The 576716-nt window shown below is 36.0% G+C and overlaps 21 protein-coding genes, 1 long non-coding RNA gene and 1 other non-coding gene across 32 annotated transcripts in view; 10 read left to right on the top strand and 13 right to left on the bottom strand.

Annotated features, from left to right (window-relative positions):
• Positions 1-164863, bottom strand: part of LOC124638343 (sodium channel protein 60E-like) — a 173495-nt gene extending 8632 nt beyond the window's left edge. Inside the window, exons 1-25 of the mRNA XM_047175287.1 lie at positions 164683-164863; positions 94807-95383; positions 52036-52244; positions 29552-29772; positions 27691-27883; positions 26524-26743; positions 19945-20079; positions 19406-19620; positions 8662-8777; positions 7552-7910; positions 7321-7468; positions 6057-6191; positions 5248-5462; positions 4749-4919; positions 4325-4518; positions 3879-4110; positions 3145-3416; positions 2672-2916; positions 2455-2550; positions 2250-2367; positions 1492-1807; positions 1141-1416; positions 772-1068; positions 412-700; positions 1-170 (exon numbers count right to left, since the gene is read on the bottom strand). The exon at positions 1-170 is cut by the window's left edge and continues 24 nt beyond it. Coding sequence (XP_047031243.1) covers positions 1-170; positions 412-700; positions 772-1068; positions 1141-1416; positions 1492-1807; positions 2250-2367; positions 2455-2550; positions 2672-2916; positions 3145-3416; positions 3879-4110; positions 4325-4518; positions 4749-4919; positions 5248-5462; positions 6057-6191; positions 7321-7468; positions 7552-7910; positions 8662-8777; positions 19406-19620; positions 19945-20079; positions 26524-26743; positions 27691-27883; positions 29552-29772; positions 52036-52244; positions 94807-95283 — 5319 coding nt within the window. The 5' untranslated portion in view covers positions 95284-95383; positions 164683-164863. The remainder of the gene's footprint in view (positions 171-411; positions 701-771; positions 1069-1140; positions 1417-1491; positions 1808-2249; positions 2368-2454; positions 2551-2671; positions 2917-3144; positions 3417-3878; positions 4111-4324; positions 4519-4748; positions 4920-5247; positions 5463-6056; positions 6192-7320; positions 7469-7551; positions 7911-8661; positions 8778-19405; positions 19621-19944; positions 20080-26523; positions 26744-27690; positions 27884-29551; positions 29773-52035; positions 52245-94806; positions 95384-164682) is intronic.
• Positions 9443-10087, top strand: LOC124638350. The gene is made up of 2 exons (XR_006985356.1): positions 9443-9509; positions 9758-10087. It is a non-coding gene; the product is annotated as an uncharacterized LOC124638350 (long non-coding RNA).
• LOC124638345 lies at positions 150870-152330 on the top strand. Its single transcript, XM_047175289.1, has one exon. It carries the CDS (start codon positions 150966-150968, stop codon positions 152115-152117), a length of 1152 nt encoding a protein of 383 aa, XP_047031245.1. The 5' UTR covers positions 150870-150965; the 3' UTR covers positions 152118-152330.
• A 7059-nt stretch (positions 164864-171922) lies between the features above and the next one.
• Positions 171923-173074, bottom strand: LOC124638439 (cytadherence high molecular weight protein 3-like). The gene is made up of 2 exons (XM_047175403.1): positions 172949-173074; positions 171923-172821 (listed from the first exon to the last, which is right to left on the bottom strand). The coding sequence occupies exon 2, from the start codon at positions 172809-172811 to the stop codon at positions 172062-172064; it is 750 nt and encodes a 249-aa protein (XP_047031359.1). The 5' UTR covers positions 172812-172821; positions 172949-173074; the 3' UTR covers positions 171923-172061.
• A 3119-nt stretch (positions 173075-176193) lies between these two features.
• On the bottom strand, positions 176194-181350 carry LOC124638551. The gene is made up of 2 exons (XM_047175555.1): positions 181218-181350; positions 176194-176644 (listed from the first exon to the last, which is right to left on the bottom strand). The coding sequence occupies exon 2, from the start codon at positions 176630-176632 to the stop codon at positions 176282-176284; it is 351 nt and encodes a 116-aa protein (XP_047031511.1). The 5' UTR covers positions 176633-176644; positions 181218-181350; the 3' UTR covers positions 176194-176281.
• A 7086-nt stretch (positions 181351-188436) lies between these two features.
• On the bottom strand, positions 188437-192470 carry LOC124638441 (calphotin-like). Its single transcript, XM_047175405.1, has 7 exons — positions 192413-192470; positions 191845-192040; positions 190753-190917; positions 190251-190412; positions 189802-189984; positions 188878-189075; positions 188437-188618 (listed from the first exon to the last, which is right to left on the bottom strand). Exons 2-7 carry the CDS (start codon positions 192022-192024, stop codon positions 188559-188561), a joined length of 948 nt encoding a protein of 315 aa, XP_047031361.1. The 5' UTR covers positions 192025-192040; positions 192413-192470; the 3' UTR covers positions 188437-188558.
• Positions 192471-194255: 1785 nt separating this feature from the next.
• Positions 194256-200652, bottom strand: LOC124638199. Its single transcript, XM_047175096.1, has 6 exons — positions 200510-200652; positions 199974-200165; positions 197154-197318; positions 196532-196693; positions 196028-196172; positions 194256-194378 (listed from the first exon to the last, which is right to left on the bottom strand). The coding sequence occupies exons 2-5, from the start codon at positions 200157-200159 to the stop codon at positions 196062-196064; spliced, it is 624 nt and encodes a 207-aa protein (XP_047031052.1). The 5' UTR covers positions 200160-200165; positions 200510-200652; the 3' UTR covers positions 194256-194378; positions 196028-196061.
• An 8327-nt stretch (positions 200653-208979) lies between these two features.
• LOC124638043 (protein PRRC1-like) lies at positions 208980-214831 on the bottom strand. 2 transcript variants are annotated; one of them, XM_047174838.1, is made up of 10 exons: positions 214607-214831; positions 214310-214472; positions 214001-214110; positions 213693-213811; positions 212684-212830; positions 212346-212448; positions 211453-211623; positions 210428-210617; positions 209607-209752; positions 208980-209101 (listed from the first exon to the last, which is right to left on the bottom strand). In XM_047174838.1, exons 2-9 carry the CDS (start codon positions 214445-214447, stop codon positions 209627-209629), a joined length of 1104 nt encoding a protein of 367 aa, XP_047030794.1. In that variant the 5' UTR covers positions 214448-214472; positions 214607-214831; the 3' UTR covers positions 208980-209101; positions 209607-209626. The 2 variants fall into 2 exon arrangements, with proteins under 2 accessions (XP_047030794.1, XP_047030795.1); XM_047174839.1 differs by having other exon boundaries at positions 214549-214639.
• Positions 214832-215057: 226 nt separating this feature from the next.
• Positions 215058-228491, top strand: LOC124638042 (sorting nexin-2). The gene is made up of 10 exons (XM_047174837.1): positions 215058-215284; positions 217430-217540; positions 219519-219762; positions 220030-220215; positions 220520-220641; positions 221587-221793; positions 223156-223272; positions 223606-223725; positions 224111-224263; positions 224747-228491. The coding sequence occupies exons 1-10, from the start codon at positions 215192-215194 to the stop codon at positions 224795-224797; spliced, it is 1404 nt and encodes a 467-aa protein (XP_047030793.1). The 5' UTR covers positions 215058-215191; the 3' UTR covers positions 224798-228491.
• Positions 228492-229653: 1162 nt separating this feature from the next.
• Positions 229654-231333, top strand: LOC124638155 (cardiomyopathy-associated protein 5-like). The gene is made up of 2 exons (XM_047175038.1): positions 229654-229788; positions 230213-231333. Exon 2 carries the CDS (start codon positions 230217-230219, stop codon positions 231276-231278), a length of 1062 nt encoding a protein of 353 aa, XP_047030994.1. The 5' UTR covers positions 229654-229788; positions 230213-230216; the 3' UTR covers positions 231279-231333.
• A 985-nt stretch (positions 231334-232318) lies between these two features.
• LOC124638156 (39S ribosomal protein L13, mitochondrial) lies at positions 232319-233638 on the bottom strand. Its single transcript, XM_047175040.1, has 3 exons — positions 233500-233638; positions 233099-233377; positions 232319-232618 (listed from the first exon to the last, which is right to left on the bottom strand). The coding sequence occupies exons 1-3, from the start codon at positions 233521-233523 to the stop codon at positions 232385-232387; spliced, it is 537 nt and encodes a 178-aa protein (XP_047030996.1). The 5' UTR covers positions 233524-233638; the 3' UTR covers positions 232319-232384.
• An 844-nt stretch (positions 233639-234482) lies between these two features.
• Positions 234483-252650, bottom strand: LOC124638164 (leukotriene A-4 hydrolase). 3 transcript variants are annotated; one of them, XM_047175048.1, is made up of 12 exons: positions 252442-252650; positions 247644-247702; positions 247181-247293; positions 241527-241669; positions 239861-239972; positions 238751-238971; positions 238242-238440; positions 237074-237295; positions 236365-236512; positions 235930-236101; positions 235302-235523; positions 234483-234812 (listed from the first exon to the last, which is right to left on the bottom strand). In XM_047175048.1, exons 1-12 carry the CDS (start codon positions 252633-252635, stop codon positions 234575-234577), a joined length of 2043 nt encoding a protein of 680 aa, XP_047031004.1. In that variant the 5' UTR covers positions 252636-252650; the 3' UTR covers positions 234483-234574. The 3 variants fall into 3 exon arrangements, with proteins under 3 accessions (XP_047031004.1, XP_047031005.1, XP_047031006.1); XM_047175049.1 differs by lacking the exon at positions 236365-236512 and adding an exon at positions 236544-236688 and having other exon boundaries at positions 252442-252643; XM_047175050.1 differs by lacking the exon at positions 252442-252650 and adding an exon at positions 252067-252221.
• A 211-nt stretch (positions 252651-252861) lies between these two features.
• LOC124638165 (neuralized-like protein 2) lies at positions 252862-254520 on the top strand. Its single transcript, XM_047175052.1, has 2 exons — positions 252862-253756; positions 253944-254520. Exons 1-2 carry the CDS (start codon positions 253063-253065, stop codon positions 254051-254053), a joined length of 804 nt encoding a protein of 267 aa, XP_047031008.1. The 5' UTR covers positions 252862-253062; the 3' UTR covers positions 254054-254520.
• A 6971-nt stretch (positions 254521-261491) lies between these two features.
• On the bottom strand, positions 261492-279216 carry LOC124638503 (adenylate cyclase type 10-like). The gene is made up of 35 exons (XM_047175476.1): positions 279126-279216; positions 278293-278568; positions 276027-276256; positions 275711-275777; positions 275294-275398; positions 274806-275025; positions 274270-274463; positions 273834-273907; positions 273444-273601; positions 273036-273186; positions 272643-272744; positions 272393-272490; positions 272136-272286; positions 271855-271993; positions 271455-271584; positions 270965-271169; positions 270491-270623; positions 270125-270265; positions 269658-269804; positions 269269-269372; positions 268590-268697; positions 267934-268065; positions 267657-267729; positions 267418-267564; positions 266984-267099; positions 266611-266783; positions 266060-266216; positions 265588-265722; positions 265339-265460; positions 264935-265134; positions 264467-264632; positions 264075-264222; positions 263276-263382; positions 262694-262832; positions 261492-261866 (listed from the first exon to the last, which is right to left on the bottom strand). The coding sequence occupies exons 1-35, from the start codon at positions 279208-279210 to the stop codon at positions 261717-261719; spliced, it is 4983 nt and encodes a 1660-aa protein (XP_047031432.1). The 5' UTR covers positions 279211-279216; the 3' UTR covers positions 261492-261716.
• Positions 279217-284622: 5406 nt separating this feature from the next.
• Positions 284623-287701, bottom strand: LOC124637954 (RNA-binding protein spenito). Its single transcript, XM_047174705.1, has 2 exons — positions 287470-287701; positions 284623-287378 (listed from the first exon to the last, which is right to left on the bottom strand). The coding sequence occupies exon 2, from the start codon at positions 287350-287352 to the stop codon at positions 285103-285105; it is 2250 nt and encodes a 749-aa protein (XP_047030661.1). The 5' UTR covers positions 287353-287378; positions 287470-287701; the 3' UTR covers positions 284623-285102.
• Positions 287702-289158: 1457 nt separating this feature from the next.
• Positions 289159-291033, top strand: LOC124637953 (peroxisomal membrane protein 11B). The gene is made up of 4 exons (XM_047174704.1): positions 289159-289320; positions 289407-289647; positions 289745-289860; positions 290107-291033. Exons 2-4 carry the CDS (start codon positions 289592-289594, stop codon positions 290649-290651), a joined length of 717 nt encoding a protein of 238 aa, XP_047030660.1. The 5' UTR covers positions 289159-289320; positions 289407-289591; the 3' UTR covers positions 290652-291033.
• Positions 291034-291276: 243 nt separating this feature from the next.
• Positions 291277-292111, top strand: LOC124637952 (28S ribosomal protein S17, mitochondrial). Its single transcript, XM_047174703.1, has 2 exons — positions 291277-291596; positions 291691-292111. Exons 1-2 carry the CDS (start codon positions 291471-291473, stop codon positions 292048-292050), a joined length of 486 nt encoding a protein of 161 aa, XP_047030659.1. The 5' UTR covers positions 291277-291470; the 3' UTR covers positions 292051-292111.
• An 803-nt stretch (positions 292112-292914) lies between these two features.
• On the bottom strand, positions 292915-298844 carry LOC124638588 (RNA polymerase II subunit A C-terminal domain phosphatase). Its single transcript, XM_047175613.1, has 12 exons — positions 298598-298844; positions 297966-298113; positions 297324-297461; positions 296859-297109; positions 296631-296773; positions 296204-296534; positions 295156-295391; positions 294929-295074; positions 293914-294072; positions 293375-293523; positions 293209-293249; positions 292915-293126 (listed from the first exon to the last, which is right to left on the bottom strand). The coding sequence occupies exons 1-12, from the start codon at positions 298813-298815 to the stop codon at positions 292993-292995; spliced, it is 2094 nt and encodes a 697-aa protein (XP_047031569.1). The 5' UTR covers positions 298816-298844; the 3' UTR covers positions 292915-292992.
• LOC124638595 lies at positions 297593-297721 on the bottom strand. The gene has a single exon (XR_006985379.1). It is a non-coding gene; the product is annotated as a small Cajal body-specific RNA 8 (non-coding RNA).
• Positions 298845-299380: 536 nt separating the features above from the next.
• LOC124638589 (ceramide transfer protein) lies at positions 299381-341576 on the top strand. Its single transcript, XM_047175614.1, has 12 exons — positions 299381-299751; positions 299911-300027; positions 302054-302153; positions 306588-306758; positions 307761-307911; positions 309054-309114; positions 331216-331401; positions 332699-332805; positions 333146-333267; positions 334183-334364; positions 334899-335022; positions 338667-341576. Exons 1-12 carry the CDS (start codon positions 299533-299535, stop codon positions 338792-338794), a joined length of 1668 nt encoding a protein of 555 aa, XP_047031570.1. The 5' UTR covers positions 299381-299532; the 3' UTR covers positions 338795-341576.
• A 1782-nt stretch (positions 341577-343358) lies between these two features.
• Positions 343359-571044, bottom strand: LOC124638583 (high affinity cAMP-specific and IBMX-insensitive 3',5'-cyclic phosphodiesterase 8). 7 transcript variants are annotated; one of them, XM_047175604.1, is made up of 19 exons: positions 570803-571044; positions 486917-487217; positions 425301-425389; positions 403678-403743; positions 397254-397459; positions 381934-381993; positions 358263-358320; positions 354215-354382; positions 353322-353524; positions 352288-352471; positions 351162-351338; positions 350771-350803; positions 349878-349970; positions 348683-348934; positions 348131-348347; positions 347623-347804; positions 347172-347308; positions 346585-346739; positions 343359-346048 (listed from the first exon to the last, which is right to left on the bottom strand). In XM_047175604.1, the coding sequence occupies exons 2-19, from the start codon at positions 487164-487166 to the stop codon at positions 345900-345902; spliced, it is 2679 nt and encodes an 892-aa protein (XP_047031560.1). In that variant the 5' UTR covers positions 487167-487217; positions 570803-571044; the 3' UTR covers positions 343359-345899. The 7 variants fall into 7 exon arrangements, with proteins under 7 accessions (XP_047031560.1, XP_047031561.1, XP_047031563.1 ...); XM_047175605.1 differs by lacking the exon at positions 350771-350803; XM_047175607.1 differs by lacking the exons at positions 486917-487217; positions 570803-571044 and adding an exon at positions 472914-473673.
• On the top strand, positions 538680-543132 carry LOC124638586. The gene is made up of 2 exons (XM_047175611.1): positions 538680-539101; positions 543077-543132. Exons 1-2 carry the CDS (start codon positions 538711-538713, stop codon positions 543097-543099), a joined length of 414 nt encoding a protein of 137 aa, XP_047031567.1. The 5' UTR covers positions 538680-538710; the 3' UTR covers positions 543100-543132.
• LOC124638585 lies at positions 539991-542881 on the top strand. The gene is made up of 2 exons (XM_047175610.1): positions 539991-541433; positions 542819-542881. The coding sequence occupies exons 1-2, from the start codon at positions 540343-540345 to the stop codon at positions 542850-542852; spliced, it is 1125 nt and encodes a 374-aa protein (XP_047031566.1). The 5' UTR covers positions 539991-540342; the 3' UTR covers positions 542853-542881.
• Positions 571045-576716: the final 5672 nt, after the last annotated feature.

Below are 576716 nucleotides of genomic sequence, written 5' to 3'. Positions count from 1 at the left end.
TATACGGAACACCCGGACGACCCTGAGCAAGGTGGGCGATATGGGCAGGTCTATCATGATGTCTTCCATCAGGATGCCCAGGATCGACGCCAGCACCAGTAGGAAGTCGAACACGTTCCACGGCACCGTGAAGTAGTGGTACCGAAGACCTACTATTTTTACTATGGCTTCTGCAAAGGTTAGAGGCAGGTGAGGTTTAGATGGTAATTGTGGGTGCAGTGTTCGTGGTAAGGGCGCCAAACCCCCTGCAGAATGGTGTGAATATGGGTTGAATTTTATTGAAATGTGTTAACTTTTTTTTTTTCAATGAGCAAGGGCTAATGAACATAGGTATGTGGTAATGTACCTACATGTCGGTGGGGTTTGGCGCTCAACTACTGTAATCACAAGATAATTTGAAGAGTTTCATACCTAAACCAAATACAGTCGTGAAAAACGCATTACTAACTTCTAATATAAAGAAAACAGAATGCGGTTGATCGTAATGTTCTATGCCCATAGTGAGCATATTTAGAAATATTAAAACGAAAATAGCGATCTCAAATCTTCGGGAATTCGAGAGATCGTAAAACATTGCTAAGAATTGATTCCTCGGCCTTTTTATTACTTTCTGGGGCTTCTTTCTACCGAGTTTCTTCATTGCTGTATAGTAATGCTTCTGACTTTCAGTAAGGAACATTTCTAATACTCCGCCTTCATACTGAAAGATAAACAAGTAAATTAAAATGAGACATTTTTTATTCAGATGGCATTTCTTGATGTTTAATTTACCTTCTTCTTGAGCATATTAAAATTATCTATGATTACTCCTATAAACAGATTAAGGGTGAAGAATGAACCGCATACGATGAAGATGACGAAATAAATATACGCATAAATGTTGGCTTCTCTCGCCGGCTGTAGGTCTACACCTCGCGCGTCCACTGCGTCGGCCATCACTTCCATCCAGCCTTCGAACGTGGCCACTTGAAATAACGCCAAGTAGGCTATCCCCACGTGATCAAAAGATATCTTAGAATTTATCCAAGTGAAATTATTATAATAACATTCCCATTTGTCATTTACTATCTGAAATTGTATAAAAATAATGTTAATGTGGAAAATCAAAATTTTTAAATCGAAGTTTGAAATCACACTTGCCTCTAACGGTAACAATTCTCCTTCATCGTCGACGCATTTATAAAACTTCCCACCAAAAAACTGTACTCCCATGATAGAAAATATTAACCAAAACACTAAACACACTAACAACACGTTGAAGATGCTAGGTATCGCATACATTAGAGCGTTCACCACGATACGCATCCCCTGCCACCGCGATATCGCTCGCAACGGCCTCAATGCACGTAAAGTCCTTAAAGATCTCAACACTTTTAGGTTTTCATTTTCTTCTATCAACAAACTGAATACTGAAACCTGAAAGCGGAATTCAAGCGTTAAATAGAGATGGTAAAAAAGCATTACTAATTTTTTGAATAGAATTGTACTTACAAATACTATAGTAAAGTCTAATAGCGTCCAGAAACTAGTGAAGTATCTGAAGAACCCCAACGCTATCCACTTGAGAAACATCTCGATGATGAAGATCATGCAGAACCCCAAGTTGGTCCAGTACAGTATTTTCTTCAAGGGCTTGTTTTTCTCGAGGTGGATGTCTTCAAAGCAGAGCGTGATGCTCGACGCAAAGATGAGCACCAATACGAACCACTCGAAGGCTGGAGTGTCTACATACCGCAGGATGTACGTTCGGAGGAACATCCAACGTTGACCCAAGTTGGTCTGAATACATGCATCCCAACAAGAACTCCTAAAAGGACAGCGCATTTCCATACATTCGGATCACAAGCATCTAATCAACCCTGTACCTACCTACACCTCTGCATATCCTAAATACGGAGAGTCGTGAATTTACTTCCCATGCCTGGAACCTTTTATTTGTTGCCTCGGTTCCGTAAGTTGGGGGACAATACGATAAATGTTGTGAAGCAATGGTCATAGCAATAAAGTTAGATGAGTTACATTACATTACTGGATGCAATATAATAATAATATAAGTAGGTTACTTAGAAGTGCAAAAGGTTAAGACATACACAACTCGTAAGGGCATGAAGATTAATGTATCAAAGGAAGAAGAATGTATCGTAAAAATCGGTTAATTACAAGACTCGGATAACTACCAAACTCCTAATACAGAAATGGAAGCGAATATGGCATTGAGCATCGAGACATTCTTGAATGAAAATACATACGCATCGTAACATTGCCGAGGAAAACAGTTCTCGGGTACTTTCGGCTCTTTCTGTTTCCCAAATCCGGGGAAGTTTCCCATCGCATCAATATATTGACCCTGTGAGTTTTTTCTCCCACCTACGGTTAATTCATCTACATATGAGACTAAAGTTTGCCACGGACGCTTCATTTCTTCGTCATTTGTTCCTTTGACCGGTTCCTTACTTAAGTTGTTAGTCGGTATTTCCCTGGGTTGCCACTTGGATTTCTCTGGCGTTGTTTTACTCGACAACTGTGCCATTTCATAATGTTCATTTTCGTCTGAAATATTGTTACACCATATTTTCTTATTATGTTTTTTGTCATGGTTTAACTCGCTGAATTTGAAGTATTAATTTAGTAAAGTAGGTTGAAGAACTTTACATCGCGGTATTTATCTTACCTCTCGAATCCGAGGGCTGTGTGTGATAGCCCGAAGACATCTGGTTCAACAACTTCTGAGCGGCAACTTGCTCGGTGGGCGACGTGTCTTCAAGATTTTCTTTAGAGTCTTCCCTAATGCTAGTTATTTTGTGTTCTGCTGCCAAGTCACGCACGTCTTTTAAAGTTTCTTGACTGCCGTGGTTAAAGTTGTTGGCCGCTTGGTAAAGTTGCGGGTAGGCAAAATCGGAGCCCACAGATATTGGCCTGAAATATTTTTGTAAAGTTTTATAACTTTGCTTGTGGACTTGAATTGTGGCCACTTAAGTTCGTTTAAAAGTTAAGGATTTATTTTTATAAAATGGCCTTTTCTTCGCTATATAATGGCATTTTTAGTTTAAAATTTTTGCTATTTATCGACACAGTCTTCAAAGGCTGGCTATTTGACTTTTACATTACAATTTTATGTATATGCAATGTGTAAAAAATACAAACCTATTTAAAGCCTCTTGATAACTATGACTATAAATATTGTCGTGCGGGAACAGAATGGTCTCTTGTATCGACGCGGAGTACCTCTGCTCGCTCGGTATCGACGTCTTCTTCTCCTTCATGGTACGTTGTTGGGTCATAAATTCGTTAACTAGCTCTTCTAATTTAGATTTTTTGTCAGTCTCTTTACTTCTCGATATAAGGAAACCTTTTTTTCTTACTATTGAACGTATCCTATCGAAACTTTTAGCTAATTTTGAATCTTCACCTACTTCCTGAAAGGTAACACCAAAATCATCTATAGATGTCTTATTTTCCATTTGTTTTGCTTGGGTTGTAAGGTCGTGTTTTTCTCGTTTTACTAAAAGCCCTATCTGGTGATATCGTAGGCGTTTATCGTACACATGCGTCGCACAGACGCCGCGCTAATGAAGAATGGATAATGGCGCCGACAAACGCCTACGCTGCACGTCGGGTAAACGGTACCGATGCTATCTTTAGGCATTACTAAAGGGGATCGGAAAGAATGGATGGCGTTGACGTAGGTACTAAGTTTCTTTTCATTGTACGTTTTATAAAATAGGAGGATATATGAGTAAAAAACAAAAACATTTTGGTGTTAAAGTCTACACAAATTATATAACCAGTATTAGACATAGGCGTAGGTATTTACTTTTCGTAGTTTTCAAAATCCTATGTTTATTGTAGTAAGGAAGAAAAGAAGACGTGGTACTAACCTCCTTCTTATTCTTAAGTTCCTCACTATTGAAGCTGTTGAGCAGCAAGGCAAGGAAGAGGTTGAGGACCATAAAGTTGCCCATGACCAGAGCAGGCAAGAATATGAAGAAGCAACTCTCTGCTCCGGTTTCCTGCTCAGCCCTCATGCAGTCCCACAGAGGCTCGATCCACTCGCCACAAAGGATTCGGAAGATCATCATAAACGAGTGGAAGAAGTCGTTGAAGTTCCACCTTTGTACGTCGATGGGTCAGAAAAGTTAATATACATGACCAAAATTTAGACGATGATGAAATTAAAGTACATGCAAGAGATTTTTTGGGGAATAATAATGAATATTCAAATAAAACTAAGGCTACGAATTAAGTAAAGAAATTACCCAAAAATAAGATTTCTGTAAATAATACTTGTAATGAAAAAGAGAGTCATGCAGAAATTATGGCGTACCTGGGAACTGGATCCGGGTCAAACTTATCCGGCGTATAAGACTTTGAGAAGAGCTGCATACCGATCACAGCAAATATGTATATAACTATCACTAACACGAACGTCAAATTACCAAGAGCACCGATCGTGGATATTATAATACTCAACAACACTTTCATTGTAGTCCATGATTGAGCTAATTTTAACACTCGTAACTGGAATAAAAATATGAAGGAGATAAAGGAGAAAAGTCTATCTTTTTTTAGTTAAATTACTTATATTCAACAGAATTTCAATGTAAGATAATGAATTCTGACAATTCGTCGCAATCGCCAAAGTTGAAAGTACTAGTGCCGTTTGAATTGCTCCAAGAGTGAATTTTAGTTCGGGATTGGATCAATGAGAATAGGATGTTTAGAAAAATATTTTCATAATTAAAACTTACCAAACGAAGACCTCGCAACACAGATAGGCCATCAACGAGCTCAAATATAAGATCTAGAAGGCTTGCCGACACTATAATCAAGTCGAATATATTCCAACCGCACGCGAAGAAGTCTTTGCTCATTGCCATCACTTTCATTATACATTCTAATGTAAATATCGACGTGAACACCTGGAAAATTAACGGATGTTAAGTTATTATGAGAGGAAAGATATTTGACGATTCTAAAGAAACATGATTATAAGTTTATATGATATTTGTATGATCAGCATGAATGAGTACTGTTGCACATATGGCTGGAACATAACACTTCGTTGATGATTTTACATGAAGGAAAATAATTTTGATTACACGGTCGTACGTTTGAAAATGAGTGAGATGACGTCATGTTCGGCACGAATCTGTAATTGGCTTTAAAATAATAATGCAAGCAGCCTAACAATGTTTATTATTTAGTCGAATATTGAAAAATATATTTATTTAGTGGTATTCTAATTACCTTATTTCCTATATCTAAGGCCGATCTAACGTTCTCACTCATTCCATGATGCTCTAGCGCGAGGAACAGTGTATTGAGAACAATGCAAGTTGTAATGAACAACTCGAACAGGGGATCCTTCACGATCCCATACAAACAGTTCTGGAACTGCAGCCACCCCTCATAGTCTATACAGCAAGACACGCAGCACTCACAGTTTCTATCCACCAGCTCATCTGCCAGAAATTTCAAACCAGTCAACAAGATACACAAACATCAACAACAACAAATATCACACAAATACATCACGAACAAAAGAAAGTAAGAATTCAAGAAATAGATCAATTAGAATAAGCGAAAGCGTACTGAGCAAAATTTAAATTTCATCGATGCAAAGCTTTCGTATTACTAAATTAATCTATAACTCATTAAATATAAAACAACTCATCATGCATTGTAAGCGAAGTCAGGATTAAGAAAATATGCAGGAAAATTGCATTGAAATGCAAGGAAAACCAGCATGGTAGTACGAAAAATTTAGTTAGGCCAATCATGTGTACAAACGGTGCGGTTACCGGTACAGTGGTTACACTGAAAGTTCGACAAAACACTGATATGAATTTTGATGTTTCCAAATACGAATCGCATAAAAGTTATGCACATGTGTTAACAGTATTGTTGTTCAAGTAATATCATGTAATGTGGAGACTTGAATGCGATTCTGAGCTATGACAAGACGACAGCTAGTCAATCGCAGTCACCCTGCAGTCTTCCTGTGGGGAACAGGGGTGGACTGGGGGGTAGAAGCGTTTGCGTCTGTGTTTACTAACCTGTGAAGTAAGTGCAATTTTGCTCGTAATTGCCCATATGAGTTTTGTGCGTGGCTGCCAATAAACTGAGCTCATTAATTTTCGTCGTCTCCGCTTGCGGGAGGTCGGGCGCGCGCTTGTATGGCCAGTCCGCCCCTGACGATATTAATGAGGGTAGAAGCGAGATTGCAACCGTGTCGGATTAAAATGCTCAATGAAGTGTTCCTCATTGAGAAGTGAAGCTACTGGTGAATGTTACCAACCATAGATAAGAACTATTCCATCTCTTCAACATAAACGTACATACAAATGAAAGAAAAAAAAGTGAAATCGCAGAAATAGAATAGTTATTTCTATGACAAATTAGCAGTACCTAAAACTGTTTTAATTGCATAATATAATAATTGCAGTATCTACAACATTGGTAGCTTTTACGAGAATGCTTGATTTTGCGAAACAGTTTATTCGCAAAGCTACCAAAGATAAATTACTGTGAAACCGTTTGATTGGGAATTTGTTGTACACGAGCGATTCGTAGAAATTATTTTCAATCAAACGGTTCACGTTGTCGAGGATTGTTCAAAAATCAAAGTGGAACCTTACATAATGCTTCTGAAATCCAAAGAAAATATCATCTGTTGCAAATGAGAGTTGAAACAGAGTGAATAGTTAGAATACTTAGAAGAAAAAGTACTTAAAGTCAAACTACCTAATAATTTAGAAACTGTAATTAAAATTAACCTGTACAATTAAATTCCAATTGAGAAAAGTAGAAAATTGCATAGAACGCAAGCATTTAAAGTTTGATAGATGTCGAAATAATGAACTCCTAAGTGACTTAATTTTGACAAGAGTTATTGAATACCATGCAATAAGGAGAGCCAATAAACTTACGTCCTTAATCTAAATCTACGAAATTAATTTTGCAAGTTTATTAATTTGAGTAATTGGATTGAACCCCTATAAAATGCATTCGTTGTCATAGTATTGTTAGCCCTTCGTGTTTGCAAAGCGTTCATTCTGATACATAGTGGTAGCATCGTTTAGTTTAGTGTTATTTGTCTCGTGCTTTTCAGTGTTGAAGCCGTGCCAATAAATTGGATTAGGTTGTGTAGTGCCATCAAATTGTTGATTCATTTTTGATTGCCATCCAGTTGTCGACATGTGGCGGAAATTCCCGAATATTCACAATCCAGATTGGAGACCTTATTGAATTTGATGGCAGTACTGCCTCAGAAAAGTTTTAGGAAGTGAAAAATGTGCTATTGTGTGAAATAGATTTTACCTAGCACCACGATCTGGTTGAGGTAGTCAGGGTTCAGCGGGTACTTGTCCTGAATGTTTTTCGGTGGCTTTTTTGGCTTTGCTGCAGACTTTTCGATTTTTGTTTGATGTTTATGTTTTGAATCTTGCGTTTGACCGTCTTGCGTAACCTGAAAACCGCGTTTTTTCAGGAAAATGGCACACATAAGTAAATCAGTTTATACCGTCTTTCAAGTTTTTATTAGAAAAGTACCTGTTGAATCTGGGGCATAGGCATCGGCATAGGTGTCGGCATCGGTGTTGGCGATGGCATCGGCATCGGCATCTGCAGATGCATCGGCATCGGCATCTGCATTTGCATCGGCGTCTGCGTTTGCACCGGCATCGGAATTTGCACATTAGGCATCGGCATTGGCGTCGGTGGGTGGTTTGGCGGTGCCGGTAACTGCGGTATTAGTAGATGCCTTCTAGGATGTGGGTGTGGTGCCTGATCGTCAGAAGTATGTTCTCCATCGTCGTGATCATCCACCACTCCTGAGTCGTCGAGAGACGATTCCCTGTTGTTGCTGTGGTCGCTAAGTTGACGACCTGCTGCACTTAATGCTCCTCGACCTGATCCAAAATAATATAGATGTTCACATTTCTTCGATATATAAGTCCTAACATAAAACAATGTATGTCCATTGTAAAATATTTTCCTACGACTAAGTAGGCGTAGTAGTTCGTAAAAGCTAGATTGCCAAACAATAATCCCCAACTCTCTACAAAATATTGTTATGAGAGAAAACTTCATTTTCAGTAAGAGTAGCTGAAAATGTTTATCCAATACGTTTATGCTCAAGCAAAATTGTATTAACATATCCTGAGAATAGACGATATTCGACAGGGAATCAATCTTTCTACGTTGTATCGTAAGATTCATATTTATATAGAAGCTTTTAGTTCGACGCGATGATGTAAATGGCTCGATCGTTACCCAAGTACTTTAGGAGGACATGATTTATACATAATTCTGTCGTTAAGTAAATATTGTTTGTGTGAATGAATCTCAACTCATAAATTGGGAACGATGTGATTCATATAAAACTTTAGTTTCCTCTTCTCTCTGCTCATCATCACTATTATTCCAACCATAGGACATCTAACGCTGGTCATAGGACACCCCATTGATTAAAAAAATACCAACTGAGAATTTAACCGTACCATACCCCGTGGATAAAAAATCCTCTCTCATACTTCTTGAACCTTACCTTACCTTATTTTTTCAGCACAATCTAACGGCTAATCTAAAATTGATGAGGACACAAACCAACAACTAAGTACATTCTTAAGTACGTATAAAACTAAGTACAAAAAGATGTACCTAAGGCATTATCCGGGTGCAACGTGTGCGGCGGCGGCGGGGGTTGAGGCGCGGGCAGGGGGGGCGGCGATGCGCTCGGGGTCACGGACCGAGAGCGCGACCGCCGATTCACGTCGCTGTAACAACGTGGTATTAGGTTTTTAGTCTTGGAAATCTAAGATGGATTTCTTCTGTCATTTTATAAACAAAAAAACATGTTTGCGTCTGCCCTTTATAGAACAGAAACGCGTCAAAACAGCAATCTTCTTGGTAGACGGGTAATTGAGAGAAAACCTGGTTCGTGATATAACTAAAAGGTGTAAATTCATTCTAAACAAGAAAGTTCAATTTATTGACAGTGATTAGGCAACTCAACAGTCATAACAATCTGAAAAAAAAATACGTTAAAAACTAGTTCATTAGTAGATTACATTAAGCGTTCTTTCTTACAATTTCAGAGAAAATGTTTGGTTTGTTGATGCTAAATCTGTCGTGAGGATTTAAAAAAAAATTGAGCTTTTTATTTGCTGTCCTATTGCTATCTATGACGTCAAAAATCCGACCGAACTTTCGGTTTCGGTTTCGGTTTCGGCCGAGTTTCGGCCAAAAATCAAGTTTCGGCTGCAGTTTCGTTTTCGGCCAAAATCGGCCGAAACTTTTGCCGAAACCGAAACTTATCTCGCAAGGTCACGCACGTTCGCCTAACTTCGTTTTCCGCGGCAAAGCTGTGTCGTAAGCCGTCGGCTCTTTTCGGGAATCATCGTGTGCCGTTCGGATAGCTGCGTAGTAATGCAATAAAACTTAGTCAGTGCGTGTGCGTCCGGCGGAAACATTATTTGGAGGTTATGTTTTGATGGAACTGATAACATGTAAGTTTTTGTTTTGTTTCTGTACTTGAATGATTTATATAGTTAGTTAAATATTGAGTCAATAACTGTTTTGTTGTTATTAACAAATGAAGTCACATGTAAAAAAGAAATTGTAAGTAAATAAAAAATGTGAAGTGTTTAATTTCATAAATTACGTTTTATAGGTAATCTTATTCGAGATTTGTTTTTCATTCCGATGACCTATTGTCCGATTGTTATTGTTACGGTTTTATTTTTAATTGTTTCAGAGTAAAATGTCACAACGAGAAAAAAATCAGATTTGGCAGTACTTTGATAAAAGTATCAGAGATACATCAAAAGCTGTTTGCAAGATATGTAACAAGTGCTAGTCATTAGGAAGCCACGAAGCAAAAAAACAAACATCACATGGACTGAAGTTGCATTTATCAAAATTTCATGACCAGGAATACAGGCAAGTAACAATTACTTATTTGATTATATTGTCAACTGAAAAACATTTTGCTATGAGAACTTACTTTTAAAAAGTATTAAAAATGTTATTAAGATTTTTTAATATTGTATTAAATAAATGATTACAATACAACAAACTGAATTAATATACTGTGTTTCCACTTCATGCCCTAATTAATGCAAAATAATGGTAAAAAACACAAAATTTCAGTATTTTAAGAAATTTTATACTTGACCATATGAGTTTCGGTTTCGGTTTCGGTTTCGGCCGAAACTGAAGCCACGGCCGAACATTCGGTTTCGGTTTCGGTTTCGGCCGCAAAACCAGTTTCGGTCGGACACTACTATTTACTTAAAACCACATTTACTTAATATTAAGGCAAGAACTTGGCATACCTGCATTTGACACAAGTTATAACGTTATGGTCACATAACTTGGATTTGAGTTGCAATTGTAGTGAATTGTGTTCTGCACGCAAGGGTGTTCTATGCACGTTGCACCATAGAATCGTGGTTTGATACGATATATGAATAATATGATACAGAATACATATGATATATGAAGTGTATGCTGAGTTTATTTACTTAATATTTATGTATTACATGAATGCCTTGTAAATACATATTGGGAGAACGTGCAGTCAAAGATTTGAGATTTAATATTTTGTATTCATTACATATCGTTGTAGCTATTGAAATCAATATTCATGGATTCTCTGATATCTACGTCTTATAATGATAACTACAATTGCGACAAAATATCGGATTACTTATCGTGTAGACTGTTTCTATTGATTGTATTAATTGTGGTGTCTGTGCTTGAACCCCGCCATAGAATTCAGCAGCCAATTTAATCTTCAAGCTCAAAGAGAGAGTGAACCGGTAGTATTAACACTCAACACTTACATACCTAGAAAGATTTTCAGTATTTTCAAAAATCTTCAAGTTTCACGACTAATGGAAACAGGGCTTAGCCCATAGTATGGTAAATGGTCCCGCCAACGGTATTATCATGTAAATTCGCATGTTGACTCCGAAGTTATCCGGAATTGGGTCAAACAGGTGAGGTGGCTTTCAAACGGAAATGTGTATTGTGGATTGCGGCAACTACATTTGTCGTCGGCTTCTCTAGATTAATAGTTCGCTTTATTGTCGCCATTCGTTGTAAAGGCTAGTATTTATGGTACCTATTTTAATATGAAAGGAACTTATTGCGAAAATTAAAGCGTAAAAAATCAACAATAGAATGCAACAGCCAAGATTAAAATATTAATAAATGAAGACCTAAAATATTACTGATTTATATAAAATAATCTACATGGTATGGTAATAAGCTTGTCTGAGTCTCATAATTAAACTAATCACACATAATGCGTAGGTAATGTACCGATAATAGCTTATGTAACGAGAATACAACAAGTTAAGAGATTCTTAAACCTCTCCATTTGATATCTTCTACGCCTGTTAACCATTTTCAGCGAACTTGAAGATTTAATATTCTACTTTCAAGCACATGAAAATTAGAAATTCCGATATACGATAGCTAAATAAGTCCCAATATTCGTCCACAAACGTGTTCATTTCGTCTATTTGACGCTTTCCTTAAATTGCTTTAGAGCGCCGTAAATCTCTCTCAAGGGATTTTACTCAATGGAGTTTCATACAGATTGGATTACGATTCGCGAAACTCGATACAAATCCATCTGAAACGAGTTGTTTGCGCTAGATATGTTATTGGCAATACGATATGTTTTCGGTAATCATGTTTTGTGATCAAATAAGTCTGATTTGCTTTTTAATTTGAGAGACTGTTGAGAGTGGTCGTGGCCACTCGAGGCTTAAGAAATAAGGATTCAAACTTATTTCTTAAGCCTGTACGTTTTAGCAGGTTTCACACATTTTTGCTTCCATTAAGTAGCTGAATTTCATATAAAACGGAATAATTATAAGTTTGTAGCAAACCCTATAGGTAATACTAAAAAAAAATACAGTAAATAATTTCTACAGAAATTCCTCTTTGAAAATAACACAACGTTTCAGCGTTACTTTACTTGAAATTGTCTAGTTTGTCTTCAGACTTTAGATATTGACGTCGAGTCAATAGCCAGACGTCAGAATGGCTGGGTAGAATGTTCCAGACTAAATGAGCTTTTCGTTATCACCTCAGGGTTTAGCATTTGCTACAAATTAGGAGAAAGTTTCCATTTTATTGAATTGAGATTGCGATTTCGTAATTGGACGACTGTGCATCAAGCGCGGTAGTTGGTTTTGTACTTATAAAACAAAATAAGAAATTTCGTTGCCTTCGACTGTATACTATACTTATTGATGTATATTTGTGTAATTTAATTGTATATTTCGATTATTTTACAGATTTTTATTCATGTGGCATTTGTTGATAAGACACACAGATAGCACACGAGACATCAGACGTAAATGTCTTAAAATGCCTTAAAAATAATCACGTTACAGTATTTCAAGTTACTCTAAATGTAAAGAAAACAAAGCTCCGTCATTCAAAGCCCGTATAAACAAAGAACATTAAATTAGTTGCACAAACTTGTGCAATACAAAGCTGGGATGCATTTCAACTGACAGATCGGCAACTTGTGCAAGAGTGGAACAACTCGTTCCGTAGTTTGTTGTGCTTCTTGCTTATTTGATTCCCATGTCGAGCACATTTCTCTGCGGAATCGGTAAACAGGTTCTGATTTCAGTTTGTTTGGCAATAATTATAAGGTGCCTGTTTGGTGTTGCTGTTTCTTATGTAGGCAAAAAGGTCTTAAAAGGTCGATCGTGTAATGTTGGGGTGGTACGTATACAGTGCAGGTAGTCTTTTACGGTTGTGAAGTGTTTCGTACAAAAGCTGTCACCACACATAAGAGTAGGGATCCATGCAAATGTTGACGACGACCACTAAAAAGTTTATAATTCTATGTGTTGAATGTTACACTGAAGTCTAAGAAAAACTGAAAAATAGTTCTTAAAGAACTGGAATAAAAATATTCCCGGTACATTTAAAGCTCTACTTTAGATCTGTATTTCTCCATCCGTCTTATCATCAAAACCAACGAGCTGGTTAAATGCAAAGCTTCAGAATTCAGCTTATTTCGAATACAAAACACAAATCCCTTGAATGTTGTCGCTCAAAGAGCAGTTATTTATTTTTTGCGTCTCGTCCGCGTCGGCAAAGTGTCCCGTGGCTGGTGGAGATAATTCCTTGCTCGTCCTAATTCCTGGCTTAACTTCGTGATAATCCCGACTCGGGAATCTTGTTAGCTCTCAGCTCTTTGACTGCATTCCTTTCTTTGTCAGTTTGTTTTCTTTGTATAATTACTCTGTAGTATCACGAGATTTGTAATTAGTTTGTGAGACACACTTGTCAACGTTATAGCTGGCAAGCTCATTTTGTTATTTTAAGCCGAGTGTGGTTTTGTGTCTTTTCACGTCGTGTTGTAAGAGTTTTGTGCAATGAGGGTTTTCTAAAATGGCGTCCACGAGGTGGCAGCACCGAGTCGTCAGGTCCAGGTAACTGTCAAAGTGCTTATCTTTACTATGAATAGTGAACGATTTTAGTGTTTTTTTTTTTATTTTATAATTAAAGCACTGCATTATTGTTTTACTATTGCGGTTGAGTAAATAAAAAAAACTAAATCATATTGTGTTAACAAATTTTTCAACAAGCTTTTCCTTAGTACCAGTGACTTTTGCACCCTCTCTCTTAGCTCAATTTTTAGTTCGGAAACCTTATTCTAACCGCAGTCCATAATAAAATCAATAACACTTCCAATATAACAGAATTTCAATAAACAATAAGTTCGGACCCTACAATAGGGTTGTTTCCTACCGAAAGTTCACAAAACTAGAAACACGATAAGCTATATTATATTATTTATAACTGACCATATATTTTTTAATTAATTTATGAAATTTTAATTTAGAGCCTATCACGTCACGCCATTAAAAACGACGAGAAGAGACCGATGACGTCATCCTTTCTATATTTGACAATGACAAGTATTTGACAGTGACAGTTATATCGAAATAACCTCAGAATTAATGTTTTGTTTATTTGCTTCTGTGAAGTTCTGTGTGTTAATTGCATTTAAGTGATACAACTGCTAAAGAATTATGGAGAAAGGATTTATGAAAGCTGATAGATTCCAATCTGCCAGGAGTAGACTCTTTTATGGTCGCTCAATTCTTTGATAACCAAGATTTTTATTCAGCGGAACGTGGATGAACAGTTTATTTGGAGCACTAATGGTCGTATTTCCACAACCTCGCACAACACAAACCTTGTAGACATTCATTTAATTTAAGTTTTTTGAAAAAGCATCAAATCTTTTCGAACGCGGACACAAACATAACCTCAATATAAATAAACACAAACTTTACGTTTCTTTGCACCTTTTCATTTTTCCACGTACACAACTCAAAACATTTGAGGCATTTTATTTTTGTGCAAATGTATAAAAATAATTTATATGTATAAAATATTATAGTTTTTGTAGCTATTTTATAAAAATACATTATTAAAATTAAGAAATCCATTAGTTGGTATGTTAGTTTTTTCTCGTTAGATGTACTTTAAAATGTAAAGGAATGAACAGAGAACGTTGACGTCACAGTCACGTGATCTAGCGTTTTCTGAGCAATATTTTAAGAGAAATAGAAAAAAATTTAATACATAAAAAATAAAAAGATTTGAGACGAAAAATGAAAGAGAGGGTGATCTTAAAATTATTTAGAAGCTATCTAAATAGATTTCCGAAAATTGGAAACAACCCTATTCCATACTATTTGACAGCTGTTTGGACCAGACGCATACGTGGCGCCACCCTGTGGCAGAAAAAATTGAGAAGACCCTCATTGAAAATAATCCTGTACATAATTATTAATACAGCATTTTCTGTTCCAAATGTTGGTTTTGAACGTAGAATCTGCCATTTACATACAATTAAAACGTTCTTCATTTAAACGATGATATCATGAAATCAGCAAAAAGTTCGTAAAACAAAAAGGTTTCCATCATCCATTAGACCGTTGTGAGCGGAACAATTTCGCATCCGTCGAGCACCGCAAAATGCTGAATCTCGTTTAAATGCGAGCTCGATATCAAAGCGAATGCATCGTTGATATACTTCAGTTGGCAGCTGACATACCGACGGCTATACCGCTTACATCACCCTGTCTATCTACTAGACGTATACATATTTTATAAATTACTTTGCGTATGTAGTTACATGTACATAGTATGGATCATGAGATCTCATTACGCCAAATCTACTAAGAAAGGTAGCGTACATTTTTTAAAAATAAACTCACTTCCACTTCCACCAATCTTTGACAGATTGGTTTTGTCAAGGAACCCAAACGCCTCGTTAGTTATAGTAACTGATCTCGCCTACCGTACATTACCGTGATCTACAAGAAGACGCCTACCTTACCTTTCTTATGGCATCTCCGCTATATTTCCTTGTTCCGTGATAATACCACTTACATTGCCGAATCTGTCTACTACACTGTATTTCTATTAACTTGTTATTACTCTTCATAGTTACGGTCTCATATGAATAGAGTGTCGCTGATAGAATCCCCAACAATCAACTGTCGATGTCGCGTCTGATTCGTTTTATTGGCGCGCTTTTAAATATGAATATGGAACGATTTCAGTTTTTGTGATTGGCAACAATCGTTGTTCGTTTTTCTATTTTCATGAAAACGGAATTTTTCATTTTCACGTGCGTTTCGACTAAATAATAAATGGAATGTTTCACAGAATCTACCTTCCCTTCAGAATTTCATTCTTTGACGAAGATCAGAAAATTGTGTAAAAATATAATCTTAATTACGGCACAGACTTTTTATTTCCCATTTAAAACACAATTAAGAATTATTTCGACATCATTAAAAATAAGAAGAGTAAAAATTAATTGCGTCGTGTAAAAAATCAAGTCGAAGGAAAAACGTAATTAAACGTAAATATCTTTTACAAAACTTTTGTTGGGGAAAAAGTAAGAAATTGAATATAATTATAATTTACAGTGCTGGTAGAATTTTTCGACTAGTTTTATATTGCATCTACTAAACTTTAGTTCAATGTAAGTTTTTGTAATAGATAAGTACTCGCTTTCACCGGCGGCATCAGCCGTGACTCATGGGAACTACTTACTTCACGCATCCAAATAAAAAGTAACCAATAGCTTTCCCCAATAAATGGGTAACTAACACTGACAGAATGTTCCAAATCGGTCCGGTAGTTTCTGCGATTAGCGCCTTCAAACCATTAAACTCTGCAGCTTAAATAAACACAAAACCAGGTGGTTGTTTATTACATCAAACACATTTCCAAGAAACACCTGAAGGTATTTAAAAAAATATATGCAGTTTAAAGTTTTATTTAAGTAAGAAAATGACCTCTAGCGAGTATGAGCGCTTACTCAAGGGAAGCATTCCGTACAAAGCATTGTATAAAAGATTGCTTACAGCATCAGGTTCATATTGCAACTGTGCTGTTTGAAGTTTCATTGTATTCCTGTAGTCACATTGTTATTTCTATTTCACCTTAGGAAACTACCAACTACATATATTTTTATACGAGAAATATGGCCTCATGTTTGTTATAGCGGAATAATGCTTAAACTTAAATAACATTGTATGAGTATGTCTTTTATGTGGATCTATAATGGGACTTTGTAGACTTTAGAGCGACGTGTCAGTGTGAAACTAAAATATTTTGTTCTAAGTAGCTGTTTCCCGTAGTTCCATCCGCGTTCCGAGGGAACTAGATAAAAAAAGTATATGCCTTTTCTAAAGCTCTAGACTACGCTATATATCTACGTATATAAAAAAGGAGCAAATACACAAGTTCTTAAAAACCAAACAAGAAATATTTTTTACTACCTAAAAGTCGGCCCTAACTTTACAGAGCAATTGAAAGCAAATCGGAAAGGAAATTAAAACAAAAGCGTACTTTTAAGTTTTTCCTAAAATATTTTTTCTCAGAACAATACCTAGGTACCGATTGGAAAAGCGAATCGTACTTTCTGGAGCTGATAAATAATTACGAAACATTTTATGTTTCCGAAAACACGATATTACAGGCAACGAAATAAAATTGTATGATGTTCTTTGATGATTGAAATTCCGATAAATATATTGCAATGTAATTAACTTTCAATAAATGGCACATTCGCGTTTAATTTATGTATTTTTCTTGGAATAATGTGGGTGTTGCGGCGGCATAGCGTAACATTACGGCGGTATTTTATTAAAGTGTAAGCAGCAGTGTACATTTTATGATGCGCTCATTTCTTTAGTAAAGGCAGATTTGGCATTAACATCAAAATATGATTCAGTGTCATCATCCATTGTCTGCTCAACCTTCTATCAACCGTGTTTGAGTCACTCTCTAGTTAACTTGACTTCCGATGCACAGAAGTACTCGTCTTGGAGAGATGGTCACCCATAGACAGACCCACCACGCCAAGCGTTACAACAACGAGCTGTTACTTTTTCACGAGCTCCTCTAAAATTGTGATTCAGTGTAATCAGAGAAAATGATATTCGTAAAATTGACTATTAAGTACGCTTGATTTAAAGCAGCTTGATATTTTTATCGAAACATTTAAATACGGAATGTTCTCGAAAAAAAAGATGAATACAAGTTAAAATGTCAGTAGCACTAATTGCAATGGAAGTCAAGCTAAACGTCGAGAGCTACGGTTAAACGCTGCGTCATTTCGCTTTGATAAAAACGAACACTGAAAGAATATAGCTCTAATGAGAATAATTGTATTGAAATTGTACTTTTATGCTCTGTAGGAAAAACGGTAGATGCCATTTAGAGTAGTCGTCAAATAGTTTTTGCAGTTGTAAAGACACCACAGATTACTTAATAGCCATTACGCAACAAAACTCTTGTCAACCGTATCTGTAAATTATTTAAACGCAAGGCAAAGATTAGCTAGTTTTCATTCTGTAGGACTAAAACCCTATATTTTTAACCGACTTCAAAAAAGGAGGTTCTCAATTCGACCGTATTTTTTTTTTTTTTTTTTTTTTTTGTATGTTTGTTACGCGATTACTCCGCCAGTTATTAATCGATTTTGATGATTCTTTTTTTGTTTGATAGGATATACTCCCGAGGTGGTCCCATAGTCATCAGGTCAGGATCTGATGATGGAAACCCTGAGAAATCGAGGGCAACCTTCGAAAGTTGTAGGCATACATAGGGTAAAAACTTGACACTCAGGTGTACGCCTAAAAGCACTATTCAACTGTGAAGATTTGGAGCTGACCTGATGATGGAGACCAGAGAGGGTCGAGGGAACTCGACAACTGAATATGTAAACTACCTCGTGTTTGGGCTTAAATTATTTGTATTGACAAGACCTTTGCAACAGTGAAGGTTTGGAGCTGACCTGATGATGGAGACCAGAGAAAGTAAGTCGAGGGAACTCGACAACTGAATATGTAAAATACCTCGTATTTGGACTTATATTCTTTGTATTGATGAGAACTTCTCACTTGTATGGATAGTGACAACTATTCGTATCACTGAAAAGCTTTAAATAAAAAACTTTTTTACAAAAAAATTAAACCGACTTCCCAAAACACTAAAAAGCAAAAAAAAACTATTTTTAGGTGCATCGGCCTAGAAGTCGGTGGCAAAATTAACTTAGTAACATCCATTAGACACCGACTTCTAGGCCGATGCACCTAAAAATAGTTTTTTTTTGCTTTTTAGTGTTTTGGGAAGTCGGTTTAATTTTTTTGTAAAAAAGTTTTTTTTTAGAGATCAGTCAAAAATGATGAACCTCCATTTTATGTGGCACCGACTTTTATAATATCTACAATTTATTGCTCGTCTGCCTCATCGAAGATTAAAAAACTGCAGTAGAAATTTTCAATCCAGGCGTGAAGTAGAGGCGGTTCCTCTCCTATCTTTTAAAACTTCAGCGATATGGAAATATCCATGCAAGTCTTGCTTCGACAGTTTTGCCATATTTTATGTATATAGGAGTTTAATGTACATAAAATATATTTACTAGCTACTACATGCTTTCTTACTTGTGCTTTGAAAGACTTCAAGTTGGTCAAAGTTACGATACTGGTTTAGTCGTGTATTATTTTAACTATTGTATAACACATTTGTCATTATTCTGTGCCGAGTATATAATAATTATACCTACCTAAATGCTACCGTCTAATGCTTGTTCTAAACCAGGACAAAAAGAGACTCAGCGAAACGTTGAATTCACTTTACCTCCTACAAAAACCCAACACGACCGAGTCGGGTAACGCACGATATCGTTTGGCACCACTCCTCTCACGCTTACTCCTCGTCCTCTTCCTTGAATATCAGACCAGTAGGAGGCCTTTGCGAGCATCTATCCGCTTCTTATAGTAATTGACCACTACCTATTACTAAACTTATTGCCAAAATATATACTACTCACTCAGCCACAGCAGCCACCGCCGCTGCATGATGTATAGCACTCCTCCCGCGCTTACGTCTCCTCGTCCTTTTCCTTGAATATGAGGCCAGTAGGAGGCCTTTGCGAGCGTCTATGCGCTTCTTGGAGTCCTTGGCGAGAGTTCGCACCGCCAGCGACGTGGGGTCGAAGCTGAAGGTGGAGTCGTCTCGATGCTCGTTCAGGTCTTTCTTCCTTTCCTAAACAGGGAGATTTGGATCACATCATCTTCAGGATAGTTAAGGATGTAAGGATAGTTGGTCTTTTTCTGCTGTGGTAAAATTATTGATGAACATAAGAAAATTTAAATGATCCTGCTAAACAAAGAATGTGATCAAACTTTGAGGTATTATCGATATCGATATTATTTAATAGTAATGGCATGTTCTCATTCATAGTAACCAGCCAGCTGCGCAGGAAATATCTGTTATACACGGTATGTTCCCTTACCCTCATAGTTCAAAGGGACGGCAATCTATAACGACCAGAGGGAGATCAAGTCTAAAAGTAAAACCAGCACAAACCTCTTGCGTGATCTGCGACTCCTCTTCATAGCTGAGCGCGACGACGGCAAGCATCAGGTTGATGAGGTAGAACGACCCGAAGAACACCACCACCGTGAAGAATGACACTGACATCGGCCCGCATGATGACAGCACCTGGTGGCAAATGTAATGGATTAGGGCTACGCCGCCAAGTAACGGTGACCATCATTATGTTAGTAAATTGAGATGGAGCTGGAGTAGGGAGTGAATATTGTCGTGGATTTTAAACGCTGAGAACAAATATTAAGTATTTAAGACAATACGCGTTTTGAAATATATTTATTTAGAATCCTTATTAAAAACCTTTCTTCCACGACCTACACCCACTACGGCCACTACCACAAAAGCTTTTGAATAAGCTACCTATTCTGGAAGTTCATTAAGTAAACGGTATTTGTCAGAATACACCTATGTGTGTACATTATATTCATGGTAGGCATTATTTTCATATATAACGGAGTACATAAATATTTCTGCCATATTAAACGCAACGACTTCCACCTACTAGTTCGCTGTCAGACTTCTACGACTTTTTCAGCCGTTGACAAAGGCATACAGATTAGCCGAGCCGGTCCAAACGTAAACGGATACGTATAAATAGTGTTGTCACTAGCATTTCCTAGGTTTCCGACCGGCCGGCACGGCAGACCGACCGGAACAATATGTGAGGAAACCGTAGGGTTCCTTATCGATAATATCTTGAGCTACGGAGTGTGCTCAAATATTAAATACCTTTGTCTAATAAATGGGAGTGTAGGGGTTTAATTTTGAGATAGTGGAACGAATATTGAACTGTGATTCTGTGTTCACTTTAAAATGAAACACTACTGTCTCATGAGGAGGTTTTGGCCAAGTAACGGGATCGATTGATTGTAGGGGTAAGCAGAGTTTGGCGCGGTCGGTCCGTGAATGGATGGCAATCTTTGGCCAAACGAGTTCCTCCGTCCGAAAGGTGCGTTAAATAGCTAGGTCATTTTAAAATCTTTGGCAGTGGACTTTCAGCATACTGGTACTCACCTGCATCCGGTTAGATTGAAAGTCGACCACGGTTGAGAAAAGGCTAACCAGATTACCCATTAGCAATTAAATTACCTCTACAACTTTTCCCGCACATCTAATATATGGATAAGTTCCTAATTCAGTTATAAAGTAACTTCCGTTACTGGTAGTTATGACATTACAGAAACTGTTGCGAACATCCCTATTTTGTCGTTATTGTGGTTTCCAACTCCAAACTTGTGCCGTCATTATAAGTGAGGTATTGAGTTTGTTGAATATTCCGCCTGTTGGCTTTGTATATTATTATCGATATGAAACTTGTCAAGATATAATTCCACAATATCAAAATTATATTGGAAACTATCATAATGAAGTGTTTTTAGATTTATTGGGTTTGGTGCATACCTATAATTCGACCTAAATTATAAGTACATATTTATTAGAAATATTTAAAATAAATAAATTAGAATGTCTGTTACTGATTTTATTATCCTCATCATTTTCAGCCATTAAAATAAAAGTCAAGGAATATTTTAATGAATTTCATGAAAATGTACGCATTAGAATATTACTGAGGATAACTGCAACACAAGAATAGTAATACGATAGACCACACTTAAACTGAAATGGAATTCTGCTCTTTTTCATTCACACAGTATTGCGCTTTACGGAACAACTTATTTTTATTTGTAATGATTACAGACCGGTATTAATATTCAACCAGCCAACATATTTGTGTGTATATTGGGCACAGCGCACTCTGGCATATCTCATCTCCCCATATTCTGGGTAATAATCATTAGTGTGAGTATTATTGCCGAAAATTACACTGAAGCATTGTAAATTCAGAATTCATATTGTCGAGGTACATGGAAGAATTTATTTGAGGGTGCATTGAAGCATTTCAACGAAATTTTGTACTGAGTATTGCAATTTGGGTCTCGTATCTAATTGAATGCTGTGATGGGGATTGAGAAATTGAGAGACTATGTGTTTAGGAGATTTTCCCCATATACAACTTATTAAAGTTCTCTTTATAAGCACGTAAAATTCTAACTATTATGTCTAAGTGTTTTTCAGATTCCTAACAGCCAATTGGCCATTCTGATGCGTATTGCGTTTAAGTAAATATCAGATTCTTGCTGACTATAAAACCCCGGGGGCGCGAAATATGCCTTTTCTCTCCGCAGAGAAGAATACGTCATAACTAAGCAAAAAATTAAATTATAAATTTAAAAAAACCCCCGACCCAAAAAAAAGCACGCAATTATTATGACAAAAGGTTAAAAACGCTAAACCCTATAAAAAGCAAATAATAACTTTTAACACTACGTAAGTACCAACTAAAGCATGTCAGACTAAACTAAATTTTGTCGTGTCGGGGGACCGCTCTAATTTATTAGCCTAACGTTAAAAGTAATTATATACTACTACATTACATATACTTCTTATACAATTTTGTTTAGATACGTGTTTTTTTTATACGAATGTTGTAATTAGGTAGGTATCATTTGATTTATGTAAGTATTTTTAAAGGTAAAAAGCGGTCCCCCGACACGTCAAAATTTAGTTTAGTCTGACATGCTTTAGTTGGTACTTACGTAGTGTTAAAAGTTATTATTTGCTTTTTATAGGGTTTAGCGTTTTTAACCTTTTGTCATAATAATTGCGTGCTTTTTTTTGGGTCGGGGGTTTTTTTAAATTTATAATTTAATTTTATTTCATGCTTTTTGAAGGAGCTCCTTAATTTTTCCTTCTTTCATTTAATTTCTGTTATTTTAAGATGGGGTCGCTATATGCGATCTCGGCCAAAAGAAGCTGTTTAACAATCCTCATGACAAACCAGCTCTGGGAGAATTGCACAGATTGCGAAACAACAAAGATTAACCTTTGGTCATTCTAGATTTTCAGCAAAAATATAAATCGGTTTATCCGTTTCATTCCGGCATTCCAGGGTTTCATCCGCCACATCCCATTTCCAGCATCAGGTTCTCGTCAATCAGAAACATGAAGAGAACTCGTCAAGACAAATTCAACGAGCCCAAACTCGATGGGTTTACTAAACAGCAGTTCAGGGTTACGTCTCCTATCTTCGTGTCCTAATAGCAGACCAGCTCAGTGGTTCCCGAAGACATTAGTATTTCAAATTTCAGATCCCACATATGCTTGCAAGTAAACTGAGCGTGTAACATTCCTATCACACCTAACAAACGAGCTGATGACCTTGAAGACCTGAACCGATTTCCACCAAACATAGCTAAGAACACTCCCGAATGACATTCCTTTCAAACAAAAAAAACCGCATTACAATCGGATCATCCGTTTGGGAGCTACGATGCCACATACACACACACACACACACACACACACACACACACAGACACGTCAAACTTATAACACCCCGTCATTTTTGCGTCGGGGGTTAATAAACGTATTCTATTTCTCTCTTCATCTTTGCAACAGGTAAGGGCAGGCATTCTATGTATACAAGTCGTAAAACCATATTTCTAAACGTTAGTCTCTAGAAGATTGTTTAGAGTAATTTATTAGTATAGCTATCCGTGCCCCGACCTTAAGTAAGATAAGCACGTGTCCTGTGCTTACTTAGGCACATGCTTGTTTTACATACATATTGTCGGTACTTAAGTCACTTGAGTTTTAAGTTACCTATGGTACGTGTAAAATATGGGCGTCTGGTATATTATATAAAGCTGTGTTTGTTTGCTTGATTGTCATCTCAAGAACTATTGATCAGATTTGATTTATTTCTGTATTAGATAGTCCATTTATTGAGGAGGGCTTTAAGGTACATTTTATCCGAAAGCGCGCAGTTGTTCCCACGGGACCGGGACATTTACCTCTAGCTAGTGTATGATACATGTATTCTATGGCTAGTTACAAATTGCTTTGAGCAGCATAAGTTTTACTTCACCAACATTACACGTAAATGTACAAAATAACTAGTTAGGTACTATTCTCCCAGTAAATCAAAAGTCGTGACTCCGCTTTGTTTTGAACCTGTCTCCGTCCGGACGCTACATCCGATTTCGGAATGCTGTATGCAAATCCTGATGCATACGTGCATGATTGATGACTGTCGCTGTAACGTTGCATTCACGATATGCGAATATCTGGTCCCTTTGAAGTACCATGTTCATTTAACTTGTTAGGTTCTGCGGTGAAAAGTTGGTACGGCCCGTAATTTTATTTTATAATCCGTAGGATGCCTATAGGTTTTCGTATTAATAATACTGTCCATTGAACATAATTATACATATACCTACACAATTTGGTTTTATTTTTCGGATAAATATTTGGTATTTATTTATTTTCAAGCATATAATTTACATTTTTAAATATTAAATATAAAAATAAAAAACATTTAAAAATATAAAAAATAGGTTGCCACCGATATCGGGCACAGGGTCCAAGGTACCGGTGGTTAGGGTCCCAGAGACAGAAACCTCCTCACAATACGTGCCGTATCAAGGAGTACTGCCTTCTGAATCAGTCCCTTGATCCAGCCGCCCAACGAGAGCCTCCTGAGGTGTTCGTCGAGGCTCTTGGCTATTAAACCATTGGCCGTAACGACAATCGGCACAACAACAGCCGTGTCGACACTCCACATGGCGACAACCTCGTGCGCTAAGTCGAGATACTTTATTTGTTTCTCTTTCTCAGCTTTCAGAAGGTTCTCGTCATGCGGAACGGCGACATCGACTATCATCGCGCGGCGCGCTGATCGATCTATCACCACAATATCAGGCTTATTGGCTACAATAGTCCTGTCAGTGATGATAGATCGATCCCAGTACAACGTGATATGGTCCTTTTCGAGAACTGGGTCGGGCGCATACCTGTAGTACGGTACCTCAAGGTCTACAAGGTTGTATTGCAGAGCAAGCTGCTGGTGGATAATCTTGGCCACTTGGTTATGTCTGTGCAAATATTCACCATTAGCCAAACGAGAACAACCAGATATAATATGTCTGATAGACTCACCCGGATGGTGACATGCCCGACATATGTCAACCGTCCCGTCTTTCACGATATATCTCCGGTAGTTATTCGTAAGGATAACTTCGTCCATAATTGCACATACAAACCCTTCGGTTTCTCCAAACAGTCAAAAAAAAAAAATAATAAATTCGGATAAATTATTATTATCATTATTCTACTTACTCCTAGTCATACATACGCAACTACGTAATAATACACAACATATTATTATGTATATCTACTACTAAAGCGACGTTTCGAAGTCCAAATATTTTCTAAACCACTATTAAACAAAACACAACCACAACATAATTACAACAAAACACATAAAATACTTACACAAAAGTCCATAAAAGCACTCTTTTCATCATACATGCACCTAACTAAACACCGAGATCGCTCCAACGATTTTGAGGTCCACAATTTTATTACAAAGAGGGTCTGGGAGACTCCAGTCAAATGAGCTTTGGGAGAGTTGTGGGTACGGTCATAATGTAGACCTCGGTTACTGGCAACCCTTAATTAATTCTCAGAGCTTTCAAGATGGCCGCTTGGCCGTTACGTATTCAAACGAAATTCTGTGACGTCATTAGTCAGTAATTGCAAAGGTGAGGTACATGTGTTTAGTTATTTGCGGTCGGTAGTGATTTTATTTGCTTTGAGGCCATTTGAGGAATTGAAGTGGTCGGTTATTGGTTTATTATAAATTAACTTTAACATTAAATAATGAATATTAGTGTTTCATAACGGGTACGAGAAAGCATACAGATGAAAGGCTATGTAACCCGAAATAGATATGGGTTATTATGCCGAATTGGCGTCATCGTCATAACTCAAATATATTTCTGAATACCAAGAAAAAATGGGTGCTATGTTATATAAAACACATTCGAGTTCGAAATATATTTGAGTTATGACGATGACGTCAATTTCATAACACTTATCCTACTTTTTTATTTGATAATATCTTCTAAATACTGTTACGCAATTATTGAAATTCTTTATGATAGATTAGCCATTTTCCAGCAATATTCATCTGAAAATGCTCAAGAAATGTTTACGCCGCCCTATCGATTTGTGGCAAACACGCCTGCAGAGCTGAAGTCATCATATACTAATTAGCAACATGATATTGCAGATATACGTTTGGCTAATTACACCTCGGAGAATCCTAGATAAGACGATAATCACGCGCCATCCTAATCTTCTGGCACCATTTATAAAATATCGTAGGGAACTTCTTTCCAATGGAAAAATAGTAAGTACCATTAGTACCTACTACATTATAAATTCCTACATAATATATGTAAGTCTTAGTCTGTCTATTCGCGATAAACTCAAAAGCTTTACCAATGTGTTGGTGTTGTTTTTAACACACTTATATTAGCTTCACTTGTAACTATGTATGTAAGAAAATCTTGGAATCTTAATTTGACCCACTTCCCGGTCTGTTTTTTTAGTTTTTTTAAACTATTATTACCTTGACACATATTATTACCGGAGCACAGCAATAGAAATAAACATAACATAATAAAAAGTGATTAGCAGAAATAAACTCACCATATTATATACATTCTCCCAGTAGTCCAGGGTGATCAGCTGGAATGTGGTGAGCATGGACCACAGGAAGTTGTCGAAGTTCGTGTAACCATGGTTAGGGTTCGGTCCCACGCAGAGGCAGGTCCATTCTGGAGGACAGTGCCGGGCCCCTGTCAGGTTCCCGCAGATGATGGGCACCTCATCAGCGTTTACCATCCAGTTTGATGGCTCTTGGATCCACCTGGGAGAAAAAGTTAATGTTGATATAGGTGTTGTGGTTTGATAATTAAATTTTTACTCTACCAGCTGATGAACTCATTATCCATAAGGAAAAATACTTCCGTGTGGGAAATTAATTCATTAGCCTGAAAAAAACTCAAGACTTTGGAGTCTCTATATGGCTTTGTATGTCGTAAAGGGTCAACAATATTTTCTAAATAAATAAAATAACTATCAGTATTCATTTTTCTCGCTGTCTGTACTTTCAAGCACGGTAACAAGAACTCATTTGAAGTACATTAAAAATGAATTTCAATATTGTGAATTTTTAAGTCCATTTTGCAACATAATAAGTGAGAATGTTTTCAAAGATTCCAGGAAACATGATGGGCAGTTCGGAACACAAATTCATAGAGTTCCCCAATTAATCGTTACCCGTTGATAAATTCATATATTTTTGGAACAAACTCGTAATTTATTGAGAAATGGTGTTGAACAGTTTTACGGCAATTTGATTGAAGAAACTTGCTGGAAAGATAAGCCCTTCGTTAGAGTTCGTCAGCGCGGAAATTATTTCTGCGAATCGTAATGATAAATTGCAGAAGACTTTTATTTTTGCCGTATAGTGATTCGCTGGCAATTAAATTGTACTAAAAAATAAATGCTAAAAATATATTTTCCTGATTTATTTAAAAGCAACTTCACAGAATTCTGCAATTTTATTTTAGTTGGAAAGCTTACGTGTTCAGAATATTTCAATAACTATTTATCAATTTGTATCGCAACAAAATTGTTCAATCATTTGGTACTTATCATCTATTTATTTCTATTCAATGTTTAGAGCTGGTTTATAAAAAAATATACATATGTAGACTTAATCTTTCGTTTGAGAGCTTGGATATTGTAACTTTCCATTCAGCACTTCTAAATTTAAATATTTTTCACCTGTTCAAAAAAAATTCTACTCACGCAGACCACGCCTCATCGGTAAAGTTTTCCCCCGGGGGCACGACGAGGTTCCTCACGCACTTGTTCCTCAACTCCCCCATATAGACTTGTAACGCGAAGAGAGCGAACACCATGAGACAGAAGATGGTCAGCGTCATTACTTCTGCCAGCTGCTTGAAGGAGTGTAATAACGCGTTGATAATGGTTTTTAGACCTGGAATTAATGAAGGTGATAAAATGGGTAGGTACATAAATAGGAGAAAGAGAGAGACGACAGCTTTCTTAACTATGACAACGATGCTATGGTCCGTCAGAGCAATGGGATTGTGAATGGGTTACTGCGGCCCTGGCTGACACTCCACGTTGCTGCTACAGCTACTTTTCTAGGTAGCAATCGTCATCAAAAAATTCATGTGAGATGCTTGCTAGGTGATTAAACTTAAAGCTCATTCGATAAGATGAAAATGATTCTAACATGAGAAGTAAGAAAACTGAGACTTTAAAGCGATACTATATTATAATTATTGTATTATATTATGATGTCGTTAAACGACATTAAGTTCCGATTTATTTATAAAGAAAACAGATTTTCAGAAATTTCAATATGTAGATATTTTGATATGATAGCATTATTTAATTGTTTGAAGAATATACTTTCATGAAAATATCAATTAAGTATGTAAAATCAATTACACATGCGATATTTATTCAGGAACGGGAAACAACGTTAAAGCGTTTATTGAATATTTGATCACGATGAAAAGTAACTTCGATCGTGTCAATACTTGGGTATCTCTATGATGTCAAAAAACCGTGTTATTTGCGATTACAAAGCGTATCATATCGTAACCAGAACCATTAATTTTAAATAAAATAATAATGTACCTAACTGTGAAAATTATTCAAATTGTAAAATAAATTCGCGTGCCATAAATGAGTTGTAATGGTAAGGAATTTATTTTCATAGTTATTAAATACTAGACTAGCTTTTACCCACATCACCTAACCTAAAACAGCCTTTTCACATTGGCAGATTTTCCGAGCGACATCACCCGGTTCGTATGGGGCGGTGTCGCACGTACAGCAAACAATAATTAACAACTACCGGTAGAACAATAATGTTAAAAATACAAACAATTGAGGACCTCCCCCTTTTTTGGAAGTCGATTATAAACTGCGTAACACCGCACCGTATGAACTTAGCGGTGTCGCGCGTAAAACTCAATCGAAAATCGGCTCAAAAAGGGTGTTAAACATTATTTCCGATTGCTATTTTTTATCAAATAAGTGGGTAACGCCACAAGCAGAAGTTAGCTATTTATTTAATCTTCCGTCTCTCGTTAAATATGTATAGTAATCTCGTCGCTAATTTTCCTTATTGGAACAATCTTCATTATCTCAGCTTTTGATCTCAGTTTGAAAATTTACCGTTAAGGCTTTTAATAAGTCAGATAATGTTTAATGAGCTATCAAATACATGGGAAGAGACTCTTGTTGTCTCATTCTGACCTATTAGAAAGAGATTTCTTACTTATTTTGAGTGTTAAGTTTTTAAGAAGTTTTTATTGAGTTGCTGTTTACTGACTCACTAAGTTTTTCATTGACTTACTTTCTAAATAGTTATAATTAATTCTTTAGATTTATGTCATGCCGAGATTCCACCAAAGTTATCCTTGCTCATTTGCTCGCGATCAATTACATTAATTAATGTAAACTATATAATTAGCTATCCCGCGGTTTTACCCGCGTAAGTACCAGATGGTGACAAAAACTACCATATGTCCTTCTCCCGTATCTAAGTCATTATTGAGTTACAAAATGTGTAACTAACACGACTTTCTTTACTATATATGTAGATATAGAAGATATTTAGATATCTTACCCGGCATTATAGAAACAGTCTTCAAAGCTCTCAGCACCCTGAAGGTTCGCAGACCAGCGAGGTTGCCCACCTCCATGCCGATAGTGGCGTACCCTGATGTGATGACCACGAAATCCAGCCAGTTCCACGGATTCCGTAGGTATGTGTACTTATTTAATATGAAGCCCTTAGCTATGCACTTAATTATCATCTCCGCCGTGTAGATCGCCAGGAAAATGTATCTGGAATATAAGGAAATATGGTTAATTAAGTGTTAGAAGAAAATTTTAACTAAAATAACTTAACTCTTTACTTATAAGACAAAAGTCGTTAAGCGATGAAAGTTCTTAATTCAATAGATAGATGACGGTCAATACTTGTATTTTACCGACAACGTACACGTCTATATTTCTGACAACACAGTTAACTTGGATAATTGAGCGTGAAAATTCATAGTAGGTACCTAAATCGATGTTTTAAAGGAAAACATAATTGTAAGTTGGGTTCTTAGCGATGTTTCTTTCTTTCAAAACATTTTTTATATTGTGTACAAATTGACTTAAAACTATACCTAAACTGTGTTTAACATCCTCATTACACCACACGAAAGTTAATATTTCATCATTAAAAAATACAAGATTATTTAACACAGACCGCTTTACCTTAATAAATGTAATCTCTAACCAAAAACTATCCAGACGGGTTACGTGCATTTACATAGCATTTTACGAGACAAACCGCCGTTGGGTTGCACGAAACTACAATTTTCAAGTAGAAAATTACTAAAAATAGGAGAACAGTACACTTTGTTATCTTTTTAAGGGTACGTTTTGGTAGAAAATGTAGTTTTTAGTAACTTTTATTGTTTGTATGCAAAAATGTTTGCGTTTTATTTCGTACAGTTTTAAGCGCTTTGTTGATTTTAGACTTCGTGCTGCGTGTTTGTAAACTTAACTATTTTATAATTAGTATAGTTAGATCTAGGGAATTAAAGGATTTAGCGTATTTTATAAAGTATCGAAGGAAAATCAAAAACTAAAAACTTCAATAATTAAACATTTCCCGCGCTATGCTTAAAATGCAAACTGACAGGTGATAGGCAATGGTACTTATCAAAACAGCCTTAAATGTCTGCCAGCACTGTAATGTATCCACGCATGTCTACTAGTGTCTAAATCTTAAAGAAATAACAGCATGAAGACCCCAATTTATATTGAAAGTATATTCGTAGCTAATTCGAAAATGAAAAATCCTCGGTTCATTACTTGTGGGTCAACAACATTGGAAGGCCGCCGTTATTGGCAGCCATTTTATATTTTTCAGTAGAAATTGTACAAAGTAAAATTTAGGTATACGTCGCATTATGATACGTTTGATTAATCACAGAATTTCATTTTCATCTGTCGTTTTGCCGTTAAAACTTAGATAATAAACAAACTTACACTCAAACTAATGAAATTGGTTAGGTTTAGCGCGTGACCATTTTATTCTCCTAAAACATAGGCTTTAGCACTACACTCAGGGGTAATATAAACAAAGCTAATACCATTATTTACCTCACACTTAATATTACAAATTAACCAAAACCTCTTTACAGCAATTAATCTTATTTCGCTTCATGAAAATGAAATCCAAGACACGAGCTGTGAAACATTCACACAATATGTCCGCCACATATCAGGCCACTAAACTATGCGAATGTTTAATTGTTTCCTTTCCATTCATCGTAATAAACGATTGTTTCCACGAAAATACTTGTTTGCGTCGTAACCTGTGCTTCCTACATGCCAGCGAGTAAATAGACATGCAATGCCGTCGTTAACCCGTGGCATCGGAACACAAGTAATGAACCAGCCATGTTTTCAATGCTTATACCTACGTCACTTAGCCATAATTTACTTTCCTACACCGGATTATAATGTGGTCCCGCGTAATTTATCATCGACGTTGAATAGGCAACTTAGTTGTAACCGTTTTGTGAGGCCTTTTGGGAATATCAAAAGTTGCTAACCGTTTTTTTTTTATGTTAGAAAAAAGAGTGTATTGTGTGAAGTGAAAATGGTTCAACAATCGATTTTTAAAAAGAGGTTATTCCGAAAAAGTTTTTATCTTTCTACAAACGATGGCCACGCATAATTTGAAATTGGAAACCATTTAATACGAGGAAAAAGTATTTAAAAAGAATTGTTTAATGGCATTTCATTAATTCTTTTCAACAAAACAGCCAGTATTTTATTTTAGTCTATTAGAAAAGAGTTTTTATAATATTTGCACAAAAATATTATTGAGTATTGAGAATTGATTTAAAGTTTTTAATAATTATAATTATTTTTGTGTTCAGATATAACTGTAAACATTGCAATGCTGCTTTAAATAATCATCTTTATGCATGCTAGTTACCGTTGCTCTCAGTTACTTCCAACTTCATCATCATCATCATCATCATCAGCCTATCGCAGTCCACTGCTGGACATAGGCCTCTCCAAGTGCACGCCACTGAGATCGATTTTCGGCTTCTCGCATCCAGCTTAACTTAACTTCTAACTTACGATCTGTATTTTACCACTATTTAAACTGGTGATATGTCTAGGGCTGCCATAATGTCTGGGTGGCTCTAGATTGAAAAATCTGGATAAATATAGTATCTAGGTTTCATTATATTTAATTAATAATATTAAATTCCAGAGGTGTACTATCAAAAATCGAATACACTAAAATATCCCGAACCTTTACAGTCTGCCGTCGGCAATTAAAATGATGGCAGCCCTAGACGTTCCCAAAGTGTGTGGTAGCGGCATAACTGAATTACTTATAGAGCTGGACTCCTATAGTAGAACGTAATTATATCGAGGATATGGAGCAAACGAGTTTAACTACGACCATGGTTTCAAGTTTTAGAATAATTTGAGAGCACGTCATGAATATTGATTTTAGAAGTGGATATCCTGGCTGGAATTTGGTTTAATTAGAGAGGTATCAAATTGTGGCTTAGATACTATGAGAAGCTGTCGTGAAATATCTTTGCCGCTTCGGAATTAGCCATAGTGAATTTGAAATAGTCAAAATATATACTAAGCGTCTAATATTATGGCTATCTTAGCAAACGCGTCCCGTGGAAGCTACTTCCTGTACCGGGATAAAATATAGCAACCGGGGATAATGTAGGCTCTATATGGGGGTCATGCGGGCGATGGCACTCTACGCCGCGCCAGTGTGGGTGAACACCCTGACGGCCCGCAACCTTGCAGTGCTGCGAAGACCACAGCGAGCGATGGCCATCAGGGTCATAAGGGGATACCGTACGATCTCCTTTGAAGCGGCATGCCTCCTAGCCGGATCCCCACCATGGGACCTAGACGGGAAAGTCCTCGCGTCACTCTATACAAGGCGCGAGGAAGCAGTGCAGCGGGGTGAGTGCCTCGTGCCTCGACAAGTTGAGGCGCGCAGGGCAGAGCTCCGCCAGGTGTTAATGGTGGAATGCCGTTGTCGCGGCCGTCAGGCCCGTTATGAAGGAGTGGCTGGAGAGAAGCCACGGCGCCCTTAGCTTCCGCCTGACACAGGTTCTTACCGGACATGGGTGTTTCGGAAAGTTCCTGTGTCGCATAGGCCGGGAGCCCACGCCCGAATGCCACCACTGTGGGATCTGCAGCGAGGACTCGGCGCTGCACACGTTGGAGGAATGCCCAGCATGGGCAACGCAGCGCCGTGGCCTAGCGGCAGCAGTAGATGCTGCGGGAAGTCTTTCGCTGCCGGCTGTCGTATCCTGCATGGTCGGCAGCGAAGAAGGGTGGAACGCCGTCGCCTCCTTTTGTGAGGATGTGATGGTTTTATAGGAGGCGGCGGAAAGGGAGAGAGAAACTGCTTCCTCTCTCCCCGTCTGCAGCAGACGTGGTGGGCGTCGCAGGGTGGCTGATCTCCGGCCACCATAGGGCGCAGCCTGCGGGCGACAGACTAGGGGCGTCTGTCGTCCGATCAGAAACAGGCCTCGAGACGGTGGCGTTGTGTTGCGCGCGCCTCTCTTAGTGGAGTTTGCTGTGGCCGCTGGGTGACGGCCACAGAGGTTGACGGGGCCCGCCTTTGTCTGGCGGGCCAATACCTGTCGGGGGTGCGGAAGAATGCTTTGGCGATACCCGTGCCCTCGACAATAGGTAATAGAAGGCAACACTGGGTGGGTTTTTAGCCGGTAAGAGTCCGGCACACCCCCTCCACCGACCCCAGGTGGAGGGAAGTCTATGAGGATTTTCCCCCTGACCAAAAAAAAAAAAGGCTTCCTAACAGGGAAAGAATGATTCAAATCGGTTCCGTAATTTTGGAGTCTATGTACAAACCAATAACCAAAAAAAGTCTTGATAATATTAGCCTATCACCAAGCTATACCTAAACGTGAACTAAATAAAGTCTTCTACACAAATCCAATGAAAAGACAAGTATTCAAACTTAAAATATTAATTACAAAAACGAATTTCGTTCCAAGCGTTCTCAGTTGGAGTACATCTCAGTTAACTTTATTACTTAGTAAGAGCTGTCGGCAACTGCTACACTTTATCATCGTAGTTTTGTTAAATAAACTTTACAATGTGATATATAGTAGCTTGGGATAGCTTTGCTTGTCCCCAAGAGGTAGCCGTGTCTAGTTACGGAATATCCAATTTTAGAACTGTTTCGTCGTTGGTAACTATTGAATTGGTCTCTGAAGTCAGGATATGAGGTATGTCTATTTAGGTACGATGCATTTTAGTCAATTATAGAATTTACTACTTAGCTTCAAGGTACTATAAGGAATGTGCTTTTCATAGACGGATAGAAATTATATTGTGTTTGTTTATATCCATTGCAAGTTAACGATTTACTTAGCGCTTTAGTATTAAAGCTGTGTAAAAAATATAGCGCTTCTTCTTTCACTTTTACTAAACTTATAATAGAAACGCAATAATTTCACTATGGTATAGTTTGAATTTGTAATGTATTTTGTTAAGGCTATTTTATAGATAGATCAAGTTGCGTATAAGCTTTTCAGAGCGGAAAAGGCGAGTCAAAAGCGTATTAAAAAGAAATTGTGAGTCCATAAGCCTTCATCCAGCGTTGTATAAAAAGCTACAACTTTATACGTACTTCCTCGTTAACTTTTAATTGTTTAACTAGTTCAAAATTAGGTTAATATTGCCATTATGAGTAAAAATTAGCAGCGTAGTTCAAGTGTTATCAAAACCTGTGTTAGTTAGTTAGTCAATAGTTTTTTGTTTGCCTTAATGGTTGAAGGGGGTCTTGCACACAATATCTAACTTGCATTAAGTTTATTAAGATTGGTTCCTAGTGCTGTGCCTTGGAACGCCGAGGAACGATTATTAAGTTATTACGAGTCACTATATTTTTGGTGTCAAGTCAACCATACGAACTACTTTTTATGCAGGTATCAATGTCGTGATGACAGTGTTAATACAACATAAAAAAAGATACAAGTAACTATCTAGCGACGCAAAACTCACACAAATTTTGACGTTTATTTATAGTGTTTAAACCTTCCCTCTTAGAACTAAAAGCCTGTTTCATAAAACGGTCGAACAATGTACAGTTCGGAAGTTTAAACAAAGTTTGTGTTACATTTACGAGAGCTCAATGAATACTGACAACATAAAAGGGGTCATGAGACTGCGTGAATAGCCGCCATTTTCTATTGGAATAAACACGTTTCTCTTTAGTTTTAGATAAATTTTTAAGCGATAGTTTAGTCATAATATATTTTATAAAAATGTGTTTCTCTGACGGTCTCATTTTTCTCATGAGAAAAGGTTGTAACCTCTACCGTCCTGGCCTTTGTTATTCTTCATGAAAGCCTTATCAGAAGAAAAGGATTACTTAGTTTTGACAGTAGGTTTATTTATAGCAACACAAATGCTTTGAAAATATAAAATACGAACACAGACGCTTCATTCCAGAGTCCAAAAACAAGGTCCTCTGAATACTAATTGTTTGTATTCTAATAACATACAACCAATAACTAATTATCGTACTTATTTTCATTACTGTAAGGTCTATATTTCTGTGTTCCCCTAGGACAGGGTCTAACAGACTCGCAAACTCTTGTCAAACGGGATTCTGTCGTGTGGTAGTGACAGATATCGCGGGCTTAGTAAAGTATTCCGAAAGATTATGTTCTCCAATCGAGTTTGTGTTCAAGCTGAAAGTTATTAGGGTTCAATTTGGCTTGAACTTTGAAGGTGTTTTCAGAACATTGAGTTTGTTTTGCATTGTACGTAAGCGCTGGGCCGTAAGTCCATTATAAATGATGAACACAAAACGGTATTACTGTTTGACTGGATGTAGTCATTTATCAATAATATAATGTGTATTATTTGATTAAAAGGGATAATTACAAATGCTTAATTTCTGCTCCGCTGTCTCATGCCCTAGTGATTAACAAAAGATTAAACTTAGGTACAATCAAATATTTTAATAACATTCTACATCTCTCAAGCTGGACAGTGTATTTGATGTTGGCTGATTTTCTCTATTTTCCAGCAATAAGTATATTTTCAAAGAAGCTTCTTTATTTTGGAGTAACCAATATAAATACATATACTTAATAAACAATGTTTCTAAAAGATAACCAAACACGAAAATTAACCGTCAAAAGTAAAATCACATTCTCAATTCAAATTAGTCTCAGAACGAGCATAAATAAATAGAAGCGATGTTTTCAGCAGTTTTCAATTGTTTATGCTGTAACATTACCAAACAGAACGCTTTGTTTATGTCTGCTGAAAGAGATTACTGAAACTAGCTGTCGTGTTACAAATAAATGGGAACGTCTGAGAAATTATTTTAAAATATCTTGAAATTATATTAAAGAAACATTTATATTTCAAGCCAACTGTGTCTTGCAGTTTTCGTTGCGTCCTTAGAGAATTTCGTACACATGCTAATTGCTCACGGATAAAACTGTTCAATGTCTAAGATTTTATTATGAATCCATGATATTTTTTATTTTATTCAGTTAAGCATGGTTGTTAACGCTCAGTCGTTCTCTGTGTGAGAAGAGGCCTGTGCCCAGCAGTCGGATGATAAAAAGGCTGATGATAAAGTGAATGTCGCAGAAGTGCTGGACATATCTGAATTGTTTTTTTTTATGTTTGGTAGCTAATTTATCGAGCAAGGCTATAAGTTTATTTTTATTTGGATCCCCAAAGTAGTTCCCATGGGATGCGAGTGCAACCGCGCGCTTGTGGATACTATTTTTTTTTACCTACTCGTAAGCTCCTAATTGTGTCAAGCGATCTCCTACTTAAAATACTGCTTAAGTGAACTCGCAGTTAATATTAGATTGCTTATAAAGTCAATTTTTACGTAACATGGCGGTAACCGCCAATAAAATGTTTTTCTTTCCAATCCATCATTATTTGCGATTTGTTATTTACCGTGGTTGTTTGCGCGATCGATCAAAGTCAACTATATCGGGTTTTCTTGGCCAAACCGAGTTAATTTTAGATGGCTGCACTAACCGGATTTGTAAGGGTTGTTATCTTAATAGGAAAATCGATTTAAATAATGATTGCCAATTATTTTTTGAGATTCTTATCGAGTTATGTCAAAGGATCACTTATTTTTAAATGAACTTGTAGGGAATTTAATTTAAGTAAATATAAAACTTTTTCTTCGTAATTGTAAGGATAAAGAATAGTATAAAACGGGAAAACGAGAACGCCCTATTTTTCATGTCTTTTCACTTTCATACATTTGGATTTGTCAAATTTTCACCGGATCTTTTTTTTTAATACATCCGAAGGCCTAAAAAGTAACATGAATCAGTTGTTCACGACATAAGACCCCAGCAATCTTTGCATAGCTAAACAACAAATTCGAAAAACATTTCCGTGAGTAATTTCCACGACAATGTGTTGTCAGCTGTCCAATAAAAGGTAATACTGTTGCTTAACAAATATTATTTCTGTAACAGATGTCTCCATATTTATAAAGATAACTGAGAAAGTCGCTCCAGTTTATTTGCTGAGCTATTCAACAGGTTTATATGGTTTCAGCTTTCAATAAAGCTCTCATTTCAAGAATCAACTAGACCAGTCAATTAACATCTTGTATTTTCTTTAAGTTTTTAAATTGGAAGTTTCAGGAAGCATTTCTTTATTTAGTCTCAGGAAATGAGCCTACAATTACTTATGCAACTGTACTGTAAACATTTACTTATACACAATTTGATCTGCTATTAATAAAAGTTCACAAAGCTATCAACAACATCAGGACTTCTTGTTAAAATGACTAGACAATGCCACACTAACTGCGAAGATCTAGAATCTATCTAAGTAACCGTTGTTGAGTTGCCTACTAGAAACAACATTTTCACATTATCCCCATGCAACGAATGCCAAATTCCTATCCCTAGTAAGTCAAATGACCAGATAGATAAGTTATAAAAAGTCATAAACCAATCCTACACTTTATCCCAACACTCATACACATCAATTCTACCATCCTTTACAACCTAATACAAAACGACTATAACACTTCCTCCGTCGTAATAAGGTCTAATATAATTAAACCTCACGGGGTGTCGAGAAAGGCAACTAAATGATTGAATCACGGATAGCTGGAGGCGTGCCTTCCAACTTCGTAAGTGCTGGGATCTAGTTCTCGGAATAGAAAGGTATTTAACATATACTAGGCGAATACGTGAAGCTAACGTTTCGTAATTTGTAGCGAGGAGTTTAAACCAAGATGGAATGTGTTATGATTTAACTGACGCTTTCATGAGTGACTTCTACTGCATTAAAATTGCTATTATTATAAGTGTGACAGTATCTTTGTCTCTCTGTCCGCAAATCGCGCCAAAACTACTGAACGAATTTAAATGAAATTGGGTACCTACAAAGACTGTCTACAAGCAAAAAAGGACATTTGCTATTTTATCCGAGTGTGGGAAGTGGTTCCCTCGGAGTGTGGATGGAACCACGAAGAACAACAATTTTTCTATCAAATGTATCAAACTATTGTGCTATGTTTGTTTTTCATGAAAAAGCCTTTGAATATTTTCTAGGCTTAACGACGATAAATTATTTAGTTTCGTAACATTATACAACTGTAATCCAATGTTAATTTAGACTGTTTAGCAATTCAGTATGTAATCAGTGATTACCGCGTGTGGAGTACAAATAATTCGGATCGTGAAACTAACACCGACTAGTTTAACTCATTTAACGGGATTAAGTTTTGGGTCCCGTTTTTAGGTAAATACGATATTTACCACTAAACTTGAAAATAATGTTATATCTTGAGAAAACGCCTAATCCCGGACGGAAAACCTTTGACAAGTTTCAATATTAAATAAAAGGTCCCAACGACTTGAAAACCTCCTCCTCTTTGGGAAGTCAGTTAAAAACATAGACATAATATTAGTAAACAGGACTGCGCATATAAACCCAAAAAACGAGCCGAGTGAAACAGTTCGTACGGAGGCTGTCTGTCCCTTTCTAATAGGGTGACTATGAGATTAAGCTATGTGAGACAAATCCGAATTTGCTAAGATTATTAAACGCAGATTGGTATTGAAGTTTTAACTTACGCAGTTTGTGACCTTAAGATACTTGTAAAGGCTTTTAATAATTAGCGGGAATTAGCAGTATAAAAGCAGGAAGATTCGAAGTGAAGACTGTTTTTTTTGTATTTCTACTTCATATATAGACTGCTGAGCCATTTATGTCGCCTTTCTTCATTTTTTGGGAAGCTATAACAATAGTACAACAGTTTTAAAATCCATCACCCATATTTTCACTCATTACAAGAATTCATGGGCACCCTAGTTGTTTGGTTTACGAAAATGTTATTATTAGCTAACCTGTGGAACGATATATTGCAACCACCATAGGATTCACTTTTAAAGGTATAAACGCAACACTTTTTCACCATTTAAATAGTTTAAATTGATTTAATACAAAAAATATAAACAAAATTTTAAATGCTGATTACGCGCCAAGAATGTTCAGGGTTACCGCTAGAAAAAAAAAAAAACAAAATAAAAATTTATGTTGTTTATGTTTTAAGAATAATTTATATAAATAAGTTATTCGTATAATAAATTAATGCGATTTTTATTAATTTGTTGACTTACAATTGTTAAAATAAGATAAAAATATATGTGATTCAATTGTTTATTTGGGAAGACAAAACTGTTGATCACAACATTTTTTTATGCTGGCAAGGTGTTAGAAAGAGACAAACGGCCTCCGTTCTAACTATCCCTCTCGGCTCGGATTTGCCTCTGTGTATTATGCAACAAATTTAGTACCTTATTGCGTTGGAATAGAGTTCAATTTCGTAAATATATATTTCGAGCGTGCGCAATCTTGTTTATTATATTACATCTATGGTTAAAAATTACTATTATCTTGTACAAGTCTAGGTAAGTAAGCCAAAAAAGGTGTAACGACTATTAAAGTTCCAAGTTCAAAATCCACCTAATAATAAAGGTAAGTACCAAAGAGTACCACAAAACCGTGAATCCTTTTTTCAAACTGGCACATAGCCAGCCAGGAACAATTCCGAAGCTAAGACAGCGAGCAGAGACATAAAAAAATAAAACAGCCAACTTACTACGAAGGAGGCCAGATAACTCCGGGAGAAAACAAATGTATCGCGGAAGGTTTAATTTAAAATGTTCTTGCGTACTCCTTTTGTAAATGGAGTGTGGACTCCGATAAAAAGGTTCGTTAGGAGTCAGGTAGCTTTCAGAGGCAGAATAAAATATATTACTGTTGTAGTTATTCTGATTATACTCGCAGTGTTGGTTTTGGTACAAATAAACTGAAGAGGTTTTTATGTTATACCCGCCTAAAGTACATGTACACTTATAGGTATGAAGTTTCAAAACATGAGCAATGTCGAAGTTCCTACTTTAACAAACTGTAGCGGCCGTTCTTTTCGACGGAAATAAATAAACCCAAAGTACATTTCCTGTAAGAAATGATTAAATTGGATCCTCATAAACATCCAACCAATCATTCCCTGTATCATAAACATCAAAAATGAGAATAATTATCAATCACTTCCCACACAAAAACAAACCGCCAACAGCAAAACTCACCTAATTCATTATCAATAACACACTAAACAGTTTGAACACAAACACAAATACACATAAACAAAGTAAACATTTGAGTAAATTCATCGTGAAACAAAAGCCGTTCGTTTGAACAGCCAACCTGTTTAATTAGGACTGCCCACAGAACGGCCCTACGGCAAAAAGTTCCGCAAGTAAAATAGGATTTATGTTGTAATAGGTGTAGGTGCAATTAATGAATTTTTGAAAGGTATTCAAAGGTTTTGAATGAACGAGTATCATAGACATATATAACGATCATAGAGGTATTTTTTCTATAAAAATATATTTAACTTTATCATCACGATTATTTATATCTGTTTAAATCTTAATAAGAATTGAGAAAAAATCTAGTTGCGGCATAACAAGGCAATATTGTTAGTGCCAGTTGCTGATTTTGCATATATTTAAATACATATTTTTTAAATATACTCCTAGTGCCCACTTTCTACTTTTTCTATTCATATTGTATTAGGTATATTTACTTTCTAAATATTTTCCATGACATATCCGTTTTTAGATCTACGCATTTTCCAGTAACTGTTACTGAAATACGTTCCATATATCTATGACGTGTACACGAGCGCAGATATCAAAGATTCTTAGATACGTCGCGAGTCAAAGGGAGCCTGGATGAACGATGTATCGATAAAACACTTTTATGTAGGTGCTGCAGTTTGTAGGGCATGAGAAATATGATAGGATGCTACTTAGAAATAGATCATAGCCTTAAATGAAAGCCTAATTGAAGCATTTACGATGTCAAGACGAGATACCATGTGGACCACAAATAAGATTCGAGAATGGATGGCACAAAAAGTTGACATTACGACTTCCTAAATATTATAGATAAAAGCAGTAACTTTGTACTTTTTTATGTTACTTCCTCTTCTTTCGTGTGTCTTTACTGTGTACATAAATGGTTAAATAAATAATAAAAAAGATAAACATTATAAATGCGAAAGTAGTGGATGGACTTTGAAAAAACTTGGCAGTGACATAGCTTGTTTATCAGAATACGTCTCATACAGGCTATATTTAAACCATGTTGGAAACTAATTTATTGGGACGCGGGTGAGACAAATTCCAGCCCGATTCAGAAAGGCTCGTAGAAATCTAAAAATAACTAACGAAACGTGAACATACCTCTTCCTAAATGTTCCTCACCAAGTTTCAATGTGTACCTTCTAAAGTACACTTATATGAAAGTCATTGAACGCCAGAACATAATGCGAAAAGCCAATGGAAAAACATATTAGTCTTCGGGTGATTTATTATCTTCCCCATTCTCCGTTTAAAACTGTTTGTTACATGAAGGATCTAGAGGTATAGTGATAAACTGTTTCGGGATAAAGTGGGGATCTTCAGAAGTGCAATGTCATCTTACTAATACTTCAATATATTGGTGGTTATTAGAGTTTTTTGGGTACTTTTAAAACTTTTAGCAGGTCAGGTGGGTTGCATCATTTATCTATAGGTAACCGAACCATTTTCAGTTGTGAATTGGCTGATTTGATCAATGAGCGGCAAGTATATGGTTTGGCTGTGTCATATTTAAATGGTGCAACTCACCTAATGCAGTATTTGGCACAAAGATCAGTATTCTTCAGATCGATCTAACCATGGAGACGGACATATGTATTTTTAACATATGCACCTAACTTTGACGTTTCGAAAGAGCTTTCATAGGCCTATTTGAAATAAAAATTTTTGAGTTTGAGTTTGAGTTTGAGTTTAAGCGGGGTGATTAGAGTTAACGAGTAAACGCATCGCAAATGCTAGTCATATAAAAATAAATGACAATCATATATTTACTTACACTCGATGACTTACACTTTTTATTATTTAGCAAGTATAAATCTCGAAAAACGTTTACATTTTCCATACTTTCCCACAGATAATACAGCAATGAAGCGTCCATTTGATGGCGCGTCCCCATTTCATTGACTGGGATTGTAGAAAAACTACAGATCTATGTCAAGCAGACTGCCATTATGTAGATGACGCGAATGTTCTGGTTTCTGTGGCGGGTGGAGGTTTTATATAAAATGTACTTGTGTGAGATAGTAATCTGTTACTAACTGATAGGTAAGATTCATAAATTATTATTTGGTACGGTTACATTTGCCTGGATAGCTAGTGCAGATAAAAGGTGGTTGTATAATCTAGCTTTGATCTGCGGTTAGAGATTGAATTATGACATGAGTTTTATGTCAAAATTCTCTAATTGCAAATCAAGGGATAGGCTATAGAAATCTGTAATAAAATAAATCTGTAAATAATGCAAATGTATGATGAGACTTATTTGTCAAGTTTTCCCTATATATAGAGAGTTTTCATCTCATCTTTGCAGGCCCTACTAAAACTCATAATGTAAGTATATTCAGGGATTTCAGACGGATGGCTGTTCATGTTACAGCAGGTACACTTCGGGTCAAGGGTGAGCTTAGTTTTGTTTTCATAGAGGGCTGTTCAGTAGGATAGCTATTTTGTTCGTCCCGTAATTCAGATTATTTTTGTGTTTACCTTCTACTGTAATGTTATACTATGTGTATGTTATGTGCTTTCAAATAATTGTTGCTTTCATCAATAATTTTAATTAATTTTAAAAGAGATATTTTGTTATTGTATTTGTAAAACGTTTTACACTATTTTACATTGTCATATAATTTATAATTGCGCATTATGGCACGCCACCTGTAAGTATGTACATACAAAATATACACCAATGTTTTATGAGAACCATAAATCCAGCAGCCCTTTCACGAGTTACTACTTTAAAAACAAATGCCTACCACAACGCTATACACACACACAAACCTTTGGCGTGTCAACTCATCGACTAGACAGACAAGCCATCACTCGTCCCTTTGTAAAGACATCACAACTATACCGTTCCGGAATCTACTTTGACATCTTTATTGGAGATTCGGATCTTCATAGATTTTTAGTGAAAAAAAAGTAGACGTTTCCGCAGCGATTTGTGGTTGTTTGATTGGTTTGTGAGTTTGGCGCTTCTTGGAAAGTGCATGACCCTTTTTGTCTGATAGGTTAACGAACTGAGAGCCTGCCTTATAGTAAGCGCTATTTTACTGCAGTTATATGCTTCAATCTGGAGTCTTTATCCTAAAAAATGAGAGATTTAGCGAATATTTAAAAATAAAAAATTACATAGTGATAGCTAATTACGCTTGGCGAATAATCACAAAAGGCGCAGTTATTTACACCTCGGATTATTATTACCAATACAACAAATAACAAACATCGCCCCCTTTTGTCATATGCTCATTGAAACGACTGTATGAATACATGAAATGAACATTAGCATTCAACAAATGGCAGTATTCGATTTTAACAGAAATCGATACAATAGACCATTCGATCAATTGTGTAATTCATTGTATCGCGATTCGGTTTGTTGTCGACCTGTCATTTTATGCTTTGATTTGTATTTTTATTATTGTGATATAGTTTTTCAGTTTGAAGTAAATGACACGTACATAGTATTTTGCTAAAGGTTACACGTGCAGCCTACGTCGTAGCCGCTGCGTCGTAGCTGCTACGACGTAGGCGACGCAACGGGTGACGTCACACCGTAGCTTTCACGCCATATTAATGTTAATGAATATGATAAAAAATGACTTCAATTATTTACATAAAACCTCCTAAGTCTGACAAATACTATGCTGAAAACATACATTACATACATACATACAGGACCAATATTGCTACTATACACGACATAGTTTTAACTACTTGGGTTTTCTGTTTCTGAAGTTCCTTAACTCATCACGTTATCACATAAAAGTCAAACCCAATTTTATCCGCATATCAACGCGGTTAGTTCAAAGTATTATCAAACCAGAATTAACATACAAATGAGGGTTCCCAAAACACAAAGTTATAATTAATAATTATCCAGCGATTACTTTCAAAGACAAACAGTTTGTCTAATCGCCGCCATGTTTGATAATCTGACGTTTATCCGCGGCGGGTGATCGGGGGACATGTTGTGACGTCACTGGCGCCAGTGACGGCACATCACAATGACAGTGACGTTTATAGTTGAAGGGTATAAATGTCTGTAACTTAGAATGAGATATAGTTTGTGTTTGGTTGATACAGGTTTTACTAAAATAGTAGGTAGTAAAAATTTGCACGAGACTTATTTATACTATTTCAAGTCTGTTTTCATTAAAATTAACACCCCAAAAATAAAAAGTGGCCACACACCACACGAAAACTTTTTCGATGAACGGCTTTTCTATCCTACTGACAGACATGTGTTGCTGGGGAGATTGTTGTACCAACAGTTTTGCAGACAAGTAGGATAAATGATTTTGCGGTCGAGTTTGAATTATACAAAGCGTAATCTAGGTCTCTTTGTCATAATGGGCATGAAAATACAGATAATAGATCTGTATTTTTTGTATTTTAACTGTCTCCGTTTCATAAACTACACACCACTAACAGACTCATGATTATCGCATTTATTAAGATTCTATGACAAATGTAATCTAAAAACTACATTAAAATAACATATAAAGAACCTGTAAATTCATACAACAAAACCACGCCTGTTGCTTTCACAGTTTATAACGTGGAATTCCGGCTTCACATAGCCGAAGTAAGTTTGCGCATTGCGTAAACATCCGCACCTCCGGCCCCAGTGCTCGGTGCTCGTACTCATAGGATTAGTTTAGAAAATGTACGAATTGTTTTGTGAGGGAAAGTTTGAGTTTTGTGGTGGCAGGGTTAAGCGTAAGTAAATTATATTTGCAGATTATTTATGAAAAACCTACAAATTATCAAAAGAAATGGAGATAAGAATATAAAGCAAGCATTCCGGATTTGCGAAATGCTTTTTTTGCGTGATTTACTTATAAAACGATGAAATACTTAATTTTCTCGTTATAAGCATGGGCTAGATAAATTATGTCAATATTGTATGAAACATGTTTCTAGTACATTTTATATAGAGTAAGTATCCATGATTCGATGCCGTGATCATACAGTTTCAGCCTAGCGACAGTCAAACTAAATTAAAAACTCAGAACCTCCTTTATTTGAAGTTGATTATAAACAAATACAATAAAGTGTAGCCTTCGAACTGTAATAGCTAGGTTATAACATGGACTTAATTGCTTTGGAAAGCGAAACTTTGAGGTTTATACTAGGTTCAAACTTAAGTTCAATGTTCCGTTCAACGGCTTGTAACTACCGTTCAACTATTTTCATTTTACAATACACTACCATTAGCGGGTAAACATTTGTATAATTAATTGTTACTTCTAAACGTTTGAATATTAGTCATTTTAGTCATTAGCCTATTCTTTTGACCAGCTATGTTGGAGTCGGCTTCCAGTCTAACTGCATGCAGCTGAGTACCAGAGTTTTAATTGGAACCACTGCCTAGTAGATTTCCTCATCCCGTTAACCGGGCAACCCGATATACCTGTATTACATATGGAACGCAAATAAAGATTTGAATTTGAATTTGAATTTACCTTCTTACATCTTACTACCCGAAAGGACTGCAGTTAAACCATCAATAAAATAAATTTGAGAAACGACTACATAAAAACTTCAAGCCAAAAATAAAGTAACACCCATCACTCACTACTTCAAAACTCGTGTATATGAAACCTAACCGTACTTCAGTGAGGTTTAATCAATAAACCTGTTGATCAGGCGGCCGATAAAACATGCTTCTCACTAATATTAGCCGGCATTAGTTGTAATGCCGCAGTGTCGCCTCAATGCCGCACACTTTGTATGAAGTAGGATAGAGTATTTTGTTGAAAACTTGATCTTACTACTAGCTGTTTCATGTGTATTAACTCCATTTCTTTTATGCTATCCTGGTAAACAGTGAGCAAAAGCTTCCATAGATAAGTATTGGTAGGCTTATGTAAGATACGCTGTCCTGGTACTTGACGAACAATTGCATCAAAAATACCTTGATCGCGCTGTACTTCTTGAACTTTATGCTGTCCTGGTACTTGATGAACAGTTACGTCGGGAGATAAGAATACTCATGTAAGTTATGCCATAATTAATAAATTATTTAATCAATATATTAGTAATAAATAGTACTAACACTGTAAATAAACCTGTTGATCAGGCGGCCGATAAAACATGCTTCTCACTAATATTAGCCGGCATTAGTTGTAATGCCGCAGTGTCGCCTCAATGCCGCACACTTTGTACGGGATACTGGGCTTTCAACGGTTCTCGCTGTTGCGGCATATTGGGCTGGCATAGTGTAGTCTCAATATATGACATGTCATCGATACGAAAGAAGAAGAAGAAGAATGATACGGGACAGAATCTTTTGTTTATAACTTAATCTTAAGTATGGTCATTATTCTGTGCTTCGACTTATACTGGTGCAGAAAGAATTTCCCTCGGGACTGAATTAAAACCGTGGAAATTGTATTGGTCACTTGTAATTCTATACAACATACAATCATATACTTTAAACGTGTGTATTTGTAATTTTATTGACCTACCTAAGAAAATTTAGGAAGAGTGTGGAAAGAACGTGCAAAGCGAAATAAAAAAATATAATGAAATATACGTGTCACAAAATAATTCAAAGGACAATGGGCACTTTGTATGGGATTTGGTACCCGCTCCAACAGTAACGTATGATATATCATTAGAAAGGTATTTACGTGAAGAATAACAAAAACTAGGGGGCTTGCCTCAATTAGCTGTCCGGTCCGAGTAATGATAAAAATGGAATCGACATAGAAACAAGTATGTCATCCATATATGCGAATTCATTAAGAGGCATACGTCGTCAGTGTAATAATTTTAAACTCAGTTAATAGACATCATACATTGTTTGAGATACACTCTATTATAATGTAAAGGTTGTAATAGTCTATGGAGTCATACTACGGAAACACAATCGTCATCTGATTTGACAAAAGTTCAAAACATTTCTATTTATCTTTTTTTAAGAAGAAATTCATCATTATCTCAGCACCTCTTGAGGAGCAAGATTAATATAATATATAATTATTATATAATTTAGATTAACATCGTCTCCTGACTTTTCAACCTTAATTGATTGTAAATACTGAAAGACTTTCATCAAATACATAAGCTAGTTCTGCGTGAACTGCAAAGGTTTCCACAGTCTTTTTTTAAAGCAGTGGGCAGGCAAACTTTCTATGAAGGCCAAATTCTTGTTTTTTTTTTGTAACTTTACCAGTTTGTATTCAATACAGTTAGATTTATGAACTACATCTACGTTGATGATTTATGAACATTACACAGTCTATTAGTCGATGTCACGCGAAATGGACAAGGATTTGGGACTGGTCGTCATAGTAAACATTTTTTGCCTTGCCAAGACCTACGCAATGGTACTAGAATCAACACTGTTGGACAGGGTACCAAAACGCCCATCGTCCTTTTAACAGAGCCTATTTAATATCACAATAAGCCACTATTTTTATACAATCCATCAGTTTAATTTGTATACGTATTTAAATGATAACATACAAGGAACTCAAGGTCGCTGAAAACGTTACAATGTACGTACAAACGTACTCATGTACAATGTCAAAGTTTTATTTAGAAAACCGGGCCAGCACACATTGGAAGTCTCTTGTTTGCTTTAAGCAAATAAGTATACAGTCTAAACGGTTTTTTCTCTTTTATTCGTTCGTTTTTAGGCGGAAAATCATTTGTGATGATTGTAGAGTATTCTGTTTTTCCTATGAGTCTCTTTAATTCACGTATTTCAAAAGAATCGGAAGTGCTTAAGGGAATAATAAATAAATCAGATTATATTTGATGGATGCTCAAACTAACACAATGTTCTACTGGATTTAAAATATTGCTTTGCAGGTTACATTAGTCCTTCTACTAATTCAGATCATTTATTTGAAAACGACACTAATAACAATTCAAAAGTTCAACAACGCAATTTCAGATCCATAGTACTTAATCCCAAAATTAATCCCAATAATAATTACAAAAACCGCGTTACACAAAAAACACTAGCAACTTTTATCGTCACAAGTCTTAATACGCAATCAACGTAACGACGCCATCACGATAGGACCTGCCAAAGACTTGGCAATCTTATCACGTGGGGACACTTTCCCAGCCATGGAGGAAGGAAACATAGTGGAGATGCTATAAGGAAGGTAGGTCAGACGCCTTCTTGTAGGTCAAACAACGTACGGAGGGCGTGATCAGTTACTTGAACTAATGAGACGTTATGATAGATAGATACCTATATGATTTATTAAGTACACCAATCAGTCAAATTTTTATTTAGACTTAATTATAGTAGGTAACCATTATTTATTTTATTTATTTATTTATTTAAATCAGGCATCAAGGCCCATAGAAAACACTATACATAAATATTATAACATTAAATCATATACTAATACATATTTTATACAAACTACTTAAAACTAATGCACACGCAGTGTCGGCGTCGTGTTACGCTGCGAGGTGTCGCGGTCTTATGGCTAAGAGCTATCTTTGCCAGACAACCTTATGGGTCATTTTCAAATCAAAACTAATCTGTCAACGATTGGTCTTGATTGATTTGTGGTTTTATTTTTAATATAAAATAATGTGCGAGTTCCGTAGAAGGTGCGTAAGGGTGGAGCTAATAACGTCCCTAGTCTCCCGAACTCCCGCATTTCGGCGCGGTTCTTTCTTTTTCGATTTTGCGTTATGATATCTCCGCTAGTGATTTAGTTCTCCATGTTGGGGTCGCACGTATGTTGCATTCCTGATTCCTCTCTCCTGGAGGCCGAAGTTCCGCTAAATTGAGTGCGAGCAAACTTTGTTTTTCACTTACATCTCGAATTACAGAACGGTATTGGATCGGCTCACGGGTGGATTACGAATAACTTTGTGTTGTGAAGTTGGTGTTCGTGGTGAGGGAAACGTTTTGTCGTTGAGTGTTTTCCTGGTACTCATGATTCACACAGCTATTAGTATTTTATGGTTATTGGTATACAAAACGAAATCATCTTTCATTTTGTCTTTTCTCAACTATGTTGGAGTCTTGGGCTTCCAGTAACTAAGTAACTAAAGCTTATGTGTTTTATTCGTCAGCAAAACTGGATTCAAACATTAAGCAAGTAAAAAAATCATTTCATCTAGTTCGGTTGACAGATAAATCATTTACAAAAACAAAGCTTAAATTCACCAAAAAAACACCACGTTCTAAAATCCAGTATTTACGTATTTACACCTCCTTCCAACTATTTGCGCAACAACTAACACGAAAATCAAACTTAACCCTCGAACTGCGAGCGCAAACTCGTCATTTCATTGAAACTAACATCGCCACCTCGGGCCGGAATTAAAGTGCATTCCGTTCAGCATTCATGCCGCATCGCGACCTGCCGGATATCCCGGTCGGATTTAGTCTTACCTTTCATGAATATCTGACTACTTAAATTGGTTTGTTTGATCCCGGAAGCGGTTGCTTGGGGGTTGAAAGATATCTGTTTATAAATAAAAATATGTTTTTATTTTGCAGCTAAGATTTTTTTTGCATGCGCGCGTTTTGGTCTCTGAATGAAATGTACTTACTACTGCCTGCTTGTTATCTTGGGTTCCATATTCCTCTATGGGCTCACTATATGCATGTATGATTTGTATTTTTGCAATGATAATTGTACATTACATTAGTGACGTAATTTGTGTGGGAGGAGATACAAAAGACCGGTGGTTAGGTATATAATAAAAAAAATATTCTCACCTTCACACATAATAGCAGAATTATTCGCCCCTACACAATAATTCCCCAATAAATTACCCGAACACATCGTATCAAGCATTAAGCGGCAAGCTACAACCACTTACGATAGTGCACCAGTTATAAATTACATACGCGACGGTAAATTATACCATTCGTACCACGGAGTGAGGAAAGATGAGCAGAGATGCTATAAGGTAGGTAGGACGCCTTCTTCTAGGTCACATACGCACAGCGGGCATAACCAAAACGACTGAACTAATGAAGCGTTCGAGTTCTTTAAGATATCTAACAACGATTCTTGTTATTACAAAATGGGCGGGTCCAAATAAGGCGTTGAGGGCGAAGACAGTAACGTTCCTCGTCCCCTGAACACCCGCATTTTAGCACACAACCTTAGGAGATTTTCCGTTATGCCATCTCCGCTATTCATTTTGTTCTTCATGATTCATATATATAGGTAGGTACACATGTATATTCATACTACATGGTAACATACGTTTTCTACATCTGTACAATCGCGCACACTAACGAGATCATTTATAACGTTGACGTAAACGCAAGTAAGCGAGTAACGTGATTGATTCAACCGTCACTGATGCGCGATCAGATTTTGTTTGCGACAGTACTTGCATGGCGGAGTTTGCGCATAATTTTGACAGTTGATTTTAAAGTTGAATTTGGAACGTGGTTGTTTTAAATTGAGAATTTGAAAGTAAAATATAATTTGATCTTTTTGGAAGTAGATTTCTAAACCAAAAAGTCCTGTATCTGAATTAACGTATGCTAGGATCGAAACTTAATGATGAGTACAATGTTTAGGTTATAAAATACACCTAAGTTTTAAATAAATAGAAACTCACTGAAAATACTTGTCGCTGATAGATTTAACCGTATTCTTTCGTCATTCATAATTCTGATTGAATTTCAAATAAGTCCCAATTACAGAACCGAAATCGAACCCCAACAGATTCTGACAGTAAAGGACATCCAAACATCGGAAGCTTTTGTTAAAATAGCGTTAATTTGACGAGGTTAAATATATTGCTGGCTTATGTCTCATTAAGTGGGCAATTTACTGAATAATTTTGCATTATTTCTGGATATGAGCTTAATTATCAGCAATTTTAACTAATTGACACTTTAATGGGTTTATTTTCGGTTATAAAATAAAGAGTTAAATATATATTATTACATGTACCTATAGTAATCGTTGAAACGAAATTGTAATATTGAGGATTAAAAGCTTCATTAAGATCTTCAGTGAATTTTCAATCAGAGGTAAGTTACAAAATTGCTGTATAGGTAGGTCTCACGAAAGCGGGTGTCACTGTCTTTGTAAGACTCGGCAACTCGACCAATACTGAGCGCTCCTGAGCTCACACATACAACGACATCATCATCACCATCATCAGCCTATCGCAATCCACTGCTGGACATAGGCCTCTCCAAGTGCACGCCACTGAGATCGATTTTCGGCTGCTCGCATCCAGCTCCTGCCAGCCGTCTTGCGCAAGTCATCATACAACGACAAATTGCATGTAAATTTACACATACAGTTATGCATGCACAGCATAGGTAGCCTATTATACAACTATGCTCCTACCTATTAGCTTATCATATACTACAATTTATGTAAGTAAAAAAAATACTCACTCAGCCTCTTCGATAGTCTCCGACATGGCAAGGAAGACACAGTTGAGCAGGATAGTAGCCATGACGAAGTAATCGAAGTACTGGTTCGTAGACAGGTAGACGCAGGCCCTCCGCACGGGAGACCACGGCGAGTACCAGAACAGAGATCTGGTGGCCGTGAAGCGATGGATGTAGTTCTTGCGAAACCGTTTTGATACCACGCAGAAAGTCTGGAACAGAAAATTGTAGGTTAGGTTTGAGGAGATAATCATGAAGGAAAGGAACAAATCTGAGTTTGTTCTAGGTAGTGAAAGTTTGATAGGAGGGGACATAATATGGTGATTTCCGAATGGCAAAGAAATACATATTTGTTATGTGGTCAGTTTCGTGAACCTGATTTAGTAGCATGTACGTACAATCAACTTCAGGTCAGTGGTAACCGTTTTATAGGAAAATCGTACTTATTACTATTGAGTTAAGGTTACAGTTACCACTGATGTGCAGTCTACCGTACCTTTGATGAATGAATAATGATGAATTTAAGGATGAATACAAAAGATTATTTTATATGTTCATGAAAAAATTGTGTGTTCTACAGGGATGTAGAAATTCTAATATCCTCTCTTTAATTGATATAATCTAAACTATCCTAAACGTGTCTTTAAGTTATTAGTTTTCGTTATACGTGGATATTGATTGTTATACACTAAACTTTTCCACGAAAAGCATTCCGTTATTTTCAAGCAGGCGTACCTACACATACTTTTCAGACTACATTACAGACTCAAAATTTACACTAAGCAAAACTTTATCGTTCACATCATCAAAATCTATAGCAATAACAAGACAACCCGAAACAAGAAACAAGCAATATCCCCAGTAATTATCTCACAAACCATACAAAAGCTAACACGAGCAACAATTATGAGGCTTGCAAATTAGCGTGGTTAATTGTCGAGCCACGAGCCACCTGCCACCAGCGTCGTTAGCCATTAGCCACGTAGCCCTGCAAGTTTTAATTACCAGCACGAATTAATACCGCGTTCGAAATAATTGTTTCGCTCTGTTTACCTGGAAATTACATTCGTAATCAGGTGCAGTTTTGAGCTGAACTTTTGAACGGGTGGTTACGTGGGTGGTAAAGGGTTATATTTGAGTTATTTTGTAGAGTTACATGTACTATAGTTCTAGATAAAGTATGTGGAAAGTCAAGTTTGCCGTAAAATTTAGGTTTCTCTTCAAAGAAACAAAAGTTTTCATGTCAAAACACATTACTTATATTATTTAGACATACAGAACATCGTTTTTATCATATTGAAACATATCGTGGTGTTCTCTTCAAAGTGTACACTGTACAGCATGTTTCGTGGTAATATTTTAACTAACTCATTCTTTATTGAAAACGTAAGTCTTGGTCTTAAAGAGCTTAAAAAATAACGTAAAATTATAATGTAGCTATAGTTCCTCAGTGCGTATACACACAGCCTATACACACAGTTTGTGGATTGAATGCTCGGCTTTCATAACGTGAACAAAAGCGTGTTGAAGCCAACAGTGGCATTCCATTGATTGCCAGGTATCGCCTGATCAAATTGCCGCGTGTTCCCCTAACAACCGCATTGCTAACGTCATGATGCCGAATATAATCCAGGGCCTAATGATTTTGGATTTAATGTAGAATAGATTCATTTTGAGAATGATTATTGTTTAGGAAAGAGAAATAAGTAGTCTGTACCAATTTTTGTTATACCTAAACAGCCAGCCAGAACGTTTGGCATGAATATCTGACAATCAGTCCCTCCATACAACATTATCGAACTCAGTTTTCTATTTCTATCTAGTAAGAGTTGCAGGTAACAGTAAAAGAGAAAAAAAAAGCTGGAAAATAGCTTTTATTTTCAGTTATTTTGATGGTTTTTTATATCGTGATACTTCACTAGCAACACTGTTGTATTTCATACAGAAGTGTAGCAATCCTGAAAAATGACCGATGACCTCGGCCCAGTCAAAAGCAAAGCGTATTTCATTTCAGTGGAGCTTTCAAAAAAACGTCGCATGGATCATAAATCTTTTCGTAAAAAGAAACGCATTATACAACATTTTTTTTCCGTTGGCGACTAACGGTTTTATTACCAGCGAAAATGCTATATTTCAATTTGAAAAAAAAACTGACATTAGAAATGGTTTCTTGTTTAAAAATTTACAACTGGCAGAGATTTTTGTAACACCAATCTATTGGTGATTAAGCTTACCTACATCGATATTTTTAACACAAAAACAAACTATAGCTATATCTATCAGGTTTAAACTTATTATTTAAAACATAACGCATATTCAAGCGTTAATAACAGTTCTTACGATCCAGTTCCACAGTTCCTCCTAACGCGTATTGCGACCAAAGAGCTTGGAACAGTTCTACACAGTTAATTACCTCTCATTAGGGACGATACACGGAGTTGTCATAGTTAGTCGCTACAGGTTGACACCAACAACAGTCTCAGTTGTCAGTTGGTAGTTTTTGACAGCAAGAAAATCTCTGGAGAAGTGTAATGTTTATTTCTTGTGTGACGAAACTCACATGTTTAGTCCTGAGTTGTTTAAGGTAGTCTCAAAATAGAATGATCTCAAAAGTTTTCCTAGTCATGTACATTTCTCATGCTAAAACATGGTCAAAAGTATTCTTTCTGATACATAGTTCTTTTGGTCAAAGGTCAATGTGCAAGATTTATAGGCGTGTTTTTTAATATAACAAACAAACATAGAGAATGTTTTTATCCTCATTTGTTGCCAAATACACATGGCCTTTAAACTCCGATGCTCATTTGATTTGTATATTTAAACACAAGGCAATGACTAGTTCTATTTCAATACCAATTACCAATAAAAGGCAGCCCTTAGACATTTACGATTAGTTCGAGAAGTAAAACAGTGATGTTTGCGCATATTTTATTCACAAATCACTGCGGAACGTTTTAAATCAATCAAAAATAGCTGTTACTCTACTGTGGTTCATTAAATCACTGTTTAACTGACAGATATCGATTCTTAAAAACAAAACGGGTATCGATTACACTAGTTTACAAATTTTTATTTTTTTCATATACCCCTCACAAAATCTATACCAGTAATCTCTGCCACCTATATACATTCTAAAAGTAACAACATAAAAATTCTATCACGTCACATTTTTTTTCTACCCCCAAATATTTGTTTTTAGGAATCATTCTTAACTCTCGATCTTTGGTGTTGCATTACTTGTTTAGTTTAGAAGATATTTTTTGTTTAATAAAAAAAAAATGTCGCGTAGACAGTGTAAACAAAGTTGTGATAGATTTTGTTATGTTTGTGGACAATTTATATTTATAAAGAAGAAAATACATACATATGACAGAATCGTTGAAAATTGCATATCTTCATTATTTCGGATTTCCTGTGGCCAATAAAGAAAAAACTGGGCTCACTATATGTTTTGTGAGAGCTGTAGAATCACTTTACTGTGATGGACATCCGGCGAAAACATACACCTGTCATTTGGTACACCAATGTTGTGCAGGGAACCAACTAATCACGAAAATGACTGTTACTTTTGTGTTATTAAGACTTCGGGTTTTAATAGGAAAACTAAGTCGGGTATTGTATATGCATATGTCACTTAAAGAGGGGGTGTTTGGCGTCCCACAAGTATGCAAAATCATAAGTGATTTTAATGTTGATACTCTTTTATCTACGACTGAAAGAGTTGCTTGGAATTCATTCAAAACTGTTGTTAGAGACTTTTTAAGCAATAATAAAAGTGAAAACAATAAAGAGATAGTCAGTGATTCATTACAAAATTATCAAAAGATGGGTGTTAACATGTCAAAAGATTCATTTTATACATTCCCACTTGGATTTTTTCCGGAAAACTTAGGAAGCATGAGCGACGAACAAGGAGAGCATTTTCACCAGGATTTAAAGGCTTTTGAAGATCGTCATCAAGGCTATTAGGACGAAAATATATTGGGAGACTACTGCTGGTCTATATTTAAAGAAACCGATTCCGAAACCTACAAAAAGATATCCAAAATTAATAATTTTTAGTTGCTTATGGTCCGTTTTCTCGTGTTTTTTAAATTAAGTATAATTCCAAATGTGGACGTGATAGATTTTTTTAAATATTTTTCCTAGAGTACCTATAGATAGATAGATAAAATTCAACAACTTTCATCTGGGGTATAAAAACCGTGTAAACTAGTGTTATTGATGCGAGTATTCTAATGAATCGGATAAACGGTTTATTTTGAAATATGTGGTCCGCCCCTCACATGAATTGGTCCGTAAAATAAATATGTAATATTATTTGTCCGAATTATATTTTTTCACTAAGTTTCTTGTTTACTGCGCTGCAAATGATGTAATACAGATACGTTTACTTGCCCTTAGGTAAAAGTTACAAATCGTATAACCGTTCTAATAATGGAAGGGTCTAGAACTCTGAACGTTCAACTGACGTGAACTAGTCTGAATATTAAAGTTTCAGACTAAACGAGTCTACAACTTTCAATATTGACTGTGGTTCAAATTGCAATATGTTTGCATTCACTCAACGTCAAAGTTGCCAGTAAAAGCGGTTAGGTAGAATTTAATATTAATTTTTCTACCACATTTTTGTGACTGGCAACGTTTGCTATGTTTAACTACCGAATTTATTACTGTACAAACAGTTTTCAACAAATAGATTTTAATTTATTGCGTGTTCCATTCCATGCATAAATTAAATGAAAAAGCGGTTTAAATAAATCCATTGTTATTTTGTAATAATTAATTAATTTATTGGCTAGATAACCACGATGTACGCAGTAGATAAGTACCTGTTATATCCCTCTACATTACCAATTTACATTAATACAAATAAAGTACTTGAACAATATTTTGCTGAATAATTATTAATGGTTATTGGTTAACCAAATTGTACATAAATTAAGTATGAAAATATCAGTTGACGTAGTTTAAATATTGCTGTTTCGGAACAGCCCACAAAATTAACACATAACCCCTTCTCTTAAGCGACTTCGTTCGGAAATCTTTAAATATTTTTTCGGGTCTGAACTAAGCTTATGATGCAATATTGTTTTGATCATATGTTTTGACCATTTCTCAGTCCAGTAACTACCATCAGTATAATAATGTTCTACCAATCTGCATTTTCGTGCTCATAACAAAATATCAGCCGTTCATTTTATGTAAGATTGTCCCAAAATTTATGTTTTAAGTTATTCAAAGCATTAAGTGGAGGGTTGTAAAACGGTGTAAAGACCGCCGAGCAACGTTTTACTTGATGACTCATAACTTGGTAGGACAAACTTATGTGCCACCTGCGGCCGAATTAAAATAGAACAGCCTGTGTATTTTGTCTTGAAGTAAAATATTATATTGTATATTTTGTAAATTTTGGCTGTTTTATTTAATTGGATTAAGAAATTGGAGCATACTTTTCTAATGTATCGTTTCGTTATAACTATTTTTATTGTAAATATTTTTTTAAATAAATAAGCTGTTGAATTTCCAATAAATAAATAACTATTTAGAAAGATGATTAAAATTTCCCGCACCCAGATAAAAATTAGCTTATCCTGTTATGTTCCTTCTCAGGCATTAGCCTATATGTGTCAAAAGAAACACTTAAGTCGATAGTTCTGGTTTGAAAACGTGAAAAAGTTAATTTTGCATTAACAACATTCGTAAGAATTTTTATAAATCGCTTGGATATTTAAAACAAAAATACAACACACTACACTTATACTTACAAAAAAGCAGGCTTTTAATGACACGACAAAACTTTCAAAAAGATAGATAATTAAAAGAAGCACGACGAAGAAAGATGTACAGTTTTTTTGTTCTGAAATATTCAAGCGTGGCACTTCATTGTTTCTGAAACGTGCGAGAGACAACGGAGAAATTTATTTGTTCGCCCTTTTAAGTCGTATTTTGTGCTGCTCCGTACAAATTATGAGTTATTGGAATATATTTTTTGAGGGATACACTGACGGTAAATGCTGGTAATTTTGTTGGTGTAATATTGTGTGTTGTTGTAGTAAAAATGACTAGGAATCAGAAATCAAACAGTAGATAACATGCTAAAAAAAACTCAGGTTCGATTCCCGAGTCGGGCCGAAATCGCTTTGTGGGTTTTAGAAGACTTTCACAAAGCAGCCCGGAGCCTGGAAGTTGGTGATTGATACTCCCGTGCATCGGAGAGCACGTAAATGTCGGTCCTGCGCCTGATCTTTCTCTGGTCGTGTCGGTTTACCGTCCCATCGGGCTATGAGAGTTAAGGAATAGTGAGTGCACCTGTGTCTGCGCAAATGCTCGTGCACTATATTATGTCCTGCGTAGTTGGCTAATATCCTTACATGATAACAGCCGCCGTAGCCGATAATCGGCTAGGAGGACATCATCATCATCAACATGCTAAAAACCTATGAAAGGAGCAGAAGAGACTTTCAGATGGGTTTTAGAAATCCAAATTATTTCTACAGCCCTTTGGATTACAGAGCCGCAGTCACTTTATTGAAAAAATCACACAATATTACGACAAATCAACCGCGAAAGACGGACATCTTGGTTCCCTAGTTTCAATGTAACAAGAACATTGATTTTTCACACACCTCATTTGAAAATCAGCCAAGTCTTGACGTACAATGTGTGAATTGCAAAACGGTCGTAGGTCCCATTATTATCCAATTTTACGGTCCAACTTGCGGCCATGTGGCGGCCGGGCGACATAATGCGGCCCATAAAATCCCCAGTACGGCCCTGGACGCTATAAAGACGATGTTTTAACCCGAAGTGACATTGTTTTTAAGGAAAGAGAATTAAATATTTTTATGTTAAGTGTAAGATGCAAATGTTATGTAAATGATCCGCGAGTTCATTAAAAATACTATAACTTGTCGCTTTATTTATAAAGGGGTTTAAGTGGTTTCATACTTCAATTTCAAATATTTTATCAAATTACATTAAACATAAGCTTAATCTAAATGTGTCTAAAATACAAAGAGCGTTGACAATCTCAACCTTTGGAAGCTCGCATCCATACACTTTTAATTCTTCCATATAATCGATCGCCGTTCAAGACGGAGGGCGCTCGTGTAAAATTACAACATAAGTTCCAGTAATCACTGTACATCTTGAAATACATCTTAGTAGTACTGTCCTATAAAGCCGAGCCTACAGTTCCCTAAACAAACATACTGAAACTGTAACACCCATACAGACCTTCTCGTTAATTAATTCCCTACCTAATTGCTTGAAAGTTTTCTTGTAATTTCCACGTTGTATTTGAATTTGCCTTTAGATTGTTTTGGTTTTAAGACGCTTGTATTAAGCGAATGGGAGTTGTATTAGGTGGTTGCTCTTTCCTTTTATTTGTTTTAATTATATCGTATTTTCAATTATTGTTACTAGCATGAAAATATAAAATATGATACAGTCTCGTTATTCAATATTAAAACAATACAATATAATAAATGTTACCACTATGTAATAGCAAAGATATTTTTATTACACACAACAAAAGCGACCCGTGGGATATTCCCCATATACTCTGCCTCGACGAAATGTAATACTCTGAGAACTTTCGCAAACATAATTTAATGTTTTTGGGCAGCGCTTCGTATGACATTTTCTATTTGTAGAGGTCGATTGGGGAAATCTACATTTGTCATGTTCAGCCACAGAAATACTATTTGCATAATCAGCAAAATTTTGTAAATTCAAAATTAGTCTTTACGTATACGTAAAAAAGGCTTAATTTTAATAAACTTACTTTAATATTTTCAACGAAAAAGATATCATAAGCGCTGCAAAGTACTAGGAGGTCATAGCTTCAAACAAGTAGGTCAAGACGCAAACACGCACTCGGGAGATTCTAAATTCAAAAGCCAGCGCCATGATTGCTTCTCCAATGAATAGAAGGCATTTGAACGGCCGTGTTACCTTTACGCGCCATTTCGTTTAGCGTAACATTTCATTGTACCAGGCAAACAGAAAAGGCAAAGCTATGATTAAAGAGCCATTGTCTTACTATTGTATTTTTAGATTAAATGGAAGTTTAAAGATAGAAATATTTTTTTTGTCATCGTTCATTATTTACGAAAAGATTGAGATTTAAATTATTTGTATCCGAAAATATCTAAGAGGCTGTTTTGTTTTCGAATATTTTCCAAAAAGGTGGAGTTCTGAATCCAAAGAAACACAATTTTTTCTTATGTACCTACACCTTCATGCTTTTCACTTAATTCATACATTAACTACATTGAAAAAAAGCTTCCAGATTTCAGACAAAATCAACGAAATATCGACTACATATTTGCATTATGAGACGAAGCTCCGAATCACGAATAATCTGTAAATCTCGTCTTTGAATCAAAAGCCTTTGAGCACTCGATCGTGAAGCTATACTCCTTCGTAAATATCATATGACGCTCACTAATTAAACGCAGTTTCAGACGTATGTAGTTTCAGGCAAATTAAAATATTCATAACATAATTATGCAAGAAAATAGAGAAGTATACACTGGTATAAATATTAAGAAAATTAAATAAAAGTACTAGGCTCACCTAAAGAGATAGGGAGATTATCATCGAACATCTTATATATACTTAGGTGGTTTTGACGCAACGAGCCAATAAAAACAAGATACCTAGGCAAGTTATTAATAGGAACACTTTTGAAAAACTATAAAATTACGCATTAGGTATTTTATATTCTTTAAGGTCATAAGGTTTTCATATAAGAGCTAATTTAATATCACTTAGGTAGCCGGGGCGCTTGGCGAACAATTTCAAACAATTAACTTTCATATTAAACTACCTTTTGAAAATTAGTTTTCATATTTTCATTGTGGGACAAAGTTTTTAGAAATTATGCGATTCTTAGTTTTTATTAAAACTAGCTATTTTTATGTGGCGACTGCAGTACGGTATTTTACGGAAAAGAATCATTTTTATATAATATATATATTTTTTATATATTTTTATATATATAATATCAGGAGTTTTTATTCATTCTTTGCATGATTATAAAACAAACAGCTGAAAAGAGTTTCAAGTGAACTTCAGGTTTGAGATTGATGAAACGCAATGAGTAGCTTTTAAAATGCTGACCTTTTATAGGCAATCCTATTTAACCCTAAGAAGAGGGATAGGTAGGGACAGCTAAGTCTAGTTATATCTTAATACGTGACGTGAAAATATAGCGCCTCACATGCTTTTAGACTTTTTATTATTTCTTTTTAGAGAATACAAACAAGCACCTTATCTATCAAACCACTTCACCTCATTACAATCATCGACACAATAACCCCCAATTCACCAATTTAATCGCAGGTACAATGTAAAGAAATTTCATCGGCATCCCGTTAGCACAATTCATAAATATTTTACACACATAATGAACGCGGTTCAGCTTGAACTGTAACACGACTCGCGTTTTCAACAATTAATAATTTAACTGTTTCACATTGAAATCCTGGCTTTGTGATTATAACGCCTCTGTGCGTATTTATGTATCTATACATATACTTACATATTATGTTTGTAGATAGGTATGTTTGAACACAGATATTAACGTGTCACATGTTATTCGGATGATTACCGTCTTACCACAAAAACTTTTAAACGCCAGTTTATGCCTTGTCTAAAAAAATGACAAATTATGACGTTGACATATGGTTCATTTTGCAGCCAAATTTTTTTTAGACAAGTGTAAAACAGGGGTTTAAGTTTTTGTAGTAAGGCCAGTAGTGTCTTTTCAGCATTAGGTACATGGTACATTAAATACCTACATGAAGATAGTTGATTTAAAGTTGCTGTTTTTTATAAGTAACTGGAGTTACTGACCTTTTTAGATTTCGAAAATAAAGATCTTAAGGTAACAGCTAGCGAATGAGCAACAGTCAATATATTTACAAACAAAACATCACTGCGCATGTCCGAGGCAGGAATGGCTAACTTCATATCAGTAAAGCTATTTGACAAGAGTTGTAATTTGCTTCGGATTGGTGATATTTAACGCCCCATTTCCACCTTCACTTTAACATTAATATGCCTATTTATTTAGCAAAGTATTGTACAAATTAATTGCCAATTAATTTTTTCATGACTACGTAAGTTTTCTAAATGGGTTATGCAACCGAAAAGTTAATTAAAAACGTCACATTTATTAACACGTTTTCGGACTGGCTTCTGCCGTTAACGTAATACTTGTAAAATGAACACTAATAGAAATATATTTTAAAGTATTTTAATACGCAAGTATTTTTTTTATTATAATTTTTCTAAAAGTAGGTATTTTTTATGTATTTGCAATAGTTTTCTTATATATCGGACAAATTGAAATATTCATTTCCGTCTAGTCCGTCAAATGAAGCTGAAAACTGAAAACGCTGGCAACAATTTATCAAACCGCTGACGTGTTTGAATGGATCCTCATTTTAATATTTCACAACGTACGAGAATCTAAAGCTAACCCACGCATACATTATCCGCTACTTAATTATATCCTAACAATTTTTAATAAAACTCCTTCAAACTATTTCATATATTTTTCAATTTATTAAGTTGTTCACTTTAATGGCTTCGACTGGCATCTCCAGCTATTTATGATAGTGCATTCTCTCCGAAGTCGGCGCCATTTTGGATTAAATTATTTCTGTAGAAGGTCGGACAGACCCGCAATCTCGTATAATAAAGGAGCATTTCTCATTTCCCTGGGAAAATACGCCCTTAAATGTCTACCGTAGTTTTTGTGTTGAAATGCCCGGGCGATGATGTTCGGTGTCAAAGAATTTATTGTTTAATGTTGGAATTATTTGATAAGGATTTATTTAAGGTGTGATTATAAAATTATTTTTAAGTTAATAATCATTGAAAAGCGTAGATAATATTGCTTTATTGTTGTGTATCAATTACTAACTTGAAGCTTGAAGTTTTGAGTGAAAGATACCTGCAGTTATATTAATAGAGTTTTATACAACATATATAAATAAAACAACACAAATAGCATTATCTTTAAAACATAACTCACGATATATGATATTTAATTTGCCAGTCGAATTCCTAAACGTTACATTTCTCAATAAGGGCTGATATTAAAAGAAAATTGAATTTACTTTGTTATTGAGAGAACGTAAGATATTCTGTATTCGAGTGGGCACGAAAACAAAGGTACAATTAGTGGATAAAATAAATACATTATTTTTTCTTTTCGGTGTCATCATTTCAGCAAAGAATTTTATAATGTACAAATACACATATGATTCCAGCACATCGATCTACTCCAATCTGTAGAATTTCCAAAATCAATATTAAATCTTATACTTGTATATTTTAATAATATTTTTATTTACCTCATAATCTGTACATTATATTTTAAAATAAACTAAATCTACGTATATTTATATTAAAAAAAGAAAACTTAAAATATATTATTTGATAGGTATAGGTATGTATATACATGCGGCTGAACTTGGTTCGAACCGAAAATAAGGTATCTTTTCTCCTCCGTGGGTATAACTATATTTACCCACATGTGGCCGGCTATACCTAGGTTTAGCTGGTTAGAACTAGATGTAGTTGTACTTCGGTCTTAGGTGTTTGGGGATACTCCTTCGCTCGTCAGTACGTAAACAAAATGGCTGACAATATGAATCTATAAAAAACAGACTATCTACTAACAAGTAAAATATTCATGTAAAACAACATAATCCTCCCTAAATACAGTCTCCTAAGCTGACAAATTTAAATAACCTTCATATAAAATCATTACCAGCTTGGGGCCCCCTTTATTATCATTACCGGGGACCTCAGAAAGGATAATCTGTCATATCATCAATCAGTTGGGCGTCGGTGGTCCCTTCAACAAATCTATATTGTCCCCCGCTTCACCGACCTTTTCCTACGATAAACTTTTTGAGCTTCAAGTAGACATTTGAGGAACATTTTTGGGGTTTTAGTTTTTACATGATATTGAGTTTTAGTAAGTTTATACCTCTATTTGAATGCGAAACGTTCACCTACTATGGTATTTTACTCGTAGTTCCTATATAGTAGTGTAGATAAAGCATGTCTCTTTAAGCGACGTATTTGTAAAATAGAAAGTCATAGCTAAGTAGGTAAATATGCTTAGGCAAAAAAGCCTACAAACAATTGTCAGAAAAAAACATAATAACGTACGTACATATATCAAACAAAAATGGCGTCTACATTGTTAAGATACCTATCTTTTCATACACCAACGTCAATAGAATATAGATCAGTATCTGTGCCAATCTGTCGTATCCGAACGTTCGTCACCGAGCCGTATTTACGACGAATCTTGATTCATTCATGAGGATGCTGCGCAACCCGGCCTAGAACAATACCGGGAGCGTTCATACCCCGATTTTGGCTCGAGTTTGGGAAAAGTGTAAAGTATGCAAACGAGGCATGAAATATATAGTTCACTGTTTCTTTTTTTTGTTGAGTTTATTATTTTGCATGTCTGTTTCATTAATTATGTATGTAATAAGACGTCTTGATAAATAAATTGAATCACCTAAATTTAAAATTAATAAAAATGCTAATGATATCAAAAAATGTGCTATCCAAATAAAATATTTAAATGTAGAAAATATAATTTTCAAGTGTGTGGTCAAAGAGGCGAGCAGGTGGTCGGGCGCCCCATTACCGCGCGTCGGGAGGCGGGGGTTGTGACGTCATTCGCCATGTCGCATTGCCGTGTTGTCCGTGCCGTGCCATCGCCCTGCCGTGCCGCCGGCGTGCCGTGCCGTAGCCGCAAACGCGACGCCAAATGGATACATTGAATGCTTACACCTAGTTTATTTATAGTTCGTAGTGTGAAATGTAATGGCTTTAAAGCCTTTATATGGACAGTGGGGGTGAATTTCATACTTTCGCTCTCGATAAACAAAATACATTTATAAAAAAGACAGTATTTTTTATTTAAAACGTTTAAATTCTCGTTCAAAGGTTACATTTGGGGCAGTTCAAAGTTCAATCGTTCCCGAATACTGGTGTAGATACGGACAAAATAAACCATTTGAGTGGAAATATACGCGTTGTACAGTAAATATAGCCTGGTACAAAACTAAATTGCAGCGAAACTGAACAACGTTCCAAAAATAAATGTTACTACGTAAATAAAACGACACATTTTGTCAATGATAACTTTTTAAGGGCTTACAAATGAGGTTGGTTTAAGGTTATTCTTTGAAGCGTTATTTATGTTAAATAATTATTAGATTCGTTTACTAAATATGAACAACTTCAATATGTAAAAATACTAACAAGTTTGTCGTTACAATTCTGTAAAGACCGATCTGAAATACAATTATTTTGCCGAAGAAAAAAGTTTGGGATTCCATTAGCATAATCGAGAAAGTATTTCCATAAGCCCGCGTAAATTGCTTTTCTATAAAAGAGAAATAATAAACACGGCCGTTCAGCTGGTCATTATATGGGAAGTGTTTTTCTACTATATCGGGTGTGTCGTTCACAATCACATTAAATGAAATGCGTTAATGTACTGGTTAATATATGTCGATTATAACAAACAAAAAATAAAAATACGTAAAAATAAAAAAATGAATTTTTCAAACAAAGTAAATAGAATAAAAATGTGCGAAAATTAGAACACCATATAAAAGTCAGTCATTACAAACAACTGAAATTCTCCCTTGAAAACTGACAGCTGTCAAGTGATCAAAACATTCGATACTTTAACTCTACTACTAACTTTATCTCTGCTTTACACATGATGTTGTAAATTATAAAAACGAAAAATGACTCCTGTGGTTAAACCGTTGAATGGATTAGGTTATTTTTTTTTACAATTCGCCATAGAATATCATAAAGTATATGCGATAGGATTTAATGTGATTGTGAACGACACACCCTGTATACCTACTATAATGATATAGACTTAAGTGTGTGTTTAATAATGTTTTTAATACCTATATATTTTTTTTATAAACAAGAGGTAAGGTTGATGACATACAGGCTGGTAATAGGCGGGCAGACAGATTAAAAATAGCCAAAAAACATTAAAATGCCCTCAAAATTAAGCGAAAGACTAACCAAAACTCCAAAACAATTTGCTATCATAACTGCCACAACAGAGTAGTATTTCTAAATATTTCAAAAGATTTATTTAAAAACTTCTTGTTGATGGAAAACTTTTTAAGTGCCACAAAAATTAAACGTTTTGGCGGAAGTTCATACAAACAAGAGTGTTATTTTTCGACATAATAGCTTGGCAGAAGTTTGAATTATTACCGGTTAACGGACATAAATTATGATTTCGCTTTTAATAAATTAATTTTATGGTGCAAAACGTTCTGAATAAACGGTTAAACGAAACTGTTTACTGTGACAGATGTTATTCATAATTATGTATGAAATTTTTAATAAATCTATCAGAACGTTTGTGTAAAATATAAATCTATAGGTTATGTTAGCCGGCAAATGTGCAAGTTAATCGATATAACAAACAATGCATTTCAAGCAGCCATGCGTTAGAGAAAGCATTAAATAGTAGGTAAGTACTTCTCAATGATGTAAAATAACCATAGTTTCAGATCATCTACCTATATCAAAACTATTCTTCGCACTATTTTTGTTTGTGGTCGAAACTTACGCGGGAACTTCAATGACTTCTCCCCAAAAGGTGTAAGCGCCATCCATCAAGCGAGCCCGCAAATTGTTTTTATTTATTTACGTCTTGCCTCGAGTATTCTATTTTGCACACTGAAGTCGGCACGATTTATGACTGCGATACATTTTATTACTACTATGTACTACTCTTGTTATGTTATCCTGGTAGGTTCGAGCATATATTACTGAATTTGTATTATAAATAAAGGGTATTTTATGTTGTTTCAGAAAAAGTGTAGGTATTTTTTCCGATTACATATATCTAAACCACCTACGAAGAAGTATTTACTAATGGTAGAAAAATATTCAAGAAACTGGAGAAAACTTTCCTGAGCAACATCAAAACTGTTTCCAATATTGGCTTTTCCATTTTGTTGAGAATTAGAGGTTTTCCATTCACACGGCGACGGGTTTAGAGTGCATCACACGTTTATTGAATACCAGGGGACCAGGCGCGCGAAGAAGTGTACATTCTTGAAAGGCTTCGTCGTACTAAAATGGATCGGACGCTTTCTATAGCTTGTAGGTAAAATAGAAAGTGCAGCTGGCTGTAATGCAACGAAATCATAATAAAAATAGGAAAGTTACTTTTCTAAAGTACCTAATTTGTACCTGTTATCTACTAAGCATCATCATTCTGCCTACGTTCTTCCCAACAATGTTAGAAAAAATCATAAACCCAACGAAAACCAAGCTATCGTTTAACATCAACCCTCTTTCTTCAGGGGTTAAAAATAGTACGGATTTGAGATGTTTATCCGTTGACCCAGTCACCTTTTATTCGACCCGAAACAATTATATTATAGGGGACACGAAATACTCGAAACGTGAAATAAATTATTGTGTAAGCGTTTACCGAAGATTAGTAGGCATTGGCCCAAAAAGTTTCTAGTATTAAATATCATATTTCGGAGTAATAAAATTGGTTAATCAAAAGCTCTAATATGGCTCCAAATAAGCAGTAAATGTGATTTTGAATTAGATTTGAGGGTATTATGGTGAACCGCGTCATACAAACTCATTACAGCTCAGTTGAATGAGTTTAAATGTGGTGCGAGCTGGTTAGACATTCGTTTTCATTCAAAAGCTTTAACCGCTCCAATTTAGTGTCTATAGTTTATAAAACTTAAATGGACTAGTATTCAAAAATACCTTAACCCACCTTTTTCTTTCGAATACAAAAGGTTTCTTTACTACACTTTTTCATAGAAAGCAACTGGCTCACGGATTCGTCTATCGACGTACAACTGGACAGCAATTTGCACAATGACGTAAGTGGTAATTTTTAAAATTCCAAAAGATCCGCGTTTAGCAGGAAACAGCGAGTATTTTCCTACAATTCCATCCAAAATTGAACCAGATGAAAGAATTGGACTTCCTCGCTACCCAATTCGCATCTCCAGGCGGTGAAGGCGAGCGTACATTGTGGATTCCTCAGAGACTGACCGTAGATGTTTGTATGAAATGACCGCGAATGCCCGAGTGACCAGTTGACGTTTGCACGTAACTGCATTGTGTACCACAGGCGTGCGGTGTAGGCGAAATGGCTATGTATTGAAATGGGCACGTTGATTATTCAGCGGCCAATTTGTTGTGCTAAATTGGAGGTGTGTGTATTTTTCTATAAGTATTTTTTTTTGTTTTGGCCATCCATTTTCAGTGAGAAATTTTGCTGTTTAATTTTTGCATTTTTTTTACAACAATTCAAATAGGCTTTTTCAAAATTAACACAAATAGTAACAACAATTAAATCCCTTTCCTTCATCACCAAAACAGCACAGGCTTCCACAAAACAATTTATATTTAAGCATACAAAACAAAACATAATGTAATACGAAATTATACCCACTCGACCCCAATCACGGTGCGAATAAAAATATCGAGTTCCCTTTAATTTCAATACACGGGATTTTCCGATAAAATACGGCCTAAATACGGCCATGGACTCAACATCCGGAATCCGAAAAATAAAAATTACTGCGAAATAGATAATGGCCGAGCTTTTGAGTTATCGAGGTGTATTCAATTTACGGTTTTGGGTTATGTGTTCCTGGCTTTAGCTTCAATGTACGATAGGTCGTGAATAGAGATTATGCTCGCGCCGAATCCTCCGAGATTAGTAATACAGTTCTTTTATACACATGTAGTATCGCATAGATGTCACCACTCGTACACTAAAGTTCAGAGAAATTTAGATTTTAATGTAGGTAGATTGATAAAGTAAAAAGAAATCATTTTGCGGGTAGGCGGTGTTCAGTTTTGCTCTCGCATTTTGTCGTAGCTCATTCGCATTTTAGTGCTCCACCACTCAACACTATAAGCGGCTCCGCATTGAGTTAAAATACGTATATAATTATGCCAAAACGCAAAAGTTCTCGGTCGCGTGAAGAGGATATAAATCACTACAAAAAGAAAATAAAACGGTTAGAACGAAAAATCCGCGAACGACAATCCAGTGAAAGTGCTTCAATAAGTGCATCGGAACCAGAACATGTGGTTTTGCTTGAAGAGGAATATGGAGCAGGTACTTACCTTTTTACATAACAAAAGTGTTGTTTATTTTGTAATTATAACCTCTACGTATTTACGTACGACAATAACATGCAACCTGAACAGTCATTGGGGCTGTTCGACGCATTAAACTACGGTTGGCGTTCCTTCCATTGGGGATTGTAACCTAACCCTAAAAAACATTTACGGACTATCGAGCCCGCTATATTTTCTTAGTAAGTTATCGAACTTACCCACTAAAATTATCATATCTATGATAATTTTCAGACACACCTGCATTACGGCCCGATGATTGGCTATTAGATTGGCCCGAAAGTGAAGTCGTTCCTGAAAACTCAAGCAACGTTCCTGAACCGGAGCCAGGCCCTAGCACCGCCCCGGAGGTACCTCCTCAGGAACATACCACCGCTAGTGACCCAAATACTGCAGAGTTGGACTCGGAGATTTTGGAAATTCTGGGCGATGATCCTAGCAATACCAATACATACGGTCCGGAAATACGAACTGAGCTCGCAAATCGTTTACTACATGTAACGAAGCAGGGTCTCGGTAAGGAACAACGTAAAAATCTTGTCTCTAAATACCTATTGCCAAAAAATTGTGCTCAAATGGATGCACCTAAATTAAACTTGGAGATCAAGGCGGCTATTCTTGATGCCGCTGTTAAACGCGACAAGGGCATTGAAACCAAACAAAAACAAATGTCTAGTGCAGTAGCCTGTTTATCCGAAATTATCAATTCACAACTAAATACCGCATCAAAAAATAACGAATTGTTACAAAAGTTAATGGACGTAAGCCGAATTCTCTGTGACCTGCAGCACGCAGATTCCATAACAAGGCGTAATTTCATCTTATTCGCCCTTAAAAACGATATGAAAGAACACCTGAAGAACACTCAGATTGATACATTTCTTTTTGGTGAAAACTTACCGGATACGTTAAAATCCGCCAAGGCGGTTAATAAATCAGGAATTGAACTGAAAGCAGATTCAGACAATAAACCGGCAAATAGAAAGGGAACAGCTACAAGGCCTTTAAACCGCAAAGCTCCCCCCCAGTCGCGCAGGCCGCCTGTGGGGACGGGGCTGCCGGCGCCGAGGAGCCGCGAGCCTGCAGCGTCGCGAGCTCCGTACCCCCCTCCGCCGCCGCCGACACATCAGCGGCCGCCGCACGCGCACTCATCGAGAACGTCATCACGACCTCACCCCCGCCGCCGCTATTAGATGATGCAGTTAAGTATGCCGGCCGTTTATCCCTATTCTATGACCAATGGGCTACTATTACTAATGATCGTACCATACTTTCATGGATTCGAGGTTACAAAATTCAATTCACTTCACCTGTTGTTCAATATAATCTCCCTTCTAAGCCAAATTATACGGATACCGAAAAAAATTTTTTTGTAGAAGCAATTAATGATCTTCTTAAAATAGGCGCCATTTCTGAATGTCTCCCATGTGATAACCAATTTATATCGAGTATTTTCCTAGTCCCAAAACCAAATGGCAAGAAACGATTTATTTTTAAATTTAAAAAATCTAAATAAGTTTATAAAGACTGAACATTTTAAATTAGAAGATCTAAGAACAGCGTTAAAAATTGTATCACATAACTGCGAAATGGTAACAATTGACCTAAAGGATGCATACTTTTTAATTAATATACACGAAGATTCTAGAAGATACCTGAGATTCTGCTACGAGGATAAAATGTTCGAATTTAATGTCTTGCCATTCGGACTCAGTACAGCCCCATATATCTTCACAAAAATATCCAAACCTATAGCTAAATTATTAAGAACTGCGGGTTTCCTGTCCACTGTATATTTAGACGATTGGTTATTATTTGGATACTCCCGCCAGGAGTGTTTAAATAATATGGAGTTCACAAAAAACCTATTAACGTCACTTGGTTTCATTATTAATGACAGCAAAAGTGTTTTGTGCCCTTCAACAAAATGCAAATTTCTGGGTATGATTATAGACTCTTCGAAATTCGAGGTTAGTCTACCACAAGATAAAAGGTCACGAATGAAGTCTCAACTTGAGACGTTTTCAAAATTAAATCATTGTAGAATTAGGGCGTTCGCTCAGCTACTAGGGTCTTTGGTGTCTTGTTGTCCAGCCATTGAGTATGGATGGCTACATACTAAAGAAATGGAGAGGTGTAAATACCTTAACTTGAAAGATCATGATGATTATAATCGTTTTATGAATTTACCCGAATCACTCCAACCAGATTTTAACTGGTGGCTTAATAAAATAGAACATTCTGTCCATAGGATAAAAACTGATGTCTATCAAGTTGAGATATTTTCTGACGCCTCAACGACGGGGTGGGGGGCGGCTTGCGGAGGAAGATCTGCGAGCGGCCAGTGGTCAATGACGGAACGAGAACTCCATATTAATTATTTAGAATTGCTCGCCGCATTCATAGCCCTTAAAATATTTGCAAAAGATTTTTTTGATTGTCAAATACTACTACGTGTTGACAATTCAACGGCAGATATCTGGAACTGGTGCGAGAGTAAAAATCTATTCATTTTTGCTTCATACATTAAGTCAAGTGACAACAATATTGCAGATTACGAATCACGAAGAACCCACCCGGACATTGAATGGGAGTTGTCCGACTGGGCCTTTGAAACACTCACCTGTACTTTGGGTCATCCGAATATTGATTTGTTTGCGAGTCGCATTAACAATAAGTGCGACACATACATATCATGGCACCGCGATCCTGACGCCTTTGCCACAGATTCTTTTACAGTTTCTTGGTCAAATTATTTTTTCTATGCTTTTCCGCCATTCTCGGTCATATTAAAGACACTAAAAAAAATAATTACCGACAAAGCACGAGGTATCATGGTTGTGCCACTCTGGCCCACTCAACCATGGTACCCTATGTTTAGATCCTTACTCATATCAGAAACTGTAACATTTCCACCTAAAAGCAACGCTTTATTATCTCATTCCAGCTCCCGCCGGATCCACGACTCGATTACCCTGGTGGCAGGAACATTATCCGGAATGCATTTTCAAGGAGAAGCATACCCAAATCATCACTTGACATAATGCTAGCATCACTGGCACCTAATTCCATGAAGCAGTATGAAGTGTATTTTAAAAACCGGCCAAGTGCGAGTCGGACTCGTGCACGAAGGGTTCCGTAAATTACAGTTAAATCAACCTATCTCAAAAACTATAAGAGATACTTTGATCAAACCAAAAATCGTTGAAAGAGTTAATTAGCATGCATCACCTCTATTTTTTTTAGAATTTTATACCCCGTAGTTATAAAAATAGAGGGGGGGGGGACATACTTTTTACGACTTTGAGAGCTGATATCTCAAAAACCGTTCACTTTAAGAAAAATGTTTTTTAGAAAACTTTATATCATTTTAAAAGACCTTTCCATTGATACCCCACACGGGTATGTACATCGAAAAAAAAAATTTCATCCCTCAGTTACATGTATGGGGGGCCCCACCCCCAATTCTTTTTTTTACTATTTAGTGTCATATTTTTGTAGCGGTTCATACAACACATATTCCCATCAAATTTCATCACTGTAGTACTTATAGTTTCCGAGTAAATCGGCTGTGACAGACGGACAGACGGACAGACGGACAGACGGACATGACGAAACTATAAGGGTTCCGTTTTTGCCATTTTGGCTACGGAACCCTAAAAATGGTGGGTTTTTTGTAGCAACAACTCTGTAGATATTTACAATGCATCTGTACCCACAGTAATTTATTTCTTAACTCAAGTCTTTAATGATGGTGGCCAGTATAGGACCCTTAATTCATGCCGATCAGCCCTATCGTTGATCCTAGGTCCAGTTGTATCCAATGATGATAGGTTAAAAAGGTTTCTTAAAGGGGTATTTCGATTAAAACCTCCAAAACCCAAATATGATGTTACCTGGGATACCAACCTGGTTTTAGATAAATTAAGTTCATGGCACCCTAATGAAGAATTAACTTTAGATAAACTTACATATAAAACTATTACATTATTAGCTATTTCGACGGCACAAAGAGCCCAAACTCTTTCCAAAATAAAACTCAGCAATGTTCAAAAGTCCTCACAAAGTATAATTATTAAAATCCCCGACTTCATTAAGACCTCTAGACCAGGTTGTCATCAACCAGTCATTAACTTACCCTTCTTTTCAGAAAAAATATCAATTTGTCCGGCTTCAGCCTTACTGTGCTATATAGAACGCACCTCAACATTAAGAACATCAGATGATGTATTCATAGGATTTAGAAAACCTCATAAGGTTGTAGGTACACAAACGCTTAGTCGCTGGATAAAGCACACACTCAGCGAGTGCGGGGTCGACACCAGCGTGTTTAGTGCACACAGCACGAGACACGCTGCGTCGTCGCGTGCGCATTCACTCGGCGTAAGCTTAGATGTGATCCGCAAAACAGCAGGCTGGAGTAGGAACTCCATGACCTTCGCAAAATTCTATCATAGGTCTGTCATAAAAGACAATAATGATAATACTCTAGCGGAAGCAATTATAAATCAAACCAAGTAAAGACTTTAGTAGTAGTTAGATACTCACCTATTTAGTGAATAATATTTAATTCTATAATACCAATTAAAAAATGTACCTCTAACACAGCCAACTGTGATAGTTACTATAATAATAATTGTTTTTCAGTTAGGCATAAGTATTAGATAATGTATCTAGTTTAAGTTGGTGATTTTCTTTTTATCAACTCTGTTAAGAATCGTTGATTACCTAATTCATTAAGTATAAGTATATTATTATTTTTTTGTTACTGTGTAAACTGCTCATATAAAAATAAAGCCATATCAGTTTAACATTGACACAGATTTTCATTGATGATATTCCCGCCCTAGACATACTCTCAAGATCTACATGTGTATAAAAGAACTGTATTACTAATCTCGGAGGATTCGGCGCGAGCATAATTAATGATTAAACGAACTTACCTGTACGTGAAGTTCTATCATAATTATGCGAGCGCCGAATCCGAAGAGATTAGTAATCCCACCCCCCCAATGATACCTATCATAACCCTTTACTATACCGGATTCCGGAAATACATCAATGAATTACAGGATTTCTTACTCTAAACTATATGAGCTACGACAAAATGCGAGAGCAAAACTGAACACCGCCTACCCGCAAAATGATTTCTTTTTACTTTATCAATCTACCTACATTAAAATCTAAATTTCTCTGAACTTTAGTGTACGAGTGGTGACATCTATGCGATACTACATGTGTATAAAAGAACTGTATTACTAATCTCTTCGGATTCGGCGCTCGCATAATTATGATAGAACTTCACGTACAGGTAAGTTCGTTTAATCATTAATTATTTTTCTGTTACTATGTTGGGTATAAAATAAAAATGAAAATACGTTTATTTACGCTTACGCTCGGCCCACGAATAGTAAAATGCCGGGACCATAATATGCACGATAGAACCCTAAAGTTGGTTTTGAGCAAGAAATTATGCTATGATGATGAAAGCGTTAATTTCAATTTACAATTATTTGCTTAACTGCCAGTTACAATAGCAATCTTGAGCAATTACGTGCACACTTAACAATGAACCTTTGCACAAACAAGTTCCATTTAGTATATGCTACAGCATAACACCTCAATCGCCTCCCAATACGAGCCTATACATTCATAAATAAACACAAAACATCTACAACTTCCTATAGCAAGCCTCTGCTTATTTACCTTCCTACATAATTTATTATGTAAACGTCGAGCCCGCTGTTAGAACGACCCTTAAACAATAGCTTTATAGGGTAGGCACACAAACGTTCGGAGGTAAATTGAAAAAGGGTCTATGTATTAGCATTTCAATATTTTCTTATTAAATTATATCGAAGCTGTCTTTTAACGAGAAAATGTTAACGACGATTTTCTGTATCTTTTTTACTTTGATACTGTTTTGTTCGATATCACCGAACTACTCAGATAACATCTAGCATATATTTCTATTGTTAGAATTCTATCTTTCAGAAGGCACGTTAAGTTGTGGCTCCTGGCTGTCATTTGGATATATTTGACAGTCATTACAGGAAGTCAGAAGCCAGAAAGTATAAGCAAGCATCCTTACCGGTTTGCAAAGGTAACCGGGATGATAAGGTCGTAAGGCAGTTATTTCATGTTAAATACTGATACGTAATCAGTTAGGTCTTATAAAATTGGAAGCCATCCCCAATAAGTCTGGACACACGGTAGGCCGATGATTTCCATTACCATTATTTAATCTTTTACATAACAAATTCTTCTTAACTCCTTGAATAGTTAAAAATAGAAAGGTTTAATTAAAGTTTCACTATTATAAATAGCAAAACTGAAAATACCCCTGACCCCGTAAACATAAGGCCATAACAGGCCATAGCAACTGAACCACCTTCAGTAAAACATCTCAACAATGCCAAAACTTGTTGGCTTTTCGCCAAAACGCTCCCATACTTACACAATGAATCTTATTAATCAAATACTTACGTAAGAAAATCTTTATTTCCTTACTTACTATACACAAAACTGATTGCTTGTTTTTCAGTTTGCTACTCTTTCTCGATAGAACGAGTGACTAGATTTAAATTAAGCTTATCTAACCTATAACCTTTTGTATGAGTTATCTTTTTCCTAAGGTTTTCAATCTTTCTATTTATTCTAACTCCATGATAAAGCCACATAACTGAGTCAATCGATTTTCAACGAAGAGATAAGTAGATAGAGATTTCGGGAATTGCTTAGGACTCTTTCCTAAATGAATGTAAATGCATGATGCATGATGAAATGAAAATGCAAGTGTGTCCGAAAAATAAAAGCTAGCTTACCGAAAGTAACAATTTATATATAACTACCGTACGTACCTAGCCTATTACTACTTAGCTTTAACCACTAAGGCTGCACACGCGACGGAAGCTTAAAAAATAGAGTATCATCTCCCGTTTTCCCAACATTTCGCATCACTGCTCTGCTCCTATTGATCTTAGCGTGATGAAAAGTATCCTATAACCTGCCCAGGAGTATGAAGAATAATTGTACCAAGTTTCGACAAAATCCTTCAAGTAGTTTTTGTTTCCACAACGAACATACAGACAGACAGACAAAAATTTTACTGATTGCATTTTTGGCATCAGTATCGATCACTAATTACCCCTGATAGATATTTTGGAAATATATTTCATGTACAGAATTGACCTCTCTACAGATTTATTATAAGTATAGATAAATATAAACCTACATTAGTTATTACCGACGACGGTACTAATGCTATTTCCTCAGTAGTTTCAGTTGAAAACAATCGAATTACGAACAAGTTCGCCCTCCGCTATTTTCAGCTTAATGGATGAGTTCTGTTATACGTATTGTTGAAATTGCTATTGTAAAGGCCAGTTACCTATTGAGAATGAGATTAGAACAACTTGTTTGTGGAAACATAATAAAAAAACTTAGTCTTTTTAATATTATAAACGCATTTATGTACGTTTTACTCTTTCTTTGGTGTTCAAAAACTGCTGTTTTGCACTCAAGGTTGAATAAATGCTTTTGTTTTTTTTTTAACCAGTGAATTAATTTTGATGAAACTTGTCTGTCATGTCTGCTTATGCATTTGAAAAGCATAAAGGTTCTTGTTAATCCATGGACGGAAATAGTTCCTTTGGACTAAGGGAGTGAGAGAATAGAGAGTGCACCTGTCTCTGCGCAAATGTCTTTTATAATCTAGACACCATTAAATAATATATATATAGACACCATTAAAATTTAACATAAAAATTAACAATTATCAACAATATCTCTAGATAAGGTAGCGGCCAGCATTTGCCAAGTTTTCCCAACTTGGCAAAGTTGGCGCGGTATAACCATCTGGCCGACCCCCATTGTCTGCCGAGAGACATTAAGATAACAGTCTGTTATAAAGCTTAGGGTTATGCATGATATTATAATTTAAATTAGAATGTGCGTGGTCAACATTTACTGTTAGAAACTTACGTCCCTTAGACCAAATGAATTAAGAACTAGAGCTAGAACGATAGCAGTGTTTCCTATTAAATGTATTTATTTATTTCATAGTTTATGTACACCGTCAAGTAGTAGTAGTCAAGAAGGAAAATAAAACCAATAGTACAAAGGCACAGCTTATTTCACGAGAAATCTCTTCCAGCAGGCCCTTTATGGGAGAGGTAGAATAAAAAGAGGAAGACAGACTGTGTAAAAAGAAAAAGATATAACTTCATATATAATTGAACCATTATTTGCTGTGATTAGCATGTCCAAGGAAACGCACAAACTCATCAACTTTGCAATATTTGAAAAAACCTATCCCTCCTCAAACATCCTCCACAATACCTTCCCAACCCAAAACCAGTCAGGAAAAAGGCGCAGACATACCATAAGTGTTACCCTTTCTCCCCAATGTAAATATAAAAAAAAAAGCTTTGCAATATAAGTATAGAAGTAAAGATGGAATGGTATGGAAAGGTATTTCTATGGCATTCGTATGCAAATGTCCATTGTAATTTCTCACTACCCAATCAAATTGCAAATTAGTGGAAGCAGTTTCTGCCACTATATTGTACTTGTGGCTACATAACATTAGTTATTCACAAAGTTTCCTGACGATAAGTTAAATCTTTTTTTGGTCAATCATAGGTACGCCTCTGAATAGTAATAACGCATTTTATATATCATCAGTAAGTCGTCAATCGCCAAATTAAAAATAACAAAAACCATATTATTAGTTCAGAACCAGCCCTCAAAACAAACGAGCTTAAATTTGGATTTATTTTCAACGATTCCACTTTGAAGTTACGTCATTAAATCTCCGTGTAAAGCTCGACTTTTTGAAATAAAGAACGGTAATAAGTAGTACTATTGAGACCCTCCAATAGGTTGTTATGCTATTTCAAATGCTATAAAACAATAATAGGATCACCAAAATTATTTACAACCTTATGTCCTACATTTAAACCCAGGCTGATCAAAAGATGTAAACCAACTTACTATGCCTATAAAACTTAATGGTATTTCAATTGAAACTTTTTCAGTATTACTTAGTAGTCTTTACAGCGACATCATATGAGCATTGACCCGCTTTAACGACACGGTCACACAAAACACATAAAATGCACGTAAATGCACTCGGCTGCAAATGTTGTAAACATTGTGTGCAATAAAGTTCCGTTTCAATCTCTATTTATTTATGATTATAGTTTTGTGATCGTGTTTTACTTTTGCCATAAGGTTTTTAGTATGGAATCTTTAATCCTTTTTAATCTAAAGATCCATAATATGGAATCTTTTTTTCTTCATAAATATTTTAAACCCGAAAGAAATTCTGTCTGGCTTTCACGTCAAAACTATAGAACTGATTAATCCGAATTAATCTTTGTACACCATAGGATAGTCTAGCTAGACCATGAGAAAGGACATAGGCTACTTTTTTATCATGGTGCGAGAATTAGCTCCCTCTTGGCGTGGGTACATACAAGAATAGCTATAGTTAATAAGCTGAAGCCATTCGTACACCTTTTATAATCACATGCCGTGTTAAACACTGGTCCATGAACGCGAAAAACAGCTAATATATAATTTAATTATACCATACCTCTACTGAGAATCATACCTGTACCATACATACGACTTATATACGTACAAAGTTTGCTTCAGAACTAGACTGTAATTTCAAATGCATTTACACTAGAGGTAGGTACGAGTATGACTGGGCACCGGTATGCGGGTTAGAGATGTATATTGTTAAATCTTACTCGTTCACACCGAGTTCTGTGTCCATTTTGTACGTTTGTTTCGAATATTACTGAATGAATTCATGTTTTTTGTCCTTTTAGATGTAATGGAAATAGATGAGTGTTAATGTCACATTTTGTGCTTACATATCATGAACTTAACCTTTACCCAAAATGCAGCTAGAAATATGTATCTGTAAATAGGAATAGTAATGTTTTTGGTACTTTTTATAGGCTCGTCAACAAAGGTGTTCCCTTGTATATCAAAAAAGTGGATTAGTGACATTTCAATATTGTCTAGGTATTTTTTCATATAAGGCGGGAACCAGAAAATTATCCATCATCATCCTTATCAATTGGTACTATCCATCGAACTCTCAAATTAAAATAATTTTACTACTGACCTAGATACTAAAAACCTTCCTATAACGGGATCCTGATAAATACTAATATAAGAGCCTAGGCTCAAGACTCAGTTCCCACAAATTCCCGGTAGCTAGCCGCAGATTATACGGGTAGAGGTGGCAATACTATCCAGAGAGCTTTTTAGATTAAACCGGAATCAACCGGATTCAACCGGCTAATTAAAGGGAAAGTTATGGGCTAGACTAGGCAATCCTTTATCTATACTTATTCAACCATACCCTTTGGTAAGATTATTTGACTGCCAAAGGTAGTAAGTCTCTAAAAAAATCTCTTATGTAAACTTTCCCATAGCAATGTGTCAATTTATTCAACAACGAGCTATAGGGGAACCTAATCTTATGAACAGTTTACAAGGGAAAATAGCATTTTTTGTACTGACTGACAGGACCGACAACTGTAATAAAAAACCGTCAGACCATATTCTATTGGTTGACTTTAGTCTGGTTTTGTAGACAACAGTTCTTGTGTCATCTAATCGGTAATAGATATATACATACAAAGAAAGAACATGAAAGCCTTAGGTACATGTTTAAACCGAGCACGTGCTAAAATAAACATTACTTAACCGACAAAATGGTGAAAATAAATTGTAAACAGAAATTGGGCCGCTCCCTGGAGGCAACGTTGAAAGACGGAACACGGATATAAAGTGATGATACTGAAAGTGGCAGTTTTAAACTTAACAATAAGAATAAAATTTGAATTATTCTTTCGGCATCCGCGTTTGTGATAAAAGGTAAAAAAACTGTTAGTCTTAATAAAATGAGAAAATCCTTGACTGAGACTAATAAATAGATGCAAGCAACATATTTGCAGATCTTTAAAATTTTCTTTTTTTGTATTTGACATCTCTTATGCTAAGGAAACTCGCTTACCTGCATTAATTAAACAATACCTACTTACCCAGTATTAAAAGTTGCATTTCTATCCATAAACTGGTTGTAACATTTTATCATATTATTTTGTAAATTTTAACAACGCCACCCAAGAGACATGCCAGTGTGGGCGGTTCATTCTTAGGTTCATTCCGACCCACGCAGCTTAACAAAGAGAAATACTAGAAACTGGATATTATTTTGTAAACAGAAAATTGCGCGTAGGTACCTATTTACGTTTCAATTTCTTCTGTACTTATTAATGAAGATCAACGTAGATGTTTCAAAAATAAAATTACTACTTTAGAAATCTTAAAATAGGACATAATTTGAAATTCATTTTCTTGACTTAATATTTATCAAAGAACTTTTTATCCCCATTAAATGTATTTTTATCTTAAGCTTGCTCTAGATTTGTATATTTTTAAGTATCCTTAAAATAACCAATACTACACAAAAACTTAATAAGCTTTCTTTTAATTGAGTATTCAGATTAAGACTAATCTTTCACACAATTTATATGTATTTTTTTCCTTTAAAACATATAACGGAATAGGTATAATCAGGAGATTCCAGTGAATGTAACTCCTTGGCACCTAGTTCTCAACTGCAGCATGAAACATGCATGGCTTCGGCGCGCATGTGTAGCTATGACCTACCTCAACACCTATATACTGCATCAAACATGTGAATGAGAGTCTCATGTTTAACATAGAATATCTACTTACACTTATGTATATAGGGCTTTTTTCTTCCAAAATTTTTGCAGGCTTAGGTACTGCACGTGCTAAATAAATAACTTTTGGTCTTTCTTTACTATACATATATCTACTTTTGCTTGAACTTGGCTTGCCGCGTGTCTAGATATTTTTTGTGCCTGAAACGGTGAATCATCATCAGCCTATCGCAGTCCACTGCTGGACATAGGCCTCTCCAAGTGCACGCCACTGAGATCGATTTTCAGCTTCTCGCATCCAGCTCCTGCCAGCCGTCTTGCGCAAGTCATCACTCCACCGTGCCTGAGGACGTCCTACACTACGTTTGCCGAGGCGTGGTCTCCACTCTAGAACTCGTTTACCCCAACGGTTATCGGTTCTTCGGCTAATATGGCCAGCCCACTGCCACTTCAGCTTGCTGATTCGGTGGGCTATGTCGATGACCTTGGTTCTCTGACGGATTACCTCATTTCTGATGCGATCCCTCAGAGAAATGCCGAGCATAGCCCATAGAGAAACGGTGAAAATGACACCATTTACATACATTTTAATTTAGGAAAATATTATCTAGGTAATATTTAATTAACCAGAGAAAGCAAAAGTGGAATGGGATATCCTATCGATATTACTGTGTAAAAGATGAATGTAAAAATTATCCAATATTCAATTTCTAACGTTTAAAAACAATTTTGATACATAAACGCTACCAAAAATATACAATATTTTAAGCTGTAATATTCCTTCTGACAGAGCATAGAATACTTAAAATACGAATCGCGATACAAAAGCGGAACAATGCTTATATAAACAATGGACGACCTGAATCGAAGTTTTTTGTTCGCAGCAACTAATTGTAAATAATGTACCAGTGGTTTTTTGGAATTTGTACGTTTTAAGCACGATATTTTGTGTACCAAAAATATTGTAACACATCATTAATATCATCTATTTTGTGTACTAAAATTATTGTAATTCATCGTCATCTACTTCTGATAATAAAAAATATCGGTGCATCTAAGTATATAGTACAAAATGCCTAAATTGCTGCATCTTAAATAGTATTTTAGTATATCATTTAATATCTTGAATCATAGCATTATATACATATTTACAACACAAAAAAAAACTTTCCTAGTAGAACAAAAAAAAATAATATATATATATATACACTATATCTAAAAGGCGTCAAAAAATTCATCCCCATCGCTGTCAACTGGGAGCGTACCCAAGAGGCTGGCAGCATTACCTCGTTGGATGGCCATGCTGATCCTTTGTCCGAGGTAATAGCCAGCCTTTTGGTCACGAGAAGCGTCAACCAGCCGCCTAGACAGGTCTTTAAATAGGGTGTATTTTAGTTAAATTTTGCAAGCATGGTTATGAGGAAATTGAATTGGTTATGAAAAAATTGAAAAATAGTCTGCGAAGCTAGGGTAGTCGGTAGAAAGTATTTTCTGTCAACAACGATGGCAAAATCTTATTCTTACAGGAGTGTGATGTGGCAACGCTATGGCTATCATAACAAAACCAAGTTCATGTTTTTTAATTAAATTCTAACGGCACACCGCTTTTTAAAATAAAATAAAAACTCTGAAAATATTAAAACTTTCCCCACACCAGTCTCAATTAATTGAAATGAGTCTTAATAGTCAGAAAAAGTGTTCCAACGTGAAATAAAAACTTATTTTTTAATTCATCTAGATGGCTCGCGCTGACAAATTGGCGCCCACCGTGGGACCGCCACTCCGCTCTTGTGAAATATGTCTGGAACCTGGAACTCATAGTTGCTTCGAACGCTTACTTTTCTTATTTCTCGTAAGTAAAGGTATATTGGCTATTTATTATACAAGGTGTTGATTTGCATTTGTGCCATAGTTCAGGAGGAGGACATAAAATACGTAAATAATCGATTGGAATTACAGTAGACGGGAAATAGCTAATATGCACTGCTTTTTTTGTCATTTTAATGTCGTAGTATTTCAGAAGTAACCCAATTTTATGAATGAAAATTATGAATGATCGTTGCGTATGCTTTGTGTTTGCGTTTGTTTGAGGGAGCAGCACGGTTTTAAGGCCAGTAACACACGCGTCAAGTTTAAAATACGGCTAGATGACATTGAAGGAATTCCGAAAAAAATTAAAAAAAAAATACGTACCAATTTTTTTGTTGATTTGGGTTGAGAATCTAGCATTATTACGTCCTTGAATATAGCATGGATGCAAATCAACAGCTTGTATACTGGTAGATACTGATACTCAACCGCGTACCGTTAGACTGGAAGCCGACTTCAATGTAACTGGGAAAAGGCTAGGCATATGAAGATTATGCACTGGCAGACGACATTAATTTATATGTATATAAGAGTCGTTGTTAACTGGTCAATTATAGATTTTTAACCAACAGTGAATCAGCCATTCTCAATAACCTATTTAGCATGTTTCATGGCAAGCAAGCGATTATATTGGCTCAGCATTTTTTTATCAGACGGCCCATTAGGCAACTAACAAGCTTAAATAAAAATAAACGAAGTACTAGTCTCGATGACCGACTTTACATAATACTTTTGTTTGTAAAATCGGTTTCATGGACGGCCAATAGCTGTTGTAGAATTTGAGGGTAGTTTTAAACCGTGCGACGCGGCGTCATTCACTTTATTTGTGATGGTCACGCGATGTGCACGTATCTATTGGACACGAAAATTTATGGTCGGTGTTGCTAAGTGCATTTATTTGTATTCTATTGAATGTTGAATGTGAAGGAGAAATTGTTTTGAGGTCTCAACTCTTAAAAATCAAAACTGAGTAGTAAAACATTTAACCGCCTTTTAAAGTTTGATAAAAACTTTACTTACTGAATCTATAATCCATATTTTCACAGTATCTCCTTCCCTGTAAAACATCTATACTCCCAAGTAAAACTTCGCGTGAATAAGTTACAAAACCTGCAGAAAATAGCCATAAATACCTTAATCTATAAATTGGACCCTCGTAATAAAAGTCAGCTGTTACCCCAGATAATACAATCTCGATCGTTCCGAATAAAACGCTTTCGCTTCAACGGACAAGGCGCAAAGGAAAAAATCTTTTCCCTATCTACCCCCGAATCTGTGAACATTAATAATCTCTGAACTGTGAATCTGTTGGAATAATTACGTAGAATTTTTGGGAGGCGATTTGGTGATTTTCAATTGTTTGTTTTCTGTGACTGTGAAGACGGCCACATTGATTGAAACACAATAGCAAATATGATATGTAAATAAGTTTTTAATTATGTAAGTACATATTGATTTCTGACACTTACGCGAATATTAGACATTTAAATAAAACTACTTTTACGGATTTTATCGCGTTATATTAATATTATTTAATCCCGACGTTTCGGATCCTTTACAGCATCCATGGTCACGGGCAGACTAAGGTGTTGGTCGTCTTGATATATTAGTTACAAACAGCTACCCTACATGTAAGTACATATTTATTTTACTAAATACCCTGTGAGAATAATCCTAGAAATGGAGACAGAAAATTCGCAGAGCATCAGTATTTAAAGAAAGACAGGTAATTCAGAACTTCATCTAAGTCTACTCACGTGTAACAAATACTAAATAGATTTGATGCTTGATTGATGATTAATAAATCTAGAAATATGATTCATATACGAATAATGATAGAATCATTATTCGTACGCCTACTACCCTAATCTATCTATTTAAAATCGACTCCATCCAAAGGTTGTCTGTAAGAGATTGCTCTTGAGCGATAAGACCGCCTGTTGTACTCACACGTATTTGTTTGTAATGTCCTTGTCTATGTTTCTTTGGTGTACAATAAAGAATATTCTATTCTATTCTATTCTATTCTATTCTATTCTATTGTAAATGACCGTAAAAACAAACAAGTGCTTATTCTTAAAGTCTAAAATATAATGGTTTTCCTACAAAGTGAAAACAAAATACAAATCCTACTTATCCTACTTATTATGAAATTCATCAGTCAATAATTTCAAACCTCTAAAATGAGAACCAGAAATAATTTGCATGCCACTAATTTCCGTACACAACAGCGGGACGTGTCTGGACGTGTCACGGACATTTACGACACCGCGGACATCGGCGACACGCTCTGAAAGGCCGCCAGACACAAATTATTTCACTCTCGACATTTCATTCAGGAAACTCGTTGAGTTTTATTTGTCACTGTGATTTTATTTAAATCTGGTTTGGTTTTTTTACTTGGAATGGTGTCTTATTTTATTGATTGACATTCGTAAAGATTTGTTAGCTCGCCATGATATTATAATAGCATATTGAACTGCCCTTAATACACTCTGTCCTTTTGTTGCGGAAAACAACGCTGGGTGTTAAATTCTGTTACCTACCAAAACATAAAAGCATTTTTCATTTACAAAACTTTCCGAAACAGCAAGTACACTATCTAAAACTCAATATCTCTCCCTAACCCTGCTCTCCTAGTAGGTAGGTACTTACACGATAACATAGCTGTTTCAATTACACGGCTATCGTTTTAACAAGGCAGGCATTAAGCAAAGCACAGCTGCTATGCCTTTTTGTAGAAGTTTATATACTTCCCTGCCGATTTCGGCTATGGTGACTGCTTTCAGTTATCATTGAGAGAAGAACTAGGATGATCAGCTCTTCTTTTTCTTTTGTAGAAGTTTATAAAACATACCAAATTGATCGTCTAATGACGAATTCATACCTTACCACAAAAATGAACTCGCCCGTACAATAACGAAAACTCAATATCTCTTCTTAATCTTGCACTCCCAGTACAAGTACACGCGTACGAACTCATACCTTACAACAATAATAAATTCAACTAAAAACGAAACAGCCATACATTAACTAGACTTGATATCTCTTCTTAATCCTGCACTCCTAGTACTTACACGGGCCGATAACATAGCTGTTTCAATTACACGGCTATCGTTTCAACAAGGCAGGTATTAAACAAAGGTAAGCTTTGTGCTGAATTAAGTTCAGCTGATAAGCCCAGCCGGATACTGACGGACGGGCCGATTTTATCTTTCGCACTAACGCTTCCTTTCGATGTCGGGTAAAATAAAACCTTAACGTTAGAAATGGCTGTACTGTTGGGATTAATGAAAATAGGTAAAGGGTTAGTATTCTGCCTTAATAAAGTATTTAAATATTATCTAGACTACATGAGTAGATAAAAAGTCTAGGTATGTACAAAAATGGTTAAGTACTTTGAAACTAATGTTGTTACGAAAATGTGTCTATGGTATACCGAAAATTTATTCTAAAATGTGACATTCTGGACTACTAATTTATATTTTAGATGTCATCATTCCATAGAAACCTACTGTATTATTTTTTTCGTTTGCAACGCATGCCTTATGCAGACGCTATGTTGATTAAGTAAATTCATATTTGCAAAAACTACAGTAAAATTGTGGGCAAGGACAAAAAGTTTAGAAAAACTCTTTCGAAATCTCTAGTCAAAAATGATTCTCTGATTTTCTATTAATTGACGCATGCACTATACAATACCTATAATAATTCGTCTCTGAGAGATGAGACAAAACTACCGGTACCTCGCATATCAGTTGAGAGCTTGCGGCGGTGTGCTCGTCAATTTTACCTTAAACTGAAGATTAAGTTGTTTATAAACTAGAAATAGTAATTACACACTTACAATAGAAGATTTGTGTTACTTCTAGAAATGTATCTATGTGTTACTAGCTGTTCCCTCCGTTTCCACCCGGGTCAACAATTTTACGCAGAGGTAAAAAGTAGCCTATGTCCTTTCTCAGGCTGAACCTGAAAGAACCTGAGCTAAAGGTTCTTTTGGCGCAAAAGTGTTTATTCTTAGCATCTATAATATGTATTTTTAGAGATCATTTCATCTAATAATCTACTATCCCACTGCTAAACACAAGCGACTTCTGACTTTGTATCGATCACCTAGAAAGTTAAGCATAGGTAAACTCGTAATCGCATAAATATCTTCTGCATGAAGTAAGCCGAATCAACCTTTACATATTTATTCGAGTGACAACATTTAGGTACAAGCGTCAAATCACAATTTTTTCCACACTTCCAACTTATAGAAGATATTTACTGGCTTGTTAAGAGAGTGATATCTGGGTCGCAGAACGAAGATGAATGGAGTATCTGTTTAATATTCCACAGTGTTCCCTTTGCCGAGGGATGAATTAAAGCTGCTACCAGATCCCGCAACCTTCCGGCATGGCGCGCACCGCTTTTGTTTTAATATTACTTTTCCACCATAACAATGGAAATGTTACGCAGAACTTGCAAATGATATTATAGGAATATCGGTAAACGTGACGCGAATGTAGACCGAAGACGGGTTGAATGTTGCCAATTAACTTCATTTATATTCACAGCAGTTGATGGGTGACAACTGACAGATGCAAATGTCAAGGGGTTCAAGGTCTTGATTAACATGTCAAAACGTGTTAACAAGCTTAATAAAGCTCCATAACCTATATAGATATTGTCGTTTATATGTATTATAAACAAATTAATTTGTTTATTTACCAAAGCAATAAAAATAACGATCAATAAAAGACCGTAGGAATCAATCGAGTTATATCCGAAAACGTAAGATGTTCAATCGTAAAACCGTGGAGGAAATGCTCAAAAGAAAATAAAACGACGCTTAAAATGCGATAAAGTAGCAAAAATTCAGCGCAAAATTAATGTAAGTACAGCTTTTGCAGCTTACAATTCGATTTAGTGTAAGGAACTCGGAGACGGTCCGTGTTCGTTCATCCGAGTATCCCGTGTCAAGCGTTGGTGCTAAATTTAAATTGTCTAAAGGAACTTCTAGCTCCCGAACATGTCCATTCCACAGACTAAATAAATACAGCATACCAGTGAAAAAAAAACAAACTATCAATATAGATACGAATCGAAATAGACGTTAAAATATTTCGTTGCAGAGTTCGATACTTTGATTGCAGCTTTGAATAATAAATGTAATTGCTCAGTTTTCAATTGAGTGCTATTGGTTTTTTACTTAGCCTGTGTGACAATTTTATTTTTTTGAAATAAAACTGTGTGTGTAATAAAATGTTATTGGTAAAATTGGAAAATGTCGGTTATTCATGTATCTCGTTATTTTAAGAGCAGTTGTAGTGGTTACTGTTATTATTTTGTTTGTTTCGTATACCTAAACTTTGAAATTATTAACAACAGAAAATCCTTAACCTTAAAAATTTTAGTTCAAGCATTTTAATTGTAGTGTGTGTATATGTAATGAAAAGTACCATTTAAAATTATTCTACCTAATACACAATATTCTCACGGAATTTTCCGATATCCAGGTAGCGACATTATTTTACACTGTGGCACTCATTTAAAATACAGTTTACGACATCGAACGGTACCGTAGAAGGAATAAATCCATGACAAGATACTAGGGACATTATTTAGTTGCTACTAAATAGGTAACGATAGTCTATCGGGGCATTTTATTGTCCCTCTACTTCATATTTCATAGTCTGTGGCTGTGTGTTTTTGTTGAATTATGTGTTGCGTCAGTATGTTTTTTTTCTGTGATTTACCTATTTAAAGAAATGGGGTGTTGGTGAATAATCACTTAATAAAGGTTAAGAATTTATTGTCACTAGGCTGGTGTTTTGTATTTGAACTGAGCCAGTAGAAGAGTTTTCGAGAACTTATAAAAACACATACCTAGGTATTTATATGCATAGTAAACAGTAGATAATCACGACGAACGTAAAACTTAACATACATGCATATCAGCAAACCTATCTCGGCCTTTATAAACCCCACCTAAAATATGATCACCGAACAATACCCATATTGTACAAAAAAAATACCCATATAGACTTCATACAACACACCCATTATTTTTAGCTTCAAAAATGTCCATCATCACAATTAAAAAAACACAGGGAACCCGAGCCTACGTTTCGGGTCACGACAACACCACAGCGCAGTAATAATGAAATATAAAATCTGCGGGGTCCGCAGAGATTCACGAAACAAATCCCAGCTTCCTGTAAAACATGTCACGGGCTTCCAGGGAACGAATAAAACTAAACAAATCTTACCAAAACGAACGAACAGAAAACCAACAGTCGTGACAACGTGGAAATATGGGTTTTGAAGACGAAGCTGAAATATTGAAACGTATTTGCAATGCGGTTTTGAAAAGTAATGTTATTGACAGAAGACTTGTTTTGAGTTCTAAACATTTTAACAAGAATGGACTAATATAGACAAAAACATTTTTTTATTGATCTCTATATGATAAGGATGACTTTTTTAGCCGAAAGCAATAAGATTATTGAAATAATCGTATGATAATCTTTATAGAGGAAATATTATATTTCATCGTGGAATATCGAGCATTATTTCATTATAACTTGATTTAAATAGAAACAAAGCTGACAAGAACATATTCTAAAACACAAACAGAGAAGAAACCAACAGTCATCACGGAATCCAAACGACCGCCCCTCAATTTATGTATCACAGCGTACGTAATAAAGCTTCTGTATAAATCTGTTTAGTGCCAAAAGCCAACGCAAGGCGACATAAGGGGTTTCTGCTTGTGACAGGCTCAACAAATTGCTTTGAATGTCCGCGTATACTTCAACAGGCAACACCAGCCGATGGCTGTGAATAAGCCCGGCTTAATGATGTGTATTATACTGAGAATTGTTGCGTTTCGACTGCTAAAGGAGTTTTGTGCTGTATTGTGTTAGAGATGTCTTTTATTTGTTAATGACTTATAATTTGGTAGTAATGTTAATATGGACTAATGAACTGAAATACACTGCTCTCTCCATGGAGACTAAATGAAGTTTTTAACTTACTTCAAGCCGACAGTAATCTGAATTAAACGTGGCACTAATAAACTCCAACCTAAATGTATTTCGAGTCTTTCACAAATAAGCTCAATCTACTTAAGTAACCACAGAAAAAATCAAGCGTCCTAAAAGATTTTTAGCTTTGCAACACGTAACATAAAACGAACAAATTCCAGCACATCTGAACATAAATCTAGCAAGAGTACGGGAGCTACCTAATAGATTTCCCCCTACTTCTCGTAAAAGCAACCTAAGTTTAGGCAACACTTGATATAAAGTGGATCCCTATACATTAAACTGAACGGTCTTTCTTTTAACTTTTAGCATTTTAATTGGCAACTTTGCGAACCGTAATTAGTTTTTAAAGTGTTCGCGAGCGTACGAGCGATGAATAATAAGATAATTTTTAAGCGCTTAAAAGTGTTTTGCTGTGCGAGCTACATGCTTGTAGGCAGATGAAATGTAAGCGCGAATATCGGTATTAAATGCAGCCGAGTCGAAAGCGGTTTAAGCGATTAACCTATCGATATCGCCCGTACTAAGCCTTATCGTAAAATTGCCTATATTTATACTGTATATACTTACGAGTAACCACGCTTGACTATGTTAATACGCTCGTAAAATCTACTGAATTGTAGTCTGTTTCTGGAGTCCGTACCGAGGGCAATAAAATGTGGGTATCCACAAATTACTTGTGTTTAATGTGATACGAGCAACTGTCAAAATGGGCGAAGTGTGGGGAATATTTAATTAGGGACTGAGCTTCAAAGTTGTAAATAGTCATAGGAGATTTGTAAATGAGATCGAAGTTTAAATATTCTGAGACAAAACAAAAGCGAATCACGATGTGCCTCCGCCGTGGGAAGTTACTTAGCTCAGAGGAAACGCATTACGTGACACAATGACAGTTTTACAGCCTCTTTAAAGGCTTTTACTGGGATTTAACCGTTGGATTCAAATATCCGTATCCCGGTACTTCTCTATCCTCATTGCTGACTCATATCCGCCGTAAGATGGGTACAACACTACACGATCCGGTTGAATCATTTTCTATACCAGCTTTTTAACGAAAATGAATGCGCTAACTCTTATTTTGTTCCTGCAAAAAGATCGCCAGTTGACACAAAAATATGTTCGGATTCCATTTTGACTACAAATAACGTAGTGTCTATATATATTGACAATGAAATATCTGTTATGTAAAATGATATTTGACTCGAACGTATACTATTTTAAGGCTGCTGCATGCGACTGTAAGTAATGTTTTTGACATTAGAATGGCGTTTCCAGTTTTTTATTTATAGATCCAATATATTTTGTAATATTGAGTAGATTTTCCAAACGGCGTGGCAATGCAGCCAGCCTTTTGGGCACGATCCTCACTGACAGCGATACGGATGAGTTTTTTGACAAATAGTTAATTAAGTATATGTGTATAACTTTCTTGTTATTAATTAATAGTAAAGATTCTTATTTAAAAATAACTCTTCTAATAATATTACTGTAACTTTCTGCGATCATTTAGTTACCCAAAACTGCAGAATGCATTCATGCATTTTCCGCCATCAAAAACTGACATTCATAAATGGTCCTATAAATTCCAAAATGGGTTTTGCAACTTTGGCGTTGTTCCAAAGTGTTATTCGGTTCATTTGGCGAGTGAAAGTTTATATCTACAACCAATACTCGGGTGATATTTTTTCCTGCTATGTCACCATGATACATATTTTACGTACTCTGCATTTTGGATGAATTATTTGAAAATTTTGATTTACGTTTGTTAAGCTCACAGTAACGATAGATGTGATAGATATTTGTATTCACTTTAAATGTCTTTGGACTATTGATAAATTATAATAATCTATTTATTCAGTACTCAGTGTGTAAGGGGAATACACTATTCGCTATGAACCTAATCGCTTCTTCTCCTGTATTAGTACATCTACAAGTATAACATAACTTGACACTTCGTGAACAGAAACGATTAATCAATCGTATTATACAACAACAGAATATGTACCACTACAAACAGGTATTACACAATTCATCGTTTTATTTCCAATCTTCAGCGTTGCTTGTCGAACGTTCGCTAAATTTCCCAAGAGAGAAAAAACGTATGCGATAAACACGTTAGCTACACGTTAGTTTACACCGGCACTATTTTCCGACACACACAATTACTAAAACAATATCAAGCACATAAAAAAAAACGTTAAAAAAAGAAAGAAAAAAAGCTATTGTAGTGTTAAGAAAAAACAGACAGAACATAAAATTTTATTCACTGGCAACATTCGTTCTTGTTATTTGTACAGTGGCAACTCTAGTAGCCTTAAGTCACTTGGAACAACAGGCTATTGAGTGACACCCGACTTTCCGGAATAAATTAAACGGCGCCGATTGCGACTTTTCCGTCCAAAACTCGGTGATTTAACTTTTACGACAGTTGGCGATTTGCTCGAGGAGTTTTTTTTTTAATTATGACCTGATGACACGGCACTTGGGATAGTAAGCGGTGGATTAAAAAGGAACGCTGTCTTTGTGACTGTTTGTCAGACTAATTGATTGACACACCTTATGTTTATTTCACACATTTTGGTGATGATCTCTAGAGGGTTTAAACTAGAAATCATTTTAACTCCTAGGTTAACCTCCGTATGTAACTAAGACGGATTAAAAAAGTCGATAAGTTCAAAAAATATTCGATTATATTGAAGTTACTTCTCATTAAGATGCATATTATTTTGATTTTTTGTAAATAATCCTCAGTTCCATTTTACGTCACTTAAATCTTAATTCCGTATCTTCCTAACTACCAAACCAATACATAATAAAAGCCCTTTAAACCCGAAACAACTTCATGAAACAGCACAAAAACGAAACAATAGCCTAAACCGACTAATATCAATTCATTACCCCCGTCGATTTCGCTGAAAGAGCTCTTTGGCAGCTCCACGGAACCACTGAAGAGTCTATACTGTTTTGGAAAGCTAAAGTACCTTCTTGAGGGTCAAGAAGAACCCTGGACTGGCCACTCGAATTGAGAGCACTACGAAAGTGGATGGAGCAAAGAAATGGAAGCGAGCTTACCAAAACGTGGTCTGGGTTTATGCAACTAGTTTTATGTTGTGTAATATGTTTCGGGGTATTGGGACTGGCAAGTTTTATTTAATACGATCATTTACAGGGTTAAATAAAAATAAATGCTGTGTACTAATCTTTTAAATAAGTATATTGCTTTTGGTGTCATTATCTGTCTTATATTTCAATGGAACAGAAAATATATGCACTTATATAATATTATTATGTGTTTAAAAGTGATATAAGTCAGGATAATAAATAAGAATGGTTTACCCAAAGTTTGGTTCAAGAAGTATATGTTTCTTTCAACGTATGTATTCTTTAATTAAAGCTTGCAAGGAAAACTGTTAATTTCGAATAACATGTCCAAACCCTTTATCTTTATAAGACGTTGAAAGTGCAACAAGTGGGGTGGTGATCTGATAAGCCGGTTAGGGTCAGTCGCGATAAGTCGCCACCTCGCAGCTCGCTACCTCGCCACCTCGCACCTCGCCGAGCAAATGTTTAACAACGACGGCCAGTAGATGTCTTAGTCTATGGTAAGTAGACTGAAGTGGGAAACTACCTACATGGAAATAGCCTTCTGTAAAAGTATTTTATATTATTAAGTGTTTCTCTCGATAAATAAAGTGTTTCATTTTATTTTGCACAGACGCTTTCATGCTTTTCAAGTAGTTTTTAAGTACTAATTTATCGGTGCTCTAGAAAAAGTTATGAAATTTTAAAATACGAGCTTCATAAGGTTCCTTTTTCATCTATTTATAGACCTGACGTTTTAAAGGCAACTACTGCTATAAATGGTGTGACTTTTGCAAATAGTGATTCAGACCAAAACGACACGAATTTAAAAACCCCAATCTTCGTTCCATTATAAAAAAGAAACTTTTAAACTGAATTGAATATTCCGTCCGGTGACCACTTACGTCGGATTAACAGGCTCATAACAACGACACGTAGAACGTTAAGTCATTATTTTTTACGATCCATCGTCCGACTTGTTACGAGAACAGAATCCTATCAAATGTCCAGAGACCAGTACAAAATGGTCCGTACGTGACAGTGTGGCTTTTAAAATGTTTCTAGAAAATTCGGGGGCTGATAGATTGTTGGGGGTCAGCGTAAAATGGCCGGTGAGCACACAGCGGTGTTAGTGCACCCCTGTGGATGTTACAGCAGTCTTAAAAGGCATTAATGTGGCCAAATGGTGGTAAATATGGGTATCACGGCCATCCTGTTGCAGGGATTGGGTTGACGAAACGGTGGTTTCAGGTTATAATGAGGGTCGTGTTTCTTTGTAATGTGGATGTGCTTGCCTGTTGATGTTAGCTTTAAGATTTTATTTGGTTTTATATTTTTGTCTTTATTTATTAAATATTCAAGTAATTTTGACATATGAAGCAACTCTGAACCAATACTTTAAAAGTACGCCTCGGGAAACCGCAGTAACCATAAAACTTTTGTTTGAAACATAAATATTTCTAGTACATATTATTCCTCTATTCTACATATAATAGTAAGTGAATCATGACGCAATGATGACGTGAGGTGCGTGCTGCGAGACATAAAACGTTGTAAGATGCAAACGCCGACCTCGCTAGCCCTATTACCGGTAGCAAAAATGCATAGACTTCCCAAAGATATGCAAAATTTAAACGAAATCGCGGCTGGAACTGCTATTTTCATCGTATTTCCATAAAGGAGAAACGTACAAAGACTTTTATGATTACGAGCAACTTTTGAGTTATTATACGTCAAGAGAATTGACAGTGAAATGGAGCAACTGCAGCGAGGCGCTGTATTTAAAAGTTACTCCGCGTAATCATACAGTAATAGAAAGTGGCGCAGTCGGAGCGGAATGTGGATTAAAAGCTTACCTCATCGTAAATGAAGTTGTCGATCTCCTCGAGCGGTCGTCCGTACAGCTTGGGAGGGAAGGGCTCGTACTTGCGCGGCAGACGCGCGCCGTCCTCGACGCTGAGGCGGCGGCGCGGCATGAAACCGAACTCGCGCACCAGCTGCGCGCCGCGGGAGCCCGCGCGCCGCGCCGACTCGCGCGTGAACGGCGTGACGGCGGCGCGCGGCCCGTCGCGCTCGCCGCCGCCCGCGCAGCTCTCGTTCGCGAACGTGACGCCCTCCAGCGGGATCCGCAGCTCATCCCGGCGCGGCTTCTCGCCCTCCACGTGCAGCGCATCCCGGGACTGCGAGGCCACCAGCGGCGCGGCCGCCTCGGGGTTGGTGGCCTCGAGCGTGCGCACGATCTCGCCCAGCAGCCGCGAGCCATCGATCTCCTCCCCCGGCGAGTTGAGCGGCGCCGGCGGCGGGAACGAGAGCCTCCTCTCGTCCTCCTCCATGCCGCGCAGGCTACGCGCGCGCCCGCCACATCGCCGCACACTCGCACTCACTCACACTACTCGCGCCCCGGTGACGCCATTCTCTAATGTTATCTGCCACCTGAAACAACAACAAACACTGCATCAGCGCTCCATTCACTAACGTCATTACTTGCACGTGCTGTATCAAACGCTGCTCTTGAAATAAATTAGTTTATTTCCGAATTTACGTAAACAACATTTTCTCGAAGACTAGTAAACAGTTTATTCCATTGAATAAAGATATTTGGAATCGTGTGTGTTTATAAATTGGAACACCGAAAAGCATTTTAGTGCACTCTGTTATAAAAGCATTCTGTGTAGTAGTGTAACGTTTCATAAACAGGTTCGTTTTATTTTAAAGTCGTGATTAATATTCACAATAGCGGGTGGGTTGAATGCTGGCGTCGTACAGAGAATTCATTGAGCATTGCGGTGCTACTTTCTTAGTCAAATAAAAGTGCAAAACAGCCGCAGAGCCTAGGCGGTACTACAGCGGATGAATTGAAGTTATGAAAGTGTTTTTAAGAGTTACTTTATCTCCTCCCCGCGGCTTAAACCGGATGAATATTGTACGAGCTCTCGGCTGTTTGCTATGAAATCGTGTACCTACATACTGGAGGGTACTCGTCGCAATTCCATTAGTGGCGCCTTCGCGTCCTACACCTTTATCTGTATTTTCCTACACTTATTTGGAGGACAGTTTGCAAATCCAATATCTAATTGAGTACTTGGTATACGTCTTTGTCTCTCTTGGCATTCAAACGTTATAAACCTTTTATACTCTAAACTATTCTAAAAATAATGGAATGCTGCATATGCTATGTTATAATGTATGCTAATAAATAGGTACCAAACCTTCACCCATAAAATAAATAAAACCATAACTCGCACTCCTTCACCCAACAACTCCGATTCCAACACAAATAAAAACAAAGAACTATTTCAAAACTTACTGCGTACCGCGTCTGATTAAAAATATACCACACAAACAAGTCTTGGATCGTCTGCACTATCTAGCATACATAGTTCATAGTCAGATGACGTCATGCCTGGTACAAAGGCGTAGGTACAAGTGGTACAAAGGTATAGGTACGACTGGTACAGATACACAGATAGGTGTCATCACTGTGCTATTGTGCTCTCACCAAGTATTTTACACAGAGAGAAAAGTTCGTACCTTCTCAATGCATTCGCTTATGGAAATGTCATTTTTTGTCTTGTTGTTTTAGATTTTTTCGTGCCTGAGTTGAGTTTGATAGATAGTGGTGTCTATTTGAAATGTTTTGGGGTAGATATTGCATTAAACTTTTCTACAAAAAGAAAACTTGCTAATGTTGTCTTTTAAAGAATATTGTAGAGTAATTTTTGTACTGGCTTTCCTTTTTATGCTCTATAATATGCAAACAATTATACATTTGATTAGACCGTAATTCAAACCAACATCTTTGACTATTTAGTAAGTACTCTATTAGTAAGAAAGCAATAATATATTCTGTTCATCGTTTAATTTCTGAGAATGAGATAGTGTAGATAGTTAGGTTATACTTATGTTTATCGCTAAGTACATTAATATAAAAGATTTAAGTAAAGTCAAAGTCAAATCATTTATTTCATTTAGGCCTTTACAAGCACTTATGAACGTCAAAAATATAACTAAGTTTGATTCTAGTTGCCTATTCCAAAAGTAGCTTCCTATGGAGAAGAACGGGCAAGAAACTCCATGGTTACTCTTTTAATAGTAAAAAGATGTAAGAAAAAATCAAATAAAAATAAACTCCTACTTAAAAATAATTACGTGTAAAACGCACCTCACAGAATACATTTCAATTAAACGAATTAGACATACAATTGTTTAAGCCGATTATGCCTGTGGTACTAAAATGATCAGTGCTAATTGCAGCCACAAATTAATCCATGATGTTATCCTAATTAAATTAAGTGTTTTGTTTTACAAATATACCATGAATTTATTCACTAACGTATGCCGCTAAATATGCAAATACGGTTTATTTCTTCCTGCGGTTTTGTGAGCTTTGGTTTACCTGTTTATTTTATAAATCTGTCATTTATATGAATTATTTTTTGTAGTTTTGTGTGGTAGTGTTATTGTCTTGCGAATAACAAGGTTAGGTAATAGGGAAATGCTGACACCAAACTTACCTATAACATATTAGACTGTGTACGTATTTCCTGTGAGTTGTTAAATGATCAAACATATCCGTTACAGTATTTTTAAAAAAGAAAACCATGAAATCTTTATTTACAAAAATATTTAGACCTTACATATATGTTTAGACTAGAAAAAACTAAGGCAACTTACTTAAAAATATAATATTTTCGATTGCCACAAAGTAAAAGCCAACCAACAGCCTATACTTATTTTAGTTACCATCTGCCATACCTTTTAACACAGCATTCCTGCCTCCCATTAATAACACCACAATAAAACCTTATTACTTTTTATTGCCCCTACTCCTCTTAGCTGCCATCAACAGTGGCGTAAATTTCACATATTACACGGACGAGATTTACGCCCATAAAATGGACGTTAACAGAGTGATTTACGGACGAAATACGTCCACAAAAAGAGCGTAAAACGGATTGTATTTAGACTAGACATCTTCATATAAATACTGCGAAGCTGGGAAGGAAAAGGTTTTGGTTGGTGTGAAAAATCGCTACCGATTTGGTTCGGAGTGATTCCGGATTTGGTTAATTGAAATTAGTGGGCTGGTTCAGTGATACTTTTGGGAAAACGATCTGCATTTATCTCTCTGGTTGTAATAGATTGCCTCTTGACTTGAATCGTTTCTATAGCTCATTATGATAAAATAATACATGTATTTATGACTTTGTTTTCTGATGCAAGTGGTATTTAAATATGGCCGCTGGTCCACCTAGCGTGGTCCTATATTTCTATATTCTTTACGGGGTCTTCCTAGGTCTATCCCAGGCATCATAAAAACTTTCTCAGCAAACTATCTACACCTCATGAAAATGGGGAACATAAGGATCAAAATCATCACAGCAAACACCCCTCAAGTTAATCATCAAAAGACACAGCCAATAAAAGCTTACAGAAACACAAGCCACTAAAACAAAATCGCCAATAAATGGTACACGAGGCAGAAATAATCGCATCTACTCATATATAAAGGCAATCAAAAGTATCTCCATTGTGCGGCCAATCAATTTGCCATTTGCCATATAATGCCGGGCCAATGTTTGCCCAGCTTTGCCGGAAGATAAGCTCGCCCGGCGCCCCGTTGGCCACGTATAAGCTTAATTGGATTAATACGTATGTGTTTAGTTTATAATTAGTATTAATAATAGGAAGTGACCTGCAGTTGGTCGGGTGTACGTTGTACGGGATAAGCATGATTTGGAATTGATTTTACTATGGTACTTTTTGGGATTGATACAGTACTTTGGGCTTGTTGCAGTAACTTTTTTTCGATCGTCCTAGGGCCAATATTTTGAAACGATTTTAATTATATTTTAATCAATGCTACAAGCTGGGTAAACTCAGTGGTTTTACGAGAATCTTAAATTAAGACATCCAGCTAATGACTCATAAAATGGTTTTACCCTTTAACTTGCAATTTTGCCTCCGCTTGCATCCAATCTCGCCCTTCTATATGTTTATAGAAAAAAAGGGTTAAAAAAAGATGGGTATTAAAAAGGCTAACGTTATCGTAAACAGCAGTCACTTACTGCCGACACTTTCCGATCAATTTGCCGATAACATGACACTCCGTGACTTAGCCGAGGTTAGCCGAACAATGCCGAACATTGCCGAAAATTGCCGATGTTCGCCGAAGCATTGCGATGATTGGATAATACGGTTACTGAGAATTAACTTAATAGGGACCTGTATGTTATAATAATATTATGAGGTTGTTATAAGGATGTATTTTTGTGAGTATCAGGAAGTAAATAAGAGGCTACTTAGCGTCATACAAATATATAAAAGTAGAGTGTTCCTATGGGAGAATGTTCTAGATTATTGCAAGGAAAATGATCAGTTTTGCAGTTCTTTCAAACAAAATTTTAATATTAGATACAGTTGTTAATCCAAAAATACTAGCAGTGGTAAGCTCAGTTGATTATATATTTACAAAAAATATTTTTTTCTCAAAAGTGTAGTTCAGAATAACACTTCACGGGTAAACTACACCCTTTATCCGACAAATAAAATCACCACCACACTAAATATCATATACACAGCTAAACGTTAAACCAGTCTTGTTATTATAAGCGTTCGATAACCGCAAATAAGCTGCGGTCTAGCTCAAACAGTCGGCTCATATTGAATCGCTGCCCACAATATTACTAACTACATAGTATTAGTAATATTTGTTAATAATATATCGGATTAAAATAGGAGTATTTGGTGACTGTTTGGATTAAAATGTTTGTTTTGAAGACAATTAGACATTGAGTCGACAGTTTTAAAATCGCGAATTCAATGTTTATTGTTATGTATGTAAATAAAATTATTATCGAGAGATAATTCTGGATTATTACGGCGATGGTTCTTGGATAAATTTCCTTAACATCGGCTCAGCCTTTAAAGTCATTGGCTGTTTTAACAACAGCGGCTAAATCTTAGGCACGAAAAAAATATTATCACATCTAAAAATTTAACTAATATCTACATATAACCATAGGGCTGGCTTATTTTTTGGACAAAGAATTAGCATTGCCATTCAACGTGGCAATGCAGCCAGTCTTCTGGGTACGTTTCCGGAGGGCAGTGATGCGGAGGAATACGCAATCGCAATCGACGCTTACTCAATGTTCTGTTGCAACGTGTATTCTTATTTTTGTTTATAGTATTTTATTTTTTTAAGAGTAAGTATTTTAAGGCTGTAATTATATATGTATAGTGTAATAATATGATCGAAAATAAATTGTACTTAAATCATACAGGTAATTTTAAATTCCTGTAAAGTCCCTACTATTTAATCAAACTTAAAAGTATCCATATTCCCATCTTCAATCCACAGTAACGAACTAAACTTTCAAAAACAATTCATATAATTGAAACCCTTTGAAAGGCGTTTCGTTTTGAATTCGAAATGATTCCTCAGTTTCAACGCGAATTATATTGTAACGCACAATATATTAATCAAGATGAATAAACTTCAAACAACAACCTTTCAATGAGAAATCAAAATGTCTCCAGGGATCTACTCTTTTTGAGAAGTAGCGTGAATATATGGCAGGAAAAAAATGCTTTATGACATAAATCTATAACATATTCCCGTATAAAGAGTAGCTTGTAACCGTTTCGATGGTCTCGCCATTTTCAAATTTCATCTAAGTCAGTCCATTGGAGGTTTACATACAAATTAACGAATACAGACCAATTGAAATTTTAGCATTAAAAAAATTAAAAGCTATTTCTCAATTGTAACGGATAATACTGAAAAACACATTTTTAAGTACATATTTAGAAATCGAACAGGCTGATGATAATAAAGATTTATTTGTTTGTTTACTTAGAGAATTAATAACTAAAGTCGAATTTCTCTTTATCCGATTTACGCGTACCAAATTAATTACCAAATCACAAATCTCTTCGTATCTAAAATCCCGAGTGAATCTGAATACGAAATGAGTAACAAACGTTCATTTGTTTTGTGGCGTCTCCGGCTATTCATCATGAGGTATCTGAGAGTTAATATCCTCTATTTATGTATGAATCTGACTGTTTAGCTGCTTTGATTAATGAGCGCTCAAGGGTAACTTTGATTTGAGAACAAAGTGCTATAAAATAACTCGTAGAAGAGAATATTTGCAACATAATTAAAATACAAGAACTACACAGTGATTTAACAGGACATTTTACTATCTAAAACGTGCATTTAATTTACTAAAAGAGACAACTAAATACTCCACAGAATGCAATAACACAAATAATGATGTCACGTTCAGCTGTGCTACGATCGTAGCTACGACGTAGCGGCGACAGTGCTACGCCGTAGCAGTTTAAACCGTAGTACACATTATCACAGCTCGGCAAATATTCACGCTGTTCCCGAATTAAGGAACATGGAACATGTTTGTGAGCTCACTCAGCTCAGCACGGAGGTAGAATAGCACCATTTAATAAAGCTTCTAGCAGTGCCAACTGCAGAATATGATGATTATTCTTTGTAACGCGTATTATTTGAGTTGTCAGTGTTACAGACTTGAATGCGGTTTAATTCCGCCGGTGTCTGTGTCAGAATGTGCCGGAATTAAAACCGCTAGTACTCTGCAGTATGGTGTGCATGCTTTGAGGGATTTCTTGGACATTTTTGTTTGAAGTTTTTGTACAAATATAAGTTGTCACTTGTGTTTTTCCCGAAGGATTAGGCAGGTAGATAGGTCACCCTCTTTTCGTCAAGTACCAGACTTTATGAACAGTAAACAAAACACGACATGTTTCGTGTTGGTCGCTAGATTTATGCTACTATTGGGAAAAAACTTCAGTATTATATATTATATGTTGTTAATACTCAAGAAATCCTAGTAATACAGACATTCAGAAAAAATCACTTTTAAACATACAAACTTACCTATGTATACGTATTATACCTCTTTTAATTGCATTACACAGTATGCAATATACATTACATAGCTCACATCTATCACAGCAAACTATACACACCATAGTTTATTATTTATAAACATATGTACCTAAAAAAATAGCCTATCACACCAAAAAACATCAAATTCCCCATCACTGCTCCCAAAACCCTTCACTACTTTTCCTTTTATCTCCCATCGCATCAAACAAAAGGAATTTCGTGGGTATTTGCCGACGCTGAGTGTTGACTCTCGAGCCGTCACGAGAGCCCTACACTCGCGTGGTGTCAAGGGGCGGAGGCCTACGTGCCTCGGAGACACGCGCGTCTGATTACGTGTCATGACCTTAATTGTATGGGAGTTATGGTGTCTGGGAAGCTTGGGAGATGGTTCTAGAAACTAAGGTATTGGTTTGAAACAAAATATAGATTTAGTAACATAATATTTAAATATACACAAACTGTGATAATTGATTGAATTAAAAAAGGTAATAAAGAAAATTAGTTGATAAATACAAGCTGTTGATTTGCATTTGTGCCATAGTTCAGGAGGAGGACATACAATACGTATATAATCGATTGGAATTACAGTAGATGGCAAAAAACTAATATGCACTGCTTTTTTTGTCATTGTAATGTCGTGGTATTGCAGAAGTAATCCAATTTTATGAATGAAATTTATAAGTGATCGTTGCGTTTGCTTTGTGTTTGCGTTTGTGTGAGGGCGCAGCGCGGTTTTAAGGCCATTAACACACGCGCCAAGTTTAAATAAGGCTAGATGACATTTACGGAATTCCGAAAAAAAATTAAAGAAAAAAAATTACGTACCAATTTTTTTATTGATTTGGGTCGAGAATCATTAGCATAATTACCTCCTTGAATATGGCACGGATGCAAATCAACAGCTTGTATATATGTCGGAGACGGTCAATAGTACGGACACTAAACGAGACGCAAGCGCGCCATCTGGTGGCGCTTTTAGTAAAACAACATTTTGGCGCGCTTGGCAGAGTCGTGGTGGTCAGCGTGGCGTCGACGGAGCTCAGTCTTCGTTGAGTCGTCGTGTTGCAAACATCTCGAAACTGCCCTACGTCACGTCTAGTGTACCTAGTGTTATTGTGTACCTAGTGTTGTGTTGTAGTACCGTTGTAGGTCCATATTGTAAAGTGTAAAGGTTATTGTAACGTCTATCGTATGGTAAGGTTCTTCTAACCTAACAGACAGACATGTGTTGCTGGGGAGTTTGTTCCGCCACTTCTTCTCCTCAGCCAAAACACATAGGAAGTGGCGAAGGGCGGGCGTTTTGGGGGCTGTCTTTTATTCTGACTAATTTGAATAAACGTTTTTGAGTTTTGAGTTCTTTTGAGTTATCTCTTTGTACAATTACCCTAACTGATGTCGGACAATAGTGCCATCCTGATGTTTCGTCGCCTCCGACATATATATTGTAGTGGCTGTTATAATGATTGGTGTTTTACAGTAAAATGGCTTTTATTGAATTAAGATATGTGAAGGAGAGATTGCAAATCGAGAAAGCGAATGAGATTTTTTTTATCAACGTGGGTGATACCGCGGAAAGCTTATGTATTTAAAATATAATTAAAATTATTTCTATTCTACCTATAGAATTTAATAAAACGCCTTTATTTTGTTATCTACATACATAAATTCTTTTTATATTTTGCTAAAAGGGTATACGGCTCCCATGATTTTATGGGATCCTTGCTTGTCATAGCATATGAGCAATATAACGTTGATATACTTAGTAACCCTGTTCTACTTTATGAGCTTTGTAAAAATTTTACATACCCACACAAGTAAAACGTAGTCATTTAGCATTTTAATAAATAGGTGTGTGAATTGTCATGTTTATGAAAAATAAAACCAACAAAACAAATTATACTACAATAAATAATTTTAGTTATATTTCTGCCAAAAAGGAACATTGATTTTACTTACTAAAATACCCATCAAAAAATTATTGTATTTATTTATTCTTAGGAAAGCTTACAGACTAATAACAGTTAGGTATAGTAACTTAATATACCTATTTCTAATTTGCTAACAACCAGCTTCCGCCATTAAAAATATGAATACTGGTAGTTTTTTCCCAAATAACTCTTGCTATGAACTACGTGTCACCCATTATAAGTGGTGACCTCAATCTAAGCCGTACTAGTGTGGAAGGGAAAGGGCTCCATTGAATCAGAATGAAAAGGTGACAGCGTCTAACTGTCACCCTCACGTTACGAAATCACGCGGAGATAGGATTTCAACATGTTTCAGTATAAATTCTAATTTATAGATAACTAGAATATTATGACTAGTTCGTTAAACACTAAGACAAAAGTCTCTGGTTTTTTAAATATTTCAGTATTGGGACATTCATTTTTATCCAGGTACGGGAAGTTGAAGCCGAAAATAGATCTCAGTGGCTTGCACTTGGAGAGGCCTATGTCCAGCAGTGGACTGCGATAGGCTGATGATGATGATGATGATGACGGGAAGTTGTACCCTCGAGACGCGGGTGAAAATGCAGGCGGAATTTAGCTATTGAATAAGTCTCAGTCATTAATCTCCTCTATTATTTAATTGAACCATGGAAGTTATTAAAAAACTATAATATATATGTATATAATTATGTACATAATAACGCATCAAGAAATGCTATAACTTTAAGAAGAGTGAGTACATAGTGTTCGATACAAAGAACAGTTCAATCTTAAACGTAATATTAATAAACGAACCAGGTGAAACTTATCTTCGTTATTGAAATATCTTCGAACGGAATGTGCTTAAATTAATATTCTTTAAGCAAACGTAACTTAATTCCATTTTATATTAGATTTTTCGCGACAAAATTAAAAGTATTCACCGTTGCATGAATTTTAATACATTGTCTTCAATTTGCTTGACTTTTTAAGACTTCTTCGTAGAATCTCGTAAAAGCAATAAATTTTAATGTAAAGCTGCTTTATCAGAATGCAATAGATTTGAAAATGAATATTTTATTTTTCTTTGTACCGGATTTCTGCACACGTCTCGTGGGTGACGTCAAAAGGGGAATAACATTATGTCGAAAGGAATCTTTTTCATTTATGACTATAATACTCATATACCTATTAAAATTATAAAGCTTAAGAGTTGTTTTATCTATCTTGTTGTATTTTTTTTAAACCGATATTTAATGTCAATAACTTTAAAAGATGAAAACTAGTATGTAAAAAAAGGAACGCAACACGTACATTCAACAATCTTTCACACCCAACTTTTGCATTGCAAACATAGATAATAAAGTTCGGCACACTTGTTCAGCCGGTCATTCACGTCTGTATTATGATTTATGACAAAAGTTTCACTCAAAGGAAGGTACCATTTGACACTCGATAGATCAATAAGGTATTCAAATGTTTTGTGTAAATTGATTTCGGTTCAAAGTTACTTGTTAAGGATGTTGATTTAGTTTTTGAGGTTTATGTTGTAGCGGTATTACAATTGATAACACCGCCATCTACACATTCCAACTATCAACGCAACTATCCTGCATCGCACATGCAGTGTTCGCGCGCACAGTAGTACACATAGATTACCCCGACAAACAACTGTCGGGCAGTAGCCCACCGGGCAAAAACACCTGTCCGGTCGGAGGATCCTCCCTTTAGTGCGAGGTATGATGAGCTTTACTCTCTGCTCTCATACCTCCACAGTGGTGACCCCGACGTGATGTGAACACGCAACCCTCGAGCTACGTGACGTCATCAGCAAGACCTTCCTCAAGCTTTCGAGCGACGAGTTCTTCAGCCAGCCAGCTTCAAATGGGTATCCCTGGCCACCAGCATGTAGCGGACGCACATACCTGGTCAGCACCCTCAGCCACATCCAGCGACCTAGGCTCCAGCTCACTGCACTTCGGCCGGTCGAGTATCTCCCTCGCCGAAGCAGTCGCTAGCCACTAGCGCGGCGCTGTGCAACTCTCGCAGCGCCGGTCCCGACTCACTGGGATTCGCAGCACCGCCGTAGCAGCCAGTTCCGACTCACCGAGAACCTCGCGGCAACACATTGGCAACAAGCATGGCTAGCACTTCAAGAACTTGTACCATCGACCTCCGGTCTCCGGAGGGGAGTGATGTAGCGGTATTACAATTGATAACACCGCCATCTACACATTCCAACTATCAACGCAACTATCCTGCATCGCACATGCAGTGTTCGCGCGCACAGTAGTACACATAGATTACCCCGACAAACAACTGTCGGGCAGTAGCCCACCGGGCAAAAACACCTGTCCGGTCGGAGGATCCTCCCTTTAGTGCGAGGTATGATGAGCTTTACTCTCTGCTCTCATACCTCCACAATGTAACTAAGATGATAACAATAATGATTAACAATGATGATGATGATGAATAATGATGATAGCAAAAATTCATTACTTAATGTTAAAATGAAAACATTAAATTTTGGCCTGAATAAAAATAGTCAGTCTGAGTGAAAGAAAATGACACCTTGGATATTCGGTTTGAAATATTATTATGTCATACTTCCCGGTTCAATGAATATCTAATATTGGAAAAATATGAATATTTTGAAAGCTTCGGCGTGCATTACAAAATAACGTAAACATATATCGAATTTTAATAATACCAGAACCATTATAAAGATAGAAATTATGAAGATAAATAAAACTACATTAAAATAGTCATAGTACATTTAAGTCATGGATAACTTTTTTCCTTACTCCGTGATTACCTATACTTTGCTAAAACACTGATTTACTAATATTTAATCAAGACAAAAACCACAAATAGATTTTATTAAATTCATCAATAGAAAGGACGGAGAATCAAAAATCAACCTTCAAACAAATGCCAAACTGCAAATAATATAAAAGCATTTGCCGGCAAGACTGGAAGCCGAAAATGTAAGTCGTAAGTGAAGTCGAAGCCGATCGCGTGAGCCTGAGTGTTGTTTGAGGTGCACTCACACGGGACCGGGATTAGTCGCCGATCTGTACGTACCTTTATCTAACTGAGCTTTGAAGCCGCGGTGCGATTGAGGTGTATAAAGCTTTGATATTGAACTGAAATTTCTTAAAAGTTACTGAAAATCTTGACAGGAAAATGTGAGTTTTTTGTAATGCTTTCATGATGGGAAAGTCTTAACCGATTGAAGTAAGTAAAGTGAGGAACCTCTCGTTACTATGTACTTACACCGCTGGACAAAAAAAATAAACCTCAGGCATAATTAATTATTATAAACACTAATATTATTGAAGTGAAAATGAAAATTGTTACTCCTTCTTCATGCAAAAATTACTGAACGGATTTTGATGCAACTCTTCAAAAATTCAGCTCGTACATCGGTCAGGGTGACATATAGACTACTTTTATCCGACTGCTGGTAGTGCTTTCCGTTCAGTCTAACTTCAGTCTTACAAAAATCAAAACTAACCAGTCCTTGTTATTGTAAAATTGAAATTCAATTCTAATACAAGCACCATAAGACTTCATATCCAATAGCAGAAGTACCAACAAGACATTATCGAGCTACTATGAATGTCAAGGCTAATAATAGCCTCGATATTTGCTTACGTTATGTAAGTTGCTAAGTAGACAAGTTTATTAAAGGGTAAAGTTCTTAGCTGTCTCACTTGGTGTAGCCATGTAGTGGAGGTAAACTTTGAGAATGTACAATTACATGTTTTTTATTTGAACAACTTATAAAGTAGAGAATCTTTTTATGAAGCAAAGAAAAAGTCTACGGTTATTACGAACAAGTTGACACGTGCTACGCTGTGTCTGAAACACTGCAAAAAAAACGAAGGCCCCATACCTTTGTTTTTTTTTTATTTCATAATCAGTATGTACTTGCTTTAAAATCCGTTTTCTGATATACATATTAGACCAGGCAATAGACTTAAAGATTTCTGACTTCTGTCATGACGTCACATCATTTTTATAATGACTTGTATTTGTATTATATCTCAGTAACCGACAGAAAGTATATAAGTATACCCGGTTTTCAATTTTACATAATTTAATACAAAGACTATTATACTCGGCCAAGGTTCATACTAAAACATAATTTAAACTATGCGCATTTTTATATGACTTCGTAATAAAAACAGAGAAAACTGGCAACTAGCCACATTCAAGCCATTTGATCAACTTTTAACCAAAATTTTACCCAACTATCGCCAGGGATCTGTTACCAAGGCCCCGGGACCCGGTAAATTAAAGCTCCCTTTTTATCTGACTTCAAAAAAGGAGGAGATCTTTAACATGAATGTGGCAATTTTAGGTTCGTTCACCACCTTCTAGGAAACGGCTGCAGATCTATCAAACCACATTTGATCAAAATCTGTCTAATCTAATCTGTTTTTGAATTCTCTTTAATCATATTTTTAAGTCCTTTTGTTGATTATAAAAAAGTTTTTTTCCTCACTATTTCTTGGAGGTTCTCAACTCGACCATTTTTTTTGTACATATGTTTGTTACGCGATTACTCCGCCATTTATTAATTGATTTTGATGATTCCTTTTTAGTAAGTAAGAACACAAGTAACACTTTTTACCAGCATGCCCTATAAGGTTAAGACGTCCCTATACCTACACCACTGCCGACCCGACAAAGGTTATCAAGCGTGATATCTATGTATGTTAACAAGCCATATGAAGGCCGATACAAGGTCACATTAATCTTCCCGCTCGTTTTATGAAGGGGTTCCATAGTTAGCTGTTCCGGAATTTCAGATTTTTGTATTTGTATTAGAAGCCAAGTATTTGTTTTTATACATGTTTAGTAGGTAGATACTTCATTCAAATGCTATTGGTTGAAACAAAAATACGATTAATTTGCTTTCAATTTGGCTTTGTTTCAGCATGTGGTTTCTTTGGCTTATTTATTATTCATTTGTAATAAAAATTGAATGTTGTTTACATTTCTTTTCGTTTACAATAAGTTGTAAATACGCTTTCAACTTTCAATTTGCATGATGGTAATCAGATGACATTTTCTTAATTAGAAATAGGTCGAGAATTACAATTATTACATGGTATGCTTATGCTTAACTTCAATTTTATTGTAGTACCTAAATGTATCTTGATTTTGTAATTTTCCACTTAAATAGAAAATTTTTCAAAGGTGTAAACGGAAGACTAAAATTCCAATAACTAAACAACAATCATATCTATAAAAAAATAAGTCTTCGCTACAACGAATTAATAATGGTCTTTTGATTAGTTTGGCCATTCCTAATTCCAGGGTTATTCAGCATAAACATGACAACATTTCACATTACACCCATTTGAAAACGGACTCTACGACACAGGTTTTAAAGTCGAAATTTAAATGAGCAGAAGTGGCAATAAAATCACTTTTGAGGAATGTTCGTAGTCACGCAGGGTTGTAAATCAGATAAATACCTACGGCCATGATGATTAGCTGGTGTAGGTTTCACAGATATTTCACGTAAATTATAAATTAATGGGAAATGTGAACTATTTTTGTAAGGGTTCTACGAAAATAAATGAGTAATGAGCAATGGATTGATAGTGATGAGCCACGTGTATGCCGCTTAGTAGAATTTTACACTGACAATCCAGAAACATTGATTTCATTTCTAACAGTCTAGGGCCTGAGGAAATAAAGAGGCTAATTATTATCTGGTTGCTGGAATTAGTTTCATCCAAACACGGGTAAAACCAAGGGCTACTATGTTACGAAGTAATCAATTTAGTCAGATCAATCAATTGATGAAGCTCAAAAGTATACCCAACTCGATAGATAGCTACCTATGTACATACAAACAACACTTGAATCTAAAGCTTAAGTCCTAAAGACTAGAGTTCAAAGTCTAAAAGCACTAACACTAAGTTGAATCCTGAAGAGTGCGTGAGGATTACGTACTCTTGCCGTGTAAACTCTTCGTATATATCGACTAAGTTTTAAGTTACTGAACATTCTAGAACTTTTTAGATACCTAGAAACTTCTAACTTTGGAAAAGCGGCTCAATTTTTTTTTAAGTTTATTTAAGGACTTTAAGTAATTAATCACTTTCATTATGAAATGTCTGTAGAAGATTTAGAAAATTTTGTGAAATAAGGAAAATACATACTCCTGATCAGAATTGGTTAAAACAAATCACGATCGTTTTACCCGACTGCTAAAAAGAGTTGTGATTTTACACCTTTAATTTAGAAACAGATATACATATAATGTCTTATATATACATATTCCAAACTTCCAAATTAGCTCACTCACCCGATATGAGGGATCAATGATAGATTTTCTGTTTGGACATCAGACACTGAACCAACGATACGAATCACTTTCACCCACGAGAGACCACTCGATACCGACTCGATAAAGGCTCTATCGATGCGAGGATCGATTGAAGAGGCTTTCAACAAAACCCTACAGGCTTAAGGGCCCACAACGTTAATTGCCGACAATTAGCCAAAAATTGAAAGGAGTAAGTTAAGCCGGATTAAGAATTGTACGACAAATTCTGCCCTTTGCCACGGTTGAACCTTTCACTGGCAGTTTGTACGCCTTAATTACGATTTTAATAAATTATTAGCCTGAACTTGGAAGGTATTCCGAGGATTTAAAATCTGATTGTAGTCTACAGTTGTGAGAGACGGTTGATTAATTTGTGAGTGCGTCTCGAAGTTCGCTTTTGATCACGTGATAAGTAATTTTGTAATTTGTCAAGTTGTCTGCTTCATTCTTGTGATTTATAAGCTATCTCCGTTTCATTTATTTACACATTCAAATTTTTAAGCGGGTATATTTTTTTATGTAGAAATCATCAAATGACCTCTGACTTAAATCCACCATGTTGCTTCTTATGCTCTTTATGTACCAGAGCCACGGTAAGTCCCGGCAGGCTTTGGCTCTGGTGAGTCAACCTGTTTATGTGAGTATCTACGTTACAAAAAAACTAATATGAGAGAAACTTTATCTAAAATAGATCTTAAAGATCATCATCATTAATTTAAGAGCCCAGCTCTTGTCGGTGCAGCTCCTTCCATTTACACCTATCTAGCGCCAACTCCTGAACTTCCTTATACGTCACGACCTTCACCTTTTCTTTAATTTGCTTGATGTAGCTATATCTTGGACGACCCCTTCCTCTCTTTCCTTCGACCTTCCCTTCCACGATGTTTTTTATAAAATCGTCGTGACGTATAAGGTGTCCTATCATTCTTCCTCTCCTATTCTCTATATTTTGCAATAGTTGCCTCTTAGTTCCTACTCTGATCTTAAAGATATAGATGTCAATTTCGTATTCGAATTCCGCTAGCAGTCCTTGACCAACCCATGCAAAAGTAAATAGTTCTTAACAAGAGCCAAGTTCTTGTCAAATAGTTAGGAAGCATCTCTCTAAATTCCTGCGGCCTTCTCAAATATGGCTTCAGTACATATTTGTGCAAATCTACGTGAATAAGTACTCAGTAATACAACTTGAATTGTTTTTAGTTCAAGTGTGGTGAAGTAAGTTTGGTAAATTGTAATTTGCTACCGGGATAACAGATAATGAAAATAATTGGCCCTATTTTCTTCTTCTGCCTTGCCTTTTTCCAACTATGTAAGGGTCTGCTTCCAATCTAACCTGATGAAGCTAAATACCATTGTTTTACTAGGAGCGACTGCCTACGTGCCCTCCTCAACCCCGTAGCTACCTGAGCAACCCAATATACCCCTGGGTAAGATTTACTGACTTCTTATTTTTCATTCGAACTTATATTGTTAGTATTGTTATAGCCTAAGTGAATAACTGACTTTAAAAATGTACAAAAGCAAAACAACTACATTTGTTAACCTTTATTTCAACAAGCAACGAGTACTTAAACCAGTACAATTTAAAGAGGGACTATAACCGACAAACTTGCATCCAACAAATGTCTAGATGCTCTTATCTGCTCGTTATTTATGTTACTCTCGGCTGCTCTGGTTTTATCTAGATATATCCAGTAAAAGCAAGACTTTTCTTTTTCATCCATAGACCTACTGTCTGAATGGAAAAATTAGTAAAGAACTATGATAATGTGCCTATAGAGTTCCTGTATTGAGAATCGTTATTGAAAAAAAACAATAAAAACATAACTTTATAAAGCGAAAACGGTTTCACTTAAATAGTTCATTATTCATTCATTCACTATTCTAACAATGTCTTTTAATATATCTAATCAATTTATAAAATAACAAAAACTAGTCACAAAATGCAGTCATGCAATGCATATCGCCTTCTCCTTTTGCTTTAGCCTAGTTTATCCCGTTTGACTTTCTACGTCTAGAAAATAAGCAACCAATGCACTTGGTTTGACTAGCTAGAATTTTCCAGAATTAATTCGCGTATTTTAAAAACCCACTTTGAATGGACATTTACCTACGCAAATAAAAAATGAGGAACCGAGTTTTTCTTTGACCCGACTTTAAAAAGGCTTTTGATTTCCTTGCGCGAATTTTCTTCATTTCTTAGAAAGATTTACACCGATTGTACTGTCTTTTTTATTTGGAAAGATATGAATATTTTCATGCCTTTTTAAGTTTTGTATTTATCTACTTTAAGGTTTTCTATTTCATAATTGTTTCATCTGTTTCTTCATTAATATATCTCTTTCTGAATACATATTCTGTCATTTTCATATGTAAAAAATCGACTTATTGCTGCTGGCGTCAACCACGAAAAATATTACACTCACTTAATTTCTATTTTTTTACCCAACTTCCCAAAAAGGAGGTCCTCAATTCTGATGCGTGAAACCAATATACAACATACATGACAAATATCCTTTCCCTAAAAACCTAGGCATTGTGACCCAAATCTAAGGAATTTGAGCATCGTAAATAACGAGATACCTATTCAATTTTCTTGTTAGACATACAGACATATTTACGTACATACAAGAATAGTATTCAATGTGCCAATGACGGCTTCGTCGTTACATTATCTGGCCGTCAGAATGTGGGACTGGGTGTAAGGTTATCCGATACATACGGATTTCAGCGCCTGCGAGGCCGTGAGAAGAAATAGAGGTGAGAAATATCTACTAATAATATGAAGGTGATGAGTTTGTTTGTATATCTTCTGGTCTGAAGAAAACTTTTAGTGTTGGACACTCTATTGGTCAGGAAATTTTACAGGCAATTTTCATCCGAATGCGCGAAGATTGCGCGGGATTATTTATGTACATACTAGCTTCCGCCCGCGGCTTCGCCCGCGTAGAGTTCGGTTATATCGCATTTCCAAGAGAATTCTTCAAAAGCTCGGGATAAAACTATCCTATGTTCTTTCTCAAGGTCAACTCTATCTCTGTACCAAATTTTATTAAAATGAGTTCAGTGGTTTAGACGTGAAATAGTAACAGACAGACAGAGTTACTTTCGCATTTATAATATTAGTAGGGATTAAGTATCTGATGGTTAATCACTTATAAAAAAAAATACTTCTATTTAAATGAAGACCTGAATCAGCAAAAAACTTCTTCTTCTTTCTTCTTCAACAAAATCCCCAATCAAACTCGACACCCCGCCAAAATATCAAATACCTCATTAACTGAGAATCTCCTAATAAAGCTTAAAATAATTACTGTTTACCGTAATCCTACGCGGTATACCCAGGTATAATCTTCTTCCACGCCGATTTCGGCAACGGCGACCACTTCGACCCTAATGGCGTGCGTGTGCTCTCATGTGGCTGGAGTATCCAATTTTGTGCGTGAAAGTCCGCGCACACTGCGGACATGTCAGGGTACCAGCCACAAAGTTGTAGTTGATAGCTACAGGTGGTCGAGCTTTCAACTCACCCAGGTATAAACATATACATGGATACATAAAATTACAGGCCATTGGAAAATGCAGCTTATTGTCTCTAGCACTAAAGTCGCTGTGCTAATATAATCTTAGTAAACTTGTAATGTTTTGTCTATCCAAACAACTGAAGCATCAATGTCCATAAGGTATATTTTTTTATAGCACACATCATGAAGTTGATTACCGTTTACAAGCATTAACGTTAGGCAACTCCGGAGGCGCGGGTAATGTGATGCTGATAGAATTAAGTAATTTACCACTTACTTGTTATGTTCTAAGAGTGAAGAACAATGATTGGATGACTTAGTCTAAGTTAAAGGTTGTAATATTTGACCTGTGGTAGGGCAATGAGTCACAGCCAGTTTCTTCATCAAAAGTAAAAGCCAAAGTAAAAGTCAAAGTAATGTCTAAAGCAAAAGTAACGGTCAAATTCATTTTTTATTAGTTTTGCTGTCACTTAGCCTTGAAAAAACGAATTTGACCGTTACTTTTACTTTAGACATTATTTTGACTTTTACTTTTGATGAAGAAACTGGCCGTCAGTAACTAAGGGCTTGAACGACCACCTTCAGTCTTCCTTGGATAATCCAACCAGTGGTTTGAATACAAAAAGAGGTTTTATTAATTTCAGACTGTGTTCATTAATCGATTCCTGGTCAGGCAAGTACCAATGTAACTTTTCTAAGTCGTATCATGTACTCTCTAAATAGATATTAGACACCAATGGCTGAGTAAAGGTGATGGAAAACATCTCTCAGGAGCTTACAAAATGTAATCACCAATTAACCTTAAGCAATCGTGGTGATAAACGCAAATTTCTTCAAAATTCTTCTCGATATAAGAAGAGGCCTGTATCCTGCAGTGGGACATTAAAAAGGCTGATGTATCACCATTATGCAAAGGCCATTTAACCGAAGTTTAGCAGCACTAAGCGCTCGCTAAACCGCGATCAATGTTGGTGAAGCCACAAAGCTAAATCCCTTACAATTCCACACTGATCATATTATTGCTTGCACTCCTATGTTATGGCTGCAAACAGAATTTATTTCGTTTCCTTTGCGTAATAGAATCAAAGCTTTTTTGAATTAAAACTATTAAGTTTGTGGTATTGGTATTTTTTGCTATTCAACCTTTTTTCCGTAGTATATCGCTTACGCTTATTTCAAGTTGTGGTTTTGAATTAAGAATTCCTTTTTCAAAATTCAGCTTTATTCTCGATTGGATAGACAATTGTTTTATTTTGCAAAATTATTAATTTATTTTTAGAGTCTATAACAATATTCCTAAAGTATTTATTTATATATTCTGTGTAAGAAAATGTTTCTAATGTTACTTATTTTTAGCCGCGCTTAGGTTTTTATTTTCTAAATGACTCACGATTTTCTGCTTAACCGAAACTCGAAAAATAATCAGTAGGTATTCAATAAGAAACAGACGTAAATAAACATCATGAATTAACAGTAACTATTCCAAGATTCAAGCCTGTTAGAATCAAGCTACCGTTCCATAGACAAGAGCAGTCTAAATAATGTCAATACACATTGAAACTGCGCACACGTCGACGAAGAAGATAAATTGCTCAAATCGAATGTAATTAGTTCAAACAAAACATTAATCTGTTTCTAATTATATAGAACTGGGATTACATTAGACAGATGGAATGTGCGTTATGTAAGATGTATCGGTAGTTTGCAATGATGGTTTTGATAACGATGTTTGGAATGACTCTTAATCAAATTCTTAACACAGTCAAGTTTTTCTTATAGATTTTTATTAAAAAAAAATTATAACTACTGGTAATTAGCCTGTTTCTCAAATCCGTCTGGTTCCGGTTATTTAAAAATGTGTCTTCGCAATCGGTTCATAGAAGTACCTATTAGGGTGTACTCAGATAAAAATAGTGACAAACCCCTAAAAAAAATACACAGTCAATATTTAGTCATTTTCAGAACTATCTTTAAATACTATAATTTACATTTTTGTACATATCTATTGATTCTAACCTGATCTTAATTAAATCAATTCATTGATACACGAACAAGCCCTAGTAAGTCCAAAGCCTAGTATTTCTGATAAACTATGCAAATATTATAACGCACGGTAGTATCAGCTAGACAGATCACTAATTGCATAGCTTTACAATTGAATTTGTGTATTTTGTATGATAGATTGGTTTTCAGGTTTCGATTGGTTTTTATGCTCAACTAAATTACACATATGTTTTCCCGCAGTTTTACCAGGAGTAAGTACTTCTTTCGGTAAATAAAGTAATAAATACACGGGACTAGGACGAATGTTCTAATTTCAAGTTCAATAGTTTCGGAGCTTTTAGCATACAATCAAATAAAATATTTCGTCTTTATTGTTTACCATTTTTACTATACCATTTAATTGTTTTACGAGTTTGGGGAAAACATCCGTTTGTAATGTGAAAAACAAGAAAGTCTTTTATTACGAGTAAATATATAACATGTAACTTAATATATGTTGTATATTTGCGTGCGTAGTAGTATGACCAAAAAGTTCTCCAAGAATTGGTATAACTAATTTAGTAAATAACAATGCATATATATGTTAAATTAAAGATTCAGCGTATGTATTACGATTATAACATAATATTCTAATTGGGGTGTTTGAGGGTGTGCGTTAATTACGTTACATGTTGTATATGTGTGCACTAAGTAGGTGATGTATTTATTGTTGAGTATCTCTACAGGGGCAATAGTAGATATACGTAGTAGTAGTAGATTTAGATACTTATAAAATAAAGCAACGTTGAGGAAGTACTGTACTTCCTGCTACTCTCCCTATACGAAAGATTATTTTTTTTTCTCATATTTTTTTTTATACAAATGTGTTTTCATCATCCGTTAACAAAATAAATGAAGGAAAACCTACCAACAAACTACTGAGCTGTTAACGCTTAAACCGAACGAAAAACAACACAAATATTATACTGGTTAACCAATTGAAACTTACAATTAAATATTAATGGAAATATTATCGGAAATGAGCACAAAGGTCGTTCAGAAACGAATGGAATTCAATGAACCGTGCACTGAAAGTGCTGTATGATGCAATGGAATTAAAATTAAATGTTATTAAAGGGCAGATGCGCCTTTTGAGGTTATCAGCAATATGCAAAGTTTTCATGCATTTAATAAGTAAAATGATGTGTGGAACGGGAATTGAAACGAGTTTCCAGGTCATTGAACCCAAACTGACATTTTTGTTTCACGAAATAATTTAACCTCTTGAATTCTGCTATTTAGAGAACAATAGAAAATCCATTGTGTCTCGCGTAGATCTGCACACCGGCAACAAGGGATAAGTAGGGTTTTTTTTTTTCATCCACACACATTAGGAAGGCAAATCTTATACATATCAATTTAAATAAATCTCTTCTCAGTCGGGCACTCTTGACAGAGTGGTCGTGGCTGTTGATGGGCAGGGTTGCGGCGCACTATCGTCGGGAGCCTTTAGGGCCGCTGCACGTCGCACGATGCCCCTCCATTTTTGCCGGTTTTCGGCATCGCAAACACATTGTACCGTAATTTAAATAAATGGTCTGATTCAAATGATTGATGCATCATGCTAATACCAACTTTCATCTCAATAAATTGTATCCAAATCGTTTCAACCGTCTAATAAGAGCTACGGTGCCACAGACAGAGACACACATACACACATAGCATTCTTTATAACACCACTCTATTTGAGTCGTGGTTAAAAACAAGTCTCAAAATAAACCAACTAGTGCATCAGATTCAAAGCAAATGAAACATAGAAACACTAGCGTAGTCATTACATCACTGGCTTGTCGATGTCGATAAATTGTAAACAAGTTGCGACACGCCACAGCACGGAACTAGTTCGATACTGATTCGATAGCAGATGTTCGTCTTGTATGAATTAACGCTCTATTAACGACTGTAAGTTTGCTTGAATTCGATCTTGGGAATGAGGTAACACGAGCTATATGGGTACAATCCTGAAAGGTTCATTAAAAACTTTTTGGGTTAACTTTTTGGGATATCTTTTTCTTCAGCCATCTTATATTAAGCTTATCTTATGTTAAGCTTATCTTTATCAATATCATTATTTTAACCATAGAACGTTCACTACTGAAAACACGTTTCCCCCATTTTCTTCCAAAAAGCCTCGAAGCGGCCTTCGACCTTTGTCAGATCGTCGGCGATCTGGGTGGCCTATGTTACGTTTTTCAGTTTTAAACTTCTTATATACTTTTACATCTCTTACCGACTAGCTTCAATAGTTCACTGGTACTCATACAAACGAAACAAAAACCCAATTCTTAGCCACAAATCATTTAGTACCCAAACATATAATTAGAAAGCCATTAATCGATTCAAAAACTTAACTACAAACATGGAAGTGGTAGGAAAGGTGGAATCGTTTAAAGCCAATCATATTTGGACCATATTCTGTGCGCATGAAGGTACATTATCCTTTGTAAGATCATTAAGGTGAACGAGGCCTGAATGTGAACGTGACAGAGCAGAATTCTCATGATGATACCACTTATTTTATTCACCGTCACGAATAACGCTTTTGTGAATGGCCTTTATTCACCTTTTTTTCAGTTACATGATAAATATGTGTTTGTGTAGGAACTGATAGATGAATAAGCAAAACATACCTGTTATTATTAAACATAGTTGACACCGAAAATATTTTTTTATTAGAGCTAGAAGTACTTACGTACCTAGGGACCAAGTGAGCTAAATGTATGCTACAAGCTACCTCAAAAATCACTTAGGTTAAAAGTTCTCTTACCTTTTTCCAGACATTACAGTAATTTTCAAACATATGGCCAAAGATAACGCTAATTATGGACCAATATTTACCCATAAAGACTATCCGGCTGTTCATATAGATACGAATGCATACTATAAATTCTAATTAAACGCTGCAGTACGTATCACCAGTGACCGTAAATTAATATTCCCACAAACCCGAACACTGCCACTACTCCCACATTAAAATAACTTCGTTTAATTAAAACGTCACCAGGTTCAAAGCTTTGGTTAAATAATTCAATTATTGAACAGCAACCATTGATATTTTTTAATCTATATGTGATATATGCATGTGATGTTTATAAATAAAAAAGAACATCCAGGTTGCTACAAAAAAGTATTTTACCCGACACAGCGAACATTCTGGAACACTTTTTAAAAGACTCGCAAAATTCACTGGCCTCGTAGACAGGGCGTTTCATTTTTCAACGGATGCCGTACAAAAGGTCTAAAGGGCTAATTGTGAAGTTCAGAGCACGTCAAACCTCGGGCCACGAAAACTGCGGGCACCAAACAAAAGAACGATTACCGATACAAAGCGGAGGATAGTGCGCAGTCATCTCGCCCCCGCGCTAAAAAACAACCTGTTTTTAACGACTCACTTAATTACTGGACTTTTAATCAAGTTCTGCGGGACCATAAAAAAAATTTGGAGGAAAAACGGTTCCGATGTAAAAATAAGCCGTTTAATTTCGGGACTTCAGTCGTGGACTCGAGCTAATTTCTTAGTGGAGTCGTCCATTTAAGCCGGTGTCCTCGACTTTAAATAAACTTCCGCGGACCCGTTTAATCTGGCTTCGAGTGTATTTGTGGATCGCTGATATTTATGGAGTCATATCTAGTATAGTATAAGGAAATGGAAAGTTAATATTTTACTTTGGAGTCTTCATTTCAGTAAAAAACCATTCCCAACCATGTTTGGGTCGGCTTCTAGCCTAACCGCATACGGCTGACTACCAGTGTTTTACAAGAAGCGACTGCCTACCTGACCTCCTCAACCGAGATACCCAGGCGACCCCGAGGTAAGACTGGTCGTCTGTTCAAGAAAAAATATAGTATCGAATGAAAGTATGGACACATTGAAATGTTAAGCTATAAAGTGTAGCTGCGTAAGGCGTATGTAGTGCAGAATCTCAGGATAATACGCGTCCCGCCCACGCTCGCCACGCCTGCGTACCAGCGCTCTGTAGCGCATCTGAATACGCCGAGTACAATGACGTCATTAGACCTCTTGTCTGTGCGTATTTACGTGTCTTGTGTTATCTTGAGTGACCACGTGCTTCAAGCATAGTATGTAATAGAAAAGAAGTCTTCTTTGTAACATGTAAATACTTGTAAATTACCTACTTAACTATTGAGAAAAACGTGGAGACTCGAAACTATACATATATTAAAAGCAATATTCCTTAGAAGGATTACTGAAGGTGTCTTCAGAAAATGTAAAAAAACTGACTGACCTTAACACTGCTATTGATAGTCACTTGTGCATAGGTACCCAATGTAAGATAAAGGAACACATACACACAGGTTTAACCACGGTTTCAACCTTCATAAAACAAGATGTTACAGCCGTTGATCTTCAAACCAAACGACAAGTAATATCTAACTCCATTCAAATTTTGAACAATAGAACTGGGTCGTTCTTCAAGTTCTATCTAACGTCAGATCGCCATTATGGCGGATCAAAGGGTGCTGGCATGGTATTGGCTAATTGAACACGACGCTTCGAAGACGTGCTGCAGATAAGTTATGCGGAATAACGGCGTAATTTGATTGGCTAGAATGGTTTGGTATTGGCAGTTGCGACTGATTAGTCGATGCTGATTGGTTGACCAAATTAGATGCAATGATTGTAGGATTATGTTGCGCGCCTGCGTGAGTGCAGTAGCATATTTTCGAGATTTAAATGATATGGGAACAAGCACTGATTACATGTATTTCGTGCGTCCTAGTCACTTTGTCCTCAAATGTCTGTAAATCATTATAATAAAAATCATATACCAATCTTTAAGTATTTACCATTTATTTATTTATTAAAGGGTTTGCCAACTGTGTAGTTCAGTTATTACTGGGACTTACACAGTCGCCAATTACAGGTTAACCAACATACGCTAAATAATGATAGAATTTAAACTATAAGGTTTACAAAACAAAACACTTCTTATTAAAATTAAAGTAAAACTAAAACTAAACTTGTTAACTAATAACTAAACTAAACATCATGAGATCAAAACTTAGAGTAACTAAAAAATATAATTTAAAATTTGAATTATACCATTTGAACTAGGCCGGTTCAAAAATTTTATTATTTAACTTAAGCGAGTAAATAATTTGGACCCAATTCCCTGAAAATAATAAACAAGAAAAATAAAGAACGTCGTCCAAATAATATTAATTAGTATTATATTTTTCCCCTGAGAGTAGGGGCTTGACTTTCATCGCACGTACTTCTTCGTTCATAAAATGAAAATTATTTTTTGTTTGTATAAAATATTTATACATTTTTTTTAATTATTGGTTCTTCCACGTCTACCTCTAGACTTTACTCTATAAGATATGTACCTATGTTGTCTAATCTTATCTCAGATCCCACTTGAAAAATTATTTTATTGTCAGAAAGGTCACTTACAAGATTCTAAGTATTTATCCGGGTGCATGAAGTACTTAGTTTCCACGGGACGCGAGTGGACCATAGTTTTTTAAACATCAGCTTTCAAAAAATCTGTCATATTAGAAAACATAATTCATTCAGTCGTTCTTTTGATATAATCTAGACACACGGCAGTGTGTCCGCCAAGTTCGAGCAAAAAAGGCGACACACCGGCCGTGGGTTATATTACACGAACCATTTCGGGCCAAATTCGACCCCCCTGTAACTCAAAATCTATTTTATTTACGCATATCAAATTTCTAGTATCTGTTGAGACCCCCTCAGTTATCTAAAATACAAAATTTCATTAATATACCTATTGTAGGTCTTGAGATATTGACGTCAGAAAATCGCTATTTTTACTATACACTTATTCACTGATTCACTTATTCACTGATTCACTTATTCACTGACTCACTCATCAAAAACCTAGACCACTTCCAATGGTCGTATTGACTTGAAATTTGGCATGGAGGTAGGTCTTTATGTCAAGGTAAAGGAAAAAATCTGAAAATAGCCAAGTGTGAGTCGGTTTCAAAATAATGAAGGTGTTTTATACCCAGTGTAAATTTATACCCCTAAGGAACTAAAACGAACTAAATTTATCTATATTTATATAATATATCTTCGAATGGTACAAAGGTTTGTATTTAGTCAAAGTAAAGTAAAAATCTGAAAACGGCCAAGTGTGAATCACTTTCGAAAATAACGAATGTGTAACTTTGATCCACGAACATAATATATGATAACATGTCATGTCAGTCAGTTGGTAAATCTAGTCATAGTTAATCTAGTTCATTTCTTTGTAAGAAACATAGTGCATATTAAAAAATCTAAAAGATAGTATAAATGAGACATTTCTTTAACTAACTTCATCATAAGAAAAAAATAAAATAAACAACCTTACAAAAATAAATGAAATCCCACCCAAAACAAAAATGTGAAAGACTGCCAAGTTCGATAATATGGGAATGCTTCGCCTATAAAAGAAGTGAGATCTGAATAAGTACCAAGTTCCATACACATACCTCAGTTAAAAATAGTTACTTTTTAATGATGATTACTTGGCAAGTTTTAATAGAAAATTAAATACTTGATTCATTGCGTTTAGTAGGTTTATAACAAGGTGTATGAAAACTTGCCAAGTAACATCATTAAAAAGTAACTATTTTTAACTGAGGTATGTGTATGGAACTTGGTACTTATTCAGATCTCACTTCTTTTATAGGCGAAGCATTCCCATATTATCGAACTTGGCAGTCTTTCACATTTTTGTTTTGGGTGGGATACTTTCTACAGGTACAGAAACCTCAACTAGCCCATGTTGAAATATTTAAGAAAATAAATATCCTGGTTTGAACAATCTGGTTAAAATCCAGGTCAACCCAGTGAAATAGTTTGCAATAACGCTCGCAAACGATACGGAGGAATTCTTACAAATTCGACTGCACTTACGCGAAAAATGCAATGCTTTTATATGCACTCGAACTGGACAAGTAAATGGTGCATCGTTCAGGAGAAATCTGGTTATGTAGCAATATTTTGGAAATATGCCCGTGTGCCTGGTGGACAGTATGACATAAGATTTTTCATTCCTCGTAATATCTACCGAACCTGGACTGAATATACTTTGTTTGCAGTTTCATTTAGAAAATCGAGCTCAGTTTACCAAAACCGAAATTAGTGTTTTGTGTTTAGGGGTTTTTGTATATCAATGGTTTAGTGAAATATTTTTGACATTTATTTATCGAAATACATATGCCTTTTTATTTACATAGTTATTTACATTGATATTTACAACACAAAAAAAACTATCCTAGTAAAACAATAAAAATAATGAAAAAAAAACACTATATCTAAAAAGCGTCAAAAAATTCAACCCCATCGCTGTCTGGGAGCGTACCCAAGAGGCTGGCAGCATTACCTCGTTGGATGGCCATGCTGATCCTTTGTCCGAGGTAATAGCCAGCCTTTTGGTCACGAGAAATACATATTGTTTAAATTTTTGAACATGAATTTAAATATTAAATAACAATGATGGGAAAAAGTTGATAATCCTTGTATCATTTACCTCTCTTCACAAATCCTAACAAACTCGATTCATGAACAAACCTTCAGAAATAACCTTTTTCACACAAACATTCACAGCGATTTCACACGAAAAGGGACTGAACTCGCCGTCCCTTGTGTTACCAACATTGTAAGGGACATCTATAGAAATAATGCTGTATTATTTTGAGGAAAAATCATGACCTGTGTAATGTCCAAAATTTGTAACATTAACTGTTTCATTCTGGTATTTTGTCATTGTGAAGTATTTCCAGTTAGTTTACTAGTTGAATGAAATTAAGAGTACCCAGTAAACTTTTAGTCGGCCTTTAATTTGTTTGGGATCATAAATCAGTATGAAGATGAATGGTAGTTAGCACATTACATAGATCTGGTATTAAAAATATTTTTTGACCACCATGGGGTCAACTATGGGCCGACAGTTTAGTCTGCAATTTTCGGGTACTCTTAATGTTAGAGTGCTACTATACTGTTGAAGACTCTAAAAATAATAACATCAATTTAAAAAGAGTTTCCGAAAGTAAGTATGATAGATAACCGGGCCGTCATACGCTAGGTTTCCAATTTTACACTCCATTGACTTTATTTGCACGAAAATTGATAGAAAAGTTACGTGGCGAAAATCACTCGAGAACGGTCATAGACTTAATAAGGTATTAGCATAGCCAACATGATAAATAAATTAACGTCACATGATAAAAAAATATTTTCTGATTATTTATTCTAGGAAGGCTTACAGTCTAATAACACGACAAGATAGTAACAATAGTTAACCATATTGCTAATAACAAGCCCCCACATAATATAGAAAATATAAAAAACCCCACATATAAAAAGAGTGTTAAAAATGAGTGAGATAGCATGAATCATAAGCATTTTTCACATTGTTTAGAGTATTAATACATGTACTCCTTAAGTTTTTTTATGACTACAAAGCATAACAGAAGTTTTTACACAACTGTAGGTAAAATGTTCACATATAAAACATGTCTAAAATTATATTATTCCATCTCCTAAAACCATTAGTGGAAGAACGAGCAAATAGATGGTGTGCGGAAATTAACGAAGATGATATTCAACTCGTTTCCCTTTGGCAAACATATCTTGCAGTCATTTGCCAACCGGCCATGATAGGGTATCTTTATATCCTGATTCATGAATCGATAGAATATGTAAGCTGATATTTCGGTTTATTTCTTAATTTAAAACACCTAAGACAGAAATACATTTTTGAAACATAAAATGCTGAAAGGCTACGTGCTACGAGCTTAACCCAAAATTGGATTTTCAAACACCAAACCTTAAAGCTAAAGAAAGATTCAATCGGAACAGGGTAATAATCATAGAACACAATCACAAATAATTGAATTATAAACATACCAACTTTACTAACACATTCTCATATCGACACATTCTTTTAATTTTAAAAATTCTGAATATTTTTAACATCGTCAATAAATATAATTACAAAACATGTGAATAGACTAGATTCGTATCATTAACAGAGCAGATGTCAATATCTGTGTTGTTCTTGGCATCAATGATACGACGCACGGCAACTCTAAACTTTGTTGAGTCTACAAACGAAAACAGTTTCCTCAGTTTGTTAGTCTGAGCCAACTCTATATTAAGCCGACATTGCTAAAACCCCAATTTATCGTATCATCACAAACTTTTGTTTAGGAATATTCAAAAACGGAAAACTGCAAGAGAAGGCATTTTGTGCTCAAGACTCAAACTGATATCCCAGTGGAATCGACAGCTACGGAACCCAAGCTTTCACTCACCACCTCGGTTGAAACACATCAATTAACTTCAGTGCCCCACTTTTGACAGTTCCGAACATTAGAGTACGCAAAAAAGATATAAAACGCCATTCAGCATTATAAATGACTGGGTTTTATTAAATTTTGTTGAAAACAGTCCCTGGGGGTTACATTCCGGCCGATAATCCGCTTGTTGAGAACTGTAAGACTGATTGGCTCTTCGCAGGTGATATGTAGATTACATATCCGATAACGGGTTCAATAGTGTGCCTCTTTAGGGACCCAGCTAACATATTTGTCCGTAATTATTCGACATTCTGAATTAATTTTCTGGGCCACTAACTGGGTCGAGAGGTATTGGTAACAAAAATTAGCATAATTAGGTATAATTTTACGCATTTATTTTTAGATATTTATTTTCACGTAGTAAGTACCTCCGTGCGTAGTACCGTTTCAATAAATCTACTCCATTGTTAGTTGTGAAACATTTTTCGTTCACAATATTCTGCTAGAATTTTTTATTTATTGAATCCTATTTGGTACAAAAGATTTAACAGAATTCAGAAACCGGATAGCCAATATGTTGTGTGAAAAATGTAATTTACAATGCAACAACATTTACGTATAAAAAAGTGTAGGTAAATAAAAGATTGGCTTACAAAAAAACGCTGTAACATTAATGGCCCGATACTAGTAACAAAAATAACGTCTAAAACTGATCCCGCAATGGTAACGATGCTGCAAATCCGTCTAATGTGTCCCGGGTTTTATCGATACTCGTTAGTCGGCATTCGAATCGATTTCACTGTCGAAACAGACCACAACTACGAATGACAGACACATGTTGTATTTCAATTCGGCTCTGCTTGAATTTTAGAGTATTTGCTCGCTTTAAACTGGGAAATGTGCTATTTGGATTGTAATTTAAGACAGTAGTTTACATGCAAACTATCACTATATACTATTATTTTAACCGATTTCTCAAAAGTAAGCAGGTTCTCAATGCAACCGAATGTACAATTAGTTATTTTTTTTAATGCAGACAGAGAAGATGAAATACTTTTATTACAATTGTAAAATTGTCATTGCCTAGGCTTGATTATTAGCTAAGTGCAAAAATTGCTGGCACCTATCATTAACATTGCATATTTATGATTTTAACCTTAAACGTTGTCAACATTAGCTCCACTTGTACTCTACACTTTTTTCCAATAAACACAAATTTTAAATGAACCGTATTTCAGTGTTCAAGAATTACCTACGAATCACCACATAAAAGTTTTCCCCGAACAAATATATCGTAGTGCAACGAAATAAATACTAAGAAGTAGTGCCATAAATCGGAAGCACGTGCGGTGAACAGTTAAACTGTATTTATGGAAATAAACATTAAATATACCAGTATATGTGATATTTTGTCAATGGTTATTGAGGAATATTTGCACGCTATGTTCTTGTATGAGGGATATATTATTATATTGCCTACTGTTATTAATTGACATACTAATGTATAGGAGCTTCTTCTTATTTTCTTCGCAATTTTTTTCAGCAGGTATATCAGTCCTTCATAACACAATCAGTAACATTTTTCAAAGGGTTCACCTAAATATAGGTACATTATCATTCATATTTTCCAAAGTAAGACTACAGAAGAGTAGTTTTCAGAAACTTTCTCCAATGTAAAACTACAAAAAAAAACAGTTTAAAGAAACTAAAATATAGCACAATTTATTTACCTTTAAGATGCCAATACCAAAGCTACCAACAACAGAACAGGTTATTAAATATGAAACATCTACCAACAAAGCGGAACAAAACGGGAGACATTTTGGAAGAAAATCTGCATTTAAAAACCGAGAGGCCAAATTGTAACAAAGGAGTTTTGGTAAGACGCCAACACGGCAGCACCTGTATCTAGAGGGAACACGATCGATAGAAAACTGGCCACCTCTAGATGTATGTAGGTCTACGGGAATTTGCATTTTTTCTAGTAACCACAAATAGTAAGTAGTATTATAGTCTTCTTTCCTCCCTGGAAGGATGGTTTTAAAACAGAAGACTTGTTTTACATTCGTTTTTTTAAATGACGTTTTTTAGATTGAGCTTATTGAAATATATGAAAGATTCAATAATACATTTTTAACACTACTTGTTTTTACCTGCGTGCGGGATAACATTAGTCTTTGTTTAATTCTGAGCAGCAGACATTTACAAAAACAAACATTGTTTCCCAACAACAACCAGATTTCAAAACTGTTGCAACACATATAATAACACAAATATAACACAGTTTCGATTAAACCCTCGACCAATAAACCGATCAAACTCGAGATGTTGAACGGCTAAGCTCTGACCACAATAGATCAGAAGTAGTGGCCGTTCAATAATGCAGTATTGCGGCCCCGCTCAATGTGGCACAAACAACAAAACCTTACCGTATCGAGAGCCGCTCTAAGATCTCAGGCTCGAGGTCCCACTTCACTTGAAATGCCGACGACTGCTTGTTACTGTTGGACTTATAAAGTGCTGACGTTTATAAATGAAAAAGCTTTCGACTGTTCGCGTTTTTGAAACAATGTTGTGTAAAAATGTAAAGTCCGTTTTGGCAATTTTACAGAATGATCGGACAACTTTACGTACCTTGTTCAATAATATTTTTCATTATTTCAACGAGCTACATAGATGCAGGATGTTTTTAAACAAAAATACAGGCTATCAACCTACCTAACACAAAAACTATCAGCCACCAGCAGAAATCTGCAGTATCTACACTAACTTCACAAAAAAACGACCTACGTAGCGGACATAAAAACGCAAACTATACGCAGTACTAAATAATAAAGCTATTCACGCCCTCACAGAACTTGTTACTCCGCCAACAAAACCGAATTGTTTAATAATTTAAACAAATGCTTCCCACGCACTTCATTTATTTAAGACGAAATTCTTCTTGTTTGTTGTTTGGTAACACGTGAAATAGCTCTGTACCAAGTTTGTACCTATAGAATTGTGTAGTATTTTATAAATTATGCGTACAATAGGTACCAAGATGAATTTTGATCAAAATCCGCAGTGCAGTGCAGAACTAAACTGTAATTTAGATGATAGTTGAAATCTGAAACCATGCATACATTTTGTGAATTAATGCTTCATTGTTCATGACTGAACATGACAGCTACGCGATAGACGTATGCTGAAAATAATGATGTAACCTTAAGCTATATAGCTACAATAAAGCTTTAAGATATTTTTAATCTTGACTTATGGTCATTATTACGTTTTTTATTTGCTAGAATGTGTTTATAATACCGCATTTTGACTCGTCGGTCTACGATAAATTGGAATAAAATCCAAAGACAACTGCCTCACTTCGTCTATTACGTCCGAAAATATTCTGAAATTGTTTGAAATTATACTGTACTGTTGTGTTTTTTCTATCATACGAATCAGTCAAAGTCATTTATTCAAAATAGGCTGAAAATCAGCAGTTTTTGAAGGCAAAATTTACAAAAGACAGCCCCCAAAACGCCCGCTCTTCACCACTTCCTTTGTGTTTTTGTTGGGAAAAAGAAGTGGTGGAATAAACTCCCCAGCAACACAATTCTGTCTGTATGGTTTGAAGACTCGAAGACGAGAAGTCAAACACAGCATACAGCTCAAACTACCCAGACTTCGCTCCACAAAAAAGGTGTGATATAAGTATACATATTCGTGTGTACATATAGGTGTTTAATTATAATAATGACGTCATCATACTCATTACAGCGAGCGGATGTCGTGGGAACTATCGATCGTGTGGCTACACCGCGCGCCCATGCGGAAAAATTATATACGATTATACGGTGACCATGGTTTGGGGGTAAAGAGGACAAGCTGGGAAAATATTTGACCTTTTTATGTACCACAAAAATGTATTTTTAGTGTAGAAAAAGTATTTTTAGGCAACTATATTTAGGTAATATAAATGGAAGCATTTTCGCCAATAAACGAAACTTTATTTGACAAATATAAATCGAAAAAATTCTCTCATCACTGACCGCTATTTCATCTTTTATTTTCTACAACACAATAATGTTTATCTTCGTACCTCATAGTGAAGATATCGCAACGATAAGATTTTTTCTTAAACAAACGGTAAAACCGTATTGCTAATACGACATAAATACACAAACAAAGCCAAGATAAGTATGCTATAAACAAAGTGTAGACCAAAAATCGCAACTCATTTATAAACTGCTGATTAGTTTCATGTAACTACGAATTTGTGGTCACTACACAACGTTACAGGCAATTTAGAAGCTTTCGAGTGTAAAACATTGCTAGAACTGTGAATTATGAATTCTACTTTCACAAAATAGTGGTCATGGAATGAATATAATATGTAATGTATTCAAATAAACCTTACATATTTGGACAGAAAAGTACAACAGAACAATTCAGAAGGTAATTTTGTAAAATAAAGTCATGTGAACTGGTTTTGTTACGTGAATTTGCTTGCCTAAATTGTTGGGTTTCAAAATCATTTTAGTTGAAAATCACTTTTTAAATCTAGTGAGTCGAATCATACACTACTTAATATCATCGGCCTTTTAATTTGTATACTGCAGGATACACGCCACTTCTCATTTAATCATCAAATTATCCTCAAGATATTTTCCTGTCCTTCCTAAAGTCATTGGTGTCAAAGATATGATGAGGATATCCTCCTAACCGATTATCAGCTATGACGGCTGTTCTCATTAAGAGATCAGCCAGCTTCGCAGGACATATGGACATACTATAGTGCACAAGCATTTGCGCAGACACAGGTGAACTCACTATTCCTTCACTCGTCAAATTACAAAACAGGTACATATAACTTAGAAAAGTAACATTGGACATTACATTGACCAGGTGTCTGCGTGTCGAGGAAATGCATTGACACGCTTACGTGACCCATACGTCCTTGACGTGACATTACAATTGCAGTGAACAGGTTGCATAATATTATTGGGAAGTATTATGGTATATTGGGTAGCCATGAACTCATTATTAGTAGGAATGTTTACTTAATAAGTACAGGCTGCTATTGTCTATTAGAAGCAAATTGTTACAATTTTGTTGAGTCGCTATGTCGCATCACCGATCCATACAAGCTCCTACGGTGGTCAAACATGATCGCATACAATCTTTGTATATGAAATATAAAAATTGATAAAACTTTTATAACTATGGATCATGCTTCAACTTATGGAACTATCTAAAATCATTGCTATCTTACTCTAGAAACTGCAATGGATATTCCATAAGGTAACGCCCAATCCTCGTAAATGTGGATAAATGTTAACTACATAGTTTACACAATAAATGGTTCCTTTCAATATAAAGACTGCATCTTTATTTCTCTATCGCTTGCAGATAACAGGAAAAATGCTTGTAACAATTATAACGATAGGTCCGTGTAGCGTGTCATTTAACGCCACATTGGCTATCCAGAGCGAGGCCTTATTTATCACTGTTTAGAACAACCACAGCTTTTTACTATTTTTATGATAGACTATTATTTTACTTGGTATAAAGTGCAGGCATACGGATAAAAAGCCTAAAGGTAAAAATTGAGAATTCATTTATTTTCACTCATCCAAATCTGGTCAGCCTTTTCCGTAACATGTAATGAATAGGACAAAAGTAACTGATTTTCACATAAATATTTTGATTATTTCAGTATTATAAGAAATGTCATTTCTAAAATTCTGATCCTTGAAATGTGTACAAAGACACACGTTTTTTACCTTTACCCAGGTAGTTTAAGTCAGCACACATTAAACAATGCATTATCATTTCCAAAAGAGGGTTTGTGGTCAGTTTTCCTTGTCTGTACTCGAGAACTTTCTTATTGATCAGACCAAAAAAAACTTGTTCACAAATGCAACAAAAAGATAACATTCACTTCATATTCACAAACCTCTCAAACACAACATCATTTATCTTCCCGAAGCAATACACCCTCATGAAATGTAGAAAAACCATGTTCGGCTTCACCAAAATTTTCCTTACATAAATATACGACGGCAGACCAGTTTAACATCCACTTAGAACCTTATGGTCTACGAGGCGAAGTTATAAATAATTTATTGGTGTAATAAACCGGCCTCACGAGCGTTGACTTGTAACCTTTATTCGGGGAGCTAACTGTTTTTCTATTTCCCTTTACTTTAAGGGATACTCAAACGTTAATTAAAGTTTAAGTTCTGCTTAAAATTTCTGTTGCAGTTTAGTCAGATGGAGACGTTTGAGCAATCATTTAAATAGTGTGGCGTTTCAGTATTTGTCCGTTGTTGTATCATTGCTATAAGTGGTCTGACGACTGTGACGCTATTGCCGTAAAACTGCTCGTTGCAATTGTGTAAGTAAAAAGGTTGAAGTCAGTTGCAGAGATCTGCATATTTATATATCTCTAAATTTTCCGTATCATGGCTATAACAATAGGGAGGAATAAATAAAATGCGACTAAATCAAGCTATCCTCTAAAAAAAAACAATGCCAATAATGAAGTCGATAACCTTTACCGAGTTCACTAAGTATGGTTTACAGCAGCTCACTAGTATATAATCGGAGCTACATAAAACCTGGTAAAAGCCCCATAATAAAACCTCTCTGCCCACCCTTTCAGTAAACACGTGATAGTAAAGTAGTTATCAAATACAGAGTTACGAAATACCTTATCGATTCCACCACTTAACTGGATCGATGGTTATAAATAAAATACTTACATTGAACTTCAGGCAGCAATCGAAAGGTCGATATTATACGAAATTAAACGTGCCCTGATATTTTGTTACCGATTAGTCCGTAGTTTGGTGGAATGGAATACAATATTACTTTGTTAGCTTGTAGAATTGCCTAGACAGTCAGTCATTGCCTGGATTCTGTGAGCGACGAGCAATTCTTGTTGGTTACGGCCGGTATCTTTAGGGTAGTATTTAAACGCAAATCAAAAAATATCCTTTTTCTATGCAATAAGATTCCGAATTCCCATCAAAATTACTGATTGCACAGCAAAATATTCAACTCAAAATATCACTAAACACACTACAATTTATTTTCGCAGCGTACAGCGATTTTTCCTAAAGCAAAAGCTTTTTCATCAATGCACAGCTAATAATCTTAATGCACATTATACATGTTAACTCTTTTTCTTTTAAATATAGCTTCTATTTTTATATTATTTACAGCAGTTTTTCAGAATGAAACAGCATTTTATTTGTCTCAGTCATCTTATTATTTATTAATTACGGCATAATGAGACCAGCAAAAAAATATAAAATTAAATACAAAATTGTAATTTATTGAATTATTAAAGCGCGTCTTGCTTTCGCGGGGCGTACACGTTTCCTTTTTTGCCCTAATAATAATAGGCAACATTTTTAGCTTCTGCAGCTGGCGCCACGTACTTGAGTCGGATCGCAAGTCCGATGATATGCTTGCATATACATACTATAGTTCTTTAAAAAAATAGGGCTGGTGCATTGTCAGTCATTGTCAGTATTTCCTTTTGGCATACATTTCATATAAGTAGTCATTAAAAGGCTACTACTATAATATCATATTTCAGAATGTTTATAGTCAGAATCATCTTTTGGCATAGTTTTGGAATTTTTATTTTCCTGTAAGAAGCATGCAAACAAGCCTGAAGCATGAAAGCAGGCATGCAGCATGTAACCAGGCATGCAACATGGAAGTAAGCATGCAACATGCAGCAAGCATCACTTCTGTCACGGCTCCGGCGCTTCGTGGCTCCGGCGGTCAAATGCGAGCTTATCGTCGCAGATGATTTTCACGCTCACCACCGCAGCTTCGGCTTACTGGCCGGCCGAGCCGGCCAGCCTCAACCGCGTTGGCGAGCGTTAAAATTACCTGCTCCTCAGCTCGCAGGCCGCCTCGCCCCTCCGCGCCTACGCGGTTTTGAATTGCACTCTAGGGGTAGGGCAGACAAGACTACGTGGAGTCGGTTTTGCAGCGATTTGTTTTCGTTACTAGCTTCAATTTTTAATACAATATTTTTTAATTGAACTCTATCTTACTCACTCGCGCCACTCTGCACTCCAGTGACGAAAAAGCGCGCGAAGCCGCGAACCTTTTTCAGTTAATTTGTTCTGTTTTTAGAAATAATGCAATGTGACAGGATTTTTTTGTTATAATAATCATTTAATTTGTCGAGCATGGCTTCTTGAAAATTAAGACAAATATGATGAACAGGTTTTGTTGTACTTACTGGTTAATATGCGACTGGGATAGTTATTTTGCTATGAAATATGGAAAATTTGCTGTGCAGTCAGTATTAATGCTATGTATGTAGTATTTTTGTACAAGAATAAATTTAAGTGTATTGCATTATAATAAAAAAAGCAATGTCATATTGATGTATAATTTCGAATTATCTGCAGTTTGAGTGTTGTTAAACATTTAGTTTATTTGTAGTGAACTAAGTTATTTGATGTAAAAAAGAATATAAATGATGAGTATTAATTGATAGGCGATTATTTATTTGATATGCAATTTATAATATCCCGTATCTTTATAATATAATCTCCATAGAATAAATATTCGTTCTCAAGTCATTTCTTGTATTACTTTGTATTTATAAGATCAAGGGTTGTGTTAGTAGAAGAAATAGGTGATATGTTGAATTTTGTAAATGTAATACGTATTTTAAGGAAACACCAAAATATATATGTATATACCTATATAGTAGTAGGTAAACACGGATACACAAAATATATTGTAGGTAGGTACTCTGGGCAAACATACAAGCATAGTAATCCTAACATTGCATATCTGCGTCTTTTGTCACGAACCGATACGGGTCCAATATTTGTTTTCTATTCTTTGTAGACAACAACTCAGATATAACTGAAAACCGAACTTTCATATCTATTGTTTTGCCCAAAGATTTTTAAATTCATGGTCTACTTTTTACCTCTAGAAAGTCGTTAAAAAAGTAGATTACAAGTTAGTAAAGCAGAAATACAAGAATTAAGTGTAATGGCGAGATTTTACTATTTTAAAATTATTCGCAAGCAAAATTGGGTAGGCACCAACGCGTTGTCGGCGTAAGTGCACAACGTTTAAAAAAAAATTGCAGTTTTATTATTGCTTGCTAGAGCAAGTACGCCAGAAGAAATATTACTTTGGGTACGTTATGTGTCGCACGCCACCACCAGGCTATCTTACAGCAGCCCCCATTTTTTTTGGTCGAAATTTAAAAACCAAACCATGCCTAAACCTCTAACAGTGATCTTCAAATAAACCGAGCGATTTGACCAGCCAGTACCGTGGTTACTGTATTGGAAGCGTGCCATAACTTAGCCGATATTGAATTCCAACTTCATATTATTAGCATAAGGCTTCAAGCAGTGTTGCCATTTCGAGAAATGCAACTAGTCTTTTGCTTATATTTTATTGGACATTTAAGATTTTCTTGGTTATTTTACACTCGTGTTTTAGAAAGTTTTTGGTTGTGTGTTACATGGTTATAATTTAACCCTTCTTGGTTTTATTTATAGCGGAGTATTTTTTTCTGAAATGGGTGTTTCTTGATTTTTATTTTCCCATACGAAGCCTGGATCAGTTTGTAATGTGACTGTTTGGAATACAGACTGAGGTAAAATATTATTTTTGCTAAATGCATAAGTATATATTATAAATAGAAAGACAATACTTAATACATTTCCCGGCATTTTGCATACCTTTGGGACATTTCACATTATTAAACACAAATAAACCCGTAAGTACATTTAATATGAAATAAATATAATGTCAAACAAAGCAATTAGCCATTATAATTTATTTACAATAGCGACGGATTACGGAGGGACGTCGGGGGATAAACTGGAGTTCATAATCCTCCCTGGGGCATCTATTTGTGTACATTGCAGCTCATTGTTTTTACGTAGAATTTACTGGGACTTTAGTTATTTATTTTATTTGTAAATTATGTTTTACTAGCTTCCGCCCGCGGCTTCGATTATATCGCGTTTCCAAGAGAATTCTTCAAAAGTCCGGGATAAAAACTATCCTATGTTCTTTTTCAAGGTCGACTCTATCTCTGTTCCAAATTTTATTAAAATCAGTTCAGTGGTTTATACGTGAAAGCGTAACAGACAGACAGACAGAGTTATTTTCGCATTTATAATATTAGTAGGGATTTATGTTCGTTTGTAACGTCTATAGATATCAACTTCTGATCTAAATCCTGTCACAAAGCATTCGTGATTGCTATCATTTTCCAGCGGTCCCACTCACGTGCCGTGGATTATACTTACCTGCCGGCCACTCACGTGGGGTATACTTATCTATATAGACATACCTGCATAAAAAGTAGTCTATAGCCTTCCTTAATAAATGGGATATCGAATACTGAAATATGTTTTCTAATAGTAGTTTCTAAGATACCTAAGCGTATTCAAGCAAACAAAAAAGAAACTTTGTAATATTAAGCAAATACTAAGATGGTCTGTTGGAAGATGACGAAGGCCCGAACAATTTAATACAACTTTATTACACCAGAACAAACAATTTTAATAATTCAGAGAGTCTTAACCATGTGTTACCTAAATGCACTTACTAAAGTTAAAATGAAAAACAAAACTTACAAAAACAACCCTGCTTGCACGAAATATTAAAACAACCAACAAACTCAAATTCTAAACTCAATAACTATAATAAAGAAAATCGTTACGAAAAACAGCCAACGACCCCTAAATGACTTGCTTACTCAACCTATCCGAACCAACAACCAAAGAAAATTAACATTTAACACCACGGAATTAGGTTGTAATTCCAACAACAGAACGTTAGAAATTATTAGGTATATTTTTTTCTGTAATAGAGTAAGCTTATGACAAAAGATTTTTTTACATAATAAGAGTGAGTTGGTTGCCTTTCTCGAAAAGTCGGTAAAAATGCCTACTTTCTTATTACACGGAAATGTTGGTACTTCTTGTTGGTATAGGATTAAATCGTCGCCGCTTAATTAAATCTGGGTAGTGATTAAAAATGTACTGTTTGAAACTGCAGCGCATAAGCCGATTGGAAATTTATTAGCTCAAAGTGCGATTTAATGCTGCAGACACGAGATGCTGGGTTCCTTCAGAGATTACCGGGTCTACGAACTTATTTAATGTCAAGAGTATATTTTCTACCAGCTGATGCCCGTGGTAGCTTAGCTACACCCTAAGAGTAATCTCGTACACGTGTAAAATCCAACTTTCATTTGTTTTGTGATTAATGCTCAATCCTTCTCCGTGTGAGAGGAGGCCTGTGCCCAGCAGTGGGACGATAAAAACGGATTTGTTTAGTCCAGTACCATCAAAATCGAATATGTTCAAATTAGGATTATTTCGTTTCCAAAACTTTCCAGCCAGTTTGAATTCAAATCAAAAAAGGATTCATTGTAATCCAGTGTTCACTTGTTTTAAACATTTTTCCTTGTATTGAACCAGGCAACAAGGCGTGCAAATAATAACCAGTGCCAAAACCCTTTGAACTCAAAAAAGGGCAACAGAATCATGCGCTATCTTCCTTAATAAACGGATGTGCCCTTCTACTTATGATATGAGTCTGTAGAAAGAAAAGGAAATGCCCATTGAGTGTTCCTGAAGGGACAATTGAATTTGGACCCCTAAGAAAGAGTACGAGAAGCGAGATGGATGATCACTCGCTTTTGTTCGGTTACAGTCAACAACGCGTTGGAGAGGCCGACAAACTGAAAGAGAATTTTGTTACAGGGTTGCCAACTGTAACTTTATTATTGTGGGCTGCCTAGCTAAGGTAGTGATAGCTCTTTGCTTTTGTGTTAGCATTTTTTAAATACCTAATAGTACGACGCTACTGGAACATGCATGAACGAGCTACTGTGTTTGTAAGAACTACTCTTATTTTTGTAAATTTTTTACACCCAAATGATTTTATTTATGTTCATAAAATTTTCAATTATACCCACGATAGTACTTAATTTTCACAATAATTCATGTAAAAAGCACCACTCCAAAACATCATAAAACGTTTGTCTCAACATCTAATTAAAAACTTTTGCGTGGCAGCCCTATCCAAGGCCAGCCCCGCAGCCATGCCGGGCAAAATTGTTTAAATATTTAATGAAATAAAATTTTCTATGTACAACGAAAAATGCTTTATGAAAATATTTGAAGCCGACATGTTTTCAGGGCAAAGGGAACGTTTAAAAGACATTGTCAATCTTGCTTCTGAAAGCTTCTGAACCGGATTAAACCGGTGCTGGGTGGATTCTGATTGGCTGGTCGTTTGTATAGATCGTTAAACTTCGGGATCCGTTCGGCAAACAAGTTCGGTGCTGCGGATGATGATGAGAACTGAAAGTTAGCTATTTCAGTTAGAGTTTAATCTCATTTGAAATTAAATTTTCTTAGACATATTCCAAATATTGATTTCGGTTTGGCTTTTGTTGCTTAAAAATTATAGGCAAAGTTTGATAACGTAGAAACTACTTTAAATTAAACAAATATTAACAAAAACCGACCCAATCAATCTTTGATTACATTTGGATGACTTGCAACTCATTTATACGACAAATATACTCGTATTTCTATATATAATGACGTCATTAACAATCGCAATTTTCCTGATTGCTTATTGGCTATTGACAGTTTGTTTCAATACGTCATAGATGACGTCAAACCATTGTTGGAGGTGACAATGAAAAGGTCATCCGTGGGTGTCGTAAAGCCATTTAAATGAAAAGTTGGTCACCGGGTTACCTGATAAATCAGTAAGTAATTCATGTTTTTAATGTTGACTTCATTAATCAGAAGCTGTCTTTTCCTATTATAATCTAACTAGTTTCTGTCAATCATTTTACTACATCACATACCCGGATAAAAAGCAGCCTCTACAAAGTCGTGGTAATTCTTCTGAACAATCCTGAATACTTACAATTACCTATGGTGAGTTTCCAAAAAGATTTAAAAGAAAACTGAAATATTAAGAATCGCACATCAATATATTTATGTACCATCTTTAACTCATTTAAAATGGTATAAATAATACCAGTATTTAAAGGGTACAAAATTCCCGTCTACCGATCGTCCGGTGAAACCCTCCCTCTGGCTCTAAGGTGACCATTCGACAGGATAATCTTCGTAGCTGACAACCTTACACCCGCCACGTAGCCTGTCATACGGGGATTATTTAAGGTTAGCTCGGAAATCAGGTGATATTTAATACACATTTAGTTTTGATATGTAGTAACTATATGATATATATGCTATTTGATGTGTTATACCTTCCTAGATATGCGAGTATTTAATCACATTATCAATTTATTTTGATTGTATAACCTTAATCAATATCCCCATTGTTTTTGATAATATACGAGACGATTCAAAGATCTCTTTTCGCTCAAGTCATGAAGTTTTTAGACAGTATAAACTATTACCTACTTAGTTATGTCACTAAAATACGCATAGAAGTTACTTACACAAACATCTGCCATCTAGACTAGCTCGATATAATCTACAAGACATTTCACACAGTCCCCAAGGCGCAACTACTAAAAATTCCGAACACGTACACATACCCCCATTAATACAGCATAACAGCACAGATTCGGCTGTATCTACAATATAATATCTAATAGTCATTTGACAGTTACTTCACGCCAACATATTCTTGGGCACGACTTCACGACACGTATCGAGGCTAAATATTCCGAGTACAGAGAGTTGGGCGTTGGGCACTGATCCAAATATGCAGCTATATTGACAATAAACGTCATAACCCGGTCCGTCCGTGTGATCCGACCTTTTTGGTTTGTAGGGCTCTATGTTAGGGTAGATGGTTTTCGGTGTCATCCTTTCTTATGTAGGGAAATCACCGCAATGCGTTGTCTATTTCTGCTTTTTTATTATAAGACATAACTGTTGTTACCAATGAAACAGTTTTGATGAGAATACCGTCATAATGAGCGTGACTTGATGACGAACTCATTTTTTAAAATAAATTAAACTGATACCTGTGAATGGAAAAAAAAGAATCAAATGGGCGAGCAAGCATAATTTCAACGAAAGACCAAAATATCTACCCTTTGCCATAGTTTTGTAAGAAAACTTGATTTCTGGCAGCATCGGGATCATGATCCACTATAAACACAGGGTCTATGTAACATAGCTTTCTCCCATCCCAAAATTCAAACCTCAAACTAATATATCACCTCCTTTAATCCAAAAGGGCAGGCCAAAATCCCGTTCAAGTAATTTCTCAAGCGTTTCAAAAGAAATGGCCCAAACTAAGTCAATGGTAATGGAATTTGCGCATGGTTAGCCCCTGGTCCTCTAAGCTTGTGGGGGGGGCATTGTTGGGGAGGGGGATTACTGTGACAACCGTGGACGGATCATGTGAGGATCGTGAGAGAATTTCTTGATGAGGTTGTGTGTGGTATGTTCTGTGATTTTTCTTTTGCAGGCTCGTGAGGAATGGGTTGTAGAGCGGAACTGTGGAAAATGTGAAGTTTTGATTTGTAGTCATGTGTTTGCCATAGCTAAATATATAAATCAAAGTACATGCGTGAATCTGAATACGCAAAAAGAATTCAGGTTACTTTCTGGAATTGATCAAGTAAAGATATCCAACGAATACAAACCCTTAGACATACACATAGGAAAGAGAAGAAAATGTTAAAATGTATATTTAATCATTCACATAGATACTCATTTTAAAGACAAAACTAACCCTAATACAGAAACTTCGACCGACACAGCCCAACATACCGCCCCACTCCACTTTGAAAATTTCAAAGAGCCGCGCTCTAAGCACCCGCCCTGTATACAGTCCACTGAAAGCAGCAATGATTACTTTCCGAAACACCCTGTATGCTTAATGACAGCTGTTTGTGTTGCCTTAATGCTTTTCTGATTTAACTTCAGCATTTTCTAGACTGGCTTTTGTTTTGTGACGTCACCAGCTTGACCTATACAATTCCTACATTGTCTTTCATCCGCCTTTCTTTCAAGACCAGACAGCATTACTTAACGCAAAGGACTTTAAACTGTAGGTACTCTAACACTTTTAGTTTTACTTTCTCTCTGACCTGAATAAAGTTTTTCAATAAAAGCTAAGAGGGAGTCGCGAGAATAATTGACGATAAACTTTAGAAAAAGGTGATGTTGGCTAAGTGCACCTGGGACAATGTGCAATAACAAAGGCTGTAGAGACAACAATATGTCTGTCGATCAAGAAAAGGACATACAATAGAAGCAAATGTACCTTTTCTATGTACCTGTAAGTAGTAGAGTGTTTAAGACTGGTGCATGTATCTATCGACCAACTATGCCATCAGACAATAGCCGGCTGGTAGCTTAGTTTGAAGATAATCTTGAATTTCTTCATACTGTCTACTCGGCCGAAGATAAAGATCAAATTATCAGCCGACAAAAAATATGCAGCCTACGGATCTTTTAATGACAAAACAAGAGAAAATTCAGTATCTAAAAATATCCACATTAACCCATGACCACGATGCTTGTTATTCACAAAATCTTTCATCTTTATTCCTTCCCTGAATCAAAAGTTGGAGAGATCGTGGCAGGATTCCTTAATAGCAGTCTGCGTCACCAATGGATTTGAATAAATCTTCCTAAGAAAGCGGTCGAAGAGAGAAATTTGCGTTACAATGGTGAGTGTTTGTACCTAACGAGCATTTATTAGTCTTTCTTTTTTATGGGTGAAGTTTTTTAAGTGAGGAATAGTCTGGTGGGAAGAAGTCTGCATGTAGTGTGTTTTGAATCGATGTCTAGTAACTACTCATTGCTTGGTTACAAGGAAATTGTGAAGTGAAAACTTGTTTTCTTAGTATTGAAACATTTCTAAATAATGTATTACTACTAGTTGTTATCGCATACTAGTCATCATCATCATCTTCCAGCCTTGAACAAATTTTAAGATGTTTTCATGTTTCGTACTCTTCTGTCATGATACATCTGATACCCATCGCTCATACACTAATCTCTGTTACAAAATTTTCTGCTGGCACATTAAGTAAACTAATCTTTTTCTAATTATATGAGAGAATGGAGGTTATCTAAGACGATAAATGTAGGATCGATACACAGAAAATTAACACACCAGTCGTGCTTGCCATTTCAATGTACTCTATAACACACATTATACTATTTACAGAAGACTACATGACCACAATAAATCAAATATAAAATGATAAATGTGTTACCAGTGTTACCATACGCAGAAACTTCCAGAACAAAGCACAGGGACGTGGAACGAATCACTCAATTGTGATGACAATACCACACACATTAATCACTGTAGCTTGCTCAGTTGTGCTGAGTATAAATAGGATAAGCTTTAAGTCATATATATGTATACTGTGGTAATTGAGTGTAAGATTCAAAAGCAAAGCACTTAAGTGTTAATTTATTTGCAGAAAATATAGAATGGTTCGATTACATGAATGAAAGATTGATGCTATAGACCTATTCATCTTATACCAATTACCAATGCATTATTAGGCATACACATAAAATTGTTGCATATGTAAGGTACAAAATAAATTCGCCTGAAAAGGTTGTCTTGGTCCTGCAACGCAAACCAAATATTTACAATTTAATAAAGTGTTATAATTTTGCCTATCTGAACTCAGTCATAAGCTGCTCGCGCATGCACAGACGTGATTTGTTTTTACATTTGGATGATGTGCCATCACTAGTAGCCAACTTCAGAAGGGCAGTTTTTAAACAATGTGAAATTTACGCTATTCTCAATTTTGCAATAGCTTTCATCAGCGCTCTATAAATCCTCCATACTCCGTGCTCCCAAACAGTCTTTGTCACCAACAAACAGACGACTTTCCTCCACTAGCTTCTGCTAAAGTCGCTTAAACACCCGCCTTATAACTTAACCACAACATCGAGTAAGTTAGCTTCAAGTCAAATAAGCTGCTTGAACCGATTGTTCCATCCTTTGTTCGTGTCACGAGTTGAACTCAAACTTTGTATTAGTAAGATGATGTTATCATTGAGTTAGATAATTAGCGTTAAGTTTATCGAGTGTACTGTCACCTGCTTACAGTTACAGCCATTTTATCGCCCCACTGCTGGGCACAGGCCTCCTCTCACATGGAGAAGGATGTCACCTACCTAAATCATGTAAATTATCTTGTGTTTTTCATCACGTAGGGAATACTTTTCTTATTATACCCATTGCCGTACACTCACTAATAAAAAGCATAGAAGCTATGCTATTGGTTAAATAATTTTCATTATTGTGGGTAGATCCAGAAATACACCTTTATATTCTCCATCGTGATAATATTCATAAGTCATTAAGTATCCCTTTGTTATCTCCCCTTTGGTAAAGTTCAATTTATATGTAATTCTATAATTCAGTTTTCATCACAGTGTTTTCGACGGGGTGATGAAACTGGAGCCTTACTAATTACTCTAGACATGACACCCGGGTTATAATGTTATTTACCATGATAATAATCCGTTTTCCTACCCCACATAAGATAACAGGATCCATTCCATATATGTATTTGTCTGTAAACACCAATCAGATTAAGTATCTCATATTACTTCGAAAACTATAATATTAGAGGTCGCATAAACCAGTTGATTTGGCAAACTTTCCCACTAAATATATAGAAGATAAATATACTAGCAAACAGCAAAACACGTGACGTAATAAGCGTGACGTCACAGATCTTGCACTGGATTCTTTCCATTAGATAAATTAGTAGAAACAATTAACTCTTGCGACAAATGGATCTTAGGTACTTAGGAAGACAGAAATAGAATGCGATATCTCTGATTTTCATTTTTGAACTTTCTCAACTTGTACCAATATTTATTTACATAACCATCACGGGGATTGAATCTCGGTATTATTAAATACACAACTATGCAAAAGAATACTGATTAGATGCAAGAGTTTACTGTAAAAAATGAAACCCTTTTTTATTGCCAAATACTGACTACGTCATTCCTATTTGCTCGAAACAGACTGTGTAACTCATAAACCCTGTAGTCTTGCGTAATATTTCATGCTCAATTTACACAAGTATTTCGCCTATAAACCACATCTACTCTAACTCAGGCACTTCATCGCAATCCACGTAAATATAATACAAATTTTCAGCCCACATACCACGGCTTTTAAGCAACAAGACACATGAATATGACTACAACCTACTTTCGTAAAAAGCTTGCATTTAAAATGTTCTGCTATAAAAAGGTGCTATATTCTACTAAGTCTACAGTACACATAAACATCGCTTGGTACTTATAAAATATAGGGCCTAACGAGGCGACTTAATGACGGTGCTCTAGTGCGCATGTCCTTAACTTTTAACCTTCTAACACCGATTGCCGAAAACTGTAGACGGTATCTGGCTTTCTATTAACTTTTATTTTGTAATCTGTTCTGTCCATACCTCGTTTTGTGCCAAAAAGGGTACGTAGCCTGTCCTTGATCTAGTTGGCTCGATATTGCTTTCATGTAGCCTCTCAGTGACGGAGTAGAAGCTAGTTTTGGGAGCTGGATTACGACAAAATGTGAAGTACTTACATCAAAGACTATTTCTGATTGAACATGAATGCTACACTTTGAACTGTAATTACATTCTTGAATGTAGTGATAATAGTATAAAAATATTTCGCTTAGGTAACAAAAGCTAATAAGAATGTAATTATAGACTGCTGAGTTGTTGTTTGTGATTCAACCCTTTGTGTTTTCCGAATACCGAACGAAAGGGGTTGCGTCAAGTTAATTTTACTGAATGTGATCTAAAATGCTTTTAGATTCCTAATTGTGTTGTTTTTTAAAGTTTTCTTTTGTTTTTTTTTAATGGCATACTAGCTTTCGCCCGCGGTTTCACCCGCGTCCCGTAGCCGGATGGTGACAAAAACTATCCTAAAACCTTCTACCCCGGGTCTAAGTTACCTCCCCTCTAATTTTCAGCCAAATCGGTCAAGCTGTTTTCATGTTATGTCGTGATAACGGAAAGCGGGTTTCATTTTTATATATATATAGAATATATAGATGTAATGGGCTAGGTTCGAATTAAATTATTTCAAAATTATAGATAGTACCTACCTATTTAGGTTAATTTTGATAGTTTACCGAGATTGCCACCAGAAGGTACTTAACTAACTAGCTATAGCTCCGATCTCCCAGTGGCTAAGGTACTGAATAGCCTGGGACATAATGATATTGTGACGCCATTATGATACTCTCAAGATTAATCATGTTACGTGGATAAGCCAAATACAATGTCGACTAATAAAGGCTAGGTTCTACCGGTGCAGCACTGTGCTACTTGCTCTAGCAAACGGTTACAATATGCGTGCGAACATTTATAAAATTTCCGAAATATATGTAGTAAGTGCCCTACGCCAACATGTGTTAGCAGTAGACTCGCCCCGATTGCGATGCGGGCACATTGTTTGTTGTCAATTTTCGAGACCGTCGATACAACTGGCTGTATGAATGCTCGCCATGTAACATGGTACATTACATATTGTAACGTCGATCAGTAGGTTCGTCAAAACCTATATACCTATGACCTACCTACCTACCTACCTACCTAACAGCAATGCCTTATCTTTCCTACAAAGCGGGGCTAAGCTATGCCCAAAGTTTCCTGATCGTTCTTCAAATTATAACTGGTTGGGAAAGTAAAAGCCCTAAACAATAATTTGTTCATGAAAATCAGACGTGTTGACAACTGTAAAAAAACAGTAACAGGTATTTAATCCTCGTTTGTCCATTTAAAACTTCGGCCCACGTGCCTCGTCCCTAAAATTAGTCGGACGCCATTTAAATCGGTAAAAAGTTCTTTTACTCATGATAAATGTGATATTTTTGCTTCATTTTGTGCTGGAAAATAACAGAACATCGTATAAAATGGCTATTAATGCCCGATCAGGCTACATGATGTATTGCGAATCCGATTACACCGTCGCAGGCTGTATAAATATGGAATTCGAGCGAGCCTGTCAATAACTCTTTTGCAGGCAGGTTTTTTTGACCTTTTTTTATGAAATAAAGATAATATAATTTATTTAGGTAAGGTATTTTTGAAATTTCTTACAATAAATATGACCTTTTTTTCTTTTATTTGCTATACATAGATATATCTTAACATTAACAATGATTTAGTAAGAACACATTAGAGTAGTTTGGTAGCATTATGAATGCATGAGTCTGCCTCCCCGAGGTAATCACGGCTAAGACGCGCGTAGGCAGGTATCTATTGAAACATTAATAACGAAATAACATATGTTTTAAGCCGAGAGATATATTGTACCTTCGTCATGATATAGCCTTGTTTTCTCTTAGGAAATTGCCGGAAGAATATGCTGGCAAAATGTATGTGAGGATAAATGTGAGGAATAATTTGAGTTTCAAATCGTATTGATTTGATAGATCGACTATTTAAAAATCCACGCATTGATTAAATGCGGTTTACTTTCTTAAAAAGGTACAACATTAAATTGAACTCAGGATCTGAAGCCTTAATTAAATCCTTGTGTTAATTCAAATACAAAATCTTTATTGCAAACAAGTAGTTACAAAAGGATCTGAGAACATAGTTGCCTATAAAGGCATAATTATAAGTTATAAGTTATTATAAGTTATGACCAATAAAACATTCTAAGTAGAAAAAAAGTAAGCTTAGAAAAAATCCTTCCTTATGATCCAATGAGACCAATACCTAAAAACCCGTCTCCAAAATACCTGAAAATCTTCCAAGCACTGAATCACACATTCATTAATATTTGGAATAGTTTAGAGTGGTCACGGCCACTCGCCACTGCTGCTATAAATAACTAATCGTTACAAGACATTGTACATAACATACATAATTTAGTACATTTCCACTTCGGCTTGAGATTTCCGTACAATGAACTGGGAATTGATAGATAGCCACTTCGTTTTCTTTCACCTCTACCCCTAGAAATGTATAACTGAGACAAGAGTTTAGGTTGAAAAGTTGAAAATCAACTTTCTAATAAAGACTATTCAAAACATTGTGTATTTGGCATTTTTTAGGACGATAATGTCTCAATCTAGTAGTCCCTACATATTTTTCCATGCATAGTGCCAAAATTATAATAATATTCGTAAAAACTTTTACACGCCTATGAAAACATTTAAGGAAACTCTGTTGTTTCGGTCCTACAAACCCCTCTTTAAATTGAAAGTATTTTTATCTAAAAGCTCTCAGGCCTTTTAGTGTATATGAATGAAATGCCTGTTTATAAATCAACAAAATACATATTTATTCGCAAATTTAGCATACCGTAATAATACCGATAAAAATACCAAGTTTCATGACGTCATTGTGTCACAAAACGTACGGAAATTCAAATTGGCGCTATCGCTAATTTAGTTAAAGTGCGCTTGGCAGGAAAATGAACGGAAAAGCGTCATGCCGATGCCGGTTTTTAACGTTTTTTTTATGTTTTATTCAGTTTTATTCCATCGGCAGCCGTTGCAATGGCTAACTCCCGGTTTGTGACGCACGGAGTTGGAAAACGATTCATAGACAGTCGAGTGATAAGCGTCCATACTTCTTGTTTACTAGGGTAGACGGTTGTACGGTACCTACCTACAATAGGTAAGTTGAGAAGAGTGTCTTTATTGGAGAGAAATAACCGAAGGGCGATGAATAGAGATCAAAATTTTAGAATACTGAAGTGAATGTTGGGGTGTTATTCTAGCTCTTGACCACGGTATAAAGACATTATCAGACAGACAATCTTGACAATCCTGAGCTTAGAGTGATCATTTTACTACCTATAAACCAGGACCGATGCTTAGGTACAATATTGTAGAAATGTAGAAGACTACACTTTTTATGCAGGTTATTTCAGTAGATGCAGGCAACACACTAAATAATTACATTTCGTTATAAAACACAGCTTTTCCCCATAAAAAATAACCGTACCTAATGAAAATATCAACAATTTTCAGAGGCAAACAAAACGAAGAATAGTTTCACCAACAAAAACTTAATTACAAGCGGTAAGGGCGAAGCTACACCGGCGGCTCGCTTCGTGTCATTTCCTGCCGCCGTCATCGTGTTCACAGACTAAAATATTATTACAGAAATACCATTTTGGCACATTGCTATGCGGTATCGCGAAAACGATTAGTTGGTTTATACCTACGTCTTTTTAAATGGTAATGCTGTTTTTGTATACCATTGTGAGGGTAGGCATTATTTTTTATGTTTAATTATAAGGTGAGGATGGAGGGTTAAAACCGTTGACAGGTTTTTTCAATAAGTCCGGTGCGCAATGCTGGGCTTATTTTCTTTGGATATCGGGTTTTGTGGCTAAGTGTTAAGCTGCCCTTTTTGTGTACGTAGTGACTTCTGAAATTGTTAAATGACCATAGAGGTGCCCATGTAATGTGTAATTTATAATGAGAGACTTGTGCTGCATTGAATTGTTTTATACAAGCAATTTATCAGTGAAAGCCAACTGGTTGATATGATGATGAAATAATGTTCAAAATGTGGTCGCAAGCGCGGCTGCTGTGCGCGTGGTCTCGGGTTCGATTCCCGGGTCGGGCCGAAATCGCTTTGTGGGTTTTCTTAAACTTTCACAAAGCAGCCCGTAGTCTGGAAGTTGGTGAATAATTCACCCGTGCATCGGAGAGCACGTAAATGTCGGTCCTGCGCCTGATCTCTTTCCGGTCGTGTCGGATTGCCGTCCCATCGGGTTATGAGAGTGAAGGAATAGGGAGTGCACTTGCGTCTGCGCAAATGCTCGTGCACTATAATATGTCCTGCGCAGCTGGCTGATCTCCTTAAGTGAGAGCAGCCGCCGTGGCCGAAAACGACCGTGGACGCCATTATTATTATTATAATGTTCAAAAATACAACTTTACAGAGTTCAATAAATCAATGCTAATTATTCAATCATTCACTTATCACGTCTTTCACTTTCCAGACACTTTAATTAGCCGTAACAACGTTCAGCTATCACCCAACCTAGTACTAGGACAGTTACTGAAAAAAACTTTAGAAAAGTTTACAAAACGAGCTACCATTTATCTTCTCATTAATCCTTAATTGCACTTCGCTAGTCTTTTCATTTCCTCTGATCGTGCGCCCGGTCCTGACGTTTTAATACTCGGTAAACGTTGTAATATTGTAAGTGAAATTGTTAGTGACTGTACATTGGGTACTGGCAAAGTTTGGTAGCAATCTCGAGGCATGTTCCGTGGTGAATGAAACTGAGAATCCGAGGCTAAAGTTTTGATTTGTTGCTCTTTTCAGTGGATAAAGTAAGCTGAATGCGCTTTGTAGTTTAAAATGAGGATTTTTATAATAAGCTACTTATCCTTAAATAGAAACGTAGCACCTTCCCCCCGAATACAGAAAATAAATTCAGAAGCTAATAAAAGACAAATTCTCATCTCACAAGTTATAAAATTCAAAGAGTCCCATTGACTTTTACAGGTACTGTAATACTGTAATGGGCTAGCCAGATGTCACCTGCATTATTGCGATCTTTATTATATGGTACACATTTACTTCCATCAGCGGGGCTCATAAACTACCAGGAGACCATACTTTGGTAGGAGGTATATTTGCTCCATAACTCTGTAAGCTCGCGCAAAAACAAATGAATATATTTTCAAATTATGTTCGCAAGTCTTATGAAAATACAGTATGTATACAAGCGAGATCGTGAGGGGACTCTGATACGGTATTATGTAAAATATATCAGCCTCAAGCTTCTTAAAATTAGTGGCTTTTGTGAACATCTTGTATAACAAAGTACGTATTTCAAATGAGATATTGTGCTTAAAATATTTTGCGGAGGTTTTGAAATTCTTGAAGTTACTTTGTTTGCTGCGCTGGCTGATACAATTCCGGTACGGGTAAAAATAATCTAAATGTGGGTTTTCTTTGTAAGCGAAGGCCTGTGTACTGTTCGCTTTATAAATAAATACCCAAAGAGTAATCGAGAAATTTATAAAACCCTTTAAAATACCTCCCTAGTTTCATTAAGACACGCCTTATGAACTCAAATTATTTTTCCCGTAATTTTCCATCCACCGTTCCATCATAATTGATTTATCTTGCTCCAATCCTATTATGAAATTTTATGCATGAATGGACAGTTATGAAGTTATCAAAATTTCTTCTTCATTTATTCAATTTATTCGACATCACGCTCAGATTTTTGTAAAAATCGGAAGACTGTGTAGTGACACGGGAAAGACTCTTAAATTATTCACAATACTTCGAAGTCCTTGGAACTTTATGAAAGGTCATTCACTTGAAGGATTAGAACTGATGGTTGCAAATAATTGAGTGTTTCATAATATTTTTTTTAGTTTCTTCACAATAGTAGAATGGTCTTTTAATATGAGGCAATGTCACTAAAATGAACTTATTTATTCTTAAAGTCTGAATACCTACCTAGTTGTAATACTTTGTTAAAATATGGAGGATAAACGATGATATTTTAACAACATAAAAAACCCAGTCCTTAGCAAATATCTAGCCAATACGGCAACAATAGAAAATCAATAAAAATCCTCATAAAATCTTTACAATATTCAAAGTTAAAGTTGGCAATGAAAGTTTATATAAAAACTGGAAAAAGGAAGCCTACAATTGGTCCCTCAGGCGTAGTGGGCGACGCAACGGATTAGTTCATTGCAAACTTTTAATAGTTTACTGTAAGGAGTTATGAGTTTCAAGTGGAAACTTATTAATAAAATCACGTTACATTTTCATATAATGCTAGAGGTATAATATTGAAAATGTTGTAAGCACAAACATGTCTTTTTGATTCAGAATACATTTACCTACAAAGACTTTTTTGATAGCCATAGATAATATCATATATTATTATCTAGAACAATTACAATAATAGGTGAACATGTTTTAAACTTCAATATAAATTACAGTTAGTTAAGTTGCTGGTTTTAATTGAAAAAAAATATTTGGAAATGGCTTCTAAACAGAAAAATAATCATATTTTTCTCCTCACAAATTCTTTCAATGTTATTCAGTTCCCCGTCTAAACAATCCGATTAGCTACAGATATCCTTACGTCCGTTAACTCCAACACAATAAAACAACGTAACCTTAATCCTAAAACATTTAATTCATAAGCAATTCCAGTTAATTCGCAAACATTCTTGCCGCCTACGTCACAACTATGACGTCTTCATTTTAATTTTCGAAGCAATGTACGTCAGAGACAAGATGGCGTCACTGCCAAGATATAGAATCTAGTGCCCTTCGAAATTTAAATTTAAAGTGCCACCAGTGGCAGGAATTTGGCGTTGTCTCAGCATTTGGATTAAGTTAATATCGTTGGTCTGTTCTGTTTGAGCTAATATTTTATCTTTGGATTTGGTAGAAGATTTGTGTGTGGTTGAATTTTATTTTAAATTACGTTATAAATAGATTAGAACGTATTTATTTGTACGTTCGTGGTATCTACGCAAGAGAAAGGGTTTTCCATCTCTTTTAATTGTGTTCCATCTCTTCTATGCTATATTAATATTGTAAAGACAACATTTTGGTTTGTTTGTTTGTAAAAAGCTCCCAAACCACTGAATCGATTAATAAAATTATTTCACCCTTTGGAAGCTACACTATCCCTTGGTAACGCAGGCTATATTTTATCCAGATATGGGAAGTGATTTCCACAGGACACGAATAACAGCTAGTAATGAATATGTTAATACCAACCCACATTTTAATTCCCTCAGAAAAAAAACAATACATAACAAAGTTAACAGCCTATACAAAAACGGTAAACCAGCACCGCCCAGGCAATATGGCGAGTGCATCGCGTACTAGCGTTGACATCGGACGCGTCTGCACCGTACGCAGAAATTATTATTCATAATTTCGGCCGAGCGCGGCGTCAGCCGTCGCCGCATATTTTTTCACACCATGCGTTCCGAAGAACTCGTGGCGAACGAGGTCCTGGCGTTCCTGCAGTACCAGCTGGACGTCATGGATGAGGTCAGTGTGACCCAGATCTGCACCTCAAACTTCACTGAGGCGGAGATACGCAGCGCCAAGACGCTGCTGTACGAGACTCTGCTTATGGCAGATCGAATGCCGTCCCGCAGGAGGGATGAAAAGGGAGAGAGGAGTCTCCAAGATATAATTAAAGTATTGAAGGAGACCGACCCAGAGGACGTACCAACTTTCGTGGCAAAGGAGTTGCGTAAGCTGCCCCCGGTCACGTTTGACCACGTCGACGTCACCAGGCTCCTAAAAGACATCACGAGTATGAGGTCTAGCCTGGTCGAGCTGCAGTTGAAGCTGGAAGCATCGCAATCTACCATCAGTGATCTACGCAGTGAAGTAGTAGCATTACGTAATTGTGAATGTAGGTCACACGCGCCTGCCAACAGCGACAACACACGCCACGGACAGGCCAACGCATCGCCGCTGAGCGCCGCGTCAGCAAAATTGCACTCGTCGCCGGTCGCCACTGCTAGTGATGCTAAACTGTGCCCCGCCCCCTCCGCGTCTCCTGCCGTCGGGACGCCGATAAATGCAAGCACGTCGAAGCCTAGACGTGTTTACTCGGCTGCCGTAAAGAAAGATCCCGTTCAACGGCTAACCAAGGCTATTGTGGGAGCCCAGAGTCTCCCCGAAGTAACCCAAGGCTCGGTTCATCTTGAACCTGGCAAAGGGACGGCTGATGCAGATGGTTTCATCAAGGTGGAGAGGAAAAAGAAGAAGCCATCTAGTCGAAACCGATGCGGAACTGCATTGACGGGTCCGAACATGCTGTTGCGTCCCGCAATACCTACGACGCAGCTGTATGTTTCGCGTCTGCATCACTCCACGAAGGTCGAGGAGATCGTGGAGTATATACGTGTGAAGACCAACTGGACATTGAGAGTCGAGAAGTTAGAGCCGAGACACAACACGAATTTTAAATCGTTTGTGGTGCGTGTTCCGACTCAGCATCTCGACATGTTCCAAGAACAGTTTTGGCCGAAAGGTGTCGTTTTCCGGCGATTCCGCAGGAGACTACGTGACACCGCGCAGTGCAACACGACACCGCCTACTCGTGTCAACACTTAGTTTTAATTGTTTTTTACTTTTGTATGTATTAGTTTATTATTATTGTAATGTTAATTATTGTTTATGTATTGTATGTGCTATGGGCCTTAGTTGCCTGAATTAAAGGAATAAATAAAAAAAAAAAAAAAAAAAAATATACCCCGATGTTTACTGCAAAATGTTTCGAGTGCAGTCTAGTGCAAACTGCGTTATATGGCAACAGGTCCCAATGACCAGCCTGGAAAAATATATGCTGGTATGTAGATGAAAATTGGAATACGTATATATAAATTGGATGTTAAAATATAGCTGAGGTCTGTACCTATATACCAAACAAGAACCTTTTTTAGAAGTGCAAGCATCGGAGTGACAAACTAGGTATATTACTGACTCAAATCCATCTTTGTGTCTTCTGGAGACCTTTGTGTACCAGAACCACGATAAGCTTTCGAATGATCCTGCAGCCGTAATTGGTCATCCACTGTATAGTAATTTATGTTTGTAAAGGAAAGTAGACGCTTTATTTCGCTGTTTCTTCTGACGGAAATCAGCCCGTAATCATAATCACTCATTTTTTAAATATCTATGACTGTAAAAGTGTTGATTTCAATCAATTTTCAAAATAAATATAACTCGGCATTCAATGCTAATATTCCAGAAACTCCATTTTCCTTTCAGAAATGGGCACATAAACCAAACATAACGCGATAAAATAACTTTTTATCAAACAGCAATACAACATTTAATATTCATCCCAAAGGGACCTTTATCAACCAATCTGCTGCCCTCAATGATAACAAATCTCTCAGAACACTTACCTGAATAAAATCGCAATAAAATGCGTCACAAAAAAGGGATCGAAGCAAAAACATGGTTTACATGACCACAGAGTCTGAAACACGGTATACAGCCTCTGTAATCCAGAGTGAGCTTAAGGGAGTTAGGGGTATTATTCCTCTTTTTTTTCATAAACAATTTTCCCGTTGTTGTGACTTGGGCGTGCCTTTGTCTGCGTGGAAAGGAACGGTCGGTTACTCTCCGGTGACCCGATGCAAATTGATGGAAGTAAGATGAACATGCTTGATGCTGTTTTGTTTTGTGTGGTAAGCGAATGATTATGGGTAGTTCGATTAGTAGGCAGTTATGATTTTTAAGCTTATTCAATTTCTGTTTTATAGAGCCTGAGATGATTGCGATTTTTCTTAATATAATAAAATATGTAACCTACTTTTGCTGTTATATTCCAAAAAAGGATAATTTTCACAGAGTTCATAGGTTAAAAACTACACTTAATTATCCTCGAGTGTATTAAAACAAACCGTCAGAACCTTTTCCATTCCTCCCCCGTAACGAGAATAAACAGACAAACAAACAAAAAATATGAATTTTAATGCTGCACTCTTTCTTTGAGAATGTTTTTACGTTTACCGTGCTATTTGGTGGGTGGTTTCTTTTTAATTCTGTTGTGTACCTAAAGCTTTTTATTGCCGTTCCCTTTTTTATTTATCACAATAAAAATACCTGTCTGGAAGTGTCTGTGTAATAAATGTGCAAGTAGATAGACCGTATTTTATTGTCGTAAAAAGTTTAATTTTCAGCAAAAATAATCTACTTAAACTCATTCTTATTTTAAGTTCTTAACTATAAATCAGAAACCATAGAGTTTCTTGCCCGTTCTTCTCCATAGGAAGCTACTTTTGGAATGGACAACTAGAATCAACCTTATTTATTTATATTTTTGATATTAACAAGAGCTTGTAAAGGCGTGGGTAAATGACTTCTTTTATCCAAAAAATAAACCAATCACACTTTTTAAACTGTAAAGAGAAGATGACACTAATTCCTTCAGTCCAAACGTAATACCATCCCCAACAATGAATCGGTTGACACATTTAAAACCGCCCAATCCCCATTGATCTTTTGTCAACCAAACGAGACTAAACAAACTGAAGCTCAGCAAAGTTTGCCAATAAATCTGACGGACAAAGCATTAACATAATTACAAACAACAATAAGAACAAAGTCCCGATCCGGTCGACTGTGCAAACTTAGATTGGGTTGAGAAGACTGAGTTTCCAAACCCTGTTTGTGCATATTTAAACGCTATGGCATATTTTCCTTTATGGTCAGAAAAAATGATAACAAAATAGGTATATAATAGGTAATTTAGAGAAGTATGAGATCAATCTCTATTTGTAAAACAGAGATCCTTCGGGCCTGTGGTGACCATAGTACAAACCATAATGTTAAGATTCTACGAGGGTCAAACTGAAAGTTCTTAGAACTGGCCACTTATAAACAATATAATAAAAAAATTATTCTATAATTTGAAAATAGAACTCTTTGCCAATATTACTGAGTATATATTTAATTCATTTGGCGGCAAATTGAAAATTGTCTGTGTCACGTCAACATGAATTTAACACGAGAAAATTTTCGAACAATGATTTTTTTGACTTTCGATGTCATTTAACAACAAGAAAGTTATGATAGACTACGATTGGCCTTTCACGATGAAGCCCCATCTCGTGCGACTGTTTACAACTGGTTTAATGAGTTTAAACGTGGTCGCACTAATCTCACTGATTCACGTGAAAACTCAATCATCAGATTTACGTGAGGGACGGCCTTCTACGGCGACGACTGAAGATAACATCTGTGTTGTGCGGCGTATGATAGAGACTGACAAAAGAGTGACCTATCAGCAGATTCGGACAAGCTTAGGCATCGTTATGAATCAAGTGCACAAAATCCTCCACGAACATTTAGCGGTCAGGAAGCTTTGCGCCCGGTGGATACCTCATAATTTGACTGAGGCTCATAAACTCCATAGTGTGGATTGGTGCCGTAAAATGATTGAAAGATTTAACGGAGGTGACTCAAATGCTGTGTTCGACGTACTAACACTACAATAAAACATATAATAAAACTAATAACTGGTTAATGTAATCAGTTTCTGATTTTCTAAGAACTTTCAGTTTGACCCTCGTAGTCTCATCATTATATATTTAATTCGTCCTAAGTATTAAAAACCAAGCACTAACTTTCGTGCAGTAACTATCAAGTACGAATCAGGTAACACAATTTATATTTCTAGCTGGTTTCTGGATTCATAGGCATCCTTGGGGAAAGTCTGCATGACTAAGAAAAAATGTTTGTTTTCAGACCTACAATTTCAATTAAAAAACCATTTATAAGAAACTTCAAGCGTATGCTACATGTTAGAGAGAGAGATGTAATACTGTATAAGTGTGTCGTAAAACATAGTCGGACACGAATGTCGGAATACGGAATGTCGTGCATCGTTAAAACTGCTGCATTTGGATATCGATATTACATTTCGATTACCGCTCGTTTTGAACGAGTATTCGGTAGTTCTCGGTTTGTATGTATGATTTTAGAAGTCATAATATTTGTAACTTTGCAAATAATTTGATTTTAATCGTTATTTACTTTGGTTAGTTGGTATTTACTATGTAGGTTTTGCAAATTCTCCATTAACATTCGAAAATGATATACCTATACTTATCATTATAACTCGAGTGTACCCAGTGATGTTATTGTATTAGTCATGTTTAAATTGATTGTTTCTGATGAGGGCAAATAATCTTGTTTTTTATTATTTTACGTACTTCATACTTCATAGAAGTGGATTACTAAATCGGCATATATACCTTCTTTTTATAACGGAAATCAAAGGCAGATAAAGACAAAAGCAAAGTAATGCTAAACGTCTTGCAATGTTGGCAAAACATACAAAAACAGGGAACTTGTTGACTCAGCGGGTCCTTACGAGACCCTAAGAGATCGATGAAGAAGATAGCTTCCTTATACATGTTTTCTTAGTACTTGTTTCTCAGTAATATACATACATGTAGCGATGAGATGAGACGAACGTAATAAATAAATAGGATTATAATAAAGGCAGAATGGAAGTATCTAGTTTATTAATTAAGTCTTCATTAGTTCATTAGAAATAATGGTTTTGAGGCCGTCAATATTTATCAATATTATCTTCTATACTTATAATAAATCTGTAAAGAGGTCAATTCTGTACATTGAACCACCCAAAACAAAAATGTGAAAGACTGCCAAGTTCGATAATATAATAATAATAATAATAAGCCCCGCAGGGCATCTGAGGCGGATGACGAGGAGTAGCGACCCCGCGGGGCTATATATCCGAGTGCTCCAGGGAGAGTATACTGTCCCCCACCTCCGGCTTGCCGGAGTGAAGCATGACGGGGGATAGGTCTCCCGCCTCTTGGCTTGCCTTCATCGGCCGATCAGAGTGGAGTCGCTAGAGCAAGGTTAGTCCTGCTCGGAGGGTAGGTGCCTCGTGGTAAGTGGCGAGTGGGCCGGTGATGCTGGACCCACAGGGAGCGCGTGATCTGCGTTTAAAGTCCGCCGAGGTATCCTCACCCTTCTCAGCCGCTCATGTCCCTGTTGCCCTCTTGTTGCTTTTCAGTGACTGATTCCCGGGGGCCCAGTAAGTGAGTTGGCGAGTCTCCACCTGCCATTTTAACATGTATTTAATACATTGTCATCGGCAGGTGCCATAGTTCCCGTAGTTTCCCCATTCCTAGTCCATTAGCATCCCATCACAATAGCCTAAGTAGTTTTCATCCATAGTTAGCAATAGTTTAGCACAGAACCGGGGATTGTCCTTGGGTACATTTCTATAGTGTATACAGGGATAATCGTCGGTTTTGTGTTACCATTTCATTAAAGTTGTCTCAAAAGGGCTTCAGCGTGTTGGCTTCGGCCCCACGTTCGCCTTCCAAAAATCCGGGACTCTGTAGTCCCGAGGTCAGAAAGAGACATACAAATAATAATAATAAACGTTTATTTCGGAGACATGCTCCATAGTTTGTTAGTGATACAACTTACGTAACTAAGTTAGTACTTACTATGTTACTTGGCAAGTTTTCATACACCGTTATAAACCTACTAAACGCAATGAATCAAGTATTTAATTTTCTATTAAAACTTGCCAAGTAACATCATTAAAAAGCAACTATTTTTAACTGAGGTATGTGTATGGAACTTGGTACTTATTCAGATCTCACTTCTTTTATAGGCGAAGCATTCCCATATTATCGAACTTGGCAGTCTTTCACATTTTTGTTTTGGGTGGGATTTCATTTATTTTTGTAAGGTTGTTTATTTTTATTTTTTCTTATGATGAAGTTAGTTAAAGAAATGTCTCATTTATAGTATCTTTTAGATTTTTTTATATGCACTATGTTTCTTACAAAGAAATGAACTAGATTAAATAAATGGACTAGATTTACCAACTGACTGACATGACATGTTATCATATATTATGTTCGTGGATCAAAGTTACACATTCGTTATTTTCGAAAGTGATTCACACTTGGCCGTTTTCAGATTTTTACTTTACTTTGACTAAATACAAACCTTTGTACCATTCGAAGATATATTATATAAATATAGATAAAATTAGTAGTTTTAGTTCCTTAGGGGTATAAATTTACACCGGGTATAAAACACCTTCATTATTTTGAAACCGACTCACACTTGGCCATTTTCAGATTTTTCCCTTTACCTTGGCATAAAGACCTACCTCCATGCCAAATTTCAAGTCAATACGACCATTGGAAGTGGTCTAGGTTTTTGATGAGTGAGTCAGTGAATCAGTCAGTCAGTGAGTGTATAGTAAAAATAGCTATTTTCTGACGTCAATATCTCAAGACCTACAATAGGTATATTAATGAAATTTTGTATTTTAGATAAGTGAGGGGGTCTCAACAGATACTAGAAATTTGATATGCATAAATAAAATAGATTTTGAGTTACAGGGGGGTCGAATTTGGCCCGAAATGGTTCGTGTAATATAACCCACGGCCGGTGTGTCGCTTTTTTTGCTCGAACTTGGCGGACACACTGCCGTGTGTCTAGATATATTTCGATACTGATACCAAAAATAGTGAAATAATTAAAATTTTTGTCTGTCTGTCTGTATGTTCGTTGTGGAAACGAAAACTACTTGACGGATTTCAACGAAAATTGGTAAAATGATTCTTTGTACTCCTGGGCAGGGTATAGGATACTTTTCATCACGCTACGATCAATAGGAGCAGAGCAGTAAAGGTTGAGAAAACGGGAGAAGTTACTCCATTTTTTATGCTTCCGTCGCGTGTGCAGCCTTAAGAGTTAAAGCTACACAGAAACAATGTATGACGGAAATGTTCTCCTTAAAATTATGTAGAAAATATACCATGACAGTATATGTCTATCTTTTATGGTTGGCTCACAATAACACGTTTAGGTAACTCTTGATAGCCTCTCCTTGCACAAAGTCAAAATCTAACGCGGACGAATCGCTAGCAGAAGCTAGTGAATCAAATAAGTTAAGAAAAAGTGTTTTTTAACTCTGAGTAAGACTTTGATATCATTTTATGGCATCAGTCTTTTACAATTTGTATATGTATAAATTTATAATTTAGTTTTTGGAGTTTGGAATTATTTGGTACACCATGTGCAAGTGCAGTTATTTTCTTTGGAACAAAAATAGAATCCTTTCCTCTCGTGAAAATAAGAATAGTTTTCCATAGCAAAGCCGACTACTCTATTGGAAAATTGGATTTGCATGGCGAATGCGTTAGAGCGAGTATTGCTTGCGTATCTGTGGTTCGAGTGACGTCACGTCACACCTACCCTTGATGAAGCTGTGTTGTTGATTATCGTGGGGTTTGAAGCTAATTTATTTATTGCCTTTTCTCAAATCCAATAGGAATTATTATACATAGGTTCTTTATTTACCTGGTCATGTTTCTTCTGTCCATTTCCAGAGTCAACGCTTTTCATATAAAACCTTAATTACGTTGGAGACCATAATATAGCCTTAATAATTTTATATATAACTGCCATTTGTCATTAAAATCCAATTAGCAGTCAGTTTTGTTTGAAAATATAACAAACATATGAACATACCCATGTATGTACATACCCATATACATACTTTCGCATTTATAAAAGGACTAGCTTCTGCCCGCGATTTCACCCGCATCCCGGATAGTGACAAAAACTATCCTTCTCCTTCTCCCGGGTCTTAGCTACCTCCCCTCTAATTTTCAGCTTAAACGGTTCAACCATTCGTGAGTTATAAAATGTGTAACTAACGCAACTTTCTTTTATATATATAGACAGAGATAGATGTAGGATTTTATAATACTCGTACTCACGGCAAGTCTCTAGATCAAATTATTCCTACGAGCTGCACATTGCCTACGGTCTAGACGTCATATAACAGTTTATGGTCCATTGTTATTGATTTTTATTCAGTTTATAGCTCGTAAACTTTGAAGTTTGCTGGCCAATAAATAAACTTTGATGGACGATAGTTTTCTTTGTTTGTTTTAGCTGGTTTTAGTAAGTTTTATTGGTCGTTGTTTAAACGATTTTAAATGTTGACTGTACATGAATTTAAGCTTGGTATTAATTTCATACTACATTTCACTTGTTTATGAATGCAGTTCTTAATTTATAGCTCATTTCTCTACTTAATGTAGTAATAAGCACACGCGATGTTTAACATGGGTCAAATGGTAATAAAACCTTACTTCTCATCACGATTAACCTTCCTAATCATGAATTAATTTAAATTAAAGATATTTCTTGCACACATAAACACATTTTGACACACCAAAAACAGAGAGATTATGCACAACGGCAAGCTTAACCCAGTTACTATTATATACCCAGTGTTAGTATTATAAGGTACTGAATTTGTCTATCTTTTTCTCTGATATCAACAACAAATGCTTGCATAGAACCTTGCAGACTGTAAAAACGCGACATACCTACTACTAGACCACATAACCACACTTATGTAATTTACATTACTTATAAAAAATTGTCACGTATCATAGTAAATCCCTATTTTCGTTAAAATCCTCTCTTCATCTACGTAGATGACGTCATAAGAGAGACGACACTCCGATGAGATAGTAATCCTCGATAAGCTACTATACCTACTAACTTACAGCCGGTCCCAATACTCGATCCATCAGTTGATTTACTTACAAGAAAAAGAATTTTGACATTAGTGTCTTGATGATGATAATGTCCTCCTAGCCGATTATCGGCTACGGCGGCTGTTCTCATGTAAGGATATTAGCCAACTGCACAGGACATTTTATAGTGCACAAGCATTTACGCAGACACAAGAGCACTCACTATTACTTCACTCTCATAGCCCGATCGGACCGACATTTACGTGCTCTCCGATGCACGGGTAACATAGCGTCACCCAAGTAATGTGAAATTCCTATGTCTAGTAAGCAAAACCACGGATAGATTATTGGGAATGACCGTTAGAAAGATGTGTACTTAGATGTCTACTGTAAACGTCCACCGTCACGCCCTAGCTAACAATACAGCCTTTTTACAGGCTAAACGTTTTACATAAGTAATTTATAGTTTTTGAAGACGAATCAGGTTATAATTACAACTTTTTTAAGTACTTTTTTATTTAAATAATTTTTAACTAACTTGAAAATAAGCAATAAAGCAATATTCTTCAGGTTGTCTTAGAAAGTGTTATTTATTTATTTATTTACCTATCGTCCAAATTATGTCAATCAGACGCTCAATTAACAATAATTTCTGCATTTTTTCATCAGGAATTCAAAGAAATCTTTATTACAACCGAGAAATTACAAAACAAAAAATGTATTTTCTAGTAAATTCAACATCATAAGAGAGCTTAGTTTTACAGCAACGTATAAGTAAAATATGCACAGTCTAAAAATTTCACTGCAATCAATCGCTCGGCAGAACAGAGGCATAAAGTATACTGCTCATTGATATAAGCCCGTGAGTTCGGGCCCGAGGTACATTGTAAGTCATGTGGTATATACGAATATTATAAGAGATATTATATCTTCCAGCTTGTTTTTTGTTATAAGATCGCTAGAGTCGAGGAAAGGTGGGATTAGTTTAGTTTTTGATGAAGGCTCAATATTGTATACGTACTGATTGATAAATAATATGGATTGTATAACTAAGAAGTACATCAAAATATTCTACAAGTTACTAAAACGCGGAAGATGATTAGAAGTGATTTCAAAAGCTCTTAATTTTATAACAATTTACTACATATTCTGGTAACAAATCGATTGGATTTTTCACCACGGCAAGACCAATAACAAACACCTTTCGCTGCTATAACAAAAATGAGAATTCGCAGCAATTTTTGTTCCACGTTACTAAATGATCACAAACACAAAATAACAGTTTTAACCTCATTTAAAACCCAAATCACCATTTAAAACAGTATAATTCTATAATAATGACCACTAGCACACTAAAACCGTTCAAGCATAACTAATTAAATTATCCCCGGTATTATATAGTGAAACAAATTCCCGGTCATACGGTCTGGATATAGTGCGAGCCTTAGAGGTTTATCCAGATATGAGCCTGGTATATCCTACGGTATTACCAACATTCGCCCAGTCTATAGCTGAGGAGATCTGAAATCAATCACGTTGACTTATTCGTGTGGTTTTAAGCTCGAGTTTTCTTTGAATGAAGCTGGTTTAAAGGGGCGTTGGTTTTTTTTGAATGCAATTTTTAGTTAATAATCCGGTATTATTAATTTGACTCATTTTTTTCTGCCAATGTACCAATTTATTATTTGAAGTGGACTCAGCACGTCTTCTCCTTTTATACTTTTCTATCTGACGTCATGTAACAAGTAACACTCTTTGCAGCTATATCATCGTTCACATAATCCATCCATTGTTTTTTTAGTATTTTTACCTGAGTGCTGAAGGGCCATGTTATTTAGAATTATTATTTTAAGTTAAATGCGTAAAATAAACGTATTTGCACACATAGTCAATCCAAAAGCAGAACCATATATCAAAAACGAGCATAGTCAATAAATCAGCTCTGAGTACATAGGATTTATGTAAATATGATAAATTATTCAGTAAATACATAGGTTGTAAGCATTTGTTATTTATTTATAATGTATAATGTGCCATTGACAATATTGCACCCGAGAGACGTATATATTTGTTTATTTTCCTTGCTAGGTTTAATCTCAAAATAAACAAGTGCGAGTCGGACTCGTGCACGAAGGGTTCCGTAAATTACAGTTAAATCAACCTATCTCAAAAACTATAAGAGATACTTTGATCAAACCAAAAATCGTTGAAAGAGTTAATTAGCATGCATCACCTCTATTTTTTTTAGAATTTTATACCCCGTAGTTATAAAAATAGAGGGGGGGGGGACATACTTTTTACGACTTTGAGAGCTGATATCTCAAAAACCGTTCACTTTAAGAAAAATGTTTTTTAGAAAACTTTATATCATTTTAAAAGACCTTTCCATTGATACCCCACACGGGTATGTACATCGAAAAAAAAAATTTCATCCCTCAGTTACATGTATGGGGGGCCCCACCCCCAATTCTTTTTTTTACTATTTAGTGTCATATTTTTGTAGCGGTTCATACAACACATATTCCCATCAAATTTCATCACTGTAGTACTTATAGTTTCCGAGTAAATCGGCTGTGACAGACGGACAGACGGACAGACGGACAGACGGACAGACGGACATGACGAAACTATAAGGGTTCCGTTTTTGCCATTTTGGCTACGGAACCCTAAAAATGTAATAGAAACTGTTCTCGAGGTTTTGATGCGACAATATTAAGAAAAGGGGAACGTTCCGGTTTCCAATTTATCGTGCTAAAATGAATTATAGCGTTTTGTCCCCATAAAGTATTTCTAACATGGACTTAATATAGAAAGTTGAGCAAGAATCAAGCAACCGCTTTGAGGAAAATTATTATGTTACAATTTTCTTCCTCTGAAAAGGGGTTTTATTTAAAATTCTATTAAAAAAAGTGGTTTTTAACTCGACGCTTACGTAGTTCAAGACATATGCAGACTAATATTTAAGCAAGAAAAATATTTATTCCTACAAATTATTACTGATTCATTTGTTAATAGAAAAAGCTCTTCCACCTAATATATAACCACTTTTCTTTAAAGGTAAGGAATAATAATAATGATTTCCGAGATGAGGTTATAAAGTATAATAAAGGGTTGTAAAATCAAATGTTTCTGAATTAATTAAAACATAAACCAATCAATAAAGTATTGGCTTTTCAAAACTTTCTAAACTTGTTCACAAATGAGATTGCCGAGGTTTTTGAGCAAACTTCTAATTAAATACTCAAATTTACATAAAGAAAATCTTGCAGACTTCATAATAAATTAACATTTAAGAAATATCAGTAATCAGTAATATTTTTCTTGAATTATTTTCATCACACAATTTGAACAAAAACGAGTGGAAATGTTTTATGACCTCTATCAAACTGCTTCATAACGCTTCTAATAAAGAACATTTCTACTGAATCTATCTGTACATTTCCTTCCACAAAGATAGGATTCTAAGAGCAGAATCTTTTTGTTACAAATATACAATGTCAAGTCTATCTTTAGAAACCTAATCTATAATCCTACCTACAGTTGCATATCGAAGATAGGTTTCTATCTTTAAAAGCATATGCCAGTAAAATAGTAACTCCATTTTTCTATTATCATTTTCATAAAGTAAGTAGAATATTCTTCGAAAGCCAAAAGTGTAACAAAGGATAGGCTTTAAGCAACAGGCTACATTAGATACATGTAGCAACAGATTACAAAAATACTCTCTTTGTTACTCAAAGCCTTTGAAAAGTCTATTTCAAAACAGAATATTTGTCTGCCCCTGTTTCCAATCTTTGCCAAACCAACTATTGGAAATAACATTTTGGAAAATAGAATCCAGGCCGCTCATTGGTCGGTCTATTGTAGACGAAAACAAGGAAATTGAAAGAATGCTACGAACTGAACTGTTGTATAGTTTGTATGTATGTATGTGTGTATGTGTGGAACTTGTATTATGCCGCACAAGTAAAGAATTCCTTTGACCGCCCCGCTGTAGTGCGCGCCGCCCAAACACACCGCAACTATTTTATGATTTAATAAGTTTGCGAATTTTATTATTGGATGTTTGTTTTTTTTTATGTTTTATATAGAGTATGTGTGATACTTTCGTTAAGTATTTTAATCATATTTTTGTGTAAATTTTCTTTTTTTGTGGAAACCACGTAACCTTTCGCATAATTTTTCAGGAATATGATTTGATGGGCGGTTCTCTTTAATGTATTTGTATCTCGAAGCAGTTACTGTTACATCTGCAGTGTTCGGCCGTAACGAACTTAGTTTCGACTTGCTGACCTTTTACCTTTAACGCGGCGCGTAGTCGCGCGGTACTTATTGTATGATTAGGGCCAGTGTTGTGGCACCAGCGAGCCGCCTCGACAACTGATCGAGTGTCGTCATCGATCTGCACTATTGAACTAGGTCAGGATACAGCATGGGATACATCCCGCACACCACCATGCGCTACCCACGCGCTCCCAACTTTCACCGAACTCATTTCATAAATATTCAAAAATTCAAATACACGTACTGCCGAATCTATTAATAGAAAATTAAAAATTAAAAAAAAAGAGTTAATAAATAAATAATGTATGAGTAACGCGACTCACCAACAATTATCGATTTCGTCGCCGTAAAGTTCAATCGATATCACTGAAAACTTGTGAGTTTCACTGTTATAATGTTGTTTAGCGTGTGGCGGTGGGCGTGCGGACGCGGGCGGCACACCGGGCGGCGCGGCGCGCGCGGCGGGCGCATGGCTCACACGTGCGGCCGGCGCGGGGCGCGTGGCGGACTGCCCGGGCGAGGTGCCGCGCGCCGCTGCCCTAAATTCGCGCTGCCGCCGGCACAATAATTGTCGTGCCGCTGCCTGCAGCCGCGACGGCCGCACACCCTATCGATTCATGGCGCGTACGTTTCGTGAAAGTAAAAAGTTAACTCGATCGAATACGATGCGGTCAACGGTTTTCTGAAAACGCGACCACTCGTTTTCTAGGTCACAAAGTCGATTTAAAACTTACTATTGATCCTTCGACTTTTACGTCTATAAAAGAATTAACAGACAATCCACACCGGTAGTAGGGGCCTGATTAAGTTCCTAAAAGGTTTTAATAAAAAATAAGGTAACAAATTATCGTAGCCCTGAATTTCTGTAGCAGGAGGAAAATTATTTGCGTACAAATGAAAGAATATAAAAGTCAACAATAAACACGTTATCCTGAAAAAAAACCTTACTTCAAATTATGTACTGCGTCCAAATATATTCTGTACGGTTTGGTAAATCGCCTACAGCATAAATACAAAAATAGCACGTGAATAAAAATACGCTTTGTCCTTTATCTAGGCGGGTCTCGTAGCGAGTGCTACAATAAGCTACGCGGCTACGTCGTCAGCGCTACGACGTACTACGACGGATATCATGATTCCTCGCGATAGTGGCCGCCGCGTACGACAAAACATACTTGAAGAAAAGATGGATAACTGAAAGGGTTTTGACATGATGAGTTTTTTATGTAATAAGTTTAGAAATAAAAACGCAAAGGTTATAATTAAATAGAATTACAATTATCTGGATATTTCGATTTTAAAAGGTGAGGGAATTCGACCAACCATCATTTCGTTACCTAAAACTTGTAAGTCTAAAATCTAGAACTTCAAATAATAACCCCATACTTTCCGACACCCAAAAACCCTTCCAAAATATACAATTTTCCGTTTTAAGTCCGTCAGAGGTGCAGATTGTTGGCACTGCGGAGTAATCGACCAGCGGCGGTGGCGTGCAAGCCTCGCGTGCCGCCGATGCGTGCCACCTCATACTTTGTTTGTGATTCTTAAAAAACTTATTAAAACCGGCACACCGCTGACCCGACCATCCGAGATACTCTGTGTTTTTGACCGATTTTTCAAAGGGTGGGTTTTGTGCTTCATGTGTATTTTTGGGGTTTTTTAGGCCGCTTCTTGTATGGAGAATATGGTAAGGAGAGGTAATTTGGAACTGCCTTAGAGAAACCCTACCAACTTGGTGATTGATAAATAGATTAACAACTAGCGCCCGCCCCGGCTTCGAACGGGATACCAGTATTTACCAACTATTTAAAGTATGTTATTATACATATATAAACCTTCCTCTTTAATCACTCTATCTACAAAAAAGCCACATGAAAATCGGTTGCGTAGTTTTGAAGATTTAAGTGTACAAAGGGACATAGAGGCAGAAAAAGTGACTTTTTATTACCATGTAGTGATGATGATTTTTTTAAAGATTTTTAGCGAGAAAGTTTGTCTGTGTAATGTGTAAAATATAGTCGCACCGATTCTGGTAAAAATATGGAGATGGAATGAATATTCCTAAATAGCAGATATTAATTTTCATTTGTCTTATTACTAAATAGTAAATTGTTATAGCAATAGCAACAATGTACCTGCATGTCTTTTTATATGATCTGTAGAGGTAATTATTTACTAAATGAATTTGCAGCAACAGCGAAAGAATCTTGAATGAACCCACTGATGTAAAAAGTATTGATATCACCAAACGCAGTGATTGATGCTTATGCCATTAAAAGTACAATAATCGAAATAATAATCCTTGCCTAACAGTGAAATCAATAAACCGGCCAAGTGCGAGTCGGACTCGCGCACCGAGGGTTCCGTACAAATGCTGTACAGATAAAAAGTGAGTTTCGCGCCAACCGTTCAGTTTAGAACAATCATAGTTATGGTAATTTCGTGAGAGTCAAAATAGTTAATATTTTTTATTTTATAATATAACTAAAATAGTAGGCCAGTACCTTGTAAAAGTTATTTTATTGAAGTTATTTATATACAACATTTTATAGTCATCATTCAGAAATCTGATTGAAAATAACTGTCTTACGTGTCTTAAAGGTCATGGGGCATATCTGACCCGCTTTGTAAAAAGTGGCGGACATGAATCAAAGTAGTTTTAAATCGTGGAGAATGGTATGACGTTTCTTTGAATATAAATATTTTATTAAAATTCCATGGAGACGAATGTCCAGGATCGTTTGAAAAATATAAAAGACAAGCAGTTTCAGAGGATTGTACAGGTTGCAATGCTAGTTTTTATTGTTAAAGACATTTCATAAAGAAGGAAGGTGCCAATCCGGATGACCAGGATCTGATGAGGATCTGAAAACCCTGAGAAATCGAGGGCAACTCTTGAATATTGTAGGCACGCATCGAGTCATAACCAGACATGTGAGTGTATTTTTGAGGGTACTGGTAAACAGTGAAGGTTTGGAGCTGATTTGATTATTGAGACTACAGAGAGTCAAGGGAACTCCCGAACGGTATGTTGCAACTACCACGTGTTTGGGGATATTTTATTCGTATTGGCGAAGACTTTCCACAAAGATAGGTTTGACTGCCATTGTGGGATCGACAGCTAAGATCAGATATAGTTATGGGAACTCCTTTACAATTTATAACGTAACCTTGTGTTGGAGCTTATTTTATTTTAGGTGATGAGAATTCACTACTAACTTGGGTTAAAGCAGCCATTGCAGGAATGGGATCTTTTATTTTTGAGGGATTAATCACCTAAAGAGCCCCAGTTTCAGGTTTTTTCGAAACCGCCGGACGACTTGTAGCTTTCGAATTGTAACAACGACTTCTAGAGAGTAGGATTCGGGGCTGCTGGCTTTACGTTTCTAGAGCCTTGACAAAAGTGTAATTCTGTCCCTTTCTTTGTTTTATAAAGTCGGCATTATTTTATTTTGTAGCATTTTACAAACAAATCCAACTTCAAACATATAAAAAAGCAACAAGAAAACAAAAGCAAGAAAGAAATTAAAAAGATGTTAGGTGCATCGGTCTAGAAGTCGGTGTCTAGCTAGAGGATGCATCTATATTTATTTAACCACCGAGATCTAGACCGATGCATATAAACAGTTTTGTTGAGAAGTTGTTTTTTTTTTTGTAAAAAGTTTTTATTTTTAACTTTTGTGAAAAGTTCTCGTCAATACGAATAATATAAGCCCAAACACGACGTAACTAAAACATACCGAGTTCTCTCGACTTTCTCACGTCTCCATCATCAGATAAGCTCTTAACCTTCACTGTTTGATAGTATCACCAGACATACATCTGAGAATCAAGTTTTAATCCTATGCATGCCTACAATTTCTGATAGTTGCCCTCGATTTCTCAGGATTTCCATCATCAGATCCTGACCTGATGACAATGGAAATAAACGGCGAGTATACTCTTTCACTACAAAGAAATGATTTCTCAAATCCGTCAAACTTGGTCGTTTAAATTCCCCATTGAAATGAGGAAAATATTTGATGTTTACACCTGATTTTCTCTAGATTCCCATGGTTCACATTGATGCGACTAATGCCATAGTAAATCAGAGCCTTTATCATTATACTGTGCTATATTTCGTTCGTATCCGCCGTGGGTATGGTTTTCATACTAAGGTGCCCAATGACCTTTGAATGATTTAAAATTTTTCACAGTTTAGAGGCCATTATATAAGAAGTGTTTGATATGAATTTCACGTTTTATTCAAAACTTTAATATCTCAACGCGTTCATGTGAAAAAGGGTAGGTAGTAATTATTAAAATTAGTTTATAATTATTAAAAAAATATTTTATGTCATGTAAGCAAAAATAATATTTTAATATTTTATGTAACTTCAAATTTATCATTTTCGCAATTTTTCCTTTATCTGTACTATATAACGTTGCTTCGTGCCGAATTTTAAGATTCTGAGTTCACGGGAAGTACCTTGTAGGTTTTGATTCCCTAGCGTGTGACGGAAATTCGTCTAAGGTGTCGGTAAAACTGCTGTATCTTTTGATCGCGTTAACTTAGAAGTTTGATTTTTTCATTGCTTAAAGGGACAATAGACCTAGGTATTTGGTATAAATTTTAATTTGGTACCTTTATTCGTTCGTGAGAAATAAGGTAGTAAGTTTCATTTTATTAAAATATTTTTATTATATTATTTAACAAAAAAAATGAGATTTTCGCAATTTTTCCTATATTTGCATTATATAACAATGCTTCATGCCAAATTTCAAGATTCTGAGTTTACGGGAAGTACCCTGTAGGTTTTGATTCCTTTGCGAGTGTCGAGAATTTGTTGAAAATATCGACATAATCGGTTGTATCTTTTGATTGGCTTGGCTTAGAAGCTTGATATTTTCACAGCCTAAAGGGACAATAGACCCGAGTATTTCATGTGAATTTCAGCTTGATACGTCCACGCGTTCTTAAGATAAAGGGTCTTGACAGACAGACAGACAGACAGACAGACAGACAGACAGACAGACAGACAGACAGACGGACAACAAAGTGATCCTATAAGGGTTCCGTTTTTTCCTTTCGAGGTACGGAACCCTAAAAATTGAAAAATTGATGATAGTACAAGCATACAAGTTTATTTAAATGCTTTTATGTGGATGCTGTTTGTTATTTGAACGTGAAAGCCATTTTTGTTCTTATTTTTATTTGCTTTGCGATGAGAGCTTTTGAAAACTATTTTTAGTTTTTATAGAAGAGGTAAAACTATACGCAAAGCGAGATTTTACTTGATAGGTTCGATTCTACGAATGGAATTTTCGTGTGTTTGAAAATAGCTGTATTGTAACAAGAATAATAATAAAAAAATGAAGAGGTAAACTATGTGCTGTAAACAGTAAATCTCTTTAAATCGAATTCTCCATGTTTTTATCACTCGTTATTTCTTTATCTTTTTATGCAGGAATGGTGTGGGTTACATGTTGTGTTTGATATTTAGTAGATACAATTACTTAGACCACATAATTTTATCAGGTTCTCTATCTATACTAAATCAATCTGAGGAATTTGTTTGTGTGCAAACGCGCTAATTTGTGTACTAGGACTGATTTGAAAAATGACTTCAGCTCATTTATCAAGATTGAATACTTTTTATCCGAGTGCGCGAAGCAGTTCATTGAGGTCGCAAGCGGAAGCCAATATTATCATACAAGAAGCTAATAATATTAAATCAGGAATAAAATATCAAACAAACTTATTCAGACTTACAGAAAGAACGTCACGAAAAACAGGCCAAACACATCAAGTCTTTTCCTTTCTAAGTTCACTAATCAGTTATTTTGTCGACAAACAAACTAAAGAATCATCATTAATCGTTATAGAACCTTTATTGTACTTACATAAACTTAGGAACATAATATCTTGCAAACATGCTTTTATCTCTAGTGGTACAGGCTTGTTTGCATGGACATATTAATCACGGCACACGAAACACTGTCGTTCTTGACTATACCTCTTGCGATGAAGTGTAGGTGACTGTACTTATTAGTTATTACTTGTATTTTTTGGGAAACAGTATTTTTTTTGAAAATACCATGTAAAATTTTTAAATCTGAAGTTAGTTTATGTACTTATTTATTACTAGCCGTTTTCCCGCGGTTTCAGCCGTGTCCCGTGGGAGCTACTACCCGCACCGGGATAAAATATAGCCTATGTTACTTGCAGATAATATAGCTTTCTAATGGTGAAAGAATATTTAAAATCGATCCAGTAGTTTTTGAATTTATCCATTACAACCAAACAAACAAACAAAGTTTTCCTCTTTATAATATTAGTATAGATTTTTTCAGAGCATCTATTCCTGTAACTGCAGAAAAGACCGAGCTTTGGATACTCTGGATCGATCAATCATTAACTTCATGCATCTTGAGGGTGCAGCTCTCAGTGAAAATTGTCCTCCTAATCGCAATTCGAGTATGAAGAAACAGGGAATGAATCTGTTACACACATACGTGATTCAAAATTAAAATTAAAACTCTAGATCATATATAAAGATTTTTATGATAATTTGAAATAAATAAATAACGTTAGAAGTATCTGAGTCACCATGAACATACTAATGCTAATCAATATTGTTTTATAGAGTTGTACCTAAACTAGTAGTGTCATTGTTATCATAAAGATCAGTGATATGGAAGACATATTTATTATTTGTGATAAAGATCATAAACTATAACGTGTTCTTATCGTTCAGCATATTATTTCCTAGTTCTAGGTAATCTTTAAAACTAAAGGATTGATTTTACACAAAACAATGTAATAACTACACTACAGTTATTCCTGAATATTGTGAGTGAGGCTACATGTGCTATTTAATTTATTGGTATGATATGAGCATAACACTATTTCAAACAAAATACAAGTAAGTAATATCTTCAACAAGAGGTATCGTTAAAATATTCTTAGTGACACCATGAGTCCGAACTGACCTCAAAAGAGGAGATTCTTTTAATAATATAGTTACTTAACCACATTTATTTAACATGCTTATGGAAAATGGAACATACGAGTAAGACCCCGTTTCTTTTCAACGGCTCTAAGATGAGAAAAAATACATTTCCTCAGCAATTTGATTACAATTACCATAAAAATATTACTTCAATTACTCCCAGCTTCCAAATATTGCAAATTCAAAAACGGGCTTGAAATAACTTTTACAGTAAACAAACTATTCTCAGGTTCAAGCGTTGTATGCTAAACTATTAAATATAATAGTGGTGATCATTTTGTAGCCAGCACCGCCGAACTTCGTCTTAACGAGCTAAGTAAGTGAAGTTGGGTTAGTTGCCGACTACGTGCCAAGCCCGTAAGCCACTTCACCAAATACTTGAATACTTTATTACAACGCATGCCTCTTTGTTACTGCGATTTTCATGAGCCCGCCCCAACATTTTCGGCCTTTGACCCCAGTTGGGCGGGGAACTCGTAAACCTGTAGGACGTCTACTAAAAACTATGCATAAACTCAAGAAAGTAATTCACCATCTCTCAGTAAATAAATATAAGGAATGAAAATAAATGTTCGATAAAATAAATGTATATTTCAACTATCTTTCTTAAAACAAAACATACATACGAAATAAACTTTACAAAACAAAACTAAAACACAATTACAAAAACTGTCTAATTAATCTTAGATCAATAGAAACGTTGAAACATCTTAGAAGTGAGCGGAATTGATAGAATCTGAAGAATCGTTAAAGTAGTTGATGATCATGTTGAACCATGACTGAACGGTGGCGAGCATACCGGGTTCAGGACCGTTGTATTGGACCTGCACGAGTCCATCATTGAACAGATCTCCACTGACTTGGGGAATAGGAACGGGCAACTGTTCGTGGTCTACCACCTCGGGGGACGGCAGCACCACAGGCTCGGGAATCACCACCTCAGGCACGGCAGGGGCAGGCAGAACTATGGGTTCGGGAACAACTTCTGGGACAGCTGGAGACGGCAAAACAACCGGCTCAGGGACTACTTCAGGAATGGCAGGGGACGGCATGACTACGGGTTCAGGGACAATAACTTCTGGGAGGGCAGGAGACGGCAAGACGACTGATTCGGGGACGACTTCTGGAACGGCAGGGGACGGCAACACAACGGATTCGGGGCTGCTAATAAGGGGTTCACTGCTGTCAACAACATTGACTTCACTAGGAGCAGCAGCCGCGGCAGCGGCGGTAGCTTCAGCGATTCCGACGGCAGTGTAAGGGTGCAGCAGATTGGTGGCAGCAACTATTTCACCGTCTGCGTGTTCGTTGAGCTTGATGTCCACAATTTCGCTGACCTCTAACGCCGCGCCTTCGGGCAAGCCGTTCACGATCATCTCCACGGCATCGCTGCCACTGTCTTCAGGAATGGGCACGGCGGTCACCGCCGCAACAAACAGAGTTAACAGTAGCACTCTCATTTTTAATTATCTAAAACAAACATATCAATGAATAAACGTTTTTAAATCCAAAATACCCCAACTGCAATTCAAACTTTTAAAGCCAGCCGTGCCAAATGTGCTGTCAAAATATTTACCAAAGATTATTCTAAACTTACTTGTGTTCTTCGCGAAGGTTTTACGCCTAATGCCAAAATTCCTAGACAGGGAAAAGTTAAATCACAATAAAAAGTTAGATAGTAAACAATTATCGCGCGCTAGATTCTTGTAATCCATTGTAAATTATATTACTTAGTAATCTAGTGGCATTAAAAGATTAGGCTACTTTCAATAGTATTGAACTATAAAAGTTACAAATGGTAATAAATCTTAGATAATTTTGTGATGATAATTTTCACTATAATTCCGCCTTCAATGGAGGTGGCGGAAAAAACGTAATACCTATACCTACCTGGCAATAAAACATCCCAACACTATTTCATTCTAGCCTAGTAACGCCATCTATCCTGCTCTTAGCACACTACCATGTTACTGAATAGAGAGAAATACTGACATTATAAAAACGATTTTTGAAAAAAATGACTTGGATTATGTATATTATGTATATGTGTATATGTTGATAGCTTAATTTGTGTGTATACATATATTGAAAGGACTTCTTTATTCCTGTCTAAATAAATATTTCACACACCACACCACGCCTAGCTTTATTGAATGTTTCTTTATAGCTCAGCAGCGACGCTTTCGTACTTATCACGTAGGCGCTATGCAACTGGTACGTAAGTACAGAACAATTTTAAGTACCCAATGGATCAATCTGTCGGTTCTATTGAAAAATTCAGATATTTAAAGCCAAAACAAGGACCTCAGAAAGCAAGAACATAAAATTTGCTTTATTATGAACTTACTTTTAATGATACCTCAATCGTTGAAGTAAATGATATAGGTACTAGTATATTAACCTAATGGTTGCAGTTGTATTCCGATATTACTGACACATGACTTAAATATACTACTCATACTTACACATTTTACTTATTGAATAATCCCGCTGTCTCTCTTACACCTGCGTCACCCTGGTCCACATTGAGCGATTTCTCTTGATAGATTCACTTCATTCATGGGAAGAGAATACACGGGATCACTGATATATATTGATTGTGTAAATAGGACAGATGTCAATTATTTTAGGTGACTTTGTAACTTTGTTATGGATCGTGTTTATTGGATTTCGCGTAGGACACAATCGCAATAATAGAGTTAAATATCGTAGTTTTTTTTTTTTTTTTTTTTTTTTTTTTTTTTTTTTTTTTTTTTAAGGTCAAATTGTTATATTTATTTTTTTTTCAAATATTTACATAATATTTACATTAATTTTAAAAATTAAAAATAAACTTATATATACAACTTAAAACTAATACATAGCATCAAAAAATTGCTCCTCATCGCTGTCACCGGGTAATGTACCCAGAAGGCTGGCAGCATTGCCACGTTGGATGGCAATGCTCAGCCTCTGTGCGAAATAAAAGCCAGCCCTTGGGTCACGAGAAGTGTCAACAAGGCGCTTAGAAATTTCCTTTGCAAGCGCGTGAGCACTCGGACCCCACGGCCCGAGAGTTTCAACCCCAAACGGCTCAAACATGTAATTCCCGATAAGGCTACTATATTTGCGCCGTTTGAGGTCTTCTGCTTGTGAAGCGGCGGAGCCGACACAACACGCAGTTCTAGGAAGATGGGATGGCGCAAGAGTGTCGACGCAGGTCGCGTCCCACACTAAAGTCCTACCCATCTTCCACGGAAATAGCGACATGCCGTCTGGTCTCTTGCCATCGTCGCGTGCCAAACCATTTGGTTCAAGTACGGCTGGCACGCCGACGGCAACAAGAGCCCGACGGATCACGTCGTTGATAATCGCATGTCGTGGTATGCGGCCCGCACTCCGGCTGCACGACAGGCCGTGGTGACCGAGGCTGTTGACAGCTTCCCCGCAGTGGCAGCGGTGAGGAGTGCAGCATGAAGCACCCAGACGCAGGCAGACAGCGAGTCTGAAAGTGGTGTCGTCAAACATGGTGCCTATGTTTGCCGACGGAAATGCGTGAAGCCAAAGACCTGACTCCCATTCACCCACAGCCAGTAGGCGTGCTCGCTCCGCAGAAGTAATTGACGTATCAATGAGATTTTTCCGTATTACTCTGCAGAGCGGCTCATCCCACTGTCTCTGGGAGGATGGGTTGGCGGGTAGATCGGTATTCGGGCATGTGACTTTCCAGGCATTAATAGCCTCCGCCAGGCATGGCACCTCAAAATTGATCAGTGTAATAGGTAGGATTTTCCTGATCAATTTGTCAGTGCCATGGACGGAGGAAATAAATGCCGGTAAACTAATACTGGAAATTTTGCGGACGCCAAGCCCTCCCATACGGATGGGAAGTGTAGCTTGAGACCAAGCTTTGTCGTCCAAGGCCACATTTAAAATTGATGAAAGTGTGTGTCGAATTATTTTATCAATTTGATCCAAAAGGTTGATGTGCTTCCATAAATGAGAAGCACGCAAGATGTAGGTTAATTTGGGGCCAAAGCAGCAGTATCGTAGGATGGTGATGGCTGAATGTATATTAATTTTGAATAACCTTTCCGAAATATCATTGAAATTTTGAATTTTGTTCTCAATAAAATCCGAAAATATCGTAGAGGTTTGATATATGCTCAAACATGAGAGTGTGGGTTTAATACCCGAGTATGATTGTGGCACCTTCTTTCTAAGTGTTTAATTCATCCTGAGGACTTCTTACAGAACTTATGGTAATGCTTATTTTACTTTTAGGCTTTACTTTTAGTCAGACAAATGAAAGTGCTTATTCACGTAAGGCTTTAATTCTGGCCAAAATTAAACAAAATTTCATCTTCTAACGTATATCTAGCGTACGTATATCTAACGTACGGACCTACAAATAAGAAAGCCTTCCAACCAATTTGATCCAATTCGTCGAATAGTTCCGAATCAGTGTGTTGACTTGACTCCGTTTGAACCGGCAATCGTTCCCGACGCGGTTGAAGACAAATTTATTCTGTGACTCGGGCACAGATTTATTTAGGCTTTGACTTTTTCCAATAGATTTCGTGTTTTGACTTAAGGCTGCAAGCTGCTGGTGGTAAAATTGTTCTTGATCTACCGCCTGCGTGATTTTGTTTTGCAATCAACTTTTCTGCGTCATAACTTTATTAAAAAGTACCTACTACGAAAATATCGCTTTTAATCAAGTAAAAATGATACGTGAAAGTTAAAAGTAACTATTTATACCCTACCAACTTAACCCACTTGTAATCTTGACATACGAAGGTTTGCAGGGTCTTAAAGAGAAACAACAGAGTGCGGAATACATTTCAACAAAACACCAACAAGTACTTCATAAATTAATAACTTTAATCAATAATCCAAATACAATAAAAATAACATACAAAATAAATAGCAAAACTAGACCTAACTTAACCTAAGGGTTAGGGGTGACAAGCACTAACACTGGGGTGAACTTGGGGTCCCATGTGCCATCATTTTTGGACAAAGGAGTCAGATCCCCACTTTTGGCGGTCTTTTCAATTTGTGCGAAGACATCGTGGAACTTCTTAGGAGCGCTGTCATCAGCCGCTGCCTTTTCCACGTCCTCGAGTTCAGCTCCAGAAGGGATGACTTGTTTTCCAGTTGTGTATGGTGTCTCCTTTCCGTATTGGAGGTCCATGTAGTCGTTGAGCATGCCCTCAACGACTTTTTTGGTGCTGGGACACAGTGTGTTGTCTTGTGTCGCGTCGGATAGCTCGCGGATAGTCACGGTAGGGAGAGACATTTTGAGTTAGGTCTGTGGAAGAAAGAAAGAATAAGTTATTTTTTGTTTGGATATTTCTAATGTGAAGTTCAACAACGTATGTTGGAGTGTTTATTGTCTTTCATGCAAAAAAATTTGAAACCTCGGGCGGAACTCAGTTATAAACTAGTGTATTTGTTTTTGCTGGTTAACTACCTATATTCTATTTAGTTTATCAAAAGATCTACACGTATAGCTTTGCAGTTATCGACAAATGTTTTATGGGCCTATTTTCGTGGAAAATGCCTAGTATCTATGAGTATATAATTCTTATCTAAATAAATAGATTATCCTCGCTATATAAGCGATACATGCTCGAAAGACAGCAAAAAATACAATATTGTATTATTTTACACACTTTGTACTTTGTCTATGTATGTGTAGAGGTACGCCATACAATACCTGTTTGAAAATTATATCTAGAGTTAAACAGAATACTTGTAATAATCCAATATAGGTACTTTTAGGGTTCCGTACCTCGAAAGGAAAAAACGGAACCCTTATAGGATCACTTTGTTGTCCGTCTGTCTGTCTGTCTGTCTGTCTGTCTGTCTGTCTGTCTGTCTGTCTGTCTGTCTGTCTGTCAAGACCCTTTATCTTAAGAACGCGTGGACGTATCAAGCTGAAATTCACATGAAATACTCGGGTCTATTGTCCCTTTAGGCTGTGAAAATATCAAGCTTCTAAGCCAAGCCAATCAAAAGATACAACCGATTATGTCGATATTTTCAACAAATTCTCGACACTCGCAAAGGAATCAAAACCTACAGGGTACTTCCCGTAAACTCAGAATCTTGAAATTTGGCATGAAGCATTGTTATATAATGCAAATATAGGAAAAATTGCGAAAATCTCATTTTTTTTGTTATATAATATAAAAAAAATATTTTAATAAAATGAAACTTACTACCTTATTTCTCACGAACGAATAAAGGTACCAAATTGAAATTTATACCAAATACCTAGGTCTATTGTCCCTTTAAGCAATGAAAAAATCAAACTTCTAAGTTAACGCGATCAAAAGATACAGCAGTTTTACCGACACCTTAGACGAATTTCCGTCACACGCTAGGGAATCAAAACCTACAAGGTACTTCCCGTGAACTCAGAATCTTAAAATTCGGCACGAAGCAACGTTATATAGTACAGATAAAGGAAAAATTGCGAAAATGATAAATTTGAAGTTACATAAAATATTAAAATATTATTTTTGCTTACATGACATAAAATATTTTTTTAATAATTATAAACTTACTACCTACCCTTTTTCACATGAACGCGTAGAGATATTAACGTTTTGAATAAAAAGTGAAATTCATATCAAACACTTCTTAAATATAATGGCCTCTAAACTGTGAAAAATTTTAAATCATTCAATGGTCATTGGGCACCTTAGTATGAAAACCATACCCACGGCGGATACGAACGAAATATAGCACAGTATAATGATAAAGGCTCTGATTTACTATGGCATTAGTCGCATCAATGTGAACCATGGGAATCTAGAGAAAATCAGGTGTAAACATTAAATATTTTCCTCATTTCAATGGGGAATTTAAACGACCAAGTTTGACGGAATTGAGAAATCATTTCTTTGTAGTGAAAGAGTATACTCGCCGTTTATTTCCATTGTCATCAGGTCAGGATCTGATGATGGAAATCCTGAGAAATCGAGGGCAACTATCAGAAATTGTAGGCATGCATAGGATTAAAACTTGATTCTCAGATGTATGTCTGGTGATACTGTCAAACAGTGAAGGTTTAGAGCTTACCTGATGATGGAGACGTGAGAAAGTCGAGAGAACTCCTCAACGCTATGTTTTAGTTACGTCGTGTTTGGGCTTATATTATTCGTATTGACGAGAACTTTTCACAAAAGTTATAAAAATAAAAACTTTTTACAAAAAAAAAACAACTTCTAAAACAACAAGAAAACTGTTTATATGCATCGGTCTAGATCTCGGTGGTTAAATAAATATAGATGCATCCTCTAGACACCGACTTCTAGACCGATGCACCTAACATCTTTTTAATTTCTTTCTTGCTTTTGTTTTCTTGTTGCTTTTTTATATGTTTGAAGTTGGATTTGTTTGTAAAATGCTACAAAATAAAATAATGCCGACTTTATAAAACAAAGAAAGGGACAGAATTACACTTTTGTCAAGGCTCTAGAAACCAGGCGGAAAAAAACCTGAAACTAGGGCTCTTTAGGTGATTAATCCCTCAAAAATAAAAGATCCCATTCCTGCAATGGCTGCTTTAACCCAAGTTAGTAGTGAATTCTCATCACCTAAAATAAAATAAGCTCCAACACAAGGTTACGTTATAAATTGTAAAGGAGTTCCCATAACTATATCTGATCTTAGCTGTCGATCCCACAATGGCAGTCAAACCTATCTTTGTGGAAAGTCTTCGCCAATACGAATAAAATAAGCCCAAACACGTGGTAGTTGCAACATACCGTTCGGGAGTTCCCTTGACTCTCTGTAGTCTCCATAATCAAATCAGCTCCAAACCTTCAGTTTACCAGTACCCTCAAAAATACACTCACATGTCTGGTTATGACTCGATGCGTGCCTACAATATTCAAGAGTTGCCCTCGATTTCTCTGGGTTTCCAGATCCTCATCAGATCCTGGTCATCCGGATTGGCACCTTCCTTCTTTATGAAATGTCTTTACCAATAAAAACTAGCATTGCAACCTGTACAATCCTCTGAAACTGCTTGTCTTTTATATTTTTCAAACGATCCTGGACATTCGTCTCCATGGAATTTTAATAAAATATTTATATTCAAAGAAACGTCATACCATTCTCCACGATTTAAAACGACTTTGATTCATGTCCGCCACTTTTTACAAAGCGGGTCAGATATGCCCCATGACCTTTAAGACATAATTAGTTATTTTCAATCAGATTTCTGAATGATGACTATAAAATGTTGTATATAAATAACTTTTACAAGGTACTGGCCTACTATTTTAGTTATATTATAAAATAAAAAATATTAACTATTTTGACTCTCACGAAATTACCATAACTATGATTGTTCTAAACTGAACGGTTGGCGCGAAACTCACTTTTTATCTATACAGCATTTGTACGGAACCCTCGGTGCGCGAGTCCGACTCGCACTTGGCCGGTTTATTTCAGTATAATCAGTACTTTCAATATTTACACTATCGGCACATGTAAAAATTATCAGCAAACGTGTTTGTTTACTTTAGATAAACATTACTCACGTTGCTTTTTCTGTTTTGGAATATTATTTGCATTTTATACCGACTTCAATAAGAAGTCAGTTATGAATACTAAGAAAATTATGCAAATTTTAGTAGCTACGCATAAATACCCTAAACTACAAAACCTTGTAAAGGAAAATTTTCGACATGATATTCAATCCCTATTTCCTAACATTCACATCACATCCTATTCCTACATTTAATGATGCACAATGTTACTCGTTATATCTGTGCTAGCTTTGTACATTTCCTAGAACTTCACAAAACATAGATATTTCATACCTACATTTTGAAATATGCTGCACAAAGGCTCATACATACGTGCATAACCTAGGTATTTAGGGAATTCAATAATTATATTCAGTATTTCATATTTGCAACCACGGACGGACTTGTCTAAAGCATTTCGATGCAATATCTATGGTGTAGTTCAAACGGCTCAATCAGACAATACCTACTGTAAAACTGTATTAGTATGGAAACCATTGTTTCAATTAGTTTGAATTCTGTACTTATTGAATTCAATATTGTTCTATAATAAGACGCCTATTTTTAAGGACTGACAAAACGTCCAAGACGTTCTATGCTTCTAAGATTCTACCGAATTTATTCTAGCAGAAGTCACAAAATATAAACATTATAATAAAGAAAACTATTCTTTTAATAGGTATAAAATATAAACATCAGTTCTGAAATCTTTCTTTTATCCTATAAGTTATATGATGTTCTAAAGATTTAGATACAATATCAATATAATTATCAAACAGCGTCATAAAATTGTAGTTTATGATACCAGAAGTTAATAATTACGTTTATAAGCACTGTAAAAACAACTGAAGGTGTAGTAGCTAAATTACAGCCGTGGTTGTATATTGTTTTACAAGCTACTCACTAGTAATAATATCTAATAAATTGATTGGTTTATTTGCAATAATAAGCTATGAAGCTGGTTTAGAAGTACCAATAACAATAGTGTATAAGTGTTAACTGACCATATTTTACTGACAATGTTATTCTTATTTTTTAACACATAGAATGTATAATAATCTAATTTAAAAGCACTAGAATGCTCAATTGGGCCTATATGAACTCTATGAGCAAACTGTTAGTCGGCCGATATTTAATTGGGCTCATAAATCAGTATGAACGTTACAACCATTAGTATCAAACCGGTAAAAAATCGATGGGATTCACAAATATATTCAAAATACACAGTTTAGTCTACAGTGTGAGAGGGTCGAACCTAATATTACCTGCCAAGCTTAGCTATCCTTAAACTATATAAACAAAACTAACACACAATAACAAAACAACAATAATACTCACGGCTTTTATTAACTTTTTCAGCAAGAACTCAATCGTTAGAAACTTATTGGTGTACTGACGTGAGCCGTTAGGGTTCCACTTTATAAATCACACCCAATCAATGTCTGTCGAGATAGGTGTCGGTCGCGTCAACATGTCATGGGTGTGTCAAGCGAGAGCGAGTGATTAAGTTAAGGTTCCGTACGAAAAATAATGGGATAGAGAGTGTATGTGGGAAAAATCGATTTGGAGTCGAAGTGGATTTGAGGGTTTATTTACGGAGACTTGTAAATATATTTTGTTGTTATAGATAGGTACCAATAATTTCTGATTATTGATTGTGAGAGTCACTTATCGTTTATTGCGATTTCTTCTAGTTTCTATGAAATCTACTTCGCTAAAATTTTCTTGATTAGAGAGGCTTAATGATAAAACAACTGCAACCTCTAGACATCGACTTCTAGAGTGACGTACCTAGAAGTATGCCTTTTTTTTATTCATCAGTCATTTTTTAAATCATAAGTTTTTTTTAGTTTCTCATCAACTCCCACGGTACCCTAAAACCACCGCACACACTATCAGTCAACTGATAAGTTTCGCAAACCGCGGCCAAAAATTCGCACATGACTCAAACCGCGGACAATGATAACAATATTTCGTAAAATATCGATGCATTATTGCGAAAGTGCATATCTATGATAAGATACTGAGCCACTCTGAGAACGCTGAAATGGTGTCATAGATTTCCAAAAAAGTATCTATAGTCATTCTTCAAAATTCTGCAAATTTCGCTTATCTTACCTAATCTTTTTGAATGCAATGGAAGAATTTGATCTTATTGGTAAGTTCCTTCATTCCATGGGACCTGAGTAAATGGGCTATCTAACACTCGATAATCTTTCAATCCAACTTAGACAGGAACTACATCCTGAGATTAGCAGATTCAAGCAAGCAAGTTTTCGGTTTAATAATAGTAGATGCAGATATAATAATTATTTGATCCATGAACAGAGGTTCCAGTTCTCTATAATTCAAAACTTTTCAGGTATTACATTTGTTAAGGAACCGAACTTGGAGTGCATTAAGCAATAAGTACATTAGGGTGAGTATAGACTACAACATTTACTTGTAACAGAACAACGAGCCGCTCTATGAGATGTGCTAGTGTATCATCCTTTTACGAACAAAACATCGAGCACGCTCGCCTGTTTGTTACAAACCAACCAGCATATTGTTGTAACATTTCATCGAGCGTATTGGTGTAACATTTCGTCGGGCCAAGTGCGGGCGATGCGCGGTTGCGGGGTGAGGCGGAAGGAGAGGCACGAAAGACTCGCTCGCTGTGAGCATTTACCCGTAACATAACGCCAAACATTCGCAGGAACGTTACATTACATGGAAATGCTTTGGAGACTGAGCTTTTGCCTGTATTGTACCATTCGCTAGAATGTTACATTACACAGAAATGCTCGAGAAAATGTTGTAGTCTATACTCACCCTTAAGTAAAAGCAATGTAAACCTCTGATGACAAACTCGGAGTAGGAAAGCGTACGTGTCAGTGTGCCTGACCAATTTTAATAAGTCATGTATTATTCCAATGAATAAAAGAATTACGTGTTTTATAAGAAAGTAAATATTTTACATGACTGACGATAAGATTATAATCACACATAACAAAAGATCAATAAGCCTGGATAATTACTTAAATAAAGATTATATTAATCACCTGGTAGATATCATTATGTAATTACAATAATATAACAGCAATAATATGATAGCGTCTAAAGTGCAATCATGAATTTTCATTCATAATAATATTCTAGCTTTCCCGGTGGTTCCGCTTACTACTTTCCGCACCCGGATAAAAAGCCTATCCATGTCCTTCTTTGACACTAGAATATACGTGTACGAAACTTCATTGAAATCGGGTCAGCAGCTTTTCAGACCTGATTCAAATGACGAAATCCTGTACCAAATTCTACTCTAGTATGTTTTTATGTTTTAAATTAAGTTGCAAATGTGGCAAAATCACTTTCAAAAGCTAATAAATAGTCGTTATTATAACAAAATCTACCAAGAAACCTAAGTATATGCAACTCAATCACAGGGAAGACGGACAAAGTTTAAACGAGTAAAGTTGCATCATAAAATACATCGATATTTAGGATATTCACGATACCGGTATAAAGCAGTAGTATCCAATAAATGTGACTTGTATTGACATCGTTTTAACTTGTGTTTAATGAGTTCAGCCTGCTTTCGTCCTAAAGGGCCGATTTTGGATATAGGAGCTCCAAAGGACATCCAAAATCGGCCTTGGCACGGGCCTCCATGAAATTGAGTACACCAAAAAATATTTTACGATGTCAAAATGTACCAAATTGATGACTTAAAACATTTTAGTTTTTATTGCCGACCCCACAAATGAGCCCACTTTTCTGATATGATCTTCCTTATTTATTCCTTATTTCACTTCCTGCCAAGTTATACTATAAACCTTAAGTAATGGTGAGTTGATGTTTCATTAAGTTAAATCGCGTCTGTGAGTGCGGTTGTAAAGATTTAATACGGAGAATAAAAGGACACCAAAAGTGACTAATAAGTATCTACTATAAATAGTTAGGTTTAATTGTGTCAAGAAAATTGGAGATTGTTACATTGTGCAAAGATGAAATTGTCCTATCTAAAGTTTCAGAAAATTGGTGAAAAACAATACTTGAAATTGTGAATAATAACTTTCTAAGCTGTGGACACTTGCTGCAAGCTTTAGAGAGTCGTATTGAAAGGTACCAATATAATATGTGGTATTGTCTTCAAGATTCAGGACTCCTAAGACATAATAACAAAAAAACCCACTCGAACATCTGCAGGATTCCTTTTACTGAAAGGCTTCATTCATTTTAACATCGTTTTGGGCATTATAAAATAAAGAAAGCCTAGTTAAGTACCTAGGTTGACATTACACCTATTCACCTATGGCAGAAACAAACACATTAGAAAATGGACTTAGAACTTCACCTGGATTAAGATTTATCAATCCATGCTTATCGAAGGACGCTGCGGTCACAAGATTCCAAGATACGCCTCTCAGGACCGTATGACAGATCATTCAGCTATGCGATGCAGGTGCATGATGTGAATACCAGAGATAAGATGATCTGAGAAAAGATCGATCTGTCAGCCTTATCTCATGTAATCGGCTTCGTCATGATGAATCTAAATGTGACTTATTGTTGTTTGTTTGTGTTCAAAGATAAGGGGAGATATGTATTTTTGGTGTAGAGGTGTATTCACACTGAAGGTTTTCTAAACGCGATTGCAAGAGCACTGACTCTGATCTTGTAGGTACGAGAAATACATAGCTACTATTAGAATTTTGCGACTATCCAGGAACAAAAAAAAGCAATATTAGACTCTAGAAAATAAAATAGCTATTTTCGCTTTCGCTAGATAAAACATCTGATTTAATCGCAGTGATATACTTAGGGCCTCTTTCACCACCCTCGAGTAAAGTATTGAGTAGACTAATCGCCAGTTAAAGTAACCCGTAACTGCACGTGTCAATTTCACGATGTTCGAGTAGCACTAATCATATGATTAAACTGACTCGTAACTTACTTGCCGCGTCCTCTACTGATTAGCGTGTTTACTTGACAGTTAAATATCGCAGCGTTTAGATTATTGAAAAGGACATTGTTCAATTTTGGCCTAAGAACCGATGTGAATATAAATTATACTATAATTTTTATTTATTTTTATATTGTTTGAAACATATTTTAGTATTCCACGGACACTTCAAATAAATAAATTCCAAATAAAAAGTAGGGTCACAATTATTGATGCCTTATAAAATGTTTCCGTCAGCCAGTGCTGCCAGTTTCGGAAGTTTTCGGGATTTCGGTAAATACGGATCGAATTGAGAACCTACTTTCCGAAGTCGGTTATTAAAATTAGTTGGTAACACTTTATTCATTTAAATACCTAAACTGACTAGCTAGAAAAAAGCTAGTATTCTGTATAATGTTTTAAGATGGTTTTGAGCGAATCGCGAATTTCTAGCTTGGCATTCGAGTAGGATTATAGTTTTCGTAATTGGCAACACTGGTGTACTTCAGTCAGTTTGCTAGAAGTCAGTTTGATTGGTTTGATTGCTTTGCGACTATCGTTTCTTTTGTGATTTTCTATGCGTTTCATGGTTTTATTCTAACAACTTTGGCTTGATTACGGACTCCGATTAGATTGCGTACTTGGTAGACTCGGCTTTGTGTAAAGAACTGGATTTTACTAGCATTTTCGGATATTGCTCTGTCTGTGATCGAATTTAGTTATATTATAATTACAACAATGGATGCAGAATATAGTATATTGTATAAATTGTGGATCTGCTGGAGGTTCTTTGGTATTAGAAAACGAAGATATACTTCGTTGCATACAACAATGGACTGTTCCCCGTATGGTAAGTGGTCTACGAAAGTGTTTTTCTAATTTTGATAAGAATGTTACTACCTACTTATGTTTTCATAAGCACACAATTTCTCGGTTTTCAAATCAATTGCCACAATTGCAAGTTACTTGATATTTACTAATGATTTTTTGTATTTATTATTACAGGTTGAAGCTCATGACCTTATATGTACGACGTGTTGGTCTGAAGCAGTCGAGCATAATAAGATGCAATGCACTGTTGGACGCAATTGTGTACTTTGTAAGAAGCTCCTACCATCAGGCATACTGTTGCAATTGTATCGTTGGGCGTAGAACAGTGGGCTGTTGTGCCCACATAATGACTATTATCTGGTATTTAAGCTGGGCGAGATACCAAAGCTCAGTTCTTAGATATATTATTGAGAAATATTGATGATTAAAAACCTTTAATTGAATATAAATATTGTTTTTATTGCACATCCTCGAAAACCTCTTTCATTGTTATTGGTAAACCTTACTTTAACTGTTAAATTATTTTGTGTGGTAATGACATTTTTAGTATGGTCTGTGCCTTCTTGGTAATAGACCGCGGGTTCGATTCCCGCCTTATGGCATGTAGATAGCTAGGTAACTGTCTAATATAAAAGTAGTAACAATCATTTAAATAAATAATTCTCCATCGTAATAATATCGATATTTTATGAATTGTGGTGAATGGAACTCTTCCATTTTGGAAACTTATGCGTTTTATCACAAATCCAAAGTGGATTCACTATATATTAAGAAACGTAACGTTGAAAGCAAAAGCGTTTAGGTAGTTGTTTTTCATAAAAATTCTAAGCATTTATGAAAACTAGTCACACGCCCCGTCTTCGCACGGTGGCAATGTAAAACCTTGGTGTAAACCTTCCTCTTGACCTACTCTATCTATTAAAAAAAATCGCACCCAAATCCATTGCGTAGTTTTAAAGATCTAAAGCATTCAAAGGGACAGACAGAAAATGCAACTTTATAAAATGATCATTGTCAAAGAATTATCTTAAACTTGACTATTTACTATCTCTTTTCCTAGTATCTAGTAGAGTAGTCTTTTCCTAGATCTAGAAGAGAACATATAGAGCTGTACATAGTATTGTTGATTTTTTGTATAGTGTAGTTTGATAATACTACTCTGATATTTCACGCAAGCTTGGTTATTTTTTATTTATAACCTCAAAATATTAACTTTTTTCGTAATTATTTTAGTTTCCTGAAGTGTCCGTTCGTGAAAACTTATTTCATAGGATTCCATATAATTTTAAGAGTTTATAGAAGTCACTTTCCATTCGAACGGTTCTTAGGCAGAACATGTATGGAGCCGGAACAATGTCCTTTGTATAACTGTTGTTTGAACATGGATTTATTTGATTTAATTGATCATCAATCGGATGAATTTGATTATTTAACCTTGCAACGGATACCGAGGATTCTTGTATTTAAAATCCGTGTTGATTATTTTAAGGACTTAGATGTAACAGATTTTTTGGCTAGATTTCGTTTATCGAAGCTTGCAGTGAACCAAGTGCATAATTTAATAAAACATAAAATAGTTTCTAAAACGCAAAGGTGAGTATCATTTTTTTTCATAAAAATAAAATAAGTTTAATGATTTTACTAACAGATAACCTATCAAATCATGTTTATTAATTCTACACCTTACATATAAAAATTTAATACGATGTTCTCTCAATAACCATTCGTATCCGTTCGTCCAAAACATTAGTAGGTACCTAAGTACTTATCTAACAAACAAGTCTTGTTCTCAAGAATCAAGCAGTATCAACAAAAACAAGCATACTGTTAACATTGAGGTATCTCGCAACTGGACCCTACTTAAGAAGTGACAAACGAAAAAAACACAACAAAAACACCACGCGAAATGAAATGACCAATAACAGCTAACCTGTCAATGACGTTTGACGAGTAACGTTGACGTAATTTTGAACGAATGTAACGTATGATTTGTTACGTCATTCACTTAACCGGCAAGTAGTTACTCGAAGCTTTATTTTCGCTTGTGAAATTGATAGAAGATACTCGTAAGTTTTACTTGCCAGTTAACGTTAATTGGCAAGTAACTAATCAACGCTTTACTTTGAGATGGTGAAAGAGGCCCTTAGGCCTGTATTCGACGTTTTAAAAATGGTCCATGTGACCATAGGCTTAAAATAAATTGCTGACGTTCTTCCCGACCTCTTCATTTCCGTGATCAAACAATAGATGTACCTACGTTATATTGAATAGTTTGGTGTTCATGTTATCTACTGACCACACTGACGTAGTGTATCTACCACAAGTGACGTAAGTGTATCTACCACAGCCATCAACGGCAGCCCGTTTTGATGACTATAAACAATGATGGACTTAAAAATATAGATCGGGACTTGTTCGCGGCTTGGCTGGGCACTGATGTGGCTCTAGAAAGATGCCTTACTAAACTTAGAAGCTAACAAAACTTCAACCAACAAGTCCTCCAAATCTGGCAATCATTATTTTTACATACAAGCTGTTGCTCGCGAATTTCAGCTTCGTGAGTGATATAGAATTAAGAAAATGTACAATATTATTTACTTGCATTATCGTTTCCGTACCTGACAAGTATTTAAACACAATAGACAGTGGAAATACCATCGTCCAGTAAAATTCCATTGAACATTGTTCTTATTGCGCTACCGATGTCATATGATAATGTCTGATCATTTATCGCATGATATAATATTACGAAGCTCAAACCGATAAACCCATAATAAACAGAGGAAGATTAAAATAATCCAGTTTAAAGTATAAAGTCATTTATTGGTGTAAACAGCCAGAAAATGATCTAACAAGTTTCAGATGTTAACAATGGTTTGGAGTCGGCAGTGGCAAATTCCACATAGGTCTTCAAGAGAGGATGTTTAAGATCTGGGCTCAATAGCGTTGACCAGGACAGCGGGGACAACCACGGTGATGGACTCCTGTAGAATAAGAAAATAACAATTATGAGTTACGAGCAGAAACATATATTCGAGGATTATTAGATAAAGAGAGCATTCAAGAAAAACACTTCATTTTTTTTTTAATATTTAAAATCTGATTCAAAAGACTCATTTCGAGAACTTTATTTGGGTCGGTGGATCGTTTTCTATACTTTGAAAAGGTATATTTATTAATCGCATAAAAATGAAACCACCCCAAAAAATATGATTCATCAAAGTAATGAGTTCAGTTACTAACCATGTGCTGGCCGTTGAAAAGGTCCCACATCATCTCGTTGAGGGCGTTCTCGAGGTAAGGGATCATAGCGGGGTGAGTGCTGGGGTCGCTAAGAGCGGCGTCGAGCTGGTTCAGGGTCCATTCGGTGGAAACCATGGCGGGTGCGGGGAGACCCACAGGGGTGGGGCCAACAACGGGAGCGGGAGAAACAACAGGGGCCTGAGAACGAAAAGAATATGAAAGATATTTCGAAGAAAATTGTTAATTGCATTTTGATAGAATTTCCTGAGTTTTGTGTAAGGGTGCGTCCACATCTGGCGAATGCGCCGCGAATGCGCAGCACGCGAGCCGATCGCGAGCTGTCCGCGAGCTGCGCGCGTGCAGTCACTGCAATAGTTCGGTGCGCCTCTTTAGCGCAACTCACGCAAGGCTCGTATAGAGCGCGCGAGCGGCGCGCGAGCGGCGCGCGATCTGCGCGCAATCAGTTCTCGCCCTTACAGTTCCGTATATTGGCTCAGTACTATCGAAGATGGCAGACGTCGCGCGCCGCCTGCGCGCCGCTCGCGTGCGGCGCTTAGGTCGCGCGCGAGCTGCGCGCGGGCCAAGCAGAAGCGGCGCACGAACAAAAATGCACGCGCGCAGCTCGCGAACAGCTCGCGATCGGCTCGCGTGCTGCGCATTCGCGGCGCATTCGCCAGATGTCGACGCACCCTTACATTACATCAATGTCATATTCGTATGGTATTCGGAGATAAATGGAGTGATGAAGTCAAAAATCCAATTATGTTACAAAAAACAAGACAATGATTACTTCAATAGATTTTGAGTAAGAAAGTATATCTAGTACAATTGTGAAGGCATTTGAATATTTGATTCCAAAAACAATCCACATATTCAACGAACATAGAGTCCTATCGATATTTCTCAAATGGCATCGAATCTTACCTCCTGCTGCTTGATGTTCACGATGATCTGGACGAGGGGGCTAGCGGGGGTTTGCACTGGGGTCGTCACAGGGGTCTCTACAGGGGTAGGGGGAGGGGCGACGATCACGGGAGTGGGGATCACGGGGGTCTCTAGGGCTGGAGCAGGAGCCAGACCGACGGGGGCGACGACGCTTATCACTTCCTGGGAAATTACAACAGAAAGGTATGAAAATTTCGAAATTGTTTTATTATGATTGTTTTGTATAAAACAAACTGAAGCCAATTCAGTTTATTCAGCCTATTCAAATTACTGATGATCTTAAAGTTACTGTGTTAGTAATTAAAATCGATAGAATCATAAGTTAAGATTACTTACGGTAACTGTTATTAAAAATGAGAATTTATATCTGTTATTTTTACGCTTTTATGGTAAATATATGGAAATATATTTTTAAAGTCCATACTAACCATTTGCTGGCCAGAGAAAAGAGCGTCCATCATTTGGTTAAGAGCGTGTTCCAGGTAGGGGATGAGAGCAGGGTCGGTGGCGGGGTCGCTGAGAGCAGAGTCGAGCTGCTGCAGGGTCCAGTGGGAGATCTCCATGGCAGGGGCGGGGACACCGACGGCTTCCTGGAAACAAAAGACGATATATAAGGTATTCTGTAGAACATTATTCAAATTCAACTGTTTATGTTCTAAAAATACTCAGTTTTTTTAAAGAGGTAAAATGCTATGTATTCTGCCTACAATTAGAAGCAGATCGTCCTTTTATTTTTTTGAAGATATGAAGTGACAAAAAGAAAAGGCTGTGACTCCGAAATACTAGCAGATACAGAAAGACTGGTATTTTTTTACACTTGCAGTCAATATTAAATGTGAAAAAATTGCAACCGTTAGTCCCACGCCTAAAAGCCATCGACCTCCCTAACAAACATTTCTCATCACTTCTTATCTTGGGCTTGCTACTCACCATATCAACACCACCGAAGATGGCGTCCATCATTTGGTTCAGGGCGTGTTCCAAGTGAGGGATCAGGGCGGGGTCCGTGTTAGGGTTCTGAAGAGCCTCCGAGAGGTCGTTCAGGGTCCAGCCAGTGAGGTCCACGACGGTAGGGGTCTCTACGACCACGGGGGCCTGGAGAGCATAAAATTCTTGATAATAAATTATGAAGCTGAGGATGTCCGTGATAAAGGTTCACGTTAAGATCTTACAATCACTCTTGTTTTCTTAAGTGTACATACAAGTATCTTTGTTAATGTCATCTCTTCGGTCGAGATGATGATGAAGATGGTTTATCTATTCTATTCTATTCTATTCTATTCTTGGTTAATGGCAAGTGATTCGTCGATGTCAATGAAGATCGTTTATCATTTGGAACCTAAGGGAGGAATCATTGATCCCTCGATTATGACATCGACTACATAGGATGAATATTTCGATTTCTTTAATATAAACAAAAGACTAGATAAAAAGCAAAGTGCATAGGATTCAGCCGTGTCAGTTAGGTATGTGCATTAACATCATTTAGGTATTTATGAATTATCTTATCAATATCTTCTTGTCATGGCTTATAAAATAGGTAGGACTTAATATAAATTTTATACCAGCTGTATAACTAATCGTAAACGTCATAGCTCTGTCATTCAACAGTAAAAATATTAAATTATCTTTGATAACAGTTATTTTTTATTTTTACCCCTGTTCTTTCCCCTCAGAATAAAATGTCACGATTCTCTCCTATGTACTCTTTCCACCCAACTGACATCAGACTTACTAGTCATTGGTATATCTTACGGAGAAAAAAATGACTAGCGGAGATGTCATGACAATAATCTCCTTAAAAAGTAGCGCGCCCATTAGCGCGCCAAAATGGGACGTTCGGGGGAATTCTACTCTCATGGATTTAAAAAATTTTTTCACTGATAGATAGCTACAATGTTCCTGATTGCCATAGGCTATATTTTAACCCGGTACGGGCAGTAGTTCCTACGGGAGGCGGGTGAAACCGCGAGAAAACGGCTAGTCTTTCATAAAGATATTTAAGGAACTGCGAAAACTCACCACGGGTTTCTCAGCAACGATAGCATCCATCAGGTCATTCAGAGCCTGTGTCAGAGCGGGCAGGATGGCAGGGTCGGTGTTAGGGTTCTGGATAGCCTCCGAGAGCTCGTGCAGACTCCATGAGCTGAAGTCCGCAGACACGGCCGCCACCAGGGCAACGAATATAGCGAAGAATTTCATCCTTGTAACTTTGGTCCTGGAAGATACAATGTGCTGTTAAACAAAACAAATTCTTTGAATAAATGGCTAGCAAGGACTATAATAGGAATATTACGTGAAGCGATTTTTCATACATCATAAGAATCATGCAAGTGTCATGGACATGAACAATAGTTATCTATGTAGATATGAATGGTATTGATGATATGAAACGTCTCAGTACATGAAGAATCTCCTCTGTAATGGACAGTTCTTAGATTGAACCATGGTGGTTGGTGAGAAAAAAAAGAGACTCTATTTTACAAGGGGCTAGATTGCTACAGTAACTTTTAATAGTTTTTTTTCACTTTTAATTAAAAAGTTCATAATTTAAATTTTAAGAAATTTAATTTGATGGACATTAACTTACCTACCGTCGGTTAATTTGATAAAAAAATGCAAAACTTCTATATTTATACAACTTTGTAATCAATAGTACAATAAACTGTATCACAAGGTGTTTATTGCATTTATCAACTATATCTGAATATCTATATATCATATTATGATATAAGAATCTCTTGCAATAAATTATAGGTATAATAAACGTAAAGAAGATTTGCATTTACCTACTGGTGGTCGGTTTTTGACAATTCATCAAGTTTAGTAATCCCATGTTAATTTATGTACCTAGCTGCATCATGGACAGACTTAGATATGATGATTTACGGCCGTTCCCAATTTCCTATCTATCTTTTGTTTTACTGACTAGAGATAGGAATTTGACTTTAATTGTTTTTTAATCATAAGCAGGTGCAACTTATGTATATTATATTTGACCATTATACAAAGTAGGCGATTAACATACGAGAATACATACATTATAAAAAAATAACTAGCTTCCGCCCGCGGATTCAGCCGCGTCCCGAGATAACTGCTACCAGTAGGTAGCCGAATGGTGATAAAAACGAATCTATGTTCTTCTCCTGGGTATAAGCTACCTCCCCCCTGATTTACATCTTAAATGCTTCAGCCATTCTTGAGTTATATGTAAATGGCGTAACTAATATAACTTTCTTTTAAATATCTATACTTACAGAAATAGTAGGTATTCAAGTGAGACCTGGCCTAAAGACCTAAATGGAGTTTCTTGCCGGCTCTTCTCCATGAGACCAACTTTTTGGACCCGTGCAACTAATGTGACGTTTCATAGGTGCCTGCAAAGGCCTATGTGAAATAAAAATATTTTGATTTTGATTTTAAAGCGTAATTTCCATTCAAAACATCGTATTTTTACGAATATACTTACGACATCACCGTGTTTGGCTTACAGAACTTACATTTTATTTACAGAGCGCATTTCATTAAGCCTTGGCGCTACAAATCACTTTAATTGAAGGGACGGCCTCATTATATACGTCAGGTGGAGTCAACGTCACGGTGGAAATATGAAAACATCGTCTGAATTTCAAGTGGCTCTAAAATATACGGGTAGGGATATATTATAACCACGGAGGAAGGAATGAAAAATAGAATATAACTGAAATGGGCTTTTTATTTTGTCGTCATTATCTGCCTACTCTTTTCCTAACTGTATACCTGAGTAGCTAGGTACATATATTGGGGTCGGTTTCCAGTCAAACTGGATGCAGCTGAGTACCGGTGCTTTACAAGGAGCGACTGCTTATCTTCTTCTTCTTCTTAACGTTTATCCTGTCTTGTGACGGGGTCCGCTTTCCGCATCTTCTTCTTCATTCTTTACGACACTCACCACCACAGTTTTGGCCTGCGTCTGCGCTTTTGACCGGCGATTGCTTATCTAATATCCTCAATCCAGTCACCCGGTCAACCGTCTACCTACAGATGATGACGAAGCAGTAATGCTGTTTTTGGAAAGCTTCTACAAATGGGCTACTTATTAATACGGCTTTTGATAACCACATGTTGTTCAGTATAAGACCTACAATTATAATTACTTATTGATTGATTACGCTGTGCAATGTAGGAAGTAGGTACTTAAAAAGTAAAGATAAGGTAATTTACAATGACTTCTGTGTGCTACGCTTGCAAACGATGAATTGGTGATTTCAGACTTTAATGTCCAGATCCTCAACATTCTTCCTTCATCTTCACACAGTCATTATCGTCTGAGATATACTTACAAAGTAGATACAAATTACATAGAAAAGTAACAATGGCACATGCCTGTAAAAATAGAATTCCAAAACATTCAAATAAATACATAGTCCCAAGGGGTAAATAAAAGGAAAACATATTTTTATGACACATTTATTGAAAAAACTGTCGTTTATAAACTTAGATACTACTAGGACGTATCGAATTTATCACTTCATACGGCACCAAATTGCTTTAACTGCAAATCATTTATCGTGTACCTGAAAAATAAATGAGCGATTTAATAGGTGTACCAAAAAATATATGGAGGTGCTAGCTGACTTTTTGACTTTGACTTTGAAAAAAATTCCAACCGCATCCCGAGGGAACTACATCCCGCAGTAGAATAAAAGTACTGCCTGCAGCTTGAATACCTGTTCTGGATACAATTTCTAAAGTAATAATTGCGTAGGTAAAAAATATTTATGTAGTTAACTCGGGATCAGTGTAACTTTCCACCTGTGACTGACGAATTTGAAGTGAAGAATGTTTAAAATCGCTTCCGTAGTTTCGGAGCCCTTAGGGTACAAATCAACATAAAAATCCAAACTAATATTATAAATGCGAAAGTAACTCTGTCTGTCTGTCTGTCTGTCTGTCTTTTCTTCACGCCTAAACTACTGAACCGATTTGTGTGAAATTTGGTACAGACATAGTTTGAAACTTGAGAAAGGACATAGGATAGTTTTTATTACAAAAAAAAAATATTCCGGACATATAGCGCCATCTATTGGTCAAATCAAAAATCTGCTGGTAGTCACTATTCCACGCGAACGAAGTTGCGGGCAAAAGCTAGTGTACATATACAACATGTAACTTAATTAACGCACATCCTGAAATTAGTTTGTTCAGAATCGTTTACTGAATCGATTTATATCATTTTTAATATAGGTAATTTTTTATCCCAAAAATAATTAAAACTACGGAAATTATTGTCATATTAACCCTGTACTGTCAAAACAAATTCAAATAGACCGTAAAGCTTGGGTTTCCTAGGAAAGCGGTGCCGTCATATAGCGGCCGTCATATTACGGACGCAAATAGACGGTCGTCTTTACGGTGATGACATGTGGAAAGTTCCACGGCCGTTTTAACACACCGTCATAAACTTTTTGTTAGTTGTATCATACTTACTAACCTGTTTTATTTAATATTTCTCAAATTTCACGACACCAATTCTGTTTTAGTTGACTTTTTCTGTAATCTTTACTTTTTATATTACATATTGCTTCGTGGTTACGAACGAAATAACGAGGAAATTTCGTCGTTCCCGCTGCTCCAAGAGTTGTAACTAATTTTTGACGTTGTTCCGAAAAAAAAACCACAAATACGTATTAAAAAAGCTTCACCGCTTTCAATAAAACGTTCACCAAACTATCTGACACCGTCAAGACGGCCGTCATGCAAATGGCGGCACCGCTTTTTGAAGTTACGGCGTCAGTTACCGCTCTCTAGGAAACCACCCCATTTCGTTTACATAGACAACATTCTGGTGACGTCATTCACCGCTGTATTACGGCCGCTATATGACGGTACCGCTTTCCTAGGAAACCAAAGCTTAACTCAAAGTAATAAGACTTCGTGTATTGTCGGCTTATTCCGTAGTTTCGTTATGTTGTGTCGAGTCGAGTGGTGCGCGGCGCGATATTTGCGTGCGTAGTAGTATGACCAAAAAGTTCTCCAAGAATTAGTATAACTAATTTAGTAAATAACAAAGCATATACGTGTTAAATTAAAAATTCAGTGTATGTATTATGATTATAACATAATATTCTAATTAGGGTGTTTGAGGGTGTGCGTTAATTACGTTACATGTTGTATATATTAAAATTGTATATATAGGTTGCATAGAAATATAGATTATCCATACCTTGATCCATCAGCGTTGTTGTTAACTAGGTATCTTATAATCCTTGCTTAGTCTTCTTGATGGGGTATTTGGAAGCCTTGCGTGAAACGATATAGTCTTTCTTCGGAGCGATGAGTCCTACGGGCGTTACCATGTAGATGGTATCCTAAAACAATATTCATATTTTAAAAAGAAGTTTACGTACCTATTAGGACTTTGAGATGCTGAATAGAAAATGATAAGTGGCAGATCTGCAGTAGCGCGCATTTTGGACACGCCCACAAGCCTTATTTACTTGTTATTGTATTTCTTCTTTTTATGTACTTCCCTTTGTACTCCTCCTAGAACTTCCCATATGTAATCACCCATTAAGTACTCCCGTACGCAGCACCCCCGTTTACTACTCTATGAACTTTTTGTTTACTCCCCATGTATGCTCCCTTTTATACGTCCTCTATTTTGTGCTTACCTACTCAAATGCAGTATAAATAGAAATGTTCTTTTTCAAACTAATGTTAGTCTTACCCGTGATTCTCCCTTTTCCAAAGCTTCTTGCAGTTCCTTGCGTGCCTTCTCCACGTAAGTCCTGAGGTCGGAGCTCGTGTTAGGGCTCTTGAGCGCTTCGTTAAGGTCCAGTGGAGTCCATGACGATATGTCCAACGCTGGGATTGCTACTTCTATTGATTCCTGTGAGAAAAAAATATTAGTCAGCTATAGGTAATAAGTATCTAATGTAATGTAGGAAATAATGCATAAAGTTGTCATAGGAAGACTCTGTATTACGGTGCTAAGTGAGCGATGCGACGCTAAATCTACAGACAGTCGATTTATTTTGAAGCATCCTACGAGACGTGGCGCCAGACGCGGCGCAGCGTCCTTATTTCAATTCGCTTCGGATCGCTTCGCATTGCGTTCGCGTAGATTCGCCCACGCAGGATGCACCCTAAGTAAGACCAGCTATTGGTACGATAATGTTTCAACCATCATAGCTTCTAAATAAGTAATGTAATGCCTACAGGAATGTACCGAATTATTTGGCATTATATACTTGTATGGGGCTAACGTCAACATTCTATTTCTAGTATTCCCATCAACTTATAGATAGGTTACTGAAATCCGGCGTAAAAAATGTCTTCTAACTCCTCACCATGTCCTCTCCATTTTCTTTCTTCTGCTGTATCATGGTGATAGCTTCTTGTAATGCAGGCCTGTAGTCTGACTTCGTCTTAGGGTCTCTCAGGGCGCTTTGCAGCTCTTCAAATGTCCAGGTGGCTTTACCAGAAGGAGATGGTATTACTGCGAAGATGAATTTCTGTGAAATATAAAGGGATTTTAATCAACAAATCCTATCAAATGCATGTAGGTATAACTCTCTCCATCTGTCACATCAAAACTACTGAAGCGATTTACACTAAATGAACGATGTACGGGAAGTAGTTCTCTAGAGACGCAGATGAAAATGCAAGTAATAACTAATTATTTTACAACAAAATAATACAGACTTTTCTCAGAAATGAGGGATATTGCAACTGTTGGGGAGTTTGTTGCACTTCCCAGCAAAACACAGAAAAATATGAGAAACCATAGATTAAAGGACAACTATCGGTAAGTATCTGGCCCGCTCCACCGCCCTGTAGGAACTCATTCGATAATTTCCCATACCATAGAGGACCTCACATCATAATAAAAGAAACGAACGAAATAAAATAAGTAAAAGCCGCTTTTATTGTAGTATTGGAACCATGTTTGTTTTTCTCATAATAAGCTGACAAAGACCAATCTATATCTATTCTATACATATAATAAATCTGTAGAAAAGTAATTTTTGTACATTGAAGAAATTGACAAAAAAAATAGCCAGCATGTTAAAGGATAACTAACAGAACCCATTTCCATCATTTTTGTCATTTTTGTCTGTTTGTCTGTTTGTCTGTTTGTCTGTTTGTCTGTTTGTCTGTTTGTCTGTTTGTCTGTTTATCTGTTTGTTTGTTCGGGATTCACGTAAAATCTACGAATTAAATGCAGACAATGCTTATATACAAAAATTCTACTACTTCTATTCACCAAGAAATGACAAATTGCGAGCGTACATTCTGAAAATCTTGGCAAAACTACAGGTTTCAAGTACGAACACATGAAGTGGACTCTCACAGATACGTACATTTTGCCTATTCGTGAACTAATGCAAACATTTCGGTGGAGTCCCGGCTTAGGCCTCCCCCACATTAGGCGTGCGCGATCCTCGGGCGTGTGAGTGGCGCGGGCGCCGCGCGTGCGTCGCGAGCGCGTTGCGTGAGCGTCGCGTTTTGCTGCCCTGCGGCATTTGCAGCGCGCTCGCGGCGCGCACGCGCCGCTCTCCTTGACGTTTAACTGCTAAGGCGTTTAGCGGGCGGCGGGGATAGCAGGCGCCTTCGCCTGCTATCCCCGCCGCCCGCTAAACGGCGGCGCTCGAGTTGCGTTCTTACCCCTTGGTAAGAACGCAACTCGAGCGCCGCGTGCTCGCCGCGAGCGCGTCGCTTGCACTCTTCACACATGCCGCAGGGCAGCAAAACGCGACGTTCACGTAGCGCGCTCGCGACGCCCGCGCTACTCACACGCCCGAGGATCGCGCACGCCTAATGTGGGGTCAGCCTTACCATGAGTAAGTGAAACTATCCTACCCTATGCGCCTGCTGATGATGATGACTCATTTTATCATCCATCCAGCTATTCCCCAACTATGCTGGTGTTGGCTTCCAGTCACCGAATCTGTTTGAGTACCAATATTTTGCTTGGAGCGACTACCTATCTACAATCCAGTCAACTACACAAGACGATATCCATATTATGGTAAGACTGACAGACTTTCTGGCTTCTGATTAGTCGCAGCAGCTGCAGAAAATGTACAAATGACAGCTTTGTCAGACTCAAAGCATGTAGACATAGATTATAGCTGTTTCCTGTGAAAATTACTTACGCACCATACGTAATAATTTTCCAAATTGGCTGAACAACGACACAAGCTTTACTTCTTTTGTTTAGATAAATGGTCACATCCACAACACAACCTTGATCAATGAATCTATGCGACTGCTAAGTGCTAATCCTAATTATACTGTCACGTGAAAGAATGCACCTACGGGATAAGTAGTATTTTGACGATTCTATATTGCCCACGCAGACGAAGTTGCGGGCAACAGCTAGTATTTAATATTTACCTACTTGACCGCACGGCCTTGTCCATTATTGTAATTAATCACAAAACTTAAATACATAATTATTTGGCACCATGCGTATTTACATTATATGTATAGGTAGGTACCTACTTAAAGTGAATATATGCGGGTATTATTTATGAAATATAGGTATAGGTACATATGAATATTGAAGTTATTTTTAGAAAAGGTAAACAAGTTCCACTCCAAACCAATATAAGAATTCAAATCGATGTTCAACAAAGACAAAACCACAGAAAAAATATTGCCAAATTAGGATGCCCCGAGAATTTTTAAAACCCACTTGAGGACAGGTAAAAACGACTTCTCTGGGACACTGCTTTTAACAAGTCATCAAATGACCCCTCCCGCTGTGGGTTAGCAGCGGTGAGGGAGTGTCAGACTCTTACTGACTAAAAACCGTCGTGTTCCGTCATTGGCCTTTTATGTACCAGGGCCGCGGTATCTCTTTCGAACAACCCGCAGAGACAAATAATACCTACCTAACACGAACTTTAGGTACCTACCTGCCTTATAATTCTAAACCTCGTTGCAAAAAAATGGTGTGTAAATAAAATACCTAAAGTATGATACCTCTTGCTAGTCCTATTTTCGCATTCCCACTAAATAATTGAACCGATTTATGTGACAACTCGAATGCAAGGACCAGCTTTTCTCCTGTTCCGTAAATTAACGAATACCTTAAATCCTAATTTAGAGCAAGACTAAAACTGTACAAAATATTATCTACTTTAAAAAAAAAACAAACCAACCTCATTAGTACCAGTAAACAAGGCATACATGATCTGGTTCAAGGCATCTTCAAGATAGGGCATCATGCCAGGGTCGGCTTTGGAAGTCTCGATGGCTTCGGATAATGCTGAGAGAGTCCATGTCTTCACTACTGGGTAGCTAGTGGCTACGGCGAGGTAGACTGAGAGAATTAGTAGCACCTTCATTGTTAGCTGTGAAATAAATGCCAGTTGAAATGATGATGGCTAGAAGTAAAAGGTGTTTCAAATTTAAAAGTAAAAAATCTCCAAGACAATGGTGATATTTTTTTTTAAAGTGGTCCCTTGGGTATTTCACTTGGTAATTGAATTCTTTGTGTAGGATACATCTCCCCCTTGCAGCTTTACAAATATCTCCAGTTAGGATAAAAATTACAAACACCAAAAACTTATAAAATTGTGTGCGACCTGGGCATCGAACCCAGCAGTCGTTAGATCCTCCTTTATATCACAATTGACCATAGACTATTCTCAAAAGGAACTAAGAACTAGTTATACACCATTGATATTTCGCTTACCTTAGAAATCACGGAATCGAACAAAACAATTTAATATTTTAATTTCCAATACATCAACTTGCAACGAACACAACCCGCACAACACTAAGCAGATTCGAAAAACAACATCCAATATGAATTTTAAGTCTCCCCCATAACTTTACATTTGTCACTCCTGCCATACAAATATGCGCCTTATTTCTGGGGAATAAAGTTTATAATGCAGTGAAGATATGTGTAACCGTATTTATTCTAAGGTACATGGCCGTTTAAGGAAAATAATCTCGGAGCATTAGTGTCGCGGCCTACTGGCATAATGTGGTCTTTAGAGGCGCCAGTAAGTGCAGCAAGCCAGACAACGATCAATCATACTTTATTAAAATAAATTTATCGATTACAACAAATAGACTTCATTTAAAATTTTGATGGATTGTCAATTGTTGCCTTTTTTGACCGACTTCCCAAACAGGAGAACGTTATTAAAAACATAATTGGATCTTCACATAAGCAGGTATGAACCTACCTCAAGCGAGACTCCATTTTCCCCATCCATCCCGGATCTTATTACTAAAAGGATTAGTGGCAATCACATCTTATTCTATTTTTACTAAGTACTAGCTTCTGCCCGCGACTTCGTACGCGGATCCTGTCCCTTATGCCAGCGACTACGGGGTCAGCAAAATCAAAGATCTGAATAGTCGCAATAGACGTGAACATAGGGATAAAAGTAGTGATTCTAATTAAATGCGGACTGCATTTAAGTTGTGTGTGGCAAAAATATTACGTAAAAAAACATTAAATAGATGACAAAGTCGTGGTGACTTAGTGGAATTCGTGGTGGTTTAGTGGGTAGAGAACCAATCTCTTAAGTATGAGCGTGCGTCTTTGATTCCAGGTCTTGCAAGTGCCTGCCAATGCAACTTTTCTAAGTTCGTATGTACTTTCTACGTAAATTTTGGATACCAATGACCGTTATTTGGAGGGGATGTTAAACTGTAGGTTCCGACTGTCATTGAACATTCCATTCTTGGCAGTCGTTATGGGTAGTCAGAAGCCAGTAAGTCTTACCAAGGGGTGTTGGGTTGAGCGGGTAACCGGGTTGTGGAGGTCAGATAGGCAGTCGTTCCTTGTAAAACACTGGTACTCAGTTGCATCGTGACTGGAAGTCGACCCTAACATAATTGGGACAAAGGCTCTTGAGATAATAACGACAATAATAATGAGATATAGGCACCGCAGGACATCTGAGGCTGATGACGGGGAGTAGCGACCCCGCGGGGCTATCCCCCTATCTTCGGCCGGTCGGAGTGAACCATGACGGGGGTAGGTCTCACGCCTCTGGCTTGGCTTGGCCGTCCAGAGTGGAGCCGTCGCTAGAGCAGGATTAGTAGCCTTGCTCGGAGGGTAGGTGCGTCATGGTAAGCACAGGGAGCGCGTAATCTGCGTTTAAAGTCCGCCGAGTTATCCTCACCCTTCAGCCGCTCATGTCCCTGTTGCCCTCTTGTTGCTATTCAGTGACTGGTTCCCGGGGGCCCAGTAAGTGAGGTGGCGGGTCTCCACCTGCCGTTTTTACATGTACCTAAAACATTGTCATCCACTAACATCCCATCACAATAGCCCAAGTAGTTTTCCTCCATAGTTAGCAATAGTTTAGCACAGAACCGGGGATTGTCTTTTTTTTTAACGACCTCCACCGGGGATTGTCCTTGGATTCATTTCTATAGTGTATAAAGGGATAATCGTCGGTTTTGTGTCGCCATTTCATTAAAGTTGTCTCAAAAGGGCTTCAGCGTGTTGGCTTCGGCCCCACGTTTGCCTCCCAAAAATTCGGAACTCTGTAGTCCCGAGGTCTGGAAGAGACATACAAAATAATAATGAGATATAACGCAACAAAGTTAGAGAGCGGGGGCTCGTGACGCCACGTCTAGGTATGTAAAATTTGTACTAAGCAGTGACTTAACACGAAATTCAAGCGTTGTTGTATCTTCGTTATTATTTGTTTGTGTGAGAGAGAAAAGAAAAATGCGTCAATAGAGAGTGCTTATCAGATTGAAACACTTTTGCTAAAACGTCATATCTTCATATGCTTCATATAGTCTAGCAGGGCTCCTGGAGTTCCACATCAGGTGTTTTACATCTTCAATTTTTATAAGTCAACAGAGAGTGCTTATCAGATTGAACAACTTTTGCTAAAACGTCATACCTCTATATGCTATAGTCTAGCTGGGCCCCTGGAGTTCCACATCAGATGTTTTAGATCTTCAATTTGTATAAGTCAATAGAAAGTGCTTATCAAATTGAACAACTTTTGCTAAAACGTCATACCTGTATATGATACAGAGAAGCTGGGCTCTTGGGGTTCCACATCAGGTGTTCCAGATCTTAAAATTTATTATCTCAGCTGAAAATGCTCATCAAATGAAACAATTTTTGCCACGGCACCATATTTGTATCTCTTATAGTTTTATTGGTCTGTTGGAGTTCTGCATCAGGTCTTCAAGTTTCGAAGATAAATTATAGCCTATATGTTGACCAGGCTTAATACTGATACAACAAAGAAAAAATCATTGAAATCCGTTCAGTAGTTCGGAAGATTAGCGTGTACAAACAAACAGACATACAGACATACAGACATACAGACATACAGACATACAGACAGAATTTTTTTTTTGGATTTGTGCTCCATTACTGTTTCTAAACCCCACCCAATTATTATTTTTTTAATATATTCAATGTACAGACACAGTTTTTTTACAGATTTATTATATGTATAGATATAGATAATAAAAACACCCTTTTATTCGAACCTTTTCATTTTAAATTGACATGCGGCAACTTTAAATAAATAATAAGGTAAAGGAATTCAGCATCTTTTACCTAACATACCCAACAAAATACAGGTTCCAAAAAAACTTGTTTTGATACTAATTAGCTTTTAAATCCTGGTCCCGAAATGTAAGCATCTCATAGGAATACGACAAAGTAATCATCATCCTCGTCGGAGCCTTTTTCCCAACTACGTGGGGTCGGCTTCCAGTCTAAACGGATGTAGGTAGATAGCTGAGTATCAGTACTTTCACAATACAACAAAGTAAGTAGGTATTATTAATAGCATACCTAGTAAATATTTGTCATGAAAGGCGAAAATAAATGGTTTGATCCACTCTCCCGTAATAAGCAGTTAATTGCTAACCGTTGTTCGAGATAATCCTTTGCAACGAGCTCTGTGAGCTCTTACGGATTTCCCAAATTACGGATTCGGAATAAAACTGTTATTTCGCACTTGACTCGTGTCGAATTAAGAAGAAATAAGTACTTGTACAAATACTTGACGTTATTTATAGATGTTTTTGTTAATTTGTAGGCTTCGGGGAAATCTTCAGAACTCTTAATTTGCTCTTGTCAACTGAGCGTTTGCGCGCGGTGAATCCGCTAGTGTAAAATCGCTGTTAGATTCCAAAAAATAAACTACGAGTAGTATTTCAAAAACAAAAACAATGCTTTTGTCATCCTGTCATCCTCGAAGTAACACGACGTAGACTAATGTCAAATCAAAATGCTACTTACTGTTTATAACCAGCCTTTTTTCTTCTTTACCTATTAGGTACGCGAAATTCTATATTCAACAGCGCTTTCACACGGAACACGCGGAACACATTCTAAACAACAAAAATCTATCTCGCAGTTTTCTTGTATTTTTTTAAACCGGTAGTTGTCAATTGATCAAAAAAACCGAGCAGAAAATCCGCTTGTGTGAAAACACTGTGAGCTCATTCCTATTTTTAGGCTTTATGCAGTAGATCAATTTACTAGAACTATTTATTTACAACTAAAATGGCAGCTATAACCTACTAGACCATTTGTTGGAAACAGTGGCGGATTTACAAATTTGCCGCTAGTAGGCCATTCAATTTTTGCCGCCCCTAATGATTGTGAACTTAATGATATTTCTGTCAGTTACTAGATTATTTTTGCAACCCGCTATATACCGAAGAGTTTAATGTTGACCTAACAAGTTTATCTGACAGCGACTTTAAAGCGTAAAACCTCTGTAACTTTTAAACGGCTCAATTGATTTTCATGAAACTCGCCCGTAAAACACCTGTAATACAAAAAAAATACTAAATTAAAATCGGTTCATTCGTTCGGGTAGGTACTATATCAGAGGCGCACCCATCGGGTGGCACCCCCCAAAAAAACGACACAATATAATCACGGACTAAAATTGTAATTGAAGTACTTAAACATTGTGTAGAAATCATTCATGGTGCTTTTTGCTAGGTTTAACATAAAGAAACCGGAGTCATACCACTGCAAAGTTATAAAGCGCTAACTAGTTTTATAGAAACCAGTGTCAAGTAAAAAAGCCGCGAACGCAGCGAGCGCAAAATTTTTAAGATTTAGAACAGTAAAGTACCAAAACGAGTTTATAAAACCGGCCTAAAGTGAAAAAGTCGCGAGCGTAGCGAGCGCCAAATTTTTTGAGTTTTGAGGACACAAAAGCGAAATTATTTGGGACACAAAAGTCCTCCACCTCCTGAACAGCTTAGAAATCGTCAGCGTAGAGCGTCAGTTGTTTTTGCTACTTCGGTGCTTTAACTTTTTGTTAGATTGGACTCAAAGAGCGCAGAATAAACCAGAAAAGATGAAGAACGAAGATTTTTCAATTTATTTTTATTGAAACGCTATTGGAATATTTTAAAATTCATGATCACATAAACCTAAGCATATATTAAATAAAATAAAAATAAAAATAGCCTTTATTCAGACCTTGTTTACAGTATACAATCTTAATCTAACAACTCTGACGAGTTGATGACACCAACGACCCAGGTCTGTTTGCCCAACTTTGGCAAAGGCCTCCTCCATTTCCTTCCACTCTGCTCTGTATTGGGCTCTTCTAGTCCATATATTCCCTGCTATGCTTTTAATTTCGTCATCCCATCTTCGGTACTGTCTTCCTCGATTTCTTTTCTTGTCCCTAGGGCACCAAGATATTATGTTTTTGTTCCACTTGTCATTGCCTCTGACTATGTGGCCGGACCATTTCCACTTTAGTTTCCTTATTCTAGTTGTGACATTCTCAATTTTCATGCGCCTTCGGATAGTGGTGTTTCTTATTCTATCAGATTTTCTTAAATTTAGCATGCTTCTTTGCATTGCCGTCTGACACGTTTCAAGTTTCTTATATTGCGCTTTGGTGAGAGCCCATGTCTCGCAGCCATATGTCAAGACTGGGAGTATACAAGTGTTATACAGTTTTGTTTTCACGTACGTTTTGATTTCTGTATTCTTCATTATTTCCTTAAACCCCCAGTAGCGTTTCCATGCATTTCCAATCCTTGTGTCGATTTCTTTTGTCATTATATCAGTGACCGAGATTTGTTGGCCCAAGTAAGTGTATTCTTTTACAAACTCTACTGGTTCGCCGTTTAAAAGAATATTGTCTTCCAATGCGTTTGTTTTGCTTTGGTTTTTGAAGTGTTCATCGTCAGACCTACCTTGCGGCTTTCTCTATCCAGATCAGTGATCATGTATTGTAGTTGGTCTTTGCTCCTTGCCAGTATTATTATGTCATCAGCGAACCTCAAGTGTGTAAGATTTTCGCCATTTATGTTAAGTCCGTAGTGGTCCCATTCCAGTCTCCGAAAGATATCTTCCAGTACAGCTGTGAATAATTTAGGTGACAGTGGATCTCCCTGGCGTACGCCTCTGTTTATGTTTATTTGTTTCCCTTGTTTCTCTAGTTTTATTCTTGCTGTACTGTTAGTGTATATGGTTTTTTTAAAATCCTAATGTATTTCTGGTCGACTTCTTGTTTCTTCAGACATTGCCAGATACTGTTGTGTTCTATTGAGTCAAATGCCTTGTTGAAATCGATGAAGCAACAGTAGAAGGGCACTTTAAACTCTTTGGCTTTTTCAAAAAGTTGTCTTACCGTTAGTATATGGTCCAATGTTGAATAGCCTGACCGGAAGCCAGCCTGTTCCTTGGGCTGGTTTTCATCAAGAGTTTTGGTTATTCGCCTTAGGACAATTTTTGCAAAAATTTTGTAATGTTCGACATTAGGCTTATTGGTCTGTAGTTGTTAATTTCTCCTTTGTCCCCCTTTTTATGGAGTAGGATTATTGTTGATGTAGTCCACTGTGCAGGAATTTCCTCGGTGTGCAATATGTCGTTGAAAATGTGTTTAAGTAGTGGTACTAGCTCGTTTTTACAATCTGTAAGTAATTCGTTGCTGATATTATCAGGGCCGGGAGCTTTATCCTTCTTCTGTGTTTCTATTGCCTTGTATATTTCTTCTATTAGTATAGGTGGAACCGCGTCGGTGTTATTTAAGTCGGTGTTTACTATTTGGTTCTTGCTGGAGTAAAGGTTTTCGTAGAATGTAGTTGCTATTGACAGTATATCATATCTTTTTGTTTTCGTTTTCGAAAGTCGGTCTTTCATATTGGGTATCCAGTTTTTCTTTTCTTTTAAAGTTTTTAGAGCTTTTTAATACCTCCGGTTTTGCTTATGTATTTTTCAAAAGTTTCACGCCTAGTGCGTTCTCTGTCTTTTCTTATTTGGTTTTTGATTTCTTTACTTATTTCGCTTATTTTGTTTCTGATAATTTTTGTTTTCTTTGTAGTATTTAACAGTTTTGATCTTGCTTCTAGGAGTGTAATTACTTTCTCTGACAAGTTTTTCTTATCCTTCGTATTATATTTAGTATCAGGTTCTGGTCTCAATGTCAATATTTCATGTAGTATGTTGTACTTCTGCTGAGTATTTATACCCTCAAAGGATGATTCTGTCACTAATTTCAGTTTGTCTTTGATGGTGTTTAACATTTGTTTGTTATTTGGTGTTGGTCTTCTGACTTTGAAGGGTCGACTTTTAATAGTGCCCATTGACCTGCTCAGACGTGCTCTGAGGACTCGGTGGTCGCTATTAAAATTTAGATAAATGGTGCCGCAGTCGTCAATTAATTTTGGTCTATTTGTTAAGATGTAATCAATTTCGTTTTTGAAACTGCCACCTGGCGATTCCCAAGTCCATCTTTTTGAAGTTCTTTTCTTGAATAGGCTGTTCATTATCCTCATGTTATTTTCCATCGCCATTTCTATTAGTTTTTGTCCGTTCCTTGTTCTTTTCCCTCTGATGTAAGGGCCAAGTACAATATCTTCTCCATTTCGTGGACTTCCAATCTGAGCATTGAAATCTCCCATTACTATGCAGTGTTTGTATGTGTACTTTTTTAGGGCGATGTTGAGAGTTGAGTAAAATGCATCGATTTCTAAAGTAGATGACTGCTCTGTTGGTGAGTAAGCTTGCACTATAGACCATATTTCCTGTTTTGGAGGAATTTTAATATTTAATTTGTTGAGTTTTGAGGACACAAAAGCGAAATTATTTGGGACACAAAAGTCCTCCACCTCCTGAACAGCTTAGAAATCGTCAGCGTAGAGCGTCAGTTGTTTTTGCTACTTCGGTGCTTTAACTTTTTGTTAGATTGGACTCAAAGAGCGCAGAATAAACCAGAAAAGATGAAGAACGAAGATTTTTCAATTTATTTTTATTGAAACGCTATTGGAATATTTTAAAATTCATGATCACATAAACCTAAGCATATATTACAGTGACTTTATTAATCGTTTATTTATATATGGATTGTGTACTCGTATAATTATAAAAAAAAACTGTAAAAAAATTCGCAAAATTTGCCGCCCCTCTAAATCTGCCGCTCTAGGCACTGGCCTACTTGGCCTATTGGTAAATCCGCCACTGGTTGGAAATAGTTAAAGCAATAGCTACAGGCATTAGTAGTGTATATGTTTATTTAGAATATTAGACTATTGATTACCGTTACACCGAGAGTTTTAATATCTTACTGCCCACTTAACAACAGTTATATCCTTAATGAATAGCTTTAAATAACACCGTTACTTCCTTCATCTCTATTATGACGATTAGCGAAGTTCGATAACCCCGAAGAATATGCATAAGTTTTAAAAATAAATTAATAATTTAGTGACCTATAAAAAACCGCAATGTAAATGACCGTATGTTGACGGTCAAAGTTCAGTGAACTAATTTTTGAGATATACTCATTCATCCGACTGCGATAAGAAAGTTAAGGTATAATTTGAGCATGTTGTGTATTTGAAATAACTTATTAGTATATTATATTGAATCGCGGTGTGAGTATTATTAGAGTGTGGGCACATTGGGACTTTTATTTACTTTGGTACTTTTATTTTTTTATAATTTTGTAACACAATTTTGCAATATGACACTATTCTTCAGAAAGGGACAACAATATGAGTCTTTTGGTCCCATATTGGACCATGACAATGTTCACCCTTCATTTAATTATATGATTGATTTAGGTGATGTATAAGATTAACCTTAAATGTTTTTTTTTTTTTATATGAATGCAAAACACTAAAAAAAATACTGAAGCAAGGGATCTCCATAAAGCAAAAATAAAAAAAAGTATGAAAACACATTTGGCCCCAAATAAAATTTATTTGTATAACACTTAACTATGAATAATAATTATTATTATATTTATATAAGTAGGTATACTTTACGATATATTTTATTAGATTCTTAACACTTCTCGTGTCCCTGAAACAAAACACAGAGATTAGTTATTGCAAAACATACATAAATTTTAATTACATATATGTATTAATTTTTTAGATAATCTATCTGAATGAATAAATGACGTACAAAGGTTATTAATATAAAAGATTTTTACACATGGACCTTATACAGAAAAGTTCCATCGGCTTCTAACATAAAAGCAGGTCCCATATGCCTGTTACATGTTTTTTCTGAGGCTTAGGCTTCATTCATTCGTAAACTCATTCATTCAATTATTTCGTTCACCCATAGTGCCACAAAAGAAAACCATATGACATTTGGCATTTGAATCACTAATGGATACAAATAGTGTTGTTTTACTATTCTAGATTCACTAGCAACTAAGTTCACTAGCACCCATCCGTTTTTCCTAAAACTGTTTGTCATTTAAAAGTTGACCGTAAAAATCCATAGTAAACAGTTAATTTACCAAAACTGACGTTTATGTTATCAGTAAACTTGGGCCAAAATACTCATAAATACTAACTGTACATAAGTTAGTCCGTTCTACGCCTCATTGGCAGACACGGCTAGCAGCTGTTTGTATGAGCCGGCCAGCGAGCGAGCCGCCAAATGTAGCAGCTCCCGTCTCGATACCCCGGTCGATGCTTCTTGCCATTCGTTGTGTGGTACCTGGGTAAATTAGATTCTGTTAATGCTATATACAGCATACACTCATTTATTTAATAAGAAAATATTGTTGAAAGACTCTTTTAACATACAGACATACATGTGTTAAAGGGAAGTTTATTCGTCCGAGCAAATACATGAAGGAAGAATGGGCGTTTCGGAGGATATTTTTTGTAAATCTTGAAGCCCAAAAAGTACTGTTTTGCAGCCACGTTTCAATTCGTGATTTTGAGTTTGAGTTTGAAAGTAGGAAATGGTATGCCATGAACTTTATGTAGTACATACTAATATTATATCGCTCAAGAGTTTGTTTGAATGCGCGAGCCTCAAGAATTACTGGATGGATTTGTGAAAATATTTCAGTGTTTGACAGCCTTAACGCCTTAAGTTTGTATGTACTTTCTAAGTATACTTAGACACCAATGGCTGATAAAAAGGTGAAGGAAAACATCTTGAGGAAACCTGGACTATAAAGTCTGAAATCACCAACCCGCATTGAGCAAGCGTGGTGATTAATGCTCAATCCTTCTCCATGTGAGAGGAGGCCCGTGCCCAGCAGTGGGACGATAAAAAGGCTGTAACAGTAACAGACAGCCTTAACGAGGAAGTCTCGTAACGTGGTTTCTTATTATCCAGTTGTTTTGTAAAAGGTACATACTGCACTACACTACACTGTACCTGTAGACTAGCCCCCATAATGGATCCGATAGTGACGCTACAGCCGGTCTGCGCGTGCACGTAGTCTGTGGGCGTGGCGGCGCGGGCGGCGGCCACGGCGGCGCAGGGCACGGGGGTGCCTTGTGACTGCAGCTGTAGCTCTATGCCTAGGGACGGCTGCGACAGGATTAGTAGGGACATGTCGTACCATCTGCAAAAAAAAATGAAAATATTGGTTGTCCGTAAAGTCGGCTTACGAACGGACGGTACTTTGAAGTGACAACGTCAAACACGGCAGTAGTGTATAAGCCGACCGCGATCATGTCTCTCTGTCGTTCGTGCCGCGCTCTCGCTTGCGGAACGGGACATCGAGCGTAACGGGACTATGACGTCAACTTGTTCGTACATGCAGCCCGTAATATCGAGTTATTCGACGTTGTCACGTCAAAAAATATTTAAATAATTTACTAAGGTACGTTTTAGAAGCGAGCTGGCGGCTGCAACTGCTGCGCGCACGTGCATTAAAAAGGTCGATATCTAAGAGCTGCTGACATACGAACCAGTAGTGCAGCTGTGGTACACACAGTTGCAGTCGGTAGCTCGCTTCCAAAACGTACTTTAGTAAATTATTTAAATATTTTTATAGCATCTTATACAGTATGGCACAAATATTGAAGTGTTTTGTTTTTATCTTAGCACAGCTGGTATAATTTCAGTATTTTCGACTATGTGTAAATAGAGTTTAACGTTTCTCTAATAAAAGTCAAACACACATTTCACAGAGCTTTATATTATTAAGATGTTTGAATGCATACCGCTTTACATATATTAGACACAGTTACAGTTACAGCCTTTTTATCGTCCCGCTGCTGGGCACAGGCCTCCTCTCACGCGGAGAAGGATATTAGAATATTATTATATTAGACACAATCCTTCTAAAATCTTAATGGCACCACACTGAATATAAATTACATAATTCTATCATTCTCCTTATTTTATTTCTTTCAAAAAAAGGCAATGAATTAAAATAACAGTAAATAAATTACCTGTCAGTAACAGACTCATGTAAGAACCCCTCGACAGCGACAACAGGTACATTATTATTCAGCTCTCCATGCACTGAGCGTATATGAGCGATCCTCTGTTTAGCCGCCGCGTATGCCGCCGCGTAGCCGACCGGCTGTTCCGCTGTGACGTCACTCTGTGCTGCGTAGCCACTGGAAATTGTAGCTTAGTTAGTGGGGAATAAGGTTGGATTTTGTATGTGCATGAAGTAAAGCTGTAGTAACTCGAATTTGTACTTTAGTGCGTAGGAAATAAGGTTGGGTATAGTGTATATGTGTAACAAAGCTGTAGTTACTGTAATTTGTACTGTAGTGTGCAGGGAATAAAGTTGATATGGGTAATTAATGTACATTCAAAGGTATTGTAAATTGTTCCAATTCATGTGTTGACAGGGATAAGTTATAGCTATGAAGTTAATGTAAATTATATCATAGTGAGTGGGGAATAAGGTTGGTTTTTGTGTGAGTTAATGTGGTTGCATAGGTACTGGAAAGTGTACTTTAGTGTGTAAAGAATAAGGCTGGTTTTTTAATGTATATGAAGATTGTACCGTAGTCAACTGTGAATAGGGAATAAGGTTGATTATTGTGTGAGTAAATGTGAATGCTTAGTTACCGGAAATTGTAGTTTAATAACTAGCGAATAAGGTTGGTTATTGCGTGTATGAACATGTATGTATGCTATGCTTAGGTAGGTATATAAAATTGTACCGTGCAGAATTTGTGTGATTGAAATATAATGTAGCTTAGTAGTTTAATAACCGGAAATTTTACTGTGTTCGAGTTTAGATAAGGTTCAGAAATAATTTGAATAGAAATTGACCTTATATAAAACAAATGAGGTTGATTTTTATTTCAGAAACAAATATACTTACATTACATTAGCTTTGCCAAATACTGTCTGAAATGCTTCTCTGACTGGTGATATCTTTACTTCTTTGTCTGATGCAACAACTACTAAAAGATCACCTCCACTTCCTGAAATATAATCATAACAATCAATCCTAACATTTTAAAAGTATGTAACTTCATATGTAAATACATACTAACTTCTGCCTATATTATAAGCAATAAGCTATATTACTACGAAATTTCATAAAAATCAGCTCAGCTGTGTGAGAATTAACAAATAAACACTTACATACGCATTGCAAGGTTTGACTTTTACAACATTAGTGTAATTCTCAAAACAGAAAACTTCAAACTAACTTACTAAGGTACTCTTTCATCTGAGGGTCAAGAGTTGTGATCATGGAGTCAACGGAACTCTTTGCTTTCTCCGCCACCCGCTGTAGTATACCTCCAGTGGAGACCGCACCCTTCATCCATGTAAACAGTCCACTACCGGGCATTATGTCACCTGAAGTATATAAATAGGGGATTTAATTATTTACTAAGGATAGTTTGAAAACTAATGAGCAAGGAATCAAATGCTTAACTTCAGCATTTCAGAGTCATGTGACGTGAAGCATACTTACATTATTATTGTTATCGATTGGTTGAATAGAATTAATATATTTACATTTTTGATACAATATGATGTTCCCAGTATGACTTGAAATGTTCTTTGAGCAAATATTCACAAACACCTATGAACAATCTATTAGACAAAATGCTATATAGATAAACAATAGCTTAAAGGTATGATTCCGAACGACGTTGCACGCAGCAGTGCGGCCGCAGCAGTGCTGCCGCGACACTACTGGTCCCCGTACAATTTCTATTGGCTTATATGAGATTACATTCCGAGCTAGGCAGCAATGTCGCGGCAGCAATGTAGTGGCAGCACTGCTGCGCGTCAGTGTCGCCCTACCGCCGCGACAGACCAGTAGTGACGCGTCTGCCGCCGCAGCAAGAGTACCTACTTGAATGTTGACACGTAAATTGACAACAAAAGGATGAATTTCTCTGACTCAGACTTCTTCCTCTTCCAACAGTATAAATAAAAGTTGGTCATCAATCGACATCTTGTCAACTCTAAGTAAACTAACGAATACACAACAACGCATCACCACGAACAGAGCGACACTGCCGCGTAGCTCGGAATCAGCGCGGCAGGCAGCACTGCTGGGCAGCACTGCTGCGGCAACACTGCTGCGTGCAGCGTCGTTCGGAATCATACCTTTATTGATATTATTATTCTAACAATCTTAAATATCCCATTATGTAAATTCATGCTGCTTTTAAATATCCCATAAGCAAAAGATTTGCATCATACTTACCAAGTTTGTCAATTTCTGGAGTGGAATCTGGCAAAGAATCTGGTGATTGTGTGGCCTGTGAGTCTTCAGGTGACCTGATAGACATCAGCGGTTCACCCTTGCTCAACGGAATAGCTGGGCTGCAAAATTAGCATAATCATTTAAGCAATTTCATCCCCAAGAAAAAGACACTAATAATTATATTTCTGCAGTAATTAATGTTTGTGCAAAAGACTGACAATTACATAGTTTGATAAGTAAAAAGTATTCAAACAAGAACAGAATATATAGTAAAGGGGCTTGCTGTAAACACTGGTTGTCTATGTCACCTGAATTTTTCAGTATCTTCAGGTTGCGGCGTTGGTTCATCTCTGGCCTGCACTATTATAGGCTGCACTGGAACTGGGACTGGTACAGGCTGACCAACTGCTGGGGGTGCCTGAAATATTAATAATTAACCTAAATTGTTGTAAAAGATGGTGCAATCAAAGCCGATATTATGGCAAGAAACTAACGCAAACACTGACCATAACTGATGAAAGTTACTATGAAACTTATTTTTAATGGCTCATGAACTCTTTGGGATCTAATCGTGACCTCTGCTTTAAAACATATGTATGTAAACAGAAGTTACCTACCTCAACAGTAGGCACAATGGGGCTTGCAGTAACGAAATTAGGCAGCTGCGAAGGAGGTGCCACGCTAGACAACAGGTTGCCGGGGGCAACAGCAGGCGCTGGCGGCTGCGGAATCTTCTTCTTTTCCACCCCACTCATTTTCTTCCACTATCACCTATCACTTCTAAAAAAACACACAACAACCATAAAATAACACCTTCAAACATACTTTTTACTAAAAACATAAACCAAATCTATACTTTTCTTCAATTAATGCTGAAACACTCATTTAATTTAGAGATAAAAACGTTTTTTTACCTTCACAATAACAAAACAATTTCGTGGATATTTACGATTTGACAGCTGAGCTGATAAAAGAAAAGTAACGTCGCATTTCTAAAGTTGCTTTTGGTTGAATTTTGATTATTTTTTTGATATAGATGTTGATTTTTCAGGAATAAATATTACAACAAGTGTGATCTTAAATTTATTTGAAGAAAAACCTGTGTCAGGGAATTTTAATATCAAAGATAAACCGTATTAGCAAAATTAGCTTTCAAAAATTCTATAGAAACTATATTTATAAACACAATTGAATACGTCACTAAAAATCTGACAATAGGCATCAGTCAGTTTCATAGTTTAATTCGTTAGACTTTTAACATCAAACTTTATACATCTCTTTCACACACAGTGCATTTAATACGAATGTCACTTTAATCATGTTAAAAATTGCAGTTAATTTCTAGATAATTACTGACGGGGGGTTGCTCTGTGTTCATTTCTGTCAAGCGAACCTTGGTATCGGAAAGTTATCTCGCTGTTTTCGGGAAAAAACTATTAGACGCTAACAGTGTTCGTTCAGTTATTTGAGGTCGTGTCTACTTTTAGTGCAATTTAGCCATGTCGGAAGAGGCAGATACGCCGCCCTTTAGCACAGTGGATATCAACAATGATAACAGGGATGACGAAGATCTTTTCGCGTCTGCGGTCCAGGTATCTTATTGGAATCCTGTTTTAATAACTTGTTGTGTCCGCGTCCGCCCCCCGGCAGCCGGCAGATCGTTAACGCCCCTGTGCATGATACGAAATAAACGACTTTAACATTCCACCGAGCTCTCGTCGCTTATGCTACGTTTATTACAGTTAATTACCCCATATTACCATCAATAAGCCGAAATTAACATGAGAGTTGTAAACAACAGTTTGGCACTGCACACGGATTTTTATAGAACTGGATTTCTCTTTGAAACATCCTTGAAAGCTAATTTAATTACTGAATCAATAGCCTAACTGTTGTAAATAACTCATTGTGTTATCTTCAGTACCTATTAGTCACCTTTCTGATAGCTGGTTATTCTTTTGAGTTCTTTTCTGTTGTAATTTTTTTGTTATCTGAAATATTACTAATCATACTTTACTATAGCTGTGGTTTAAAGTTACTAAAAAACTATGGCATTTGAATTTAACCCAGTGTTTACATTTGTACAGGTAATTGAAAAAATAGGTGTCATTTCTGCAATTTTATTATTTTTATTGTTATATTCAATGTCAACTCCATTTATATGAAGCCACAAGTGCAATAAGTCAGACACAATAATGTTGATTCTAGACAGTACAAACTGTGGCTGTCTACATTATTATCAGACTATTATTTTTAGAATTTATGTTAGTCATTCGATTGCTGGCAATGTGTTAATGTGTGTAATTAAAATATTTCCTTTACAGCATAGTTTTTATCCACAGCATCTGCATAAATCAGTAGTTATCAGTTTTGTTGTAATGTTTTCCTCAAACTTGTAGGAGAATGTTATGAATAGTCAGTTTTTTCCTTTAGAATGTTATGGATAGTATATTTTTTCCTTATTGCACATATAAAAACACAGGAGGTCATAATTTTATCCTAGAAAAAATGTTCATAACTAAATATAATCATATTTGCTATGCTAATACCAACATAGTTGTATATAACTAAAAAAAACTTTTACAATGTTTTGTCTGGTTTCAACAAAGTATCTTATCAATTCCTTTATAATGGCAGTGTTGGAAAACTTCCAAGTTATAGAACAAAATATTTAAATTATAACAAAAATTGTTGCATGTGTCAATAATATTTGAGAGTAGGTTGATGACAAAACAAAATAATTTAAGTTATGATGTCCTCCTAGCCGATTATCGGCTACGACGGCTGTTCTCACGTAAGGAGATTAGCCAACTACGCAGGACATATTATAGTGCACGAGCATTTGCGCAGACACAGGTGCACTCACTATTCCTTAACTCTCATAGCCCGATGGGACGGTAATCCGACACGACCGGAGAGAGATCAGGCGCAGGACCGACATTTACGTGCTCTCCGATGCACGAGTGTATCAATCACCAACTTCCAGGCTCCGGGCTGCTTTGTGAAAGTCTTCTAAAACCCACAAAGCGATTTCGGCCCGACTCGGGAATCGAACCCGAGACCTCGTGCTCAGCAGCCGCACTTGCGACAGCCAGACCAACGAGGCAATTAATTTAAGTTATATTTTTATTATCAGTGAGGATTCAGATTACAGGGATTTAATATTTAGTTAAGAAAATAGCAATACAGATAAGCCAACATTACTTCAGAGAGTTAAAACAAACAATGGCAGTTTTTTTTTTTTTTAATTACACGTATTTGTTTTCTCTGACTTTTAAATCTGAAAAACATCTGAGTCATTTAAAATTTTGTCAAAACAACAACATGTAGGAAGTTATGTACAGTTGCTTTCAAATGATATCATCAAAAGGAAAAAGAGTTGGCTTCCACCATTTATTAGTCATGCATAACAACTTTACCCACATTAACCCAATGTATGTACTAGTATGTTTCTACTAGGTATAGGGTTCCAGTACTGCCTACACATAGTCAGTACCAGCTATTCTCTGTGGCTCCACCAGCTTCCCGAGGAACTACCTCCCACAGCCAGACAAAATGTAGCTATAACCTTTCACAGGCTCTAGACTATTTGTGTTCCAAATTTCATTGAAATTGCTTCAGTAGTTTTGGCTTGAAAGCGCGACAAACGGACAGAAATAATTTCACATTTGTAAGGATTGAATTAATTTCTACTTTACAACATAAACTAAGTTTCATTAACATTTTGTTTGTTACAGGAGGTCAGCCTGGACCCAGAGGTGAATGGAGCTCGCGAGGGTCTGGAGAAGGTCAGCATCAGTGATGCCCCATCCATTACTGCATCTCTCAGCAGCCCCATCATGGAAGAGGTAAATAACTTAGAAATCCTGAAGTTAGCTACTTGACGCCTTGGTGATGAGCGTTCATATATTGGGATTATTGTGAAGCTAGCGACTTTCAGAGCGCTAAACTTACTTAACAAGTATAAATATAAATTATCTCAAAAACCCCCTACTTTTTCTTCTATATTTTTTTTATTTGGAGGATAATACGTTATAGCAATACGACTAGTACCTTAGGTAACGTTAATACCAACATTAATTTATTGACATACTTAAAACAGACAAATCCACTATGAGTATTCTTACTTAGATCTAAAAACAAACCTTCCTTATTTAATAACTCTAAGGCTTCATTGATTCGCTGGCAATAAATCAGATATAAGAACCTAGACGATGCTCACATTACAAGGTCACTTACAAACTCACGACTTAATAGGCTAGCTAGCTAAATAAATAGTAGGTAAATAGCTGATTTGAAATCCGTGACAAGACGCGAGATCCGTCGGAAAACTAGCCGAGTGTGACGGATGAAGTGTCTTGTAATTGGCGCTAAGTAGGTTGCTTAGATATGTTTTTTATTGTTGAGTTAAATCGTAATTATAGAGAAGAGATTCATTGAGCTTGTTGAAAATATAATGACGCTACATTGAAAAGAAGTCACAATAGGGTAGTGTCCAGGGTCGAAATAATGAAATAATATTTAGTCCGCTTTTTAGATAATCAAAAAATATTGGATACGTATTTTTTCTTTTTTTAATTAAACATAAAATGACAAAGATAATACACTTCAAAAATTAGGAGTGGGGGCCTTTTACGTCACAGTGTCCTGAAAATTGTAGCAACTTGTGACGTCACACTCAACTTTAACACGCTATATCTTAACAAGTTCTGATCCAATTTAAAAAAGAAAAAATACGTATCGCTTAATTTTGGACAATCTACAAGACGGACTAATTATTATTTTTTAGGAAACTAGCCTATTACTAGGATTAGTACAGAAAAGAAACCAGTAATGGTATGTATGAAAACAATCAGTAGATATTGTTTGATTTTATCCATATAAAATATCGAAAATGCGTGCGTATGCAAAATTCGACCGCACTTACACCTAACACGCGGTAAAATTTTATTTTGCTCCACGCGGGAATCGAACATGCGACACAGCTTAGCGGCTAATAGACTAACCACTTCGCCATACGTAAGGTGAACAAATAAAGGCGACAACTAGAATTAAATTTAATTGGAGCTATATTTTTTAAAGCAGAGATCAAACTTCTATAGTATTCTCGTTACTGATAATCAGTTGTATCCGGTTTCATGTCGATCCTACGTTTGGTAAAAGACTAGTAGACGATAGAGATGATAATTTATGTCGACACTTAAATCAGATTTTTTTTTTCAAATGAAGATCCAAAATTAATTTGGCCTCATTTTTGTGGTTTTATGCTGTATGAGAAAATTCTAGCGACAATTTAAAAGTTAATTCAATTGGTATTTATATTGTATCAGGTATTTTAATTACTCTAGTTATTATACTGAAGCGTTTGACACTCATTCGTGCAAACTGCATAGCGTGCCGCCAGTGAAGGTTGCATTGTAATGGCTGATAAAAAAATAATTAAAAATATAATGGAGTCATAGAAAATAGTAGGTGTGTATATCTACTCTACTTTCTACATTCACACGCATTTTTATATCTTTTGTATATTTTTTGTAAACTTTTCTACTGACACTGTAATCTAGGTATATACCTGGTCCCGCCCAATTTTCATTTCGATTCGTCCAACTATATAATTTACTTACTCAACCTTAGATGAACAATGAAAGCGTCACACAGGTCAAAAACAAAAATCATTTATTCAAACTTAGCTGCAAAACAGCACATTTTGAACGTTAAAAATTTACAAAAGACAGTCTCGAAAACGCCCACCCTTCACCACACAAAATTTACATACCTAGCCATCCGAATCATAACCATATAAAGAAAAAAATCCCATTGTTACAGATAGCGACAGAACGCGCGAACAACATAATAATCACAGTGACGGAACCTCAGAAGATAGGCGAGGGTATGAGCTCTTACGTCGCGTACAGGGTGCTCACTAAGACCAATATGCCTATCTTCAGTAAGCACGACTTCGCAGTCCTGAGGCGGTTCAGCGACTTCTTAGGGTTACATGAGAAGCTGACGGAAAAGTATTTAAGGTCCGGCAGGATAATACCGCCTGCGCCCGAGAAGAGTATAGTAGGTGAGTTTTAGAATAAAAATATCTGGTCTTGTATATCTTGCTTAGTTCAATAATCTACAAACCGCGCGCTTAAATGCGGGTGTGCGGTGGACGAGGAACATTACTAGCCCTTACACGGCGTCTTTGGGACCCGTTTATTTTTCAGCATACCAAATATCGCTGTAGTATAACGACATGTCCCGCGTGACGTATGTGTTTGACCTAAAAGAAGGCGCCTGACCTAACTGTCTCTCCGCTCATCTTTTCTCTCTTCATCTTCTCTAACAGGCACCACAAAACTAAAGATGACTTCAACACCATCGACTGAGAGTGCAAATGGCAGTTCAGCGGCTGGCAGCGTGCAGTCGGTGTTCGTGGAGCGGCGGCGTGCAGCGCTCGAGCGCTTCCTCAACAGGGTGGCGCAGCACCCCGTGCTGTGCATCGACCCCGACTTCAGGGAGTTCCTCGAGTCAGGTCAGTAGTAAACAAGGTTTATAAATAAAGAAAAAAAAATATCTTTAAAACCACGAGGGTAGCAATTAGGTAGCAACTCTCTGTATATATTTCGAGAGGATCGGTGAGGACTGACAGCGATCCTGACGTTAACGGTAAATTAAGTTCAGTGGCGAAAAATCAGAACACTCCGTTTTTGAAACGGAATTGTTTTTTTTTTTACAGATAAACTCCGCTACTTTCTTAATTATCTATTAATTCAGAGATCCACACACAATAATATTATCCTTAAAAAACTTTTCATATTCGACATCTAATCGTACAGAGGCCGATCTGCCAAAAGCGACGAGCACATCGGCGCTGTCCGGCGCGGGAGTGCTGCGTCTGTTCAACAAGGTCGGCGAGACTGTCAACAAGATCACCTACAGGATGGACGAGTCTGACCCCGTAAGTTTACTTACAGCTAGTTTCTTCATCAAAAGTAAAAACCAAAGTAAAAGTCAAAGTAATGTCTAAAGTAAAAGTAGTAGTAGTTTTTCTGTTACTTTAGCCTTGAAAAAACGTCGAGTCGTTGAGTCGTGGTGGCCTAGTGGGCAAAGAACCAACCTCTCGAGTATGAGGGCGCGGGTTCGATTCCAGGTCATGCAAGTACCATTGCAACTTTTCTAAGTTTGTATGTACCTTCTAAGTATATCTTAGACACCAATGACTGTGTTTCGGATGGCACGTTAAACTGTAGGTCCCGGCTGTCATTGAACATCCTTGGCAGTCGTTACGGGTAGTCAGAAGCCAGTAAGTCTGACACCAGTCTAACCAAGGGGTATCGGGTTGCCCAGGTAACTGGGTTGAGGATGTCGGATAGGCAGTCGCTTCTTGTAAAGCAATGGTACTCAGCTGAATCCGGTTAGACTGGAAGCCGACCCCAACATAGTTTGGGAAAAAGGCTCGGAGGATGATGAGCCTTGAAAAAACGAATTTGACCGTTACTTTGACTTTTACTTTTGATGAAGAAACTGGCTGTTAGTGTGTGGTGTAGTTGTAGTCTGGTCAATGTATTTGTAGCGCAATTTTTACGCGAAATCGATGTGTTCTTGTATGTATTACTGGCAGGTAGCAATTAGGTAGCAACTCTTGGTAAAAAAATTCAATGCTATTGCGTAGTTTCTTCATACTCGAAAAAGGGGTAGTCATTTTAATATTACAATGGCTGTCACACACTATGTCAATGATTATCGTCAGAACCACGAGGTAGCAAGCAATGGCAGCTGGTAGCAATTGGGTAGCAACTATATCTTAGACAGTGACAGTGATTCTGATGGATACGCCTTAACCCTTCAAATTTTGACTGGACTCCAAGAGCCCGACGTCAAATTAAGTTACGTTTATCCCCAGTGGTTCGAAGAGCGGTCAACCCGCATCGAGGCACTAGAAGCATGTCTGAGGCGCATGTACGGCGCATGCGAGGCGCTGGCGGGCGAGCGGCGCGAGCTCAGCGCCCGCACACACGACGCCGCCCGCGCCTGCGCCGCGCTGTCCGGCGCCGACCCGCACGCGCCGCTCTCCCGCGCACTGTCGCACACTGCCGACCTGCATGAGAAGGTAAGCAGCGCCGCACACACGACGCCGCCCGCGCCTGCGCCGCGCTGTCCGGCGCCGACCCGCACGCGCCGCTCTCCCGCGCACTGTCGCACACTGCCGACCTGCATGAGAAGGTAAGCAGCGCCGCACACACGACGCCGCCCGCGCCTGCGCCGCGCTGTCCGGCGCCGACCCGCACGCGCCGCTCTCCCGCGCACTGTCGCACACTGCCGACCTGCATGAGAAGGTAAGCAGCGCCGCACACACGACGCCGCCCGCGCCTGCGCCGCGCTGTCCGGCGCCGACCCGCACGCGCCGCTCTCCCGCGCACTGTCGCACACTGCCGACCTGCATGAGAAGGTAAGCAGCGCCGCACACACGACGCCGCCCGCGCCTGCGCCGCGCTGTCCGGCGCCGACCCGCACGCGCCGCTCTCCCGCGCACTGTCGCACACTGCCGACCTGCATGAGAAGGTAAGCAGCGCCGCACACACGACGCCGCCCGCGCCTGCGCCGCGCTGTCCGGCGCCGACCCGCACGCGCCGCTCTCCCGCGCACTGTCGCACACTGCCGACCTGCATGAGAAGGTAAGCAGCGCCGCACACACGACGCCGCCCGCGCCTGCGCCGCGCTGTCCGGCGCCGACCCGCACGCGCCGCTCTCCCGCGCACTGTCGCACACTGCCGACCTGCATGAGAAGGTAGGAAGAAGAATTTAACTCAAAAAAAATTAAGCACGCCTTTGTGTGATTTATTCAGAATGCAACGCACCACGTTCACGCATGCATGCGGCACCGCTCCGCACCCCATTACTCTGCACTGCACTGGCGGCACATGAGTAGTGTCGCGTCGTAATGTTCTTGCAGCGCCACTGCGGCACCACAACAGGCTTGGCTTGGCTTGCCCAGCTGACGACAGTTTACAAAAAACAACTGAGCGGCGTCGCTGCGGCACTTCACTGCTGGTGCAGTGCCGCAACGGTTTCCTTCATAAAAAAATGTATGGTATGCCAAACGGTACGTCCGCCGCATTTACCTTCCGTTCATACCGTTCGTCGCCTTACCGCCCCGGTGCTGCACCGGACGACGTGGCGGGGAGGGATGCAAGCAGTGGAGTGCCGCAATTGTTTATTGTAGACCGTCGTCAAATGGGCAAGCCAAGCCTGTTACGGTACCACAGCGGCGCCGTAAGAACATTGAGACGCGGCACTACTCGTGTGGCCGCCAGTGCACTGCAGAGTAATGGAGTGCGGTGCGGTGCCGCATCGTGGAGTTGTTGTTGTGAAATTTTGAAGATTTACGCGTACAAGGAGATATAGGGACAGAAAAACTTTCATACGATGTAGTGATTTATTTTATTGGCATTATTTTTGTTATATTTCTCAGATTGAACACTTACGGCTAGAGCAGTCGAACACAGACTTCTATGTGCTGGCCGAACACGTAAAGGACTACCTCGGTCTCATCGGAGCCATCAAAGATGTCTTCCACGAGAGGGTCAAGGTATTTATGCCATTCAAACTCTATTTTTTACAATATACCTATATTATTGTATAATTAAAAAAAACTGAATTAAGTATCTAAAATAAGTAAATAATAACTATTAAACATTTAAAAATAAACTTTCATATTCTTACAAGTAATGATTTTCCATTCTAAAGATTTACTTTATGTGCTTTTTGAGTACACATGCAAATTAAGAATGTCGACTAAAAAACCGCCTGTTCATAAAAATGAGACTCATAAAAAAATATATCCTATGTCTCTTCCTGTATGTAATAATAATAGCTATTTTCTTTTTATGCTAAACAGTCGAATTTTTTGGTGTTTTTGTAGGTGTTCCAAAACTGGCAGCACGCTCAGATGCAGCTGACGAAGCGGAGAGAGAACAAAGCCAAGGCGGAGCTCGCCAACCGCCCAGAGAAGATTGAACAGGCTGCTAATGAGATTATTGAGGTAAACTGAAGTTTTTTTGAGGATCAGGCTGTTTTCAATCATAAATTGAATACAAGCTGTAGTTTTAGGCTCAACTTCAATGTAAGCACAATATATAATTACTTTTAGTTAATAAATATTATTTTATTTATCAAAATATAAGTATGACTAAAAAAATGTCTGGGTCTAGTCAATGACACTTTGAATTAAAAACTAATAAAAACATGTATTAAAAATTTACAAAAAATATAAAATTTATTTACAAAAAAATAATAGATTAGAACATTTCCTGTTACAAAAGTTGAAGCTTCTAAAACTAAAGTCGCGTTGTTTGTTACGTTGAGTGACTAACACTATTTATTTATTTTTATATAACTTGACTACTAAAAAATATATATTTCCACAGTGGGAAGCGAAAGTGGAGCGTGGTCAGCAGGAGTTCGACACAATATCGCGCGTCATCAAGAAGGAGTTAGAGCGCTGGGACGAGCTGCGCCTCGCCGAGCTACGCGCCGCGCTGCTGCGGTACCTAGAGGAGCACATGAATCATCAGGCACAGGTATATTCGTTATAAAAAAAAACAACTTGAATGTATCTAAAATAGTGTAGTACATAAATGCTCTTCACGTTACATTACACTAAATGTAGCCCAAGGGACAATACATTTTTTTATTGACTAAATTAATAAAAACGAAGATAGGACGTTTTGCTATTTAACGAGGAGTGACATTCTGACAAATAAATTTTTCTTTCTTTCATGACGCGCATGAACGGCACGGCCCGGCGCAGTAGTTTTTAGGTAGCTCACTGTCACCCTGTCGTTCACTCCTGATATTGACGTTATAAAATGTTTTATATGATACCAATTTATCCGTGAATTGAAGTTGCGCCGTGCTGTGCCGTTCATGTATGTGTTCATGACCTTTCAACTCAAGCTGTAGGTACCAAATAAATCTATATTTAATAGAATCACATTTTGTTCTAGAAACACCCCTACTTTTTCGAAATTTACACATACATAACTAACTTATCTTTTCTACAGGCAATCCGCTACTGGGACGCATTCCTCCCCGAAGCGCGAGCGATCAAATGAGTGGCGGAGTGACGGCGTCCCGAGCGCCCTCTGCACCAACACTAACGTTAGTAAATGAATTGCATTACCTTCCACATTACCGGGTGGATAAAGACCCCTTTTCTAATCAAAGCTGTAGATTCTACTGTAAAATACGATAATTTTTATGTCAAAACTACGCCTGGGAAGTTATAAGTTTCGATAATATTGAATGTTAAAAGTATTTTTGTTTTGAACACCATGTATAATGTCAAACTTACTCAGCTGCTATACGGTCGCTGAACGCACATAAACCAAGCATACTTGCACTAGACAATACATAAAAAACGTGCAAAGAAATAAATAGCATTTCCTAGCAAAAAACTACTTATTTACATGTGTAGTATGTAAAATTTACAGCTTTTGAAGGGGTCTTTATCCACCCTGTATAATCATTCCCAGTGTAAAAACCGGTGCGAATTAAATAGAGTGCTTGTAAATAAGCTGAAGCGAACTAGGAATATGTAAATTATGAATAACATAATAAACTAGGCTTTATAAAACGCCCGTTAAGGTATACTAAAAATATTCAATAAATTAATTTTATTATGAGCACTCTGTTTAAAAGCTAAAAGATATACTTCCATGTAAAAAAAAACTCATTATGAAATAAATGAGAAATATAGCAGCTTTGCAATAGTTAAATAAAATCACCAATATTCAAGTTTGTCACTCGCCAATTTATGGTGGATTTTTCCACAATATGCTCAGTGGTTTTCGAGATGAAACGCACAGACAGACGTAGTCTGACCCTGTATTGTATTTAAATTCAAACTTCATTGTCGCTATGGTTTACGATCATGGAGTACAAGATGACTAGCGGAGATGTCATAACGCAAAATCTCCTAAGAAAGTAGCGGGCCAAAATGCACCTTTACCAATCTTTAGGCACTGCTCATTATTTTCAAAATAAAATCACCAATGAATCAGGACCAATCTTTGACAGATTGGTTTTGATTTGACAAGGAACCCGAACGCCTCGTTAGTTCTAGTAACTGATCACGTCTACCGTACGTTGCTTGACCTACAAGAAGGCGCCTGACCTACCTTCCTTATGGCATCTCCGCTATCTTTCATTCCTCCGTGGTTACGATTTTTTATTATATAAAATGCGTAAATAGTTTACTTGCAGCTACACCCAAGCCAATAAAATACACTTTATTTATAAGATATAAATATTCAGAATTGTCACAGGGGTTTGCTAGAGCTTCAGAGATTTTAAATACTTACATTTCGGTTTATTTTTTTATTTTCATAGATCTATATCGTAATTATTATAAATATCTTTCTTATGTATAGTTTATATTAAATCTTAAATGTGTAATTGATTTTAGATTAAAATTGTATTCTATAAAGTGTTATAATTTCACAACAATAATATTCATAGATATCGATAAAGTCGATGTAAATGAAACTAAAACTAGTGTAAATCGTAATACGACATCTAGTAGATAGATAAGTAATTTCTGATTAAAGTAAGCGGAATTTTAATGCCAAATATAAAAAAAATACATTCCAAATTATATTTCTATAGTTTAAAATAAACAATAATGCGCAAGTTTTTCATTTTGTAATCAATATGGCATTTTTAATTCATTTACTAACGTTATTGTGTAAATTAAAATTTAAAAAGATGAGATTTGAAAATATAATGTGTTCGTATAATCTGAACCGTATAATAAATATTATAGTAAACAAATGTAAGACTTATTTTCACTGCATTAAAGTTCATTTTGCATTGCACGCTTCAGTCTGCGCTAGACACAGTTTTATAAGCCCAAAAACGTTCGTTATCGTTTTGATCTCTACGTTTTTATACTGTCATGGATACATTTACTTATTCATTGAAAATTGAAGCCTGACTGAGATTTAATCTGTATGAGGGAGTGTCAGACTCTTACTGACTAAAAACCGTCGTGTTCCGTCGTAGGCCTTTTATGTACTAGGGCCGCGGCAACTCTTTCGAAGAATCCCGCAGCTCTGGCAGGCTATCCAGTGGCCTTCCATTGCTTTGTGACAGTGATTAATAGTATCGACAATAACCTATTAGATTTCCTTTCACAAATTAGATCAGGGTAAACTCGATGTTAATACTTAATACCTTATCTTCTTAGAAATCAGTGAAAAGATTAGGTTTTCTGTTAATTTATTTTCCTTATTTTGCTATGTTTAAAGTCTCGATTAAGAGCTGTTTTTCTTAGAAGAGAATAGATAAACGATTTTTTTCGGTTGACAATTGTAATCCATGACTATCATATACTTATTATGCCAGTTTCATAGCATAGTAAATTAGAAAATAAATCAAATATATCCTAAACATTCTACAAAACTTTTGAAAATAATTTGCATTTACACTTTTCATCAAAGTCAGGCTTCAATTAATCAAAAGAAATATATAAAACAATATAATATAGTATGTTTATACAATGTGCCCTGTATCGGAAACAAAATGATCTGTTTTGTCGACATTACCTATAAGGAAACATTTATTTGTGTACTAAATTATGTATTAAGATAACGCTACTATTTCTTACAATGAAGATATAATCAGTGTTAAATATAGAACTATGAATTCGGGTTAGAGTTCGACTAGAAGGCGATCAACAACATAGTTGGGTAAAGGCTAGGCAGATGATGATTATGGATTCGGGTTGTTCCTTATTTTCTGAAGCGTATCTACTGTTTAACCCTATGTCACATTGTATTCGGCATTTTAACTACCTCTTATTTAATTTGGTATTACAACAGATTATAAATGTTAATAGGTGGAGAGCCAATAAAAAAAAATTGAGAATATGTGTAATGTTGCAATTCTTTTTTTTTTTCTTCTTTAAGTAGGGGTTGACTTTCAGTAACACCATGCATGCTATGTGACTTAGCTTTTACCCTGTTATCTTAGTTCTATTTTAGAAGTAAACGGGCAGACCAATTTTCAACTTTATGCAGTAAGAAATAAGATTGAGATTGCTCTAAAATGCGCGTTATATTTTCATTGTAAGATCTCGCTCATTGCTTCGTCATTATAGTTTCGCGTAAAATAATTCTTATTAAGAATTTGTTATCACCATTGTATATTTTTATATAGTCATTTGTTTTTTTTTTAATCTTAAATGTAAGAATACTAGATATTGCATATTAGAATTGTATTCGAAAAGAATGGTTACGCGAATGTTACAGTCAAAGTATTAAATTGATGTATTTTTAATGTTGTAATTTTTCATTTTATGGGTTTGACACCTTTTAATGGAGGTGTGATGGATAGTTATTTATTTTGTTGGTGTTTTCTCGCTCTTACTCTACACAATACGTAAAACTAACTTACTTATGCCTCCTTAAAGGTGTCTATCCATTCATAATACCTACTTAAAAATAATTGTTGATAATACTACTTAGTAGAAATTTCCAAAAATGTTTTGTTAGAATCTACCCTGTATGTTGTAGCTATACTAAAGTTTTATATGTTCATCGTATAAATTTCCAACTGTCCAAATTAATTACTCTGGCCGTAACACAATATTTACCTTAGATATGAATATTAGGTAGTATGATTGAAAAAAAAATCGAGTCTAATGTATTCCTTATTTTTTATATTGCCAAATATATTTTAGTGGTAATTTGGTGTAATGGAAGAGATGAATAATTATGAATAAAGTATATAATGTTGGTTTCCATTTCAGTTTGATGGTTTTATTTTAAGCCTAACCTTATGTGTAAGAGAAAAATCTATACTAATATTATAAAGCTGAAGAGTTTGTTTGTTTGAACGCGCTAATCTTAGGAACTACTGGTTTGATTTGAAAAATTCTTTCAATGTTAGATAGCCCATTTATCGAGGAAGGCTATAAGCTATATATCACCACGCTAAGACTAATAGGAGCAGAGCAGTAATGAATAATGTTTCAAAATCTGGGGATTTTTTGTTCTGTTGAGAGCTTCTGCTGCGTGCGCTGCGTAAACAGTTAAAGTAGTATGGAGGCCCAATAATTTTCACTTAAATTTTGACAAAAATAATTTGATTGAAGACAAAAATAGATATTCTGCTTCACATTTATGGATTTTCCAATCTACAAGTTTTTAATCTTCGACGATTTTTTTATGAATTCACAGATAAAAATAGATAGTAAATATGACTAATATAATTTTCATATCCTACCTAGGCAGTTAATAATAAGACAAATAGGTACTAAAGGTTAATCTTCTTTATATTTACGTGATTTTTATTGCACCTTTATAATCTACAAGACAAAACATGCTATTAATTAATCTTTCGATAAGCTGATAGTATTACAAGCCAACTGAGTTCGATTCTGATTTTATTTTTGTTTTTAAGCAAGGAAACAAGTAAAACCTTTATGGTAATGATGAAAAAAACATTGAAGAATATTGGTGAAAATGTTTATGAGTCACTCTTTTTCAGAGCGAACATTATTTGGGAAGACGCATTGGTAAAGAATAACAGACAACGTAATGTGATGCCTGAGTGTCCATCAGACTTTCCCCCAGTTTGCAAGAGGTCTATGGCCACCAGTGGACATTTTTAGCTTGTGACAACGAAGAACTAAAAAGGGGTTGCGTATCACAGCGCAAGAACAAGGCCTAAGAAGAGCCTAAGTTTAAATATAATACGGTATCATTGACATAGATAGATTGGTTTGTAAATTCCTAAATGAGGTCTTATTTCACAACCAAAAGATCCTATTCGACTGGATTTTCCTCGAGGGATGGTACGATGCTCGATAAAAAAACAACACTATTCAACAATGATTTATCAACCGTCTGACTAATTAATAACAACTTAGTTTAGTCACTAAGTAGGTACGAATAATACTCAAATTAAAAAAATCAGAACACGTGGACTAATCAGATTCACCTGATAAATGTCCTTATCGGAAGATTAGGATAAGCCCAACTAGATATATAATAAAGTTATTGTAATTAGAGGCAGTTTATTTGTTGAACAACTAAATAAACAGGTGAGTAAGAATATGCGCTTTTAAAAAAATATTCCCTCGTGATATATTTTTTTCGCGTGAGTGATAAGACGTAATGTGTTGATTTGGGTATTTCCAAAAAGTTTTATCGATGCTCAACGAGGCAACTTTGTTTTCTAAATGCTAGTGATTATGTAATGTATTTCTTCTTCTTAGCATCATGTCTTTCACGATTTTCTTATATTCGAAGTTTTGTTACAGCTTTTTCATAGTTTTCAGAACAAATAATATCGAGGAGCCCCATAATCTAGTACCTATCGAAATAAATAAATTACAAAACAATTGCCCTATTTGGATATAGATAAGATTTGGTTTCAAGAACTCGCGCTAAGCTTTTCCGTAATCTGAATGAAAAACAATGACGTTGGCAGGTGCTGGGTTTAAAAATATAGTTTTCTGTTTTTAGAAAAATGAAGCTGCTACTGGTACTAGCTCTCGCCGCCGTGGCCGTGGCCAGCCCACTGGTCAAGCCCGTCGTCTTGCCCGAGGCTCCTCTGCCCGCTGTGGAGGCAGAGGCCTACGTGCCCATGGTTGAGCCCGTCTCTTTCATGCCTCTCTACATTCCCAATGAGGTGGTCGAGGCTCTTAAACTGGCTGACGCCCAAGGTGTTTTCGACTCCATGGCCGAAAACGCTGTTGAAGACATCGCCCCTGAAGCCGTGAACTTCGTCGATTTCGCTGAAAACGCTGATGTCGCTGAGGAGGTTGCTGCCCCCGCCGCTGAGGAGATCATCCCCGAGCCCGTCAACTTCGTAGACTTCGCTGAAAACGCTGACGTCGCTGAAGAAGAAGTTGCTGCCCCTCTTGCCGAGGAAATCGCTCCCGAACCCGTCAACTTCGTAGACTTCTCTGAGAACGTTGCTGAGGAGGAGGTCGCTGCCCCTGCTGCTGAGGAGATCATCCCCGAACCTGTTAACTTTGTTGAAGTCGCCGAAAACTCTGACGTCGCCCAAGAGGAGGTTGCTGCCCCTCTTGTCGAGGAGATCATCCCCGAACCCGTCAACTTCGTTGATTTCTCCGAGAACGCTGCTGAGGAGGTCGCCCCTTTCGCTGAGATTCCCGAAGAAGTCAGTGTCGTACACGTCATCGAATACGTTGAATTGTCCGACGCCGCCGAGGAGGAGGTCGCTGCCCCCGCTGCTGAGGAGATCGTCCCTGAGCCCGTCAACTTTGTCGACGTCGCCGAGAACGCTGACGTCGCTGAAGAAGAAGTTGCTGCTCCTCTTGCCGAGGAAATTATCCCCGAACCCGTCAACTTCGTTGACTTTGCCGAGAATGCTGCTGAGGAGGTAGCCGCCCCTCTTGCTGAGGAAATCATCCCTGAAGCCGTAAAAGTTGTCGAGGTTGCCGAGGACATCTTCGATGTTGCCCCTGCCGCCGAGGAGTCTGTTGCCAACGATGCGGTCAGAGTAGTCGACTTCGCCCCCGTGAGGTACCCCGGCAAGGTCTACGACAACCCCATGCTCCGTTAATTTACCAATACTCAGTTGGAAAACCTTAACTTCTAAAATGTACCAATAATTTTTACACCATGTTTTTTATTTCTCGCTGTACACAATCTCATAAATATATTAAAATTTTATGATTTTATAAAACAATTATTTTTATCAGGATTCAATTTCAGAATAAAAACACAAGTAACATCTGACAAATTGTGCCTGTCTATCTCTGTCTCTTAAATAATTTCCTTTTCCCCTATCTTCAAAGTACCCACATAAAAAAAAAGATCAGAGAGATGTTACCATCATATCATATAGACATTGCGATTGTTTCTTATGAGAGCCATTGATACACGCATACAGTATCTCTATTATAGACTTACATAAACTATGTAAAGCTCAAGGTGTAAATGACGAGATGTAAATGTGTAAGGTGTAAATGACGGTAAACTGGAGTTTTTTTTTTTTAAATATGGCTAACTAGGCACGTGTTGGCACCTGCCAGCTAGTAATTTCAATATAAGCAATATCGTCACCTTGTTTACCAGTATTACCAATCCTTGGTAAATCCGATGATGTGGCTGTTGCTAAGATAAACCGTCGATTAATTAATATAATCTTACAAACGTATAAATAAGAACGTAATTAATTGACTTGATAAGCTCGTTAATACTCAATTGATTTTAATCCAAAATATAGCCTCAATGTACGTGAATTAAGCACATCTTAAGATGAGATATAGGTATGATTTTTATCCCGTTTATTCTCATGGCGCTTAAAAACGGGAGACTTCATAAGCGTGTTATAAAATTGTAATTTTTAATTAAGTATTTAATTAATCACATGTAAGATACGGTATCTAGAACTTCCGTCGTTGGTGAGGACGAAAAATATCAATAGTAGCAGTAGTCAATAGCAGAGATAGAATTCTATTTGAGCAGTCTTTAAAATCGAGTGGTTTTTCAGTATTCGGCCCTTTGTTTATTATCCTTTACTAATTATTGTTTTTGTTTTCAACAAAAGTTGGAAGAACAAACAAATTAATTCAGTGATAAAAATTAAAACAACAAATATTCATTTTCACAAATGTATTAACAATCTAAACTTATCTACTTATATTTACATAAAAACTACATAATTTATTTCAGTACATAATCTTCTGGGTAGTCCATGACTTTAGGATAGGTTTTGGTGATCTCCTCTGGAATATGATCAAGCCTGGTGGGTACGAGACGTAACTGACGGATCTGATTGGTCACGTTTTGTAAAATATCTTCAGGCACTTTTTCTCCAGGGTATATGAATAGTCTCTCCATAGTGTGGCGCCTTTGGAGGTTGCCTTTCATTGCTCTGTATACTGCTTTTTTGACAATCTGAAATGAAACGTGAAGTTTTAAATTAATAATTTTGTGGAGATTGTGAGGAGTTAAGTAGCTCCTGCATGGGTGGAAAAGTTGAACAGATTATGGGCTGATATGGTTGACCATCTATGTTATAAGAACTTCCTCCATCTTTCGAAAATCATGTTATATTGTGGTTCCTGGCTCCGAATTGTACCACCTTTGCCAGTTATTATGGGTAGTCGATAGCGAAAAGGGACAACAAGTCAGTAACGGATAACAAGTTGCCTAGATAATTGAGTCGCTGAGGTCAAATAGGTAATCAATCTATGTAAAACAGCAACCCAGTCGCATCGAGTGAGACTAGATGCTATCCCTGAATATGAATTATCAATTTTAAATAGGTAAATAATAGTTTATAATCAGTTTGTGATACAAAACGAAAATCATTTTATAGTGATCATAATATAACAAAAATGTAAAGTAAAGATAAAGTATGAAACAGTTACTGACCATCGTAGGATCCTTATTATGTAGCTCCCACGCTAAAGTCCATGAAGCTCCTCCAGGGTACCCAGTGTGATGGAAATAGGCTCTCTTACGCCACTCGTCGCCTCTCAAAGCAATGTCCCGACTGTTGATACACACTACTACATCCCCACAGTCGTTCATAGGGTGATAGATAGGTTTATGTAAACCCATCAAATATTTCTTTATAACGTTAGCGGAGTCGTACGGGTCCTGCCATTTGCAGTCAAAGATGTGCCAGGTACGAGCAAAAGTTGCCCATTGCTGAAAATAATGTTGTTTTTGTGAGGTTATTTTCTGTTATGATAATGAATTATCAGAAATAGTAAGTGATATTGGGGTGGAATAAGGGAAATTTGCCTGTAAATAATGTCTATTAATATTACCTGCACTCTTTTAGCAACAGACATGGTTTTTATAAGGGATCTATATTAAAATTTTGAGAAAAATCTATTAGCTAGATTTTTAAATTATAGGTTATATTTTTATGTCACTGTCAGATTTCATTATGTCAAGTTCTTTTTTGACAGGTTTTGATTCGTTCTGTATTATTTCAATACGTGAATTATTATTGGACTATCCCGCTCAACGATCAAGATTCAAAATGGGCAATAATAATTGATATTGAGACTAACCAGAGCTCGTCGCTGCAGCGTTGCATAGGTAACGTAACGTGAGACTGCACTGTAAACTTGACAGCGTCTCTAAAGGCAAGACAACACCAATGTGCGGTACTGTCGAGTGTCGCACACACACGTTTTGTTGGTCCACTTTCAGGGGCCCGACTCTCCTAAGGGTGCGTCCACATCTGGCGAATGCGCCGCGAATGCGCAGCACGCGAGCCGATCGCGAGCTGTCCGCGAGCTGCGCGTGTGCAGTCACTGCAATAGTTCGGTGCGCCTCTTTAGCGCAACTCACGCAAGGCTCGTATAGTGCGCGCGATCTGCGCGCAATCAGTTCTCGCCCTTACAGTTCCGTATATTGGCTCAGTACTATCGAAGATGGCAGACGTCGCGCGCCGCCTGCGCGCCGCTCGCATGCGGCGCTTAGGTCGCGCGCGAGCTGCGCGCGGGCGGCGCAGAAGCGGCGCACGAACAAAAATGCACGCGCGCAGCTCGCGGACAGCTCGCGATCGGCTCGCGTGCTGCGCATTCGCGGCGCATTCGCCAGATGTGGACGCACCCTAAGAATGTCAAAATTGAATATAAATTGAATCGCAATAGCAGTTTTAACCATATCGGGCATTCTGCTACAGTAAACTATGTTCGAAGAGTACAAGGTTCACGATGAGGATTTTCCCTCGAGACAACTTGATTTCTTTCATCGTTCATGTTACCTATTATAACAAAGCTAAAATAAAACTATCATAAACCATCATAAAATAATATTTATTTATTCAAATCAATATTATGGCATAAAATTATAGTTACACTATCTTACATTTTAAATGTGTAAAAAATACTATTCTGTAGTCTTTTCGTCGAGATGGAGATCCTTTCTTAAGGTGTAGGCAGAAACATGCATCATGTATTTTTCATTCTTGAGGAAGTTCTCTATGGCTTGTTCGCGGACATCCTCCCAGGCATAGAGGTCCCGGTAAAGAGGTCGCACGTACTTCATGCGGCCCTGGCTGTTCACGAAGTTAAATACATCATTTATCTTGGTCTCGTCTCTGCTTCTCACGCACAATCTCAACCACCTGGAAATGACACAAAAATATTTTCATGAATGATATGTTAATTTAGATGACAGCCCTGATTATGGGAAAACTTAAAATGATACTTCTTGTAAAAACTGGTTCTTCCTAATTACAGGTTGCAATCTAAAATTATTTGGTTGAAAATTAAATAAAAAATCAAACAAGCTGATAAAATTGCACTTTTCGAACGTCAAATTAACGAAAGTTCACAAAACTCTTTCTATATATTTAGGTACTAGCCGTTTTCTCGCGGTTTCACCCGCGTCCCGTGGGAGCTCGCTCCTGCCCGCACCGGGATAAAATATAGCCTACTTACTCGCAGATAATATAGCTTTCTAATGGTGAAAGAATATTTAAAATCGGTCCAGTAGTTTTTGAGTTTATCCATTACAACCAAACAAACAAACAAAGTTTTCCTCTTTATAATATTAGTATAGATAGATCAAGGATTGGTCTCTTGAACTTTATTATCTCAACACACAAACTCACCTATACAAAATCTCAGTGTTCTTATTCCCGCTAATCTTGTACTCCTTGCCTATAGCCGCGAGCCTGTCCAAGGGTAGTGCCGGTCTATCAATCAACTGTTGCAGCATATGTATCATTTGATGAGGAGTGAAAGTCGCCACATCATCGCTGGTTATTGTCGAATTCAGATCATCAATCTTCACGACAAGAGCGGATATTGCTTTCGTCATTGTTGTATCGTAGCTGAGAAATGAGAAATAAGGTTTTATATTTTTTTTTTGATTGGGTAACAAAATAGCGGTGTGGTGTAGTGTTACTGGTTCTAAACTTGAATAATTTAAATGTGATAGGACATTTTTAGGATATTTATAGGGATTTTAATTAATTATGTACGCTATTAAATGTAATGACATATGTTTGCGGTTTTTCCACTTTTCCGTCAAGGAAATTAAAACTCATTTCCATTGAAATATTTATGTTTCTAGCCTAATAGTTGTGACGCACGCAAAATAATGTTGTCTATTTTCCTATTCCAATAAAGATAACGCATTCATTAAAATAATGAATTCGAAAATAGGTTTACAGTCCACTCTTTTCCATAAATTTCCCCCCTTTGTAAGTACTAAAATTAACGAATATTTTCACTTACTCTGGAATTATAGGCGGCATACCGCTCTTGTATAGCCAAGTTTCCCAGTCCACCTTCTTCAAAGCTTCATTGTCCTTGAAATAATCCAGCAAATAAGCCTTAAACTGATCGGTGTCCAGGGATTTCTTGCTGAACTTCGCCAGGTAAGACCGGAGGAAATCGTCGAACACTTCTGTTGAGGGGAAAAAATGAATTAAAAGTGATAACATGACAAATGATATTTATGTTGAAAAGTTTAATAAGACTATCCAGTTAATGATTTTTCAGTGTAGAGTTGGGTAAAAGTAAGTATTAAAATGTTCCATTTATCTTGCAGTGTTAAAACTTGTGTCAATTCATGTTTTTCTTCATTTTAGTGTTAAAACAAATTCTCATTCTACTAAAAATATCGAATTTTCTGTGCCCTTTACACATACACGAAGACATTAAACTCACCAGGCCCACCAGCCAGTCTCTCCAAATAAATCAAGAACAAAGACCCCTTCTCATAAGGAACTGTCGAAAACGCGTCATCAGGGTGTACTCCATTCAAGTCTACGACCAGCCTTGTCAACGGATTCGTAGGACCCAACTCATCATTGATCTAGAACAGAAGTATTAGTTCAGAAACTTACCGGGACCTCCTGCCGTGTCTTCTAAGTAGCGTAGAAAGAGGGACCCCTTTTCGTAAGGTACGCGGGAGAAGGCGTCGTCTGGGTGGATCCCGTTTAAGTCTACCACGAGATGGGTGAAAGGGCTAGAACTGCCGAAGACTTCGATCTGGAATTTTCGCGTTTGCATGTCAATATATTTGGAATAAAGTAACCAAAATTTGTTTGTTAATAGATTGAAGGGGTTAGTTTAAAGAGATCCACCCAGATATAAAATGAATTATAATAAAAAAGGCAAGATCATCTAACTAAGAATTGGGCTAATTACTAACAACAGTATTATATACTATCTGTGCAACAATGTTACCAATACCTATTATTTTATTGTACAAACACATTTCGCAAACAAAGATACAAAAGGCGACAAAAAAATCTAATGATCATGAATAAAGTGAAAAAAAGAATTGTTTAAAAGCAAGCAAGACTGGTATACAGTCAAAAATTTATAGAAGAGTATTTAAAAGCATGTAATTCAAAAACTAATTAAAACTCACCGCTTCATTCAGCTCTTGAAGGCCCAACAAGCTATGGAAGTCTCTGCTCCTCTTGGCTTCAGCTGTATCATTAATGAGAGAGGCTCCGACCTTCCTCTCCAAGAATACAGTAAACCCTTCGTTCAGCCAGAAGTGCTCGAAGTTCCTGTTCGTCACCAAGTTTCCAGTCCAACTGTGCATTATTTCGTGGACTATGACATCGGCTTGGCTCCTGTCACCAGCCTAGAGATAGAAATAATAATGTCTCCTTAGTTTTTTCAAGTGTATATTGTAGCCATAATGAATATTAACTAATAAGTAAATGGTGTTAAAAATATTGTATATTATTAGTATGCAAGCAAGTTTATTTTTATTTTTTTGCTTTAGACTTATAAGCGGTTTTGCAATTCGGTCTCTGTTTCGATATCTGTGATCTCATTCAATACATGCAAGCCTCGTATTATGTGTACAAGGCATAGCAAAAATTTGCGTTAAGGTTTTTTGATTACAAGTCCATGATGCATCAATGCATATGAAACAATGTATTTGATCTTATCAAAGTGGAATCTAATCGGAACATTGATTTTTAATCCTATTACGCGATTTATTGTTTAAATATGAATTACACTATCGTATCATGCCAAGGCGCAACACAAGTGCTTTGATACTTAATAGCAAAGAGAGTGTAAGTAAAAGAATCGATGTCGATATAAATATTGAACTCTATTTAGACCAGAATTGAAACATAATAAAATTATATGTCATATTCTCATCCCTTTCCAAGGTATTCCATCTTACTGTTACAGCCTTTTTATCGTCCCACTGCTGGGCACAGGCCTCCTCTCACACGGAGAAGGATTGAGCATTAATCACCACGCTTGCTCAATGCGGGTTGGTGATTACAGACTTTATAGTCCAGGTTTCATCAAGATGTTTTCCTTCACCTTTATATCAGCCATTGGTGTCTAAGATATACTTAGATATACTTAGAAAGTACATACAAACTTAGAAAAGTTGCATTGGTACTTGCCTGACCTGGAATCGAACCCACGCCCTCATACTCGAGAGGTTGGTTCTTTTACCCACTAGGCCACCACGACTTTTTTGTATTCCATCTTACTATGACTTTATTTTAACATTTTCAAATTTTACTTCTTTAAAATGTTTCCTCTAATATTTCCTCACTTACCAATAGCGTTGGAGTGACGAAAGTTAGGCAGGGGTTCTCCATGCCCCCATAAGGGAAGGAGGGTGGCAACACCAGCAGATCATACTGAGTCCACTCGTATTTCCCGCAGAGTTTCTCAGCAGCTTGGAGATACTTCTCCGTCTCCGCGAACTCCCACGCACTGCGCTCAATCTCTTCCTTCTCTGACCATACCATTGATCTACAATGAATGCACAAGTGACGTTACCAACCGGGATGATGTTGTAAATTAAACTCTATGGAAAAATGTGTCCATCCACTATTTCGGAATGTTTTTTTTTTTTCGCCAAAATGGGCTCTACAGATTAATAAATAGAATCTTATCGATTAAAATAATTTAATTATATGCAAAATACACCAATCTCGATGATAATAAGAAATGAAGGACAGCTCACCCTGCCTCTTTTCTATCCCCTTCATTTTCATGATACATTAAAACCGAAATGAAATCATTTAATCAAACTAGGCTGGAAATGGGCACTTGAACTCACCTAGGTCCCAAAGTCCTAGACTCCAACACACCCACAGCTAAAGCCACTAAATACGACGGCAACGGCATCGGCTGTCGGAACGTGGTCTTGTTGTTTTTGACTCCAGCGCGTAACGCACTCATTAGGACAGTGAACTCTTCGGGAGCGGTCACTTCGGCGTCGTACGTGAACTTGACGGCCGGGGTGTCTTGGCACGGGAGGATTGAGCGGGCGTGGATTGGCTGTGCAAGAAAAATATTAAAATCAGTTACATGTTTAAGGCCCATGTTAAGCGAACCACAAAGTTTTAAACTTGAAACGTCCGTTTTAAGTCAAATTGTTATTTTAAGGACTAACGTTTATGGTGTCCGTGAACTTGGACCTTGGGGAAAAATAGCAGTAGTGTTAAGAGTTGGTGAAAATCGGCTATTGTACTGAAGTTCCTGTGATTGAAATCTGGGATGATCTCAGTTTTATGTGACTTTTCTTTATAGATTTTTTTTAAGTGCCAGTTACCAGAGTAGGCTAACTTACTTGATACTACTACTAAAAAAATCAACTCAATAGTCTGTTTACAATATATTCCATTTAGGCATTTTTTATTCCATTGGCTTTTATAGTTTTTTCATGTGTCCGGTCAATATAAAATCAGGGTCAAACGTTAAATAAGATTATTTATTTATGAAAGTCTAACCATTGCGTTATTTAATGCAGTGTGTCTGGTTACAATAAAGATACAAAGTTAAGTATCAATTGTTTATTTATGACCTATAGTCACACCGCATAACAAGTTATGACTGTAGATCTGTTGATATTTATGCACCGATTTGTATAAAAATTGTTATTCCCCTCCATTATTAGATAAGAAGGCCAGATGGCATTTGGATGGCCGACTAAGCTTCATCTGGTTAGTAAATAAATATGATACAATATAATATGTTACGGCTTTCGCTTCCGTCCTACATTATTCTGATCCAGAAATATGTAATGCGTGTGAGAAATCAAGTCAAAATACGTTTATTTCAGGCTACATTGGCCCATAGATTAAATCTCACGTTAGTAATTGACAGTTCTATGACATGATGCTAAATGCCTTCTTTTTATACCACTATATTAAATGTTGGAACTAACCTGACATTGACTGAATAAGTAGGGGTGCTTCTTGCCCGACGTTTGCTCCGGGTCCAGCCATTGCAAGGCGGAGGCTTGCGGATGCGTGCTGTACTTAATCGTAACAGATAATCTGGAAGAAAGAAATATAACTTATAAACAATATCCATAACTTAACAAAGAAAACGTTTTTGTACCTTTACTAAATACCTACTATATAATATAATCTGTAATATGAGGTCTAATTAAACTAGAATACACTACCTACACCTATCAATACGTTTCTGAACTACTAATTGACGAAGGTAAAGACTGGAGTTCTTAGTTCTTATATTTAACAGAATTTTGTGAAATCAAAAATGTTAACTTATAATGCACATGTAATCACAACTAGAGAAGATGCATTCTTATAAAAAAAACCGAGTAAGCGCGGACACAGTTTCAAGAATACCACTATTTCCCTTTGAAAATCATGTTTTTTCATATCCACAGAGCGTCCAGTCTTTACCGGCTCTGCTAACCTATATTCATCATAGACGGACTCGCTCGTTCCACAGCATCTACCTCCCAAACTGGAAGGGGTCATTGCACTAGGCCCACTGGACATCGTAGCAGTAGTCTCATCACCCGAAGTAGTCTCACTAGTATTAGTAGTTCCTTCAGAACTTTCGACATTCGTCCCTTTATACTTGTACATTTGTGAAGGTTCTTGGCCGGAAGAACATTTGTCACAAACATTTTTGCAAACGGTATTGCAGTATTGGCATTCTTCCGTCGATAATTTGCTTCGACAGGCGGTACCATCTTTTCTTTCCAAAGAAAATTATAATAGGTTACTGAGGGTCTTTAAGTGAAGGGGCTGTACGTAAAGTGCTTTGTCTGAATTATATTATAAGATGATCCTGATAAATAACTTTTACATAATAATGTGCTTGGACACCTATTGGAAGCGAAATAAGAACTAGAACTCCAGCTACCTTACCAATAAATATTTCATACTTTATTATTGTAAATTTATGTGTTATTCTATGTTTTTTTTTAAAGAGCTATTGGACCTCAGGGACAACCGGACCCATTAGAGAAAAATATTTCGGTGTTAAACAGCCCATTTACTTTTTACATCTACGGTCTCCATTGGTACGCAATAATAGGTACGTACGACTGTCACAGTCGCACGCGCAGTAAATTAGAAAATATTAATTGATTTGCGCATGATATTAAAACAGAAATTAATATAAGCTTAATTTGTTCCATCCATCTGTCACGGTTATAAATTACTAAGAATAATTATTAACAATTAAAAGAAAAAAAAAAATGAAAAATAGCTTCTATAAATGCACGCAAAAATCGTTACAAGACTTTCTAACAAGTACAAATAGGCTATGGTACAATATTCCATTATACAATTGCAGTTCATATCTTCCGGCTCCATCATCAGATCAGTTCGACCAGAGTGCCATATCATTATATTGTCATCGGAACTACATATAGCTGCCAATTTTGTGGACGCTATGATCCTTGGAAGATGCGGTAAAATAAGTTACCGTAGATTCCATTAGGTACATAGCGTATTTATTTGTGTGTGTGTGAGATCGAAGAGAGAGAATACCTATGAAATACTTTTAATAAACAGCGACTGTTAACATAACAAGTAAAAATCAGAACAAATAATAAAATGTAAACTTACTTTTCCCCTGCAGCCTGTTGCTTGCCTAACAGTATAGTGAGCTTGGAACCCATGTTGGGTATATTTTCACCCAGTTTGTACTGTAGTGGCGAGCCATCTTCAGACTCTATTGACTCGATCTTAAGGTTGCTGGCGTCTAGGATCTGAAATATAATATGTTTATCTAATTTTACGGTAAAGTAAACCTATGGTCTAGACTCGCTAAGTTATGGAGAAATAGAACTAACTTGGGATTTTACAATGTCATTTATTAGGTAAAATAACGCGGTATAAATCTCCAAATCTTATTAACAATTAATTCTTTATATCTTATAAACGCGAATTCGTATGTTTGTTCCTCCTTTTCAACCGACTTCAAAAAAAGGAGGAGGTTCTCAATTTGGCTGTTATTTTTTTTTATGTTTGTTACTCGATTTCTCAAAGACGCCTGGACCGATTTCAAAAATTATTTTTTTATTTGAAAGGGTATGCTTGTCATTTTGTCCCATCGTCATCAGATCAGGATCTGATGCTGGAAACCCTGAGAAATCGAGGGCATCTCTTGAAAATTGTAGGCGAGCATGGGGTAAAAACTTTATATTTATGTGTATATCTGATGAGACTACAATACTATGGAGGTTTAGGCACAGATTATATAATAGTTACTACGTAACAGATAAATCACTCCATACAAAAAAGTCCATACCTACTGTTATAAGCACCTACAAGTTCCCCAACTACCTACAAATTCCTAGCTGCGTTATAAAATGAACCTTAAAAGCTCGAGCGCTTGATTGTTATTCCAATGCGATAGCGCACAGTTCAGTGACCGCAACCGTGCCGTGGCCGTGCTTAGGGTTGCTTCTTACAATAACATTAATATTTAAGTAGAAAAACAAAGTTACGCTTATTTTAAGACTAGCTTCTGCCCGCGACTTCGTACGCGGATCCTGTCCGTTATGCCAGCGACTACGGGGTCAGCAAAATCAAAGATCTGAATAGTCGCAATAGACGTGAACATAGGGATAAAAGTAGTGATTCTAGTCCGCATTTAAGTTGTGTGTGGCAAAAATATTACGTAAAAAAACATTAAATAGATGACAAAGTCGTGGTGACTTAGTGGAATTCGTGGTGGTTTAGTGGGTAGAGAACCAATCTCTTAAGTATGAGCGTGCGTCTTTAATTCCAGGTCTGGCAAGTGCCTGCCAATGCAACTTTTCTAAGTTCGTATGTACTTTTTACGTATATTTTGGATACCAACGACCGTTATTTGGAGGGGATGTTAAACAGTTTAACATCCCCTCCAAATAACTAATATATAAGGTTCCGACTGTCATTGAACATTCCATTCTTGGCAGTCGTTATGGGTAGTCAGAAGCCAGTAAGTCTTACCTGGTTAGTCTTACCTAGTCTGGGTTGAGCGGGTAACCGGGTTGTGGAGGTCAGATAGGCAGTCGCTCCTTGTAAAACACTGGTACTCAGTTGCATCGTGACTGGAAGTCGACCCTAACATAATTGAGACAAAGGCTCTTGAGATAATAACGACAATAATAATGAGATATAGGCACCGCAGGACATCTGAGGCTGATGACGGGGAGTAGCGACCCCGCGGGGCTATTTATACTGAGTTCTCCAGGGAGTGTATACTGTCCCCCATCTCCGGCCGGTCGGAGTGAACCATGACGGGGGTAGGTCTCACGCCTCTGGCTTGGCTTGGCCGTCCAGAGTGGAGTCGCTAAAGCAGGATTAGTAGCCCTGCTCGGAGGATAGGTGCCTCATGGTAAGCACAGGGAGCGCGTAATCTGCGTTTAAAGTCCGCCGAGGTATTCTCACCCTTCAGCCGCTCATGTCTCTGTTGCCCTCTTGTTACTATTCAGTGACTGGTTCCCGGGGGCCCAGTAAGTGAGGTGGCGAGTCTCCACCTGCCGTTTTTACATGTACCTAATACATTGTCATCCACTAACATCCCATCACAATAGCCCAAGTAGTTTTCCTCCATAGTTAGCAATAGTTTAGCACAGAACCGGGGATTGTCTTTTTTTTAACGACGTCCACCGGGGATTGTCCTTGGATTCATTTCTATAGTGTGTAAAGGGATAATCGTCGGTTTTGTGTCACCATTTCATTAAAGTTGTCTCAAAAGGACTTCAGCGTGTTGGCTTCGGCCCCACGTTTGCCTCCCAAAAATTCGGAACTCTGTAGTCCCGAGGTCTGGAAGAGACATACAAAATAATAATGAGATATAATGCAACAAAGTTAGAGAGTGGGGGCTCGTGACGCCACGTCTAGGTATGTAAAATTTGTACTATACTTCGGCCGTTCAGAGAATGCGTTCCTGACACCTATCAGTTAGTCACGACTAGTGATGGGCACAACATAACACTGAGTTCGTTACCGTTCCTTCAAAATGAACCGCCGCATTATTTTAAGATTATTTTCGTTTTAAATTGGCGGAATCATTTGTTTTATATTTTAGTTATTTAAGTGGAAACCAAAAAAAGGTAATATTCATATAATAAAATTGTTTTATTTATTCTTTGTTACAAGTACATTGAATTGAATGTGCGAACAGAATATTAATCAGACTCCGATTTGCTTGAGGAGGTGGTGTCTTCATCATCATCTTCGCCTACATGTATAATTATATTATTATCAATAACAGAATCAATCCTGATATCTCGGTCTAACAAAAGCCGGGTAATCAAATAAAAACAGATCGAAAACACTTGAAAAACGTGGTCTATGCGCACGAAACGACAACGGACGACTGTTTTAGCGTCACAAAATGGCGGCCCATAACGCCATTTGGGGTTACCATTTTTAATCTAAGTATAAAAATGCGGTTTGGTCATAGTTTTATTTTTATATTTCATAAAAGTTATAATTAAGTCTTATAGTCCATTATTTTCCAATTCTTAAAAAGAAAATCAAAACGTATTATTTTATATTATAACTGTATAAGAACAGATTACGATACTTGCCTGTTATTTTTAGCACAGCACTACAAAATATAAACCGCTGACATAACCTTGTAATAGCGCAGTATAGATTTAGAAAAATATTGTTTACCAAGTTATTTGACACTCAGTTTGGCACAAAATTATAACATTCATTGATTATTGATATAATAATGTTGTTTTAATGCTCCTCAATTGTTAAAACGGTAAACAACCAGCAAAAATATTTTTATCGTAACTGCAACGCCATTGCAAAGTTACGTCGTCAGTTCAATCGCGACGTGTCAGGAACGCATTCTCTGAATGGCCGAACTATAAGCAGTGACTTAACCCGAAAATCAAGCGTTGTTGTATCTTCGTTATTATTTGTTTGTGTGAGAGAGAAAAGAAAAATGCGTCAATAGAGAGTGCTTATCAGATTGAACCACTTTTGCTAAAACGTCATATCTTCATATGCTTCATATAGTCTAGCAGGGCTCCTGGAGTTCCACATCAGGTGTTTTACATCTTCAATTTTTATAAGTCAACAGAGAGTGCTTATCAGATTGAACAACTTTTGCTAAAACGTCATACCTCTATCTCTATATGCTATAGTCTGGCTGGGCCCTGGAGTTCCACATCAGATGTTTTAGATCTTCAATTTGTATAAGTCAATAGAAAGTGCTTATCAAATTGAACAACTTTTGCTAAAACGTCATATCTGTATATGGTACAGAGAAGCTGGGCTCTTGGGGTTCCACATCAGGTGTTCCAGATCTTAAAATTTATTATCTCAGCTGAAAATGCTCATCAAATGAAACAATTTTTGCCACGGCACCATATTTGTATCTCTTATAGTTTTATTGGTCTGTTGGAGTTCTGCATCAGGTCTTCAAGTTTCGAAGATAAATTATAGCCTATATGTTGACCAGGCTTAATACTAATACAACAAAGAAAAAATCATTGAAATCCGTTCAGTAGTTCGGAAGATTAGCGTGTACAAACAAACAGACATACAGACATACAGACATACAGACAGAATTTTTTTTTTGGATTTGTGCTCCATTACTGTTTCTAAACCCCACCCAATTATTATTTTTTTAATATATTCAATGTACAGACACAGTTTTTTTACAGATTTATTATATGTATAGATAGCATTTTTTAAAAATATTTTTCTTTATATAGTTAGGTAACTATTGTATTGCCTACTAAAATGGAGTATGGGTACATATTACTAAATATTACCTAATACGTAAGCATAGGTAAGTACTTAAGTAAAGCTTTCGTCAAAATCAAAGGCGGTTTCCAACTATTTTTCGAGCACATGTGCCATACCCCATATGGTACAACTCCGTCGAGTGTTGATACATACCTAAAATTGGTTTCTGCGTAGCGACACGCGTAATGTTCCGAGTCTTCATTAAGTTGGACCAGAACTATACCTACTTACACTCGAGATGTGTTTTGAGCTACAAACCTCACAATACAGTTCATATAACTAAGTAGGTATCTAAAGTAAAATAAGTACCTAATGATCTCTGTTGTTAAAATCATAAAGTAGATAAGTATGAATTTATGTAAAAAAAATAGAATTACTAGATAAGTTCATAAATATAAAATGTTTCTAAATCTTACAATAGTCGCATATTAACTAACACAACTCAAAATAATCTGTCAGTTTGTTAGGTAGCTTAAAAAACCTAATAAAAAACAACAGGCCTCCAAATAAAAATAATAAATATTGGAACGCGCGCGGCGCGTGTGACTATTGAAAGCCCTGAGCCGCGTGGGGCTACCGGTAACCCAGCGAGCGGTAGGCATTTATCGCGCGCAAGTACGTCGAGTGACAGAGGCCTGGTTTAGGGCAGATCTGATGATGGAGACGACAGAGGATCGAGGGAACTCCTAAACGGCACATCTTAACTACCCCGTGTTTGGGCTTATATTATTCGTATTTATGAAACCTTTGCAACAGTGAACGTTTGGAGCTGACCTGATGATGGAGACTAGAGAAGGTCGAGGGAACTCGACAACTGAATACGTAAACTACCTTGTGTTTTTGCTTATATTATTCGTATTGTGGCAAAATCTATTGGATGGATGTTGATGAAACTTGGAAGTAGGTATCAAACTGATAAAAAATATAGGCTACTTTTTACCATTTACCATTTACAGGTAGGAGTTCCCTTGAGGAGCGAGTGAAACCGCGGGCGAGATAGTATCGAAATATCATACTTTACGTTGACTGTTACGAGATAAAAGTTTATTTTGATTAGGCAATTCTACTAGTTTAGGCAGAAAATAATATTTCCATAATCTTGCTCGATCTGCCTTTTAAGAATTGACTGACATATCAATACTTGTAGCTGTTAACTATTATCTAAACTGATACTAAAACATCTACTACATATATCGGTTATCCCGTTGATGTGATGCGTGAATTATGATTTTAAAGAAATAAAACCGTTTAGTATTGTACACACTTACAGTAGTGTGTACAATACTAAACGGTTTTATTGAACGATATCAAGCTTCTTGTGATCTAAATCTAAATATTCTGATACCTATGCTATGCTTAATCTTGCGTCTTGAAAGATTCTTCAGGTTTACTTAGCCCATATATCGAAGAAAGCCATAATGGTATTTTATCCGGATGCGCGGAATAATTTCCGATACGCCGAAGCCAGTAATGTCGCTAAATTATATTAGGTATAGGATACAGGTCTTTAAATTTACCAAATCGTTGATATCAGTCAAGACATCGAAGTCCAACTTTGCTTGACCGCTGAGCACATGCTTCTCAAAGTCAACGTTTAGACTCAATGATATGTGCCTTATAATCGCCTTTTCTGTAACAAGTTTAGGATTTTTATTAGATCTCTTTAGCAGTTATCACCAAATATTGAAGGTAAGGTTTATAGAAAAAAAAAAAAAATGTTTTCGTTATTATGTATTCCTAATTATTAAACAAATAATAAAGAGACGTTTGTTTATTGTGGATCAAAAAAGGTTATCACACAGATGACCGTCAGTCAAACATTATTTTATCATTCAAATAATGCTTTAACAGAAAGTATGTACCTATTATTTCAATTTCTCTGACAAAGTTCTCATTAATAACACAATCTACGTTCCCACTTCAATTAATTCGATTATCATAACGTATTTGTTCTTAATTTAAAAAGATTTAAAAACTCACCAGGTCTCGAATACGAAGAAGGATCAAGTGGACTCAAGGCACCCATAGCTCTGGTTTGACTAAAACACAGAACAATAACGAAACATGATAGTAAAGCACATATTATTTTAGCCATTGTTTACACGTCCACTCGCGTCTACGGTACAAACGCGATTGACACAAAATCATCAATATTGGATAGCCTTAACTGAACTAGATTGTAAAGATTAGAAAGTGAGCCTTCGTGAATAGCGGGTGGGCGAAATACGGCGCATGCGTCTAGGGTTATTTTCTTTAGTTAGATGCTTGATAAGCTCCGTTATTTTAATCAGAAATTAGCTTAAATTATATGAATACTAGATTCCGCGAGCGGTTTCTCCAGCGTCAGGGAAACTCCTCCGCGCAAAGGGATAAAAAGTAGGCTATAGCCTTAGTAGATAAATTGGCTATCAAACACTGTGACACTTCCAAAAAAACAAACTCTTTAGAAATCTTTGAATTTGGAAGAAGTAATCTCACGGCTTTTTTTAAAACTGGGCAAACAGAAGTTTCTTCTGAATACAAAAAAAAAATACAAAAATCTTTATTTCTTTAACATCTTATAATTAGTTGCTGGACTCTCCTTTGAAGCAGGTAAATATGCCTGCGCCGTGTGCGTTCGCGCAGCGGAATGTTGTTGAATTTAAAGATTTTAATTATGCAGATAATTAGTGTAAGACGTCCTATAATTGTGTATGGTAAATAAAAATTTGTGTATGCAGCCATTGTGGAGAAATTCACCAAAAACAGATTCCGCTGGGCGAACGTTGGCGAACGTTGTCCTGGCGGAACTTTTTTTAATCCATAGACTTTAGAAGAAAAGAGATGTGTCCGAAAATTAGTGTGTATTTGTGTATAATTGATTATGTATGAATGAAATCAGTGCATGCATAAACTTCGGAGAAATTCAAGTTTCCGCTACGCGAACGTTTGGCCATTAGCTAGTTTTCATATAAAGCGCTTACATAGAGAGCTGTAGATTTTTACATACGTTGTTTTGAATTTGTTTATATTTGTTTAAAAAACAGATTTAGAAAAAGTCTTAGGGTTTAAAAGATAAAAATATAAACGTAAAATACACTTATTAGGTCTTAGTTCTTAAAGTATGCAGTTTGGGGTCTAGATTTTCACGTTTACACAAACCTTTTAAGTGTCTCCAACATGTTGCCAAGTATCAATGATGTTCCGTTAGTAATTAAAAAGTTATAGGATATTTTACCATGAATAGATCACTGTTTACAAAGCAGTCGAATATCACGACGTTCTAAAGGAATTGCATGGTAAAATGTATGCCAATAATTAGTTTAATCATTCAACTATTCACTTGCAAAATTTCATGTCATTAAATTCAGTAATTAAAGAAAGACAATTATAATACTGACGGAGCATCGAAACCCTACATAATCCGACCAAGTTCGGATAGCTACAAAAAAGCGGCCGTGACATATGTCTAAGCAACGTTCTTAACTTGGTAGGTTAGTATTTATTAATATGGTACAGTTGCGTACACAAGCGTTAGGAAAAAATAAAACAATTGTATTTCTTGATTGAAAAGTATTTTTTTAATAATAATGCCACTATCTACGATAAAAATAAATCTTCAATTAACAAGTACTTCTCTATTTAAATATCCGTGTACAAAAATATTTTTATCGTTATTACTTACATAAATTACTTAACTACGTGATTAAAAATAACGTTAATAAACGTTACGTATTTTAACTAAAATGTCGTAGATAGTGGCGTTATTATTAAAAAAATATTTTTCATTCAAGAAATGCAATTGTTTTATTTTTGCCTAAAGCTTGTGTACGCAACTGTACCATATTAATAAATATACTAACCTTCCAAGTTAAGAACGTTTCTTAGACATATGGCACGGCCGCTTTTTTGTAGCTATCCGAACTTGGTCGGATTATGTAGGTTTTCGATGCTCCGTCAGTATTATAATTGTCTTTCTTTAATTACTGAATTTAATGACATGAAATTTTGCAAGTGAATAGTTGAATGATTAAACTAATTATTGGCATACATTTTACCATGCAATTCCATTAGAACGTCGTGATATTCGACTGCTTTGTAAACAGTGATCTATTCATGGTAAAATATCCTATAACTTTTTAATTACTAACGGAACATCATTGATACTTGGCAACATGTTGGAGACACTTACAAGGTTTGTGTAAACGTGAAAATCTAGACCCCAAACTGCATACTTTAAGAACTAAGACCTAATAAGTGTATTTTACGTTTATATTTTTATCTTTTAAACCCTACGACTTTTTCTAAATCTGTTTTTTAAACAAATATAAACAAATTCAAATAACGTATGTAAAAATCTACAGCTCTCTATGTAAGCGCTTTATATGAAAACTAGCTAATGGCCAAACGTTCGCGTAGCGGAAACTTGAATTTCTCCGAAGTTTATGCATGCACTGATTTCATTCATACATAATCAATTATACACAAATACACACTAATTTTCGGACACATCTCTTTTCTTCTAAAGTCTATGGATTAAAAAAAGTTCCGCCAGGACAACGTTCGCCAACGTTCGCCCAGCGGAATCTGTTTTTGGTGAATTTCTCCACAATGGCTGCATACACAAATTTTTATTTACCATACACAATTATAGGACGTCTTACACTAATTATCTGCATAATTAAAATCTTTAAATTCAACAACATTCCGCTGCGCGAACGCACACGCCTGCGCCAGGAGGCTCCGCTCCTTAACAAATTTAAAGCATAGCAAGAGACATTTGAATGGAACAGTAATATTTATTTTGAGAGCTCATAATTTCGTCCACTCGCTACCTGCGAATAAGGAGATCCGCACACGAAGCGAGAAGCTTTGCTGCACTAAACATTGGATAGAAGGATGGTACCCAAATTTTTATGAAACAAAATTTGGACTTATAAGAAAATAAACAAATAAGCCGACCCCAACATATATTGGGAATAGGGCTCAGAGGATGATGAAGAAAATAAATAAATACATACGAGCACACAAGTACTGAAACACGACTTTTCAAGCTTTGTGAACAGACCTCCTCATCCGCCAACATTGTTCTTATTTAAAATAAAACTTTTACTATATTTTTAACACAACTTTTCTTGAAAGAACCGTCATAACATTAGAAAATGTCCTTGTTGACATTGTCAATTCTTTTTTCACCTAGAAGCGAAACTCTTTTGTAAAGTTTTTGTATCTTGCCAGTGATCTTCTAAGGCTGTTTGTAGACTTGCAACGATTTTATGTCAAGGAAGATGAAAAAAATAGATAAGGAATTCTCACAAAAACTGCTACCAAGTAACAGTAAATAACAGCTTTATGTGACCTCCCAGGTACAGGGAATATCACTATTACATAATGTAATACCAGTAACAATATACAGTACCAATACATGTAATTTAGGCTGCTTTGTGAAAGTTTCAGTGATTTTGGCCTGGTATTGGAAAATTGAGAAATTGCACAGTAATTAAAAGTTTCCTCATTATTTTAGATTCAAGTGATGTGGTACTTTGGTGGCTTTTTAAGACTACAGGCAGACCTAAGTGGCATTTAAGCGAGAAACGCCGGGTATTGTGCATTTTCATAAATGCTGTTAAAATAAATTGGACGTAGTTATGCAGAAACGTTCCAACCCACTGTACGCGTAAATGCTTATATCTCAAATTAAACTTGAATTTGAGATATAAGCATTTACGCGTTTCAGTTGTTTTCTTTTTTATTCTAACTAGTAAAGGTACTAGAGGTTTTATTGTTGAATTATATTGAGTTTAGATAACCATATGCTAAATTTTAGGCTGTTCAATCACAATAACTCAATTTCGGGTGACTTGTGGGTTGGAACGTTTCTGCATAACTACGTCCAATTACAACTATGACATATTAGCTTCATTAATTCTAGCAAATGGGTTAAATCATTTGTGATGAAACAAAAGACATAGTGTATGTATTATGTCTTTTGTTTAAATTAAGAGTACCTACCTAGTTCAAACATTGTATTGTTTTGTTTGCATTGCATAAAACAAAAATTATGACTACTGATGGAATTAATTGTACCTATTGTAATATATGCTTTATTTGTATATTCACTGGAGAGCTGTGTCAATTACTTATAGATAGCTTATCAAGATAAATTACTATAATTTTTAATGTCTATTGCTGAGCCAGCAAAATGTTGATAATATGATAAAAAAAACTGATGTTTATTCGTTATATTTGGTAGTAAAACATGGGCAGAAGTGCCATAGCTATAGACCTACCATGTAGTGTTAAAAGTGTTCAACAACTAATTGAACTCTTGTTACAAAAGAAAGAAATGTATCAAAATAAAGTACACCTTTAATGTAGGTGCTAAGAATATAGGTTATAGTGAATAACAATATTAGAACTTTACCTTTACTAAGGAATTAGAGCTGTTACGGAAACTGCGAATAGCAAATTGTTGGAACGGAATAGTACGTGAATAATGCCTTTGTACACGAAAACTATTTGCTAAGGTAATCCTACTTGACGCGGCACAATTTTAATTTACCTTAACGTTTAGTTTCATCGCTCACGAGCTACAAATCTCTGAAATCTCAATTCCTCCCTGCCGAATTTATGTATAAAAATTGAGAAATATTTATAGAAATTCGTAATAATGTCATTCAACTTAAAAAGTAAATGAAATGCTAATTCTAAAGCTACTTCTTTAATAAAAGTTAAAGCTATCTCAAGCAAGCTACCTATATTATGGTTTATTGGCAGGGTGCAACAACTAAACGCTTACCTTTTTGGTTGCTTTGTTGACATCTCGGCACCCAAGTATTGGTTGATGTTTAGCAATTTGTGTTTAAAAAAATGATTATTCTGGTGTAAGGGTTGTTTCGAAAGGACTGAACATGCTCTTGCCCTAGTATTTAGGATGTTATTCCGAAAATTTAATTGAAAAACCCGCGTGACTACTTTACCGGAAAGTGACATTTTGATTTTTTTTAGTTTTTATGACACAGATAACACGAATCCAAGAAATAGGTTAAAAAATCGATTTCGTTGTTGTATATTCACTAGTTTAAGAAGTTAAGAATTGTGAATCTTTCTATATTTAACATTTGGATATTAGATTTCGCTCAGAGATTTAGACGTTTTTAATTATTTTTTTAGGCATGACATGTCAAACTGTCATGTCATAAATAGCTGTCTGTCATCATTGAGTTGACTGTCAACCAACAAATTCCGCCTCCTCTATCGAACAGCGACGGATGTATGTCGGTCATTTGTTCGGTTTTGTTTAATATTTACTGTTCTGTTGTTCATAGAAAATACTGTTACAGTTACTGAAGTGTAAAATTAATGTTATAAAGTAGTGTTCCTAATAATCATATTGTGAAGTGCAAATGTGTTTGTGAATATGTTGTCGAGATTTCACCATTATCACGGATCAAATATTATTTTGTTTGAGGATAATACTGTTGCATACAGAAAAGCTAGTTTTGCTCATGGCTTAACTTTTAGCGAGAAGCCTCTGCTGCCAGGGGAAATATTTCTGGTAGAAATCGAGAAAACTGAACGAGGTTGGAGTGGTCATATGCGATTAGGACTAACATTGCTCGATCCTCAGACGGCTGCACTAGGCGATAAAGGATTGCCACAGTACGCCCTGCCTGATCTTGCTAACACTGGTATGTCATGGATCTTTCCTATTTCAAAATCTCAGAACAATGTTCTTGTAGAGCTTGTGAATCAAGTAGCCAGTGGGCGGCGGGAGAATGAACCGCGCGTGTCGGTACTCGGTGACGGACATGTAGTGAAGACACCGCGCGGCTATGTGTCTAAAATGGTCCTTAGGCCACAAACACTGTCACACAATGGCACCCCTCAGGGCATATTACCGATGGACGCTGGCAGTCGCATAGGTGTTATGTTTGTACCATGTGCCAAAGTGAGCAAAGATGAACCGGATTTAGCAGAGATGCATTTTATTATAAATGGTGAGGACCAGGGGCCTTGCACTAAGGCTATCCCATACACAAGGGGGCCACTGCATGCTGTAGTAGATGTCTATGGCACTACAAAACAAGTCAAGATAGTACAGCTCTATGGAGGTGAGTCTCCTGTCTTATTTTGTTACTATTATAAACTCTTTGGTCAATATTTAACTTTTTTTATATTTACAAAGTAATTGAATTCATAATTTTAACTCATATCTTCACAGTTCTTAGAGAAAGTAGTCCAATTCATGCAAGTTATTTTTTCATGACCATTAAAATATTATTTATTTATTTATTTCAGTGAAAACACTGCAAAGTGTGTGCCGAGATGCGATCCTGCAGTATGTGAATAATGGTTCTATAAAGGCATTACCACTACCAAAGTGTTTAAAAGACTTTTTACTTTCATAGAGTTTGGCTTAAAGCAATGCGTGAAGGTTTGACAATAAGCTGTTGAACAACTGTTTCTTTTAAAAACAATGACTGGGTGATATTGTAACTATGTATTTAAATTTTATATATCCTTCTAATTTAGACATATTGGAAATTGTGTGTGAAAACTGGTAATAAGTGAAGGTGCGCTTTGCAAAAATTAATGTCTCTTAAAACTAAACAATTATGTTGTATTTTTAACTAAAACATAGTAATTTCGAATTATTGTTTCATGTTCAAATTGAATGAATAAAAAAACTGACTAAATGTTTTTCAGAACCATAGACAAGTAGATAGCTATTGTATTCAAAAAGTTTGTATAATTAATAGTTCCTGATGATTAAATTAAATGTTTAATTCATCAATGTAAATATGATTCATGTAAATCTTGGTATGAAGACTGAGAACTGTACTACTTTAAAAATGATAAAGATAATTTGCAAATATGGGTACAATGATTTCTTTGTTTGGTTATTTTTTTGTTTTCAGAACACTAAAGGACAACGGGCAATTCCGGTCCAAATGTCCACCACGAACGAGACCTATATGGCTAGATAGCCTGTTAAATAGAACATTTTTTGTCATGAAAGTAAAAAAAAATATAATGCCAGAAAAAAGTTATAGCAAAATCAAATAAAACATTTTATAGATTTTTTCAATTACTTTTCGTGATGTTCGATTTTCGTACTTTCTGTAACTTCTGACAAAATAGAATTGTTCATTATTAGAGAGAAGACACCACCAGTTACATCGAACTTTCTTAGATCCAGGCACCGCTGAGTATATTCAAACACTTCTGGCGCCTCAATTGGTTAGTGATTCATACATCCATCAGGCAAAAAAATATGGGCTGTTTATATGCAAATGTGTCTCATCTTAGTTTTAGATAAAGTGTGGAAATGGATGTGGAATAAAATAAAAATTAATAATGATAACATACAAAAACTACCGAAAATTAAGAATACATTTTTGGCTATAACTTTTTTTTGGCATTGTTTTTTTTTTACTTTCTTAGTAAAAGTTACTCTAAATTAAGTGAACTATTTAATTATATATGTCTCATTCGTGGTGGACATTTGGACCAAACTTCATACATTCTTGCCCTATGGCATAACAGCATAATTATGCAAACTTGTAATATATCAACTTATTGTTTCACCTCTCCAAACTGAAGACATAAAAAAATTGTTTGTGCTATTGACATAATTGTTTGTTTTAAAATTAATTGATTTGTGTAAATGAATATTTTTTTAAATATCAGAATATTATTATTATTCAATAATTGGATGTATCGCACCCTTAGAATGAAAGTGACCGAATCCAAAAAATGCAATTTGTGGGAAATGAGCAAAATCGTCATCAAAAAATTATATTACTTAATACATCTTAATATATCTCTTCCGTTTTTAATGGCTTACTATTGATTTTTACCAGATTTGTGGATTAGCCTTTTGAGATCACAATGACAATGCAAATTTATGTTTATAGTATTTTTTTATATATATTTTAACATAAAATATAAAGTAGTTTCAAATTAAGTCACTTTATTTCAAAATTATGTTTTCCATTCTATGTTTTTTTAACAATTAAGTCTGTTTATGACACATATTGGTAATAATTCCGTAGACACAATAAATAATAAGACACTGTCATACTGAAAGTTATTTGGACATAGGGTATTAAATTAAAATGCAATGTTATAAAAATCTGAATGTATTTATTTATTTCAGTCTTAATAACATTTATACAAGTAACTGATTCGTTATCAGTAATTGAGAAAACAAAATCTAATCTGCTTGTGTTTGTGAATAAAATAACAGAATGTATCCAAATGAGCAGGCAATGTCTATTAACCTCCTGCTTCTATTGTGGAGCCTTGTGTTGGCTATAAGTAGAACAGAGGATCAAATTCCTACTTAAGTCTGCACAAAATAACAAATCACTTCTGCAATGAAACCTTTAGTGGCAGAAAAGTGATAAATATATCTTTTAAACAGTTCCGTTAAAAAGTCTACAATTAGCGTCTTTATGCAGTTCTAACGCGTACATCAGCGGCAATAGAAACTTTTTAGCAGCTTTAACCTTTAACATAATTGTTTGAACTCTCTTTTAAAGATGTAGGCTGCAAATGGGTTGTAGAATGATCTCTTGTAAAACCCAGAGTGACATTTGGTTCAGTTTCTGCTGCCTTTAGTGATATTTACAGCTATGAGCAGCTATGAGCAGCTACGGAAGCAATAATAGAACTTAAAGATACTTTCGGAACCCCTAAAGCACTACTGTACAGCTAACAGTTGCCAAATAGGCTGCTATTTCCACTAGTGTGCTAGTTGAGATGGTTCTACTAGTTGGTTAGACCACTGCGTAGTGACAGACGCGGCGTGGAACACTGTTAGAGACGCTAGTGTGCTCTATGACGTGTCTTGGTCGGACCATTTGCCTCTAATTATAAAGTGTGATCTTAAGTTATTAAGGCCAAAAGTTGCACCTGCACTTCCTAAATGTAACAAAGTAACATGGGGTGACAGAGCTTTGCAGCAGACTGAGTTATATAGCAATTATTGTAATGATCTCTTGAAAAATGTAAACTTTCCCTTAGAATTTACTGAATGTAGTAAAACTAGATGTAGAATTAAGGAACATTTTCCATAGTTTTGACTGCAGTAATAGTATAAATAAGTATAACTCTGTAACTTATTGTAAATGGTGTGCATACCTGTAAGTGACATATTGACACAGTAAATACTTACGTAAGAAATTTTGTAACTATACTTGTTTTTGTGTATATGTTGTTGGTTTGCCTTAATAAATAAAATAAAATAAAAATAAATAAAACATGAAACTATTTTAGACAATATTTATGCGGAAATTGTGCTATACTCTATGAAGGTGCAATCGCAAGTAACTGTAAGAACGGATTACAGCGCAAAAAGAGTTACATAACGGGCTGGAATAAGCATGTGAAGGACGCACACAGACAGGCTCGGATTTTCAAACCTGGACGTTGTTTGGTAGACCGAAAAATGGTGATTTATATGAAAAAATGCTGGAAAGTAGAAAGGTTTTTAAAAGTAAATTGAAATGGTGCCAAAATAATAAGGACCAAATAAAAATGGACATTATTGCAAGTCATCATGACGCAAAGAATTTTGGTAGTTTTTGGAAAGCCACGAACAGGTTGAATCAAAGGTCGGGTCTGCCTGTGAGTATTGATGGCCTTATTGATCCTGGTGATATCGCCAACCTATTTAGTAGAACCTTTAGGGTTGGGTCTCCCCTGGGTACGTCGTCTGGTGGGCTTGAGGTGGTGGGGGGGTCTGAAGACATGCCTATTAGGTTTACGGCCAGGGAGGTAGCTACTGTCATACGCAACTTAAAGAGAGGCAAGTCGCTGGGTCATGACAGCCTAAGTATAGAGCATTTGCTGCATGCTGGTAAGCACTTACCGCGAGTGCTAGCAATTATTTTTAGCTTGTGCCTGAGTCACTCGTATCTTCCAGCGGATTTACTTAAAACTATTGTTGTGCCTATTGTTAAGAATAAAACTGGAGATGCGAGTGAAAAGAGCAACTACAGGCCTATATCCCTGGCTACCATCATTGCAAAGGTGTTGAAAGTCTGATTGACCAGCAGCTGGATAAGTACTTAATACTTAACGATGCCCAGTTTGGTTTTAAGCCAATCTTATCCACGGAAACAGCTATACTATGCCTCAAACAGACTGTTCAATACTATACAAGTAGGAAAACACCTGTATAAGCATGTTTTCTGGACCTCTCCAAGGCTTTCGACCTCGTATCTTACGACTGCCTATGGAGAAAATTGTGGTGAAAATGGAGAAAATATCAAGAACTTCCCAAGCGATATCATTAGGATGCTAAAGTATTGGTATAAAAACCAATACAATTATGTTAAGTAGGCGGGTGTCCTGTCGGATGCATACGGGTTGGAGTGCGGTAAAACGGTGTAGGAAAAAAGCCACATCAGGTTAATAAAATCTTATCATAACGTGTTGGAAAAGTTTAAGGTGAGCATCGATCAATAAATTGTAGAAATTCACAGATCTGAATACACTGATGTGTGGCTCTGTGTACCTAAATATCTTAACATACCACACAACTTTAATATTATAGGGGCATATTCCAAAAAAGTTACAACTTAAACTTTTTAAATTTAGTAATAAACAGGTTCAATATTAAGAATAACAAAAATAATGAATATGCCTTTAGTCATAGACAGACCTATTATTATAAGTGTCGTTTGTCTTTTATAATTATTTTTTACTAAATAGACCTAATCCTTAAAAGGTCACTGAATACTACCTACATATTTTGTTTTATAAAGACGTATTAATCAAAATGTCACTTTATGGCAAAAAATATTGTGTAACTTACCGTGGCAGTATTCGCAATAAACGGACACTTTTTGAGATTCGCCGATGTTTTACATGTTCACTCGCAAGCGCATCTGACGTAATACTAGTTCTGGCTCTTTCACACAATATGCGTAAACGAATAGCGGAACGAGTGAAAGAGACCGAAATAAGCGTAGTCTCTGTTATAGTTAGAAATAGGTCTCTTTTTATTTACAGGGTTATAGATTATGCTTTTTAAGGTCAGTTTATTGTAAAAACGAGTATTACAGGAATTTTGAATTAAGTCACTTTCATTCTAAGGGTGCGGTATGTATGTATGTAATGTAAGACACTATACTCCATTTAAAATAACATTAGAAATTTAAGTAAACCTTTTTTACTGTTTGTTCAACCGATTTTGACTTCTATTCCGTAGACAAAAGAACGGAATTGAAAGCAAAATAGTGGTTACAATCCCAAGTATTTACTGCAGCCGCCATTAATCATACTACTAACGCAATAGAAGTCAAAATCGGCTGAACAAACAGTAAAAAAGGTTTACTTAAATTTCTAATGTTATTTTAAATGGAGTATAGACATAAAAAATAATATGTACCAGTGATTTGTAATATGTGCAAATATAATTTGTACACATGAATTAGAGCAAGTCATCATTATTTATTGAATTATAGTTTTGATAAAATGCTTTCCAAGTGATTTTTATTGAAAAGTTGTGAATAATTAGGATGCATACTGCAGTTAAGTTTTTTTATGAATTAAATCTTAGTATTTAGTCTCACGGTTATGCTTATTTGTTTCTTAAGGTTTATGTTATGCAATAATGTGCAGAAGCAATATGGTATAGTTCTCGGCAAACTTCATGGCGGCTCATAACTAAATTCTGGGCACTAGTACTCGCAAATAGCTTGCCCTCTGCTGATACCCAATGATTTTCTCCACAGCGACATGCAAAGTTCCGAGCCGCCATAAAGATTGGCGAAAACTATAACAAATCACTGGTTAAAATAGTTTTGATCTGAAGTAGTCTAGTTAAGGTAACCACTGTTTAAACTGACCTAGGCTAGATAATATACACTCTGTTAAATACTCCACGGACAACCAAGTAATATTATATTATAAATGTGAACTGCAAAAAACAATTATTTTAAAACTAAGAATCTTTATAATAAAAACTTAATACAGATATCTATTGAGTCTGGTACAAAATGAGTCATATTAAAATGATAAAATTGATAACATAATCAAATGAAATGGTTTCAAGTTTAAAATTTCATTTGATCTCCATGTCCTCAGTTTAGGTAAGACTGCACTCATATTTTTTATTTTGTATAACATCAAGTACCCATCAAGCTCGAGCTTTGATTGAACTAACTAAGCCAAGTAACGTAAAAGAACAGGGGCCCGATTCTCCTAATTTTACTTAAGCAACATACGATTCACGTTCGACTCGATTCGACTGAAATCCAATCCCGACTCGATTACGATTGAAGCGTATGTGGCATTCCGCTATTTTTTCTTTTAAATAAACGTTTTTATCCTTTTCTGTCATTCAATAATGAACCATTTTGTCTGCAAATGATTTACGATTGCAAAATGGTTGTACAGCAAACTACCGTATAGACCAAAATCACCAAAATAGCAGACCAATCGCACACCAATCAAATGTCAATCGAATACGATTGGTCTTTTATTAGTAGCAGAATGCCCGATATGGTTAAAACTGCTATTACGATCATATTGCGATTCGATTTCTATTCGATTTTGACATTATTAACTTAGGGAGAATCGGGCCCCTGATTCATCCTAGAAGAGTGACCCCTAGACGATTAATTAAATTGCGCATTATTAATTACAATAAAAATATTCTGCAATAAATATTTTCGTCGCTAAAAATCATCGCGTAATCTTAAATTTTACACAATTCGTAATATTGCGCAATTTTATTGATCGTCTCGGTTGTCCCTAGGATCTTGCAGATACGTAAATAAAAATATTTGTTGACTGTCTTGTAAATAAGGTTCTTTCATATGAAAATCAAGATTGGTTGGTAACTTATGTGATTTTCCCCCACTATTATATATTTTTGTTGTGATATCATTGTATATTTTTATTTTCATTCCATCATAAGTGATTAGAGTAACAATGTTTCATGTTGCGACAATTCCATTGATATTTTATATAAAAATGGCTGTACATTATATTTCGCCATGTGGATTTGAAGAAGGAGCCGAGGTAGATGAGAATTGTAATTATGTGCCAAAAGGCTAATTAGGCTGCCACACGTTAATGTTGTATAAAATTATTTAAAGAAAATGCCGAGACGAAGAGTGCTTTCAGGCAAGCGTATTATATTATTTCGCATAGGAACTTGCTTGCGATGAATATTTCAGAATTCTCAAATCGTCCTAACAAGAGCACCAGTGCGGCTATATAAAGCCGGGTCCAGACATGTATCATTTGCCCGATCCGATCACCGTATCCGTATCGTCGACGCGTATCACGATCGCATAATTATGTGGACGGATAATGATACGCGATCTCGATACGCGGGATATGCCGTTATGATACGGCCCGTCCCATGTCGTGTCGGTTTTTGTCCATCATATGGAGCAAATCGGACGCGTCCACAACTTGATAGATGCTTGATACGATACCTACGCAGATACGATACGGTGATCGGATCGGGCAAATGAGACATGTCTGGACCCGCCTTTAGATTGTAACATAATATCTGCTCAGCCACATTTATACTTGGTGCATCTTTTTCATTTTTAAGCGGGCTCGTATTCTTAAATCTTTATAAAAGATGTCGAAATGAATTGTAAATATTAGAAATCTCTAGAATGTAGTAGATTCTTATGGAAATTGTGTAAATGTACTTAGTTAATGTAATCCCAAAAAGACGAAGTCTTTATCAAGCTTGTCTGCGTCGGCTCCTTAAATGGTAGCTATGAAATTTTTATTATTTCAATAAAATTATTTTGCCTATCCATCATTGATATTTTAATTAAAACCCATATGTACGCCTTTTTCTTATATTTTATTCATATAAATAACAACAGAAAGAAACAAAAAAATCTCACTTAATTAGATAACAAATAAACTTAAAATATAAGTACTGTATTTTTCTTTAAATAATAAGCCAACTTCAATTAAACACAATTTCAACTTCAAGCATCGAGAGCTTGTGGGCAGTTCCCAAACGGTGCAATCGCCAATCAGCAGATCAGGATCGCATCATTTGGTTTTAAAATATAAAGGTCAAACTTATTTGTCCAAGTCCGTTGGTATGGGCAAAGTATAAGGAACTATAGTGCCTGTCTCACAGTCGAAATCTCTGTAGTCCAACAAATTGTTCATCTCAACGTGCTCCGACCAGTAATCTATGAACTTGGGGTTCAGAATGCCTTTCCAGTGCTGAAAGTGTAGAAAACAACATTCTGTAACATAGTATTTTCACTCTTATTGCTATTGCCTTATGTTCTTATGTACAAATGGAGTACGTAGGTAAGGTGTTTTTATACCCACCTACTTACCTATGTATTAATTTGCCTATCATTCGTTAATCCAAAACACAGGTTGTGGTGAAGGGTGGGCGTATTAAGGACTGAACGAATTTGGATTTTGGAAAAATCCCCATTTCCCTAAAGCTCTGTTCCAAGCTATAATGGAAATTTAGAATAATCCAGCAATGAACGAATCTGAGTCTAAAGAAGTAGGTACCTACCTAATTCAATGATGCGTGTATCTGTGAATGAGTACGGCGATAACGGTGTCTTTGTACCCAATTAAATGATTGACATGATGAAGTCAGATTCTGGCCTGCGGTCTGCCTTTGCAAGTCATAAATTGTTTCAACCTAATTTGCCCAAAATTACCGTGACACGAACAATCAAGCCGGTAATAAACCTGGTTTAATTTGTGAATCACGCTTGTCCGTGAAAATTGCGTAGGGTGCTCTAAATATGACAGTTGAATAGTTAGATTTTTTCAGGCAGGACTCAAGGTTTCAAAACAATGAATAATATTTCAATTGTTTGTGGTAATTTAAAAAAAATGTGCTACACGAGACGTACCTACTCAGATATTTTTAAAGAAAATTAGAAATAAGACATAGATTGAATGGTCTCGTTAATAGAATTCCCAAAGAGAATTCCACACGATTCAATAAAATCATCAACAAATTCATCAATCAAAGGATCTATATACCTAGCTCAATTCCAATATATGACGTTTAAACTTACATTGCGTGTATGCTGAACCCAGTAAATGAGAACGAGATGAGAATATAGCTTGGCAAGTTCCTTAGCTTTGCTCAGGTAATTGTATGCACGATGCTTTCTGCCGCTTATGTAGTTATAGTACGCGAACATTAGGCAATACCTACAAATTGAAACGGTTAGTAGGAACTTCCATCTCAGGTATAACTAAGGGGCCAACTAGACTAGACGATCAATTAAATTGCGCAATATATATGTGTAGTAAAAATGTATGCTAAAAATCATTGAGCAATTTTAAATATTAACGTTATTTTTTTAATCAAAACTCTTTCCGTAATATTGTGCAATTTAATAAGTAGGATAGATACATTCGAGTTCAACAGTTCTAGGGATGTCCCGCTGAGTAGGTAAAAAATCCTGGTTGAGTTTGATGACCTCTGAAAGGTCAGTCGCTGGCATTCTAGAATACTTGATGCAAGTGGGTGTACCATTTTTGTCGCAATTTTGGAAAGACTGTAAAAAGCTGTAGGTAATTCTCGAGTTAGGTACTGTTCTCGATTATTACTATAAGTGTCTAAACGACCAATAAAAATGTTGCCACCCCACCTTGTACGATAAATAGGAGTTTTGACACACACTTTCTCCATATCTTGAAACAATGACTTAATGTATTTTTCTAAAACCATAATTTTCTTTATGTTTCTGTTGTCCATCTGTCGAAAAATCGAAAAATTTAAGTGTGTATAAAAAAGTAAAATACAATCTGTTTCGACCTTTCTACAAATAAGGCGGAAATAATGAAAACCGTGTAAATTGTGTTCCTTCCTGATCGTTAATGATTTTTATTTAATTAAGCAACGAAAGTCAAGGCAAAGAACAATGTCAGACGTCCATAGTAACTTAGGCTCAATAAAAATATTTCATGTACAGTGAAAATTCTTACAGTTTTTTGTGTAGTTTAATGTCAGAAGCTTTTCTATGTTTTCCACTTTTGCATTGAACTTCTCAAAACCAAATTATTCAAACGAAAAACCTGAACTCGATAAACAAAGTAATTACTTATTAACATGATATTTTTTTTTGGAAAAGTTCTAGATAACAATTAACTATTTTATAAGAAGTTAGTATTTTATATGTAAATTATTGTAGTAAAGAACTTTGTGTACGTGAGAATTCAGTTTTAAAAGTTGATTGGGTGGGCCGAAACCTGACATTGTTCTTTTGCACCAGTGCACGGAAGCTGTGACGCGGGTGGTTCTGGATTTATTTATGAAGTCATAGGATGATACGTGGCGACGGAAATACTGATAGAAAAAAACTCAATCCAATGAATCAGGCATGTGAATTCCCGTATGTTATTAAAATCTCTGCCCTCGATACTAATGCTTTTGTCATGATTACTTACCTCCCTAACAAGAGTAATGAGAAGACCTTCTATCAGTCTCATGGAAATCATCATATTGAACTCATGCTTGCCTAACTTCATCGATAGCAGTTGTTTGATCTTCTCCTCCCATAAAATGGATCGCTCCCATGCACCTACTCTTATTGTTCTGGAATTGCACCAAAAGTTATTGATATGTTCTAGGCGAGAGGCCCCGACGAACAAAAGATTTTCAGGAAAGTTTTTTTAAATTTAGCCAATATTACAATTTCATGAAGGAGAGATTTCATAGGTGTCTAACCTAAGAATTGAAAATATTAGAAGATCATTTTGAAGGTAAAATTGCGATGTTCTTTGTGCAACGAGGATTATCGACTCAAGGTCACAAATGTTTCGTCGTATTAATAACTTACACCAGCCACATGCAAACGAAGAAATTCCAAGCTGCCTCCGGCGTTTTTGACCTCAATAGAGCGTCCCCTTTCTTCATGTAAAACTTCTCACAAGTATTGTACGACTCCACACAGTAACCCGTATCAAGAAGGATCACTATTGCATAGTAGTAATACCAAGTTTCGGCTGAAAATTAAGTAGCATTAAGATTTCGCGGTGGTTCTCCGGGAATACAAGGCTTGATAAGTATTATAACGACAATATAGTGTTATTTCCGTGTCAAAGGAAATTTATTAATTTGTCGATTCTGGTTGTCATAAATAATTTCAAAGATCAATCATTGAGATTTCAAGTCAAAGGATTGTAAAACTGGAATTAGTAATCGTTTCATGTAAAACGGGCAATCAATGAGAGACAGGCTGGAGGAGAAAGAAACATAAATTGTCCTCCTTCGGGCTCACGATAGGTTGAGACTTCTTTATACTTACAACACAAGTCATAATGGTCTGTCAAGTAGAAGAACTCCCGCATTATGGTGACCATGTCGTGTATCTTCAAGTCACTCAGGAGTAACTTCAGCATACAAAGTACGAGGGTCTCTCGCGTGTTCATCTCAGTCCGGCTAGTTAGCATGTGCATCACTGACAGTCCAAACTCGAGGCTTTCTATCTTTTTGCCGTTATCCACGCTAGAACATGAAAACAGTCCTCAAGATTCTATTGGTTAGAAGTACCTTTGCAGACAAGGTACTTATTAATTATATTATACCTACTTATAATACGCTACCATGTCATCTAGGTATATAACGGTATAAATTGTGGATACCTTACAGATAGAGCAAGTCTGCACACCTTGATAACTTATAAATACCTAAGTGATAAAGTTTACTAACTAGAAGAGAAATATGCTGGTGTACAGATAGCAGACTGCCGGCACTTCGGTAACATCCAACTGTCCGCGCTTGCGACGACACACCTCCATTGCTCTCTTCTCCAGTTTTTGGCACATCGAAAACTGTGCGGAGACAAAAAGCAAATAACAAATTTCCAAGTATTTGTTAAATTTTTACAGAATAGCTGTTAAATGATGTAACAGGGAAGATCTATGTTTAAAATGCAATTTACATATAATAAGTATTTACTTGTTGTTTTTGCCCATAATCTGCAATCATGCTTGCGTAGGCGACACACAGGAGCCGAAAGTTAGAGTTGGTTCGCAGAGCGAAGTGCAAACACCATTTGGCTGCCAGAGTTGCATTTGCTGGTTCTTTTGATTCCTAAAAGATATAATATTTATCTCAATAAAGAAGCACTTCTAAAACAACAATTTTTTGGGCAATTTATTGCTGCTAACAGTCGTTTCACCTTAACATTATTCGAATAAACGATCCATATTTTTACCGACTTGCATGTCAGGGTCGCGTTTGTTAAACCGCTTAGAATCGTAAAATCTTTCAAATCGATGTTGCTATGCATTGATTTTCCGTCAAGAGTCTCAATGAAAATTCATTTGGCGACCTCCATTTATAAGTTTGTAAACTACCTACCAATGGTAAATGCTCGTCATTTTGCCATGGGTTTACGTTTAGAAGATTTTCTATTTATTTATCTTACCGTAAACAGCCTGTACAATCTAAAAAGCGTTACAGCGATGTCTTCATAGAAATGACCGATGATACCACTGTCTCTCTCGATATAGAGGTTTGGAGCCACGTAAAGAGCCATCACTTGATGGAAAGAAGCTCCCATGTTACACATTTTTACCATGTGCCTGAAAATATGTAATGTTTGAATGAACATTACTTGAGTACAATAGTACTCTTAAGGCAGAAAGTAAAAAAAATATTGCATCGTACTCTTCTTCGACATAAATAGGTAGTGAGCTTTTTTTGCACAGATATTATGAGAAGACTGATGTACTACGCGAAAAATGTGGTAGGTACTACATCATCATCAGCCTATTGCTGTCCACTGCTGGACATGGGCCTCTCCAAGTGCACGCCACTGAGATCGATTTTCGGCTTCTCGCATCCAGCTCCTAGGTACTACATAAGGAGGAAATATTTTATTATTTGGTTGTATCGTAAAGGGACTCATCGTAAAAAAATATTGACCACTACCAATCTAGTCTGTTTATATTTTTTATCTTAAAGTTCGTAACTTACTTAGAAGTAGGAAACGGGTGCCGATACAGTTTCATAGCATGTAGAAGCTGGTTTCTGGCTTCGTCATAGTCTCCGGACTCCAGCATACAGATTCCTCGCAAGGAACATACGCTTGCCATGTAAAATTCTCTCACCCATTTCTTGTTCAGGCTCTTGGGGAAGAAGTTTTCGTTCTAGAAATCAAAGCAAATGTTAATGAGATAGAAATTAGAAAAAGGTAGTGTTATTGAACGACTTCAAGCAGCAATATTCGCAAAAAAGGTTGCAGTGAGGGTTTCTATAAAATAATAATCATTTTTCTAATGCCCTTTTCAGAGAGAGGATCTATATATTTTTTCCAACTCGAGGACGCTTTGAACACTGCAGGTCTCACCTGAACAAAAGTCTCAACTTCAAACAGCAAACGTACCGCCTGTGGTATGTTCGTGTTTATGGTGATGCACAAATCTGTGTACTCCATATACGCTTCGAACAGTTTCTGGTATTCCCCTGAAATGTCAATGTTAAGCGATAGCTTAAAACGCGGGAACAAAAGTTTTTTTTCACGCACGGGCAGTCCATGGTAAGCTATTAATTAACAATCTGGTTATGGGAGCAAACACAACTGATAAACAACATATTATGTAGGTACATGTTTATGAATACATATAACAACACCCAGACCACAGCCAATAAGCATGCTCATCACACAAACGTTGACCATACCGTAGAATCACACCTGTGACCTCAGGATCGGCAGTGCCGGACGGACTTCCTAATTTTTAGCATTTTAAGAGCTAAGAATAAGAAAATCTTGGTTTTGCTTACCAGCTCCTCGGCAATGGTCAATAACCTGACTGTAGACACACAGCAGGATGGACAGACATTCACAATTTTCCAGCTCCAACGAGGAGAATGAGCGAACACGCTTGTGCTTCGTGTAAATCTGCTTCGACGGTTGCATTGACTGGTTTTCTGAAGAAGATCCACCGAAATAATTACCACGTTTATGTAAACTTCAAAGAAATTAGTAATTAGAGACAGTGTGAATAAAATTAATGTATTACCAATAATACGACTCATCAAGTTGCCTTCAGTTTCCAACAGTTCGTAACTGGTTAAGTCTGTGGGAGTGGTGATCTAAAAAATACAAGCAAGTTAATCCTTCACCAATTATCAGACTATAATTAACCGTTATAATAGTTCAGGAATCGACTTTCTTGAGTTAGGGTTTTTTTTCTCATTGGTATGTTCAATAATGTAGATCTGTTTTGCATCCTGGCTTTGGATGGTTGGTTGGACAGTTCTGTTCTGTTTTAGTGATTAGGTAAATTAGAGACCTACCGCATAGTCCGTATTACGCTCGTGTGCATAGTATAAGTTAGCATTGTCTTCGCCGGCCAGTCTGGCTTCAGCACTTAGGGCACTTATCTGCAGACGCGTCCGTTTTAGATCCTCTGTCTCTTCGATGAGACCCTGAATAGTACAGACATAGATATTAGTGAAGATAAAGAAAAAGCTTTGTAATTAACCAGTGGTGGACAGCTTGGAACAGTGAAGTGCGGCAAAATTTTACCCCCAACACAAATTTGTTTTTAATTTTATCCCCAACGCGATAAGGAACGACCGAGTTAGGAGTTTAGGAGTGTTAATGACGTTCAATAGTTTTACGAAAGTGACTTTTCAAAGAAAGAAAGAAAGAAAGAAAGAAAATCCATTTATTTCGAACACACGAATGACGCAAGAAACAAATAAGTAAATATGGCACAAAACAAACAATACAGTGAACATAAAAAGGAAAAAAGAACGCTGCAATTGCGTCACTCGTGCGTGAAAGGGACAGCGCTCAGCATAAATGCTGTATCTCGCGCACGCAGGCACGAGACAACAGCGCTGGTTTTCAGCGCTGACCCAAAGAACACGTGCTAGCTAGAAGTGGATGGATCTTTCAAGTATGTTTGGTTCTTGTTTTTTATTTAGTGAGCTTAATTGGTACCCACATCATCACAGCGCAATCCTAGAAGTTTCGAGAAGCATCCAGCGCCGCAGCTGCTGCATCGCCTTGTATAGCGCTCCAGGTATAGCAAGGCACGGGTGTGCATCTCATGCTGTTGACAAAATTGTTGTTTAATTTATATATTCACCATAATTTTTTTCTTTATGATCATAGATTTGATAGGCCCGTTTTCGTCGAGTTAATGGATCCCAGAATTTACACTCGTGTTTTTCAGAATTCGTCTACGAAAGTATACAGGGTGTATCATTCATAATCACATTAAATTCTATCGCATATACTTTATGATATTCTATGGCGAATTGTAAAAAAAATAACCTAATCCATTCAGTGGTTTAACCACAGGAGTCATTTTTCGTTTTTATAATTTACAACATCATGTGTAAAGCAGAGATAATGTTAGGAGAATCGAATGTTTTGATCAGTTGACAGCTGTCAGTTTTCAAGGGAGAATTTCAGTTGTTTGTAATGGTTGACTTTTATATGGTGTTCTAATTTTCGCACATTTTTATTCTATTTACTTTGTTTGAAAAATGCATTTTTTTATTTTTACGAATTTTTCTTTTTTCTTTGTGTTAATCGACATATATTAACCAGTATATTAACGCATTTCATTTAATGTGATTGTGAACGACACACCCGATATATTGGTAGGTGAGTTTTACCTTCTGACTCTCAGTCAACATCTCGTAAGTGGTTGTTCTGAAGAGGGAGTGACGAAACTTCATGTAGCCGCAGAACGCGTACATTGGCAGATCCCGGCAATTCGCTACGAGCAGACATTTATAAACCTTAAAAATTTTGACTTATTACACGAAAACCTCGACAAGTACTTGGTAGTTACCTACCTATCTTAGCCATGTATCTACAAAGCTACGTTCGGGCATACTACATATATGTAATCTTTTGTTTCATGTTTTCTCTTGTAAGTCGCTCGGTAAAATGGCATCTTGTCAAAGCCACCATATGTTACGCCTAGCATACTCGTACATTTAACCTTTCTAACTCCAGTATATCTTACCAACTTAACTTGAAGAGATATTGAGAAACTTACGAGGCTGTCTGGTGCCCAAACACGCGCAATACGGAGGCTTGGGATTCGGTAGAGCAGGTGCCGGGTGCACCAACACCAGTGACGTGTCATTAGTGAAGTCTCCACCTTCGCATTCCAACACTCGGATCACGAACAGTTTTGCTACAGCTGTCAAAAGTACAGACAGGGGTAAGTCTATGTATAGTAAAGTTAGCTCTAAAAAGAACCTCTCGGAATTGTGGGATTTTTCAAAAAAATACCGCGCAAGAAGTACTTAGTAGATGTCTGATCTGACATCTCTTGAGAGAGCGCTCGTAGAGCGCTGATGATTTTGAGAGTTTTTGTCCAGCTTAAGAAATAACAAATCAGAGACCATAAAAAGTATTCTGAGCCAAAAGATGGGGTTGATGATCACGATTTGAAGGGACATTTGAAGGCTTTGGATCTATTCTGAAAGATATATTATGATAGATATATAATGATAATACCTTGAGCAACTTTCCTAGGACAGTCGCTTTGTAATAAATTCAGCAACATTCGTCTTGAAAACACATCGCCGAGTACCGAACCACATTTCAGTAGCATCTTCTCAAATGGCGTCAATGAGTCGTATGTTTTCAGGATAATTGCTACAAAATAAAGGACGTGTCAAACGATTGTAGAGATTTATTTTACATTCAGGCCACCTAAAGGCTTTGAATTTACATAGATACGCGTTAAAAGACCGTTTCTATCTAGCAATCTTTTGAGAACTTGTCTGTCACTAAATACGTAATAGTATCCTTAGGCTTGGCGTGCCACGTTGAACGCAGAAGATCAGATTACAAAAATAATAGTTCCATAAAGATGCTTACCATCCATAGCCATATCGACTTTCATATCTTCGAATGTGTAGGAGTCTGCCAACACGGCCACTTGAATCATTTCACCGTCTCCGTCGGCTAGATGATTTTCCTGCCTGCTAGTGCTTATCATGCTGTAGATACTCTGAAATAACCAAATAAGATATTATAGCAAAACAGTCTGCGAGCACACATTATTTTCGATCACTAAGTTGTAGCTTTAAAGTCTGAAATAGCGTGGTTATTAACTCTTATTTCTTCTCTGCTCTGCAGTGGTACAATGAAAACCTTGATGATGATGGAAAATATAAGTTCTGAACTTATTTTGTCATCCAATAAGACCAGTAAGGTCTCGACCATCAATGGAAGATCATGTATCTAATGAATTTAGGTGGCCCTGTTACGTAACATAAGTATACAAGGATTTGGACTTTAGCATTGAAAGCTCTTTTAATCAAGGCCTGTTCTTGTCATAATCTTCTTCACCTGAAAACTATGTTTCCGTGGCATTTCTTCGTCTTCAAATTCAATGGCTTTATGCAGCAAAGAAATGGCGGGCATCACTGTCCCTGGCTTCTTCTGCGCTTCATGGCGTGATAGGGTTACAATAGTCAAAGCACCTCTCTGCACTAAGGCTATCAAGAAGTTCTGGATCCAACCTGGCAACCCACCACTTGCGCTCTCGATCACCCTGGAAATTATATGTATGTAATAAGACAAATGTCTAGAGAACTAATACTTCGATTGCTTTTAGGTAACCAACTGGTGGTGTTCCTTGATAAAAAAAAACAATAAGAGCAAAACCAACCATATTTTCTTAATATTACAAATGTACCTAAGAGTTGGTTTGATTGTTCGCGTGAGATAGGCAACATTTTATCTAATTGCGGAATGAAGTCGCAGGCTGTTTGGTACTTTTAAACTTAATATCCTATGTTGTCAATTTCGAGATTTATAAATAAGAACAAGTGATTACTTCTCCAAATCTGCTGGTATGGCCTGCACGTCTAGTAGTTGACAGGCCAGGGCAGCGTGGTATGTGCGGTCGATACTAGCCAGTTTTACCTTTTGTATCATGTTGTTAGCTAGACAATTCTTGGCATTAGCTGAAATAAGTATTGGGAACTAGATAAAAAAAGTCCTTGTTTAAAAAGTTCGAATGTCACTGCTTAATTTCATCCCTTTCTCTATTCTATTGCTTTCAAATCTAAGGAGCTGCGTATCAGTGTTTTCGTAGGTCGAATGTTATGTCGAATCATACGTATCATTGTGTCAAAGTATTGCGTTAAGCACGTTACAATGCGGCAGCCACAACTCCTCATATTTGAAAGTAATTTGAGGTTTGTCCAAGACACGTTATAAAAATGAAGTTTTACCAGACATATTTCTCGGATCTGTGATGGACAAGATGAATAATATAAACTTAGTGTCCATTAGGACTAGTAGGAGACGCCAAGACTCTTCGTCCATGAATTGACATTCTTCTATCGCAACAATCGATAGATTAATTAAAACCTGGAAAAGAAGGTTACTGTTACAAAGGTCAGAAAGATGGATTACATGAGTTAGAAAAACTACAAGTACTTATTTAAGGCTTTTCCTGCCTATATCACCAATTTCTAATTAAACATCAGCTCTTTGAGGCAATGTTAATTACCTTTCTACACAAATCCTGCACGACGCTCTTGACAGTGAATTCACATAATATATCACCGTCGTATACGAAATCTTCTGGCAAATGGAATTGGCAGTCAAATATGACGTTGATGCCATATATCTGAAGCGGTGATAGTTTATCCACAAATATACTAAAAGAAGAAAAAGTAGGGATGTTATCAACTAAGAAAAAATCCGCAGGTCACACAAGTCTAAAAAAGCCAATACTTAAGAGTTGTCAAAAACCTAGGTACGTACCTCTGCCTTATTTTGTTCTCCTTGTTGTCTCTCATGGTCCGTAAACTGCCTCTTCTGAAATATTTACCCATAATCTTCCGGAATAGACGAAATGGTACCTGTAAAAAAGTTGTCAACCGTAGACTTGTTTTGGGTTCGAAAATCGTGCATCTGGTGTTTTAGGTAGGTACAGTAATTTAATAAGAATTTCCGGAAAACTTATACAAGGTATCAGTAAATCCTAGGTAAGTATCAGTAAATCCGTACATACCTTGTCATTTTCCGTAAGCAGTATTTTCTCTTTACGTATGAAGTCCGGTGTGACATACAGACATTCATCCACTAAACGAGTTTTGCCCACGAGCGAAGGACCCTGGATATCATTGAATTGAAATGATTTTTTTTTTTGCCAGAATATAGGTACAACATGATGAAATATTAAATAATCAAAAGAGGTAGAAAAGTTTTGGGGTAAGGAACACCGGGATTGTTGGTGCACTTTGGAAGACCTGTGATGCTCAGCCGCCATCAATGGACTGATATTAATGGTAAATTAAGAAACAAATTATGAATAAAAATGATAATGAAGCAATAAGTAAGCTACAGTAAGAGCTATAAGAAGTGGAGTACGTCATAGTAAGTATGTATATAAGTAGGTACTAACAGTAAAAGCTATTCCATAAATGTGGTCCCGGTAGCGAGTGAATGACTTATTCTGTTGTTCCAGCGCATTCTGAAGGAAAGTCTTGTATTTGCGCATTTCATCGTTGCGGCCCAGGATCGGGTGCCGGCTGCCTGGCGGGTGTTCCGGCCACCTACGTGAAAATTGAGGCAGAATTTATTGGTAAGAAGCTTTTAGCGTGGATAAATCGAAATAAAAACGTTGATTTTGAATCAAGAATCAGTAGGGCAGCGAGGAAGTGTCCACCCAGCCAAGTCTACATAAATATGTTCGCTCAACGTTAGTGTGTGAGTACATAATAAACAGTTGATATACTTAGCTCTAGTACCAGCACAATCAGTGCTCCTACAGCCCTTTTTAGCTTAATATTATTCTGAAATGGGTACTAACCCAGCACGATTAAATTCATACACGGGTCCCGGTTTAGCTATACCCTTCAAAGGTCTATGTTCCAGCTGCTTGAAGTATTCTTGATCAATTTTGCTTCTAAGAAATGTCTCCTTATCGCAAGTAACTTTATCCTGGTAGGCCATCATCAATCTTGCCGCCTTTAAAAAAAGACAAAGATTAATTTAAAACTGTACTGTCCAGATATGCTGTCCAAAAAGTCTAGGCAATTTTTGTTGTCGATGCTCTTAATCCCCGCAAAGATACTTCGTGTTGCACTTTGAAATATTATAGCAAAAAATATGTCAAAAGGATCCACCCTTACCGCCCCTTTGCTGCTTGGTGGAGGTGGTCTATGCCTCATCATCGGATTGTCATAGAGGTTATAATCACCTTATTGACTGCTGGTCCAATGACAGTGTATTCTCTTCGCAGAATGTGGCCAACGACACCGCAATATGTTGTCCCTGTGCACGATACAAATATTTTACAAGTTTCTTCGTGACACCTCACTTAAAGCATTTTATGAATTTTGTTTCTATCATCTAGCTAGTAGGTCAATGAGCAGCACCTCCTAGTTTCGCAGACCAACCATGATACAGTCCCCAGTAAATCATCATTTCCCGGGCCTTTTAACAATTATGTTGCGGTCGTCGTCCAACCTCGGATTCGGCTGAGTACCAGTGTTTTACAAGGAGCGACTGCCCTATCTGACCTCCTCAACCCAGTTACCCGAGCCAACCAATACCCTTTTGTAAAACAGTCTCCAGTAAATGACTTTAGCATATTGCGACTACATACCCATGACCGGCTTTTATATTTAGCTTACCAGAAGTAACTCCAATAGAAGTGCTTATAATCTTCTCGTCAACCATTTTCTCTTTAATCTCGTAGGCACAGAGCAGGGCGTGTTGAGCTTCATCCTCGTGGCTCAGACCTCTTAGACCAAAGACTATAAGCACCATCATGTCTTTGTCGAACATCGATACCTTGTTTACTAGCCCTCCTAGTTCTGATGTCACTCTACAACATATTACGTAATACTTAGGTATATAGTAAGCTGATCTTAAATTCTACATACAAGAAACTATACTTCTTGAGACCTCTAAATAAATATTGTTTCTTTGAAATAACCTTATCGTAACCGCCTGACAGACAAACATTATTATAGCGATCGTTCCGCTAATTTCTCATTTTTTCAAAGATAATTCTTAGTGTCTTTAGTGAGGGAGTGGAGGTGAATGATTAAGAAAGCCTGACTTCCTCGACTTGAAGAAAAGAAAAAAAAGCAATAAGAGTCTTCAATTTACCCTGAATTAATACCTAAACAAAACGTGATAGGTACTACACAACTATTTGGTCTACCTTGAAACATCCTTATAAACTGTATCAACAAGATCGATCAGTGACTCCGGAGTGACAGTTTTAGTAATAATATTGAGGAACACGACGACCACGCGACGGACTTCTGTTAGGAAGTCCATAGGCTCATCATTGTCAACTGCGCGAAGAACAGGGGTGGCCATGAAACGTCGCAGCCCTGGGGACCACGAGTTTCTCACTGCTTCGATCACGGCTGGTCGAACTAAAATAAAACATAAAGGAAATCTAGAAATCCAGTAGGTATTTTATTTATATATAAGCATGGAGTAGCTGATGTGTTTTCTATATAGGTCTCGTACCTACATACATAATTATAAGTGAATTCTCAGTAGCAGACAAATTATTACTAATACGCACAAAGGTAACGAGTTTGTAAGTACCTAATGGAATTTAAATATCCGATAAGTCCCCTAAAAAAATATTCAAAAATATTCTACTGATTTAATTCTTGCTGATTAGAAACAACTTACGTGAAAATTCCTTAAAAATAATACCCGCTGAAGGGTCTCCTGTCGTCCCTGAGAATCTGGTCTCGGCCTGCTGATGACTTGATGGAAATCCTACTGTATCCGAATCTGAAATGCAGTATGCAGGATACGTAATACATAACACCTAGTGTTATTGATATAGATACCTACTATACTAGGTATCATAAATAAGATTGTATTAGTTTTTGTAGCAAATAGTAAAAACCAGACCTACATATCCGTTTTGAAAAATTGTTTTAAAGTAATCGTTTCACAGCTCATTTGTCGAAAAGGCTTTGGACTGTGCTGAGTAAGTAGTTCTTTCGAGGTGCGGGTGAAACGGCTGGTGGAAGCAAGGAAACTAATGTAGGTAAGTCATTTGCACTAACTAAGAAGCTATTGGATTAATTGTGCACTCACAACTTCTTTCTCCCAAATGTTCTTGGAGTTTTTCGACTCTTTTCCATGACGCTCCCACTCCTAGGACCTAAATGACGAAGAAATGGAATCGGTTACCTACAGTCACTATACCAAAGGGAAGTTTATATTTCTAACACGCTTATATAAGCTTCGCCTGTACCTAACTAAGTATGTAAGAAAATCTTGGAATCTTAATTTGACTCACTTCCCGGTCTTCGATTATTATGTCATTTTTTTCTTAGATCTCAGATCTCACATCCATGTGTCCATTATGTAAACCTACCTACATCATTTTGTTACCCAAAGCAAATCAAACCTTAGTATGCCTCCCATCACCGCAAGGCTGCGTCCAATACTCAGCTTCATTGACATACATCCAGGCGCTGGCTGCAGTCAGCACATCGCCAGACTTGGACATATACTGAGCCATCTTCACGTCCCACACTGGCTGGCCGATGATCACGAAGCTGGATGAACTGGACTGGAGTAGATGCTCGTCGCCGATTATGGAGAAGTGGGACAGACCAGCTGATATTGCCACTTTTACTGTGTTGGGGAGATGAGAGTTTATTTTTTGGTGGGTTTGGTAGATAGTTTTTGTGCTGACAGTAGGTACTTTGGGCCTACCCATACAGCCATTTTTGGTCGCAGATATGATAAAGATGTAACAAGTCGCAACAGTTTCGTAACTGATACGACACAACGTGACTGTGTAGGGATTAGCTTTTGTGAGTTGTAACGGTTCAGTAAAAATGTGACGGAAACTAGATTCAGTAACTTTGTGTGGTCGCTGTGTCGATACTTTACAGCTTAATTTGTAACCACACATTTTAGAAACTTTGCGTTTGGTTTGTAACCAGTGTGCAATGTTGACACAATTGTGTTGTAACTGGGTAGTAACATGTGTAGTCGATGTTCCAGAACACTTTAACAATAACTTGCATATATAAAAACATGACGAGAGCCAGTTATTCTCAAACTGTCTATGTTTTCTGCCATTATCAACCATTTAATGAAATTTAAAATGAGTAAACAACCAAAAACCTTACGTAAATTCCGATGGACTTCAACTTTTTACAGAAGAGTAAAAGAAATAAGTACGTCCCAAAATATCTCAAGTACCTAATTGTACTCGTACACAAGTTTTTTTTTTTTATTATAATACCTAATATTTTTTTCATGATGTGCATTGTTGGTAGGGCACATTGACGGATACCCATTTTATTGAACTTAAAACTTATTCTTTTCTAGGCCATTTACAGGAAAACAGTACGGAATTTAGTGGAGGAGCTTAGTGGTATAGTCCCTAGTGCCAAAGTTTCAACTTTCGAGCTCCAAATCGCTGTTTTTTCGTTTTCTCGGCCAAAACAAGACGTCTTCGTCTTTAACTCAAGTACTCGGCACAAGCGATATTAATTCTGATGAGCCTCCTTTGGTTAGAACAATGAAAAAAGGCATCTTGACTTGATAAAAACTTTGGGAAACACTGTAACCAAATATTAAGAGAAACCATCTTAAAAATCTAGTAATTTTGTAACAATTTACCGTAACATGTCGACACGTGTCGACACATTATCGTAACTTTGTGACTAGTTGCGACGAGCATATTTTTCATAACAAACATCAAAAATGTTTTTTCATAGTTCATTATTTATCAATTTTATGAGTAAATCTTGCTAAAATAATTTGTATTAGGATTAAAATATTTGATATTGTATTTAAATGGAAGCTTTTAAGCACTCGATGTGCATAATTTTATATTTTTATTTTATTTAACAAAAGTTTTTCTTTCGCCAGAATTATGAAAACATGATATTACGGTGGCGCGTTGGAAATATCAACATATTCAAAGAAATTACACAGTAAACTTTTTTTCCCAATAAGATTTGAGCATTATAAACCATATTAATTAATAAAAACTAAAACTTTGTTAACTTACCTTGAGTTCATCAACTCAAGGTAAGTAAACCATCATTATGGGATTTCTTGTATTTTGTATTCGTCGTGTCACTCACGCACGAGCCAACGAAATTGATCGAACGAATGAATGATTGAATGATTAGTGCTAACTCCGGTTAAAATATGGTAACAATGTAACGACACGGCGACGTAAATTAGAAACCAAATGTTACTTGTTTATTGTGTCGAGATCTTCCCCATTTTTAGTTGCAGCGACGGCGCTAACACGGAACGTCGACGAGATTATGTTTCGAGATAGATCAGTGTCGACGCTAAGTGTCGAAACGGTTACGTTAAGTTCGCAAAAATGGTTATATGGGTACAGATTATATTATACTAATAGCAGTCACTACGTAGCTAGCCAGTAGCTAGGTACCTACCTTCTGGCCACAATTAGGTCTTACTTTTTTACCTCTACAGTAGCTGTCACCTAAAGATATTGTGCTGTTGTAAAGTACCTAGCACACCTATAAATTAACCCTAGCTACTTAGAACTTTGGTTTTTGAAACTGAATGTATCATGCTCATTAATTCAGCTCATTAATTCACAGTCTTCTTACAACGTGGATCAATTACCTATTTTAACCAGATAATTCTGAATTTTAGTTAAGATGAAAACTCACCCTTTAAGATAACACCAACGTCAGTAGCAAAATGTCCATAATTCTTTTGAATAATGAGGCCGCAATCAATGGCACTATGCACCACATCTTGCATCGACAATTTAGCTGTTTTCTTCCACATGGACAGGAAAGCGTCTCCAGAGAACTTGAGCACATCTCCGTGGTGAGTCAGAATCTCTTGGACCATTGCCCCGATGTAGGAGTTCAAGACTTTAGTCAACCTCGACGGTCCACCGCGACCAGACGTAGTGTATTTTTCGCAAAGGTCCGTGAAACCTTCAAGTTAATAATTTTGTAGTAAATTGTTGCTATTTCATTATATTTTGTGCGTACATTATCTACCTACTTATTCTATCTACATATGTAGGTACATAGAGTTGCCTAGTTGGATATCATTATGCTACCTATAAACGTCTATAATTCTGCATAAAACGCCTGAAGGATTCTCAGAGCAATACTTAGGTACCCAGCGAAAGTTATCAGTACTATAGTTCGGCCATTCAGAGAATGCGTTCCTGACACGTCGCGATTGAACTGACGACGTAATAACATTCATTGATTATTGATATAATAATGTTGTTTTAATGCTCCTCAATTGTTAAAACGGTAAACAACCAGCAAAAATATTTTTATCGTAACTGCAACGCCATTGCAAAGTTACGTCGTCAGTTCAATCGCGACGTGTCAGGAACGCATTCTCTGAATGGCCGAACTATAACAATAGATAGGATATCTTCGAATCATGAAGTACCTACACTTGATTCGAAGATAGGTTAATCTAGACAGTTTGCTTTTGGTAGCTCTTACTTCAAACAATTGATATAGGTACCCACCAGAAATATCACAGAACATGAGTGCAGTGTCGTAGCTCCTTACAGAATAATCACAATGCTTGTAAATGATCTCGTCTGGCACCATGGAGGCTATGATGCCCATTCGAGCCGCCTCTGACATAGAATTCATATTGCTTTTGCTATCCAGGCTAGTAAAAATAGATAAATGGTTTAGTTCATACACTGAAAAGATACCTATAGCAGCGGTTCCCGAATTCTTTTGGCTTCGGAACCCTTTTCGTTTCACCATTTTTCGGCGGAACCTTAGCTTAAGTAAGAAGTAAACTAAAGACGTAAATACACTTAGGTACGGCTCGTGGCGTGTGGTAGCGCACCAAATGGTTATATGGTTAGAGACATATTCAGTATACTCAGGCGTAGCATGGCTATCTGTCGCACGAGCCGGAAAACAATTTAGCCGCCCTTGACTTTGTGTATTATGTGAATAGTTTTCAGTTTGAAGACTGACAAAGTAAACGCAAAAAGAAATAGATTGGGTTTGTACAGGTGCGAGGCGAGCGAGTGCGATTTTTTTAACTAAAAGAAGAAGTTCCAAGCACCCGCTAGCATTGAAAGACATTCAGCGGAAGCCGGTATCGCGAGCGCAGCGAGCGCGAATTTTTTTTACTTTTAGTACCTACACAAAATAAACAAAACGACTATGAATTAATAAGGTCTCAAAAAGTACATTATCCACACAAAAAAAGCAAATGCAAATGAAAAAGAAGCAGCTAGCGAAGAAAGCGCTATTGCTTTTTCTGAATTAGAGGAATAAAAAATAAACATCAAAGGAAACCTTGACGGAAGAGCGCTAAATTTTTTCGTTGTTGGATACCTGAGCAATTAAACGAACATAAAAGCGTCCTACATGGAGTCGCGAGCGGAGCGAGCGCGAAATTTTCGGATTCGCGGAGGTGCAAAAATTGGAAATAATTTCACAAATTCATGTTAAAAATAGCCACTGGAAATGCCTTGTCATTTCACGTCCTGTCAAATGTATGAAAACTTATAATCCTGACGATGAAATAAGCCCAAAAAATGCGGTGATTTTTGGCCGACTCGCTACCTACTTTTGCCGATTGCCGAAGACCTGGAGGTATTAAGTTAATCTACAATTTGTAAAAAACGGAATTAAATTATCTGCTGCCGTGGCCTTCCCCCGCCACTTGTCGCGAAATCGTACTTACACTCTCGAGTGGTACCCACCTACATGGTGCCTAAATGGAATTTTGGAATTCAATATTTTAAAACAATTTAATTGAAAATGAATAATAATTTAATATTTTCAAAAGTGAAACGATTTACCATATGAAAATCTTGAATTTTCCACGGAACCCCTGAGGGCCTGTCACGGAACCTCAGGGTTCCGCGGAACCCCATTTGGGAACCGCTGACCTATAGCACAGATTATATCCTATAGCATCATTTAGGAACCTATCTTTACTGTAATAGTTCTAACGGCCGCTCCCAATATTCTCTTTTTTTATTACTAAAGAAGATAGGAATTTAACATTTAGTTAGCACTATCAAACAGGGGCTCGATTCTCCTAATTTTACTTAAGCGACATACGATTCACGTTCGACTCGATTCGACTGAGATCCAATCCCGACTCGATTACGATTGAAGCGTATGTGGCATTCCGCTATTTTTTCTTTGAAATAAACGTTTTTATCCTTTTCTGTCATTCAATAATGAATCATTTTGTCTGCAAATGATTTACGATTGCAAAATGATTGTACAGCAAACTACCGTATAGACCAAAATCACCGAAATAGCAGACCAATCGCACACCAATCAAATGTCAATCGAATACGATTGGTCTTTAATTAGTAGCAGAATGCCCGATATGGTTAAAACTGCTATTGCGATCATATTGCGATTCGATTTCTATTCGATTTTGACATTATTGACTTAGGAGAATCGGGCCCCTGGGCATGAAACCCAGTACCTACTTTATTTGAGTACCTATGTAATCATCTCTTTGACCAATTTTTGGTCCAAGGTTTAGTATTTTCTTTCGGGAATCGAACCCGTTGGAGATTGAACTTCGCCAATTGGCTGTAGGTAGGTAGGGTAGAATACAGACCATTTGTCTTGTTCGTCTTTACTTATAGTTTGCATGTACAAAGGTACCTACTAATATACCTACCTCATTTTTAGGAGGTACCTACTAATATACCTACCTCATTTTTATCCTAAAAGCTGCAAAACTACGGAACCGATTTGAAAATCTTTCATTGTTAGAAAGCTCAGGCCTCAGGCTCTACAAGTTTCGGACGTAGCGACTAGCGACTGTATCCACCATCAGTTTAATAGCTCGTATGTAGTTAGTGGTAAAGCTACAGAAGAGGTCAGACAGACAGGCCCCACACTAAAAGGAAATAACTCAACAGAAGCTGCTGAACATTCTGTTTCCATACATAGCTTGCTTCTGGATGCTCTGCTTCCTTCGACGCGCTCTCGGAGTCTCTATTTGAGTTGGTATCATATTCATAGCGGAGTACCGGTGATGTACCCGCTTCATAGCCATCAGGTATTCATCGTAATTCGTCTCGCTCTTCCTATCTTGAAGAGCTTTACGAGCAGTCAACAATGACTTCGAGTAACTGCCTAGAGAAACATACAATTTTATGTAGGGTAAGTTCTTTGCGGCCCCTACAAGCGAACATTTTATGTTAAAGAATACGTACTTTCAGAACATACTGATACCTTTTTCTGGTCTGTCATGTTGCAATTTTGTTATAATACGAGCTACATACAAGCAACAGCAGTCGAAAAAACACAAAGAAAACTAGAAGTCAATGACTTGATAACTTGTCATTATTTCTGTTTTTTCTGGCCACCAAATGCCAAAGACCACACACAAATTGACTAACTTCTTTCTGCTATTTACAAATTACAAAAAATTGTGGGCTTTATTAGTTTGAGTTACCCACCCTAAACAGTAACCCAGGAATCGAACCAGAGACCCCATTCAGTGGAGTTGTGATAAATAACAATCGTCGAGAGACAGTAAACCGGTCTTTATTGCCTAAAAGTATGTAAAACTGTTGTTAATATGTGTAGGTTCAAGTATCTAGGTACTTTCTTCTTGATCAATATAAATTGTCATAGAGCTCCCCAAATAATTGCAGAGTAATGTTGTTCGGTATACATACTCCTTATTCAGGTATTAGCATTATAACTAAATTATATAGGTACCTATAAACTTGCATGTTTTTACATCTAGGCAATCTCTCTTTCGATAGATATCTATTACTGGCCAGCGCTAAAATTTATAGGTTTGATCAAGTGAGATAACTATCTGTGCGCAAAGCGTGTGTTTGAAGCAGTCTAGGACCCTTTCTCATACACTTCCATCCAAGTAGAAAATGTTAGGGTGTTTACCTATATTTAGGGGCGAACTATTCGAAACAAGTAACAACAACATGTATCAAAAAATACTTTTATTGATAAAAAGCACAGCTACAAGGAAAACACAAGTAAATAGCCGTTATGACCTCATTACTGTCTTGTTTGGCGAACTTTTATCTTCGGGTCGTCGACCTTCGGACCTATAAATAAAGAATCAAAGCGGTACACACGTACAAACGCTTAGTTAGTAAACACACACTGTAAGTGCAGATTTAGTGCAACTACAGGTATAATTTACAAGATTTTAATTAAACATCGAGCTGGATGAGCATTCACATAAAGTCATTCGTCTCAAGTCCGAATGGGGAATTGAGATTGCATTTTCAGTTGGATTCTTCTAGTATAGGGACAAATTACTTTCTAGAACTTATTATTAAACATCAAAAACTTGTTTTATTAAATGGGCAAACTAGATATTAATCCTAAATTACTGAATTCAGAGCTAAATTGCTTACCCAAACTTCCACGATACTTACGAAACTGAGCCCGTCGAGAATCTGCTAATTCCAGGCTTCCTTAATTATTAAGGGACCAAATTGACCGGCAACATAAACGTCAGTTATTTTCAAAGAACGTAAGCAGAAGTATATTGAAAAAAAAAAACAAACAGGGTGAGCTAAATAAAACCGTTTAAAAAAGAAAAAAAGAAAACGGACGTTTATGTTGTCGGTGAGCACGGGCCTAAGTCAGTTGTCGATAATCGAACCTGTTATCTAGTAAGGTGCCTATGAATTTTAAAAAGTTATGATATTTGGGTTTCCCGAGCCAGAAGTGGATGGAATGAAACAAGCTGCGTGTCATCATAGAATTATAAAAACTAACGCATGAAGGGTTCCTTCCGCATGTAAATCAATATCGAGCAAAACCAATGATGCAATAAACGCATTGCATGGGAGCCCCATAAACTATTTATTTTATTCTAGCTTTTAGTATTTTAAAGTTATGGTAGGGCTCACAAAAAGAAAATGGCTTGTTCATCATTCATTTCACCCACTTTTGGACGGTCAAAAACACGAAATGAATTGAATTCAAGAAACGAGAAGGAATATTGTTGAAATTAATGATAATAGTGTCTAATGATGAGCTACTAGTTCTATTTAGTAACGATATGTGGGTATATCGTACCTACTTATTTAATTACTTATTGTTGTGTTTATTAAGATAATAATTAAGGTTTTAATTATGGCAGTAAAGTGGTAATTAGTGCATCAAAACAAATTATACTTTACAAAATTAGTAATGTCTTTAACAAATTAATTTCTTATGAAAATGATGATTATTTCAAGTTTCTCTTGTCTGGTTTAACGCAGGATGTTTTTGTCACAACTCGCCACGGCATCAGCGTCGGTGACACGAATCGCCGATTGTAGTCATTCATTGCAAACAATGGCGTGACTGAAATGATTTTATCTGCCATTGTCCCACTGGGCCGCGTCAGTAAAATACCACGGTCTACAGTACCTACAGTAGTTAAATGTATGAAATGCTTATATAGCACTGGTAATATCTAACTGGATAGGTATGTAATTGTTATATTAACAAAATAGGTACATTGCGATGCACATATTTGCGTCCATACCTACTTTTTTCCTAAATTTTTGTATAAAAATGGTTGTCATGAAGTCTATGTTAGCGTGACTAGAACTAACTGGGTGTCACATTTAGCAGGGGTAAAAAGCTTCGAAAACAAAGGTTCGACCCACAAAATACTTACCAAATGGCAGAATTTTAAAAATTGTTGTTTACCTAACTTTATCACTATTTTTAGTTCACTGTGATCAATACTTTAACTTTTTGATTTCAACACAGCCCTCTGAGTAATCACTAATGTCTACCTACACTTTGTTACTGTCTTATTGAAGTTTTTAAGGACCACAACACAAACACAAGGGCTTCACTGATTCATTTTAGGGTTGAAGCATTTTCACTTGATTATACTGAACAGTGACTTTCAAGTCATAAGGGTTTCACTCTAGTGATTATTTATCACCGAGGGCACATTTAAACAACACAAACCAATCACTAGTGTCAATAACTGCACTTGCCTGACCACAACTCACAAGGTTTAAAAAAACTACATCATAAGATGAAATATTCTATTTGCAAGTTCACACACTTACACTACACATCACCTAACATACACTGAATAAGTATACACTATAACTTTTATCATAATAAATATACACTTAAAAATTGTTCAAAAAAAATATTTGCTGAATTCTAGCAAAACTATCTTCCATCTACATATTAGCAATAACAATATTATTGCTGTCACTACAAGGCTAACACAGCACTTGCACAAGTAATGTGAAACTGTCACAAACTAACTTTACAAACACCTCACATCACTACACATCACAACTATACATAATAATGTTAATTAATATATCTCTGGAGACAAGGAAAAGACAACTTAGATTAGTTAGGTAAACTGAAAATATGTAAATCTAATAAATCTGTTCATAATAGGTAGAATCACCCGTCACCAACACTATTACTGGCTCCCTTTGAACTCTAGTGCTAGATTGCCACCGGTCCAGCTTGGGAGCTCAGGGCCTCATACTAGGCTGACCCACCCCTCACTACTACTATTACCAAATGGTCTTCTTTTAGGCTCTCCTCAGTGAGATTGTGACATGTCCGCTTCAGAAGTTCAGTGGAAAATTCACAGGGTGGGAATGAGTACAGCACACCTGTAGCTTCTGTCTCCTTGTTAAGGAGAGAAATAACACCAGCAGCCTCCTTTTGTTTTAAATAGGATACCAGGTTCCTCATCGGTCTAGTCTGAATGCTTGCATCTTCATTTGTAATGGATGCTGTTGACCCTGCCACACCTAAGAAAATGGCGTGTGAACTGGATGTAGCAATGCGTTTCTGCACATCATCTAGTTTTGGTTGATCCAAACGCAGTCTTTGTGTTATTCTTAACTGATTTTTACCATCTTCATCTTTCATCAAACTGTCAATAATCTCTGAATCACCATCTGTCAGGTGGAACTTAGTTGGGAATAGGGAATTCTTTAAGATGAGGGCTCCATTCCACATGGTTGTAGCTTTGCGGACAACTTCAGGCAATGTACGAGCTGAGGCCAGCATGCCACCACCACGACGAGGTGAACCATCTGAGTCACTGTCAGGTGACCGGCGGCGCGGTGTACGTGAGCGAGAACGATCCACACCCGGTTCCCGCGACCCAGAGCGACGCACTCTTCCTTCATATTCGGCATCCGCTGGTGCACGCCTCCACTCTTCGTCGCGATAATCACCCGAGCCGTGATATACACCTCTGTACATACCCCGGCCCCGACCGCGACCACCTCTACCCCTGTACCCAGGTGTACCATAAGTGCCATAACCCTCTTCCCAACCTTCGTAACCTTCATAGCCTTCTACAGGTCTACCATCTTCCCCAACAGGGGGTGCATAAGGCTTTGGCCTATATGGGCCCCCAGTGCCAACATCAGCGAAATCAATGCGTAAACGCCGCTCTGGACCACCAAGAGGGAATCCTCTCATCTCTTTGACAGCAGCTTGAGCTGCATCAATTGAGTCATACAAAATGTATGCATGAGGTTCCCCTTTAGCATATTCAATTTTTTTAATGGCTCCAAACCTATCAAATTCCCTCTCCAACTGGGCAACAGATGTCCAGGGGCCGAGGCCACCAACCCATACCCGAGTAGTAGGAGTAGCCTTACCATATCCTATTTTACATTGGAATTTGCCAATATATTGGCCAGAAAGTTCTACTTTAGCCCTATGAGCCATGTCCAAAGTTTGATAACGAACAAATGCAAAAGCATTCCCTGTGCCTGGTGGTGGTCTTTTGATATCAATATCTTCTACAATGCCATAACGGCCAAAGATGCGGCGGAGCTCTTCATCTGAAATGTTGATTTCCAAGTTGCCAGCAAAGAGAGTTCTAGTAGCCAGTGGATCATCTTCTGGCTGAACATGGTGTAAATAGTTAGGGAACTTGTCTTTTTTATTCTCAATTTTCTCAAATGGAGGATGATGAGGACGGGGCATGTATGGACGGGGCATATAATGAGGATGAGGTGGATGATGCATTGGTGGTCTGTGGTGCATTGGGGGACCATGAGGCCCAGCCATTGGATATTCATGCATAGGGGGACGAAAATCTCTATGGTGAGGTGGTACTGTTGGGGGTATACCATAAGCCCTATCATCTGGTGGTGGTCTACGTCTCTCAGGCACTGGGGACCAAGCATAGGAATAAGGACGCTCATAGTCAGGCGGTGTAATGCTCCTGGCTCTGCTTCTGTATTCAGCACGAACTGGCTCATAAACAGGGTCAACAATAGCTACTTTATCATACAATATAATTCTAGGTTTAGCATGTTTGGCGTCTCTCGCGTCTTCAGCACTACGGAAGCAAACATATGCAACTCTCTCGTCCAATTCGTGAGAAATCTTGATGCTAAAATCACCAAACTTTTTGTATTCTCTGTACAAGGTATCCTTGACTATTTCATCAGAAGCTTTTGGGTGCAGTGCACTCACGCACAGTACTTTGTAATAGGGGCGAACAGAATCTTCTCTGACGTCACGGGATCGAACATAGTCGTCGCGATGCGGTGACACGTATCGCCCCCGGGGGCTCGGCGAGCGCACCCGGCGGCGCACCCGCTCGGGAGTGACGCGCTCATCGGAGCTGTCGTCATATCTGCCTATACTACTGCGTGTCCTTTTCGATCGCGGCATACTATCCCTTGACGAACTTCTCTTCATGTTACGAATTTTCACCGTTATTCGATCTCTATCTCTATCGCTACGCGGTAATCCAATCATGAAAGCTCAGTACGACGAACCACTATCTGAAATGCACAACATTACACGTCACTTCAAAATGTCGCTTTTGTTCCAGAAGTTAATTCACCGCAACGCACAATAATGTTTTAGTCTTACCACAACGAAATTAGAGACTTTAGTCAGTCAGATCACTGAATAACTCCACTCTGCACAAGATATAGACGAAAGTCACAATATTTAGACGTTCACAAAACGCAAAATAAATGAGAAAACTTCCACGGTTGAGCCACTCAGCACATCGCGAACAAAATTTAATTCAATATGGCTACCAGCCAGACGCAAAGCAAGCCACAATCACAAATTCCACCGCTCGCTTGACGTCATCGATGCCGGCCGCTGCCGCCCCTGCCCCTCCACTTCATTTGACCTGCATCCGGTTCACAGATTATAAAGCACTTACCTATCCTATTATTTTTCATTCGTTCATATTGTCCCACAGCCGATGTGGGTTTGACATTGACATAAAGCTCGATGGGGTTTGATGCGTTTGATGCATCTTTGATGGCTGTCAATAAGTTGATGCCCTAGAGTTATTTATTTATTTTTTATTTATAAATACACACTACCATCACAGTTTAACCAATTCGATAGTGGTGTCCACAATCGCTACAAATACAAAATAATACCTTAAATTTACTTAAATCTAACACAAAAAAAAACAAAACAAAACAAAATTGGAAATCAAAATAACTATACCAAAATTGTAAAAAATTATAAAGTTATATTCAAAGAGACACCATTATACCAATAAATACACTTTGGTTTTATATTGTCCCGGGTAAGTTAGCGTATTGAATCGCATGTAGGGCAAGTATCGAATCAAAGTAGTGAAATGAGAGACATACAGAGCACCATGTAAAAGTTATGGGGGCTCCTTTTCCATAGGACTTCATACTCTGTGTACTTTATATAGATGTAATCATTTGCAAACATCGAATTTAGAAAAACAACTTACTGCAACCAAAGTGAAGAACATCGATATATATGTACTACGTTCGTACTAGATAGAACGTTCCGAACAAAAAGCTTACCACACTGAACTGCACTGCAGACTATGCAGTGCCCAAAATGGCAAATCAGAGCGATTTTGACACCTGCGTCAGATGGATGTCTATGAAACTACAATTATAAAATAGAAAATACATATCAAGGTATAAACTTACACATATAAACTATTCGAGAGTCAAGTTAGTAAAATTACACGCTGTTCATGCTATTACAACGCTTGTATATCATACTTTTCATTTACAATTCAATTTTACAAATATGCATTAATTTGTTCCCGCCCGCCATCTTGAATTATGGATTAAGAAAATCGTGCAGAAACAGATGTGCCATAAAACTAGCAGTAGGTAAAATATCAATGAAAACAGACTTCACTTTGTCATGGTATGTTCTTACTTTCAAGAAAAAATAATTAAATTCGCGAAAATTTGTGATAGCCCTCTTAAGAAAAAAAACATCGTAATTAATATTAAAAACCCTAAAAATAAGTTCCTGGTTTTAATATATTACATGATTTTGCATTCAATTAGATATAAATAAACTTTTTGATATATTACATGATTTTGAATTCACTTAGATATAAACTTTTTGAGTAATGAAAAATGTAGGCAAAATACGAGCGACACTTCTGCAATTAACATCAATGAGGATGACTACATGTCACAATACGTCAACGAAATGTCAACAGACGACATAGCGGGTAAATTATTTGTATGGATGTTCTTGTCTATCGCTAGAATATGTCAATGGTGAAGAATGAACGAAGGTTGTCAAAATTGTCAAACATAAGTAGAAACGAAACGAAAATCGACGAAACGAAACCAACTTTGTTCACTTTGTTGATTTGTTGTTGATTTTAGCATTTGTGTTTTAGTTTATAAATAATTCACACAGTTAGAGTATATTTAATTCTTGTCTTGGCTAGTTATCTTCTGAACCCAGGTACTGAAGAAAAACAAGTATAAAGAACTTTTGTTACTTGTAAATAAAAATTAAGTTAAATAAATGATTATTTTATTCATGTACAGAGTACAGTTCAAGGTTCATATCGACTCAAGAAACGGTAAACATAAAGTATATTGACTTTTATCCATTATACCAACAATGAATGATATCTTACTGATAGTGACTTAATACAAGAGATAAAATTCTACATTATATTGCTGGAGATTTGTAGATTGCTTTATGAAACTAAGTCCACCAGGGAGCTAAGATGGATGTTATTATAAAAGTAAATAACCAGTCAAATGGCAGAGATAAAATAGCCAGGTCAGTATGAACAAATTACTTATGCTTTGTTTTCAACATTGTTATATAAAAATACTTGCAAACAAACTTTATATCAAATTAAATTTTATTTTTTCAGACTAATACAATACACAAGTCGCCTGGTGTGGCACCAATTGGAAATCAGGAATGCAAACAAATATTCAGTCGATAGAATAAAAAATTTAGAACAGACATTTAGTTCTTTTCGAAAAAGTAAGTAAAAAGTCCTAATTATTTTGCTACTGTATAAATTGACAACAAATTCAATTGTTAGCAATTTTTTTTCGTCAACTACATTTCTTAGACTGGCCTTTGATTTTCAAAATTACTTAAAATACTATGAGAACTAAGATGCAACAATACATTAAATAAATAAAAAACAATTAAAATTCACAAATCTTGAGTTTTTGCAAACTGGTTCCTGTTCCCACAGTTAAAACATATATCTTTTGTTTTCAGTTTTAAGGCTTGGAAGATGCATAGACATCTGTTACACTGCCTTGAACAGCATGCACATTGATGATCCTATATTAAGAGTAACACTTACCATAAGCAAGTTGGCCCATGCCCTATTCCTTTACTCTGACCACATAGTATGGCTCACAAAAAGTGGATTCCTTAAAACAGACTCAGAAAAATGGAACAGAACAGCAAACAAATTCTGGCTACTTTCAATAATTGCGAACTTAGCTAGAGATTTCTACGAAATTGTTCACCTTATGGATTTGCATAAATCCACATTTTTGAAGCCTTCGGAACTATTGAACACTGCAATTAGAAACCATAATTGGAATGACAGTGTGAAAAATATGTATATGTTGATGTCATGTCATAAGGATGTTTTTATTGATACTTTGAAGAATTCCTGTGACATATTCATTCCCCTGACAGCTCTAGGGTTTACTAAACTTAGCCCGAGCACTGTAGGAGTTCTGGGGGCAGTATCGTCACTAGCTGCTTTAGTCACTGTTGTGAAACCAATTACTAAATTGGTTCCAGCTTGAAATTGTTATTGTTTGGATTTGTTCCATTATGGTGCTGGGCTTGCATTCTGAATGTGTAGATTGTGATATATTATGTTGAGTACTTTGTAAAGTATACCTAAATTTTTAAAATTTTGTATCATGATCAAGGCTATTCTTAAGTACAGTCAAAATAAGAATTATGTTTGTATGATATATTTTTTAATTTACATGAATGTATAAACAGATGTACTCGTTATATTACTTTTTGTAACTTGTAACTTGAGTTCTTTCAAAGAATGGTACTACATTACTATGTATTTCATTACATGTTTTATTTCTTTTTGTATCTATCTGGTGGCACAGTGGTTTACCTACTTGTTATAATGAATACCTATTATATAAGTTAAATACCTACTGAAAATTGATGTTTTATTAAAGTCTATGATCCAATGTTTATTGATGCGAATAAACAGATATAAAATCTCAAGCAGAAGAGTCTCTCAGGACTCTAACTCAGGATTATATATCTTACAACTTAAACTACATTTGCATGGGACAAATGTTAGTAGTTCACATGTGAACAACTCAGTCTGGGATGTCTGAGGATTGGAGCTTATTACATAATATAAGCAAGCAGACTCGATTTATTGCTCTTCCTTTATAATAATTGATTCTTTTGGAAAGACCTGCAAATAAATAAAATTGGCTATTTATTATTGGCAATACCACAAAACCAAAACGTCAGTCAAGTCAAGTGTCAAAATAATAATTGGATTGGATTCCGGAGCCGAGGAGGCTAGATCGTATTGTTTATTTTATCAATTTAAACAACCTTTCCAAAAGTTCTAATCAATTAAGATGGCTCGAAATGTAGCTGACGCAGCAAGAAAATTTCTTCTACTAGGCCAATGCGTTCCCACAGTGAAACAAAATGCTGCCAAAATCAGAGTGAAGAGGTTAGAATTGGACGAGAATTTGCTAATGGTTTGTATTTACATATTTATTCTACATTTTAATTGAAATGTAATATACAATTGGATGATACTTGATAAATAAAAACTGTATTGCTTCATTTCAGTACTTTAGAAAGGACGAATTTTATTACTGCCATGATCCTGAAAAGGTCTGCAAGACTGGCGATATCGTTCTCATACAGTCACTGCCTCAAAAACTTACCAAGTTAATCACACACGAAGTCAAAGAGGTTGTATATCCGTTTGGTGATATAACTGACCCTATCACAGGCAAGAAGGTAGCTAAGGAAAGGTACAGAGAAGATGTGGACAGACAGGCAGAGATTTATGGAAAACTTGATTCAACCTTTGATTATGATAAGGCACCGTCGCGAGGATGGCAAGATGGAAAGAAAGACTTCACATCTAAACCTACATACACTAAGTTCCATGTTTTTGATGAAAATGATCCTTATGCCATTTAGATAAGAAATAATATGTTGTATAGTGTATTAATTTAGCAATAAATATTTAGATAGTGTTAAATCAGTTTTCATTACCCTAGACCCGAAGTGGCCAACGCGACTATTAGTCCAGTTGATCATAGCAAGGCACTGAATTGGTGTTTCATTTAAGATTTCAACAGGTATGTATGGTAGCATTATGAAGGTTTTGTAAGTCAATAGTAGATCATGGGTCTGATGAAGTTGGCCATCCCTGCTCTATTCCTTTCTACTGAGGGCCATTAGTGACATGTGTACACCAAAAACAATGCAGTGCTTGCCTGTTCTCTCCCAATTTAATCATCATAGCATAAATGAACGTTATTTGAATAAGTTTTTTCTCCATGTTCCACCTTAGTGTGAAACTCCATTATTAGATATTACTTTACTCTTTGGTGTGAATCTGATAGTAAGTAAACATGTGCACGGTGCAGATTCTAATCCACTGCTGCATAAGATAGGCGAAGTCAGTCTTGCTTGTTTTTAGAATGAAATGAAAACTTGATTGCAATAAAATAAATCCAATTTCAATAATATACCAAAACCTAAGTTTGACAATTCTATGCTGAAAGCTGCATTGACCAGTTCAGCCAAACATGAGATTATCAAGCACAAACAAATCAAACTGAGAACCCTTTTTTTAAATCAGTTAAAAACCTTGCAATGCCAAGTTTTGCTGCTTCAATAAAGCTTTGGCAAGTGAGGCTAGTAGAATGAAATAGAATCGTTCAAACTGAATAGATTTCAGGAGAATAACAGCAGCTCAATGCTATTCAACATAGAAGATAAAAAAATATTGCACATTTGTTGATGATAATAATAATAATCAAGCAATTAAACAAAAGCTTCTAAAGAAAAGAGCATTTATTTTATTTTTTTTAGCCATTGGCTCATAATTTGTAAAGATTGCTTGTGTCGGTGGCATCAGTCCTGCGCCAAGAGTTCCTTTTCCAGCGCCGCACCCATGAGGTTCCAGGAACTGTCATCATCATCCGGAGGTTCGTCATCTGAAGGTGGTGATGCCCTTCGTGGCCGCTTGCGAGGTCTTGATTCGTCATCTAGAAATAATTTAAAAAAATATGTAGGTGCTACTTTAGCGTGGAGGTGCAATTTGCCTCAAGCACAAACAAATATATTTACCAAGTTCAGAATCATTTGTTGCTTCTTGAGAATCTTGTATTCTGAAAAAGAAGAATTTTAAATAATTAGTATCAGTTAAAAAAGTTTGTGCAATCTTGGACTAGTAAAAGAGGGTACATTAAAGTACATGGATATTTTTTTGTAATTTACTTAATCTGTGATTTACCTTTCTTGCAAGCTGTCCTGCATGCTGTTTTCCGCGCTGACTGATAACAATCTGTCTTCCGGGGGATTCTCTTCATCATCAAGGTCATCATCACCTGGATTCTCATCATCAGACGAACTTTCGTCCGACTCATTGAATATGTCCTCCACCTATAAACACAGAAGCCAATTTTAATATTTACGCGCATTTGGCACTTGCATTTTCCGGAATTCTATGGCAAGACTAATTTGTAACTTTCATTTTGAGGCTGGACGATTGTTTACCCCCACATTATTTAAACCGCATTTCCTGGCTTTGACGGCATGACATACTTCTATGCCGTCATATCACTGCCTTAATTTCTTAAATACGAGTTTGTTTGAAAGCACTAATCTCAGGAAGTACTAGTCCGATTTGATAAATTATTTCAGTGTTAGATAGCCCATTTATCGAGGAAGGCTATAAACTACTTTTTATCTGGGTTCGTGCAGAAGTTCCCAGGGATGCAGGCGAAACTGCTGGTAGAAGATAGTAATAGATATTACTATGAAAGTAAATACCTCTCTATCCATATCAGCGATATCATCGCTTGAGAAGGAGAGCAGCGGGTTGATGGTGTCCATGAAGCGTCCTGAAGGCGTCCGCTTGCGCAGCGCGGCCACGGGCGCCGGCGCGGGCGGCGGGCTGCTGCAGTGTGCTGGCGGCCGGCGGCAGCTGCTCTGTGGGGGGGGAATAAGCATTGTTATAGTTCGGCCATTCAGAGAATGCGTTCCTGACACGTCGCGATTGAACTGACGACGTAACTTTGCAATGGCGTTGCAGTTACGATAAAAATATTTTTGCTGGTTGTTTACCGTTTTAACAATTGAGGAGCATTAAAACAACATTATTATATCAATAATCAATGAATGTAGTTACGTCGTCAGTTCAATCGCGACGTGTCAGGAACGCATTCTCTGAATGGCCGAACTTTAGACAGTCACATTGTACTCTTTATTGTTTTATTAATTTGTAAGCACTCCTATGGGTCCAACCTCACTATTTCTATTTCATAAAGTGGACAATAAGTTATGAATCAGTTAACCTTTTGAACGCCAATGTCGGCTATAGCCGACATGAGCAAGCGTGCCCTGTGCGCCAACGACGGCTATACTCGACAAAAAACAGGTCGCAGAAAAATACAAAATAAACCTATTAAATCATTACTTTTATGTATTTTTTAGTAGATATTTAATTAAGATTTTCGGGCTTGGCGTACAGGGCATAGGAATACCGATATGGCGTGGCGGTGAAAAGGTTAAAAAAATAAAATATCCGGTAAGTTCATAATGACTCTTAGTGAGCCCGCTTCTGACACCATAGTAAAATTACTAGATTACTAGACACTTCAGATTTAAGATCTGATTTGTAGTGACAGTGAACATGGTAAATTCTACAAGAAATCGCGTCGCATTTCTTTTCTTTCAATTAGCACATAGATTTGATCTTCAGTAAGACAAGGACAACAATAAGGTTTTATGTATAAAATAGGACCAAGAAACTTATAAGATAAGTTTTAGAAATTATCTACTGTACCTGGCTGCCTCTTTGTAAAGGGTACAATCTCTCGTCGACTCTTTCCCATCTTTCGGCGCATGTCCAAAGCCACTCTGGCGTCACTACGTGTAATTTGTTCGCTTTCCCTTCGCCCATTCGCCTGCTGGCATTCACTTTTGCTGTTCCTGTTGAAAAAGTACATTTTAAACTTCAAACTTAACCCTATTTAGTTTTGAGAGTAGCAATAACCAGTGATATATATTTACCTGCTCTAACTGCCACCAAATGTGTAGTTTTATCAGAAAAATCCTGAGTAACTTCAGCGCCTAAACTCTTCGCGACTTGGTACGCCCTCGACGTCTCCAACCTCTGGTGTGTCGGCACTAAACCGCTGAAGACTAGACTGGTACCGGCTAACACTTCGCTTTTAACTTCTGGGATTATAGACTTCAGGTCCGGAATTTGATTCTTGCCCATTTTGTCGTAGTTATCGTAGAAGTGCCTGAAAACAAATTAGCTTTTAATTATAGTATAGAATTTGTACTAGAACTTGGGTAATGGCATCCGCCCGCGACTTTGTTCGCGTTGACATGGGATACATGGATTCCCATTGAAATTTTGGGACAATAGGTAGCCATATTGTGTTTAATCAAAATTGATCTAGACAACTAAAAGATCAATTCGTAACCAAATGCAAACAGTTAATACAGGTTAGATTAAATTATGCATTTTAATTAAATCCAAAATTGATTGTAAATCATGAATGAATATATTTTCGGGATACCTAAGAAATACTAGGAAAATGTTACGTTATAGCATCAGAAATCAGCTAAGAATGCATTGATCAAAGGCCTACATCGAATTGAGCGTGATGAAACTTACTAGACACTTCTCTATTTTTATATTAATTTTTACAATAGATGCTTATGAAATAGTGTGTTAACGCATGTTCTAATTCTTTAATATTTTATTATTTTCTAAAAAATTATAATCTACGAATTTACTTTTAAATACTACTGTCAATGAAAAAAATCTGTCATATAAGGGGGGCACTAAAAAGTTTGTACAAAGATGTCTACCCTTTTTTTGGACATCATGAGTTAACCTCTGTGGTGAGGTGTAATACTGATGACTAAAAATGATACCATTTTACAGATTTTTCTTGTTTTAAGGGAAATGAGTGCTTACATTACAATATTAGTCACATAATCTACCTATGTAAAATTTTATAAAGCTGAAGAGCTTGTTTTCTTGAACATGATAATGTCTGGAAGTACATGGCTGATATTCTTTTAGTGTAAGGCTGATACTTACTTATGTATTCTCTTAAGTATGTCATCCAAGTATATTAAGTAGTCATCAGGATCTTCTACTTCAATCTGCCCATCCGTGGTCTCCGTCCACCGAGGCTCAGCTGGTTCCTGCACTATCCTTTCATCACCCTCTTGATCAGCCTCCTCACTTTCCTTCCCCTCTGCATTAGTACTCTTTACATCTTTAGCCACTATTTTACCATTACCACCTTCTTCCTTGTTCTCTTTATTCTTTGTTACTTCTTTTTGTTCAGGTTCTGCATCTAGTGTGGGCATTTGATTGCCTTGGGCCCCGTTTTTGCCACTTGCTAGCTTGTCTTTAGGTTTGTCATCTATTGAAACAAGTAATACATGATCAGAATTTTAATTGTTCTTAATATTTTATGAAGTATCTGATAGTGTGTTAGAATTCATTAAAATATCTTTACCTGGTGGTGGAGGTGCATTAATATCCCCTGTGGACTGGAAGAACGAATAAGGTCTGACATGAATCAGATTGGTTGCATGTCGCCACACATCTTCACGGTCATCTATTATGCACACCATGTTATCGCCGCAAGGGAATAACGCCCTGAAACATTAACACAAACACGTTACCATTACAAATTCCAAGGTTTTACATATTTTTTTTTATTAATGTAGGGTAGTAAACTTACTTTAAGTTAGCTGCTTTCGTTCTAGCATCAAAACACTCATCCCTAGACAGTATTCTATGAGAAAAGTACTTTTTCTCTGGATCAAGCAAGTCAGCGACGGCGTGAGCGTATTGACGGGCGCCAAAGGTGCAGACATGAAGTTCATAGTTTTTGGAAGCTGATTCAAGGAACTCCTCAGTTCGAGGCCTTAGGCGAGTGTGGCACCAGCGACCTGGACATGCTGGGCCCCGCAGGAAGAAGTGTAGCACTCCCTGTGAAGTAGAAATGACATATTGTTGATACAGGAATCAAAATGACTCCTTTTATGAATAGTTTTTGTATTGTTAATAGTTTTATTCTTATTTTACTGATTATCCAGCACTACTGGAGGTTAGCCATTATCCAAGGATTTCTTATGATCTATTGATAAACAATAAATGGCTCTGAGTCATAATTTCATAGTTGATTTTATATTACTTTATTTACCTTCAAGTTAGGAGGTATATTGTCATTGGTTGTGTGAACCAATGTTTGATCAAGATCCACCAGTAATACTAGCTTTCTGTCTTTCAGAAGACGATCAGCATCTTCTCGTCCCAACTTCTGAGCCAGCTCTTCAGACACCTGAAAGTTTTGTAATATAAAATTATAAATTGGTAATAAAAATCAACTTTTTTAACATTAGTACAGTGTATTATTAATATTTTAACTCATGAAATTTTAAATCAGGAGTTAAAATATTATAGTTTATTTATTAATGTAGCCCTCGTATCTGTCTATCTTTTAAAGCTCAACAAAAGAAAGTCTTCATAAGGACCTTTGCTCTTTGGATTTTCAGTGAAGTTCTAACAAAGTTCAAAAGTTAGAACTTGTATCTAATCCATTCAGATAGTCACACATGTATTTGACAACACATTTGTGCAAGAATGTACAGTTACCGGCACGGATGTCGGGCCCTGACCTTCACCTGCGCACAAGCGATTTACTGCCTTATTGCCTTATGCGTACGGGTGCGCAAAGCGATCCCCACTCTTCCGCCGAGAGCCCGACATCCGTGCCGGTAACTGTACCTATTCATACATGAATATTGGTCGTATAGTTGTTGTATCAATTAAAGGCTGCAATTACCTTCAATTCAGGTACAGAGTGTACCATGGGCACGACGGCGACGTCTCTGTTGGTCACCTCGTCCGTGCGCAGGTCGGCGCCACATTCCGCGCACATCTCCTTCATCACAGTCGGATGACGACATTCTTCTAACTCTGCTACAGCGCCACTACAAAATATTCATAATTTGATGAGTCATCAGCGTTGTACATGGTATAACGGCGACATAATCATGATTTTATAGCTTTAAGGCGACTTTTGGACCTCGTGAGTGTGAGATAATTCAATAGAACACACTTTGTTATTGTTTGTTGTCACTCATGTTGTTTATAAATATTGTGCACTATTGATTGTTGTATATTTTAATTTATTAGGCTGTTGAATTTACAAAAACGCTTTTAGGAACAAACAAGTCCAGATTATCATTTAATTAATTTAAATGAAACAAGTAGTTCGATGCATTTTAGGTTAAAATTTACGCGGGAAGTATTTTATGCACTTGTATTTGCCGCGCAAACAATGCAACTGCACCTTGAAATAAAAGTAACCTTAACGATATAATTTACTGCGAATAATACTAATTCCTAATGGATAATTGCAAAATAAACGATAAATATGATTTTAAAGCGCATTTATAGTGTGACGTCACTTACCCAGGCTCTACAATGTCTCCTTCCTTCACCTTGATCGATAAGATTGTACCAGCACGCACCGCTTTATATTTCTTTAATTCGGTGCCATTGCCTGATGAATCGTTGTACAAAAATAATATTTGACCTTGCGACACAAAAACACCTTGTTTAACTTTCCACTTTACAACTTTTAAAGGTTTTTCTGATGGAACAAAAATAGGCATAGTTTTGTCGGCCATCTTGAACGGATATGGCGAGTTATTTGTAGAATGGCGTTATGCTATTGGCCGATGTTGTGTAGTTTTGGCGGTTAACGAATATCCACCAATGAAATTACAAGAGCTCCAAAATCAATACGCAAAAGATTATTATTTCCGGAAATAGTGGTTTTCACGAAAACGTCAAAACCATTACGTTCAAAAACCAATTTATAAAAAAGCATTTGAAATAATCAAAACTTTTAATAAATCTATGAAAAAATGCAGTTTCTGTACTATAATGGAAAACAACTTTAAATAAATCTCAAAGTCTGAGTGAGTAGGTAAGAATATGAATATTTGGAAGAAATACAGAAACGGTTAAATATATGAATGGAATGATGATGAAATGGATAGTAGTAAAAACATGTTCCAAATCGGTGTCATTTCGTCACCATTTTGTAATAATATTCATTATTTCAGTCACATGACAATTAATTTCCTTTTTATGCTCACGACCACATTTTGCCTACACGCTTCTACTTTTAGAATCTGTGTTAAGCATTAACGTTTCCTTCATTCCTTGGTCGTTTAGTTCATTAACGTTTATAATCTGTGGAACTGAAATCAAACGTCAAAAAACAGAAACAATTTTCGTTGTGTATCTTCCCATGTAACGAGTTTTTGATAATTCTTATTTTTCCTTTTGTTTGTTTTGTGTAGAATTTAATGTAATTATTAATTCTTAACATTTGCATCATGATTGAAGAAAATATAACCGTGAGCGACAACTCAGATTTAGAGGATGGCGGAAATCCTGAACTTCGCGGATACTTGAGTAAATGGACAAATTACATTCACGGTTGGCAGGACAGGTTTATTGTTTTGAAGGATTCCACTTTATCGTACTACAAGAGTGAATTGGAGAGTAATCTTGGATGCCGAGGTGCCTTATGCCTGAAGAAAGCCAAAGTCAAGGTGACTATGCATAGTTGTTTTATCGGCGAAGTCCAATAAAAAGATTAATTTGTCCTTGTTGCGTCTCGCTTTTTTCATCGCTGTTTTTGCTTTAGAGCAGACAGACTTAGCATGTGATCTAATATTCAGATATTCGACCTTGGATGTTTATTATTTCAGCCTCATGAGTTTGACGACTGCAGATTTGATGTGTCTGTCAATGATTGTGTTTGGTACTTGAGAGCCACAAGCCCAGAGGAGAAGCAGCAGTGGATAGATGTCTTGGAGTCATTTAAAGTGAGTTTCATAACATTTGAGTACTATACCGTTTCTGCCTACAGTTTCTGTCCAATAAAACCTATTTGACCTTACATTCTTAATACTAGACTGGTTACCCATACCTGCTTGACTTGTACCTAACTAAGAAACGAAAAAAAATCTGTGTCATTTTCCTGCTAGTGCTCCACTAAAAATGCCTGTGAAACTTGTTTGTTATTGGCTGTTTACTACTGCTTAACACAGCAATACTTGTTTGTTTACTCTATGGCATAACATCCCGTTCCACAGTACACAACTTCAATTCCAACAAATTAACACAAGATTTTTAAATTACTGTTTAATATCAATTTATTCTGTGACATCGAAAACAATTGAGTTGTTTGCCTTGAGCTCAGCTTCATGCCTAGAGATGTAGGTTAATATAGCCTTATAAATAAATAAATATAGTATATAGTACATAATTCACTATCATGTGATATTTATAACAACTCATGTATATGAATCAGTGAACAACATTGAATATCAGTACTTAGCAAGTACATGAGAATGTCTTGTTATCAAATACACAAACATTAATCATATAACTTGGTGATTCAGCCAATTGTACTGTGTATATTTAGTTTATAATATATCTGTGTTATATCCATAGATGTAGGAAAGTAGGTAGATTGGCAATCAAGTGAAATGTATCACTTGAGTAACTTCTTTATGTATGAGGAAATATGGGTATTTGTGGTGATTCATGGTTTTGATCTTAGAATATTTTTTATTTCAGGTTTTGATGTAAACATTTGCATTTGATACATATAGGGTACTTTAGGCCACATAGACATACATGTAGTTATCTGTCATGCATTGTCAATCTATCTAACGGTAGTGAAATCTATGGTTATACCTCTGTTGCTGCAATTTATTTATTAATTGGAAAATTAATCATGAACCTTGGCAGAATATTGTTTGAAAATTTTATGATTACAATAATTATTTGCAATACTTTGTTGTGCTTGAAACTTAGATTTTTAACATTAAATATGTTTTTATAATATTACATAGCATCCTCTTATAAAGAATTGATTATTCTGAATCAAGAATTTACTTTGCTGCAATTGTTGGTGGAAAGACAAAAAAAATATAAGTGTAAACTTCAAATAACAATATTCATTCACTAACAAGCAAAGCTTCCATTTTGTTTTGGCATAGAACATGAATCAATTTTCTATATGTAATTAATTAATGTAATGACTCAATAACGACTATGAGTCATTAGTTAGATATTCCATATAATACCAGTTTTATAATATGTATTGTACTTCATATTATCAGTTTATGAGTAATACTGATAAGGACTGATAGTATTCTTCATACAATGTACATTTGAATTCAATTGTTTTAAAAAAATAGGATAAAAGAGATTTTATGATAAGATTACTATTGTTTATGGTTATGCTGGGTTGTGAGAAAAAAACATATCTAAAATTGTGAGAGATAAATTGAGAAAACATTGATGAAAACATGATGATGAAAACATGAGAGAATTTATTATAATAAAATCATTTTTTTTAAAATCCCCAGTGACCCTTCTTGACATTCGGTAAAATTTATTAAGTTGTTTTGCGTACAACTTGAATTAAAGTAAATTGTACAAAAGTACCCAGGTAACAATTTTATGGAAGTATTATAGGCTAAATATAGCAACTCAAATACAATTTATTTGCTCTTTGCACAAATATTTTAAAACCATGCTAACTGTCCTGTATTATGTTAAGTGGAAACTATGATAACAATAAAACAATTGAGTTGCTTCTGCTCAGTTTCAATGTAATATTATTACAGCCTGTTGCTAATAACAGCTGATCCCTGTCCTCGTACCGGAAGAATTACTTTCCGAAACTGGCTAAAACATGGCCGTCGTCCTTTCTCAGGCTCTAGACCATAGTTTCAATAGTTTTTGTGTGATCACTACTCATGGGCAGATAGACAGATATGCTGTCACATTTGTAATATTAGTAAGATTGTTAAAAATCTGTATTTGTTTAATCCTCAGGTGGAGTCAGGGTATGGAACCAGCTCAGACAGCAGTTCCAATGGCGGTGGTCTTCGCAGACATGGATCAGCTACTTCATTACAGTCCACTGGATCTCACGGTTAATACTCTTTTTATTCCTTTCCTTATTTATTCGCAAATCATCTTTATTTAAACATGTCATTGTCTATTACTATAGACATTGTTTTAATATATGTATTGTAGATTAGGTTTGATCTGATGATGTAAGTTGCCAATATCTTATAAATCTTGATAACATTGATAAAAAACACAATAAGGCCATGGTTAAATGGTATCATAGTAATAACAGTGATTATAAAATGTCATGTTAGAATCACTATTCAATTGTGGCAAATTGGCAAGTATGAAAAGAGGTTTGCGGTGTTACTTTAACGTGCAAAATAAAGGAGGGTTACCTAATTATCCAAAAGATAAGGTTCAATAAACGCGACTATTGAAATTAATCATGTAAAATAAAATTAAAGTGTATTAAATTCTTGGCTTTGTACATTTATCAATAATATTGGTGTTTATCAGACGATCGTATATTATGCATTATCGAAGCGGCAAAATGGCGTGATCTCTAAGCCTATCAGCTGTACACTTTAGAGATACCTGCGTGAATGACCTTAATGTTACTATGTATTTCCGTATTTACATATACGGACTTTTTGCAATGAGACCTTTTTTTGCTCATGTTTGTGGCGCATTTTTTTCTAAACGCTACAGGACAGAGTTATTAATCCTCCTTGTTTGTTTGTGAATTAACTAATATGTGCCCGTTTGAGAAGCTTTTATCCTGAATATTTCAGATATACTATCTACTAAAGACTAGTCATTCAATTTTTAATCTTTTACAACAGTCTCAAAACTAAAATACATAATCTCAACATAATTTTTGCACCTTTTTGGTGAAACTGAAATCATCCCCCTAAAGTCCTTCCTATGCTTCGACGACCACATAGATAGGAGACATTTTTTCCAGCCGAGAGTCCGTCAAAACAGGCAGCTCACTAGAATGTCAAACTAAATTGCAAAAGAAAACAGAACTCTATAGGTGAATGAACAGTAGCCATGTAGTTATAATCTTTTCTCGGATGGATAGGCATTTATCTAGCTACATAATCCACAGATAAGGTTAGGTTTGCATATAATTATGAGTGCGGCGTGTCAGGTTGCGTGCCTGTTTCATGTAATTTATCTCGCTTCGAGTCATATTTACCAGCTATTAAGATGCAAGCCGCGATGCGTTTGTACGAAGTCTTGATTTGCATGCATGCATCGGAATTTCGACTTAATTAATTGTCAACACTGTTTATTTATTTTCGGTTTCCAACAAAGGATATAAGTATAGGTCAGTAACACTGGTATGAAAAATACATAGGAACTAATAATAATGAGGGTCTTCTCAATTTTTTCTGCCACAGGGTGGCGCCACGTATGCGTCTGGTCCAAACAGCTGTCAAATAGTATGGAATTGTAGGGTCCGAACTTATTGTTTATTGAAATTCTGTTATATTGGAAGTGTTATTGATTTTATTATCCACTCAAGCGTCCAAGCCGCGCGGTGATTCTCGGCCCACCTGTCCGCACATGAAATGTCAATTTCTTTTTTACGACCAAGCGAAACTCTTTCAACAAAAACGATTACTACTGAAAAACTACAATAGCTAGATTCGAATAAAAAATACTCACGGAAAGCTAAAAGAACGTAAAATTTTATTTGATTAAAAGTAAATTACTTTAATTAATATTATAGGATGATAATAAAGTATAAAGTTGAGGATATCAAAAAAAATATCGTATATTTTTTTTATTCAGAGTTTTATAAGAAAAATATAGTGGTTACTGGTAACAATGTTTTTTTATTATATTAGTACAGGATATACTCTTTTAAATGATACCAATATCTTAATATAAATATTTAGTTTTCTGTCATGAAAAAATAAACAAAGTTAAGTGTTTCTCAAGCGGTCACTGGGCCTCGGGCGACGTAAAAATGTGCCAAGATGGCCGCCCGGCTAATAGCGAGTTCACACGACGAGGTTGTTTTAATGAAATTTATTATTATTATTTTTTAATTAAACGTTTACTTTTATATAATTTTATTACATATCCTTTTTTATTATACAAATTATGTTAAATAGAAAAAAAGAAAGCGGTTATTGGTATTACAGTAAAAAAAAGACACTGTAAAACTGAAAAAAAAAAAAAACAGTAAACAAACATTATAATGCGCAAGGGCCTAAGCTCAGTAAAGCCCCATTTTTTACAAACCACAAAACATTCCCAAATTGATCATAAAACGCTCCGTGTGAACAAACCATTATTTACGTTGTAAGTAGATCAGTCCAAGGGGAGTCGGCTCACCAACACTAAAATCATGAATAACGTCTTAACATTTTAATCATTATAGACCCCATCTCAATGTATTTCGTTTGTAAATGGCCATTAAGGTGCTAATAGTGAACGATTCTCGTATATTTTGCATTTATTTAACAAAAATAACCAATTAGAATACACTGTAAACAATAGAAAAGTATCAAACGATGATCGTGTAGTGATCGTATAACTTTTCCAACTAAATCATACTATGTAAACGTTTTGAAATTGTCGTAATAATACATATTTCGTAAAGGAAATTTCTTCACGTTTATTTTGATATAAAATAACAATCTAAATAAGGTATAAAACAAGAAACATACCGCATTTTTGTCAAGAGCTCCACACACAAAAAAGTCACTTGTCAAAAACGACGAACTGTCACTTCAATATATTTTTTTATAAATTTAATGTTGCCATTGCACAGAAAAAATCATAACTCACGGATGACAAATTTCATAACGCGCCATCTAGTATCAATCAACTATATTAATACCACCTGGTTATAACGCTGTACACGTTTAAACTGAACGATGTCGTTCGGATACTGTAGTCACCATGGACGCTTAAGGCAAGAATTTTTTTGGTGACAGTTGTCACCTCGGACGCTTGAGTGGTTATGGACTACGGTCAGAATAAGGTTTCCGAACTAAAAATTGAGCTAAGAGAGAGGGTGCAAAAGTCACTGGTACTAAGGAAAAGCTTGTTGAAAAATTTGTTAACACAATATGATTTAGTTTTTTTTATTTACTCAACCGCAATAGTAAAACAATAATGCAGTGCTTTAATTATAAAATAAAAAAAAAACACTAAAATCGTTCACTATTCACAGTAAAGATAAGCACTTTGACAGTTACCTGGACCTGACGACTCGGTGCTGCCACCTCGTGGACGCCATTTTAGAAAACCCTCATTGCTTTGTGCTATATATTAACGGTTTTTGGAAGGATATTTCTCGTTTCATTCCTATATTATGATGAGATAAGTAATTTGGTATTTCCCCTAGTTTTGTGCGTTTCCGCTGGAATAGGTTGTCATGAAATCAAACCTAAATGTTTGAAATAATTTATAAAAAAGTTTTTACAAACGGTTTACCTACACCTGTTTATTTCATATCACTGACAAGATTAAAGCGTTTATTTACGAAATGTAATCTTAAATGATTGTACTATTATACCTACTTCATATCAAATGTCACTATCATTATACCTATAAAATATATTTCAGTTTTATAATTTCCATTTGAAGACCTAACATATTTTTTTTTTATATGTGATGTGTAATTACAATGATATGAGATAATGCTAATTACAAGTCGACACCTGCAAAAATATATTGTTACAGGCATTGATTACAGGCTATTTATTATATGTTCGGAACATGTAAGGGCATTATTTTTTGGCCTTTTTGGGAGGAGACAATAAATTGATTAAAATATCAGTGCGAAACAGGAATACGGCCTCTAGAGCCATTGTCCCAGTATAGTACCCGTACTACCGCCTCTTTCGTTGGGTGTATGAAAAAAAATACACTTCCTGATATTTTAAATGCAGACACTATAAAAGAAATGTATCCTATTCTTATAGGTTCTATAAATTTTAATAACATTGGTTTTGTATTTAATAATGTACTATTCACGGAAAACGTTCATCTGACAATGATTTGCGTCCGAACGTATAAATTAATAAAATTCATATCAGTAAGTGCGTCAGTCATGGAATTAGCTATAAATTAATATATTTGGTTTTGGTTTTTGCGCAAAATTATACCGCTAAAGATAACGTCTATGTCCGCTTATATCATCAATCTATGTTATATGATGATATACGTTATTTGACTAGAACTGTGGATTCATTAACTTGACATAAATAGACATACATCTCCCTAGTCTTTTCCCATGTTGGGGTCAGCTTCCAGTATGCAGCTGAGTACCAGTACATCGAGTGACTGCCAATCTGTCCTCCTTTACCCAGTTACCCGGGTAACCCAATAACCCTCGGTATGATAGACTATTTGTCAGACTCTGTCTCTGTGTACTCGTAAGGACTTCCAGAGATGTTCAATGAATTTAGTTACCCATTCCAAAAGTAGCATCCTACAGAGAAGAACTTACAACAAACTCCATAGCTAATCCATTCCTTCTTCTTCACAGGCCGCACATCCCGTCGTCTTGCAGAGAAGATAGCCGAGTTGGACACATACAATGAGCTCCTATCTAAACAAGCAGTGCAGCTGCAGCAGTACTTCGACATGTGTGTGGCAGCTTACCCGCAGATCAACGATGACGTCACAGAAGCTATTGATGCTGTTAAACTTGCTGATGGTAAAGGAATTGCTTTTGTTTAATAGAACTGGTGTTTGGCGGATGAAACGCGATGCTGTTTGTAAGATTTTATTTTTGATAGAACTGCATTTGTTTTTTTTCAAACGAACTGTGCTTATTTACTTTAAAATGTACACTGCCATTTTTGTTGTCCTGCTGCCACAACTTCTAAAGACTGCCTTCATTTCACGAACTTGCTGAGAGCTGAGAGGAGGACGTGTATTTTTTCCCGAAATATATTTTTTTAGCGACTGCTATTGATAAAATTACTTCTAATTTCCTGTTCGATATTACCGAAATCAGTAAAACCATATTTTCGTAATAATTCTCATAAAAGTTACATATATTAAACTTCCTGGCCAACTATTTTAATTAATACCAAACTTTATCATTTAAGCAAATTAATAATTCTAAATAATGAAAATCTCCATACTATGACATCATGTTCAATTACTGTACACGAAGTTGATATCATTTTGAAGATTGAATGAATTGCTTTAAAATTAGTTCACATGTGGTAGCTATTAATTAATTTACAGTTGTCACTGTGGCTGTTTCAAAGTATTATAGTATTTTTCATGTTGAAATTCTCAGGCCTGTACTTTAGACAACAAAATTATAATGCTAATGTCGCAAACAGATTGATAATGCTTATGAAAATGCAAACATGCGCTTGCAAATAGGTGGCATTAAAATATAACTAACAATTCAAAGGGTTTGTGTAAATGTAAGTCCTCGTTAGATTGTGGCTTGACTAACAAATAAATTAACCTACATATGTTTAATATTGTAGGCAACTGATCATCCAGGGAACTCCCCACCGGGATCGAGATAGCTCGAGTATTCCCAGGCGTCATACCTAACTTCCATTTGATGAGTTTTAAATGTCATTTGAAGACCTGATTTATCAAAAATTTTTGTACATATGAAATGACGATGTATATTTACGTGCTTAACTTTTATTTTGGTAGAACAAAATCTAATCAACCATTCTATTCCTAGGAAACGACCTGAGCCTACACATAGGCGAGGTGCGAGCCACCAGTGCGTCGTTCCGAGCCACTTGTGGGGCTACGGTGGCTACCTTACAGCACTGTGCAGAGTTGCTGAGACGCAGGGAGAAGCAAGCACGGCAGGCGGAGGAGCTTTATATGTAAGTAGCCCTTGATATTGATATAGAGAGAAAACTGGTAGAGTGGTAGCAGGCGCTCATAGGTGGTCGGCATAGGCCTTATACATATCGACTGCAAGCAAGCAATACCTCCTATCTGACATTTTTGTTACAAAAAACTCGTATCTTTTTTCTTTTACTATTAACTACCCTTAGACTCAAAATAAAAAGAAAAAAACTTTATTAATCGATACTATCCGTAAAAAAAGAAAACTTTTCAGTATCTCATTATACCTTGGAATAAGGATATTATTAAGTTTTATTGTTCCCCTTTAAAATCCACCCGGAGTCAGATAGGAGGTATTGCTTGCTTGCAGTCGATATAAAGAAAGCTGGTATCAGGTGCTTATTGGTGGCGGTCCATTCTGCTAACAGTTACATAAAACAAGCAAAGTGTAAAAAGTTAAAACAAAGTAAAAAAGGTAAAGCAGAGTGGCAAATGTATCTGATACCAGAATGTACCACCGCCGATAAATGCTGATGGATCGGCCCTGGTGTAACTTTGTTGCTGTATACGGCGTTAGATATGGCCAAGGGCGTTAAAGATTATTGAGCATTGTCCTCATAATAAAATCTCTATTTCAATAAATGATAAGAGAATGACGGACTAAAAGTTCACGGCACAGTAAATAGATGGCGCTGCTTACATGTTTTTTCCCGAAGAATATATCTGTATATCTGTAAGAAATGTACAAATGTTATCTATACATATAATAAAATGATAGGAAAGTCAAAACTGTACATTGAATATTTTTTTTTAAGAATACTTGGGGGGTGATCCATAATCGATTCTGAACCCAAATATGTAGTTTTTAGAATTTTTGTCTGTATGTCTGTTTGTCTGTATGTTTGTCCCGGATAAACTCAAAAAGTACTGCATGGATTTAAATCAAATTTTGCATGACTATTACCAGGGGACCGGTTCAACACATAGGCTATATATTATCACGCTATCACTTACGGGGGTTGAGCAATGAATTATTAAATAAACGAAATTGAAAATTCTATATTGTTCACGCAGACGAAGTCGCGGGCAACAGCTAGTACAAAAATAAATCAATGTTTTTTCTTCTCTTGGAATAAACAATAAGGTTCTATTTTTCTAAATGTTTGGTGTTCCGCAGGGCTTTGAAGAATCAGCTGACGGAAGCGAGGTTAGCATCGAAACCGGGACCAGACCATGAGGTGAGTCTATACTTATGATGATCAATCAACATTTTTGTTGTATGTTTGTGTAAGTCAATTCTTGAGCAAAGGAACTTGTTTTCATGATAGGTGGCATTTCGCGGCATTTTAGGTATTTCAAGTTATTTACAAAACAAATGCTAAAGATTGAGAAAAGTGGTGACTCTTGTCCAGCAGTTGATGTTTTTCAGCTGACACGACGACGATTGAATAAACCAGAGGCCCGATTCTCGTTAAGTTAATAATGTCAAAATTGAATAGAAATTGAATCGCAATAGCAGTTTTAACCATATCGGGCATTCTGCTAATAATATAAGACCAATCGTATTCCAACGACATTCGATTAGTTTGCGTCTGCCATTTTGGTCTATACGGTAGTTTGCTCTACAATGATATTGCAATTGTAAATCATTGCAGACAAAATTATTCACTATTAAATGACAGAAAAGGATGAAAACGTTTATTTCAAACAAAAAATGCGGAATGCCACATACGCTTCAATCGTAATTGAGTCGTGATTGGATTTCAGTCTAATGTGAATTGTATGTCACTTAACCCGGCGGGAGTGTGGTGGGGTGTAGCATACCCCAGCATTGATTTACCTAGGTATATTTTTTTAACTGGTAACAACTAGATTTCGGGGCTTCGTGTAGCTGGAGGTAAGAGGTTGCAGTAGAGGATAGTGGCATGATCTCGGTGTTACGCCGGCTGGTGATTGAAGTGCAAGTGCGTAAACGTCCGTGGGGTAGGTCACACCCCGCCACATAGTTCGCGTATTGTTTTCGTATTTTTTATATGTATGTATTTTTACATGTATACTTATATTTTTTATACTTTTTGAATAAAAATGGCACTGGAGGCAGTTGAAAGACGTATAAGAAGCATTATTGATGAAGTTTTAGCCGAATCTTGAGATGAATCAAGTTCTACCGAAGAATTTGATCATTGCATTGAGCATGAGCTTGAATCATACACGCAAGCAGTGTGTGATGACTTTGAAGCGATTAGCAGCGAGTGGGAATCGGATGACGAGGATGTGCGGATTGTCCTCGGAAAAAAGATCGGAACAAAACATGTCTGTGCAAACTGCAAAAAATCACTGTGCCTAGAACATGCAATATTTTCTTGCAAAAATTGTGCTGGCGGCGAGGCCTCTTACTAAGATATTCCATTTGATTCCATAAGTTTTTTAAATTTTTAATTGAAAGAAGATCTAATTTTTTGTTAATTTAGAAGTTTTTATTTTGTTTTAATCATTATGGTTGATTTTATGAATATTTTAATAGAGCAAATAATTTTTTGTCACCAAAAAGTTCTCAAATTGTTCAACTGCTAAGTAAGTAACAAAAGTTTAAAAAATATGTATTTATTTGGTTATTTTTTTGTTATAGGGGTTCCCATTCATAATACTTAGTAATAATTTTGTACAATTTTGGAGAAATACTTAGTTAAAAGACGTTTTGTTCCGTGGGGTATGTTACACCCCACCACATACTCTATGTAATCTTTGCGCACCACACTCCCGCCGGGTTAAGTAAAATTAGGAGAATCGGGCCCCTGGTAATACTTTTTATACAAAAAAGTTCCCACGAAGTAGCACATATTAAAGTATGCAAAATTATGCACAGAAAGCCGTATCATGGGCGGAAGAAATTAATCACTGGCATGCAAATTGCATACCGGACTAGTTTAGTATACACTGGAATAGTTCTACACCTACTGTCTGGTCGATCCCAATAATGTATCTATCTGTGGATTTACTTGCTATCAAATTCAAAATTTAATATTAAATTGTATCTCTAGTTAGAATTCTATCACCAGTTGGAATTCTATCACCAATTGGAATTCTATCTACAGTTTGAATTCGCCAATTGGAATTGGATCTCTAGTTTAGAATTGTACCATTAGCCACTATACAAGTAATGTGTAACCTATCCTATCTCTGGTAACAGGGTCCCCCCTTTATGGCAGAACTTTTTATGGCATAATCTTATTTTGCATACCAACAGTTGGCATAACCTTCATTTCGCAGAAAATCGTGTGGCATACACTCATTTCGCATAATTTAAAAACGCATAATTTTGGCAAGCAGAATCATCTTTAGGCATAAATTTCATATTCATAATACTTAAATAGTAGAAACATCATTTAGCAGAAAGTTGTCAGTCAGAATTTCAAGCATGCAGAATGCAAGCAGGCATGCAGTATGGAAGTAAGCATGCAACATGGAGCAAGCATGGCTTCTGTCACGGCTCCGGCGCTGCGGGGCTCCGGCGGTACCATGCGAGCTTATCGTCGCAGATGGTTTTCACGCTCACCACCGCAGCTTCGGCTTACTGGCCGGCGAGCCGGCCAGCCTCAGCCGCGTCGGCAAGCGTTAAAACTACCTGCGCCTCAGCTCGCAGGCCGCCTCGCCCCTCCGCGCCTACGCGGTTTTGAATTGCACTCTAGGGGTAGGGCAGACAAGACTACGTGGTGTCGGTTTTGCAGCGATTCGTTTTCGTTACTAGCTTCAATTTTTAATACAATGTTTTTAATTGAAGGTTATAAATGACAATTTGCTAAATAAATTGAATCTAAATTAAATTCTTCCATCTTCATAGTACGCCAAATGAGATTATACCAAATAATAGTTTCTCAAAATATACATTATGCGAAACGAAATAATGCGAAACTCTAACTATGCCAAAAGCAATTATGCGAAATAAAATTCTGCCATCTTAAAAGTATGCAACTGTAAATTCGGGCATATAAATATTCGGTGAAACAATAATTATGCTAAATATTTTTTATGCCTTAAAAACATTCGTTGAAAAAAAATTATGCCAAGTGTGTTATGCCAAATAAAATTCGGCCAAATAAAATTCTGCCAGATAGAAGGAACCCCTGGTAACAAAATAACAGATAGATCGAATATTGGGAACGACACACGATTAAAGTGGTACGATATGATGTCACGGCGTCTTGGCATTTATCGGGTTATTTGCATAATGCTTTTATTATTTTATTTTATTCTTAATTAAATTTATAATATTATTCTGGTAGTTGATTAGGAATGCTATGCTGATGTGGGCTTGAAAAAGTTACGCAAATGACCAAAACAGGAGTGGATCTATTTTGAGGGATCACTGAATTGGCTATGATCAAGGACACATCGGCATAATAACACCATAATATACGATATTACATGCTGATGATGAGTCAGAAGCCAGTAAGTCTGACACCAGTCTAACCAAGGGGTATTGGGTTGCCCGGGTAACTGGGTTGAGGAGGTCAGAAAGGCAGTCGCTTCTTGTAAAGCACTGGTACCCAGCTGAATCCGGTTAGACTGGAAGCCGACCCCTACATAGTTGGGAAAAAGGCTCGGAGGATGATGACGCTAAAATGATCGAACCTGGCCACTATAGAGACAGAAAAGTTTATCATTTATTTTTAAAATATACATTTCTTTTTTTACATGTGCGTTCGAATTTTAAACTGTTGGTTAGTTATAAATAAAGAAGTGGAATTGAGTTATAAAAACTAATTTAGTAGTCCAGTATACGCGTCACCATCATGATAATGGTGCTATGACCTCACTACGTTACTCCAGCAATCTGTGATTGATTGCAGCGACGCTACAGTTTTTATCCAAATGGACATCGTTATGAACGCTGGCTAATACTATTGTTAATTTAATATTTAGATTTGGTTATGTGGTTTTAGAGGAAATTGTAAAAATAACACAAACCTGTTTATTAATCATTTATTTTTTAACGTATTAGAAATAATTATTCTATTGATGGTGCATAAGTTAGAGGATCGCAAGTGGAGCAAAAGTTTGCTTTGATAGATTTGTTTAGTACGGTAGACTGCACATCAGTGGTAACTGTCATGCACCTTAACTCAATAGTATATAATAAGTACGATTTTCTTTAAAACTGTTATCACTGACCTGAAGTTGACTATACAGTCCATCAAAAGGTCTACAACCGTAAGAGGGAAATATATTTGGACGCACTAAAAAAACCTAGGTCAATATCCCCATGCGTGGAAAGTAGAAAAAAGAATCCTAGTGATATCAGATGATCTTTTGTCAAAACTAATAGACCACTTTCTTAGCTGACTGTACAATACAAAAATGTCACCAATGAGGCTCTTATATTTTTTTCACATATTTCGGTTTATGCAATGTGATTTACTATCCATATCAATTTTTTTTAATAATATTTATAGGGTGCCAAAAATCCATATGTTCTTCAATATGTCGTGTGTGTCAGTTAAAAGAGTATTAATTACACATTAATTTATTATGATAACATTGTTTGTTGATTACAGTTTTGTCCTGATTTTTCCGATAAGAGATGTATTTTTAGCCCTTGTCTGTTTTCTTGAGAATAAAGCACCTACCTACAGGTGCATAGTTTTTTGCAGGCATACAGTTTTCTGCAATGAAAACAATGATTAAATCAATTTTTATCATATGATTGTCCATATGCTACCACTTCAGGCGGTCATCGAGGTGGTTACTCTCTACTCATAACAAGCAATAATATATTTTTAGGTTCTATAATTATTCGCGTTAAGAATAAAAATAAATTTTATTGCATTCGTTCCACGATTCAGCAGTTTCATCTCCTTGAAGTTATTTTTCAATGTTATGGTAATAGTGACCAAAGTCATGCAAAAATAGTGTTTAAAACATTATTGGTCCATTAACACAATCTTGCATCCTTCAAACACACTCCTGGTTGAGCAAAACTCCTTTCATCATAATATATCAACGCTACAAGGGTAGTTAGAAAACGAACAATAAACAAACAAGTGCTAAAGAATAAATTATGCAAATAAACGACAGATAACAAGAAGTAATAAACTTGTAATAGCAGTATCAATATCAATGATAGCAATCTATGTTAACAGTTTCCAACAACTTTCCCAAGTTTTTATTCAAGTGAAAATTACTTAGCGATATATCCACGTTGCACTATACACAATGTTTTATTGGCGTGCCTATACTCTATCCACGGAAGCAAGAGCTAAAAGGTAAACAAAGAATGACAGTTTTTCAAGATGGCGGTATAACCCGACCGATGACAAAACGTCACATTTTTGTGTAAAATGTTCGCAGTATCTGTGATTTTGTCATCGGTCGGGTTATACCGCCATCTTGAAAAACTGTCATTCTTTGTTTACCTTTTAGCTCTTGCTTCCGTGGATAGAGTATAGTACAGAATTATTTTCTACCCAACCTCACTTCGGGCGCGGACGCCAAACGCAACGGACGTGCGTTCGTCTACATTTCATTTTGTTATTTATTTACTTTCGCGTTACGTTGACTTCGGCCGCTATTTCTGTGCTTTTATCTCTAGCCTTGATATAAATTTAGTTTCCATTAAGTTCAGTGATGTTTGTATTGTGTTGAAGTGATATTATAGTAAAGAATATGAAGTTTAAAATTTTCAAGAAGATACAACGTCAGGTATGTTGTTGAGTCAGCGTTGTTACAGTTTGATTTGTGTTTACACGAGAGATTGCATGGTTCATTACTTATAAATAGGTCTGCTTCATGTTAGGTCACTTTGACTTTGTTTTATGTGAACGTGGACTATTTGACCAGGTGTTTCTCAAAAGTTTTAATTTACCACTGTTATCAGTAATCAGCTTCGGCGTTTCTGAAACCATTATTGCCATCTGCATTTGTTTGCGTTTTTATTTGGCTTATTTTTAATTTTACCTTCAAATGTTTTTCCTATGTTTCTGTTATGATTTTGGATTCTTAAAGTGCGGTCCATTTACATTCCCAAATATCCATTGAGTTCCTTAGAATTAAGTTTTAAACATTCACTTACATGAAACAAACTAAAGTATTCAAATAACATACATTCATTTTATCAAGTACATAATCAAATAGTTATAGACCACATTTCTAGCAGTTTAAGGTAAATGTTTGACCCTTGGCCCTTATGGTATTTGGTGCAAGGCAAAACTTAACTACCTACCAAATTAACGCCATCAAACTACCAAGGGCAGACTTTCTTTCGAGCCTAGTTTATTATTTACAAAAGAAAGTAATTCCAAACTCATTTCTTTCTGAGCTATAAAAAGTGCGTTGTGTTTTCTTGCAATAGTTGAACTTATCGATAACACGCTTGTGTGAAAGATTAATCAATGGCAATCTTGATTTCAAATAGGATTTTTCTTGATCAATATTGTGAGTTCTTTATTTATTTATCAAGAAAGAGTTTGCAATACCACAAGAAGTAAAATAAAAATTATTTTTGGTAAAGCAGAGGTCACACTATCATACAGCCGAAATGTCAAACCTTCTTTAATTTGAAAATACATTTCATTCATAAATATACAACCTGCATAGTGTGTCTATACATAAGGCGAAGGCTGCATGTTCCAGCCAGCAGCCGGTTTCAGATCCGTCGCCCATCTAGTTCGCACACACTGACCTACAAACAATACTGGTATCTCTTCCACTATCATGTATCAACTATATTTTAGTGAATATTTAGATAGAAAACGCATTTGTAGACTGCATCTTCATAGCAAATAATATTTCATCTAAAATATGCTATGGAACGGTCTTAAAATCTGGGAGCTTACATCAATGCAAAGAAAAAATAATTTGAGAAATTATCGACAAACCGTCATAAAGCTGAATAATGACCATGGTTTTATAGAGTGGACTGAATGTTCCATGATGGAAAATATGACTTATTGGAACAAGATAAGTAGTTTGATTCTATTGTCATAGGCTCGGCTAATAAAACTTGTCAGTCTTGTTATGACATATATAAATGCATTAGCCTATTTTGATAATTATTTATTTATTAGAATTGATAAACTGTTTACAGTCTAGCTAGAAGGATCGAAGGGTAAAGTTTAGAATTCCGATCGCCACAATATGTTATCACGACATAATATATAAGGGGTATAGATAATTTAGGCCTATTTATAATTTCACGCTGATAGCATTAATTAAACTCTTTTCATGATGTGGTATATGAATGGGGGTATCACGCCATTGAAAACCTGGATTGCTCAGGGATTCAAATGGCTACGCAACTACGCAGTCCCTTTCTTTTCTTTCGTTCTTATGACTAATTCCTGTTTAGTAATATGTAGATTACTCATAATATTTCTACTTAAAAAAAATACGATACACTTGTGTATTTCAATATGTATTACTAGTGCTACATTTAATATCGAACGGTCACTTTTAAAACCACTAAAACCGTAAAGAAACAACAAAAGAAAGTGAAAGGATTATGCGCAGTTTTATAACGTTTACTTCCTACGAGTATGTGTATTATATTTTTCGCTCATTACCTACTTGCGATGCAATTATGTAACATCGCGAATCGTCTGATATCGTTGTGAGAAATGGAACGTATTTAGCTTTAGATTATGTTTTATAACATACCTAATTATTTTCGGCCAGTCAAGTCGGTTATTAATATAGCTGATAATGTCACTTATGTAATTCAACAAGTCTTGGAGAAAAAGAGGCCAGTGAAGCGCAATTTGACAATTTAGACCATGTCTTGCGTAATTTAAAACCTTTTTTACACCGTATTTGGGCCGTTGCTTGCTTGCATATTTTGGGACAGTGGACAAAAAAGATTGAGGAAAATGCCATTGGAAAGTGCTTATGTAAATTGCAGTAAAGAAAAAAAAGGTTTTATTGACACCGTAAAAGGTGTTACATTTTTGTCATTCATTGGATTGTAGCAAGAGTGACTGCAATGTATCATCCTCCATCCTCCGAGCCTTTTTCCCAATCATGTTGGGGTCGGCTTCCAGTCTAACCGGATTCAGCTGAGTACCAGTGCTTTACAAGAAGCGACTGCCTATCTGACCTCCTCAACCCAGTTACCCGGGCAACCCGATACCCCTTGGTTAGACTGGTGTCAGACTTACTGGCTTCTGACTACCCGTAACGACTGCCAAGGATGTTCAATGACAGCCGGGACCTACAGTTTAACGTGCCATCCGAAACACAGCCAATGGTGTCTAAGATATACTTAGAAAGTACATACAGACTTAGAAAAGTTGCATTGGTACTTGCCTGACCTGGGATCGAACCCGCGCCCTCATACTTGAGAGATTGGTCCTTTACCCACTAGGCCACCACGACTGACTGCAATATAATGAGTATATTAATAAATATTGCAGATTTATTTGTATTGTGATATCTTGAAACTATCAACTATATTCATTGATGAATGCAATTTTCTTCTCCGTAGTTTATTCTTGAAATGTGCAACGGAATATCATTGTATGTATAGTTCTACTCGTCAGAAAACACTGACAGTACTATGTACATTTACTGCAATTCTCACTCATAAAACATCAAACAATAGCAATTACAGATTTACGGCATTCAACATTTATCAAGTAAACGTGAACGGCAAATATTAACTGCAATATAACGATACTATGAATAGCGTAAAGTTGACTTTTCTTTTACAAATAACATTGTAGGACGATGACATTGATTTCTGAATAAGTATAGAACACATAGTATTATTGTCATCAGCAATCCGTCCTCAGGTAAACGTGATTGGACTGCGGTTAACGCACAGAACATCAGATATTATGTTTCTCCAAAAGTGTACGTAGCTAGAGGAATAATGATTAAATTGATGTAGTGCTGTCAGGTTTCGTTATGTCATAATTTGCAAGGTAATGACTGGACTGCATTCTGGTAAAGAGGTGAACCGAGTTGTCGTTTTGAAGCACTGCTGATCAAATTATGCAATTTTTGGACAATTTGGGGTTAAGAGTCAAATGTTCGGAATTATTTGAGTTCAAAAGACTATGGTAGCTTTAAAATTCACTCCTTAAAAAGTAAATATTCATGACTCAAAGTCCCACAAATACAACGGTATGGGGTGATCTGGTGATTAATGTTACTTAGTATATTTTTATTTACCTCTCTGGCTGTTTTTCCGGATGATTAATACCAGACGGGTTTTCATAATCAGTAGTGTGATAATGAAACGATGCACACAACAAATGACTCATTAAAATACTTTGAAAACCTGAGTCGATATTCTTGATCACGTACGATGAAAATCTTCTGAAATATTTCCGTGAAACCTCACTGAAAATTGTTTTTAACGCTAAATGAGTTTAAAACATAATGCTGTCTCATTCATACTTCAAAATTAGTTTGTGACAGACCGAATGTTTCACAAAACTTTCGTATCTACGACACTTCGCAAACATACGCAAAACTTATTTTACCTACCTATATTAAAAATGTGTCACATTCTTCATTCAGTTCACCCGTCTGGAATTCCAAAAGATAAGTGAATCCAGGCGAGCCGAGCTAGCTAATCGCGACTGCAACTGGTGTAATCCGCCTGTCTCAATCTTGAGAGCTCTCATGTGACATAAGCATATCTTAAACTAGCTTAGACATAATACTGTAGATTAACTAGGGTTTTGTGAAACTGCTGAATCCATATAAAAAAATTAAGTGGCATTATTTTGCAAAGACTTTGGAAGCCAAAGAATTTTATTTTGCAGTGTCTTTGATTGCACACGTTTAGGGATTTTAATTAACGAATGATGTAGTTTTTTTAATGGTAGCTAGTTTTTTGAAGTAGTTTTTTAATGGTAGGTATGTCACGGTATAATTTAGGATATTTCACGAAGACTTTCTATTTAAATGGTTTTTGTAATAGTGTATAAGCAAATGAGGAAAAAATCGAAACAAAAACTGCTTGTGGCTTTTGTGTTTCAACATACATAATTATTTTAACTTTTTTCCTGTGCATTTGAAAACAGTCTAACTATTCATACCATGCAACAACAACCGTTATCATCATACGAATGTTTTACCTACACTTGAAAGTGACAGCCCTAGGTCTACCCAGCTGGCACGGCGCCTAGGTCAAACTTAGGCTCTACTAACTCGTTATAGGACAATGGACCATTGACAATATGCCAAGTGCACTTAAACCTCATCTGTTTTATATGCAACGGGAATAATCAATAGACAATGCAGTGCTGCATGCATATTTTTATTTCATTCACGTTAGATTGTCATCTTTTTTGTTGCCAGCACGAAGAGATTTTGAATTTCGAATCCAAGTTTGCATGGTACGTTTTTATTGAGATAGAATTTTACTGCTTTTGGAAGAAAGTCATTATTTGCATAGATCTTAAAGATAGATAGATCGTTTAAATAATCTTCCATCATTATGTTTGTTCCAAAATTCGCGAAGTAAGAGGAGTATGCTTGTCAGAACTGAAGTCAGAAGACCGATCGTACCTATGGTTATAATTCAGTCAGAAAACCCCCATTACTAATACTAACCGCTTTGATTGGCCTATATTGATCAACATTTATTATTATTGCATACTACAAAGGTTATTAAGTTCAGTGCATGAACATGGGGGTGGGGTGAGGTCATTAACCCCACCACTTGTCATTGATCGGGCGGCGTTTAGCTTTTATGTTATTACGGTAAGTAGTTTTGGTATGCTAGACTAAGCTTGAGTTAAGCTGGTATTAGTCTAATTAGCTAGGTTTGTTAAGTTGTCCTAAACAGAAATAGGAGGCGTAAATGCCTTTTATTTGTAGAAGTATTCTACAGTTCACACTATTTCAAAATTGTTTTATTATATGTTTTGTACCCAGTTACACACAGAACACAGACAAGAAGGAAAATAGAACAAGCTTAAGCTTAGCTTATTATAGCTTATCAAAATAAGTAGTAACTTTGACACCCAAGCTACTCAATTTGATAAAGACGTTACTTCCTATCAGCGCATGCGATCGTAAATTAAAAAAAGAAAATGGCGCCCTAATGGCTTTGTAATTAAATATGAATGTGCTATGAATAGTTTAGATACCGTTCACGGTAACATTTGCCCATTAGGCATTTGTCAGTGGCCGTAATCGTATCGAAAAATTGAACTTTTTGATTCAACACAATTACGGGTCATTTGTAGCGCGTGCAAAATATTTATGATGATAGGATTTTTATGTTTGGTGCAAATTGGAGTAAAGATTTTAGATGAACTTACTGCGTTATTGTGTTAACGTGGAAACACGAAATAAACGGATAAGTATTATAACAGCCTAATGGTATCTACTTAATGGTATCTATTTTTAAAGGCAAATATTTTGAAATACAAACCTACATATTTTTATAACGTCAATTTATCCATGTCAGAAATAACCTCTGATTCGAGTTATTTTTGGCTTCATATTTTGATTTCATTAATGACAATTTCGATACATGACATGACCTAAAATTGGACGTGTTTTACGTCGTTGGTCATATGACGTTCCTCACTACGTCATCGTACCATATGGCTCACTGTTCGAATATCTGATCACCTTGCATCAATTTATATCTACTTTTGTCATGTAATTGAATTTACGAGCTAATCGCCAAAATCCAGAACATGGTGTATTTAGTGTACCAAAATTCGCCTAAATCCACTTAGCTGTTTTTGCGTGAAAGAGTAATTAAAATGTATGTATGGTTTCAGACTTGTAGGATTAGTAGGATATTTTCTACTATAATCCCCTAAGTATAGGTTTGTATGAAGAAAACGGTGCTCACACGCGATGACTTTCCATTGCAAATGATTATAAGGCAATGACCGACCTGCATTTTAATCAGATTAAATAATATTCCGACTTGGCTGGTACTACAAGTGAATCACATATGTTTGTCATAACCAATAATGATGTATTTAAAAATAAAAATGATTAGCGATGCCCTACAAAAATGTTACTCATAGAAAAGTACGAGGTGACTCAGGCACCTGTTGAATTTAATGGCCCTATTGATAATCCTTTTAAAGATTTTTTAAGTTATAAATAAATGTATGCGTCATTGTTGCAAGTTGATAATGCTTTAATCAGTTTAGTAGAATCATTCCAATCCTGTATTACGTAGATAAAGACAAAAAAAAAAAACGTATCAAGAACGCCCCCTATTAGATATTTTGCGTTACCATTAGCAAATGTTAAACGCACTACGAATGAGTTCATCAGACCATGACCTTGCTACTCAATAGATAACATTTTATATCCAGCGTTGTTTCACCCACGAAATCCTCTAAAATCGTTTCCGATCGAGTGTAAACCGATTAGTCGAAGGTTATTGAACAATGCCTATCGATTTGGGAACCTTAGTCTTTCGTGGTAAAGTTAATTTATAACGATTGCCTTTCAAAATTTTTGATGTCTTGGCATTTAACTGATTGGTGATAGTAGATTTGTTTGTACTTCGGTAATGATCGTTTCAGGACGACAGTTATTCCCACGCGAGTTTTGAATGTCAGCTCTTGGGTTTTGTTGTTATTTTGCAGCTGTCAATTTTTTTTCTTGCTAGATTTTTTTGAACTTTCAAAAGTTTAAAAAAAAGTTTTTTTTTATTGAGAGTTCTTTAGTGTTTTGGTGGTCACCGTTCAATATTTTCTTCTTTACCGGTTTAAACACTCAACAAGTGATGTGTTTAATTTGGTTTCCAAATCACAATACAAATCACAATTTATGTGAAGGTACAGATTCCCTTTTTATAACAACCTAAAAAGGATTTTGGACCTTATCATATAATGTAGTTGTCCCTAAGGCAAAACTTTAAAACTGCATTGTAACATCGTGTATGAACATTTGCTATTATGAAAAATTTGCTCATAGCCTCTTTTTAGGGTTCCGTAGCCAAAATGGCAAAAACGGAACCCTTATAGTTTCGTCATGTCCGTCTGTCCGTCTGTCCGTCTGTCCGTCTGTCACAGCCGATTTACTCGGAAACTATAAGTACTACAGTGATGAAATTTGATGGGAATATGTGTTGTATGAACCGCTACAAAAATATGACACTAAATAGTAAAAAAAAGAATTGGGGGTGGGGCCCCCCATACATGTAACTGAGGGATGAAATTTTTTTTTTCGATGTACATACCCGTGTGGGGTATCAATGGAAAGGTCTTTTAAAATGATATAAAGTTTTCTAAAAAACATTTTTCTTAAAGTGAACGGTTTTTGAGATATCAGCTCTCAAAGTCGTAAAAAGTATGTCCCCCCCCCCCTCTATTTTTATAACTACGGGGTATAAAATTATAAAAAAAATAGAGGTGATGCATGCTAATTAACTCTTTCAACGATTTTTGGTTTGATCAAAGTATCTCTTATAGTTTTTGAGATAGGTTGATTTAACTGTAATTTACGGAACCCTTCGTGCACGAGTCCGACTCGCACTTGGCCGGTTTTTTTTCTTTGCCATTATTAATTCGCGTTTGAGTTGATTGTGTAACACCGTAATTAATACCTTCCACAACATAACATTCACGTACGCATAACGTTTAGTATGAATATATAACACCCAATCAAAGCCTCCATCACTGTCGGGCCGCGTTATAATTGATGAGAACCACTTTCATTTATGTGTTCAAGTATAATTAATTGACGTCCGATATTCTCGTAAAAGGCTTCCACTTCGTGGAAAGTTCCCTTACCACTCTATCTATCATTATTTCGAGTTTCTATAGCAACAAATAATATTCTTCTATCGTCAGAAATATCTTCGGTATGTGGGTTCAAAAATCTTGATCCTCCAAATTCGCAACTGAATTCGCATAATTTGGAAGCTAATTATTACTACATACGTTATTGATTATGATAATTAGTTCTTCCATAATAGTCTGTGCTGCCACAAGATTCTTATTTCTTTTCCTTCCGTATTTAAGGAGGCCTGTTGATTGATATTATCGGGAAAACGATGAAATAAAATATTTATTACAGGCAGACTTATAAGGTATTCGTTGTTGACAATAGTGGTGAATCAGTATCAACAAATACTCATTTCATTGTTATTTTATTGTCAGTAACTTGTTCAGCATTATTTATAAGTTCAGCGTCTGTGTTTTTAGCCTCAACTTTATGATGTGAACCATTTAAATTGTATCTACTGACCTTTCTGATGTCATCATTGGTCTCTAGCGTAAAACCGGCAAATATCATGGTGTCTATAAAAAGGAACATTTTGTTCCCCTCATCATTACGTCTGATGGTGTGACGTCATCCACCTCGGTTGCCGTAACAAGCTTGCTGACCGCTACTTGGGATTGTGTGTCGTCATGGACTAGAGTAGATCAAGGTACATTTGGGCCTGTAAAGGTTTTGTATGATGGACTCAATCCTATGGAAATGTGTTGCTATGGATGGGTTTTATTTTAATGTCTTCTGGTCCTGTTTACAATGTACCTATTTGGGAATAGTTTTTAAGTTACTTTATCGATGATGTGGAATTTTACATTGTAATTATTTCAGTCACGAATGTTCTACGCATGGTACTGTCCTTCTGATATTTGGAAGTTCTAGACCTATTAATGTAATATTTGAAGGTAACTTTGAAATAATAGGATAGTGGGTCATATTTAGACCATTAAGAATTGGTAAATCAATTAGTTTAATGAAACAAAATAGGTCGTGAAATTGTATCTTTTAATCACTATGACATTACCATCTGCTTTGTCTCACATTATGACTCGCTAGTTTAATACGAGGACTGTTCTTGAAGGAAGTAATTTTTCTCATATAATATTTATGTAATAATTTATTAAAAAGAGGCGACAATCCAGGTGTTAAATGTAAGAAAACTTCTTTACAATTTCTGTCGCTTTTCCGACATGTAGGTAAACTGTATGCATTTCGAGATAAGAATGCAAATGATTTGCACTGTTTACCCACCTGCTTTATCGCTAAAAACAAACCGCGTAACACGAAAACAAAAATGTTCGGTATTACCTGTTTTCATAACACAAGTATTTAGTGTATCGTTAACGACTCAGTATGTTGTACGTCAGATACTCCTTTGATGTGCTAATACCCTGGTATCCCGAAACAAAGAACTATTGTGAGTTCGTGAGTATTCTACGTCCGTCTGTATAAAATACGTTAACCTTGGCTTATGTGTTAGGTTGCAAAGCAATATAAATCGGATGACTGGATGTGACGCACAAATAAGTGGTAAAATATTCGATTCTGTTCATATTTTAAGCAGATTAGATAAGGAATTGAAAGTAGGATGTCTGGCTTTTTTTTCTGAAATTAATAATTAAAGGTCAAGGTGTCAATTTGGAATTATTTTTAAGTTGTGAAGTGGTGAAAAATAATTTCGTTGATGGCATCAACTACTATTCAGCTGTAGTTCAGTCCTTCATAAACTACACAAAATAACTAACTATCATCTTGTCTGTATTGTCTCTTCATCAGTGAGATCGCAAAACTTTCTTTTAGAAATGCGATAGATTCCCGCGGGTCATATAGAAATATGCAAAATTGATGCGAACATCGCGTGTCCCTCAAATAAATATTACGCTTATAAAATAAGTGCTCTGAATCACGAATTCGAACTGCCATTAAAAAATTTGAACATTAAATTAGCCATTGCGAAAATATCGTTTTTAGTATTTGTATGTCTGGAATATTTCTGTTTGAAAAGTTCCAATTGCTTTCTTTTGTAGGTATTCATCATTCGTGATGTATCTAATCAAAGGTGTGTTTTTCGATGATTCTTGATGTCTAATATTTTCGTTTCATGTTCTCCTTACACAGATGTTTTACTATTTATCTCATATCTAGTGAACTAACAATACCGATAGCTATCAGTGAAGTAATATTCATACATAGTTCTAATATCAATTTCAAAAGGAAATGCCGTTTCCGTTCAGATATGTTTACAAACGAACTTCATCTTTCAAACAACCAACGTTATATTTCAAACATTTTACAAGATTTGGCTAAATCAAACCGTATTGCCGGAATAGCGTCCCAGAATAGACATGAAACCATCTATTTATGTATAGCGTTTCTATGGGGAGTGCCCTAGTGACGTCACAACCGTCATGGCGCCATAACGGGGTGCGCCTTTGCTACCCTTCAGCGGGAATTCCAAACATCCCGTCGTAACGTATGGCTGTACCTATGGTATTCCACCCATTTTATACTGAAACGAACACGCGATGAAATGCGTTACCCAAATTAGTTTAATTGACTCTGTACGTAGCTTTGTTTCAAATAAATTAAGCCCTGAAACTCGACAAGTATGAATTATTGTAATTGAGTGTACATTTTTTTATGTAGTTTTTTTTTTGTAATTATTCTCTTATTCCAATATGAGTCTTAAGTCGTAGCCCTAAGGTTTATAGTTCACAATCAACCATCTTATAATGTCTTCGCTGTCATTCTAGTTATCAGAACACCATAAAGTAAATGTTTTCATTTACATAAGGTTTTTCAGTAAATAATAAGTACTAACAACTGAGAATAAAGATAAACCCGTCACAAATTACTGGGTTTTACATCTGTTGTCGTCTCTGTAAACTAATTATATCGTAATATATTAGAATCATATAATACGTAGTGTTTGTCGTCTGGTGTTTTGTTACCGCTAGTTCTTCGAAATGTATTCGAGAAATCAATATTGCAAGTTCTAGAAACTATTCATAGATACACCTGTCAAACTACAAGCATGACAAAGACAAGGACTCGAAAATCTTGCGAAAGGTGTAGGAAAACAATCTATTATTATTGTTAACTAATACTCATCATTGTAAACTCCTTTTCCTGCCCCGAAATTGTCTTGCCGATGATATTTCGTCTCCATTCTTTCATTAATGTGTCGTTTCCCACCACGCGATAAAAAGGGGCGCGAACTAATAGCTCAATAACATAAAACAAAAGATACATAGCCCCCTAATTAACCCTTCGCTAACCCAGACTCTAATCGAGGTCACAAGAGGTACCAGACGGCCTATTGTTCTTATTTGGGGCGTAAAGCAAACTTAACCTATAAAGGTACACTATAGGCGAATTAGGCAATCAGGGCAAATTGTTCCTTAAATTGTAGACATTGGAAAGGGGACGTTCCTCATTTTTTGGAAGTAGATTAAAAAAATCTTCGGAATCTCATACCCAATCAGCTGACTTCGGATGAAATCATCGAATCACCTCTCCCGCTATGGGTTAGCGGCGTGAGGGAGTGTCAAACTCTTACTGACTTAAACGTATCATGTTCCTTCTTAGGCCTTTTATGCAACTCTTTCGAACAATCCCGCAGTCCTGACTTCGGATCTTAAAAAAGATGTTGGCCGTATCTACTCCACAGTGTCAGGGGATTCGCAAAACAGGTGGCGAAATGGTCCCCACTTCACAATTTATGAGTTATACTGCTGTTTAAAAGCTTTACCTAGTGAAGATAAAGTGTAGCTTAGGAGCAGGTGTTTATTGTACATTCGGGGAATATGCTTGGTAAAGTTAAGGTAAAATTCTACCCAAGAGGTACATAAAGCTAATTGTGGAGGTTGACAAAGTTTGGCGGTAAACATACATGGATGAATATTATAATAATATAAGCGAGATTTTGAATAGATAGAGCTGCATCATGCGGGTCTGATGTCCGTAATATCCCAACAAACAAAAAATCCTCTCATAGTGGCTAAAAATGCCAAAAATAAATTTCTTATAAGAGCCGTATTAACGCTAATAAGGGTGCGTTTGGGCACAAATTACAAGAACAATAACCTCAAACCCCCCTTATATTTGCTTTATTGTCAGCTTATTTTTCTTATATATACTTTATTATAGCAAGCGATAAGGGAGTCAAACTAATAAAAGCTAAAGGATTTGCTCTTAAAAAGCCAACCAACCTTATACATGTTTTATAATGGCGAGCAACAAGGGGGTAAAACTTATAGCAGCAAGACAAATTCTATTTTAAAGCTATTCGCCTTAAAATCAGTGTTTGGATTCTGCAACAAGTGTTTTGTTGAGTGATTTTTCACAGTTTGGCAGCGTCAACGAATATTTTAAAGAAAACAAGAACCATGATTAATTTCATTTATTTTTCTTAGTGTACCTGAATCCGAGAGTATATTGTGCTTGTTTATTGAGAAAACTTTGTGGGAATTCAAACGTATGATAAAATGTGGTACAAAAAGTGTAATTATATCAACGCGCCCTTGAATTTGAGTAGTTTTGACGTAAAAATGGGAATAATTATTACGGCATGTTTTTTATAACGCTTTTACAAGGGTAATATCATTCTCACAACGTCTATTAGAAGTCTATAAGGTTATAAGCTCTGTAATGGCAACATTTATTCCATCTGCTATCGCCATTTTATCTACCGTTAGGGTTCCTTTCATCATTCCGTAGCTGTATTAATATTAGCTATATTACATTTTAGGTATTATCACAAATTGTTCACAATGGTCGTATTTACGGAGATTTCACTGTTCAAAACAAGAGATGGCCATGGAATTTGACACATTTTATCGTACGAAGAAAATGTTTTCATTGCAAATATCAGACTTTGTCAAACATACCTTCACACTAAACTTTGTGATTGGTCGTGAAAAAATAGAAGTTTTGCTACTATTCACCTTCTTGTTTTGTCAAAATTGTAAAGAGTATTTGATTTATGATCTTTATTGAAGATGAATGTGAAAATTGTAATCCATAATTTTATTACACATTTCTCAGTAGTAATAAAAAATTTCAATACCAAGCAATGGAAAATAATTATTACTAGGTAAATGTAAATAAATCGATATTTTAATAAATAGATTAATAAATAGATTGTAATATTTTTAATAGATCACTCAAAGCCATTGTGAAATATTATTTTTTACTGCCCAGTTTTTGACATCACCACCGATATCCATCGTATTCAACTCAAATTTAGTTGAAAATGTATGTCTTCTTCACTACCACTACCGTTATATTCTTCTTGATTGGTTTCCTGTACTTCATTGTCATCTTCCATATAATCATTGACGGAACCCTCAAGTGATTTGTTGGCATCGGGTTGTCATTTTGTAGTATTATTCTCGAAGCAGTAGAAGTGGTATAAGAATATTTTAATATGACCATCTAGAGAATAAGACCTTTTTAATGACTATGTAAGAGATTATGGATTGCGTTCATTCTTGTAAAGACCATATAAAATGCAGAATATTGTTTGTTGGGTAGACATCTTATGAAATTCTCCTATGAGTTTAAAAGTATCATAGTTAGCTTATGCATTACTATTATAAGAACAGTTAGCCAAATGAAAAGCTTTTATAAGGTTTTGAATATTATAAGGCTTAAAAGCATTGTAAATGCGCTTATGAGAATAACACATTTTCAATCCTTATTATAATCATGTAATTTGGACTTGTTATGGTTAACCCAACCAAATTATAAGAGTAAAGGTAATATTAGCCAAATCTTCTTATATTGTGCCATAATAAGGAACATTGACATAATGAAAGCGATTTTAAAGCAGCTATAAGAAATTAGACCTTAAACATATAATTTTATAAGAGTAGTTTGTTTGTTGGGATTACTAAGTGACCGAGAAAAGAGCGAACTCAGAATGAATCCGCAGGGACTCGATGCATTTAGAAAATCGCTTTCCTATTTCCTATATTATTTCTAAATGCATTGAACTCAGAGTTGATTCACATCGCTTTCATACGGTTTCGGGCTATAAATGCACATAATAAACGTTGTTCAGTTTTCCAATAAAACGAAATCATACTACAAAGAGAATATACTGTTACTGAAATACTTACAAGCGGTTATGTTTACGCGATGTTATTTTAGGTCCACGGGTTAAACCTCGGTTATTTCACGGCATTTATATCTGGACTGACTTCCATTTACTTGCGGTTGCATCATCATAAAACGTGGAGAACAGATGTTTATTGACGAATAATACGAGAGAAGGTTGTGTTATGGTTAACTATAGGATATCACCGAAAAATACTTCCATTGCAATTGCTTTCAAAAAGGCCGATTGGTTGATTTTCATGGTTTTGTCATTAGTATCCAAAAATCATCATCATCATCATCAGCCTATCGCAGTCCACTGCTGGACATAGGTCTCTCCAAGTGCACGCCACTGAGATCGATTTTCGGCTTCTCGCATCCAGCTCCTGCCAGCCGTTCATCCAAAAATATTTTTTACAAAATTGCAATATGCAATTGCTCAGTTCTTGCAAAGATTTGAAGTCGAAATCAGTCGAGTTTGAGTTTTATGAGTTACGTTGTAATATGTAATGATGATGTAATGTTATGTGAAATGACATTCATGCATCATTTCATGGTAGAGTACACCGTTACTTCGCTCTACTAGGTATTTAGTTTATGGTTGTGGTGTTATAGAATGCTAATACTAATGTTCTGTTACTAAATCGGCAGTGATACTGGCAATTTGGTCTAAATCGTCCATTCTTGGCAGTCGGGTACAAATAGTATGGTACAATCAATGAGTATGGTGTTCGCTACTGGATTTGCTTATATTTGTTAAAACCTAACACAGGTTTGTAGCAATTCTATGAAACAATCATTTGTCAATAACATTAACTGCACGACCACACATGAGTCTAGAAATGAAACCTTTGTCTGCTGAAAGGCCTATAAAAATCATAGATCAATATTTTGAATAGTTTTAAATTGGAGATTTTATCTGTATTCAGCCATGGATAATATTTGAATTGTCACCGTAAACGTCAATGGTAATATTATGTAAACAAACTTTGTATTATTATTTTGTGAATTATTTATAACGATTTTCATTGCTATTCTATTTTACAAAACACTTTTTTGTAGTCTTAATTTAAGTATTTAAGCTGCATTTTAAATATGCATATTAATCGCATTCAATCCAATATTATCGATGCGTGATTCCGAAACCAATAGCAGTATTTTATTTCTGATTAACGATTATAACAATTATACATACATTACTTAGATAAATTGGTTGCCCGCCTTATAATGGTCATCGTAAAACGTTGGCCTTAGCCGCTACATCGATTTTTCGGAATAAGCATACCAGTATGATTGCCTTGGTAACTACATAGTATGTGTGATCCGGCTTTGCAATTAATTAACTTATCAATACCATGTATAAAGGATTTTGTATCGGCTTTGCATAGTTATTGTAGAAGCTACGAAGTTTTATATGCGAATTATGAAGGTTCTTACGACCTTCTTGTAATACCATGTTTTTGGGGATTAATCAAAGTAATATATGAGTTTTCCATTGTAACAGTTATATTACAACTATTTTATAATAAAGACTTTTATAGAGGTCCTTACTTAGGACAGTTATTTACTGGGTGTGTTCGTAAACATCAGCTTAATAATAAGTATGTTTTTAAACTGAAACAGATAATACTTTTCCTGTTTCATAACACCGTCAGCCTTGGGCTTGACAGTCGTATCTGCCGTAACTAATAACTATGCGAGGCGAAGCGTCACGGAGCGCGCAATCAACCAAATTTCATTAACTAACGTGTCCTCTTGTCTGTCTGTCTGTTTGTGTGTATGTAGGTCGGAGCCACGCGGAATAATATTATCTAAAGCGATATATACCACTTACTATGTTTGTTCACCTTTGCGCTTGCTGCCTTTGTAAGAATGGCCTTTCCAGTGTAAGTAAATACATGTCTGTGTGTTTCTGTAACAATATGGTCTATATTTGGTCTTGAAATGTGGTGTGCTATTGTATAAAAAACGATTACTTTTATAGAAATATTCATCACTATGGCGTTTTAACGTAAACAGAGGTTACGGTTCAACATTTCTGAAATAGTAATAACATTCGACCACTCTCACTAATTAGAAAATGCACTAATGCATGCATTAGTTTGCTTGAGTTCAGCTCAGTTTGACTAATTTAATTCAGCCAAGTTACGGTTAGGAACTAATTGGACACTTAGCGTTCTAACATTCGAAAGAGAATAAGAAATGTTTACTATTACGTAGTGTAGGTACTTAGGAAGATACTATAAATTAGTGGCCACTTATGTATTGATCTTGTCCTCAAACGTTTTGCCGTGTCTTCCCCTCGAAACAGAAGTAGGGAGGAGTTTATTTGGACCCCAAAAAAATCGAACATTTATTTATCATTATTTAAACTTTGTAAGGAACAAATCAATACGCTTTGTGTTATTGTCACACACAACCATTTATGAGAGGACCAAACAACTAATAAATTAGTCTCCTTTTATAGGTACCAATTTCTTTCCTGATCATCCACCCAGGATGGTATTTCAAAAATTAACGTTATGTTCCTTTGTTCCCAGGAGGGTCCTCACTCGACATTACCGGACGACGAGTTCTACGATGCCGTGGAGACAGGCTTCGACAAGATGGAGGAAGAGCGGCGGTGTGCGCGCGTGGTGCCGCCCAGCGTGCACACGCGCGACCAGGTGGAACTGCCGCCGCCGGCCATTGATAACCGGCTCACCGTGCACTCGCTGTGGACTGAGGTAAGGAGACCAACATTATAGGATTATGCTCATAATATGTTTCATGGAGCAACATCCGTCGTGTTGGTGATGATTTGTAGAGATGTTGGTCTGTAAGAATTAGTCAAACTCAGAAAGCATTTATTCACTCTTTGAACGTCAAATGACCTCATAAACGCCCGCCCAAATGAGATGGGAAGAAGTAGCGCTACAAACTCAAAATTTGTCTGTCACCATCATCAATCTATTGTTAACAGAGAAGTTTTAAAACACAACGTCAAACGTATTTATAGCGAATTTGGGCCCACTGCATCACGGGCTACATTGGACTTAGAATTTCTGTAGACCTTTAAACATTTTGCGTGATGTAAACAATAAAAAGGAACCTGTCCGTTGTTTGAGCCTAAAATTATAGACACTAAAATGACTTGTAGCACCATTACGTAGATCAAGCCTTTCCTCTGTTCCACTTTCCCGTTGCCCCAAAAACTGAATGCCAACGATATTACGTGACACCAGGTATTTGTGATGGAAATAACGTAGTATTCATATTCTGGGTTAATGGTCCCTTAAGGACAGCACTTCGTTTATCTTTGTCTAAGGTGCATACCGTCTTAGAAATTTAACCAACTGGAAACGACAATGCCGTGCCCCTCCCCCTTTAGGTATAGGAGCATCGCTCATATTCGTGTGTGCTTTTGCACTACTACTACTATGCTTCTACTACTTTTATACTACTACTATGATATTTTCTGCGTAGTATGGTCTCCCTCGCGTAAATTGACAGCCTTTTTCGGATAGAGAATTGTGGCCAAGGCGGCTCCAGTTGTTTAAATGCTCCAAGCTACACATACATATAGTGACATAACACACGATTGGACAGAATTACAATTTACGCCGTCACCCATTGTAATGAAAGCGCGTTCTATTAGCGGGTCACTTGTAATGGACGACGCGATCGATCTTGCGATAACGACTGCAATGTATTGCATTAGGCTGTTCTCTTTTAATCAAAGGTTACGTCAAATGTTATTTTACCTAATATAAGTTGAAAAGTACTTGGTCATTTTAAATAGTACCTAATTAATTTGATGCATATTAGGCAAATGAGGTGACTAACACTCATTCCTTCTCTGTATGAGAAAAATTACACCTTGCAACAAAAATGGCTGGTGACGAAACTAAATGTGGCGCCTCAGCCACACAATGCTGAAATAGTAAAACTAATGTTCTGCCCTAAAATTCATCTTTCAGGGAAACAACTTGTCAATTCTGTAAATGCTGGTACAGATGTTAAAAATCTACTGTTATATTCCAGATCGACCGGATATCGACAGAACAGATCCAGGCGGCGTTTGAAGGCGTCGGCGGGGAGATCGGCTGGCAATTGTTCGCTGAAGAGGGAGACATGAGAATGTACAGGAGGTACGTAGAAGGTTATAGTTAGTATATTTTGAACCCCCTGATTATAAAAGGTATGGCAGGGGTGTCCTGCTATAATTTGATGTTATATTTTACTAACTTAATAAAAGATGTACCTACGTATCACTTCTGTGCGTGACAATAACTCGCCATGGAATTCTGAAATTTAGAAAAAGGCCCATTTTTTCTCAAAATTGCTGACTAAACTTTTCTCTTATCCAAATCATATTTGTATTTCTTCCTTTTTTATCTGTACTTCTCTCAAAAGTGGGTTAGTTTATTTTAATTGGCAATATTGTGACAAAAACTATATTTATTAATAAATCAACATGTGCGTCTTCAGGGAGATGGAGGTGGACGGCATGGTGACGGACCCGCTGAAGGCGATGCACAAGGTGCGCGGCGTGACGGCGCGGGAGATGTGTCACTACTTCTTCAACCCCCGATACCGATACGAGTGGGAGAGTTAGTACCATTGTATTACTATTATTAACTAGCTTCTAGCTTCTGCCAGCGGTTTCACCCGTTTCCCGTGGGAATTTTTGAAGAACAAGGATAAATAGTAGCCTTCCTCGATACATGGGCCATCTAACACTGAAATAAATTTAATTTCATTTCAATGACACTTTGTGTCAAAATCGTTAAAAAAAAACATAAATAAGCGTCTTAAATGTCTGGAATATTAGGCGATAGTACGTATGTTAACTGTAAAACATATCTCATTTATCATATAATATCATGTCCTTCGGAAAAATAAAATGATTTATTGCTTCTTTTGAGATGAATGGATGGCTAACATGTTTTTTGTGGTCAACAATTAAAAATTGTGCGTAAAAGCTTTGTGACAACTAGATATTTATTTCTTGTTGTGCTTTATTCTTTATTATGTTTCTTAAAAAAATGTTTCCTCTTTATTACATTAGTATTAAGGTAACGATTTGACCTTTTGAAATTTTTTTTTCGGATGATTTTTTTGTTTGCATATTTTATCCCGTTATCAGTAGGCCTACAGGACTCTGGTAAAATCGTGTTAAAACGGCTAGTTTATTATACAAAATACATAAAGGACGATGGGCGTTTTGGTACCCTGTCCAACAGTGTTGATTCTAGTACCATTGCGTAGGTCTTGGCAAGGCAAAAAAATTTACTATGACGACTAGTCCCAAATCCTTGTCCATTTCGCGTGACATCGACTAATAGAACGTGTAATGTTCATATCATCAACGTAGATGTAGTTCCTAAATCCAACTGTATTGCATAAAAACTGGTAAAGTAACATTGTCCTTTTGAAAATGCCTTTTTGGCAAGTTTATAAGATACTTATGTTCTATACCTTTCCAAAAGTTATCTCTTTACCTAACCTATTTATTTCCGTTCCAGCGACCCTAGAAACGATGACAATAGTGGAAGAGATATCATCAGACGCGCTGGTCTTCCACCAGACGTTCAAGCGCATCTGGCCGGCGTCGCAGCGAGACGCGCTGTTCTGGTCGCATGTGCGACAGAGCAGCGACAATACCTACGCCGTTACTAACCATTCCACTACAAATCCGGATTATCCGGTGAGTTTTTAATATTTTTTCCTTACTTAAATGATTAATTCGTGAAACGTAGGTTGTATGTAATTGTAAATGTAAAAGAAAAAAAAATTGTGCTTTGGCAACTCCATTTAATTGGTCTCCGGTAATGTCGTCATAATTTGAATGATTTTGTCGTCTTCGCAAATTTACTGAGAGTTATTTTATGATGATCCAAGAATCACGCTTTCATGTAATACTGGTAGATGCAGGATTTAATTTTGCAATTGAAATCTTTTTGCGTATAGTAAAAATAATGTTTTGTCATGTCAGGTCATGAGCTACAGACTGCATACGTAAAAGTTTCATTGTGTCATAAACAGTGATGATTTAAAATGCACACTAGTTGATTTTGTTGCGCGTATACGTTCTTATTTAGGCGTTATCACTCAAACTGGTAATTGTGAATTATTTAAACTGCCTTAGAACTATCCCTTACTTTGAAAGCGCTCTAAACATACAAAATTATTTCCCTACCACCCAACACCATCTCATCTCCAATGTTATTTTTGTTTCCAGTCGAACAGCGGCGCGTGTATCCGCCTGTTCGTGACGGTGTGCCTGGCGTGCCGCACCACGTTCCCGGCCGGACAGCAGCCCACACGGGACAACATCACCACCAGCATCGCCTACTGCAGCACAGGTATTATACTCCTAATAACTTTAATACGAGCTCCCACCTCTTTGAATAAATGCAGCGTTGCTTAACCGTCAAATCCGTAGCGGACCCCAATCGGGGTCTGAACATCAATGTCACCGTAAGCTCGGTTTAGACCCCAATTGGGGTCTGCGAATCAGTCATACACTTTCCTAATTATTTACGCTCATATTTATTTTCTTTCCAATCAAACCACATTTGTGAGTACTAAATAAATTAACTAAATAAATTTAAATTATTATTACGCATTCAAACCTTTCATATTTAGCATCCCGTTAGAAATATACCTTTTTAAAATCCAATCGTAATTACCGGGAATTCTGATCGAACTCGCCATGTTTGTTTACATTAGTTGTTTTTTTAAATTTGAAGACGCATAGACAAGATGGCGACGGTGATAGAAGTTTTGCATCGAATGATCCGATTCGTTAAAATAAAGAATCGATTTAATAATTTTATATTATTTGATATTATAATATTACTAAATTGCACTTTTGTATACTTACCATAATCTGAAAATAAATTAGGAAAAGTAAAATGACTTAATTTATTTTGAAAAAAATGCTAGAAAATCAGTGGTAGAAAATACGTTGTAGCCGGAATAAAAAAAATCTTCGGTTTTTAGGGTTTCTGAAGACGGCAAATGAAGACTTATTCTTCGGGTGTTTTATGTGCAGGATTCCTGTAGATCTGCCAAACTTAATGGCGATTCGTTACTTCCAACTTTTTAACTGAGCGGCAAAGCTATTTGACGAGAGCCGTAGTTAGGTGTAGTTATCGCAAAATATTATGACGATTTTATTGTTTGAAGGGGCAAATAGTTCGCTGTTCATCGAAAGCTGGTCCAAGATGGAAAGATGGCCGCCGCCGACTTATTTTTAACCGACTTCCCAAAAAGCGGAGGTTCTCAATTCGACCGTTTTTTTTGTATGTTTGTTACGCGATTACTCAGCCATTTATTTATCGATTTTGATGATTCTTTTTTTGTTTGATAGCGTGTACTTCCGAGGTGGTCCCATTATCATTAGGTCAGGATCTGATGATGGAACCTTGAGAAATCGAGGGCGACTTTCGAAAGTTGCAGAAATACATAGGTTGAAATCTTATCACTCAGGTGTTTGCCTGGTAGCACTATTCAACAGTGAAGGCTTTGAGCTGACCTGATGATGGAGCCCAGTGAAGGTCGAGGGAACTCGACAACTGAATATTTAAACTTTCTCGTGTTTGTGCTTATATTATTCGTATTTACGAGGCCTCTGCAACAGTGAAGGAGATGGAGACGAGAGAAGTACGGTTGTCGAGTTCCCTCGACCTTCTCTGGTCTCCATCATCAGGTCAGCTCCAAACCTTTACTGTCTCATAGTGTTATCAGATATACATCTGAGTGTCAAGTTATAACCTTATCTATGCTTACAATTTTCGAGAGCTGCCCTCGATTTCTCAAGGTTTCCATCATCAGATCCTGGACCTAATAACAAATATGGGGAATATACCCTTTCGACCAAAAACAAACATTCAAATTGAGAACCACCTCCTTTTTGGGATTCGGTTAAAAATATTTGGTGACTTTAAAATCAATCAATTATTTTGTCTCTAACCGACCACGGGACTACAGAGTCCCGGATTTTTGGAAGGCGAACGTGGGGCCGAAGCCAACACGCTGAAGCCCTTTTGAGACAACTTTAATGAAATGGTGACACAAAACCGACGATTATCCCTGTATACACTATAGAAATGTACCCAAGGACAATGCCCGGTTCTGTGCTAAACTATTGCTAACTATGGATGAAAACTACTTGGGCTATTGTGATGGGATGCTAGTGGACTAGGAATGGGGAAACTACGGGAACTATGGCACCTGCCGATAACAATGTAATAAATACACGTAAAAATGGCAGGTGGAGACTCGCCAACTCACTTACTGGGCCCCCGGGAATCAGTCGCTAAATCGCAACAAGAGGGCAACAGGTACATGAGCGGCTGAAGGGTGAGGATACCTCGGCGGACTTTAAACGCAGATCACGCGCTCCCTGTGGGTCCAGCATCACCGGCCCACTCGCCACTTACCACGAGGCACCTACCCTCCGAGCGGGCTGCTAACCCTACTCTAGCGACTCCACTCTGACCGGCCGGTGAAGGCAAGCCAAGAGGCGGGAGACCTCTCCCCCGTCATGCTTCACTCCGGCAAGCCGGAGATGGGGGACAGTATACTCTCCCTGGAGCACTCGGATATATAGCCCCGCGGGGTCGCTACTCCCCGTCATCCGCCTCAGATGCCCTGCGGGGCAAATCAATCAATTATTATTATTGTTTCTCATCATCAAATAAGTACATACCTTTGGTAGTTACAAATTGCATTATATTTCAGAACACCCGCATACCCTCCGCCGAAACAAAAATGTTAGAATTGTTGAGAAATAATATAAGAATAAATTAAAATTCCGTAATAGGTAATAAAAATTCAATTAAAGTTAAAAATTATTACGAATGACGCAACACCAAAATAAATAATACATATAAAAATTTAATGCTAAAAACTTAAATATCTTTTTTCTTAACAACAAAAACAAATTGAACCTATAATTTAAAATTAATAAATAAAATTGAAATAAGTTGCTATTAAAAAATAGGTATATATAAAATTGGTATTCGATTATTTATAATAAATTTCCGATTTAGGTATCGAATGCACACCGCTGATTGAAAAAAAAAAAATACTCCATTCCAAACTCTACTTGTCTGTGACTTGACTGATCTTGTAAATTGTTCATTTTTATTGTGTATTTTATGTGCTGATTTTTTAGTTATTGAACATAAATAAGTGCACGAAATGTATTGCAACGGATTGAAAATGTTATAAATATGACGTTTGTGTTGTGTTTGAGAAAGTGATGCGATTACTTATTGGTAAGTTTTCACCAAATTTGAAATGCCTAACTTTTCGATAGACTTAAAAACACCGTAATTATTATCTTTTTCTGAATTAACTGACCCCATTTGACCTTTGGACGTTGTTGTCAAATAAGTGAGCTCTAAAGTTATAGTTAAAATACTTCTGATCAGGCATTACGGACTTAGAATTCATGTGTTGAAAGTTAGTACAAATTTTTGACTTCCATGTCGCGATTCAAAATATCCCGCCGAATCAACGGTAAAGTCATATGTCAAAATCTTGTCGAGCAGAGGGGTTAAACATACTTCTATCACTTTCTATACTTTGAAACCACCGTAAATTACTGCGACAGAAAGGCTAAAGTAAGGCCCAGGTTTAACTCCGGGATTGTTTGAGAGAGTTACCGCGACCCTGGTATATAAAGGGCTTAACATGGTGGATTTTAGTCAGTAAGAGTGGCAATCCCTCACGTTGCACCCACAGCAGCCGCATTTGAACAGTGCCATTCTTGAGGAATGTTTCAAAAGAGGTCTTAAGCCTTTGTTAATATTAGCCGACCATTTTTTTTTCTTTATGATTCATAATTTTTAATTTAGTTAAATGGTTTATTCCCAAAAAAGTTGTATATGTATTCGGGTAAATTAAAAAAAGAGTATTTTTTTTTTAGATTATAAATCTTTGCGTTTAAACAAAACACACATGGTTTACTAACGTATGTATTTTTTTCTGTCCCCAGTAAACCCCGGCGGCTGGGCTCCTGCCGGCGTTCTCCGCGCTGTGTACAAGCGCGAGTACCCCAAATTCCTCAAGCGTTTTACGCAATACGTCGTCGACCAGTGCCGCGACAAGCCCATCGCCATCTAGCGGCAAAAACCCACAACAGAGGAACTATAGTACCTCTAAACTGCACTAAACTAACACTTGGAGAAATCCAGGTGACCAAAACTACATCAGACATTTCGAACTCAGTTCAAAACTTCGATTTTGTCTCCCTTACATTTTGGGGAGACAAAAACTGAGAGAGTAACGACATGTAGTGCTATTATGTTAAGGCTAAAGTTCATCGACAACATAAACGTCTGTTTTTCTTATGGCGCGTTTTATTGTGCAATATGTCAGTGGCTGGAAATTGCAAGTAATGGCAGACATATTGTAACACACGGCCCAGCCATAGATTGTTCGGACATCATTGTCAGGGCAATTTTTCGCCAACGTTGCAGCCACAAATTGTATAAAAATATTATAGCCCTTAAATCAACTGTTTAACTATCAAAATTAAATGAAGAAAACTGACGCTTTATGTTGTTGATGAATTCGAGTCTATATAGGTGTTATATAATATTAAAGGTTTTATTCAGGGTGAGTTTAGGATTCCCGTTTCATTCTACTCCGGTTATATTGTATTTCTTCGCGATCTCTTGAGCTCCGGTCGGATTTTCACTCGAAACTGCAGGACCATTTTCGATTGAAAATAGACTTGGACATCTAGTGGACAGTAAATCGATTTTGTTGCGAATTGAGAACTTTTTCATCGATTAAAATTAACTCGTATGTTCCGATTAAGGTTTACATCCGTCTTCTAAGCGCTAGATATCTGTTTATTTAAAATCTTCTTCGACAAATTAATAATTCGATGTTAGTTTATGTATGATCAAATTTAATGTATTTTTAATTTCAATTGGTTGAATTTTGATTTGACATTTTTTTTTTTTTGATAATAATTGTAATACAAGCTTATTCTATGATAATTATATTTTAATGTTGATCATTGTATAGATTCTGCAAACAGACTTAATTGTAATTAAATATGTAAAAGATACACTGTTAAATTAACTGTATATCGTTGGGTGTTACAATATAATAAAATTTATACAATATAATTCTATAGCATGTAATGATTGATTGTAAAGAGTCTGTATATGTCTATTAAGCGGTATTGCCAGACGTAAATATTTCTAAAGCACTAGACTGTGAATATTATGATTTGATTGCAGCATACTGATTTATTTAGATTGTGTTTTTTTTCGTACTTTGTAGTGGGTGTGTGGTTGGTAGTGCCAGCAGCAGAATCTTGGAAATTAGTTTACACAAAAAAAAAAAAAACAACTGATAAGTTTCTATTGTTTGAATATAAAAAATGTGTTAATTTGTTGCTGGCAGTACTTATCAAGCTTCTGTAAAAAAATATGAGAGAAATACTATTTCGACTGTATTGATAGTGTACACAAGTAAAATAATAGGCTATGGGAAAAGTGTTGTAATTATACGACCAGTCTTCACGATTCATAGTCTTGGAGGCTCGGCCGTAAACTTGTGGAAAAATGCCTTTTGTAAATAAACTAAGTATTGTATGGTTCTTGATATTTATTCGACTATTTAAAAGAATGCGAGTGGCATAAGAATCTCTGGATGGCAAAATTAATTTCAAGTCGCGTGCGTGTACCTGATTGTCACGCCGATTTCCACTCTATGGCTGAACAATTTTGTAATATTGATTGAAAATATTGTTCAGTATGTCTTCGTCTAAAGAAAGATTAAATTAGTACTTATCTTTTATAGGAGTTCTTGAAATTGTTTGTAAAGAGGGTAATATTCAAGGTTCGGTGATAGTTGGATGTGTTCAGTTAGATAGGTTTGCGAAAGAAAACATGTACTTTAGCACTTTTTCGGCTGTGGACTCGGGAAAAGTAAAGACCGATATCGAAACACGTCAAATAACTAGTAATATATTATAAAAATCGTTCAGTAATTCGTACTTTTTGTGTGTTTCATGTCTCCGTCTTATTCCCGAGTTCGTGGCCCCAATCCATTTCATGTACAGGGTGGGACTAAGTAAATGTAGTTCTTAAAATACTTTCAATTTATCTTACTTCGGTTTTTGACCAAATATTGTCTAAACATGATTATGTGACAGATGTTTTTTTTTGTATAAACTTTCGTGGAATTGACTTCGTGAAAATAACTTATTGGTCTACTTTTTGGAACTACGGAGTAAATATAAAAAGGAAAAATAATCGGATTTCTAAATATTATTGTTATGAGTGACCTTTTCCAAAATACTCAAGTTCCTCTTTATATTCTACTCCTTGGTCGCTTTCAAGCCATATCATGGGCTGTGGGACTATTATGTATGTTTGGTCAAAAATATTACTGTATTGCACATAAACGAATTACTATGGTTTTACATACGTCTTACTATCCTATTAGTTTTTATTATTGTTACTTATATGAAGCAGACTTCCATTCCAGCTTTTTTTAAACTAATATCTCAGTTTTGTATACATTTTTTAAAATTAGTTCTAATAGATGATTACTTGAATGAATTTCAATTACACGGGGCTAAGGACGGATTGTTTATAAGATCTATTGAACATGTTCTGCCCGCCCAATAAATATTGTACAGAATTTCACGTTTATGTCTCAAAGTAATATATTATTTACTGTTAGGTAATGGTTTTACTGTTCACCTTTTTAGTATAATGTGAAAAGGTAACAGGTAAACATTACATACGTCAAATATAAAGTGAACGCGAGCGGAAGTGTAAAGAAATTGCATTTATAATACCGCAATGTTGCAATTGTATTAAGTTATATAAAGTATGTTATTTTTAATAATTATTGTTTATAATAAAATGTTTTACGGAAATCTTTGTTGTTTTACACAATGTGATAGGTAGCGCCACCTATATTTTTATTTCGCCTGCGAATTTAGACTGCGCTTTCGGCGACAGCTTACTTATTAAATAGTACCACCAGTCTCCGTATATATCTAAGGTACTCTGTGAACCAGTCACTTGTCAGCAGCCGTCAGCGAGGCGTTATCGTGCACTGTAGACTTGAAACTTACATAAAATAATGGCCAAAAAACCTCGTTTGACCTTGTGTATGTATTGTTAGGTGTCTAGATCAGCGGTTCCCGAATTCTTTTGGCTTCGGAACCCTTTTCGTTTCACCATTTTTCGGCGGAACCTTAGCTTAAGTAAGAAGTAAAGTAAAGACGTAAAGACACTTAGATCGTAGCTTGTTGTAGCGCACCAAATGGTTATATGGTTAGAGACATATTCAGTATACTCAGGCGTAGCATGGCTATCTGCCACACGGGCCAGAAAACAATTTAGCCACCCTTGACTTTGTGATTGAAATTGAAATTGAAAAATATATTTTTTTAACTAAAAGAAGAAGTTCCAAACACCCGCTAGCATTGAAAGACATTCAGCGGTGGCCGATATCGCGAGCGAAGCGAGCGCGAATTTTTTTTAGGTTAAGTACCTACACGAAATAAACAAAACCACTGTAAATTAATAAGTTCTCAAAAAGTACAATATCCACACAAAAAAGCAAATGCAAATGAATACGAAGCTGCTAGCGAAGAAAGCGCTCTTGCCTTTTTCTGAACCAGAGGAATAAAAAATAAACATTAAGGGTCAATTCCCACTGAAAGAGCAGCGGCCGGCAGCGGCCGGCAGCGGCCGTAATTGCAAGGGATTGAGCGCGAGCGCGGCGGGCCGCGCGGCGCCGCGCGGCTCCGCACCGCGCCGCGCTCTTACATTTTCCGTGCTATTACGGCCGCTGCCGGCCGCTGCTCTTTCAGTGGGAATTGACCCTAAAGGAAACCTCGACGGAAGAGCGCGAAATTTTTTCGGTGTTAGATACTTGAGCAACTAAAGGAACATAAAATCATCACACGTAACATGGAGTCTCGAGCGAAGCGAGCGCGAAATTTTCGGATTCGCGGAGGTGCAAATATTGGAAATAATGTCACTTTTTGATTCATGGTAAAAATAGCCACTGGAAGTACTCTTATGCCGTGTCATTTCACGTCCTGTCAAATGTATGAAAACGTATAATCCTGGCGATGAAATAAGCCCAAAAAATGTGGTGATTTTTGGTCGACTCGCTACCTACGTTACGCTAAGTTAATCTACAATTTGTAAAAACGGAATTAAATTATCTGCTGCCGTGGCCTTCCCCTGCCACTTGTCGCAAAATCGTACTTACACTCCCGAGTGGTACCCACCTACATGGTGCCTAAATGGAATTTTGGAATGCAATATTTAAAACAATTTAATTGAAAATGAATAATAATTTAATATTGTCAAAAGTGAAACGATTTACCATATGGAAATCTTGAATTTTCCACGGAACCCCTGAAGGCCTGTCACGGAACCTCAGGGTTCCGCGGAACCCCATTTGGGAACCGCTGGTCTAGATAATTCATCTGCGTCCGGACAAAAGTAAAAAATCGACACACTGTGGCTGCCCATCATAGTGTTGCCAGACGTCCAAATTAAATTAAATATCAATTAGAAACAACAGAATTCGGTGGACAGAATTTTTGAAAACATATATTCTTTTGAATAGAATGTAGGAAGAATACGTGGTGTGTCACTACAAATATACCTTATTTTTAGAAAATAAAACACTCATGTTTCGTCACTTCTTTGCGAAGTGTTTTGAATCTTTATTCATTTACATTAACATTAATTAGTTGGTACTTATACAAGTAATGCATAGCACACGTCTCCGCATATAAAATTCACAACAATGTAATTGTATCTATACTCCACATTTAAATATGGGGACCAGCCCCCGTTATCTTAATAGTTATAATTTCTCAAACATGACCAACGTACTTACATTAAACTCAATATAAATAGAAATCAGTTGGATTAGGTCTTGATTTGTCTACAGTAAAACGAACATTTACAAGTTTAAACCTCTGAACTATCTGATCCTGGGAGCGGACGAAATTATTCCTACCGGACCACACTCCGAAATCAAGATGTAACAATCATTAAAAATCTAATTAAATTGAGCTAACTATAACAAATAAAATTAACTAATTTGATCATTAGAACTTGTTAGTAGGCGAAAAAATTACGATTTGGTAGTTCCATATTAATGAAATAATATAATATGAGATTGTACACCGCGACCTAATCAATGCAGTACAACGATGGAGCAGCAAATTGAACTACGTAATAATATGTATAAAGTGTACGAATATTGAAGTAGGTATGTATAACATTAACATTAGACCGCTATGTATTGACATTGAGCACAAGGAAGCGTATTTCATGATCTCATTACAATGTATTACTATAGTTATATAGTACAACTCTTAAATACCAGCGTCACATAGACGAATACAATATTCCATAGTCGCTATTACATACATGTTAGACCTTATTCGAATACAATAAATTATTTTTTAAAGAAATATTCAAGTGTTCTAATATATCTATTAATAAATAACATTAACATTTATATTCATATAGTTAAGTATAAAATGTTATAAAATATTCCCCAGGAATGAAACGAAACGTTTAGGTAGAATTATTGTTCAACAGTAATTGTTTACAAATATCAAAATCATTCGAAAAATTTGGAATTTTGATATGGTCGAGGCCGAAAGTGTGCACTACAAAAAGTTTTTATTATAAAAATAGGAATTCTTTGAAAGCTCAAGTGTATAAATGGACCAATTGTTCAATAGTATAACAATATAAGAAGTAGAGAAATACTTTTCAAAGTTTGGTGCGATTCTTAAAGTGAGGGCGTATAGGGAATTCCAGATTCCTTCACAATGAAATTGCCTAATGCAAAAAATCTCAAGTATGGTTACAAACTCAAGCGACTTATGTCGTGCCCTCACTATTTACGAATCATATTCTATGATAAACTAAACGGTAATGCATGGTGATAAACATAGTGTCATGGGACGCAGTGAGAAATGATCATAACACCGCTTAATGAAACATGGCCAATCGTTAATATGGCACTTATATCACGGACATTGTAAAACATTATAATTACACATTATGTAACTAACATACCTACCCGTGTATATGGCAACTTGAATACAACAATAATGGATTATGCCAATTGTCTAGTTTCCACAGACGACATATACAAATATTTGGTGAAGCATAACATATTATATTGTATGTCGTATTATTTTATTTATTTGCTAATGACATTAATAGGGCGATACAAGCCTATGTTTCCTGATATACTGATTTCAGGTTATCGATAAGGCCAATGTATAATTCAGCACAACACTAGTAAACATAGACTATCACACAAGTTAAAACATTTAAGTACACACAAAGCCAGACAAACTGTTGCCATCTGTGGACAGTTAGTGAAAAAATCCAATGATACATTTATGAATGTAGTAAATATTTTGCATTCAATATAGTTACCTAATAAATACAACTACTTAAAAAAGTAGATATCAACAGTTATAACTTAGTGATACCCACACTAACACGGATATATAAGTATAAAATAAGCGTATTATCGGACTCATCCGTCGGGCTAGTACCCGTGATCCGTTTCAGACTTATAACGTTGACATCCAAACCGGCACCCATGTGTTCGTCACTGGGTTAAACATTGACTTTTTTGGTCATAAGTTTTTTTTTCAAAATTGTCGAGTTTTAATGATAATCGATAGTAACATTATACGATAGGACATGATATATCCATTAAACATTCATGCCATGGAGCGACGCAAGCATAGTCAAACACCATCCGCCTATGGTAGCTGTTACATCAATGCAGTGGCTCGCAGTATGCACTCACTCCTACAATAATGCACATAGGTCTGTCTTAGCAATGTGAGGTCATCTAAGAGGGATTTTCAATTTCTCCACTTGGAGATTTTTTCTACAGATAGAGTACATACAACATGCAGTACAAACTTTGCCGCGGTTCTATCACTGTGTCCAATTTGTAAGTATAACAGAGTGACGTCATATAGTTCCTAGGTACAGTGTAGTGTACTACACAGAACACTCCCACGCGATGATATCTCTTGACATGTAAAAGCAAAAGCCAAGCGGGCATCTCCATTGTAGTGTGTCGTCTGATGCAGTTCCACGCATATCTTAGAGTACAGTATAGTGGAGTGACGCCTATGAGTGTCGTTATGACGTCACGCTGACTCCAGTATGTGTCAGTGTGCTCACTCCTCGGCAGTGGTGGCGGCGTGCGCGTGGTGGCGCTGCGCGCGGCGCACGTCGGCGAGCGTGGTGACGCCCGCCTCGTCCAGCTCGCGCCAGCGAGCGTGGTTGGAGCGAGCGTGGTTCACTAGCTCGGGCATGTCGATGAACGCTGAAAAAAGTTCTGTGGTTAAAATCATGACGTATTTATTGATTTCAGGATATTAGGGAAGTAAATTGTGCTGTTGCATGCCATGCCCAGTCAGAAAATAATAAGATTGAAACAAGCGCGGCCATTAATTGCTCCTCCGCGCCACTCTAGACTAAGACGCGCGCTACTAGCGCTAAGCGAATTCAAAGTCTCGCGCCACCCCAGTGAGCCAGTGACCGCAGTGTACGCGGCGTACGACGCACGCAACCTATTTATCGTATGAGAACGCTCTTGTCTCTTAATACATTAACAACTATTGTAGACCCTAGTTTACTTGTTCCTTCTGTTTATGTACTCCCCTTAGTACTTTCTTGAGTTCTACCCGTATTCAATTCCTTATATACTTCATAATGCGTATTATGGTTTGCCCACAATCTTTCTTTACCAAAGCAAAGGTCTGTTTTCAGTGACCCATGCCATTAATCACCATTAATCACGTGCGTTGAACTACCAGAAAGCATGCCAAAATCTAAAAACCCTGAAGCAGTAATACTCACCAGCCCAGGCCTCCATCATGTCGATGATGATGTAGTCGATGAAGCCGATCTGCGAGCGCGGGATGGAGCATGTGGCGCGGTCGAACATCGGCATCACTACCGGCAGCTCCTTCGCCTTCTCCTCGTCTGTTTGTAGGAAGTATTCTTCTGCGATCCTGAAGCATGAGGAGATTGGTATCATTCATTACAAGTAAAATTAATCCAAAAAGCCTTCTAGTTCTTTATGGATTTAAGATGCAGTTTAAGTTGCACTGCTGTGTAATCTTATTTCAAGAACGATTCATTTTGTGCTGATTATTACATTTAATATGTTCTTTTTAATAATATTGTGGCTGTTTCCATTCTACTCAAAAATAAATTAGTTTTAGCTTTAACCGAATTATTAAATTAACAAGAATACAGATTAGTATCTGTCCTCATTTCTGATCAGTAAAAGTCTTCTTTGCTTATAAGGTTTTGCCGCAGGCTTATTGATACAAAAACCAGTCCAAGGACTAGAGGAATCTTTAAAAATGGATGAGGTCTTCTAAAGTCAATTTGAACATATGTTTACTTCTAGAAGTATGTTATATATATGGTAGACTCACCTCCTAGCCCATTCAAACGCAAACTTCTGCGGTCGCGACGCGTTGGACACGTCTGCGCACTTGATCATCATCCTCTTCACCAAGATCACGTTCTCCGGTAACGATAGTGCTGTTGTGTCCAGCGCTAGTGGTTCTTGCTGAAATGTTAGAAAAGAATTGTATTTTATATTGTTGCTAATATGGTGGAACATATTCTGACTAGATTTTTCCTTGAAGTTTGGTTCCAGTTCATTATCTATAGGACTAACACCAAAACCCTTGATAACCTTTGGTAAACAGTTTGTAAGCATTTAATAGTGTATTTTGTAACAGGTTTATTTGACTTCCAGGGCTCATCTAAGACCGTTGCAAAGCACCTTGTGAATTTCGCTATTTAAAAAAAATGGAGCATTTTTGTAGATCACACCAAAAAGTTATATGCATATTTAAAGATGTACAAAATCATACTAACATCAGTATGCATATTATCCTCCTTACTACCGCTGGACTTGGCGTAGAAGACGTTCACGAACTTGGCGAGATGCTCGAAGTGCTTCGTCATCTCTGTCGCGAGGATCATGTCGATCACGTTGTGGCGGACTTGCTTGTATGTGTCGCGTTCTAGGTTCTTGAAGATGTTGACGCGGTCGTCGTCTGTGGGAGGAGAGAATAAGAGATTTTGTAAATAAAGGAATGGATTTTGAAGCGAGTTTGGTGCAGAAGGCTATTCTTAAAACTATTCGTCTATGTAGACAGGAACTTGCATAGCGTTGCCTAGAGTGCTGGATTGGATCTCGTAATTTTATAATACGTCTATAATGCTACATGAGGAAATGATATTATTTAAATACGCAATCAATTAATTCAAGTTCTTTTTTGCGATTAATTGTAATAAGGTATAACAATTAACTCGATGTTTCTAAAGAGCAAAATCGTTATCAGGGCTATTGCAGTTTAACCTATGTGAATAGTATACTTACTGAGTGTCAGTTTGAATGTCAAGGCAGCGTGATGCGACTCCAACACGCTGACATCATTGTATAGCACGGCTAATGGGTGTCTCGCGTTGCACAGGAAGGCGGATGAAGTTCCCGGGTGATCTACGTCGTGTGCTGCGGCTGCTATAAGAGCTGCGGCAGCTTCGAGAGGCTCTAGGACTGTCTTTAGGCGATCCTTCTCCAGGAAGAATGCTACGGCCTGAAAGGTATTCATAAGGTTTTTAACTTAAAGATTTTCATTTTCAAGAGAACAAAAGAAAAAAACAAAAGGGAATATAAACAATTTCCGCGGTCCTAAAATAGATCCTTGAGGTACTCCTTTGTTTAATTTCTATTATAACAAGTAAACTATGTAAAATATAGAATCTTATTAAAAAGCTTTACCTAAGTCACAGGATATAAAAATCCAAAATGAATTATATCATTTCCTTATTATCCTTGCTGTATTCACAAACTATATCTGAAGGTTATTCTTATCGAAAGCTTATCCAAAAACTATTTCACTTTTTACAGATTCCTTCAATTTTAACATACCTGAAGCACATCAGCAGCATGCGTCGAATTATGATACGTATTAACAGCATGGTAGTTAGTCTCCACGATCGTTAACCAATGCAGTAGAGTCCGTTCATCGCACTCAAGTGCTGCGCAGACGTCGAACCGTCCGCCCATGAGCGCTAGACCGAGGTGAGCGAGCGGCCGACCGCGCGTCAGGTCTTCTAGCTTAAAGATCTCGAAGTCCCAGCTTAGAGCTGTGTCTAGGAGTTCACGGAGCTGGCCTGTAGTCTGGAATTGTATTTGTGTTGATCAATATAATGTTGTCAGCATGTAAGAGTCATTATTGTCAAGTTGTCGGTAGTAAATTGTTGTTTAAAAGACCAAATTCATTCACAAAAGCTTTGGTGTCAAAGACACACGTAGCGGTCAAACTTATAATTTCCCTCTTTTTGCGTCAGTGGTTAATGAAAATAGGAACAAGAATCTGAGGAGTTGACGTAAGAAAACATGTATATTAGATAAGGAAAAAAATACTTTCTGATTTTGAGTTAAAATAATTTTTGATTACAATTGAGTTTCGTACCTAATACCATTCTATTTATACCGTGACGTCAGAAAACATTATAAATGAATAAGCATCTCTCAAATCCAAAGACATCACTTTCCTGTTAGCTAAATATACGATCCCAGGAAAGTGCGGAGCAATGATGAGTCGATAAATGGAAACTCCTTAAATGGATAATACTTAAAGCCAATTTTAGGAGGATTCTGTCGATTCAATAAATTGGTTACAAGTAGCTCTTACTGATCGTGTAGCTAAGATTTATTTTAAAATAACACGAAAAAGAACTTAATCATTTAAAATATTAAATTCAAATACTCCGTAAATACGATGATATTTGATCATGATTTTTATTCAATTCTCGTATTTAAGGTACTTACGAAAATAAATCGGATTACAGGTCTTATCCTTGCCTAAAACCTTTTTCCACTTGACTAAATTCAGAAGTCCTAAATCGCTTCCTAATTAGACATTAGGATTTACTCAGTCAGAAGCTTCTTCCAACTTAAGATTCAGACTAGAATTCTAACTTTCTGAATGTTATTTCACTTGTCTAAATTAATTACTGAATCATTAAAGACGTCTGCCGAAGCCGAATGAGGCTAAGTAAGAATTAGACTTCTAAATCTTAGTTTAAAAAGCAAATTATGTAAATAAAAACATTATTACCTTATGTTTGATATTCGTTCGGTTGGTCTGCGATCTGACGACTGTGGAATCATTGCTGCTTCGTCGAGACGAGAGCGTGTTAGTCGGCCCTTGCTGGAATTTGATTAACAATTTATTTAAATAAATATATTAAAATGTGTGTTTCATATGGCTCTACAAGTTTCTAAACATGCTAGATCCAGAATTTTGAATTTGTTTTATATTTACAGCGGGTTTCAACAACTTATTTATCTATTGATTTGCGAGAGAAATGAATTTGACATAACTAGTATGAGGCTTATGTCAAAATTATATTTCTACGAAGCAAACAATAGATAAATAGTTTATTTAAATCCGCAGTAAAGGATATACCATGAATGTCATATCATTAGCATTTTTGTTTTTTTTACGCAGTTAGGTAGTAATCAGAACCAATCATTCAAATTGTTAGTAAATAGTCAATGACGAGTTATTATTTTATACTGCTACGGAATTACATGATATGCCAATAAATGTAAAGGTTATTAGAAAAGAGATAGTTCTAAACATAAATATTACAATAGTATGTATATTTGAAGAAAGAACTAAAGACGGAAATTATGTTACTCAGGGTCCATTTTACCTACAGATTGAATACATAGAACAAATAAAGTAATAAATATTTACATAAATAATAATAATTTATTTACAGAAGAGGTCCTTTAAGCGATAAATAAAAGAAGCATAATTCTATAGTGAAAATATAATTACATACATAAATAATAAGATGGGAGATCATAAAGTTCGCAAAAATGAACCCTGTGTATAATATGTAGTAGAAGATTTGAAGCATGAATCATAAAGATCTATGTACTATCTAACTAATGTATGTTTGAAGGTAGAACATAGACAGGCTTTAATTCTGAACCTCCTACCATAAAGAATAGGTTTGTGTTCACTTGCTCCCTCTTCCAACGCGAACAGGATCGTAAACAAATAAATACCAATGTTAGTACATATACAACATTACATGCATACAGTACTTTAAATATCCACTACCTACTGTGGTATATCACAACAAAAAATAAACGTTAACTTGTAAAGATTATAATATCGTCTATATAAATTTAATATACAAAATATTCATAAATTATCGTTATGTGGGAACACAACATCAATTTGATTATTAAATTGAATAATTATAAGTATGCGGGGATAGCATTACTTATTTGGTGGGGTAGCAATTGTAAATTATATATTATATACGAAATATTTGGTAGATATCAAGCTGGTAATAGTTATATGCCATGTCGAGAGTTAACTCACCGATAGTAATGCTCCAATGAGGTCGGTAGCGATGGGGTCTTCGACCCTCATTTTGGGGTCGTCCCTCATCTGAGGAGAGTACAGTTCTGATGTCCGGAGCATGTCGACTGCCCTCTCGATGCATGCCACGGTCGATGGAGGAGCTCCCTCAGTCGCCGCGGACAAGAGAGATATCACCTAAGAATGAAGTTAGGTTAGCGCACAATTATTTTATTTGACGAGTATAATATTAACAACGGATGAAACTTCAATGCGTTCTTTATGACTATAACTGATGAATATAACATTACAAAGTAAAAGTAGTTGATTCACAGCTTTTTATCAGACGATGCTATGCTATTCATTTTTTATATCGTAAAAGGATGTATAATAAAAACTGAATCACTGTTTGCTCATTTGTTTGTGTTGTAACTTTCATGACATTACAAAGGGTTTTTTTCAGTCTGAAAGGCAGGTCTAACAAGGACATAATGTACTGAAAAAGGTGAGATAAGATAAGCCAAAGAGGATTCCAGGTATTGTACAAAAAGTTTATATACGGAGACCACTACGTTTTCATTAGGACTATCAGTGGATATGAAAATTTATAACCCAAAACTTTATCAAGGTAGCCGAAAGTTGGTAATAATGTAGATACCTGAAGGCACTCGTATGAACAAAGGCTTTATTATTAATATATGGACATAAAAGGACTCATAATGAACTGTTATTTAATGAAGTATGTAATAAAACTTAGTGGCCCACCTGTGGCCCATAAAGATATAATTTCTCTCACAGATGCTATGGTTATTATTTCATTACTTTCATGAATGAACCTAACTTATAATAAAACTAGTAATGTTTCATTTTTATTTTTGTTTATTAATTTAACTATAACTCAATTTCTGTTCTTGGTAATTAGCTGGTCTTTAAGGATTCATCTGCATCCTGGGGGAACATTTTCCCGTTCCCGGAATTAACATAACCTGTTTCATCTGGGGATAATGCAATTTCCCAAAAGGGATATAGGGATAGTTTTTAAAATCGACTCTGCATTTTTGAGAATTCAAACGAATAAACAAACAAGAAAAAGAATCCTCTTTATCATATAGGTTTAGATATTTTTCTGAATAGTGAAGCATCTTACCTTAGTAATAGGAGCTTCAAGCGGCAAGCCTTGCAGCTTTGCGAGAGAAGTACGTCGCAGGCCATCGGAGGCGACCGAGCGCACATCCAGCGAGCCTCGTCTGATGGAGTGAAGGGAGCCGCGACCACGCTCGTTCTCAACCGCGTGAGTCGGCTCGCACACGAACACTACGTGAGAAGTGCTCCTAGGAAAAAACAATATAGGCCTTAAGTGCACCTTCAATATAAACGTCAGTTGTTGTGCTTAAAATTGTGAATATGGAACGTGAAAATTCATAGTCAAACTAGATTTTTATGTTATTTAATGTTGCACAATCCACCGTACACCACTATTGGACATTGTAGTAGCACTGAAGGGGGTCTTCGTGTAAAAAAAAATAACAGTTGCCGAATTTGCGTATGTAAATTTTGAGTCATTAATATTATATAGTAGTTCGTACGTTAAATGATATTGGATATCCGGAATATCTGTATCTTTTGAACTGATCATGACAGCTGTGGTTGTAGGCTGAAGGATTGTGTTACCAATTTTACCACAAGAATGCAAAGTAAGCGCTGTTCTACTACTGGATATTATTTTTATGAAGGGCACAATATCCTATATTTATCAAGTATTTGTTATTGTATTTTTAGCTTAATCGCTACGTCACATTAAGGAAACAAATTAATACTACAGTTTGCAAATTAATTAAGTTAATTATAACAGTTAGAGGAAACAGCTGGATAAAAATAATTGATGAACGTTTAACGTGGTTACAATGTGGCAAGAGTTGAAAACTAGTAAAAACAAACAGTAAAACCAAAAAAAATTAAGATGAAAAGTTTTGAGCCTTGTGCCAACTAACATTTATTATTGTTACCCCTTTCATGCAAAAATCTCTGACTGGATTTGGATAAAACTTCGCAGTAAGATAGCTTACATATCAGAATAACATAAAGGCTACTTTTTGTCAATGTGCGGCTTGCATATCCCTGGGAACGCGGGTGAAACCGTGCGTAGAAACTAATTCAATATAAATAAGTCTTATAACAAACTTGGTAAGTCCGATAGTAGCTCCTCGGCACGGCAGCAGGATTGGGTCAGGAGCGGCACGGCGACGCAGGGTGACAGGCGCCTCCCAGTCCCGAGCACCCGTGGTAGCCAGGCGCAGGGCTTCGCCCCCGGCAGTCTCAGACAGGAGCTTCGGACCCTCGTCCACGCGCCAACCCAGGACACGGCACCAGGATTTGTTAGCCAACTGTTTTGGAAACACAGGTATATGTAGAATTGACACAGTATTTGTTGTTACTCCTAACTATGGTTTTATTTTGATTTTGTATTTAATTTTGTTTAGCGACACTTGTGTATCAATGCGCCTGCGGATTGTAACTGCGCGATTTGACGTGTATGGGCTTATGGTACTGGATATCTGCGCAGTATGCGTGCGTTACTAAGTACCTAGGTATGTTTGATGGATTAAAATAAACGTGCTTAGTGAGAGCAAAACTTTTTAATCTGTATGTAATGTGTGGATTTTTGTGTCACTTGGATTGACACAGAAACGATTTCCGATCTCTTGCCCAGCTCTTGTCGATGCAGCTCCTTCCATTTACGCCTATCTAGCGCAAGCTCCTGAACTTCCTTATACGTCACAACCTTTACCTTCTCTTTAATTTACTTGATGTAATTTGTCTGTTGCTATCATCACCGAATTGGAAACAATGTAATTTTTTAGGCCTGCTCATCTGACTGTAAATGTACATTCCATGACTGGCGACTCGGGCACTACTGAGTGCTCCAGAGCTTATGCGTACAATGACATATGCATATACTATTTACGTTTATTTACATACATTGCATGGCTCACACTCTTTCCTCATATAAAACATCTATATACCTAAAGAATCTGCCTTTAATCTTTTAAGGAGCTTATTCAAGAACCACTTACAAGTATCCTCTGCTGGTCATCAGTGATGGCCACAAGATCTCTGCAGCGGTCAGCAGCGGCGGCCAGAGCAGCTACTGCAGCTATTTGTGACCGCACCGACGCGCCCGCGGCTCTCGCTTGTAGCACTTCTGCGCACCACGCTGTGGCGCTTAGAGTTTCTACCATTACCTGTTGAAGAAGAGGCATATTAGTTTGGGTTTTGTCACTTGTCAAGACAGCATTATGGGTTAGCTTATCTTTTACATTTCAAGTAGCAGACTTTTTAAATAACAGATGATATTGAATAGTGGCTTAAACATTTTCTATAAGTACCAAATCTATAAGTACCTAAATACATATGTAAACAATGCCTTATTGCGGGTCTACCCGATCTATCTGTTGGTTTGCCATTATAGTTTGAAAGACGACTAAGGTCAAAATTCAACGTAAATTGTACGTAAGAAGTTAATGAATTCTGATATTCTGTTAAAAGCCACAAAATTCGAAGTCTTGCAGTTAGTGCGTGGGCTGGTGTCATTATTTCTGTAATTATCAAAAGGACTAACAACTGTTTACCAGACAAACGGAAGTACAGAAATAAGACGTTTATTACCAGCATTTCTAAATAATAATAGAATTAAAGGCGTCGACAAAGAGATCTCATATTTTACTTCGCTTTGGAGAGTCCTACAATTTCCTTGCTAACAAAATTACTGAGCGATAATGGAAATATGAATACTTCGAATCGAATAACATCGTTCCAATTCTATTGTAATGCAGTAAATAGCACAAACTAAACGTATTCGCTATTTAAGGAACTTAATTACTCAAATTTTCAACATGTACGTATTTATATGTACGTTAGCCTTTAGTTACACAATTTTATTTATTTAGTATGGAAACGTTTCTCTAATTATTAGGTATATTATATTCTCTTTTTTTTTGCAGTATGGAACTTTTATATTGTGTAACATTTTCCCTGTCAAAACTCGTAGATAAAGTGAATGGCATATTTACCACATAGAGAGGACGTAGTGAGTTTCGCGCCCATTTCACCAAAAGTTACTTTGACAACTTTGCGACACCTGCGTTTTGCATGCAATATTGCACCGAATAAAAGTGGACGTTGGTAATATGCAACGAAATACATAGTGACTGGCGTAGAAAACCTTTTTGGTTAAAAACCCGCCAAATAACCTCACCCGGTCTTAACGGTCGAGTAAAATTTTACTCGTCCGCGTTCGTCATCATCCTCTGAGCCTTTTTCCCAACTATGTTGGGGTCGGCTTCCAGTCCAACCGGATGTAGCTGAGTACCAGTGCTTTACAAGGAGCGACCGCCCTATCTGACCTCCTCAATCCAGTTACCCGGGCAACCCAATACCCCTTGGTTAGACTGGTATCAGACTTACTGGCTTGACTACCCGTAACTACTCGTCCGCGCTCGTCTTCTATTAAAAACTGTTTAAAGGATTCTCAATTCAAATTAACTGACTTTAGTTTTAAATCACAGCAGCGCTTCTATTTTCAAACTACAGAGAGAATGTGCTAGGATTATGGCGGTAAGTCTAACGACTCTCCATTTGAAAGTCGATAAAACAAATGCGACTATTTGGCGCCTCAGTTCTCTTGAAATCGTTCTAGTTTTTGCATTTATTTGACGAGAATAGTGAACTGAAAGTTTTGTATTAACTGAAAAGTTTTAATTTTTGCGCATCGTTTTATATGACGGCTTATGGTTTATGGTGCATTTTGTACAAGTAATTCAAGTTTCACTTACACGTTTTATTACTATTTTACTTTGGCAATGATTAAAGTTTAACTAAATTATCTTGATTCAGGCGCTTAGACCTTTATCTTAGAATATTAATCCCGGGATTAGAAGAAGAAAAAAAAATATTAAAGAAATCTTTATTTAAAGGCAAATACCTCATCAAAGTGAGGTCAAATACAAATGTCAAAATTCTGTCTGCATTGCAATATAAATTTGCATCATTATTTTTGCAATGTACGAAAAGTAAATTTGAACCTTAGGCCGTTAAGTATAAAGTCTAAATTTCAATAACGCGACACGATACGAGGTTGTTAAAAGTTGTTCTTTCGAAGCTTACAGGTAAGGGGGAGTAATCTTCAGCCGTAGCTATTGTTAGATATTTACCTATCTTTTGTGGCTACACTATCTTGATTTTTGATCAATCTCCAATTGGTCTCGATTTGTATAACCGATGGACGGATCGGTTGTTTTCGATTAGAGATTGACGTAATGTATATGGAGTTTATGTCAAAAAAAAATAAATCTATAATCGAGAAAAAACGGATAGATCGGGCATGGAAATCCATCGTAAGTGTGCCCAAAATGCGATGAGGTTGCAAATCAAAGAGAAAATTGACAATTCCAAAGAATATTTGAAATGATAAAAGAAAGAAATCGTGCTATGCATACAAATGTTTTTATTTAGGGACATACATATTTATCGATACGTGATTGAATAGAATTCGTCAAAACGAATCGAAGGACAATATAATTTTCAAGAGATTCGTTTGTTGTTGAATTGTTTTTCTTTATAATTTTTCTCATGTTTGTAAAATTAAACATAAGGAAAGGTTTTCCACAATACCTATACCTTTTATTATTGATTAGGTCTACCTGTATGAAATGGAACGAACTATGTAATGGATTCTAAGCAATCAGATTTAATCATCTTCCGATGTACCGTCATGAAAACTAATTTAACTACCTTATAAGGATTGCAAATTGGCAGGTGCAGCAGCAGTTCTGATGACATACAGTAACATGGAAATCTCCAGCTTCCAGATACTCATACGGTGGTTTCTGTCTGGCAAAAATCCTTGTATGAACCCGGCCTTATTTTATTCAATTTTCTTACCCACTATCCGAAACCCCAAATGACAGGATATTGGACGTAAAACGGTTGAGTAAACAACGAGGTAAAATGTCCCCCAAGTCCTATTCAAAGTCACTGAAGGAAAATGAAAGATGACTACTACCGTCTACTAGGGTATACAATGGTTTCTTATACTTATCGAAGAATTCGTGGCTAAGTCAAAGCCACGCGGATCGATCAGTCATAAAGTTAAGCAACGCTTGGCGCGACCGGTCCGTGGATGGGTGACCATCTAGTCATAAAGAGTTATCCCGTGTCTCGAAATAAACTGTAGGTTTCGGTTGTCAATTGAACGTCTTTGGCAGTCGTTACGGGTAGAAGACAGAAAAACTGACAACCAGTCTTACCGAAGGGTATTGGGTTGCCCGGTTAACTGAGTTGAGGGGGTCAGATAGGCAGTCGCTCCTTGTAAAACATTAGTACTCAGCTGCATCTGGTAATACTGGAAGCTTACCACAATATAGTTGGGAAAAAGGCAGATGATCTACCGTCTACCAATCTGTACAATGGTTTCTTAGTACACATATTACTAGGTCAGTTTAAAGCCAACGTTCAAGCTAAGTGGTCTGCATTACTATAAACATTGTAAGCCGTCATTGGATCTCGCGTCTTCTCAATGAATGGAAACTAGGTAAAATATGGATCGGGGGTAAGTTAAATACCAGTGTTATGATAATTTCGTTGTGAACAAGGGTAAATATGAGCATTTAATGCTAAGTGGTTTATTGTTTGCTATTAATGAATTTGAATTTGAATATAATATTTGTTTTCATAAATGTATTTCTGTTTGGTATTAGGACAGAGTAATTCTCACATTAGGTTTGCAATAATTTAGCTATACAATGTTCCAAAACATTGAGCTTTAGAACAATAAGGGAAATTAAAATCATTGGATTTTGTTCCGACAAAAGTTTTTGCTTGCCTTTTGGAAGCGACGAGGGCGGACAATCCGTTTTTGTGTTGTCATACGTTGTCTTGTCATACTGAGCTGTATCATAATAAGTTACTGTTATATATGAAAATAAAGCTATCTAAAAATATATATTTATTATATTTAATCCTAAGATACACAGGTTAAAATAGGCTCTAGTTATTTTAAGCAGAGAAGCTACGTTCTTTTTACGACCTTAAGGTTGCAATATTAATTTGTGTCGGTAAACTCACCCGGTTGAAACCAGCATCCAGGTATGGAAGGACCACGAAGTCGTCTTTCAGGTATGCACTGAAACAAACAAAAATAGCACATTAGAGATCGAACGATTACGATAACTTTGGGCATTTACAAAAACGTAGAGATATAGGACATGGACTAAAAACTTCCATAATTCTCGATAGTTCAAAAATTAGGTATAAACTTCTAAAATAACATTCAATTATATACCAATTCGCGCCTACTTTGCCTAAAATCGGACCTTAATATTGATAGGAAAAGTTAGGCGAAATAAGGATAATTAGAGGCTTATTACAATATCGGAAACTAACAAGAATATCAGTCATTATTAACAAACATGTCTAGTATTACGCATTTACCGGCTTTATAAACTAAGTACTAAGTATTCAGTGCTTTCGAGATCCGTCTGTAGTTCATGAAACTGAACTGAGTTTTCCGATCCGCCATGAATAAGTTCCGACGTTTCTACGAACCTCTTTTTGCTGTTTTTACTGGTAACAGGTAAGCAGTCGTTTTCAGATGAATAGCTAATTATTTTTAAAACAAGCCCGTTGAGTTTTAACGTTTATTTTATGTTTTTCTGTAACATAGTGCTTGTGGTTTATTTTGTACTGTAAAAATTAAAATTTGTAGTGAGAAATGGTTTTTAGTCGGCTTATTTATTCGGGCCTGTATTTTTACAAAGTTTTTCAGGATATTGAAGTGAAAAATGAGTCGCAAAATATACACACATCTTTAGTAAAATATCTTTTGAAATACTGGGAACTGTGAAATCAATCATGCTGCTATATTAAAGTTCTGCACATTATTAAAACTAGTTCCGGGAAACATTACCGACATTTCAGTTGTGATACTTTCAGGTAATACAACAGTATAATATGTCTACCTACGTGAACGTATGTGTAGGTACATATCTAGTAGGTAATATATCGTTTTCAGCCTTAAAGGTTCGTGGAAATTCGCGTGTTTATATAACGAGTAACGCTGGCTTTTAGCAGTCCATGTAGAAATAATATTGGCTTGGTAACCAAGTTTACTCACACAGTCAAAGAATCTAATGCTAATGGATTCTAAATGAAAGCACCATTTCTATTTCAAAAAAGAAGTGAAAGATTAACTTGGTACATCGGCGAAGTGTTTTGTTAGATAAAACAGACTGCTTTTGTTTTTCTATCATTAACTGTGTACAGTAAAGTTAACATCTTACTAGTTTTGTTTTGAGAGAAGTAATCTTATTACGGTCGTTCCTATATAATACTCTATCTTTCTTCTATTCTATCCGTTGTTTTGCTTTCTAGAGATAGGAATTTGATATTACTTGTATGTAGGGCTGCCATCTCGAATTTCGCCAAACCCGGACAAACATTAAAAAAACCCGGACATTTGGCGTAAATCGCATTTTTTCCCCGAACGAGTACGATTTTTTTTAAACAAAATAATATTTAATTTGGGATCTATTTACTATTAACATATACTTAAATTCAATGAGGGGAAGCACCTTACATGAAAAGTGTCCGAGTTTTCCCCGGACACTTCTTGAAACCCCGCCCGGACGGCCCCCGGACGGCCTCCAAACGAGGACAAATCCGGGGAAACCCGGACGGATGGCAGCCCTACTTGTATGGGGCTAATTTCAAAATTCTATCTCTAGGAATCGGCTGTTAATCTTCAAACCAACTCGACTGAGAGCAAAACCACGGATGCTTTATTTATTCAAATACGAATTTGCCAAAACAAAACGGAACTGTGTCAAGGCTACCAGGGGATCACAAATTCATTAGCAGTAATCCTTCTCGGTGTAAACGTTTATTTACATTGCGTTGTGACCATTCATCAATCCATCAGCAAGAAGGTTGGTTGAACGTCAAGTTCTACATAATATTATCTGGGGAACATTGTCTCTGTTTCAATTCCCTCCGAAATCGGACTTGGGGCAATCTGTAGATGAGACAGTAGACTAAGTAAGGAAAGTCTTTGAAATAATTGTGAAGTTAAAATGATGGTGAATGTTGAGAGTGAGCTTTAGAGTATTAAAAAGTGTAAATGCATTTGGGTGTTTATTAGGGTGATGCAATTTTCAATATTTTTGCTAGAAGAATATATCCTGAAAGTGTTATCATTGAAATAATATTTTTTCACACAAAATTACCAGGTAAACCTAATTCAAATTGCGCTTTTATTTGTACTTCTGTCACGTGCCTATCAAGTAAAGTTTCCGTTAACACAAACGTCTCTCACAGACCCCTATGGTACAATCATCCATTCACAGTGTCATAGCATCCACAACAATGGCGGCAAATCTCGCTTTCGCTGTCACTACACTTATCAAAACAAATCGCTTGGATTTGTGATCGCGACTGTTCTAGTCCTTCGTGAATAATAAATTAAAGTGAGTACGTTATATGGGCTTAATTATTTGCATACTACGATTAATCTTGATAAGAGACAAAGCTGTGTTTTATAGTTAGGAGTACGGAGGATGGAAAGTAGTGGAGATACCATAAGGAAGGTAGGTTAGGCGGCTTCTTGTAGGTCAAGCACCTACGGTGGGCGTGATCAGTTACTAGAAATAACGAGACGTTCGGGTTCTTTAACAAATCAAAATACATCTGTCAAAGATTGGTCTTGATTGATTGGTGATTTTATTTTCAAAATAATGGACGAGTTCCACAGAAGGCGGGTGGAGCTAGTGACTTACTCGTTCCCTGAACACCTGCATTTTGATGCGCTACTTTCTTAGGAGATTTTGCGTTATGACATCTTCGATAGTCATTTTATTCTCCATGGTTAGGAGTGTGTTTGTCTGTCCTTATGTGTGGGTTTGTGACTTGTTGAATGCTTTTGTTTTCAAGTTGGTGGTTTGTACCTCATTATGTAAAAGGGTGCGTTTGTTCAGCCTTTTCGGAGATAAATGGATGTCGCGTAAGGGTGGGTGTAACTCGGTTTGTTTTCGATTTAGAAATGGTCTTGGTGAAGATTTCCCGCAATGATGAGGTCTGAGTTTACCTACATGTTATTTTGTTTCATTTGAAACTTCTTTTGGAAAAATAACTTATGTTTTCCACATAACTTATGTCCTCAAGAAAGAGGAAAAATTACGAAGAATTGCAGCAAGGCCAACGAAAGCTTTAATATGGTGGAGAGAGGTTAACAAACCTTTTTTTTTAATTTATTGCTACACAGAGCAAAAAATAAAGACAAAGAAAAATACGATGGATAAATATGGATTTATAAGATACATAGCGTAAGTCTTACCTAAAACAGAATGTGTATCGGACAAAAGATAGTCTGAAGTACATATTTTGAGGGTCGAAGGCTGCCATTGATAACCCATTCAAGCCACGGAGCAAAGAGTACACAACACAACACAAAAGGGAACGAGTATAGGTAATAAGTTTTTTGTTACAACAAAATAGATTACAAAATATTGAGTGAAAATAGATTCGTGATTCGTTTATCGGATAGTTCAATGGTTTACAATATTTTCTATTGGATTAGGTTAATTGAATTCGATGGTTTTTTGGAAGTATTTATTATTAAAAATCTTTTTATTGGTAATGTATGCAACATAAAAGCTGGTTGAGGTTGAAGATACTATATTGAGTATCTGACAAATATATCAAAGTTAGGTATACAATATTTGATTCAACATAAGTACCTTTGTGTATGCAAATTCATATTACTTACTACCTACGTCACTAGAGATATTTAGTTCCATCAGCCATTCAAACCACGCCTTCTCTTTCAATAATCTGGTCTTACCCAACCAACAGAATTAGGACACTCAAAACAATAACTTCAAAGCAATTTTCAGAAAGTTACTCAACTATGGCCTTAAAAGAAAAAAAAACCTTGTAGCGCTTTACTTTGTACGCGAGAAGTTTTTCCGGGCCACTGGCTCGAAAATCGTGGGGCTCAGCAAAAATCCTGTCAAAGATTTTTCACAGTGGTTAACCTCTTAGGTAGGAAACTGACCCTTTACTTTGTTAGTCGCGTCTGATCGCTTCATCTTTGTGCCGCTTAATCTTTGAGCTGAGATAACGATGTTCTGTATTGTGTGTTGTTACGTTTATTTTATTTAGTTGCGTGTGTGATTTGGTGGGATCTTGTTTTAGTGAGTTTTTGAGGTCTTGGTAAATATTTCAGTTCTATCAGTTTTTAAAATGACGTAGGTAAATAAAAAACTTACGTATGTAAAAAAGTATTTTTGTTTTATAGAAAGCTTTATATTCATCCTTGTATTATATCCTATATTACTAAAGCAAAAGTAACTGTTAGAATTAAATGTTTGTTTTTATTGAATGCAAATTACTGAACCGATTTTATTGAAATTTGGTACACAGATAGTCTACTCTACAACCTGAGGTAGGACATTAGGCTACTCTTTATCCGGCCTAAACGGAGTGATTTTTAATCAAATCAAATCAAAATCAAATCACTTTTATTTTCAGGCATCAAAGGCCCATAGATAAATACCTTAAAACTAGCATACATATGTTATACAAAATTGTTAGTAAATAAAAACTTAAAACTATGTTAATAGCACTTCCTTATGCACTATGGCACTGTGCGGTCCTGTGGCACTTGTCCGCGGAAGCGACGGAACACCACGTCCTGTGGCCAGAAGTTTTCGTCCAACACGAGGTGCAGGAAACACGTTGGCACTCGCACCACGAACGCCTTGAAGTTGGCGTTATGGCGCGACTCCAGCAGCTGCACTCTCGGGGCGTACTTCAGCTTCTGACGCATGTACTCCACGATGTCCTCCGCCTTAGTGGTGTAGTGTAGGCGGGAGATGTACACCGGGGTGTTCGGCTTGGCGGCACGAATTTTGATGTTTGGCTCAACAGGAGCCGTGCCGCAACGATTCTTGTTGGTTCGCTGACGGCGCTTCCTCCTTTGCACCGTAACGAACCCCTCATCGTCAGCCCGATTCTGTCCCTTTACGGGCACGGGCTTCTTCGTAGCATCAATTTTGCTACCTATGACGCTAGCGTAGTCTCGACGTACATTTTGATGTTTCGCCGAGGCTGCAGAAACGAGCAGCTGATCGAGCGGTCGAGCGGCGGCGAGCGGAGGAGCCGCAGGGACGGGAGCTAAGCTAAGCTTTTTAAGTCGCGAGTGGAACCGCGGGAAACAGCTAGTATTATTAAATAAAGTAAGTACAAGATTGACGTCATATGAAACTATTGTGTGGTATCCGATGATACGGGACGGAATACTCCAAGTAATTTCCTTTGTACCAAATATTTTCCGGGTTTCCGTGATTGGAATACGAAGAATTTCTTATATTGTGTAGCTTCTACCGTATTAAGGTTTTTTATAAGATAAATATGTAGTTACGTGTCATCAAATTCATTTATAGAAATTATGTAGGTCTATTAAATAAACACTTTTTCACATCAAATGACGTTGAATTTTATAGTGGAAAATATGCGAATAAATTATAAAATTGTTATTAAAACTTACCCGCGAATGAATTATATTTTTAATTTAAAATGCATCAGTATAAATATTCATAAACACTTTATCAACTTTGAATATAATTTGAAATATAATATCTTCGTAAACGAGTATTCATTCATTTTGAGTACATACGTACCGTGTTTTAAGTTTTTTTATGTAAATATTATTATTTTACGTAGTGGTTTTATTGCGTGACACTAACTTACTCCATATGTAGAGGTACTGAAGAATTTGCTTATTAAGTACAAATTAAAATGCCCTAGCTCATCTCACCAGTAAAGCTTTTAATAAAATTTCTTGTTACGATAAAGAACGCTATTTAAACAAGATAACAATAAAATGTTAACATCTTCCTTTAAGCAGGACTTCAATTACCTATGCTTTAGAGTTTATCTATTTATTATTTAGAAGCTACTTTATTAAAAGAATTTCATCCTGGTTAAAAAAAATAATAATTTCGTACTCTTATAACACTACAAAAACGATTCCACAGCTCGACTATTTAAAAAAAATATCGCTAGACAGCTACAAACTGTCAAAAAGAACGAAAAAAAAACCTAAGCTCACCTCTATGCTCGCGTCACAGTCCTTCAAAGTTTCGACGTCAAAGCGCACTATGTAGGTAGGTACATATAATTTATAAACAACGCGAACTACAAAAGGGAACTACGTTTTGTTTTGGTAATTCTTTTGATCTTTACACGGCCTGGTATGAAGGACAAGTTTGACTGACGCGAAAATTCGTGTAGGCTGGAACGCTGTCAAGTAAGTATGGTAGGTAAGTTTAATAGTTCGCAAGCTTTGATGATAGGGTACAAATTGCGGTAAAAAATCTTTGTTTTGTTATACAAACAACATAAATAAATAAACCTTGGAACAGAAAGTAAAGAGAAAACGGAACAGAATATTTTTAGATTTTCAATGGAGGAGCGTTCCATTTTCAAATTCTTAACGTCATCAACAAAAGTGCCAGTATCATAGGCTAGTCATATAAATCAAAGGAGGATTTACATCTCAAGAATTAAATGAAATAATAGGAAAAAAGCCGTATTTAGCAGTAATTTAAAAAAAAAAACAGTAGTTAAACCTAACTCGAGTGTGTATGTTTGTTCGAAAACTTTCATGTTTTTGAAATATAGGTAGGTACTTTATTTTTTTAGAAAATATTTTGTCAAAATTGCAATACATTGAAAACTAGCTACATTGACAGAGGTCCAACATTTTAGGTCGCTGGCACGGGTCATCGCGCTCTTTATGGTCTGTAAAAGGGATTGCTTCATTAAAGGGATGGATCGCTACGGAATATTGCATCGCATTTATTCTGTTTTTTATGTTTCCCAAGTTTAATTTGTTACTTCTAGATATTGAGGCTGAGGTTATTGGGCTCCAGGTACTGAACTTGGGTGAAAGGAGTTATCTCTACTTTGCTAGTAAGTTACCTGTTTTCTGCTTGTGGTTCATGAGTTCATATAGTACTCGTACTCGTAAATGAAAATATATGAAGACATAACGAAAGAATATCAAAAACCATGCTTACTTTAAGACACTTTTGAAATAACATTCAATAAAAAATCACATTCGGATTTTCTACCACTGTCTGAAAAATAAAGCCGTTTGTAAAATTCTAATCCATAGAAATTAACCATTCATATTTAAAAAAAGATCATAAAATACACGTGTAACAGAACACAGGCCGACAATAGTTTCGAATTTCGAAAAGAATTTAAAAAAATAATACAAATTGCCCAAACATGTGTACGAAATAATCCGCTAGGGATGTGAATGTGCGTGAAATGAAATCATATTTTTTCATTCGGAACAGGCAACAGGCGTATTGTGCCAAATCCCTGCTCGGTTCACGGTACCTATACGTAAGTGGTTCTCGGGAGCAATTTTCCGATATTAAAAAGTAATTTAAGCTGGACGGTAACAGATACGGAACAAGATGGTTTACGAGTCATGTTCCGGCTATTAATATTGTTCGGAACCATCCGTTGCCCTCTCTGATTATTTACGACAGACTTTTTAATTAAATTGTTTGCCTTTGAAATTGAATTGAAGTGATATTTATGATGCTAGTTTTAAAGTGGTATGTTGTTTGTCCTTGAGTTGTGGTACAAAATATGTTATTGTTTTGCCTTTCCTTAATAAAGAATCGATAATATTATTCAATGTAATACTTATTATTTTTCCCTTTTGTTAATTAGTGTAACAGGTACCTAAGTACCTACATATTTTACTTTGACAGTAACAAACCTGTACATAGAGTGGGTGTAAATCAGAAAATATCTTGTAATCCTTTTAACCCTTCTTGCTCTTGATAACACGTCATAAGAAAAGACTAGACGATTAGAGAACATTGATCTCGCAGCCATTGTTACCTTTGCCTTTATAAATACAAAGACAAGACAAAGGCGAGTCATAGAGCAGAACTCTTTAACGAACGTGTCAGTGTCAACTGCTGGATATTGACAAAGGGAGCTAATGGATTGTCAGAATGGCCTGATAGAAGACAATGGGGTTTGTTGTCTACCACAGTTATATCGGTAAATAGATACTACTACATATTATGTGTGTTACTATGTCTTTGAACAAGACTTCGTAAAGGGTACAGGATTTTAATAGTCTTGGGATGTAAAGGCTGCCGGAGGACTGTATAATTATCACTATTTTGTCTTAAAATACTTAGTTTATCTCGTAGTTCTCAATTTTAAGGCAATATTTGAGTTATTGAAGAATTGTACAGTTTAAGAGGAAATATACCTTATATGTGTTTTTAGGATATAAATATTAAACTCTTCCTCACCCATCTAATCTTTCTCAACAAAGTTGAAAAGAAAAATAAAAAGTAAAAAAACTGAATCAAGTTATAAAGCAAAATGCTTCATCATCAATTTTGTGTTAACTGGTCTTTTACAATAAAAACTTCGCGGAGACTTTAATAAAAAATCTGAAATAACATCGGCGCTGTTATTTTTATGACGTTGCGAAAATGTTACAAAGAGTGATAATTTTTTTGTTTTTTAATAAACCGTCAGGAAGACAACTTGAAGTTACCTTTGACAATTTATTTTATGAAAAATGTTGTTCCTTTTTTAAATGTTTTATTGTCCGATTGTTTTTTATCGTGTTTGTTTTTATACTGTGGATACTATTTTTTGAAGACATAGCATTTTTATGCGACATTAGAACAATGAAATTGCAGCATTTCACATTGAACACTTTTTTAACAAAGTATGCCAGTTTGATCAAGTAAGTACTAGAGATCATAAAACATAATGGAATTTTTATTACTGCACGCACCCTTTGTGAAAGAACTGAGAATTCTTGAATGAAAATCTTTCAAGGCATAATGAATGGTGGTTGGTTGGCACTGTATTTCAGAAAAATAATGAAAAAATAAGACCCTTTTTCAGATTAATTTTCTAATTTAATTCCATTATGTTTGAACTGCCTCTGCAAAAGCAAAATTAAAATATACTTCTTTACGAAGAATAATTAAGACAGGTCTAAATGATTGAATAGCTTGATCTAGCCTTAAAAAAATAAAAGTTTTCTTTAAAGTAGAAAAAGAAAGAGATAATTAAGTGTCAGGCTATATTATCATTGTATTTTTAAAGTAGGTAAACTAGTAGCGGAGCGAGTTACGACAGATGGAGACGTAAATCATACTGAGTGAGTCTTTCGTATTGACGTGCACCTAGATTGAAATCACAAAATAACATAAAATCTATTTTCGTCAAGAAATAAAGCGGAATGTTTACCTCCGTTTTTTTTTTAAAGAAAACCTCCTTTCTACACTGAAATATTGATTTTAGATTTTATAGATTCCATACTAAGATAAAAGATTCACTCAAGCTAGTTTTATATCTTTTTTGTTTCATAGAAGAAAACAAAAAAGATGAAGAACTACATAAAAGATCCTTCAAGTGATGTTTCCTTTGTAAGTTTTTATTGGAAAGTTACCTGTTATTTAATAACACAGTATTTTCTGGCTTCAGCCGGTACTGAAGGCAATAACGAGGTTGAGATCGAGTATCATAATAAAATAATAAAAAGCTTTTCAAGCAATAGATGATTTTTTTACTCAATTTTTCCTTGAAAATATTACCAACTTATTCTCTTGGTGAAGAAAAAAAGGTTGCATTATGGTTTGCTTACTGGTCGTTCAATCATTTGAAATTAGAATTTAAAGGAGTCGTCGACCAAATAAAAAGGGGTATTTGAATTTCGCATAATATATTCGATTATTTTATTTCTTCATTACATATTTTCGGCCAGATATAAATTCATTTACATATATAGTTTTTTTATAATAATATAATAGATTTTATTTTAATTTCTGTGAATAACAGTATACTGTTACTATGGGTATGGACAACATGACAAAGTGAAAGTGATTATGATTACGTTAATTCCCTCTCTAGCCTCTCTGTAAACTAATGAGGTTGTGACATGGTTTGACCTCTCAAATAGATATTAATTAATTTTGCTCGTCTACCCAAAATCATTAACCTGACATTGTTTAGCTTTAATAGTAGATAAAGTCTTATTAATGTTCGTATTTTTTTGATAATTAGTATAAAACACGCTGCTAATGTTTGATGATTATACAAAAATGTATTTTTTAACTTTACCTAATTACTAACTGACTGGGTTTTTATTTGAAAGCCTTTTATTTTTCTTGAAGCATTTAGGCCAAGTAGGTAAAAACTATGACAAGCATTTTTCGCTAACTCGTTCCAATTTCGGAGAAAAACGAATTAAAGTGGTGTTTAGTTGCTAACAAGCGAAAAAATATCTCAAATTATTCTAAATAAAATCTGAGAAAAAATATAAGCAGTTAGCAACAGCAAAGTCTCTTATAATAGGTACACGTGTAGAGTATTATAATTAAATACCCTAATTAGGGTTTCCTTCTCAAACACGGAATAGGAGGTTACACCAGTCGTAAAATTCTCATTTGCTTTGGAATTAAAAAAAAAATAGCATTATGTCAAAAATAAACATGTCACTGTCAGTGTGACATTTATTTTCGCGCGCTATTTTTTATCGATACAGTTTGCACTTAACAATCTATTTAGTGGCGGTGCCGTCCATAAATCCAATTTATCTGGGCTCAAAATTAAATTGCGTCTCATCCCCTCACGTTGGCTTGTCTGTACTACTACAATTCATGCCGACCCTATTAGTTCCTCGTAGGGTTGTTAGTGAAAAATTGGGTTTAAGTAGGTTATAAGCCATACATGCTGTTTTTTCCGTTAACAGCTCAAGCTAGTATAAAATGCATCAATAGTTCTATGCCTCATTTACCTACTAAACTGTTTCTCAAGTCTACAGGTTGCGACTTTGCGAGGTTTGTACTGAACCAACCCAGATGTGTGCAATTTACTTAATTAATTTAGTCGACAACAATACCTGGTAGGTTCGAACTATTAAAATACTTATTCGGAAAATGGCATGAAAAAGAAAAATCCTACCCAAAACAAAAGTGTGAAAGGCTGCCAAGTTCGATAATATGGGAATGCTTCGCCTATAAAAGAAGTGAGATCTGAATAAGTACCAAGTTCCATACACATACCTCAGTTAAAAATAGTTACTTTTTGATGATGTTACTTGGCAAGTTTTCACACACCTTGTTATAAACCTACTAAACGCAATGAATCAAGTATTTAATTTTCTATTAAAACTTGCTTTTTTTCTGACGTCAATATCTCAAAACCTACAATAGGTATATTAATGAAATTTTGTATTTTAGATAAGTAAGGGGGTCTCAACAGATAGTAGAAATTTGATATGCGTAAATAAAATAGATTTTGAGTTATAGGGGGGTCGAATTTGGCCCGAAATGGTTCGTGTAATATGACCCACGGCCGGTGTGTCACTTTTTTTTGCTCGAACTTGACGGACACACTGCCGTGTGTCTAGATCCGCATTGCTATCAGCGGACAGCGCGTCCAAAAGGCAAACGTAGGATTTCAATACAAATAATTAATGTATTTAAGTTATTAAATTACTTAAAACTTAAATTAGCTCTGCTAGCCCTGACGGTTTCGCTTCCTCATCTAGTGGCGACTTTTATTTAGTTAGTATCACACGGGAAAAGTGTCGGAATGTTAACAACTAGTTTGGATTTAAAGCGAATTTGTACTTAGACTAGTTTGTGGATGAAAAGTTTGTAGAAGGAAAAACTATTGAAACGAATGTGATGGAATTGTTGTGTTGAAAAGTTTGTCATTAGAGTAAACATTCGAGTGAACCAATTAACGGATTTAGAGTACAAAAATACATAAAACTATGTACTTGACGAAAATATTTGCTAAACAGATGATCACTGGATGGACATGTAGTTTTAACGTTTTGGTATTACCAACCCTGCAACCTATCTAATAAGCTGAAGAATTTATCTTCTAATATTAATTTAAGTTGATTTCTAATACTACATCACGAAGATTATAAGAACATCCTTAAGGGAAATTCAGTAAATATTTTTCCAATTTCTCTCAGTGCGAATTTCGAAACAACATTTCGAAATTTAAACTTTCTATAAAGCATGACAGTCAATTATTTGTATTGCAATTAATATCAGGACATATGCAAGCAGAATGAATTTCAACTGGGCAATCGGATTTTTGAATACACATTGGTGCACTTTGAAGCGATAGGTACAGTTATTTATTTATTTGTAAATGAATACATTCCAGTTTTTATGACGTTTTTCTACAAAGAACATTTTTATTTAATTGGTTCCTTTGTGCATGTTTTTATGTTGATTATTATTATAGCTGGACTTAATAAATATTGTTTAACTGTTGATCATAATTACTTAAATAACAAAACAAAATCCCAATTTCTGTTGTTAAAATAATATAGGTAGTTATATAAATTAAACCCCCTAAATAATAATATGAAGATCATGTTAAAACAATTTCCCATAATAACAATAACCCATTAAACAACAATAAAAAAACGATAAAATTTCCCTCAGGCCGCACGAAAACGGATTTTTCCAAGTAATTAAGTTCAGAGCAAATTGGGTTGGTTACTAGAATTCGAAGTCCAGTTCCAACCATTTTGGTACCGTTAAAGTCAAATATTAAACGGTAAATGTATTTGCCTAGAGTTCAGTGCATACTTTATAAACCAATTTAGTAAATGGTTTAACAACGTGGTTACTCGTTAATGTACGATAAGCTTCCAGACTAATGGACTCGGTAAGTTTTTAATTCGCAAAACATTTTTCTGAAACAATTTCAGTGTAACCGACCAGTATTCTCACTGACGTGTTATTCGGTTCAATGAATATTTAAAAATGGAACGTATTTTTTAATATCAAACATTGGAATTTAAATATCGAACATTGAAATTATAACGTTCAATAGAATTTATTGGCGCTGTCGATATTCATTTATGTCGTTCGAAAAGGTTTTATTAGGCGCAGTATGAATTCTGGGAACTCGTTACATTTATGCATAGGAACATTTTATGAATAGTCGCGCACATACAATCCCCTAGTGAAGTGTTCTCTTTTCAAATTGCTGAATGGTTCTACAAAAACCGTTTAGTTAATTTGATTTGGAATTTTGCACTAAAATTTTTTTTTATTGTTCAAATTCAAAAGCTATTCTATAGTTTTTGTTTTTCTGTCGGAATGTGCTAGAAAGTCTGTAGGAAATCTCATCTAGGTCAGCTAGCACAGGTCAAATAACGAAGCGCTACTAAAAGCAAAGCTTCAGCTGGCATAATTAATATTCTTCCGCATACATAAACAAGACAATTGGATCTCGAAACTCTTTATTAGTCTTCAAACAGAATTTTAGTTTTTGAACCAAATATTGCGAGAACAATAAAAGCATGCTTTAAGTTAGAATAGACAGCGACATTCCAAAAAAATAAACTGAAATTTGAAATTCGAATATATGTAAAAAAATCAAAATTATAATTCCGCTATGTTTAGTCTGGTACCTCGTTGACATAACATAATTTATTAAGACTTCCTTTTTAAAAATGCGGTTTACCTACCCCGTTTTCGCAAGGGTAAAACCAACAGAGTATTTTTAGAGTCCGCTAATTGGCTTCAGGCAGTTTATTTCGTCTTGGGTTGCAAGCTCATACTTATCTCGCATTGCAGACTCCTTTGAGACTGACATACAAACCTCCTCGGTTTACGCGGCTCAACCCCAGATTTTGAGCTTGGCTTGCGAAGTCAGTTGGGAGTTGAATTTGTGAGAAAATAAGTTTGTTTTTGTATGCTATAATTGGTGGAAGGGTAAAAAAAAGCATTTTTAAATCATACTGATTGTAATACGTTACGTCGCCAATTATCTACGTATTTAACAAAAAAATACGAATCCTAGCTCCTTGATTGAAGGATGCCTATATTTGACAGATGGAAAGAAAGAGAACTTAAAAAATACTCAACAATTAACCTAGTCATCTTCCTAAGACTTCTTATCCCATTTAAAACTTATCATGAATCCAGTAAAGCCTTTAAAATGTAGGTTCAAGCGCCACAATGTGTGAACTGTAAAGCACATCTCCGACACTTAGGGAAGTGGGTAAAAGCGTCATGGCGGCTCCGTAAATACACCTCCGTGACTACTTTGTGACGTCATTATGTGGTCATTCTAGAAGTAACATGGATATATGGACATTAGGAAAATAAGAAAATAACATAAGTGTATGTTTATGTACTTGTAACTTGTAAATAAATAAAAAAATCCGGTCTAGTCTAGAAGTTTTAAAATATGTACTTACTGTTTTATTAAAACTATCAGAACATAAATAATAACCCAAAAATTATACTTATTTATGGCAAGCTCAACAAACGAGATCATAATCTACTGACTCGATTAAAAAAAGGCATGGAACTATTTTGACCAACCAACGAAAGGCTAACAAACTTACCCATATAACTTGTCAGGTTTACCTACTAACTTTCGTAACCTACCTACTTTACATTGAAACATAAACATTTCAAAAACCCCTACAATTTTATATAAAAATCTAACTCAACAAGAGCTATAAATCTTCAAAAAAAACAAGCTAACTTTTAAGCATCATTTAGTTACAAAGCGGCTTTACACGGTCTTTCACGTTGCAAATATTGAGATGGCCGCAAGGAGGTTACAACAAACAAAAACTTATTAGTCACCGAAATTGTGCTCCATTTATTCGTCACTTGTACCCAACCACTGTTCATAGGGGTGCCAAGAGGTAGGTGAATTTATTTTTTGTTGAAGGATTCGAAGGAATCTTCGTTATTTTAGAAGGATTTAGTATGTTTTAAAAACTAGTAATGCAAAGTAGTAACGAATTAACAAGCTTTTATTTCTTCTTCGTCTTCATGAATACCCAGCTTTAAGCTAGAATTTTAAGCCAGTAAGGTAGAATGTTCACGGGATAAATAAGAAATATTGTCACATTTAATTTCGTATACATACATTCTACGCAAATAAATGAATCTATCTATGTAAGTCCGTTAATGTTATTTTAGTTCATCAGGTAAACAACTGTTCTATTCTGCAAAAATACAACAAATGTACTCAAATACAATTTCTGCAGTACATTTAATGCTTCTCGCTGTACCTAACAAAAGGAGATAAAAAATAAAATAAATTTGACAGCCCTAGTTTCGTTTGAGTCACGAACTTCGGATCGTAATGATGACTTCCTTATATCTTCTAAAGGTGTTCCCTTTTGCCGTAACGCGGGGCGGGACGAACGGGTTCATTACTTCGGTAACTTTATCGACTTATATACTTATTTGATTACCTATAGCTAAGCAATATATTCTTATCATACCCGTTTAGCTATTTATTTGAGGGCATTATTTAGAACCATGTTTAATTAATTATTTCTTTTTTTAATCATGCTATCCCATGAAGTAAGATGTAAACTTAAACAACATTTTTCCAATCATAGAATTTGAATAAAATACAGATCATATTAAAACAGCTTGCTCCATTGAATTGGGTTTCTAAACGCCATATTAAAATGGAAAGCTCGGACAAGACTAAAGTAACACAAACTTTCAGACTAATTACTTAACTAAACTGGCGTACGTTAACAGAAAGTAGAAGTACAAAACAGTTTAGTTGTGCCCTCGAGTCTCCATAGAGTGAGGGAAACTTTAATGGCCGAAAGTGAATATAAACTAAAGTTGGTAACCAAAACTTTGGCCTTTAGGTATAGCTCTGGAATTGCTTGCAAGATAACTATGTTAAACTTTAGTTAGAAATATACGAGAGTTTTTAATAATTTGTTATGGAATACAGTTAACATACTCGTCATATGAAACCTTTTTGATACACCGCGTTTTTTTGCCCCAGAGAACTAACTTATTTTTTACAAAATATCCAATTATTCGCCTAGCAACTGTGTCGGGACGTCTCAAAACTCAGATTTTAGAAAAAATATCGTTACTAAGCCCTCTTTTTCAGCAAATCATTGTAAGTAATGGGATATTTATATTTTCTCTTTCAAAACAATTTGGAGTTAAATGATGTTCTTTTGTTAAGAAATCTTTTTTTGGATTCCGATTGTAAATATCTATGATTTCTTTCGCAAATGGAATAAAGTTAGGTACTTATAGTTTTGTTTTAGCTAGAACATAATGGTATATTTATCCATTGTAAAAAAGACATAATAAATGATAGGCCTTAATTTCATATTTTAAGAAAATTAGAAAGTATCTCATATAACCTGAAAGCCTATATCGCACCCTGGATAAAATAAAAATGTAAATATATATTCTAAAAGCTAACAAAATCATTTAGCCCATGACGTCACATCCTGGCTCCATGTTTGCTCGTATCCGGGAAGTCCTCTGTCAAACCCTTTCCCGCTTTAATTAACTATATATCTTTTGTGTTTCGTTTTACGCAGACTCCGATCTCCCTGGTATTGGCTTGGCAGTCTGTGAATAGCTTTTTAGTAGCGTGCACCGAAATTGAACGGGCCGAATGCTTTTAGAATCACCCTGCTTGTTTATTTGGCTATGGTTTTAGATTCTCGGAATAAGTTATGTGGGACCCGCATTTGGGTTTCGTTTTGTTTGTGTTGTGATATTTGTTTATTAAAAATGTTGCACGTTCCAAAAATGTAAATTGGCAATATGCAAAACATTTAAAATATCAAAGTTCTAACAGTAATGAGAATTTATGAGTTTCTGATAGTAGGTACTTTAACTGCATTTTGTTGATATTTGGCGTGAAGATAAAGGGAAATACACGTACAATATAAGGGTAAAATACTCATTTGGTACAATTCAGAAGGATTCCCATTTATTACAAACAGAGAGTATTCGAGTCACCGATTCCTTTGTATTTCACATTAAAATGTTTGTGAGAGAGGTACGAAGGACAATAACATCTACTGCCAAACATAACTTAGAAGGCTTGCTTTCCATGCAGAGCGAAAGGTTTGCTATAGTGTCGTCTTCCAAAGAAGAAAAAGAAACGAAAGCCTAAAAAAAGGAAACAGCAGTGGATAGCTTTATGTTAGTTTAAGTAAATAATGTTTCATTCTTAATATCATCAAACATCACATTAGTTTGATTTTTACTATTTTTAACACGAAAATAATCTTTAAAACTAAAAGAAAGCTATCAACAGCTTTTCCTCGCTTTGCTTATGGAAAACCAGCCCAGTATGGTCCGGAATATTTCAGTAAATTTTAAAATGTCTGAGTTGCATTGTATGTACATACAACTACAGTTAGGACTTTATAATGCACAAGTTGTCAAAGTAATGTACTGGCTAGTAAGTTATTGTGTCTGTACCTTAGATCACTTGAATAATCGGAGACGCCATGAGCTGAAATGTGTATCCATAAAATTCTGAAAACTTAAGGGTGTTTGCCGAGGCAAAACAACCAATAGTTGTCTACAGCTTGCTTATGCATTTATGACCACATAGTTATGCACCCATCTTAAAAAATACAAATATCCGAATTGAGAACTTCCTTATTTTTGGAAAATCGGTACAAAAATGGCAAACATTCAGTGTTTGCCAATTTTTCACAGAGGCATAAACTTGATGCTTATAGATAGTCCATGCATCCTATAACAGTCCGAGAGGCGCTCTCGTATCTACTTACTGTAACCATATTCTTCCAAATAAATGTTACTTTGTTTTTACCATCCTGTTAGAGCGAAAGGCAATGCAATGGCGTATCAAGTTTGTTAACTTATCCGAGGCCTGTACATATACGTCACATGTTATAGATAAAGTATCTCAGTACTTGTGTTATAGACAAGTTTGTTCGACCGTCGAAGTTGAGCCAACTTGCTACTTAAGCCGTATGCAAAGATTCATTTCTATGGAAATCGGGCGGTCTGTTTGTACGCCTAACTTGTAAGTTGTGTAAGATGAAGAGTAACTTGGGTATTTAATAAATAGGCTGTCTTGTCTCTTGTGTTTAATTAAATTGTGTATAAAATTAAACTTTGTTCAATAAAGGCAAAATTATATTTTTTCTGAGTTAGTGGGCTACAAACTACACTATATTATTAAGTCTTTTAATACATTCAGAAACTGATAGAGTATTCAAGGATATCTATTATAATGAGATAAGTGATTACATGTTTGTTTATTATCTGTCAGACTAACAAAAACAGAGCCTCGTAAAAATGATAAATAAGAACATATTACAGTAAAAGTTGGCTATTATGTATCTCAATTCATAGCTCTCTTTTAAATTGAAAAATCGCCTTATAAAATGAGACCGCCAATCAATCGGTTGGCTAAATGAATTTCCTCCAATATTTCATTACGTAACTGCCTTTCATTCCCCTTCACGCAAACATTCGCTTTTCTTACAGATACTCAAAGTACGTAGAAAAAGTACTCCAATGTACTGCGAAATTAGCATACAGAACTGTATACTTGAAGGTAACTTTAAAAGTGTTAGGAAAAAGGAAAAGTATGTGGATTTCAGTCTTACTACGCGCTGAAAGTAACTTTTTGATGTCTAAGTATAGAATCATGTTTGAGATTTTATACGTTATACTAACTGAGAGAGATGATTCACTTAGGTTTTTATAAGATGATGTTTGATGGTCTATATCTTCTAACGATAGGGTGAAAATCTTAGTACTTTCTCAGGAATTTTGTTTTTAGCGGTTGGAATAATTTTACAGAAAAAATACAATCGTAAAATGCTTATTTAAATCGTGAGGTGTAAGGACATTTTATTATACAACCAGCTTTCAACCGGAACGGAACCATGCTTTATAGATTAAGTGTGTCCCAATTTAAAATATTATGCTTTCAGCTCCTAAATATGTTTCACACAAGAAAAACCGTCCTTCAAATCCGTGTCCTAACCCTCTACCGACGACTGTAAAGAATACGCCAAGAAGTATGGACGTTAAGTTAATGCCGAGTTACGTTTTACGTGCAAAAGATAAAGATAAGGCATAACCTGCACCCGCTGAGTGCGGAATACTAACCGGGGGTGTTAAGTACCCATGTGTGTAAGAGATATATGACCTGTGATATGAGTTGGTATGTTGAGATTTTTGGAGTAAGGTGTTAATGAACTTGGGCATCAAAAGGTGCCTAATGCTTAGATTTTAAGAATGAGTTTTAAGAGAAGAAAATAGTCGTTGTTGTAAGGTTTTACTGATACTTAGGTACTGCAATCCCATAATTTAACTGTGGTCATCTGATGGTAGATTCAGTAGACACATTAGAGTGAGTCTGCAGGTTTCCTACAAAGTATCCGTAAAACATTAGGTAGGTAAGTTACTTTACATTAACACCTTCGCGTAAGAAGTTTTCAATTTTATATGCACATTGCTGTACTTGGATATTAGGATCTAAAAGCTTACACGCGTTAAAACTTTATAACGGCAAATTAATGCTGCTCATCTCATCTTTAAAAATAATATTAGCTAAAGCAAGTTCAATGAACAGAAGCATTATCAAATATATCTAGTTTTATATGTATTTCTACAATGTACACACTATACATATATACAAACTTAAACTACTTATCCTTATACAAAACTAAAAATAAAATACTATATACAAAATATATATAAACATAAAACATAAAATATAAAAGAGCATCGATCAGGCGTCGAAGTATTCCTCCGCATCACTGTCCTCCGGAAACGTGCCCAGAAGACTGGCTGCATTGCCACGTTGAATGGCAATGCTAATTCTATCAAATTATAATAATCGTCGAAGTTTGTGAAGTCCAACAAACCATCTTCAAGTCGAGACAGCCAGTAAGCAGGCTCTTCAACAAATAGCCAATAGCCTTTAAAAGTAATTTAATTAAAGAATTTAAGCACGAGTTGACTGAACTGTATCGATTCGTTGTCGAGTTTTGCAAACAAAACTTTTGGAACTCGACGAGTTTTCAATGTATCTGTTTTACGCGAAGATTTTGAGAAACCTTCAAAGTTTGTTTTAAAGGTGTACAGGAGGTATTTTTGGAGATCGATATTGAGCGAATTGTTCATCGCTAACGCGATGTATGGGAAAGATTCTGGGAAACTGACATGTGACCCCAATAAGCAATTTTCTAACAATGGCCCACTAATTACTCTGTTATTATAGCAGAGCAGAGGACACGAGGAGAGACACGTAAAATTGTGTTGTCAATCCAGCAAAGTAGCAGGCAGTATTTTTTTAAAATAAATGCTCATCTTCTTTAGATATGGCAAGAAAGAATGTTACTTGTGAGATGACGGCAGATAGAAGAGTATGGAAGGAGAAAACATGCTGCGCCGACCCCAAATAAAATTGGGATAAGGGCAGGAGGATGATGATGCTCAACTTCTTTACAAAGTACTGACGGACCGGTATGCTGACACTTCAAGTGACCAAGGGCTGGTTTTTATTTTAAAGCAGTGTATCCAAATTGGCACAAACATAAATATGGGTAAAGTTAAGCACCCATTTTTCCCTTACGGTGTCACCACGAGTAACTTCTACGTTGTTCAAAATCCAGCCGAAGGCATAAAAGTACCATAGAATCTGTTATGTGCCGTTTTGGGGCTTACAACAATGGAATTTATTTGCAATTAACCTGAGACAGTTATGCAGCCAATAATGTAGGGGAGGATCAACCTTTTACCTTTAGATGACCAGGGGAGAAGGACGCTCCTTATAAAAGTACCCCGACTAAGTTTCTTAACAAATTATTTTTCATTTTATGATTTAATACTGTTTATTAATTTGAACATAAGAACATACTTGGTACGAAGAGAATGTTTTAATATTAATTTAATAATCTGAATTTTGAAATGAAATATTTCAGTAAAATGGATTTTAGTGTTTGATAGCTGGCCGTCGGCGAATATTGAAAATGTTTATTCTGTAAACTTATAATTATGTAAAGTAAAATATTAAACATGAATTTTAATCCAGTAATTATAAAATTCCACATTTAAATATGGATATCTTATCCTCTTGTAAATTCATATGTAGAACGATTGAATCGAAATACACTTTCTCGATTAAAACTGAAATCATATCGATTAACAAAAAGTGACTAAAGGTATACTGTGAATGGCGCAATGCGCTCTATTATCGGAAATATGGGAACAATGACTGAGATTTAATTATCAATCTGAATGAACGGTATTATCTGTGAGCCTGAATTTCAGCGTATCTTCTGTAGATATTCCGTGCAAAAATACATTTTTGTATCAATCGATTGTGAATGAAAATTGAGAATTATTGGGAAATATGGAGATATGTTGTGTTATAACTGGAATTCTTTTAATGATCCCTAAAATGATTAGAATGTATTACGTATGTACAAAGGTAACAATGTTATGTATTGCATGAATGTATCAAAAGGTATTTAGATATCGTTAAAATTGAAAAAGTTAAAAGTAATAAAAGTTTGTTAAAACAGGTATAGTGAAAGAGAATAGAAAAGGGTGAGCCTGAGCATAAACCTTCATAACACAAAGTTTCGAACAAATAAAATATATGAAGCTATCGTCTTCCATTCCATATAAGTTCACTGATCTCTATTACATTCCATAAAATGCCAAAGATCAAGTGCCAACGGATTCTTTGTCCAAAACTGGAAACCAAGAATTCCTCAGATATGTAAGTAGGTATTAGAATTTATCAAATACCTATATATTTCAATACAGCAGGTATATCAGGGTTTCATCCCGCTCACGCTACCTAGCGGTCGGGAGCGATGTCAATAAATGTCGTTTCGTACATTTTACACTGAGCCGTTTCAATGCTGTATTTCATGCATGGAGAACTAAATGTGTAGCGGAGGTGCCATAAATCGTCTAAGAAAGCGCGCCAAAATGCGGGTGGGAGGGAAGCGTTACTGTTTTCGCCCATATATGCCTTTTTTGCAGCCGATTATTTTTTGTAATACTTACTAAAATCGTTGACAGATGACCCAAAGAACCCGAATGCCTCGTTAGTTCACTAGTAACTGGTCGTTTTGGTCATTCCCACTGTACGAATTTCACCTAAAAATAGGCGCCTGAGCTACCCTCAACTAACAATTTAACGTCGTTTAAAAGTTTAATAAACGTTATCTTAATTCCATCGATCTTAATACCTAAGTCACACTTACGTTATAATAACGTTTACTAAACGCGAAAATGGCCCCAGTTATATGACCAACATTGTCGTATAACGGACATACAAAAGTCACAAGCTGACTTCGTTAAGTCATTCAAAAGTCGTATGAACGTTATGGAATTACCACTTTTGTCGCGCAGAAGTCGCATCATAACTTTACAACGGCTTGTTTGTAGTATTGTCGTCATAAGGGCGTTTTTGAATGATTAAAACGTTTTATTTGAGTCAAGGAACAACACCTGTAAAACTTATTCATTTTTCTTGATAGTGACACAGGGTTTGTGGTTTTGTAATAAAAAATTACAAGGAAATAAAAGGTGATGAGTGTTATTTAACTTATGTTTATATATCTCGCTAATAAATGTATCTGTCTCTCATGCCGTTTAGTTCGACTTGGTATTAAAGTTTTATGATACTATACCTATATGTATTTATTTCAGATTTTCATGCCCCCTCGCAATTTTGTGTTTTAATGATTATATTTTTATTAATAAAAATATTTTTATTTCTAAAAATGTAGGACATTGTTGCTTTTGTCACACACCTATCTCTTTACGACGTTTTAAAGACATAAAGTCGTATTAAGGTTATTTCAAGACCATGCAATACGCCATGACAGCTAGTTATCCAAGGATCCATTAAGGAAATCTCGATTTACTTTCCTTTTGAAAGTTCCACTACGTTTAAATCTACTCCACATTTTTTTTGCTTCAATTTTTCGTATTAAACTTAATCAAATATTCCGTAAATAGAGCGGCCTAGCCGTTTTACAGTCAAAAACTGACTTAAATGCGACTACAAGTTTGATTAAAGTCAGGGCATGACATTAAACGTACATCATGTAATATATATGTTATATTTGAGTATTAAATAAACAACCAAGTCATTTAAGAGTCTCCAATTGACCGCTGTAAAACAGGATAGTTATCGTTATATAAACGTCACTGTGAAAACGTTTATACAACTGCTACATTACACAGATGTCATATAAAGGTTTTCAAAGGCCTAATTTGGTCAGTTCAAAACGTTTAATAGACTATAACGTTAGTCTGACTATTGCGTTGTCGTAAAAACGTTTTATCTAAGGCTGTAATATAACGTCGTTTAGTTTAGTCTTATCAACGTTGCTAAGACCAGCTTATTATGACATATTCGTCGCACTGCTAGTAAGTTAAATTAAAGACGTTTACAGGACCTAGTAGTCATCTCACTATCATTATAAGACTGCTATCCAACTTTATGTCGTATAAGTTAAACCTTATATGACGTTTTTGTTTGTTGGGCCTGCATTATAGCATCTCCGCTTATCTTTACTTATTCCGTGATTTCATGTAAATATATTTCATGATCGCCCTTGACATAGTATCCATTTTGCTATTGAAGTTTCCAGTTTTTGTTTGTTTGTAGCATGTATTTTGTTTTTGCATTAAGACTGGTAAGACGTTCGTTGATACTTTGTTCTGCTAAAAGATTTGGTTTCGTGACAGTGATTGTTGCTTTAATAAAGTTGTTTCGAATGAAGAAATTCCTTAAATTATATTTTCTTGGTATTTGATACCGCGCTTTCTGGAAATCTTCATGTCAAAATAAAACGAAGACAAGAAGAATGAGAAAAACTTACCTTTTCTTCACGACAGCGATGAGAATTATGTGCTGGGTGTTCTTAGTGCCCCTTATCGCTCTGAAACAAACATAATTTCATTATTAATTTAATGTAATTAGGCATTACAATTTCTTTATCTACCTAGGGGACTACACCTAAAGGACTTTGAAATACCTACAGCAGTGCTCATATTTTCTAATGCATTTCATTGGTCCTAGCTAGAAAATAATAGACAAGTTTTCAGAGTTCGAATGGCTGGTAGTATCTACACGTTATTTAAAATAAGAACGTTTACATCCAATATAAAAATTAATATCTTAATGTATAAAAAAAAATCAAGCGACGCTTCTTTATTCAAAAATTGTTCTAATATTTTATTTCACCCATTCATAAGACTTGAAAATTCCGTACGTCCCAGCAATACCAAGACCGATCGTACGGAAATGTAACCGGGTAGGCGAAATCACTTGCGAGGGACTCCATACTCTATCAGACTCGATGTAGCGAACATAATTCGCTTTGTACCTACACCGTACACGTACAAATGTATGTGTAGGTACACGTAAATATTGTACGGAGACGCAGGATTATGGATTATAAGTTCGCTCTCAGTGAGGCATTTTGCATAAGTTATTAGTTTGAGTTACAGGTTCATTTTGTGGATATGTCAGTTAGTTTTCTCAAGTTTCTTGGACACTGGGATATGGGGTACAATTGATATAAGACATTATAGATAAATTGTATACGATCTTGTACATTGCAATGTCCATTAAGTCTGAGCATCAACGAGGTTCGTGGTCAAGTTCCAATGTTTGAAAGAAGAATCTGTTCTTTATTTGAAAGTAGAACTTTCACATTTCGTGTGAACAAGGCACCGTTTGATAAAGACAAACCTCTTTTGTTTCCTTTCCACGTGACAAGGCTTAAAACCAAGAATATTTGTTATGATATCATATTGCTAAGGAGCTCAACACTACATTGTTTGTGAAATAGGATTAACTGTGCCAAAACGAGAATAGTGTTATATTATAATACCCTACTAGCTACTACTCTTATAGGGCTGAATTATTTGGTATCTAACTGGCGAAAATATAAATAACTTGGTATACGAGACGGTCCTAATGGCGACAGAGGTCAATGCCCTCGCTGTTTGACAAATATCTAGAAGAGACTCCGGGACTCCATTTTAGGGACACGATATATAAATAACATTTCGTATTCTGTGCAAATATACCTAAGCTTTTTTGCATGATTTCTTATACGAAGGATTTTGCTTCTATTTGACTAAATGTGGTTCTGTCTGTGTTAAAATGGGTATGTCATTTGTTACTATTTCAAATCTTTGGCATTAAACGTTTTCTAGTAAGGATAACTTATCGTCAGTTTTCATCTGAGGAATAAATATGGTGGTTTGACATACTTTCTATACAAAAGGTGTCAAACATATTCTTCAGATATAAATTTCTGGCGATTGAAAAATCAGCCCTAAGTATGCCAGAAAGAAAGTAAGTAGGTAACTGCCATTTCCAAAGGATTCAATTTATATCTCAATCACTGATTTTATTATATTATCGAATACACAAAAACAGTATCTGATTATCAGAATAAAGTATAGGTGAATGAGTACCAGGTGCTCATCCAGGTAATTAGGTCATGGGCTCGGGGCGCGTGGTGTTTACGTAATTAAATCGGGTTTACCCCCCGTTTGGGGTGCGTGGTCATATTAAACCAGTATGTTGCAGGTGATAAAATGTAGTTACGTGTTGTTATTATTAATTTGTGTTTTAAGGGCAATGGTGTCCTAGCCATTTGTCGGCTATGGCGACTGTTCTCATTTAAAGAGATCAACCCAATCGAATCGAACAACAAACTAGTTTCTAGGGTATGTGTTGTAGGTGCTACCACGGCCCAGAAAGAGTTCAGACGAAATGAAGGTGGATTTTAGTCAGTAAAAAACTACTACTTCCCACTGCACCCACAGCGGGAGGAGTCATCTGATGATTTCGCACACAAAAGGTGTATAACGTAGGTATTGGCATCATCGATTTACTAACTATATATCTGAACAACTTCCTTGACCACCCAAAACCCCCGCTGAGAGTGGACGTCAAGTGATGGTCCATCAGTTTCTAAATTTGGAACTCATGCCCATCTCATACATGTCAAACTTTGAAACTTTTATTTCTTAAAAGACGTCAGAGATATAAATTCCAGTTTCAATTGTCTATTATTTCGTATTATTTGTACTATCTAGATTAAATATGTTTCTGAAGAGATATCATATTCAGATTACATAGCTCAAAGGGTTACCATAAACAAGATCGGTTTGAAATTGAAACTGTTTTTGAAGTAGGTAGGATAGAACCCACGCAGAGCTATTAAATACAAATATCCCTTTGTAACTTTATCTAATAATCATGTCTTAAGTTTCATTATGGAGTTCGATATTTTGGTAGTAATAGGTAACGTTAGCTTATGTTTTGGGGATGTATAAGCGTATTAGTATGGTAGGGGATGGGTGTGGATCCATGGAATTGATGTTTTATCTCACAAAATTGTACATGCTCGATTTCTTTGTTTGACTTGTCAAGTCGATAACTACTGAGTGCTTCTAAACTTATGCAAGTCAATGTGCATGTATATTAACGCACCAAATAACTTGGGAACACGGCAGAAAGTAGAAGTGCAATTACACACAGTAGGATAGCTCACTGGTTTTCGTGAGACAACCCTCGCTCGGTAAACCTACGGTAAACCCCTTTACACACCGCTACGTACGTAGATTAAGTAGGTACATCTATTATTTTGTCCCCTTACTACTTGTATATACGTAGCCATGAATTCAAGTAAACATAATCACCCAGGTGAACCCAAAATTCATCAATAAACATTACGTACAGGTTTGTCGCACTAACAATAAACACAAATAACTATTTTCGCGCGTATTTGCGCGTAAACACGTCACATTGTTGCCAGTGTTGCCACTCGGAATTTCATAATTACCCTTAAAGCGAGGAAGTTAGAATACCGCAAAGCCTCAAGGACGTACAATATTAATGAAGTTTTTAGTTATCTTATACAGTGGCTGAATATTTGAATATTTGTCTAATGTTTTTCTGTAGTATAGCTAATAGTATTATTGCTTAACCATGAATTTATGTTAAATATATGGTAGACTGAACATTTTAATATGAATAACAAAAGTTTGTAAAACAATGCAGTGCTTACTGAAGCTAATTAACCCATCATAGTTAGAATTTCAAGAAAAATAATATTGTAAACTAATAATGTTCTTCAGTATTCAGCCAGTCTATAACTAGCTGAAACCTGTAAAATGTGAATAAACCTAAACAAAGTTAATTTTCAATAGCGTCCACGGCCGATTTCGACCACGGCGGCTGTTCTCATTTAAGGAGATCAGCCAGCTGCGCAGGACATATTATAGTGCACGAGCATTTGCGCAGACACAGGTGCACTCCCTATTCCTTCACTCTCATAACCCCATGGGACGGCAATCCGACACGACCGGAAAGAGATCAGTCAGTCAATCACCAACTTCCAGACTACGGGCTGCTTTGTGAAAATTTAAGAAAACCCACAAAACGATTTCGGCCCGACCCGGGAATCGAACCCGAGACTTCGAGCACAGCAGCCGCGCTTGTGACAAATATCATGTGAATAATTTTTAATATAAAGTAAATGAACAAGGGCTTTTTCAAACTGACCATAGTACATTGACATTCTGATTTTCATAATGGGATACTATCTAGTTACTTTGCTTTACAACTGTTTAGTTATTATTGATATTCCAACAACTAACAGAAAACTAGCTACAAAAGTTAAATACTAAATAGGTTACGAAATGCGAGCTAGGTAGCTGTCAGTGGCGCGTTTTGTTTGTGCTCACGTTCCGCGGCTAGTTGCGAACTGTGAGCGTTGAAGTATTGTGTGGCGAGCAGAAAAGTTTCGTAGCCAGCGAGCGGAGTAAATAACGTTTTGTTGTCCATTACTGTTGAAATTGGTTAAAGTTATATTTTAATTTTATATATGGGTAATTTTGTACAGTTGTGTTGGTAACTTTGTATTTCTGTTACGTATTTGCTATCTCTTTTGTACTGAATCCCTGTCATATTACGTCCTATTTTCAGAAAAAGAGCATATATTTGAAGAGATTTACAACTGAGCTTTCTAATGGTAGCACTTAATATTATATAGCCAATAATATTTCGATTTCCGATAATACTTACCCGACCTAAAACCGCAACAAACATAGCACAATAACTTCAAACAAAAGTACGGGCATAAAACGGCCACTGAGCCAACCCGGAAATTACTACTGCGGGACTTTAACAAACGCCAATGGGTAGAAATTACCCCCTCCAACGTCGGCTGGCTGCAAACAGAGGGTTGGCCTGTTTCATTAGTTACTATGGGGTTACCTGTGACGTCACAAGGCGCCTTCTCTCTAATGAGTACTTGAACCTCCTTCAGAATAGGTTATTGACATCATTGTGTGCCGAACAACGTGATTTGTTCGACAAGAAGGTGTTTATTAAAGGCTCAGGATTAAGACTGTTGAGGGTCAGATATTGGCTTCCTCAGCTAACTATTAGGTACGTTGGAGATGTTTAAAGCATTAATGAGAATAGATATGTTCGAGAATAATGTTAGTAGACAAAAAAACTATGTTGCAAAAAGTATCAGTTTCAGACTAATATCTAGTTAATTAATATTATACAAGCTGTTGATTTGCATCCGTGCCATATTCAAGGAGGTAATTATGCTAATGATTCTCGACCCAAATCAATAAAAAAATTGGTACGTAATTTTTTTTCTTTAATTTTTTTTCGGCATTCCGTAAATGTCATCTAGCCTTATTTAAACTTGGCGCGTATGTTACTGGCGTTAAAACCGTGCTGCGCCCTCACACAAACGCAAACACAAAGCATACGCAACGATCACTCATTTTCACTCATAAAATTGGATTACTTCTGAAATACCACGACATTACAATGACAAAAAAAGCAGTGCATATTAGTTATTTCCCATCTATTGTAATTCCAATCGATTATATACGTATTGTATGTCCTCCTCCTGAACTATGGCACAAATGCAAATCAACAGCTTGTATTACAGGGCCGAAGAGTTTATTTTTTTCAATTTAGAAAATTAATTAATTGTTGTAAATTGAGGAAGTTTATAGGTGTTTTTTTCAGAGTCCGCGGGTCCCTGCCCTTGTGAAACCATTGGCAGATCACTAGTATTAAATATGTATTTTTCAGCCCTATCTGCCGTTAATCTAAGAATGTAAAAACAACATATTTTATTTATTTTAGTTCTACAAATGTAGAAACAACAGGTTATCTTATAACTACGATAACTTTAAACATACAATTTAACTTCCATCTAATAATAGCAAGAAGTTTTAATTAAACATTTATGTTGATACAAATATAGCAGTTTACGATTCTAGTTTTATCTTAGAACTGAAATAACTAATTAAACTTAAGACGTGGGAGTTGTTTATTCCTTGGTGTGTGATAATCTTTTTTAGATGTCAAACATGCTTTGTTCAGTAAGTAAACTGTAAAAGCTAAATTAAAATACGTGTAACTTTAATAAATGATATTTAATAAGTTTACGTGTTAAAAGTTCCTAAGCTTTTTAGACTGACATAGTTTTTACAAGTTATTTTGGAGACTTTTATAGGAAATTCTATGACGGAACAAAAGACCCTTATTTCCGATGCTGGGTACAGTCTTCATACTGGCGAAGGATGAGCGCTAGCTAATCTCAACGCTTGGGGCTATTTCAGACTTTAAGGTCCAGCTTTCCTCAAGATACATTCAGAAAGTATCTACATACACCGTGACTTTTTAGTCGTCTTACAACGGCAGCCCACTTCATGTATCCAATGACTAGCAAACGTTCATATAAAAAAGAATATATTTATGAGATTTGAATAATTTAAAAATAAAAATTAATTCATTATAAGGACATGCATGACGTAGATTATAAGAACACCCTGTTGTGAGCGCTGCCCGAATCTTGTATCAATGGAGCGCGGCGCGTTGGGAAGGTTTCTACCGTTTGATACGTAAACATTTTTTTTTTCAGTGTTTTTCTTTGCACCTCTTATCTTAGTTAAGTAAGGCTATAAAATTAATAATCGTGTCTTGTGGTATTTTATGTCGGATAGATTGAGTGGACCAACTTTGTAAGACGACTAAAAAGTCACGGTGTATAGCTTAGAAAAGTTACATCATTGACAACACTTTGGAAATTTCGATGATGCTAATATGATGCTAATTTAAGGAAACGCTACGGGAAATACCTTACGTTGTTTGACAAGGAGAAACAAACAAACATCAACTATTCAATTAAAACACCTGTATCAATCGCTTAACAAATTGGGCTTTCATTCAAATGTCGTTTGTTCTTGCACTATTGAATTGTGTTGGTTCAAGCAAATCAATTAGAAAGGTATAATTGAAATAGCTTTGTTCTGTGAACAATGTCAAAGTGACCGTGTCATCGCTTCGAGTTCAAACTGGGTCCTTTTGGCGTTTCTATTGATTGCATTATTATAATTACTTAAGTTTGTTTTTGATTTTAATGCAAGGTGATGAAGGATAGAAGTGTTCGTGTTTCAAATTGTTGAAAATCATAGTTGCCAGTGATAAAAATGTGTACTTTTAGGCCTCTTGTATCCACACGTTTTTTCGCCGTGAAAATCCACGGTTAATTCCCCGTGTGTAGCCACGTTCGACAGTATTATGTATGGCATATGGATCACTAATAGAAGCTTGCAGAAGTGCACCGACAAGGTAGTATTTTGGTAATTACCTAGTTGCTAATGAAGAAGTCATGGCAATTTTAATTAAAATGCTAGTTAAAATATAACTATCTAAAGTCCAAAATAAATCACCAATCCTATTACAAACTTTCACTAAAACGTTCAGAATCAAACTTACAACGTCCAACCGTATTACCTTGCAAAATGAATACCCATAAAATGTTATGACCGATCGTCTGTCGTTAGAAATTCAATCTAAATTCCAGTGGCTAAGATGCAAATTGCTTTGGAGCTATTAAATTGCAGTTATAAGCAAGTTACGGGATATGACAGGGTCATCAATTACCATTGATGGCGATTAAACATGAATTGAAAATGCGTCTCGTGAATCGATTTTTAAAAGCTTTTTGTGATAAACATTGTATGCGAGTGATGTATCGAGTAGCCTACATACTATAAACTTTTAGTCGGCCGATAGTGTGTTTGGGCTCATAAATAAGTATGAAGGTGAATGGTAGTATGCACATTACAAAGATCTGGTATTTAGTCGGAGTCAGGCCCACTGAAAACTTTGATTGGAGTCAAGATTTTCTTTAAAAAACTTTGCCAACCAAATACCGAGTAAATCGGGGTGATTAGCAACACCTTCGTGCATTGAAGTTGTCATATTATTTTTGTTATGTATACATAGATTAATCTTGAACTGAAGCTATAAATATGAGTCATGGGTTGTATTTTTGTTTTTAGTCACCTCTGAAAGAGATAAATTGCAACTCTAAGTTATATTGAATATTGAAAATTATACCTTATAAGGGGTCATTAGCAACGACATATGGGGTGAAAGGCAACACATTTTAAACTTTGTTGGGGAAATAGAAGTGGAAACGTCATTTTAGCAATAAAAGTCACTATTTGCTTGCCATCAACTAGGTATATAACTTTTATTCGTAAAGAAGTTTTGGATTCACTCCATAACTTACTTTATTGGACTTTGAGCTTCTATTCTACGAAATTGAAATATATCATTAAGCAGTGTAATCGGACACCTATAAAATATTATTAAAATCATCAGACTGATGATTTCTGAAATCGACTGACGCAATTACGTGTAAAAGCATTTCATTAAGTATCAAACCACACGATTTAATATGAATGACAGGTTTATTGGGTAAAATTGAGAGTTCTGCATATAATCGGATTTTAATTTGAGCTGAACCCGACATTTCAGTTTAATAATATTTATTCGTATTGTAAACGATTGCAGTTATGGAAATTGATAATGTTTTCAATTAATTTCGAAATTGTGTGGGCTTATTTTGGAATTTCCAGTTTTATGTGTATTAATTTAAACTATTAATATTATTTTATGAATTTAACTTTAGTATCAACATATATAATGCGGCTGTCACATTTTCAATGGAACTGCCATTTAAATAACGACCAACTAATGTTCATATATTTTTAGATAAATTGACATAAATTCAAGAATTTGAGTTGCAATTGAGATGCATTTACAAATTGTTTATGGGGAGATAAACCTATATGTCAAAAATCTTACTGATATAAGGCCAACACTAGTACAAGTAACCATAGTGCAAAAACAAAGGCATTACTCCGTCCCGTGGCTGCGCTTGCATGTCGCGGTCGCATGCATAGCAGCCTGATTGCGTGCGGCTTCCATTATAATTGAAAAAAAAAAACTTGGTGCACGTCCAAAAGCGGTAATTGTGGGCTTTTCCAGGATTAAGTTTTATTAGCAGTTTATAGCATGGAATTTGTTTATGAGCACTAATGTTATTATGAGTTAACTGGCCTGCAATTTCTGGAAGTTAAAATAAATAGTACCTACTGAGAACTGTAATATGAAAAAACAAACGGTGAAAAATTATGAGGGAGAATGATATAAAAGAATTAAAAAGACAAGAAGAAGACGGATTTGTTAAATAAAATATTTAAAGAATAGCATACAAACTGACTACTTATATGTATACAGATTTGTGCTTTTTACTATTCAGAGTAAAACGTGGGCGTGACATACAATTCCCAAAAAAATATTACGCAGATTAAAAATCACGAAAATCTTTTGACATCTCTGATGCTACTGCTCCACCTGCGTCTTAACGCGTTAAATTTTGGCATTACGCAGATGTGGCCAACGTTTTAATGTCAATTTATACTAATGGCAATATTAATAGCATTAAACGTTAAGCGATAACTCGGGTGTCGGTTTTTTGGACACATCAAAGGGTTTTAGTGCGTAGCTTAGAGCGCTAAGTGATGTTGGCTACATTAATGCCATCTCATTGCACGCATGCAAGGACGAGTGTAGATACTTTGTTTAAGCGGTAACTGCATTTTACGAGCACGATAATGGAATGGTCAAATGAGAAAGCTTTAGTTTTTAGAATTATTTTGTGTGCCTAAGTTTAACCTCTTTAATGTGTGTTAACGCGTTACTTCATGGGGAATTAACTCTTGCGGCATTGTAACCTAAGTGTAGCCAACACTCATTTTTAATGCAATAAGTAACGTGTAGTTGGCCATTGACATTAACGTTAACGCTAACGCAGGTGGAGCAGGAGCATGTGACAGGGAAACATTTTTTGTCACATAAAAAAGAAGATGAAAAAATCTCATAATCCACTTACGCGACGCTCCGGCCATTTGCAATGCGCATTAATATTTAAAAAGAATTCGGAAAATTGTCACTAACTGTCGCCATTAATATTTCACATAAACAGCTGTGCTAAAAGGTTCTCTTTTCTTTTAACTTTTAGTAAAAAAAGTGCGATGAATTCACTCATGCTACTGCTCCACCTGCGTCTTAACGCGTTAAATTTTGGCATTACGCAGATGTGGCCAACGTTTTAATGTCAATTTATACTAATGGCAATATTAATAGCATTAAACGTTAAGCGATAACTCGGGTGTCGGTTTTTTGGACACATCAAAGGGTTTTAGTGCGTAGCTTAGAGCGCTAAGTGATGTTGGCTACATTAATGCCATCTCATTGCACGCATGCAAGGACGAGTGTAGATACTTTGTTTAAGCGGTAACTGCATTTTACGAGCACGATAATGGAATGGTCAAATGAGAAAGCTTTAGTTTTTAGAATTATTTTGTGTGCCTAAGTTTAACCTCTTTAATGTGTGTTAACGCGTTACTTCATGGGGAATTAACTCTTGCGGCATTGTAACCTAAGTGTAGCCAACACTCATTTTTAATGCAATAAGTAACGTGTAGTTGGCCATTGACATTAACGTTAACGCTAACGCAGGTGGAGCAGGAGCATGAGGAAATCATGGCGAGTTATGGAAAGTATTTATGAATCAGAATTAAGAAACCATAAATGAATGAATGGCTTAAAAAGTTTACTTGATTAAATGTCGATTCTGAAAGTTATTAACTTTAGGGTGCTTTACGAAATAATCAAAGTACTCGTATATGTACAAATGTAGGTTGTATATACATAGATATACAAATCAATTCAGCAACAATAAATCACCTATGAAGTTAGGATTTCTACCTATACATGTCAGAAACTTATATGAAAAATATTAAATCTTCGCAATATGGCATTTACTGTCAAGACCTAGTAACGTACAAAAATGTAGGAAATGAAATGTTTGGAATAAGTGTCGGAACATAACATGTGTATGTTACGTACAAAATGGCGACGATTTCCCGCCAATATTTTGTTGAGTGTAACGCTTTTATGTGACGTCTGAGTGACTATTTGAATAATCTATGAGATGGCATCTTACCGTATCAAATCGTTCTAAGTTTGGATTACCATAAAGATTTTTTGGTGCTAGGAAGACTTTCTGTCAATTTCTTTAAAGGAAGTACCGGTAATCTCAGCAGGATTGGGCGTAACAAAGTTGTCCTCAACGCGAATTGAATTCCAAACCCTCGGCTACAACTTCATGAAAGGGATAATACATTGAGGGCGTTAATGGAAATCTTGTGTGGAAGGGGAATACAAAATATTGGGGCGAATCGTGACACAAAACCTCCTTTATTTGCCCATACTGACGGCCGTAGTGTACTCGAAATTGACCCAAATATAGGTTACACAATAACACGAAAAATAAACAAGCAGATCTTAGACTTAAAAGGCTATTATTTGCGTACAAATAACCAAAGAAAAACATATTCCATTGATCAAAAAATAACCGAAATAGAATTTCCATTTCACATAATAGGCTTGAAAATAACATTACTGACACATTCGAATGTCAAAAAGTAGTTTAGCCACCTGACACAAAAGTGACGCTGAAAATAGCGTGTTCTAGAATATTCCAAGGCTGTAGTAGTTTGTAGTAGACTGACAACACGCTCATTATTCTATCAAAGGTAATGGTCTGAAATTAGGTCCAAGTAAGAGGCAATTAGCAATAATCAATGGGCTAGTTGCCCGGGAGATTTGGGCATTAAATACTCCTTGACGTAAATGATACGGAGCCAACGACTAAATTCTATCTAAAGAGTTTTTTAATCTATGGAAAATTAGGACGGTAGTTTTGAATTTTTAGGAACTTATTTAATGGGAAATAAAGTAAAAATATTTTATATTAATTTGAGGCTTAATTTAATTAAAAAGAATATGTACTTGTAAGTCAGATCAAGGGTTTTTTATCCTGCCTTTTATTTTATTCCCAGTTACAGTTAAGTAAGACAGAGTATTACTGAGCAAAGATAATAAGGAAACCGAAATCAAATTAAATATTTAATCTAGTAATGGAATATGATTCTTAGAATTAATTACATTATCCCAATCCTCTCTATTTATTGAGAGTTATCACGGACTAGAAAAAAGTATATTTGTAAAATAAATACCTACTCAATGGTTTTAAGAGTAAATGAGATAACTTTTGACTGTTAAAATGTTGGTACCATAATAGAAAAAATCTTGAATAATTCAATTGCTCCATATTTATTAACGGCCCATTTACAGATGACAGAAAGAATGCTAATGACGAAAAAGTGACGAAGATTAAACAGAATTTAGCGAAAACTCCGATGTTCATCCGATATTGAATGAATCTGATTCAATTTGGTCCAATTACGTTAACTTTTGAAAAGGTCTTGTAACATCGGAATTACTTTAGTTGAAGTGTGAAAGTAAGGAAATGATTTGCTTTCATTATAATTTGAAGAAATAAGGGACTGGATGGGAACAAAATATTGTACAGAATTTACTCTTTAGTAATAGAATAGATCAGTCTACACCTTTGCTTGTAAAACATAGGTATACATTTACGTAATGTGTTTTTGGAAATAGGTCGTTTAAATCAAATTCATTTACAATAAACTTATACAAATCCTACCCATTCTAGAAACCACTATCCAGATTAAATTGCCGTAGTTAGAACACAGCTTTGAATAGCAACCAATTCCGGGCAGATAACGGGTTCGGTGCTGATCGAAGATTGCACTAAATCCTCCTGAAATTTAAGTTTCAGTGCACTGGTTTACATGCTATCTCTGGCACCGACCAAGGATGAGTTTGATCGTAACTTACTGAAGTTAGGAACAAAACTTATAATTGCTAGAGCTATTAAAAGTTTGATTTAGCATCGATAACAGGGTATTGAAATTGTGCCAAGATTTCGCAAAATATTAGTGCTGTGACTCAGTATAGGTATGAGTTACGAGTCTAGTTGAAAAGTGCCGTTAACATGCTGTTTGGCGAACCGAGTGATGCGACTGTCTTTTGTTATTTACTGCATAATATTTTGACATATTTGTGAGACTCTGACATAATAGTTTACAAAGGACTGCAGAACAGAGAAAGAGAGAGAGAGGCAGAAGTTGGGTGCATCTGAAGATTGAGTGGTGAAACAACAAACGTGAATATAGATGCCTAAAAGCGGACTAACATTTAATAGGTTGTTAATGATTACAATAAAGAAGTCTAAACAAATCTATAGAAACATTTCAGTCAATCACAGCAAACTATCAATATCAATACACCACAAAATGCAAAACAAAAATATTTGAACGAATCTGTAGCTTTAAATAAACGAGTGGTGTTGTCAACATTCTGTATTCGTGTAAACATTCAATATGGACTCCGAAAATATTGGGAGAGCAAACTTTGAGCGAGTTTCGCGACGATGGATGCGAGTGCTTACAACTATTTATTTTTGTGTCCATTATATGGAACGTATAAAAAATTTTCAGTGGACAATTTTTGAGAGCGGTAGTTATACTTTTTTATATCAAACAGTCGCTTTTTAAGACTGAATTTTAAAGCAGAATAGTCTGTATGTGATATTACCGGTTAAATATACTGCATCAGGTGACACACGATTACCCAAATCAAATCTCATGCATGGTACGTACCTACTACATGGTTTACTTCTTCCTTTCTTACAGCCAGTTTCTTCATCAAAAGTAAAAGCCAAAGTCATGTCATAAAGTAAAAGTAACGGTCAAACTCGTTTTTTCAAGGCTAAAGTAACAGCAAAACAAATAGATAAAACGAATTTGACCGTTACTTTTACTTTATGTCATTACTTTGGCGTTTACTTTTGATGAAGAAACTGGCAGTTAGCATTATAATAAATGCAAGTTAGAATGTTTTTTATATAGCTCTTTATGTGAAAATTGCCACATGTGATACACATATAGACAAGGTCAAACACATCGCAAGTCTTTCCCTTCATTGCATGTTATTAATTGGCGCTTTGCACAGCGCGACGGACGCAGAAGGGCGTAGCTGCAATTTCTAATGAATAATGACGCGTCAGTGTTGCGTCGACTACCAATGCAAGTTTCTATTATTTACGAAACAGAAACCTTTGAGCGCCTAATGGCTAGTAGACAACCACTTTTCATTAAAGAGACCCGATGGACTGTATAGTACATAGTTTCGATAGTCACCAGCCAAAGGTGGAAACTATAGAAACCCCCGCAACAGTATTAAGTTTTGGACGTTAAAAGCTTAACCCTATTACAGTTTGCAGTCCATACATAGCTATGGAAGGTTGTTTATTTGCAAGCGGGCGGGCTGGCGTGCACTTCAATTTGTCGGTGCGTGGTGCACGTCACTGCACGTCCAATTTAACATGGGCGCGCGGACGGGACGCAAATTGTGTTCCGTACACCGCTGCGCACAAGTTGCTCTCATGATAGTAATGGAGATTGACTCGACGGTATTAACTTTTGTTGACCGCCTTCGCGGTTCGTTTGTTGGAACTATTTTTGTTGCTGCACTGTGTAATGTGTATACTTAGATATTTTTATTCCGTCATGCAAACAGGCAACAGACAGAAGTCGTGGTGGCCTAGTGGGTAAAGAACCAACCTCTCGAGTATGAGGGTGTGGGTTCGATTCCAGGTCAGGCAAGTACATACCAATGCAACTTTTCTAAGTTTGTATGTACTTTCTCAGTATATTTTAGACACCAATGGCTGATATAAAGGTGAAGGAAAACATCTTGAGGAAACCTGGACTATAAAGTCTGTAATCACCAACCCGCATTGAGCAAGCGTGGTGATTAATGCTCAATCCTCCCCGTGTGAGAGGAGGCCGCAGCCCAGCAGTGGGACGATAAAAAAGGCTGTAACATGCAAACAGAGTTATGTAGATATTTTGATGTAGAAAATGACACTGGGCGTTTGTATTTCCCAGTATCAATATATGTAAACCACATAAATATTTCACCTATGCATAAAATAATTTACGCATAATCAAATTAGTTACAAGTTGCTACACATAAAGGTTCGGTGATTTTTAACCGACTTCCCAAAAAGGAGGAGGTTCTCAATTCGTCGGGATCTTTTTTTTTTTATGTATGTTCACCGATTACTCGAAGACGCCTGGACCGATTTGCAATTTTTTTTTGAAAGGGTATACCTTCCAGGTGGTCCCATAATCACCAGGTCAGGATCTGATGATGGAAACCCTGAGAAATCGAGAGCAACTTTCGAAAATTATAGGCATATGCAGGGTAAAAACTTGACACTAAGGCGTATGTCTGCTAACACTATGTAATGGTGAAGGTTTGGAGCTGACCTGATGATGCAGACCAGAGAAGGTCGAGGGAACTCGACAACTGAATATGTAAACTACATCGTGTTTGGGCTTATATTGTTCGTATTGATGAGAACTTTCCACTTATGCGTGATAGTGACAACTGTGCTTGTCACTGAAAAGCTAAAAATAAAAATCTTTTTATAAAAAAATAAAACCGACTCCCAAAAACACTGAAAACCAAAAAAAAAAACTATTCCTAGGTGCATCGGCCTAGAAGTCGGTGGCGAAATAAACTTAGTTACATCCATTAGACACTGACTTCTAGGCCGATGCACCTAGGAATAGTTTTTTTTTGCTTTTCAGTGTTTTTGGGAGTCGGTTTTATTTTTTTGTAAAAAGTTTTTTATCAATCAAAGTATCTTTACCAACAAAATAAGTGAATTACATTGCAGCTGTAAAATAAATACATTTCCACCTAGCTAGGGCCATAGTCTTTATTATAATACCCTTAAGGAAAATAAGTCTATGTTCAGACATACAAATAAGTTCATACACTAACCTTGCCAACAACGGTGCGTCCAACGTCTGCGGCTGTCTTGCATCAACTACGATGACGTGTGGTTGCTTCGCGTCGGAGTCGCGCCGCAACGCGTCGAGCGCGTCGCGAGCGGTGCGGACGGACCGCGCCTCTCCGCCGACCCGCGCGGCCGCTCCGCACGCCGCCGCACAAACGCGCGATGTTCGCTCCGGAAACACGCATAGTAACTGTTGACAAAATAATCGTTATAGTGTGAATCTATACCTAGTTAGTTTTCAGTTCTTACTTAGATTAAACCAGATATTTACGTAACACTATTCGTTTTCCAGCGATTCTACTCACGTCCCGAGGGAACCATTGATTATATCGGCATAAGGTATAGCTTTTAATACTCGGGAAGAGTGCAGTTCCAATAGTGAAATAATTTTTCAATACGGTTTAGGACTTTCGAAGTCTTAAGGGTACAAACAAAAAATATCCTTTTTATTATACCTACTAGCTTCTGCCCGCGACTTCGTACGCGGATCCTGTCCCTTATGCCAGCGACTACGGGGTCAGCAAAATCAAAGATCTGAATAGTCGCAATAGACGTGACCATAGGGATAAAAGTAGTGATTCTAATTAGTCCGCATTTAAGTTGTGTGTGGCAAAAATATTACACGTATTATTACGTAAAAAAACATTAAATAGATGACAAAGTCGTGGTGACTTAGTGGAATTCGTGGTGGTTTAGTGGGTAGAGAACCAATCTCTCAAGTATGAGCGTGCGTCTTTGATGCCAGGTCTGGCAAGTGCCTGCCAATGCAACTTTTCTAAGTTCGTATGTACTTTCTACGTATATTTTGGATACCAATGACCGTTATTTGGAGGGGATGTTAAACTGTAGGTTCCGACTGTCATTGAAAATTCTTGGCAGTCGTTATGGGTAGTCAGAAGCCAGTAAGTCTTACCAAGGGGTGTTGGGTTGAGCGGGTAACCGGGTTGTGGAGGTCAGATAGGCAGTCGCTCCTTGTAAAACACTGGTACTCAGTTGCATCGTGACCGAAAGTCGACCCTAACATAATTGGGACAAAGGCTCTTGAGATAATAACGACAATAATAATGAGATATAGGCACCGCAATACATCTGAGGCTGATGACGGGGAGTAGCGACCCCGTGGGGCTATATATACTGAGTTCTCCAGGGAGTGTATACTGTCCCCCATCTCCGGCCGGTCTGAGTGAACCATGACGGGGGTAGGTCTCACGCCTCTGGCTTGGCTTGGCCGTCCAGAGTGGAGTTGCTAGAGCAGGATTAGTAGCCCTGCTCGGAGGGTAGGTGCCTCAAGGTAAGCACAGGGAGCGCGTAATCTGCGTTTAAAGTCCGCCGAGGTATCCTCACCCTTCAGCCGCTGATGCCCCTGTTGCCATCTTGTTGCTATTCAGTGACTGGTTCCCGGGGGCCCAGTAAGTGAGGCGGCGAGTCTCCACCTGCCGTTTTTACATGTACCTAATACATTGTCATCCACTAACATCCGATCACTATAGCCCAAGTAGTTTTCCTCCATAGTTAGCAATAGTTTAGCACAGAACTGGGGATTTTTTTTAATTTTAACGACGTCCACCGGGGATTGTCCTTGGGTTCATTTCTATAGTGTATAAAGGGATGATCGTCGGTTTTGTGTCACCATTTCATTAAAGTTGTCTCAAAAGGGCTTCAGCGTGTTGGCTTCGGCCCCACGTTTGCCTCCCAAAAAATCGGAACTCTGTAGTCCCGAGGTCTGGAAGAGACATACAAAATAATAATGAGATATAACGCAACAAAGTTAGAGAGTGGGGGCTCGTGACGCCACGTCTAGGTATGTAAAATTTGTACTAAGCAGTGACTTAACACGAAATTCAAGCGTTGTTGTATCTTCGTTATTATTTGTTTGTGAGAGAGAGAAAAGAAAAATACGTGTCTATTATTTTAGGGTTATCTAAAAGACGGACTTTTTTTACGGATTACTTTTTTTGATTCACCATACCTATTTCATAACATTCATTTCTATACATTTCAAGTGTAGTATTGCTCTTGAAGTTCCACATCAGGTGTTCCAGTTCATCGATGTTACGTTGTATACGTCAACAGAGAGTGGTTATCAGATTGAACAACTATATGCTATAGTCTAGCTGGGCCCCTGGAGTTCCACATCAGGTGTTTTAGATCTTCAATTTGTATAAGTCAATAGAAAGTGCTTATCAAATTGAACAACTTTTGCTAAAAAGTCATACTTGTATATGGTACAGAGAAGCTGGGCTCTTGGGGTTCCACATCAGGTGTTCCAGATCTTAAAATTTATTATCTCAGCTGAAAATGCTCATCAAATGGAACAATTTTTGCCACGGCACCATATTTGTATCTCTTATAGTTTTATTGGTCTGTTGGAGTTCTGCATCAGGTCTTCAAGTTTCGAAGATAAATTATAGCCTATATGTTGACCAGGCCTAATACTGATACAACAAAGAAAAAATCATTGAAATCCGTTCAGTAGTTCGGAAGATTAGCGTGTACAAACAAACAGACATACAGACATACAGACATACAGACAGAATTTTTTTTTTGGATTTGTGTTCCATTACTGTTTCTAAACCCCACCCAATTATTATTTTTTTAATATATTCAATGTACAGACACACTTTTTTTACAGATTTATTATATGTATAGATTAGATTGTTGTATTTACAATTTGTAGTATCTAATTTCTCGGAAATAAATGCTACTCTTTCAGGCTTATTATCCGATTGCATCGGGAGGGTTACGAAAGTAAGAGCCTTTTTAAAATTCTCACTACGTGTTGTTAGTTTACATTCTTGTTTTAACATTCAAACAAACATCTACGTACGTCTTCTCATTTTCCCAACTCTTTGTTCCAATTTCAAAACCAAAAGTACTGACTGTAGTAGCTACTTTTGTTTCGTTCGAATCTATTCTCGTTCATTCAACGAGCACTGAGTTCATTCAATGAACGATTTCTTCATTCATGGCGTATTTCAATGTATTGGGATTGTCAGAATAGGCCTTCAGGTGTCTATTGTTAGGCCTTACAATGTTCCATCATGTTCCCTGTGTAATGTAGAAATAGCTACACGTTTGGGTGAATTGATATGTATTATTAAGGTGTATAGATATCTTTCAGTATTTTTTATCGAAATAATAAATAATTCAGGGCATTTAAAAAGTATTTAAGATATTTTAGATTGGTGTAATTAGGTCAAGAAATTATCATACTTCAATATTGGCCATAAAGTATTAAATTGCAATTTAAGAACCCCTTAATTTACATTTACGCAAACAAAACACAACTGAAATTAATTAATTTCCAATTTCCTTTCAGGAAATGCCTACAGGAACTTTATTGATTGATGTTAGGGTCCGAAATTTAAGTGGAAACGTCATTATGGCGACGTAAATCAATTAGTCGGTGCGAAGGACACGAATTATAAGAGAAATTATCTTGGCTTCCAATAATATATCGGTATTTTATGAATAATTGCGAATTTTGTCAATTTTAGAGATATAACTAAAGATATTTATGTGCTTGTGTTTGTATTTTTTAAAGACGATGAGAACAAAGTGCCTTGTTTTAATTGGTTAATTGGTTTATGTAGGAATATAAATTATATCGACCAATGCACACATTCAATATGTGTAGGTAGGTCATCATAAAAATCTAAGAACCCGTGAAATATATCACAAGTGACTTTCCTAAAAACGTTGATTAAAAAATAAAAACTTCAGAATAAAAACATAAAGAAACGCTGTTTAAATGTCGCCAACATTTAAAAAGACGTTTATTTCCTTCAAGTTTTTCAGAAAGAAACAGGTAAATGAATGAAAGAATAGAAAATAAGCGCTTTGAATGGAGCTGTAATTTTCTGAAGATATCGTCTGTCAAGCGGAAATTATTACAAATTGTTATTACTGAGATATTTTACGTTAATGTCGTTTTTAAACGGTTTTATTTAGCTCACCCTGTTTTTTTTTTTTATTTATTTATTATTCTTGGGTCAAATTTAGTAATTCAAATTGAAGTACCTTCCTGTTGTCAGATTGATCTGAAATTTGGTACACACCTTCAATTCCGATGACAATTCAATATAGTAATATCAATAACATTGTAAATCCAAGATGGCCGCCGGTACAAAACGGCGGATTACATATTTTTTCCACAACCCCCTCAATATGGGTATCAAATGAAAGGGCTACACAAGTAGAATACTGTCAGCAACCCCAGCGGGGCCCAGGCCTGCGGGATTGTTCGAAAGAGTTACCGTGGTCCTGGTACATAAAAGGCCTACGACGAAACACAACGGTTTTTAGTCAGTAAGAGACTGGCACTCCCTTACAGCTGCTGACCCATACATAGAATGAGGAATATTCGGTAGGCATTTTCATTAAATACTAAAAACTAGAAAATAAAAAATCGGTAAAAAAAAACTTTTAAGTTAAACGGTTTTACTTTATGTGCACTGAAAACTAGAAAATAAAAAAAACTGTTGAGTCCTTACCTATAAACCTACGTAGGTGGTCCCGGTCATATTAGACTAAAATAAAAACGTGGGGCCCTCTGAAATCCTACCTATGGCAAAGCATATCTTTATACTTTGGTAGATCATGAGCTCGGCGTGCGCTGGTGAAGCCGCTACGGCTGATTATTGATTGTCAAAATCTCCAGTTACGATTATAGTAAGTCGATGCAATCCACACCTATTATACCTCTAGAAGAAAGTACTACAGCAATAGTTAGGTAATGGGCCCCACGTTTCTATTTTAGTCTAATATGACCGGGACCACCTACGTAGGTTTATAGGTAAGGACTTAACAGTTTTTTTATTTTTTAGTTTTCAGTGCACATAAAGTAAAACCGTTTAACTTAAAAGTTTTTTTGTAAGAATAATTTTGGATAAATATTAATTCTATGTGTTGAATTTTCAATTCAATTCTTTATTTGCGTTCCATATGTAATACAGGTGGTATTTTTATAAAGTTTAAACAATATATTAGAAACAATATGGACCCGGTAGGGCACAGCAAAAAGAAGTAGGAGAGGTTTGCAGTACTTATCATTATTACCTAGTTTAGTTTTATTAAATCTATACTTATTACTAAAAAAAAACTGAAATATATTAACATGTTATATTCTTATCTTATTATGTGTGCGTGCGTGTGTGTGTTTGTTGTGTATGTGTGTGTGCGTGAGAGTGTGTATGTACTTGTAAAGTTGTATGTAAAGACTTTTTCTTTATGAATAAAAGGTCTTTGTATAATGTATCCTCTGTAACACTAAATCCTTTGTTCAAATCGGTTCCTGAGATTAATTTGTTCAAGCACACAAACAAATGTATTTTCAAAGAAAATTTTTCGTGAAAACTGACGTTCATATTGTCGGTGAACTTAGGCCTAGTATATGGTTAGCACGTTTTGAAACAAAGGCCGGAATACCCACAGCGGAAGCCATTTTGAATTTTTACTCCAATTAAAAGCCTCCGCATCGCGTTACCACAGATTGTGTTAAAATATTTTAATTAACAGTGTTGCCAGTGTTAATTGCTAATGTCAGTTGGTAACACAACTTCATAGCTTTAGCAAAAACTAAAAAAATGTTGCTACGAGGCTGTTACTACATTCAGATAGGATTTTTGTTTTAATTTTTTTATGGTTCAGAGTGTAGCTAAATAACTTAGTTTAAAATTGTGCAACGTTTTTAGTGTAAAAACTAGTGATGAACGCAAACTTTTTACAGATTCGGAAATGATGAGAGTGTCCAAATTATTGACAAATTCCAAAGTGCGATAGGTGTGTGATAATATTAGGGTCTACAGTTTCTTTGCAAATAAATGATTTCTATTTCCATTTCTAAAATCTCACTTCGATTTTTCCAATTTTAACAGCGACATGAACATTAAATATCTGGTAGTTCCTTACTACTTACGTGAGATGTAAGGAGCAACGTTTTAATCAAGCTATAGTCATCCCACGGACCGTAAGTGGTAATTGAAGGGTAGTCTTTCATTGTTATAGCCCACTTTATAGTCTTGTTTTACATTTCAGATGACATGTTACTCTACTACGTACTAGTTTGTAATTAAGTATTTAAGATTGGTTTACATTGTTTCAAGTCATCTTTCAAGGTGAGACTTCAAGGATGGCGAAAGAATAAACTTTCGGTAGATTGGTTCACGTTGGATTTCTATAACCTATCTATACGTTTATCTGCGGTTAAAGATTGATTTTTTACATTATTTTCATAATAAAGTATGTAAACCGATAACTCGTCGCTAAGCTACGGGTAGATATATCATAGAAATCTGCAGTTGAACTTACTCTGCTATGTATCATTCAACAGGGTAAACAAAAGTCCCTGGTTCTATACAACTTTAAGCTTTTCAGCACTAATGTAAAAACTAATAAACCTCTGCTCACCTCTAGCGGCTCCGGCGGCGAGTACAGCATAGCATTGGGGATGTTGGCGGGCGGTGGCGACCTGTTCTGCAAAGAGATACTTCTGTGTAATATACATTAACATTACTTATACTTAATACTACCCTCAATCCACAGTACAGTGCAGAGAACCAATCTTTTGCGGTATCATCTGCGAGCTTAGCATAAGGGGTCAAAATGACTGTAAAATTTTAATTCAAATAAGATAGAACAGTGCTAAAATGACTAGCTGATTTGGTAATAGTTATTTTAATCTAAAAATGCAAACGGAACATCAAAAGAAACCTTCCTTCCTTATTCTATTCCCAATATACTTTCTCCATAATACACTCGGTATAATACAATATTCTCATTATATAAGTGCCTCTTTTGAACTTCCCATTGCTAAGTAAGAAGTTGGAAACCTTATTAGACCGACCGATGAAGAACTTTCACAAAGTGAATTTAATATGTCCATCGGTCAGCATGATTTAATAAGTTCCACTAGCTTTTACCTGCGACTTTGTCTACTGGACAGAAGAATTGGATCAATATATGTAGATATCTATAGTTACTGTTACAGCCTTTTTATCGTCCACCTGCTGGGTACAGGCCTACTCTCACATTGAGAAGGACAGAGCATTAATCACCACGCTTTCTCAATGCGGTTTGGTGGTATCAGACTTTATAGTCTAGGTTTCCTCAATGTTTTATGTATACCTGGTAAGTTGTAAAAAATCTTGCACGATTATAGAGATGAATCTAATGTTGAAATATTTAAAAGCGTCCTCTAGTTTGTTGATGCTGTCAATTTTTGAGTACCCCGAAGGAACGAAGTATTTTTTTAGCACTGGCATAAAAATGCACCTGCCTTTTGAACTTATGACCTCTGGACTGTAAATCAAAGGTCAAGGTCATTTTAGGCCCAGACCATCACGCATCACACATACTTACTCACGCTACTCTAAACATTGGTCCGTCCATTATTTTCTATTTCTATCAATGTTTTTACGCTATACTGCGTGCACTTATGATTTAGTGAAGGATCGTGACCTTATGAGCCACCCTTTTATTCTGAACTCAAGGTCAAGGTCAACCCTAGAATGCGTAGGTAAGTATTGATAATGCTTAGATATTATTTGTGTGGGCGAGGGGTTAAGACTGCCATTTTATTTGCGTCATTTGATTCGTCTCGATACGATCAGGTTGCCTCTACATACTGAATTACAGGCGAAATGACCATGATACAGGTCTTAATCGTTTGATACTGAAAATCCGTTTTTATGTAAGTAAATCTTAGGGTTCTTTTTATGAACTTGTTGATTTTGTATTTTTATTTTCTTTAAGGTATGGTTTCTTTTTATTTCATGAACGAAAAGAAACACGTACGAAAAACGGCGACGATAAGCATAAGAAGAAATTATACTTTTGGGTAAATTACCGAAATAAAAAATATATAGGAAATGACTTTGAATTATTTAATTACATGTATTTTAATTGTGGAGCTCTTGTGGATGCTGTATTAGACAATATGATAAAGTTACAAAATTTTTGAGAAGCTTCTTTATAAGTTATTATAAATATCTAGGGCTGTACATATATAATAGCCCAGATTTATATCAAAATATCTTGATTACATCGAGAGCCGAGTACAAGTCACTTGAACTGATTAAAATAAGGTATCTTGCTTCTTTAATTAAATCAAAATGATTTTCTTAGAAATCCTAAATATCAAGAGTTCTCTCTCTGAAAGTATTAAAATCAATTGAGTCGTTTATTTGTGGATGTAAAATTGAAAAAAAAAAAAATCAAATTAAATGAATATCTAAACCATGATTTAAAGCTGAAGAGTGAGTTTGTTTGAACGCACTTGTCTCAGGACCCATTGATTCAGGATCATTAGCTTATACAAGAGTGCGAGTAGTTTCCACGGGATGCCGGGAAACCGGTGGCAAAAGTTAATCTATGATAGAAATGCTTAAGCAAAAAGGGTTTATGTCGTATGAACGGCATAAACAAATTGAGTCACTTCCTCCTACGCGTGATAAACTATTTATCTACAGATAACAAAGCCCACAAGCCTACAAAAGTATTTAGGGCACTCATAAATAGCCTATCTGTCTGAAGAAATCCCTTGGGTTATCTCACGCGGTTGAATGAAGTATTACTAGATCAGGGATGGCAAACTACTGGTGATACCAGGATAATTTAGGCTTGTCGTCATTTTGCAATAATAAAGCAGCAATTTTAAAACAAGGTACGTGCAATAACTTTCAAGCTGCATTAATGATATTTCCCAAAGTTTACTCTAATTCCTACTTTGCATTTGCTATTTACGTCATATTATGAACTGGCTTTACGCACTCGGATAATAAATGGCTTCAGCATCTCTCGATAAATGGGCTAAGTTAAGCTAAGCTAAGAATTTGTCAAATCGGTCCTGAGTTTAGCGCGTATAGGCAAACAAACAAACTTTTCAGCTTTATAATAATAGTATAGACTTTCTAGAAGCCACGCCTAGCTATCCTTTCACACTCTTAAAATATGGACTGTAAGACAATAAAGGCTCACCACTCCTGCACTAGATACGAGGATAGTTCCCAGGGGTGTTGCTAGGGAGTCATAGGGGGTCCCGGGAGGTCTTGCGGCCTCGCATGAGTGCCTTTTTGATCCGATTATAGCTTACGTTCCTTAGCTGTGAAGAGCAATTTAGAAAGAAAATTGGAGTTTAAATGGGAGGTTTTAAGTTTTATTGTTTTGCTAGCAGATGATAAGAGGTCTTGGTATTTTTATAGCTGATTCAATTATTGTTGAACCGGTATCGATATAGCGAAGTATTCTTCATTGAATTCAATAAAAGCATATGTTATTCGTGTTTTATAATGATGGATTTATTTATTTACATAGTTATATACATAGATATTTACGTGTTTTATTGAGTTTCAAGTTATTGGCATTATGCAAAGCATACTTACTTTATATTGATTTTTTACACTTCTTAAAAAACTAACTGCTCCTTTTGGTTCCAGCTACGTTCATATAAAATAACTTAAGGAATCTGGATAAGAAATAGCCTATAAAGATAGTCTCCCTGAATAAACGGGTTATCTAACACTGAAAAATGTTTTCACATAACGGACCGGTAGTTTCTGAGATTCAAACAAACAAACAAGTATACGTATTAGTATAGATTCAGAACAATAGTTACCTAGTTTAAATCAGTATTAATAAAGATTCAGATAATTAGGAGCTGTCTCAACTTGAAGTTAGAACAATAGACACGAAATGGTTATAATTGACACTCATTAGCTTTTGTGTCAAACTGCTATAATGAATGGATAACGATCTAAGTTAAATTCAAATTCAAATCTTTAAGACTTATTTATTAATCAAAGAATTTATGTTGAAATTAAAGTTTATGTACTTTCAAATTTCTAAGCTTTCAGATAATTTGTTTTAATAAAAAACTTAAAATATTACATTTTTAGGACCTCATACTTAACTGTCGAATTAAGTGACACAATCTCCGTAATAAGTATTCAATGCAAGCAAAAACTGGCCCTATATAAAAAAATAATACCCACTTTCTAATCTGTCAAAAGTAACGGATATGTATTTCCTTTAATTATAAACATTTGCCTAAATAAATACTGCTAATTGACACAAAACAATTTCCGTTTGTTTTACTTTCTATGTTATGAAACACAGAAATTATGATTTATCAGACCATTAAACCGCAAAATTAGTCGGTAACATTAACAAATTCATTTAATTATCTTCGACCAATTATTAGTTGAATTACGTCAATTAAATTATCCTTTAGATAGTTTCAATTGGATATACATTATAGTCGTCGAGAGTGCATGTAACAGAAATGAGAATGCTGAGATGGATGTGTGGTGTTACAAGAATGGATAAAGTGAGGAATGATTACATTAGAGGAAGTCTGAAAGTAGCGCCAGTTACAGAAAAGATGAGAAGTAGAAGATTGTCGTGGTATGGACATGTAATGAGGAGGGATGATACGCATGCAACAAAGTGTGTGCTAAGTATGAATGTAGATGGATGGAGAGGAAGAGGAAGACCTAAGAAAAGATGGATGGATTGCCTGAAAGATGATATGAATAGGAAGGGAGTGAGTGTCAGTATGACGAGTGACAGGGGAAAATGGAAGAAAATGACATATTGCGCCGACCCCAAGTAATATTTGGGAACAGGGCAGGAGAAAGAAGAAGATACATTATAGTCGTTGTGAATGGAATTATAATGATGATTGATAAATTTATTAATCGCGTATATCGTCTAGGTATAAGATAGTTAGATAACGAAGTACGAGCAATTTAATAATATAAATATATTTTTTTCAAATCGGGAAGGTTGATCTAATATATCCTTTTTAAAGAAGAAAAACAGACCAACTAATTACCTACTTCAATCAAACCTTGCGATCAGAAATACTATACTTTGAAATAAATAAACGTGCTTCTTTGCTATGCAATTTTTTACTTGAAAAAAAGATATATGAATAGTCTACTTATTAGCGTATCTATTACGGATGATAGTAATTTAACTGGTATTAAACTAAAGGGTTTTCACATGTAGGTATTTATAAAATCATAACACTTACTTTGATCTTCACGGAGCCAGACATAAAAGGGAAAAATAACATTAATATTAATTAAAAAATTTTCGCAATAACATTTGTACAAATTAGACACAATTATTTTTAATGCAGAGCTCTTTTGTTTCATGTCTGATCTTTTTTAATTTAATTTATTACTAAAGCAATCTGCATAAAAGTGCATTAAGGGACTTTCAATAGGAAAATTCGTCAGTAGTACCGGCGTGCACTTTTCTATTTTATTTTTGTCAGACAAAGGAAAAATTGTATTTTTATTGCAACTGTAGAAAAATTATTAATTATAATTTGATTGAAGATAATGATAAATATTGTTTTGGATGGGATCATGATTTTATTTCTATTTTATAATGCACTTGGTCAAAACGTAATAAACTTAAAATTTATCCGTTTTGAAGAAACCAAAAATAGCACTGTCGCATATTTGCAAAAAGTGAAGGAAAACATCTTGAGGAAACCTGGACTATAAAGTCTGAAATCACCAACCCGCATTGAGCAAGCGTGGTGATTAATGCTCAATCCTTCTCCGTGTGAGAGGAGGCCTGTGCCCAGCAGTGGGACGATAAAAAGGCTGTAACAGTAACAGCATATTTGCACATACTGATGAACATTTTAGGTATTTCGAATAATTTGATCTGAATTTGCCACAATTTTCCAGTAAACAGTTGATTACATTGCATACAATAATATTTGAACTATTTCAAGGTTAATGTTGGAATTGTTTGTGAAAATTGCGGCTCGAAATATAGAAAATACCTCCTAAATTGCAATTTTCACTGAAATACAGTTTTCTAAATTCAATAAACTGTAGGTAAACACTGCATTGGTTTTAAGGGCGAACAAAATGGAGATACTAATTTAGAAGCGTCTTTTGAAAACGCTATTTTAAATTCAGTTCGATTTATTAAGGGGTTTCGATATTTCGGTTACTTTGTATAGTTATGGTAAGTAATGAAACTGGATATCTATAAACTATTTAGTACAAGCGACGCAGCGAACGCAATCTACCAACAGAATATTCAATCTCGCTACTTGCAAGATTAAAACATCTAATCTCTCAAGATGTTTGTATTTTACGATCTCTTAGGATTTAGAAAATTAAATTTTGTAAGAAAAACGGTTATTTCTATCGTAAGTTAGTCTAATTTATGTCTTAATTACAGCTGAAATGAATTAATTTGGGTACCTCTTAAAAAAGGACGATGATAATTCATTTTATTAAGAGTGAGACACACAGAAATTAAATATGTTTGTCAACTATTGGTTGATAAGCTGTTATTTAAATTCATTATGAAAATATGATATTTTCAGCACCTATTCTATTGTGTGTGTAAAATCTAATCTGACAACAAATTGTTACCCACATCAGTAGTTCTACACAACCCGTAAACATGAATGGAGAGGGAGAGATTTATGTTCGAGGAAAATAGGAAAATTTACGACGTATCCATTGTTTCATATCAATTCAATCAAAACATGATTAACTAGTTACTTTTCGCGGTTCCACCTGAGGGTCTCGTAAAACTAGTTCCCGTACCCTATACCTACCCATAGCCTAAGCCACTCGAGGATATTGTAACTGATCAATAAAGAAAAATGTTTTCAAGTCAGTTCCTTTGGATAGAATAAAAAAAAATCCTCAAAAATATACAAAAATGACACTCATATCAATAAAAGCCAATGTATTTTATCCAATTCACAAAAGTCATGGATGCGTCACTTGGCTCAACGTCATAAAATTATGAATTTCCTTTGATTTAGAGATTATTTGCTGACGTAAAGCCCACGTGATGTCTCCCGCGACTCCATTCTTATGGAGATTAGCTTCGACTTGCGTCACGGACGTGTGGGCGCGTCATAATCTGCATTCTAGATAAAAAGTCTGGAAACGTCAGAATTGCCGTGATAACTGTTTCTATAGTGATGATTGAAAGGCTACTGTGTAAAATTTATAATATTGCAAACTTGATGCATTTATAAAAATCGTAATATATCATTAACAATCGTTAGTGGAAACATAATCATAAAATACCAATAGGTGCATACTTATGCTAGAATGATGAATGTTTGGACTTTTCATTAAAAAGAAAGTTAATTGATAAATTAAAGGGTATTGCTATCTGTTGGGTCTATAAAGAGACTGTCTGGGTTGTCGTAGGAAAAACCATCTAGCTAAAGGTACAGTTGTTGCGTGGACAAGATAAAACAATGATTATTTTCCACTGCGTCAGCAATCGAATTAAAAATATTAATTGGTAAAATATGTATCAAAGTACGTAGGTCTATAATTTATCATAGATATTAAATTGATGAAACCATTTAAAATCTTATAACTCCTCCTTTTTGGATAGTCCGTTAATAAATTATGTCAGAGTTTATGCTGCACTTTTGACCAGCAGTTCTTTGTACAATCAAGTGCAAAAAACAGTCACCCAAAAGCTAGAAATTCATCTATACGCGAACAACACGATACCCAGTATACTTGCCTACAATAAAGTCAACAGCAGAAATGTTAGCAGCCTTCATAGAATATTCAGAGTATTTCAAACTAGACGTTTTGTAACGTTATCGTCTCGTTTTACCTGAGTTTCTACCTATTGTATTGCTCGTATTTTCCGATACTTCTAGCCTCTTGTTGCATTTACTTTTCATAGAATGCTGGACGTATCGGAAATATGCTTCTGCTGTGGATAGCGAGTCAAGTATATTTGGGAAGTTTAATTTATAGCAAGGTCATAGGTATCTTAAACTAGTCTAGCTAGTTTCTCGTAGGAAAATACTTCCCGTAACCTGATAAGTATACTCTCAAATGACTTTGTTTTCTATTGGTAAAAGTATTTTCAAAATAAGTCTTACAGATCCAAGGATTAACCTGTATCGTCATAATCTCTCAAACTTTACCTCTTTATAATATTAGTTTAGAAAAAACGTAGGTACGTTATACCAGCTTGTATTTAGCTTATGTAGGTAGGTACTACACAAAATACCTACGACATGTGTCACAAAAATATTGCATTAATTCCTTATCAACAGTGTTCACGTCATTTTGTCGTGTCGCGTCATGATCAACAACATTATTGTTTGTAACTCTGACGAAAGAATCATCGCTCAGATAACTGTTTCTATTGAATTTTTCGCCGTTATTTTTTCTTCTGATACCATATTATTAGTATCTATAGGCGTACCCCTAATGCTAATGCTAATGTATCTATATTAAAAGAGCTTCACATCAAACAAAGACTTTCTTCGATTGTGCAACTAAGAACACTTAAAATGTTTGGCCATATCATCCGTAATGAAGACTCAATGGAACGATTAGTTGTGCAAGGGAGAATAGAAGGACAGCGTCCTCGTGGACGATCGCCAACCAGATGGACAGACCTCATAAAAAGTGTAACATCACGCTCAATTGTGGAGTGCGCACGGAACGCCACCAGCAGGGAGAAGTGGAGAGAAATCGCAAGGGCAGCCACCAGAGACAATCCATGATCACGACCACTCTGCCAAGAGTGTCCGATTAAGAAGAAGGCGTACCCTGGAGAACTAAATGACTAGCGGAGATGTCATAACGCAAAATCTCTGAGAGTAGTGGGTGTTCGGGGGACGGAATCCCGCCCATTATTTTTAAAATAAAATCACAAATCAATTAAAACCAATCTTTGGTAGGTTATTTTGTAGTTCTAGTAACTGATCACGCCTACCTAACGTAGTTTGGCCTACAATAAGGCGCCTGACTACGTTCCATATAACATCTCCGCTATCTTTCTTCCGTAAGACATATCTATTCTTATGTAGGTCAAACAAAAAACAGAAAAGCTAATTTGAACTTTATTCCTTCAACTAGATATATGGTCTCAATCGCGATGAGTCAGACGGCTTTACGCTCCGTAGGTACAGTGAATAAAAAAACGTTTAACTAATTCATGTCGACATAAATCAGTGAGCGAACGTGTTGCGAGCGCTGACACCGCGCTAGCCGAATAAATATCAATTTGCAACTATTTGCTAACACTCAAGCCATTTGTTTACGAAAAAAACTGCGTGGGCGTGAGGTCTGAGTTTTGGAGCTTTATTTGATTGTTCCTTTTTTGTATCTGTGTCTATAAATAAATTGTTAGGATACTCAAATTCGATTAATTCGCTTTTTTTCTTGAGTAAGCCCAATTAGCATTGAAGACATCTCAATTAGTAATAGTCAGAATAAAATGAGAAAATAAAACCTGCCCTGATACCAATTTGTCCTTCAATCAGGGTCATTGATTAAAACATTGTAATGTTTATTTATAAAAAAACTAGCCGTTTTCCCTCGGTTTCACCCGCGTCCCGTGGTAACTACCGCACTGGGATAAAATATAGCTTATGTTACTCGTGGATAATGTAGCTTTCGAATGGTGAAAGAATTTTTAAAAACGGTCCAGTAGTTTTTGAGCCTATTCATTACAACCAAACAAACAAACAAAGTTTTCCTGTTTATAATATTAGTCTAGATAGTATAGATTAAAAATGGGAAAGACAAATGAATTACTCCATAACACTTATTGAACGAAGGCAATTTATAGCGAAGAAGTAAATCACTTGTTTCTATCAGTACTTTCCTGGATCACGTAGGATCGTCGCACGTAAGCGCGGGGTAAGATTAATGTCAACAGGGTAAATCTCTAAATACTCGAATATCACGCAATTGATATTGAACGTACGAAACAACACTTTTGTGTTGCACTGTACTTATTTGATTTGAGGTACATATTTAGTCTCATTGTAAATTATTGTTGGCCTGATACATACATATAAAAAATCTATTTATTTCTGAAATCTTCGATCAATATCACTCCTGAAGGAAGTTCGGAAACAATTTTTGCGTAACTGTTAAATTATTATTTTTGATTACTTTAGGTGAATATGTGATACTTAATTGTCTTCACAAAAAATCCTTCAATTTTGATTTCACGAAGGTAATATGTGATAAATATTACAAAGTCCAAGTACTACGTTAGTTCATACACGTATATGTTTATGTAAATCAAAACAATATGGCGGAAACAATACGTATAAGTAGATATTTTTAGATTAAATACTAATTACGAGGATGATTAGGTATTTATTTAGTTATAGATCTTTATCTTCTGAAGGAAAACATGTGTTCGTAGTATGTTTTTCAGTCTAGATTGATTGTGGCGCTATATTCAATTTTATTTTAATACACATGTAGGAATATTGAAAATGTCCAGTCTTTTCAGCTGTCTATGGAGTTTTGATTCTTCTCCATAGGACCCATTGTTTGAGCTTTGGTTTACAATGACCTAAAAACTTATTAAATCTAGGGGAAAGTCAAATTCTTATAAGCTTATTTCGTCATGTTATGCCTTAAAAAGGGTCAATTCAGAAGCTTTCTTTCTTGCGGAATCTTTTAAAGAGTAAGATGCGAATGTCGGCTTAGGAGAAAAACTCGGAAAGTATGTTCACAGATCACAGTAGCTAGTTAATAGAATTACACATTTTTTGTTGTTAAAATAAGACATACTCGTACCGTAGAACAGTAAAAACATTATAATCACGTATATGATTATGTGATTTATAGCACGCATGAAACCAAGTCAATTGTTCTAAGTTCACACTAATTGATCTTATGTCTATCACAATTAAATATGGCTACGTGTTGTTCACGCCCAGATGTTTATACAAGAAATCAGCTATTTATACACTAGCAGTTTTCCCGGAGATTCACCTGCGTCCCGTGGGAACTACTGCCCGTACCTACCGGGACAGAATACAGCCTGTCTTATTCTTTAAGAGTGTAGCTTTTTAACAATGAAAGAATTTTTCAAATCAGTTTAGTAAACAAACAAGAAAATACTTCCTCTTTATTTTATTAGTATGGAAATACTTCCTCTTTATTTTATTAGTATGAAAATACTTCCTCTTTATTTTATTAGTATGGAAATACTTCCTCTTTATTTTATTAGTATGAAAATACTTCCTCTTTATTTTATTAGTATGGAAATACTTCCTCTTTATTTTATTAGTATGAAAATACTTCCTCTTTATTTTATTAGTATGGAAATCAGCTGTTACTATGTATAATATGGTATTTATTACTTGGGTAGCTTGTGACGTCACATGCGCGTACGCAAAGAAACGTCTGTGAGTGATTTACTGTTTGTTTTTATTATAGAAATAAATGTGATAGTAAAGGTTAGGAACGAAGGTCGTTCTTTCATGTTTCTTGTTGCTAAGGGAATTGAAACGTGAAATATGTACCTAATAGATGTTTAAATCTTAAAATTGGCTTTAATCTGGGGTGAAGAGAGTTTTGGAGAACGATAAAGGAAGTTCAACTCACAGAAGCGTACACACATATTGTCGTTGTAGCTATGCATAAGCTTCGGAGTGCTCAGTAGTGGCCGAGTGGCAAAGTCATACAAAGATAATGTCCATAGACATATACAAGCAAAAGGCTGGCACACTCGCTTTTCTGAGAAAAAAAATCTATCCCAGATATCATCACGTTTTCAAAAGGTTTTTTTTTAAATGTAACAAATAACGCGTTATTCTATAATTCCTATTAAAGCCAATGTATCTCCGATGCGAGATAAATCCCGTACACGACCTACCGATGTGATATTATTCAACTAACCATGCATAATGCACCACGCTGCACTCGCCCCCAGGTATCAGAATATCAACCATCATTGCTAATGAAAACATTTCACTATTAAGTGTAATCATTTTGTAGTATTTAACGTATGTATGATAGTTTTTAAGGTATATATCAATCAATAGGCCATTGTTGCCTGAAAATCATGAAAGAATAAATAAATTAATTAACTGTCATGATTTTCATTGCTGTGGGTAGGTTTTGAGCCTAATTTGACTGAAGTTTTGTGAATCAATTATTCAGAAAAAATATTTAACAATTGCTATTAATTTTGAAATGTTTCTTAAACTGTAACAATTTCCACATTATGTTGTAGTATATGTAAGTATATTAAAAACAAATGTATCTCCGATGCGAGATAAATCCCGTACACGACCAACCGACACGATATTGTTTAACTAACCATGCATAATGCACCACGCTGCACTCGCCCCCAGGTATCAGAATATCAACCATCATTGCTGATGAAAACATTTCAGTATTTACTGTGATTTTTATCGCTATGGGCAGTTTTTGAGGTGGATTTTACAGTATTTTTATGTACTTAAAAATATTTTTTCCTTCACGTTTTTTATTGTTTATTCTGCAATTGTATGAACATTTTAAATATATATTTACATAGTTAAAATGGAATAATACCTTCAATGCTTGATTTGATAAGAAAATACCCGTGATTGATCCTACATTAAAACTTGAATTCAAACTTTTATACAGTAGGTAAAATAAGAAAACTTAATTCTTAAATTAATTATTTCTTTCCTGTCGTCTTTCTTTATTATGAGCGTGTACAAAAATAGTAAATAAATAAAACGTAGCTAAGCTGTCACTTTTGTATCAATTAGGCAATAAAGTGGTTGTGATTTGTCAACGTGTTTACAGTCCATCTATTCTAAATTGAATCCAGAATCCAGCAATACAATACAATTTTACAAAAACCACACCAACAATATGTTGATCAACATGGATAGAATTGTTTGTGTATTTGTGCTCGGGGCGGAATAAAAACTAACTAGATTTTGGTTTTTGTATTTACAATACCTACATGTATGGAATAGATAAAATGTTTCTGAATTTTATTTTACTAGTTGATAACTTAGAAGAACATATCTAAGTATGTTCTATGTATATCCTAAAACCTTAACAATGAAAGGTACCGCAGGTACGGATGAATAACGAAAACCTATTTTCCAAATCGCGGGAATTTAGTTTGATTCCCCTGTAAATTATTTACAGGTACCTATACTCTTGACACAGTTTCAAATAACCTTGACATATTTCGGATCCCAATTACACCTTAACCAATATGCAGGTACTACAACAATAAAATCGGCCTACATGTTCTACCTATTGATAAGTTTTTCTTTGCCTCATCCCTCTTTTATTTGACATCGACGCAACACGTTTTCTACTTCCATACTCTTCATCTGCCATTAATTATTATATAAGTTCCATGTCATAGATTTAAAACAAACTGTTTCCATGGCAACCATTCTTTTGCCAAACTTACCACGGTCCATTAAAAACACAAACAAATAAAAGTTCGGTACCGTCGAGGCGAAAACCCGTTTACTCTGTAAAGCTATTACCGCGGATCAATTACCATCCCTCGACGGATCAACGTCAGGTAGAATCCTGAGGACCTAGACTATGGCACTCCATCGCTCCACCTATTAGGAGCCGTCAGACCCAATATTTCCGACTTGGAACATTAAACCAACAGAAACTGCCAAGTCATTAAAAAATTTTGGTGAAAGTCTGCTAATTTTGTTTGTTTACTAGTTCATGCCAATTTAGAGTGATTTTGTGGAGACAACAAAACTATTGTTCCCAAGTATTTTCGATCACATCGCTACTAACACATGACAAACTTGTCAAACACAATTAAGCATTTTACGTACAGTGCGGAAGGCAAAGAAATGACGTATCCTGTTGGTTTAATGCTCTTAGCTTTCCACCCACAGGATTATACGTCCATGTTCACACGGGAAATAGCTTTCGAAAATCAACCCTTCATAGAAATATTCACTTAGTGACCTTAATATTAAGGTTCGAAATGCACTGGCGGGAACTGATTTATTAATGAGCTATGCATTCCGCTTGAATGAGCTTCATTGACAAATCGTTAAATTTTCGTACGTGTTGGAAAAATTCAGATGAACAGATAAAAACGGAAACTTTTGTACTGCAGGTTAGAACAATTTTTTGAAAGGTGTCTATAATTTTCGAAATAATCTATGAACACAACCAAACATTTTGTTTTTGTAAAAAAATGCGGAAGGTTTGCTGGTAGAGAACCCAAGTCCAAGCCCAAGTTAAATATTTTGTGTGGGTACAATAAAGAATAATGTACATTTTTGGGATTACCAAAATAAATATTGCATCGTATATCTAATATATCACCAGGAAGTAATCAAGATATTTATTTATAACTTCTGTAGCAATGGCTTGGATTTGCGATAAGCAGTATTAATCATATTAGGATTAGGTGGTTCGTTAATCCCACATAAGTATTAGTTTTACTGCCGGGGACATCCCCTGTTGATATGATTAAAATAAACGTAAACTAATATGTTGAAATAAATACTTATTTGATTCGTTAATACGGTAAAAATCCCCGTTTTTTTCTGTATCACAAATGCGCAAAATGTTTCAAAGCTTTGTATGGCAAACTCTTTCAAAACTGTAATCTAGTATGTACGAACTCTATATTTCACACTGAAACTTAAGTATACGTAATATGAATAATTTATATATTTTTAAAAGAAAAAAAAAATCATTTAACCCTAAAAACCAAACACTATTAAAAAAAAAACCTCGAAACTGCCTGGAGCTTTTGCTCTCTGCAATATCGCTTCGATCAGGTAAACCAACGAATTCAAAAATATTTCTATCAATCCACAATAACATTGGTTAAACTCAAACAAATAGCAATTGTTTCAGTATTCAACTGTCATGTTACTTTTTACAATGCCAGAGGGCATTTCAATTTTCGAAATTCAAAATACATGCCATCACTATTTCTGACAGCACAATATTCAATTGTTTATTTAATAATAATCGCACAAAAATCTGTTCTACAGTCTGAACGTTTTTTGGTGCAGTTAACAGTTGCTACCGATAAGTACTAACAATGAAATTTTTCCCCTTTAAATGTACAGCATCAACTGCACAAAACATTATGTACCCTTAAAGTAAACGCACACTATAGGCTTAACAGCCTACCAACAGTTAACTCGATGGAAGGCAATTTTATTTTTATAAATTCTTGATACCTATCAATGTACCAGCCAAACACCTGATCTTTGTAAATGCGTACTACCATTCATCTTCATACTGATGATTTATGAGCCCTAACAAACTCTCGGCCGACTACAAGTTTGCTGTATACGGGTGCTCTTATAACTTGTTTACAATTTTATATCAAATACAGCTGTAGTGTCGTAAGTCAAATTGTTAAGATATAGAGTAAGTGCAACTGATTAGATTGCAATCTAATCGAATCAGTTAATATCGATTACTCTGTCGTAAATGTTACGTAATAGTATTCTTAGTATTTTACGTTTTTATTTACATAACATCCGTTGTCTTTCATTCTATTCAGAATTTGTTAATGTTAACATGGATTGTTAAGATGATTTCTGTAAAATAGATTTCTTATAAAAATTAGCAGTAATTAAGCTTAATATCAGGATAACATATAAATTACTTTTTGTCTACCTAGGGGATTAGTTCTCTCGAGGCGCGGGTGAAAGCGCGTGCGGAAGTTTGGAACCGTGCAACTAATGTGACGTTTCATAGGTGCCTGCAAAGGCCTATGTGAAATAAAAAGATTTTGATTTTGATTTTTGATTTTGAATATTTGCGTCTAGTATGTTACTACCAAAACATTATGACTGGTAAGTGCATGCATAATTTAAACTGAAAATCTTATCAATAATAATCTTCGTTTATTTTAACTAACAGATATGAACGGTTTGAAGGAAACCATTACGATTATTAACTAAGTAAGTTAGATCGATAAGCAAGATAAATCCGCCTCGGTAGCTTCTATCACACTTTTGTTCAATATAGGCATATCGCTTTGTAAATCTGATTAACTGTACTACGTAATTTTTATCGGTTTTATTTTTAATGTTAGATTTAAAATTACAAGTAAATTGAGGCTTACGTTAGTTAAAACATTAATATCTTAATGCATTTGAAACTTTAATGCTGTCTCAATTAATCTTTGAGATTAGCCGCTACGATTTTTATATAAATACTAGCTTCCGCACTTGGTTTTTAATTCACGTTTCGGGGAAACTACTTCCCACCATATTTCTGCCAAGTTTCATAGAAATCATCCAGTAGTTTTTTCGTGATCGCGTTACACACACACATAATAGGTAATATTAATAGAGTTATATATTGGGTCTTAAATGTGTTTAGTATGTATATAGTCACGTATTATTTAAAGATACCATCATTTCAATCAGTTTGAAATAGGTATTTCAAACTGTTTGGAATATTCAAATGTGACTTGGGTAACTTAACTCTCCGACAACACTGCTCAGTTTTTGTTTTTTTGTTTCAAAAAGACTTTTCTAGACGACCACCTTAGAACTAGATTATAAATATAGGTAACTTGTAGGAAGATTAGTTCAACCAAAATGTCCACGTGTTTTCAAACCCGTACACGTACCTAAAACCCACACATTTACCAGTAGGCAGAACACCTATAGCCATCACGTCACAGACACGACATGAATGGGCAGCCCCACAAGCCCATTGTCCACTATTGTGTAGCCACCTAGCCTCTGTTCGGCCTATTGTGAAGCCAGTAAATTCAATATTCGTTTACGAACTCACGCGTAACGGGTAATATATTGGTAATCATTTTAATGTTCGATCGGAGCTTTTTTCTATGTTAATATGTAGGATGTATTTGGGACAATGTATTTTTGATACTTCGGTAGTGCTTAATGTACAAAAATGGTCCTTGAGTATTTTTTGACACTTATTCTGTTCCTACCGACTTACTTAGACGCGGTCGAAGCATCGGGAAGTGTGGAAGCTAGATGGGATAACTTTTGCCCAGAAGTGGGACATTATAGGCTAATAATAATAATTCTGTTCCCAAATCTTGTTTGCTTTCAAATACATTTCAAATAAAATTAACCACGGTACAGCCTTCTTGTGACTCCCTCTAAGTTATTATACAATGAACCGCTAAATTGCTCTGCATCTTGTCATATCAGATTGTCTCAATCCAATTACAGTGAAAGTCATGTTTCACCAACCATCAGTGTTGCCAGAGGCGTTTACCGTTCATGCTATCAGATTAATTCGAATCTATCCACGCTTGCAATGACAGGTTAATCTGTCACCAACGCACAGATAACATATCGAAAACCAGTTCCATTTAGTCATTCATTAAGATGTAACAAAAAACGAGTTTGTACAATTTCACTTGCACAGGTCTGTGACTGGACTTTTATGTCTTATTCTAATTCTATGTTTGAAATAATTAAATCAGTTGCCTTTTCTAATCAAATAATATTAGACAGATCAGAAAACAGGAAACGATCAAATCGGATTTGAACAATACTTAATTTGATACGTACTCCTTTTTGTGATAAGATTAGGATTCCATTCCTTAGTGATGACAGTTCCAAGTACAAAATTACTCACGTTCTCTATTATTTGGATGTTCTAGAAAATATTCACTTACCACTTCTATTTCATCGTCAGGTTCTTCGGCTATATTAGTCAGTATAGCACTCGGTCTCATAGAAACTCGATGCCTGACTGACTTCCTCCATAGATCAGGCTCCTCTTTCGTATCATCGCCTAAAGTAGCAAATTGTTCATAGAAATTAATTACACCAGTCAATTCACCGTCTATGTTATTACTAGTATTATTGTTCGTTGTATTATTAACTTGTGGTTTTTTCTCTTTACTATTGCTAATAGTTGATTGTCTTTCTGAAATTCTTCTGTATCCTTCAGCATCTTGAGTTTCTCCCAGTAAGCTAATTGGTCGTGGATTTCGCGGTCCATATTCATACTCTAGATCGAAACCTCTATCTTCGAACAGGCTTTTGAAACGCGCCCAACATCCCAAATTCTTTGGTTTCTCTGGTGCCTGATGATTTGCCACTACGGTCTCAGTAGTTTTATCCATAATTTCTGATTACTTGTTTCTTTAAGAGAACGAAACGCGAAGGTCATTTCCACTACACGATCACCATACACATACCTAATCACTGCCTTGGCGTAACGAGTAAATCTCTTCCAAATCAATGCCAATCTAAACATTAGCGATTATGTAGATAATGTACAGTTCCTGCTGCTCGATAATAATGATATTAATTAGAATTGCTTCCAAATCGCTACATGCTGCCTGATTTAAAGTAAATACTGTTACTCAATACGCGTATTTTATCGAATCATCGACATTAAAAGGCTCTTGAAGCATGTAAGTGGCAACGATTGCGTTCGCCTGATTATCTTTAAAATGCAACAGATGTGTTCACTAATTAAAAACATTAACACCTTTTTCACTTATGTCACAGAGTAAACAAGTATCACTTGGACCACAATTTTTCACAGTTACGTCACTAGTTAGTTTGCACGTGGTTTACGAAAATTTCGTACATCCCCCGTGACTGGGCCGCACCGAGTTTTATATCGAACTAAAACATTGAGGTTTGTTGATAGCACTTATCGATTACAGCCGCACTGATTACGTTTTATAAGTCATTTGTAAATGTTGATTAAATAATTATAGAATTCAATGCTGAATATTTCAAGAGTGTATTTATAGCATTGATTGAAATATTCGAAGATTAAGATTTGAAACGTGACACGTTAAGTTGGTTAGTTAGTAAAATATTGGTGCTTCAGCGAATAATTTAGTTTTATTATGTTTGCTCTTCAGCATTGTCTGCGTGAAACTCATCACATTATTAATTGCGAGGCCAACGATATCAGTTTACAAATTGGAATTGCATACTCTGCTATTGTTCAGCAAATTCAGTGTTTGTATGAAATTTTGCTAATTGACAACTTAGGTATTACTGGTTTAATTGACGTCAGTTGGTCAGCTTTGTGCAGGTTGACATATTTGAAACATAACATGAGCATTTGGCTTGATTGACATTATTAGTTTTAGCTGATCAAGCGGTTTATTCATAATTGTGTATGGAACGGCGTCGGCGTTACTAAGATTTCTATCGATTCGTATAAAAATATTTCATACTTTAACATGATTTTATTGGGTCGACCCGTATTTAACTATGGAATCTTTAGTAACTTATTTAAACATCTTCCAAGAATGATAGGTTCATGAATTGGCAGCTGTATGTAGTTCTGATGACAATACAATAATATGGAACTGTTGAGCTGGAACTTCGTGATGTAAAATTTTTCGTTCTTATGAGCATTTTATAAGAGTTTGTTTTTCTATAGTTTTTTTAAACTAACAATTTATTTATTTTAATTGTTTTGTTTAAGCATGTTTTAAGTTTAGAGTTTTGAGAGTTGATTAGGGCTTAGCCATGATACTTAAAATTATTCTTATCATAGACGCTGCAATTTTTTTTGGCACAACAGCTAATTTAGTTCTCAAGTAAATTTCTAACAAGATACACGACATTAACTAACACTTCTCTATATACACGTCAGTACATTATACACGATCAATATATATGTAATTACAAGCTAGACGACATATTCATGGCAGTGACGATTGGATGCAAATGAGCGTAATTTACCAAAGGCCGAGATACTCATGTTATGTCATGTCAGGTTGTCACTAAAGGTTGCTGTTGAAACTATCTGGATTGGTTCAATTGAGTCTAGGATAATATTGTCTGATGCAGTTAATGTTGTGATTGTGATAGGAATGTGTGTAATAATAATGTTATTCGTAATGGCTAATTTCAATAGGGACGCCAAGCGGAAGAGACGTATTTTCGTAAGCAGAGATGCTTTTAGAATGGTTCAGTCATTATTTTAAATGAATAATTATTATTCCTACTTATGTAAAACTAATGAGTTTGTTAATTTGTTAGGTTAAAGCTCAAATCTTGGGAAACACTGTGGCGGTTAACTTTTTTTCAGACTGCTTTTTATCGAGGTTGTAAATGTTTAGCTTATCAATGAAGTACAAATGTAGGCCTTACATTAATAGTAACTCATTCTTCCAGATTGAATCCTTATAAAAGCCTTTACATATTTAACACATATAAGAGTCAATAACTCCTTGACCCGACATCTTGATTCGAACGACATTCTTTAACTGAAAAACTGACCCGCATATCTCCATCATTCTTTTGAATTAAGAACTTTTTGCGCCAATCAACGGCTCGTAAAGAATGAACATCACCATTAATCACGACAGTACGACTGAATCTTGCGCACGCCATCTTTAAGGGGAACCCTGTACACTAAACAGTTGGCCCGATGGAAGGTTTTATTTTTCGTAAATTCAATCGAAGTCAATCAAACAATCAAAAATGGTTTATTTAAAGTAGGATGAAAATCAGCACTTTTCAAACGTCAGAATTTCATGAGACAATTTTTAGCTAGCAAACGGGCGAAATACCTAATCGTTGTTATGTGCGTACCATTCATTTCCATACTGATTTTTGAGCCCCAACAAACTATTGGCCAACTAAAAGTCTGTAGTGTGTGGGCCTAAATGAGGCATTTTGCCACGCGGATATGAACCCTGACCCTTTAGATTGGTTCGGCGCCAGAATTCAATAAGCAATTCAGTCTTTTGAATACGTTATTGCGAATAAGATGTTCATAAATGAGTAAATGTAATTGGTTTGTTTTGTAAATGGTTTCAGTGTCGTTTTATTGAGTTGAAGAGTTGTGCTTTATAGGGCCTCTTTTGAGAATATGAAAATTACTTCCTGGCTTTTAAAGATTAAGGTCGCAATTTTATTTCGGACTGATAATAAAGATCATAACGAGAGTAATTTTGATGAAATAAACTGAACGTTTTATTATTCTTCATGCCATTCAAAATATATACGACCAGGCAGTTTCACTGCATAGGATGTTTCGAATCTTTTGCAAAGTCACACATTAAACTTCTTTCTTACTTGCATATTTTTTGTATAGCAACACAGAACAATAAATACTATAAGTAAACAATTGAACTCTACAGTGACATAAACACTGTGTAAAGAAAGGTTAAAGTTTAGAGCAGTACCTAAGAATTAATTTGCAACATGTCATGAATAGCTAATGATATGCAGGTTACATGTTAACGACGCAAAATTGGCTCTTACTGCTTATGCTCGTTTATAATTATATAAATGTCATTTGTATTGTTTGAAAATAACATTTAAGTACATAGTTATTTGAATGCCTGGTCTTTACTATTAAAGGTAAATAAACTCTTTTGCAAAAAAAGCGGGCACCTATGCGAAATCTTAGTTTTAAGGACTTTACGTGTATTTCAAAGGGTTTTAATGATTGTAGTATGTTTTTAGCATCAAAAGGGTTAGCCAAGCATGCGTGAGAGTGTATTCTAAATTTGAATTTTGTACAATTGCTAAGAAATTGGTTAACCCTTGTTTTGGACTAAATGCTGGCAGAAAGTTCGTCGGTGTTTTGAAAAGTTTTTGAAGTGATTTTCAGAAAAATGATAATGCAGTTTTAATTAATGATTAATGTACCTTTTTGTTAGATCAAAACATTTTTGAAAAACTATGCGTATTTGATAAAATTTTCACCTTCTCTAAATGGGCTATACTGATGATTGATGGCAATGTTAAGAGTTTCGGTATTTTAGTGTAAAGCGTTCTACTGTTTAGATATTGTACCCACGTGTTTTAAAATATCGCTTTTTCATAAACAAACACTATTTGGAGGAGTATCAGTACCTTAGGCTGCGACAAAACCAATTTAAAGTAAGCAGTGCCGATCACAATTCGTCTCTTATCGGACTTTGACATTTAAAAACAACCAAATTTTGTGATAAGTGTTAAAATTAACCACATGGTTTTGGCTAGTCAAAGAAAGTGCATTGTGGTTGTGCATCAGGCTTGTGCTTTTGTTTGTATTAGAGTAACTTATTATCGAGTTACAGTGTTGGGAAAGGAAAAGAATAAAAGTATTTACGACTACTAAGAAAATTAATATTAGCTTTCACTAGCTTAGACTAGCTGGATGTAAATAGAGATACTTGAGAGTTTATGGAAAGAGGGAGGAAACTCAATAATTTTTCAATTTTCTGTCTTCTAATCAGACTTTCCCATAAACATGTTCCTTTAGATCTAGCAATTTTATCTTAAAACTAATACAAATATTTATATATATAAAGCTGTTACTTACGGCGACATCGACTAGGGGCTCGTCCTCCGGCGTGAGCGCCAGCGAGGAGCGTCGGCCGGCGCGAGCCCCGGGAGAACCGCTCGAGCTGCCTGGAACAATACCAGAATATTGTTATTGTGGGTTATTATTATACTAATGTCCATTAAAGTTAAAGCTTCCTTAAATCTATTGCTGACTCTTTCTTTGTCAACAAGATAAAAGGTGTCAGCAATAGATTTAATGAAGCTTTAATTTTAATGGAGCGTTGTGCAACTGACGGTGAGATAAACTCGGTAACTATTGCTTAGTATGATTTGAAATTTCCTCTGTGTTATATGTATACTAAGACTAAGTTCATTCGAAGAGTTTTCTAAGGGATTAAAAAAATATTAGGTTACGGGAAGGCGAAGTAGACACGAAGAATCGCTATGCGGAAGAAATCGGATAATAGCTAATGAGATTTAGCACCACGCAAATAATTCAGTGCATTTCTGTAGTAAATAACGTTTAAAAGTAAGCTTTTAAAACAATATAAATACTTATACATTTCAAAAATCGGGGTGGAAGAGATCATCATCCTCCTGCCCTTATCCCATGATGTGAAAAAAAAATATATGGAATATGATCATATAAAAAAATATTATATGATGGGTTTGGGAGTCTTTACTAACAATAAATTATGTTTTGTGTTTGTGTTAAGCAGTAGGTAACTATTACCATTCACACACAAATAAACTTTCGTCGATAGCCAAATTAAACCAATTAAAAACCTTTTCGCAGAGAATCGAATTAATAATGCGGTTACGAGAGTAAACAAAACAGAACTAATAAAATATTAATATCGACCGTATTAATTAATGATGTTATTAACCTGCATCGGTGTCATCGCTGCCTCGTCTCTGAAGCCACCTTTGCACCAATTCGATGCTGGCTTCCTGACCAGCCAACATTATCATTTACATAGCATTTGTATCACAACATGTTTATTAACACTTTTATCACAAAACACATATAAAAAACAACACTAATTTACACCAACGAGGTTTTTTATGATCCTGTATTTTTTTTAATAATTTTAGGCATAACCAAAAAGGTTCATAGATATAAAAAAAACACGAAAAAATAACACTGGCCGAAAGAAATGACAGCACTTTACCGCGTTCAAATATCGAATTAATTAAATGACGAACGTCGACGGCCGAATGTAAACAGCGAGTAGAGTAGATGAAGCAAAATTAATTTTGCACTCGACGGTAACAGCTTTTATAAAATTGTCAACCGTATTACGTTGTGATAAGAGGGTCGGGATATTTTTTAAGTGTGTTAGTATTTTGGCGTTGTGGTGAGGAGTTTGTAGAGCGCAAGCGGTCGGTTAGGTAATGGCCGTCATGCCGAGACAGTTGATCGAAGAAGGGGGGTGAATGTAGGACGAGTGTGGTCTGAGCATACATTAACTCACTGGAAGGGATACTGACAGCCTGTTGATAGTCTTGTGATATACGCCAGTGTTGCTCACTGACAAATTGTGGCGTTGCTCAGGTCAAATTACTCGCATATTTGCTTGCGGAATGCGGTCCAGTTTCGAAGTTTAAATGTCATGGGAGATATGGTTCTGTATGCAGTTTATAGAGCATCTAGACTGTTATAAATTAATCATTATTTTGCTTGTCAACTTTAATTTTGATATTTTTAGACTTTGAAATAGTACAGTACCTATAGCAGTATCTAGTAACATAGGTAAATAAATGGTTTAAGTTACACGTTAGATACAAAAATATAAGTAGTGCATAATTACACATTTTTCAAATGCATCGCTGAATAATTCAGTAATAATACCTAATTTTATTTATATGAATATGAATCCATATAAAGAATAAGTCTTGAATTTGCGAAGGAGACGTAGACATACACAAACACTTTTACCAATTTAATAGACAATTTATTACCATTATTATTTTTGGTCTATATCATGACCATGGCGAGACAGGTTCCTTAACATTTTTATAATATAAATTACAGCCATTAATTGCGCAAGAGTCTATGTTAGCTATAAACGAGTAGGAGGTCCGTTTATTGCGATTTGCCTAAGTCACTCTAAACAACTTTCACAATAGTCACGTGGTCTCAGGAATTTGACTAACATTCCAGTAGTTGCCAAATGTTTGGAAGATAATTTATTCTAGGTGTTGATTTAATTAGTAGACTAAACCATGTTATATATTGCCGTGACTAAACTTTCCTTCAACACCGACTACTTAGATACCTGATTCTTGTACCTAATGTATCACATAAAAAATTATCTTCATACTGATTTATGGGCCCGATCGAACTACATAAATACATATCAATAAACAATTTACAATACTAGAATGTCAACCGTAGTGCATTCATTAGACCAAATAATCAATTCGGAAAAACGGAATCAACAGCTACATACCATTAACATTTGGTACCAAAACTAATGAAATACATCCCAAACTCCAAATCATTTGCAAACCAAAGATAAATCGAATCCAAAATCCATTAGTTCATTCAGTCTTTGACTCTGCAATCATTAATCAGAACGCACCTTCATGGTAGATAGGTAACCTTTTGGCATAGACCGACCGAGCGATTTTGGCGTTTGACTAAAATAGGAACTAAACTTTGGTAGCCACTTATGTACGTGTTATCGTAGTGTATAATCAGAAGTGAAAAGTTCAATCAGCCGTAATTAAGTAAGAGGTTTTAATATTTTTAGATGCAAAAGTAAAACGTTGCATTGTTTCCTTGTCACCAATGCAGAACAAAATGACGAGATGTCATCTAAGGTAACCATGTTGCGCCACACAAAGTATCAGAGATGTAGATAAAAAAAGATAGAAGATAAAAGATAATTTATTTTGTTAAAACATGGGTATATGTTTACAAAACATAGGTATTGTTAAACATGAGGTGTTAAGATTAGGTAGGTTAGAGCCATACATGTTTTGCCTGTAATTGGCGTACAATTTTTTTTTACATAAGTAGGCAGGTATATTATGTAGCGAATATCAAAGCGAAATGTCACAATAGTTAGGCATCATTTTAGACTTTCCTTTGACTTTAACCTCCCGTTTTTCTTGATTAAATTTTAAAAATAGCAACACCAAATCAATCTTCCGACGCTGATAGGTATGAACACTTTACTCGGTCGGTGTATAATATTCTGTTCGCGTCAAGGTACCGAGTTTTCCCGCCAAGTTAGCCGTCAAGAGAAAATTACGATGTAAAGCAAGAAAACTAGCACGTTGTATGCAGGTGGTAGTGCCATTTTGCAAGTTAATTTAGCGGAGCTAATACATCTTTTATGCATGCCCGGACCGCTTGGTTAATGCAACCATGCGCTCACTTGATATTGTTTTTTGAACTTCTGGTTTGAAAATAGAATGATCGAAGTTTTTAATTTGACGCACCCAGATGAAAAGTGTCATAAGTCTCCTGTTCCTATGTGTAACTTATGGGTGCTAATTAAACAGGCTTCTTTTTAATACCATTATTCGCCCCCAAAAATGTATGTTGCCTTCTAAATTACTAACTCAGCCACAATTAACGAGCATCTAAATAATACTATCTTAGCCACTTGTTATCTTCTAAGTAAACCACTCTAAATACAACTCAGCATGGTAGTTATTATTTAGCATCTAAATTTGTAGCATGCTTTCTAACAGTAAACTTCTAAAATACTTTTAAATGACATCATAAAATATATTTAATTAGCTTCTAATTTTTTAACTCAGTACGTTTAAAATGTAAGCAAGCAACATGCAGCAAGCATCGCTTCTGTCACGGCTCCGGTGCTGCGGGGCTCCGGCGGTACCATGCGAGCTTATCGTCGCAGATGGTTTTCACGCCCACCACCTGCGCCTCAGCTCGCAGGCCGCCTCGCCCCTCCGCGCCTACGCGGTTTTGAATTGCACTCTAGGGGTAGGGCAGACAAGACTACGTGGAGTCGGTTTTGCAGCGATTCGTTTTCGTCACTAACTTAAATTTTTAATATCTACAATGTTTTTTAATAGAAGGTTATAAATGGTAATATACTAAAAACGAGGCCGAGTTAGTAAATTAGATGACAATGTATAAATAAGAAGGACAAGTCACAATAATTCTCTGATGATGATCTTTACTTGAAGCTTTCTATAGTATATTTAGTTGGCGTTGTAAAAAAGACGAATTAGTTTATTAGTGGCTATGTCATTTCCCCGTTGCTTAGTTATAAAATTAGAAGTTTAATCATGTGTCCAATAAATAATTTTGTGGCTACGCTTATAATTTCCCGTAACTTATATCTACAGCACATTCTGTTCTGCCAAACTCACAAACTTTCACATTTATAATATTAATAGGATTAGCTGTTTTCAGATTTCAATAATTCCATGAACGAATTTTTCCCGATATCAAAGTCTGAAGAGTTCCATTGTCATAATTATTCCATTGTCAGTATTAAATCATTATTCATCATTGCATGTTTGACATTGTTTTAAATTGACATGAAAGACTGTATAGTGTATATCATAAGAAAAAAGTCGTATTACCTACCTACTTATTTACTATAGGTACATAAATAATGTGACAAACAAGAACTTATCACATCCAGCCTCTCTAACTCTATAAACACGATTCATATATGGAGTTGCGTTTATCATTCCTCTAGCGCAACCAGCCCGCTAGTCGCCTATTGTTCAAAACAGTTTAACGCGATGCAGCGCAGTGATCGATAGCTTGCCACTGCGATTGTGATGAAATTACATCTATCAGGCTTGCCGATTATTGTTTGTGTAATCGATTGGGATTTATCGACTTGGAGATCGTGTTTCGATCGACTTTGATGTTTTGGGATCTTATAATATCAAATAATAATAACATTTAATTTTTTAGAGTAACTTTATTGTATGGCATTCACCTTTGCCTTTCAAAACGAAATTACAACAAAATTAAAATAGACTGCAAAACTCAAGTTATTTAATTCAAATAAATAGTTGAACAAAGTTAAAATATTCTCGTGTAATTAGAAATTTCATATTTGCTCCACTATGAATATTTATTCAGAAAAATTTCGAAACGCAAAATAGTTTGTCAAACATCCCCTCGAAATCGAAACACCAGTATTTTCGCCCAGCAGTAATACAAAGAAAATGTGTCACCAACTTCAGTCGCGGCCATCTTTAATACGGCTCGACTTTCATTGTTTCACAAGACACACAGATCCTTGTTTACATCACAATGGAGAGGTGCAAATGGCAAATGGCTAAGTTATACATTAGTATATGCCATTCAAGCCATTTCCACGTACACAGACTATGCGGGCCAGCGTCGTTAGAAGATAGCTAATTAAGGGAATTTCCACTGGGGCTTAATTAAGACCCAGAATACTCGTGTGTAGTTACAGCTCATGGAAATGCAGTAAGTTAATTTCGAACTACGTTTGAGAATGACTCTCCAAGAAAATGTAACGAGATAGTTCTGTTTCTTGAATTCGTAGTGGATAAGTTGAATTAAGTTTGTGCTGAACGTTTCAAAACTTTTCATTTATATAAAACTTTATACATATAAATTTGATTTTTGAACATTTTAAAGAGTATCGATGTTATTTTAAAGAGCATGTAAGTTGTTATTTACTTTAATAATGTACTATAAATAATATAGTTACAAAATTAACTCCGTCGGCTACAACATGGCCTAAACTAATAACAATGAAATAAACAATTCCCCTCACACAACACCTTAATAATATCTTACAAATAACGCGCAAAAACTTTTTCCCCCGTAATAAGTAAAAACCTGTGGGGTGAAATAACTCCCCAATAAGTTTTCACGACCCCTCTTATGGTTAATGCCCTCTGAAACTATTGGCGGTTACGTTGTTACCTCACGCGGTATTAAGTTGAACGTCATTGTAGAGTTGGCTTACTGTATGTCGTGTGCTGTGAGAGGTGAAGATGGCCGTTCAAGGGTTCAGCTGAAGGCAGAGTATATAGGTACCTACTACCTAGTGTATTATGCTTATAGGATAGGTGACGTAGATAAGTGTTCGCGTGTAAGGTGGGATAGTGTAACGTAGGAGTAATGTTTTATTATTAGTTGGATTATGTATTAATAGCCTCTACTATGCAGTGTAAAAGTTGGATGTTACTATGGTTTAAGGTATTCTAAAGTCATTGACGTTAAGAGAGATCGATTAACAATATAGTCTTATCTGAGCCACGTTTAAGAGTTACAGTTTACTAAGTTTGACCTTCAGATGCTCTGGAAATCTATTCGGTCGGTATCATACACTCTTCTCTTCTCTGTCGATTCGCTCTGGGCAGAGCGGTGGTGGTCACGTCGAGGCGTCCACATAGAGGCGGACACAGCTTTTTTCACGATCTCCCACTATCTCTCTTTGTTAGCAGAGAGAGACCATACACTGTCGCACACTTAATTTTGACGAAAACATAATTTTGATCAAATTACTGCTATTTACTGACTACCTGTTGACTAAAGCCTAAAAGTACACTTTATATTCCTGTGAATAAGAATAGAAATTCTGGAATACGATCTGTTCTGATCCTCAAACCATCATCATCATCCTTCGGGCCTTTTTTCCAACTATGTTGGGGTCGGCTTCTCTTTGTTCAGATCCTCAAATATTGTAAAAAATATAAAATTAAACGTTTAAAATCGCTGAAGCGTCATGAAAATGAATTTGAAGTTTAAACAGCTACAAAACTCCAAGTCTAATGAGACATAATTTTTTAATTTGATTTACAACGTCAAACGTGTAGACAGATTTACTCGGCGAGTTTAACAATTAAAAGTTGAGATGTTTCAGTGTTGATGAGGGTTCATTTAATAAGCACCCCTTTATAAATGTCCCGAATACAAATACATTGTTCACCATTCCTTACACGATTCGCTATAATTATGTTCTAACTAGGCATCCCTACTAATATTATAAATGCGAAAGTAACTCTGTCTGTTTGTTACGCTTTCACGTCTAAACCACTGAACTGATTTTAGTAAAATTTGGTACAGGGATAGAGTTGACCTTGAGGAAGAACATTGGATAGTTTTTATCCCGGACTTTTGAGTAATTCTTTTGGAAACGCGATATAACCGAACTCTACGCGGGCGAAGCCGCGGGCGGAAGCTAGTACACAATAAAATGGCATAGCTGGTATTATTTTCTCTGGGGAGTTTCAAACTTCGGAGAACTTCTGCCAAACATTGTTTTGACGTCCCGCTGACGGTCACTAGATTAAAACCCTCTTATTTCTTAGGACTAACCTAGTAGTTTACCTGAGTGTAGTACATATTAATAACATGGTTACCTACTGTTCGTTGATCACACCATAGTCAGAATGACAATTGATTTTCTCCTGCATAGATACGGTCTACAGTAATTCTTAAAATCATGTTTCCCAGTGTTGTAAACCGTTGTGGCAACATTATGGTACGAAAATGGTGAAACTCTGTGCAAAATAAATACGCCTTGTTAGTAAGTTTTCCGTCTACTATAAAATAAAATAAGTCTAAGTTTTCTCAAAATAAGTACCAAACCAACTTCGTAATAAATATACCTGTTCATAATTAATATTCCCTTACGTCCTGAGTTAACCAAGTTTCTACCTATACGTATGCATTTAATTTAATGAGATACTCTATCCGTGCGGTCGTAGTTACCGCCACCAAAACCACGTAAGCCCGTTAATCATTATTATATTTCGTTGCTCAGCAACGGTGTATTAATAATCTGCAGATTTTTTTGTACAAATACGAAGGCTTGTTTTTATATTTACAAAAAATAAGGATATATATTTATTTATGATTTTTGTACACACGATAAAGAAACACAACAGGAAAGAATTTACATGGGTAATGTTTATTTTTAAGGAAATTTCTTTCAGCATATCTGCGAAAGGAAAATACGAATAAAAGAGACACTGTGTAGTTTCCTAGTTACAGAAAATAGCTGTATATTCGTCTGTTGGTGTAGTTGTTGTATAACTATTCTTCACACGAAGATAAGCCACGCAGGAACTGGTAATAAAGGTGTTACGAAAATGTGATATCAAATTCATTAATTCGTCAACCTTTATAAAAGGAACTTAACCCTACGTTGCTCAATTTACACTTTCTTCGCCCAAAATGTCAGGCAGCAGCTTGATACTTTATCATGTCAAACGGACACCCTGTCAGACAGTTTTTCTTCGTAAAAACAATAATAATTACGCTCCTCATTATAATTTAAATGCGTCAAAATGTCAGACACTCAGATTTTCAACCTTTGACATTTTGTGAAATTTGTAATTGCTTAACAAATATTTTTATGAGTTCGAGTATAATCTTTTAAGTGTTTCGGTAAATTCTTTGTCTTTAATTTGTTTCAGTTGCTAATGTGAACTTTGTACGTAAGTAAAAGATTTATGGCGTACAAGTAAGTCTCGTATGTAGATATTACTTCAGATCAAAGTGCACACTGAATTTTTGGCGTCGTGGCTTTAAAAGAATGCTCACTGACTGTTCCATTTTAAGAGGGATTTATTAGCCTTAATTTTGCCCTAAAGTCTATGCCCAATATATTAAGTATTTTTATTAACATATAGCAAAAACAACTAGAGATATCCCTACTAATTATTATAAATGCGAAAGTAACTCTGTCTGTCTGTCTGTCTGTTACGCTTTCACGTCTAAACCACTGAACTGATTTTAATAAAATTTGGTACAGAGATAGAGTTGATCTTGAGAAAGAACATAGGATAGTTTTATCCCGGACTTTTGAAGAATTCTGTTGGAAACACGATATTACCGAACTCTACGCTGGCGAAGACGCGGACGGAAGCTAGTATTTAATAAATCATTTTACTATAATCCGGTGAAAGAAAACATCGGTGTTACAAAAATGTCCCCACTTTCGTGATGACTAACACCTTGTCATTGTGCCAAGAAACCTTCTTTATCAGAACAATAAATACCCCACTAACCAACCAATAGAAGAAGCCCCACAGAACTGCATAAAAGTTATTCAAACGATACGATATGCAAATGTTTCGTTTGTAATAGGTAATAATAAGTGAAATTAGCACAAGGCTGTCACTTATCAATGTAGTGATACAGTCTAATGCTTGTGTCACGAGACCGATTGTTCGATATGAAAAACAATATGGACACTGCTTAGAAAAATAGAACTGGTATGTTTGGTGAGTCGTGTGGCTGGTGTGTAATATTGATAGATTGTTTTTAAATAGATGGTGCATATATAAAGCTATGCAGTAATAGTAGTACATTATCAAGCAAAAATTATGTTTTCTCGCAAGTATCTAAGTTGAGAAGAATTGGGATGTGTCAGTAAAATAAAGTAGCTTGAATTTTAATCGCTTTTTACGGAAATGATAAAACTGAGTTTTACTTCAAGCTATTCAAGATACTTACCTACTAACGTAGTCTTTACTTAGGAATATCAAAGAGAAGTTTATTTGATATCTTGGAAATGTTAACTTACTTAATTCGCCAGATTCGATTACCTTAGTGTAATTTGAACTTTTGCGTTAAGTAGTAGGATTTTGTATCCCAGCTGTAAGAATGAACTATAATAGGCTAGTTTCCTAAAAAATAATAATTAGTCCGTCTTGTAGATTGTCCAAAATTAAGCGATACGTATTTTTTCTTTTTTAAATTGGATCAGAACTTGTTAAGATATAGCGTGTTAAAGTTGAGTGTGACGTCACAAGTTGCTACAATTTTCAGGACACTGTGACGTAAAAGGCCCCCACTCCTAATTTTTGAAGTGTATTATCTTTGTCATTTTATGTTTAATTAAAAAAAGAAAAAATACGTATCCAATATTTTTTGATTATCTAAAAAGCGGACTAAATATTATTTCATTATTTCGACCCTGGACACTACCCTATTGGCAATGTATAAACGAGGCACGAAGCAGGAAGCGTCTACTTAAATGTTTACTCCTCAACAAATTTATCAATAGAGCAAGTACTAAATGCTACAATGTAACATGGAAAAATCTAACGTAAATAACAAACATCAAGATCTCAAAATGTACCGCGAAACAAATACTGTAAATGACGTAGCTTACAAAATACACTTACAAATGCGGGCGGCGAAATTCGGAACTAAAATGGAATGTACTGAATTTGACAGTTCGTTGACAGATTTCGTTAGCAAGTGGCGCCGCTGTGAGGTATAAAGTTAAGTTTGTAGGTTTTATATGGTGGATATTTTTGTAATGTGTCTCGTAATATGTGTGTACACATTGCTTACGTCACTGTCTTAGTGTTATCGGGCAGCGTATCAAGTGCACGAGGACATTTGTGTGTTATATACTAGACTGTAACTAGGTAGAGTATGTCAACACATGGTAGCAGGTCGATTAACTATGCGTAAACGGTAAGTTGGCCAGTACTTTGGGGATAGACATGCATGTTCCAAATGTGAGCATAGGGTAACTGTAATGGAGAAAAATTCCCCAAAATCGTAATGGGCTATACCGGAACAAAACTATATACAAAAATTATTTAAAGATCAGTTAATATGACAAAAATATAAGTGTACTTTTAGAATGTTGACCATATTATTTATGTAAGAATTTAAAATACGAGTACGTGTAATAGATTATGTACCTATGTATTGAATTTAAGATGATCCATAATGTTATTTGACTTTGGTACCGACACGAAAAGGTCATTGACCGATGAATATGTCATTGCGTACCTAACTTTTAGGAGCAGAACTTTCCTAAATGATAATATTATAATCACGACCCAGACTTACCTAATACAGGCTAGCATCAACCTAATCATGATTAGTACACAAGTACCATGTTTAGCAATATTGATACAGTCTAAATTGCATTTATATCAAACACCGCCGCAAACAAAGCAGCAATTAAGCCAGGTTCGCTATAATAGTTCAAGCTATCAGATAGCTAAAATGTATATCTAGTATCAAATAAGGTTTAATAACGACTGGCGGCCAGGTGGGCTCAATTAATCACTTCGCTATTATCTGTGCACACGTTTTACTCTCGGTCTTATACGAAATGATTTATTTTGTGCCAACTACAAACCACGTGTACTCAATGCAAAGAGGATTTACTGTCAGTTTGCATGTTTTAGTCTGTGGTTGAGAGGATTTTGAATTGTTTTGAATGCTGTAAATGGAACTTCAATGGGAAATAAATCGTGGGATATTTTTCTAAAACCAGTTTCTGATTTTAAATATCGATGCCAAAAGGATCGAATTTTGTGAGATCGCTGCTCATGATTGTGCTCGTATTTTTCTTCAATGAAATTACAAAGACGACTTTTCAAATTCGAGCGCTCCAAAATAATTAAAAATTAAATAAAGCTTCTTATCAAAAAGTGAAGCAAAGTTTCGACGAAAAAACTGTGTTTTTCATTTTTTTATGGTACAGAGTTGGAATTGGTAATCAATATGTAACATATGCAGGGCGCTGGTTAATCTCATTAGATTCAGTATTAATAACATGTATCACTTGGCTCTCGAATATTACGGAATGCAATATATGGCTAATCAGAGCCAAATAACTCCCAATAGTCATTAGGTATACCTTTTTTTTTCCGACGTCAAAAATCATCAAATGACCCCTCCCGCTGTGGGTTAGCAGCGGTGAGGGAGTGTCAGACTCTTACTGACTAAAAACCGTCGTGTTCCGTCATAGGCCTTTTATGTACCAGGGCCGCGGTACCTCTTTCGAACAACCCGCAGCCCCGGCAGGCCTTGGCCCTGCTGGGCCCCGCTGGGGTTGCTGACATCTCTTTGAGGAGCGCGTGGAACAACGCGCGCCGTCGACACGGGTCTGTCGTCTAAGCAGACAGAGGGACGATGAGCCACCCGAACTCACCGCCCACAGACCCACGCCTACGGTGGCCGGGAGTCATCACGCGACACCCGGCGCCCATGGTGTTTTCCTGGTCCAGCGCGGCGGCCGGGATGAGAGGTGCCCATTAGGTATACCTAACACCAACAACTTATATAAACAAATTATGTTTGAAAACTAGACTTTTATTTCTCCAATATTACCTATATTTTTTGCCAACCAATAATTAAAGATAAATAAAGCTTGATTAAAAATAATTAAAATTAAAATTTGAATAAACAGAAGCAGGTTTTTATGTCGTTGTTGTTGTTAATATGTAGGTACTTAATTGGTAGGACATTGGGTACAGTGAACTGAGCGTCTATTTGTTTATATTTTATTAGATTACTAGCCGTTTTCCCGCGGTTTCACCCGCGTCCCGTGGGAGCTACTGCCCGCACCGATATAAAATATAGCCTATGTTGTTCGCAGATAATATAGCTTTCTAATGGTGAAAGAATATTTAAAATCGGTCCAGTAGTTTTTGAGTTTATCCATTACAACCAAACAAACAAAGTTTTCCTCTTTATAATATTATTATGTATTCCTAGCTTCCACCTAAGGTTTCGTACGCGTTCGGGAAAATATTTCCCCCCGTATACATGATAGTAATTCCGTTTGTCGCGCTTTCACGCCTAAACTACTGAACCTCAAAAATAACAGGATACTTTTTATCCAAGTGTTGTAAATATTTCCTTCGAGACGCAAGTGGAACTGCGGGACACAGTAAGTAGCCTAATAAAAAAGCCTATATAATTTAAAAAGCCTTGTTTTTATTTTTTCTCAAATCAACATGACTTCTTCTTTCATCCATTCCTACATTAATTATTATTTATTTTTAGTTTAAAAAATCAACCACCATTTACAACTACATATTTGTACCTTCAATGTTCCTATATAACTAAACTTAAACTACCTATCCTGTACAAAGTGCATTTTATAAACCGCGTAAAACACAAAAAAATAAATAAAACTGTCTGAACCAGTAACAAGTTAATCCGAACCATTATTCACACTACTGACGCTAGTTAAGCTCCCCACCCAGCGTTGTTTGACTACAGGAACTAAGTTGAGCTCACTTGTATTTATTAAGTTGGTCACACTGGGTTTCTGCTAAGTTGCTGCTCACAGAGGATGGAGGGATGAGCGGAGATGTCATAAGACAGGTCAGGCGCCTTCTTGTAGGTCAAGCAACGTAAAGCAGGGGTGATCAGTAACTAGACAATTGACAAGGGTCAAATAAATACAAACCTGTCAATTGGACTTTACTGATTGGTGATTTGGTTTTAAAAAAATGGCGGGTTCTAAAGAAGGCGTAAGAGCGGATCTAATAACACTCCTCGTCTCCCGAACACCCGCATTTTGGAGCGCTACTTTCATCGTTATGACATCTCCGTTCGTCGTTTTGTTTTCCATGTTGCTGCTTGAGTATTCCTGGGTTTCACTTGGAAGTAACTTAGATGCAAATGTTGGGCTACAGTTTGTTATCTACTTTCAAGTTTTCTAGGAATTCGAGACTCCTTGTAATTAAAAGTTAAAAGAATGGTAATATGTTGCAGCGCAGTAATATTAAACTATAACATGCAAACTTACTTTTAGTTATAATTAAAAAGTATACGTATAATTGATGATTATGCTGTTGCTTTGTTTTCAATAATATTTGTACCCTATTTAAGGTGAGTTATATTTTTTTTACTATTGCGATAGCCAAACATAACCAGCCTTGTATCTACAGTCCACATTAGCGTTTTGACAACTGAACATCGTTTATCTAAATCGTTTTAGCTAAATGTAATGGACTGTAAGTTATCGAATTATTTGTGAGTATTTTTCAATGGATAAAAGCCTAATAATTTTTCTTCCTACGACAGTGTGATAAAAAGTCATCTTCCTATTAATATTAGTAATACATCACAACGTTATGTATTTCTGATACGTGTATCTTCTAATAGAACTTGTTTTACATTACACTATCATAACGCTACTTAAAGGTTACCTATACTACAACATAAAAAGGTCATATAAGGTCTTAATGAAACAAATAGTTTTTACGTAACTGTGTACCTCGATACTATGCACCTGATAGTGTTCTCTGAACCTAAATACTGCAGTTTGAAATTCAAAATAAACAACAGATGGTCTTTTGGACTCCCAATTTTGAGCTCAAATAGTCTTAAATACAGCGTAGTACAATAGTGAAATAAACTTAATTACCATTTACCAAAAAATAACGAAAAAACATTACCAAACTCCGAATCAAGCATATAATGCTTCCGAAAAGTTGATCCACAACACCACTTCATTTTGTAAAACACACACTATCACATATTACACAAAACACTTCGTTCCCACTCATTTAACACAAACACAACTTCGTTACTTTGTGCTTACACGAAGCATTTTCAAAATAAGAACACGAAGCATTTTAAAAATAAAAACACGAAGAATTAAATGTTGTTGATACGCGTGTTGTACGCGTTGAGATTAGCAATGGACTGAGACATTATTATAGAGATAAGGTTAGGTTCTTAGGTCATTCGGTGTGTATACTGAATCAGAATGTGTGAATGGCTTGATAAATATAATATGTTTGTTTGTGACTGTGCTTTATTTTTATTTTGCCATGTGATTGGCAAAATAAACATGTTAATACAGCTGAGTACTAAAACTGGTGGTAGGTACCGATTGGCTTTTTATAACCTAACTAGCTGCCGCCAATGGTTTTACCTGTGGGAACCGTTTTTCCACGCATTCGGGTCTGGTCTTAGATTTCAAGTGAACCAACAAACAAATAATGATAAAACCGAAGCTTTATAATATTAAGTACCCGTTTTAATTTTGTAAGCAGAAGCAGGTGCTCGCAACAGGCTCATCATACAAACCATAGGTACGACTTACTCCAAGCTAATTGAGGATATCTCGGGTAACTACTACTTGCTTACTTTCCCTTATGGGGAATACCAGCGAGTAAAACAATGTTTTAAGGTAAGGAAAAATGTTTAAAAGCGTAAGCCATCCTGTCGCCGTCACCAAGTTGTTTAGGTAACAGATAAATCTCCTGTTGGTATTATAAATAAATACCAAACTAAAACTACTCCGCAGAAGTATTAAACTTGAAAAGCCAAATCCGAAGTTTCCCTTTGAAACTGAACAGCTCAGATTGTTAAAAACTTATCAAACTTGACGGCCGAAGTTAAATTTCCATAAAAGTCAATTAATCTGTTGGTTTTACAAAGTTCCATCTCATCACAGACTCGATACGCGACAGATCGAACATAAAGATTCGCGCCGCAAATAAAATTGACTGCAGCAAATATCAAAAGTATTAAAGTTACTAGACGCGTTGATAAAGTTGGACTCCAACTTTGATTAACTTCTGCAATTCGAGCTTACAGATTATACGAGATAGGAATTGAATATCAAAGTCCCTGTCTATCTGTACGACATTCTATGGCGTCTACACCATTGAGAAATATAATTACACAGAATTGAAAGAAAACAGATGCATTATAATTTATCATTGAGATAATATCGGACTATGTAAATAGCTTGAGCACATTGTAAATTGCTTTTGATCTTACGTCCTTCACACTTGTCGTGAGAGGTCACAGTAAGAATAATTAATAAAACCTACTTGTATTTATATCTGCACGTAAGGCTGCCACTCTAATAGATTTTTGAACAATTCTGTATTTGATAACCTGGGGCTATGATATGGCGGGTCCTCATTAAGCCTCCCAGGTAAGGAAATATTTTGTCCTTTATTTCAAACTAGCTTCCGCCCGCGGCTTCACCCGCGTAGATTTCGGTTATATCGCGTTTCCAGATAAATACTATCCTATGTTCTTTCTCAAGGTCAACTCTATCTCTGTACCAAATTTTATTAAAATTGGTTCAGTGGTTTAGACGTGAAACGGTAACAGACAGACAGACAGACAGAGTTACTTTCGAATTTATAATATTACCTAGTAGGGATTGATTAATGTGACTATAGTATGAAAATATGACCTTGCCTTCATCATTTTGTGGTAAGAAAGAGTAGTGTGGACAGTAAGTACACACACTCACTTACATTAGATGCACGTGTTGTTATTTTACTCTATGCTTTCAAACATATAAATCACACACATTGATTGCTATGTATTATTTAGGGCAGCTGTCGGTCAGTAGCCTATCAGTTCAATGAGCTCGGCATGTCCATATTAGGATGTCGACGCACAAATGCGCAAGCGCCGCATTAAGCTAATCATTTCGTATCTGCTGTTAATGACTGCTGGTTATATGCGTTGCGTTAGTTTAGACATATGGACAGAAGTATTTAATTAATCATTCAATATGAATTAGAATGTATGCTGTATGTACAAAGGTAATATTTAGAATTTCAAATAAGTAGATATGTGGTGTGAGTGATGCGATATAGCAGGGTTTCTTAAACTTTCTGCAGTCACAAAAAAAAATTTTGGAAATTAACAAAATCCTTAGTAGCCTCGCCACCCAACAACTTCAAAATGCGTCTAGATGAGTTTACTACACAATTTCTTAACGTGTACACGAAAATGTTTACACTCTGCAAACTGACCCCTGCGGACTTGAGTATATGATGATGATGAAGATGATGTGTAAGTAGCGAGTGACTATTTATATGGGGAATGGTCCAATATTTTTGAAACAAATTTTTTGCCTTATTTAAAAAAAAATGGGAACAGCAAGGACTATTATTTTGAAATACGCTTTCAAAATTCTCGTCTTATGTAACACACCGTTCTTCAAAAACTGCATGAACCATATTGAGTCCTTTTATAGCTACTGAATCACTTTTACGAGACATATAAAAATGTATTTATGTTTATGATCCGTAACATTTTGACGCGTATCGTACCTATTACGATCGTATATAATATTTTTAAATGTACACTTGTGGTCAGTCAAAATATACCAATGGCTTACCATGAGGTCATAACTAGCAGATTTAGCGTTTAATACCTGACTATACCTACACATTCGGGAGGATATTTTAAAAACAGCATGAAAACGGTAACATACATAGTTAATAAATTGTTATGTTCTGCATTTATTGTTTACTAGCTTCCGCCAGCGGCTTCGCCCGCGTGGTGTGTTGATAAAAAGTAGCCTATGTGTTAATCCAGCGTATCACCTATCTACATACCAAATTTCAATGAAATCGGTCCAGCCGTTTTTGCGTGATTGAATAACAAACATACATCCATACATTCTCACAAACTTTCACATTTATAATATAAGTAGGATTTATATTTTCAGATATTTTTTTAACTCTCGTTACACAGAGTCAACTCAACTTTGACTAGCTCTGAGCTAGACACAGATGTACAATGAATTAATCCTTATACTGCGTTTTATGACAACAACATAAAGGAGAATTGAAATATTTACATTACCTATATGTGTTGTAAGACAGATGATAGATTTATTTCTTTAAAAGACTCAACAAACACACACTCCCATATAATGAATAAAGAGGTCCATATAAACATATCCTAAACCTTTCCAAACCAGCAGAATGAAGACTATTATAAAAACCTGAACCTGTCGATAGTTAATCACAGAACTCATTCAGGTAGAAATGTAGCGCTTTACGACAGGATGTCCTAAATTCTGAATCACGACTCTATTGTGCGTGGCGCCGGTGAATATTTTCACGATGGCAACTCAGATTGTTAAACCGTGCGATATTTTATTTGAATTAAGTTATTTTTCAATAAGTTCCACACAGGTTTAATAGTATACTTTAGTTAAGTACCAAATTTTTTACTAGTTAGTAAAGGGCGACTGGTTTACCCGGTTTTAAACTGTAAAAGTGTTATTAAAAGACATTTTAAAATACGTTTTACAGGAGTTTAAATACAATTAGAATACGCAATTTTCTTAAACAAGTGACAAAGGTCTGTTTAATTTAAACTTTTTGTAATAGCACTGAAATAGTCGTATTTGAGCCTTCCTACTTTCTGATAAACCATATTTCTGAATATAATGTCGGAAACAATCGAGCCTACAAGGAGTTTTGTATCCATACAGTGTAAGATGATTACACTTTACCATAGAGAAGGCCGGCTTCTCTTTATATTTTCATTTAAATGCATTTTATGCTCAAGACGAAGCCGTATTTCAATATCAGATTGAGACATTTCAATAGGGCTGTCGCGTAAAATGGAACGTCTTCGTAGAGGTGTGAAAAAGTTGTGCAAGTATTTTATTTAGCTGTTAATAGCACTTGAGTTCACTGCAAACCGTTTTTTTGGTAATGTAAACCGATTTACCTGAATGACCAGCAGTTTCTTTTTTTAAACCAATTGACATGCTTATGTGACAGCCTGTATATTGTGTACTGGTCTTTAAAAAAAATCTCAAAACGAAATTGATGTACTTATTTTTAACCGTCTTCAAAAAAGGAGAAGGTTTTCAATTCGTTGCAATCCTTTTTTATGTATTTAACCGTTTACTTACAGGCGCATAGATCGAATACAGCAAATGTAATGAATTAAAACTCTTTTGTTATTAGTACAATAACAGTTACAGTGTTCCATTTTCGTATCTGACAACCCTGTCCTAATGTTCGTTTCGATATGCTCCGGGATTTACCGGGGGTAACCGCAAAGACAATGTATGGACTTTATACTTACTCGGTTCAAAGTGAAGCGTATATACGTAATTCGATTTTATGCTAAAGTTACCTGGATTTTGAATTCTCTGCGAGTTTATTTTAAGTTCAAGTTTAATCAAATGGAAACGGTTTGTAGTTGGGAATAGTTCTGCGATGCTGAATGCATTTGTTTTAATGGTAAAGTTGGATGCTTCAAGCTGAAGACCGAGTAATAAGGTAGACGAAGTAAAGGATTGTAAGTTTTACCTCAATGTGTTTTAAATTAGCACTGATACAATTAGCGTTAATATTATCGATTTAATTATTGAAGAATAAAAAAAGTATTAAGGATTGGGTTTTCGATTACATGTTAACTGTAATCAAAATGATAGTTTAAAAGATAAAACCAATAAGCTTCAAAATTCATATCTAGGCAACGTAAGTCCGAAAGAAAACTTGAAACCTTCGCAAAAAAATTCAAAGTTAGGTACTCTCTAAAGTAGGTAAACGCCATTTATCTAGGATTTGGATTTAGCGGCCGTTCGTCTGAACAGTAAGATCTTTACTATGTCAGATGATTCATGGATGTAAATGCTTTAGTGCCTACAAATAGTCTAAAAAGTTTAGTCATGCTCGCTTTTATAAATGCGGTCACATTATTTTTGTTACCTTACTCATGCTTGCGTACCTATATTATACTGGTTCTTCCCTGTGGTTTCCCGAAGGCACTACTTCCCGTATCATCGTATAAGGTAAATTTAGCATTTGTCCTTTTTCAGGTTTAGACTATCTCCGTCGTACCACAAAAACTTTTAAACGTCAGTTTAAGACTTGTCTAAAAATGACAGATTTTGACGTTGAAATAAGGTCCATTACGTAGCCACACTTTTTTTAGACAAGTGTTCGACACATGTTTAAGTTTTAGTAGTAAGACCATCTGAGTTTGCTAACTCTGGGCGAAATAGTTACTGAATAGACGGGGATAGGTAGAAGTTAGAACGTATAAAGCACTTTTGGACATACGCAAGCCATCAAATACCTATCTTCAAGGTGGCAAAGTTATTTCAAGAGAGCTGTATTAAGACTACAATCTGATGAGGCAAGTCCGACCAGACAAACTTCTTAGTCGCAGACAGGAGCCACTATATTTTTATCTTGCATACATAAACAAACAATATATTTGTCACACATCCACACAAGTAGGTAGATAATGATTTTGTTTACAAATTAACTTCTTTATACTAGTTATAGTGTTTTTGCTCAGCGTTTGAGGTTAGTGTTCCTCGAGATAAGTGCGGTGGCATTGTGAACGCATTATATACGCGTGCTTGATAAGATACCGGCACACAATAATATAGCTGATTTATTTAGGATTATATACGACACTCGACAGAATCACTGAAAAACAACAGGTTCAATATCTTAATAGTTAGACTGTAATAATTATCAGCGTTTTTAGTTTCATCTGCTGGGTACAGATCTCTTTTCAAAGAGGGAAGAAATGAATTTTGATCCCACTGCATTATCATCTGCCTAGCCTTTTCGCAACTACATATGTTAGGGTCCAGTCTAAACAGATGCAGTTGAGTACCTGTGTTTTACATAGAGTAACTGCCTATCTGACTTCCCCTAAGCAGTTACCTTGGCAACCCGATACCCCTTAGTAAATCTGGTGGTCTCGTAAAGACTGCCTTAGATGGTTGAATGACAGATAGTATCCATAATTTAATTTTCTTCTTTTATGCTTCCTGAAGCGTAGAGGATTGAATAGACTATACAGGAATATAATTTAATATTGCAAGTTGAAGAGAATATCAAAGAGACGTTACCCCTTTCGTCAGAGGATAGCATCAATCTCGACATAGACAAAAGAACACAGAGCTACATAGTTCCTGATGGATTTTACCAATGGAAGCTTCATAAGAAACATAGCCACTAAGCCACTGTAGCCACATAACCCATCAGACTACAAACCACGAGTGGCCATGTTAGCGCCTCTTGTGTAAAACCTCATTTAATGAATATTTTTACTGCGTCGTTTGTAGGCCAACAGTTAAAGGGATTTACGACTCAGTTCACTCAACTTAGGGGTATAAATCTACGAAATAGTGCGTCTACGTGTCGCAGGCATAAGTGTAAAATATATTGGGGTTATTAAACTGAGTATGTTTGTAGTAAACTTTGTTGGTGATGTAGGACCCACAGTGCAAGGAGTTTTATTACGAGGAACAAGGAGCCTTCTTGGTGATAATCGTTAAAGCGAAGGCTGTACGTGTTTATTCCTTGGCCTCACGAATTGGAGCGCGGGAAATCATAAATGTCAAAGGAATTAGTTTTTTGTTTCTCGAAGAATAAGTAATGTAATTATTCTTGACTGTTTACAATTGAAAAGACAAAGGGTTTCTTGTTTACAATATTATTTACAATCCCTAATGACTACAAAGTTTTTAATTAATTTCGCTTAATCACTCTATTTATCTAACGCGAATAGTGCACTTGGCAGATAAATTAAAAACTGTTACATAAGTATTCCAGATAGAGAACTATAAATACGTAAAAAGCGATCCGGAAATCTAACTTAGAAATAAATAACCAAGAAAAATCACATAAAAAAAGAAAATTACTAACGCAATCTGAGACACACATCCTAAAGTAAAAAGAGGTTCTTATTAATAAACATATTTTCCACTTACCCTTGCGAACCTTGTTATACTTAAACATGATGGTCTAACAGACCTGACGTCACGATCATTTCTCACGATAAAACAGAAAAAGCCGGCACGATTGTCTCGCTACAATACAAAAACTAACAAAAAATATCTTCGTGGTGTTCTTGGCAGAGCGTTATCATGCTATCTGACGTAGGCACCTGATAACTGATAGAACGTTGTAGTCGTACCCCTGACTGTAATTTGTTGTCAATGAATAGTTGGCACACGGCAACATATGACGCGGCCGACGCAGGGTTAGGGTCTTCTCACATTTACCGACGTAAAATCGGACTAACACCGGTCAAAAAAGTCTTTTTACTACAAATTAAACAGGCGCTCGTCACGTGTTTAAAAATAAAATGTATGGAGAATTTCTCTTAAACACGTGTTTAACTTTTTCGTAGTAAGACCATTTATGTCTACGTAATATGGGTGTTACTAATACCATTCGCATCGGCCACGAAACGAGCCGTTTATACTGCTGATCGGCGATATCTCGAGTAGTGTGGTGCGGCTAAGCTGATTTCGCGGCGATCAATGTGAGGAGACCCTTAACGGGCAAACGTCATCTTGTAAATCCTTGCCGAATTGTACGAATTTCTCAAGTGACTTTAATTACACTGTTTGTGATCCTAAGATTAGCTCGTGGTAAAAATAGCAGGATTAAACGGTATACGAGGTTTATTTTTGGTTTTTATTGCACCTATTCAATCACATGCTAGTTTATGTTTATGAGTGAGTCCAATAAACTTGTAAACTGTAATGAGGTGTGTGATATTGTGGCCGTCACTGGATTATGGGCCAAAATTATGTGCTGTTTTAAAGAGATAATTTTAAATGTTTTGGTGATTTAAAATGTTAAGAAATGGCACATAATTTTCACGGTCTACTACAGTTGCAGACATTCGTATTTTTGGCGATCTTAAAATATTTTCTGGACATAAATAAAGAGATATTTTATCAAGGATAATTTAAAATGTTTTTGTGAAGAAAATTAGATAAAGGCTGTTTGTTTTTGCGGTAAGTATTATTGTTGGTAATTTATTGTTATTATTTTGATTGGCTTGGAAATAACAGCAATTATAAGACATAATGACTGATGATTGTCGATGCACCGTTGCATTCGTAATCGCATTTATTGACAATAGCTTCTGTCTGACATTGAATAAACTCAACGTTGTAAGCAATCAATCTGTATTTCTGATTGAGGATTTGTCATTAGTTTTTAATTAATGTTTGCCATTATTTTCTTGCTTTTATTTTTTTTATAAATAACTAACTGTTTATCTGCAGTTTCGCCAGCGTCCCGGAGGAACCTCATCCCCGTACCCGGAAAAAATATGGCCTCAGTTATTCAGGGTATAGGATAAGTAAGAAATATGTAGGTATAATATAATGATATCATGAGCTCCATTAATGCAATGATTTAAATAAATACATAAATGTATATGCCCTCATCTAACTAAATAAGTAAAATAGTATCAGTTGAAATATTGAGAGAAAAAAAACACTTGCAAAATTAGTTATAAAACCTCTATTTTGACCGATACACCGATACAAAAAATTCAGACCTCAGACCTCCCGGAAATTTTTGCCACCTCAACTAAAACAGTGAAATTACGCTCATGATATAGAACATTCTTCATTTCACCATACACTGGTCAAATAAAATACGTACCTATTTACATATTATCATATTTACTATCAAAATAGAAGATATAAATAAACTCGTGCGCTTTATCAGTGAGAGAGATATCGGAATGAAAGTGGTGAAATATAGTCTTAAACGTCATTGTTTGTTTTCAAGTACTTTTTGTTGTGTGGGACTAATTCCTGATAGTAACTAGATATAGCGCGTGGCTTCACAAAAGGCTAGGCAAGACACTTCCTTTATTCCTATGCATAAGTAGTTCCCTTCATTGGAGAGAGAGGAGAAAACATGGATGAAGATGATATGAATAAGAAGCGAGTGAGTGTCAGTATGACGAGTGACGGAAAGGAAATGGAAGCAGAAGTCGATATTGCGCCGACGCCAAGTAAAATGGGGGAACAACGCACAAAGAAGAAGAAGCAGTAGTTCTCCTTATTACTTGATAGATCCAAAACAATTGACGTAAAATGCTCTTAATTAACCAATTTATACATAAAAGTGCATATACCAATTCTACCACATTCACCAATCTTGGGTACTTGCGATTGCAAAAGCAAGAAATCCTGTTGGCTACCTAACACACCTAATTACTAAGGCTGGAAGCTTTAAATTATGTCTTGAGGATATTAAGACCTTAATATGTGTTTTTTCAGATTACAAAAAAACTCCCGAACCGCCACCATAATAAGGAAGCATAGAATAAATAGACCGTATAACTGACAGAAATAACCATCTTACTTAGATTTTATAGCGACCTTGTCGTTAACGCGTCCCGGCAGACATCTCCCATCCGTTGTACATTAAAACATTTACCTTACTATATATACGTATATACATACACTAGCTTACACCCGCGGTTTCACCCACATTTCAAGAGTACTACTTCCCACGTGGGTCAAAGCCTGCCGGGGATTCGGGATTGTTCGAAAAAGTTAACGTGGCCCTGGTACACACAGGGCTTAAGAAGGAACTTGATGCGTTTGAGTCACTAAGAGACTGCCTCACGCTACACCCACAGCCGGATTTGATGATTTCCCATTACAAAAAGGAGAAACTACTTCAATCACGTGGATAAAAAGCCTATAAGTTATTCTGAAGTTTAGTTATTATTATATTACTGCCAAGTGTGATCAAAATCCATCGTGAAGTTTTCCCGTGAAAGAGGAACAAACATCCATCCAGACAAACTTTCATGTTTATAATATTAGTAGTACCTACAATAAATTAATTTATAGGTAAAACGTAGCAAGCAAATTGATTTTGTTTAGGTACATGTTGCTTCCTAAAATATTTGAAGGTTGAATAATATACATTTTCACGTGTTAGATGAAATGAAATTGTTCCCGGAAAATTGATTGTGTAAATGGGAAGGAGAACCAATATATTTGATTTGTTTTTTTATGTTGGTGAAACCCGAAACGTACCTGCAGTTGTAGACCCTACGCTTGATTTCTTCACTGTCGTGATAGACGTCATTCTTGGGAATTTTGACTTTTCAGCCAGTCGATACCACAAATACCCCAATGTTACCACAAATTTTACAAAGTTAATTAGCATAACTATGAATTCACAAATACTAAACGTAACCTACATACATGATTTCGATCCAATGAATTATTCCGCAAATACAGTCGCGTACACAAGTGTTACGCGATTCGCGGCAATATCAATTCGGGCTTCAATGGAATCATGGCGGACAGCCAACAGAGTATTGCACGAAAACAAATAAACATCGAGGTATGGGCGACATTGCGGAGGAAGGAAAGATGAGCGGAGATGCCAGTAGGTCAGGCGCCTTCTTGTAGGTAAAATACACCCTGGTAACTGGGTTGACGATGTCAGTTAGGCCATCGCTCTTTGTAAAACACTGGTACTCAGCTGTATCTGATTAGACTGGAAGCCGACTCCAACGAAGTTGGGAAAAGACTAGGCAGATGATGATGATGAGGTGTTCCCAAACCGATCGGTTACAGGTGAACTAAATAGGATTCGGATTCATTGAGACATCTGTCAAAGACTGGCCTCGATAGATTGGGGATATGAAGAAAAAAAATTGCAGGTTTCAAAGAAGATGTATGAAGGCGAAGCCAGTAACGTTTCTCGTCCCCTACACACCGGCATTTTGGCGACAGTAGATACTTAAGAGATTTTGTGTTATGACATCTCCGCTCATTTTTTTTATTTCCGTGGGCTACATGCTAATAATCCGCGGATTTGTAAATGGATTACACATGTCATGTCGACGTATTGTATCTCTTTATTAGTGGTATTGTTTGGTGGTCTGATTGTGGGTGTAACTAGGTTCTGCCCGCGGGGATACTCGTGTTGTTTGCTTGCTAAATATAGCTTCAAATGTACGGTTAGAAAGAGGTATTCTTTTCGTGCGTTATCGCACGTGATTCTGAAAATAATATACCTAATAAGCTGAAATTAACCGTTCCCAGACATGGGAAAGGAAAATTCGTTGCTATAATTTGTTATGTCTTAAAAATCTGCCGTGAGAACTAAATTTAATATGGTGGTATTTTTTTCTCATTAATGAATTTTTTGTAAATAACTTTATTTGCCTATAAAGTTGCACATCAGCCATTCAACTATCAGATATATCAAAATTACAAATTATCATACAGCCTTTATCCAGTCGCACAAACATCAATTTTCCGGAACAGCCAAAAGTCACTGTAATATGTCGTGTGTTGACATGTCTTAAAAGCTACGGTACGCTGCACAATTTTTCATGCAGTGGTGGGTGATAAATCAAATTGGGCTAAGTAAGGGGCTCGCCTGTCTTTCCGCGACTCACGAATCGTAAATAAAGGCCATTAACCCCTTGCCACCATTTTCCAGAGACTTTATACATACTCTGTTACTTTGTTTTTTTTTATTTATGAGTTCTTTTACGAATTGTCATAGAGTTAGGTCTTTGCTTTGTCGTGAAAACTTTTTGGAATCAAAAACAAAAAACGGTGCGTAGTCGTTCTAATTTCAAAATGATAAAGAAAAAAGTTTACACTCGACTTCTTGTAGCTCCACAGTTGATTAACCAACTAATTCAAATACCTTTACCAGGCCGTTTGAATAGTCTCGTTATACAAAAGAAAATGTCTACAGGATTTAATATTCAAATCAGGGCGACCATCACGCCAGTTCGAATCGTACTTCAATGAGCTACATTTACATTACAAATGGTTTACAGGAAACGTTCCTGTGTTTATTTTTGCTCAAGAATGGCAAACAAACGTGCCTTGATGGTACTGAATTAACCCTTTGTGCTGTATGGGTAGGTGTAACTATGTATAATGTGAGAAATTATTTATGTGATAGTGGTAAAAGTTTTGTTGTTGATTGTACAGTATACGTTGACGGTAATGACGGTATCGTACCTAAATTAAATGTGACTCCTTCAGTACACTAGATATTTACACAACTATTAATTTGGGTAAGTACAAAAGGTCATAGGCGTAGGCAAGCGTGTCCCACTTTTCCAATTTCGACCATATCATCACAATTAGTTGGAAAAAGTTAACTTGAAAATCAAGATTGTGGTCCCAAAACTGACATTCGGGATGTGTAAATTTTGTCAGGAGGTTTGAACTGATGAATAGAACTAGGTATGTATTTGAAACTTTTTTAAACGACAACAATACGTAATCTATTTAAAAACGCGATTTTCGTCGTCACCTGCATATTTAATGGCGACAGCCTTTTCGAATTTTGTTTGTTTTACATTTTCACAGCATAGGCGTTAGCTAATCCATTAAAATCAACGAAACGCGCTCCAGTTTATTTTCAAACAAAAACAAGATTTATTTTTAAATCAGGATTATGGGAGAGAGCTATATTATTTTAGGAACGGCTTGCAAAAGAAAAATATATTTTTTTGTGAAAAAAAAAAATGCATATTTCACGAAAATAAATGTAATTTGTTAGTTTAATTATTACCTACGTGTTTTTTTTATTATACCTACATAATGTATGAACATAGCCAATTATATTATTTTTAGTTATGTTTCAATCTGCTTATTTATATTACTCAGTGTACTAATTTATGCCACTCTTAATTGCAAGTTTTAACTAAATTCACGTAAACATTTCTAGACACTAATATCAACAGCGATAAAATAATCTCGATTCTCGTGTTTGTTTTTAAACGAATTCCGAATCGTAATTTATCGATGCCAGCGATTATCGATTCGTATTGCTCCAGATTCCACTCATTTCCATTTATTACCTACTAAAATGTACTATTACAATTTGTTGACTTCCATCTCTCTATACAACATGAAGTTGTATATTTTTAGATACATCATCACATTTCCCGAGCCTTTTCCCAACTATGTCGGGGTTGGAGTCTTACCGGGTACAACTGAGTACCAGTGTTTTACAAGTAGCGATTGCCTAGCTGACCTTCTCAACCCAGTCACCCGGGCAATCCTTAGGTACGACTGGTTGTCAGACTTACTGCGTCCCGACTACCCGTGACGACTGTCAAAGATGTTATAATTCTCCCTATGCAACATGAAATTGTATAGTTTTAGATTCTCAATTTTTATTATGGTAGAAAAGTCTAGAAAATGTGGTACGTCTAGTTATCATGGCAAAAGGAATGGTTACCTTTTGCGGTGCCACTTCAAAATGTTTTCGAGCCCAGCCGTGACACAGTTGAATGGGGAAACGTATGTACAGGCTGCAAAAGAAAATTTGAAAATAGAAGACTAGAAACTAAAAAGTCAGCAGCTAGAAATTCTATTTTCGAATTTGGAATTATTTCTATAAGAACATAAACAAGAGAAAGTTATTTTTTTAACTGCCGATGTTTGTAGCTAATTACTTAGGTATTAACCCCTCTGCTCGACAAGATTTTGACATATGACTATACCGTTGATTCGGCGGGATATTTTGAATCGCGACATGGAAGTCAAAAATTTGTACTAACTTTCAACACATGAATTCTAAGTCCGTAATGCCTGATTAGAAGTATTTTACCTATAACTTTAGAGCTCACTTATTTGACAACAACGTGCAAAGGTCAAATGGGGTCAGTTAATTCAGAAAAATATAATAATTACGGCGTTTTTAAGTCTATCGAAAAGTTAGGCATTTCAAATTTGGTGAAAACTTACCATTAAATAATCGCATCACTTTCTCAAACACAACACAAACGTCATATTTATAACATTTTCAACCCATTGCAATACATTTGGTGCACTTATTTATGTTCAATAACTAAAAAATCAGCACATAAAATACACAATAAAAATGAACAATATTTACAAGATCAAAGTCACAGACAAGTAGAGTTTGGAATAGAGTTTTATTTTTTTTTCAATCATCGGTGTGCATTCGATACCTAAATCGGATATTTATTATAAATAATCGAATACCAATTTTATATATTCTTTTTAATAGCAACTTATTTCAATTTTATTTATTAATTTTAAATTATAGGTTCAATTTGTTTTTGTTGTTAAGAAAAAAGATATTTAAGTTTTATGAAAGTTTTTAGCATTAAATTTTTATATGTATTATTTATTTTGGTGTTGCGTCATTCGTAATAATTTTTAACTTTAATTGAATTTTTATTACCTATTACGGAATTTTAATTTATTCTTATATTATTTCTGAACAATTCTAAGATTTTTGTTTCGGCGGAGGGTAAGCCTGCTCATAGAGGTATTTAGCCTACTTCAATCGATCTCAGTGGCGTGCACTAAGTGCACTTGGAGAGGCCTATGTCCAGCAGTGGACTGCGATAGGCTGATGATGATGATGATGATGATGAGGGTAAGCCTGGTGTTCTGAAATATAATGCAATTTGTAACTACCAAAGTAATGTACTTATTTGATGATGAGAAACAATAATAATAATTGATTGATTTTAAAGTCACCAAATATTTTTAACCGAATCCCAAAAAGGAGGTGGTTCTCAATTTGGATGTTTGTTTTTGGTCGAAAGGGTATATTCCCCATATTTGTTATTAGGTCCAGGATCTGATGATGGAAACCTTGAGAAATCGAGGGCAACTCTCGAAAATTGTAAGCATAGATAAGGTTATAACTTGACACTCAGATGCAAAGAGTAAAGTAATATATAGGGAAAAGAGAGCCCACTCACGTGTTATTCTTGCAACCCAATTTGACAATGCGCCATCTTTCTCTAAATTGGCCCCGAAGTACCTACATAGCTATAGCTATAAAAATATTATAATTATGCATCATATTCATAACATTTTCTATTAGGCTAAGTAGCACCATATAACTATAACATTGGTTATCGTTATAGTTACATGGTGCTACTTACCCTAATAGAAAATGTCATCGTTAATATAGTAAAAGGTCGAAGGAAAACAAATAATTATTATATATTACTTTTTATTTACGCGTGTATGCGGAATGCAAAAAACCGCCATATTGATATTATTATGATCGGTTTTGTTAAGTTACTTGGAATACTGACACCAGGTCTTTTTAGAAGAAATTTGATATATGTGCTTTTTTAAACCGTATTTAATTTATTCGCCTATTTTATCTTTTTTTAAAGTGTCTAATATTTTCCTCATACTTTTCTCTAAATAATATTGCATAAATAATTTTATATTAACAAACAAAATCGATTATAGTGTAGTGCCATCTGTTGGTAATTTAAGGTATCTTTTAGATAGTAAATAGTTTCCGGGCCAAATAAAAGGTGGCGACTCTTCGTTTACTTAGCTGTCAAAATGTACGGAGTGTCCCCCCCCTGCTCAGATGTATGTCTGGGCCCCGATTCTCCTAAGTTAATAATGTCAAAATCTAATAGAAATCGAATCGCAATATGATCGTTATAGCAGTTTTAACCATATCGGGCATTCTGCTACTAATAAAAGACCAATCGTATTCGATTGACATTTGATTGGTGTGCGATTGGTCTGCTATTTTGATGATTTTGGTCTATACGGTAGTTTGCTGTACAATCATTATGCAATCGTAAATCATTTGCAGACAAAATGATTCATTATTGAATGACAGAAAAGGATAAAAACGTTTATTTCAAAGAAAAAATAGCGGAATGCCACATACGCTTCAATCGTAATCGAGTCGGGATTGGATCTCAGTCGAAGCGAGTCGAACGTCAATCGAAGGTCGCTTAAGTAAAATTAGGAGAATCGGGCCCCTGATAACACTATGAAACAGTAAAGGTTTGGAGCTGACCTGATGATGGAGACCAGAGAAGGTCGAGGGATCTCGACAACCGAACTTCTCTCGTCTCCATCTCCTTCACTGTTGCAGAGGCCTCGTAAATACGAATAATATAAGCACAAACACGAGAAAGTTTAAATATTCAGTTGTCGAGTTCCCTCGAACTTCACTGGTCTCCATCATCAGTTCAGCTCAAAACCTTCACTGTTGAATAGTGCTACCAGGCAAACACCTGAGTGATAAGATTTCAACCTATGTATTTCTGCAACTTTCGAAAGTCGCCTTCGATTTCTCAAGGTTCCATCATCAGATCCTGACCTGATGATAACGGGACCACCTCGGAAGTATACGCTATCAAACAAAAAAAGAATCATTAAAATCGATAAATAAATGGCTGAGTAATCGCGTAACAAACATACAAAAAAAAAACGGTCGAATTGAGAACCTCCCCTTTTTGGGAAGTCGGTTAAAAATAAGTCGGCGGCGGCCATCTTTCCATCTTGGACCAGCTTTCGATGAACAGCGAACTATTTGCCCTTTCAAACAATGAAATCGTCATAAAATTTTGCGATAACTACACCTAACTACGGCTCTCGTCAAATAGCTTTGCCGCTCAGTTAAAAAGTTGGAGTAACGAATCGCCATTAAGTTTGGCAGGTCTACAGGAATCCTGCACATAAAACACCCGAAGAAAAATAAGTCTTCATTTGCCGTCTTCAGAAACCCTAAAAACCGAAGATTTTTTTTATTCCGGCTACAACGTATTTTCTACCACTGATTTTCTAGCACTTTTTTCAAAATAAATTAAGTCATTTTACTTTTCCTTATTTATTTTCAGATTATGGTAAGTACCTATACAAAAGTGCAATTTAGTAATATTATAATATAAAATTATTAAATCGATTCTTTATTTTAATGAATCGGATCATTCGATGCAAAACTTCTATCACCGTCGCCATCTTGTCTATGCGTCTTCAAATTTAAAAAAACAACTAATGTAAACAAACATGGCGAGTTCGATCAGAATTCCCGGTAATTACGATTGGATTTTAAAAAGGTATATTTCTAACGGGATGCTAAATATGAAAGGTTTGAATACGTAAAAATAATTTAAATTTATTTAGTTATTTTATTTAGTACTCACAAATGTGGTTTGATTGGAAAGAAAATAAATATGAGCGTAAATAATTAGGAAAGTGTATGACTGATTCGCAGACCCCAATTGGGGTCTAAACCGAGCTTACGGTGACATTGATGTTCAGACCCCGATTGGGGTCCGCTACGGATTTGACGGTTAATAAAAATCGCAATAGACAGAGTCACTGTAGTTTTTTAATTAAAATGTAACTAGTAAATAAAAATAAAATGATTATGCTTAATACATTTAAATCTCGTTTGAAATCAAGTCTAGTCTAAATCTAATAATTATTCATCATAGTAGACGTAAACATGATTATTAATTACACAAGCAAAATGACACCGTAATTATCTCGGCATTTATCAAGACTAGTTATTAATCTTTCTACGGTGGATGAATGCACATAATGTACCTACGTTAAATTTCATTTATATCAAGTCCACTTATAATTAGAAACACATTGAACTATGTATTAAATATACTTTCTGTTTATCTAAGCAAGTAGAGAAAATGTTTTTATTATGTGGGACTCTACACAAAAAGATGCACCGTGATCAAAAGTAGCCGTTTCCAGAATACCACTATTCTGGATGCCAAATCCTTTCATCTCAATCGGTTCAGCTGATAGTTTTGCAAACTAACAATATTTTTAGGGTTCCGTACCTCGAAAGGAAAAAACGGAACCCTTATAGGATCACTTTGTTGTCCGTCTGTCTGTCTGTCTGTCTGTCTGTCTGTCTGTCTGTCTGTCTGTCTGTCTGTCAAGACCCTTTATCTTAAGAACGCGTGGACGTATCAAGCTGAAATTCACATGAAATATTCGGGTCTATTGTCCCTTTAGGCTGTGAAAATATCAAGCTTCTAAGCCAAGCCAATCAAAAGATACAACCGATTATGTCGATATTTTCAACAAATTCTCGACACTCGCAAAGGAATCAAAACCTACAGGGTACTTCCCGTAAACTCAGAATCTTGAAATTTGGCATGAAGCATTGTTATATAATGCAAATATAGGAAAAATTGCGAAAATCTCATTTTTTTTGTTATGTAATATAATAAAAATATTTTAATAAAATGAAACTTACTACCTTATTTCTCACGAACGAATAAAGGTACCAAATTGAAATTTATACCAAATACCTAGGTCTATTGTCCCTTTAAGCAATGAAAAAATCAAACTTCTAAGTTAACGCGATCAAAAGATACAGCAGTTTTACCGACACCTTAGACGAATTTCCGTCACACGCTAGGGAATCAAAACCTACAAGGTACTTCCCGTGAACTCAGAATCTTAAAATTCGGCACGAAGCAACATTATATAGTACAGATAAAGGAAAAATTGCGAAAATGATAAATTTGAAGTTACATAAAATATTAAAATATTATTTTTGCTTACATGACATAAAATATTTTTTTAATAATTATAAACTTACTACCTACCCTTTTTCACATGAACGCGTAGAGATATTAAAGTTTTGAATAAAAAGTGAAATTCATATCAAACACTTCTTAAATATAATGGCCTCTAAACTGTGAAAAATTTTAAATCATTCAAAGGTCATTGGGCATCTTAGTATGAAAACCATACCCACGGCGGATACGAACGAAATATAGCACAGTATAATGATAAAGGCTCTGATTTACTATGGCATTAGTCGCATCAATGTGAACCATGGGAATCTTGAGAAAATCAGGTGTAAACATCAAATATTTTCCTCATTTCAATGGGGAATTTAAACGACCAAGTTTGACGGATTTGAGAAATCATTTCTTTGTAGTGAAACAGTATACTCGCCGTTTATTTCCATTGTCATCAGGTCAGGATCTGATGATGGAAATCCTGAGAAATCGAGGGCAACTATCAGAAATTGTAGGCATGCATAGGATTAAAACTTGATTCTCAGATGTATGTCTGGTGATACTATCAAACAGTGAAGGTTTAGAGCTTATCTGATGATGGAGACGTGAGAAAGTCGAGAGAACTCCTCAACAGTATGTTTTAGTTACGTCGTGTTTGGGCTTATATTATTCGTATTGACGAGAACTTTTCACAAAAGTTAAAATAAAACTGACTGACTTGCCGTACAGCAAATTCTGTAGAGCCCTACGAAAGTGGCTAATTCAAGAGAGTTTTTATAGTGTTAAAGAGTTCCTCAACAAAAGTAAAAGTAAATGTCGTTTTGGTGCCCACTAAACGCCGTACTGTTCATATTCTTCTTTTGTTATCGTAATTTAAGAGTTGCTATTTTAATTTAACTTATTTTAAATATATTGTTTTAGTTTTAAATATAAGCTTTCGATTAGTTTTAAGTATTTGTATTTTGCATACCCGTAATAAGGGTGAAATATGTTTCTGTACACAAACTTACACATAATAAGATCTAATGTAACACCATATTTCCCGCAAAATTATATAAAAAAAAAAAAACTTTTTACAAAAAAAAAACAACTTCTAAAACAACAAGAAAACTGTTTATATGCATCGGTCTAGATCTCGGTGGTTAAATAAATATAGATGCATCCTCTAGACACCGACTTCTAGACCGATGCACCTAATATCTTTTTAATTTCTTTCTTGCTTTTGTTTTCTTGTTGCTTTTTTATATGTTTGAAGTTGGATTTGTTTGTAAAATGCTACAAAATAAAATAATGCCGACTTTATAAAACAAAGAAAGGGACAGAATTACACTTTTGTCAAGGCTCTAGAAACGTAAAGCCAGCAGCCCCGAATCCTACTCTCTAGAAGTCGTTGTTACAATTCGACAGCTACAAGTCGTCAGGCGGTTTCGAAAAAAACCTGAAACTGGGGCTCTTTAGGTGATTAATCCCTCAAAAATAAAAGATCCCATTCCTGCAATGGCTGCTTTAACCCAAGTTAGTAGTGAATTCTCATCACCTAAAATAAAATAAGCTCCAACACAAGGTTACGTTATAACTTGTAAAGGAGTTCCCATAACTATATCTGATCTTAGCTGTCGATCCCACAATGGCAGTCAAACCTATCTTTGTGGAAAGTCTTCGCCAATACGAATAAAATAAGCCCAAACACGTGGTAGTTGCAACATACCGTTCGGGAGTTCCCTTGACTCTCTGTAGTCTCCATAATCAAATCAGCTCCAAACCTTCACTGTTTACCAGTACCCTCAAAAATACACTCACATGTCTGGTTATGACTCGATGCGTGCCTACAATATTCAAGAGTTGCCCTCGATTTCTCAGGGTGTCCAGATCCTCATCAGATCCTGGTCATCCGGATTGGCACCTTCCTTCTTTATGAAATGTCTTTAACAATAAAAACTAGCATTGCAACCTGTACAATCCTCTGAAACTGCTTGTCTTTTATATTTTTCAAACGATCCTGGACATTCGTCTCCATGGAATTTTAATAAAATATTTATATTCAAAGAAACGTCATACCATTCTCCACGATTTAAAACTACTTTGGTTCATGTCCGCCACTTTTTACAAAGCGGGTCAGATATGCCCCATGACCTTTAAGACATAATTAGTTATTTTCAATCAGATTTCTGAATGATGACTATAAAATGTTGTAAATAAATAACTTCAATAAAATAACTTTTACAAGGTACTGGCCTACTATTTTAGTTATATTATAAAATAAAAAATATTAACTATTTTGACTCTCACGAAATTACCATAACTATGATTGTTCTAAACTGAACGGTTGGCGCGAAACTCACTTTTTAACTATCATTTGTACGGAACCCTCGGTGCGCGAGTCCGACTCGCACTTGGCCGGTTTATTTTCAATTTTAAGGATTTTTTGCGAGTCTCCTTTTTAAGATGTCAAAGTATGCATATTACAATTAATTACGTTTGAATGTTCATGCTAATACACAGTCGGTAGTAGTATGCTACTTTTAACCCGTACAATATGAAGCACGGAAGCTTTTCCCAACACGCTGTATATCGGATCAACTTCATTCATATGGGGCAGAATATTGGCGAAGCAAACTTCGCATGCAAATGCAATTTTTGAAGCGGGCAACATTTCAAATTTACTCAGTGCCGCTCGTAAGTGAATGCTGCGGAGTCTGGCAACACCGTATACGAAACTACTTTAGATACTTTTAAACGACCGTTAAAAGATTTAAAACATGATTTACGTACTAAAGAGATTTGAAGTTATATTAGCTTATTTAATGATTGTCAGTCAAAATAAACAGCTATGTATAATTTTATTACGAGTAAAATGTGAAAATGATAGGTACTATAACACAATTTCACAGGGCGATTACGCAATTTGATAATTAACATGCCATATTTGAGGTATTTCAAAACCAGGGCCAAGGCCTGCCGTGACTGCGGGATTGATCGAAAGAGTTACCGTGGCTTAAAAAGGAACAGGATGGGTTTAAGTCGGTAAGAGTCTGACACTCCCTCACGCTGCATCACAGCACAACACAGCGGGATCTTTTGGTAATTTCCCATAAGAAAAAAATGAATTTCAATAACAAATGTATAGTACCTAATAAGGTTTTTGATTACCTACTGAATTTCAAAGAAATATTAATTAGTACTTCCAAGGAATGGTGTCGTATCGTATGCGCTTTTGTTTTATAATGATTGTGCAGTATTATGTGTAATTTGAATCCTCTATTATTATAATTTCAAGCCATTTGCTGAAACATATAACATCACGCCACTGTTTTCCTGGAATACCTAGTTAAAACAAAGAAGTAGGTATAGGCAGTCATATTTCGTCATTTACCTAATGTAAGGAATATGATGACTTAAAAACAAAAACGAACGTATTTATATTTGTTACTTATTTGTGTAATTGTGAAACGATGAAAACAAATTGCTACGTGATAAAATATACCTATTTGACTTTATGTTAATAGTACTAAAATAGAAGCCGACCCCAAAAATAGCTGGGTAAAAGGCTCGGAGGATGAGTAGGCACTAAAATGCAGTTTTTCTAATCAGCTATAAGTTATTTAAGTGCCAGGTTGGTCTAGCTAGTGGTAGCGCGAATGGCGTTGATAGGTCTGTTTTTGTTTTCAAAAAAAGGCACCCCACCTCGTACTCTGAGCTACCCAGTAGCAGTCGTTGTTAAAATTTCACGTCAGAGGGTGTCAGGCGGATTTTGGGTGACTGACCTGCGGTTTTGTCAAGTAATTAAATCTGCAACTCTCTTGATAAGAAGAGGGTACCTTAGAAAAACCTGATGATTATTTTGAGAATACTTATACAGTTTTTTGGTTATTATCATAGTGACCTTGTGATCTCAAAGATTTCCCCTTACACGTTAGAGTGTACGCGAATAAGGCCGTAAGCGAATAATTAGCATCACCAACGCTATCAATGTGCCGTGACGGACCTGTCGTCAACAAATAACATACAAATAATATAGGGCTGTCAAATACCCCCTTTTTTTTGTCGGTTGTTATTTTATGTTAGTAATTTCTGGCTGAGGTTGATAAATAACTATTTCAGTTCATTAAACATACTTCATATTTTTGTTTACATAGGTTACGGTACATTAAAAAAGTTTTTGTAGGTACATTTTAGTTTCTTCTCTGAATCTCAATCAATATGTAAGTAAACAGGTTCAATAATGAAAACCACAAGGAGGCTCCAAATTCTAGAATTTAATGAAAAATAGGCAGACGCTCATAATATTGAATTTCAAGGCACACATCTTTGTGGTTTGATTTGCGAAATACCGCACATATTTAGACAGGTTTCTGTTTCAATTTAAACTTGATTGGTTCACATATACAAGCAATAGTTTTACGTTTCCAAGAATTAACTTGTAGCCTAAAATATTACAAAATAAATACTAAGCAGCATTTTATTGAGCTTAAACTTTAAACATGCTCATCATTAGTGTGCGCAAAAAGAAATGTTTGGTAGTACATTTAATTCTATTCATTCTAAAGGATATTTTCTTAAAGATAAAAGAATATTATTAATATACCTACTATATATAATAGTAAAAGAAAATACAAGAAGCAGTGTAAAGACACGTCACCGTATTTATTGCATAGCATCTTCTTCCGATGTAATTTCATTACGCTGTCGCACTTAACATAAATCATTTTTGTTCTTCGTTCCTTCACTTTACCCACTGGCTAGTAAAAACTTATAAAAAAAAAATATCATGCAGCCCAACCCTAGCAATACTCAGTGAGTTTGTCGTGTGACATTTGGCTCTGTTCCACCGTGACCTCAGTACGTAGGTGCTCTATTTCTATCAAGCATTCCTGTATCGCGGATATTTTATTGCAGCGTTTATCAACTGTTTTATTTTGTTTCTATTTGTTCGGTTAGTAGTATGTAAGTAGATTGGTTGGTTACCCTCAGTGTAATACAAATGCGGCTACTATTTTATTCGTCTTGGGTCTTATAACTAACCTTTAGCAAAATAACCATAAAATAACCATACTTGGTATCTTGCAAGAATGTTTTTTAAACCCTATTTACAATGATGACTGATTTGAATGGCTGTTTGTATTCTAGAGATTTACAACTCACTTTATATTACGACATAATTTCTATTCATTACTAGCTTCCGCAGGTGGTTTTGTTTGCATCCCGTGGGAACTATCTTGTACACCGGGATCACAAGCATAGCCTTCCTCCATAAATGGGCTATCTACCACTGAAATTATTTTTCAAACCAGTATTACCTTAGATTAACGCGTTCAAATAAAGTTTTCAACAATCAATCACAGCAGTAGATCACAATTAATTGTATATTTACTGATCAACATATTCAATAAATTATATGTTAATTTATTACTTAAAAGTTATTAATGGTCAGCTTCGATAAAGGGCTAAAGTACCATCAGAACTTTTGGGTCGAGCACTGTAGACAACTTATCTTGAAAGGACGTTACCCTTTCACGAAACTTTGTTAAGCAGTTTTCAATAAATTGACTGCAAATTAACATGATAAAAGGAAATTTTGAAGGATATTTTCATCACAGGCATGATTACAGATCTTTTGGCTGACACTCGCAAGTGTGTCAAAGACTTTTTTGTTTGTTTGAAGTTTTTAACGACTAAAGAGTAATTTGTTTCTGTTTAGTTTTTAATTATGCTCATAATGTCTTGTGTGTTATATTCAACAGGTGATAATTTCAAATCTTTACCGTCGAGTTCCTATCACCACATAGTGTATTTGAAACTTAAAAATAAGTAAATTGCTTTATATTCGGAACTTTGTACATCATTAAAATGTTCTATGTATATAAATTGTCACTAATTATATTTACCATGACGCAATTAAGACAAACGACCTCCCAAAAGCCTTATTTTCTCACAGTAACTGTTATCAGTGTGCACACAATAAGTATTTATGTTTGCCTGTCTACATATTTGTACTGATCTCAAAAACGACTGAACTCATTCTGAAAGATTTCAAATTCAGGGAATGTTTTACTTTTTCCTAACTGATGTGTAAAATAATACGTAATGTTTTAAAATACGAATAGTTAATTAACATAGCATGAAAACCTAGATTACAAAAGAGTACGTAATAGTAAACAATGACTGTGGTTTTAGTCACAGCATAGATTGCCACTAGTACTTTTAATTTAAATTGCATTCCTATAATTATATAAATGAGTTGAAGTGGAAACTGCGAATAATATTAACATCGTGTGTGTCGTACCTACACATATTAAATCCTATCACATATACTTTATGATATTCTATGGCGAATTGTAAATAAAATAAACTAATCCGTTCAGTGGTTTGGCCACAGGAGTTATTTTTCGTGTTAATAATTTACATCATCATGTGTAAAGCAGACATAAAGTTAGGAAAATCTAATGTTTTGACCAGTTGACAGCTGACAGTTTTCAAGGGAGAATTTTAGTTGTTTGTAATGACTGACTCTTTTATGGTGTTCTAATTCTCGCACATTTATATTATATTTACTGTGTTTGAAAACTTCATTTTTTTTATTTTTGCATATTTTATTTTTTCCTTTGTGCTAATCATCGTATATTAACGTAGGTATTTAATTTAATGTGATTAGGTACGACACACCCAATATACGTATAGGATTATTATAAATACCGAAGAGAAATCACTGAAACTCAAATTCAAAACTTACGAGAAATGATACAAATTCATATTGCCACCATAAAAACAAAAATTAATGTAAAAACAACCGACGACCGACAACAGATGTCTTGCCAACGGACTGGCAATTAGTTGCCAGATCCAAGTAGACAGATGCCAGTCGTTTTAAATGGCAAATTGTGCTAATATTGCAAAGTTTATTTGCCAGAGTTGTTGCGAGTTGCCGGAAACTTGTGACGGCGTTTGGCAAAATATTGTTTAGTTTTGAACTGGGAAAGTGGGATATAACGTGATTTTGTTTTAATAGATTCGTGCCCATAAAATATATTTTTTAATGATAAAATATAAGCTAAGAATAAACAATATACAAGACCTTTTATTACTTTTAATTAGCAGTAAAAAACTAAAAATACTTGATAAGATTTCAATTGAGTTTTGTAAACACTACAGGTAAACTATAGAAAACGGAGCTAAAACGAATGTCCTGGTAAACAAAGTAAAAGGTTCTAAAACCAGGTCTAGCTGTCACAAAACCCATTTCTAACAACCAATTTACCAACATACACGCACCCGTTGAACGTAGAAACCAATGGATTGGGGTAACGGGGGCTTCAGTGTGTTGTAGGCTGCTCCCGATTGGGAAATCTCTAATGAAATTGATGTGGGACAGATTGGATGCAGTGCTAAGGTAGGTTCATGATGATGGACATTTGTACATTCAGAGATTCGTACCGTTGTTTGATAAGAGGTTATTTGGCAGTTATCAACTGGTGTCTTCATTGTTATAACCTATATGTTTACAACTACACTTAGGTACTGACAGCTAAAAGCAATGTTCTTGAAATCGTCATAAATAAATCTGCAGTTTTCAAAAATAAACAAATCTACCAACTTTCAAAATCACAACAATGCGAGCTCAACTATAGATATCAAAATGCGTCATCAATGTTTTATCTTCTTTCCTAGTATTCTTTACCCTTCATAATCTAGTTTCACTACATAGATAAACAAACGGTAGCTGCAGACCTACATAGAACTATAGCACTAGGTATGCGTTATCTAAATATTCGAGTAAACATGTATTATTGATTTTTGCCCATAATGCGTCGAGTATAACGCTGATAAAGGGCATGGTTACTGAAAATGTATGCGGCTAAAACAATTTGCGTGCTATGTGAAAATGGAATCTTATTTGTAGATGGCCAGAACTATTCATTGGAGAAGGTTATGAAATCGTATGAATATATGAAATGACCACGGGATTAGGTAAATGTGTTTTCAAAATATTTTTGCATTACTAACTTTGCTAGTAACTTTTAGGATTTAAGAAAGACTTCCTAGCTAAAAGGGCTGTTTTGAAGCATGTGAAAAAACTCTTCTTTTTCTTTCTTATTTTTCTTCTAGTAGCCCTTATTTCTTTTTTCCCATGGTGAACCTACATGTAATGAAAGTCTACACACTAGTTGCAAGAACAACAGTCTATGGATTGACAGTTTAGAGAACATCATCTAAAAAAAATCAGTTTCAAGTTGATCTATTTTTTTAGGTAAAAAAATACAGAGATTTTTAAAACATTGAAAACCACATAACTTTACTAGTATAACTCAAAAACGTTCTATCAAACAAAAAACATACAAAGAAAAAATAACGCAAAGCTCAAACCTGTCAAAGGAACGGAGTTGAATATTTCTATTTAAAGTTATCGGCACGGATATTGAGCCCTGACCTTCACCTGCGCAGAAGCGATTTATTGGTTTATTGCCTTATGTGTACAGTGAAAAAGAAAAGAAAAGAAAAGAAAAGAAAATACATTTATTCACATGGACATAACGCATAGACAAATACAAACAATAATACAAACAAAAACGAATTAATAATAACATAGAACTACAGAAGACAATACACAATAGTGGGGGAAATATGCGTCACATCCACGCGAAAAGGCCCTTGCTCAGCATGTTGCTGTCACTCTGTTGGACAGAGTCTCAGCGCTGGTTTTCAGCAAAAGCCGAAAGCTGACGTGTTAACGTCCGCCGGCAATTTAAATAATATATATTAAAAATAAAACAATAATATTATTAAAATAAATACAATAAATTATGAATTAAAATAAATAAATAAGTTAAGTAGTGATAACATTGGCAACATTCATTTGGCTCATTCGTTCCTTGTCTATGCGCTGTTGTCAAAATCGTTGGTTGGTAGGTTGGTTGGTGCGCAAAGCGATCCCCACTCTTCCGCCGAGAGCTCAATATCCGTGCCGATTACTATACTGCCGAGCTAGTTAAACCTTGCACTTTTGATCACGTCTCTCTGACACGTGTAAGTTCAAGGGTAAAATGGCGGATTAAAAGATGCTCAGATGAACACATGAGAACTATAACAAGATTTTCTATAGAACAAAGAAATGCTTCGCATGTGCGAACGTAACGCGGAATAGTCGTTGAAGTATAAAATTGTTATTAGCTTCACTTGCTTTTGTAATTGTCTCAGAAATAACTTGTACTGAGAAAACTGATGTAAACGCTTATTCTTTTTGAAAATGCTGTTTACTAGTTTCTGCCTGCAGTTTCACCCGCGTCCCGAGGGATCTACTTCCGGCACATGGATAAAAAGTAGTCTATATGTTAATCTGATATTGGTATCTTCTTGGAACTTGACTTTTTATAAGAGCTTATATAGGCAGATAACAAATAAACAGAAGTGATTGACATTGAGAGAATTAGCATCAAGCATTTAGGATTGTTATTTATAAACATTTGACAGCCTTTAGAATCCCAAAGATAAGTAATTTTTATGGCGTTTATAAGACGCCAAAATAAAATACCTATCAAGAAATTAATTTTTATGTCTTAGTTTATATGCAGTTTGAGAAACATTCAAATGCGTGAATTAAATTAAAATTGTACCTGGGGCACGTTATTAATTGACCCATAGAGGTCAACAATCAATAACGTTGTCCCCCCTCGTCTATCAAAAGAATTGATTTGAATGCCAATGAAATGTTTCTCATTACTGACATTACCTGCGGAGATAAGATTCCGTACCTTCCGTACCTTCCGTATTGTGTTTTGTGTACCTTTTAACCGGCTTCCAAAAAAGGAGGCGGTTCTATGTGTTGTTACAATATTTTCGTACTTACGTCATAAACTATTGAAGTATAGTTATGATCAATTTCTGACGTTAAAAGTTATTGACGCATAAGTTTTACAGCTGACCGCGAAACCGAAAAAAAATTGTTTATGTTTCACGTAATGAAGGATGAAAATTAATGAATATTTTGAGTGCGGAAATCTGGCTATTATACGGCCATGTTTCATGTATCAGAGGGAGTTTTCGCGTCATACGAGAGGTTATTTTTTAACCCATCGCCGACGGGTAAATGTTATCTTTTGGGATCGGAAAATGAAAGGTTTCCGAACTTGTGAAATTCAATCGCAGTTAGTTTACGCAGAAAAGTTACATTTCACGGTGAATTGAATTTGAATCTGATTTTCGGTGGACTTTTGTTTGAGTCCATGTTTTTTTATTCAGGTATATTGTTTGACACGAACTAAGTAGGTACTTAGTTGCTTTTTGATGGACTGATGAATAGTTTTGTTTGACAATTCTGCAATAATATTTTGTACATCGTGAAATATCCTCCGTATCGTAATTCCCATTATAAAAAAAATTGCGTGAATAGAGGAACAAATGGTCTGTTATGTCCTTGACAGTAATTATAATGCTTTTCTCTAATAAGAGGTGCTGAGGAACCCATACACTCTGTCTTTCTCCATACATAGGTGGAGTACCTACAAGCTGTTCAGCTAATTACATTGCAAGGAACAACTTTCGCTTTTCATTCCTTTACCGTCATATTATGAAGCTTTCAGCGAAAATGTAAAACAGATAAAACTAAAGTTATCTTCAAACAACCTTTACAATAGTTTTCACAAAGGAATTTCCACGCCACCCCACAATTGTAGTGAAATAAAGGTACTATAACAAGAATTTAATTAAGGTTCATATTTCAGTTCGTAATTTTGCTGTTGTTTTAGTAATTTCAGCAATTTTACTGTCAAGTGGAGGTGTCCGATGAACCAAGTAATTTGTTTTCTGAATAGTTTGATATTGGATATTATTATTGGAATATAATAGGTAGCATTATTACCAAAGAGTCCCGCTATTTTAAATTGACACTGTTAAAAAAATAAATAGAAGGGTTTCAAAGCCTACGACATATTTATATTATATACCTAATCAATGGTCGAATTAACAACCTCAACATTCTTTTTTGGGAAAATAAAAAAACAAAATACAATCTTGGACGAGCGGAACATTCGCCGATTTTTTCCGTATTTAATTCGGTTTTCAAACCGTTCTTTTCTTTCAACATAAATGATGACTCCAGCTTGCATACCTACGTGAGAATAGAAATAAACGAACTTATACAATGATAGATGTGTATTCCTGTCAATTAACTGGGTTAGATCAAAATAAAAAATACCTAAAGCAAGGGTTGGTATTTTTTATGTTACTAGAACAAAGTTTTTAAACCTTGAGTTAATCTGGATTACGTAGCCGTTTAAAGAAAAAATTGTAATTACTCTATCGGCCATCTGCGAAAAGTAGGTAACGTGGTTAGATTGCAAGTGGGCCAGCAAAAAAGAAAAAAAAACTAATGATGAGCCTTTATGCAGCCCAGACTTTTTTTACAAACACCCCCTAAGTGGCTCAAACACGCATTTGCATGTAAATGCTTTTGTGGTCTACAGACAGCAAAGAAATAACAGAAGGTGGAATTTTCTACGAAATTAGGTACTTGAAACAAGAATATTTTTGAACTGAAAAATAATAAGGAAATTACAAAGTCTTGTAATGAAACGGACCATAGGTAAGTAGTTTTTTCCTTCTTATTAATTGTATTATTATATGAATTATTTATACGACTACGTGTGTTTGTATGTAGTTATACACTTACGGATAATGATACCTATCAATAATAAATAATAACTAATTAGCTTGTGACGTGTACGACGTGACGTCACAAATTGATACTTTAATTGTAAATAATAAAGTGGTATTGTTGAAATCATATTTTAGTATAAGGTGTAGTGTTTTCGATATTTTTCAATTACATTAAAAGTTGGCAGTAAGGTTGTATTTTTCGAAATGGTTTGGAATGCGGTATTAAAAGTCAAATGAAAAAATATACTATGTATAGGTACTAAAAATTATTCTTACACACATTAGGTAATTTTTTTTTTCAGTAGGACTGGTTGAATTGGTCAGTTTAACACACAAAAACGAAACGTTTTCAAAGAAAGAAGCACTGAAAAAAATAATTTCGCAAAAATATATTTTATGAATTAAAGTTCATCACTGAGATTCTAAATAAGTGTTCTATCTACGAATACGGAATGACGGCATTTCGGTCTTAAGAGTAATCAGAATCTATACATATAATAAATCTGTAGAAAAGTAATTTTTGTACATTGAAGAAATTGACAAAAAAAATAGCCAGCATGTTAAAGGATAACTAACAGAACCCATTTCCATCATTTTTGTCATTTTTGTCTGTTTGTCTGTTTGTCTGTTTATCTGTTTGTTTGTTCGGGATTCACGTAAAATCTACGAATTAAATGCAGACAATGCTTATATACAAAAATTCTACGTAACTTGGGGTATTACTTAGTTTTTGTTTCATCGAAATCGATTCACTCTATCAAAAGATATGATTAATTTTGTGAATTCAAGATGTAAAATATTACGACACGCAATCTATTTGTCAAAACTGTACATTTGAATGTTGTACTTATATTAGTTGATCGGCCTATTATTAATCTTTACACAGAAAATCACACCTTTATAAGTAACTTCGGAAGAAAAAAAAAATGAAAATTTTGTTTAGCCAAGGTTAAAGTAGCTCCATCTGTGCTAAATCTGTGGTAAATAAAATACATCAAATTTCTCAAAGGAGCGAGGTGGTAAATGACAATATTACCATACATTCTTTATAGAGGACTATTATTTCAACAGATGGAGTTGTGTATTTTCCGTATTTCACCATATTTTAACACGTAGTGTAATTTTTCGATAGACATTTCAATAGTGTTTGTCAGTTTGCCGTGCCACATCAAAATCCAACTATAATTATTACCTTGATGAAAAGAAAATTAATAGTTCTCAGCCAAATTTAAAACGGTGCCATCTAAATTATTTTTTGAACATTATGTCAAAAATGATGACTTTAGTGAAACAATTAATTATCATTTAAAGTTACAGATGGAGTTCATATCAGGATTTTTTCATAAACATAGTTTAGCTTATCTTCCACTGATGTGGTGGCCTTAAAACAAATTACTTTGAGTGAGTAGTATTAAGTAGACCTTAATTATTTTTTCTGGTGCAAAATATGTAAACTTAATCCTAGAAGAAATGAGGATCTATCTCTTGCAAGCGCTGCTAAGCGTGAGGAAGGTAATGTAGGATTCTGCAGCTTTAAAAACAAGCCCAGATACAAAGTGCAGATAAGAAATGGGAGCTCTCTCTATTTAATACCATACACACGTAAAATGCTTTATGCGTCTGAAAACGTACAAATTACGCGCCGCATACCAGAGACATGCTTACTTTCAACTTCACACTGTTCACGATTACGAACAGTCTCAGTAAGACCCGAGCCAAGTCTAAAAACCCTAAAAAACACCTTTTATATAAAACTACGTTTGATGTCATTTAATCACAAAGACAGAATTGTTCTCTGTTGCAAATCCTATCCATATAGCATATCCTATCCTAATCCAGAATGCATTGCAGGTGTGCATTGCACAAAAACCAATGGTATCCTATTCGAGAAGTCAAAAGAGTTGACCTGCCAACGTCAGCTTCTGCGCTAAGCAAGTGTTCTTAATAGTACCATCAGAATTACATTCATCGTTGAATGAGGTGAATAAATTTCCAGAAACCACAACAACAGTAGGAGCCAAAGCGTATTATCGCTTCATAGAGCTCTGATTGGCCCCAGGTGACCAAGTCAGGTCTGATTTGTTTGTTCATCAGATCTTTGAAAGTGTTTCGGTGGATACTTACTGTCGTCCTGTTTACGTGTGACACAAAATATGGTATATAAACGTCCTCCGCAAGAGCGAAATTTTCCCGGTGTGCGGTAGTGACGCACAGTATACAACACTTATGTTTCTTTTGATTTGCTGGCTCCACCAAGAAATGGCAAATTGCGAGCGTACATTTTGAAAATCTTGGCAAAACTGCAGGTTTCAAGTACGAACACATGAAGTGGACTCGCACAGATACGTACATTTTGCCTATTCGTGAACTAATGCAAACATTTCGGTGGAGTCCCGGCTTAGGCCACCACACGTGTGAGAAGCGCGGGCGCCGCGCGTGCGTCGCGAGCGCGTTGCGTGAGCGTCGCGTTTTGTTGCCCTGCGGCACTTGCAGCGCGCTCGCGGCGCGCACGCGCCGCTCTCCTTGACGTTTAACTGCTAAGGCGTTTAGCAGGCGGCGCGGCGGGGATAGCGGGCGAAGGGGTAAGAACGCAACTCGAGCGCCGCGTGCTCGCCGCGAGCGCGTCGCTTGCACTCTTCACACATGCCGCAGGGCAGCAAAACGCGACTTTCACGCAGCGCGCTCGCGACGCCCGCGCTACTCACACGCCCGAGGATCACGCACGCCTAATGTGGGGTCACCCTTACCATAGTGAGTAAGTGCACAGAAAATCCCCGTCATACAAGTGTTTCTCCCCAGTAGTGAAACTATCCTACCCTATGCGCCTGCTGATGATGATGACTCATTTTATCATCCATCCAGCTATTCCCCAACTATGTTGGTGTTGGCTTCCAGTCACCGAATCTGTTTGAGTACCAATATTTTGCTTGGAGCGACTACCTATCTACCTATCTTCAATCCAGTCAACTACACAAGACGATATCCATGGTAAGACTGACAGACTTTCTGGCTTCTGATTAGTCGCAGCAGCTGCAGAAAATGTACAAATGACAGCTTTGTCAGACTCAAAGCATATAGACATAGATTATAGCTGTTTCCTGTGAAAATTACTTACGCACCATACGTAATAATTTTCCAAATTGGCTGACTAGATCCAGAGATATTCACAACGTCACAAACTTTACTTCTTTTGTTTAGATAAATGGTCACATCCACAACACAACCTTGATCAATGAATCTATGCGACTGCTAAGTGCTAATCCTAATTATACTGTCACGTGAAAGAATGCACCTACGGGATAAGTAGTATTTTGACTATTCTATATTGCCCACGCAGACGAAGTTGCGGGCAACAGCTAGTAGTAAATATTTTTTGATAATCAAAGTTTACGTCAGGAATAACTACGTTAAGAAACTTAAGTAATATAACTTCACCTGTATTTTCCTCGTTGTCCACTTCCATACTGCCACAAAAACAAAACTAGCACTCATACATTTTCACTAAAAGTCCATCGAAAACACCATTTTTTAAAAACACTGTAAGTTTTTCAGAAAAGATTTACTTCAAGACGTTCTCCGTCAAAGGTTTACTCGCATGTCAAATCACACACAGAAATTCCAGCACTAGTGACGTCCACACAATATATCGATATAATTTTTTAAACAAATAATTTGTAGCTAGGAAGTCGCACACTCGCGGTAGTTAGAATAGTTTATCGAACGTCAAACGCGTTGAATATCACAGACTAGGCAACACGTTATCATCTGCAGTAACACGATACACGACCGTAAACAAAGCGGCAGCAGTCTGTGCTCATTAAACGCCTGCGCACTATAACACACTGATTTTTTATTACCGACATTACATATTTTTATTTTGGCGCGCAACATTTTTATTAATAATTAGAACACTGGAACATCCCTAGCACCGCTTCATACAATTTTAGCACTGTGAATGTATTCATTATTCAATGGTAATTCCATATGACTAGCTCAAAATAATCGTTAATATAATTAAACCACAATACAAACTCATTCTAAATAAAATTACACGTTTGTCACAAACTTAGTCACGATTCCCCACGTGTTTTTCTTTACGTTATTTATCACTGTAGGTGTGAAGTGTGCTCACAAATATTTATTAACAATTTTGTTGATTTTTTCTTGTAATTAATAAGGCAGCGTCGTTGTACGTAACTGGAGGTCGACTGATAAGCGCCGGCGCAATCCGCGACTCGCAGTCATGAACTAGAAGATATTCAACGTGTCTACACAACATTTTTAATATTACAGCATCGTGTTAGACACGAGTTAGCGAGGAGATAAAAACATTGGCATATTTGCGCGGTCCACGTGAGCGAAGGTCGACTGGCCTGCCTCTGGCATCGATTATATTGCAGATTAGCTTTATCGATTATCGTGTAAGATTAATCGTTTGTTTTGTTGTTTGAAGAATTTACAGTTAATGCAGCTCACCTTACGTCATGTGACGTCAGCCGAATTTCCTGACGAAGTATTCGTAGTGACGTCAATGATCGCTATTTTGAAGGAAGAGCCTTCAAAATTTTACACAAAAAGCAGGAAACAGGTCTAAGTAAATACGCTCGAATTTGCACCTTTCAGTTGAGTAGTTCAATGAATAAGTTATCTCCTAATTACATTTGCACGCATTTAAACATGGTATTTACAACACGGTACAAAAAAACAAGCTGATGATCTTGGCTGATAATCAAAGTGACAAAAGAATTAGTTCTCAACAGACTCGAGATTTGTATCTTAATGAGACATAAATCATAAAGGCACGGACCTAATGTGGTGTTGCTATACCGTCATTTGTTTTTTTAATCGGTGCAAAAAAATACGCTGCCACGTGTCAGAAGTCAGTCTTAGTAGAGGAAAATGTAAACGTAGCTATAACTTGATGTATTAGTTTATTTTGTTAGACACTACTAATCTAGATACCTAGTAGAAATGTTTTCTCTAGATGTGGACACTTAAACAAATGTTTTTGATCAATTTATTTTTATTACTAAAAAGTATGTACTTTTTTTACCGCAAATGATTGGATTATTGACGTAGGTCAATTGCTAGAAGTATTTTTAAGTGAAGTTTGTTTTGCCAGCGTTCTCCAATATAAGTGTTTTTTTTTAGAGAGAAATACAGCCTTATTTTTAATTACTGTACTCAATAAGTGCAAGCTAAAGTTATCACATGCACGTGAAATTTTGTTATCTGTATGTAGAACATGACATTTCTGTTATTACTTAATACTTGTCTTTATAATATCTAATCGATAAAATATATCGATATATACAGTCTTGTTACGACCCTATGAATATTACCTACCGAATAAAATGTATTCATAGCGTGTTTCATGAATAGAGTTGGAGCTTTTAATTGGCTTAATTTCATAAAGTGCTTTACTGATAATACGTAATTAATTATTGCTTAAGTTTGGATAGGTGACATAAAGAATTTATGCCATCTTATAAAAATATAACAAAAAAACATCCAGTTATTATAAGATTTAAAATTGATTTTAAATATAGCTCAGTACTATTTTCCGATCTACAATCAATTTCTACTAATATATTCTACATAAAAGATCAATTCTAGCTACCTCGCCCGTTGACGCGTTAAACCAGCTAAGCCGATTAGATACAGTCCGTATTACACCATTGAATACTGCCGTTTTATCAGACACGTCTAAATAATCGATGCCCATAAATTTTATGTCAGGGCTTCCCATCTCGATGTAATGAGCGAATTTTCATTACACATCAACTCTAAGCTTTATTAGTACTTTAGATAAGTGTGGCGTTATATGTATTATAATATTTATTTTTAACTTTTTAGGTCATGCGTTTAATTTTATCGATATCGATGCTTTAGAGTGCAACACTAACGTAGGTATCTATTTTACATTTTATGTCAATTTAATGGACATTTTGTCTTACAGAGGCAGATACTAGGTCCAGTCGCTTACACACGTTTTGGGAACTCCGAAAATAAATATCTATGGGACTGTAGATACTTGAATAAACTAATAACAATAATAATGGCGTCCACGGCCGATTTCGGCCACGGCGGCTGTTCTCATTTACGGAGCCATTTTGTTATCAGCCAGCTGCGCAGGACATATTATAGTGCACGAGCATTTGCGCAGACACAGGTGCACTCCCTATTCCTTCACTCTCATAACCCGATGGGACGGCAATCCGACACGACCGGAAAGAGATCAGGCGCAGGACCGCCATTTACGTGCTCTACGATGCACGGCAATAAAGTACCGCTATTTTATTTTATTTATTTATTTAGGACAACCAACAAATCTTACACTAGTTACAACCGTACCGTTAGTATGAATGGACGAATTCTTCCATATGACACATCACTATGCAAACGTTGATTGCTTTACAGCCATTCTGCGTGTTCTCGCATGATTTGACGGTATTTGAAAATCTACATCGGTGCACAAAAAAGTTACGAAAACTGTAGAAGTAAACCCCGCATAGTTATAAACGTGCACCAATTTTAACTATCATGAAAAAGGTAGAAAAACAACGTGGTATCTTTTAAAGAATCAAAGAAATACATAATATTTTTTATGTTCAACTTTCCCAATATTAATTACTAGCTGTTTTCCCGCGGCTTGAACCGCTTCTCGTGGGAGCTACTGCCCGTACTGGGATAAATAATTTTTCAAATCGGTCAAGCAGTTTCAGAGTATATTCATGTCCAACAAACAAACAAAAATATTTTTTTATCTCTTTATAATATTAGTATAGACACACCCGCCGTGACCCGCCTTTAATAGTATTTTGTATCACAAACGCGAAATACGACTACAATAATCCACCACTTGTTGCTACTAAGGTCAGCTCGCTGCCTTACATATGTTGGCGCCACCGAAACCACGATTAAGCTAATCCGGGATTAAGATAACAACACCGTTTAAGCAGGAGGTTAGTAACCTGTAGCTGTTTTATATCTGACTAGCAAACCCGGCGAACTCCGTTCCGCCATGTAACATATTGTTTGGTGATATTTTTTTTTTGTTTTTCCTGAATTTTCTTTGCTATAAACCTCACGGAGCCCGAGACCTTTCCAACGAATGCAAAACCGTGGAAATCGGTTCGTGCGTTCTGGAGTTATAGCGTCAGGGAGGAAAACCGGACTTATTTTTATATAGTAGATATAGGTCACGTTGACGTTACCATAGCAACCGAATAATCAATTATGTAGTAATGAGTTTGATTATCAAAGTATTATTTGATATTGATATTTTTAGGCTAGGCAACAATTGTTATCTAATTATTAAATAAATAAGGTGTAATTAAATTGTTTGTTTAGAATTCCCTCTTTATCGTATTATTAGATTCAAAGAATTACTGAAAAAAAGATTTTCATTTTCTAAGTTATTGTCTCCACCGTTCAATTAGAAAGCGGGGAAAATATTTTTCATTATTTTTGATCTTACTGTTATAAATTTCAGCCAGTGTAGTGGATCTAACAAAGTGCCTATTCTTTCACATTAATTCAAAACAGCTCAAAAGCTCAACTGTCTAATCCAAAGCCATCTAATCCAGTCATTGATTACGATTCCATTTATTCGGCCGGCGTTGCTGACAAATGACAATGGACTGAAACGTACCCTTAATTGCCGGTTCCAGTATACATGGATATGACACCGAATTTACATACAGATTTAAAAAATATGAAAAGTATGGAACATAAATGTATCATGTAAATAGAATGGATGGCACATTGTTTTGGCAACGTGGCATTTTTATATTGCCAGTTTTTTGTTAAGTTAAGTTCAAATTATTTCACTAGTTTCGGAGTATTTATTTAAAGTATTTAATAAAATGGTACGAATTTTTTTTATCGGAATTCCGTCAATGTCATCTAGCCGTATTTCAACTTGGCGCATGTGTTACTGGCCTTAAAATCGTGCTGCGCCCTCACACAAACGCGAACACAGAGCATACGCAACGATCATTCATAAAATTGGATTACTTCTGAAATACTACGACATTACAATGACAAAAAAAGCAGTGCATATTAGCTATTTCTCGTCTACTGTAATTCCAATCGATTATTTACCTACGTATTTTATGTCCTCCTCCTGAAATATGGCACAAATGCAAATCAACACCTTGTATTTTTGTCTTTCAAGGTGTTCGTTTAAAATTAAACGGACAAAGAATTAGAGATAGACCAAGCGCATTATTTCGCATTTTAGCATTCCTTCTTCTTTCTTTTAATATTAAATATACGCAAAACCGTTTAAACACATTTTACCCTTTTCCTATTACTGTTTAGTTTGGGAGTACCCAGGGGAATTTTCGGTATATTTAGGTTCAATATTTAATAGGTAGCTATTGTTCTAATTAATTATAAGAAAAACAATTGAATCATTTACTTCTATCATTAGGTAAGTATACGTATTAGCGCACGATCTCCCGCGAAGCAGCTGGCCTACTTGCTGGACTGCCACCGTGGGATCTGGAGGCGAGGGTCTTCTTGCGCCTGTACGACTGGCACGAGGAGGCTCAGCGCCGGGGGGAAACCCCGTTGCCGCGGCAAGTTGTCGCGCAGCGGGCGGAGCTCCGGCGCGATCTCATGGTGGCCTGGAGGGAGCGACTGTCGCAACCCAGTGCAGGGCACGCCACCATCGTGGCGGTAAGTCCCCTCTTTGAGGAGTTGCTCGGAAGGAGTCACGGCGCCCTCACGTACCGCATGACGCAGGTCCTCACCGGACACGGTTGTTTCGGGAGGTACCTGCACCGAATCGGTCGTGAGGAGGCGCCCGGGTGTCACCATTGTGCGGACAGCCCCGAGGACACGGTGAACCACACAGTCCAGGTGTGCCCCGCATGGGAGGGGCACCGCCGGGTCCTCGTCGAGGCTTTGGGAGGCGGCGACCTCTCGCGTCCGGCCCTGGTTCAGGCCATGGTCCGGGGCGAGAGGGAATGGGATGCCGTCGCCTCCTTCTGCGAAGCGGTCATGCTCGAGAAGGAGGAGGCGGAACGCCAGAGTTCGCACCTCTCATCCCGGCCGCCGCGCTGGACCAGGTAGACACCATGGGCGCCGGGTGTCGCGAGATGACTCCCGGCCACCGTAGGCGTGGGTCTGTGGGCGGTGAGTTCGGGTGGCTCATCGCCCCTCTGTCTACTTAGACGAAAGACCCGTGTCGACGGCGCGAAAAAAAAAAAAAAAAAAAAAACAGTATACGTATTAGGAAACCCAGAAAAGTTAGAATTCGCACAGACAATGGGAATTTATGAATACCGAAAACTGCTTTCCTTAATTCATTCATAGGAAAATTGACATTTTGAAAACATATTTGGTTTCACCATGACGCTTATGATAAGTGCCTGTCCTCAATTCATTGTCCTATTTGCTCTATTAATAGCCCCATCAAGATATAGCTAGATCAACTATTTCGATAACCCACTACTCAACTGATAGACAAACTAAAAAACCGGCCAAGTGCGAGTCGGACTCGTGCACGAAGGGTTCCGTAAATTACAGTTAAATCAACCTATCTCAAAAACTATAAGAGATACTTTGATCAAACCAAAAATCGTTGAAAGAGTTAATTAGCATGCATCACCTCTATTTTTTTTAGAATTTTATACCCCGTAGTTATAAAAATAGAGGGGGGGGGACATACTTTTTACGACTTTGAGAGCTGATATCTCAAAAACCGTTCACTTTAAGAAAAATGTTTTTTAGAAAACTTTATATCATTTTAAAAGACCTTTCCATTGATACCCCACACGGGTATGTACATCGAAAAAAAAAATTTCATCCCTCAGTTACATGTATGGGGGGCCCCACCCCCAATTCTTTTTTTTACTATTTAGTGTCATATTTTTGTAGCGGTTCATACAACACATATTCCCATCAAATTTCATCACTGTAGTACTTATAGTTTCCGAGTAAATCGGCTGTGACAGACGGACAGACGGACAGACGGACAGACGGACAGACGGACATGACGAAACTATAAGGGTTCCGTTTTTGCCATTTTGGCTACGGAACCCTAAAAAACAACTTATTGATACATCAGATTACAAACAAAACGCTTAGTTACTTTACAGTAAAAAATACTGAAGCTTTAGTCCAATCAATTTTAAGCTCTATTTTCTGAGAGTTAAGGTATACAATCGTGTGTGGAATTTTGGTGACATTTTATATCATTATCAGTTGTTATCATTATCACGGTATGACGCACGGGTGACAGTGGATACTAATTTACATATAGGTATTTACCTCCGCCTGTTTGCTGAAGGCCTAGTTAAATGGTGTCTCGGTAACATGTCTGTATTTGAACATAATAAAGAAAATGTCCCGTTGGGAAATGATTTTATTGAAGGTCCTAGGAGTGAGGGTCAATTTCAGCAACAGTTGATTATGTTATCGGTTGGTTAACTAAAATAAACTGCTAAGTGTTAATTTTCGTGCATTTTGTTCAAAAATCTGTGGCAATGTATCTTTTTAAGTGAAATCCTAACTAAAAATTATGTATTACGCTAACTTTTCAGATTTAGATAGCCTGTTTATCGAAAAACATAACCCTCTTACGCGTGTAAAATGAAGGCCTTTTATCCACGGAGTAGTCCAGAAGGCAGGAATCTCCTATTTAGTCAGTTATGTGTAACAGAAAGAACATTATTTGAAAGAGAGCTACATACACCTAAAGATACTTTAGATAATTATATTTCCCCAACCATTAAATTACACACCCAACCCACAAAAGTATCAGATCTTCTATATTTTGCTTCACACAGTAGATACACAAAACTTATGACGGTACCCAAAGGATTAGAATAGGGTTCCACTTCACCCCACTTCTATTGTATTCCTTTATCACCATAGTATCCTTGGTTTAGTATTATTTTAACTACCCCACTTGTCTCAAATCCCCTTTGAAAAGAGACATAGAGGACTCTCGTATAAAGGTATGAAAAGGTTTTCGTTTTACTTTGTAAGTTGATCTTGGTGTATTTTTGATAATATCTTTACTATATTTATGAACAAGTATTTGTGTTTTGAGGTCTCGATTTTGTGGTCGTATTGAAAATGTAGCCGTAAACTCTACAGTATGTTACAGGTACCCAGTTACCCGCGCGTGTATCGAAAGAGAGCTTTAATACAAGCGGAATTTGCCACTCAGTTTTTGTTAAGTGAGGCAAATTTTGCGCCGCGAAATATCAGTCACGTATACATGTGCGTCCTTAGGAGCCATTTTCATTCCGTCTTGAACTAGTATTTTTTAGCTGTTTGGGGTTGTTTGTAGGACGATTGCGATGAAAACCGTGCGAAAACTCTGCTAGTTTGAGAGCGCTCTTTTGCGAAATTTTGGCTGCCAACAAAAATGTCAGTGTTTTCGAACAGGAGGTGTGGTGAAATAGCTGGTCCATTTACAGCGTGTCGTTAACGTTCGGGCTCATTAAATATTAGATCTAATGGACACTGCAAATGTGTTCGTTACAGAATATGTTAGTGTCCATTAATTCTGTAATGCGAACATAGTTTGTTAACAGAAAAGTACCCATGTAAATATGTACAATGAGAGTTAGACGAAATTAACAAAATTTTAAAGAAGTTAAAATAAAATTGTTTAAAAAAAAGAATGTAATAAATCAATTAAATCCGTCAACAATAATAAAAGCTTACAATTTTCAAAGAATTATTATCTTAGCTGTAACTTCGTAACTTTGGCGTACATTTTTCATAATCTGCCATTCAACAAGTTGGAAACTGCGATCATTCTCGCGAAGTATTCTTATCAGTATACTACGCTTCAACAGACATAACTTATTTATATAAAACTGTCGGAAAGTATGTATTACAACTCTTTAAATCATATTTCCTCTAGCACCAAAAAGTAAACTATAGATACTGTATTTTTATACGGTGTTCGTAGCTGTAGCGTAGCGTTTGCACTTAGTAGTGATTTAAATGAGTACATGTAAACTTGTTTTTATAAGAGATTATTTCGATATCTCTAAAAAGCTCAGAATGTGTTTTTGGTGTTCATAAAACGCACTTAGCGACGCGCCATTTTATAAGTACCTAAGTATAGAAGTTAAGTGGTTTATGTTGACAAAACCATCATTGGAAAGAATTAACATTTTTTTTTCCCCCATAATGACTCCTGTGTGACCTTTTACCAATTATGGTGACATTGGTATTATTATCAAGTTTATTTTCAGCATTTTCCTTAGCTCAGGATTAAAACCTCTTCCGATTTTCAGTGGCTACCTACAGTGCGAACTATGCGGTTAGCCTAAGCAATTACAGAAGTTGACTTAAGATCAGACCACAATCAACTACCGGTACTGTTGGCGCAGTGGCTTAGCAATCAGGATCTGTAGGTATTACTGAACTGTGAGGGTCATTGTGGTGTTTGTGTGTATTAATTTTACATCGTAAAAATATTTTCTACGTAATAAATTGTATGTGAGAATGATGATTTGAATACAATTCATCACCATTGCATGTTACTTGCAACTAAAGATGTTCATGAAAATCCAAATTCTCATGGCACAGGTCAAATAAATAGAATTTCATTTTCATCAAAAGTCGTCGTAACTAAATTATTTCAAAAAAATAAAAGATACATGAAAAAATATAAGTCAAAATTTTGATTCAATCGACCACTCATATTAACGCATCCACGATTTTGAGCATAAAAGTTTGACTGCAGTTACTATTCTATATGTACTGTGCTCTCTATGTAATGTATACTTGTGCCGAGTAACACCGATTACCTATGACGTCATACATGGCGTGCAGCGTAGAGTGGCACTTTGTAAGCCAGTGCAGCAAGCACGCCACTCGAATGGCAATTCTCGCTACAAAACCACATGAACTTTACTTTTAAACTTTATGCATTTGCTTTTTAATTAGTTCGGGTTTATTGCAGTGCTGTTAGGTGGAAAGTATTTTACATAAATAGAGTTTCCCAGAAGATTATTTTATTTTATTAGCTAAGTACTGTGTGTCTTAATTCATTCGTGAAACGTATGTAAACTCGGTAATTACCTATAACTATTCCCGTTTTGATAGGAGGTTAGTGGATTCACCCGCGTCCCGTGAAAACTCGGATAATAAGTCCTATAGCCTTCCTATTCCTATCTAACACTGAAATATTTTTTTTCGCACCTGAAATTCAAAACATTTGTGGAAAAAAATTAACTCTTCAAATTTTTAGGTGTTTTTGACCTTTTTACGTATTTTATGCGGTATTTTGAGCAATGGCTCACAATATAACTAGGTACTCTGGTTTATACCAAAACCAGAATGATAAACGACCCTCAACAATGGTTTTAAGTTGTTCCAAGTTTCTTCCATGTACACAAACTAGATTACTCTTCATACACAAGAGAGCTTGCACTTTATCCTCTATACTCAGTTTTATTATACTTTAGTTTATAAGTTTAAAAACTTCGCATATAACACTCAAGCGTCAAACTGAAAGTACCGCGCGTAATAACATTATGTACAATCTACATACAAATAAGTGTCTTGCAACTTGAAAGTGCTTCAACGTAACTTAGACATAACTTGGTCACATATTAGGTTTACCATGTCTTACTGAAAATATGGACAAACTTTCGGGTTTAGCCGGACTGGCAGTAAACCGAAACCGCAAAGAATTTTCTTAAATTTTATTTGAAATAACATTATTTTCCAATTGTTCACGATACGTTAGTAAGTCAAAAAATAAAGATAAATTTCAAAAAAAGCCAAGTTTAGTAAATTACGGACAATCCATGCACTATTTAGGCCCAAGTTCACTTAAAACTTAAACGACAGTTTTTCTAAAACAAGTTATTTTCACGTTTAATTTTCAAAATAAACAGTTGTTCTAGGAAATGGATGGTTATGTTGTCGGTGAAATTTTGCTAATCTAGTTGGACATACAACTAAAATTCCTTACTATGTCCAGGCTTCTTCAATCGCCTGGCTACACTACATGTATGTCGTCGTAAGTTGTCGCTTAAGTTATTCCTTGTCGGGGAATACTTATTGTATGCATTGTAATTAGCTTTTGTGTGTCTGTTTGTTGGTACAGAATTTCTTGCGCTTCGAAATTGCTCGTTGGCAATGCTAATCAGAATGTGTCGTCGGAGCCTCATGTAATTTTTTGATGTTCGTTTCAAAAAGTTACAAGTTTGAAATATTTATTGAACTAGACCTTGATGCTTTAATTTTTGTAGCAATTTATTTTCCAATCTATAAAGCTGACTTTTATGGACTTACCTAACTTTGTTAAGTTGTTCAAAGAGAAACTTTAATTATAGGTATTTTCTTATTTAAAAGGTTTTTGTTTGGTCCTTTAGGTAAATATTAATGTTGCATAAAATTACTGGATAATAAAATGTGTAGGCAAATAAAATCAATAAATATTCACAACTAGCTTTTGCCCGCGGCTTCGCTCCCGTCAACTGACTTCTCCACTTTACCCTATTTTTTTTTTTCATAAGAACCTTCTCCTGACAATAACAAACACAACAAAAAGAATTAGCCAAATTGGTCCAGGCGTTGTTGAGTTATGCGCTTACCAACACATTTTGCGATTCATTTTATATTATAGATAATTAATTCTGATTCAGTAGCACCAAAAGTGTAAATCCATATCTTTCTCCCCATTAACTCCAGAAAACTGCCCATAAAAGCCCAAATGTACAACAAAAGATCACGATAAACCCAAATTGAAGTTTAAATGCGAATTCTGTGCAATCAATTATCTTTATAACCTGTCAGTCTTTCAATTAAAGTATTATCAGTAACAACGACTGCGTTTCCAATATCATAAAGTAAGTAGCAAGTTGGTCTCAAAGGTTCAACGGGTCGCTACCACGTATGCGCGAACGTAAGTTACGATTCACACTGCACTCGTACGATTATTTAAAAATTAATTGATTCGATAAATTCATGGGATTTTATATGAAGTGTATTTTTAAATTGAAAAGGTTTTATTAAAGGTTCGATAGTGATATAACTGCGACTGTCTTTGCTGTTAAATATTGGTGTTGGGTCGTTAATTAACTGCGTAGAACCGACGACATAAATTAAAGAACATTTTCGGAATCTTACACAGAATAATTAAGTATGATAATACATGTACATTCTCGCAGGATTCCTCTATGATTTTCAATTTTCAATTTATACCTACTCTCGTAATCATAAATTCTCATAACATGTTTATAAAATTCGGATATATCTAACAAAGAACAAAATTGTAAGTAGGTAAGTACATCGCCCCAAGTTCATTTCCTCCATAATTTCAATATTTACTTTCAATACACGTTTCTTTACAAAAGTACTTGCTCATGAAACGTAAAAGAAGGTACAAGTAATATTTTACATAAAGAAAATCAATTGAATTGCCGAAGCCTGTGATAAAATCAATACCTATTCGAAAAGTCATGAGGTGTGGAAAACGTGTCATGCTTTTGAACCAATTATAAAAAGTATTTTATGATAAATGCACTAAATTACTAAAATGTTTAAAATAAACTTACTCGCGGGAAAGGGCTCGGGAGAACGTTTAAAAAAACGTACTTACTGTAGATTTAGGTAGATTTAGTCTGAAAAATTATAAGGCCAGAAAGGGAGTGAAACAAAGCAAAACTAATATACCTACTATGTTCCTACTTAACACAACTTTAAAAGCTACTCAGCTAACCCCTTTTAAAAAGTTTGACCTTGAAGTTACATAGTCAAATACAATATTAAGCCTAAAACACTGCACTACATGATAAATTCCTCGCCATGCCCTCGGGGACACTACATAAATAACAACTTAGCTGTAATAACATCAAAATCCTTTAGGATCAAACAAATTGTACAAACAATAAAACGAATATCTCCAGAGGATTGAACTTCTTTTAGCCTCCAGTTATCAAAAATTATTATCAATAAACTCCTGCTAAATACTTATTATATTTTCTGCGAAATTATGGCTCGGGTCTGTATTATACTTAATTGATTTTATGATGGTGATAAAATTGTTAACGCGCCTATATTAATCCCATAAGAAGTTTCGAGAAAGTTCGTAAAGAATTACTGAAATGTCAATAATACATTCCTGGCATTCGTATATGTATAGAAGAGATTTATTTCCAGCTAGACAATATATGAACTGTTTATCAACTGTTATTGAGTATTTTTTTCTCATCCCCTATGTATGATTTTGTGCTATTAAATGTTTCTGATCATTTGTTAATTTGTATCCAATTGTTTGTATAAACATAACTAACAATTTCTTTACTGTTACAGTCTTTTTTTTTCGTCCCACTGCTGGGTATGGGCCTCCTCTCACACGGAGAAGGATTGAGCATTAATCAATTTAAACAATTTCTTTATACAACTTAACACACTACAGACATGATGCTATTTCATATACATAGTTGACGTGAGCTCAGTGTGGACTGTGCACGTTGCATGCATAATTTTCAGTTCCAGGATATATCGGATTCACTGATTTTAGAACACACGTTTTGAATAGAGGAAATAGCGTAACCGTGGCATATCCAAAATCATAAATATATTATTTTGTTCACCTATGATAAAGGGTATTTGTCATGATGGGTTGAAGAGATAATACGTATTTAGGTTTACCAAAAACACATGAGAAGTGATGAAGGGTGAGCGTTTTCGGGTGCTGTCTTATGTAAACTTGACCTTCAAAAAGTGCTGATTTTCAGCCATTTTGTAACTCATTTATTAATTCAAAAACAAATAAATAGAGTTAACGATAGATCAATCCACTTTCTTTCCACTTTATGTCATGAATGTAGAAAAATTACCAAAGAATTTGACCTTCCTTTGGGCCCTGAAAAGACCTATTTGATCTTAACACCGAAAGTCACACTGACTTTAGTCTAATGAAACTCTAAGGATTTTCACTGAAAAATTAACAGTTTTAATCAGGCTCGATTAAAGACATTATATAGCGAAATGAATGAGTCTAGCCGTCGATTAGCGCCTGATGTACACTGCTGGCAAATATAACGACCCGCGATTGTAAACGCATTGAAATTGTTGCTCAGAATGAATTTGTATAAGGACTATGAATAATGATGCGATAGGTCATAAAGGTATTTTCTACAATTAAGGAGTTTTGACTGGCTTGTTTTTAAGATATTTAGAATCGTATCCATGAGGCAAAACTATGTATAAGTCTATCCATTGTAACGTTTCAAACGTTATTTTTATATTTATATAATATATTATTTTTTTAGGTTTACGGTTTTGTGTGAACTTTTTTATGTTTTTTTTGTTTAGTAGATATGTCCATAACTGTAGAGTAGGACATAAATTAGATTACAATGAAATCTTAAAATATGCGTGCAAGCCTAAAAATATCTGGAAAAGATCCACTTTCTTCCACTGGATCCACAAACAAAACTCACCAGATATCCTCTTAATATGCAACTGCGTCGCAAAATTGTTGCCCATTTGGGACACATAACTATCCTTCTTGCTGGACAACTGGATACTGAAGCCATCGGACTCCAGTGAGGCTCTAGGTGCCTTCGCAGCCTGAACCGCCTTGTTGCAGACGGGTGTTGGGGCAACCTTAGCCAAGGCTGCCTCTTGGGAGCCCGTGCTGTCACGGCGACGGCTCTTGTGGTCAAGCAACATGCTTGGCGTGCATCCCATGTTGGCACTACACTTTGGCACTGACACTCGCACTGAATACCATTGTTTTATCTGGAACAAGGAGAGTTGTGGTTAGATTGTGAAGTGTGAAATTGAGAAAGGCGCTGTGGTAGTGATTTGTTGGGTGTGTGTGTATAGTTATCGGCACGAATCTTGAGCTCTGACCTTCACCTGCGCAGAAGTATCATAGCTCTGATATTGATGCTCTGATTGAAGTTAAACCTAATTAAAGAAGTGAATTAGTTCAAAATCGGGTTTCATATACATTGGGGAGGATATAGTCCTGGGTCGACAACTTATAATAATAAAATAGAGACGTGGAATTGAAATCTAAAGCCACCTCTGTTGATGTAAAAATAAGTGCCTTTTGCAATTTGCACAACATACACTAAGTTTTTACGTAATAATCTAAATTGAATGAACACTTTAACTTCAGCTTAAAAAGATTTTAACTGACCAACCCTTTTTTGCAGACGACCTTGAAGAATAGATACCCGTAACTGAGACGAGAAGGATGATACCCGGTTCTTTGTCCTACAAACAAGGGGAAAAAATAAAAACCTAATAAGTATCCTTTTCTTCAGAAACCTTTATTATGTTCGTTATGAAGTAACGAAGTTTTCCTATAAAATAGAATGCCGTAACAAACTTGTCTTGGTATCAGTTTGTCTCAATAATTTGTAGCTTAAGACTTCTTGAGAAGTTGTCGTAAGTTTTTTAATTATAACTTTAATGTTTCTAAATTACCTGTTTTAGTTTTTTGTTGTTATTTATTTAAAAATAAACTAGGTATGTTGATTTTGTTATCTTTATTTTGCTGTTTAGTCTCTATGCTTTTTATTTTTCTTTTCAGTTCTTGTGTTCAGGGGCCTTGAGAGGTTTCAGCTAGTACCTATTTTTTTTAGATAGAATTAAGACTTTATGGTTTAATTAACCTTCATCTTCTAAACTATTCTAAAGGCTAAGTAGTTGGTAAAAACCTGCCGGCCAAGCAGTCTTCATTTTAAAAGCAATTAAAGCTTGATTGACCCCGTAAATAAAGTTACAAAAAAAAAACGAAAATATTTAACAAGCACCGTTTACCGGAACGTATCTCTTTGTGATTACGCTCCGGACTTTACTCGCTAAGTTTTTAATAAAATAAAACATCTCATTAGGAACAAAGCAGTACAAAGACAAATAAAAAAATCTTTTACATAAATTGACGTAACTGTTTTATTTGAAACGCTAAGTAATATTGCCCGGGGCATTCGAACTGACCGCTTTTCTGCGAAAACCCTCAAGCGAAGATACGGATTCCTTTTAAAACATCCTGTATATATAACGTAAATAATGAAATATCTCTTTTAATGGTACATTGACTCCGTAGCTTGGATCTTTTAGTGGAATTATTATTATAATCTTCTGTGGGATAGCAGAAATATTTTTTTCGCCATTGATATTATTTGCGTATCGGCAATAGTATATACAATTTCCTTTTAATCAACGTGAGGAAACGACAAATTAGATAGATAAAACATTTATTCAGACAAACAAAATTATTAAGGAAACCTCAATTTACATTAAAAAATATACCTCAAATTACTCAGGAATCCTCAACTTAATTATGGAATTCTAATGGAAGAAAGAATATCGAATGTTCACTCGTATTTGAAATTCCGTAACAGTCACTGGTAGAGCATATGTAATACTCATCTATACTAATACCTCAATAAAGAAATATTTTTTTTATTTGTTTGTACCCTGAAAGCTCCGAAACGAATGAGCTGATTTAATCCCGGTACAGGCAGTAGTGCTGACGGGAACTGGGTGAAACCGCGGGATAAGAGCTAGACATTTAATAAGTACATTTTATTCTTTTACTGTATAATCCGGTTCCTATCTAGTAAAGGTCAAGCTATGAAAAGAAACCGTTAAAAGGAAACAAAATAATATCCACATTTATTCTTAGTTAATTTAGTCCGTTTATACCTTTGGGATAAATACAGAGACACATTTAATTAAGTCTTATTTGTTTAATAAGGCTCTGCAAACATTTTATTTTGTCCTAAAACGTGTCGCTTATGCGTTTACAGTTGGCTGAAAGTTGGGGAAATCATGGGATATCCTTAATGGTTATTCAGGGCGGCAAACAGGTATACCCTGTGGAATTATTTAAATATTGTTTTGTTTTCATTTTTATTTTATTGTTTATTTTTTGTAACATCACGGTCGGTATTGTGTGGAATGTTTGTAAAACAGGCTAACAGTTATTTTCTGTATAGGTAGAATTCACATTTTTTATAGATGTGTACATATTTGGACTAGCTCCCGCCAGAGGTTTCATCCACGTCCTGTGGATGCAACTGACGCTACTGTCGTACTTATCCACGTCTTTTCCTATATAGCCTTCGATAGATAAATACGCCTAGAAATAAATGGGCTGTCTAAAACGGATAGAATTTCCCAAATTGGTTCCTGAGAGGAGCGCGTTCAAGCATATAAACTCTTCAGCATTATAAAAAAGTCAATTACGCATTTTTAACAAAACCTGTTTGCTGCCATTATTATATTCAAATATAAAGTACCATCCCAAATTCGGTATCCTTATGGGAAAACAAGGCACAATTATTATTTACAAGCACCAAAGAAATTTTCTTGAACCCAAACTCGAAATAAATGAAACAATTAATTTTCCTTGTAACAAGAAGTTCTGTTAAAAAGTTCGCGGTCTAATTAACGTTATGTTTCTTTGAACATGTTGATGAAATACAAAACAAGGGTTCTAAATAATATATTTCAGTGAATAAATTAAGCCAATAATATTCATGGATATTTCCCTAATTCTGTACTGCCGTGTTCTACTTAGTTGCGGTGTAGACACTGCTGTTATGTAGACAATATAACTCGACTAAATTCAATGATAGTACGTGGTTATTAGAATATGTAGTGTGTTTTGAAAGAATTCTGACTAGCTTTATGAACACTTTAATGAACATTATCATTTTAATTTCTTCTGTATTTTTTTATTTGGATTTAGCGCAGCATGTCGTCTTCTAAACTTCTCCCTATTAAACATGTTATTAAAACGTAGTAGGTATCTACCTAAATCTTGCATGATACGGTTATCTTCCTGACAACCGTGTAACTTAAAACTCAATGACGACATCCTATTACTAACAACCATTAACCTCTATACAACAATGGGAACATGCGTATGCCCGAAATTCTAGTTAAAATGCTAGTAAAAACAATTAGCATGAACAACATATATATATACATTACGATGTAATCTGCGATAGAAGGCAAAATATGATTATGTCAATCATTTTATTTGATGCACAACGTACCTACATTTTTATGCACAAAAGAATCGCCGAAAATAAAATTTTAAAAATTCTTCAAAATATAAGTAGGTAAGTACATCTCGACACAAGACACAAGTTTCCCACTTAAAGCCAGCCATCCATGATAAAACGCACTATCTAAAATTATTTCTCGCTCCGTGAACAATAAAACCGCGGCTTTACGAGAACATTAGATTCATACTCGCGAATATGAGGGTAGTAGGTATCATCCCTCACTTCCATCTTTTGACGTATATTTACAACCTTCACGGGTAAAAAACATAAGAAAAAGATTTTTCATACACCCCATCTAGGAGTATTTAACCAACCGGAGCCGCCATAAGGACACACCTCTATGTCAATAATTTTGCCAATTTACCCGCGGCTGGCTAGGCAGGACGATCCAAGTAGCGTAAGCTTACTCTGGCATTTTAGATTACTTACATCATTACACGCACAGGACAAAATTGTCCAAGACAAGCATAAAGACGAACACATGTATACAAGCATGAGCTGCACCTCTAATACCGTACCTCTGGTACACCTCTGCCAGAAGGGGAGCAATGGCATCTCCGGTTAATTCAACGGTCTAAGCTACTGAAGTACTCCCGAAATCTGCGCGTTTTTTCATCCTACTCTAGTAATTTGTCATTGTTTTTTCGACGATACAGCTATATTTTCATGAGCTCAATTGCCTTATTTTTAAGGACGAAAATGTTGTAAAATTTGTTTATGAAGGATCAGTTTTTTTTTTGGATTTATACGAGAAGTAGGTACCTATATCTATGTTTTCCTGAGGAGTCCATATGGTACGTATACTCGTATAAAATGTGAAATTTATCTACCTACCTTTTGTGAAAATATTGCAGGTAAAATTAAATCTAAAGAAGACTGAAAGCCGTAGTAATAATAATTCCAAGAAGGAAGTATTATCCAGACGGTTCAATAATAAACTTGTAAGTAATATTACTAGTTTTTCTCCTTACAAAAATTAATCAAATATTCTTCCCTAAAAGTAAATATAAAGGTATCTTCTCGTGCACAAAGCTACTCAAATAATGGATTGTGTTAAGAAAGAAATGTTATATTAAAATGAAAGAAAGACTTTCATTGCCATTTTGTACTTTGAAAAGATCCATCTGTGAGGTTTTCCCTCTTTACTTAATACGTTGTATGGTTGATTAGCAACCCTTCTTGGGAATTTCTACTTTTTTTAGCAACGAGTGATACTCAGGTATGTATAACGTGGAAAAATTCTTGTCTTGCAGTATGTTATAGAGAAACAATAATATTGTTTACGTATGTATCTTGTAAAATAGCTGACTATATTTTTTTGGAAAACTGAACTTACAAATTATTTCAAAATTTACCGAACGAGGAGTATGCGCAAAATAACTGGGTTATTATGTTACCTACTTACATAAAACTCTCAATTTTCTTCTACCAAAATCACCTACATACTGCGTCTTTACTTTATTGAAGTGGAAACACACTGTATTTGCACACACATTAACAAAAACCACAACCCAACACACACACACATTATACATACATTCTTACAACAACAGCTCTTATACTCCATTATTTAAACTGATTTAAAAGCTTTTTACTACATTACTTAATATAATAATGTGACAACAGCCCTCGTAATAATGGCCTGCCCATTAACGATGTATCCGAGTGTTATGAAAATGAATAATCGATTGGCTCTCGATTCTGTGAAGCATCGAGTAAATTCGATTCATCATTTCGAGGAGAGATGGAAGAATTTTGGAGCTGTTGAGATTAAAATAGAGTATCTACTTTGGTACCAAATATGTTTCGTAAGTAAATGTCCCAAGCTAAAAGTGTTATTAAATTAGAAACTATTGGATAAAGAGACGTTTGACAAGTATTTAAAATTAATGTCCAAAGTCTGTTTTGTTTAAAGCTTATCATATCACACACGATTTATATTTTTCTACCTTATAATAACTGCATAGACAGTCAGGAACATAATGTTCTATTACGTAGGTCAAAATGGCCGAATAGATTGACAAGACAAAAGATAACAAAAGCTGACGTTTAATTAAAACCCTTTCAAAAAGTCGCACAAACAAAACCCTATCGTGGAACGTTACACAACTGTCTTTAACTTTCCTATCTGCAGTTTTGAATATCAAACAAACTTCAATTTGATTGAAAGGGAAACCATGCGTTCTGTCTTCAAGAAGTCACGTAGAAGTCACTTATAAGTCACGTATTTAAAGTTCGTGACTGAAATGCAATACGCTTGCATTGCAATGCACTCTGGCTCTGAGTAGCGGATCATAGGATATCTTGCTTGTTATTGACAATGACATATTTCTTAGACTAGATAGGAATGCATCAGGAATGAAAGACCACTGCAGACATGGTTTTTACTCTGTTATACATGGATCGAAGAAAATTGAGTACGTGAGCAGATTACTTACTCGACTGGCAAGAAAAGTTATAGTTTTTGTGTCAGAATAATTCACAGAGTTGTTGTAAGTTAGCACTAACGAAAATGTTCCTATGCTATTCCTGGTATAACTTTATTCCGTATTGATGAATAAATAACATTGTGTAAGCGACATACGTGTCAATCATAAAAGTTTAGTTCCCATTATTCGAAATACATATCATCGTTTTGGTCGCTTTGATAACACTGAATATATGGCGTGAAGTAAAAATAATTCAGCCTCCAGGTTCCAGACATTCAAACGTCCACGCAGATATCCTTACTCGTGGGTCTTTTTTAAGCACATCACCAGGAACAAATATAGACCACAAAATATCAAAACCTCTCCTAATTTAGCCGTCCATAGCAAACCACTTGATGGTATCACGCACACAGCTGAGCTGACAAGGGTCCTTCACCTATTTTTAAACCTACCCTTTGCCCATATGACGACACATGACGTCATAAAAGACTGCCTTTTAATTTATTCATCGTCATCCTCCTAGTCTTTTTCCCAACTATGTTGGGGTCGGCTTCCAGTTTAACCGGATCAGCTGAGTACCAGTGCTTTACAAGAAGCGACTGCTTATCTGACCTCATCAACCTAGTTACCCGGGGAAACCCAATACCCCTTGGTGAGACTGGTGTCAGACTTACTGGCTTCTGACTACCCGTAACGACTGTCAAGGATGTTCAATGACAGCCGGGACCTACAGTTTAACGTGCCATCCGAAACACAGCCATTGGTGTCTAAGACATACTTCGAAAGTACATACAAACTTAGAAAAGTTGCACTGGTACTTGCCTGAACTGGAATCGCACCCGCGCCCTCATACTTGAGAGGTTGGTTCTTTACCCACTAGGCCACCACGACTGCCTTTTAATTTATTCATTCGGTCCCAAACAATGCAATTTATTCATATACGTTCTCTTCAGTTTACGAAGCTCAAAGGAGTATGTAATTTCATTAATTATACGGAGTGCCTCTTATTTGCAATCAGGCTCATTGATTTCGATTTAATCTTGAAGCGTGAATGAATTTGGATTATATTGATTTAATTCGATCCTTTTAAGGTTCGAATGATCTCCGTTAAGGATAATTTAGAGGATAATATAAAGTGAGTGGAATAATTGATGTGAAATAATTTTGGTAGAGTGGTGGTTAAAAAAATATAGCTATTATCCTATATTCGCTTCTACATCTATCCCATTCAACGTATCACTTAACTAGCACAAAACACAAAAGTCTAGTTTACCACTGAGAATACCCTTGAAGAAAACCAAATAAACGACGAGTCTTGAGACTAAGTCCAAAACTTTACAACATATGTAACCGTCGATAGTTTATATTACACCTATGTCTTTTCTCAGAAACACTAACAAAGCAATCGAAACTTAAACAAGATTTCTAAAAAACAACAACATTTTGTCAAGTACATGTAGGTAGGCGTTCCCCTAGGAACGAAGGAGAGGGCTTCAAATCGGGGAACCAAAGATTCGCGCCAAACGCCAATATTCGAGTAATTTTTGCCTATTCGACATTTTTATCATTCCCCCAGGGAGGATAATTTAGTTCCCCTAACTGGGGAAATTGAACAGGGAACGTAGGTTACGGAAATGAATAATAACGCGAACGAAACAACAATTTGTTGAGTATTTTTCGCTAATGGCAATTTGATCGTTTATTTTAGTGTTTTGTGTGCTATATTTTTATGTTAAGTAGAAGTTATGTAAAAAAGTCGAAAATCATTTTCAATATTTTTATTTCAAACTAGCTGACCCGGCGAACTTCGTACCGTCTTATTTGCCCACCGTTTAGACCTACCCTGGACTACGACAAACATTTTAAAACCAAAATCAGCTCAATCGGCCCAGCCGTTCTCGAGTTTTAATCAGACTAACGAACAACAATTCATTTTTATTTATATAGATAGGCATTTTGTAGGTTCTTAGAAGGACACTAGTCACACGATTTAATAAAATACCGTGAATTTTCCATTTACTTGTTTAATAAATATCTACTTAATTTTAGTACAAGCCTTAGCCATTAATTGTTAAAGCTTCAAAAGCAGATTAATAAATATGACAGGATAAATACGAAAGGCTTATAATAAAGCGATCTAAGCTAACTAACTATGGTAGCTAACTTGAGGGAGTTAGTATCAATACTGCTAAGCTATGATCGACAAACACAATATTAATCCATTTCCTCGCTGTTGACTTCTACTCATTGGAAAACATACAGCTCGTGTGTGGTATGTACCTATTTCCTGTGATATGAGTGAATGTATGTATATGGTATATGGAGACGATGGTAGGACAGCAACTTATTCATCTAACATCGAAAAGTATAGTTTTTCATACACAAAAAGCTGGTAGCAACGGTGTATTACCTATAAGACCTTGCAAAATGATGACGTTGAAGTTAGGATGACGGCAATAAGTGTGTGTATGATTCTGGTTCTGGTGGATTTTTGTGATGATAAGAAAAATTGCATTTTATTTTTTAATATTGTATCTGTATAAGTTGCTATCTGGAACGATGTTACTAAAATTCCATGCTCCATTTATTTACGCAAAAATATATCAAATTAAGTGTAGGCTCAAAAACCTGAAGCATCCAGCCAATAAGCGAAGTTCAGTTAATTGAACAACAAAAACAGCTGCCAATACAATTATAATTGCTTAATTACCCGTCCGTGGAAGCTGAGTTGAGCCATTAGTTGAGTTTCGGCAACAATTCCTGTGAATTTCTGCTGTCAGTCAATTTTGGTTACACTAAACCAATCAATTCTGAGTTTATTTTGTCCACTAATAACACTGGTCAACAAATTATTATTATTTTTTTGGTGCAAAGGTGAAATATACAATTTCTTGTAGAATATTTGATACGTAATCGAAGTCCAGAACATAAAGTTGCACTAGCACGTAGGGATTTAGAGATATACCCCTCCTAAAGTACCAAAAACGCGTTTTTTAATGATATTTAATGTAATTTTTTGGGGACAGCAGAATTTTCTAGTAATTTCTAACTAAAGCATTATATAGTACTACTTTCCCCGCGTTAACCCCATTTTAGTATATATTTTTGCAAGTTTTCTTTCTCAATATATACAATTTTAAATATAAAGTGGAGTTTTTTCATACTAACAGGCCATAAGTGGTCCTAAAGCCACGTTATGTTACCAAAATGTCAATTAGCCTGACAATTGTTCATGAATTCAACATAGGAACACAATTGACTAACAGTCTTATAGAATAGTATGGTTCAACAACAACAGTGATTTAACCGACTACTTACCCGGTAGCGGTAAGTGGTTCTCCCGAGACGTGGGAACTAGGATGCCATTAAAATAAGAAATTGACAAGCTGTTTCCGATTAGGTACCGCAACATTTTCTTCATTAAGTTTGTAAGTTACAATTTAATTCAATTACATCGCATACTAAATTCAACAAACTATTAATTGCAAATCCTTGATAGAGCACTCGTATCACTCAGGAGTTTACCAATTTATGGATCCACGAATATTGTTCAAGAGGGACCAATAAACAATAATCCCTGTAGAGTTAGACAACTATAACAAGCTTGTCTATGATAGGGGCTGGTGCAAGAGTAAAGAGGTTTGACAATATTAATTAGGACTGAAATATTGGTATGGTATCTAGTAATACAAAGGCTTATTCCTCATAATTATCAAGGTTGAATAGAATTTTCATTATTTTGAGCAATAAAAAAAATACCTACAGTTAGTTTTCTTCAATTTTGTTACGGGATAAACATTTTTAAAGATGGTTGTCAACATTTTAACTACAACGATTGTCAAATATTTGCAAATAGTAACCGTGAAGCTTACCATATTGAAAGGAATAAATGGTCGCCCATCCATTTTATGAAATAACCATTTTATTTGTAAACAAGAAACGCTTCGCTCCGATAAGTAACACCAAGAGGTGTATAGATACAACAATTTGTATCTATACATTTCCACGTTCCTATCAGCCGGTCTAAAGTTCACAAACTAAGCTGCAACTTTACACTGCTTGCCACAATAACTGGGTCCGAGGAAATTCACTATACTCCTTGTTAGTATGTTTTACAAAGTATTAAGGTGAAATACCACCAGGACGCCACAGTGCACGGTACTGTAACGCACACAATGTTTCTTCTTGTCCACTCGCTGACAAACAGTAACAAATTATGTGCGAACATTTCTAAAACTGTCCGCGAAACTGCAACCTTTGTGTGCGAAGCTTTAGGCGTCGTTTACATCGCATGTTTTTAGCATGAAAATCTACGGTAAGTTCACCGTACGTAAGCACGGCGGTTAGTTTTCTATGAGTTACTATAAAAAACCGGCCAAGTGCGAGTCGGACTCGTGCACGAAGGGTTCCGTAAATTACAGTTAAATCAACCTATCTCAAAAACTATAAGAGATACTTTGATCAAACCAAAAATCGTTGAAAGAGTTAATTAGCATGCATCACCTCTATTTTTTTTAGAATTTTATACCCCGTAGTTATAAAAATAGAGGGGGGGGGACATACTTTTTACGACTTTGAGAGCTGATATCTCAAAAACCGTTCACTTTAAGAAAAATGTTTTTTAGAAAACTTTATATCATTTTAAAAGACCTTTCCATTGATACCCCACACGGGTATGTACATCGAAAAAAAAAATTTCATCCCTCAGTTACATGTATGGGGGGCCCCACCCCCAATTCTTTTTTTTACTATTTAGTGTCATATTTTTGTAGCGGTTCATACAACACATATTCCCATCAAATTTCATCACTGTAGTACTTATAGTTTCCGAGTAAATCGGCTGTGACAGACGGACAGACGGACAGACGGACAGACGGACATGACGAAACTATAAGGGTTCCGTTTTTGCCATTTTGGCTACGGAACCCTAAAAACGTGCCGTGAATAAGGTGTCACGGCACGGCAAATATTGAAAAAATTGTCGTGTACAAGAAGCCTTATGCTAGCAGTGGACACGTAACACTGCGTTCACAATGTTTTGTTCGCGAGCAAACGTGCGCGAATAATCTTAGTGGAATCTCACCGTTACAGATAGGTACCTGGGAGAGCGTCGACGGAATAATTGAATTGTCGTGCGTCTCAATATCTGTGTGTGGATGTTTCTAGAAGATTTACTATTGTTTTTGTTTCTATGTTCGTCTTGTTGTTTGAAGGTTGTGTCTCAGTGTTATGTAACTGTATAGACATGTCTAGGACGTAGTGCTTAGTTGTATTTCAAAGACAGTAAAAATTTTACGTTTCAATTTTGAAGATATGATGCTATTGCAGCTATAGTTTAAAGTTTTTGTTTATAACACATACTTATGAGAGTATGTTGTTGTCTTTACTTTGCTTACAAAATATTGTGATCCTTGTTTACTTAAGTATATTAGTTTGTAACGGCAGCGAACACATTTTCATACTAAAATACTATTAGTTACCTACTGTCTATTACCTTAATCTAGGAAAACCAACTCCTTTTACCCTTTTAGACAAATAGTGAAAGGAAATCAGGGACGCATTAATGATGCGGTTTATCCACCTGAACTCACCCACACATCCTACGCGTGTCGAGAGTATTAGACAAGAATCATTCGGAACAATTTACTCGATAGCCCTTTAATCGGTACCCTGATCCGATTCAGAGTGGTAATCGAGTCGCGTACAACCGTAAAATCACGGAGCAAGGAAAGATGAGCGGAGATTCCATATTGCTGGTAGGTCAGGCGCCTTCTTTCTTCTAGGTCAAATACGTATGGTGGCCATGACCGAAACAATCAGTTACGAGTGAAGCAATGAGGCGTTCGTGATCTTTGAGACATCTGTCAACGATTTTTGGTATTACAAAAAATGATCGGGTCCAAAGAAGGCGTTAAAGGGCGAAGACAGTAATGTTCCTCGACCCCCACTCACAAACATTTTGCCGCGTTACTTTCTTAGGCGATTTCCCATTATGGCATCTCCGCTAGTCATTTTGTTCTCCATGCGTACAACTAATCCGATGGAGTTGAACCGATTCGCCCACGGTTTATTTTCGGTGTGCGAATAGTGAAATATTCCGTGGTTTCGTACTAATTGCGGGTCTTTTGTTCTAGCGTGCCTTTAATTGTGTTGTTTCGTCACTTACATTGAAATGGGTGTGTTGGGAAATGCGCAGCGCTTTGAAAAATGCTTTTATGCAATTATGAAGCAGATACATGTAACTACAGACGTAATTAAATATGCCGCTCCTAAAATTCTCCATTGTCGGAATGTAAAACAAAACAAGACTTATCTACAATTCTTTTTGTGCGTTTGTCAATTAATTAAAGCTTTGTAAGTGTTTCAAAAACTTACAAAGCTCTTTCTTTTATCTTTCACAAATCTCACCAGCACCATAACCAAGTTAGTGTGCGGTACATAGAAAGTGTAGATATACTTCTAGGTATAATGATAGTGACGGAATAAAAATGTAACAAATTGTAATTAAGTGCTAGTGCTAAAAGAAATGCCTTTGAAAAAATCTTAAATGCGATTCTCGAGAACTCGAGAAAAATGCAAGTTTTTAACATGAGACGAACTAGAGCGTCTTGATATTACATTCATAATAATTTATAATCTTTTTCATAGCTCGCGATTCTAGGTAGCGTTAGTGTTTGCGGGCGCATAACCGTATTTTTAGTTTATTTACGACGGCGGGAAACTAATGCGAAACATGTTAGTGTATTTGTTGGGTTGTGTTATGTTTTTGGGGAACTAGAAGAGTTGTAAGTTTTGTAATGAGATTACATTGAAACCAGAATAAGTGCTTTTTTCCACTAGGCAAATAAATATTGCACAATAGGATCCAGAAGGAACATGGTGGGTTTTAAAGTCACTACAAGTCTGACACTCCACTGCACCCACTGCGGGAGTCGGGTATATGAAAAATATACATAATTATCTAAAAATTGTATGGTTGAAGCACCCACTTAAATTTCCATCAAGAACACAAAGGTTGAGTATATCTGTATGATCGTTATTTTAACCTACATGATTAATTAGTATCCGAAACATCTGAAAGCATACCTACTACGACTAACCTTATTAACTGACAAAAAAAATGGCTACTCCACAACAATATAAATTTTACTAGATAGAAATAAATAAATAATTAAAACTAAATATTCAAAACTTCCAAACACAGTTCCTAAAAAACAAAAGACGTTCAAAACGTTCAGTATCTGACATATCGTTGACATCTAACCAGTGCCAAGACTTCGGCACTCGATACTCCGTGACTAAACGTATTAACCACGGCCGTATGTGTTTGACACAAACTTGGCATCTGCCGCACTGTTGACGATTAGTTTTAGTACTATTGCCATGTTTCACACTTCTACGGTAATTATAATATATATAAAACTAGCTACATACTTATAGTATGTAAACCTCACAGTTGTCTGAACAAATGTATATCTGAATAGTTTTCGTGCGTGAAAAGTCTGAATTTTATAAATGGGAAAAATAATTAGTTAAAACGTTTTAGTTGCTTTTTAATTGGATTTTTCGTCCCAGTAACTATATGTGTTTTGTATTAATTACTTGTTTTCATCCGCACCCTTTTTAAAAAGTAGGTATCTGTATCTAATTATCCATTCCTAGGCCCTAGATCTAGACTCTAGACTTTTTGTGTACCAAACATTTAAATCAGGCCAGTAGTTTTTACATGAAAGCGCTATAAACAGTGTTATTTTTTTATTTATAACATTAGTACCTAATAATAAGTTCACAACGTCAAATTGGTATTTTAATATTCGCTTCATTTATTCTCTTTCTCTTCATTTCTTTGTTTGATATGATACAATGACAAACGAAAGTTAATCTAGAATTTAATAAGTGACAACTTTAATATTCAATCTGTTCATATTTGACAAGTCTACGTGATTTTCATTAAATTTTAAACCTGTATTAAATATTTACTCTAATTAGCTCGTATTAATAAAGTTAATGCTTTTACCAAAGTCAGTGTTAAGTCCTAAAACTGTAAGAGAAAATGTACTGAAAAGGAATGCTTTCAGAGAACAATCTAATACCATCATTTATAACATTTAAAGCGACGACAAAACTTCCAAATAACACTTATTTATTTTATTAGCTTCACCCGCGGTTTTGCCCGAGTTCCGAAAGAATTACTTACTTCGCGCTCCTGGGTAGAATAGAATAGTTGCTCAATAAATGAGTTGTGTGCGAGACTTAATAATTTTAAATCGGTTTAAGAGATCAGTGCGTTCAACAGTACAAACAAACATTTCAGCTTTACAATATTAACATCGATGGATACAACTTCTTTATCACATTTTCTCAAAAGAAAAAATACCAAAGACTCTTGTATCAGTGTTCAAAAAACACAGTAACGTAGGGCGTTTGTTTGCCTACAAATTCAATACATTCGCTCAGCCGTGACCTCGCGACCCTCCCTAATTGACCTGTTGCCATCTAAGGCTTTCTACACACTTTATTTACTATCAAAATGTACGTAATGATATTAAATTCTTAGGCCCTTCTGATGTTTTCGGCTAAGTTCGTGTAATTAAATATTTCATGTTAATGTAAAGCTTTGTAATAGTATTGGAAAACAGAATATTAAATTTTGTTTTTGGTATAAATTTTATACCTATTTAAAGTAAAATATAGTGAGTATTCGTTAGCAATAATTTACTTATGATGAAGAACCTAAAATCTATACATATAATAAATCTGTAGAAAAGTAATTTTTGTACATTGAAGAAATTGACAAAAAAAATAGCCAGCATGTTAAAGGATAACTAACAGAACCCATTTCCATCATTTTTGTAATTTTTGTCTGTTTTGTCTGTTTGTCTGTTTATCTGTTTGTTTGTTCGGGATTCACGTAAAATCTACGAATTAAATGCAGACAATGCTTATATACAAAAATTCTACGTAACTTGGGGTATTACTTAGTTTTTGTTTCATCGAAATCGATTCACTCTATCAAAAGATATGATTAATTTTGTGAATTCAAGATGTAAAATATTACGACACGCAATCTATTTGTCAAAACTGTACATTTGAATGTTATACTTATATTAGTCGATCGGCCTATTATTAATCTTTACACAAAAAATCACACCTTTATGAGTAACTTCGGAAGAAAAAAAAATATGAAAATTTTGTTTAGCCAAGGTTAAAGTAGCTCCATCTGTGGTAAATAAAATACATCAAATTTGTCAAAGGAGCGAGGTGGTAAATGACAATATTACCATACATTCTTTATAGAGGATTATTATTTCAACAGATGGAGTTGTGTATTTTCCGTAATTCACCATATTTTAATACGTAGTGTAATTTTTCGGTAGACATTTCAATAGTGTTTGTCAGTTTGCCGTGCCACATCAAAATCCAACTATAATTATTACCTTGATGAAAAGAAAATTAATAGTTCTCAGCCAAATTTAAAACGGTGCCATCTAAATTATTTTTTGAACATTATGTCAAAAATGACGACTTTAGTGGAACAATTAATTATCATTTAAAGTTACAGATGGAGTTCATATCAGGATTTTTTCATAAACATAGTTTAGCTTATCTTCCACTAATGTGGTGGCCTTAAAACAAATTACTTTGAGTGAGTAGTATTAAGTAGACCTTAATTATTTTTTCTGATGCAAAATATGTAAACTTAATCCTAGAAGAAATGAGGATCTATCTCTCGCAAGCGCTGCTAAGCGTGAGGAAGGTAATGTAGGATTCTGTAGCTTTAAAAACAAGCCCAGATACAAAGTGCAGATAAGAAATGGGAGCTCTCTCTATTTAATACCATACACACGTAAAATGCTTTATGCGTCTGAAAACGTACAAATTACGCGCCGCATGCCAGAGACATGCTTACGATGCATGCACGATTACGAACAGTCTCAGTAAGACCCGAGCCAAGTCTAAAAACCCTAAAAAACACCTTTTATATAAAACTACGTTTGATGTAATTTAATCACAAAGACAAAATTGTTCTCTGTTGCAAATCCTATCCACCTATATCCTATCCTAATCCAGAATGCATTGCAGGTGTGCATTGCACAAAAACCAATGGTATCCTATTGGAGAAGTCAAAAGAGTTGACCTGCCAACGTCAGCTTCTGCGCTAAGCAAGTGTTCTTAATAGTACCATCAGAATTACATTCATCGTTGAATGAGGTGAATAAATTTTCAGAAACCACAATAATAGTAGGAGCCAAAGCGTATTATCGCTTCATAGAGCTCTGATTGGCCCCAGGTGACCAAGTCAGGTCTGATTTGACGTTCATCAGATCTTTGAAAGTGTTTCGGTGGATACTTACTGTCGTCCTGTTTACGTGTGACACAAAATATGGTATATAAACGTCCTCCGCAAGAGCGAAATTTTCCCGGTGTGCGGTAGTGACGCACAGTATACAACACTTATGTTTCTTTTGATTTGCTGGCTCCACCAAGAAATGACAAATTGCGAGCGTACATTCTGAAAATCTTGGCAAAACTACAGGTTTCAAGTACGAACACATGAAGTGGACTCTCACAGATACGTACATTTTGCCTATTCGTGAACTAGTGCAAACATATCGGTGGAGTCCCGGCTTAGGTCTCCCCCACATTAGGCGTGCGCGATCCTCGGGCGTGTGAGTAGCGCGGGCGCCGCGCGTGCGTCGCGAGCGCGTTGCGTGAGTGTCGCGTTTTGCTGCCCTGCGGCATTTGCAGCGCGCTCGCGGCGCGCACGCGCCGCTCTCCTTGACGTTTAACTGCTAAGGCGTTTAGCGGGCGGCGGGGATAGCAGGCGAAGGGGTAAGAACGCAACTCGAGCGCCGCGTGCTCGCCGCGAGCGCGTCGCTTGCACTCTTCATACATGCCGCAGGGCAGCAAAACGCGACGTTCACGCAGCGCGCTCGCGACGCCCGCGCTACTCACACGCCCGAGGATCGCGCACGCCTAATGTGGGGTCAGCCTTACCATGAGTAAGTGAAACTATCCTACCCTATGCGCCTGCTGATGATGATGACTCATTTTATCATCCATCCAGCTATTCCCCAACTATGCTGGTGTTGGCTTCCAGTCACCGAATCTGTTTGAGTACCAATATTTTGCTTGGAGCGACTACCTATCTACAATCCAGTCAACTACACAAGACGATATCCATATTATGGTAAGACTGACAGACTTTCTGGCTTCTGATTAGTCGCAGCAGCTGCAGAAAATGTACAAATGACAGCTTTGTCAGACTCAAAGCATGTAGACATAGATTATAGCTGTTTCCTGTAAAAATTACTTACGCACCATACGTAATAATTTTCCAAATTGGCTGAACAACGACACAAACTTTACTTCTTTTGTTTAGATAAATGGTCACATCCACAACACAACCTTGATCAATGAATCTATGCGACTGCTAAGTGCTAATCCTAATTATACTGTCACGTGAAAGAATGCACCTACGGGATAAGTAGTATTTTGACGATTCTATATTGCCCACGCAGACGAAGTTGCGGGCAACAGCTAGTGTATAATAAAGCTTACTTAGGACGACGGAAAGTAACCACACATCATTTCTGAACATCGTACTGATAGAATCATTGCATGAATTAGTTACACGTTACTCAATGACCAAATCAAATAACATGAAACATTGGACTCCAAATTCAGCCGATCCTGAATAAAATCTCAACCTAACAAATTGTCTTTTTCAGCAAAAAACTAAAGACTAGTCGAGATTTCTCGAGATTTTCTCAACCAAAGGAAATCATAGGTGAAACATAAAAGAGTATTGGGGATCAAATTTCATGCTTCGCTATCTAGGATTAGTTTTCGAAGGGTTCCGTAGAAATGTTGTAGAACTGTATACAATATTGTTGATTCTATTGTTACTGCAAATGGTTATCTTATGCGGTGTCTCGTTTGTAGGAGAAAGGATTTTTCTTTTTATATTTAACTGTTGTGAACATTTTTGAGAAGATAGTTTGTTTTAAATTTTCTTAGTTTATTTGGCTGAGCACAGTGTCAGATTTTTGGCGAGTATTTTTGCGTGTAAATAGTAAATAATTAATATCTTACTAAAAGCAACCCATTCTTGTGCAAAATACATTTACAGATTGTGTTTGGGTATAGTTATCGGCACGGATATTGAGCCCTGACCTTCACCTGCGCAGAAGCGATTTATTGGTTTATTGCCTTATGTGTACAGTGCGCAAAGCGATCCCCACTCTTCTGCTGAGAGCCCAATATCCGTGCCGGTAACTATAACAAATGCTCACTGGAATTCGCCAGGATCACAACCAAGAAATCATAACTACACAGCTCCTATTCTCACACAGTCGGGTTAAAATGAAAGCACGTATGTATAGTTTGAAAACATTAAAACTATTTCTATTTGCCTTATAAAAGCAATGTTTTTTAATAAACTGCATCCACAGCACTCCTTGAAACTGCATTGAAGCTCAAACTACTAGTAGTTAGACTTTCTGTGGGAGTTATTAAAGAGTGCAATTTTAAAATGGCCGACTACGGAACCATAGGGAGTATATTTTTATTATTTTAATACAGAAATGAGATCCACTGAGATGCTCTTTATATATTTTATTTTATATCGTCTTGGGAGAATTTAGTTCTATTTTATATAGCAGTTTATAAAAATAATAATATTCTTAGAAATGAGGATTACTTGCTCGCTTTGCATTTTAGAACGTTATTAATATCAACTACTTACGTAGCTACAATATTTAGTTTGAAGTTGCTCTGCTATATTTTAATAGGATTAGATATTTAGTAGCAATATTTTAGATAATAAATGACTTAGATATTTCTACAAAATGAAAAGGCCATATTATTTGATTAAATTATAAAGCCTATTTTAAGACAAATACTGAACTAAAATCCCAACTAACATTTTCACCTGAAACCACCTAAATAAACTCTCTCGTGTTTTCGTGAATAGTTTGTGTCAACTAAGTTAACAAGCAAAAACATTACCTACCTGAAAAAACAAACAACTCTATGTTTAATGTTCTCTATTTCATTACTTTAGGCAGTGGTCAAAAACTGAAAGTTCATTTTTTGGTCAGTCCAAGGACAAAGAATGTTATATTTTGTTTAATTACTTCTTTCGTTTACACAGGACTAACGTGTTAAGGGCTATAGAGAGAACTATGAGAACTATTAGAGGAGTCTATATTATATCCATATATGTATAGATACCCACCTATATCTGCATCACAAATTATAAGCAACATCTGAAATAAAGACTTCAATAATATACCTAGAACCTTCTCTTAAGTCTGACAAATGCTATTCTGAAAACCGCATCAAAGCCAATTCGGGCAAACATGAGATAACCACGCACAAATCAAACTGAGAATCGTCTATTTTTGAAGTCGGGTAAAAAGATAGAGTTTCTCAATTTGTCTTTATATTCGTTTTTCATCAATCTGCTAAGTTATTTTAGCTTGAAAGAGTTATTAATTTACTTTCGCATTTATAATTATCAGTAAGGATATTCATATAACAAGATGGCCGTTGTAATTAGCTAATGGGTTCCGTTGATAAATTGTGCGAAATGATAAATGTTACCGTTTCAAATTAGCTGCAGGTTTAATGGTTATGTCGTATTAAAGAATAGTGTTAGCAGTTTAAATATCAGTGTTGGTATTTTTTGTGTTTCTATAGTTGGTAATTTAGGATATTAATATATTATAGCTTGCTTCGTTGCTTGCATGCTCAACATAATTGAAAAGATACGCATAACTTTTGCATACCTATTTTCTTTTATATTTATTTTATTCTTATTTTCAATAGCTCTCCTATTCGCACAATCTATTACAAAAATGGTGCTATGTGGTGTATTCCATTTAGCTAAAAAAAAAACATCTTCATATGTAGAGGTAAGATAAGCCCGTATCGAGCAGGTCCTTTTAATTTTGTATACAAGTTACAGTAGAATGAGACTGGAGCATGATAAGAAAATTATTGACCAGAAAAAAACAAAACTATAAACAATGAACTAACCCTTTCAATAGATTTCATTACAGAACTACATTACCGGTCTGACACGATTCCTCGGCCTAGCGAGATTGGAAAATAGAAAAAAGAACAAAGACCGAGATACGATTGTTTAGAAGAAATTAAAGGCTTTGTCCCGTTAATTGAACGTAGGTGTCATGGCCGCCACAAAGAGCTGTCCAGGGCACTGAGAAACACTAGAATTGTAACATCCCACTAATATATATACCTACTGTTCTTAGGAATAACTGATATAATTTGAAAAATAAGGTACTGCTCGCGTTATATGTATAAGGTCCCATTAAAATGCATGGACAAACTTTTAGGAATCATTCAGGCAACCAAAATAAAGACTATGGGACAAACAAAAAAAGCAATGAAAAATGCACTTGAAATATTGGTTACAATAACCATGGTCAGAATAAACTTGTAATCAGTGTTTTTGCTAGGATATCTTTGGTTAAACGTAGGCACTGAACGCTTTGTTATATCAATTTTAATGGGTCCTTTTTATGTGGTTTTTGACTGAAGATTTTTTTATTATAAATATAAATCCGTAGTCAGCTTAAATACAAAAATAGACATACCGAAATAAAGTCCTCATTACGCCTACACACATTTTTGTCTCCAACAATCGTAATACAAAGAATTCACTAAAAATGAAACGTAACACTAGTTAACTCTATTTTCATGGACACAAATATTTATTTATGGTAAAATTCCAAAAACAAAATGTGTTTTCTATTTTTCACTGGAATTATATGAAACAATCTGGTCATAAAAAGAATGGAGGCCATTGTGGTCAGTTTGAGGCGAATTCTAACAGAAATAATATTAAATATTTATGCTGAACAAAGAATATTGTTGAACAAAGAGGGTTTGCTTTTTGTTACAGTTCTATTATCAGTTCATTGTGTCGTTTATTAACTGTAACGGGTAAAGAATCATCTTTCCTTATCTATTCATCGTTGTTTGGTATTCAGTATTAAACTATTTTTTATTTAATACATCGGTACTTTACATAATCTCCGGACCCTGACACACCCACTATTTTTTTATACAGCACACAACTTACATCGCATCGATACGAAAAAAAAACATAATTTATGTCATGTTAAAAGTTAGGTGAATTTTGATTCCATTCAGTATTTCTCCCTAGAAACTCACTGCACTTGTATTGTACCGAAATATTTTCCTGTTTACACACAATTGTTTCTATTGTTTAGTTCATTCATCGTCATAATTAGTCACAAATAGATTGACATTTCCGAAAACTAATTTCGTCTTCATAAATCAATGACGTCCAGATGTGACTTCAACACAAAATACCGAAAAAGCCATATCATTAATTTAACAGCAAAGGACTTAATCAAGCAAACAAATAAACAACATTATTGATAGTTCAACTCAAATAAAGCCCTAATTCCACAGTTAGAGAAACCCGCCCCTTATAGGCCTACCTGTTGATTTTGGCCTCCGTCCAAACGCACGGCGAATATTTGCCTAGACCTCCATATATTGTGGCGAAGTGGCCTTTCCCATGAATTTATTAGACAGCTGGATACATTTCGTATTATGTGAGCTTACATTGATGGTGATGCATTGAGCGGTGGGTATTAAACTGTGTATAACTTTGTGGAGAAATTACGCGTTTCTGTAATTGTTCCTCTGTATTGAGGGGGAAAATTGTGAAATGCCAATAATTGTGATTTGAAATGTCTATTAGATACAAAACCTGAATTAATGAAGTAAAAATATAGAAAGAAGTTGAAAATATGCTTCAAAGGGACTTAGCTAGACAAAATTTATCGTAATGGTTAGTAGAGATTGTATGTGTATTTTTTTTGTTTTTGTGTAGGTGAAGTTATATAAAAAAAAAAACAAAGTTCCGTCCAACAACATTAGGTGCATGTACCTTATGATATCTGCACCAAATCAATTTATTTTTCGAATTCACACATTCTGCTTATATATGGAGGTAAAATGAGGGTTGAAAGCGAGGTAAGCAAGCAAATAGAGGCGTGCGCTGATATCGGTATTGACCATCATTTTGTGATGTTTGATTGCGAACTTAGTGTCTACCTATAGGTAGGCCCGTAACCAGTTTGTTCCAGATATTTCTGTTGTTATACTGAGAACTTGGTACATAGGTCAGAAAGCACAAGTTGATTCCAGATTTTTTGGAGTCCTTTAACTTCAAGTTTTAACTTGATTATTATTTTATTGTTTCGTCACAATCGAGAACAACAATTTTAAGGGAACTGAATGAAACCGGAAACCTGTCAGCAAAAATACTTAGTGTAAATCCAACATGAACGGCTTTCTACCTAAGACTTTTTCATTCGACATTTCTAGAACTTTCCTCCCATTAAAGTCTACAATGTCCCACGTAGCTCAAGTTCAGACTGCCAGCTACAACATAATATCTAAACGTATTAGCTATCTAGCCTCGAGGCATGTCGCAGCAGAGATGTTTGCTCAAGCCAATTACTCAAGCCTCGATTCTGATTGAGAACCACTCTTTGATGTCTAAAGTATGTTGATATTTGGTAAATTGAAGCATAAGTGGTTTGGGTGTAATGTGTTTTTGTCAAGACATTAGCAACCGCGATACGGGTGGTTTCGATAAACTTGAAAACGGCTTGCAGCTAATTTGAGAGCACGATTAATAGAAAAAGATGGATTCTGCGTAACGCCTTGCGCGATTTCTCGAGTCATCCAAAAGTTTGCAACAACTATCTCCTCCTGCACTGCAATTCTTTTCAAAACACCCAAAATTTTGAGTTTCCCAAAACACACTCGAGATCTTTACTTAAATTAGAAATCAACATATAGGCATTGAAACCTGTAGTAACTCTATAGGGTATTCAGTATACTGACAAACTGAGACAGATGACATGTCGTGATTGGTATTGAGCTATCAAAGTGAAACTAGACTCTGTTCGGCTTGCACTGCAGAATTTATTATTCTTGATAGATTATCTTGCGATCCCGTGGTATTTGAGGAAGTTCAAAACAAGATTTAATTTTGTTAGTTTTTATCTAACGCTATTAAAAAACTTCTAGCATGAAGCTTTAAAAATATCGTACTACAATATTAGGAATTTTGTTTTATATCTCATCATAAAATTACTTGTAGTACAGGTGCCTGCGCTGACGAATAAAAAGTAATATAGTCTTCCTCGTGAACACTTAGATAATATGTCAATTCGGCCCAATAGTTTCTGAGATAAGCACGTTTAAAGAAACAAAGAAAGCGCTTTGCAGCTTTGTAATACATATTATTAGTAGATATATATGGTGTGACGCAGTTATAACAAAATCAATCAAATCAACTATACCTACTCATTGTTATTGTTTTGTTAGAAATCTAAACATATAGCATGTTTCGGGAAGACTATTCCAGTCTGTTCGTAGAATTCTCTTGTTTACGCGTTGCATGCTGTTTTATAAGTTTATGGCCTACATACAAGCAGACATTAATTGCTCACATATTACAACGTATGTTTTAGACAAGATTATTGTGTAATTTGGTAAAAAAGGCCCAGTTCTTTGTTATAAATTATCAACTTTAATTGAGGATGTTTTTTATTTAATCGTCAAATTATCTTCCCCAATTCTCAGGGAGATAGAGTTAAATAATAGGAGTAGGTTTAAGCAAACACGTTATATCCTTATTGATATAAAAATTACGTGCAATCTTATCGTTTGGTTAACAAATTCATAGACAGCTAACTGTGGATCTCACACCAATCGAGTCTATTACATAGCTCTGTTGATGGAGCAATGTTAATGCCTCTGTAAACTCACCTCCTTACACAAAAACTACTAGATAATGAAGATAAATGTTTTGTTTTAAAAACTCCTTGATCGTCTGCCAACGTAATCATAGTTGCTATTGTATGCAGTCCATTGCGTAGTTTACAACAACTTTATTCATGTTTGTTTTGAAGAAAACGTTAATGTATAACCAACTTTGTATACTGACCTTATTTTGCGTCGGTATTTTCGAAATTAAAAGAGGGTTTATTGTTCGCAAATAAAAGTACATCGGAACCCCTTTATTTCGATTGTATTCGGGCTTCGGCGCATCCATTAAAAATATTCGATCAGTCGGACGGGGCTCTTGCTTAAAAAGGTTGACCGCATTCTTAAAATTTGGGACAATAAAAGGCCTTTTTGGAAATCTGTGGTTAAAAGCAGTATTGCTCTTTGCGTTTAAGCTGCGCAAAAATGGACAGCTATTTTTGTCATTTATAAAAATGTAAGAAAGATATTCATCGTTATATTTCTATTTAAGTTAAGAATAAAGTTTTTCTCTCGCCACAGTCTAGTTAATACAGCGTGTAACTTCTGTACAGACTAGGAAACTCCGACGACATTTCGTGTCAGATAGTACGACAGCGCTGTCCGCTGTAGTCAGTGTAATACCTATTATTATGTAACCTACAGACGTGTTTTGCTCTAGATATCGGTGAAAAATATAACAGATACCACGTCTCGGGAAAATTACTTTTCACAACCGAGTAAAATGTAGCCTAAATCCTATCACCATTACCAAATTGCATCTAAATCAGTTCAGTAGCTTAAGTACAAGGGATTTAATTAGGACTGACGAGATCATTGGCTTTCTTGCTAGTTCCTTGTACAAAAGACCTGATAGTTAAGTACTTGTTTACTTATCTAGATTTTCGAGATATTTTATATGCACATCATAGAATGATCTTGTTGTTGTTCTAAAGACGGATACTAAAATAAAATGTCCAATCTATTGGTTCCAAAATTCGATCCTACGGATATGTCTGATGGAATGATTGAAAAACAAGGAGTTAGAAGATAGGGGTTCAATACTTAACTGACAACTGTCAGAGGATGATGTATAAAGATTGGATAGCTTGAGCCCCAAATGTTTGGGTAAACGAATTTTAGATTCCGGAAGATAGACGGCACACATTACTTGAAGGATTTGGTTGACAGCTTATTTTGAAGTTAATCGTGAATTCAATCATACTTTTCAGTCAGTCTGATATTGGACAGATACCCAATTGTTGTAATATATGAAGTACTATTTGTCTTCATAGTTATTTATGAGCTGACTAAAAGTTTCTACCGTTCGAAGTTCGTGTCCCATAAACACAAAAATGGTGGAAAAGAACAAGCAACTGAAAACCACTTATAACAAGAACTACATACAATAGTAACTACTCAAAATATTGTGAAGGCATATAGCCTAATAATTCTTAGCTAATTTGAAACTTTGTCGTTTATTACCAGGACAAAACTACATTGTCTACTAAGTTTGATGGATCGTAAATAAATCCAAGAATAACTAAATCTAGGTGCCAAATGCAACAAAATAACTAGTGCCATTGTTACATGCACTTAAGACATTAGACTGTAATCAACAAGTTCCTCAAAATAAAATAACTAGTTATTAAAATATAGAAACAGTGGTACGACAACGCCTTTAATATTGTTTCACTTGGCGAAAACAAGATAGTGCTTCTTAATTTAAAAAAAAATGGCCATTCCATAGCCTCACTAGAGAAGAGAAAACAAAACATGTCAACAAAACAACAAACAAAATGATACAATTTCAAATAAAAATAAATATGATTACACATTTCTGTGTTAATGGGATCGTGGCAGAAGAGTGTAAACTGAAAGGTCTTCAATATTCTCAACAGACTTTCTATGTACCTATATAAACTGAAACTGTAATACAATACAGTCTGTCGTTGCTACGTCGTCCTTTCAGCAACTGTGACTAGTCTTCTAAGAAGCGCACACAGTCTAGATTCAAGGATGCTTCTGGGAAATCCTTCTTAGAAATACCCAGTAATACTCTACCTTGAGTATTTTGCTTATACTAGACTAACGAAGTAGTATATCTTACTTCCTCCTTTTGTATATTAAGAATACTACACATACAGATAAATTTCTGTGTTACACAAAAATTATTGTACAGGATCTTGACGAAACTTGGTGCCAAATGGTTCAAAACTTGAGTTAATTATTGCTTATGTCTAACCTGACGGCTAATTTGGATCCTGCCGGGATACGGGATTTGTTCGAAAGAGTTCCCCAGCTCTGATCCAGAAAACAGTCTAGAAGGAACATGGTGGGTTTCAGTCAGTAAGATTTCATATGACGCTAGATGTTTTTTCACTCGCCTATCACAACTGAAGAATCTATTTTAGTACGAAATAACACTATCGTCCTGTCGTTGGTGTAATTCCGACACCCACATCAAATAAAGACGTCAATGTCGACAAGATTTCAGTAAGCATCAACTGAAATGTCACGAAAAGATCATAATTTTCATAAAATTATTGAGTGACGTGGGCAAGAATTTAGATGCAACAAAAATATAGTAGAAGTTCATTTTTTATTCTCGTAAAAATCACATAATTTCTCTCCACCTTACCTTGTTCGATAAGAGGAAAAAACAAAGAAATTCTTATTAAACTGCACAAGAAAGAAAACATTGTTGCAGAAATAAAATTTCCTCAACACTTCAAAACTACTTTCCAGGAAACGAAAAATGCACAGCTCTAATTATCTTCCACTACAGTCAGCAAAAAAAGTTATTACGCAAACTTATTATAATTGTTAAACTTACGCTACTTCATGAATTTCTTGCGAAAACCACGAACCAACTTCAACAAGCCAACGCTGCACGCAAAATTGAACATTATTCCATGGATATAAGATTCAATATGCTTTGCCGGGTTCTTTGATTACATAATTTATGAACCTTTGACTCGGCATGAATGCCTTGGACCCTGTAACCCTAAGAATTTAATGAATTGAAAATTTTAAAGAGTTTTTGCTCGCACTTAGGATCCGGGAGCGATTTTAGTTGTGGAATTGGAAAAACCTGCTTCATGAGTAGCAAATACTGTATAATTATGTACTTAATAAGTCTGCTTGAACGATTCGAGACACCAAGACATGTTTCGGTCATACTTGTCATTTACTAAAAATCATTATTACTACGTTACATACGTTTGCATCATGGTAATTATAAGAATGTGGCTTTATAATTCCAATGCTAGATCAGGACTCTGTATGAAAAAAACAACTTAGATAATTAGTAATATAGGTAAGTTAATGTGCAGAACAACTACATGTGTATCAATAAGTTTCAGACTGGCCAGGCAATATGCAGCAGCAAAATTTTAAAAATTAGCATTTATTTTACCTACTAACAAATGAAAGGGCTACAGCCTCATAACCTACTTAAACCACAATGTTTACTTGCCACCGTCAGATAATCTCAGATTATGACGTGAATCTATCACCAACATCAGAAGGTCAATAACCTGATATGTGAATATAAAGCTTAATACTATTGTAATTAGGTGCATTGTTGTTTGAATGTGTGGAAAGTAGTTATGAACACAGTTTTCCCGAAAATTGTGTACCTAATGTATCGTTATGACGTAGATAATGGTTACTGAGTTGCTAGAAGTGCTACATAAATATAGATATGTACGTTCATACATACATATTATTATGTATTTCAATATTTAGTAAGATTTAGAAGCCAATTTACTGACGGTAAGAAAGAAAGAGAGAAACATTAATTTGCATAGGTGGTGGTAGCAGTTTTTATAGTGGTTAAAAGTTCGAGCTACATTCTGCCTAACTTGGCATGCAGATATTTCTACTTTCATAATAAATGAAATTGAGTTTTATTAAAGGCATGTTTTGGCCAATTTTATGATCAATTGAATACCCATTATACACTACAATTATCAGATTGACTACCTAATTAAAACGTTGCTATTTATAATTCATCTTTAGTAAATCTAAAGCAAAGTTACCACAGAGTCATCAATCCCCCTTATTTTCCCAGCACTGGCAGAGACGGCGATCAATCACAACCCGACACCTTCTGCCAAGATATTTTTATACCAAAACTACGTGAAATTTTAAAAATTAAGGCGACCTACTTGTTCCTGTAAAAAGCAGGCTGTTTTTAATTTAAGGAAAAAAATATTGGTTGATATTTTGTCCATTGAAAATGATTCTAACTCAGATTTGCACATTCATGGTTGTGAATTAAAAATTCTTGCTAAATTCGGTACCAATATTTTGTCACACACATCCATGATACAGGAGGAAAAGTAAACAATAGGCGATTTTATTTATAGGTATGTTTCATTTTACTACAGATTTAAACAGAAAAATTAAATATGTTTAATAGGCAATATGTAAAATACATATTTATAATCTGTGTCCATTGTTCTATGCCGTATCTAGCTCATCACTAAATCTACAAAGCACTCTATAAAAAAATCGACGCATCAATTTGCAATTCAAAAAGAATCTTAATTGCATTGCGTCAGAGTTGGTTTTTATATGCAACGCAGGTGATGTAATTGCGTCATGAACGTTTATCTTCCCGTTATAATAAAACGATGCAGGATTATGATAATAATATGTCGGTAACATGTATTCAGATCAAGGCTTGTGGTTCCTATATTTAATTTTGTTTTCTAATATTATCTTCATAGCATAATACCTACTTCTATTCATTCTCCGGTTGTGTCTTGAGACATTTGTAAAACTTTATAGTTCACCAAATACATCGGCCTGCTACCATCCACTATTTCAAGGGAATGGGTATCGAACTCACGGCCCTAAGTTTCATTTTGTCATTCAGTACCTTTTAGACGTATAGATACTCGTAGGTATACTAAAAAATGTATATTATTGGTCCGTGTGAAGTCGCCGTGTTTGAGTGCTGGAAAATGTCTGCATACACCGGTCAAGGAGTAAATGCATCATAAACGAACTTCCTTCAAAAAACTGTCTGAAAATAATCCTTGACGGTACATTTCTGGCTTTTTATAAACATTCCTCATTATTCTGTACATTGTTTATGAAACGAACAACAGTCTCAGTGAGTTAAAACCTTGGCACCATAAGACTGTGCTGTGAAAATACGATTTAGGCGTGACCGAAGATATTTGCAACGCATCAAGATATTGTTATAAACAGCTCAGTCATGCAAACTTTATAGTGTCGTGGGCTTAGAGCGTTTAAGCGACTGGAACAGCCATGAGCCGAAATTTTTGTGCGAAAATGTGTGCCAGTTTTCGCGCGGTGTGAGATAATGCAACAAATAGGGATGGTTGACTCATACGGTAACAAGAACGGTAACAGTAACAAGATTGGCTAAAACAAGCATAAACTTGATGCACACATTTCTTATAAACATCTCCTATGTTACTTTTGTTAGTGGGGAATGCAAGGCAAAGGCACTTCTGGTTGGTTATATGCTCTAAGAACGTGGGTGTTTTATATGCATTTATCATGCCTACGAAAATATGCAGAGATAAAATTAAGAGGCCGATGCAAGTCTAGACGAATAAAAACGTCTAAGATCATTTGTCACCTACTCGTACATTTCTTCAGTAATATCAACCACAATTCTTACATCAAAAAAGTACTTAGTTGTTTCCCACAGTTCACAGCACAGAACTACTTCTTGCAACCAGGCAAAAAGTAGGCTATGTTCTTCCTCAATCTCAAGAAGAAAATGTGTTGTATCAAAAATCAGTCCAGTTGTACGAGTAGTTTTGGCATGAAAACGCGACAGACACACGTAGCATAGGTAGTAGGGATAAACATCGTTATCAAAAAAAACAAGTCTATCATTTTGCACCATAAAAAAAAACAAAATTATATGTCACAACATCCTGATCTTAGAAAAAAACAATGTCAAAGGCGAAAGGTTTTGTTCGTGATTGTAATTACTGATGTACTTATGTACTATGTGCAACATTGAATGAGATAGGAGTGCACTGATACTATCTACTAAATGCATTGATTATCTTTAACGTGTGTTTATGCTTATTTATTGATAAGCATCTAGGAAGTATCTACAATCTATTGCAGTTATAGTACTAGAAAATTCCGCATTATGATGAGTTAAAACGAGCTACTTTAATAAATGCTTAACCTTATTGTTGCCTATGCTAGAATTATAAAGTAGTAAAGTTAATGCGTTTGTGAATTTGTGGCGGAGGGGGTATATTTTTCTAATAGAAAAAGCTATAGACTATTTCTAGTCACAGGCTATTTATATCTGGGTGTAATAGGGTCGTCGGTCATGCGGGTGAAAGAGGACTTCAAAATCTTCCCTTAATTAGCTTGGTCGAATTCTACTCCGTCTTCCTTTCAGATCATATAAGAGTAATAGAATGCAGTTAATAGCTTTTCACCTGAACTTCTGACACACGTAAATATATCTTTTATTATAGTTTAATTATTGTTTCAAAGAGCAATATCGCCCACGTCTTACTATTGGTATCAATAACCTCAAGTCTTTTTAAAAGGTTGCTTCTGACCTCTTTCACCTAACCTTTGCGTTCTAATCTGTCAAAGATTTATTTTTAATTTTGTCTATACACAGGTTAACACTAGGTTTTAGATTAAAACCTTTTTTAGACACTGGCAGGTATTAAAAACTTATTACACGTATTTTATAGTTCGGCCATTCAGAGAATGCGTTCCTGACACGTCGCGATTGAACTGACGACGTAACTTTGCAATGGCGTTGCAGTTACGATAAAAATATTTTTGCTGGTTGTTTACCGTTTTAACAATTGAGGAGCATTAAAACAACATTATTATATCAATAATCAATGAATGTAGTTACGTCGTCAGTTCAATCGCGACGTGTCAGGAACGCATTCTCTGAATGGCCGAACTATAAATGGGTATTTTAAAAATAGAATCACAGGAAACTGTTTTAACCCTGCCTGACCTTTTCCTACAAATCGGATTAAAAGTGTCCAAGTAATTTTGTGAATTTACACGAAACTTTTTATCGGGAAATATGAAAATATTTTAGCTTAGTGACGTAGTTGCTACTTTGGTAATATCAGATTGATTACATTTTATATACAATTTTATTCCGTTAGTTCCGTAGTTAATAAGGAAAATGAAAACCAGAGACCACGTTACTCAATTAATTCCATACCTATTTAGATAATACCTATTTAAATTTTTAAAAAAATGTTTGTTGTACGACATTTACCAGTTTAGAATTTAAATAAAAGGCTTTAAAATCAATATTATCTATAATAGCAAATAAATTATCTTTCATAAAGCGATAGAGAGAGGCTATTATAATAAAATATGCCAAACTATCGATTATAATAGTCCATAGACTTATCGATTTTCAGACGTAAGAATGCAAACTGAATCACTGACATTAGTGAAATATTTCTGCTGCAAAATCATTTTTAGAATCAGTTGTATCATTTAACTATCGGGTGGGTAAAATTTAGAGCATTTTTTTTAGGAAATTATTGTAATTTGTCCCCCGACACGACAAAATTTAGTTTACGTAGTGTTAAAAGTTATTTTTTGCTTTTTATAGGGTTTAGCGTTTTTAACCTTTTGTCATAATTATTGCGTACTTTTTTTTGGGTCGGGGGTTTTTTTAAATTTATAATTTAATGCTGTGTTCGTAAGTAACAATGCAATCTAAAATGAATGAATGAGATGTTTTATGTAGCATTGACAGACTTTTTCACATAGGGTTTGTGGTAAAAGTGTTTCCGGTAAGTTAAATGGTCCAAGGCTACAACAAAAACATAGCTAGGTACGCATTTCTTTTTCTTTTAAAAGTTGTTTATTCTCGCCTTATCTAAATAGAAACGTAATCCCACCATTTGTCTGTGAAACGATGTTAATGGCCACAAAGTACTGCAGTGTACTTAAGAATCGCTTTTAATGTTATCAGGTTTATTTTAATCGAAGGTATTTAAATGGAACTGCCTCTTCTAGTAGATTCGAACGGTCTGTTAAGCATGGGGGTTATTGGGCCTCTTTTTTCAGTAAGTATGTGATTGGAGAGTATGAGTACGATTTACAAAACGGTAGTTTGAACGTAACCGACGCCGATATCAAGACTTCGAACTCCTTAGGGATAGGAGAACAAATGTGATGTTTATTTTAATTTAAATACATTGGAAATATCACAAATATTTTTAGTAACTGCGTGGGTTAAGAACTAGAGTAGCGTAAGGGCAAAAATAAAAATAAAATTTTTTTCACCATTCGTTTATTTAATCCCCATATTTTTATGTGCCAAAAAACTGGATCGATGTAGTGTGTTGATTGCTTAGTACAACAATAACGTATATAAAAAAAGATATTTGTTTATTGCCAAAATGAAGTGTTTCTGCTTACAACAATCTTGACATTATTTTCTCAAAAAAATTACGAGCACAACGATCGTAACTCGATTTACAGAGCGAATAAGACACCAAAATATGCCTTCAATGTAATCGCTTAAATAACGTATCTTGCCATACGTTAATAGCGCAGAAAGTTTGATTATGTAGGCTTAGTTTGTTTCGTGCCAAATAAACGTAAAGTACCGTTACTGTCCTTGTTTCGTAAGCTTCCGTAATTTTTCTTCCTGCCAAAAAAACGTAAGGGTGGGATACGCTACTATGGCACTAATTTATGGAACAGCTAAAATGACGTATGTCAACCAGTTTTTGAAAAATAAATTTTATTAAAATGAAACCGTATTTTGATTGACCAAAAAGTTACATTATTCTATAGCCGATAAATAAAGTTTTATTATTAGTAAAAATCAGATATCTAACTACTATAGATTTACCCCACAAAAAGGGCTATAAGATAACAGTAGGTAAATTTGAGTTGTTTTCGGGCTCTCCTGAGAAGTTGTCATTTTGGCCTTACGCTACTCTAGTTCTTAACCCTCGATTGCAAGATAAATCGGATTTCCGTGGCGTTGAGATGGCTTTATTAAACAAAAGACCGCGGGAATACTTAAAGTGCTCTTTATCCACGGAGCTTTCCTGGTGTAGAGTTGAATGAACAGCGACTTTAAAGATACCTAGGTACTTATGTTATATAGTGTCTCTGACTGTATTCTTTTTGTCGTGAGAACTGTGTCTACTATATAATATTAAAAACGCGAAAGTTCGTATGTATGGATGTTCGCTTCTCTTTCACTGTTAAACAGATTGGTGGATTTCAATCAAACTTGTCAGTAATATAGCTTGTACGTCAGAACAGCATATAGGCTACTTTTATAAAAATAAAAACATGTATCTAAGTACGGTAAGATAGTTTTAGTAGTAGTAGTAGTTAGTAGTAGTAGTAGATAGTTTCCTCGAGACGCTTGAAAAACCACTGGTAAAAGCTAACTGGTAGGTTACCGTCTCATCGTGTGTTTTACACTATTTTCTCTACACGTGTAAAATTATAAAGGTTACTTGTCTTATTTTAATTATCCTGCACTTACGTACGTAAATCTAATACCTTGGAATAACCAGCGCGCGCCATCTTAGCTTCTAGGAAAGTATTTATAGCTGCTTACAATGCCTTCGCAGAAGCGATTCCAGGACAACATGCGCTATCTGTTCCTAGTATTAATAGACGCATTCGCACTAGTTTTAATGTCTTTGCCATAGATATAATATACACTTTTCCCACTTACCAATAACTAGTTTTCACACGATCATATTTCTGCAATTTCTCGGCCGAGTGCAATCTCTCAAGAGTGAAATCCGCGCGGAAAATCCACCAGTGTGAAAACTATGTGAGTATTATTCTTATTTATGAAAATACAAACAGAAAAAAAACACACACAGAAACGAATAGCATGCATGAAGTGGTTAGCTTGTCGCCCGTCTCAAAGCATCCATTATGCAAGTAGCATGTTTCATGCAAGTCCGATGCTTTGATTGCACACAAATAGTTCGTCTGTTGTGGGTGACGTCTAACTTACACGTACGTCTACGTACGTTACTAGAACATCTTTTAATTGGTACTAGTGCTGCACTAGAATGCAAATATGTTAAATTATGGAAACAGTTGTTAAGCAACAGATTCTCACAATTCTATTGGTAACTAAGCAACGCGTACCGGGATTTATCCGTTGTTAGGCGACCATCTATCATGGCGAGATAACCGCTTAACTAATGACCGTTTTCAATAACTATAGATAGAAATTGAACATCGGATTTAAGTCAAAATTCTATGGCTGTTATTTGAGATATTCTTAACAGTCATAGGTATACAAACAGTGACAAACAGTCAGCTGCGTTTGGTTATAGGCACTGAAATCTTTTACTTGGTATAAAAGTAAAAATTAAAGGAGATAAGCCTTTCTAGCACACATAAACTCAATTTATAATAACAACGCGAACATCGAAACATTACATTATTATCTCGAACATATTATAAGTGAACCTCTTCATGAGATAACAACATCATAGTATGTCAAGGACCCGGCTTTACGTCACGCCTGTCAAATTAGAGCATTTGTCATACTCAATTACATTTTAATAAGAAGTAGTTTAAAAACACTGAAAAATACGTTAGGTACTTTAAATGCACATACAAGTCATAATAAGATCTTTCTATCAGGTCCAAGCACAGCTATGATGAGATGGTCCTTCATAAAGTTACAGTTTATATCTTCTGGCTCCATCATCAGATTAGCTCATAAGTATCATATTAATTTAGTTCTATAGTAACTATTAAGAAATCTGTGGTTGTATTGTCAACAGATCTACATACAGTTGCCAATTTTCACGTGGCATCATGATACTTTGAAGATGGTTAAATTGGTGACCCTAGACTCCATTACATAGTTACATACAGGTCGACCTAATAACAACAAACTAATATGTAGAAGTATGTATGTTAACAATAAAAGAATTATGTATACAGCCAGCAACATCTATGTAGAGAAACATCCAACAATGCGACACGGCGACTGAAAAACGATGAATGACAAACTTGTTCACAAAACAAAAACATAATTTAAAGTTATTTAAACGAAGTATTTCCTTGTACTAACAAACGATTTGCATGCTAGTTAAATTATTATAATATATCGTTCTTGACAGCTTGTAATTAAAATTTATTCGAAACATCTTTTCAGAAAGAGGACGTGAAGTCTTCTATTGTTTTTCGTTTCGTTTAGTTACGCTTAGTAAAATGTTTAAGTGTTCTTGACTGATGTAATATAATGTATGAGTATTTATAATTTTTATTATTTACTATTAGACAAAACATTTGAAATAATAAATAGGTAACTAATCGTTAACAGAATCGTTAACAGAACATATCTGCATCTTTAATAATTAATAATAATAATTAAATCTTTATTTCTCTTCCACAAAGGTTCTTAAAATTAAGTTCACAACATTTTTCAGACCAGTCCTTTGTGGGAGACTGGTATCCGCACTAGGAAACCCTGTCACGCAGATTACCAGGCCCCCCCACGAACATAGTGTAACTCAATATTATAAGTGTACATAACATAAAAACCAATTGTAGCAAGTAAAACAAAATCAAATAGGAAAAAAATAAAAAATAACAATAATTGGAAAACATTTTAGAGATTAAAACTACTTGTGGCTTGAGTGTATTTATTAATATGTATTTATATATTTCCTGGTGTTAAGTAAATATGATTTGTGTGTTAGTATGTGGAGTATAATGTGAGTGAGAGTGTAAGAGGGTGTAAGTGGATGTGTGGGTGAGGAGTGCGTGTATGTATGTATGTGAGATGTGGGTGTCAGTGAGTGTATACCTTATATGGCTATAGTTAAGAGATTCTCAGTTGTAACGTAATCTAGATCTAGCAGATACGTGGTTAACACCCGCTTGCATTTGACTTTAGTAAGTGGATAAATATTTAGTATAGCATTAAGCTTGTTATATAAATAGGAGCTAAGAAAACAATAGCTGCGGTGGGATAGTGCACTTTTGTAGAGCTTAGTTGAGCATACCTTACCTTTCTTACGCTTATGCGCGTTTAGGTTTGTGTTATACTGAAGAAGAGAATGCGTCCGCAAAACGGTTAGCATGATAAAAAGTTGACGAACAGACAGAACTCCGCATTTCTGGTACAAATCAGTAGTGGGGTAAAAGAATGATAGCGAATGGGCTACCTTCAATATTACTCTTTGTGCTCGTTCAATTTTAATCATATGCATCTTAGCAGCTCCTCCCCACGCTGTGATACAATAGGACAATATGGATTGGCAAAGTGCAAGATAAACCGCTTTAAGTACAGTTAAATCCGCAACATGGCGAAGATTTTTAAATATAAATATCAGTTTTCTTAATCGTTTCGATAATAGGTCTATATGTAATTGAAAATTTAGATTTCTGTCTATAACAACACCAAGGTATCTAATAGAGTCCACTTTTTCAAGTTTAGGGCATGTACAGTTGTTTGATGAATGATTATTACAAGAGTGGGCGATTATACCAAGAGCGGAATTCGATAGGAAGCGGGTATTTGTTAGTGTGAATGTGATATACTTTGTTTTGGTAGTATTTAATGTGAGACGGTTGTTATTTAGCCAGCTTCCGACCACAGAAAACCCCTTTTCAGCATGGCTATAGACTTCTTCCCATGTATCTCCATGAAAGAGTAGTACTGTATCATCAGCAAAAGTGATGATCTTTCCGTTAGTTAGATTTAATTGGCACAGGTCATTTATGAACGTTAAAAATAGGGTTGGTCCAAGGATACTTCCCTGCGGGACACCAATATTGACATTGCAATCATCACTTTGCCATCCCTCGACTATTACGCGCTGATATCTATCACTAAGATAGCTCTGCAATAAATCCAGTTGGATTCCGCGTACGCCTACGTGTTCCAGTTTCTTGAGCAAGAGTGGTGCCGAGACTGTGTCAAAAGCCTTTGCTAGGTCCAAAAATATTGCAAGGACTTTTTTGTTTTCATCAAGTTTAGTTATAATAGTATCAGTTAATTGGTGAACTGCATCAGAAGTTGATTTACCTCTCCTAAAACCGTATTGGTTTTCAGATAATATATTTTTGGATTCTAAGTATTTTATTAGCTGTATGTTGATAGCTTTTTCTATAATTTTAGATAAAACTGGCAAAATTGAAATTGGACGATAGTTATTGACACAGTCCCTGCTGCCACTCTTGTAAATTGGATGAACCAAGGATTTTTTAAGCTCCGCAGGGAAAACGCTATCTGTCGTAACGTGTGTAAGTGTGAGCTAATCTCGAGAACTACTACAGCGTGTCGAAAGGTTATCGCAGTTTTAGTAAGTTATTAAAAAATGATGTTTATGATATAATTAAGAATATGTTGTCTTCAAGTCATGTGACCGATATTATTGTCTTTTTTGTTTCTATACTTAAACATGAATAAAAATTATTTATCTATAGCTAAGAAAAATACATGTCTAATGGCAATTTTCCAAAAGGATCCATGAGGAAAATTCAACATAGATAGACCAAAAAGCATACTTGGACTTTTTATTCCAGCCATTTTAATCAATTAAAACGTCAAATGGTCAGGTTTTTTTTTTCATTTTTCGTGGCTATTAAAACAACCGAATATTGTTCAGTATAAAATGGGAATTTGAAAAACTTTCGCCTTTTGTAAAATCAACCTTTTGTGTAGTAACGTTAAAATTACAACCTTCTAACAGCACTCGGTTTTTATATTTTTTATTCAGCTTTTTGATTTTCGTGTGAGTCGTAGTTTCAATAGGATAATTTCCAAAATAGATACCTAGATGTTTTTTTTTACATAGATGTTTTTTTAAAGTCTGAAATCACCAACCCGCATTGAGCAAGCGTGGTGATTAATGCCCAATCCTTCTCCGTGTGAGAGGAGGCCTGTGCCCAGCAGTGGGACGATAAAAAGGCTGTATTAATTTTCTTTTCAGCAAAAATACTGAAACAATTTTGAAGGCATATTTTATGCGAGTGCAGGAAATAGTTCCTGACATAGTTGTTGAGAAATAGCAGTAGCAACCCCAGAAAATATATATATAAATAAATGAGTTGTCACCATGTTTGTATATACGTACCTGTACGGGTCAACCACCGTACAGTAAGTTTACCTGGGTCAGCATTATTGCGCCACCCGCTCTGTATGTTTCCATCATTTATATATTGCACTTACACGGCAATAAGTTAGTACGTAATTCGGACACATACCGTGCGCGTGACTCATCATAATCCTATATCGTTCACCTTTCATTCTAGTATAAATTTATCTTAATCTTGCATTTGTGGAAACAGACAATACAGTGATTTTATCTTAAACTGACTTTAATCTCTTATCTCCTTTAACTCTATCTCGATCCAACCCCGAACATTGGTCCTTCGAGCAAGTTTGCGGGACCGAAACGCGTGTGCAAAATATCGTACTTTTTTCCTGGTGTGCGCGTTTACCGGTTTCGTTACACGCAATCAGAAACCTTGGAAGATATAGTAGGTGTTATCTCGTGATCCTGAACAATCCCGGTGCCTAGGCAGGCGCCACTATACCTCATCTCGTGATCTCGGTGCCTAGGAAGGCGCCACTTTATCTCAATCTCGGTGTCTAGGAAGGCGCCACTCTACCTCATCTCGTAATCCTGGTCAATCCTGGTGCCCAGGAAGTCGCCACTCATCTCATCTTGCGAACCCGTTCGACCCCGAAGAAACCCTACAAGTAAGGTATCTTTCTTCTTCTTTTTACTACGATGGCTACAATGGAAGACATTTTAGCTACTCAGCAGCAAATCATTGAAGGCATAGATAGACTTTACTCCAACTTCAAGAAAGATGGAGCAGAGAGGAAGACCCCCGACTACATACGTCGACGATTAGAAAGCCTAGAAAAATATTTTACGGACTTTCACAACAACCATATGAATTTGTTGTCCTTTGGTGATCGATCTCATGCGTATTTCACTACTGATCAGTACGAACAGATGAAGGTGAAATATAGCAATATTAAAGCAGCATTTCAGAATTATAAACCTTCCGCAGACAGACCTCAATCCCCTGGTTTGAAACCCCCTACTTTTCAGCCATATTCAACCTCTCAAACCCCGACCCCCTTATCTCAAAATAATCCTCCGAGGGATAACATAAATATAGAAGACCTGCTAAAGAAACAAGCCACGAACTTTAGGGCATTTTCAAGAGAAGCTGGTGACATAGATCTCAATCTCATCTCTGAAAAGTGGGAGTTTGAAGATATCCTAAAAACTTTAAAAACTCGTTGGACAGCTATAGACACCCTACACTGGGAACTGGACAACGAGCTCAACGGCTCTAACGCACAGTACGAAGAGCAATTCTCTAACTACGAGAAATATTATAAAACCCTCAAAAAGGAAATTAACCGGAAGATGTGGTCAGTGGCTCATATTGAGAAATCGACCCCAAAAATGGAAATAGCTACCTTTGAAGGGAACTATACCTCCTGGATCCCTTTTAAAGATCTTTTCACAGAAACTGTACACAATAATCCCTCCTTATCAAACGCCCAAAAAATGCAGTTTCTAAAAACTAAGATCAAAGGCGAGCCAGAGAAATTAATCCAACATCTTCAAATAAGTTCAGATAACTACCTCGTCTCTTGGAATATCTTGACACATCGCTACGACAATAAGCGTCGTATTTTTATATCGCATCTTAAAAACCTCCTAAATATCCCGACATCTCAGCAAAAATCAGCAAGTCACCTAAAGCGGATCCACGACACAACGTACGAAAGCGTGAACGCTATAAAAAATCTCGGTATCGATGTATCTACGTGGGATCCCTTCCTCGTATGTATCCTAGCGGATAAGTTAGACCCTAAAACCAATGATGACTACATAGATTCGTTAAAATCTCCAAAGGAGTTGCCAGTATTGGAAGAATTTCTTCGGTTTTTGGAGAATAAGTTTACGTCGCTGGAAACTTCACGGAAGAAACAAGAACCGTTTATCCAAAAGGCGTCTTCTCAATCCCAAAACGCATCTACATCATCATTTAAAGGCTATCTCAATAACCAACAATCTAATTCAAAAGGATTTAATTTCCGTTCCAAACATAAAAACAACACCTCAAATCATACCTATTCAACAAACCAGGTCATTTCGCAATCGGCAAAGTTCAATTGGAAAAACAACGAAAGACGTAAACAATGTGCTATTTGCAATGTAAGCGATCATCGCATACATAATTGTCAAAAGCTGGCAAAAATGCATCCAACGGCTCGTAGAAACGCAATTGCAAATTTAAACCTTTGTATCAACTGTTTGCACTGTCACGAAGGTAGAAAATGCCTTTCGGAGATAAAGTGTAAGGAGTGCAATAAAGAGCACAATACGATTCTACACGATTGTTTTACGTCAAGAAATGCTGCATCGGATGCGTCGCGTTCTGGGCCGAGCACGGCCACTGTTACGAAATTACAACCTCAGCAAGATATAAACACGATAGTATCTATGCAAAATGATCCTACGGAAATACTCCTCGCGACAGCAATTATCAAGGTGCAAGCAGCTGACGGATCTTATGAAAAAATGAGAGCTCTTCTAGATCAGGGATCTCAGGTTTCAATCATCACAGAACGAGCCGCACAGCTTCTAAATCTGCGTCGTCAAAAATGTACTGGACTTATCTCTGGAATTGGAAACAATGAAAATAGCTGTAAGGGCATGATCACTATTAAGTGCATGTCGTTGGTTAATGACTTCACTTTCGAATCTGATGTATTTATAATGAAAAGACTAGTCAAGAATTTGCCTAGTCATACCTACACTAAACCCAACTGGCCAAACCTTAACCAAATAACCCTGGCTGATCCAGAATTTTACAAAAGTAGGCCAGTTGATATCTTATTCGGCGCTGATGTTTATTCCCAGATCCTTTTGGATGGTGTCTGCCGTTCCGAGGGAACGTTACCCATTGCCCAACAGACACAGTTGGGATGGATCCTAAGCGGTAACTGTAAAACATTTCAGTGCAATATGATCCTAAATAATCTCACAGATATCCAACAGTTCTGGGAAATGGAGGATATTCGCGAAACCTCATCAATATCTCAAGAGGATCAAGCCTGCATCGACTTCTTTCAATCCTCCACCTCAAGGCGCGAAGACGGCAAATATGTCGTGAAGATACCTTTTAAAGAAAATTTTGAAGAAAGTTTGGGTGAATCTAAAAATAAATCCATTGCGCAATTCTTTCAAATAGAAAGAAAATTAATTAAACAACCCGAGTTGGCACGTGACTACAAGTTGTTTATGTCCGAGTATTTAGAGCTCGGTCATATGATCCCCGCAACGACACATTGCAACGTTAACAAAGATTGCTACCTTTCGCATCATGGCGTACTTCGAGCTGAGTCATCAACTACAAAATTACGAGTTGTTTTTAATGCCTCTGCGAAAACCTCAACAGGTCACAGTCTCAACGATCTTATGTGCAGGGGGCCGAACCTGCAGCAAGACCTCTTAAGTCTCGTCTTAAAATGGAGAAAGTTTAAATACGCATTTACGTCCGATATTGAGAAGATGTTTCGAATTATTTGGGTACACCCTGACCATCAAAGGTACCAAAAAATTATTTGGCGAAATCACCAATCCGAGCCTTTGCAAGAATATCAGCTAGCGACTGTCACCTACGCCACAAAATCCGCACCTTTCCTCGCCATGATGACACTTAAACAACTTGCCATCGATGAAAGGCCAAACTACCCCAATAGTTGCGCTCCTGATATCTTAGAATCCTCTCTGTATATGGATGATCTCCTCCATGGAGCGCATACCGTGACAGCAGCTAAACATCTCAAGGCTGAGATGATAAATCTTCTTAAGTCAGGCGGATTCAATCTTAGAAAATGGCGCTCTAATTTGCCAGATCTTTTAGACGATCATGTTAATGTTCAAGATGAAGAATTTCATTTTAAGCAGCCAGAATCTACTAAGGCTTTAGGTCTTCGCTGGAACCCAAAAGAAGACTATTTCACATTTCATCCCATAGAAATTTCGTCTGAAAAAATCCCAACAAAACGACAATTCTTCTCTGAAATCTCGAAAATCTTTGACCCCTTAGGCTGGGTGTCACCAGTCACAATCAAACTTAAAATCCTATTTCAAGAGACATGGAAAACGGAATTGGGTTGGGAGCAACCGATTCCTCCACAAATTGCCATGGAATGGAATAAAATAAAGGCAGATTTACCTTATATATCCCAATTTAAAATACCTCGATGGATACAAACCATGGGAGATGATATAATTGAGCTTCACGGATTTTGCGATGCCAGCACAAAAGCATACGCTTGTGTTGTTTATTGTAAAATAACACGAAACCACAAGACGCACGTAACCCTTATTGCTGGAAAATCTAAAGTGGTACCTCTGAAAAAATCTCAGTCTATACCCCGCTTAGAGCTTAGTGGAGCTCTTTTACTATCAAAACTTATGGCCAAAATAATCTCATCCTTATCTGATCTCAAAATCCAAGCTTACGGCTGGGTAGATTCCATGGCAGTACTAGGATGGATAAATGGAGAACCAGAAAAATGGAAACCCTTTGTTGCCAATCGAGTGAAATTAATTTGCGAAATTATCCCAAAAAATAAGTGGCGGTATGTGAAATCCCAAGAAAATCCCGCAGATTGCGCAAGCCGCAGTCTGTCGGCATCCCAATTGGCAAATCATTCACTTTGGTGGCACGGACCCGATTGGTTACCTCAGTACAATCCCGAAAATAATGCTGAACCTATCTCGTATAAAACGACTGAAGATCTCAGAAAGAAAAAGCTAGTAAACACCGTTACTGCTGATTCTAGCAATTCAGTTATAAAACAATTATTGCAGAAATACAGTTGTTACAAGAAAATCATTCGAGTTTTGGCTTATGTAAACAAATTCAACGATATATTGATTTACAAGAAGAAGCGTGAAAACTACCTTACCTTGCATGACCTCAAACGAGCGACTGAAATAATAATAAAACACGTGCAACAAGAATACTTTTTCAAGGAAATATCTCAACTTGAAAAAGGTGAACCTTTAAGCAAAAAAAGCTCGATCTTGAATCTCAATCCTATCTTGGACAGCCACGGAGTACTCCGCGTAGGTGGACGAATAAAACATTCAAGTTTAGACCCCGAAATGAAACATCCCATTATTATCCCAAATCAAACTAAATTAGCGGATCTCATAATAGACGAATCCCATGAGCTAGTATTTCATGGTGGATTGAAAATGACAAGTGGATTCATAAGACAGAAATATTGGATAATTGGAGGAAATCGTGCTACAAAAAAACGATTAAGGACGTGCGTAAAGTGTAGAAGACATGATCCCATTCTAAAACACCAACTCATGGGGGACTTACCTTCATCCAGGTTAAATCCTAGTCGACCCTTTTATCATACCGGTATTGACTATACTGGACATGTTCTAGTGAAAGCGAGCAAAGGTCGCGGCATCAAAACAGATAAAGGATACGTGGCAGTATTCGTATGTATGGTTACAAAGGCCATACATTTAGAACTTGTATCTGATCTCACAGCGTCGGCTTTTATTGCAGCGCTCAGGCGTATGTCAGCCAGAAGAGGAGTTCCCGGGCACATCTACAGTGATCAAGGGACTAACTTCATTGGAGCCAACAAAATCCTAAAACAAGAATGCGCAGAAATCTCAGAAATTTTAACAAGCCAAGAAACATTATCTAACATTGCAGAAATGAACATTGAGTGGCATTTTAATGTTCCGTCATGGCCTTCCGCAGGCGGGCTTTGGGAAGCTGCGGTGAAAAGTTTAAAACATCATCTTAGGCGTGTTGTTGGTGAGCAAAAACTCACCTTCGAAGAATATAGCACCCTCCTATCTCAACTCGAGGGCTGCCTGAACTCTCGACCACTTTGTCCTTTGAAGGAAGATCCTGAAGACATAGACTCTTTAACCCCGGCACACTTTCTTGCAAGTGGGCCTACCTTGACAATCTTTGAAACCGAAAATGATCTTAGAACTCGGTGGCACATGGTACAAAAAATCTATAGAGATATCTGGGTCCAGTGGAAGAACGAATATCTCACACAGCTATCCACTAGATCTAAATGGAGACAACCTCAAAGAAATCTCAGTCTCAACGATATTGTTATCATCAAAGATGAAAACCTGCCGCCTGGGAAGTGGGCTCTAGGGCGTGTAGTTGAACTTCATCCTGGTTCGGACGGCCACGTCAGAGTTGTTACCCTTAAAACAAAAAATGGCTTCCTAAAACGGCCTGTTGTTAAACTATGTGTATTACCAGCTGACAGAGACAGTAATCCTACTAGTGACACGAAGATTAAGGATGAAGCACCAAGGCAGAAAAGTAGAAAGTGCATCTCATTCTCGACTATAGCTCTGTCCGTAACGCTATTCCTTTTGTCACTAATAAATGTATCGCAAGCAACTTATAGTTTCACCCCTTTGAGCAACAACAGCGTTTATTTTGATAAAATCTCCAATATGCATCTTGTACGCGACGATTGGCGTTTAATTGTTTATTATGACACATATCCCTACAAAGAAGGCACGTCAGCACTCGAGAAATATATTAATTATCTTGACACCTTATGCTACACTATTAAAGAACACACACCTTGCGACGGTATCATCTTACAGCTCAGGCACGAGTTCGATGAAATTAAACACTATGATAGTATGTTGACAATGAATGAATCATTTGTAACCGGAGACGAGCGGCGGCGCCGGCGTCGTGGATTGATAGACGGAGTGGGCTACGTCGCTAATAGCTTGTTTGGCGTGCTAGATCAGCGTTTTGCGGAGAAATATGCACAAGATATTGACCTTTTGAAGGAAAATGATAAACATTTGTACAACCTCTGGAAAAACCAAACCTCAATCGTTGAAGCCGAATTTAATCTAATGAAAAGAATGGAAAAAGCTGCGAGCAAACATCACAAGTCAATAAATCAAAAACTTATTTATCTCAAAGAATCCTACCAAGATCTTCAACGCCACGTCCAGAACATGACTTTAGTTACCGATTTCTTAGCATCCGCCATGACGGCGAATAATTTACTGTATAGCCTCAGAAAAATACAAGACGCCATTCTTGATACGGTAACTATATAATATTTACAATGGAAAATTGGATTTCCATCTGATATCTCCTAAACAGCTGAGAACGGAATTAAGTTCTATAGCAGCACATATCCCCAAAGACACGGCACTTCCTGTCAACCATTTGAATCTCAAAGATCTCTACAACTTAATAAAAGTGCGGGCTAAGTACTATAGTAAGTACTTGATCATTGAAATAAGAATACCCCTTATCGAAAGAGACCTATATGAAATCTTTAACTTAATTCCAGTTCCACGAATTTTGAACCACGACATGATACATGTGAAAGTTATCTCAAGTTTTGCTGCTATTAACCTCAGGAAGGACTCATACGTAACCTTTGCTGAGGCTGAGCTCCAGTCTTGTATAAGACAAAGTCCTGGCATGATTTTATGTCATACGAAAAACCCTATAAATTTCTTAAAGGATGATCACAGTTTGTGTGAAACGATCCCACACACAAGAACCTGTGAAATTATTAGAACCCCATGTAAAAACATTTGGAAGGAATTGACGGCGGAGAATAAATATTACTATTTTTGTTGCAATGAATGCAACTTTAAACTTCTCTGCGACGGTGAAACTACCGCCGTTAAATTGATAAATGCAGGTCTGTTGAATGTGGAAGAAGGCTGTATGATAAAGACTAACAACTTCGTTGTCCAGTCTACTAAAAGGCTGTCTAGCAAAATGAATATTGGTGCAAGAATGATTGCACCACAAATTTCACCTATGAATCACATATTTAACATATCTATCCCTGAATCCCCTGAAATTAATCCTAATAATTCTGAAATATTGCGACAGTTTGAAGATATACAGAAACAAATTGAGATTATGAAGCAAACTGAACCTTTGAGTGATAAAATATCATATCACGACGTACATCTGTATAGCGTCTTATATGCTCTAATCGTTGGAATCCTGATAACTGCGGCAGTATACTGTTGGCGACGTCACAGGCGGTCAACACGGCGAGAATCCTTGGAGCCTGCTGGGGAGGCATCTACTTCGATCCCTTCACATCCCGGAAATGTGAGAGAAAGTGTTATAAGTGAGTGTAGTGCGGTTAGGGAACAAGGGCAATCAAAGTCAGTCAAAGTGAAAAGTGCAGTGAGTGAATGTTGTGATCGTAGGGAAAAAAGTCAATGTAGTCAACCCGTGCAAAGTGACCCCAAAAATCTTATTAAATCTAGCGAGTGCTTACAAACAGAAGATAGGGCTTCGTCCCCTGTTTTCCGCGTATTTTCCCTCCCCGATCTAAGCTGTAGCAACTACTTCTAATTGTTCAATCACTCAATATGTTTAATCACTCACTACTAATCTTTAACCCTATCATATAGTTATTAAGTTGAATATTGTTCATCATCTTGTTAATCTCATCTCCATTTTTATCCTACTAACCCCCATCTTTGCCCCGGGAGCATGTACGGGTCAACCACCGTACAGTAAGTTTACCTGGGTCAGCATTATTGCGCCACCCGCTCTGTATGTTTCCATCATTTATATATTGCACTTACACGGCAATAAGTTAGTACGTAATTCGGACACATACCGTGCGCGTGACTCATCATAATCCTATATCGTTCACCTTTCATTCTAGTATAAATTTATCTTAATCTTGCATTTGTGGAAACAGACAATACAGTGATTTTATCTTAAACTGACTTTAATCTCTTATCTCCTTTAACTCTATCTCGATCCAACCCCGAACAGTACCTATATAGTTACCATGAGATAACTTTATAAAGGTAGAAACAAACATGTATTTGATTATAATGCTACTCAGCAGACACAAAGCAAAAACTTTGTTTGTCACACAGCTATGGCACTCAAATATTTCAAGTATTGACTTACAAAGGTCAAGTTACCTCACTGATTAGAAAAAACTACCAAACCGTCATGTTAAATAGCTTGTTAAAATTATACCAAACAATCATGGTTTTAAACAATTGCAATCGGTAGTTTATTGTGCGAATTGAAAAAAACACAAAAAATGTTCGCAGGTTACCTATCTGTGATGAGGCTGCGGGATTATTCGAAATAGTTACCGCGGCCCTGGTAAATAAAGAGCTTAACATGGTGGGTTTTAGTCAGTAACCGTCCTACCACAAAAACTTTTAAACGTCTGTTGAACACTTGTCTAATAAAATGTCAGATTATGACGTTGAAATAATGTCAATTTTGCAGTCACATTTTTTTAGACAAGTGTTCAACAGATGTTTAAGTTTTTGTAGAAAGGGGTTAAATGAATCTCACACACTCACTCTGCACCCACAGCAGGAGGGGTCATTTGATGATTTCCCATCAAAAATAACAACAGCCAACGTATTATGAAACATGTAACAGTTAATAATAACAAAAGTGGCCAGATGGTATGACGTTGTTGCCATGGAAGTTGGGTAGGCCCTTGGTGTGGGATGCAACGTGCGTCGACACCCTGGCGCCATCGCATCTTCCCTGCACGGCAGGTCATGCTGGTGCGGCTGCTGCTTCTGCAGAGACCACCAAGCGGCGCAAGTATAGTAACCTTATTGGGAACTATACTTTTGAGCCGTTTGGGGTCGAAACGCTCGGACCGTGGGGCCCGAGTTCGCGGTTACATTATAAGGACATCGCGAAAAGGCTTGTCGACGCTTCGCGTGACCAGAGGGCTGGCTTATTCTTCGGACAAAGAATTAGCATTGCCATTCAACGTGGCAATGCAGCCAGTCTTCTGGGCACGTTTCCGGAGGACAGTGATGCGGAGGAATACTTCGACGCCTGATCGATGCTCTTTTATATTTTATGTTTTATGTTTATATATGTTATGGACCAAGTGATAAATTGAGCAGTATACATAATGCCCGGTCATTATGAAAAATGCCCAATATGAGAGCGCAATTTGATAATAATTATTCAAATAATCAAATTGACCGGGCACTATACATATTGCCCGTGACCTTTTGGGCAAAGTAATACAAGCAAAGTAATAACATATTTATATTCATTTTTTTATTGTTATTGCCATTTAATTTAAAATAAACTAAATACTAAACCACTTAAATAATCAGCCTCATGATTTGGATTAATTATGAAGGACTTCTGCCTTAAAAATCCACTAGTTTTTGCATTTAAAAGTTAAGGAAAGTCATATTTAAAGGGTGCTTATTAAACAGGCTCCTTTTTAATATAATTATTCGCCCCGAATAATGTATGTTGCCTTCTAAATTACTAAGTCAGCCACAATTAACGAGCATCTAAATAATACTATCTCAGCCACTCGTTATCTTCTAAGTAAACCGCTCTAAATACAACTCCGCATGATGGTTATTTTTTAGCATCTAAATTTGTAGCATGCGTTCTAACAGTAAACTTCTAAAATACTATTAAATGACATCATAAAATTTATTTATTTAGCTTCTAATTTTTTAACTCAGTACGTTTAAAATGTAAGCAAGCAACATGCAGCAAGCATGGCTTCTGTCACGGCTCCGGTGCTGCGGGGCTCCGGCGGTCCCATGCGAGCTTATCGTCGCAGATGGTTTTCACGCTCACCGCCGCAGCTTCGGCTTGCTGGCCGGCTCAGCCGGCCAGCCTCAGCCGCGTCGGCGAGCGTTAAAACTACCTGCGCCTCAGCTCGCAGGCCGCCTCGCCCCTCCACACTTACGCGGTTTTGAATTGCACTCTAGGGGTAGGACAGACAAGACTACGTGGAGTCGGTTTTGCAGCGATACGTTTTCGTCACACCATCCTCCGAGCCTTTTTCCCAAACTATGTTGGGGTCGGCTTCCAGTCTAACCGGATGTAGCTGAGTACCAGTGCTTTACAAGGAGCGACTGCCCTATCTGACCTCCTCAACCCAGTTACCCGGGCAACTGTTACGTGGGATACGTTTTCGTCACTAACTTCAATTTTTTGCTTTATTATCAAATTGCCCAACTGTCATGTAGCAATATAATAATGCCCGTGCAATGTGATAAATAATGAAGTTAAGATAGTTATTAATCACTTGGCCCGATAAAGCTAGACATTATTCATAATGCTCGGGCATTATTAATAATGCCCGAATTAATCACATGGTCCATAACATATATATTTTGTATATAGTATTTTATTTTTAGTTTTGTATAAAGATAAGTAGTATAAGTTAGTTGTATGTTGTATATGTATATTTATTATTAAGATATTGTAAAAAGTTATTTGTAAATAAATAATTATTATATAAAATCAAAAAAAAAATAAAAAATAAATAAATACCTAATCCATAATAACAAAATGGTTTGTCAAATTGTTTGGTACTTCCAGACACCTCAGTCAGTAGGTACTTTAAAAAATACATACCTAAGCGAATATTTCAATAGATTTTTTTCGTTGACCCCAATTCATTGGTCTCAAGTGTTATTTAAAGCACAGTCTACACTGTAATAAGCTATTTGAATGCGTAGTACATTCCTGTGTACAGCTAAGGGCATAGGTTCACAAACCAAGGTTGCAAGTGTAACATAATCTTACACAATCTGTTCTCATATGTTATTCCGAACGAGTACTTTGGAGTTAGACTGAATTATAATCAATGGTTTTCAGCTGGAGCTGAATTTGAAGTTGTGTTTGTTTATCTGATTTACGTGATGAATAAAGAATGTGATTGGAATATAGGTATATATGATCTTGACTGCCTCGTTGGTCTAGTGGTCGAAAGCGCGGCTGCTGTGCTCGTGGTCTGGGGTTCGATTTCCCGGTCGGGCCGAAATCGCTTTGTGGGTTTTCTTAAACTTTCACAAAGCAGCACGTAGTCTGGAATTGGTGATTGACTCACTCGTGCATCGGAGAGCACGTAAATGTCGGTCCTGCGCCTGATCTCTTTCCGGTCGTGTCGGATTGCCGTCCCATCGGGTTATGAGAGTGAAGTAATAGGGAGTGCACCTGTGTCTGCGCAAATGCTTGTACACTATAATATGTTCTGCGCAGCTGGCTGATCTCCTTAAAATGAAAACAGCAACCGTGGCCGAAATCGGCCGTGGACGCCTTTTTTTTATATAATATTATATATTATAATTAATATTATATATATTGAGTTTATGTTGTTGAACCGCGGAGGAAGGAAAGATAAGCGGAGATGCCATAAGGTAGTAAGGTCAGGTGCTTTCTTCTGAGTCGACCTACGATCAGTGAGCGTGACCAAAACAATCAGTTTCTGGACACATCTGTCGAAGATTTTTGGTCGTAAGTCGTAGCCAGTAACGTTCCTAGTCTCCTCGTCCGCACACCTGCATTTCGGCCACGCTACTATTTTGTGAGTTTTTTTTTTATCACATTACATTAAGTATAAATTTCAGCGATTCACCCAATTTTTGTGTAATTTCAGATAAGGAGCAAGAAGCAGGCGAGACGAACCACAAATGGACTCCTTAAAACATAGGAGTTACCTAACCTTATGAACGATCGACCCATGCGGTTCTTACTTAAGTCTCGATATTGTAGGTATATGGATCCGATAATGACCTCTAAGGGCTAATGACCTACATATTTATTTTGAGGGATTGGTGTAAGGACAAGACTGACATGAAAATGGTTTTATTTCATTTAGATATTACTTTTTTGTGTGGTATTTTCCATCAGCAGGTGTTGTTGTGACGTTTTATATGGCCAAGAACTTTCCTGAGCATGTTACAGTTAATATTGAAATGTTAACTTAGGTACTTGAATCAACCACTGAATTTTACTTTTTTCAAAAATATAATGGATGGTACAACCAGTCACTATACCTAGGTCTTAAAAAAAACAACTTAACTGATCTTAATGGGATAAGGCACGCAGATAGTCTATGTGAAAGGACATAACCTTACTCTTTACGCAGGAGTGGGAAGTAGTTACTTCAGGAAGCAGGTGAAACAATTTAAAGCAACGAGTTTAAAACAAATATAAAAACATTCAAATACATAGTTGCAGTTCTAATCACACTTGCTTGATACATTGATATAGGTACAATTATCATTCACAACATAACTTTGATTCAATTTGTATTCTGAACACATACAGATAATATCATTCATTAATATGGTAACTTTACCAATTAATATGGAGTCGTTGACATTTGATAAGATTTAGTAGCTTCCTGCCTTGGAGGATCATGGTCAGGCGCGAGGAATTGTTATTGATGAATGAAATACATATATGTACCTAAACATGGTCTGCTTGCAATTCAAACAGGCTATGTTTTGTTTTTGGTACTGTGTGTACTCTTTAGTGTTTCAGTTTCCAAATACTAATAAGGAAGGATCTTTTTTTTAACGACGTCAAAAATCATCAAATGACCCCTCCCGCTGTGGGTTAGCAGCGGTGAGGGAGTGTCAGACTCTTACTGACTAAAAACCGTCGTGTTCCGTCGTAGGCCTTTTATGTACCAGGGCCGCGGTATCTCTTCCGAACAAACCGCAGCGTAAGGATTTCAGATTTAATTTATCCACACGGACTGGAAAATATGATGTTTGTTTTTCGGTTATAGGTATCAAATAATTTAAGCGTTTTAAACTAGAATATCGATTAGCATCACAACATCAGCACCTCTTGCCTTGGTAAGACTGTTTACTTCTGACTACCCGGAATGACTGCCGAAGATTTTCTTAAGTCAGCAGGGATGGAGCGGGAAACGCGGGGAAACTTGCCATATAACATATTTACCTGTATACAAACCGACCGCCAACCGACCGCGTTGCCCGGGTAACTGGGTTGAAGAGGTCAGGCACAGCAGTCGCTTCTTGTAAAGCACTGGTACTCAGCTACACTCTTGCTAGCTTGTTTACTCCACGCTTTCAGTAAATACCTGACACCATGTTCGTTATGACAAGGAAGGCCACTGCCAAGGACATGGAGGTGAAACTGAAGTTAGCCCTGGAAAAGCTCAAAACATCCGAAGAGCTCTGTCAACAACTGTTAAGGGAACGTGATGACAGCGAGGAAGAAATTCAGAAAATAATTAGTAAAAACTCTGAATTGAAGTCTCAACTTGCAGAATTACACATCCAATATATGGATGTGCTGGATCAGCGGGATAGGTTACAGGATTTTGTAGGTTCTTTTAGTGAATGTAGTGATGCTCATGAGAGGGCTTTGAGTCGCATTAAGGTACTGGAGACAAGCTTAAATGATGCTCACAAGTCAATAATATGCTTCAAGCAAACCCAACAACAACAGGAAAGTGATGACACTCACCGCCTTTTCAGTGAGCTTGTTACTTCAAATCCACCTCATATTAATAATTTGAGTCACAAAAAGATTAAAAAATACATAAGAATAAACAAATTGATACAAAAAATTAAGAAAGTGTGTCATAAACAAAAATCCACACATAAATTAAATAATTTACTTAAAACTAAAGTTGAATTAAAAAATCAGTTAAATTTGTGCACTAACCAACTTTTACAAAGTAGGCTAATGTATGACCAAGACACACTAGTTCTGCAACAGGAAATGCTTGAACTGCAACGCGAATTAACAAAAACTACACACAAATATGAGACAGCCCAATATCAAGTAAAGGCACATATTTTGGCTACCGATGAGCTGCTCCAGTTAGGTAGTGAAAATATGGACCGTCTTGATTCTCTTAAAAATAAATATACCAACTGTACTTGTTCACAACCAGCAGTACAAGCTGTCCCAGAGTTAACATCGCCTATATAGTACTATGCAGTCAGCAGTGAGCAGTGACATAATACCACCTGTTGTCAATATTCCACCATCAAGCATTTCATATAATAATAATTCGGAAAATCAAAACAATATATCACAAATATTTTCTGATAGATTTGGTCTTGGTTTTGGTAAATTAATCTCTCAATATTGTAAAAGTAAAATAATAAACAATTGTTCACCCGGTGCCAGCTACAATGAAATAATAGAAACAATTAAATTGACAAACCTTAATACCACTTCAACTGCCATTATGCTATTTGGAGATAGTCTAGCAGTCAATAAACAAAATATAATAGATTGTGTTGAATTAATGATAAAATTAAATAATACAACAAATTGCAAGTTTATCATCTGTGCCTTACCATATTCTAAAAATTTTACTATAGAACAAAATCAGTACATATTTAATTTAAATATATTAATGTACAATATAACCAGGCAATACAATAATAGAATAATGTACTTTGATACAAATAAATTTATAAATAATTTTGTAGTGACAAATGATACAATGTATCTTAGTTTTTATTATAAACGACAAATTGCTATATTGATAGCAAATAATATACAAATTGACCCGGGTTCTACTACGGTAACCTCTTCTTTTAATAATATTAGTAGTTCTACTAATACAACTATTGATACACCTGATAGTTTAAACTACATGGTGCGACAAAGGGTGGGCCACATCAACTGAATGTTGTACATCAAAACATTCAGGGCCTTTCCGGCAAATATTTAGAATTAAGTCTATTCATTGAACATTATATGGTACAAGTTATGTGCATAACTGAGCACTGGCACAGAAATAGTGAAATAATATTCCTTAATAACAGTAATTATACAGTACAAAGTTCATTCGTTAGAAAGGAAGCCATCCATGGTGGCTCTCTTATAATTGTAACTAATAATTTAAAATGTAAGGAACGTTCAGATATAGTAAAATTATCAGTCGAGCGCAATGTAGAATTATCATGTGTTGAACTGGAACAGTTTGTTATAATTTGTGTATACAGGCCTCCTTCAGGTGATTTTAACACTTTTGAATCAGTAATGGAAAATTCTCTCTCTAAACTTAATTCCACTAGTAAATCACTTTTAGTTTGCGGTGACTTCAATGTTAATATTTTAGAATCATCTTCTTTAACTACAAGGTTGCTAAACTTATTTAAATCATTTAACTTAGTAAATTTATTTCTAGAACCAACTCGAATTACGGCAACCTCGTCAACCTGTTTAGATAATATATTTACTAATTGTAGCGCCACAGAGACTCTGATTACCAATGGCCTAACTTCCGATCATTGTGGTCAACTGGCGCGGTTTCCTGATAAAAAGAATAAAATCAAGCGGGAAATAACATGTCGGCCCTTAACAACCAGTCGTTTTAATAGTTTTAAAAATAATATTAACGCGAAACTAGACAGTGAAATATTAAATAAAAACAATCCCCATTTAATGTACGGAGCACTATTTGATATAATAAAATACGAATTTAATTCTAGTTTTAAAACCAAAACGCTCGTACTAAAAGAAACGGCTAACTTCAATGAGTGGGCTACCCCCGGCATTTACAAGAGTAGAGCTAAGCTGTATGAGTTGTATGAAATGAAAAATTATAATTTTGATGAAAATTTTATTAGATTTGTTAGGAATTATTCTAAATTGTTTAAAAAAGTTTGTCATGCGGCAAAATCAATGTATTTCAGTAATAAAATTAAGAATAGTAAGAGTATAATAAAAGCGACGTGGAATATTATAAATAGCGAGACCGGGAAAATCAAACAGCGTGATAATCAGTATAAAATCATTAATGAGAATCAAGTTTATGAGAAAGATTCTGATGTAGCTCGCGAATTTAACACATTCTTCTCTAATATTCCAATCAAGACCACTAGCGGCTTAGACTCCTCTGCCACCAACGCCGAAAAACTTTTACGTAGTAGTGTTAGTCAATGTGAAGCCACATTTACCTTTAGTTATATTTCACCTTATGACATAGTAAGAACCTTCAAGTCATTAAATTCAAAAAAGACAGGTGATTTATGGGGTATCTCTGTTAAAGTCTTAAACTGTATTATTGACGATATTGCGCCCTATTTAGCTCGTATATTTAATGAGTGCATTGACTCAGGTACCTTTCCTGAACTTATGAAATACAGTAAAGTTATACCTCTCTTTAAATCCGGGAGCAAGAACGATCTAGGTAACTTTAGACCGATCTCAATTCTGCCCGCGTTGAGCAAAATTTTTGAAAAGCTAATTTTAAATCAACTCCTCCGGCATTTTAATTCATACAATATTTTACATGCGGAACAATACGGTTTTACAAAGGGTCGCTCCACAACGGATGCCGGAGTTGCTCTACTGAAACATATATTCAGTGCGTGGGAGAAGTCACAGAATGCTATCGGGGTGTTCTGTGATCTTTCCAAGGCGTTCGACTGCGTCCAACATGAAACGCTTACCCAGAAGCTAAAGTACTATGGTATTAGAGACAGCGCACTTAGTGTTATTAGCTCATATTTAAGCGGTAGAATGCAATGTGTTGACGTTAATGGTGTCAAATCTTCCAATCTACCCGTTCGTTTGGGCGTACCGCAAGGGTCGATTTTAGGTCCATTTTTGTTTCTTGTATACATTAATGACTTGCCATATTATTTAAAATCATTGTGTGATGTAGTATTGTTTGCTGATGACACGTCTCTAATTTTTAAAGTTGATAGGAATAGAGTAGATTTTGATGACGTGAATTCTTGTCTTTCACTAGTAACGCAATGGTTTACAGCCAATAATTTAGTTTTGAATACGAAGAAAACAAAATGTATTAAATTTGCTTTGCCCAATGTAAAAAATCTCGGTCCCGGTGTAATTTTGAACAATGAGGAACTTGAAACGGTACATGCTACGACTTTTCTAGGGATAACAGTAGACTCCAAAATTCAATGGGGTGAGCATATAACTGGCATCACGGGTAAATTAAGCTCTGCTGCGTACGCTGTCAGGAAAGTGAGAGCTCTCACCGATGTAGCCACGGCGCGTTTAGTGTACTTTAGCTATTTTCACTGCATCATGTCCTACGGAATTCTTATGTGGGGCAATGCTGCCGATATCGAGAATGTTTTCGTACTACAGAAGCGCGCTGTCCGTGCTATATACAAACTTGGTGCTAGAGTCTCCCTTAGGGAAAGGTTTAAGGATATTGGTATTCTGACTGTGGCGTCTCAATACATTTATGCCAATATAATATACGTAAGGCAAAACCTAGATTCATATAGTAAAAACAGCGACGTACATCATTTTAATACTAGAAATAAACACAAGTTAACCGCACCTAATTATCGTTTACATAAGGTACACGGTTCATTTGTGGGGCTTTGTGTACGCATTTATAACAGAATTCCGGTTCATCTGTTGGAATTAACGGACAGTTCTTTTAAAAATAAAATTAAAGAAATTCTTGTTAAAAAGGCATATTATAATGTTAATGATTATTTCACAGATAAACGCAGATGGCAGCTCTGAAGTGGAACAAAAGTGCTTTATTTTATTTTGTATTATTCGGTGTTTTAAATTAATAATAAATAAAATTGAATTGTATAACTGTAAAATAAATTAATAATAATTAAATTGTAATAGACAGCTGTGTTGCTGGGAAGTTTGTTCTTCACCGCTTCTTCTTTCCAGCCATAACACTAGGAAGTGGTGAAAGGGGGGCGTTTTGGGGGTGCTGTCATTCTTGTAAAATTTTGACGTTAAAAAGTGCTAATCGTATTAGCCTATTTTAATAAATGATTTTGACTTTGACTTTGACTTTGACTTTACAGCCGGTAAGACTGGAAGCCGACCCCAACATAATTGGGAAAAAGGCTCGGAGGATAACACAAACCGACCGCACCAAGCGATACCTTATGTTGATCGATCCACCAGTGCAAATTAGCCAAGAACTTCAGTATCGCATCATCAAATAACTACCTATATAATAAGTCTTTCAACGCATTGAACAGATTCTCACAAACCAAGTAAATTACAATGACGCACGCCATTATCCCACAATAATAAAACGCAAATGAATTTATCTAAACATTCCAGTTTTTAAGAAAGAGTGTTAATTTCTCCAGCTGTTAAAGTCAGAGCTAAGATAACATAATTAAAATGGACGATGGCCAATCAACTTAGGAAAACAACGAAGTCCATCTGGTTTGTGCAGCTAAAAGTGAACCTGATTGGTGATTGATGTTAGTGGTCGATTTTCTACTACGAAACTTAGTATTGTAGAGTGCTGTGTTAAGACTGTCAAGCAATCTAACGGCAACATTGAATTTATCTTCAAAATCTATTGTCTAAAGCTTAGGTTTCACCCGCGTCTATTGAGAAGTAATTCGCGCACTCGGATAACAGTAGCTTAGTTGTTAGATAGTCCAAATATCTAGTTCTTGATATTTGGACTATCTAACACCGAAGGAATTCTTATAATCGGAGTTGTGGTTTCTGAGTAAGGAAAAAACGAACTCAATATTTATTTATTTATTCTCTCCAAACATAGAAATATCTTTACAGGTTACACCCAATGCGATATTGTAGCAAACATAAAATGTATAAATACACTTAAAAAAAAAAAGTATATTTATATAGGTGAACATTTCAGACCTCCGACTGGCATCGACAAAATCGCAACGACTTTAATTGCAACGAGTCGTCCGTCTGCACACGCACTAAGATTAATTTAATACGAGATATATTTTTCTTTGCACAATTTTATTGGCACTAAATTCAGTTTCTTTGCGTTACATTTGTGATGGTGATTCATAATTAAAGTTTTATGATGGGTGTAAAAGTGCTGTGTTTATTATTGTAGCTGTCAATCTTGAGATAGAGTGGAATGACCGCCTACGTGCTTGGGAATAAGACCTGTCGTTATTTACGCGCGAATTTTGATGGTAAATAATTTCTATTAACGTATGCAGATTTTATTTGTTTCCATTTGGTGGTAAATTGTGTGAACTGGAGGAATTAAAGAAACATATTGGTGATTTATGGTTTTTGCTGTTCGTAGTCCAATATAATTATATTATTATTAGTTGCGCAATTTCATCTGCGTCCTAAGAATTTTTTTCCTACAGTCAGATATAATTTGCCACCGTATTTTTCCAGCCCTTATTTTTTTTATTTCGAAGATTGTGTAATAAAGTACTATAATTGCATCAAATGATTAATTATTTCACATAAAACTATCATCATACGTTTGAGAAGTGAAACCATTCGACACACATACAGACGTTAATGTTTATAGAGAAAAATCGTTGAGACGGTTACGACCTACGCTACGTCACGAGCTGTCGCGTTTCAACACATTTTATTATTAGTGAGTAAAGGTAGGAACACATTTGTTTTATGATTTTAGTTTCTATCCTGATTATTATTGCATATACATATTTAGAGAAAACCTTGAAACTGTAGGACACTTCATAAATTATCAAAGACGTTCAAAAATTAGGCTGCGTGTGCAAAGGCATGCATTTCAGATTTATATTGCGGTAGTCGCTTATAAAAAATAAATAGTCGAAAATAGAAGATTTGGATAGCCTTGTTTATAAATGGCCCACAAAAGTTAGCAATACGGTAGCGGATATAAACGATTAATATGAGGATGAATATTGTCGCATGTAAGAATTAAGGATTTAAATATTATGTAACAATGATATTAATATACCAAATTACATTTTGAAAACACATGCTTAATTAAACGTTTAAACTTTAAAGTTAAATAGGTATAAATATTTAGGTATTACCTAACTTTTTTAACAATCGCCAATGAGCACGCATGTTGCGTGACAAATGTGTTTTCAGCTGAAATCTCGTAAAATTCGTAGAGTAATTATGAGTGACTGGATTCGTGTTTTACAAATAAATTGCGACCGACGCTGGAATTAAATAAAACGCTAATTTGTTTTCGTCGGATGTTGCAGCCTTGCCAAGTTCTAAGCCATTTACAAGATGTAATTTGTCACTAATTAAAAACACTCATTTTTGGTAAAAAGAGGGATATTTCCATCAACGTGGAATATTGGTAGGATATTTTTTATGGTGGTTAAAAATTACAGTAGGCATATAGTTATCGGCACGAATCTTGAGCTCTGACCTTCACCTGCGCAGAAGTAATTTATTGGGTCCCTTTTGTGGCATGAAGTGAGGCGCGGACGCGCGGTGGCGGGCTAAAGCGGTGATTTGCCCGCAGTGCATCGCGTCATAGCCGTCACTCGGGATTGGTTCTTTGCTAATAAATCACTTCTGCGCAGATGTAGGTCAGAGTTCAAGATTCGTGCCGATAACTATAGCTAATATTATGACCATAAAAAGTTTATCTTTTCACCAACATTTTCGTTATAAAGACCTAAAGCCAAGTATGAAGCATACAAGAATTCATGGGTAAGAACTCCAGGATCCTTAAAAATCGTAGGTGATTTTTACACATAACGGTGAACAACATTTTCCAGGTGAAGACTTTTACAACGGAACCGAAGACCTCATTCTTTCAAAAAATCAACAACTTTCTACCACAAAAAAAATATTCTGAAAAAATTCATGCATTCATTCTAAATGCGTCCCCGTCGCATATAAGCGAGTGACAAATCACCTCGTCTGCCGTCAAACCGAGTTTATTCTGCGTAGAATTTATCGAAGTCCACGTGTCTGAGCTAATGACTGCTTGTTGGTTGCAGTTCATTGTGCTGAACAGTCAAGTAATCCTCGTCATGTTGTCGTTAAAGATGAGCGCATTTGAAAAAGACTGCATATTTAGTTTAATATTTCACTGCTGGACTCTTCAAATAAAGACTTCGTGTCTTAGAGAGCAAAGCCAAATTGCCATTTATTGAGGATTGCCATTCCATTTATTAGAGTCAAAGAATGGAGAGTGCACCTGAGTCTGTAAGGTTACGTACGCTTATACACATAAATAAGTAAGTTTTACGTCACTATTTTAGCATTAATGTAATTTGAAAGTTTTTAAGTCCACACTATATACTTTTTTATTATTTTTATTTAAAGTTGTCTAGCTGTCTCCCATTATCACCATTCTTTACTGCCCAAGCTCATTATGGTTGATGAATCTAACTGGTGATACTACATACACAGCAAAAGCATCATGATCAAGCCTTCAATCAATTTGCTTTTACACAACAGCGCAATTTAAACCTACACCTACCATTACAAAATATTAACATAAACAATATTCTCCATCATCCGACTTTCCATGGAAAGTGTTATCACCATGTGTGCCGTATGTTTCCGTCGCCACAATACACGCGGTGACGTCACAGCGCGACTAGCCGCTATTGTGCGGCGACACGTCGCGCGATTGTTGTTACGTGTAAACGCCTTTATCTTCGTAAGGCTCATGAGTAAAAGCTGGGGAATAAATGTTTACTTTTTTAAGTTATAGAAATGTTTGGTGTGTAATTAACTTTGCTAAAATATATGGTTCTATGCAAGGAATATAAAAAATAGTGTCTGGTCTATCCAGTGTTTGTGCTTGTTTAAATGTGTACAGTAAAAAAATGCAGTTACAACCCTATTAAACTCGTGTCTATCAAACCGAATTCTTTTCTTATTCAAAACAACGTATTGTACCTACTTCAGAAATGACGAGCAAAACCGAATATTCTTTTATAAATTACCTGAAAAATATTTCGAAACAACGATCTGCCAACACCGGGTTATTTTACGAAATAAAAACACAAGGCTCCTTGTAATACAGCGGATATATCACTTTATCAGAAGTAGGTCAAGTGCCAGCTGAGAACGTCATCGTCCTTCGTCTGGTAATCCCTTTATTTTTCATCTCAGCAACACGAATTTGTTTTACTTAAAGAAAATTTGATAGACTCGTTTTTTTTTTGTGCTGTTGAATATTTTATGGCTTGTTACCTGATTCTGAGAAACTGAAGGATAAGTTATATTTTTTATACAGTATCCGTCAGTTGCACAAAGCTCCATTATAGTTAAAACTTTTTTAAAATTATTGCTGACTCTTTCTTTGTTAACAAGATAAAAAGTGTTAGCAATAGATTTAATGAAGCTTTAATTTTATTGGAGCTTTGTGCAACTGACGGTATATCTACGAGTAATTGAACACGTTTTTTTAACAGCTGAAAATGCATTCACCCTATTTTATTTTAGTGATTGAGACAACGAACCAACCATTTGACAGCCAACTTATATCTGTATAGTAATTTTATGTTCCATAAGGACCATTTGGGGACAAGAGACAATAGTCTAGCCAGAAAGTATATGGCTCGAAATAATATCATAGCATTTCTAATATCTTTGATGGCACCGAATGCCATCCAAAATTTATCTTCGTATCACTTTACTGGAAAGCTAAGAGAAACTAATATTAAGAAAATAATTTCGAAAGGCCTAATATTAAATATTTTTGAGGATAGGAAGTCATTATTATTAATAACACTGAAGGAAAATTACGAAAACCTGAAAGTGCTTTTCCATTTTACAAACAAAATGTCAATTTTGGTAACGATAATATCTGACAGGTCAACAATCTACTAATATAAGACATGAACATTCTGTGTTTATTTATAAACTCAAAGACTTGTTGAATTACATGAGAAACTCCGATAGTTAGGCATTGACATTAGATTAAAAATACTTCAGCTAATTCTCTGTTTTCTATCGTACCCTTTTATGGGCAAGAAATAACGCCCCTAAAGAAGCTAGAAAAACAAAACAGCCCACTTAAACGACATACTTTATAAGACAATACTGAAGCAATTTAATCGATTTTTCCAACCGATATAAAATGCAACCAATTAAGAGCCAGTCGACTGACAATACATCTCGATTGACCAGACAACTTCATTAGTTCGAGTCAGCACACCTCTATTAATGAGTGGGGCAGTTCTATTTGTTACAACAACAGCCAAGGGAAATGAGATGCCCACATGTGGTGAGACATAGGCATAAATCCTGCCTAAATGGTTGGAAAACTGACCAATGGGCAACCAGGTGGATCGAAGGATAAATGCCCTTATTACTACAGGTGACATCTGACAATTTAGAAGTTTTAATTTTTTAATTGCTTGATTGAAAGTTTCATCCAGCAATATGCTACCAAAAATGTCAACCATGAACGCAAATGACCAAGCATGATATTGAATCGTAGATAAATACATAAACGGAATGATAACAATTGTAAGTATGTTAACAATTGTGGCATAATTTTTCTCTCCATGATTTTCAGAACCTGGTCCTGATCTCTTTGGTTTCTCGTTGAACGAGTTGACCATGCCATTTCCCAACAGCTTTCTTCACTAAAATTAGTCGCCATAGCTGAAATTCCCTTTGAAAGACATAACTCATTAGGTCTATACCCACCTATGTAGGTACCTCATCTATCAGACCGTACCTCTATCTCCCTATTGGGCCATTATTCGGAAATAATTAAACTTAGTGCATCATTAAGCCAGTTATTTAGTCGATTAAGGAAACAGATGAGGGTTTAATAGGCTCATTTAGAATCGATTTTGGACCTCCCTATTCCTTCAACTTATTTGTTAATTAATTTTATTACCTGTATCCTGGACCATTATATGTAAGCAAAATAGTGACATTTTAAAATAATACCTACAGCCAGCATAAAAAAATATACTGTCTATATTAATCGTTATAAACTGAAAGTGCCAAAACTTAGACCCAAATCCGCCAGTAATTATATTTACCGAACATTGGTGACAATCGGCTTTAACACTAAAACCCTTTAAAATAATTAAATTAATTCTAAATCAGGAGCACGGAGTCCCATCTAACATTTTAGAGTAGCCACACACAGAGAACTAAAAAGTCGGCCGACAGTTGGGAATAAAATTTTTGAAATCGTGGCTTCAATATTTACAGTCGGTCTGAAACTGGCCAAATACCTGATCATTGTTATGTGCATACTACCATTAACTGCTTGTATGTCGCTAATTCATAAAACAAAAGAAAATCAATGGTGTCTCGCGTATATCTGCACTCCGACATACAAAGGGTTAATTTAGGTACAAATATTTTATGAGTTTTTTTTTTTTAACGACGTCAAAAATCATCAAATGACCCCTCCCGCTGTGGGTTAGCAGCGGTGAGGGAGTGTCAGACTCAGGACTAAAAACCGTCGTGTTCCGTCATAGGCCTTTTATGTACCAGGGCCGCGGTATCTCTTTCGTTCGAATAACCCGCAGCCCCAGATATTTTATGAGCTTGAACAAACTCTCGGCCGACTAAAAGTTTGCAGTCCGTATTGCTCTTAGTTTAACTGACATAACTTTACAAATTGGAGGACTCAATTTAGTTACAGTTGAATTGAATCCCTTGTGAATACGGACGATAGGTTTGCTTTAGTTGTTAAAACGTTTATCTTTGTTTTAGTCCTGGTTTGTCCTTAGTGAGTTAGGCATTTTTAGAAATAGGTTTACCCTTTTTAGATATTCTTAGAAATACAATTCAGTCATACTTATTTACATCAGAATTTCTAGGGTTTGGGATTAATATTTTTGTAATGAAAGGTCTGCTTTACTTTTTTTCGAGTCATGCTTTCGCAAATATTTTCTTTCTTTCAGGAAAAAGTACTTATTAGAAAAAATATAAAAGTCTATAGCTCATAAAATTTTCACACATCATGTATTTAGGCAGCCGCAAATAGCTTTGACTTCTAGGAAAAATATTTCGAATGGCTATTTCGACGATTTTTGTGATGAAAAATAGCAGGAAAATAGAACGTTTTCGGCATTTGAACTTGTTGTTCGACGATTCTGTGAACTTCAGTGGACTATAACAGGTTCTATCGATGAAAACCATATGCAAAAGGAGTAAAAAACTTCTCAAAAATTTTTTCATTAGAGATTGTTTCTACCCCAGATTAATTATTATAAAAATAACTGCTAAACAGACATCGATAAAAATACCAACAAACCATTAACAATATACCCTATACTATAACATTTATTAACAATATACCCAAAACACCCACATAAAAAACTTTCAGGCCATAGAACACACGATTTTTCACAAACGAACCATTGCAAAAGCGACTGTAAATTCTATAAATTAAAGCCTAAAATCCAAATACAATTGTAAACTTAAGTTAGTTATACAAAATAAGGGCTTAACCCGTTGTCATAGCCGACAAAGGTTGCTTTAGAATTATTAATTACTTTAATGGGCCTTCATTATAATGTTTGTGACCAAAGGGAGTGCTTGACGGTCAAATGGGCACTCGACCGGCTGTAATTGAATTCCACTTTGATTGTTAAATTTTCGTTTTATTGTCTCTGAAATGTTATTTGAAAATTAGGTACGGTAACATTAAAAATGTGAAAGTAATTTTGTCTGTATGTGTGATACGCAATCACGGTAAAACAGTGAAGTGGTTGAGATTTTTGGCATAGAGATAGGACGTACCACGGAGACGGAAATACCTACGTTACTTTTTAATCCTGATGACGGGAGTGTCCTAGTAGGTCTATGCTAAGAAGACAAATACACATATCTCAGTCAATTTTTATTTGAAAAAAAAAAAACGATAAATTATATAAAACCAATAACAACGCCCATTGTTATTAACGAGTACACGAATTTGCTCTCACACTGTTTTGTTAACGAACTAAAACTTGTCAACGCTAAATGTCCAAAAAGCTAAAGCTTTCAGGCTAAAGTGTCATCGAAGGGCCAATTTTTAAGATTATTATTTACTAAATAAACTCTCAGCAGCTTTACGCTAAGTTTCTGTAGTTTTATAGGAGGTAAAGTAATATTAATATTACAAATGCAAAAGTAGCTCTGTCTAACGTGTTTCCATCCTAAATAACTGAACCGACTCAAATGAAAAATACACACATTGGCCCGAGTAAAGATAGGTAAAGGCTTCATTTTACCCGGTTGCGGCAAGTGATTTGCGAAGAAGTGTGTGAAATCGTGGGGAACAGTTAGTAACCTTACGAGTAAACAAAACAAAACTCTTATACGAGATTCAGATAATTGTTATGATTATAAATAAAAGCACGGAATTCCACCTTCACCTCGTTATTATAGGACGCCTCGAAAATAACCGAAACGTGTTATGAAAATATTTTATCAAGAAAGTTTTATTCGTTTGTTCGTTTCGACGGTTTTCATTTGGAATTGCTGTTGCATTTTTAAAGTATAATATATTATGACGATTTTATTACCACATTAGATAAATTATAAAATTATGCACAAAAACAACAAATTAATTACCTATAGCAATAGGTAAAAAATTTACATAACTACATAGACCTTTTCTTGATGGGATATCATCCCCTTTACCGTGTCAGACTCTTACTGACTCAAACTCATCATGTTCCTTCTGAAGCCCTTTATGAAGCAGGGCCGCCGTAACTCTTTCGGATAATGCCAAGGCACCGGCAGGCTTTGGCCCTGGTCCTTGGTCCTGGGCCCCACTGGGAACTACATAGATCTGAATTCTTCAATCAGATTTTTTGTAATCTGATACTTATAGGTACACTCTAATGCAGCAGTATCTCAACAAAATAAAAGTTTTAAAATAAAATAATATGACAATAAAAGCGATTTCTATAGAAGAATCAGTGCATTGAAAATATTTTATCCAACAATACAAAACATCCGCTGTTCGCGACTGTACGTACAAGATAACGCGCGTTTATGCTGACGCGGTGCAACGAAACTGTACGGATGCAGCCAGCTGGGAGAAAACATTACGGGAATATTATATGTATTAAGGCTCAAGTTTACCGACATCATAAAGGACCGATTTTCTTAAAAGAACTGTTCTGTTTCCTGCTTTGAAAAATTGAATTTAAAAAATCATAGTAATCAGTTGTTTAAAAAAATACTATTTATGCTGTCGGTGGCCTTGGGCCTTACAGGGATAACTGACAATATAATGACTAATAATTTAACTACCCGTTCATTGCGACCCGTCCCGTTGGATTTTCGGGCTTCTGACTACCCCTAACGACTGCCAAAGATGTCGAAATGATAGCCGGGATCTACAGAGGGCCTTGTCTTGATCCATAATAACTTAATATGGTCATGTCCACAGCCACAAGCATTTGCTTGATCTTTAACTTAGCCACGCACACTTGTTTGAGCTCTGCCAATTTGTCTAATCGTACAGATCTCATTGGAATTCATACTTCATTCATAATATGATGTAAGCCTAGACATTTTCCTCAATGCATTGCATTGAAGACGATTTTTATGCCAGACGCACTGACAAAAGAAAGTTAATTACAATAAAACTAATGTAACTGTCTGCCAATTTATGTGGACAGAATATTTAAAAACAGTTAAGTACTGTAAGGTTTTATTCGTTAGATATTTTTGATACTGACCGGGCAATCATTTCAAATGTATTCGATTTGTTCCATAGAATAAGTTTTTTATATTGAAGTATGTCACTTCACCCCCCGTGTAACGTAGTTAGAAACTTTTTCGTTTGTAAGGTTTTATTCGTTAGATATTTTTGATACTGACCGGGCAATCATTTCAAATGTATTCGATTTGTTCCATAGAATAAGTTTTTTATATTGAAGTATGTCACTTCACCCCCGAGTCAGCGAATAAACGCAAAGTTAAAGTTATTATTGAATGTTTTAATTTAATATCCTGAGGATCCCCGGTTCCTGGCGCACCACGCGCTACAATTTGGTGGAGGGGTAAACCATTTGATGGAAAAGATAGGTATAGACATACTAGGTCCTTTTAGGAAGTCGAGAAATGGTAATAGATTTGTGATTGTAGCCGTGGAATATGTTTCTAAGTATGCGATATGTAAGGCAGTTCCTAGAGCGACAGCGCAGAGTGTGAGTGAATTTCTGATTGAAGAAATATTTTGTCGACTAGGAGGCGTGAAAGAAGTTATTTCGGATAGGGGTTCGGTTTTTACGTCACATTTAGTTAGGGACACTATTAATTATTTTGGAGCGAAGTCATGTTTCACGACAGCTTTTCAGCCAGCCTCTAATGGTTTAGTTGAGAGATTTAACAGATCATTAACACAAATGTTATCAATGTATGTTTCTGGGGATCAGCGTAATTGGTGTTATTATATACCGTTAGTTTGTTATGCGTACAACACTAGTAAGCATGCTAGTACTAAAATATCGCCCTATATGATTATGTACGCTAAAGAACCATTATTTCAGACAGATATAAGAGTAAATGATAATAGGAGTAGTGAGGTTGATTTTAGTAGAAGACATAATATACATAATATGTTATGCCGGAAAGCCTTGAATAATATTAGGAAGGCTCAATTAAAACAGAAAATAGTATATGATAGAAAGGCAAAGACTAGGCGTTTTAGTCCAAATCAACTGGTAATGGTTTTTACACCTAGGCGCATTGGTAATAGAAGTATGAAATTGTGTCGATTATATAAAGGTCCATATGAGATTGTTCGACAAATTTCTGATGTTAATTATGTAATTAGAAAGTTAAATAATAGGAGATTTAGAGATATAGTTCATGTAAATAGATTAAAACCATTTAATGCTAGGTTATAAATAATTGTCTTGATTATTATAGTATGGTTTTTCTTAAATTTATTTTATTATTACATGTTACCTGGAACGAGTTGTACGAGCATTGCCGGTGAAGGGATAAGAAGGTGAGCTACTTCATCTTCGTGAGAAGATGATGTCCACGGCAGAGCTACTTCATCTTCAATATGAAGGAAGATGAAGATAACCAATGTGGTCAAGCCTGTGTTATTTTTATAAGTTTTTTTAATATTGCTCTGTAAATCTGATCCCAAAATTATTATCTGATTTGGTTTTGAAAAAAAAAATATTTGGATGGTGAATTGAGGTTGAGATCAACTTCGCAATAAGGGGCATAGCCTCGCGAAGAGTGTTTGCTTGACACAATGGTTTCTGCCGAAGATTTATGATCCCTATATTTGATTTATTTATTATTTAATATTCCAAAATTGTAAAAAATAATTATTGGGTAAGATGTTTAGTTGTATCACGTTAGGTGAGAAACTTTGATAACGGTGACTTATCCCTTCATCTGACACGTTAGCGTCCGGCGAAGTTGTAAGTTATCAATACAGAGTTTTTCTTCGCTTGAAAAGTAATCCCTTCAGGACGGGTGTTCACTTTGAATATCCTTTGCTACTAGAGGCATGTTTCGGGGCTTTTTGCGTGGTTTTGCCTCGAAAAAGTTCACGATAACATGTTTTCTTACAGTGCAGATTGGCACACTTAAGTAAACAACTCACATGTTATTGTAAACTATCCCGTTGTGAGGGACATGTTTTTAATTTCCACGCATAGGTAAATTTTAAGTTAGGTTGTTTAGGTAGGGACATTTAATATGATTGCCAGCCTACAGTTGCGCTTTTGTGATAAAGTTTCGACTTTATCTTAAGGGCGTAGCTCGTGTAACGTAGTTAGAAACTTTTTCGTTTGTAAGGTTTTATTCGTTAGATATTTTTGATACTGACCGGGCAATCATTTCAAATGTATTCGATTTGTTCCATAGAATAAGTTTTTTATATTGAAGTATGTCACTTCACCCCCGAGTCAACGAATAAACGCAAAGTTAAAGTTATTATTGAATGTTTTAATTTAATATCCTGAAGATCCCCGGTTCCTAGCGCACCACGCGCTACAGTACACACTGACTTGATAGATTCAATAAAATAATTGTCGGTGTAAAAAGTCCATGTAACATTATGAATTTCTATGTTTTTAGACAGTAGGTAATTTAACGACGTCAAAAATCATCAAATGACCCCTCCCGCTGTGGGTTAGCAGCGGTGAGGGAGTGTGAGACTCTTTGGGTCAATCCCCGCTGAAAGAGCAGCGGCCGGCAGCGGCCGGCAGCGGCTGTAAATGCAAGTGATTGAGCGCGGTGCGGCGCAGCGCGGCGCCGCGCCGCGCCGCGCTCTTACATTGTCCGTGCTCTTACGGCCGCTGCCGGCCGCTGCTCTTTCAGTGGGAATTGACCCATACTGACTAAAAACCGTCGTGTTCCGTCATTGGCCTTTTATGTACCGCCGCGCCGGCCGCGGTATCTCTTTCGAACAACCCGCAGCCCCGGCAGGCCTTGGCGCTACTGGGCCCCGCTGGAATTGACGAGGCCCTTAAAATAGTTTTTAGGTTTGGAAATTTGGTTAAATACTCTGTAGATTTCTTTAAGGAACAGAAAATATGTACATTAAACTTCGATATAACGCTAATTTAGATAAAACTTCATAATAATTCTAGGAGTAAATAACACACCATATGACTGATATAAAAAATACACGAACAACCAAACCATTTTCAAAATGATTTCCACAGACGGATTGTGATTGACATGCCGAATTTATATTTAACATGGCGAAAGCTATCGCCGAGATTCGACTGCAGAAACCCTTATCAAATCATGATAATTTATCGAACGGATCAAATATGTATGTAAAGGGGGATCTGTGGAGATCGGGGGTAGAAACATTTGACTATCTCATGTACAACAATAATCCGTACACAGCATAACAAATGTTAAAACATTTAATGGAAAGTAAAGGTCTGGCGATAAAGTATGCAAAATACAAATATCCAAATTGAGAATCGCTCTCTTTCTTTATAAGTCAGTTGAAGACTAGCTTCTCTTAAGTAAGAAATAAGCCCTAATCAGAAAGCCTATATAAGTCAAGTAAATTAATAAAAAAATCTAATTAAAATGATTAAAAACAACGATAACTTTTTTTCAATACTTTCATTAATTTACAAAGTCATACGAAAGTATCTAAAAGAAAACGCTATACACATATTTGTATTCAGTATCGCAGCTTTATAACGTTCGATAAGATCTTCATTTGCACAAATACTCATTCGTCCTACTTCAATCAGAGCAATGCAACGTTCCGGGCATCCCCATATAAATCACTACTGTTTTGATAGCTGACATACATACAATCGATACATGAAAATGCAGCCATAAATTCCTGTTTAGCTTGCCAACAAAATGTACAAGACACATACAATGTACTACAGATGTTTAACACAATGTAAATGTTGTATTAGACGAGAAAAGAGTATTCGAAATCAACAATTAACTCTCATTTCGAACACAACTTAAAATAAAACGAATTCACAATACATTTAATCGAGTATTTACTCCTTATTTACATTAAATAAATTCGATTAACAACACCTCAATTCAATACTTCAGTCTTATTTACACAAAGATCAATATCGATTCTAAAGTCCGCAATCAAGAATGTATTTAAATCGATTCTTTGTACACGTCTGACGAACTCGTGGACGGCGAAAGTTATTTATATAATGACGTCAGACCGAGATGAAGAGTATTTTGGATTCGTTGCACGAAATATGAATGGCGTCACGAAAACAGCTGAATCAAATATGTGCTGTTTATAAGTACGGTAACATCTGATGTACGTCAATGTTTGAGTGATATTGACGGAACAAGGCAAGCGACAAGTCTGGATTTTGAGATGTCAATGACCTTTCAGGTGGCACGTGAATTGAGGGGTGAGGAATGTCATTGACAGCAATCTTCTGAATAATTTTAATCATAGCTGTTGAATAGAAGTATGTGTTCATAAAAAGTAGCTGAAAGTTTTGTAAATAGATACTATTTTAATGCTGAAAATCATGGAAATGCGTGAAAACTAAGTTTTTTAACGTATTCTTCCTAAAAGTAATCCAATAATGGTACATTGAGTCAATTGACTTCACAACTGCCTATTATCTCTACTGGCATTATAGAAGTTAAGTATAAGTAATTTTATTTGTAAAACATTAAAAGATAAAGCTTAAAAGTTTGTACAAAAATAATATTTGTTCAGGAAACTTCGGGAGATAAATTGTTAAACAAAATTAACAAGATCCCGAAGATATTTTTACGTTTACACCGAAAGCATTTATGAAACTCAACTTTCATAACATTTTTAAGCAAAAAAGGCGAATGATTAAAAATTTAATTAATTTCTTTTAGAAATGAAAATATAATTCACCAAAGCACCAAATATTTAATGAAACTTAGAAATACAAGGTTTGTGTTCTATCTAAAATTCTAGGTATCCGTAATGCACTATGTGGGTACAGTTGCTTTATGAATTTGCTTTCTAGATAAACCTTTTATTCTTTTTCACTGAATATTCTTTCTATACTTTCAACAATATTGTATTTTTTTTAAAAGTCAAAAGTACATTAGATCAGCTTAACTTTGTGTGACAAATAAAAAAAGAAACACAAAAAAAAAAAAATAACTATAAAATTCCGAGTAAGTACCTAATGATAAATTACTGGCTTCTGCTAGCGGTTTCACCCGCATATAGTAGGAACTATACCGTGTACTCAGATAAAAAGTAGCCTATAGCCTTCCTCAATATACATATAGGTTAACTATATACTGAAAGATTTTGTCATATCAATCCAGCAGCACTTGAGATTATCACGCTCAAGCAAACTCTTCAGCTTAAAACTAAAGTAGATTCCACAGCGTTAAATAACTAAACGCGACAAAGACTAACCCAAATCGAAATTTGAACACAAAACCAATATAAACACAACACCTATTGGTGATTGAGCAACACAGCCATTACTGAACGCACGTCATAACAACTACAACATTAAGGTTTAACAGATAAAAAACGCATTAATCATAATACCGGTTTATCAGACCACGTCTAATTCAAACAGACTAGAGGTACTCGGAGCTATATTTAGTTAAAGTGTCCTGTCTCTATCTGGTCCTTAAATTTCTTTTAATGACATTACAATCCTTACTTATATTTTAAATGCGAAAGTAAGTCTGTGTCTAATCGTCACGCAAAACCTACTGCACCGAGTTCAATGTTTAGTACACAGTTGAAATGAAATCGTTATTTGTAAACATATAAGATATAACATAACATCCAAGATAAGTTTTGAGGCCGGAAAAGTACATAAGCACGCTACTTTTCTTCCGGGTGGGAGAAATTCCCTCGGAACGTGGGTGATACCGAGTAAAAAGCTAGTTAATATACCGATTATATGTATGACTTACAAGTATTCAACCAGGATTCTCTTCTATACTATTTTCAAACTTCTTCATACGATATTATGAGTCTACGAGAGAGTATACATACTGTCAGCAGCTAGTTAAAGCTAGTTAAGTAAATTACAAGATTTTCTTTATTGATAACTTCGATAAACAATGTTTGAAAATCATGATTTTCCCACACATTGACGTGATGTTATTTGATAGAATCTACCACGTCATTTCCTCTTCCAATTTTCATGAGGTCAAATTTATAAATCTTGATCATAAAGAGTACATACGGTTCATTGTTTTAGTTTCAATATAGGAATCTAGGCCTCTCAGAATCATACGAATGTCATGAAATAAAAACTAATTGACTTTCAATAAAATACGTATGCACAAAGTAGAGCATAATTATTTTGCTTAGCAACTTACTTTTCGTAAAGAATCTTTGCTTGTCTGAACATGGCTAGCCATTTTCACGATAGTCAATAAGTATGAACAAAACACCACACACTATTTAATTACTGCTCGAGTAATAGTCTTATATTTGACGAGAACTAAATATTATGCCCTTTTATTTCCTGAATCAAACTCAAGGACTGCTTAATCATGAATGTTCACACCTCCATATTTAATCCTGATATTCGTCAATTTCATCATCTCCCGAGGCTTTTCCCAACTATGTTGGGGTCGGCTTCCAGTCTCATGGGATGCAGCTACGTACCAGTGTTTTTTTATATTCGTCAATGTACAGTCACCATAATCCAACAGTTCCAAAATAACACGCAAGTATCATCCTGTACTCGTGCGTCACAAATTGCCTAACTATTTTAAGACCACTGTGACCCGCGAGATAACTCGCCTAAGTGCTCACCCTCTTATCTTTATTTATCACTGTGATAACAAATGATGAGACCGCTTATCACACACAATGTATTAGAACTAATGCTCCCTACTACCTGTTGGACGCGAGGATTTTTTGGAACGGATTATATTATTATGTTTTAGCATGTTATGAAAGACCGTTGGAGTGAAAACGGATGAACCAAAACTGCATTTGAGCCGAATTGGGCCTCCGGGGCTGTGGGTTGTTCGAAAGAGATACCGCGGCCCTGGTACATAAAAGGCCTACGACGGAACACGACGGTTTTTAGTCAGTAAGAGTCTGACACTCCCTCACCGCTGCTAACCCACAGCGGGAGAGGTCATTTGATGATTTTTAACGTCGCTAAAAAAAAAGGCGAATTGGGCCATCTGGGTACGTACATACTCAGTTATTTGAAGTCAGCATAGTTGGAGAAGTCTGGTCTTCTCTATGTTGGCTACCCTCTTGATACATGACGTTGTATGGTGTACAAGAATGGGGACACAGCTCGGCAACAAGGATGATTTGGGGTCGGATGTAGATAACAGAATATCTAGAACGAACTAACCTTTGTTGTATCTGGTGAAAAGAACTGATTTTAATTTTGGTTATGATTTTTTTTATACAAAGAGAGTCGCTATTTGATTTTGTAAAATAGATTATTTCATGTCTACAAAGCAACATATTATATTAAGTTTATTCAAGGGCGGATCCAGATTCGGCGCCAGGGGGGGGTCACACAGTCGTGGTCAAGTCACAAAAAGTATTATATTGTAGCGTATGTTTCTTTTAATATTAAAAGTAGTAGTATAAACACAATAAGCGCGATCGTAGCGAGTTCGAAATTTTTACGAATGTTAAGAAAAGTGTTTTCATGTAGAAAATGGCCTGAGCAGAGTGAGCGTAATTTCTCGTATTAATACCACACAGACGTGCCAAACAAAAAAGCGCGAGCGAAGCGAGCGCGAAAATTTTTTGTTCAGGTCGAGGACTAAGGTTAAAAAAGTGTTTTTATGTAGAAAATGGTCCGAGCTAAGCGAACGCGATTTCTTGGACATATTCACAGATGGGAAATTGAAAAAAGCGCGAGCGAAGCGAGCGCGAAAATTTTTATTCAGTTCGAGGACTAAAAGTAGATAAAAACACTTTCTTGCTGTATAACAAATATACAGCACAAATACAAGAAAGCGCGATCATAGCAAGCGCGAGAATTTTTTCAGGTTGAAGACTAAACGTTTGAAAAGTATTGTGTAGGTACGCAGAAAATGTGCGTACGTTTTTTATTGCAGCAACAGTAAAACATTTTCTGTGAAAACTTCAATTGTCTTACTTACTGGTAAGGATTCATGAGATCAGGGCCGTCTCTAGCACATGTAGCGCCTGGGTGCAATCATCACCCAAGCGCCACCTATGTATCTATTGAAACACGTTGAGTAGTACATACTGATCGAAGTACTTTACAAGGAATATAAATAAGAACTAAAAACAGGACAACGTTATTGTAAAAATTAGCGCGCAAATTTTTAAATTTTGGGACACAAAAAGTTCATAAGTTTTAAAAAGCGCTGTAAAGTAACAAGCAGTCGGAAGCGCAAACTGTTTTGTTTTTGAGGACTCCATTAATATATTTTTTTGCTATATTTGACTTATGAAGTTATCAAGGCAAGGTATACAAGCTGTTGATTTGCATCCGTGCCATATTCAAGGAGGTAATTATGCTAATGATTCTCGACCCAAATCAATAAAAAAATTGGTACGTAATTTTTTTTCTTTAATTTTGTTTCGGAATTCCGTAAATGTCATCTAGCCTTATTTAAACTTGGTGCGTATGTTACTGGCGTTAAAACCGTGCTGCACCCTCACACAAACGCAAACACAAAGCATGCGCAACGATCACTCATAAAGGACGATGGGCGTTTTGGTACCCTGTCCAACAGTGTTGATTCTAGTACCATTGCGTAGGTCTTGGCAAGCCAAAAAATGTTTACTATGACGACTAGTCCCAATTCCTTGTCCATTTCGCGTGACATCGTCTAATAGAATGTATAATGTTCATAAATCATCAACGTAGATGTAGTTCTTAAATCCAACTGTATTGAATAAAAACTGGTAAAGTAACAAAAAAACAAGAATTTGGCCTTCTTAGAATGTTTGCCTACCCACTGCTTTAAAAAAAGTCTGTGTGCAAACCTTTGCAGTTCACGCAGAATATAGCTTATGTATTTGATGAAAGTCTTTCAGTATTTACAATCAATTAATGTTTAATGATTATCGTGTTTTAATAACAGGTTTTTTTTTATTTCATATAATGTGTAGGTACATGGAAGCCAGTATGTTTAAAGATAGTATGTAACTAAAATGATTAGTTGTGTTTTCAGAAATGTTTTGAACTTTTGTCAAATCAGATGACGATTGTGTTTCCGTAGTATGACTCCATAGACTATTACAACCTTTAGATTATAATAGAGTGTATCTCAAACAATTTAAGATGTCTATTAACTGAGTTTAAAATTATTATACTGACGACATATGCCTCTTAATGAATTTGCATATATGGATGACATACTTGTTTCCATGTCGATTTAATTTTTATCGTTACTCGGATCGGACAGCTAATTGAGGCAAGCCCCATAGTTTTTATTATTGTTCACGTAAATACCTTTCTAATGATATATCATACGTTACTGTTGGAGCGGGTACCAAATCCCATACAAAGTGCCCATTGTCCTTTCATTCATAAAATTGGATTACTTCGGAAATACCACGACATTACAATGACAAAAAAAGCAGTGCATATTAGTTATTTCCCATCTACTGTAATTCCAATGGATTATTTAGGTATTGTATGTCCTCCTCCTGAGCTATGGCACAAATGCAAATCAACACCTTGTATACAAGCTGTTGATTTGCATCCGTGCCATATTCAAGGATGTAATTATGCTAAGGATTCTCAACCCAAATCAAAAAAAAAATTGGTACGTTTTTTTTTATTTTTTTTTTCGGAATTCCGTCAATGTCATCTAGCCGTATTTAAACTTGGCGCGTGTGTTACTGGCCTTAAAACCGTGCTGCGCCCTCACACAAAGCATACGCAGCGATTATTCATAAAATTGGATTACTTCTGAAATATTACGACATTACAATGACAAAAAAAGCAGTGCATATTAGATATTTCCCGCCTACTGCAATTCCAATCGATTATATACGTATTTTATGTCCTCCTCCTGACGTATGGCACAAATGCAAATCAACACCTTGTATAATATTGCGCGAGCGAAGCGAGCGCGAAATTTTTTGAGCCTACGACACAAAAGCACGTGATCAAGTACATTGTAAAGCAACAAGTAGCCGCGAGCGCAGCGAGCGCGAACTTTTTAAAATTATTTGTTTGAAGACTCACAAATCAGACTGGGAATTACGTAAAAATAAAAAGGAACCATGATTACAGCGAGTGCCAATTGCGTTCGTTGATTCAGTGCGTCAATAAAAATAATAAACAATCCGAAATACAGCACAGACATAGTCATTTACTCGCGAGCGTAGCGATATAGAATTTTTTCACTTAGTTTGAGGATGTTAAAGTTAAAAATAATCAATTCAACAAAGCGAAGGCGACTTTTTTGTCAGTATCATGATACAATGTGGAACTTCCTTATCGAACGGGTGTAATTTCTTCATAATTTCCAGATATCGAGGCGCCCAGGTTATTCGCACACCCTGCACCATAGGTTAAGACGGCCCTGCATGAGATACAGCATGTAATGTAGACGACCCGGACAGCGCATTCTTAGTAACAGGGTCCCGTTTCCTCCTTTTGGGTACGGATAAATAGTAAATAAAGAATAGAGAGCGACCTTTGCGAGCACGAATTCTTCAGCAAAACTAGTCAACCTGTAACTATGTAGGTATCTACCTATTCACTCGGAATAAAAATTATCTTATAAGTACTTATAACAAAAATATAAAACATCGTGTTTAACCATTTCAATTATTGGTCCTCTTAGGTCTTGAACCTGGCCCAGGGGGGGGTCATGACCTTGTGACCTACCCCCTGGATCCGCCGTTGAGTTTATTTGTATAATAAACATCAATCACAAAGTAAAATATTAGTATACAATTTTAATTTAAAAATGCATTTTTAATCCTTTAAAAAGGTTCAACCATATTTTCAGTTACAAAGGTTCTTTCATCTCTATTTATTTTAGTTTACTAAAACTGTGCTAAATAATTCACATTCGTTAAATATTTATAATTTTCAGACGGCTTTCGTCTGCAGTTGATTTAAAATTCTGTGCAGTTTCAAAAAGTATCATCGCGTGGAATAAAAACTTTTTTGAAAGTTCTATTTGAAATTCAAAGTTTGAATTATTTGTAAAGGTTTTTTTACTAAAAGTTAGATGGATTGTAATTTACTAAGGTCATCGCATATACGACTACTTAGTTACTGAGTCATATGTAAAACATACACTTAAGTTGAAAAAATAAAAAATATGTAATATTTTATTTTTCAAATGTCGTCAAAGTTTTCAACAAAGTGAACAAATGCTAATTAAAAAAGGCAGTTTTGTATGACTCAACCGTTCCATATCACAGAAAAAATCATCATAAATATTTAATAATCAGCTTTGGACGTTTTTCTTATAGTACAGACAAGTAGGTAACACTACTTTCCGTAGCCAAACTACACTGATTTAATCTAAAAAACAGTCTAGAAAAATCTTTTATCACTATAAAACAATAACAACTAAATATTGGCATATCACGAGTGTTGCAGACAAACAAACGACTAATTAAATAGCATAATTACCCGTCGCTTCTAGACTATATAATAATAAACTTATATTGCACCACCAGCTGAGGTTTATAATATAAGAGTTTCTAAGAGATTTGTTAACATGGAAATATTCTATTACAAAAGAAAACTAATTAATCGTGGACAAATACAGAAAAAAAAAAAGGATTAAAGTGAGAGGTTATGTTTTTGATGAAATCATCCCAGTCGATTCTAAGCCACGGCGGCTGTTCTCATAAAAGGAGTTCAGCCAGTTGCGCAGGACATACTATAGTGCACAAGCATTTACGCAGACACAAGTGCACTCACTATTCCATCACTCTCATAGCCTGATGAGACGGCAAATCCGATATTGCCGTGCATTCCATACCACACACATTCCATAACATTCCAGAAAATATCTAAATTATCAACATTATTATGGATTTATGATTTTCTTTCTTTCTCCTGCCCTGTTCCCAATTTTACTTCGGGTCGGCGCAATATGTCATTCTCTTCCATTTACCTCTGTCACTCGTCATACTGGCACTCACTCCCTTCCTATTCATGTCATCTTTCAGGCAATCCATCCATCTTTTCTTAGGTCTTCCTTTTCCTCTCCATCCATTTACATTCATACTTAGCACAAACTTTGTTGCATGCGTATCATCCCTCCTCATTACATGCCCATACCATGACAATCTTCTACTCCTCATCTTTTCTGTAGACATTTTTGTAATCTGTTTTTACCACCCTTCATTGTATGAAAAGGGTTAAGAGTGATGATGATGACATGTTATTAAATGTCGAATACTTGTCAATACTAGATAAGATAAACAAATTGAAGAATTTCATCATTTTACACCAATCTGTATTTCTATCAACGTCGTAATACTGCGAAACGGTCTCGTCTTCAAACTAATAGGATTCAGTAGCATAATAACTCAGATGGTATGATAAACACGGGTCGTACAATAACAATGTTTTGTTGAAACCTGATAGTATGTTCAACACTCACATTACAGTATGATTATATTATAAACATTCTGTCGTAAAATCTCGTAAAAATACTCCCTAAGTCATGTTTTTAGAACTTATTTTTTTTCAGAATTAAATACATTATTATGATTACATACAAAAGGATACGTTTCATAAACTAGGCTTGTTTGAATATAAAAAATATTTCTTATTTATAGAACATTCCATCCCCCGCAGCCAACTGGGAGGGTAATCAAACGATAGGAATTCTATAACCAACATATTATTCTTATTGGCTCTGTAACAATTACCTACCGTTAATTAATATTATTAATAGTGATTTATATTTCTTACGCAATATGATGATTTTCCTGACAGTGTTATTTTTTCTCTGTCGCGAATACGGCTTTTAAAATAATAAAAAATAAACTGCTAAATAAAATCTCTGTAAAAATTATAATAAGCTAGGAAAAGACATCCCCGAGATGTTTTATAAATGTAACTTAATTGGTAAAAATTAACTTCGCTTATTATGTTATCTATGACAAGGTCTCGCGAAACACAATTTGAAATAAGTACGTAGGTAATTAGAAGTTTTCTTTTAGGTATTCAATGGGTAAATCGGGAGACTGCTCTCCGTCTACCCTTCCGTCTTACGCCATGCTAGCTCATGAACCGTGATAGTCAGACACTTAAAATTTTCATAGAAGATGTATTTCTGTTGCCACTAGCCAGTGCCCTTTAGGTACTAGATCCGCGGTGACTCTTTCGAACAATCCCACACCTTCAGGTAATTCTTATACCTAGATCTTTTTACCTGAAACACCTGATTCAATATTCTTGTAACGGCAACAAGTAAGTATTATTAATTCAGGAAATCCCGCGCATGTTATGTCAACAGAAGGCGTCAGCATGACGAAATAGCGTGGCCTCGATCAACGTATGTCCGTAACTTTAAGACGTACGTATTTGTTGCTAGTTTTTGTACGCGGTTCTGCTCGCGTCCTGAGGAAATAACTCCAATCATCTGGATAAATGTTGCTGATGTTCATCACCAGGGTAAAAATATCATCTACCTAGCCTTTTCCCAACTATGTTTGGGTCAGCTTCCAGTCTAAGCGGATGCAGCTGTTTACCAGCGTAAATAGGGTTAAGATTAAGCAGTATATCTGTTAAATAATGACACTAGTGCATTAATAATGTTTAAAGGGCTTAGTAATTTATTAATTCGACACGTTGGTATAACTTCTGAGGACGCTTGTAGATATTGCATTTTATTTGTGTAGAAGAAATTTTAAACATTCCTTTTTGGTCACTTCCTTAAAATTGTGCAAAAATGCCTTTCATAAAACCCTAATAAGGCACTTTCCATTTTCTATGCAATATTTACCCTTTATAAAATTATCATTTTTCTCTCTTTCCTTTTCATCTATTTTCTATGAGAGCATAGAAGCACAAAGATGATCCAAAAATTTACGAGGTACATTTCAAGGGAGTACCCTTTAGAAAACCCCTTTTGATCTTAACTAAATATTTGAACTGTTTCTGTCATTTGCCCTAGTAAAACCCACTGGCCGTTTTCGATTACAGAAATAAGGAAACCATCTTGGGTTTCTTCAAAATGCGTAATCAAACGTCAGTGGGCGCAATAATTGTACGCGTGTCAGACGTAATTGTACGGATTAAAAAAAAAACTTAATTTAAACACAAGATATATATTTTTTTTAATACTATCAACCAGTGACATGTAAGTATCACTTTCTCTAAAAATCGTTTGAAACTGTCAAACAATAAAGACTAGCTCCTTTACAGATTTATTTTATTTGATTGTCTCCAGGAATATACTATACATGTCATTGGTGGATAGTACCTAGCCTATCATAAATATTTCCAGGATATATTTGTAACCGAAAGTACAGGTCATCGAACTTAAAAAAGAGAATAATAGCATTTTGAAGGTACTCGTTATTGTCAGACCTTTTTCATTAACACCAATGGATTAATTAGAAAAGTTCCGTCTCGACTAGTAACAGAATTTCATACTAATTGATTAAATTAGTCCGTTTCTATTGTACGTCAAGGATTTTATTGAAGAGACGGTCTGGTTTGAATTTTAGCAGTAAATTGTTTAACTAATTATTTTCGGATGTTGAAGAACTCGATCAATTTAATTTAATAAAATAGAGAAAATCATCATCAGCCTTTTCATTGTCCTTCAGACAGGATATAGACCTCTTCTCATGCAGAGAAGGAAGGATGAGCGTAAGTCACCACGCTTGACTCATGATGGTTTGGCGATTTCTAACATAAAGCCCAGGTTTTCTATTTTTTTGTATATTGAGCCAATAACACTTTTTTAATAGAAGTCCAAACAACAAGTTAGCGACAACTACTGCCAGATATAAATAAATAGAACGCTCGTAGCGAATGATCTTATGAATGAAAATTGATTTCATTTCCTACCAAATATAGAAAGCCTGCAATTGCCCTCACCAGGAACCATAAAACGTACCTTTTAGAAATTATCATGGACATAAACTATTGGACAACGGTTAAGAGCTGTCAAGATCGGTCACTTGAAGGAAAATTATTGGGGTTCCTTAGAAATTCATTCGAACCGTCTTTCCTATTAGTCTGGGGTCATCGGGGACCCCCAAAAGTTATTTGTCAGTAGTTTGAATGATTGATGCTTGGGGTCACTAGGTAATGTGTCCTTTTTCATATGTCTTACTGTCTGAATGGAGATATTTTGGGAGTATGTCGTGAGTAAGTATTTTGTGTTTAATGTCAACTAGTGTTTAGTAATAAGATTGGTATTAGGAAGGTTAAAACAACTTAAAGTAAGTTGTAAATGTTTTAATTCTCGTGTTTTGTAAGAATAAAACATTGCTTCTGTTTGACGAATTTCCCAATTGTTTCGGAATTTTTAAATAGGTATGATTTCAATAGAGATAAGTAGGTACATAAAATACTAATTTTACAGGTAGCTTTTAAAATATTTTTAACAAACAATAAACCTAAAAACTCTGCGATAAACAACAGATTTCTTGTTTCCATCCATTAGGTTTTATTGTTTCCTTTTTCTTTCAATCCTTATGAAAAGACCCATCTTTCACGGTATTACTGAGCAGTAAAAGGTTTCCGAACGTGTCAAAATAACCTTCAACAAGAAAACAGATACGCAGTTTTTTGTACAATTTCCGAACGACGTGAAAATTGATTTTGAAAAAAATGTTACGTTTGGCTTCCAATCTAATCGGATGCAGCTGAGTAGGCTTGTTCTATAAGAAGCGGCTGCCTATCTGGCCTCCTTAACCCAGTTATACTGCCATTGGTATCCAAGATAATCTTAGAAACTACATACAAATTCAGAAAAGATGCATTGGTACTTACTTTCCTGGAATCGAACCCATAGGCGTCGTCCTAATTGGCAGCGATCGCACGATGGCGCGATGCGTTTTTCATCTCACGATCTCACTATCTCACTTGCGAGGTTCAAATAGGACACTCTGATGAAATCTGTATGTTTCAACTCATCGAACAACGAGAACGCATCGTGTCATCGTACAATCGCTGTCAATTAGGACGACGTCTTAGATGAAAAACGCATCGCGCCATCGCGCGATCGCTGCCAATTAGGACGACGCCATACTCATACTTGAGAGGTTCTTTACCAAGCCACCACGACTAGAGGGGTTATTGACCTTTAAATGGAGTGTAAGTGAATTTTTATTATATTATGAAGTGAGTAAAAAGTATATTGTGTTTGTTTTGTTATGCTCATCGTAACAATGGGACAAAGGAAGCAGCACAGTTGAATGAGCACCGAGATAAGTCAAACATTTGTGCTCATCAAGATCTTGCTAGCTGTGTTGTAAACGTGATTGCTTGTAGTGTTAATATTGATACGTAATGTCTTATCCTTTGGTATGGAATGACATAATTATAGGTGAAGTGTGGATAAGAAATATATATGTAGTTGACGTCAAAATTGTATTCAGTAGCGCTACACTAAATAACATACTAATGTACATTTAAATAATTAATATTGTATGTTTCAATTTATTGTGAATAAAAATGAAATTGGATATGCTTTGTCTGTATATCCAATATTTGACAAATCTCTATCATTTTTTATTATATATCAAAAATAATATTTCGAATATTTAAAACGACGTACGATATCTTGAAACCTGATTTCTTGATAATCCATCCATCATTCATCTTCAATACTTAACGAAGAACAGTTAGAAAATCCTTCACAAAACCACGCGCTACATTCAACAAGTAGAGCCCACAATATTGTAAGAGCGTAAATCCTTCGCTTCTGCCTCACTGACTCTTACAAGCGAGATATCCCTTAATATCTACGTACTCTATGCCTTAATAGCTGATACGCTACATACTCTACATTCCATACTCGATTACTACTTAAAATATTTTAAGATAACAAACGTAGACATTGAGTCTGGTAAAAAATATGGAACATATTATTTTTGGTCAGAGTAAATAGTGTCTATTGAAAAGTCTTGTAGTCTGAAAAAGTTAGACGTGTAGTCTGTAATATAAAGTGATTTAAGATATTACTTGTTACATTTTTATATGTCTATTTATTTGTCTGTAATAGTAAAGAAGTCAGTTTAGGTAGTAAGAAAAATTCTAACATTGCGTAATTTCCAGTAGAAAAGTCATAAGATAGATTGGACTCGTAACTAAAGTAATAATCAATGTGTAGAGTACGTACCTCTAAAGAGTAACTAGCTCCATTAGATTGGACTCACTCAACATTAACAATATTTTAAGAAGATATAGCAAAAATAAAGACCAATAGCAACAGGTATCGTTAACAAATAACGTCGACTTTGTCTAAGGAAAATTGAAACTCTATGGAGAGGTAAAAATTAATTATGCGTCAAAGAAAATAGGTACAACGGGAAAGTTTAAGGAATATACAAATGTTTCGTCAGTAAGCACATTTGCGTAATTAAAATAGGCATTATTTTATTTTTCCTATAGAGTTGGTAATATGCACTTTATATGTTCATATTAAAATTGTAAATACCAGGAGTTGAACTGACTACCTTGTCACAACTACCCAGACTTCGACTATACTGTTTAGTTTTTGTACTTCACTACATTAAACTCTCGCATTGTTCATGAACATATAGATATTGTATGTAATAATATATTCCGCGAACAATGTTATACATTGTCTCTGAGATAAGAGACTGCTACAGTTTTACTGAAAATATAGCCGACAATATACAATATAATATGTTGTAGCCTGCCTGACATAAGACCTGGATTAATTTTGGCGGGATTACACGTAGCGAGCATTTTGCTCGGATTTTCCTCGAGACTAAGGAAAGCTTTCAATTACACACCTATTACGATTTGGATTTCCCATAACAAGGATAAAACCTCTAAAATTAAGTTCACTTTTTAGGCAAGTACATCTTTAAAAATACTTGCAAAACTCAATCGTGTTTAAAACTAAACAAATACTCGTATCAGCTGACTGCAAAAACACGTCACAGTAAATAAGTTTATAATAACAATAAACGCCCACTTACCTACTTCACACACAACACAAAAACACACTGAACACACAACTCTAGTTTTCGTGAGACGTCAATTTTCATATCGCGATGTCCTGATGTCCATTTAGGGGGGTACTTTGGTGACTGTTGGTGGTCCCCTCTGTCACCATGCGGAGTTCGCACGGCGGGGGGCAGGGGAGGTCGAGCTCACTCCAGTCGGCGAGATCGGAGGGTGCGAGCGTGAGAGGACGCGACGTGCACCTCCGGCCGCGGGTGCATGACGACTGGCGAGCGGTCCCCGCCCGCCCAGCGCCTCGCCACCGCCCAAGCGAAAAACGTTTGCATAACCAACAACTAGCAACTAACACTTTTAATACTGTTGTTTCATTAATATGCTAATCTTAATAGTGTTCTGATGACTTGCGTGGTACGACGTCACTTAGTAGTTTTTACTTACTTACTTCCAAGTGTATATGTATAGTTTTTGCGCGAAGTTTTGTAGTTTTTCTTGCATCGTACGATCGAATAAATTATTTAGAAGGTCGCATATGAAAATGTACATTGTAGGTAATGTATTCGGATTTATCGACTTTAAATATAGGTACTTTGTCAAACTTAAGATTAAGTAACGCTTAGCTTGGCGAATGTTTTACAAACTGTCCACTACGCTCATAAATTTTTCTATTGTGACAGAAGTCTTTATAAATCCTTGTATTTTTTATACCGTTGAATAAACGTCATATCTATTACCTTCAGAAAACATTTATGTTGAAAAGGTATCAAGTTGAGTAAAAAAACAAAGTAATTACATACAAAAATGATATTGTTTTGAACATATTTCTGTTCAGTCGCAGACCCCGCGTGGGCCGAACAAGACGCCAGCATCACATAAAAATATCATAATTACTGACAAAACAAAAATAATGGCCGACTGTTTCTCTCTGGTTATTGTCTTAATGCTATATGAAAAAAATAATGATATAATGAACAAAAGCGAAACGGAATTAAACTGCTAAGTTTTTTTATTGACTCTAGCTGTTTTTCGCGGCTTTACCCATGTCCCCTATATGGGGGATTGGGGACATGCTATATTTACTTGCTTGCTTTGCTTTATATTCGTATATGAAATTTCCAAATTGGTCAAGTTGATTTAGAAGTTAGTTTAGAAGTTAGTTAGTTAGAGTTTTACGCTCAATAAAAAATTATAGTTTACAAAACTTAACTATATATTTTTTTGGATTAATTGGATTTGTATTGACGTTTCCTAATTAGTCATGTATTGTCATCAAAACTCAGAGCATGTGTAAAATTTCATCTTAATCGAAGACCGGGAAGTGGGTCAAATTAAGATTCCAAGATGTTCTACATCATACTTAGTTACAAGTGAAGCTATTATAAGCGTGTTCAAAAAAAGAAGATCATTTAAAAATAAGTATTCCTCGCTTATAATAACTAGCAAATTACTTAAACACTCTGTAACAAAAATAAATACCACAAAAATCACACACACACATCGCCCCACACATTGATATGAAAAATCTTCGGGGCTCAATTTTCAGCAATACCCTGATACGCGACCGAGGCCGTAATTGGCATACACTTGGGAATATCGTAACAACGCGACAGCAAATCTTTTTTATATGCCGCTTTCACACACATATTCTGTAATGAAAATACCTGTGGATTACCTTGTTTTTTTTTTGGTAAGGAAAAATTTGGTATATCCTATATATATACTTTTTCTGTGTAGATAAATTTCGCCAAGGAATTTTTGACCATTTCAGTCGTTCTTGAAGAATAGATCAGTTGAAGGATAGAAAGTTGTGTAGATAGTCAATTGTTTTCCTCAATGCTATTTGTTGGTACTTTCTCGAAGTCAAGTATAAACATATATCGGGTGTGTCGTACCTAATCACATTAAATCCTATCACATATACTTTATGATATTCTATGGCGAACCTAATACATTCAGTGGTTTGGCCACAAGAGTTCTTTTTTCGTTTTCATAATTCACAATAACATGTGTAAAGCAGAGATAATGTTAGGAGTATCTAATGTTTTGACCGCTCTCAGTTTTCATGGGAGAATTTCAGTTGTTTGATTACAAGGTGTTCTAATTCTAGCACATTTTTATTGTATTTACTTTGTTTAAAAAAAATTTATTAATTTTTACATATTTTTTTTGTGCTAATCGACATATATTAACCAGTATATTAACATATTTCATTTAATGTGATTTGGTACGACAAACCCTTAAGCACTATAACGCACATATTATAGATGTAGGTATAGAGCACTATCATAATTTAAAATTAATCTACGACCTTTCTAAATCTAAATGATTTTAGTGTAAAAAAATCAACCCTTAGAGCTGACAACACAGGATTAATTTTATCACTATAGCATTGTTTGAGGTCCTAGGTATACTCAGTGGCCTGTTTTGTCAGGATATTGCCCCAGGCGGCTATTTCGGTTCTACAGGAATAGGTCATTATGACGTGATGTGCCCTTTGATTAACCTTATTTGTTTTATCGTGAAAGAGAGTTACAAACTATTTATATTTAGATATTATGTTTCTAGGAAGAAACATCAGGCAATATGGATTAAGTGAAGAGGTGATACTGAACTTCCGAATATGTTCATGAACTCATTCACATTTTTTACATGGCTGAACATGAACAAAATTATTAGCGAAGGTGCCATAGCGGAAAATCTCCTAAGAAAGTAGGGCACCAAAATGCAGGTGCGCGGGGGACGGGGGACGTTACTGTCTTCGCCCTTATTCGCCTTCTTTGGACCCGACCATTTTTTGTAATAACAAAAATTGTTGACAGATAGCTCAAAGAACCCGAACTCCACATCTGTTCACTCGTAACTGACCACTCTGACCTACCTGATTTACGGCATCTCCGCTCAACTTTCCTTACTACGTGCATATAGCAAATAGCAAAGTCTTCTAAAGTCTACAGGAAAAAGCCAAGTAGGCAGAGCCTTGCCTAACCAGTGAACGACTGATGAATGATATAAGAGGAGACCTTCGAAAACTTTTTATCTGTGTCAATACCTCAGGACAGAAGTGCTACATCAGAAATAAGCAAGTCAACTATGAATCGCTCACTATAACCGATAGAGCACAATACACACTTCACTACTCGACAGTACATATCTGTCTCAAAATTCCATATCTATTCGTAATTATCTCAAAACCATAACATTGAATCATTCATCTGTTAACAGCGAGTGAACTGATCTACCCGAATTTTCGCATAACTATGCGATATGCGTTTATTTTAGGAGCATATTAACACCTTGACACGTGGATGAATTTACGACGTAAGTGTAATGTAGTATCATTTGTGAGAGTGCTGGCCCCCAATTACATTGTGAACCCAGGTACTACGCTCATGTGTCCCACATAATGGGTGGAAGAAATTGAAAATACCACCCGCTGATACCTAAAACTGGTTTCCGATGTTCCGTAAGAACAAAATAATTTGGCGAGGTCTATATATAGTATTTCGTATTTCCATAGGCACTTTTGTTACTGGGTGACCAATAGTTACACCTACATATAGGTACCTATACACGCATATGGAACAGTTAATTATACTTTGGACGCACGGGGAAACTCACGATGATAGTGTTAAAATGCTTGTGGAAATAAATTGTTTTCAAATAGGACGCGAACCGCCAGTCAATGATTCGCGAATACTCTCGTGTTACCAATAGCAAGGAATTTATAATTATTGATTACGAATAGAACCCATTTAGTAAATAAAGAAGTAATATATGGCATCATACTTTTAACTTAATTTGTAACAAACATACTTACATAATTAAAATTAATGGCTACAAAAAAAGGGTCAGCTACGAAACAGGGACGTAGCAGCTACGACAGCGTAGCATCTGGCGTAGCAATAATTTACGACTTCAAAACCACACGTAAGCACAGTGCTACTTTGCCGAAGCATTTTTTTACATATATATACGATATTATGAAAAATCCTATAATTGAGACCAGAAAGTTATATTGAAGAAAATATATTTTCATTGACTATAAACTTGGTCAATTTCAGAAGAGTTTTACAGTGAGTTGCACCATTTGACTATAACCTATGCTATAACGATAACCGAAACACTATTGTCAAATCGACGATTTCAGCAATGGACGCCAGGTAGGTATATGGTTGATTATGGTTTGATTATCGTTACAGTTAAATGGTGTAACTTACTCTTAGATATTAGTCAGGTAACGTTTGGTTACCTATCGTTGAGCATAACCAGCCGTCAAATCGCCGATTTTAGTTCAAAGGTGCAACTCACCCTTAGTTTACTACATACCTTTTTAACCACCAGTATCCATCATTTCGTCCGGAAACGCGGAAGTTAAAATAACGAGGCAAAACATTTTTGTTTCATTTTGTATAATGTTGTTGTTTGTGTACCCCTCGCGGGCGACGTCGCGGGGCGGCGCTTACATCAAAGTTATATCGACACGCACTTTATAGCTTGTTTCGGTATGAGAAAATATAATTATGCGGAGATCAATGAAGGAAGCAGAGGTATGTATTCCGTTGAATAAAAGTTATTTTGAAGGAACAAGGTGAAGTAGGACAGATATATTGGATGATTACAGTCCTATTTATTTTGCAAATAAGTCGTATTTGATGTATGTAACTACATTTTTATATATTTTCATAAAAATGTTTCACAAAGTATGTATGTTTTATGTGTTTTATTAAGTAACTATGCACTTACTTGCCAAACAGCAGCCGTTCCTATAAATGATGTAGCTCAGGATATAGCGAATTCCATGCATTCCCGAATGCATTTGAACTATTATATGCTACTTATCGCCATACACATTGCATAGTCGAACGGGAGCAATAGATCACCCAGAAGAATACTACTAATATACTAGGAACAAGTCCGCCTATCAATTACATACAGCTAACGCTGACGCTGACTGGTAAGTCGAAAGCGTCGGTCTATAAACTCGCCCACAGCTACGCTGTCGGTACGCGTGTGATTTTGTATGTGATTCAGTCTGGACGTACGGTCAGCACTGACCGTCAGCCGAGCTCTGTTTCCAGCCTAAGAAATAAAAAAGATACATAAAAGTTGAAAAAACTTCTTCTTTCTCTTTATTACGCTAGTATTACCATAGCATCAGTGATCAACTAATTACCACACTTCCTGAGGATTAAACGAATTTCCGTATCCAGATTGTCTTGACTTGCAAACAACATAAAAGTATCTAATATAATCAATCAATCAAGAGCACATCATTTTAATAACAGTATTTAAGAAGATCCTCTTCATATATTCCGGGAACCATTTATATAGGTCCTAAGCCAACAGCCGAAATCTGAAGGCGAGGGTTCAAAGAGCCCCCACTAGGGGTCAACTTAACCACTTAAGCTCCATTCAAATGTTAATTTTGGACCCTCAGAAACTAGACAATTTGCAAGTTTACAAGTTCATGGCCGGGCGAAGTCAAATGAAGTTTGTGTTAAGATTTTCGGCATAGCACTTTAGTTGTTTGGGTAGGACCTCTAAATTCCTGCCTCTTCATTAATAGTGTCTTGAATTTTAGAAGTTTGAAGATTAACACTTGTTATAAACGTAATAGCCATACATAGTCTTTGCAGACATTGTTGTCATGCGGACATAGTTTTTTACTTAGTACAACTTTTCCTAACTCTAAGAAGTTAGTTTTCGGAAAAGAGTTGAGTTGAGACTTGCAACTCGTGGAAGCTTGGGAGTTGGGAGGGAAAAAGCATCAGCGTTCATGAGATACAGCACGCTGACAGACGAAAAGCGAACTCCTAGTAGTATAAGATCCCATCATAGAACGACCTTCACCGGGCTGGTTATTGAAGGTCGTTCTATGGTGGGATCTTAGACTATTTATAGTAGGTTACAGGGTCCCGTTTAACCCTATAT

Source organism: Helicoverpa zea, chromosome 17 (genome assembly GCF_022581195.2).
Source record: "Helicoverpa zea isolate HzStark_Cry1AcR chromosome 17, ilHelZeax1.1, whole genome shotgun sequence".
Taxonomy (NCBI): domain Eukaryota; kingdom Metazoa; phylum Arthropoda; class Insecta; order Lepidoptera; family Noctuidae; genus Helicoverpa; species Helicoverpa zea.
Note: the sequence above shows the minus strand (reverse complement) of the source record. Positions and strands in the feature narration are given on the sequence as shown.

Bases quoted from the DNA above. Each gene is read 5' to 3' on its own strand.
- LOC124638345 (XM_047175289.1), top strand. From the start codon at position 150,966: ATGCGTTCCGAAGAACTCGTGGCGAACGAGGTCCTGGCGTTCCTGCAG.
- LOC124638439 (XM_047175403.1), bottom strand. From the start codon at position 172,811: ATGAGAGTGCTACTGTTAACTCTGTTTGTTGCGGCGGTGACCGCCGTG.
- LOC124638551 (XM_047175555.1), bottom strand. From the start codon at position 176,632: ATGTCTCTCCCTACCGTGACTATCCGCGAGCTATCCGACGCGACACAA.
- LOC124638441 (XM_047175405.1), bottom strand. From the start codon at position 192,024: ATGAAATTCTTCGCTATATTCGTTGCCCTGGTGGCGGCCGTGTCTGCG. The intron at 190,413-190,752 runs GTGAGTAGCAAG...TTTTGTTTCCAG, and splicing joins TCTTCGGTGGTGTTGATATG to GAAGCCGTCGGTGTCCCCGC. The intron at 189,985-190,250 runs GTTAGTATGGAC...GTAATTTCCCAG, and splicing joins TTTTCTCTGGCCAGCAAATG to GAAGTGATAAGCGTCGTCGC.
- LOC124638199 (XM_047175096.1), bottom strand. From the start codon at position 200,159: ATGAAGGTGCTACTAATTCTCTCAGTCTACCTCGCCGTAGCCACTAGC. The intron at 197,319-199,973 runs GTTGGTTTGTTT...TATATTTCACAG, and splicing joins TGTTTACTGGTACTAATGAG to AAATTCATCTTCGCAGTAAT. The intron at 196,173-196,531 runs GTAAGACTAACA...ATATTGTTTTAG, and splicing joins TGGAAAAGGGAGAATCACGG to GATACCATCTACATGGTAAC.
- LOC124638043 (XM_047174838.1), bottom strand. From the start codon at position 214,447: ATGAGTGGGGTGGAAAAGAAGAAGATTCCGCAGCCGCCAGCGCCTGCT. The intron at 212,831-213,692 runs GTAAGTATGATG...TATATACTTCAG, and splicing joins TCCAGAAATTGACAAACTTG to GTGACATAATGCCCGGTAGT. The intron at 211,624-212,345 runs GTAAGTATATTT...TACAATTTCCAG, and splicing joins TTTGGCAAAGCTAATGTAAT to TGGCTACGCAGCACAGAGTG.
- LOC124638042 (XM_047174837.1), top strand. From the start codon at position 215,192: ATGTCGGAAGAGGCAGATACGCCGCCCTTTAGCACAGTGGATATCAAC. The intron at 220,642-221,586 runs GTAAGTTTACTT...GTTTATCCCCAG, and splicing joins GGATGGACGAGTCTGACCCC to TGGTTCGAAGAGCGGTCAAC. The intron at 221,794-223,155 runs GTAAGCAGCGCC...TATATTTCTCAG, and splicing joins CTGCCGACCTGCATGAGAAG to ATTGAACACTTACGGCTAGA.
- LOC124638155 (XM_047175038.1), top strand. From the start codon at position 230,217: ATGAAGCTGCTACTGGTACTAGCTCTCGCCGCCGTGGCCGTGGCCAGC.
- LOC124638156 (XM_047175040.1), bottom strand. From the start codon at position 233,523: ATGTCTGTTGCTAAAAGAGTGCAG. The intron at 233,378-233,499 runs GTAATATTAATA...CATTATTTTCAG, and splicing joins CTGTTGCTAAAAGAGTGCAG to CAATGGGCAACTTTTGCTCG. The intron at 232,619-233,098 runs GTCAGTAACTGT...GTTTCATTTCAG, and splicing joins ATAATAAGGATCCTACGATG to ATTGTCAAAAAAGCAGTATA.
- LOC124638164 (XM_047175048.1), bottom strand. From the start codon at position 252,635: ATGTCACTTTCCGGTAAAGTAGTCACGCGGGTTTTTCAATTAAATTTT. The intron at 236,102-236,364 runs GTGAGTTTAATG...TCCCCTCAACAG, and splicing joins GAGACTGGCTGGTGGGCCTG to AAGTGTTCGACGATTTCCTC. The intron at 235,524-235,929 runs GTAAGTGAAAAT...CTCATTTCTCAG, and splicing joins ATGCCGCCTATAATTCCAGA to CTACGATACAACAATGACGA.
- LOC124638165 (XM_047175052.1), top strand. From the start codon at position 253,063: ATGTTGTCGAGATTTCACCATTATCACGGATCAAATATTATTTTGTTT. The intron at 253,757-253,943 runs GTGAGTCTCCTG...TATTTATTTCAG, and splicing joins GATAGTACAGCTCTATGGAG to TGAAAACACTGCAAAGTGTG.
- LOC124638503 (XM_047175476.1), bottom strand. From the start codon at position 279,210: ATGGTGCCAGACGAGATCATTTACAAGCATTGTGATTATTCTGTAAGG. The intron at 267,730-267,933 runs GTAGGTCTCTAA...TGTATTTTTTAG, and splicing joins AGCGTAATACGGACTATGCG to ATCACCACTCCCACAGACTT. The intron at 263,383-264,074 runs GTAAGTAATCAT...ATTTTTCGACAG, and splicing joins TCATTACTCTTGTTAGGGAG to ATGGACAACAGAAACATAAA.
- LOC124637954 (XM_047174705.1), bottom strand. From the start codon at position 287,352: ATGATTGGATTACCGCGTAGCGATAGAGATAGAGATCGAATAACGGTG.
- LOC124637953 (XM_047174704.1), top strand. From the start codon at position 289,592: ATGGATGTTATTATAAAAGTAAATAACCAGTCAAATGGCAGAGATAAA. The intron at 289,648-289,744 runs GTCAGTATGAAC...TTATTTTTTCAG, and splicing joins GGCAGAGATAAAATAGCCAG to ACTAATACAATACACAAGTC. The intron at 289,861-290,106 runs GTAAGTAAAAAG...TTTTGTTTTCAG, and splicing joins ATTTAGTTCTTTTCGAAAAA to TTTTAAGGCTTGGAAGATGC.
- LOC124637952 (XM_047174703.1), top strand. From the start codon at position 291,471: ATGGCTCGAAATGTAGCTGACGCAGCAAGAAAATTTCTTCTACTAGGC. The intron at 291,597-291,690 runs GTTTGTATTTAC...GCTTCATTTCAG, and splicing joins TGGACGAGAATTTGCTAATG to TACTTTAGAAAGGACGAATT.
- LOC124638588 (XM_047175613.1), bottom strand. From the start codon at position 298,815: ATGGCCGACAAAACTATGCCTATTTTTGTTCCATCAGAAAAACCTTTA. The intron at 298,114-298,597 runs GTAAGTGACGTC...AATATTTTGTAG, and splicing joins GGAGACATTGTAGAGCCTGG to TGGCGCTGTAGCAGAGTTAG. The intron at 295,392-296,203 runs GTAAGTATCAGC...ATTTGTTTTCAG, and splicing joins ATACTTAAGAGAATACATAA to GCACTTCTACGATAACTACG.
- LOC124638589 (XM_047175614.1), top strand. From the start codon at position 299,533: ATGATTGAAGAAAATATAACCGTGAGCGACAACTCAGATTTAGAGGAT. The intron at 307,912-309,053 runs GTAAGTAGCCCT...GGTGTTCCGCAG, and splicing joins CAGGCGGAGGAGCTTTATAT to GGCTTTGAAGAATCAGCTGA. The intron at 331,402-332,698 runs GTAAGGAGACCA...GTTATATTCCAG, and splicing joins TGCACTCGCTGTGGACTGAG to ATCGACCGGATATCGACAGA.
- LOC124638583 (XM_047175602.1), bottom strand. From the start codon at position 421,131: ATGGATAAAACTACTGAGACCGTAGTGGCAAATCATCAGGCACCAGAG. The intron at 381,994-397,253 runs GTTAGTGTATGA...TGTTTGTTTCAG, and splicing joins GACGCACCGTTGTTGGCAAG to AGCGATAAGGGGCACTAAGA. The intron at 352,472-353,321 runs GTTTGTTATAAG...GTTTTTTCCTAG, and splicing joins GCTACTATCGGACTTACCAA to GAGCACTTCTCACGTAGTGT.
- LOC124638586 (XM_047175611.1), top strand. From the start codon at position 538,711: ATGTTCGTTATGACAAGGAAGGCCACTGCCAAGGACATGGAGGTGAAA. The intron at 539,102-543,076 runs GTGAGCTTGTTA...ATTATTTCACAG, and splicing joins TGACACTCACCGCCTTTTCA to ATAAACGCAGATGGCAGCTC.
- LOC124638585 (XM_047175610.1), top strand. From the start codon at position 540,343: ATGGTACAAGTTATGTGCATAACTGAGCACTGGCACAGAAATAGTGAA. The intron at 541,434-542,818 runs TAACACATTCTT...TTTATGCCAATA, and splicing joins TCTGATGTAGCTCGCGAATT to TAATATACGTAAGGCAAAAC.